At 36.6% G+C, this 502,913-nt stretch overlaps 6 protein-coding genes, 1 long non-coding RNA gene and 6 other non-coding genes across 13 annotated transcripts; 10 read left to right on the top strand and 3 right to left on the bottom strand.

Annotated features, from left to right (window-relative positions):
* Positions 1-55,915: 55,915 nt before the first annotated feature.
* On the top strand, positions 55,916-285,655 carry LOC149084851 (regulating synaptic membrane exocytosis protein 2-like). Its single transcript, XM_089232581.1, has 20 exons — positions 55,916-56,108; positions 58,911-60,177; positions 64,715-64,788; positions 66,139-66,358; positions 78,236-78,359; positions 80,503-80,579; positions 99,706-99,839; positions 102,840-102,970; positions 111,741-111,906; positions 119,026-119,115; positions 125,835-125,982; positions 141,899-142,045; positions 168,252-168,447; positions 175,169-175,371; positions 189,118-189,445; positions 191,166-191,440; positions 217,119-217,275; positions 243,505-243,716; positions 251,874-252,013; positions 284,320-285,655. Exons 1-20 carry the CDS (start codon positions 55,947-55,949, stop codon positions 284,506-284,508), a joined length of 4,440 nt encoding a protein of 1,479 aa, XP_089088707.1. The 5' UTR covers positions 55,916-55,946; the 3' UTR covers positions 284,509-285,655.
* On the bottom strand, positions 96,318-96,391 carry TRNAT-GGU (transfer RNA threonine (anticodon GGU)). Its single transcript has one exon. It is a non-coding gene; the product is annotated as a tRNA-Thr (tRNA).
* Positions 96,673-96,746, top strand: TRNAT-GGU (transfer RNA threonine (anticodon GGU)). The gene has a single exon. It is a non-coding gene; the product is annotated as a tRNA-Thr (tRNA).
* Positions 138,731-138,804, top strand: TRNAS-GGA (transfer RNA serine (anticodon GGA)). Its single transcript has one exon. It is a non-coding gene; the product is annotated as a tRNA-Ser (tRNA).
* Positions 139,007-139,080, top strand: TRNAS-GGA (transfer RNA serine (anticodon GGA)). Its single transcript has one exon. It is a non-coding gene; the product is annotated as a tRNA-Ser (tRNA).
* Positions 139,559-139,632, top strand: TRNAS-GGA (transfer RNA serine (anticodon GGA)). Its single transcript has one exon. It is a non-coding gene; the product is annotated as a tRNA-Ser (tRNA).
* Positions 285,656-298,058: 12,403 nt separating the features above from the next.
* Positions 298,059-306,075, top strand: LOC149084850 (uncharacterized). Its single transcript, XR_016192767.1, has 2 exons — positions 298,059-300,941; positions 301,633-306,075. It is a non-coding gene; the product is annotated as an uncharacterized LOC149084850 (long non-coding RNA).
* Positions 306,076-330,701: 24,626 nt separating this feature from the next.
* On the top strand, positions 330,702-331,877 carry LOC149084849 (S-phase kinase-associated protein 2-like). Its single transcript, XM_089233814.1, has one exon. It carries the CDS (start codon positions 330,702-330,704, stop codon positions 331,875-331,877), a length of 1,176 nt encoding a protein of 391 aa, XP_089089940.1.
* An 8,747-nt stretch (positions 331,878-340,624) lies between these two features.
* On the bottom strand, positions 340,625-354,579 carry LOC149084848 (stomatin-like protein 1). Its single transcript, XM_089233813.1, has 6 exons — positions 354,501-354,579; positions 350,359-350,441; positions 349,036-349,239; positions 348,835-348,890; positions 344,574-344,725; positions 340,625-340,758 (listed from the first exon to the last, which is right to left on the bottom strand). The coding sequence occupies exons 1-6, from the start codon at positions 354,577-354,579 to the stop codon at positions 340,625-340,627; spliced, it is 708 nt and encodes a 235-aa protein (XP_089089939.1).
* Positions 354,580-354,609: 30 nt separating this feature from the next.
* Positions 354,610-355,596, top strand: LOC149084847 (uncharacterized). The gene has a single exon (XM_089233812.1). It carries the CDS (start codon positions 354,610-354,612, stop codon positions 355,594-355,596), a length of 987 nt encoding a protein of 328 aa, XP_089089938.1.
* A 50,025-nt stretch (positions 355,597-405,621) lies between these two features.
* LOC149084846 (uncharacterized) lies at positions 405,622-430,433 on the top strand. Its single transcript, XM_089232580.1, has 2 exons — positions 405,622-405,989; positions 428,889-430,433. Exons 1-2 carry the CDS (start codon positions 405,738-405,740, stop codon positions 430,296-430,298), a joined length of 1,662 nt encoding a protein of 553 aa, XP_089088706.1. The 5' UTR covers positions 405,622-405,737; the 3' UTR covers positions 430,299-430,433.
* A 10,895-nt stretch (positions 430,434-441,328) lies between these two features.
* Positions 441,329-441,402, top strand: TRNAT-GGU (transfer RNA threonine (anticodon GGU)). Its single transcript has one exon. It is a non-coding gene; the product is annotated as a tRNA-Thr (tRNA).
* Positions 441,403-443,551: 2,149 nt separating this feature from the next.
* On the bottom strand, positions 443,552-502,620 carry LOC149084844 (hexokinase-2-like). The gene is made up of 12 exons (XM_089232579.1): positions 502,355-502,620; positions 494,910-495,072; positions 485,987-486,129; positions 480,152-480,227; positions 468,570-468,709; positions 461,990-462,089; positions 456,104-456,183; positions 454,236-454,348; positions 451,248-451,403; positions 448,591-448,727; positions 448,038-448,171; positions 443,552-444,529 (listed from the first exon to the last, which is right to left on the bottom strand). The coding sequence occupies exons 1-12, from the start codon at positions 502,379-502,381 to the stop codon at positions 444,425-444,427; spliced, it is 1,374 nt and encodes a 457-aa protein (XP_089088705.1). The 5' UTR covers positions 502,382-502,620; the 3' UTR covers positions 443,552-444,424.
* Between the last annotated feature and the right edge of the window lie 293 nt (positions 502,621-502,913).

The raw sequence follows: 502,913 nt of genomic DNA, 5'->3' as shown, positions 1-502,913 counted from the left end.
TTTCGTGTTTTGAAACAAAAATAGTTTTTTGCACACTTTTCAGGAAATGCAGAAGCAATTGTTGTCTTTTGTCATGTGTGTCGTAGTACTGAATCCCTATGAAATTTTCGTTAGATCCACCGTAGATGTCATTTGTTCAATGATGTAAATATATGCATGAGAGTGAACCTGTGGATTAAATTTAGTTTGTCATCATATCTCCAACGATTAAATATTTTTAAGAATTTGAGCAACTGAAATGAACATAATCTACTTGAGGCTGTGATTGCAGTGGTCGGATCGTATAAATTACTCACAGTGTGTATGAAAAGTTCCCGGACTGATTTTTTTTGGGGGGTTTTGTTTGCTACGCCATCTATTAAATATTTAAAGTAGTAGATATTTTAGAATGTGTGTGACCTGAACCCCTGAATATTTGCAGTCTGTTGTTGGCAAATTGTGGTGAGTTATTTTGATTTATTCCTCTTGAGATCTTTTTGCTATGTCATTTTTCTTAACATGGGCAGAGATAGAGAAAACTGCCACCAAAATTTTGTTTCGAGATGAGAAATCACTGATCAAAAACTAATAAATAAGGTGATAGAGGATGAACTATGGGGGCTGCCATTGGCTACACTGAACTTTGGTGGCACAAACTTCTCAATATCTCCCGTTCATGGTGTCCTAGTTGATACTGACTCTCTTCAATCTTATCCAGTGACTGAAAGGCTTTAACGTTGTCTTATTGGAACTATCGATCTGGGAAAAGCCGGCTGGTCCCCGGATACCCATAAATATTATTAGCTTAATGGATATCATTAAAAATCATTGTCAAACACTGTTAATTAATAATCGTGAATCTTAGACGTGTGTAATGTATTTCTAGCCGAAGCCAGAAAGAGCTGTGATTACGACGAGGAGTTTGAGCTGCACATTTGTCTTTGTCATTATTTTTTGTTGTGAATACCTATTAGTGGGGAAAAACCAAAGTGTATTTATGAGTCGAAACACACATGCTCTCTTTAATGTATACTTCAAACACTAGAAATCGCAGGTTTGTTGATGGTATGTCTGCCGGAAACATGACCCTCACCCACAGCACCACAAAATACAACGGGGAAAGTGGTGGTGGTGGTAGTGGTGGTAGACATGATTACCATGGAAACAACGTTTGAAAATATCAACTTTATGCAAATGAGTAACTCGTCGTAATTGTGTATGTGTGCTATCGTGTAGTGAATTCGATGATGTTGATTTTCATTCCGCAAGTGAATTCGCGTATATTGTATTGCTGGGATGAGAGAAGGTGGGGGGGGGGGGGTTCTAGTAAATTGCCCCCCTTCAACTCATTTGAATGCCTTCCATTGAGGGTATCTGCTGTATCCATTTTTCTGTCATGTTCATCGCCAGTGACTTGCAGAGAATTTCGTCGATTAGTTTTCTCACCATAGTTTTTGCTGGCATGTATCTCACGTCAACATGCAAAGTATTTGAAGTGTCAGGCGAAGTTTAAAAGCACAAATATGCAGCCTAACTTTTGTAGTTGTATCGTCAGTGTACTAAAGGTATCGCAATGTATGGCTAATTTCTCATTAATTTGAGGTCTTTCCAATATTTTTTCTGTGTAATGTCTCTCTTTCTTATTTTCTATTATATATATCTTCCCTTTTAGAATTCTTTTTCTTACTTATCACCATACATTCAGAGGCCAAAAAACAATATCATGGGTTAGGCACTTGATGGTAGGGCTCACTTGATTCAGGTAAAGTGATACAACTCGACGTCAGCTTCATGGAATCGAAAGTCTCATAGAGAGAGGCGGTGATCTATGTAGGTAGCCGTCCATGATTGCATGATTGCATGGTTGTACATGGTCGTATATGCTTGCATAGGTGACCCATATATGTTTCAATGAGTTCAAGTGTCCAATAATCACAATAGCGAAACAGTCGTCCCATTCAGGTACTCGTTCCAGGCTTGAAACAAGGGTGATAACTTGAAGAGTGTTTTGTGGTTAGATTCGTATAATCAACATTCAAATTTTTTAAGCTCTTTGAATGTAATTAGGTTTAAAATCAAATTCTCTACATCATACCGTATGTTAGAAAAATTTATGATTATTACGTGGTTATAAACTGCATTGTTTAAAGCCTACTGTGCAAGTTATTTTGCCATCATCTGCAGAAATCCATCTGATGACTTTTATATTTAGAAATCTATCCCTAAAACCTTTAAAACAAGGTTGAGGTTTTAGACAGGACACGTGAAACACTTGCAAAATTAACTCCAAAATTGTCATTAAGTGATTAAAACCTCAAAAAACCGAAGTATGACATGGAAACCAATAAATTTTCTTGCAATAAAAGTAACATACTAAAAACTAACTACTTGTAAATTAAAAAAATCAAAATCCAAATCTGTCAAAAAAATACAAAAAAAAAAATAAAAACTGAGTAAAAGAATGAAAAGACTGTCCTTGACTATCACAAATCTAAAGTTTGTATAGTCCAAAATATGCCCTTAAGCAAGCACCAAAATATGATATGAAAGCAAATAGACTTTCCTTTAATTTTATAAAACTACCTAAGTTTTCGTAAAACTCCTTAACTGTGCAGAAACTTAGTCAGGGTTTTCAAGGTTGAACAGTATTGTAAAAACCACGTTACTAATACTAATCTTGCTGTCCAAAACTGTCTGAAACTTTCACATCAAAACCATACATGAAAAATAAGATGCGAAGTAAAAATATCATTTATATATAACCAAATAAAAGATTGCAAATTTGAATGCAGTGTTTACACGAGCATATATACGATTAATATCAATTTATTACACAGATTATCAGCTTAAAATCACCAACATGACAAAATGTCATAGACAGAAATGAAATGCCGCTTTGAGACTGTTTTAGATTCTTAATTTTAGATCCAGCCAGTTTTATAAGGGGTCTCATACCTTTAAACATGGTGAAAAACTATGCTCTAGCAGTAATATCATTAAAAATACTATTTAACCATTGATTTATTTCATATTTTTTACACATATTTTTGATTGTATATGCTATCCCATGCCGGTATAAAGTTTTACATATCTTTAACACCTAACTTTTCATAAATTTAAAAAAAAATGCACCAAAAACAGCTCGCACGCATTATAAACTAGCACGACATCAATGTAATTGAATAAAAATTGATTAAAAATAAAGGAAACTATTCAGTTCATGAAATGAAGCAAAGGATTGAGAGAGATTGCATTGACTCAATCTTATTTAAAGTTAAATTTAAAATTTAAAATATGAAAATTCAGAAAATTTAAAATTTAATTTCAAATAAGATCGAGTCAATGTCACTCAATCTTTAGCTTCATTTCATGACCTGAACAGTTTCCTTTATTTTGAATCAATTTTTATTCAATTACATTGATGTAATGCAATTTTATCGTGTGCGAAAGCTGTTTTTGGTGCATTTTTTGAAAATTTGCAAAAACGTAAGTATTAGAGATAGGTAAAACTTTATACTGGCATATATAAACGAAAATATGTGTAAACCATTTCGAATAAATCAATGGTTAAATAGTATTTTTGATCCCTACTAAAGAATAGTTTTTCATCATGTTAAAAGGTATGAGACCCCTTAATCTGCTTACAGTTTTCTTTAAAGAATAAACCTCATTTTCTGCTAATATCATTAAAGAAAAGACTACTGTTTTCATGTCGTATTTTTTCATTTTGAGGTTTCGGACAGTTTAGGGCACTTTGATAATAGTTAAGAACAGTTGTTATTTTAGTAGAAATTGATTTTTAATATGTTGTTTTCAGTAAAATCAATTAGTTTCCGTGCCATACCTTGTCTTTTTAAGGATTTGGACAAATTCATGTGTATGTTTTGTCCGAAACCCCAATCTTGCTCAAAGGGCCAAAATATGACATAAAAAGCGCTAGTTTTGCTGTTAAGAATACCGAGCCTACTATCTCACTAAAAAATATCTTCGCAGGTAAAAAAACTATCTGAAGTCCAAAGCTGTCAAAAACCACGAAGTAACAAAATATGACAAGTAGACAGTATAGCCTTTTCTTTACTACTACTTGAAATAAATCACAGACAGATTAAAAGAACTGTCTAAATCTAAAATCTGTCAAAAAATCTAAAACTGGTATTATTTGGTTTTTGTCTTTGGTTTTATGTTAGCCTTTGTGTGTGTGTGTGTCAAGTTGATGGTTTTAAGCTGATAAAATTTGTTCGAATTAATGTATATACGAAGTGCATAGGTAACAGGGTGTATGGCATATTTCTGGCGGAGCGTTGATCCTAGAGGCATACTTCTTGTTAGAAAAGGTATCTAAATAACGTGCAGTACTCGGAAATGTAATTCATGTAGCAAGAGGTTGAATAGTTATTAGAATAAAATAAAAAATAATTTTTTACACGGATACCCTGTGCCCAAAAACCCAATTACAAAGTTGTTGCCCTGTTGCCCTGTTTTTCCTGATGCCAACTAAAAATATTCCACGTTTCTAAGTACGATATCCGCTCAGATATTCAAATTCCAAAAACGGTGGAAAATTGGGAATTAAATGCGGGGAAAAAATACTGTATTACTCGCTTTTAATTATGTTTTTTTCCTAATTTTCCTCCGTTTTTCGAATTTAAATATCTCAGTAAATATTGCACTTAGAAACGTGAATTTTTTTGTTGACATCAGGAGAAACAGGGCAACAACTTTTTTATCGGGTTTTTGGTCACGGGGTGTCTGTACGAAAAGTTAATTTTTTTTATTTTAAAATAACTATACAAAACCCCTTGAAATACGAATGACATATCTGAGTACTACACGTTATTTGAGAGTTTTTTCTAATTGGAAGTATGCATGCTTCTAAGATCAACGGCTTGTGAGTTATTCCAGGATAAAGGGACTTTCCTATAGACTTTTACTTACTTTCAAACTTTTTGTAATTGGAAGTATCTAGGATCAACGGTTCGAAAGTAAAATGCCATACCCACTGTTCGCTATGCACCCTGTATATACCAGTCATATATACATGAATTATTTTCAACATCACAATTTTTTATTTAGTTATAGATATTTTATCTTTACTTCGATTTTCATTTATAGTTTTTGTGGTAGAGGTTCAGAACAGTTTAGGACACGAGAATTTCGGACAGTACGGTAAAAACCATTCTATTTACCGTTGTTACCTGTCCCAAAACCTTGCCGACATCGCTTTAAATACATATTAAACAAAAATTTATGTTATTTATTTTATCAGTTGAAACAAAGTTTCTTGAAAATATAATTTTACCTAGAATCAACAGGTTTAAATCGGATATTAATGTAATTATTTGTAGAATTTAGTGTTCCATAAGGATTTTTTCTTATTTTTTTATATATACATAAGTTTTATTCTTTTTTCATTTCTTACAAAAATTCAAGATGGGGAGATGGGGAAAACAAAAATCACACACAGCAAAGAGGTAAGTCGACCCATACTGGTTCACACCAGTCAGAACCAGAGGGTGGGCAAAGGGGGCAATTGCCCCGGGCGGCAAACTTTATGGGGCGGTGAATTTTAAGAAAGACAAAAAAAATATCGTAATAAAATAATCGAATTTTGCAGTGGTGGGGGCGGCAAAATAATGTTTGCCCCCCCCCACGTGAATATATCCTGGTAGACACAATGCAAATTCATAACGAATATTATCGTGATTTTTTTTTTGGTGAATACATAGTAGACGAAAATCGCATATTTCATACCAATTTATTTTTTTGGTATTTTACAAAGTACATCTTTTAGTATTAGTTCAGTGCAAAATACGACTGTATAATACTTAGGTGTCATTTTTTAAGAGCTGCTAAAATTTTTCGTATTCGTAGATTTACAAAATCCTACCAAATTTAGGGAACTGAAAATAAAATTCAATATAAAAAATATTCAAATTTGCGAAGCAAGTTTTATCTGTTTATAGATAACAATATTTAGTCTATTTATAGATAAAATCAAGTTAAACTGTATATTTTTTACGGTCCTCTCCCCATTATTATTTTTAATTTACATCAAAATGGCCTTCCAGAATCCCTCAGGGAGCGCCACTAGATTCTTTGCAGATGACTGTGTAATTTACCGTATTATTCACCAAGAGTCGATCAAGAACTTCTCCAACATAACCTGGCTTCCATCGCTGACTGGTGTTCATTATGGCAGATGCCTATCAATATCTCAAAAACAGTTTATATGAGATTTACCCGTAAATTATTTCCTCTTGAAAACTCTTACTCCATCAATAATTTAATGTTATCCTAAGTTTTTTCAAATTAACTACCGCGGTGTCATAACCTTAGCCGACTTACGTTGGAACAAACATGTTGACTATGTTTATCAGGGAAATGTGTTTCAACAAACCTTTCTTTCTACACCTTAACATTAAACAACCATCATTAACATTTAAACATTCCACTCGGGCTATCAGACTACTCTGCTACCAATCTTATATCTCTCCCGTTCTTTCCTACGCCGCTGAAATCTGGGACCCTACACCTCCAGTAATATAGACAAACTCGAATCAATCCAAAATAAATCCACCCGATTCGTCCACGACTTCTGGTCATCTTTTGTTTCCATGTCCGAACTTGAAAACGAACTTAACCTCTTTTCCTCTCTCCCTCCACTCTTCGTCTCATTTCTCGATTAACCCTATTATAAAGGGTGTTTCAAAAATAATCATCTGATTTGAAAAAAATCATAACTACTTTAATCCGTTTTGGTCGAATAACGTATAGGTAGAAAGAAGGAAATCTAGATTTTCACGCAGTTGCCGACAGGTGGCGCTAACGCTCTTCCTTCGGCCGTCACTTTGGTGTTCGTCAAGATGGCGACTGCACAACAGAAATCGTTTTGTGTTCTAAGGTTCGTGAAGTGTGAGTCCGTAACAACTGTTACTCAGAGCATTAGGCGATGATATAAACAATTCCGAGACACGGGTTGCCTGTGTAAAGGGAAATCCCCTGGCCGTCCCCTCATATCAGACGAAAATGTGGAGCGCATCTGACAGAGTTTCGCACGTAGTCCACAGAAATCCACTCGCATTGGATGCAAACATGCTCGCAAAAGTTTGGGACAAATTTGACTACCGTATAGACATATGCCGTGCATTCTAAGGTGCACATATTGAGCACCTTTAATTTGGTTTGTGTAAAAAACTTTATGATTAGCCATGTAATATAAAATTAATCTTAAGTGTATATGTTCAATATTTTTTGTAATATACGCATTTCAAATTGGGTGATACTTTTTGAAACACCCTGTATGGGATTTTCCATGGTCATCTCAATTTTTATATTTCCGGTATCCTAGCCAAAACATCCTACATCTTCAGAAGACTCGACCATTCCCTTAAAATAAAACCTATTTTTGCGTCCACTCACGGCTTTAAATACAGCTTCTTTCCTCATACCGTTGGTTGAATGGAACAAACTTCCCAGCTCTATTGTCGACTCCCCCACTATCACTGGTTTTTTGTCCAATATCAAACAATGTCTTTGTCACTTTCAATCGCATCCTCTTGTGTAGGCCCCAGGACCAACGATATTGTATAAATAAATAAATAAAAATTAACTATTTTGGTTAATTGGATATTTACTGTAATTAATTAAATTACGGTGTTGATACATTGTTTCAATTCGAAATATGTTAACGGCACCAATTTTATTTACATCCATTTTTGCAAAAAAAAACTTTAATTCCCTTTCATAGGGGTAAACCATAGAGGGCTAAGATCAAACAGTTTCTTAAAAGAAAATTTCCCCTAGAATCAGTAGGCTTAAATCGAATATCAATGTAATTATTTGCAGAAAAAATAAGTGTTTTTCCTTTCATTTAATTTTATTCTTTAAATTTCTTACAAAAATTCAAGAGATGGGGAAAACAAAAATCAGAGATAAGGAGTCGGTCTATATAAATAAAGGCTGTTTCATGAGACGCGCCGGAGTCAGTACCAGCTGACGTCTTGCTTGACGTCATTGCTCAACCAAAACCGAGAGCGCTCGCTTTGCTAAACTGCCAATTACTCCAAGGCGCGAATGCAAGCCGATCTCCCCGTTAAAAAGTCTCTCCACAGAGAGCAAAAAGCCTACAACGTTACAAATATTCAATCATTACACTTCACTTACAATTTGAAGTATAGATGGCAGCACTGAAATATCATACACAACGCTAGCTACACACTCAGAGTGTTAGGTGCACTCACTTTGTTCCAGACTCTGCTACGAAGCTGGGCTGGAAGAGATCTCGGCAACGGGATAAGTCCGGTGGCAGAGACCCTGGCGTTCATTCATTCATGCCAATTACGGTAGCTGTATTACCCGTTCCACTGAATTTTTCGAGAATTATCTTTTCGACTTATTGTCATTACTATCTGCCTATTCGTTTGTTTGCTTTTTTCAACTATTTTAAAATTTAAATTAAAAAATTTTGCATTTTCTTGTGAGGTAATTTCCTCTGAGAACATTTTTCTCGGATTCATTTCAGTTGAATCACGCGTACGTTAGTAAATTTTTCTTGAGTTGATTGAAAGCCAATCAGAGACAAATAATTTCAACTACCTTTTGAACTTTCTAATAATATTTAATTATGTTTTTGTTTTCATTTGAATTAGGTGTAGCTTTTAGAAGCCTTGGATTCCATTATTATCTATACAACTGTAACATAAAAGCATGGGAAGCAAATATAAAAAAAATCCTAATATATAAAATGTTTGAAGTTATTATCATTTATTATTATTATTATGTTATTATTATCATTTTTAATGCTAAATATACATCAAAGACATTATTACTTGCCATTTATTTCGTCGATTTAATCCAATTTTTAGCTTATATATTGCAAAAGAAATTATAAAAATACCACAGGCGCATATTTGTGACACGACAACAGCACCATGAAAGAGAGATCACTCACTTAAAACAGTAAAGTAAGCTACTAAAAATGTAAAAAAAAGAGCACGGTTCTCGTGTGCTGAATACCGTCTGCTAAAAAAGGTGTTTGAGCAGTGACGTCACGCAGTAGCTCCGGGACCACGTCCACTGATCCAAGGCGGCAAGTGCTACTTCAAAGGGATGAAATAGCCCTTACTATATAGCCCTGGGTCAGTAGACCCGTATTGGTTGACGCAATGCAAACTTATGATGAATATTAATCAGAACACATACATATATACATAAAAACATTATATACATGTATGTATAGTACATTCGGATAATAGCAAATACTAGGTTTTTTCTGCCTTTAGGTATGGCCCCTATTGGAACAATGATAATGTACTTGAAAATGACTCCATGATGTTATAGAGTCAGTGTCGCTCGGTTGTTATCATCATCACGGCTGAGATATATATGAGAAGATTTGTTTTTCCACTTCCAGAAATTTACTTAGGCAAGTTTTCAAAAGTGTCTATTAATAATTGGAAATGTGCCCAATAATTTGAAACTAAGCGCAATGTACATCACAAGTGTTGTATTTTATTGTTTTGTGTTCATTTTTGGCTAGCGCTCTTCGGTTAGATGGAATTTTTTAACAGACGGCATGTCGGGTAATACGGTATACCATAAGTATTATCTGAGTTGGACTAGAATATCTCTTAACAAGACAGAAGAGGAAAGGAAGAGTAGATCAACACTTTGCTTAAGAATATTGAGACGTCACCAACGGTTAAGGCAAATACACGAAAAATACATGAACTCCTAATGCATTTCGACACCAACGGGTGTCGTCTTCAGAGGAAAAGATATTAAACCACTTATCACGCTGACCGAGGATTGAATACCAAATCATAACTCTAGGTTGCTCAGCGGAAAAAAGTAAGTCTGTTCACTTCAAACGTCGCAGTCAGCACAGTGGTCCCACTTTGACTGTTTTGGGGCAGAACGGGAAGATTGCATTTGTGACTTTTGTAAATAGACTATGACAACACACCTGCATCACCGAACATTTTCAAGAATTACGAATATTTCGTAATTCTTGAAAATGTTCGCCACTCGTGCGAACGAAACGTCAAAAGACAAAAACCGTACTTCACGTCGGCCAAAAAACCCGAAAACTTTTAAATTTAATTCTAATTTACACGATGGCCACGAAAGCCTTTGTTTCAGTAGTTGGTTAATATAAGGTTAGCGATGAAAATCCTTTTTGTAACTGAATCATCATTTCATCATTCTCATTATTGAAATATTTTTAAATACCGGAACAAAAAAAAAGAAGCTTTAAAACACCTTGTCGAGATGCCGAGGAAAAAGCTTCTAATGAAATGAAACAATTTTAAATTAAAGAAAAAGAAAAATGTGTGAAGAATCGACGAATTCCTTTTACGCAGATCTCCAAATGTATAAGATTCTAATAATACTTTTTTTCCATGGTATTTACCGAGCGAAGGAGTTGCAAGCGGTGAATTGAGTATTGATTCACCTTTGGCTCTTCTCTCTTCCGCTCTTGGCTTAATGTGTAGTTGCAGTGAATTGCTCCTCCTGAAAGAACATTTTTTCTTCATTTACAGGGTAAAAGTCTCCAGGAAGGCTTTTTAGATGATTTGTTTTATCCGTCAAACAGAATTATTAAATTAAGAGAACACTAAAACTTCGCTTTCGACTTCATCTTCGCTCGTTGCAGTCATGCTGGAGGTGCAGTCGTTTTCTCATTCAGCCGCTGCGGCAAAGAATTGGCCCACACATTCAATTCGATACGGTGTACTCTCCTTTTTCCAGCTTTTTTTTTTATGTTGTTCGTTTTTGTTCAGGCCATTCTTCAGATTGTTTAGATTTACTGCTGCTGCTTTTCGACTCTTTCGAAGCCTTTGCATCTTGAAATTCATGAATTCTAATTCGTTTTGTTTTGAATTATTGTGGCATGACATTATCAATTGGTACTTTTTGACGCTGTCGATCAAAATTATCTATGGATGGATTATACAGAATTATCCATCTTTATTATCAACAGGATATTCAGAAATAAATGTCTTCAACATTTCATAGAAAAATTATATCTCAGATATCAAAAAGTTACCTGTGTATATATATAACTTGTTAGTTTATTAATCTTTAAGTGTTTTGGAGTAAATCACATACACACATAGGATAAAATATGGAAAATCCCTAGGCCACCATTTTACTAGCGCACAGTTGATCCCAGAAGCATACTTCCAATTAAAAAAAATATTAAAATAACGTGTAGACCTCATATATATATATATATTGTACTGAAAAAGTCCGAAGTGCGGCCACTTCGACTTTTTCGAACGAGGCCGGCCACTTCGCGAATCAGACAAAGTCCGAATCGCAGAAATGATTCGGACATTGGGCCGAAAATCTATGGCTCGATGTGCTGATGTAAGACGGCCCGGTAGGAGCCAAATCTATTTCTTTTAATCGTCAACATGTGACACATGTCTATATATAGTAGTTGTATTGGATTAGGTCTATGTGACGAGAGAAAAAAAATTTAAGAGGAAAAAAACTATAAAAATAATTATATAAACATATAATTTTTCTGCCAAATTTTGGTGAAAGAATGATTACAGGATCAATGGTTTGCCATAACTAACGTGGACAAAAAAATCACGAAAAAATACGTCAACGTGACGATGATCCCGAATCATGTCTTTTGTTATCGGACTTTGAACCAGGGATCACCGACCACTTCGCAAACTGGCTGGCCAATGTCCGAATTTCAGACATTTTTCAAAAAAATTGCAATCCAAACTGCAGTTATTCCTGCATAATGTAATAAACTGGAAAAAAATGAAAGAATGAAAAGAGTTAAAGAATATGAACTTTTCATGGGAAATCGCGCATTTCATGGTCACGTAAATCTGCGCAGCGGAAGTCTATGTATTGTTATATAATTTTCACTAAAAAGTTTCTTAAATCCACACTAACGTAATCAAAAAACTAATTGGTTGATGTTAAACGTATCGGATCGGATTTCATTTCTAGAGATGATTCTTGACTAACCCGTTTATGTGCGCACCTTGATGCGCTTTGAATTCCATTTCGATATTGGGATATTTTGTTGCAATTAAGAATATTCTAACAGATTTTTTACATACATCAACAGGAAGTATGACACTGGACGATACAAGTGTTTTCAATTCAGGACAGCAAAATATGACGAAATATTTGAAAAAAAAAAAAGTTGAAGTGCAACGAAATTGAATTGTGTTAGTTATTGAATTATGTTACAGTTACAGTTACTTAATTTAGATTATTTGATTACAAAAGAATCCTGAATGAATATAGCAATATATTTTCGATAATATAAGGTGGAAAACAAAAATATCCGCGATATAATAAAATTCACCAACTACAATCGTTTATTTCTAATACAAATACAAAGTCTACAACAGACAAAATGCCCAACGAGTTGGCTGAAAAAAAATACCCATAAAACATATGGATGAAACCAGAAATGGCTTCTCAAGGATTTTTTCGATGCCAATCTCTGAGTAGGGTTTTCATCTACACGCATGCTAAAATATACAACATCTAGCTGCAGGGCTGAAATATTATACAGAGCCAAATCCTCGCTGGATGGTGGGTACAAATGGGTTAATGCCTGCGTGGTAAAAAGTTTCTTTCGTGGATGACGGCATATTGTGTATTAATGTAAGCATGCTTCCACAATGGGTCTGGTCAAAATGAAGAGACTCTTGTTTGGCTCTCTTGCACGTTAGAGGATGGTTGTGCGACAGGTGGGGTTGCACCGGGCTCAGATTTTTGGGGGCCCCCCCCCCCATTTATGGTAACAATAATTTCTTTCATAAGTTCTGAATTTTGATCTAGAAATAAATAATTCTGGAATTTTCTGCATTTTCATCAGGAAAGAAATAATTCTGGAATTGTTTCTTCTATAAATTCTGAATTCTGCCATATCTGGAATTGTTTATTTAATAAATTCGGAATTTTCATCAATTCTGTGTGAAATGTTGAACTTTTCAACATTCAAGTTGTAATTCTGAATTTTCATTTATTTCTGGAATTCTGAAAATTTTCGTCATTTCTTGAATTCTGAATTTTCATCATTTCTGGAATTCTGAATTTTCATCATTTCTGGAATTCTGAAAATTTTCGTCATTTCTGAAACTATTTCTTTCATTTGTTCTAAATTTTTATGGGTGCTGTAATTAATTCTTTCATATATTCCCAATTTTCATGATTTTCATTTTCTTATACGATTTTTTATTCCTTCTCTCACAGAAAAAGAAAATCGAGGTTAAGGGGGGCCCCCACTATGATTTTCTCACCGGGTCCCGCATCTGATAAGGGCGGCCCTGCTCCGTTGATGTTGCAAACACCTATAGGGATGTAAGGAATATGCTCTACTATTTCCCATTGCAAAAAAGAAAGTTAGCTGAGTTTACCGAATGAAGATTGAGGCATTGAAGCTCTATATTTCTTCCATTGACTACCATTCAAGTTTCGCCATCGCCATCAAATATGATTTGAAAAGCTGAAAATTTGATTATATAATTATTTGGTTCCTCAGCCTTATATTTCCAGAATTATCGAAAATATTTAAGATTAACAAATGCCCGAATCCATTCCAGACATTCTCAATTAGCATTTAATATTAGTATATAACAAGTAATCACGTCCGGATCGTTTTATAAGTGAGTGAGACACCACCCAAGAGGGCTATTTGGCTATCACAAGAGCCGGAGCTTGTATTAGAATCGTAGACGCTTTAGAATTATTCCAAATCAATCGAAAGGCCTTTGCCGTATCGCGTCCGCTATGGAATGGTCTTGAAAGACTTTCTGTGAATCGAGGAACGAGCAGCGGCGTTCTCGAAATACCTGGCATGTTTTCAGAAAATTCAGGTGCTATTGATGATGGCCGCCGGTCGCTGTCCCGTCTTTCCTGTTCATCAACTTGACTCATTCCGGGTTTTTGGCTGTTGTCCAAAGTAATGAATGAATTTCCGGAGTAGGAGGCTTCTACTATAATACGAGCATCAACTCAGCTACGAATTTGTCGGTGGTTCCGTTCTCTTAGTGCAAAGGTCGTAATTAAAAATCGTCAGACTTCAGATATATAGTAACGTTGCGAAGCGTGCAATGAATATTGAATAGAAAAGGGCGAAAACAATTAAATGTGCTTTTCTTCTCTCTTTTACGCATGCTCTGACTCACTTACGTGCTAACTGTAGCGTGGGGGTGGACAGATTTACTATTTTACCGCACGCCAACTCCGGTCAGATATCGCCATTTCCAACCAGTGGAAAATGAAGACGCCATCAAACGGTGGTCACCCCCAGACTTGATAGGCAAAGAACTTGCTCCTGATTTCCTTTGCTCGGATTCGAACCCGTGGACCTTGACCGTAACTTTAATAGTGGAAGACGAGCATCTCACCACTGCGCCACTCGGACGCTTACCCGAGTTACCGTCAACGTACACAGGGTGCATAGCTAAGAGCTGGCATCACAATTTACTGGCGAATCGTTGATACTAGAGGCATACTTTCAATTAGAAAAGATATCCAAATATTCTGTGGACCTCAAATACGTCATTCACATTGCAAGGGGTTGTATAGTTACTAAAATGAAAAAAACGACTTTTTATATGGACAGAAAGTTACCCTGTGCTCAGAAAGTTATCTGTCTGTCTGTCTTTCTTGGGGCGAAAAAAAAGAAATTCCATATTTTCAAGTGCAATATTCGCTGAGATATCTGAATTAAAAAATCGGAAAACAAGTTGGGGAAAAACAGCATAAATGATGAGGAGAAACCGTTTTCTATTAGAATTATTCATTCATGTTGTCATCCTACACAGTGTCAGACAATCGACTAACGGTTTTTAAAATGGTAAAATGGTATGAGCAAGAAAACGGTGACAGATAATAAAGTCATTTTTGCGGAATATAAATGTGTGAAGTTAGGAATTTTTTTCAGCCACGTTATTCATGTTGCACGTGGTTAAATAGTTACTAAAATATAATAAAAAAATAACTTTTCATATGAACACCCTGTGAACAAAAACCCAATTAGAAAGTTGTCGCCCTGTCTCTCTTGATGCCAACAAAAATTTTCCACGTTTTTAAGTGCAATATTTACTGATATATCTGAATTCAAAAATCGGAGAAAAGTTGGGAAAGAAGCGTTCTCCATTAGTTTTTGTTGTTCTTCTCCAAATTTCCTCCAATTTTTGAATTCAAATATCATTGTTCACTTAGAAACGTGGAAAGATTTTCTTGGCATCAAGAGAGACAGGACAACAATTTTCTAAATTAAGTTTTTAGGGACGGGGTGTTCGTATAAAAAGTTAATTTTTTTATTATAATAACTACACACCCCCTTGCAACATGGCTTATCTGAAATTCCTGACTTCGCACATTAATATTCCGCAAGAATGACTTTAATATCTGTCCCCGTTTTCTTGCTATATCCCCATTTTAAAAACCGTCAGTCGATTGTAGGACACTGTACGATCATTTTCTTTAACACTCTCTCAGAATTCTATTTAGAAGACTATATCAAATGAGCGATGATCCAAAAATACAGTAAAGCTCAATTATAACCACACCAAAGATTCATCGAAATTATGTCGTAAAAAACCAAAGTATCATTATAACCAAGGTTGACGTTTTCGAGACCTTTTGACGAAAAATGTAATCAAATGCAATCAAATACTGTGTGTGCATGAAGTTGTCATTCGATTTTGATCGTGATGACCATATTTTATCGATAAAAATACCGGAAATTGGCATAACTAATACAGGACATCGCCCATTGTGGCCAAAAAATGTTGTTAATTGTCAAGAAAGTTGGTAAATATTGTTAATAAATAACCTTTGGTGCGAAATACAGTGCTACAGTAAGTCTGTAGTGATTATTTCACAAAAAAATTAACATATCGTATATGTGAAATGAATATTTATGTTTTTATTCATATTCATTATAATTTATAAATATTGTGCAAACTATTTTTATCCTCAATTTCAGTAAAGATTGTGAATTAAAGTAAAGCTTCGTTGGGAAAAGATGATAAATTGCACATTTTATGTGAAAAAATATTCGGGAAGGCAAAATTACGGGAATATCTGATGTATGGATAATGTCAATGAGCAAGTCGGAACGTAAGTCTTGTTTCGTTATATCCGAGGCCATTGCGATTTCATCGACATTATATATATTATATATTTTATATATATATATATATATATATATATGAAAAAAAAAAGCAAGGTTAATTAACACATTATTCATAGACATTATTCTAAGACATACATTCTCAACCCATGGCCCTCGGAGTTATCTGATGGGGTCCACGACCTCAAACTTGCTTTTGTAAAAATGAACTAAGCAGCACATAATCAGATTCCTTAAGTGACCCGCTGCACATTCACAGATCAATTAAGTGACCTGGAACGCTGTTATAGATCACTTACATGGCTCGCGACACATTCCCAGACCACTAAAGTGACTTGCGGCACATTTACGCATCGCAAAATTGAACTGCAGCTCATTCCTAGCCTATTTAATTGACCCGCGGCACATTTACTGATCACTTTTGTAGCCCGCGACGCATTTTCAAATCAATGAAGTGTCCCGTACTCTTCAAAAGGTTGGGCATCCCTGATTTAAGGGAATCAGTCCAGACCGTAATTATTATTGACGTTACAGCCGAGTTGTCGTTACAACCGAGATCGTTATAACCGAGTTTGACTGTACTATGGCCATTCCAGCTTGATACGTGGAACTTGCTTCAGAAGTTATCAATACACAAGAGCAATCAAATTTCTTTTATCACGTGGTATTGCGGATTATTTAACGTTTTTTATACGGGGTGATTATAAAAAAACTATCCCGACACATGGGCCCCTAACTATCATACCATTCACAGAAACTGAATGAAATTTTGGCATAAGGTATTTTGAGGTATGCGCTCAAGAATGATATGGAAAACAACAGTGTCACTCTAACAGTTACGGTTACAGTGAGAAAATTTCGAAAATATCAAATGGCAACACCAAGTTTTTTGTATTGGAATGCGATCTCCATACTGAAAAACACTAAATAGCGTTGGAATGGCACCTGTAGCACGAAAATCCCCGGAGCTAGGCAAGGAAAAAGTAAAAAGGACTTTGCCGTGCACCAGAGCATTAATGTTCGTTTCATTCGTCACACCGTTTCTTCGATCCCAGCCTGATTAGTCCTCCACAAGGTCATGTGGAAAATTTGTGAAACACAATAAAATGCTTTATTTTATGCTGCTTCTCTGTCCTTATTGGTTGTCCTCACTTTTAGCCTATCTACCACCGGTGATTTTCATGCTACAGTTGCCGTTCGAACGCTATTTAGGGTTTTTCACAATGGAGATCACATTCCAATACAAAAACTTGGTGTTGCCATTTGATATTTTCGAAATTTTCTCACTGTAACCGTAACTGTTAGAGTGACACTGTTGTTTTCCATATCATTCTTGAGCGCATACAACATCAAAATACCTTATGCCAAAATTTCATTCAGTTTCTGTGAATGGTATGATAGTTAGGGGCCCATATGTCGGGATAGTTTTTTTATAATCACCCTGTATATATATATATATATATATAGACGTACATCACATCTCATATCAAATGCGCATCTATTAATTTTATTGTCCTGTAAATATATATTACACAAGCTTTCACAGTCTTTAACAGGAGAGAAGGGAGAAAAAGGTAGAGATATGTTGCAACAGTTCGATTTGTTCTTAACAACGTCATGACAGGTGATCAATAAACGCCAAAATTGGTCTATTACTCGTAAATCGTCGATCACACATCAAATAATCGTAGCGTATCGCTATTTGTAAAAGACGAGGGAAAAAAATTGATTTTTTATACAATCGACAAGTTCCGTATGTTAGAATTGCATTCGATGTAATGGGCGTTTCTTTTCGGAATATACAGGGTGATTCAAAACTCAACCTACAAACTTTTAGGGGAGGTAGAAGACACAAAAACACAGAACAGAATCACTTAGGAATGTACATACATACGACTGGAATGTACCGAATACGAACCCGATCAGCTGGAGGATAAACGAAGACGAAGAAATGACAAGACAATTATGGGTGGGAAAAATTCTTTATTTAGTGATACTTTTTACATGAAGACAGTACGTGTGCACGTCATGTTTCACAGGTGCTCAAAGGACAGGTGCTCTTACCATCCACAGTTATGCACGTTTCACAACAGCGACTCATTGATTGTCGAACCCTTTTAAAAATACCCATCATTTCGCGGACGTTTGCAGCTACGACGGAGATTCTTGCGACGAGGTCCGTGTCAGAGTCAACGGCTTACTCTAAAAACTTAACGTGTACACGTACTGTCCTCGTGTAAAGTATCACTAAATAAAGAGCTTTTCCACCTATTGTTGGCTTGTCATTTCTGCATCTTCGTGTATCCTCCTGTTGATCAGATTGGGGTTTCCGGTCATACATTCCTATGTGATTCTGTTTTGTATTTTTATGTTTCCTACGTCCTCTAAAAGTTTGTACGTTGAGTTTTGAATCACCCTATGTACAAGAGTGGGGCTACAATATCTTACGGTAAATGTGATAAATGCGGTTATTATACACTCGTGTACGAAATTAAGAGAATTAGCACATTGCGTCGAATTTCTGGAAATCTAATGGACAGATTTTAATGAAATTTGGTACGAATACATAGTTTTATAACAGAGAAAGAGATATACCATACAAAAGGCATAGCACGCAATCATGATTGTCAAACAATCTCATCATTGCATGAATGTCCAAAATTCACGTTGCGAGATCGAACCGAAAATGAGGGGTAGGGGTCCCCTCTCACAGTCAGACAGGTCGCGCAGCGTGACGGCATACTGGACACGATGCAGTTGAGGAGTATCTGAGGAAATCGGTCCCACTCCGGCAGCAACGCAATTTTCAGCTCCGGGATAGTTCTCGGAGGGAGATGGCTAGATGCAATTGCCCTCCCAAGAGTGTCCCAGACATGTTCTATAGGGTTTAGGTCAGGAGAAATCTAGCTACTTCATCAACACCGGCCATATCACTATATTGCAATTTACTGCCATTAAGGAGATGGGTTGAAAATGAAGGTGCTGTCTATCGGTGGTCGCCTCAAGTTCGTTAGGGATAAATTCTTATCGATATCCTCCCTCGGATACGAACCCCTGACCGTGACAGCAACTTTCATGGTGGAAGACGAGCATCTTACCACCACTCCACTTGGGCGATGAGGAAATCTGGCTGGCCAATCCATACGCCGAATTTTCTCGCTTTCCAGATAATCGTTGACCAGATGAGCTCTATGTCGTCCGTGAACAGGAACCGAGGGCCAACTGCACAATTGAAAAGTCCAACATAGGGCTCTAAGATCTCCTCTCTGTACCTCCTAGCAGTCAGGGACCCTTTGTCAAACACATGGAGGGGTGTGCGGCCGTCCAACAATGATGCCTCAAATAGACACAATGTGCAAATTCTCTCAATTTTGCACACGAATGTGCATAGTAACAGTTTATTATGCATACTTTCCAAGAATTTTGGTAAGTTAGATAAATTTCCCTAAACTTATCACTGCTACCGGTGATTATGCATAATATCTAAACTTTGCGTTGCTGGTAAACATGATAAATCGTACTATATGATATACTATACATGATAATTCATGTATGTATTGTAACATTATATCGGGGTACGATCTCAAAATTCGATATCATTATATCGGAGTCCGACTATATTCATCACACATACTAGACTCCTTTGGAGAATTTTTTTTCATATTCATCAAATTCACCAATTGCACTTGGGCATTATGCAGCCGCTGTGATGGTCGAGTGGTCATAGTGACGGACTCGCATTGCGAGGAACGGGTTTGAACCTCACCGTAGCCACAGTGGTAATCGGTTTTTTATGATTCCCAATTTCAAGGAGTGAATGCGAGCCGAACTCCACGTTGAAAACTCCCGCCACAGAGAGCATCAGGCCTACAACGATACAATTATTTAATCATTACACTTCACTCATAATTAGAAAAATTGACGGCAGACGGCAGCACTACACATAATAAGCTTTACACAGGAACAAACTTCACGCGTTAGGTTCACAACCCATACCTGCACAGCTTCCAGCATGGTCTAGGTCGTCTTTGACCACCTACTAAAATCTCTTCATTGAGACAGAGTTTCGGGCCATGATCTGGTTACTAGGAGTAAGATATTATGCATAATCGCAGATAAAGGCGATAAATTTCCAAGTATTTATTAAATTTACCAACGACACTTGGTTATTATGCATAATCGTCGATAAAAATGATCATCAATTTATTAAAGTTACTAAAACTATTGGTAAGTATGCATAATAACCGGTTATTATGTATAGTAACTGATTTATCACATTTACTGTAACATACATGCACTGAAACATCTGGTTTTAGAAGAAAATAATTTGTTTTTATGACGCTGGACTTCCTTTTGCTACGGATACACCATGAATTGGCCTCGAGAAATTACAATTGCAAAAAAGATTAATTCTCCAATACTGAGAGATCGATGAGGAAACGTTCCCCGATTCACTCGCCCCCGTGGCGTCAATTTTTCAAAAATAACTTAAAAAATATTTCACCCAACTGCAAATCAAATGCTAAAAATTTCGTGCCAATTTGTTCTTTTATAATAAAAGAAAGAAATGATTAATTGTAGTGTAAATGTATATGTGTTACGGTAAATGTGATATAAATTGGTTATTATACGTACTTACCAATCATCTTGGTAAGTTTGATAAATTTATCACTTTTACCGGCGAATATGCGTAATACTCAAGCGTCTCGTTGCTAAATTTGATAAATACGTGAAATTTATCGTTTATATCAGTGATTATGCATAATACCCTAGTGTAATTGGTGAATTTGATAGATATGAAAAAAATTTCAAATGAGTCTAGTATGTGAATATGAATATGGTTGGGCCCCGATGTAATGATAGCAAATTTCACGATCGTACCCCGATATGGTGATACAATACATGTATGAATTATCATGTATATTATATAGTACGATTTATCATGTTTACCAACGACGCGACACTTGAGTATTATGTATAATCATCGCTAAAAGTGAGAAATTTTTTAGTACTTATTAAATTTACCAACGACGCTTGGGTACTATACATAATCACCGGTAAAAGTGATTAATTTAGGGAAGTTTATCGAACTTATCAAAATGCTTGGTGATTATGCATAATAACCGCATTTATCACATTGACTGCGTAACATATACAAGAAAAACACTTTGAACGCGATTTTCTCAGATTGCAGTTTTTGAGCTCATCTCCATAAGATTAAAAAAAACTACGGCATCTATAAAATTCTGAAATTTCAACAAAAAAAAAAGTTAATCGATATTGCATTAGTAAAATTAACGTACCATTTAGCAATTAGATCGATGGGAATTATTTTTTAAAAAATGTTGAATTTAGATATTTTTAAATTTTCTACTTTTTTTCAATCTTTAAAAATTCATAAAATTCTAACGAATAGTTAATATCCAAGTTCGAGGTTCATTTTACTAACACGTGCCGAATAAACATTTTTGCAAAATTTCAGAATTTTTGGAGCAGTAGTTCTTTTTTTTTTTTTTTTTAATAATCTTACGGATTTTATTTTTTGTGATCTTATGGATAATCTCAAAAACTGCTATCTGAGAAAATTACATTCAAAGCGTATATTGCATTTTGTAGATATATATATGCATCTTGTACATAAATGCATTTACACTACAATTCATTACTTCTTTCTCTCATTTTGAAAGAACACATTAGCCAATTGACACGAAATTTTTTGCATTTGATTTAAAATTAAATGAAATATTTTCTAAAGTGATTAAAAAACCATAATTGAATCGGTATGAGAACATTTTGCAATAGTTATATTAAGGAAAAAAACGATATATTCTAGACCAGGGGTGGCCAACCTTTTTCCAAGCCGTGCCACAATCAAAATTATTTTCAATGCTCGCGCCGCTCTAATAATTTTAATCAGCAGACTATACGGCCTGTTTTACGGATCACGAGCATCTTCTCTACGTTCCTGCTAAATATTGTTTGGCCATTTTCTTATTTCCGTAAAAATGTTCAGTTTGTGCCACTCTTTTGAGTTCTAAATTGTTTTTATTTTTGAGTCATAAATTCGATTATCGCATTGCAAATTGGGTATGTACGTAGTTTGTATCGATAGAAAAAAAAGTCCATCTTGCTTACATCTACGGGCATAGACACTGGAACCTGAGGGCACAGGGTGCTTGGGCCTATCCACCCCCACCCCCCCAATAAACTTTGTAGGAGGGCCTAGTCTCCCAACCCATGGAGATGGTAAAGGTGCACTTTTCTCTGATGAAAAGTACCTGTTGCATTTTCCGAATTCAATATTTTCGTTGTTAATGACGGGCTATGACACAGGCGACCTGTGTTGGCTTATCAACCTGGTCGCGATTGTTAATATTGTGAAGCACATTTTTGTTCGAAACAGGTGAGTTTTCTGCAATTAGTCAAACTTCGTCAGGGTAACGAACACAAAGGAAACAGGTAAGTCAAAATGCAAATAAAGTTCTGCTATAGCATTAGGTGCTGGAATCTGGATGCACGGCTATTTTAGCCCACCCCCTTCAATAATTAACGCAGACCCCCCCCCCTCCTCCCCCAACTCCTGCACTTGAATCTTGAATATCCCTTTCAGATCCCGGTGCCACAAATTTGTGGGTTGCTTTTTTTTCATTGTAGAATTTTTCTTTTGACCTCAGGGAGTCAAGCCCGGACTTGAAGGATTGTGTAAGTTTTGGGTTAGAAATATATGAATATGATAGCACTTTGCTTACTATGCTTTCATCAGAGGGTAGCACTAAAATTTGAACTTTCAGGGAGTTTTCAAGATGGCTTCCAAGAGAAAGTGGTTCCTGGAAAAGTGTGATTTATTACACAAAATTTAACAATAAAATTCTGGAAAAAAATTTATGTGAAGATGAACATACATACCTTGCATCATCTTGGTTGAAACATTTGAAAAAAGTAAATTATTTCTTCCCAAAAAAATTGAAAATTTCGAAAAAAAAAGTGAAAAAATGAAGATTTGATAACATTTATGTTTTTAATTTCTTTTTGAGGATCAAAAATGCAAAAATATCTTGAAAACTCCAAAAATGAATGTTCGAATCTTTTTTTTTTTTTTTTTCAAACCGAGCACAACTCAGGTCTATTGCCATAGGCAATTTACTACCTAGTGAGTTGTGCCGGAAGTGTAAGTGCGTGTACCTAACAGTCTGAGTGCGTATCTAGTGTTGTGTATGATTTTTCAGTGTTGTCATCTATATCTCAGAAGTGAAGTGAATGATGTGTAGTGACTGAATATTTGTACTGTTTGCTCTGTGTGGCGAGACTTTTTAACGGGGAGATCGGCTCGCATTTGCGCCTCGAAGTTGGGAACCACAGAAAACCAACTTCAGCCGACCACCACTGTGGTGACGGTGGGGCTCGAACCCGGGTCCCCGCGATGCGAGTCCGTCACTATGACCACTCGACCACCACAGCGGCTAAAAAAATATAATGTTCGAATCTGAAAGGGATATACAGGACGGCTGGAAACTTTCAGCCCTTCCCCCCAATACTTCCTTCATGTCGGCGCTTGTGGCTGTGTGTGTGGCTTTTGAACTGCTTCAGGTACAATTAATTTTAGTGGTCAGATGTCAATTTCCGACAGTTTTTTTTTATTTTCAAGCACTGTATCACCTTACTTCTTACTACTATTATTATTAGATGTGGTTCATATCATGTCTCATGTACTTCAGATCCAAGTGAATCACAATTTCTTTGTTCGATGGGGTTTTTTTGTTTGCTCTCACCGTATGCTCCCCTTCGAGACCACAAGCGGCATTTAAGTGAGTTTTTTTGCGGTAAAATGTTTTAAAGTACAGCTTAAAGGTAAAAAAATTAGAGGATATAAAGCAACGAACACTTGTTAAAACATAAGAAAACACAAAAGAGTGATAAACAATTTCAAAATGCCCCCAATGTGCTATAGAGTCAGTGTCGCTCGGTTGTCACCATCATCACGACTGCTATAGGAAAATATTTGTTTTTCCACTTCCAGAAATTTACCCAGGCAAGTTTTCAAAAGTGTTTATTAATTATTGGAAATGCGCCCTATAATTTGAAAGTAAACACAATGTACATCACAAGTGTTGTATTTTATATTGTGCTGTGTTCATTTTCAGCTAGCGATTGTCTCCGGTTAGATAGAACGCTATTTTTTCACAGATGGTGTGTCGGGAAATATGGAATACTATAAGTATTATCTGAGTTGGGCTAGAGAATATCTCTTCAAGATGAAACATTTAGTAAGATAGAAGAGAGAAGATCTAAAAAAATTATTTGTATCCTGTTCTCTGTGGGCCAAGCTTGACTGCAGGGCAGTATAGGAAGATTACATTTGTGACTCTTGTAAGTATACTATGACACCGCCGCATCATCGGTTACAACAAACGATGAAATTTATTTTTATTCTTCATTGCCATAGACTCATTAAATCTTGTTTTTGATCAATTCGGATTAGTTTTCTGAATTTTGAACCACCTATTCCATATTACATAAAGAAAAAAAATTCTTGATGCTTTTATTCTTAATTTTATAATATTGATTTTTTAAATACGATACACACTTATCAATGCAAAAACAAGAAACCAAATTTTCTAGGAACATAGGTTTAAAGCTTATCTACCATGTTTCAAATTGGATTATTCGAAAACATAAAAGTTGTATATAATTAAGATACATTTTTTAAGCAACGAAGATTGAATTTTCCAACTCAGCTATAGGTAGAACAGTAAAAAGTCACTTAAAGAACATACATATTTGCACAATAAATAAGAATCTGACATCAAAGTCAAGTAGGAAAAGCCATGAATTCCAAGGCTTTATCTAGTTATTTGCCTTTATCTTTGGTTGCTTCTTTGTCGTGTTAATATCAGTCAGGAATTTATATCTCCTACACATATTTATATTTTAAAAATTTTACCTAACCTATGATAACCAAGCAAAACTAATGTTTTTCAGAGATATCCATGTTTTTTAGACGATTTCTCATGATTCCGTCGCATACGCTAGTCCTGAAAATGATTTTACTTATTCATTGTTTGCAATGTGTGTATTTCCTCATTCATTTGCATATTTTGATGACGTGTGCGTCTTGTTTAACAGACGTGGATCGTGGCCATTCTGACTGATTCTGGTCCTTTGGTAAATTAAGTTTGAGAATATTACTCCTTTACATCAATTTCTCAATCTGTCTCTTTCATTTATGTTTTCCTATCTTTAAGTATATGTTTAATGTTCTGTTAACATCATCCCCCCCCCCTCTAATTCCTTTACATTTAGCCATACATGAAAACATTTCAATCTCTCAGAAACCACTTTTACTCTCTATGGTCTCGTGTATATTTAAATATACGTGATAAATACTTGGTACAAACTATCATGCTAATTTCTTTGCTCGATTTTTTTTGGTGTTTTAGAAAGTGCATCTTTTAGTGGTATTTCAATACAAAATATATATATAAGTATAAAGTATACAAATACAATACTATATAAGTATAACACTTGTTTTTCTAGAAAGGATTGCTTCCCTTTCGGTGTAATTTTTTGGGAGTTGCTGAAATGTTATATGTTCAGAGATTTATAAAATCACACCTAATTGAGGAAATCGGAAATAAAATTCAAGGAAACAACTGTTCAACTAAAATTTTATCTGGTTATAGTTAACCGTAAAATGAAGGCACAAACAATGTATTTCGTCGTTAACCTTTTGCGATCCTATGTCGAAGTGGATTCGACACGGGTCCGCATCACGAAACAGCTGTACTTCATTGTTAAAGCCCTTCATTGAAACACACTACACCCCCGTGAATTCGGCTTCGTAGCAAAACCTATAAGCTATACAAAAAATGCAAAGGGACAAACACCCAGTTTCTTTCCTCATTGCGGGGAGGCGCTATGAAGTACGAACTGTACCAACGAAGTGCTGAAAAACCTCTGGACCGCAAAGGGTTAATTAACCATTTTAGCTAATTAAAAATCCACTCTAATTAATTAAATCCCTGTATTGATGTATTTTACAATTAAAAATATGCTAACAGTGCCAATTTACATCACGTTTTGCAAAACAAATGTTTTTAATACGTTTTTATAAGGGTGAACCATATTGAGTTAAATATGACTTATCAATGATTCTGCTAGCACTAAAACATTCTTATAAGCTTGTAGCTGCAAATTCAAGACATTTTTTGCACATAATTGTTCACTAAGAATATTAGTTATTTTTTTCTATCGTGAAGCGGAACTTTTGCCGTCGTTATTTAAAACTATACCAGTCTAATTTTAACATGTTGTTCTCATGAGTTTAACATATTTTTCATATCTTATTTCATTAGTTTTTTTTCATTTGGATCGTTTACTGGTTTGTAATAAAAGTGTCTTTTCAAAATTTCGTTTTCAGTTTTCTTGTCTCATTTTTTTCAGTCGTTTCTAGATTCAATGATTCCGTATATGAGTATAACTCATATACGGATACTAACCTTTTTAGTATCCAAAAAAATAACGTCAATTACAATTTAAGGGAAAAAAAATCCCAAATTCTTCATTAGGGTTCTTATTATATCTACTAAAATAAATAGTAAAATATTTTTTGTCATCTGGGTACACTAACGTGGTGATGCTGAATATATCTTTTTAGGAAGCCACCAAAAAACTTTGCCAAATCATCTAAAATTAGATTTTACATTATAAAAATTCGCGTATATTCATCACGAATTTTTAAGATATTTCTGGAATATTCAAAAGACATTTGCGTTGTTCTCTGAACCATATCTTAATAACGTCTTGAATATTCTCATCTGAAACGAAATGGAAATAATTCAATGAAAAAGAACGTTTTCTTTGTTATCCAAAAATATAGCGTCTTTGTTGCAAATTCATGGCTGAAACAATATAAAGAACCGAGACGAGGGCCAAAAGAGTAAAGATAAACGAGGTCATCAAGTCATCAGCATGATTAAGTAAATACGGAGTGTCGTATACAATAGGTTGTGACCCAAAGGAGCTCAGAAACAACAATCAGATCCTTAAACTACTGCCATGGACAAGAAAGAGAACAGGAAAGAAAGTACTTCTTCTTTCTTATCTCATGATTGCGATACAAATATCGACCAGACACCCAATTTTCGCAAGACGGACCATATTTATATTGTCCTCTTGTTCTGCTTCTCGTCTATGTATATCTGTCCTTTCTCACTCAATGTCTGACAGTCATTTTTCATCGTCTCTGTCTTCATATATCTCCCTGAGCAATTCTCTTCAAGTCATTACAAACATTCCGTGACGCTTACTGAAAAAAAAAAAGTGCTGTCATTTAGTTGGCGTTGAAAATGAGTAATCTTACGCGGTAATATTGCTCCTGAAAAATAAATTGAATCTGTAAGAGTAGTGTGTATACCATATATGCTCAACCAATGGCTTGCGGGCCAAATATGGCCATCGACCTCAAACCTACATTTGTAAAAATAAACCAAGCGGCACTTTTCCAGATCACTTGAGTTAGTGATGGGCAAAATGCAACCCGCTTAGAGGTTCTATCCGGCTAGCTGCAAATTTCAAAGTAATAGTGCAGAAATTTCCGATTTCAATGCGTTGCGTTTTAAAAATAATTCATTTAAGGTGCTGATCCCCTTTTTGTGCATATGGAAAATATAGTAGCGAGAATTTTAATAGAAAATAATTTAAAAACTTTTGTATATGCAAAAAAAATGTAACACATACGTAATAAATATGCATAAAGTTGTTAAAAATATACTTACTGCATTTATTCTTTCACAGTTGTAAAGTGCAACCTATCGTCTCATTTGCTATGAGCCGTGACAGTCTTCAAAGTATACAACACACTGCGCCACGTCATTTCTAAGCATAATATTTCAATACTGTATTCTCCTGCATTAGGCGGCATGTTGGGAAAGGGAGACCAGTATCCCGGGAAAATTTGTATATTACGACATGCCGTGAAATTTGAGTCGCAGCTTCTGGAAAATTCTTATACTGTATCATTATATATCCATTGTATAAAAATCCATTGAATTGGCTAAATGCATAATGTGATCCTTGTTAAACCCCACTTTTCCTTGGGGAGGAAAAATCACCTCTAAATACGGAAAACCCGTTTTACCCACATTTAACGCTGTTTTTTCTCAACTTTTCTCTGTTTTTTGAATTCGAATATTTCAGTGAATATTGCACTTAGAAACATTAAATGTTTTTATTCACATCAGGAGAGGCAGGGCAACAACTTCCTAATTGGGTTCTGGGGCACATATTGACTGTATAAAAAATTAATTTTTTGTTTTAATAACTACAAACCCTTGAAACATGAATGACATATCTGAGTACTAAATGTTATTTGGAAACATTTTCTAATTGGAAGTATACCTCTAGGATCAACAGTTCACCAGTAAAATGTCATAACCCCTGTCTGCTATGCACCCTGTATACAAGGTGATTCAGAAAAGATGGGAAAAACTTTAAGAGGTGATAGTACACACCAATACAAACAATTGTCATCAAAGAATGTATGGTCTAACATGAAACGGCCGCTCCGCAAACGTTAAAACGGCATTCCTGTTGAAATTTATCGAGAGAAAAAAGTACACTATGCATGCAAATGTAACCTGGGGAAGAAGAAGAAACCGTATGCAAATCTACGTCACAGTGAATAAAAGGCGTGGACGCCAGCCTCGTGAAGTTATTCCAGCGTGCAACCGCGTTCTAACAGTTATAACGTACGGGATAATGGCGCACTCTAGTAATACTGAAAAGGCAGACATGCATTTCATTTACGGAGCTGCAAACGGAAGTACACAGAGGCAGCACGGATGTACGGTGAGCGTTTTCCCCACAGGCGGTTGCCCAATCCGGAAACATTTGCGCTCTTGCATCGGCAGCTGTGCGAAACGGGATCCGTTTTCGCTTCCCGGTCTGATGCAGGTAGCACAAGGACTGCAAGAACAGCAGGTGTGGAAGACGAGATTTTGGAGATGATGGCAGATCAGCCTGGGGATGACGTACAAGCAAACGAGCTGTGGGCCGTAACCTTGGTGTGCCTCAATCCACGACATGGTGGGTGCTGAAGGGTGAGAGGTTGCATCCATACCATTTTCAACGAGTCCAAGCACTGAATGAAGATGATTATGCTCGCCCCGTAGACTCCTACAGCAGAATGCAGCACGCCCAGATTTTGCGGCAACTGTTCATTTCTCCGATGAATGCACTTTCGCACGAGAAGATGCATTTTTTTTAATACCCACAATAAAAACATGTCTGGGCGTCTGTATATCCACATGAGTATCAGCGACGCTTCTCCATCGATGCTTGGGCAGGAATCATCGGCGACCACGGAATCATCATCGACTAATAGGACCGTATCTTCTGCCGGAACGCCTTGACGAGGGCAAATACCGGACGTTTCTGCAAAAGGTGCTGCCGGACTTGCTGTAGGATGTTCTAACTGCCCTCCGGTGGCCATAGGCGGAGATAGACCTGGAAGTCTGCGGGGGGGCACGATGATGATTATGTCAATTATATATACACATATATACATTAGACCAGTCTACTCCCCCTCTGACGCTGGGAGGGGGGCAATGCCCCCCGCGCTACCCCCGTATCTCCGCCCATGCCGGTGGCGTATGTGGTTCCAGCACGATGGAGCTCCAGCCCATTTTGGGTCAGAGGTACGGCCCTATCTGGGCGTTACTTTTCCAAACCGATGGATCGGGCGAGGTGGTACTGTAACTTGGCCACCACAATCTGTCGTGTCTTGATTTCTTTTTGTGGAGACAACCGAGAAGAGTCTAGTGTATGAGACTCCTCTTGACTGTGAAGAGGACCTAATCGCAAGGCAAGTTCGGCTGCTGCTGGGGAGGTTCGCGATATGCCTGGAATATTCCAGAGCGTTTGCCAATCCCCCCTTAGTCGTTGTTCTTCTTGCATCAGCGTTGGCGGTCGCTCTTTTGAGTAATTGTTGTCAATTATTCATTAAAATTGCTTTTTTAACGTATACTTTATTCTCGTGTTTTCTCTTCGTATCCTCGGTTTTACTATGCTGCTCCCTGTAGCACGTTTGTATTTCATTTTAGACCATGTATTCTTTGATGAAAATTGTTTGTTTTTGTGTGTGCTACCACCTCTTAAAAATTTTCCCATCTTTTCTGAATCACCCTGTGTAGATTTTCTGATCGTATTTTTTTGTGTAATTACTTTGCTGGGATACCAGTCAGGATTTTTATACATGAGAACAGCAATACTTTGTATAAATAAAGTTGACGTACGCAAATATGATACATTGCCTTATGATAGTATTCGTTGGAACTTCGGCTAACGTGGAACCACTCATTTTCTTAACACTTAAACTCTCGTGCTCTCCTAAACTCTCTAAAAGCAATTTAATTATTATTTAATTCCCTTTTTGGCTATGGTTAATATTTAATTTTGGCTTTTTTATTTAAATTAATTCAAAAACTGAACTGAAAAAAGTTACTTTCTAACATTTTTCGAAATTCGGAAAAAAAATATTTAAGGACTGGTTTTTTTTCCGATTATATTAGTGTTGTGAAATTGCTAGTGTATATTACTATGAATGTTCTTACCCATATATATTGATTCCAGCTGGAATAATGATATATGAATGTTTGTTTGGCACTTGATTACTTTTTTTCCACGTTTTCTTGAGTCATGCTCACAACAGTTTCAAATCTAAGAGCAGCATACTAATAACAGGAAAGGTACAAATTTAAACAAACATATTTTATAGGTATTAATGATATTTTTTCTCAATCGAAGTGGAAAGCAAGTACGATCGCCTAATCGAAAAAAAAAAAATTTCAACGCAAATCTCGCATGACAGGTTTTTGCAAGCGAAAGCCAAAAGATGAGGTGCCAAAATATCGGTAAGATTCATATTTTTTTGAGAATGGAAAAATTCAATTTTTATCATCATTTCAATTTTCCTGAATAATCAGTCACACAGCATGTTGTAATTTTTTTTTCTCATCTCGCACCCCCAAAAATGCCATCTAACCGGCACCCCCGATTAAGAACCACTGTTCTAAGAGAATCCTTTTGTTTGGAACTTTGTCTTACGGAAGAAATATCTTGATATACTAAGTTTCGCAGCTTAGATTTAATATTGTATAACTCATCCTTCAAAGTATTAGATAGGTTCGTGATATATTTGCAGTTTGGAGCACAAACGAAGAAAGATGGGAGAATAATAATAATAAAAAGTGTTGGATCGATGCCAGTGCTTTTCTTTCTATGTGTATTGAAGCAGTAGCAGTCTTTATTACTTACTAGTCGCTGGAGATACGAAAGAGAACGTCACCTAAATGAGTAAGTAGAAAATAAAATAAAAAGTAAAAAAGAGTATTCGATGGCTGAAATAAGGTGAGGCGAAATATTATGAAGTCGCCAGCAGAATGAACGTCACAAATGACGTCATTCAGCTGGCTGAAATTACTGTAAATGCCTGTACTCAAAGAACCATGACCAGAATAAGCTGATTACAACTTGTGAAAACTTGATATCATCAAGTTAGGCAGATGATCATTTGACGCCTAAGCAATGTATTATCCACTACAACTTGCAGTGGGAGTAGAATTTTTTATCTTCTATATCTGAGAAATTCTCTAATTCATAGAAAATTTTTACTGTGGGTTAAAAACTTTTGGCTTTTTTAAAATTTGGTTTTCTACTCTATTTACCCCTCTCTGGCCTTGTGTATACTTGAATATACATGACAAATACACGGTAAAAAAAACTATTATACTAATTTTTTTGGTATTTTAGGAAGTACATCTTTTAGAGTAATTTCAGTACAAAATACAGCTATGTAAATACAGTAATTTTTTTTTACCTAGAAAGAGTATTCCATGTCGGTGTCATTTTTAGAGAACTATTGAAATTTTACGTTTAGATATTTATAAAATCGCACCAAATTGAAAGAAACGGAAATAAAATTCAAGGAAACAACTATTTCATATTGCTCACACTGGAATAAGATAAATTTATTTCACAACAATTTGACGAAGTTTTAACAATTTATGATAATGCGACGTCGATTACTAGAAGAAACACTTGTTTCTAATCTGTTTCTAACGCATAGCAAGATTTAATCTGTTTATAGATAACAGTGAAATAATGCCAAACTGTAAATTTTATCCTTAATTAACCATTTTTTAGCTAATTAAAAACCAACTCTAATTAATTAAATTGCTGTTTTGATGTATTTCTTCAATTAAAAATATGCTAACAACACTCATTTAACGTCTGTATTTGTAAAAGGAAAATGTCAATGAGTTTTTATGGGGGTGAACTATATAGAAACATAGGATTGAGGCAAATAATAATTTTTTTTATATTCTTTATCCATTATATTTTAGATGGATAATTGAAATTATGTATCTCTTTTGTTTAATACGTGAGTAAATACGACTTCATATTGTAGACCGGTCACGTGCTTTCACACTTAAGCTCGTCTTTTTTATAAACGCTGCGATCAGAGGAAACAAGGTTTAAATGGTCTATATAATGTGAAGGATGTACATAATTAGAGTTTCCCTGATCTGAGCTGTCTGCGGCCGTAACTATTTTATCAGAAAGCTACGAAACTTTGCAGACATCTTAATAAAGGGACAGGGAAAAATTGATAGCGAAATAAATAGGTTTTCGCATTCACCACTAAAGCATGTTTTCTAGGCCAATTGTAATGCATCTTTGCAAATACAGGGTGGGCAAAAAGTCCGTAAAAATTTTAAAAATGCAAGAAAACCGGAAAAATAACCGAAATAAAAAACTTGTTACCGTCGCTAGGGGCCACTGGAATTTTTTAAGACAGGGAAAAAATAACTAAAAAAGCAGCCGATAGGTGGCGCTGGTCGGTGTAAATATCTAAATGAGACGGCTATAAGAACTTGCGCTCCAAATTCACAACGAGTTCACCGTTGTAAACCAGCACCTCCTAGAGATAGAAGGTCTGTGCAGTCTGCTTGTGACGTCATTAAGTAGTCCATTTTCTCTCAGAATATTCAGGGAAAAAAAATTCCCTGTTCTTGCCAGTATCATCGTTGTGTGGAACAGAAATGATCGGGCGATTTCTATGCCCCACATCCAATTACTATATGGTATTTGTCAGTCAATCAGGAAGATTCTACGCCAAAATAAGAAGAAACGAAATAGGATGCCGTGTTTCAAAATGTGGCAAACTTGCTAGGTAGTCTGAATGACGTTTATGGCAAATAGTGCAGAGGCCTATCTCTAGGAGGTGCTGTGCAAACCGTGTATGTGAACAAGGATGCTGAGTGCGAAGGATAAAGCTTTGTTGATGAAGTTGTTTTACGTGAACCAGGAATCAGCGACCATTGCCTTGAGTAAATTCCGAGTTCAGAAGAATGTGAGGACTGGAAAAGGGCCTTTAACAGCGGCAGGCCTCATAAAGCTTGCTCAGCAGTTTGAGGAAACTGGAACGCTGGAGGATCGTGTAAGAGCTAGATGACCATGGAAGGCACGTTCGCCACGTGTTGCAGCCAAAATGGAAGCGTTAGCGTCCGAATCAGCTGCAGGGACCAGCAGTGCTCCTGAAGCTGCCAGACGCTTGGGCTTACCACCATCCTCGATACGCAATATTCTTCATGGAATCCTTGATTTGTACCCATACAGATTGCAGTCGTACCATGAACTTTTACCAGCGGGTACCGTACAGAGGGAAGCATTTGCGAGGTGGGCTTTTTCCAAAATCGAACAGAATCCCACCTGGGTCTTTAACATCTTGTGGACAGATAAATCCAATTTTTTTCTTCATTGCGACGTTAATACCCATAACTGTCGCATCTGGGCGACGGCTAATCCACGTGTACACGCAGAAATCATTGCATTTCCCAAAAGTGACAGTGTGGTGTGGGTTCACAGGTTCGTTCATCATAGAACCCTTCTTTGAAACGCAGTGTCCAGTAAATGGGTGGAAAACAGCTACGGTGAATGCGCAGCGTTATTTACCGCTTCTGCGCGAGAAGGTATATTTGCGTGAAAGAGATGCTCTTTCTATCGACACGTTCATGCAAGATAGAGCAACTAGTCACACTGCTACTCTGGTCAAGGCATTCCTGATACAGACATTTGGGGTAGACAAAATCATTAGCAGGCGTTGCAGGTTCCCGTGGCCTCCTCGGGCTTCAGATTTGACACCGGCAGACTTCTTTTTATTGGAATATTTGAAATCTCGGGTGTATCGATCCGGTCCATCAAATCTGTCGGAACTGAAAGATGCGATCCGCCGAGAGCTGTCATATATACATCCGGACCTGCTGCACTCTGCCGTTGCTGGATTTGTGACTCGCCTGCAATGTGTTATCCCCTGTGGTGGTGGTGGTGATGGTGATCATGTGGAACACATACTGCTGCAATAAACAATTTGGAGGCATTCCGTTCGTTATTTGCGTATCTTTTCGTTGACTTGTGTACATCAGTGCCACCTATCGGCTGTTTTTGAGTTCTTTTTTCCTGTCTTAAAAAAAATTCCCGTGACTTAGCGATGCTAACCCTGCAAACCGTTTTTTATTTAGGTTATTTTTCGGGTTTTCATGAATTTTTAAATTTCTACGGACTTTTTGCCCACGCTGTATATGACCCATCTGCACTAGCTTCATGACAGGGTATCTAAACATCTCAAGCTTTATGACAGAGTATCTAAACATCTCAAGCTTCATGACAGGATATCTAAACATCTCAAGCTTTATGACAGAGTATCTAAACATCTCAATCTTCGTAACAGGGTATCTAAACATCTCAATCTTCGTAACAGGGTATCTAAACATCTCAATCTTCGTAACAGGGTATCTAAACATCTCAATCTTCGTAACAGGGTATCTAAACATCTCAATCTTCGTAACAGGGTATCTAAACATCTCAATCTTCGTAACAGGGTATCTAAACATCTCAATCTTCGTAACAGGGTATCTAAACATCTCAAGCTGAATTATTGTTATTTATTATCTTATTTCTTCGCTAAAGATTATGGTTTTGACTTTACAAGAACGTACTTTGATAGTAAAACTTTTGCGAGCACGATAACCACATCCCTTCATTGAGATGTTCCCAAAAAGTTACATAATTTTCGGATGGATAGTTAAGACTGTAGACAGCTCCGAAGAGAGGAACTTTAATCATGTACACCCTGTATGGGAATGGGATAAAAATGCAGAGATCAACGAAATTCTGAAAAATCTTTTGAATAATTATCATTATTCGGTTGGAAACCCTTTGCATGTATTTTCAAAATAATCATTTGGACTAATGGATAAATATGATTATCCACTCACAAAAAATTAATGTTTATACAGTAATTGGCTTCTCATGACGTATGTGTATGCAGTGAAAAATATCCTACAGGCAAATTGCTGTTGTTATCATTTTTGTATAGTAAGAATTTCATCAAAATTAAAGAAAGGTGAACCATATCACCCATTTCCTTGGATTTTTCATTTTTCATTTTCATAGGGTAATGCATAGAACCGAACCTAAAGTACTTATTTGGCAGCAAGGGTCAGTTTTCACTTAAAATTGCATGTTTATTCTATCCATTAGTGGAAGATTGAATTAGAAGAGAAAACATGCGAAATATATTAGAATTTTTGTTCGATGATGGCTTATTATTCATATTTTAACAATTATACTAATTGACAATTATGTTTCGGTCCCTTTATTAATTTATTACTCATTATTCATATTTTAATTTTTCATTCGCATCATTCATCGAAATTCATAAAATCAATTTTTAAAATTTCGTAGCACATATTAGCAAGTGCTATACGTTGGTTTGACTATATGAAAAGAACTTTACAAAGAACGTCTTTGAAAAAAAAGTCCTAATACCTAGATTTACGATAGAATTAAAAAATTCCAGGCACAAATGAAATGAAAAACTTATTTTTAAAAGGGAACATTTCCACTTTTGCTAAAAATTTACAGTAAAATTAAAACATACATTTTCTTTACGAAAGAAGAAAATAGTTCAACTAGTAGCACGTATGAATGGTAGAAGAATATTTAAATACTATGTTTCTTGATCAATATTCAAGAGAGTTATTTACATTTGGATTTTGGAAATGTTCCGTTTTTAAAGAAAAATAGTGGAAATGTTACCTTTTGATTAAAATTTAACTGGTCAAGTCTGAGAAATTGGAAATTCCTACGTCACCCGTTAATTCCAGAAAGTTTTAACTAGCCCAGGAGGGTACCCTTATTACCCTTTCCTCATTAAAAAAAAAGAAACACGATCATTCTACAGCGGAACCTCTTATAACGGACACCTTCCCTGAGGGACACAATTTTGAATTGCGTCGATAGGACTCAATGAATCTTACTATCCATTAATGGGCACTGCTCGTTGCCGAACAAAATTTTCTATCCCATGGGTGTCCGTTATCGGGAGATAAAAAAAAAACCGAAGTGTATGTAAAAAGTGGATACGTTCCCTCTTTTAGAAGAAACGACTAACTTTACATTGTGATTTCCACACACACACACCAGATATATTACCGTTTGAATAATCCCGGTTGCATAATCTGACAGAGCTTATCCCAAAGATTCATAGACCGTTAAAAAGGACATTTCGGAAAAAATTTTAAATGTTCCCTTTTTTGAAAATAAGCTCCTCAAATGTTAAGACTATCACCCAAGCTAATATGCATAAAATGTAAATAGTGTTTTGGACCTCCGGTTAATAAGCCATGCTTTAAATCACGTGAGTAGCATAGAGAAATATTTCTATTCAGAATCAGCTGTAAATTGTAGGGTAGACTTACCGGTCTTATTAACCCTCGTTTACATAAATTTAAAAAAGTTCAAAGCACCGATCATCAGAACAGTCAATTGAAGAGAAAAAATTAGCAGTTGCACAGTGATTTTTTTTCTGTTATCGAGATGAACTTGATTAAAAATGTGATGACAAAATGACTCGTCTATAGTTGGCAACTTGCGTAATTGTTTTAAAACGGAACACCTAACAGAATGTGTGTGTGTGTGTTGAATATATTAAATATATTCTATTAGTGTTGCCAACACGCTAAGTCATTCATTTGATCATTTTTGTCGCACCACGGTCATTTTCTGCACACGAGGGCTAATTAGACCGGGACCTACAATTTATTGCCGATTCCGAACGGCAGGCTTGTTTTTTATACTCATCGAGAAGTTGGTGCGCTAACCCCTCGATGGGGGAACTCCCTGCGTTAGCAATTTTTTCTGCGGTCGTGTCGCCGTTTTTGTTGTACCCCTGTGTCAGGAAAGTTTTCTGACAAGAACAAACCGGGTATCGAACTCGCGACACCTCTAAACATCCTTTGGTGCTTTAGGCGAGTATCTTACCGACCTGGGCTACCGCGCCCACGCCAAGTCGTAATTATTCTGGGGCTCAAAATAGCTGGAGAAAACTCCAACTGTACATAGACACAGCACGAAACGACTTAATTAATAAAATGAAAAGTTTCTGTTATTTATGATTATTATACAGTGCACCACAAAAGTTTAGGCACAACACTAATTTTCGGTCTTAAGTTATTTAAGTTATTACAAAAGAGAAATCTTGAATATTTCCTACATTATAGCTAAAACAATGAAAATACATGTCACAAAAGTTTAGGCACAAATCTTAAATACTCTTTTTTAGAAATCATGTAATCAATAATCTTACTAACTTATATGATTGCTATTGCTTTTTATAACATCAAAAACACTGTTTTCCATCGAGAGTATCAGGTTTTGTAGTAATTCTGGACGAACATCAAACCGTGCTCTCTCAATTGCGTTTTTCAGTTCTGAAACAGAGGCATATTGTTTTTCATTGCCATACATGACACGTGTAAGGATATCCCATAAGGGGTAAGGTCCCTTTATGGGGTTGAGGTCCGGGCTTGATCACTCTAGAACTGAGCCATTTTTGGCTCTAAACCACTTTTTCGTTGACTTTGAGGTGTGGATGGAAGCATTATCATGCTGAAAAGTCTAGTTTGAGCCACCTAATATTTTTCCGAATGTTAATAAAGTGTCAAGCCCAGTCCAATCGTGCTTGCTTGATGTTTCAAGCAGGGTTTACGAATCATTTTGCTTATTTTTGGTAAATAAGAGTAATTCAAGAATTCGTCTACGAACAGTTTCTCTCTAAATAATCAATTCTGTTCTGTTTTATTTTACTAACAGTGATTTTATTGCGTAGCAAGTATTCGTAGTTTGCTGTTGTCACGTAAACTGGTCACTCCGGGTCTTCTAGATCTAGATTTTGGTTTACAATTCTCACCATGTGCTAGCACTCTATAAATACCTAGTTTAAATCGAGTTAATTCAATATAAATTTAAGAAAAAGATTTACCTTGTGACCCCAGTATCTAAATTCTCAATACTTTCTTATTCGAGAATTGAGTGGAATTTGGCATGGTGTTTGACTCACAAAAATATTCAAGGTTCATGTAACCACAATGAGAAACACCCCGTTTGTGGCGTAAATCTATATGGCATATTGAAATTTTCATAATTTAATTCTGTGCCTATTTTTTTTCAGACATGGAAAATTTTATTTCTTGTTTGTTTTCTTTAAAGTTTTAATTTTTATGAAACCTTCACTTCATGTATTTTAGAATACAGATGATTTTTTTGGTCTTCGATAAAATTACTTAAAAAAATCTATCAATTATTTTTTATTTTATTGAAGAATATTTTATGTGCATGAATTTTTGTGCTGCACTGTACATTACTTATGATTCTGGTATTATCAAACATAACTTTCTTTTAATAGAGTTACATGAAATGAAAAATTGTTTTAAATTTTTCAAAAACATGTTGTGTAAACAAGTATAAATACAGTAAAGCATGTTCAAGTTGGATACTTATGCTTCCATTTAAATCTGTCCAAATTAGAGGGGTGTCCAAGATATAGAGGTGCAGTACTGTGGACATGTGTGTTATAGGATTATTGTTGGTTCCGTTCACAATCGTCTAATATAGGGAGGTGTCCAAGATACAGAGGTGCCCAAACTGACAGGTTTTACTGTTTAATTTTCACTCGTGAATTCAGCCAGACACTGTAATAAGATTACCCGATTACAAGAAGAAACACTTGTTTCTAATTTGACACAAAACTCGTTTGTATGCGTCTAAAATTCACACAAGTTACGTAGGAAATCAAATTGATCATATTTCTGGTGAAATAAATATTTAACACGCTCGAATGACGAGAAAAATGTTACTTGACTATTGAAAATTTAAAAAAAAAGAAATCAAATTTCCATAAGTTATTGATATGGATCGGTTTTGCTGAAAAGTAATCTTTATTCGAAGCAAGATTAAAATTGAATCGAACGGACGTGAATAATGGGCGTTTCAAATGCTCGCTTTCTCGTATTCCTCCAACGAGAATATTCGATTTCTCGTCGAAATAATTTAACGCCTCAAAGATCAGAGCAGATCAAAAGCCCGAAAAGCTTATCATTTCTCAGGATTGTCGTCTCATTCTTGCCAGAGACAATGAATTCTCTATTTAAAATGTCAAAATTAAAATACGTATTCGATGGAGTTTGAATCTTTTTCCTTTTAGTCTTATTGAAATAAATAAAATTAGTCTTTGAATATCACTAAAATTATTTTCAAAGACACAAAAGTGATAATGAATATTAAATAGGCATTTTTTATTCACATATTCATTAATTCAAACATCTGCCTTTTTACTCATTAGTCAAAACAATTTCAATGTGTATAACGGTAAATAATTACATTATATTCCTTCAAAAATATATAATTTTTTTAGGTGGATAAATTATCGGGAAATTATTTAATTATATTGAAGAACCTCTTTGAATAGAAATAAAAATTTAGATTGAGTTTTATTCAGTTGGTGAAAGGCTTCGCGTGAATATTTCTGTGACAACTGTGTCGAAACGGGCATAAAAATATACGCACGTCTTTTTGAACAAAGTTATTACTTGGGCATTAAATGAAACCATAAAACATGAGTAGATTGAGACTCAAATGACGTTTCAAATCTTGAAACTAGACGTAAGTAATAATTATGTTCGTCTTGATGATTAGGTTTTCATTTTTAATGATCCCGGTTTATTTGTTTAAATTTTTTTATTCTTGTCCCGATATATTGAAAATAACTCAAAATTGAATCCCAAAAGTGATAACACTGCCTAGAAATATCTAAAACACCGTTTCTCAAACTTTCTGAACCCAAGGACCAGTAAAATGTCTGCAAAAATTCGACGGATCGCTTGTACCCCGTATTACGGGATAATCCTGTGCTTTTGTTCCGAATTTTTTTATACATTTGTCCCGTTTTTTCAACTATGCTTATTTGAATTTGTTATGTTTACTAAAATCGCGAATAAACAGCGTTTCAATAACTTATTATTATAATTATTGCTTTAAATACAAATGTTCATCTTACGTATTTGTCAAGTTCAACGCTTTTTCCTCAATTTTTCAGTGATTTTAACTGCAAATGGGGATCTTTGCTGACTTATGGCAAAGTTTTTGATGACAAAAGATCCCAGTTTCTCTTATTTTTCTGAATGAAATATGGTCCTCTAGTCTCTAGTCATTTGGATTTTTTTTGTCAAATACATTTTTGTTTACTGACCGAAAACAGTAAAAGTGATCGTTTTCAATCATATGTTTGAAGGTAAAAGATACTTGTGTCGCATTTATATCATTTAATTACAATTGCGCCTGTAAACCTTAAAAAGGTATTCACTGCAATATTGGTCTTTCATTGACGAAATCAAACATCAGGGGCACATCTTTTTTACGCGTTATTGCAAAGCTTTATATTTTCTCTTTTTTGCATTTTTTTCAACAATATAACCGGATTTTCGTAGAATATCTACTTCCACAGACGCTGGTTTCTGTGATGTATTCCGAACAAAAGGCTCAATTTCTCTTGAACCAGAACACGGATATGTTTACTGTAGGCTCTTTCGAAAGCTGGTGCAATGAACAAGTTTTTGGTAAATTTGACCGATAGAAGGGTGTTTGCGAAATTAACGATAAAACATTTTGGCAACAATTCGATTTTGAACTTTGCCAATCTTTCAGCGCTCGTAGCTCTCCATTGAATCTAGATATTTCGATGAAATTGGTCTCACTTTATAGAACTTTTTTTTTTTGTTCTTTCCAAATATGTGCTTACTTTTTGTATAGGTCTGTCAAAAACTTTGCAAAGTTGGGTTTTTTCGGACTTGAAGCATTTTTTTTCACTATCTGTTACCCACCATAACTCGAAAACGATTTCAGATAGGACAGGGTTGGTAAAGTGTTTCATATTCCACTTGAGCTCGTCTATCACCCCCTTTCATTTCGCAGAACATGTCACGTTCGCCCTGTATATTTCAACGTACATGATAAATACATGATACAAAAAACCCATTATACCAATTTCTTTTCTCAACTTTTTTGGTGTTTTAAAATGTACATATTTTAGTGTTACAAAAAATGCGGCTGTATTAGTAAAATACTTTTTTATCTAGAAAGAGTTGACTTTTTGTCGGTGTCATTTTTTTGAGAGTTGCTGAAATTTTTTACGTGTTCAGAGATTTTCAAAATCACACAAAAATTTAGGGGATTGAAAATAAAATTCAAGGTTCTATTCAACTTTGCTACGCAAGATTTTATCCATTAAATTTATAACATTAAAATAAAGCCACACTGTATATTTTACTTAATTAATCATTTTAACTCAATTAAAAAAACCACTCTAATTAATTAAGGTATCCGACAATGTTGGAAACGTCATTTTGGAAGAAAATATAGATTTTTTAATGAAAGCCTGTTCGTTGTGTGATTCAAAAACGGGCCTTGTTTTGTTTATTTAACGATTAGAATCGGAGTTACGTCTACTTTAGTGTTGCATTTTTACATACAAGTAATTCGTGAATAAAAACTTTAAACGTCTTTTACGAAGAATGCTGTTTTTGACATTTTGCTTGTGTTTGAAACACGATATCTAAACATTTTTGATTGTATCATTAAAAAATTTTAATACGATATTTTTCATATATTTTTTAAGTTATGAACCAAAATCTAAGGTTTATCATTTATATTTGTTTAATTACAATGTTTTATAGACGATTTGTAGGATGAAATTTCAAAAAATTCCCACGTGTACATTAACAGATTTAAGTGTAAAGTTATGAGCATACCATGCACAATCCTTTAAATTTTGGTTCATAACCTACACAGTACTGAATGTACTGTAAAAATAACAAAAAATTTCATTCATAGAATTTTTTGCAATCGTGTTCCGAATATCACACAAATTTTGCTTAAAATTTGGCATAAAATTAATTTTTCATAGAAAATGGCATAGGTAGTCCAAAATTTATTATTGTTTTCACCATTTTGAGACACTTTCTATTGGAAAATGTCATTAAAGTTCATTCGAGAACCATTATATAGAAAAGTGCTTTCAAACGTAATCGGATACCTTAAAACCTGCTGTGTTGATGTGTTGTTTTAGTTCAAAAATATGCAAACTTATTTGCATCTGTTTTTGTAAAAAAAAAAATTTCAATACGTTTTTATGGTTGGTGAACCACAGAGGGTAAATAAGATACCTATACACGAAATAGAGATCAACTTTTATGCAAAAAATTCAAAAACTTGATTCATTTTTTAATCAATGCATCTCCATTATTCCTCTTAGTCATCTCAATTATATTATCAACGATGATTATCTCTTAAATAAATATATTTCGAATTCTTTTCTCGGTAAGTAAATATTATCCTATCTGATCTAGTCAACCTAATAATCGTTTTCCACCCAAACATTTTTTTTTTAAATGATCTTTTATGTATTTCTCGAAAAATAACGGTTTAGTTTCGTGCATTTCAAATTTCTAATTAATGAAACTGAATTATCAAGTTTAGAATTATCATAACGCTCTTATTATTGTGTCTGGATTATTTGTTGTTAGTGTCACGATCCTTTTATGGTTCTTGATACTTTTTGGAGCGTGCCGGATACTGTGAGTCTCTCTTTTATAGGACCTGGCATTCTCATCGAAATTCAGACCAATTTGTTTTTGCTCGAGATCAATATGGTGGGTAGACGTTCTCTGATTGGCTTATTCATCCGTGACGTCGCTTCAGACTTGAGCGCTTCTTTCAGATTGCATGAGCTTCTGCGATGGCCGCGCGCATTACGATTCGGCTCGTATTTCGGACAGATCAAGTTCTTTGAGCTGGTCATCTTTCAATTACTCGAAAGCCTTATTTGCTCTCTCTCACTCGTGGTTTAGTTACGGGTGAAATCTCAGACGTGACATTTCCATCATCGAAATATGTCTTCACGTTGAAGAACCGTCTTAAAGGAATTTTATGATTCCTGAATATATATGATTTCGGTGAAAGGTAAGAATTTGAAATTTGAATATCTTACGTGTTTCATAGAAAATAATTATGAAATTTTCATCTTGAGTTTCCGACGTCAAAACTGTAAAAGCACACTTTTTACAAGGTTGGTATTTACGTTAAAATTATGTAATAAATTTATCCATATGCACGGTATATTACATATAGGGGGAGACTGCTATACCTTGGCAAATTATTTTCCAAACTTTTGTTCCTCAATCAATTTTTACCGTAAAATTTCACTAAATTCATTTTTAGTGTCTGTATACTGTATGTGAAACATCAAATAAATATTTCTTACAGTAAGAAATACAGTAAGTATTTCTTACTGTAAACATAAAATATGAATTTTTGGAAAAACAAAAATGTTCCAAGGAACAAGGAATCTTGTACCTTGAAGCATGTACTGTTGTACCTTGAAACAGGGAAAAATTACAAAGATAAAAAAATACAAATGTTTCAAAACAAATAATATAATAAGTATTTTTTTAATATAAATCATACATTGAAATCAAACATATCAAAACAGTTACTCAATTAAGATTATTAATATATATACATAAAAGTAACAGCAATGGAGGTAGGAACATTTTAATTTCCATTCTGCATTATACTTGTAGAAAGGAAAATAAAATGCTTTTAAATCTTTAGTTCTGTCAGTTCCTTCAATGCTAGGTGATTGCATTAAAGATTTAAAGGTACAATATCCGTGATATCAACATTTACTATATATCTGGCATTGATGAACAATGAAGTATTTTCTGATCTCCCCTCCTAAGGAAATTCACTTGATAAAAGTTTTTGTTAGACACATCGCTCACAATAAACTTTGTTTTTCTCCCACCAAATTTGACTACGAAATTACCGAAGGTGATTAGAAAAGAAGAAATGTGGGATAGCTAAACTTTTTATAGAAAACAAGTATAGAACTAAAATTTAAAATATAAATTACATTTAATGACAAAAAAAACAGTATCAAAAATTAGTGTAAGTTGGATATTTTGAGGTAAACTAGGAAAATTTCAAGTTCTATACTGTTCCGAGGTACAGAATGTTTCATCATTTGCGAAAAATATTAACAACTTTTTTTTACAGAACTTGGTGGTAGAATTGAGTACTTAGTAGGTTCATCAGGTGATTGCATAGATTATAATTACTAAATATAGTTCACCAAACTTGTGCAATGTTGAGAAGAAACGCGGCAAAAGCAAGCGCACAAAAATTTTGTTACTAAAAATGTGCCAATTGCAAAATCTCTGTCAAAGTCACAGACAAAGAGCTGAAAACACCCACATCCAGTAGTAAGGTATAATATCTCTAGTAGTAAAGTATTTCTAATCTCTTGCACTCCAAAAACATCAGCTAAAATGTAATACCATTTAAACTATTTCAATATTTCAAGGATCAGTATGGTTAAGTTACAACAGTTTCTCCTACATTTGAAAACTATACACAAAAGTTACTAATAATTTCTAAACATTCAATATTCTAGTTGATGCAGTCATTATATATTTCAACATTCCATTAATCTTTGTCTTTTTTAACGCATTAATATGATAATTAATGGTGATTAAGTATCAGTAACTATGTGTACTTCCCGTGACATTCTTCTGATTCCATTGAAGTATTTTTTACGGCTTTATGACTCTTACTCTTTCATGTGAACTTTTTTCCCAAATTTCAAGTTGAATCTGTGGTAATGACATGTAAACCATTTATATATGTGTATTTAAATCTTGAATATCAGCAAGCATAATTCGATAGTTATATCGTGGATGTCTGGAATTTATCTATGTCTAATGATACATTAGTTCGATCGATGCGAAGTGCATGGCACCGCTCCAGAAAATTTCTATTCCCTGAAGAAAGTCTAACATTCTCTCTCTCTCTATTGCTTCTTTCATAAAAAAATTATCTTTAATACAGAATTTTTCCAAAAAAGTTATCCGCAAAAATAAATTTATATTTGAAGCCGAAGAAAGATCGATAATGTCATGTGTTACATGAGTAAAATCGCATCCAGTGTTAAGTGAAATTTTTGGTGCATTGCTTTTCGAACGGTATTGAACTTGCTAGACTTCACTCATTATCTTAAATTAACAAGACCAAATATAGTAAGTACATTTATGTTTTTGTCCCAGAGAAAAAATTGGAAGTGCGAGAGAAATAAGTGATATATTTATATACTATATTTTCATTCAATATCTTCTTGTTCCTTTCTGTATTTCAAGCCTCAATATTGGTCCCCATCTAAGTTGGCAGAATTTCTTGGATACCATTACCTTACTGTGACTGACTTTTGTGGTACGTTCAAAAAATGATAGAAATTTTTCATTTCTCACGTATCTCAGTAACAAAAATTTCATTTATTCGGCCACGGAATACGAGATAGCACAGACATCCTAATAGTTCACGTTTCGTCCACGATAACATTTGTTTAGAAACTTTGTAAACTTTTTTTTTTATTTCAAACTAAAAATAAAAAAACAAAAATTTGCGAAATTTTTCGAAATATTTCAAAAATTTCGATTGAGACCTAATATACATTATATATTTTCATAGTATAACTGCACTGTAAAGAGATTTTTTCATAATTTATTGAATCAAAATTTAATAATAGGAACCAGCTGTCTCCTAATATTTTCAGTTTCGAAATTATCTCGTTTTAATTGTTCTTCACCTTCTCACAAACATCCAGTAAAGAAAAGATCAACGGTTATTATATATATTTTTTTACGTAATAGAGATAAAACCATTACCACTTATTATGGCACCTCAGCTGTTTATAATTATGTGACGATACTAACGTCGAAGAGTTCCTAATGATTTTACGACTCGCGCGCGTGAAAACACGGATAAACATTTCTAAAATTGATTCCACGTTATAAAAGAAAAAGATTTCCTAGAAGTTGTTCTATGGCAAAGCCTCTAAAAGCGAGTAATCAACTTATCGAGTGATGTCAAGAAGCACTAACTTCAAGCAAATTTCTCCAAAATCTAGCTAATTGAATTTACTTTGCTGTCATCGAAGATGCGAGTATTTTCCACTCGCTTCTACCCCTGAAATTTGTGTTAGAGGGGATTTCATGCTAAGCTTGGAAGCTATATTTTCATGCAACTAGGTTACTCAAGCTATACATTAGAAAAGCATATAAACCCATTACAAAGATGAACCCGAAAGACTTCTTGTTTGTCAGGTTTTTTTTAACTTCCTTCCTCAAATTTTGATCCAAGATAATCTAGAATATGACGATGATGAGTATAGACTAAAATCAATCTGGACTACTTAAGCATAATTGTCTTTGCAGTGTTTGTTGACAAGCGTGTTTCTTAATAGGTACAAAAAGACAAAACAATTTCTTTTCTAATCTTTTGTTAGTTACAAGCTTTCATTTTATATTAAAGTGCTCTTTGATTCACTTTGATGAAAAAAAAGGAACATAAACGTTTTCCTAATGTTGGGGAGAAAATCATCCAAAAAAGGAACCTTAATGATCTTAAACCATGAATTGTTTCGTTTTTGTTTCAAATTTCTACCTTACTTGATTCCGAATCTTCGTAGTAATTGCGTGCGTTTTATCCATCACTTGCCGTCATGCTTATTGATTCTATAGGAATAATAAAAGGGCAGCCATGAAAGTATAAACAAGTGTTTTGAACCGTGAAAGTATGGGAACAGTCAGCTCTTTGACCTTTTAGAAATCATTTAATCTATGTTTGTCTTGTTTTTCATTTAAAATTTGCGTGATAACGTTTGTAGGATTATAAAAAAAGGGTGAGAAGAAGAGAAAAGCAATCTATCTAAATCTCCCTGTTACTACATCCACCGTAAGGTATGCTGATGGTTGCCACAAAACATTTTAGGAGTATAAGTATATGAGGGTTGATCAAGTTCTAAGGTTCAAGAAAATGAGATCAAATGAGATGACGAAAGTTCCTGATCGTAATATCCACGTATCAGTTAGAAGCAACTGCCTTGGAAATGAAGACAGAGAGCCCATTGGTTCTCAAGCAGATGTGTGTCCTTCTCAAAGAAGGCCTTAGACCACAGGGGTCTTCAATCTTTCTTGCCTCGCAAGCACCGTTTATACTCAACATCAGAAGAAGAGCACCCTGGAGTTTCAACACCCTCCTCCCACCCGTTGGAAACCCATTTTTATTTCCAAAATTTTGAATTAAAGGTAATTGTTTAAAAAAAGCTTAACTTTCTCTAATAGATAAATTTCTTCAAACACTAATGTAACAAGTTCGATAGGCTCTCGAGTGGATTTAGTAGGTTTGGATTTTTTCTCTTTTGTCTCTCTTTCAACTAATTTTTCAAAGCTTCAGATGAAAGTATTTTGTCATCGTCATTCTAGAGCATGCCGTCGTCTTCAGATTAGAAAACATATATTCATGAATAAATATGGTCATTAAGTATGATAAAATATTCAGTAGATGGCATTTTATTGCTGACCCTATGCCAGAACCACAGAAAAGAGCCCCGATCATAACTCTTCTTTCCGAAGCTTTCACAGTAGGTGCAGTAAAATGTTACTTTTTTTTTTTAGGCACTATATTGTACGAAATTAATTCTTTACCAAAACAACACGCTACAGGGAACAATACTGTACATACAAATTTTGCTCATTTTCCTCAATAGAGAAGTCGATTTTGACATTGTACTTTAAACAAGTACGATTTAACACTTTGTTTTTCTTTCGTTTATGAGCACCTCTATAACAAATTTAGATATCTAAATCTCTCACGTAAAACTTTAGCTGGACATCCACAGGTCTGAAACACTTCCGACTTTGGTGCTCACCAGCACCAAATCGGGCACAAGCATCGAGCACTCGTGATACTTAGACAATCACAATGATACTCTCGAGCAACAGGGTGAAGATGCGTGTCTTGGGTTTTGAGAGCAATCAGTTTTTCACGATGTCCTCCACCTCAGCGTCCAAGGCAAACCTCCGTTCTTCCAGAGGCTGACGTGGAGGCAAACAAGTGAAAGTTGCAAAAAGAACAGGTCTGGCCTGTAGGGCGAATTTTCCAGTACTTTCTAGCGAAACTTGGCAAGAAGATTTATCACTTGCTGGGATATATTTGAGCCAGCATTATCATGCTGAAACACAACACTAACAGGAGTCTATAAAATAACTTGTACGTGCGACGACGTCTAAATAGATACAACAAAGCGATCAATAGAAAACTCGAATTTGTTAAAGAGCACGAAAGAAACTACAGGTTGGGTAGAACAGATAAGTCTGCGGTTGCAGAGCACGTCCTCAAAAAGGACCGCCTAACCGAATTCAAAGAAATTGAAGTTCTATCCGAAGTATTAGTTTGCCCTTAATTATATAGAGAAGCAACACACAAAAGTCTTCAAGCACACCAACTTCTACGACAAGAGTTAATAAAATCAAGTTGAACTTGGACCCTACCTTGAGGAACGCGAGACCCTTTTCGTTTCATGTCCAACGTCAGAATGAAGAAAAGAATCAGTTAAACGACTCTGTGTTACTGCCAACCCTGGAGGAACATGACGGATGCATGGTAAACCACCAGTCCCAGAAAATCAAACCTAGTTTGACTGCGTTTTTCAACGATTTAGTGTGTCCAACAATAATAGTTTGGATTTTGTTCTGTTCATTGCAGTCAATTTCATGTAGTATCCTTCCGATGATGCCCCACCGTTGGTGTTGAAGAAAAGTTGATATTCACAAACTCACAACGGCCCCTTAGCTTGAAAAAAAGTCTTCCACTTCTTTCTTTTTTTTTCTTTCTTCCTTCCTATTCTTTATTCCTTTCTTTCTTCTTTTGTTTTTTTTCAAGTCAGTACGCCTAGGCTACTTAACGCTTCAAGTGCCATAGCAAAAATCTCTCTCTCAATATATAAACTGAAGAGCCAAAAAAACTGGTACAGGCATGCTTATGCAAATAAAGAGAGATGGAACCAATCAGAGTACGGCGCTGCGGTCGGCAACGCATATACAACACAACAAGTGTCTGGCATAGTTGTTAGATCGGTTACTGCTGCTACAATGGCAGGTTATCGAGATTTAAGTGAGTTTGAACGTGGTGTTATAGTCGGCGCACGAGAGATGGGACAGCATCTCCGAGGTAGCGATGAAATTTGGATTTTCACGTACGACCATTTCACGAGTGTACCGTGAATATCGGGAATCCGGTAAAAAATTAAATCTACGACAACGCTGCGGCCGGAAAAAGATCATGCAAGAACGGGACTGACGAGAATCATTAAACGTGACAGACGTGCAACCCTTCTGCGAATTGCTGCAGATTTCAATGCTGGGCCATCAACAAGTGTCAGCGTGCGAACCATTCAACGAAATTCTTGAGTGTATATATATATATATATATAACCCCATAGAATACAATCTTAATTAAGTAGGCGTTCTTCCGATTTTCACCAAAGCAAAGTAAGGAGATTTAGAAAAAAGTTTTTCATTGAGAAATAAACTTTACAAAATATCAGGGCTTGTCAATGCTAAAATAAAAGGCCTTTAAGGAGGCGAGATATCTCGTCAATGCCGCTTGCATTGTTAAGCGTAGAGTATTTATAGAACGTTTTCCGAGTGTTATAGGGGTACAGGTAAGGAGGTTTTTTTTTAGATGTAAGGGTTATATATACACAGGGTGACTCATAAAAGATAGGAAAAACTTTAAGAGGTGAGAGTACACACCAATACAAACAATTGTCATCACAGAATGCATGGTCTAACATGAAACGCAAACGTGCTGGCGAATTTCGAAACGGCCGCTCCGCAAACGTTAAAACGGCGTTCCTGTTCAAATTTATCGGGAGAAAAAGAACACCATGCATGCAAATTTAACCCGGAGAAAAAGAAGAAACCGTATGTAAATCTGCGTCACTGTGAATAAAAGGCGCGGACACCAGCCCTGAGAAGTTATTCCAGCGTGCAACCGTTCTAACAGTTGTAACGTACGGGATAATGGCATACTTAAGTAATACTGAAAAAGCAGACATGCATTTCATTTACGCATTCATTCCGCAGGCATGCATTTATTTCCGCAGACACGCATTTCATTCATGCATGCCTGCTTTTTCAGTATTACTAAAGTGTGCCATTATCCCGTACGTTACAACTGTTAGAACGGTTGCACGCTGGAATAACTTCACAGGGCTGGTGTCCGCGCCTTTTATTCACTATGACGCAGATTTGCGTACGGTTTCTTCTTCTTCCCCGGGTTACATTTGCATGCGTGGTGTTCTTTTTCTCCAGATAAATTTCAACAGGAATGACGTTTTAACGTTTGCGGAGCGGCCGTTTCGAAACGCGCTGGCACTTTCGTGTTTCATGTTAGACCATGCATTCTCTGATGACAATTGTTTGTATTGGTGTGTATACCATCACCTCTAAAATTTTTTCCCTTCTTTTCTGAATCACCCTGTATGGGTGAGGCTAAGTTGAAGCTAGATTGAGACGAGACGTTAGGGGAGGGAGTTAAATTTTTTTAGGGTCCAGGGTTACCAGAGCCTCCGGTCGATGAAGTGGAAATTTTCACAAACAGCGATTTCTCAGAGACTGAATAGGTGGTTGCAGATGAAATTACTGGGGGTGATGACAGAGTACGTTGCAGGGGTAATTATCAGTCAGTCTATGCTTAGGGAACTGAGGAAAAGTACTTATAGGGATTTCCGAAGTTTTGAGCACAGTCGTCTTCCTGAAGGGGAGAATGGTTAACGTTCCAAATTTTTTCGCAGGTGTAAGTTACAAGGTAAGGTAGTTTTTTAGGTCGAAACAAATCAGGTAAGGTAGGAGCGACCCCTGAGTCTTTGAGTATAAATAGCCTAATTAGTTAAATCCTTTCATTGGGGGGGGGGGGTTCAGTGAGGCAATGATTTCATTACTATGTCCGGGGAAGCAGAAGAAATAAGAGTAGAAGATTCATTGTCTTCCTACAGTCTTGAAATCTTGAAAGGACATTGGTTTTTCTGTCGGGGTGTTTTTCAGCTTCCTATCTTCACTTATAGATAGCTTCGTTGAGATGAAGCTCACCTCGTTATCACAGGCTAAGGTTAGGTTCTTACTTCCGGACCAAAAGGATAAGAATATTTATTAGTTAGTGATGATCGTGTAACAGTATAGAAGGGAAAAAAGTTAAAATGAAATAAAAGTTGTTGTTTTTTTTTATATCGAGGAAGCACATATGATTAAAAAAAAATGGTTTCACGCACCACTGTTTTTTTTATCATGTGCTTCTACAGGGTGGGAAAAAAGTCCATAGAAACTTTAAAAATGAATAAAAACCGGAAAAAAAATAAAAAACGGTTTGCAGGGTCAGCATCGCTAAGTCACGGGAATTTTTTTAAGACAGAAAAGAAAAATTCAAAAAACAGTCGATAGTTAGCGTTGACGCACACAAGTCAAAGGAAAGATACGCAAATAACGAACAGAATGCCTCCAAATCGCCTATTACAGCATCACAGGCGACACATTGCAGGCGAGTCACAAATCCAGCAGGTCCACATACACGGTTTACAACGGTGAACTGATTGTGGATTAGGAGTGCAAGTTCTTATAACCGTCTCATTTGCATATATCCACTGAAGTCGCTCGTACTAGCGTCACCTATCGCCTGTTTTTTTTCCTGCCTTGAAAAAATTCCCGTGACCTAGCGATGCTAAACCTGCAAACCGTTTTTTATTTCGGTTTTTTTCCGGTTTTTATTCATTTTTGAAGTTTCTGTGGACTTTTTGCCCACCCTGTACTTCCGTCGTATAAGAAAAAAAAATTATCTTATTTTTATATGGTCATTTGTTTTAGCGCATTTTGACCTAATTGGTTCTTGTGCCAAAAAACCAAAATCCAATCCAAAAAGTTAAAACCAACTTATACAGGATGTCCCAAATTGTTTGCACAACGGATATCTTCGTAACCGTTGACTTTTGAAACATACTTTCAATTACTAAAAGTTTTAAAATGACGTGCAAATACTTAAAATCTCAAAATTTGTTTGAGGGGTCCTATACATGAAAAAAATGAAGAAATTAGCTTTTTATACAGTCCCCGTGCGCTCGAAAACCCAATTAGAAAGTTGTTGCCCATCTCTTCTGAGGCCAACAAAACAATTCCAGGTTTCTAACGGCAGTATTCACCAACACAGTTTAAACTGCAATCGCAGGTGGAAGGATTGAAGATCGAAACGGATTGGTTAAATTGAGGATTTTAACCAATCCGTGTCGATCGCTAATCATTTAACCTTCGATTGTAGTTTAAACTGTGTTGGTGAATACGGCCGTATTTGCAATATTCACTGAGATATTCGAACAGCGTTAAATGAGAAAAACAGCATTCAATGCGGTTTTTCTGAATTTTTTTCTGCATATTTTTCCACAAATTTTCTCTGTTTTTTGAATTCGAATATCTCAGTGAATATTGCACTTGTAAAACTATAATTTTTTTGTTGGCCTCAGAAAAGACAGGACAAAAACTTTGTAACTGGGGTTTTGAGCACACGGGGACACTGTATATAAGTTAATTTTTTTATTTTTTCATGTATACGACCCCTCAAACAAATTTTGAGATTTTAAGTAACTGCACATCATTTGAAAACTTTTTGTAACTGAAAGTATGTTACGAAAGTCAACGGTTACAAAGATATCCGCTGTGCAAACAATTTGGGACAACCTGTATAGCTTCTTGACTAAAACTACAAGCAACGAACTGTGTTTTGATAAATGCCAGAAGTCTGGGTAATAAAAAAAATATTTCGAAACTGTGATTGCTGTGGTGGGCTTGGAGATCTCATTGCCATTACAGAAACTGGAGCAAATGATGGCGATGAATCTTTTTATACATCTCACTGATTCCAACAACTTGCTGAACATGCTTTGGTTGGAGACCAATGATTATCGCGTTCTTAGTTTTTGTCTGAAAATTTTTGGTGCGTAAATACGAAAACAAAAGATTGGTTCTTTCTTTTCTTAGAATCAACTTTGAGCTTTTGACACAATGGTTGACGGTAACTTTTAAAGACCGATTAGAGTCAGTTTGGGTAGTATTTCAATAGAGATGAAAAATTTAGGGAGTCACATTCCTCTGTTTTATGTGACGTCATATTCTTTTTTCGAATGAACCTAGTGCGGTTTTTCAAAAAGAACAGTGATATTCTGAGTAAGAATGAATCATTAGATCATGAAAAACTTAAGAACTCAATGTAATTCAATTTGTGTGTGCGTGAAAAGGAAGAAGTCCTATAATTTCTAAAAAAATTACCGCTAACAAAGCACCAGGAGCGGATTATATTTATCTCACGATGCTTAACTAATATGCCAATGAATCGTTTTTGCAGTTTCAGGGATTAACAGTAGAGTTGATCAGGGTATCGCCCCACGGGATTGGAAACTCGCTACCTTGTCCGTATCTTTAAAAATATTGGCGAAGAAACTATTTCCTTTCCGAAACTAATGGAAATGTTTTTCAAACGGCAAGTGGTGAAGTGGATGCGCACAATGATGTAGTGTCAGAAAATCGCACATAGATTTAGGAAGAGGAGGTCGTCTGTAAATAACTTCTTTTGCGTCTAGGATTATGAAACTAAGGCTTCAGGCAAAAAGGAAAACGTAGACATTATGTACTTGAAATTTTTAAAGGTATGCGATCGGGCCCATTATGGTAAATTGTTGTAGGTTTTCATGGAACCAGGTTGAAATACAGCATGTTTGATTGGACAGATTCATGGTTGCAGGATAAGACACAGCAGGTCATGGTGAATGGTAAATAGCTAAATACTGGATGATGATGATTTCATACGCGTGTCACAAATGGAGTCCCTCAAGGAAATGTACTAGGTCCTTCACTTTTTTTCGATTTTCGTCGATAAACTCGATCAAGGTATCGGGTGTTTTCTAGCGAATTTTCACAGAAGGCATTGAGGTAATTGGTGAAATCGGGAATCCTGACAATAGAAAACTATTCCAGAGTAACATGGATGCAATCAAAGCAATTCAAATGCAATCATAGCATAGAAAAATGAATGGAGCATGGTTTTCGGTGTTGAAAAATGCATGATTGCTAAGTTTGGTTTTGACAACCCACATTTCACTTTCGAGTTGAATGGAAAAATTATTCCAGATGGTTCTATAGGTTTACCGATTACCACTATGAACGAGGTTCTTAGGCATTCTGAATATTTTTCTGCAGTGGTCAAGAAAGCAAATGGAGTGCTCGGTTTCATACTTTTAAAACACAGTTCGCATTCTTCCGAAGTTATCCTTCCACTTTTTTGTTCTTTAGTCCGTCTTTTCCTCGAATAAGCCAGACGAGTTTAAGGATCACATATTCAGAATGCTATTCATGTTGTTGAGGAATTGCAGGAAAAATCCACTAGGTCACTAGTTTGCATGCAAAGCTTGAGGTATGGAGGAAGACTTTATTCTTTGAATATATTTACTTTGGAACAGCGTAGAGTAGATATCGTCGAAGTGTTTATGATTTTGAATGGGATATATATATATATATATACTCTCTCTGGACTATAATGCACCGCTTCAACAAGGGAACGTCAGCACTGATTGGTTAGGGGCAATTCCAGGTTGTTGTGCAACAGGAATTTTTTTTAACAAAGTTGTGAATACACGAATGGCTTACGTGCTGTTGTCCTGAATCCCACTAAATAACTATAGACAGGTTCATAATTCCTTTGTGGTGTGGGATAACTCCAGAAAATACATACTTAGATGAGATGACAACAGTATTTTTAAAAGTGATACATTATTTCAAAAAAAAAATTTAAGTTTTTTTCGTTTCTTTATTTCTTTGTTATTACTTTCATTTTGGTTCGCTATATTAGGTCCAATGTTTATTATGGACATTTATTTTAATATAACGATTTCTATTATATTCATTCATATTTTTTATCTTATCGATCTTTGTTTGTTCTACGCACCTTGTTGGGCAATCTGCCTGTTTTGGCGTTAGATATTGTATTTGAATGTCGACAGTGGCTCTGTGTTTGTAGAATTCAATCAGTCCTTTACCGTCCAAGAAGATTACAAAGCTGAAGCAGCGAGAGTGAATTGGACTACCAGGCTCTGCTCTGTCTATTTATTTATTTATTTGTTTGTGCAGGCCTTGTCTCCTCATATGATCACACATTATAATAAAAGTAGCAACTGAGACAACACCTTTTAAACGACTTACCACTGAATGCTTTGACATTAAACGGGGGTGCCCCAAAAGTAGGAAATTATGATCCCCTGTCCTAATACATATCTTAAATGAGTATTGTACGCACATGCGCAGAGATGGAACTAAGACGTATTGTGAATATTTTTATAGGAATCAAAAAGAATACTGAATTGCATAAAAAAGTTCCTTAAGGTTATTTTTTTCTGTATCTCTAACATAGGAAGAAACAGGATGAAGTGCTCATTTTAGAAACCGCGATTCGTATGCGCAACGAAGAACAACGCAAGAAAGGCATCGAATTAGACGCTACCTGCCAAATTTGCCTTAAAACTAAATTCGCCGATGGTATTGGTCACGTTTGTAATTATTGCAATGTCCGGTGCTGCGCTCGATGTGGTGGTAAAGTATCTCTGAGATCAAATAAAGTAAGTCCCGTGTTTCATTTACTGTTTTTCATGATTTTATTTGTTTTACTTACATACAGTCTTCGGTCACGAGTTTACTCACGCTAGGCGTGGAAAACGGAATAAAAAGCATATAAAATGTCGAGTAGAATAAAATTAGCCAAGTAAAAAAAAGTTTTAACAATGTGTTAAAAGTATAAATACAAATATGTACATAAATAAGGAAAGTAGTTATAAATGATAAAAATACATGAAAATAACTCTATATATATATATATATATATATATATATATATATATATATATATATATATATATATATATATATATATATATAGAGTTATTTTCATGTATTTTTATCTACTATCTTATTATTTATAACTACTTTCCTTATTTATGTACATATTTGTATTTATACTTTTAACACATTGTTAAAACTTTTTTTTACTTGGCTAATTTTATTCTACTCGACATATATATATATATATATATATATATATATAAAATAATTAAAACATTAAATTAAAGCACTTAAGACATAAAAGCCATACATACATATATAGTTGGAAGAAAAAAGCATTAAATGCGAGTAAACCGTTTTACCCCTATTTAATACTGTTTTTTTTTAACTTTGCTTCATTTCTGAATTCAAATATCTCAGCGAATATTGACTTAGAAACGTGGAAATTCTTGTTGACATCAGAAGAGACAGGGAAACAGCTTTTTAATAAAACCCGTATAAAAAGTAATTTTTTTGTGTTAATAACTGTACAACCCTTGCAACATGAAAACTGTCCAACCCTTGCAACATGAATGACATATCTGAGTATTACACGTTATTGGGAAACTTTTTCTAATTAGAAGTATGCCTCTAGAATTAACGGTTAGCTTTGGGACAGCGGGTTATTTTTGGCTTTCGAATTTCCGGCCAATTCAATGCGATTTATCGGTAGCAATCCGCTGCCTCAAAGTTGAACCTTCAGTCCCAAAGTTACTCCGGTTTAAGGTAACTCAAGAGTTAACCAAACGTAAAAAAACACGGTTTATAGTGACTTGAGAAAGGAATGATTTCTCACAACCTTCAATCAGTGTAACGCATGGGTCCACACGGGTACGACCCGGGGGGGACCTCAAGAGAAGAGTGGCCTCAGAAAAATGAGAAGTAGTTGAATTTATTGAGGTTTTGGCAGGTAGGGCAAAGAAAAATCACTTGACCCTGGGCCATGATGCTCTTAAAACGGCCCTACATTCAATGAGGAATCAATGCTCTCTTTTACATTACACCTATTCTTACTATGGGTATGCTACGGAATTCACCACTTTCATGCAATTTGAATTTCACCAAGCAGTGATGAGGCTGGATAAACGAGTCTATCCTCAGAAAAAGTTCCTAATATTATTTATTCATATTTATTTTCATTTCAGAGAATTAGAAATTTTGTTTCTTTCAGACACTCTTCATGGAACATCCTGTATTTAAGGCCTATTAAACAAATAAATAGTTTTACATTGATAACTTTGAAAAGTTCTTTCAGTTGTTCATCTTTTCAAACAAAACGTATTATCTGACATTTGATCTCTCTCTTCATACCCTGTAAACTTTGTGTTCGATAAATACGTCATCGACTGACGCTCAGTCAGCCAATAGACAAAGCGTGGGCAGCAAATGACGTTCTATGCATCTACTAATATAATAAAATAAAATGCATCTAACTGAACTCGGAAAAGTGCCAAAAGGAAAAGCTCAACAGTACATCGCTTGATGAATGCAGAAAAATGCGGATCATGAAATGCAATTTGCAGACAAATGAAATAAATATTATTAAAAAAATGAAATAAACACTACACTATCGATTAGGGTTGAGGTTTTATTTTTCTGAGTTATTTTGCGATGGAGATTTGATTAGCTTTTTTCACGAAACGAAAGGAGGGATGCGCATACCATTCATATAATACCAAGAATATATTTGATTGATATCATTACGGGAGAAAAATTTGTCTATAAGATTCGCTACGTTACGAAACATTAGTCAGTCACTAATAAAAGTCAGAACAATTAAATCTCGCAACAAATATCTTGGATTGTTTTTCCAAGTAATTAAGCATTTGTTGCGCATACTTAACTTCACTTAAACACACACTTGGTATCATACCAATGAAAAAGTACGTCTTAATTTGGTTAGATGAAGACTATCGCCTTATATTTCATGTTGTAACACGACTTCAAAAATTTAATCGCACCACTAAAAAGCCAGGCATGCCTAATGAGATATAATGCATGTAAAAGTATATTGAGCCTGTCAATGAAGGGTCTCAAACACTGAAAGCGAACGAACAAGACTTCTAAGCCCTTTTAATTTTTCTTAGTTTACAGCTCAAATTTTACCTCAAATAAAGTTCAGTTTAAAATTTCTCCAATCAGCCAATGCTTTATAATTACGATGTACAGAAACAAAGACAAAATGACTGTCGACAAGTTATAGGAAAAATTAAATTTGAATTTAGTTGTTAAATGTTTTTTAGGGAAGAGTCAAATGTATAAAATTTTTAAATGTGTTGTCTCATATCTGAGAAAAATTTGACACTCATAATAGTAATATCATTATTTTTTATATTTATTTAGTATAAAAAATACCGGCGCGTATTATATTTTATATTACATATTTATTTTAAGCTCTGGGACGGACCGATTGTGTCCCTAAGAGCTGCAGAGTGTATATTTTATTTTTGTTCTATTGTCTTTAGTTTGTATGTTATTTGTATTCATGAATTTGTATGTGTTGTTTTGCAATTTTAAAAAAAAAACATATTTTTTCCCTCAAGGTCATCTGGGTGTGCATTTTGTGTCGGAAAAAGCAAGAATTACTCATTAAAACTGGACAATGGTTACACAGTGGTATGGCAGCCAAAGAAAGGGCTATGGAAGAAGGAGATACTATTTCTCCAATTTCAGATAAACGGCCCAAGTTAGAGCGTGCTCGAAGTGAAGGTAAAGAAAACGTATATCAAACACCGATTCCGGGAGGTATTGGTAGACGTAATTCATTGCAGCAGATTCATAGGACAACGAGTCAAAGAGAGCTTCGGCGACAGTATTCGCAAGAAAGAGAAAAGGCAGAGCAACTTCAAAAAGCTGAAAAATCCGAGAGGAATCAGACTGAAAATACCAGATACAACGAAAAAGGACGTCCTCCGAATGATAGAATAGTTATTGGGGACCAGAAACGAATTCACGCTGTTAGAGACATCGAATCCTCTAGGGAAATGCATGCTAGGCTTTCATTTAGCATACGAGAAGAAGAAAGGATACGACATCCACGTAAGGATAGTTCGAGGCCCAACCACGCTGGTGAACTAGGATACAGTCGCAGCTTTGACCGTAGAGATTTTTACTCATCCGAACACATTGACGGCCGAGATACCCCTAGAAGTGATAGAAATGGTGGTGTATACGGACGGAAATCCTCAAGAGAAGATTCTAGAATCCGTGACACCTGGCAAGACGAGAAGGATTATCGCCAAAGATCACTAGACGAATGCCGCACAATAAATCGAGGTGATCCTTTATTAACTGGACCAAAAACATCCCTTGGATCGCGAGGACCATACACGTCAAGGGAAGGGTCCATGGATAGAAGGTCAGAACCTGATAGATCTTCTCATACGGATTTCCAACGCAATTATACAGACCGTGGCTCAAGAACATCATATGAAGAAAACGAATGGGTGGACACTCAACTGAAAACTTCGTATGATCCTCACTCGGACGCTAGAAGACGTTATACCCCTATTGGGGAGAATGAGTTCCCAGTTGTATATAAAGATCATTTGGATCCTTCTTATGCAACGGACGGTCGAGGAAGAGGTCAAAACAACCGTAAAAAAGTTGATGCCGTTGTGAGAAATGATTCTTTAAGTTCTGATCAGTCAGAAAATGTACGTCCTCCACCTCCTAAACCTCACAAAAACAAAAGGGGTAAAAAAGTCCGAAGACGTTCTCTTAGTAGCTCAGACGATGAGATCAGATCCACTCCAGAATGTTCAAGTTGTGAAGAACGAAATGCTGAAAGCGAGAGTTTCAGTGAAAAAGGTAAGATTTTTTGCTACATTTATCTAACTTACGGGTTGGTCATAAAATAACTTTGTCGATACACGAGCTCCTAACGGTGGCAAAAATCAACGAATGCGAATGAAATTCGAGATACTCTTTCATATCATGGGCGGAGATACGGGGGACCCCAGAGTCAAAGGTGGAGTCGGCTGATTTAATGTATATATGTATATATGAATTGACAACATCATCATCACCGTGCCCCCCTAGACTTCCAAGTCTATCTCCGCCAATGTTTCATATATTTCTGGAAGTTAGGGAAGCTGTGCCAGAGTACGTAATCATTGTTGCCGGACAAGTTCATTCTGCCATTTTTACATTTTTATCTCCTTTGTGAAGTGTCCCTCTTTGACGACAATGCTTCTATGCATCAAACAAAAAATGTTTGAGAGAGTGTCTCTAAGCATAACAGTGAATTTCACCATCCGTCGTGTCGTGGTCGCAAATTCGAAAACAATAAGAGAAAGCTTAGGAAATACAGTAAAATCTCTTAAATCTCTTTTGCCGGCACCGGCGGGACAAAAAAATTCATCCGTAAAAGAGGGGTTACCGTTAATAAAAGGATGAAATGCATACTTGTATTATATAAGGAGAAATTATTATTTGGCCGTAAAAGAGGGGTGACCACATCTGAGGGCTGTCCGTTAACAGGAATTTTCGTACGTTAAAAATACACATCTGACAGAAGCGTTTTCTTCCATAAAATCTACAGAAACTCCAGACTTTACTAATGTATGTGTGCGTGTGCATTCTGTAGTCCCTGATAAAATTATCGCCTAACCGCATACAATTTGGACTAAAGATGGCCAATAATGTATTGAATCGGAGGTTTTCTAACCAGTACCATTCGAATCCACTGTGCGTAATCGAAAGTGATGAGATAATGATTTTTTTCAAATATTTTTTGCCTTTTATTTTGTCAAAGTTCAAAATTGACTTTTTCACTTATTTGAAAAGGTACTATGGTCATTAAAATAAAAAATTAACTTTTTAGGCTGACACACCTTGTCCTAAAAAACCAATTCAGAAGTTGTCCTGTCTCTCCTAAGCCCAACAAAAAAAAAATCACGTTTCCAAGTGTAATATTCGCTGGGATATTTGAATTCAAAAATGAGTAAAAATATGGGGAATGGCCACTTGAATTAATGCCAATGCTTCCTTCCCTCATTTATGCGGTTCTTCCCACATTTTCTCAAATTTTTGAATTCAAATGTCTCAGCCAATATTGCACTTGGAAAAGTGTTTATTTTTTGTTGGACTCAAGAGAGACAGGGCAACAACACTTTCTAATTGATTTTTTTAGGACAGGTTAATTTTTTTTATTTCAATTAACTATACAACCTATATCTGAGTACTACACGTTATTGGGATACTTTTTGTAATTGGAAGTATGTCTCTGGAATCAGGTTCGCCAGTAATTTGCGGCAAGGTGGACTTAGCTCTATGCACCCTTTATATTCAACTCAATGAGCAAACGTCTTTATTCCTAGTCAGGAAACCCAGAGTTATCCAGCTTTTTCATTCATAAATTTCGAAGCTATACAAATAAGAACTCAAAGTGTATCCACTTATAAAGGGCCGTTCAAGTATAACGTCAGCAGACTTCTAGCCATTTTTGACCCCCCCCCCCCTTTTTCTCATCAAACGTCAGCAAACTCTGAACCTTGTCAGGAACAAAATGTCGTCAGCTTTGCACCCTACCTCCTAATGCATATTGGGATCAGAAACGCACACTGGGGGGAAGGGGCTAGTGGCTTCTCCTCCTCCGACGATATTTTTTTTTAATGTAAAAAATGTTTCTAAAAAAATTTTAAATTTCGGAAGAAAATAACTATATTAATTAATAAATTCCTACTAATTCCAATGCTATTTGAAGGTTAAGAACTCAAAATTTCTTTTTAAGAAATTCATTGCGACCCACCCTCTATAAGCAATATATTCTGAACCCATGGACTGCGAACCAAATGTGGCCCTCGGGGTTATCTGATGTGGCCCGTCACCTCAAACCTAATTTTGTGAAAATAAACTAAGCGGCACATTTACAGATCGCTTAAGCCATCCGTGGCACAATTTGAGAGCATTTAAGCGGTCTGCAACACAGTTCCAGAACAGTTAAGCGGTCCGTGGCACATTTAGATCCCTTGAGTGACGTGTGGCACAGTTTTAGAGCACTCAAGCGGCCCCCAGTGCAGTTCTACATCACTTAAGTTACCCGCGGCACATTCCCAGATTATTTAAGTGATCCGCGACATAATTACGGATGACTTGAGTGACGCGCGACACAGTTGCAGATCACTTAAGCGGTGACACTTTTATAGAACACTTGAGTGGCCCGGACACATTTCCAGATTGCATGAAGGATCCGCGGAACATTTAGAGATCACTAAAGTGACTGTAGCGGACTTATCAATAGGGGGAATGTTAGTGCAGGTGCCCACAAACTCGCGAAAGGTTTTTCTCGTTTTTGGCACACCGAGTAAGATGCCATTAAGAATATTTCATATTTTTATAAAGGGTGGTTGATGACGAAAGCATCATTCAAACCCCCCCCCCCTCCTTCTCCCTTGTCATCAAAAATCAGCAAACCCGAAACCTTCCCCCATCGATACTGACGCAATACTTGAATGACCCCCCCTAAGTGCCCTTGTTTCTTTGTCGTCATAGTAATGATGATAGAGATTTTAGTGCTTGCTCTTTATTAGTCTTTGCAAATTAAGATACTTCTGCGTCGTGTATGACAACCACTGATCATATCAGCAATGTAGACAGGGGACGCAGTCTTGACATGAGAAAACGTGATTCTTCTAACCGTGATATTCCCTGGCTAGTTGCGTTCTCCTGGTTGAAAGGGTTATGTTCAGACTGTTACATGTCACTCTGTTGTATTTTTTTTAATTTTCCATCCTGATGGGCACTATAAAGTATATATCGATAAATAATTTTTGTTCGTTCGGTTCTGCTCAGACTGATTTGAAGAAGAGCGTAAGATACGAAAATAAGGTGCTGTAGACATCGTATATGCTCATAATGTCTATAAGAGGATCGTCATCTTCTCAGGGATGACTTCGCTTCTTCGACAGTACGGGCGCGAAAATAGCAAACGGTAATACTTTCACCAATGTCATCGAACTCAATTCGTCAACGTTTGTTTAGCTCTGGATGACATGCGCGTCAACTCAGGTTACCCATGACACATCAGCAACTTAATGCTACACTACAATGGTGCATCAAACCTCGTGCGTGGAAAACTGGGCACCGTGACATCGTCTTCTCTGATGAATCACAATTTTTTTAGGCGAAAAGTGATGATGACTTATGCGTGAACCGCTGACCTAGATACGTCACGGAGATCGAATACTTACTCGGCATACCGCTATCTTAAAACCTACTATAATGGATGCTTGGTACGTCAATGAGACATTCTGTGACTAGCCGCACTTGCAAGTGACAACGTTTCTCCGAGTATATTTTTCTAAGGATGATGTCACTCTCCGCTATCCATACAAAGGTTTTTAACAGCTGGTTGATGCGAAGATATATTTTGGAGAGAAAATTCAACTGATTCTGCGAGGAATCGAACCCACGTCCTTTCACTTTCCTTGTACTTTCGCTGTTGCCTCGGTAGTCTAGTGGTCTAGGGCGTTCATCCGGAAAGCGAAAGGATGTGGGTTTGATTCCCCGCAGGGGCAGTTGAATTTTTTTTCTCTCTTTCCAAAATATATCTTCGCATCAGCCAGCTGTAAAAAAACCTTTGTATATTTTTCTAGCAGGACATGCTGCATCGACAACGCGAGCGTTCTTTAAGATGCGTATACATTAGCGTGCGGATCATGCAATTTAAGCCATAGATAGAGACTGAGATTTTTCATCATATCCTACATATTTACAATATATATATATATATATACACACACACATATTTGCTTTTCGACTTCTGAAGCTTGTTTTTGCAAAAATGTTGTGGGAACTGATGGTAATTCTATGCCTTTCTTTGACTTACCATCATCAGAAACATTTTTGCTTCTTGGGACAATATGTGAGGGGTCCCCCTTGAGAACGACCTCCTCATTGTTCCATTTATTTTACTGTATTTTTTTTTCTTTTTCTTCTTTTGTCTCCTTTGTTCTAATTTACTTATATAATTTCCAGTTATGTGTATACAGCTGCCTTGGGCGCTATACTCTGGCTTTTTAAATGTTTTAATTTTGAATTTTTCAACATACATACGGTTTTAAATTCGGTATTTCTTTTAGAATGTATGTTATGTATATATATATATATATATATATATACTGTCTCGCTTTCATTACTTTCGATCCCTTCAAAATTTTTTGTGTGGAAAATCATTTGCGTATAGTGTCAAAATCCCATAGATAACTTTCCTGCCTTCAAAACTAACTAAATTATACAGGGACGGAAATCAAATGTGCTTGAAAAATAGCTTAAAGAAAAAAATATGGGCATATTTAGAATATCTGATGTGACCTTTTATACAATTTCCTCTCATTCCACTTAGGGGATGCAGATATGACCGGTCATTACTGGAAAAAAGAAGAAATACTTGATGCAAAAATTAAAAAATTCCTCGCGGTAAGTTATCATGAGATTCAAGTGAACAATATCCTTAAATGATGTTTTGTTTAACGCTCAGTGTTTTCTCCATCATTGTCAGTAATTATTTTCCATCTGATCAAAAAACTACGAAAATAGTCTGACTCTCAGTTATGTGACACTGCAAGATGATTTTTTTTAGAAGTAGGATTCTTTTTTTTTTCATCAAGTAGAGCTATACAGTGTGTTTCGAAACTAATGCAACAAACTTCAGAGGGTGACAGAACATACTAGAACAATTATTTTTCGTCATAGAACGTTAAGTGAAATTGAGAGAGGCGCAGTAGAAAGGAGGCGTATGAAAAGTGAATAATGCACTTCACAGGAACCAAGTATCATGCATTTTTTAATCGATTTGTTGCAGGACGGTGCCATCAACCATCCGAAGACGCATGCGGTTCCAGGATAACGGATCGAGTACATTTTTATTGCCGTTAAACGTGAAATAACTAAGTATGTTTCGACTCTTTTTGTGTAGCCATCTTAAGACCTCTTCCACCGATGATCCCTCCACAATTAGTGATGTTAATGTGTCATTAATGCATCTAATTACTGTGACACCCAACGCTTCACATTCAACCACACATTGTCTGACAAGAAATGCTTGTTTAGATGTGTTCTATCACCCTGTTTGTTACATTAGTTTTGCAACAGCCTTTATATCGATACTTCATATAGAAAATTTATCTATATTGATTTTGAGCCTTGAATCAAAACTTTTCTGTTTAATATTAGAATTTCTAGACTATTTCTGTTGAGCAAATATTTTTTTGATCTCCTATTAGAAAAAATTTCTACTTTCTTCTGTTGAAGGTATTTTTTTTGTTTTGTTTGAAGAGATATCTCCGCTTTTTTTCGTTTTATTTAAGACAACTGGCAGCGTTCAAATGACGAATTTTTTTTTAAATTGTTGAAAGTGGTTTTATAAATTTATTTGAATAAATGTTTTACACAGAATCCAACACTGTTTTATTCTTATACATGCAATAAGTAAAAAGGAAGTTATGCCTGATTTAAATTTTTTTTAACAATGGTTTCAAAGGCAACAAACAGTTTTCAAACGCGTTTTTTGAAGATTCATTTTCTGAAAATAAACTAATATTAATAACATAATATAAAATATATCACAAAGTTATAAAAATATTTCAGAAATTTCACTGGATTTCTTTGCTTTATACAGTATTATGATTAAAACCATACATGTTTTTTTTTTAATCCACGCTTTTTTAAAACGTAACTGACTACGTACCCCGCACGTAGTCAGTTGCCTTAAATGTCAGTTAATATATAAAAGATTCGTTAGATAAAGATTGGTTTCATTTTTCACAGTATCCTGTGACGTGGCGCCCATCAAAAGATGGCCTCCACGTAATTGGACATATGGTATTGAAAAAACCATTCAAAGATTTGATGGATACATCATCAAGTGCCTCTATGCTAGGTCTCAGGGTTGTAGGCGGTAAACTCACAGACACTGGAAGAATGAGGGCTGTAGTAGAAAAGGTGGTTCGTGGTAGTATAGCAGACACGGCTGGTCGGATAAGAGTGGGTAAGTTGATAAAGTGATCCTATTAATTTTATGTGCTGGTATCATTATTGATGTTATAAAAGAATGTGGGAAAACCATCTTTGACAATTTGTACACCAAGTCAGATGCATTAAACCTTCTTACCCGAAGCTTGCAAAACAAGTGACTCTATCAACGGTTTATTATTTCTCCAGCATATACAGTGAAACCTCGCTATAACGATATTTTTTTAGGATATTTCAAGCCACTCTACAATATTCTTCATTTTCAATAATTTCATTTACAATATTCTTCGTTTTTCACTCTAGATCACTTTTAATATATTTTTAGATTCCTCACCAGTGTTTGTTCTTTCGAGGGCATTTAATAATAACATCTACCCTTAGAAAGTGATAATGAAGTTGCCATAAGCTACTTCCTGTGTAGACACAAGTGTACACACAAGTGGTATGCGGTAAAATACTTTACACAGGTTATAAAACTAATTGTGAATTATACGTAGTGATTCAAAACTCACCGTACAAACTTTTAGGTGGAGGTAGAAAACACAAAAATAAAACAGAATCACACAGGAATGTATGACCGGAAACCCCAACCTGATCAACTGGGGGATAAACAAAAATGTAGAAATGACAAGCCAAAATGGGTGGAAAAACTCTTTATTTAGCGATATTTAGTCTGGATTTCTTCTTGTGGGGGACCCTGAAAGCCATGGTCTACGAGACGCCCGTTGACTTTGACACCGACCTCGTTGCAAGAATCTCCGTCGCAGCTGCAAACGTCCGCGAAATGCCTGGTATTTTTGAAAGGGTTCGACAATCAATGCGTTGCCGTTGTGAAGCGTGCACAACTGTGGATGGGATGGCAAGAACTTTGAGCACTTGTTGTGAAACTTAATGTTTATATGTACTGTCCTCGTGTGAAGTATCGCTAAGTAAAGAGTTTTTCTACCCATTATTGGCTTGTCCTTTCTGCATCTTCGTTTATCCTACAGCTGATCAGGTTGAGGTTTTCAGTCATACATTCCTATGTGATTCTGTTTTGTTTTTGTGTTTTCTACCTCCCCTAAAAGTTTATACGTTAAGTTTTGAATCACACTGTATTCATCAGTTAATCAACTAGATTTTTTTTGGCTTGAATAAATACTTTTAAATGCATTTTATGGTGGTACTAACAACGCCAATATTAAGTCGAGATGCCAACAACGGCATAAATTTGGTGGCACCTGATGATATTGCTACCTTTCGATATAATGATAACCTCCTCTACAACGATATTTTTCCTTGGTTCGCAGAGTATTGATATATCGAGGTTTCAGTGTATATATAATATGGACAGGGCCGGTTCTGGACATTTTTCAAGTGTAAGCGAATAATATTTTAGTGATAATATTTTAGTGATCGCTCCCTTCAATAGACGCCCTAAAAAATCGCCCTAAAAATCGGTGCCTTCTGCGGCCACGTAGTTCGCGGAACTGAAGGTCTGAGTACCTGAATATGGATAGACATTGTGCAAACTTTACCGACATTGATTTTGCTTTCCTGCAAAATATCTCCTATCTATGCCTGTGCACCCTTAGGGGTGGGACAGGGGGTGTGTATCCATGCATTTCCTACCAAAAAGACCTTGACCATGCTTGGACCGCTAACTACCAACTCTAGTGTTTTTGAAGTAGTTGTCTCAACTTTCTTTCACCGCGCATCAACTCCGGTCATATTGCCATACAGCAATTCACAACCTATTGAAGTTAGGTCGGAAATCTTTCTCTCCAGAGAAAGAGTCATGTTATACTTCTATAACCGTCTTGAGCACGGAGCAAACTTTCAGCGAGGGAATATTGAGAAGGCTCTATCTTATCTCTCTATATTAATGGTTTTCTCAAATTCGATGGGGAATGAACTTATTTTTGCCAACCATCGGGATCGAACCTAGAAACCTAGCAATAGACATGGTGAACATCTTATCACATCGCCACTCGCACCTCTAGTTGGCTTAGCTGGTCCCATACATGCTCGATTGTTGATTTACATTTTCATAAGCCCGGTGTGTGATCTGGCTATAGAAGAGTCTCGACATGATGCAGGCATTTTCGAGAAGACCTTGCTGTATGTGGCGAGCATTGCCATGAGGGGCACATGCGACAAACCAAACTACCGAACCTAATTCCGGCTTATCACTGGGTTGCAGGTTACTGCCGTTGCGTGGAAAGTATCGGAAACTACACCAAAAATGGCCTAATGATTATGAAAAGGATTCATAATCATTAATTCTAATGATTACAAAAGATTGGGCTTGATTGAAACATACACTATATTCCCCAAAAAGTCTGTGTCCTTTTTTAGAGAGTTTAGACATTTTCTCGAATTCCTAGAAAAATGCTAAAAACTAGACGAATCGCTCTGAAATTTCGGTCATATATACCCTATGTTAGTACACACCATTTCCAGTTAAAATTTAGTTAAGAGTGCATTTAGGGGCCCGACAAAAATTAAATAAGAAAAAAATGTTTTTGATCAACCCTGTATCAGAAAAAGCTGCGAAGGACTTGCAACTTTAAAAAAAAATTGTACTAACATTGTGTAATGTTTCTGTGCATTTTCGTGAGGATTGCGAGTATATTCAAGAAAATAAAAATATTTTCTATAAAAATTCCAATTTTCATCGCATGATTTTTGCTTATAACATGCTGAGTTTTCAACCAATATTTACGAAGTTTACAGAAAAGATGACGCTATACATGGGACATACTGTGTAGAAATTTGAAGTATGATAAACTATTGTTCAACGAGATATGAGTATTTTTAGTAAATGATTATATTAATTGCGCATACGCAAGAAATACAACTTTTATTTTTCATAATTTGATTGCCAGATATATAGTGCAACCGATATGAAAATTCCTGCTGAATTTCAGGAAAAGTGAGAAAGATATACGTGATATTGTGAGCTGTAATTTCGAAACTTGCTCTAAATAACTGAATAATAAGGGGTTTTCCACAAATTGGTATACGATTATTTTCTGCTGTTAGATGATTTCGAGAATAATCCAAAGCATTATGCGAATGAGCGAAGACGCGTGTCTGATGCTATTTAAGCGAAGTGTTTTAGCATAACACGTTTGTATGATAACAAAATAAACAAACTGAAGTCAAAATGAAATAACATCAATATTATAGTAATTCCCGTACTTGTGTAACGTGTAGGTGAAATAAATTTGAAAAATTTGAAATTTCGTACGAGATAAACATTCCTCAACAATGGGACACATACTGTAAATGAATCAAAGGCAACTTCGCATTCACGTAAATCTCTCTGTCCAATCTCAAATCAATATCTTATATAGTAGTCACTAATAATTAATATTAATCAAGACATAAATTATACAAGGTGCATAGCTAACAGCACGAACCACAAATTACTGGCGAACCGTTGATCTTAGAGGCATACTTCCAGTTAGAAAAACTATACAAATAACAAGCAGACCTCAGATACGTTATTCATGTTGCAAGGGGTCGTATAGTTATTAAAATTAAAACAATGAACTTTTTATACGAACACCTTGTCCGAAAAAACCAATTAAAAAAGATGTTGCGCCCTATCTTTCCTGAGCCCAACAAAAGAAAATCGGAGATAATGTGGGAAAAGAACCACATAAATGAGGGAACAAGCATTGTTCGTTAGTGTTTATGTGGTTCTTTCCCACATTTTCTCCGATTTTAGAATTCGAATATCTTAGCGAATGCTGCACTTGGAAACGCGGAATTTTTTTTTATTCTCAGAAGAGACAGGACAACAACTTTTTAATGGGTTTTTTCGGACAGGGTGTCCGTATAAAAAGTTAATTTTTTTTATTTCAATAACTATACACTCTCTTGCAGTATGAATGACGTATCTGAGGTCTAAACACTAGATATTTTTCTAATTGGAAGTATGCCTCTAGGATCAACGGTTCGCCAATAATTTGCGGTGCGTGCTATAAGTTATGCACCCAGTATAAAAGACATAATAATACGAGATAAAACACATGTGGCCGCAAGATATTTTGGACATTGTTGAGCTGATGGCCCCCATATGCTAGTGCCGGGCCCCCAGGCCAGAATTTTTCACGGGGCCGGAGCCGAGATTATGGTTTATTTTTGCAGTTGAAGAAAAATGCTGTGTAAATGCTCCCCCCCCCCCTTCCACCGATGAGAAAATCCTACGTACGCTACGGAGTTTGTATATACAGTAAACCTCGCTACAATGTGACACTAAATGATTAAATACCTCTACAATGATATTTTTTAAAACTAGTTTGGAATTGCCTAGAATAATGTTAAACTATCGATACAGCGATATATATCCTTTACTACAATAAATCCCCTATATAACGATATTGTTTTATAGAATTTGAAACCAGTATATATAAATATATATATACTGTATATATACTTTATATATACAGAGATATTTTTTTTATATTTCGCTCGAAATTCCCCTGCTATATATTTTTAAATTCTTCAACAGATTTGTTATTTCGAGCGCGTTTTATAAACATTGGCATTTTGCGCTATCTACCTTTCGAAAGTGTTTATTAAGTTGCCGCTAAGCTATTTTCTGTGTAGCACACAAAAGGGCTGTGCAGTAAATCATTTTATCGTATTGAAGTTTCCGGTGGTCCATGGTCGCAGGGCCGTAAATGGGGGTGAGGGGAACAAGCGGGTCTCTTGCCCCAGACCAGAAGGTGACACAAATTTCCCCTCTCTTTTAACGTCTCGTTGAACAATTAAATGGGGGTGATAAAATGTGTGCTTGCCTCGGCTGATCAAGCATCTAGTTGCGGCCCTGATGGTCGGTATTCAGTGTCAAAGTTTCCTACGTTTTTCTCAGGGAAAGCGAGAATTTCCCGCGGTTCGGTTGTCGCAAACAGTAGCAATTGAAGTAAATTCAGAGGTATTTAATAACAGATAAATTATTAGTATATTACAGTGTTATTAATATTAAAATTTATTGACTAATATGATTAATAATTACGTGTTAAATTAATTTGTTATTTCAAAAAATTTTAATTAATACATTGATTAGTAGAAATAATTTGTTCTCTTCTCACCTAAGGTTTGACTCCAAAACAGGTCAATGTGTCTGGGAGGGGGTGAATGTATCTCGCGAATTATAGTTCGCGAATAGTTTGTGTATATATTGTTTGTAATTTGTGTTAATTGCATTTTTAATTGGGTTGCTGTATTTTTGAAACATATGACAACCATATTTTTATGGGCATCTTTTTATCAGCCACCTCGTTGGGCATTTTGCCTGTTGTGGCGTTGTATTTGTATTTGTATTTGTATTTGTATTTGTATTTGTATTTGTAATTACCAACAATTATTTTAGCCTAAAATACATTTAGTAATGGGTACGGTTAATAAATTATTATAATTAGACTATTACACTATAATATTCCCATTAATTAGAAGAATTATCGCCACGTAAACTATTCTGCAATATTGTTGGAAAGAATGTAATTTTATTAAAAAAATTATTTAGAAAAATTTACTTAACTATAGAAAAATTGATTTTTTTTCCTTTCGGAGCAATTTCAATGTATATAGAACAATCCTTCAAACAATTTGAGCTAGGTATAGTGATCTCTCACCTATACACCCTCTCACTTATACGGTTCTCTCGGTTATAAGAGGATTTTCTGCACTCCCGGTGAAAGATATGCTATTCCATATTATACGCTTCTCTCACTTATGCGGCTTTTTTTTTCTTGTTCCTTGCGCCGACACTTAAATGAGAGATCACTGCACATTTTATGCTTCAAAATTTGAAAAACAAATTTTATTGACTTGATTTTGAAACAGTGATTTGCCGTTGCAAAAAAAAAGGTTTCACGTCCTGAACTTATGGTGGCCCACTAGTTAATGAATGAATTCAAATTGAATGAAAAATAAAGACCTAATTCAAGTTACTTATTTATTCCAGATTCTTACTGCCCGTCAAATAAATGGAAATTTTTTCAACATTTCAAAATGTCTGGGCTCGTCAATGTTAAAATAAGGGGAAAGAGAGAGATTTACTAGACACATCTCGTCTATGCCGCAAAAAGGGTTTTTACGGCCAGTAATATTTATGGCCGTAAATAGGCTCGGGCAACCGGGGCACTGCCCCTGGGCCCCAAGCCGAATGGAGGCCCCCACAAATGTTTACATTTGTTTAGCATAATAATAAGAGGGACCCCCCAAAGAAAAGTCTGTCCCCGGGCCCCAAGAAAGCACTCTACGGCCCTGGTAAATGGAAATAATAATACTGAATAACTATTTTCATTGGCCTTGGCCAAAGCATCGGCCTACAAAATGGAACTAAAATAATTCAAATATTTATGTTCACTCCACCTATTCAACTAAGCACTAGCTTCTTGACAATTCTGTTAATTTGTAGATATGGCCTATTAAAAATAAACGTTTTACACTTTATGAAACACACAGGGCCGCAACTGAATGCTTGGTCAGTGGGGACAAGAAAGCATTTCGGTTCACCCTTAAAACATTGAAGGAGAGATTAAAGTGTCAAATTTGTGCCCCCTTTGGTCCACCACCAGGGGCACCAGACCCCAACTGCTCATATTCCCCCCGCCCCCGCAGTTATCGCCCTGGAAACACAATTCAACTCTTCAGCAGTAGATTTATTACAGTTAACTAAAAATGCTCAAGATAAAATTTATCAAAAATGTATATTATTTTCAGTGTTGCTTACCGTTCCTTTGGGTTAGAAGAAACCGTGTTGAAAATTCATTTACGTGGAAAACATTTAATCCTTTATGTACGCACTCCACGTACAACTAAGGGCCCTTTCACACGGAGCGGATGCGGACGCGGGTCCAGAAGATGTTTTAACTATTGGTACATACGGAGCCTTTCAAACGATGCGGAATGCGCCCACAACTTCGAAGTGTTCGTGCGGGTTCGGATGGCGTCCGCATGTGCCGAAACCTAAGTGCGGGCTCCGCATCCGCACATACAGGTTTTGTACATTAGGTTATATGGAGCTATTCACACGACGCGGGTCCGGGTAAATTCGCCCGCATCTTTGGTTACTTTTAAAGATGATTTTGCAAGGAATTTTTTTAATTATTTGATATAAATATCCTTATCCCTATGAAGGTCCCTGTTTATCAATAGATGTACCCACATACGTCTATCCCTCCGTTGATATAAAGGAGATATAGCAACTTTAACTGCCTTTTGTCCGTACTTTACAATTTTATGCAATAAAACCTGTGCCAACAACGGCCACTGACGGGACTATGAAAATGTAGCCGCTATATTGGGAAGTGGCTGTTATTGGGAATGAAATTTTATTTCTTAAAGAAAAAAACTATAAAATTTGCGATCTATGTATAACATGTAAAATTATAAGCCGCTCTGTAATTCATTACGATAATTATACATAATTGGCCAAACACTTTAATAACTTTTAAATTTAATTTAAACATTTTTAATTTTTTTTTAATTTTAAAAATTATTAAAAAATATATAAATATTTAAAATTATTTTAAATATTTATTTTTGTTTATTTTTTAAATTTTTAATCTTTTAACTTTTTTAACTTTTGAAACTAAATACTTTTATTAAACAACGTTATCCACGTACGGCGTTCACTCAGGATTGGATTGGATTTTGGGTTTAATGGCGCAAGGACCAATAAGGCCAAAATGCGCCAACGTTCACTCAGGGCCGGATTAAGACGTTTGAAGACCCTAAGTACTTGAATAGTGCTTAGGGCATCCCCGATACCTACAAATATATGTTACTCGATACTGAGTCTATATAAACTAAAAAAAAAATATGAAATTTTATATTTCAGAAGTATCTAATCTAAGGATGGGATTTCACTCTAAAAGGTTTATGAAAGTTATTTTATAAAACTTGAAAAATGCAACCAATAAATTTATCGGTTACATTCGAGCTTATTGGTTGCATAGACAGACAGAATTGTGATGTGAATATTTCTAAGCATTGACATTTTGAAAAAGTGTCCATCGCTCCCCTTTTTTCTACTTGCAAAGTCTTTGATATCTCCTGATTTATTTATTTTTTTTTTTGGAACATCATTGGATGTGTTTTTGGAATTTTTCTTTCATATTTTCCAGAAAAGTCAGATCTTCGATTTTTTTTTTCAAAATCTTTTGAACATATTTGAAGACATTTTCTCCCGTCGACTGCTTGTGAGGATCGAACTGAAATCATCTTTATACCCATATTCTATGGGGCTCTAGGACTAAACCACCAAAGAATGTCTCTAGGCTGCCTATGAGCACTCTGAATCAGGGGTGAAGGAGAAAAATAATTACGAAAATTGCAAAAAAAAAAAAATAGAAAAAAGTTTTCATGCAAAATTTCAAACTAAGAGCGCACTGGACTGAGTGATTAGCAGAGAAAACCGTGAATAAAATCTAAAAACAAGTAAGTACTTTTATTAAACAACTCGCTATCCACGTATAGCGTTCACTAGGTGAAAATAAAATAGGTCTAAAGATTTGCTCGTGTGAAACGGCATGTGGATCCGGCCCCGTGTCCGCATCCGCTCCATGTATAAAAGGGGCCTAACTTAACTAAAAGATTTCGAACAATCCAATAACTGTATTTCGTCAGATGTGAACGATAAATATTTTTCGGTCCAATCCAGAAGTTTTGCGTGGAGATATGTTCTTAAGACAGTACAGCGAATTAAAAAAGACTGATGCGGAATGTAGAATCTTTTTTCAGAAGCATGGAAACGAAACCCCTTGATTTTTTTCAGACTGGGGGGGAGGGAGGGAGGCGTAGCCGGTCAATTTGTCGCACTGAACTTGTCGCGCTCAACTCGTCGCGCATCAATTTGTCGCAGTGCCAATACGTCGCGGTACAAATTCGTCGCAGAGCCAATTCGTCGCGGTACAAATTCGTCGCAGAGCCAATTCGTCGCGGTACAAATTCGTCGCAGAGCCAATTCGTCGCGGTACAAATTCGTCGTGTAACCAATTCGTCGGGACGTCAATTTATCGCAGAGTCAACTCGTCACGCGGTCTGTATGTAGCTTTTTTGTCTCATACGTGAAAAAATAAACATGAAGAAAAGTTTTTTTTCCATCAAGAAATGCACACAGTTTACTAATTTTTTTTTTTTTTTTGTCATTTCGAAAAAAATCATCGAAATTAAATCGAAATTAAAATTTCAATTGATATTAATGTTTTATTATTCAATTATTGTAAATGTTAAAAAAATCATTTTTTCTATGATAAAATTTTAAAATTCTGTAAAAAAATGTCGGTGTTTATGATATTCCCCAAATTACAGTACAGCGGAGGCTCTCTTTAAGTGTAAACTTGTATCTGTCCCATGTGGACTCGAGACTCCCACCAACATTAACCACTACAGTATCTCCACAAGAACCTGAAATAAATAATAATTTAACTTAATTAATATTTCATTTTCACCGGATAAGCTACACTTGTCGCTTTCTCTCGAGATTTCCATTACTCGTAGCGAGGGGAGTTGGGGCGCACACCGAGATGATAAATTGCGATCACATACATTTTCAAAATTTAATTTGCACCGGATAAGTTGCTCAAGTTAAAAACTCAAAAAATCCAACCAATAAAGTTCATAGGTTGCATTCGAGCAAATGCAACCGATAATCTTATTGGTTGAATTTTTCAAGTTTTATAAAAGGACTTTTAGAACACTTTCATAGTGTAATGCTGGCCTTAGATATATTGCCGGTAAAAAATTCCTCAAAGATGTATTCTCTACATGGCAGATATATATTCAATAGTGAATTAGGGCCATTCAAGTATTACGTAAGCAGATTTTCAGCCATTTTTGACCCCCCCCCCCTTGTCAGCAAAAATCAGCAAAACACTGACCCCCATCCCCTCCCCTGTCAGCAAAATTTCACCAGCAGCTTAGAATATTTCATATCTTCAAAAAGGGGTGGTTGATGACGTAAGCGACCTTCAAACCCCCCCCCCCCCCCCCGCCATCAAAAGTCAACAAATCCGAAACTCCCTCCCCGATCCTGACGTAATACTTGAATGACCCCTTAGCCAAATTGTGCTTTGGGATGGACATTGATCCTAATTTATCATCTTAGTGTGTTCCCGCAACACCCCTCGCTGCGAGAAATGGAGATCCCTCCAGAAAGCGGGAGTGTGGCTTATACCGTGAAAATTGAATTTTGAAAATTTGTTTTATCGTAATTTATCATCTTGGTGTGTTCCCCCAACGCCCCTCGCAGCGAGAAATGGAGATCCTGCCAGAAAGCGGGAGTACGGCTTATACGATGAAAATTGAATTTTGAAAATTTATTTTATCGCAATTTATCATCTTGGTGTGTTCCCCCAACTCCCCTCACTGCGAGAAATGGAGATCCCGCCAGAAAGCGGGAAGTGTGGCATGAATACCATGAAAACTGAATTTTGAAAATTTATTTGATCGGCGTACTGACTCTGCGACAAATTTGTACCGCGACGAACTGATTCTGCGACAAATTTGTACCGCGACGAACTGATTCTGCGACAAATTCGTACCGCGACGAACTGATTCTGCGACAAATTTGCACCGCGACGAACTGACTCTGCGACAAATTTGTACCGCGATGAGTTTGTAGCACGACGAATTGACGCTGCGACAAATTGATTGTGACGAATTGTCGCGCGACAAGTTGAGCGCGACGAATTGACCTAGACCCGGAGGGAGGGTATTGTTATACAAAGCTCGCAGTAAAGCTGTTGCTTTATCATGGTCCGCCTACGAGGGTGGGGTTGACGGAGCTCTAGCCCTGTGGCTTGGACAATTCTCATCATTTTTCGTTTTTTCACACTATGGATTCACTATAGAGGGGAGGGATGCCATATACTTTATCGGCACCAGCGATGTGGTGTCCATTGTGGACACCACATCGCATTGTGGTGTTCATGGAAATTTTCATTTCATTCAGACATTATGGCCTTCTACGCATTGAAACAGCAGGGGTCACATTATAGCCCTGAGGTCACACACCCCCCAATGCTGGTGTCCCTGCTGGTTGTAGGGAAAATACTGCGATTGCCAGCAGCCTTCTTTGAACAATTATCACAACGTCTTTTGTTCCTTCCTCGTAGAAGGACGCCCAGAGCGGTGCCGTGTAAATTGTTCTTTTCTTCTTTCCCGTTTTTTTTCGGTTGCTTGTGCATGTGTATTGTTAAAAAAAATTGCAATAAAAAGAATAGAAATACTTAAGCCTCCGTCCCACAAGAGTGGGCTAGGGGACCATTGGTAAGATAATTAAAGTTAATAAAAGTCTTTGTTGAACATAACCGCAAAAACCACAGCCGGCGTGAACCCCGGCGTGAAGCAATCCCTACTTGTTCGGTTATTCACAAAGGAAGACGCTCGTTCCGCTGCCTTTGTATTGAGAGCCATAAAAATTATTGCTTCCCCGAGGCCCGAGACGACCGCGAATCTTGACAAAGACTTTTATTATCTTTAACTTTAATTATCTTACCAATGGTCCCCTAGCCCACTCTTGTGGGACGGGGGCATTAGTTCAAGATATCCGCTGATACACATACAAATTGATACGACTGATGTTATGTCCTCTGTTTTCTCCTATGGGATATATCTGAAAGAAAAGAAAAATAAAAAAGGTAATCCCATGGGCACCCTTGACTCCCGGGGCCCCAGGGCTGGGACCCTGTCAGCCCCCCACCCCCCCTCCCATGTGGGGACCATGGTTGAGCTGTTGTGATTGTCTGTATTATGACCAGGGCCGTTTCTGTCGCTTTTATTGTATGATGCTGTCGTAAATGGTGTTTATCTCAAAAACTGACTGGAATTTTTTTTTTCAAATTCTGTTTGAATCTGTCAAGAGATCTTAACATTTGATTGACTATTTCAGGAGATGAAGTACTAGAATGGAATGGACAGAGTCTACAAAACAGATTAGCGGAAGAAGTTGCTGATATTATTACACAGTCAAAGCATGAACCTCAAATCGAGCTTATAGTCACTCGACCTGTCAGGTATGAATTACATTTGATTTACAAAACCATTCCCTCATTTAAAAAAAATCATCAATTGCTTTGAATTTAAGTGCAGGGTTGGCAAAAGTTCGTAGAAACTTTAAAAATGAATAAAAACCACGGAAAAAACGGTTTGCAGGGTTAGCATCGCTAGGTCACGAGAATTTTTTTAAGACAAGAAAAAAATAAATCAAAAACAGCCGATTGGTGGGGCTGGTACGAGCGACTTCGGTGGAAATATGCAAATGAGACGGTTATAAGAACTTGAGCGCTCCTAATCCACAACCATTTCACCGATGTAAACCGTGTATGTGGACCTGCTGCACTCTGCCGTTGCTGGATTTGTGACTCGCCTACAATGTGTTATCCCCTGTGCTGGTGGTCATGTGGACACATACTGCTGTAATAAACGATTTGGATGCATTCTGTTCGTTATTTGCGTATCTATTCTTTGACTTGTGTATGTCAGTGCCACCTATTGGCTGTTTTTTCAGTTATTTTTCCCCGTCTTAAAAAAAATTCCCGTGACCTAGCGATACTAACCGTGCAAACCGTTTTTTTATTTCGGTTATCTTTCCAGTTTTTATGAATTTTTGAAATTTCTACGGATTTTTTGCCCACCCTGTATAACATGAGGTTGAAAACTTCTGCAAAAATTATTTTAGACATTTTGAAAGTTATAAATTATTTAGTTTTAATTTAATGGTAATGCAGGGTGGGTGAAAAGTCCTAGAGACATTTTAAAACATAATAAAAAAAACAACCATTTATCATAAAAAAGGTGCAGTTTGCACTAATATATTCATCATGGCCATGGCCCCCACAAGGGGTGGGCTGACAAGGCTCTAGCCCTGGGGCCCGGGAGGATGTTAATAATTTTTTTGTTTTTTCACGCTATAAATTCATCATAAAGGGGGACCCCGTGAAAGTCTGGTCAGGGGGCGGGCCCGTAAAAGATCCCAGCCTAGGGGCCCTGCTTCAGGATGTGGGGGCCATGATCATGGCCTAGAGTTTTTTCGAATATGTTTATGAAAAATAATTCAAAACTTCACTCACAGAAGGTGCTGCATCACAAAAGAGTCGGCGTAATAAGTGAAAAGCCACACAAACAGTGCGTAATTAATGTTTAATACGATTTGCGTTATTTAAAATCACCACATTTCAATTTCAGCAAACTTTCACCTGTTTGGATGTAGCGTGAGCTAGAAAGGGTGCTCATATTTAAATGTGATAGTTATTACGCAACGCGAATTGTAATAAACATCAAATATGCACCATTTGTGTCTCATTTCACGTAGGATTACCAACCGTCCTCCTTTTTGATGTCATTTCAGGCATTTTCATACGTTTCGGAAAATTCGCCCTTTTGTCCTCCTTTTTCAGGGGTTTCCGGAATTATTTTTCTTTTTTTTTCTGGGGAAGAATTTTTTTCCCCACTTCCAAACATCTATTTCTTCATTGGTATAAGTGTGTTTTTTGTGGTTTTTTTTTTCCTACATACATTCACCAACAGTTGTCAAAATTCCCTGAATTCTTTCTGACTCTGCTTTTTTTTAGCGGTTCTGTTTTAGAGTTGGGAAAAATTATTGTTGTTTTATTGATCGGAATAGTGGCGCCATCTTTTGTGAAATTTGGGATAAGTGATGTCACTATGGGTGCGTGTAGGTGTCCTCCTTTCTCAGTTTTCGAATCTAGTAACCCTAATTTCACGTGTTATGTTGAATTTTTCGTGATGCAGCGTTATCTGTGAGTAGCATGATAAATTTTTTGATGCAAACCACCCTTTTTTACGTCAATTGGTTGATTTTTTCTATCAATTTTTAAAATATGTTTTGGACTTTTCGTCCACTCTGTATTGCTAAAAAAATAAACAAAATTCTTAATATGTCTACAGCATTGGCATACGCAAGGGGGGTTTTGGGGTTCTAACCCCCCCCCCCCCCCGAGCCAAGATTATAATGTTATTTTGCAGGAAAAAACGTAACCCCCCCCCAGAGGGGAAAAAAATCTGAAACCCTCCCCCCCCCATAAAATTCTGCGTACGCTTATGGTCTACAGTATTAAGAGATCATTACTACTACTACAAATAAAACGAAGAATGCACATTTTACTAGTATTAAATGATTAAAATATTTTTTTACAGTTATCTTGGGAAGTCTGAACACGATCCTCAACTAAGAAGGCATACACACATTGGAACATCGCCCAGTATAAGCAGAGGTATCTATCGATATATATGAATATATATCTTCTCATTTTTCCCTTCTGATGTTATACATTTTGCTACCATGACTAGTAGGCTGGCAATATTTTCTAAAGTAAAATACAGGAAATCGTTAGTTGTCACCAAAATGATGCTAAACATGAGTAAAGTTGCCTGTTATTATGCAAACATATCCGAACAATCGCCAATAGTGGGAAGCGAAATGCTACTGCAAATCGCAGCAGATTAAAACTAATTCCACGAAAAAAAGTTCAACATGATAAATACTGTATGTGAGTGAAATGAATACATTGAAACCTCGCTGCAATGACACTCGAAAAACGATAAATCCCTCTACAACGATATTTTTTCAAGTCTTGTTTGGAAATGCCTATACTCTAAAGCAGCGGTTCTCAACCTTTTTTGACGCGCGCGCGCGGAGCCCTTTTCAGTAAAACAACTCTACGACGGAGCCCCGTAGGACCATTTCTTAATTATTCATCACAGTTATTGATTTATTTTTACTACTTAAAAGGATTTATAATTATTTTTTTTTAATTTTACTGTTTTTTTTATTTTTCTGGAGCAGCCGTTGAGCCCCTGGAGAGAGGAGCCCCGAGGACTCCGCGGAGCACCAGTTGAGAACGCTGCTCTAAAGTAGTAGTTCTCAAGTTTTTGACACCCGAGGCACCCTTACCCTGTTCGGGGTTCATTCCCCAGAATAATTTAGTAGATATTGTACAGTAAGAACCACTTCAAAGCACAAATAAGTACACAAATCAACATCTTCTTGCCACGACGCCCTGACAATTTCAATGCTTGATTTCAGAAAAAAGAATTCAAGTACTGCTCATTGAATATGCTGGGAAAAATTTGCATTTTTATGAAAAAAAGGCTAAATTTTTTAAATAAAAAAATTTCGGTGCACATTGACATACACTCATGTCCATAAATTAAGGATAATGCCAGCTCCGGCAAATAAAGGTTCAGAAACAAAACAAACGTTACTTATTCATAAAGCCCATTTATTAAACAAAAGATAAAGAATAAAAACGATGGTGTATGTGCATTCATAAAAACTACGATTTTTGCTACGACTTTTCGAAAAAATATCTCCTTTACAAAAACTTACTATTACATGGTTGGTATGATAGTTAATACATTGTATGTCTCCCATGCGATGAAATACAGTCCGTACAACGCCTAGGCATGCTGAGTATCAAATTATCGATCTGATCTTGGGGAAGATCACTCCACTCAGCAAGCAATGCTCTCCGAAGTTCCGGTACACATGTAGAAGGTGGTTGACGGGCTGCAACTCGTCGGCCAAGCATGTCCCACACATGCTCTATCGGATTCAGGTCAGGCGAGAATGCTGGCCATTCCATACGGGTTATATCCTCAGATTCAAGGCATTCGTTTACGATGTTTGCTCGGTGAGGACGGGTGTTGTCATCCATAAACACAAATTCTGCGCCCATGGCACCCCTAAACAAACGTACATGTTGTTCCAGAATGATATCCCGATAAATTTGGGCTTTCATGGTTCCGGTTTGAACATGCAGATCTGTTCTGGAACCCAGTATAATTCCACCCCAAACGAGCAATGCTGCACCACCGTAACGGTGTCGTTCAATGTTGTCTTGGTGGTAACGGGTACCTGGCGTTCTCCATATGAAAGTCCGACGTGAATCAGACTGCAAGCTAAACATGGACTCGTCGGAAAACATCACACAAGCCCACTGTGACGATGTCCACATTGCATGTTCTCTACTCCAGGCTAATCGCTGCCGACAGTGAGTTGCCGTGAGCGGAACACATCTGACAGGCCTGCGAGCATATAGACCAATATCTCCCAAGCGTCTGTACACGGTTTGCCTTGAAACTGTAGTACCCGTGGCTGCAGATAGCTGACGAAACAGGTCGGATGCTGTGCTCCGTCTGCTTCTTTTGGCAGTTACTGCCAAATACCGGTCTTCGTTCGGCGTTGTAACTCGGGGGCGACCTGTACTGTAACGTCTACTGACATTTCCGTTATCTTGGAATCGTTGCCAAAGCCTAGAGATGACACTTTGGGCAATTCCAAGTTCCTCAGATACTTGCACCTGAGTACGCCCACATTCCAGGCGGCCGATAATTCTACCACGTAAAAAACCATCCACATGCGTCCTCTGTGTCATAACTATTCGCTTATGGCACTGAGCGCCTTACAGAACTCTTGTGAACAATTTTACTTCTTTGCGACCATTCCTTATATACCCCCCTCTTACACTCTCGTCATTGTGACGTACTATCGCATCATCTGGTGGCTTCCTGAAATTTGCATATCATTCTTGCAGATGTGTGTGATAATTCTACAGGTAAAATTTTTACTTTAGATTTCGATTTCCATGTGATTCTGAATTATCCTTAATTTATGGACATGAGTGTATATTGAGAGAAATACAAATACAACGCCACAACAGGCAAATTGCCCAACGAGGTGGCTGACTTAAGAACATCATGGATCCCCGAGCCCCTACCTACTACTGCTACACCACACATGCACCCCCCCCCCCCCGCGGAACCCCCCAACGAATCGGTACATGCGGGAATGTGCGTGTACGTGTAGTGCAATCTGACGTAAAGTTTGTTTCTGTGTAATGCTTGTTATGTGTAGTGCTGTCATCTGCCCCCAGTTTTACTAACTATGAGTGAAGTGTTATGGTTGAATGATTTACCGTTGTAGGACTGTTGCTCTCTGTGGCGAGACTTTTTAACGGGGAGATCGGCTCGCATTTGCGCCTTGAAGTTGGGAACCACAGAAAACCAACTTCAGCCTACCACCACTGTGGGGTTCGAACCCGGATACTCGCATCACGAGTCCGTCACTATAACCACTCGACCACCACAGCGGCAAGTGTTAATTAGATGCGGCAGATTAAATTTTAACCGAATTTGAATAAAGGGGGCGTCGCCAGTTTCCACACCAACGCTCTAGTGCAGGGGTGGCCAACTTCTTTCTGTTCGCGGGTCAACATAATGGTCATCATATGACATCCATATTTGTTATGGGCATCTTTTTCTCAGCCACCTCGTTGGACATTTTGCCTGTTGTGGCGTTGTATTTGTATTGTATTGTCAGCTATAGCGTCGCGGACCGCATCAGTGATGTAACTTCGGTGTATAAGCCACTCCATTATTAATTGAATTAATTAGTTAGTCACTACATTAATTTCGTCACTAGGAATAGGGAGTTTGTAAACAGTTTGTTAATCAAGAAATCCGCTGTTGGAACTGATAGTTCAAATAATTATCATAAATTTAATTTTTTCACGGTACTTTTACCTTGTCGCGGGCCGCACAAAATCACTTCACGGGCCAACTGTTGGCCACCCCTGCTCCAGAGCTTTTTTGTCCCATCGCCCCCTTCTTCAGAATTTTTTTTTCTCCCAACGCCCCCCAACACAATCTAACCCATAGAGTCCTATGCTATACCCGTAGCTTCTACCGCCCCCCTGGAACATTCCTGTTAACGCCCACGTTGGGAATCACTGCTCTAGAGCAACCCTTAATTTAACAGCAGATGAAGTAATGGCCAAAAAGCAAACTCTGAGCAAAGAATGAGCACCTCCGTCATCATATCCTGCAAATACAAAGTAACCGGTATACGCACAACACTCCAAGTACTGAAAGAAGGTACAGTACGCACAACTTTTAACCGAACGATGGCGATATCTTGGGTTCTAAAAGTTCTATAATGAAGCGGTTGTCACCAAAAATTATGGTTTGTAATTTTCTACCCGACTATGTAAAATTCGTTTTGCTGAGGGGTCATTTACATATTTATTATTGTTCAAACTTCAAAATATTCAATATAAACCCTTATTTTTTTCCATTTTATCTGATTTATCGCATTGTATCTCACATGAACCAAAAAATAAAAACATGTCTACAAACGGAACTTCACAGAACCGACCAGAACAAAAGAAAAAGGAACAACTGAGCTATAAAGGTGATTTTCTAGGAACAGATAACCTAACGTCAATAAACAATAATGAACTAGAGCAGGAAACTCTCTAGATCCTGCAGTTTAACGTAAGAAGAAGGCAAGTTACGGCAGCGGTGATGATAACGCATATATATATGTGTATATATATATGTATATGTATGTGTGTGTGTATAAAGAATAGCTTTCGAATATCCCAGCCAGATGGACAGCCTGGACCTCACTGAATAGGAAAGCAGCAATCTTGTTAAGGAGCAAACATATTACAGGAGCCACATACTTTAATTCAAAGAACATTGTCGTAATCAAGATACAACAGAACAAACAAGAACTTATTTTTTCCAGTGGTCACTACTACTACTAAACCACACATACACCTCATCCATATTCCTTTGCGGAACTTCTAACGAATTGGTATGAGTTGGAATGTTCATGTACGTGTTGTGAACCTACCGTGAAGTTTGTTTTTGTGTAATGGTTGTTATGTGTAGTGTTGCCATCTACCATCGATTTCTCTAACTATGAATGAAGTGACAACATCATAGAAGCCATAAGGGAAATAGCGGGTGTAACATTTAAGACCAGAATCGAGAGCAAACCAGCAAATAAGGTGAGATGGTGGAACGATAACCTGAATATTAGTAGGAAAAAACTGCGAGCCATCAAAAAGAAGTGGCAGAGAGAGAATTCGACGGTAGAAATCGAGTAGCAGAGCTGTATAGGAGGACCAATGCTCAATATAAGAAAGAAAATATACAAAAAAATCAAAACGGAGGCATGTAGAAAGATATATTGAAGTTATGGACCCATTCGGTACAATGTTTCGAACGACATTTAAATCAAAAAGCATTCCTTCACAAAAAAATCCTGCTGCCACAAATTGATAGAGACAAAAGCCTATCACAGGCAGCGAAAGACCAACTTTAGAGACTACACGACAGCTGATGAGGGTGATGATAGACTAATATCATATTCTGATGACAGAACAAGGGTCATGAATGACGAAAAAGAAATAAACAAAACTGAAATTGAAAGAACAATCAAGCAACTGAAAAAAAGAAAGGCACTCGGTCTGGATGCAATAAACAAATCATGCTTAAAACAATGAACAATGCGTTACCTAAACTGCTACATACTCTTTACAACAAGTGCCTAAAGCTCAACACTTTCCCAAAGTACTTCAAGAAAGGAAATTCCCTAATGTCCAGAAAAAAGATCGGGATCCAATCTTCTGGACTCTTACAGACCAGTCACCTTACTAGCGCCCGAGTGGCGTGGTGGTAAGATGCTCGTCTACCACCGTGGAGGTTGCTGTCACAGTCCCGGGTTCGATCCAGAGGGAGGATATTTTCCCTAACAAACTTGAGGCGACTAACTATGGACAGAGACTTCGTTTCCAACCCATCTCATTAATGGCAGTAAATTGCAATATAGTGATATGGCCAGAGTTGGTGTTTGGTAAAGTAGTCACCTTACTAAGCACGACAGGGAAGGTTCTAGAACAACTAACAGTGCAACGAATCACGTATTATACAGAGAAAGCCAACTGGTTTCACCCACACCAATGCGGGTTCAGTAAAGGAAAATCCACAGATCAAATATTAGATTCGCTCCTGAAAGTAATCACCGAACGTCAGCTAGAAGGTAAAGATGTAACTTCGCTAGACATCCGGAGCATTTGATAACATCTGACACGGCATCGTTATAAAGAAACTAAAGAAAATGCCCATACCTGAGCAGCTAAAAGCAATCACAGGTGATATACTTTGACAGAGACAAGTAGTGATGCTTGCGGATGCAGGGCCAGTGTCGCATAAACAACAAAGAGGGTCCCCACGGGGGTCCTGTTCTGAACCCCTCTTTTGGGACCTGGTAACCGATGAATTACTTAAAATGAGATGGCCGAGAGACGTAAGGGTACGTGCATTTGCGGACGATATTACCATAATTGCCTGGAACCCCACGGTAAAAAGGAACAAAGAAACGAGCAAGAAGGGCACTTGGATGAGTTGCTTACGGCGAGTAAACTGACAGGCTCAACAAAGAAGACCAACTACTTATAGATATCGCCCTCAACATCTCCCCACCAATCAATTTCATGAACCAGTTCCTTGAGAAGACAACGAAACTAAAGTACCTTGGTCTGACTATTGATAACGAGCTGAACTGGTATGAGCATGTGGAAACACGGAAGCTAAAACTCAAAGAAACTTTGCAATGCCTCATGAGAGCAAGAGGAAGACTGTGGGGTTTAAATAATAGGATTAGAAGAACCAGACAGTGGCCACCCCAAAATTGTAGCATATGCTGCAGAAATTTGGTACAAAAATCCCAAACTGGAAGTAAAGAGCAAAGTTGTCTCAGCACAGAGGGCCTCCTGCTCTGTCTCACTAGAGATCATACTCCGCTACCCCAACCAACGCTTTGCAAGTTATCACAGGACTGCTACCCTTCCGCGTATGGTTAGAGTATGATGCTAAAGTGAGAAACCTACTTCGTTTGAGATCATCAGTGCAAGCAGAAGAATCAGTACTTGGCCCAAGAAACTATCAAACGAAAGTGGCAGGATGGATGACACATACAGCTTTGAGCCCCAATCAAAGGCGAATTGTACTCGGAAATTCAGCCAAAACCGTCGAACCGCCAGATATATACGGATGGGTCAGACCCAGTATAGAACAGCGGCTGCATGTATTATCACAAAAGACGAAGTGGTACTCCAGGAATGATCCAACAAACTCCACGATGTTTTCCAGACTGAAACACTCGCACTCCTGGAGGATACTAAAAAAAACTGCGGGGATATTAAAAATACAGCCATTTTCACAGACAGCTTATTGTCACTTTAAGCAAGTGATCCGCTAACTTCACACGCGGCAGCTAGAGAAGTCAGGGAGATCCTCCGCAATAACCCGCATATTCGAATCTTGGATCAAGGCGCAAGCGAGTGAGTGGAAAGGGGGTGTCCCACAATTCTCGGTACGCGACGCAAGGTAAGATAATTAAAGTGAAAGATAATAAAAAGTCTTTGTTGCATATAAACCACAAAAACCACAACCGGCGTGAAGAAAATCTCGTACCTGTTCGAAACAAACACACGCCGACTGTGGTTTTTGCGGTTTCATGTCCAACAAAGACTTTTTATTATCTTTTACTTTAATTACCTTACCCTGCATAGCGTACCAAGAATCGTGGGACAGGCCTTGAAGAGTGACTGGCAGACACTCTCGCCAAAAAAAGAAACTTCTGATATCAACAACACAACTGACATTTATTATGTCATCTTTTACATGTAAATAATCAATGGCTCATATCTCTGTAAATCTCGCCAAATGACAAACTTGTGGAGTTTGTCGACAGCTTCAACCTGATGTCAAAGAAGAAATGCAAAGATGTCACGTGAATCGTGGAGGTTATTCTAGAAAGATGCTTTTGCCTTCATATATGCGGTGCCACTTTTGTGGATCTGTGCAGTTGTAAAATTTTAGTCTAAAGACAAGGCGTTATCTGTAGATCGCATTCTATCTGTAGGTCACGTTCATCAAGATCTCTGCTTGTAAATACATGTAAATAGCTATTTTGTAGACTAAATCTGTGACATCCTGCATTTTGTTTCATTCTCTGCTCGTTTCAAGGACTTGTGTGAGACATTATCCGAAACAATAATATTATACAACCTAAAAAAACATTAACCCAAAAACAATTCATATATTTGGCTCCATTATATTTTAATAATAACCTGCCAAATGAAATAAAATATGAAAAGGAATTAAGAGCTTTCAAAAAACTAATAATTAATTATATTAATATTTTACTACAATAAGAAAGTACTTCTCGGATAACATAAAAAAACAGTCCTAAAAACAGCTCTGGAAGAAGAAAACTGCAACACCCATTTTGAGAATACAGTCAAACCTCGTTACAGCGTCGCCCGGATAACGCGTCACTCCATTTATCGGGTCACTTTTTGGATATCCCAATTATCTTCTATGGAGTTCTAAGGTAAGTGAGCTCCCCTGATAATGGGTCACACCACTCCGCTTAAGAAGTCACTTTCTGTGAAAGCACTCTAGAACATTACCATTCAAATAGGAAACTCTTCGTACAATATCAGAGCCGGGCTTTGGAATTTCGCGGCCCGGTGCAAAAACATTTTTGCGGCCCCTCCAAAAAAAATTTATGCAGTCACTCTCCAGCTTATAAGTTTTTCGACTTCCGAACATAAATCTTGAAGGGAAAAAATTGTTCAGAAAGAACTCATTTTTCATTATTTCAGGAATGCGTTGATAGTTGAGATCGAATCAAACACGATGTATTGAGATGGAGTTGCATTTAAATTAATTTGATAACATTTATAAATGGTTAATAGTAATTGGCGTGGTCCACACCTGCTTAACACTTCATGGTGGCTCGAATCATATTGAACAGACATACATTTCTGATATACTTATATAATGTTTCATCATCTTTATCAAATAGAGGGTGATCAGCGAATAAGCCCTTATTTCAAAATTAAATATCTCTACAACAAAGATCAATAGAATTATGCGGTAAACGGTACGTTTATTAGCAAAACTGTAAGAATGTTGTACAGAAATTTCGAAAATTTAGTTTTTTTTAATTTTTTAAAATTTAAAAAAAAAAACTGGAGATTTTGGGGTTCCGAAAATCCTCATTTATGTGAAGAGAACCCACTGCATTCGCCTAAAGTTACTGCATGGGCTGCGGTATGCGCCATGTGTGCTGACAAATTGTTCCAAAATTGTAACGTAACGTTCAGTAGTAATCGTTTCTCGCACGAAGAAGGGGCGATAATGCCTCTGGCGCATACCGCAGTCCATGCAGTAACTTTAGGCGAATGCAGTGGTTTCTCTTCACACAAATGAGGATTTTCGGAACCCCAAAATCTCCAGTTTTGTTTCTTTTTTTTAAATTTTAAAAAATTAAAAAAAAACTAAATTTTCGAAATTTCTGTACAACATTCTTACAGTTTTGCTAATAAACGTACCGTTTACCGCATAATTCTATTGATCTTTGTTGTAGAGATATTTAATTTTGAAATAAGGGCTTATTCGCTGATCACCCTGTATCTGTTGCAATTCGATAACTTCGATCATTTTTCGAATCTTTTATTGCTGTTTTTGTTTAATTAATGTAAATAATAGAAGTAAAGGAATCAAATACTGGATTCCCAAAAATAAAAAAACATTCTGAAACATGTTAGAACTGCATTTGAAAATGTACACTGCTCAAAACAATTAGGGGAGCAAGCAAAAAAGTGAAGAAAACCGTGCGAGACAACCACGTATTGGCATACAATGGATAGTACACGCGTATCAATGCGCAATACAGAAAAAAAGACGTAAAAAAATTTGGAATTAAGCTTTAATTCTTTGAAAATATGGAAAAAACATGAAAAGATGATTTAGGGCAACAATTTGGTTACATGTGAACGATAAAAAAAAGTACTGTTTAGACATGATGCATGAGTTTTAATAGGGCGTGTGGTCTCCTCGAACATCTAAGACTGCTGCACACCTGTTTGCCATGGATGCGATGAGGTTATCGATCAGACTTTGGGGAATACTGTTCCACTCCTCAAGAAGTGCAATCTGCAAGTCTCGGACAGTAACAGGCGGCCTTGGTCGCGCAGCAATGCGTCGTCCGAGCATGTCCCAAACATGCTCGATTGGATTCAGGTCAGGAGAGCACGCTGGCCATTCCATACGCTGTATTGTTTCAGCTTCAAGCATGTTCTCCACCAGACGAGCTCTATGCGGTCGGGCATTATCATCCTGGAAAACAAAGGAATCTCCAATGGCTCCTGCGTAAGGGATGACATGAGGTCGCAGTATCTCGTCTGCATACCTTCGGGCCGTCAAAGTGCCATTCCGAATGATATGCAGGTCCGTACGTTCGCCTATGCTGATTCCACCCCATACCATCCAACCAGCTCGTCTGTATTGTGACCTTTCACGAACGAACGCGGGGTTATTTCGAGTGCCCCTGTCCCTCCATACCAGAACACGTCGGGTGTCACACTCCAGACTGAATCGGGACTCGTTTGTCGCCAAGTGCTCTTGGCTCCAATCATGTTGCTCCCAATCTCGATGTTCAGCAGCCCATCTTCTTCGGGCCGCACGGTGGCGTGGGGTCAACGGAATGCCGACCATTGGCCTACGTGCATAGAGCCCTCCCTCATGAAGCCGATTACGTATTGTTTGGCTGGACACCCTTCGTCCTGTTGCCAAGAGCAACCGTCTTTGCAGCTGCGTAGCATTCTCTGTTTTGTTTCGACGGGCTGTTAACCGTATATACCGGTCATCAGTTGCTGTAGTGGTGCGTGGCCGACCTTGCCCTGGTCGACGTCTAACATTTCCTGTTTCTTGGAATCGATTCCACAGCCTTGCAACAACACTTCTGGCGACTCCAACAGCGTCCGCGACACTACGTTGTGTTTGCCCGGATTCCAGTCTGCCTATAACACGCCATGCCATGGATTCCGGTAAATCACGTTGTTGAGACATCCTCAAGTCACCTTGTCTCAAAAAAAAATACTGCGCAATCGAATTTCACAGTTACGGCAGTAAAACAGACGTTTCTGCAACATCCCGATTTGTGCCCTTATCTCCTTTTTCTGGTTTCTGACGTAATGAACTTTGATTTGCATATGAAGTTTTCTTCTTCCGTTTCCTGCTAGGCTTTAAATTATGGATGATTCATTTTATGTTACTTATCGGTATACATCTTTGCGTCATTTTGTTAAAACCATGTGCTCCCCTAATTGTTTTGAGCAGTGTAGATTAATTTAAAATTACTACAGTATATTCCGCTTATAACGTTCCCACTTAGAAAGTTTTCTCGCTTAGTACGGCTTGTTTTCGTAATCCGAACTTTTACTGACACCTATCGAAACTTCCCGTTTAAAGCGTTTTCCCGCCTACGACGCTTTTTATGACGAGTTTTTGGAAAACTCTATTAGTGGGATTCACTATGTATGAGCTTTCCAATGTTATTACTTGTTTAAAACAAAGAGTTTCTTGCCACAAATAAAATCCAAGATTGTAATTTCAATATTTGAATATTCAAAAAGACGCCCTGGTATAGGTTGTCGAATATTAGCAACACTAGGTGCATTCAGCCTAAACCTCAGATATAATTTATTTAATACACAGTTTTCAAACACATTTTCTTATCAGAGAATGAACTGCCCGTGCTGCAAGCAACGTAGCCTACATCCTAAATTTTTGGACCTTTGTGCTCTTAAATGTTTTTATGCATGATGTCATATGTCATGAAATAGAATATCTCTAATGTCGGTACTGTACTAAATGGGTAATTAGATTGAGAAAAAAAGTCAGAAAGAGACGTCTTACCTTTTTTTTCAGAAGTTCAGTAGTAAAAATTGTCAAAATTCGCACTTGCCCCGGGTGACTAAGCATCTAGTTGCGGCCCTGTCTGCAACTACCATTCGGGCCATGTATAGCGCCCATGGGTGCACTTTATAATTTTTTTATTTCTCTAGACATTGTTTTCTTTAAAATACTCTGTATCTGATATAATTTATTCTACCTCTGCAATGTTGCCATTGTCTTCTAACTCTGCTCTTCTCTTTTAGGGCAAAACTAGGAATGGGTTATGGGGAAATTATTAAAAATATTATTATGGATCTGTGGCTAGTGCACCGCTGACCTTGCGAGAAACGCTTAGCGGTCTCGTATTCGTGACACCAGCCTTTAGCACTGTAGAAATTTAGCCGATCAACGATGTACCTGAAAAGAAAAATTTAGAAAATCGTAGCCGCTAAAACATGACCTGACACACTGAATGCACAGATGAGATTCAAATTCGAAATTCACTGAAATTCCAATTCCTTTTAACCACGCCAGAAGTGCTAAAGCCGGGTTTTCCTAGGAGCAGGTTTCTACAACATTTGCAGCGTGAAAACGATGATTGGTCAAAAAACCTGAATTTCAGGTTTTCAACCAATCAACATTTTCACGCTGCACACGGCGCAGAAATTCTACTCCTAGGAAAACCCGGCTAAAAGGGTTATTTTGAGGTCGAACCTTGGATGAGCTGTTGGCAGCTTCTATAATCTGTTCAGTAAAAATGTTAATTACATTATCTAAGTTAGTGGGCATGTCATCATTTATATCTGGTGCACTGACAATTTTTGCTTGAATAATTCCCAGTTTGTAATTTTCCTTGGTTTTGCCCCTGTTGGGATCAAAAAATCTATTACCAAAAATATCGTATCATGATCAGATGAAAGAATATGTTTAACTACAATGGACTTTAGAGCTAGAAGATTTTTTTGTTAATGCAATGTCCAGTGTATCAGGAGTTCCATTTGAACGTTCTGGATGATAAGTAGGAGTGTGACAGTGCCATAAGGTACCTATAATATTTTTTCTCCTACAGTAGCTTTTTCAAGTTGCTTACCGTAGTGGTTACATGCTTTGCTGTTCCAAAATTTGGATTTGCAATTTAAATCGCCTGCAAATAAAGCAGGATGTCGACAGTTAAAGAAATTATCCAACAGTGGAAAATCCAATGGATTGTTTGGGGGCCTATAAACAGCCACGAGTCTAATGATATTTGTGTTTTATGTATGTATGTCCACTGCCAACAGCTCAATATTTCTAGAGTTTTGTATATCCACTATGTTGTAGGCGAGATGTTTTTAATAATTAATGCAATTCCTCCCCCTCTGTTGGACAGTCTATCCTTACAATTCCCTTCACTCTCTGCCGAAAACTTGGTCGTGTGTTCAGTCTAAGTTGGTGGTTGGTGGAAACTCCTCCTATTAGTTGAACGCAAATCGCCTGATATCCAAAAGGGGCCCTCATTGGCTCAGAAGCACGTGTATGAAAACGTGACTTTTTGTCTCAGTGATGAGAGAAATGTGTGATAATGTCGCGCAATCTTGTGCGTAGCATTATACAAAGCGGTTTTTGTATAGCTTATAAATTCTGCTGAGAAGCCGAATTCACAGAGGCCCTCCGATCATCCTAAGGGGGCCGTTGTTTCCTGATGTAGTCGAACTGGAAAAGACCGCGAACCAGTGATGGTAACTCGTGGGAAATTTCCCATATTCGTGGGAAAAATTGGCAAAATTGGTCCATATGGGAAATTTCTTGGCTTTTGTGGGAAATTTTGAAATTTGGTCAAACAAAAGAATTTCTGTTGAAAAAAATATATAAATGACAAACAATGCTTTTCTAGTGTAAAATAATTGACTACATATTTCCACCCAAGGGCGTAGCCAGGGGGGGGGGACTTGGGGGTCTGATCCCCCCCCGAAATGTGAGAAAATGACCGAAAAAAGGGAAAAAGATGGCCAAATCTATTGTTCTGTCACTTTGGTCCCCCCCCGAAATGAAAGTGGTCCCCCCACGAACGAAATTTCTGGCTACGCCCCTGTTTCCACCGATACATGGCAGCAAAAATTTCGGAATGTGTGGGAAAAATTTAGTCAAAAGGAAAATTTTTGTGGGAAATTTTGCTTGACGGGGTTACCATCACTGCCGCAAACGGTTAACGATCGTAAGCATCGAATTTTTATAAATCTTACTATTATCATTTGGATTTCATTTTCATTATTTAGCGACATAACGTTGTTTTTACTGGATTTCTAAAAAAATATCTTCGATATTTTATCATGTTTAATCTTTTTTGTGAAATGTATTTTAATCCACTGCAATTCACAGTTCATTTCTCGCCAGCCCATTGGTAATTTTTAGCCATTTTTGTGTAATTGACAGTTTTTCCAACTTTGCCAACAATTTTGGCGAGAATTGGCGATGTCCAGTATGTTTCCGGTTCCGAGCATTCTCGCTGTATTTTCTATTTTGTAAAATAACGTTGTGGAGCACCCCAGAATCCAACCACAAACCATGCATGAAACTCAAGCAGAGCACCCTCAGGCAGAGGTATACCCAAGGGAAGGGGGGGGGGCCCATACAGAGCTCGCACTCTCTTTCCCTCAAACCAAAAAATATTTTTACTTTTTGAAAAATATTTTCAAGAAAAAATATTGAAAGAAAATGCGTTTTCACATGTGTTATTTTAATTTATTTCTGTTAATTTAAATGCTTTTTTTAAGGTTTGTTACCCAAAATTTCTAGAGAAGAAATTCCTTGTTTCCCCCCACCTCAAGTTTTTTGTGCCGCCCCCCCAAAGGTTGGTCCAGTGTATGCCCCTGCGCCATCAGGTTAAAACACTTCTGAAATCGTGTAATTTTGAAAGCCTAAAAGAGAAAAATCATGATTTATCATTGGAAAATTCTCTTTCTTCTGTAGTCTATTGATCTACATTTATTCTTCAACAGGTTTAAATTAATTAAAACTTCACAAAATCAGAGTATAAACTTTTATTGCAAGGCGATCAAAAAAATTGTAACAAAAATAGCTCCACCAGGTCCCTATCCAGAGGGGGAACACATATATGGGTGTATCCCAGACCTGTAACTAGGCTAGGGTAACCAAGCCCTGAGGATCCAAAAAAATTTTCACTTATTTTGCATAATAATAATAACCCTTTCAAGAGGGCCCTCCCACCGAGGAAAAATCTGCCCCGAGAAGGCTCACTACTGCCCCCCCCCCCCGAAATGTAAGAAAATGGAGAATATATATACACCAATAAACTGATATCATTATATATACAGTATATAAGACCAAAACTGAGTTGAAGATCAGCTTTATCCATTCTCTGGAACAGCTGTGGTTGAAACAAAATAGATTTTATCAATTTGGTTCTCCCACCAAAAGAAATTTCGGCCTATGGCCCTGAGCAGCAGAACATCACTTTTCCAAGGATGATGTCACTCTTCGCCATCCGTATAAGGTTTTTCTACAACTGCCTGATGAGATGAATTTAGGAAAGAGAGGAAATTCAACTGCCTTTGCGGGGAATTGAACCCACCACCTCTCACTTCCCAGGTGAGTACTCTATACCAGTGGTTCTCAACCGGGCCCCACGATATTCCAGAGGGCCATGGAGGAAAATATCGCAAAAGGGAAGCCATGGCTGCTGATAAGGGGACCATGAAGAAATTTATTAAAAGAGTGACCAAAAAAATTTAATTTCAAACAAAATGCATAGAATATTTTTTTTATAATTTTCTTCATTTAGGTAACATTAACATAAATATTTGATTGATTTTTGATTGGTTGGCAGGATATTTTAATTTCGGTATAAGAATCTGAGTAGTTGAAAGATGAAATTTAGCACTTGAAATATCAAAAATTATAAGAGTTTCACGAAAACAAGAACAATGAGTTTTTGCGTGTGTGTATCCAATTTCTCATAAGTAGGGCTCTGATTTTTATGACCTAAAGATGAAACATTGTTGCTGATAAGTTATTAGCTACTACGTTTCTTCTTCAGGTCATAAAAAGCAGAGCCCTTGTCATAAGTAATGTATTTATGCATACAGCGTCACTTTATTGACGGTGATTGACAGTAACATTTATTTGAAGACAACCAACCAAAACACAACGTTAAATGCAGATATAACGGTTTTGTTGGCATCAGAAGAGATGGAGCAACAACTTTGTAACTGGGTTTTGGAGCACACAGTGTCCTTATAAAAAGTTAACATTTTTATTTTAATAACTATACAACCCCTTGCAACATGAGTTGCATATCTGAGTACTACACGTTATAGAGAGATATAGATGGCTTTTTTCTCAGCCAGAGATATCAAGGAAACAGTTATTTTCCGGATATTATGCTGAGGTGAGCTCGGAAAGAAAAGTCATCACGTCTCCGCCGGGACTCGAACCCAGGCCCTCTTGCATACCGGGCAAGCATGCTACCATCTACACCACTGGAGACACATGAATCTGCCTTCCAAATTTCACGCACTGTGTCGTGAGGCGCTGAAGTAGAGGCATTAGTAGCCTCTCTTAACTTCAGGAAATGGCCCCCGGGTGGGACGGTTTAGAAAGGAAACATATCATATGTTTCCTTGATATCTCTGGCTGAGAAAAAAGCCATCTATATCTCTCTAAACCGTCCCACCCGGGGGCCATTTCCTGAAGTTAAGAGAGGCTACTAATGCCTCTACTTCAGCGCCTCACGACACAGTGCGTGAAATTTGGAAGGCAGATTCATGTGTCTCCAGTGGTGTAGATGGTAGCATGCTTGCCCGGTATGCAAGAGGGCCTGGGTTCGAGTCCCGGCGGAGACGTGATGACTTTTCTTTCTGAGCTCACCTCAGCATAATATCCGGAAAATAACTGTTTCCTTGACTACACGTTATATTTCAATAATTTTTCTAATTGAAAGTATTCCTGTAGGGCAGCGGTTCTCAACCTTTTTTTGGCTCGCAGAGCCCTTTCTGGTTTATAATTTCTATGGTGGAGCCCCATAGGCCAAATATTTTATTTATTCATCAATAAATCCCAGCATATTAGAAGGCTGTAGTGATGCTGACTTTGAAGGATGTGAAAAGAATGTTTGCTCAACTACAGGAGTGGTGATCTTGTATGACAGTGGAGCTATCTCATGGATCAGTCAACGACAATCTATGGTTGCAACATCGACCACTGAAGCAGAAATTGTTGCAGCAAATCTGTACAGAAACAATTTGGTTGCAAATGATGTACAAAGCAGTTGTACAGCTTAAAGAAGTTCCAGCGCTCCAAATTGATAATAACACAGCTCTAAATAATGACTTGCACAAAATCCAGAATTCCATTGCCATGCAAAGCACATCAGCATTAAACATTTCTTCATTCGTGAAAAAGTGATTGAAGGAGAGATTGCAGTTTAATAGGTCTCTACAAGAGAGTCAGTTGGCCGATATGATGATGAAGCCACTGCACAAGCCAAGATTAGTGGCATTGTCAGCTAAAATGGGACTTGTAACAGAATTGTTTGTTTTACTAACAATGAAAAGTGTTAGAATATTAGGTTAATGGAGAAACAATTGATTTATTTATTTCTGTTTTTTGGTATCTGGCAACACATTATTAGTCAAGTATTTAGATTCAGAGTTTTGGCAACATTACAAAAAACATAGCTGCTCAAGTCTGAACAGCAACAAATGTTGTCTCCCATTTTAAGTGTTTAAATCTCTATTAAATATGTTTCTTTGTCCAGTTGAATATTCTGGTTATAATCAGTGGCGTAGCCAGGGAGAGGAGCAGGGGGAGTGTTCCCCAAATCAAAATTCTGCCAACATTGGCGCCTATCTTCCTAAAAATGACTAATGAAGTTTTCAAAAATTGCGATAAAAAAACAAGTTCTGAATTTTTTACTGTCGTTCCATGGTGATTTTACTGAGGGTTAATACATGCTTAGAGGGGGAGGGGTGGGTTTAGGCTTCTTTTGTAGTTAGTGTGGGCTCCCATAGCTTTTCACAGGCATGCACTGGAAGGATAAGGTGCAGTGCGTTGACCTATTGGAAACCAGTAATCCCGAAAGCAGAATGTGCCAAAATCTGCGACATACGTCGCAGAACAATTAGCTCTACTGCAGAACAGTTTGGAAGAAATTGTAAGGAAAAGTGCAGAAAAAAAACAACACTATTACATGTATGGGGATTTTTACCACAGAACATTTCCAGTCAGCTGAGGGTTCGTCGCAGAACAGTGTTAAACATTCTGCTTTGGGGCCAGTGATGAGTCAGAGTTTGCTTATGTATGGGTCAGTGGGGGGGAGTTCGGTGCTCTTGAGATAAAACACCCGAGGTCAAACACAACGACAGGGTTTGTTCCAGGAAATGGAAGGTGGATCCTCTAGTAAAAGAGCTCCAAGGCCTGGAAGTTCCTGAAGTTGTTGTCCGCATTTAAATGATTACAATGAGATAGTAAATGACAACTGTGTGTTAAATGTTGGATCCACTGACAGACATGTCCGCCCAGACAAACATTCTACATTAAATAAGTAGATAATTCTTTTACACCTCTGCAGGTCTGCATGGTCTGGTGTCAAAATGACATCATTCATCGCAAGGGGATGAAATTATTCCAAGAAAATGACTGACGCCTTCATCTCTTTTCCCCATAGCCTTCATCTCTTTTCCCCATAGCCTTCATCTCTTTTCCCATATGTACTTGATGGCAGTGATTTATTTATTTCTGGTTTTTTTGTATCTGGCAACACATTATTTGTCAAGTATTTAGATTCAGAGTTTTGGCAACAGTATAAAAAACACAGCTGCTCAAGTTTGAACAACAACAAATGTTGTCTCCCATTTTGAGTGTTTAAATCTCCATTAAATATGTGTCTTAGTTCAATTGGATATTCTGGTTATAATTATTTATGCACACACATATAATTAGTAGGAAGGATATATCAACAGATCCAAAATAACAAGAACAATTATTCAGTTATTACACTTCACTCATAGTTGATGGCACTACACAGAAACAAGCTTCACGTCAGGTTCACAACACGTACACACACATTCAACATGTACCAATTCGTTAGAAGTATAGGAATGTGGACGAGGTGCATGTGTGGTTTAGTAGTGGTCAAGGAAGCTTACCCGTTTAGTAAAAGGACATAGGTTTGATTCCCCGCAAGGACAGTTGAATTTTACCTCTTTCCTAAATTCATCTTCACATCAGCCAGTTGTAGAAAAACCTTCATATGGATAGCTAAGAGTGACATCATCTTTGGATAAGTCACCATCTGGTAACAGTGTCAGCAATTATGAGCTCTAGGCCTGAGTTTGGTCTGATCGTCTATGAATGGTCCCGTTCAGCGCACAAAAGCTTTAAGGAAAGATTGCGATATTCGTTGCCATTGTACTCTAGGGGTCTAGGGTGCTCGCCCAGCAAGTGAGAGGATGTGGGTTTGATTCGCTGCAAGTTTAGTTGAATTTTCTCTTTCTTAAATTCATCTTCCCATCAGCTAGTTATAGAAAAACCTTTGAACATCACGTTGCTGGAACTCTTGATGCTGCTAATACAGCCCTGGTTGGAATACAGGCACTGACAGAAAATTTAATGATAAATTTATACTTATCATTTACTTTGATTATATGACTTATCATAAATAAAGATGTATGAAAAAAATTGAAATTGAATATCAGCTTGCAAATCATCTTGTTTTCTTCTGTGTATGAATATGGTAATTAAATAATTTTTTTAATTAATTGAAATAACAAATTTTTTTTTTAAATATTGCAATACTTTTAGACAGGCTTGTAGGCTTTGACCCAAGAAAGCAGCTCAGTCTTCAAGAAGACAGGAGATCAATTGGCTCCCTTGCATTCTCAGCTGATAAATATGGTTTGCAATCTAGTCAAGAAACACTTGGTGGTCGTATTCAAGTAAATGATTTATGATTTTCAATTAGGCTAATTTTCATTTGCAACAATAATGTGAACATATTTGCATTTACAATGTTGCTTTAATTATATATATATATAGAATTTCTAATATTATCATTCGGGAAAATAAGTTTTTCTAAACTTTTTACAGTCGCTTCATTTATGAATACCCTTATGAGATAATTTTGATTTAAAACCGTATATATCTTTACTATTTCATTTTAATTTACATTTAACGGGGTAGGCCATGATGAGAGTGGAAATGGGCACATAAAAAAAATCACCCAGGTTCGCTACCAACATTGCAAAAGTCACAAGTAAAAATTCATGACAATGGATCAGATACACACAAAAAGATTAGATTAAAATGGCATTTAATTAAAAGCAAAGATTAAATCTGAACCCCTGAATTATATAGGTATAAATAGTACATAGGAATGTAAATTGCAACATATAGAAATTATATTGTGAATGGCGGCATCACCACCCACCTTTCAAATTTATGAAATTTGTATAACTAAATGGAACTACTACTAAACCAGACATGCACTTCGTCCATATTCCTCTGCGGAACTTCTAACGAATTGGTACATGTTCGAATGTGTGTGTATGTATAATGAACCTTCCGTGAAGCTTTTTCTGTGTAATGCTTGTTATGTGTAGTGCTGCCATCTGCAATCAATTTTTTAAACTATGAGGTTTTTTTTCCAACTCATAATGAGTGAAGTGTAATCAATGAATAGTTCTAACATTCTAGGCCTGTTGCTCTCTGCGGCAAGACTTTTTAACGGGAAGATCGGCTTGCATTCGCACCTCAAAGTTGGGAACCACAGAAAACCAACTTCAGCTGACCACCACTGCAGTGACGGTGGGGTTTAAACCCGGATCCTCGCGATGCGAGTCCATCACTATGACCACTCGACCACCACAGCGGCGACTAAATGGAACTGAGAAACAGGCTAACTAATGTTAGAAAGGGGTTTTTTTTTTTTACTACCATGACTGTCCATTTATGGTTGACTGGGGATGAATCACTGGGCTGAGTAGCCAGGGCGTGTTCAGACCAAAGTACCTTGCAGGAGCCAGAAAGCTATTGATGAGAGTGCCTGAGGCAGATCAGACTATCCCATCTTATGGTGGACTGGAGATGATTCACTGGAACTGGCATGTGCGAGTTCAAACCGGAACGTCTCACCAGCAGGAAAACTGCATTCTGACCATCAGTGGGTGGATGCCTTGGAGAGCATCAGCAGGGATGCCTAAGTAAATGGACTAACATCTTGAATCTGTAGGTCAGTGGCCCAGGGATATGTGACAGGCTGTGGGGGCACTGGGTCCATCACGGTTACTTGGCAGATGACCCATATGGACATCAGTAAGGGATACTTTCTTTATTTTCCTGTTTAAGCTTAACCAAGTACTGGATTTAAGGGATTATCTCGGCGGACGGCACAAAATGGCTCAGTGGTTCACCGGACTCTTACAGGTCCAACCATGTCAACTTCCACTAATGAAAAGACATTCAACAACCTGTTTCCTGTGTCGATATTCAATTTTTTCTGTGCTATCTGATTGGTCAGAGCGAATCAGGTGGTTGCCAACATCATCAATCCCCTGACGTCACTCAGGAATGCCTCCCTCCTCGGCCGACGAAGGATGATGATGAAAAAACATGGCCAGGGGAAATGGCGATTGAAAGGGACCAGTCACGTGTTGACAAATATTTAGAAAATTTGCAATTTACAGCAAAATTTAGGATGTATATACTTGAAATTTTTGATATAGGTTCTAAGAATTCTTTCACATCTTCTAAAACAAATTAGGATGTTGGGAACAGAATTAAGGGGGGAAAGGTGAGGAAAATAATGCATAATCATAATAATAACTATAATAATAATAATAATATAGTAATGCTATTTTTCAATACCACGATACAGTAGTATCAAAAACTTATGATACATGTTCTCTTATTATACAGATTAATAATGCTTAACATTAAAGTTTCAGCTTTTCTCTTTCCCTTTAGTAAAACAGTACTTCTTAGCTGAAACATGTTACAAAGTAAAGCAATACAGAGAACCTAATAATCGCAAAGTTTGCCATATAATTTTGAAATTACCATCATGAATAGGGTGACACAATTTCATCAAGAAAAATATGATATATCACAAATTTTTGTTAAAATTACTAAATGCCAACAAGCATATTGGTGGTAAATAAAAGTCTTAATTCTATAGCGAATCTGCAGTGAAATAAAAATTATTGCATAAAAAATGTTGAACATGATGAATATGTAAGTTGAATATTTTATTGTATTTATAATCACAAAGTTTTGAAAAAGTTTTATTCATTAATTTTAGTCAAGATAACAAGTGTAAATAAGCTTCATTAAACAAAAACTGGGAATTTTCATTTTTAAGAGTTGGGACAGCCAAAAACACAGGAAAGTTTTGTTAAATGCAGGTCATATGGTCATCCTGATTATAAATTCTTTTTCTCATGATAGAGTATCAAAAATTAGAAATAAGTAATATAATAAATAACTTAATTAATAAATAACTTAAGTAAAGGTTTTTGTAAACAAATATTTTTGTTTCCTAATAAGTGAAATTAATCGCTCATGAGATTTCAACTGTTAACATAAAAATTCAGTGTTTTATCTATTGTAGCAAATGCTTAAATGAAATCACAGTATGGGGGAAAGTTTTTAAAGGAAGCATTTTGACAATATTAAATAAACAAAGGAGGTTACTTGTCTTTTCTAAATGATCAAAATCTAACTGAACACTATACTACTAAAATAAAATCTCTTAAGAATACTTTACTTTCTCAGCTGTTATTTTTATGTGAATTTGAAAATTTTCAGAGCCACCACATATCAACCTCACTTTTATAAGATCAAAATTAAATTTTTCTCAATTACTTCACTTGAAAATGCTTAGTCAGAATCAGGTTGACACAAATATGAGTGTTTGAGAAAAATTGTCTCCTTTTCAATAGGTCAAGTTGTGGTATGATTCACAATCTCTTCAGCTTGTGGTCACCATAATCAGAGCAACAGATTTGCCAGTAGGAGTAGATCACCAAAGAAGAAACCCATACGTGAAGATGTTTTTGCTTCCAGAAAGAAAGTAAATGTTAATTTTATTGTTTCAAACATAAACAAAGTTGTATTGGTTATAATTTTCAACTTGTGTAATACTACTAATACAAGTTGTAAAATGACATACCTATTACTTCAATGAATGTCTCACAAAATTATGCTACTGTTATTTATAAATGCAGCACCCTAGTATTTATATGAAAGAGTTTTTTATTTTATGCATGTGGAAATATTGTAATAAAATAAAATAGGTAAATTAAAAACTGTAAAAAAATTTCATGGCTAAAAAACTACATATATGCTCAAAATTCCCAATATGTGGCTTTAAACTGATACATCTGTTCTAAAATTGTCAAAAGTTGTACACCATCAGATAGAGGCAGTTGAAAAATACAAGCAATATACAATAAATACCTGAAAAAGAGAAAAAATATCAATTGTAGCAATATACAGGGTGTCTTGTAAGTGCTAGCACGTCCTTTATCTCATCAATGTCCATCATAGAGGTATGATCTCAATTAAAAAATGCTCAACAGCTGTTGAAAAATTACCCTGTACTAGTTTTACAAGCGAAAATACAGTGTGTGACTGTGCTCTAATTTCCAATTATAAAGTTGTTGCCCTGTTTCTCCTGATGCCAACAAAAAAAATCCATGTTTCTAAGTGAGATATTTGAGATAATTCATTGAGATATTTGAATTTGAAAAATGGAGGAAATTTAGGAAAAGCAACGTTAAATGTGGGTAAAACAGTTTTCAAAAATTCAATGCTGTCCTTTTCCCAAATTTACTCCATTTTTCAAATTAAAATATCTCTGTGAATATTGCACTCAGAAACATGGATTGTTTTGGCATCAGGAGAGACAGGGCAACACTTCCTAATTGGAAGTAAAAGCACAGGGGACCGTATGAAAATTTAGATTTTTTTATTTTATTAAACTGTATTTTCACTCTCAAAACTGGTACAGGGTAATTTTTGAACACCTGCTGAGCATTTTTTAAATTGAAACATTCATTCATTCCTCTACAATGAGAGTTGATGAGATAAAGACTGTGCTAGCACTTACAGGGCACCCTGTTTATATATATATATTTATTTATTTATATACTTAAACGATGTAAATTAAAAACCATCAAATAAAAGGCATATTCAATCAATACAGCACAATACCATGATGTTGTGGGTTTTTTTCATATTTGAACATATCAGAATGATTAATATGACATGAATGTCGCTCTCCACTTGTCAATACAAGACACACAGAAGACTGGATGTTGTGAAGATATTTATTATTTGAGATGTTAAATTTTTAAGGAAGGAAAAAACTCATCTCTGCCTCTACCGGGAGTCGAACCCGGGTCCCTCGATTGCCGGACGAGTGCTCTGACCACTAAGCTACAGAGGAGATAGAGATTTATCTCTATCTCCTCTATCGAAGGAAAATCTCTATCTCCTCTGTAGCTTAGTGGTCAGAGCACTCGTCCGGCAATCGAGGGACCCGGGTTCGACTCCCGGTAGAGGCAGAGATGAGTTTTTTCCTTCCTTAAAAATTTAACATCTCAAATAATAAATATCTTCACAACATCCAGTCTTCTGTGTGTCTTGTAAGAATGATTAATATTTTCACATGTAAAAATCAAATTTTGGTTATAATTTTTTCTGATAATTGAAAGTTTAATATACTCTGATAATAAACTATTGTAACACCAAAAAATTAGTGATTATTTAAAGAGTTATGTGCAGATTTTTGTGATAACCATAATTCATGTAACACATTATAAGGTTTAAAGGGACATACAAAAAATCCACACAATAATTAAAATTTTCAAAAGCAGCACATATATGAATTGAGAGTGTCAGTTTAGTATAGAAAATGTCTTCAATAAAGATTGAGATTACTCAGAACATCTACAGCAATATTCTGTGCTGTCAGCAGTGGCCTTTATAAGTTTATTAGGAAGTGAAATTCACCATTCTTACAAAGCTGCTGCAAGTGTAGCAAGCATCTGAAGAGGAGAATTGTGAGCAGCACTATGCCTCACTATCTAAAACAATGGTTCCCACCTTAATGTGTCTAGAGATGCATGTGTAACTTTTATTGAAGATGGGAGGTTGCTAATCTCCAAAATTATTGTCTTCAATGACTACTTCATTAAATGTAACATTTTTTGTTGGCATTGTAGTGTGGCAACTGATTAGTCATTTTCTGGTGAAGACAAAGTCAGAGAGTTTGCTGCAGGTGCAGACAAAAAAGTTGATACAGGTTATAAAAGTTGGCCCTGGTTATCCGAGCTAATGTGGACTGAACATATTTCAGATAATTAAAATTTCTGAAAATACGAACCTTATCAAATTCTATGGTCGAGTGAAATAAATAAAGACATGAATATGATGAAAACTATGTGTTTAGATTATTATTAAAGATTATTTTTAACTCTTATATAGTGCAATAAAAATACCAAATACTAAAACATTAAATGAAGTACTGTATTGCACTCACAATTTGATATATTTCAAACATTATAGTTCATACTGTGAAAACAGTACCTTCATATAATATGTAGGGCCGGGTTTAGGAATTTTGCGGCCCGGTGCAAAAAAAAAAAAAAATTGCAGCTCCTCTAAACGAATTTCATGTAGTCTCTCTCTGACTGATAAACATTTCGAGTTACGAACATAAATCATGGGGGTGAGGGATCATTAAGGAAGAGCTAATTTTTTCATTATTTCAGGAACACGTTGATAGTTGGGATCATAATCGATAGAGAATGAAAGTTTAGGCACTAAGAAAGGCATTTATAATTTATGGGTAGAAGGAAATATAACTAAAAAACACTAAGGTATTAGGGGGTCCAAAAACTAGCTGAAAATTTGGTTGCACTATCTACTGCTTTTTTCAATTAGAGTTTATAACAACTACATTATTATCCAAGTTAAATTGATTTCAAGCCTAAAATAAAGTATTTGAGGTCCCTCAGGTCAATTCCAGGGCCACAATTACCAGACACGGAGCACGAAGACAAAATGATCTGTAGGGCTCTTTTGAGTTGAAAATAATTCTTTTTTATTTTATCTATTATTTGGAATAATCACTATCATTTCCATAGTTAAAACATAGCTACCTTGTGCTATTGTAGTAAAAAAAATACTTTTTTATATTCCCACATATACTGGACTCCTCCAAGCGCGGAGCCCTGTGTGGCCGCATCTGTTGCACACCCCTGAGGGATGCGTCAATTTAACCGAATACCAAAAATATGTATGGAAATTAAATTTGTGGTGTAAAAACAAAATCAAAACGACATGGGTCCCCAGAGCTGTCTTCTGCTACTTTGCTTCAAGTGATTCATGATGTCAACTGACGACCTCTTGGAACAGTCAGCTGTACATATAAAATGTAGTCCAATGCCTGATCGAGGCATGTAATGTAAAGCATGAGGAGAAGCAAAAATTTCTAATTTTCCTCTGCTTTTCTAGCATGGGCTGCATGCATCTGAAACACCACGATTAACATCCATGAGCTTCCACATGGGTGGGGCTGACAGGGTTCCAGCCGGGGCCCCAGGACGATTCTAACGATATTTTTTTGTTTTTTGATGCAATAAATTCACTTTGTTGGGGCCCATGAAACATCTGACAAGGAGGCCCGCCAAAGATCCCAACCTGGGGGCCCCAAAACCAGACTTTCCATGGGCCTTCTATAGTGAATATATAGCATAAAAACAAAAAACAAAAAAGAAGATAGTAATTGTCCCATTCCCTGAGGCTAGAGCCCTGTCAGCCCCACCCTTGTGGGGGGCCATGGCCATATGCTAACACCAACCGGTTGAAGTAAAGTTAACTCATGGCAACACCAAGTTCCCAATCTCTCAGATCATTATCTCGCCAAATTATTCATGTTTAAATGGAGCTGGAAGGGCAGGGAACTTTCTGATGAAAATGAATGCTGAAAGTTGGAAAATTCTTTAAAAAACACTTATTTTGTTTTCAGTGCTCAAAATATCCAATTTTTTGCATATTATGGCCTCTGAAATGCACCAATAAACTTAAAATTATGTTAAAATAGGCATTTATGGCAGAAAATTAAAAAAAAGGATTTTTACAGAAAAGCTTGAAATTAGGCAAAATAATTATTTAATACATTTTGCCTGAACTTCTGGGTTTTAGTAATCAAACACGATATATTGCATTTAAATTAATTTGATGAAATTTATAAATGATTAATAATAATTAGCATGGTCCTTCTGCTTACGCTTCATTGTGGCTCAAGCCATATTGAACAGACATACTTTTGTCATACTTACTTTTAAAGCGTTTCATCTCTTTATCGAATATGCATTGCAATTTGATAACTCTGATCATTTTTCAAATTTTTTATTGCTGTTTTTGTTTAATTAATTTAAATTTATAGAAGTAAAAGAATAAAGTACTGGAATTCACAAAAATAAAGAACATTCTGAAACATGTTAGCAATGTATTTGAAAATGTAGATTAATTTTAAATTACTACAGTATATTCCGTTTAATGCTCCTACTTAGAACTCTGAACTTTACTAAAACTTATCAAAATTTCCCGTTTAAAGTGTTTTCCACCTACAATATTTTTCATGACAAGTTTTTGAAAACGATATAAGTGGTTCAATGTTATTTTACTTGTTTAAAACCAAGAGTTTCTTGCCTCATATAAAATCCAAGATTGTAGTCTCAATATTTGAATAAATAAATTCGAAATTCAAAAAGCGCACTGGCATAGGTTGTCGAATATTAACAACACTAGTTGCAATCAGCATAAACCCTTGGGTGGAGATATGGGGAGAGGCCGGGATAATGCCCTGCCCACAGTTCCAATGACGGAGCTGACCAATCTAATGTATGTGCATATATATGAATTGGTATCATCATCATCATCGCCCGCCTCCCACAGCCATTCATGTCTACCTCTGCCTATGCCTAAACCTCAGATATAATTTATTTAATAGTAGGCAAACACATTGTCTTATCAGAAAATGAACTACCGGGACTGCAAGCAATGTATCCTGCATCCTAAATTTTCAGACTTTTGTGCTCTTGAATGTTTTTATGCTTTTATGCATGAACTCTCTATTCATGAAACAAAATATCTCATGTTGGTACTGTACTACGTGAATAATTAGATTGAGAAAAAAAAGAGAGAAACGTCTTACCTTTTTTTTTCGGGAGTTCAATAGTAAAAATTGCCAAAATTTAGAATTTCTACCATCTTCCAGAATAGATGAGCAAATGATTCAGATGGTGGTGTTTATGACTGAAAAGTACTCAAGCCTCCCGAAAGAAACATTACAGTTCAGAGGTTCCCAGGAAGGAATGCAATTAACACTTCGGAGGACAATCGAAGTTGCCTTTCTCTGGGGCAGTCATCATCTACAGGGTGATTCAGAAAGATGGGAAAACTTTAGAGTCCATGCTACAGACCAGATGGTAACTCCAACTAGAGGGGAGGTTTTCAAGGGGGGAAATTACTAGAATACTTTTGTGGTTCCCCTTTTTGTTTGATGCCCTAAGCTTGTTTTTTTTTTTGTCTTGGTTAATATAGCCCTGTTATTTTTTAATGGCAGAAAGAAAGGCCATTTTTTCAGGGGTAAAGAATGCAATCACCTGCATGCACTCTTTTCCTCTTTAAAATAAGCTAATGCCATACCTAATGACACTAAAAATGATATTATTATATAAGGGTTTTAAACTGAAAGCCTCTTTTCATAATCAATAATAGTTTAATGGGAAGAAATTAAATTTTAATCAAAAATTTCTAAAACATCTGCTGAGAAAGGAAAGGGTTTTGTTTGGAAAAATTTCGGCCCCTAAAATTTTGTGACTCAGTGCGACCACACCTTTCACACCTCCCTAAGTTCGGCCCTGGCACCACTCATCCTACTTTTCCTCCTTTTTGGTAAAATGTCCTATTTTCTTGGTTTTGTCCTATTTTCTTGGTTTTGTCCTACTTTCTATAGTTTTGTTCTACTTCTTTACCAAATCCTATCAACAAAATTCTTATAATTGGTTTTAATTGAGGAGGGAATCATCGATACATTGCCAAATAGTACAAATGTTATAGATTGCAATTAAATGATTATGCCAAAGCAGAAATCGTATCATTTTTAAGGTTATTTGGTTTACTAATTTTTCATTTGCTTAGTTTGAGGGTTCAAAAAGTAGAGTAGTCATTAAAAACTTGTCGGGAGGGAAAAAATAATTTTGTATTTACTACTTCATGGTCTTGGACAGTAACTAACATTCATCACTCAAAATTATGCTCCACATTTTGTGTGGCATAAACAATATTTACAATGCTCAATGAAGAGCTAAAAATGAAAGTGCTTCATTTGTCAAAAATGATCACACCTGCATTGAACAGTAAAATGTAAATAAATCCCTTTAAAAAAAAGATGGACAATGCAGTAAAACCATCTAGATCACCTTGATTTAGTTACATCAGACCTTGTAATTTAAACATTTTGCACTTTGATGCTCCTTCAATGATCCTCACTTTAAAAAGCATTCTTAAAAAACTTGTCTTCATAATTTGTTGTTGTTGTGCATCGATGAAGAAAGTTGACAGACTGGACTTTGGAAGACTCTTCAAAAAAAGAATGTAATATATTGTGAGGAGAGACAAGAATAGAATTATCTGTGGCTGCTAGTACATTGTTTTGGCCAAAAATTGTTTTTATTATCAAGTCATTTCTGTCATTTTGCTTTGGCTCGAGTCAATCTTATAGGATACTGAAATAGTGCTATGAAAAGAAAAAAAAATTAATTACAAATTTTTTTTTAATACGGAAATTTTTTTGGGGATTTTTTTTATTATGTTGTGATTATGTTGTCTGTGGGGGGTACCCTTCCCCATCCTACTTTTTAATACTTTTTTCAAATTTTTTGAGTGGGGAATATGTAAAGCTTTTGCTACATGCTGAGGTTATAGCTGCAATGCAAAGTGTTTTGCAGTTTGTTTTACTGCACACTTACTTTCCTGAAATCAATATATGAAAAGCACTTTTGATAACTTAAACCTTGGTTAATCTAGGCCTTACTGTATGCTTTAATCTTGATACCATCATTATAAGGCCGCTGTGGTGGTCGAGTGGTTATAGTGCCGGACTCGTGATGCGAGGATCCGGGTTCGAACCCCACAGTGGTGGTCGGCTGAAGTTGGTTTTCTGTGGTTCCCAACTTCAAGGCGCAAATGCGAGCCGATCTCCCCGTTAAAAAGTCTCGCCACAGAGAGCAACAGTCCTACAACGGTAAATCATTCAACCATAACACTTCACTCATAGTTGGTAAAACTGGGGGCAGATGACGGCACTACACATAACAAGCATTACACAGAAAACAAAAAACTTTACGTCAGGTTGCACTACACGTACACGCACATTCCCGCATGTATCGATTCGTTGGGGGGTTCCGCAGGGGGGGGGGTGTGGTGTAGCAGTAGTAGGTAGGGGCTCGGGGATCCATGATGCAGCCACCTCGTTGGGCAATTTGCCTGTTGTGGCGTTGTATTTGTATTTGTATTTATAAAGCAGTGCTATCAGTGTATTTGAGGAGCAAATTGTTGACTAATTGTATCTATCCTTGTTGCTACTCAACAACAGCCCATCATTACTCAGCAGGAAAAAAAATGTTTGGGGAAAGCAATAAAAAGTTAGTGAATGGGTTGTTTCAGCTTCATATACAAGCCACAGGTAGGCCAAAAGTTTACTTTTAAAATTACATAACAACAGCTTTATTGTCATGATTTACTGCATATTACCTGCAGGTGGAAATTTCACTATTTTGAGAAAAAATTTCATAGTATAGTCTGCAGAGGCATATAATCTGTGCATTTTTAAATTTCATTCTTCAATAATGAAATCTTAGAAAGGGCACGGTAGCCCAGGTCAATGAAATACTCGCTTAAAATACCAAAGGATATTTAGAGATGTCACGAGTTCAATACCTGATTCGTCCTTGTCAGAAACTTTCCTGAAGTGAGATATAACAGAAACAGCAACTACATGATCACAGAAATAGATTGCTACCACAAGAAGTCCCACACTGAGTGATTACTGAGTGCACCAACCTCAAGGTGAGTATAAAAAAAAGGCAAATAATGTTGCTAAATTGGCAGTAAATTGTAGGTCCCATTCTAATTATCCCTCGTGCAGAAAATGACCATAATACAATAAAAATGATCAATGATATTTTAGAACAGCGGTTCTTAACCTTTTCTAACTAGTGAAGCCCTTTTCAATGTATAATTTCTATGTCCGAGCCCTGTTTGACTCAAGGAACCCTTTTTAGTATATAATTTATATGGCAGAACCCTTAGGACTCTTTTTTTATTTATTTATAAAATTTATTTATTTATTTTATTTTCCTTGGCTGCGGAGCCCCTGGGAAGTGCACACAGAACCTCAAGGGCTCCATGGAGCACCGGTTGAGAACTGCTGTCAGAGAATGACTGAAGGGCTGTTTGTCTCGTTTTTGGTGAAAAAATATTGATTTTATATAGATCCTACTTCATCTATATATATATAATCTATAAACCTTTAACAAATTATTTTTACAAACCAATTTTTAAATATTTATTTCTATGCTAATCTTTTAAGAAAGGAAAATTAGAAAAGATGGTATATAATATCAGCACTAATGAGTTCCAATTAATGGATAATCTGCAGATTTTAAGCAGGAAAATACAGTAAAGTAAATTACTGAAATTTTTATACTCCAATTTTTTAAATGTAAATTTGATTTCAATTATCTGTTTTAATTTTGATTTTTTAGTGAGAAGAGTAAAAGAAGAACCAAAACTATAGCCAACACCAATGAACCCAAATGGAATCAGACTTTTGTATATTCTCCTTTACGGCGAGCTGATTTGAAATCACATTCATTAGAGATAACTGTATGGGATTACGATCGATATAGTGCCAATGATTTTCTTGGAGAGGTACATAATCTATTTTTTTACCTTTTTTTTTTCATACCAAAAAATTCAAGTTTTATTCCATTGAGTGACATGCATACAAATACAAAGATTTACAATCATCCACTTCAATCACAAGGACTAAATGAAATGTGAAAAAATTTAAAACACAGATACACCTATGAAATTCTTTACTAGTACACTTAGTTCTAGATTAACTTAGTTTAATATTCAATTATGGTTATTACAATAATGCATAAATTGGCATAAAGTAATTCTTCCGCTTTTTCGAGGCTTAGTTCGTCCGGGACTGGAGTATGCAATTTTGGAGACCATACCTACAGAGGGACATAGACTTGGTTGAAGGGGTGCAGAGAAGAGCTACGCATGTCCTTATTGGCACATGGGGCTTGAGTTATGAAGATAGACTTCATTTTTTGAATATGTTTACATTGGATGAACGCAGGTGTCAAGGAGATATGATCGAAGTGTTCAAAATTTTCAATGGGATGGATAAGATGGACCATGAACTTTTAATACACTGCCAATATCATATCGATTGGTAAGGGGAAATGCAAGGTTATGGTGTCGCAGGGAATTTTTCTCTAATAGGGTTGTTAATAAATGGAATAGTTTACCCCCAGAGGTAGTTAATTGTAACACAATTGACACATTTAAAAAGAAATACGATAAACATGTTGGGGTAAATCGAGAAGCTGTCCATACTTAGAATAAGACAACTATAAGAATTCTTTATGGGCATTGTATAATTTTTATCACGTGTATATATTGTTCATAATTTTAGTTTTTAATTGGGTTGCTGTACTTTTAAAATATGACATCCATATTTGTTATGGGCATCTTTTTCTCAGCCACCTCGTTTGGCATTTTGCCTGTTGTGCCGTTGTATTTGTATTTGTATAAAAAAAAACATGAACAGGACAAAAATCTTTACCAGATTTAGTACACATATTCTTGACTTTTCTGACAAGTAAGAATTTTTCTCATGAAGAACTTCAATAATACATTTAACACTCCCTCCAATTCTTACTTGTCAACAAATATATCGTTTATCTATACAATTAATCAAATTTTTAATCTTTTCAAATCTGTCCCTAGGCAAAGCCTTGGTGAAGATGCCTGCTAATTGTTCATTATGCACTCAATGTTGACAGTTCTATCTAGAAACTCGTCACATATTTTTCTGTCACATTGTTTTTTTTTTATACAAAATTTTCAATGGGATGGATATGGATAGTATTGTTGCCAAGGCAAACTTTGTCACCACAATCCAACCGTTGAAAGTTACATAGAATTTTATGATCAAGGGTAATGTGTGCAGATGCACCACTATCGAGGATCCATTAATCTCCAGTGCAGTGGCCCGATTCTGGCAACTCGGCATTGAAGGCATAGTTGGCTGTGTCACTGTCGGTATCTGGGTTTTTATATTCCCTACCTCTTTTTGCTTGGCAATCTCTAGCAAAGTGACCTTTCTTTCGACAGGAATAGCATGTAATGTTGGATCGGTTGACTTTGGGTTAGTTTGCCTTTGGCCTTGAATGGCTTGCTGAAAAATTTGGCTTACTATGATTCGCAAAGAATGTGGACTCATTCTGCTCGTTCTTAGATAACTCGGTTTCTTCATCGATGAGCCTGGCTGTTAAGTTGGCTATATTTTGCTTGCTTTCGTCCATTGATAGCCATACTTGCCGAAAGTTCTAATATTTTGCCAGAAGAGTTACTAGGATTTTTGTTATCAGTGTAGTATCTCTGATGCTTTCACCAGAGTTCTTTATTTGATGACCAAGGTTCTCGACTTTAGTGATCTACCCACTACAGTATCGCTTGGATCCATTTTCATTTGGTGGAATCTGTCCAACAACAACATCTTGTTGAAATCGGATTTCTACTGGAACACTGAATCCAACTTCTTCAGCATCTCTGCAGAACTAATGCAACTTTTGACGAGCGTGATTCGTTTCATGTCCATCGCTGCAGTGACGGTAAACATCGCCACGGCATCGCTCCTTTCCCATTTTTCAAGTTGGTTTCGACGCCAGGCCTGGCTCTGGTTCCGTTCGCAACGCCGTAAGGACTTTTGCCTTCAGGGCACATCCTATTTGGAATCTCCACTGTGAATAATTATCACCATTGAATTTACTCATGATGGAAATGTCCATTCTGGCCATTGTACTTATAGTAGCATGAACTTAAGGCTTAACTGCCGGCGTGTTACTGCCACGACTAATATAGCAACAAATGCAAAAAACTATAAGTCTGGGCGTGTCCTAGACCCATAACCTATGAAATTCTTTACTAGTACGCTTAGTTCTAGATTAACTTAGTGTAATATTCAATTATGGTTATTACAATAATGCAGTGCACGCCGCTCTCACACACAGTGACGATCGGCATAAAAAAATGTGAACAGGACAAAAGCCGTTGTTAGATTTAGCACACATATTCTTGACTTTTCTGACAAGGAAGAATTTTTCTTGTGAGGAACTTCGATAACACATTTAACAACACCACTATATTATTTTTGTGTACAGAGAGAAGGACATTCATTCTAATTTGAATTGGGTCCAACAAATCTGTGATTGGTGATTGGTTTGAGAATAGTGCTTGCCATTGAAGGGTCTTTGCAAAGCCTACCTGCTGATGTTTGTTATTGATATGGTGGTTTGGGTGTGTGCATATCATCTTGTTGAAACAGCCCTGGGAATATTCTTTAGATAGGGTAGTGCAACAGTCTGTAGCACGTCATTAACCTGCTGCTATGTCCAAGGTCATAGCCAAAGGAGAAACCTAAGATATGTTAGAAAATGTCTGATAGCATTTGAAATCTCATGGTTCTATTCTATCCATTGTACTATCAGTTTGGTCCCCCTCCTGTCAAAATACCAATTGCTCCTCTCTAAAAGAAATTTCTAGGCTCATAATGCAAGAAATGACAATAGTGAAACAAAAATGATCATCCTAAGGATTTGGTAACTCAACAGTGAAACTTTGTTTATACGTTGCTTAGGTATATGACTTTCATATTTATACAACATTTGGCTTCAGTCACAATTGGTTCTTATACATTTTAATGTTAAAATAATTAATTTATTTGATGCAAAACCTCAATTATTCGAAATTTTCACTTCAAGTCAAAATCTGAATCTTTTGAAAACATGTCATTTATATCCATCAAATGCGCACAATTTTTGAATGCAGTGAAAATGAGGTGCTGTAACAGTTCTTCTTGCATATAGTCACCAGAAAAGCCATAAATTTTAGGGTGATTGCTGACATGTACAAAATAGCCAGTGAGCTTACTGACAGCTATTTAGAGTGGACACTTGAGTGATTTGTTTATTGCCTGTTTCTCAGAATACGCGGACACAACGAGCCCCAAAAGAAATTTGTTTCAATTGTTTTGACAGCCATATGTCCTTTCAGATTTTTTTCCTCTCAATGCTTACAGTGTTATTCTCAGAGGGGGTAAGAAAGTCCACACGTTGTTTGCATTTGGAGGGTACGGGTCTGCTGATAAGAGACACATACGGTACACATACACAGTAAGTTCTTTCTATCATTTCCTATAAAAATTTTCTTTTGTTGTGGTGCTTTGGTTGCTGGCTGTGTCAAATCCGCCATTTGTAATGTCAAGAAAATGAAAAGCGCTTTCTCTAAAAAACAAAACGAAATTTTGGAAGAATTCGACAAGAATTTTAAATTAATAATGAAAGTTGACCTTGCAAAACAGTTGAATATCCCCATGTCAAATAAAGCAGAGAAACAAGATCCAAGACTAATCTGCTGGTTGCAAATCATCTACTGACAAAAAGGTGAGAGTCCAAGATTGAAAAATTTTTCCAAGTTGCAAAGATTTTGATGTAATTTTTTACCTAATGTTGTGTCCCAAAGGTTATGTTTTTCAAAATTTTATTTCTTTAAGTGATTTGAAATAGTGATTTAATTTTAATTTTTTTTCCCTCAAGTGTGATTGAAATATTTTTTATAACAGAATTGGAGATGCAATCAAACGCGCTGAATTTTATAATATTTTATATGTCTATGGGGAAGAGAAGTATTTTTTTTGAAGGCTTAGTTATGCGATTAACACATTTATTTGACGTTTTGACTCGGCCTGTTGAACATCGTATAAATGAAAAATGTGGAAAGCTATACCCTTTTTTTTAAATGTGGAACCTATAAACAAGGTTCCACTGTATGTGTAAGCTGTATTTTCTATGCCAGTCATCAGGCATTATATACACAGCCTGTAGTACACTACTTAAAACTCTAAAATAAAATGATTATGCTTGTTGAGAAAAATATGAAAATATATAGTGGTAACTTGTTTACACAATGTTCAAAAGGCAGGATCAAAACATTTTATAAATATGTTAGTCTCACACAACTTTAAAAAAATTATATCCCCCAATAGACATACAAAATATTTTTTAAATTGTATGTGTTTAATTGTATTTCCAATTCTGTTATAAAAAAATATTTCAATCATACTCAAAGGGGAAAAAACAAAAAAATTGAGATAGACTGCTTTTTATTCTCAAAAGAAAAAAAAAAGAATTTTCAGAAAAAAAACCATCTATCTCTCTCTACAGTCCCACCTGGGGGCCATTTGCTGAAGTTAAAAGAGGGTTACTCTACTTCAGTGCCTCATGCCATAGTGTGTGAAATAAAGAAGGCAGAATCAAGTCTCCAGTGATGTAAATGGTAGCATGCTTGCTCGGTTTGCAAAAGGCTGGGTGCGAGTCCTGGCAGAGACCAGGTGACTTTTCTTTCTGAGTTTACCTTAGGATAATATCCAGAAAATATCTGTTTCCTTAAAAAAATTGAATTTGAAAATCACATTTCAAATTGCTTAGAGAAATAAAATTAGCATAACATTACCTTAGTTTGGTAAAATTTTCCATCTTGCACTCTCTATTATCTGCAAACAATACTTGGTCTTTGATTTTATTTCTCTGCTGTATAATTGTTTTCAAAATTGACACATGGATATTTAATTGTTCTGCAAAATCAACTTTCATCATTAATTTAAAATTCTTGTCGAATTCTTTCAAAATTTCCAGTTCATCTTTTGGAAAAGTGCCCCTTGTTTTCTAAACATTATGAACAGCAGATTTGACACATCCAGCAAGCAAAGCATCACAACCAAAGAAAATTCTACTAGAGTTGATCAAAAGAACTGATATAGTACTGTGTGTGTGTGCGCGCGTGCTGCATATGTCTCTTATTGGCAGACCCTCCAAATGCTTGCAATAGACTTCCCCACCCTCTGGGAATAATGCTGAAAATATTGGGAGGAAAAATTCTGGCAAAAGACATACAGCGTCTTTCAAACAATTTAAACCTGTTTCTTTAGAGCTCACTGCATCTGTGTATTTCAGAAACAAGCAATAAACAAATCACTTAACTCAAAGAAACAGTTATTTTCCAGATATTTTGCTGAGGTGAACTCGGAAAGAAAAGTCATCACATCTCCGCCAGGACACGAACCCAGGCCCTCTTGCATACCGGGCAAGATGACTTTTCTTTCCGAGTTCACCTCAGCAAAATATCTGGAAAATTACTGTTTCCTTGATATCTCGGGCTAAGAAAAAAGCCATCTATTTCACTCTAAATCACTTAAGTGCCCACTCTTAATGGTCATCAGCCAGCGCAATGACTGTTTTCATATATGTCAGCATTTATCCTAAAATGTGTGGCTTTTGTGGTTATAATATGCAAGAAGAACTGTTTCAGCAGTGTGTTTTCACTGTCTACAAAAGATGGACACATTTTGGATAGCTGTATTTAAACTACAACAACTATAATTTTATGGGCTTTTTTCTAATACTATTTATTTTTAGTCCTTTTTTTTACTTTTTTCCAGCCACCTAGTTGAGCAATTTGCCTGTTGTGGTTTCTGATTTTGTTTTTGAGAAGAAGTGAAAATGACAAACAATTGGGGTTTTGTGTTGAATCAATAAATTATTTTAACATTAACATGTATAGGAATTGCAATTATCATCAAAGCAGAATACTGTATAAATATGAAAGTAGTATAACTGAGTAATGTATAAATGATGGTCTGTTGTACATGTATTGGGGGTATGGTATTTTACTGATGAACCATTAATCCTAGAGATATACTTCTCATTAAAAAATTTCCAAATAATGTATAGTACTCCTATATAACATTCATGTTGCAAGGAGTTGCATAGTTATTACAATAAAAAATTAACTTTTTATACAGTCCCTGTGTGCCTTAACACCCAATTAGAAAGTTGTTTCCTTGTCTCTCCTGATGCCAATAAAAAATTCCATGTTTCTAAGTGATATAGTCACTGAGATATTTGAATTTGAAAAATGGAGGAAAGTTGGGATAAAGCTCTAATTGTGAAAAAACCATTTTCCTGCATTTAACACTTATATACAAATACAACGCCACAACAGGCAAAGTGCCCAACGAGGTGGCTAAGAAAAAGATGCCCATAAAAATATGGATGTCATATATTTCAAAAATACAGCAACCCAATTAAAAATGCAATTAATAAAAATGATAAACAATATATACACGTGATAAAATATTATACAATGCCCATAAAGAATGCTTATGGTTGTCTCATTCTAAGTATGGATAGCTTCTCGATTTACCCCAATGTGTTTATCGTACTTGTTTCCCCAAATTTCCTTCGTTTTTGAATTCGAATATCTCAGTGAAATCGCACTTAAAAACATGGAATTTTTTTGTTGGCATCGGAAGAAACAGGGCAACAACTTTCTAGTTGGATTTTGGGGCACACTGGGACTGTATAAAAAATTAATTTTTTTATAATAACTACACAACCCCTTGAAACATTAATGTTATTTCTGAGTACTACACGTTATTCTGAAATTTGCTAAATGGAAGTATACCTCTAGGATCAACGGTTTGTCAGTAACATGCCATACTCCCTGTTTGCTATGCACCCTGTATGTATTACTGTCCAAGTCCAAAGTCTGGCCAATTTGTACATTGCTCAGACTTCTGACACCATCCAATTTGTGAAGACACCAAACTTCAGACATAGACTTCAGTTTTAGCATATAATCTGTTTATATCTGAAATGTTTCAAACCTAAAGATTGCTTTGTTTTCTTTTAGATAGTTATAGATCTAACATCTGCAGCTCTAGATAATGAAGCAAGATGGTATCTAATGAACAGTCATGAAAATAGCTTAGCTGCTCAATTAGTATGTTTTTTAGTCATTGTATTCAATCAATTCATGAAGTGACTATGATTTATAGAAATTGTGTTTATTATTAATAAATAACAATTTTATTTTTCAAATGCAAGTAAAATTTAGAGTGACATAAAACTGGGAGGGGCTTTAATAGTTTGACAATATTGATTCTTTTGTTCTTTGCAGTCAATAGAAAAAAAGCCTGAATCTGAGGCTACAGTTAGATTTGCTTCACATTCTCCTAGCCTGATCATTAATTTATATGAATTGAAGTATTTTTTGTGTGCTGCTCAAAGTTTGATGGAAAACTTTGATTATTCTGCATTTTAACTAATTAGGGCATCCATACAAGGAAAAATATTTTTTCTTTCAGTGTAGTTATTCAACGGAAATGATAAGTTTTATTAGTGTGACATGAAATGCTTGTGTAAGGAAAAATATATAAAAACCAATATTTATGGTCAGATCTTGAACTAGAGAGAAGTAAAGGAAGAAAAATATAATATTTTTTTATTGTATCAATAAATCAGCATTACTTGAGTCATGAGGTGTAACTTGGACACTTTATAGCTACACAAAGGTTTCTAACAGATGACTGATGTGAAGATATGTTTTGGAAAGAGAGAAAATTCAACTGCCCCTACGGGAAATCGAACCTACATCCTTTCACTTTCCGGATGAACACCAAAAAACTACTAGACTACAGAGGCGACGAATATCTCAATCTTTCCTTGGAGCTCGTGTACACTGAACGGGACCATACATGGACGGTCGGAACTAACCCAGGTCAAAGCTCACAATTACTGACAATGTCACCAGATGGCGACTTATCCGATGATGGTGTCACTCTCCACTATCTATACAAACAGCTGGCTGATGCGAAGATATATTTTGAAAAGCAAAGGCTTTCCAAAATATATCTCTCCGCATCAGCCAGCTGTTAAAAACCTTTGTATGCATAGCGGAGAGTGATATCATCCTTTATAGCTGCTTCTAGTACAATGAAACCTTGATATAGTGATACTCTGTTGACGAAGAAAAAATATTGTAAAGGGATTATAAATACAGGATGGGCAAAAAGTCCACACACACACACATAGAAACTTTAAAAATTCATAAAAACCGGAAAGAAAAATGGTTTGAAGGGTTAGTATCGCTAGGTCACAGGAATTTTTTTTAAGATAGGAAAAACCTAAAAAAACATCTGATAGGTGGCGCCGATGCACACAAGTCAAAGAAAAGATTTGTCAATGCAAATACATGTAACAAACAGAATGCCTCCAAATCGTTTATTACAGCAGTATGTGTTGCACATGACCACCACCACAGGGGATAACACATTGCAGGCGAGTCACAAATCCAGCAACGGCAGAATGCAGCAGGTCCACTTACACAGTTTACACCGGTGAACTGATTGTGGATTAGGAGTGCAAGTTCTTATAACTGTCTCATTTGCATATTTCCACTGAAGTCGCTCATACCAGCGCCACCTATCGGCTGTTTTTTTAGTTTTTTTTCCTGTCTTAAAAAGTTTCCTGTGATCTAGCTGTGCTAATCCTGCAAACCATTTTTTATTTCGGTTATTTTTCTGGTTTTTATTCATTTTTAAAGGAGTTTCTACGGACTTTTTGCCCCTGTATATCGAGAGGCAGAAGTTTAACATTAGAGTATAGGCATTTCCAAACAAGATTTGAAAAAATATTGTTGTAGAGGGATTTATTGTTATATTGTAGTATTATTGTTGTGAGGTTTCACTATACTGTATTACGAACTACATCAAGATTTTTTATAGTGTTTTCAACAGGTAGCAGTACAGGAAGCGCTCAAACTGGATTCCTCTACCCTGCATTTTACCATTATTCCGAAAGGGTTATCTTGTTTGTTGACAAAAATGAAGTTTTTGTGAGCTTCATACTTCCTCCTGTATTTTATTTTTCAATGCTCGGTAATTTAAGGCAAAGAATGTACGTTACTTAATGAATGTTCCTCATTATAAGGATAATATTTTCCTTATAAATAAGCCTAACCTTAGTAGATTTGTTCGTATTAAATACTGTAAAGAAAATTTACAGATATTCATTGTAACATCATATATAGTCATTTTTTCTTAACCATCTATGGTTCATCCTTCTTCCCTAAAAGTGTGTTGATAAAAAAAATTAGAAAAACAGATATAAATTCGTGCTGTTAGCATATTTTCAATTGAAATATTACATCAATACAGCAATTTAATTAGATTGGATTTTTTAATCAGCTAAAATAGTTATAACCAAGGGGGAATATATACAGTTTGCCATGATTTTACTTTTCTCTATAAATAGATAAAATTTTGTTTACCAAAGTTGAACAGCTGTTACTTAGAATTTTATTTCAGATTCCCTCAATTAGGTGAAATTTTATAAATCTGTGAACACATATAATTTCAGCAGCTCTCAAAAACTGCCACCACAAGAGATCTACTCTTTCTAGATGAAAAAGTACTTGTATATAGCTTTTTTTTTTTTAAAGATGTACTTTCTAAAATATCAGAAGAAATTGAGAAAAGAAATTGGTATAATTGGTTTTTTAACCATGTAGTTGCCATGTATATTCTAATATATACTAAACCATAGAGGGTTAAAGTTATGAACAGTGTGCTGATAACCTGTGAAAGTGGGTTACTTTCACACAGCCCAGAAGGGATACTAAGCAGAGTATGAAAAAAAATCATGATTTTTTTTTAATTAAAAAAAAAAATTTTATTCAAATCAGATTTTTTTTATTAAAATTAACTGGCCATGTATTAGTTAAAATAAATCTTGGTAATCATTAAGAATGCATATTTTCATATCACCTGACTGCTTTTTTCTCCTAATCACTTAAATTTAATTAAGCATTAATGAATGAACTACAAACTACAAGCAAAAAATATGAAGACCAAAAATCTGTGTTTATGTAACATAAAAGGTCATTGGGCTCAAATTTTTTTTTTTATAGAGAAGTGTTTTTATTCATGAGCCCGCCCCCCCCCCATTAATGTGAATGAGTGGTGGCAACTCAGTACAGGGGCGTAGCCAGAAATTTCGTTCGGGGGGGGGGAGACCACTTTCATTTCGGCGGGGGACCAAAGTGACAGAACAATGGATTTGGCCATCTTTTTCCCTTTTCTCGGTCATTTTCTCATATTTCGGGGGGGGGGGACCAGACCCCCAAGTCCCCCCCCCTCGCTACGCCCTTGACTCAGTATCACACATATGGTGCAGATATCTCAATTCACTCAATGCACAACCAAAAGACCATTCAGCATCAACTAAATAAAACAAATTCTATTGACAAGATTGTTTCTTGCACAATTATATTTTGTTTATACATTTTTATTTTTTCACAGATTTAATGGGTTTTGGTAAACAAAAAAGCAAACTCAAAATTTTAATATGAAAAGTGAAGTCGAAAGCCCAACGACATTTATGTTGGTACGACATTTAGCAATTGGGGCGTACAATTCAAGGCTTTATACAAAAAAATAATTCCTCTTTTTTGTAATCAGGGAAACCCTAGTGCCGCATTGTAATGCATTAAAACACTTAGTGCAGTTAAGCTAAGTGCCAAGTGCAACTCCCTATATTTTTCTGCAATTTTTTCTATGCACAAAATCTAGAAATAAAGCATTTTTCTTTCAGCACTGTATCTAGGGATTAAGTCCAAGTCTCTATATTTACCCCAAAGATCTATGCTTCTATTAATTATGAACTTTACCACATATATCAGTAATATGCATACCATACCAAATTACTTTTACTTCAATATCATTGAAGTTATGTAAAAACAAAATTTAAATTTTTTGATTTAAATCAATGATTGTTTTTTAAAAAATCAAGTAATGTAAATCATTATTTTAATCAAGCTGATTTAAATCGGCATACCCTGGTTTTAAGTAAGGCTAAATCGCATGTTTTACTGAAATAACTTTGGGAAATAGGAACATTGAATTTGTAAAGTGAAGAAGAATAAAAATGACAATGAAAAAAGACAAGAAAATTTTTGAAAGAAAACAAAGAAATAAATTTGAAGGAATCCTTGCAAGAAGGGAACATTTTTCTCGTGAACTAACAAATATATTCCTCATATTATGCAAATGCAAGAACAGCTAGACATTTTCAGATGTTGTGTTTCCTTTAGCTTTCTAATACTATAAATACAGTATAAAATCAATACGGGCATCCCTTGCTATACGCTGTTAATTTGTTCTGCAAAATAGTTGCATAAGATGAAATCACATAAAGTGAGTTGAATTTAACATGGAAGAGATAGGGTTGGAGGTGAGCTTTCTTCAGAAGGATTTTAAGAAATTGAACCCAACAGAAAATGAACTTTTTAATGAATTAATTATTTAAATATTTATGAATATATCCTATGAATTTAGCCAATATTAATGAATTAAATTGATACTTTTTACTCCTGTCTTCAGTACTTCTGATTGATTCTAATGAGTGTGGATGTTTTCTTTCCTGAAGAGCTTGGTATGTGGATAGGCTATTCTGAGGAAACTCAACTGTTTCATTAAAAAGACTTATCAGTCTTTTTAATGAAACAGTTGAGATGCTGACAAGCAGCCTTTTTTGCCTCCTTATAAAAACTTTAGTTGCAAAGCCAGACAATTCTGCATATTTCTTACAAATATGAAATTTCAGTTTCACTGCAACCGTTTTTTTCAATTAAATTTCTCATAGCATTATCAGTGTGTTACCAAACATTGTTCGTAAGTGAGATCTGCTGAGTTGTATCTGAGAATTTCTCTCATATTTGTCTCAGCTATATCATCAAATCCAATGTATTTTGTTGTCAAGGATTTAACTGTATATCTTCAATTTGCAAGCCCATTTCCAGAATTAAAGTTAAACTCAGAGCTCAATTTTGGATTTCCTGAAATCAGCTTTCAAAAATCATGTAAAGCAAGGGATGCCTGTGTAAGGACCTGCTACATGACCTAATGTAAAGTTCTGCCATAAGTCCTTGCCTAGAGGGTCCATCTTCAAGATAAGATTTTTGTTGGAATGGGCTTAATTTTGTCACCTATCAACCCAACACTGTAAAAGTTGATAGCTTTATAACAAAATACCTGAAGTGTTATTTGTAATTTGTTTTACAGTAATTTTTTTTTCAACTTTTTCCCTATAGGGTTTGTTGCCTCTCTTAAAATTGTCCTCTAGGACACAAGGTCTCTTTCCCCTATTTCTAGTTACCAGGGCACAACTATATACTTTGTCATCCAGGGCAAACATGCATTTTGGCATCCCTATGTAATGCAAAAGGAATAGTAATCAGTACCAAATGAAGGGTCAAACTTGTCATGAGAGCCAGCATTTTCTTAGAAGAGGCTTTGTTTATTTGCTTCTATTGAAAGATCAAACACTTTTTTTTATCTTTCTTTCACTTCCCTTTGATGTACAGTTGGATCCACTTATAACAAACACAGACATTACAAATTTTCATATATAATGAAGTTTTTCCATGTCCCGTGAATTTCGTATTGCATCTTTATGTTATTTTGATTGCTTAGAACAAGCACTGATTTCAGCACAGTATGCTTCTAACAAATTTTGAAAATACAAATACAAAGCTGGTTTTGAAATACACATTGTCGTGAATTTCTTTGTTATCTAAATCTTCTTACCTGGAAATTTAGCTTTCTACAATGAGTTTTTTTTCTTTGAAGAAAATCTATTTGAGTGTTTTTTATTGTAAAAATGGTAAGATGTGTCTTTGCTTCACTTTGTTTTTCCTCTGTTACATCCTTAGAGAAGGTATAAAGCCTATTATAGAACCTCCTATAGCTCTTCTAAAGTTAAGTCTCAGTTTGCTTGCAGAAAAACTATTAGGAAGGAAAGATTATAAAACTATTTGTTCCCGAGAGAGAGAATCAAACCTTCAAAACACCTTTTTGCACATTTGCCCATCTTTGGCTAGATTCGAACTCTGGTTGTGATGGAGTTATTGTGTACTAGTTAATTTTGAGAATGGGTAAATACAAAACACTAACCATTGCTTCAAAAATTAAAGCTATATAGCTTCATTATTGGTTGATAGTCAAAAATTGAAAAAAAAAGGTGAGATATAAAAAAAAATTGAGATTCAACATAGTTCATTATCAATGATTTGGAACAAAGAGGAATTGAAGAATACGTTCTTGGAGGGTTCAAGAAGAGATTCAGAAAAAGAGCTTATGTTGATATGGAAGAGCTTCTTTTTGAATGGTTCAAAAAATCAGGTGAAAATATGCAACAGTAACCCGGCTTTTGCTAAAAGAAAAGACAGTAAATTTTGCATGATTGTTAGCCAAAAATTATTTTAATGCAAAACATGTACCTTACATAATCATATCAATTGAAAAAAAAACAAACAAAAAGTGATTGACAGATTTTTTCGTTGAATTACCATAAGATTTAAATTAAATTTTAACCTGCTTTTTTTAAATATATTAGTTTAATCTTCATTAAATTTGACATCTGAGGCTGAAAAAACATGAAAAACTCTTAGTTAGTCACAACATTTGTAAGCTGAATGTGAGCCATTCATTAGCTAAGATATCACTGTACTTTTTTTTTACTCTCATGTCAAATGTTCAATGTCTTTTAAGCATTAGTCTCCTATCATGCTGAATATATGTCTGTGGTCATAGCTATGACAAACTCAGTTATTAAGAAATCCCTAAATATTTGTTTAAAAGCTATTTTTCTTTTCTTTTTCAGAGAAATAATATGTTTCTTGAAGCTGAAGTTTCAAGTTCCATGACTTCTTTAGATCGATTGTCACTTCCATCCTCAGCATCAGTGTCAAGGCTATCAGACAGTGATATCTCTGACCTGGAATTTAGAGAAACAGTAGCAAACAAACGAGGTTGTTATCTAATGCTAATGAGCTTTTTTTAATTTGCCTATTTTTTTCATTTGATTGTAATTAGGGACTGAAAAAAAATCTTTCTCAGCAACTTTTACTTTTTGTAATGCTTAAAACAGTGATATTAATACTAGGAAATGTGCATTGGGACCAAAAAGCAATACTGTTACAGAGGGTATCGTTACATAGGATTTTCACTTTATTTGTATTCTTTAGCTAATGAGAATCAAGCTATGTTAACCATTGTGTATATAACATTATTCAAAAAAGTTATTTTACAAATGTGTAAGCACATTTAACAACAACAGGCAAATTGTCCAACAAAATGGCAAATTTTAAAAAACATAGAAAAATGGATATCACCTTAGCCATGTAGGCTATCCCAAATTGTTTTCACAGTGGAAATCTCTGCAATTCTTGACTTCTAACCATACTTTCAGTCACAAATTTTTAATTCAAAATGGCGGGTGTTTACTTGGAATGTTTTAAATTTCCAGAAGTCCCCATACTCAAAAAAATTAATTAACTTTTTATGTTGACTCTGTGTGCTAAAACTTCCAATTAGTGAAATATGAATACTGCTCTGAAAAGTCGTTCATAAAAACAATAAATAACTTTTAAATATAATATTTATCAAGACATTGAACATTAAAAACTACTATGTTAATATTAATCAAGACATTGAACATTAAAAACTACTATGTTAATATTAATCAAGACATTGAACATTAAAAACTACTATGTTAATATTTATCAAGACATTGAACATTAAAAACTACTATGTTAATATTTATCAAGACATTGAACATTAAAAACTACTATGTTGTGGTGACTTATTGCTGGTTTGGCAGGTTTGAATCAGCTCAAAAATGTTTATTTTTGGGGACTACAGAAATGGAATTGAATCAAATTATTGGTTTTTATTTCATTTAGATTATTTTATTGCATATCTTTTAAAAATAAAAATGTTATATTCATTGCTCACTATGTCAGGCACTTCTCATCTCTATTGGACATGGTTATAAAAAAGTAATTTTCTAACCTTTTGAGGATCAAGAACTGTAAAAAAATGACCAATTGGTGATGGAGAAGCAATAGCGATGCATGACAAAGTGTCAGCAACTACATTGTTTGGTCTGGGAATATACCTTACATCAGTAGTAAATTCTGCAATATAACTCAATTTCCGTAGTTGTTGAGGTGAACTTCGTTGGCATTTGAAATGCTTAACTGCACTGTAAATAGTTACTAGGAGAGTGTGCAAAAGATAAAACTGAGGGGTTGAATCATGGCGTCATGTTCTTGCTGTAGCACTGCACCAATGGCATTGTCCGATGCATCTGTTACTAGAGAAATGTGTGCGTTTGGTTTTGGATGAGAGAGCAAAGTGGCATTGCAGAGTGCTTCCTTTACATCAGCAGAGGCTAGTGAAGCTTGTTGAGTCCAATTGAGAGTTTTCCGGCTGTTTTCCGCATGCCCTGCTAATTATAGCAGTGAGTGGTCGCTGCAGGTCTGCACACTTAGGTATGAACCGGTAGTAAAAATTAAACATGCCCAAGAATCGGCGCAATGAAGTGGTAGAAGTGGGTTGCATAAAGTTCTTGATGACGTCTAACATGTTACTTTGGCAGATAACAGTTTGAGTCCATCCTTGCTAATTTCATATCCCAAGAATTTGATAGTCGAGATGCCAAATATGCATTTTGATACATTTATGCACAGTCCGTATTGGTCAAGTCAACTGAATATTTCACGTAATTGTTGGAGATGAGTTTGCTCATCTGTAGAAGCAACTAGGATATCGTCCAAGTAACAGAATACAAATTCCGATCCTTGTAGAACCATATTCATGAATCTCTGGAAGGTCTGTGCTGCATTGCATAATCCGAAGGTCATATACGGAAATTCAAAGAGTCCAAATGGTGTAATAATTGCTGTTTTCAGAATGTCTGGCTCGTGCACTGGAATCTGTTGATACACTCCAGGGGCGTAGCCAGAAATTTCATTCGGGAGGGGACCAAAGTGACAGAACAATGGATTTGACCATCTTTTTCCCTTTTTTCGGTCATTTTTTCACATTTCGGGGTGGGGGGGACCAGACCCCCAAGTCCCCCTCTCGCTACGCCCTTGATACACTCTAATTAGGTTGATTGAGGAATATATTGCCGTCCCGTGGAGAATGTGTGAGCAATCTGTGAGGAAAGGAATCAGATAATGATTAGGAACTGTGATTTTGTTGAGTACTCTGTAGTTTCCACATGGTCTCTGGTCACCAGATTTCTTTGGTACTAAATGGAGTGGACTAGACCCAGGGGCGGTCTTAGGGCAGTGCAACCGGTGCAATTGCACCGGGCGTCAAAACGCGTTAAATATACATTACTAGAAAAATATCTTTAAGATACGTATTTATAAAAAAAATAACTATAAAATATACATGAAAATGACCGAGACGAGAGGTTTTTTTTTCCCAAAGAAAAAAGGGGTTTGAGTGTATATAATATTACGGTTTTTATTCGAAAAGAAAATAATCTATGGGCAGTGCACCTATATATGTACAGTACATAGCGATTTTGGTCAGATAAAATACTCACACTCTCTCTTGAGCTGCTTACGTTTACCCCTGCAGGAAATTTTGGGGGAAGACGAAATTTCTTTCTTTTTTGTTGTGCTGCAAAAATAAAAATAATGGAGGAATCACCCTCGGTCACCTGATTTTTCTACCAACGAGAGCAAGTGTTTTCCTGTGTTGTGGGGAGTATTACAGGAATTGAAGGTGTCTTTTGATGTGGGAAAGATTTTGAGCCAGAGGCCTTTCATGCCCCTTTTTTCCCGACTTGTATTAAAAACGCAGAATCGAATCGCCAATACAGTACAGTATTTCCGAAAAAAAAAACATTTAAGAAAAAAATGAGAGAGAGAGACAGAATAAATTGAAAACTATGATTATATAAACTGAAAAGCCAAAAAAACTAGTACAGGCATGCGTATGCAAATAAAGAGATATGGAACCAATCAGAGTACTACGCTGCGGTCGGCAACGCCTATATAACACAACAAGTGTCTGGCATAGTTGTTAGATCGGTTACTGCTGCTACAATGGCAGGTTATCGAGATTTAAGTGAGTTTGAACGTGGTGTTATAGTCGGCTCACGAGAGATGGGACATAGCATCTCCGAGGTAGCGATGAAATTTGGATTTTCACGTACAACCATTTCACGAGTGTACCGTGAATATCGGGAATCCGGTAAAAAATTAAATCTACGACAATGCTGCGGCTGGAAAAAGATCATGCAAGAACGGGACTGACGAGAATCATTAAACGTGACAGACGTGCAACCCTTCCGCAAACTGCTGCAGATTTCAATGCTGGGCCATCGACAAGTGTCAGCGTGCGAACCATTCAACGAAACATCATCGATATGGGCTTTTGGAGCCGAAGGCCTACTCCTGTACCCTTGATGGCTGCACGACACAAAGCTTTACGCCTCGCCTGGGCCGACAACACCAACATTGGACTGTTGAGGACTGGAAACACGTTGCCTGGTCTGACGAGTCTCGGTTCCAATTGCTTCGAGCTGATGTACGGGTATGGAGACAACCTCATGAATCCATGGACCCTACATGTCAACAGGGGACTGTTCAAGCTGGTGGAGGCTCGGTGATGGTATGGGGCGTGTGCAGTTGGCGTGATATGGGACCCCTGATACGTCTAGATAAGACTCTGACAGGTGACAGGTACGTAAGCATCCTGTCTGATCACCTGCACCCATTCATGTCCATTGTGCATTCCGACGGACTTGGACAATTTCAGCAGGACAATGCGACACCCCATACGTCCAGAATTGCTACAAAGTGGCTCCAGGAACACTCTTCTGACTTTAGACACTTCCGCTGGCCACCTAAATCCCCAGACATGAACATTATTGAATATATCTGGGATGCCTTGCAACGTGCTGTTCAGAAGAGATCTCCACCCCCTCTTACTCCTACGGATTTATGGACAGCCCTGCAGGATTCATGGTGTCAATTACCTCCAGCACTACTTCAGACATTAGTCAAGTCCATGCCACGTCGTGCTGCAGCACTTCTGCGTGCTCGCGGGGGCCCTACATGATATTAGGCAGGTTCACCAGTTTTTTTGGCTCTTCAGTGTATATATGTATATATAAGCTGACCATTTTAAATGGGGAACCTGCACTTGGGCCTTGTTCCTACTTGTCACACGAGGAGAAACAAAAATGTTCTCACACGAGAAAACCCAAACACTTTAGCGCCCCCAATCACTGGCCAGTCTCCCGACTCTCCAGACTTTTCTATTAGTTCAACCAGGGGCAGCTCGGTGGCACTGGGTATTCTCTAGAAGGGCGTCAAATCTCTAGAACCACCTGGGGACCTACGATGCCTACTATAACATTGCTCGGGTAATACAACACCTCGCAATTCGCCTACGCGTGGAAATGGGCACACAAGCAAAGCGTTGGTGCTTCACTCTGAACAACCCTTATGCACAGGACCACCCGGGGGTTTGGCTTGACGATTGCGAGAGTTTCATGTGCCAGGTAGAGCAAGGTGAATCCAGTACATTTCATTATCGAGGATATGCTATCTTCAATAGAAAAAAAAGACTAAGCCAGCTTAAGGCTATGCATACCGGGTGTCACTGGTAAGTGATGCGTGAAACATTGGAAGACAACGTTTCTTACTGCTCCAAGGAAGAAACTAGCGTACAGGGCCACAACTAGATGCTTGGTCAGCCGGGGCAAGCAAGCATTTTGGTGCCCCGTCATAATGTTGAAGGACAGGTTAAAGAGCGAAATTTGCGCTCCCTCTAGTCCGGCGCACCAGATCCGCCTGCACCCCCCTAGTTGCGGCTCTGCTAGCATATCACCAGTTTACACACTGGGTGTTCCTGAAAAGTATAACACTATGATCAACAACGTATGCAGTCCAGGTACACTCTCAAAGATATCTACGATTAAATTCTTTAGCGTAAGCGCTAGATTTCATACTTTCTTTCAAAGATATGCTATGCTATATGAAACCCCCAGAGACTTCCAGACCGCCTGTCTGGTATTCTGGGAACCCCCTAGTACCGGTAAATCAGCACAAGAAGCACTCAACTATCCTGATGCCTATCGCGAGATGAGAGATGACTAGAAAAACCACTCAGAAAAACTACTTGGCCCGGGAGGGCCTATGATGCTCTTAAGACGGCTGTGCCCCTTCCCAAGGGACATAGCGTGCTTTCTTGGGGGGCAGTCTTTTCTTGGTTTCTCCTTGAAATGGTTATGCTGAGAAAAAGGAGGAGTTACAGGAGCGCCCTCCCCACCATTCGGCTCGTTGCACCGCCAAAGTTGCCTCAGATTAGTTACGGGCCTGCCCAAGTTGCAGGGCCCAGTGCTTTAGCTGGTGTTTGCTTGCCCCTTCTGTTTCTTAGTACTGGGTCTAAAACGGATAATTTCAAATGAAGTTCGCATGAGTTTTATAAATATGAAAGAAAAAAATCATACAGAAATATCACTTTAATTTAACCACTTTTATTATCATAGCCCGTTCGGGATGCGTGCACTACACGAATTTTACCATAAAATTCAATTAAAATAAGTATGAAGAAGATAGATCCTTTTTGTGATGAGTACCCTGCATAAATGTGTGACGTTTTCCTGTTTTAATGTTTTTAAATCTCTTAATTAAGTTAAATAGCAGTAATCCAATTCTAGAAGTTTTCTGAATTCTTCGTCCCTTAATATCCAACCAAGAGGTGTGGGGGGGGGGACGATCACCACACCAAGAGTCTGATAATATGGTAGAATGAATCTGTCCCATTAATGACTAGCGAAAAATTCCTCCTTTGACACGTCACTCTGGATTCACGCCTGGGGGGGGGGGCTGACTACTGTTGTTGCACCGGGCTCCACTAGGTCTAAGATCGGCCCTGACTAGACCAACTGCTTTTAGAAGGATGACAAAGTCCTTGTTGCATCATAAACTTGAACTCTTTTCGTACGACTTTTAACTTTTCCGTGGAAAGCCCACAAGGTCAGGTGAAAACTGGTGGACCTGTAGTCTCAATGAAGTGCTTGATGTATTAAGCTCTTTAATTTCCGTATTTTGAATGTGTAGACAGAGAATATCAGGGAACTCTTTGACTACATCTTGATATGGTGATGGTAATTGGTTGATACTGCTCAAGCAAAAAGATGGAGCTGTGATATTTCTCGCAATGGTACAAGAGAGGTGGATAGCAGGGTCATTCCGTTGATGAGGCAATGATGTTTGCTATCGACTAACAGGTTGAAATGCCATAGAAAATCTACACCGATAATTGGTCGAGCCCTTCTCTTGAAGCAGCTAGTATAGCTTGGATGTTAGTGACAGTGCCTGGGAACCTCAGAAATATGAGAAGTAGTTGAATTTTTCGAAAATTTGCCAGGTAGGGCTTCAGAAAATCCACTTGGCCCAGGGGCCATGATGCTCTTAAGACAGCTCTGGTTAGCGGGAAGTCGTAATAACCACAACGATTTCAGTAAGTCATCACTGAAGTTGTGTCCAGCAAGCTCATGCATTCGGGCAAGTAGATGTAATGGTTTTTGATCTCCTAGCTCTAAACCTTGCAGTAGCTTACAGATTTTAGATGATTCTCTTTCCGCGTAAACCTGAATCAAATGTCTCTTAAGCGCCTTGTATTTGTTCTGCTGGGTAGGTTCCAGAACCAAATCTTGGACTGTCGATATCAGCAATAGTGTGGTTGAACTTTGTATCATCGGCAGTTATCGCTGCGATCCAGAGTTACACTTCTAGTTGGACGAACCACAAGTTTGGATTGTTTCTCCAAAATGGAGGGGGCTTTATAGCGACACGATCGACATTCCCATGATTGATTGTCCATTTGAAACGGATGAAATGATTACGGGCTTACCTTGAAAAGCTTGCTGTTTGAAATCACAGCTGGCAGCACCAGTCTATAGGCACCTATCTGTAAGACCGGGTGTTGAGCTCCATTGTAAAAGATAATGACAATCAGAAGGTTTTAATAAATAAGAAAACATAATTTATTAGGTATGGACACAAAGAAATTTAGGACCACATCTCCTACACATGGTTACTTTGCCGTCTACTCCAAAAAACATTATATTTTCTTTGCAACCTACGTTGCTTGGTAACAATCCTTTTTCAGGGGAAAATGTGAGGTATGATGTCATAATTTTGCTACTGTGGGTAAAAGTTCAACTAGAAGTCTCCACAGTTGTAATGTATGATTTGTTAAGAGACTAAAGAACAATAAGAGACTAAAGAACAATAAGAGACTAAAGAACAATAAGAGACTAAAGAACAATAAGAGACATAATAATATATGCAGCTTGATTTTCTGAAAATGACGGTTCCACATAAAATGTGTCACCATTTTTAGCCGATCAGCAATGGACGGCCATGAAACTCGAAGTTTAAACTAAGCACACACACGATCAAACTAGGCAAGGCAGGCAATGGAAGTAACTTAATTCAGCTTTTAATTTAACATTTAACTAAAAGTCATGGACCAGCCGGAACAAACTATTGAAGTACAAACAAACTGAAAAATGTGTGAAACAACAAATCAACTATTTTAGAGAACATTTGACACACGTGCATTACATGACACAAATTGCAAAACAAGCTGTGATGTCAGATCATCTTCATCTGCATATCCACCGCAAACTACACTGGCATATGTGCTGTAAATGTAAAAATAACTAAAGAAAAAAAATGTTTCTGCAAAATTCTACACGAATTTCAGGGGCTGACTAAATTCCCAAAAGTAACAAAATTCACTTACATTTAAAATGAAAACGTATCCAGCAATGTTTTATATTTAACTTAGTTTTTAAGTTTCTTTCAGGTGCTTAATATTATTGTTGATAAATGATATTATCTGTTGCCCAGAATTATTATTAATAATCAAATCTGAGGTAAAAAATTGAAATCAAAGTTTGTATTCTTGAAGAAGTTTGCCTGTCTTGCAGTCTAATGTAAAAGCTTTCGAACTTAAACTATCCATTCCATTGTTTGTGAGAGAAGACAGCTTAACAATTTGGTTTTTAATGTATGCTCTTTCAACAGATTTTTTCCTTCATTTCCTTAAATGCTTGGCTGTTTCTGACGTAAGACTTTGTCTGCAATATTATGAAAGAAATACCTATTAGTTTTTTATTTCCTGGTTCTGTTGATATTCAATTTTGCTGTCTGTAATTTCTATTATATCTGAGAGAAAAATGATATTGAACAAAAAAAAGGTAAAAAAACATTTTGCCAACAGGAATCATCTCTTCCCTACCCCATTCTTGAATGTTATCTCTTTATAAAAAAAGAGCATAAAAAGAACACAAGCTTGGCGCTTTTCACGCTTTTTAAGATGTTCCATGTTCAGAATGTCACCATTCTTCTGATCTGGCAAATATTGCCAAGTAAAAAAAAATCTTCATAAACTATGTTTGGAGTTTTTGTAGGGAGAATAATGGAAAAAGAAAATATATATCATATACCAACTGTGAAAAAGTTTCTGGACTGGAGCTGTAAAGCAAAACTCTAGTTGCTCCTCAGTACTTGTCAGTAAATTTTTCTACAACTCATAAAATTCTTTATGTAGTTGTTACTTCTCAACTACTCAGTTTCTGTCTTACTTCTCAGTTTCTATGTAGTCTCAACTTCTTATCTCCTTAGTACTTGTTGGTAAATTTTTCTGCAACTCGTACAAGTACTAAAGCCATAGAATAGGTCAAACTGATCCAATAAGTTCTGTTCCATGTCATCACTCACACACACCCACATGAGCAAAAACATTGTTCATAACTAATTCCCTTCAGTGGCAAGTTGTTTTCTTGTAAATAGGTTAAAGAGTTCGGAGCATAGGACAAATGCCAGGACTTTTATTCCTATCAAAATATGATGACTACTAAATTTTATGTTCCAAAACCATTGAGACAGATATGCGACCCGGGCCTGACTTTGACTCGATAGGACACTTCAGCAAATACAGTACATTTCTCGTCTTGGCCACGGTAGGGATTGGACTTGTTCTTATCATGCTCCGCTAGCCGACCAATAGCTGTGGTTATATTCGAAACTGTTGCTGAAGGATTATCTGTGATGTCAGTGCGTCATTTTGCATTTTTCTTCATTCTCGTGAATTTTATTTAGTATGTTCATTTTTTGGATCAAACACTGCAGTGTTTTCTTTATTTTTCTAGATTGTGAGTTTATTCTCTTTAGTTTGATTTTGTCACTGGATTTTTAGGACTTCCATTGCTGGATTTAAATTAATAAAAATTTGAGTAAAATATATACTATTATAAATTTGGGAGACCAAAACTTTTACATTTGCTTTCTTACATGATCTTACAAGACTTATCCTGTGCTAAGGTCTCTTCCATCCCATTTTATGTAAATTTTGAGAACACCAGTGTATATTATAAAGAGAGTTATTTAGAACTTTACTTCTTTTCTACCAAAAAAAGAAACTATTATATTTAAAGGCAAAACATTTGAGGGTGAAATTTTTACACAAAGTTCTTTCTGACATTTGCATAATTTTCCTGTTTACTGTAACAGCTTGTGCAATAGTTTATTTTGGAGATTAAAAAATGCTGTTTTACAGGCTGCATAGTTTATCTGACATTGCTCTCTTGAACGTTTCCTACATTGCCCTCCTGAATGTGTAGTAGTATATTTTCAACATTTTCATTTTGCGATTAAGAGGAAGCAAAACACTTTGTATTCAAATTTCAGATTTAAATGCTTTAATCTTCTAACATAACAACATAGTTCATTTTGTGTGCATCGCCCCTCCCAGTCAATCACAATATATTAATTACATAGCAGTGAAGTCACTAATGTGCTATACCACATCCAATATTCAAAATTTCTGAAAAGGATATATAAACATTTAATTCCCGCATACGACCGTATACTTTATATTCAGTAAAGACCCAAAATTTTCCAACAATCTGGATTTTCAGGACTCAGACCAGAAACATCTTGTACATCTTAATACTTTTTAGGGGTGTGTTCCATTCTTTATAGACGTATATATTTCTTTCTCGTGATTTAGTGTTTAGAATTTTATTTTACTTAATTTTTTCATACAGTCTTTTACGTATATTTTGCATTGTAATGTAATTTATGTTATTTTAATTTCCTCTTAACGTTTATCATATAGGAAAGGGATAGGCGTGTTGATATACGTAAAATCATGTTTGAAGGCTAGAGAGTGTAACGTGCAGAGAAGTGATATTGAAATGATATGGGTTGAGCTTGAAAACAAAAGACGTCATAAACTTATTATTGGGGTTTGTTACAATCCACCGAATAGGGATCCAAACTACATCCCCAAACTTCATGACGAAATTTCTTACATGTGTAAGCGTAAGAGGGTTGTAATACTAGGAGATTTCAATTACCCGGGTATAGATTGGGAGAATCTTTTGGCTAGAGATGAATATGAAAGGGACTTTCTTAAGTTGTTGCTCGATAATTTTTTGCATCAGGATGTATCAGAAGCCACTAGGGGTACTGCTATTTTGGATTTAGTTTTCACTAGTTCCAAGGATCTTGTTGAACATATTTCAGTGGGGGAAGAATTTTCTTCCAGTGATCATCGTGTCATCAGTTTTCTCTAAGTTTTCTTAGGGTAAGGTTGATAACAAAAGAGACTGGTTCCTTGTTTTCGGAGTACTAACTTTGATGTTTTGAGAGGCAGGTTAGCAGAAGTTTTCAAAGATCGGTTGGAATCGGGTGCTAAGTCAATGGGAAAAATTTAGTATAAAGCTATCTTCTGTTTTGCACGACATCATTCCCTTTGTTCGAAAAAAGCGTGTTTGTACCTCGTGCCCGCTATTGTTGACGGATAACGTGCATAACTTTTATCTTGAAAATAAAAGAGCATACAGTGAGTATAAAAGTGGATGAGGTGACCTGTCATTGTTTAGTAATAAAAGAAGGGCATTGAAGAAAAAAATGTTTCTAAATGCATTGTTGGCCATCTGGTTGGCATATGTCATTCACGAGCTATTAGTTGATTGTTGACGCCGTCCATGTACGGTGCCTTTCAACACATATATACGCTCCAAGGTTGAAATATTCTATCTGCTTCTATAGCTTAGATGATAGAGCACTCGTCCGGCAAGCGAGAGACTGGGGTTCGAGTCCCCATGGGGGCAGTGATGAATTTTCTTCCTTGTGATCTTCATCTCCACAAATAACCAGTCTTTCGATGAATCTTGTATCGATAGGGAGGTGCTCCAGACCCACTTTATCAGGATTGAAACATGGGCAAATGAATGGAGCATGAAGTTTAGCATTGACAAGTGCATGGTAGCTCATTTCGGTTCGAACAACCCACGTTTCTCTTATGAGTTGAATGATGTCACTATCATGGATGCAACTAGGGTCACGGTTGGGAATTCTCATTGACGAGCGACTTAGGTTTTCTGAACATTGTTCAGCGGTGGTAAAAAAGCGAATAGAATGGTCAGTTTTATTTTCAAAAAGGTGTCTTCATGTTCGCCTAAAATCATTCTTCTGCTTTTCCGAGGCTTAGTTCGTCCTGAACTGAAGTATGCTGTAAGGTTTTGGGAGACCATACCTACGTAGGGACATAGACTTGTTTGAAAGGTTGCAGAGAGGAGCTATGCGTGTCCTCGTTGGCATATTCGGCTGGAGTTATGAAGAGAAACTTCACTTTTTGAATATGTTCACATTGGATGAACGCAGAGCAGTTTGATATTGGTGATGTTGTCAATGATGATCTAATGCTGTCTCAACATTTAGAAATATCTGTTCTAAACTTCTAGCATTATTTAACATTTGTGGCATTGTGTCACCAACCTGAACCGTGAATGAAAATTGTCGCTGTTGTTCTGAAAAAGTGTTTGCAAGATCAGATGCATTTTGGATTACAAATATACAGAACCTTCATGAACATTTGAGAATTTCTCATGTTGATCATCTTTCTTGTCATTGCTTCATAAATCATTTTATGGTCAAAAAGATGTGAAATTGAGGAATAGAACAAAATACTGTGATGATACATTGAAACACATTTTTGTCAGGGAGTTAATGTTACAATAGGTACATTGTAAATGCTTTGTAAAGTCTATTACTGATTGGTATAATATTAAAATTGATATTTAATAAGGTTTGCTAATAATGGGCACTTTAGAAATAGTATGATGTGATTTACAAAAATTTAAGAAAAAGGTCTTTAATTTTCCAAAATTTTACCAAATAAAATTTATAAAAATTTGAGTAAAATATATACTATTATAAATTTGGGAGACCAAAACTTTTACATTTGCTTTCTTTTTCGTGCACTGAGTCATTACCGATGGATCTCTTTGAATTGCAGAGCAGAAGACTATACACAATTTGAAAGAGTATACAATCATAAAACCTATAATTAAATAAAATTGGTGGTTTAGAAAATAAGCTACTTTATAAAATCAAATTGCTAAAATGAAATCAAACCAATACTAATCGCACATTATAAAATTTTTATTTAATGAAATCAAGCCACTGCTTTTAAAAATCAAAAACATCTTTCAAATGAATTTTAAAAAATAACAAATTTTTTACTAGAAAAATTTAACACAAAAATTGAAAGAAAATTCAACCATGGTTTCATTTGCAAAGTTAGCTAGTTGTCTGGTCTGGCCGTCCATGTACGGTCCCTTTCAGTGTACACGAGCTCCAAGGAAAGATTGAGAGATTCTGTGCCTCTGTAGTCTAGTGGTCTAGGGCGTTCACCCGGAAAGTGAAAGGACGTGGGTTCAATTCCCTGCAGGGGCAGTTGAATTTTCTCTCTTTCCGAAATATATCTTTGCAACAGCCAGTTGTTAAAAACCTTCGTATGGCAGCAGAGAGTGATGTCATCCTTGTATAAGTCGCCATCTGGTGGCAACGTCAGCAGTTCTGAGCTTGGCCTGAGTCTGGTCCGGCCGTCCATGTACGGTCCCTTTCAGAGCTCCAAGGAAAGATTGAGAGATTCTGTGCCTCTGTAGTCTAGTGGTCTAGGGCGTTCACCCGGAAAGTGAAAGGACGTGGGTTCGATTCCCTGCAGGGGCAGTTGAATTTTCTCTCTTTCCGAAATATATCTTCGCAACAGCCAGTTGTTAAAAACCTTCGTATGGTAGCGGAGAGTCACGTAATCCTTGTATAAGTCGCCATCTGGTGGCAACGTCAGCAGTTGTGAGCTTGGCCTGAGTCTGGTCCTGCCGTCCATGTACGGTCCCTTTCAGAGCTCCAAGGAAAGATTGAGAGATTCTGTGCCTCTGTAGTCTAGTGGTCTAGGGCGTTCACCCGGAAAGTGAAAGGGCGTGGGTTCAATTCCCCGCAAGGGCAGTTGAATTTTCTCTCTTTCCGAAATATATCTTCGCAACAGCCAGTTGTTGAAAACCTTCGTATGGTAGCAGAGAGTCACGTCATCCTTGTATAAGTCGCCATCTGGTGGCAACGTCAGCAGTTGTGAGCTTGGCCTGAGTCTGGTCCTGCCGTCCATGTACGGTCCATTTCAGAACTCCAAGGAAAGATTGAGAGATTCTGTGCCTCTGTAGTCTAGTGGTCTAGGGCGTTCACCCGGAAAGTGAAAGGACGTGGGTTCGATTCCCTGCAGGGGCAGTTGAATTTTCTATCTTTCCGAAATATATCTTTGCAACAGCCAGTTGTTAAAAACCTTCATATAACCATATTAACCTTTGACTGATGACAAATCGAAGAAGACCAACAGCTAAACCTATGCCATCACCAGTTTTTGCCCACAAAGCTTTGCTTGTTCTTAGACAAATGTTGAAGCAAAAAGAAGGTTAACGGGGAATTTTATACAACTTCTTATTAGTTTTCAAATTATTTTGGAAAAATATTATTTTCTCTGCCAAATAGGCTAATCAAAGTCAAAAGCTCAAGGAAACATGAAATGTAAGAATAGTTTTTCCTTAGAACTTCATTTATACAAGCACTAATTGTGCACTGATATATGCTAATTTAATTAATCAGTTATAACTTATTAACACTAGTGTTTATTCATTAATCAAAATTTATATTTTTTCTATAGAATTTTATTTTGACAGTATATATTTTTGAATTTTTTTAGTTTTCAGCTTGCTGATTATAAAAGGCACTTAGTAAAATTAAAATAGGATAACGAAATAAATCATCAGGATAACAAGTACTGTATAACATTCTTGTGCATTGAAGTCACTCTATTCTAACTACTACTTCACCAAACACCAACTCCGGCCATATTAATGCATTGCAATTTACTGCCATTAATGACATGGGTTGGAATGAAAGAGCTATCTATCAGTAATTGCCTCAAGTTGATTAGGGAAAATGTTTTATCTATATCCTCCTATATGTAGACGAGCATCTTACCACCATGCCACTCTGGTGACACTCTATTCTAACTGGTCTGAGTCCTGAAAATCCAGATTATTGGAAAATTTTGGGTCTTTACTGAATATAAAGTATACGGTCGTATGCGGGAATTAAATGTTTATATATCCTTTTCAGAAATTTTGGATATTGGATGTGGTATAGCACATTAGTGACTTCACTGCTATGTAATTAATATATTGTGATTGACTGGGAGGGGCGATGCACACAAAATGAACTATGTTGTTATGTTAGAAGATTAAAGCATTTAAATCTGAAATTTGAACACAAAGTGTTTTGCTTCCTCTTAATCGCAAAATGAAAATGTTAAAAATATACTACTACACATTCAGGAGGGCAATGTAGGAAACGTTCAAGAGAGCAATGTCAGATAAACTATGCAGCCTGTAAAACAGCATTTTTTAATCTCCAAAATAAACTATTGCACAAGCTGTTACAGTAAACAGGAAAATTATGCAAACGTCAGAAAGAACTTTGTGTAAAAATTTCACCCTCAAATGTTTTGCCTTTAAATATAATAGTTTCTTTTTTTGGTAGAAAAGAAGTAAAGTTCTAAATAACTCTCTTTATAATATACACTGGTGTTCTCAAAATTTACATAAAATGGGATGGAAGAGACCTTAGCACAGGATAAGTCTTGTGTTAGTGTCCTGGTGCTCACTTCATGTTGCACAAAATAAATGTGAAGTAAGTATATTTTCTTTAATTTCTCCAAATATGCTGAACCAAAACTTGAAAATATGAGACCAAATAATAATGTAATACCACTGATTTCAAATACATAATTGTACTCATGCAACATGGGTAGCCTTGCAACAACAGTAAATGTAGAAGTTAGTTCTTTTGTTCATACACATTGCTAGTAATCACAGAGTGTGTTGTAAAATTTTGCTAAATCTCATAAGCAGTGTTTGAGAATGAGTAACTATGATAAATGTTGAAATGAGGTGGAAAATTGGTAGTAGGAGGGCAACCCTGAGATCAGGTGTTGCAAGAGACTTTGTCTCGATGAGGTTTGACTATAGTTAAATTTACTAAAATGAGTGTTTGAAATACTGGTAATAATAGCAGTGCAAAAATCTTAAATCAAATATCTCGTTAGCTATATTGTTGAAGTACATGAAAATAAAAGTAAACAAATATTTCAGATATTTAGTGGCTGGTTGACTGATGGATAAGAAACGCATATGCACAATATAAACAAAAATACCTTGATATAACAAAGGTTTAATTAAAATTAATTTTGATTATCAAGTACCCAAATCAAAATAAATTTGGGTAAATTAAAGTTTTGCACTATTACTTAAAAAAAATTATTTTTCTAAAAAATTTGTATTTTGGATTTTGTTACAAGTTAGAAATAACTCTGTAAAAGAACTAGCTAATTTAAAATAAAAATACAATTTACAAGTAACTTTTTGTAGATTCAATAATAATAAGATAGATATAAATTATTATAATAAGTAATAAAATATTTTTATTCCTTATATAGATTATCCAAGTATTATTGCTGATACAAATAGTAATGTAAGCTCCCTTGGAAGCAATTCAACTCTAATTGGTGATGAAATCAACTCATTAGGTGATAGGAGATCAAGAAGAGATCTATGGCCTGAAAGCCCAGAACAATTCAGCTCAAGTAATGTTTCAGTTATGTAGTTTTGAAATACACTTGTAAATGAACACAAAAGTAAATTGAAAAATGCACCACCACTAAGGACTTTATTTTATTTCCCCATTCTCATGTTCAGCTATATCAGAGGTGTCCGTGGGATTTTTCTGTGGATTTTTTTGGGTCCCATTGATAGAATAAAAACTATTTCCATTTACACTTAAAATACAAGCTATAGCTGATGGAGAACACTGTAGAGCCCAGCTTATCATTCCAATCTAAATGAAACGATCATAACTATTTCTCTTGCTTTGTGTAAATTTTGAAACATTAGCTGTGCAGCAGTTTATGTTTGAGGGTTTATACCCCTGGCTTACAGATTACATAAGTTGTGGTGTGTGTCATTTGAGACCTCCAGCATTATTAGACAAAAAATTCTGGTATACCTTGCAATTCTTAGTGGCAGGTCAAACTATTATGTATAGTATAACTTGTTTAAGATGGACATTGTATGAGATGCAAACCTGTCTTGAACAAAATCAACTTATGATTCTGTTCAAGACTCATACTAGGGGATTTCAATTACCGAGGTATTGATTGGGAGAACCTTTCATCTAGAGATCAGTATGAAAGAGACTTTCTTAAGTTGGTGCTCGAAAATTTTTTGTATCAGCATGTATCAGAAGCCACTAGAGGTACTGCTATTTTAGATTTAGTTCTTACTAGTTCTGAGGATCTTGTTGAACATGTTTCGGTGGGGGAAGAGTTTTCTTCCAGTGATCATTGTATCGTCAGATTTCACTGTGACTTTTCCTCAGGTAAGGTTGATAACAAAAGACTGGTTCCTTGTTTTCGGAGAACTAACTTTGATGTCTTGAGAAGAAGGTTAGCGGAGGTTTTCAAAGACCGGTTGGAATCAGTAGGGGTGGTAAGTCAATGGGAAGAATTTAGTACGAAGCTGTCCTCTGTTTTGCACGACGTCATACCCTTTATTCGAAAAAAGCATGTTTGTACATCGCACCCTCTATGGTTCACAGATAGCGTGCGGAACCTTTATCTTGAAAAGAAAATGGCATTCAGAGAGTATAAAAGTGGACGAGGTGACCTATCATTGTTTACTGATAAAAGAAGACTGTTGAAGAAAGCGATAAGGGATAGTAAAAAAGAAGTTGAATCTAGGTTGGCAGATAACATTGGCTCTGACCCAAAATCATTTTTTCGATACGTCAATAATGGATGTAAGGGGACAGTTGGCCTCCTCTTGATAGGAGGCTCTAGGTTAGAGAGCAATGTAGCCATGTGTAGGGCTTTAAAGGACTTTTTCGTGTCAGTTTTTAATGGAGATAATGATATTCGATATACGGATGTTGCATGGGGTAATAAAACCCTCAACGATATTCAAGTGGAAGACGTGGAGGTCCTGAATATTCTAAAAAATGTATGTGCAAGCAAGGCACCAGGACCAGATGATATCTATCCCAGGGTCATCAGGGAATGTGCTAATGAATTGTTGGGGGCCACAGATATACAGGAGTAGTGTTGCTGAGGGTATTGTCCCAAGGTAATGGAAACTTGCTAATGTTGTTGTGATATTTAAGAAGGGTAGCAGAGAAGCTGTGTCCAATTATCGTCCAGTGAGTTTGACGAGCTCTCTCTCTAAAATTTTGGAAATTATCATCAAAAGGCAGTTTTTGAGGTGGATAGATGTGAATAATGTATTGTCGGATAATCAGCATGGATTCAGGAAGGGGAAGTCATGTGTAACTAACCTCCTTTGCTTCTATGATCATGTGACTAAGGCTTTGGGTAAGAGCAAAAATGTAGATGATGTTTACCTTGATTTCCAGAAGGCATTCGATCGGGTCCAACATGGTAAACTCTTGAAGCGTTTACACGAGATTGGAATTGGGGGCAACTTGCTGAATTGGATAGAATCGTGGTTAAGAGAAAGGTCGCAACAAGTTATGGTGAACAGGGAATTCTCTGATTGGACAGGCGTCACTAGTGAAGTTCCTCAAGGAAGTGTCCTGGGCCCCATACTTTTTTCACTTTTTATCAATATACTCAATCAGGGTATCGATGAGATTATTATAAGCAAATTCGCAGATGATGTGAAACTAATGGGGGTAGTTGGAAATCAAAGCGATAGGGAGGTATTTAGAAAAGTCCTCTTCACTTACAAGAATACAAGATTCATCGAAAGACTGGTTATTTGTGGAGATGAAGATTACAAGGAAGAAAATTCATCACTGCCCCCACGGGGACTTGAACCCTGGTCTCTCGCTTGCCGGACTAGTGCTCTACCATCTAAGCTATAGAAGCAGATAGAATATTTCAACCTTGGAGTGTATATATGTGTTGAAAGGCACCGTACATGGACGGCGTCAACAATCAACTAATAGCTCGTGAATGACATACGCCAACCAGATGGCCAACAATGCATTAGAAAAAATGGACAGGCGTCACAAGTGGAGTTCCTCAAGGAAGTGTCCTTGGCCCCATACTTTTTTCATTTTTTATCGATAAACTTGATCACGGTATCGATGGGATTACTAGCAAATTCGCAGATGATGTGAAGCTAATGAGGGTAATCGGGAATCAAAGCGATAGGGAGTTGCTCCAGACTTAACTTAAACAGGATTGTAGCATGGGAAAATGAATGGAGCATGACGTTTAGCGTTGATAAGTGCATAGTCGCCCATTTTGGTTCGAACAACCCACGGTTCTTTACGAGTTGAATGGTGTCACTATCCCGGATGCAACTTGGGTCACCGATTTGGGAATTCTCATTAACGAGCGGCTTAAGTTTTCTGAACATTGTTCAGTGGTGGTCAAAAAAGTGAATAGAATGCTTGGTCTCATTTTCTAAAAGGTCTCTTCGCGTTCTCCTAAAGTCACTCTTCCGCTTTTTTGAGGCTTAATTTGTCCTGTACTGGAGTATGTTATAAGGTTTTGGAGGCCATACTTACAGAGGGAGAAAGACTTGGTTGAAGGGGTGCAGAGAAGAACTATGCATGTCCTTATTGGCACACAGGGCTTGAGTTATGAAGAGAGACTTCATTTTTTGAATATGTTTACATTGGATGAACGCAGGTGTCGAGGAGATATGATCGAAGTGTTCAAAATTTTCAATGGGATGGATAGGATGGACCATGAACTTTTGGTACACTGCCAATTGACTGCTTTTACAAGGGGACACTAGTATTGATTGGTGAGGGACAATGCAAGGCTATGGTGTCGCAGGGAATTTTTGTCAATAGAATCCGGGATTACACTATAAAAGTTTTGTAAAAGCTCTTTGTTAAAATTTGAAAAATTCCTCCAATAAGATCACCGGTTGCATTTGTTCGAATGTAACCAATCAAGCTTATTCGTTGTATTTTGAAGTTTTGATAAAACTTTTATAGCGTAATCTCGGCTTAAGGCCAGTACTACACTAGAAAAATTAGATAAATTCCATTTTATAAAACTCAAAAAAGTCCAACCAATTGAGCTCATAGGTTACATTCAAGGAAATGCAACCAATAAGCTTATTGGTTAAAATTTTCAAGTTTTTTAAAAGGACTTTTAGAAAACTTTTATAGTGTAATACCAGCCTAAATGAAAGAGCTCTTTAATAAAATTTAAAAAATTCCACCAATAAGTCACTGGTTGCATTTGCTTGAATGTAACCAATGTGCTTATTGATTGAATTTTTCAAGTTTTATAAAAGATCTTTTATTTTATTATTTATTTTTTTTATTTTATTATTTTATATAAAAGTTGTATTCTTTAGCCAAAACAGCAATTTTTTCCCCTTGCACGTTGTCTTCAAAAAAAGTGAATCGGATTCAGGGAGACAAAGTTTCACGCTGTTTCTTCAAACTACCTGAATCTTTCTGCTAAGATGTTAATGATGGAATCTAGTGAGATTAGATATGTTTTCGTGATGAAGTTTCTCCGACTATTCGACACAACTTCAACTTTGGTGATCTCATGGAAAAGGTTTTTTTCGCATCCTGTATTTTTTGTACTCTAAAGGAATACAGCACTTTCTTGCTAATTCGGAAGCAGTTGATTCTAGAGTCTGAAACTGACTTTCATACTACACTAGTTTTCAAGAGAGAGATAGTTGATATCCAGAAAAAAGTCATAAATAATTACAGAATATACAGAAGTGCTGAAAAATCACATCCGCATAAAAATACATGAGCACACTAAACGAAAATTATTAAAATTTAAAGATTTATTTGAAGAAATAATTTCAGAACTGAAGAAATTTTTGAACTAATGAAACAAATAGTTCGTTAATCTTAATTGTGAATAAGTCTTCAATAATTTAGATGTCCTTTGTTTCATCCAGGGCCCCGGGCCACCTCAAGATACTTGGTCAGCCAAGTGAGCACACATATTGGTGCCACAGTGTGTAAGGGATGCTTGCAGGATGAATTCGGCCCCCGACGAATCAGACCTGCTTGCTCCATATTAGTTTCACCCCCGGGCGCGCTCCGGTTCAGACGTCTCTATCAACATACAACTTAAGAAGTCCTCGCTTAAGGCGTTTTTCCATTAAGTAGTCTTATTTTCAGAATCACGGTATTTTTCCCTATATCAAGATATCCTTCGTTTAAGAATTTTTTCTGCTCAATTAGTTTATATAAGAATGAATTCTGCACACTCAACGTAATGAGAATTGATGAATTCAATGTTGAAAGCATGATCGAGGTATAAATTCATGAACCCCAGCATCTCCTACGGCGATTTTTTGACGCAATACATTAGGTAACTTTATGCTACTGTTTGGGGAGGAAATCAAATCTGAACAAATCTATTGTCCGACAAATCTTGGGGACATGTAAAAATTTTAAATACTTGACTATAAGTGAATGCAGACTCCTCGAACGGGCGAATCATTGAAGTAGCATTTATAGTGAACGGGAGCGGGCGGCGATGTTCTACCTCCACCCTGCCACCTATGTCAATAATAATGTTTTTTTCCCTGAACAGGGAGGAGTGATCGTCTCCATACTCCTCCTTCGCTGCCTACATATGTATCCGGCGCTGGTACATAAAATATTGATTCGAGCATGGAAATTTTTAGAGATTTGTTCAGTCCTGGAGCAACCAGTTCCTGATGTTATTTCAACTACCATTTTCAAATACTCGATGGCAATAATGTCTTGCGCCAGAGTAAGATAACAAGTGATATATCTGCAGCTGTTTTTCCTAGGGGGGGGACTTGGGGGTCTAGTCCCCCCCCCCAAAATGTGAGAAGATGACCGAGAAAAGGGAAAAAATGGCAAAATATATTGTTCTATCACTTCGGTCCCCCCCCCCCCGAACGAAATTTCTGGCTATGCCCCAGTGTTTTTCTAATGCGTACATATACAGATTTTGCAAAATCACTGCTCCTGGTATACAGTATTAACATGACATCACTTCGAAGATCTCAAAAAGTATACAGTAGACTCTCACTGATCCAGCGCATATAAAACTAGGGTTATGATGAAGTACTGAAATCACCAGATTACCGGAAGGTAGTTGAAAAAAAAATTAAATGTGCTGCAAATTTCTGTGCATAGATACAAACAAGGCGCGATTTCCGCATGGGCAGATAGATTTGCCTCTGGGTATCAATTTTGGGTACCAGGAAGTTGAAACATATATTCATTGACTAATGAAACATCTTTGACCTAAGTTGCAAGAGTCCCATGATTTCTGCTTTCTGCATGGCTCCTCATATCAAAGTCGGCCCCTGGAGAAGCTGTAACAGGTTTTCCACTTCCAGACACTAAGGAAGTCAGCCCAAAAACGCCCCATTACTGGCCGGTCCAGACTAGTGCACAGCCGATTTATGGAGGCAACTGTATTACTTAATACTGTATAACGAAATATTAATAGTAGTAGTTTATATTGTATGAACACAAAGAAAAAATATGTATTCAAAAATGTACTCACCAATCGAATATTAAGGAAAAGAAAATATCTAGAAAAAATATTGACCACTTGATGAAAAAATAATTTAGTACTCCACTTAGGGTATGAAGATATCAATATTGAAGTGGTAGAGAAGAGCGATGGTACTATAAAATGAACACAAGTTTCTGGAAGAAGTTATAAGCTTTGCAAGACAACCATAGTCCATATATAATTCTAAGCCCTCTTTTTTCCTTACTCAAAAACTTGCTTTTATCAAGTGTATGCGTAATTCTGTCTATCTTTTATTGTATGTACACAGTCATTAAGTACATATGGGGAAAAGGTGAAGGCTATGGGGAAAAGAGATGAAGGCATCAGTCATTTTCTTGGAATAATTTCTGCCATATATACTATATTGTGTTCTCTGAAGCTGCTCATTCCCTTGGGAAAAATGATGCCATTTTGACACCAGACCATGCAGACCTGCAGAGGTGTAAAAGAATTATCTACTGATTCTGTCGGTGGATCCAACGTTCAACACACAGTTGTCATTTACTATCTCATTGTAATCATTTAAAGGCGCACAACAACTTGAGGAACTTCCAGGCCTTGGAGCTCTTTTACTTGGGGACCCACCCATGGGCCAGCGTCTAAAGTGGAGTGGGCAGATCTAATGTATATGTGTGTATATGAATTGACATCATCATCATCATCGTGCCCCCCCCCCCAGCAATAATGGCTTTGCCCCCCCCCAGACTTCCAAGTCTATTTCCGCCTATGGACCCACCTTCCATTTCCTGGAACAAACCCTGTCATTGTGTTTGACCTCGAATGTTTCATCTCAAGAGCACCGAATTTCCCCCTCACTGACCCATACATAAGCTAACTCTGACTCATTACTGGTTTCCAATAGGTCAATGCACTGCACCTTATCCTTCCAGTGCATGCCTGTGAAAAGCTATGGGAGCTCACACTAACTACAAAAGAAGCCTAAACCCACCCCTCCCCCTCTAAGCATGTATTAACCCTCAGTAAAATCACCATAGAATGACAGTAAAAAATTCAGAAATTGTTTTTTTGTCGCAACTTTTGAAAACTTCATTAGTCATTTTTAGGAAGATAGGCGCCAATGTTGGCAGAATTTTGATTAGGGGTGCACTCCCCCTGCTCCCCTCCCTGGCTACGCCACTGATTATAACCAGAATATTCAACTGGACAAAGAAACATATTTAATAGAGATTTAAACACTTAAAATGGGAGACAACATTTGTTGCTGTTCAGACTTGAGCAGCTATGTTTTTGTAATGTTGCCAAAACTCTGAATCTAAATACTTGACTAATAATGCGTTGCCAGATACCAAAAAACAGAAATAAATAAATCAATTGTTTCTCCATTAACCTAATATTCTGACACTTTTCGTTGTTAGTAAAACAAACAATTCTGTTACAAGTCCCCCTTTAGCTGACAATGCCACTAATCTTGGCTTGTGCAGTGGCTTCATCATCATATCGGCCAACTGATTCTCTTGTAGAGACCTATTAAGCTGCAATCACTTTTTCACAACTGAAGAAATGTTTAATGCTCATGTCCTTTGCACTGCGATGGAATTCTGGATTTTGTGCAAGTCTTATAGCTGCATTATTATCAATTTGGAGCACTGGAACTTCTTTAAGCTGTAGAACTGCTTTGTACATCATTTGCAACAAAATTGTTTCTTTACAGCATTCATTTGCTGCAACAATTTCTGCTTCAGTGGTCGATGTTACTCAAGGGCGTAGCCAGGGGGGGGGACTTGGGGGTCTGGTCCCCCCCCCCGAAATGTGAGAAAATGACCGAAAAAAGGGAAAAAGATGGCCAAATCCATTGTTCTGTCACTTTGGTCCCCCCCCGAAATGAAAGTGGTCCCCCCCCCCGAACGAAATTTCTGGCTACGCCCCTGATGTTACTACCATAGATTGTCATTGACTGAGCCATGAGATAGCTCCACCAGCATACAAGATTACTCCTGTAGTTGAGTGACCAGTGATTTCACATCCTCCAAAGTCAGCATCACTATAGTATTCCAATACTCTGGGACTATAGTTACATCTGTAGATAACACCTTTACTTGTGGAACTTGCAATGTATCTGAGAACACATTTGGCTTTCACCCAATTTTCTTTTGAAGGATTCTCTAGCTTGCGTGATAAAATCCCTACACTGTATGCTAGGTCGGGTCTGGTGCCTGCCATAAGATACATGATACCTGCAACTATTTCTCTGTAAGGAAATTATTCATCTGCTTGTGATTCAAGACCATTTTCTTTTAACGGCTCTTCAAAATAGGTGTATGAACTGGTCTACAATTTCCCATACCAAACCTCTTCAGCGCTTTCTTTGCATATGCTTGTTGGCTAATTTTGATGTTTCCATTGGAAAAATTTTCAATTTTCAATCCTAGGAAGTATGTTACTGGTTTAATGGCAACTTTAAATTTCATTTTGAACCGTTTACTGAAATCTTCAGCTTCTTGCTGATCAGTTGCTGTGACTAGGTCATCATCAACATATAAAGCTACAAGTAATTTTCTGTTGTTATTATTTCTGATGTACAAAACAGGATCAGCTTCACTTGCTTTGAATCCCAGTTTCAACAAAAAATCAAATCTCCAAAACACTTGTTCCTACATGAGGAGCTTGCTTAAGTCCATAAAGACTGCGCTTGAGTCTACACACATTGTTTGTCCCATCATTACAACCTCCAGGTTGCTGCATATAGATGGATTCTTCAAGATTGCCATATAAAAACGATATAGAGACATCAAATTGAGTCAAATGCAGTTCTCACTTGCTGCAATACTGATTATCAAGCATATTGTTCCTAACTTGGTTAATGGACTGAAGGTTTGATTGTAATTAATACCATGACGTTGACTGAACCCTTTGATTACACAAGTCTTGCTTTCTACTTGTCAGCACTACCATCTGGGTTCTTCTTGATACGATACACCCACTTACAAGATATAGCTTTCGATCCTTTAGGTAATTTGCTGTAGAATCCATGTATAATTTTCTCTTAAGGAATTCATTTCAGAGTCGTCTATGGCTTTCTTCCAAAATGTACAATTGATTGCATCTTGATAAGTTTCTGGATCATTTGCATCAGCCAACATAATGTAGTCTTCAAACCTTTCAAGCTTTTTCAACTCATTTCTGTTTTTGAGCTGTCTGACAATTTTTTAAGCCTCCTCATCTTCATTTTCATACAGCTATTTTCCCTTATTCTTCATCATGGGTATACTTTACTTCATTTGAAACTTCATCTTGATTATTTCTTTCTATTGGAAGTGTCACTGTATTTTCAATCTGTAAGGGCTTGTCTTGAAATGCCAGATCATGATAGCAAATTACTGCCTGCCTTTCTTTGATATAGATGCAACATCTTTCATCTCCATCGTATCCAATAAGACAACCCTTTATTGCAGGGCCGCAACTAGGGGGAGCAGGTGGGTCTCATGCCCAGGTGCTGGACTAGAGGGGGCGAAAATTTCATTTTGTAACCTCTACAAATGTAATCTTGCATATAAGCAACATATGTGGAAGCTTGGTTTCTTGTTTACTTTCTAAACTTTTGTTAAGCTCATTCCACAAATTCTTCAATTTGGATAATTTTGCTGCCATATCCTCAGTTTATGATCACTCAAACTGGAAGAACTCTAAACAAATGTTGTACAATTGATTTTCAGATGTGGCTTCAAATAGCTTGTGTAGCTCTAGTCATATATCCCTAACACAGTCAGATCTCATTATTTTCTGTAACGTGTCCTTTGTCATATAATTTGTTAGAACCATCATAGCACAGTTATTTGCTTTATTATAGTCCTTCAAGTCAATCTTGTATTGACTTACAACAGGCTGATGATCCATCTAATAGCTTCTCTGGCAATTGCATTTTCCCAATGACTACATCTAAGGCCTCACCATGGAAACTTAATGCAAATTTTATCCTATATTTCCATAGTGTCCAGTCTCCTTTGCCACTCAATAGCTTGACTTGAATTTTGCCATCTTCCATCCTTAGGAACTTCACTTGTAGGCTTCTTAACTGGAGTTAGGCTTAGGAATTCATTGTTTACTCACACACACAACAAAGACAGCATGAAGAGACCCATAACCTCTTATTATTTTGGATCTGTTGACATATCCTTCTTACTAATTATGTGTGTGTAAATAATTATAACCAGAATATTCAATTGAACTAAGACACATATTTAATAGAGATTTAAACACTTAAAATGAGAGACATCTGTTGCTGTTCAGACTTGAGCAGCCATGTTTTTTGTACTGTTTCCAAAACTCTGAAACTAAATACTTGACTAATAATGTGTTGCCAGATACCAAAAACAGAAATAAGTAAATCAGTTGTTTGACCATTTTAAAATAATATTCTAGCACAACTAAGCAATCTTTTTCAAAGCATTGCTTATCATGGGCCTAAGTGTTTGCACAGCTGTGCTTTGCAAAAATATTCCTGCTCATGCAATATTCATCATTGCTGCATATGGTAGTATCTTGCTATATGTTTATAGTAAGCAGAGGGAACAACAGATTAGCACACAACAATAAAAATTTTGAGAGAGCCATGGGAAAATGATCGAGTGGGCGTTAATTTGTAAATCTCTGGATGCACTGCATGTCAGAATGATGTTGTTGCTGCATAGCTGTTTGAGGTGGATGCAGCCATATATTCATACTTGTTAGTTTTTCTTCTTTATTATCGAGTCAGGATTTTCCATCAGTTGTCCTTTCTCAGTCTTTGTGCTTTTCTTGTTGACATCCATAACAAATTTAATCCATAACTTCTTTTTATTCTGTAATTTCTAACAAGTTTTTGTGTATTCCATTATATGAAAAGTTTGACAAAAACTGTCTAGTCATATTTGCCTATTTCCATTTACAGTATTTTTTATATGCATAAATGTTGTCAGTCTTTAAACGTTTTTTTATATTTTGATTCTAATATATGTACATTAATCCTCCTTAACGAAACCCCTGAACTTTTCTCCATCTCCTAACCCATCTAGTCTGTTATTACCACAAAATTTGTTAATCACAACAGTACCCAATTGTCTGGGGAAAATATATTGTAAAAATTTTGTATGGTTTTTTTCTACTCAAAATAAAGTGTTCCAAACTCTGCCATGAAGCTGTGCTGAAAAAATCTCAGCAACAGGATAAGTCCAGTAGCAAAGTTCTGGCATTCGTTCATTCATTCTTTAAATTTTAAACTTATGTGTGGTGTACATATACACGTATACCTTTTTTTCTAAAAAACGAGATTAATTAGAACATTCAATAAAGTCACAACTAAAATTAGAAAGCCTAATTTTACAGTATGTCTGTAATTTGCTGCTTCCCGTCTTCTCGGAGATTCTCACTCGGTGTATCAGTATTAAAAAATTTGCATAAATATAGATTGAGTGTTCTCTAAAATAGTTGGTGCTTTAAGCACCAGTCTGTGGGGATTCTTTGCCAGTCCGCAAAACATTTTGGCAATTCATGTAGTGAATTCGTGATTTCAGATTTACTAAATAAAATGTTGTCTGTATTGGTTTTTATTCAGACTGGTCAGCAGATGTAGAAAGGTTGAAGGAAGACCACTGCTCTACATGGTTAAAAATGTTTTTAAATAGTTTTTTTCTAAGACATGGCCCCCACATGGAGGGGGGGCTGACAGGGTTCCAGCCCTGGGGACCGGGAGTCAGGTCCGTGGTAAGGTCTTTTTGATTTTTTTTTCTTTCAGATATATCCCATAGGAAAATAGACAGGACTCTTTAATATCAGTCATATCAGTTTGTACTCGTATTGATGGCAAGGCCGTCTTAAGAGCATCACAGGTCCCAGGGCCTAGTGGTTTTCCTGAGGCCCTACCTAACAAATTCTAGAAAATTTCAACCGGATCTCAGTTTTGCGAGGCCCCCTCAACTCCTGAGACCCCGGGTGTGCCCATGCATTAAGACGGCACTGACAGACGGATATCTTAAAATACATACCTTCTATTCTCATTGAAATTTTTTTTAACAATACACATGTACAAGTGAATGAAACCCCCCCCCCAAAAAAAAAATGGAAACAAAGAAAAGAACAACATACAAGGGGGTCTGGCTCTCGGCTGGCAGTCGTTCTCCTAGGAAAGAAGAAAAGACATTGTGATGGTCATGGCTACTGACGTTAAGGACACCAGCATTTTGTGTGTGTCCTCAGGGCTACAGAGTGACCCCTGCTGTTTCAGTTCGTAGAAGGCCATAATGTCTGGATGGAATGAAAATTGGCATAAACAGATGTTGCATTCCACAGTGAAATTGCCTCTAGGTGCCGATAAAGCACATAAACCCCCCCCCTATAGTGAACTAATAGTGTGAAAAAAAGACAAAAAAATGACAAGAATAGTCCAGGCCCCAGGTCTGAAGCTCAGCTAGCCCCACTCTCGTGAACAGGTTATGATACTGAGACAGCTTTGCTGCAAGCTTTTGTACACAATACAGTGGATCCCGCTTAGTGCGACTTATTTTCCTCTCTCTGGTACCACGTCTTATTACTAATACTCATCGAAATTTCTCGTTTAAAGCATTTTCTCGCAAAAAGTATTGTACGAAATGGCTGTAATGACGTGTGTACTGAATCACGTGATTTCGCTCACGGCCCCTCTAGTAACCCCCTCCCTCTCCCAGTCCGAACAAATCAAGGGCGTTTTTTCCTTGCTTCTGAAAAAAAAAGGCTACATTCTGCATCAGCCTTTTTTATTCGCTGTACTGTCTTGAGGACACATCTCCCCTCAAAACTTCTATTCACAGACAACATTTTGTTGGATCGGTTGAACAGAAAAATATTACGGTTCACGTACAGTTGTGTGTTCAAAATCTTTTAGTAAAATAGTTGAACGAGTTTGCGTACATAAAGGATTAATTTTTTTCCCACGTGGATGAATCCTACGGTTCTAGCCCAAAAGAATGGTAAGCAAAGCTTAAAATGTGAATTTTTGTTAAATTTTTATTTTGAGCATTAAGAGTTAACTATAATAAATCTATGTCCAAAGAGTTTGGCCCTGTCCCGAGGCCAGTTGCGATGTTGAATTATGTTTCATAAAGTTTAAAACGCTTATTTTTAATAGGTCATATATCTACAAATTACAGAGTAACCTCGTTTATACGCACTCAGTTATATGACTTTTACGTTTATATGATGTTTAGCTTTGGTCGCAATTGGTTCCTATGCATTTTAATGTTAAAATAATTCATTCATTTATTTAACGTAAAACCTCAATTATTCGATGTTTTCACTTCGACTCTCAAACTCAGAAACTTTGAAAAAAAAAGTCATTTATAACCATCAAATGCGCACAAAAATTTTGTATGCCGTGAAAACGCATTGCTGTATCAGTTCTTCTTGCATATTGTCACCGCAAAAGACATAAATTTTAGGGTGATTGCCGACATATACAAAAATTGTGAGTGAGATGGCTGATGAGCATTTAGAGTGGACACTTAGGTGATTTGTTTATTGCTTTTTTCTGAGAATACGCAGATGAGGCGAGTCCAGAAGAAATGGGTTTCAATTGTTTTGACAGCCATATATGTCCTTTCAGAATTTTTCTCCCAATGTTTTTAATGTTATCCTGAGAGGGTGACAGAGTCTACTGTAAGCATTTGGAGGGTACAGGTCTGCTGAAAAGAGACAGATATGGTACATATGCACAGTAAGTTCTTTCGATCATTTCCTGTATAATTTTCTTTCAATTTGGTGCTTTGCTTGCTGACAGGGCCATCTTAAGAGCATCATGGGACCTAGGCCAATTGATTTTTCTGAGGCCCAACCTGGAGAATTCTTGAAAATTTCAATTAGTTCCCATTTTTGTGAGGCCCCTCTTCTCTTGAGGCCCCCGGGCTGTTATAATCAATGTTATAATCAATTTCTGTTAATTTCAATGTTATTTGAAAAGACTATGAACTCAAAATTTATCTTCAATAAATTCATTGCGACCCACCCTCTTAGCCATGTAATGATAAATCACGGAAAGGTCCTTGGCCTGCTGACCAAATATGGACCTGGGTGTTACCTCATGCGGCCTGCCATCTTCAAACCTAATTTTGTAAAAATGAACTAAGCGGCACATTTACAGAGCATTTAAGCGGCCCGTAGCACATTTTCAGATCACTTGGATCTGCGAAACATTTAGAGATCACTAAAGTGGCTCTGTAGGGCACTTATTTCACACAATGGGGGGAATACTACAATAGGGGGTTACTTCAAGTGCCCACAAACTATCGAAAGGTTTTTCTCTGAGGAAAATGATCTATATGAGCTAAAACACACAGTTTACCGTTAGTGTAAGCGTTTCCATCTACCAGTACTGAAGCTGGTCCATCAGTCGGTGCAGAAGCAAGTACTTCATTTTTTTTTGAAGTTCTACCATCATCTTCTCAGATGAGAACTAAATTACCAAATTTTATTACAGTATAGCAAGGAATATAAAGTCATCAATCCTAGGCTTTTTGAAGCAAGATTTTGACATGAAGGAATTGGTGGCGATCGGATGCGACAGGACTGTTACCAATACTAGTTATAAAAATGTCGTTATCAAATTAATAGAGAAAGAAATAAACCATCTCTTGCAATGCCTTTTTGACTTTTTCACATCAGTGATTCCCAATGTGGGTGTTAACGCCCCCTGGGGGCGATGGAGTGTTCCACGGGGACGGTAGAAGCTACGGATATAACATAGGATCCTATGGGTTAAATTGCGTTGGGGGCGATGGGAGAAAAAACTTCTGAAGAAGGGGGTGATGGGACAAAAAGATTGGGAAACTATGATCTAGATGAAAATGTTCCATCAGTCCACACTGGCTTACGGGTGATATCGGAAAAAGTGTGAAAGATTACCTATTGTGAAATTTAAACCGATCTCTAATAACCTTCCGATAATGGACAGTGACAACAGTGATTTAAGTGCAGATCAGAGATATCTTGTGGAAATAGTATGGGCAATAGAAAAGGGTGATTTACCTGCTTCGTTATCACACTGTGATCCAGGTAAACTTTCGCATGCTAGGTGGCTAACGCTATTTTAAGGTGCAACGTATGTCTTTATCTGCCAATGAACAAAACAGTTTCGAACAACTATTTATTTCTATTATTACAAATTAAAACATTAGTTAAGACATCAATTCAAGGGCAAACCCTTCACTAGTAGGAAAATCGCAAAGTATACTTATAATGAAACGACTAGGGCAGAAGTGACACTCAGCTATGGTCTTCAAGAAACGATGTTCGACCACAGATGTCAGTAGAATCACACAGACTTCGGCGACGAACCCAAGGCGTCGACGAGGCGGCGGAATCGGATCACGGACGTCGACAGAACCACACTTTGTCTTCACCGATCAAGCTGTAGAAGTCAGATGACGGATATCGTGACGAACCCAGGGCGTAGTAGATGAGGCGATATTATATCACGAACACCGGTAGAACCACACAAGGTATTCAGCGATCAAGTGATGGAGTCCAGTTACCGGATATCTCGACGAACCCAGGGCGTTGACGAAGAGGCGTTATTAGATCACGGACATCGGCGTGCTACACGTGGATTTCGGCGTTCAAGCGGTGGAGTCCGATGGTGGACGTCGTGACGAAAGGGTAGCATCAGATTGCAGCGTCATACGAGGAAACTATCAGATCACTGCTATTGACCATGCCAGCCAACGCCAGATCGCAGTCGGCAAGATCTACAAAGGCATTAAGATCGAGAACGGACACCAGCAGACATCCCTGAACGGCATTCTTGGAGAGCAACTGACGGGAACTTGTGTGACGGGAACATCGGACCAGCCGAGTTGTTCAGATGATTAGCGATTCTAGCGCTATGAGACTGAAGGCCGATTTGAAGCACGGACGTGATTATATATAGCTCCCAAATCACTAAGCATGCAAATGAGGAGTAACGCACATGCGCCCCCATCGATATCGGCGTTCCAAGCGGCAAGTTCGGAAACTAGTTTCCCTTTCTTCCTAAAACAGTTCGTGACACATCGGCACCAAAAACGTCCGTAAGTAACAAGTTTGTTTAGTCGACAGGAAATAATTATAAACATAAAGTATATAATAGACATAACACAAACTCAATGATAAAACATAACACATGCACTACCATAACATCAGGGGCAAAGGTCAGGCGAGCGTCAACAAGGCTATGTTACAAAGGTTGGCCCAGTTATTCAAAGAAACACTTTCTACACCCACCCATAGAATTTATTGCTCTCGTTACTCTCAGATGAGAATCTCATTTACAAAACACTGGGAATCAAGAGAAATCTTGAGGACACTGGAAATCAGAGAAAATTAGAAATGAAGAATTATCAGAAGCAGAAATCCGTACATTCCATATTCCGAAAATAAACTTTTCTGCTAAGCACTATTCGGAACTAATTGCATGGGATCAAGTGCGAGTGACTGAACCACCTGTTATAAAAAATCAGGAAATGGACCCACAAAAATTATCTGAACTTTCTTTTCCATCTATACTGAATTTTCCATGTCACACAAGGAAAGCAGTTGAACGATTCGTAACTAAAGCATCTCTTGTTGTATTAACAACCGAGAGTCGTGAAGGCTTCATTAAAGCCAGAATAAAATCAAGGTGTACTCTTCCATCGTCTGAAAAAAAGCGGTCCATTTTGCAAAAAAGTGAAGTGTAATAGCAGTGTGATAACACAGAGAAAGCAATAGAGGCTTTCTCCTGACACCTATATCGTCAAACTGTTTTTTCTTGTAATTTGGAACATGGTTATAGTTTTGTCCAGGGGCGTAGCCAGAAATTTCGTTCGGGGGGGGGGGACCAAAGTGACAGAACAATGGATTTGGCCATCTTTTTCCCTTTTTTCAGTCATTTTCTCACATTTCACCTCGCTACCTCCTTGGTTTTGTCCTCACCCCCCCCCCCAAAAAAAAGGGTTTATTTTCATCTCTCTCTATCAATCACTATGTTCGGAGTGCTTGAAAAATTATCCTTTCAACTGCCATGGCAGCTGTAATGCTGCACATATTTGTTTTTTTGTTATAACTTATATATGGAACTCTTAACTTGTATTTCTCTGGGTTTATATATGTATTCATGCTTTTTAAAAATCATCAACTTTGTTTATGTTTGAAAAGATTTTTATAATGTGTACTTAGAAAAGTCTTTTTGCTTGACCTTTAGGGTCTGTGAGGAACCTCAAGATATTAAAATATATTCCTGGATTTTGGTATAACTTCTTAAAACCTTGAAAAGCATCTTTTGAATACTAAGGCAACATCAATTTCCAAAAAAGTGAAAAAAACACCCTTTTTCGTTTCACCCTAGTGCATATGCCTTTTCAATGGTTTGTCACTTCTTTAATCCTGCAGTATTATATATTTATTCCTTTGCAATGGTTTGTCACTTTTTCAATCCTCCCAATAAGTGAAGAAAACACGGGCAGCACCGGGTATTATAGCTAGTGTTATGCATGATAAAACTGCAGTGAAGTCTTGATATAATGATATTCTGTGGACGAAGAAAAATAATAGAGATATTATCATTAATCGAGAGACTGACATTGAACACTAGCCATCAAGGCCACAACTTAATGCTTGATCAGCTGAGGTAAGCACATATTTTGACATCCCCCCTGTAATTTTGAAGAAGAGGTTATAAAAGGTGAATTTTGCGCACTCTCTGGTCCAGGGCGAGAGACCCGCTTGCCCCCCCCCCCCCCAGTTGTGGCCCTGCAGACTATGGATCACAATCACCATTTGCAACATCCCTTGTGAGAGTTGCTTGCCCGATTTGAAATATCCAGTAATTTGTAGAAGTAAACGACAGGTGGAAAATTAACACAACTCAACTTTCGCATGAAAATGTTATTTATTCATTTCAGACTAACGTTACACAAATCAAACACTAGATTTTTCAACAATAAAAACCCTTGATTCAATATTGACAGAATGGTATAATCGCAGTGGTTTGTGGTTGGTCAGCAATCAGTCAATTTATATGTCCATTATCTGCTGGTCAGACACTCAACGCTGGTAGTCTCTTTGGTGTAGCCCGGTCAGGTCAGCACCCGGGGGGGGGGCTCTCGGTTGTGGGCCGGATCAGCACCAGGGGCCTCTCGGTTGAGGGCCGGATCAGCAAGATTTATTGCACATACACTTGAAGAGGCCAGCTCCTTGTTATTTTTCGTCCGACGTCGCTTAGTGATGGTTTTTCAACTATGCAAATAAAACAATGTACCGCCAGTATTTAAAGGGGAAACTCCCAGCCGCACGTGTCTAAACAAGCCAGTCGGCTTCAAGGTCATTTCATTTACATAAGGTCGCAGGCCAGCAACATCACGATCATCCTTGATCGTCATCACACGACCACTGCTGCCGAAACAACAAAAAGTAAACATTCATGTATTTATACGATGACGATTTCAGACTTTTACGCCGGGGCCCATGGATAGGTTACACATTGGCATATGCATAGAGGGGTTTAGGGTTCTAACCCCCAGAGTCAAGATTATAGGGTTATTTTGCAGGAAAAAAACGTAACCCCACCCCCATGAAAATTCTGTGTATGCCTATGGCAATCACAAGTTTCTATGGGAAAACGATATTGCCTAACCAATTTGTTCTCTTAACTGGCCCATAGGGGAGCTCTACTGTATCGTGTAAAATTATATACAAATCACATAATCATATTGAAATGTAATAATATTTATTACACACACAATTATATTTTATTATTTAGTTTCAATATACCACTGTATATTGTATATAATATATACACTGTATATAATCCTTGATATAACAATATTCTATGGACCAAGAAAAAATATTGTGGTAGAAATATTTAAGAAGCAACATTATCCTTACGTGTGATCAAATTTATGCTATTGTTGTCATTTTTTCTACATCTGCATTGTTAATATTATCGGAAAATGCGCTTTTATGTATTTATTTGTTTCAAAATATTGTAATTGATTAGTTTATTTATAAAATTCACTTAGATGTGTATTGTCCCTGTAAAGAAGTTTACCGCATAGCACTTTTGTGTCATACACAGAGTGTAGCAATACAAATAACTTAAGCTTTCGGTGATCATTTAGTGCAAAATATTGATGTTATCAGATGCCTTCAGAAGAACGAGAACAAGTGGCAAAGGTAAAATTAAATTCAAAACGATTTTGAACAAAATATAAAAAATATTGTTCTAGTGATTTCAAAAATCTCCTAAAAATATCATTATAGAGGGGTTTATCATAATAAAGGATGTAGTTGTACCGAGAGTTTAACATTAAGCCAGGCAATGCCAAACAGAATTTGAAAAAATTGTCATTGTAGATGTATTTATTACCGATTATCGTTGTAGCAATGTTTTGCTGCATATACAGTCAAACCTTGTTAGTGCATCACCCGGTTAACTTGTCACTCCGCTTAACGGGTCACTTTTTGGAAGTTCCAATTGTCCTCAGGCCATGGCCCCCAAATGCTAGTGCCGAGCCCCCAGGCCAGGATTTTTCGTGGGCGCCCCCCCCCCCCCGGAAAAATTTTGTGCACCTCCCTTGAGAAAAGATTATGATGTATTTTTTCAGTAAAAATAAAAATTAAAAAAAAAACCCTTTCGGGAAGAAAAAAATGTTGAATGCCCTTTCCCCCCCCCCCCCATGAGAATATCCTGCACATACGATACGGCATTTGTATATGCAGCAAAACATCACTACAACACACGATAATCGATAATAAATACATCTACAATGATATTTTTTTCAAATCTTGTTTGGAATTGCCTGGCTTAATGTTAAACTCTCAGTACAACGACACCATCTACTATGATAAATGCCTCTATAACCCGATATTTTTAGGAGAATTTTGAAATCCCTACAACAATAACAATATTTTTTATATTTTGTTCAAAATCGTTTCAAATTTAATTTTAACTTCGCCACTTGTTCTCATTCTTTTGAAGATGTCTGATGACATCAATATTTTGCACTAAATGATCACCGAAAGCTAACGTTATTTATATTGCTGCACTATTGCTGCACAAACGTATACCATGCTGAAATCTGATACTGAAGAAGATTTAACAAAAATTAACATTTGGTTGAGGCATAATAAGTTAACCTTGAATCTCAACAAAACTAAATACATAAATTTTCAATTATACAATAGAAATATTGAAACACTTATAATTCGATGCCATGAGTTGGGATGTTCTGATGACCAATGTTTTTGTCCGATTGTCTCGGAAACTGAAGAGTATAAATATTTAGGAGTCACTATAAACAAAAATTTGAAATGGAACTCTCATTCAACTGCACTTAGTAACAAAATAAAATACATGAATGTTCGTTTATATTGCTTAAAAAATATTATATCTCCTCAAGTTATTCATACACTTTATTTTGCTTGGTTCTACTCACTTATTCAGTATGCTATATGTGTTTGGGGAGGTGATTATGAGTCCAATTTAAATGTTTTAATAAGTGCTCTGAAAAAAACTATAAATATTATTTCCTCTCGTAACCCTACACCATCTGCCTATAATTATATATCAGACTATAGATTTAATATTGAAAAATTGTATATATACCGAAGTCTAATGTTTATTTATAAAAATCCTACTTGGTTTGAAATCAAGCAATGCCCAACAAACACACGTCTCCGTCGAGGTTTTCAATATAATATTATACAACCTAAAAAAACATTAACCCAAAAGCAATTTATATATTTGGCTCCATTATATTTTAATAACCTGCCAAATGAAATAAAATATGAAAATAAATTAAGAGCTTTCAAACAATTAATTATCAATTATATTAATATTTTACTACAATAGGAAGGTACTTCTCGGCCCCCAGTATACAGTGTTGTGCCACCTAGGCCTTTGAAATATTTGTCTATTTCTATACTTGTATTTTGCTTAGTACTTGTTAGTAGCCTATATGAAAGTGTTTGCCACCACAGAAAAATTTATGTTTGTATACTCTGGACGGATCAAGCGATCCCTTGAGTAGAATACTGTATTTATATATTTATATATATTGGTTTTTTTTTCTTCTCTTAATAAACTATTTCTATTCTATTCTATTCTATGTGTACGACACACAAAAGCACTATGCGGTAAGCTTCTGTACAGGGACAATACACATCTAAGTGAATTTTATAAATAAACTAATCAATTACAATTTTTTGCAACGAATAAATACATAAAAGCGTATTTTCCGATAATATTAACAATGCCGATATAGAAAAAATGACAATAGCATAAATTTTATCACACGTGAGGATAATGTTACCTCTTTAATCCCTCTACCACAATATTTTTTTTTGGTCCGTAGAATATTGTTATATCGAGGTTTCACTGTATATTTAAACTAAATAATAAAATATAATTGTGTGTGTGTGTGTGATAAATATTATCACATTTCGAGATATGATTATGGGATTTGTATATAATTTTACGCAATACAATAGAGCTCCCCTATGGGCCAGTTAAAAGAACGAATTGGTTAGGTGATATGGTTTTCCCATAGAAACTTGTGATTGCCATTTTCACGAGGGTGGGGAGTTACGTTCTTTTTCCTGCAATAATTTTATAATAATTTTCCCTATAATCTCAGCTCTGGGGGGGGGGGGGTTTAGAACCCTAAACCCCCTTTGCATACGCCAATGGTGATCGTGATCCATGGTCGGCAGGGTCGCAACTGGGAGGGGGGGGGGGACAAGCAGGTATCTTGCCCAGGACCAGAAGAGTGCGTAAAATTCACCTTTCATAGCCTCTTCTTCAAAATTACAGGGGCGGGGAGAATGTCAAAATATGTGCTTACCTCAGCTGATCGAGCATTTAGTTGCGGCCGTGATGGCTAGTGTTCAATGTCAAAGTCTCTCGATTAACGATAATACCTCTATTATGGTATTTTTCTTCGTCCGCAGAATATCGTTATATCAAGATTTCACTGCAGTTTTATCATGCATAATACTAGCTACAATACCCGGCGCTGCCCGTGTTTTCTTCATTTATTGGGAGGATTGGAAAAGTGACAAACCATTACAAAGGAATAAATATATAATACTGGCAGGATTAAAGAAGTGACAAGCCATTGTAAAGGCACGTGTAAAACGCATTACTAGGGAACCACAGTAACCAAAGTAAGCATTCCTAAAGTGATTGTTGAGGCCCAGAAACCATTGTTGCCCGATGATTTTTCGTCCATTACGGGGATCTGCCCTTCTCTGACGAACTTTTAAAGTAAGTTCAATCCGGGCCCTGTTTGGTTTATATCCAAATTTTGGCGACGATCGATCTAAAATTGTGGATTTGTATTGAGAACATACACACAGACAGAAAATCAATTATATATAGTACAGTATCAAATTTATCCTTAGTTTCTCTCAGATAAGATATCCACCACATCTCTATAATTTTGTTGTTCACCAAGCAAGTAAGTATACTCATACTACACCAAATGAACTACTGTAGAATCTCTACACATGACGAACCAGTTTGAAACGTGTTTTACACAAAACAAAATTTCTATCCAAAAGTTTAACTTCAATTTAGAACACCAAAGATTATTCCTATAATGCACGGGTTCTCAAACTGTGCGCCTCCAACCTTTGTCATCGTGTGAGGTTTTCGAAAATATTCTTTGTTAAACAGCTCTGGAGAGCCGGTGGAGCTCGCAGATAAGCATTGAATAGGGGAAAAGGGCGCCTTGCTCTAACGTGAAGTTATTCCATGCAATGATTTTTTTGATAAAACGAAGCGATTCCGTTATGCCAGGCGATTCACTACAGGCGTCCAAAAATAATAAATAAATTTAGTGAATTAAAGAGTTAAAGTAATAATACTGAAAACTATTTTCATTGGCCTTGGTTGAAGCACCGGCCTGAAAAATTGTGTGTGTGTGTGTGTTCATTTATTAACTTCATCTATTCAACTGAGCAACTTTACAATTCTGTTACAGTCATTTATACGACGTTCAAGAGGCCGAGTCAAAACGTTTTATGTATAAGTCGAAGTGAATATAACAGCCTTTTTAAAAAATGATCCCCCCCCCCTCATACATATAAAATGTTATAAAATTTTATGTGTTTAATTGCATTCCAATTCTGTTCTAAAAAAATATTTCATACTTGAGAGGAAATTAAATCACATTTCAAATCATTTAAAGAAATAAAATTTGGCACAACATTACCTTTGGGACACGACATTGGGTACAAAATTGCAACAAAATCTTCTTGACTTGCAAAAATTTCCCCATCTTGGACTTTTTTTTTGGCAGTAGATGATTTTCAATCAGGAGCTTGCTCTTTGGTTGTTTCTCTACTTTATAATCGTTTCAAAAAGTTGAAACGAACATATTCAACTGGTTTGCAAGCAGGGCTGTTATTTCAACTTTTTCCGGAGGGGGGGGGGCAAACTTTTTCCAGGAGGGGAAAACACATGTACTCAATGTATGTATATATATATATATATATATATATATATACCATTTTTAGTGTATTTTCAAATGCCAGGGGTCCGTTGCCCCCCCCCCCCCAAATGACGGGCCTGTTTGCAAGATGAACTTTCATTATCAATTTAAAATTCTTGTTGAATTCTTCCAAAATTTCCAGTTTTTTTAGAGAGAGCGTTTTTTGTTTTTCCCACATTACGAATGATGAATTTGACACAGTCAGCAAGCAGTGCCGTCTGAAGAGCCGCATGGACCCACCCGAGCACGGCCCGGGGGCCTCAAAAGAAGAGGGGGGGCCTCACAAAAATGGGAAGTAATTGAAATTTTCGAAAATTCTCTAGGTTGGGCCTCAGAAAAATCAATTGGCCCGGAGGCCCATGATGGTCTTAAGACGGCCCTATCAGCAAGCAAAGCACCACATCGAAAGAAGGTTCTACAGGAAATGATCGAAAGAACTTGCTGTGCATGTGTATCTATTTTCGGCAGACCTGTACCCCCCAAATGCTTACAGTAGACTTTCTCACCCTCTCGGGATAACGTTGAAAACATAGGGAGAGAAAAAATTCTGAAAGGTCATATGGCCATCAAAACAATTGAAACCCATTTCTTCGGGACTCTCCACATCCGCGTATTCTCAGAAAGAGGCAATAAACAAATCACCTAAGTGTCCACTCTAAATGGTCATCAGCCATCTCACTGGCAATTTTCGTATACGTCAGCAATCACCCTAAAATTTGTCTTTTGCGGTGACAATATGCTAGAACTGTTGCAGCAACGCTTTTTCACTGCATACAAAATTTTTGTGCACATTTGATGGATATAAATTACGTTTTTCTTTTTTCAAAAGTTTCCGAGTTTTAGTCGAAGTGAAAACGTCGAATAATTGAGGTTTTACGTTAAATAAATGAAATATTTTAACATTAAAATGTATTTGTTGTATTGTTGTTTAAAATGTATTGTTACCAATTGCTACCAAAGTTAAACGTCGTATAAACATGAAAGTTGTATAACTGAGTGATGTATGAATGAGGTTACTCTGTAATTTGAGGTATGCCCTATTAAAAATAATCGTTTTTAAACTTTATTCAATAAACATCGCAACTGGCCTCGATGCAGGGCCAAACTCTTCTGACGTAGATTTATTATAGTTAACTGTTAATGCTCAAAATAAAAATTTAACAAAAATTCAAATTTTTAGCTTTGCTTACCGTTCTTTTTGGGCTAGAACCATAGGATTCATCCGCGTGGGAAAAAAATCAATCCTTTATGTACGCAAACTCGTTCAACTATTTTACTAAAAGATTTCGAACAACTGTATTTTTGCAGACGCGAACCATAAATATTTTTCTGTGTCACAATATGTCTGTGAATAGAAGTTTTGAGGGGAGATGTGTCCTCAAGACAGTACAGCGAATAAAAAAGGCCGATGCGGAATGTAGCCTTTTTTTTCAGAAGCAAGGAAAAAACCCCTTGATTTGTTCAGACTGGGAGAGGGAGGGGGTTACTAGAGGGGCCGTGAGCGAAATGACGTGATTCAGTACACACGTCATTACAGCCATTTCGTACAATACTTTTTGCGGGAAAATGCTTTAAACGAGAAATCTCGATGAGTATCAGTAATAAGAGTTGGCACCGGAGAGTCGCAAAATAAGTTGCACTAAGGGGGAAAACATTATATGCGGGATCCACTTTATTTTGTACAAAAGCTTGCAACAAAGCTGTCTCACTATCATAACCCGCCCACGAGAGTGGGACTGGCGGAGCTTCAGCCTGGAGCCTGGACCATTCTTGTCATTTTTGTCTTTTTTCCCCACTATTAGTTCACTTTATAGAGGGGGGTCCGCTGAAGAGCGCAGCCTACAGGGCCCCCCTGTTCCAGGATGTTGGGGTAGGGGAGGTTCATGTGCTTTATAGGCACCTAGAGGCAATTTCACTGTGGAATACGACGTCTGTTTACTCCAATTTTCATTCTATCGAGACATTATGGCCTTCTACAAACTGAAACAGCAGGGGTCGCGCGGTATCCCTGTAGGTCCCTACACACGCTAGATGACTAGATAAGGATTATTCTGGTGGCCTCCCTCATTCTAGTGGCTATAGCCTTGAGGACACACAAAATGCTGGTGTCCTTGACGTCTCAGTAGCCATGACCATCACAGTGCCTTTTCTTCCTTCCTAGGAGAACAACTGCCATGAGAACCGGGCCGGGGGGGCCTTGTACAATGTTCTTTTCTTAGTTTCCGGGTTTTTTTTTTTTGTTTACTTGTACATGTGTATAGTTAAAAAAAATTTCAATGAGATCTAAGGTACGTAGTTCGAGATATCCATGGTTTGACTGTACAAATGTCATATCATATGCAGGATTTTCTCTTAGGTGGGGGGGGGGGGACATTCAACATTTTTTTTTACTGAAACAATACACCATAATTTTATCTCAAGGGAGCTGCACAAAATTTTTCAGGGGGAGGCGCGCGAAAAATCCTGGCCTGGAAACCCGGCACTAGCATGTGGGGCCATGATGATAGAATATAATACACTGCCCATAAAAATTGTAGTTGTCTTATCTAAGTATGGGTAACTTTTAATTCATCCCAATATATGATATGGTTCTATGATATTCATTCTTTACACTAGTGATAGTATTCACCGACAGAGTTTAAACTACAATCGCAAGTTACAGGATTAGCGCTCGATACAGATTGGTTAAAATCCTCAATTTAATCAATCCGCTTCGATCTTCAATCCTTTCACCTGTGATTGCAGTTTAAACTGTGTTGGTGAATACGCTGTATGGATAGTGAAACTGATGATATGTTTTTCACTTGTTACAGTTGAACCAAAACAAGAGTACACTTATGAAAGGCCTAATCGAAGAATGGTTGTTTCTGGCATTGAGATGAGTCGAAAAGGTCCAAATAGAGGTAGATCTAGATCTATCATGCTTGAAGAAAGAACACTGAGTAGATCCAAATCCCCATCTAAGAAAATGACTGATTCATCAAGGTCTTTATCTCCACCTGAAGTGAGGTAAAGATAAAAATTTTTTGAAAAATAATTTGGATTAAAAACACAGTATAGTATTTTTTTCAAGTGTAAAAGTTGTAAAAATAATTGAAACAGACTTGAATGACATAAGTTCTGAATGCATATCTGATACAACTAAATCAAAGAAATCCATATATCATGTTTATCCGACTATGACTTTTCATTCAAGATGACCCTACTCTTCTTGATGTGCATGCTTTTAATGATGTCAGAGGTTTTTTTTAACCAAGAAAATCAGCTATAGTTATGTCTACCAGATGGTGCTGCACTCATGACAAAAGAAAATGTTCCTCATAAATTTTAATACATTTGGCACATAATTGTTGGTGTAGTGTAATCTGGTGGGTATAATTATACACTGAAGAGCAAAAAAAACTGGTACACCTGCCTAATATCGTGTAGGCCCCCCGCGAGCACGCAGAAGTGCTGCAACACGACGTGGCATGAACTCGACTAATGTCTGAAGTAGTGCTGGAGGTAATTGACACCATGAATCCTGCTGGGCTGTCCATAAATCCGTACGAGTAAGAAGGGGTGAAGATCTCTTCTGAACAGCACGTTGCAAGGCATCCCAGATATGTTCAATAATGTTCATATCTGGGGATTTTGGTGGCCAGCGGAAGTGTCTAAAGTCAGAAGAGTGTTCCTGGAGCCACTTTGTAGCAATTCTGGATGTGTGGAGTGTCGCATTGTCCTGCTGAAATTGTGGACACAGTGGACATGAATGGGTGCAGGTGATCAGACAGGATGCTTACGTACCTGTCACCTGTCAGAGTCGTATCTAGACGTATCAGGGGTCCCATATCATGCCAACTGCACACGCCCCATACCATCACAGAGCCTCCACCAGCTTGAACAGTCTCCTGTTGACATGTAGGGTCTATGGATTCATGAGGTTGTCTCCATACCCGTACACATCCATCAACTCGAAGCAATTGGAACCGAGACTCGTCAGACCAGGCAACGTGTTTCTAGTCCTCAACAGTCCAATGTCTGTGTTGTCGGACCCAGGCGAGGCGTAAAGCTTTGTGTCGTGCAGTCATCAAGGGTACACGAGTGGGCCTTCGGCTCCAAAAGCCCATATCGATGATGTTTCGTTGAATGGTTCGCACGCTGACACTTGTTGATGGCCCAGCATTGAAATCTGCACCAATTTGCGGAAGGGTTGCATGTCTGTCATGTTTAATGATTCTCGTCAATCGTCATTGGTCCCGTTCTTGCATGATCTCTGTCCGGCCACAGCGATGTCGTAGATTAAATTTTTTACCGGATTTCCGATATTCACATGGCAGTGCCATCTTAAGAGCATCATGGGCCCCCTAGCCAAGTGGTTTTTCTGAGGCCCTGCGTAGTAAATTCTAGATAATTTTAACTAGATCTCATTTTCGTGAGGGCCCCTCTACTTTTGAGGATCCCGGGCAGCGCCCGGGTGAGTCCATGCGTTAAAACGGCACTGAGAAGGGGTTATTTTTCTCTCAAAAATTTTTTTTTAACCTCCGGGACTTCGGCTTTAATCTCAAGGATAACACGTAATTCTCTTCCACCTAGTACCTTACCAAGGTGTAAAATAATGCTGTGAAGCATATTTTTGGGACAACGATCCCAATGGAATAAAGCAATATGTATTTTGCACCTCACTTTTTTTTAGTTTAAGAAACAGAATCCATGATTGTAGAATCTGGTTTACAAAGCTGTTTAAAAAACTCAAATTGAACTTCCAACATACGTTCCTCATTAGTTTCTTGAAAGCAAAAAGTTGTCCTTTCAAAGTTCCATTGTGGTCACACCTTACCAGAGATACTGTCTAGGAGCCTCATAGGAAGCTTTACCATTACTCACCTGGTATCTGGAACAATATCCATGAAACTCCGAAAAGATGTTCAGTTGTGTATGTACGGTTTGTTACAATTTTCAAGTCCACACACACACACACACACACGTTGCACTTAGGGGCGGTTCGAGACAAAATCTCTACCCGAGTGGGACCTTCTTATGTCCCTGACTTCCCCTAATTAAAAAAAACTTTTGTTTCAATCTTTTCGTTTTGATGCGTTCAAAGGAACAGCGGTATTTTATGTCATAACATATCATGTCGAATTTTTTTCTGCCCTTTTACCTTGGATTTGGCACTCCTCCTAGAGCGGGTAGAAATCATTTTCCCATTTTTCGCCCTTCTCATGTTTCGGCGCCCCTTCTCATTTAGCGCCCGGTGCAATTGCACCAGTCACACTGCCCTAAGACCGCCCCTGTTCACGGTACACTCGTGAAATGGTCGTACGTGAAAATCCAAATTTCATCGCTACCTCGGAGATGCTATGTCCCATCTCTCGTGCGCCGACTATAACACCACATTCAAACTCACTTAAATCTCGATAACCTGCCATTGTAGCAGCAGTAACCAATCTAACGACTATGCCAGACACTTGTTGTGTTATATAAGCGTTGCCGACCGCAGCGCCGTACTCTGATTGGTTCCATATCTCTTTATTTGCATACACATGCCTGTACCTCTTCAGTTTAATTTTTTAGTTAAAAAAGAGAACTTTATATCATCAGCGTCTCTACTTATTTTGTTGACGCATTTTTGTTATTTACTGAAATTTTACCTTTTAACTTTTGAATTGCTCTGTGCATAATGTATTGCTGCCACATACAGAATAGTGATTATAATTGTAGATTCGATGAATATCTAAATCTGTAAATAATATGTGATCACCCCTTCCTCCTCTGCGATATAGTTAATCCCCAATTTAACACCACCACCCATTTCAATTAATTTCCACATTATAATGAGTTTGGCATTATATTGAGTCGCTTTCAAACTTTTATAATGACTTAATGCATTTAAATACATTAAGCTTAGCCACTTTAGCCTCTTAGGCTAAGCTTAGCCACTTTTACTACTTTCATTTCTGCTTTCCTCCCGATAATCTCATTCATCCCCTGAACAGCTTTCTTCATCGCCAGTGCAATCTCTATTGGATAGATATATTGTTTATATTGCCTGTTGGATCTGTTTGTCTAGCTCAATGTGGTCTTCTTCAAATAAACGATCAAGAATCGTTTGGAGCCCACTAATGAAAACGTCCTGGAACATGGTGTTTGGCATCTCTTTTATAGTTGCATGTGATTGTAAGATGTCGCAATTCAGCTATATACCAACTGACGAAAGCGAAAAAAAGAAAATTCAACTGCTCTTGCGGGGACAAGATGAAGGCAAGTGAGAGGACATGGTTTTGATTTCTCACAAGGGCAGCTGAATGTTCTTTCTTTCCTAAATTCATCTTCATATCAGCCAGCTGTTAAAAACCTTCGTTTGGATAGCCGAGAGTGACATCATCCTTGTATAAGTCTCCATCTGATGGCAGTGTCAGCAATTGTGACCTTTGGCCCGAGTTTGGTCTGATCATCCATGAATGGTCTTGTTCAATGCACACAAGCTCTAAGGAAAGATTTCGATATTTGTTGCCTTTGTACTCTAGGGGTCTAGGATGCTCGCTCAGCAAGGGAGAGGATGTCGGTTTGATTCCCCGCAAGGGCAGTTGAATTTTCTTTCTTTCCTAAATTCATCTTTGCCAGCTGTTAAAAACACATTGATCATATGGGAAGTGGAGGGTGACATCACATCCTTGAACTCCATACCATTCCAGAAGCAATGTTTTGGCAGAGCGAGTAATTCACACTTTCAAGACAAGATTCAGAAAGACATCTAACCCGTTTGAAGACCAAGAGTACCAAGTACAAGTCTTCTTATTCAATTATTTTGCAACTGCACACCATTCCACAAATACTACTCCGGTTAAGCTGTTCTGCAACAGAAAACTGTATACTTTATTCAACAGGTGGAAACCAGCTCATATAAACTATGTGTCAAGTCTAAAGTCCAAACTGTACTATGATAAACGATCATAGTACAGAGAATTCAACGTTGGGGACAAAATATGGTTGCTCAGAGAAACAAGTCCTCTATGGAAATCCACAGTCATACAGCATCGAACAGGACCTTTGTCTTATACAACTGCATCAACGTGTGTTCATGCAGATCATTTGAGAAAGAAAGAGGAAAACGAACCAACTATTGATCAGCATAAAGAAGTTACTCAACATGAACCTTGTGATCAATCAGCTGAAGAAATGTCTCAGCTTAAACATTTAACATGCTTCAGTGAAGATCAGGAACAAACCACAGAGTGCATCCCACATCTTGATGATAATGATGACAAAGAGCAACAAGCACCTACAACTGGTGGATCTTTGAGGAGATCAGAGTTTAAGAGGAAATCACCTCTAATATTTCACTAGGAATTCAACTATTGAAATGGGGAGGGGTAAATATAGGGTATCTGGCAACACCGGAGAAGAACGATGTTGCCATTGATTTACTACTTAATGAATACTCCGATGTATTACTGGGCAAACAATGGCAACACCCAGGAGAACACAGATCAATAACAATGAAAATGGACATGTGATCCCAGTCTCAAAGAACAAGAAATTTTGTATTTTAGTCTTGAACTAATTATTATATAACTTTGGTATAATAAAACAAATATCGTACAATGTGGAAGAAGGATTCATCCCGATTGTTTGCCTAAGATTATGTAATGGATACATAGTCTGGGCCAGCTCCTCCACAGCTCTCTCTCTATCATAGTTTTTGAAAACCTTTCTTATTACAATCCTGCCGTTCGGAATCGGCAATAAATTGTAGGTCCAGGTCTAATTAGCCCTCATGTGCAGAAAATGACCGTGGTGCGACAAAAATGATCAAATTCTTATTACCCAAGCTCCCGGCATTTATTAGCACATATTTTGATTTGCCCTGTGGTGTCAATCGAGAAGCTATCCAAGTCAGAGATGTGTAATTCCCTGTCAATGCTGTTATTATTATCATTAACTAATCCACATTCCCATCTATCTGATCAAGGAGTAAAAACCTGACCTAAACCTACCGTAAACCTCCCAGTCCTCCCCTCCTATTCAGGTGGATCCCATCCCAATGAAGCCACCTATCAATGAAACCATGATGCATTTGGTTATATTTTGTTGCATTTACAAATACAAATACAATGCCACAATAAGCAAAATGCCCAACGAGGTGGCTGAGAAAAAGATGCCCATAAAAATATGGATGTCATATATTTCAAAAATATAGCAACCCAATTAAAAATGCAATTAACAAAAATTGTAAGCAATATTTACACAAACTTCCCTTTTTCATCAATTTAAAGAACAAGTATTTTGACATAATGAAACCATCACAATCAAGATAGAAGGGTATTTTTGAAGGGTTATTCCTTACAGACTACAACTTTCAAACATTAGGGTTGTAGCAGCCTTGTACAAACTGATACTGTTAAACACTTTCCCTTATCAATTTGACTATTTTAATAGATTATCGGTTAAGTTATCAAAATCTGGAGATAAGATGGCTTTTAGCAAACCCTAACCATTTTATTCGTTATTCCAAGAAAGCCATTTTCTTAATAAACTTTTTTTAAATAAATTGTAGCAAAGTATCTAAGAAGATGAAAAAACATCCTGCACTTTTCAAGAAAAAGGAAATATGTATTGAGCGAAAGAAATATTAAGTTCTCAAAAAATTGCTTATCAACTTGGTAAAAAGACAGGTATTGGTTTATTCATTGTAATGTCTATTTGGCAAATTTTCTTCACTGAAAATTAATGGTGCCAAGTGGGATTTATGCTAAATTGTGTGTACTATATTGGTGTTTGACTGTAAATTCATTCATCCAATACTAGACACATGATAGATATCAGAATATGGGCAATTTCTCTCATTTAAGATCACCATCTATTTTAGAGAGACAAACTGGAAAAAAACTCATCTTATAATTGGGTAAATACTCTAAAGACTTCAACTTAAATGTGTGTGACATTATATAGTGCGTCTACTCTTATCCAATAGCTAATCCCTAAACTGTAAGTCCTCATAGAGGCAACTTCAAGTTTTCAAAAAATGTTTCAAGTCCTGTCACACATTGTCGTAAAAGTCTTTGAAGTGAAAAAAGGGGGAGGGACTATATGTATATATATATATATATATACACTTGTTTATTGTTGTAAACTTTCATGGATCCCATTTCTTGACTTCTTCCCAGATCGTTAAGTTTTTAATTATTCTCTCCCCCCCCCCCTCCCCACGCACATACATATGGTCTGAAGGGTTGTTGAAAGGAGAACAGTGGCATTCTAAATTTTGATATGATGATAGTGATGTTCCAGAGCAATGTTTGTGACTTGATTTTTCAAACCAATTTAAAGTGATATCAAAGCTAGAATAGCAGGCATTCTTCCCAGAAGTAACACCAGAGCTTTGTTCTTTGCAAATTTTAAGAAAGATGAATTAAAGTATGTGAAATGAAGTGCTGAGGGAATAATCACAAATGTGTAAACAGACTCCTAAAAACATACCTAAAATGTAGACACATGGCAATCCTATTTGAAAAATCATGTATTTAAACTGTTGCTGGGGAAAATTATGATGAAATTGTTTTTAGAAGTAAAAATTTAACATTCTATTAACATGAAATTAATGGGATATTACGATAATAAGGTAGTACATTTATATTGAAACAGATAAATTAGATTATGAAGTTTTATTATTTCAGACGCTGTGCAACTTTATTCTTTAGTTAAAATGATGAATTGCAGCTGTACATACAAATTTATTTATATGTAGGTCAATGTCATCAACGCAGAATAAGAGTGGTTCACATGGAGAAAGTGGCGATAATTTATTGGATGTTTCTGTTGGTACATCTGGGCCCAAGAAACGTCAATTGCCTCAGATACCACCATCTAGGGCATCCCGTGATCAAATTGTTTCAGATCTTGAAGAAAGAGCAAAACAAATGAAGCTTAGAATACAGAAAAAATATGATGGTACGTATGTATATTTATTTATTTATAAACTAAAAACTTGCACATGAATAACTACCAATGACTAAAACTTTTTGTAGCATGTTGTTTTGCAGCCAAGCATTTAGTATACTAGTGAATATTTTATGAAATATATCTGAATTTTTATACAGTCAAATCCACGATATAACGAACTGATTCAATGAATTCCTTGATTTAACGAACTTTTTCTGAAATTCAGACAAAAATAAAGTTGAAACCCCTATTTAATGAATAAAAGTTCTTTATATAATGAATTATTTTCAAAATATCCTCTCTCTAATTTTTTTTTCTTATTTCTGCTAACCCAAAACCACAATCCGAAGATTTGACATTCAACTCTTCTCTCTTCCGCTTTTCTGAGGTGTAATTCACCCTGCACTGGAATATGCCATAAGGTTTTAGAGGTCATACCTATATAGAGGGACATAGACTTGTTTGAAGGGGTGCAGAGAAGAGCTACTCTTACTCTTGTTGGCACACAAGGCTTGAGCTATGACTCGATTTCTTGAATATGTTTATATTGGGAGAACAGAGGTGTCAGGGGATATGATCAAAGTGTTCAAAATTTTCAATGGGATGGGCCACAAGTTATCAATACACCGTTAATCAACTATTTCAAGGGGACACCATACTGTTTAGTAAGGAACAATTCCAGGTTGTAGTGTGGCAGGAAGTTTTTCTTTAATAAAGTTCTTAATAAATGGAATAGCTTACCTCCAGGGTTTGTGAATTATAACACAATTGATACGTTCAAAAAGAAGTATGATAGACATAGTGGGATAAATCGAGAAGCTATCTATATTTAGATAAGACAACCATGATCTTTTTATGGGCCGTGTTTATAGATTATTATTTATTTTCGAGATATATGCTTTTACATTGGTTCCTGTATTTTAGTTATACTTGGCATCTATATTTTTTTGGGCATAATTTTTTCAGCCACCTCGTTGAGCAATTTGCCTGTTGTGGCCTTTGTATTTGCATTTAGAGTGTTCATAGCAAGGTTTCAGTGGCCAATTGGGGTGCACACAAATACCATAAAACATTTTGCTGCTCACATGTTTACCCCAGTAGCACAACGATATCGTTACGATATCGTACCAATACCGGTCCGATGCTGGAACGTCGGGAAGAGGTCGGAAATTTTTAGGTGTCCAATATCGAACGATATAGTGAAAATGTATTCACTCAATAAACTCAGAAATATCTGTTTTTTCCTAAAATAGTTTTACTCTCATTTTTACAACATTTTGTTTCGAAGGAGAATATCTTGTACGTATAATTAGTCTCTTGAAATAATCCAAATTTCTCTATGCCGAACTACGTCGACAAATGTATGCCATTTCTACGGCAATTGATATTGGTAACACTGTTAAACGATATTGAAATCTTCACATCATTCTATATCAGTATGCTACTGGGGTAGATTTCAGTAAAGAATTACTTTTGGTAAAGAAGTTACTTCAAGTTTGTGTATGCTCTGTCTTGACAAGCAAAGAATTATAGACCATTTGAAGAGAAAGTGTTGTTGCATTAGCTAAAAAAATTACAATTTTCATAGAATTTCATAAAAATGTTCGACGTGCCAAATAAAGTTTTACAAAGCAATTTTTTGTGCATCCTAACTTTATTCTTTAGTTTTTTTCCTTCTTCTCATTTTTGTCTGAAATAAGTTATAATAGCAACCCCAAAGTGAGTAGCTTTTGAAATTTTCCGTTTCAAGTGTGTTTGTGGTCCTGATCAATTTCATACTGATTTAACCCTTTACAGATTCTTGTAGGATATTGGGAGGTCCGTGAAAATAACCTACTTTTGTTTTCTGAAATGAACTCATCCAAACTTTTACTGCTCATCCCAAGTTTTTTTCCCATTCAGTTCCTATATTGTATTGTTACAAATAACAGCGAGCTTTATTGTGAAGCTTGAGTGGAGCTTTTGAAATCCAATTGATGGAGCCTCTACGCTTGTCTTTCTTGTTCCTGCCCCTGGCAAAAGTTGTCAATTATCCCTCCCCGCTCTTTCACAATCATCTCTTATATACCTATACCCTCCATCTTGGTCATTTTCGCCATTTGCTTTTAGTTCATAAGTAACAGGGCATATGGTATTTTATTGAAAAACTGTTAATCCTAGAGGTATACTTTGTTTTAGAAAAAATATCCAAACAATGTGTAGTACTCAGTTATGTCATTCATGTTGCGAAGGGCTGTATAATTATTGAAATAAAAGTGTTAACTTTTTATGTGAACACCCTGTGTTGAAGAACCTAATTGCAAAGTTGTTGCTCCAGGGACGCCGGAAGTCAGAAATGATTGGTATTGCTCAAAGTATGCGAGTCATTTTTCTGTACAGGCCATAATATTTACATATATTTTCGCCTGACCATGCGTCCCTTTTTTGAAGTAATGTCCCGTTTTTTCGAATCTATTTGATTTTAGCAATGACCCGTTTTTCAACCTACTTTTTGTAGTAATGGTAAGATTTTTACTAAAGTAAAATGTAACATACCTATGCAGGAAGGGTATAGGGATCCCGTGTCTGCGCCAAGACCAGTACCATCTTAATGCATGGGTCTCAAGAGAACGCGGGTCTCACAAAAATGAGAACAAGTTAAAATTTTCAAGAATTTGCCAGGTGGGATCTCAGAAAAATCGCTTGGCCCTGGGGCCCATGATGCTATAAAGATGGCCCTGCCCAAGACAATCAAAAATTAAAATTATTTTTTTGAATAAATTAAAATATTGAAAGAAAATTCCTTTTTATGTGTGCTATATTTTTCAATTTCTGTTAATTAAAAATTTTTTTTGAAGGTAATGAATTCAAAATGTCTCTGGGACAGATGCCCTGTGCCCCCTCATAATATTCACATAACACTGTGAAAGTCTATTATAAACTGATAAAGTGGTGGAAAATCGGTTTAATCATCAATCACACAATGATGGTTTTGATCATCAATTCTTTGAAACCATGCTAATGCGTATTGTGAAATCGAATAGTTCTATCGTATGTATTTTAAAATTTTTAATCAATGATTGGATTGTTGATGATTTAGTTGAATTCGTGTTTCAAGTTCCCCGATAATTTAAATTGACAACCATCACCACACAGTAACGTTGCTGGTCATTTGAGTAAAGTGGTTTCAGAATATTAGGAAAGCTTACATTGAAAACAAAAAGTGATACATAATGCAGGGGTTCTCGAACTGTGTTGTGTGCCGCGGCACCCTGCAAAGGTTTACTGAAGAGATTGTTGAACTGCTCTGGGGAGCCGCAGATAAGCATTGATTAGGAAAAGAAATGCCGCGGGTGGAAAAAGTTTGAGAACCCCTGACATAATATAAGTGTATCAGAGGCCCCACACATCCTCCAACACTGCCTGCGCTGGGATCTTTGACGGGCCCCCAGGCCAAGTAACTTTTCTGAATCCCTATTAGGCAAATTATCGAAAGTTTCAACCAGATCTAATTTTTGTGAAACTATTCTTCTCTTGGACCCCCGAGCCGTGCCTGGGTGTGCCCATTCTTTTTGATGGCACTCCCGCCCTTAGGGGCCATTCAGGTATTGCGTCAGAAAATTTTTAGCCATTTTTAACCCCCCTCCCCCTTCAGCAAAACTCTGACCCCCTCCCCCCTTGTCAGCAAAATTTCATCAGCACTGCCCCCTACCTTCTAACGCATATTGTTGGGATCAGAAACGTATGCAGGAGGGGGGCCAAGGGGGCTCGTGCGCCCCCAGACGAAAAAAATATTTTTTAATGTAAAAAACATTTAAAAAATTACAATTTATAAAGAAAATACCTTTATATGTTATTATAATCGATTTCTGTTAATTTCAATGCTATTTGAAGGGTAAGAACTCAAAATTTAAGAAATTCATTGCGACCCACACTTTAAGCCATATATGGTAAACCCTGGACCAAATGTGGGCCTGAAGGTTATCTGATGTGGCTTGCTCCCAACCCAATTTCGTGAAAATGAACTAAGCGGCACATTTACAGATTGCTTAAATAACCTGTGGCACAATTCCAGAGCATTTAAGTGGCCCATGGCACATTTTCAGATCACTGAAGTAAGCCTGTGGCACATTTTCAGATCACTGAAGTAAGCCCGTTGCACATTCAAAGATCACTTAAGTAACCCGCGACACAGTTCCAGAACACTTAAACGATCAGTGACACATTTAGAGATCCCTTGAGTGACATGTGGTACAATTTTAGAGCACTTAAGTGTCCCCCAGTGCGGTTCTACATCAGTCAAGTTACCCGCGGAACATCGCTAGATTATGTAAGTGATCCGTGGCCATGGCCCCCACAAGGGGTGGGCTGACAAGGCTCCAGCCCTGGGGCCCGAGATGATTTTCCATCATTTTTTTTGTTTTTCACGCTATAAATTTATCATAAAGGGGCCCGTGAAAGATCCCAGCCTAGGGGCCCTGCTTCAAGATGTGGGGGACCATGTCCGTGGCATAATTACGGATTACTTGAGTGATGCGTTGCACAGTTCCAGAGCACTTGAAGGATCCGTGAAACATTTAGAGATCACTGAAGAGGCTCTATAAGGAATTTATCACTAGGGAGAATGTTAGTTCAGGCGCCCACAATATATCCGAAGTTTTTTCGTTTTTGACGGACCGAGTAAGATGCCATTAAAAATATTTCATATTTTCATAAAGGGGGGTTGATGACATAAGCATCATCCAAACCCCCCTCCCCCCCCCTTCTCATCTAAAGTCAGCAAATCGGGAACCCCCTCTCCCATTGATGCTGACGTAATACTTGAATGATCCTTTACCTAAAAGGCACGATGCGTCTCAACAGTTTCGGACACGAAAAATATTTGCCCGATTTTATATATTTGGGGGTAGGAATCGCAAGGGCGTAGTGGGGCGAGGTGACTTGGGGGTCTGGTCCCCTCCCAAAATGACTGAAAAAAGGGAAAAATAGGCCAAACTATTGTTCTATCACTTTGGTTCCCCCCGAAAGAAATTCTAGCTATGCCCCTGAGGAATTGGCATCCATTATTTCAAAATATGCAAGAATGCTGTGAAATATCCATACATAAAATGTTAAATACACAATTCAATAGATTAACACAAAACTAGCAAAAATTCAGCACTGAAGGTAATTTTAAACTAATGAAAGAAAATAAATCCTGAAACTGATAAAAATTTTGGACTTGATGAATCAAAAATAATTGAAAGAAATAATTCCTGCACCAATTCATAATTTGCAGGGGAAAAGTTTTTCAGAATTGTTGAAAGAAATAATTCCTGCACCAATTCATAATTTGCGGGGGGAAAATTTTTCAGAATTATTGAAAGAAATAATTCCAGAATTGATGAAACTTCAGAATTAATGCAAGAAGTAATTTCAGAATTCATGACAGCCTCAAATAGTTTACCATGTGTGTGGGTGCCCATAAAGCATGGTGCCCAGTGCGACCGCTCCTGTCGCACATTCCTAAGAGCGGCTCTCACTTTCACAGCGGAAATCACTTAAGTGATTTCCTCATTTCTCTTTGACAGCCTCAACCGTTTGTCAGTAAATATCTGTTGTTTAAATTTCGTTGCCTGGGCTATGCCCTCACATTCCGTTGGCTGGGATTTTTGGCGGCCCGAAACAGAAGCGGATTTAAGGGCGGGCGCACCAGGCGCACACCCTGGGCCACGTAAAACCCAAACCTTACACTTTTTTCTAATTTAAGGGATCCAGTATTTACTTTTGCAGGGCTCGGCACGGGTCACTTTTTCACTAAAAGTCACTTTTTTAGAAACTAGTCACTTTTATTATGTATTTTCAGGCCCAGGTCACTTTTTCCACTTTTTTTAGCAAAAAAAACTCGGTCTCGCACGCTTTTCTGCTGTCAGCAGTTTTCTTTTCTTCAAGGAAGAACTTTACAAGGTTCAAGGTTGCTAATTTTTTCCCTCCCTTCATTGAACTATGATCATTAGCTCCCTTCCCGTAGAACCCCTATACATGAAGGCGTCTTATCTTCCCAGGAGCATACTGTGTGACGTCAGCATAACTTGATTTCAAGGCGCTTGGAAAGAAAGCTCCTTGGTTAAAGAGTCATTTTATGGAAAAGGTGACAACCATAACCTGGTCAGAAAAAGATAACGTAAAAGGCGTACTTACAAAGAATTTTTTCCCCTCCTCTACTACCATTCTTTCTTATTTCCAAACGCGTGCTCACTCGTTCTTTCATTTCCAACTTATTTTAAAATTGATCCTTTATTTTACTTGTTTTAAAAAGTTTTAGTCCTAAGGGCCGAATTCCTTTCTTGGAGCATCGAGCAAGTTACATTTGTTGCTTGTTCTATCGTTACTTTTGTTAATTTTGTTTTTAATATTTCAAATGACGATTTAAGAGAGCCCGTGCAGAAACTAACTTACGTGCAGCGGGAGAATACCAAAGCGTGAATATTAAAGATGCATACTATTAATATGTATTAAGCGTATTATTAATACGCTTTGGAGAATACTCTTGTAGATGGCCAAGGTTAAAGAAGCTCGCAAGTATTTTGAATTTACTTACAATAAAAAAATCATCTGACTGAAAATCGTGATCTATCTAGAAATAAAATTTGTGCTATTTTTCTATAACTGGATTTAAATCTCAGCAAGAAACCATAGCCCCAGATATGATCGAAAGGAGAACTATTTATGAAAAGATGAAAATTGGTCATCAGGCTGATAAAAACTCAGTTAACGTGCATGCAAACCGTAAATTGAGGCGGATTTAACGATGGGCACACCGAGCGTGCCTTTGGCCCCTACTTTACACTTTTTTTCCTAATTTAATGGGCCTAACATTATTTTTTTTTATGCCCGGGCCGTCAACAACTGACCTTTATCCGCTTCTGGCCGTAACTTAATTTAGAGCATTTTGGACGATACTGATTGTTGACTTGATATCGACATATTTTGCTCCATTCTTGGTGTTGTGTAAAAAAATCACCTTTTTAGACCTCGGAAGTTATTAAAACGTTTTTGTCTCGAGTCGCTATTATGACCACAATAGGAGAGGGCGGGTTCTGGTTCCACGGGTGTTGAATGAGGAAGGGTGCCGAGTTTACTCTTTTTCCATTAAAAAAATGGATACCGGCCCCAGTCGATAGTAAATTTTCGTTCATACTTGCCGGCCCGGGTTGCTACATACTGTGATCAGATCCAAAACTGGGGGGGGGGGGGGGCAATACCTTGAACGGCATTTTTGATGGAATGGTGTATTTAAGAAAAGGAAATAAATTCCTTTGCAAAATTATCGAATTTCACAGTCAAGGGGCAGTACAATTACGTTTCCCCTCCAGAAAAAAATATCGTATTACGGCCATGGTAAATCGGGTGCCCCGTGTTGGGGGCAAATTCACTGTTTTTGTTCGTTGAAAATTACGGGAGGAGTCAGAGCTAACGTGGCGAGCATCCATAAACTCTGTATCAACCGCATTTATAAACCCTGTATTTCATTGATTCGATTTTTATGTTCATTTTATCCTAATTTTCCTTATTTCCCGATATATTTCTATTGATTTTCGCACATATTAGGTTGATTCATGTTATAAATTATATATATTTTTTAAATTTATGTGCCCTTTGTCAGCCATCTTGAATTGACCACCGCAAAAACAGCGATTGATTGGCGCAGAAAAAAGTCGCCACGTTGGTGCTTACAAGATTCATGGGAAATTTACCGGGGAAGGCCGCGGAGTCTCTTTCTGTTAAAAATTATGGGGGGAGGGGCCAAAATTATACTGTTTCTGGGCAAAGGAGTAAATGTTTTTTTTGCAGGGGTGTATGTTGTGTGTAAAAAAAAAAGAAAAAAATATATTTACATATTTTTCTCTCAAAAACCAATAATTTCGAAACTGGTTTATTTTCTCCCTCATCCAAGGGCAGTATTATTTTTGTGACCCCCCCCCCGTTCCGCCTGTAAAAGAGTAGACTCACCCACCCTTCCCAGTTCAGCCATAGGTGGAGATAGACTTGAAGGTCTTAGGGGTGCAGCAGATGACAATTGATATACATCATGTATACATCAGTAGGCTCTGCCATTGACACTGGGGGGGGGGGGTGGATTGCCCTCTCTCAACGTATAACAATTAAAATAATTTAGTTAATTTAGTAATTTAAATACTTTAAACAAATTATTTAAATTATTAAATTGAATAATTCAGTAACTTAAGTAATACTTTAATTTAATAATTTAAATTATGTTTTAAAAATGTAATTTTATAGTTTTTTTTAAAAATCATTATAGTAAATTTCTTAAAATTTGTTGGAACGTATTATACAAACCTAGGTATGTAAATAAAATTTGTACTAGTTAAAAAAAAGTTTGAGTACATTTTGTATACTGTCATTCATAGCATAACATGAATGAAAAATCCACTAGAATGTGTAGATGGGACAAATTCTCTCATCAAATTTTATGTTACTTCATTTTTTTTTCCTTCTTTGAATGCGAAACTTTTTCCAGTTTTGAAGTTTTTCCTGCTTAAATTGATTTTAAGATGGGTTGTGGAAAGCAACATGGGGGAAAGGCATTGCTACTGTTACTTAAAAAGGATGTAATGTTACTCTCTTACGCATAGTTGTTGATAAATTTGATAAGTTATTCAAAACTTTTCTGGTTAGCAGAATGCGTTTGAGTTTGATTTATTTCACACTATTATGTAAAAAAAAGCAATTTCGATGAGTTCCATTGAAATACAAAGTTTAGTAAAAACTAAATTCAATTTCAATTCATTCAATTTGGCAATAATCAAAATTCAATGTCCATCTGGTCTCTTTCTAAAATTATTTTGGTCACTATTTAGTCACATTTTTAAACATTGTAGTCACTATTTAGTCACTTTTTTAAACATTTTGGTCACTATTTTCACTAGTTTTGAGACTATGATCCGTGCTGAGCCCTGCTTTTGCATCCGAGCCTCAACTGACTTTAATCCCCATCTGCCCCCCCCCCCAGCAAAACTTTTCACGGGCTCTTGTGTAGTGAATTTACAGCTTGAAAAAACCCCAAAAAATTATGGCAATTGTCCCAGGCCCCAGGGCTGTTCCCATGTCGGCCCTACCCTTTTGGGGTCAAATGCCGAAGTTGACCATACGGAAATCGGGCATCGACATCTGCACAACAATTTTACGGAACTAATAAATAAATAAAAATAAAAATGCAAAATGACACAACAGGCAAAATGCCCAACAAGGTGGCTGAGAAAAAGATGCCCATAAAAATATGGATGTCATATATTTCAAAAATACAGCAACCCAATTAAAAATGCAATTAGTTGGAATGTTTGGACCACGTTTCTTTGAAAACCGTTGAGTGGTGCTCCTCTGGGAGATTGGTTTAGCTCTGTACTGGTCTGGAAATCTTTCGTATTGAGGAAAATTGAAGCCAAGGAATGAATACCTCAGTAAAGTGTCAATCGACGACGCCAACAGGCTTCCTCCATCGCCTACTCCCAGATAACCAAGCATATTTAACAATTTCATTCCAACAGCTAATTTAGCTATATATGGCTGTTCCCATGTCGGCCCTACCCTTTTGGGTAGGGCCATATATATACATAATGGCGTATATATATACATAATCATTTAGATAAAAGCAAACTTACGTCGGGTAGAATCTAGTTCATCAATATGTCACTGAAATCCTTTGAATTTTGAAAAAAACAAATCTTAAGCATTTTTTTTTTTTTTTTTTTTGCTTGCATAGGAGCATTTTATTAGTCCAATATAGCAAATTTGTAATTACTACTATCTGACATAAATAGTTCAATCTTACACGAACGGCAAGGAATGGTTCGATTCTCTAGATGCAGCTGGTCATCCGACAGACATTGAGCGGGGGGGAAAATTACACACTATAGGAAGTCCAGCCAGGGCCGCAAAAGGGGAAGGGGGCAGAGCAGACGGGTTTCGTGCCCAGCGCGCTAGACCCAGAGGGAGCGCAAATTTCATTCTGAAACCTCACCTTCAACATTACAAGGGGGGCGTCAAAATGCGCGCTTGCCCCGGGTGACCAAGCATCTAGTTGTGGCCCAGCATAGGAATATTGCTGTACAGCAGAAACTATTTTTCCCCCTCATGTGGTAGGTATACTGTATATCTATTCAAGGAAACAGCCAGGGAATTTTAGCCGCACACTAATTGTATGCTATCAGCAGCTCATTTTTCGCTGAGTAAAAAAAGACTGACATCTTCAATATTGTCAATTGAACGCATGTGTTGAATGGGTCTGCAAAACGATTTTTCCTCTCCTATAGAAATATTTGGTTCCGAGGACAAAAAAGAAGCTTATTCCCCTTTGAAGTTATGCAGCTCTGCGAGTAGCACAGATGTTTTTCCAGGAACGTGGGATACCGAGTTTTCTCATGGCTATTGTGTTCAGGTCATTTTCTGTGGTGCCGACAATGGCAAACTGTGAACATGCAAACAACAGGGTCATCTGGTTGTCAACAGAGAGCCCATAAGCAGTAGGGTATTTTCGGGGAAAAGGGATGGAGACTATGGAAAAACATTTCCCACCCCTGCTGTGTTGTTTGGGTCTCAGGAAGACTGATACTCAAAAATACGAAAAGAAAAAAAACACAATTAAAAATACTAGTTTCGAGGGCGAGGAGAGAACCAGAGACATGTTTCCCTTCCTTGGGGCCTTGCAACAAAACGAAGGATTTTCAGTGCATAAGGGAAAGAGGGATCCTCCAAATTCTTATAATTTACTATTGCGGCTGGAAGCCTTTGTTCTGGAACTCTAGGAGGGTTTTTCATCTTTCCCCTTGTATGATTTTTATGCTGAGAAATTAAAATTATATGTACCATAATAGTGAAATAAACCAATTAGTTATTCGTGGAAATGCTTGAAAAATGAAAGGGTAATGAATATAGCAGCCCGGCGGTTGAGAAACACTGTTTTAGACAATAACTTCATGGTGATAATTAGAACGTTGTCTATCTTTTCTTTTTATTTGAAGTCATTTATGTATTCTTTTCCCTTCACAAATTCTCCCTCACACTGCCAGAAGTCGTGAAAAATGGAAAAACAAACGTCGAACCATTTCTCCTTTGTCTTTGAATCTCAATATACAGCATCTCATCTCACTAGGATTTTTTTTTAATACATGTTTCTATGTCTGTAGTTGTTTATTTAAACTTATGTTGAACTTTGAATTTTAATTTTGATAATAGCACAGGAATAAACGATTCTGTAGTATGTTTTTTTTTTTTTTTTTTTTGCGGTACAGACTTCAGATAACAAAGCTATGCCATTATTGCATATATTATTATTTTTATTTTTATTTTACAAGTTTTATTTTCTCAGCGACATTTTTTTTTGTACTTCGATGTAACTACATCGATGAGACTATTGATGATGCCTTTTAACCCTTTACACTGCATAATAGCAATAAGCTTCCTTATGATTTTCAGCAGTAAATGAGTATATAAAGTAATGAAAAAGTAATGGGTATATAGCAGCTTTTTCAATGTGCATCGCTGTTTCTAAGGTCATCGCCAACCTTTATGTGGGGTGTCGTGGCGAGCTTGAGATATTGATTTGTTTATGCTTTGAAGAAGTTCTTTTATACGAGAAAATATCTGTTAATCTATCCTGAGGAGCCGCTGACGAATCATGAATTAGGCAAGGGAGCCGTGGTTGACAAAAGTTTGTGAACCATTGGAATAGATTGGGAAAGTGTTCCACTGAGAGAGGGATTAACTTTACAAAATATTTGGGCTTGCCAATCAGGGCCGTCTTAAGAGCATCATGGGCCCCCGGGCCAAGTGGTTTTTCTGAGGCCCTACCTGATAAATTCTAGAAACTTTCAACCAAATCTCATTTTTGTGAGGCCCCCGGGCCGTGCCCGGGTGGGCCCATGCGTTAAGATGGCACTGTTGCCAATGCTAAAATAAGAAGGCGAGATATCTTGTCAATGCCACTCAAAGGGTTGAGATCTGTCTGAAATCAGCGATGAAACATACTGTCTCAAGTCCATTGCTGTGACTACCGTTGTGGAATTGAGATTCTATGATGCTCATTATATTCTCATGCTTAATGGACATATAGGGTGTATGAAAAAGTCCCTTGGACCTGAAATGACTTGTAAACAAAAAGAGCTACAGCAATGCAACTCCTTACAAGGAAAGGGTCCCACAGATATGTCTTCAAAAATTTTAATTAAAAAAAACCGCTGTCAGTGAAATATTTGAGCTATGTTCAAATGGTGATTGGTATGATTGGTATTGTTCAGCAATACCATTCAAATGATTGGTATTGCTTTAGCAACACCAGCAGATATGTTCTGGCGTCCCTGTGTTGCTCTGTCTTTGCTGATGCCAAATTAAAAAAATTACACATTTCTAAGTGCAATATTTGCTGAGACACTCAAATCCGAAAAATGGAAGAAAGTTGGAAAAAAGTGTTAAATGTGGGAAAAACGATTTACTCATATGTTTTCTCAGCCACCTCGTTGGGCATTTTGCCTGTTGTGGCGTTGTATTTGTATAATAATTTTTTTCTCAAACAAATGTATTTATCAAGTTTCACAAGCATAAATTGATCAGAACAATCTTCAAAATGCTCTTGAGTAGGGTCATTTCAATTATTACCATTCATTAATTAAAAAAAACTATATAAATAGAAAAGAATTAAGTTGTTTCAACAAGTATCATATTGTCACCTTATAATGAAAACCTCATACATAAAAAATTCTCAACTTTATGGGAAGAGCAAAAAAAAAGATGGAATGTCTCATTGAATAACACACAAAAGGAGTTCATTTTAGTGCAGATTATTGCTGATCTTTTTCAAAAGCTATGATAGGTGAGATATGATGCTCTCAATCTAAAACTGTCTCAAAAAAGGTAATTTTCAAAAATAATTGATGAAAAGCAGGTTTTCATTATAAGTTGACGATATTTAATGGCCAATCAATAAGTAATCAGACTAAAATTACCTTCTCATCTTGTTTGCAAAAAATTCTTAGAAGTATATTTGTATGTCATACAGTGTCAAAGAATGAAAATTCTTAATAACTGATAACAAGGTAGGGTTAACGTAGTGCAAAGCTGCAGAGTGGCTGGATGGATCAGAAAGAAAAATTAGTCAATGTTTGCTTATATGAAAAAAATTTAAGTTGGTAGAAAGCAGTATATGAGTAAAGTTTTTGCGTTTTACTGAACAAATAAAAATAGAAGAAAGGAAATTTTAAATGTTGTAAAAAAGCTTTAAAAAGGGAAGACATGATGAACTTGATGAATGCTTTATTATAAATAATTCTCAAAGTAAAAAGCAGAAGTTCTTGATTTGCCTCATCAAGGGCTTTCATCAACATTGACTACCATGGTTATGGTAAACACAGCTTGGGCCATTTCACTAAAGAATTCTGAAACTATTACTACTTACTTATTACTATTCTAAAAACATTATGTGCATTCAATCCCTAGATAACTAAAGATTTGTCTAATAGACTGCCTAACAGATTAGTTACTGAGTAACACAGATTTAAGTTTAGTTATCTAGGGTTAAGAATATTTTTGATGATTATTCTTGCGGAAAATAAAATTAGTCTAATAACTTTTTTGATTTGCTCATTTAGACTGTTGTCAAGTGGCAGTGCTAATAAACTCAAGTGCAAAGTGCCACAATTTTTACTTCTTTAAAAAATTACTTTTAAAGCACAATTTTATAAATGTGTTTTTGAAATATTGGTCACACTTTTATTTTCATAGGTCATTTGATTGCCTCAGACAGTGAAGTATCATCAAAACATGTAGGTGAAAAACAATTCAATGTACATCCTCTACCACACCACTCTCGTAGTGGACAGGGTCACTCACAGGCATCAAACAGAAGTGGAATAGCTCAATCTGGAAGAAATACCAGAGCTCCAAATAGTCAAGAAAACAGTGGTATAAAAGGAGAAGAAAAAGAGACAACTACAAGAGCAGGTCATGCTCATGAAAGTGATGGATCTGAAACAAGTTCTGTTTCAAAGTTTAGTGTCACCAGTGCCTTTTCAACACAGTCTGAGCATCCGAAAGGCAGTCGAACATTGAAGTAATTTAAAAAAAAATCTTATTTACAATTTTATAGTTAAAGTGGCTTTTATGTCCTAAAATTTTAAATATATAGCTGAAAATGTCATCTGTGTTACTGTGAATATATCTAAGGAAAAACAGTCAAATAAAAACCATGAACAAATGATAAAAATCTGAAAATTAAGAAATCAGCAAGATCAATTTTTCGTACTTTAAAAATCACTCATGCAAAAATCAAGTATATTGGGGATATGTGATCTGCATTTGTGATGAAAAAAAAAACACAACTTAGAAGCCGAGGGAAGTTCATTATACAAAATGAAAGATGGCAGGTAATGTGAAGGGTATACAATATACCTTGCAATGGATGAATTTATGTGTTAATAATGTAGAAGAATGCCCAATTAGCATGATTTTCATGTTGTAAGTCGCACACAGTTGGATAAATTGTTTGTGGTATTTGCACATCACTATCAATTTTACATATAAGAAATTCATACCTGAAAAATAGCTAACTGTATCTTTCTCCTATGGAATTTGTGGATTCATTCACTATTTGTGAATTCAAAACCTATTAATTTTTGGAGGGCAGTGGTGATTAGTTTTTAAAACTCATAATTTTAAAGCATCAGAGTAAAAAGAAAATTTTGAATATATATATGTTGATTTAAAATTAATGATTGCTGAATTTACTGCAAAGAACTGAAGTATGTTATATCACCAAAATATTAACTCTTTAATGCCAAGGCGGTCCACACAAATAGTATAGGTATTTTTTGGAGGCTTGTAAAAAAAGCAGAAAAAATTATGAAAGCTCTTGTCAAAGGCGGAAACCAAAAAGATAATTCAAAGTCCCACAGGAGTTTAGGAAGGAAAAAGGTAGTCAAAACTTGGACAAGTCCACTGTGAGAAGAAATGTCTAAACATTGAGAGTTAAAGACATTTGAAGAATAAAATCATTCTCTTTTAACAATGACTTGATTCACTTATGATGTTCCCTCAATTACTTGATGTACAAAGACAAAATAAAAAAACATACCAAGCTTCTGACTCATTTTTATGACTGTTCATTAGCTATGTCGTGATGCTTCATTAATTAGAGCTGTTGATTTTAAATTTATAATTACAGTGAGAGGGAGGTATTTTATTCCATTATTAAGGAAATGAAAATGAGTTTTTTTAAGAGTTCATTAAGAGTAAAAAGTTGAGTAACACTGAGATGTGGACACATCAAGAATACAACTAAGCTAGAGTTGGAAGTTAGTCTGTCCATGAAACACCTCAGTACAGAGCAAATTTTTAATTTTTTTTCCTGACTAAAAAATGAATATATATATATATATATTTCTTTTTAATGTCAAGCTGTCCGGTCTCTATTGTAGACATTTGGCAATTTCAGTTACATCAATGAGAATTTGTGTTTCAATACATATTCTTGGGTAGAGTATATGTCAATGATAATGGAACTCAATATTACGCATTGTATATTGTCACAAATTATCCACGAAGCAAAGTACTACAAAAATTCAGTTTATTGTATAATATTCAAATAGATGATATGTGAACACAATTTTTTTTTTATCCGGAGTGAAAGTATGTAATTTGAAAAAATGTTTTGTTAAAAGTTTTCAACAGCATAATGCATCTAAAGACCACATATACTGTGTTTTACTTATATATATTCTTGTATTCACATAACTTTCTTTTCATTACTCATGTCTCTTGCTCATTCTTCATAGGGAATTTACTTCTCCAGTCTCTGGTCATGGTCCTGTCCATCCCCAGCATTCATCAAGGCAACCAATGAATCGCAGTAATAGTGATGGTGCCGCAAATGAGAAAAATAATGGTAGTTTTTCAGATACAGCCTTGAGTGAATCAACTGAGAAAGGTTCAACACAAACACAAAAAGATGCTCATGGATGGACTGGAACAACAACGAAGGCTACTCAGTTTACAAATCTTTCTAACAAAAGAAGTAACAGCACTTCACAGTTGAGTGTATCTAGCAAAGGTTGGTCTTGTGTAGAAACTGATTTTCATATTAACTTTTTTTAAAGCAATTTTACTCATGTGTGATTCAAAATTTTTCAAAATTATAAAAATATCAAAAATTAAAAAAAAACAACTCTCTTTATTAGTAAAAAAATTGCATGTTTCCCCATGAATTTTTTTTAGTTCATAAAGAAACATAAATAAACTATGGCAATATTCATAATCAAGCTTTGGCATAGAATGTATGTATATTAACTTATTATAACTTATGTTTAACCCTCCAGCCATAGACAAGAAATATTGAATTTTAGGTTGTTTGTAAAATTTTGCAGAGCTGCTATTATCGCGTTCTATATACATAGCGGATAAAAATAATCCAGTGATTTTGTACAGAAAAATTCAAAACCTTCCACTGCTGGAGGGTTAAGCATCCATCCATGAATAAATACATGTAAAAGCTATTTAATTATTTTCTCTCATTATTTTCGATCTGTTGATATATCCTTCTTACTAATGATGTGTGTGAGTGTAAGTAATTATAACCAGAATATTCAACTGAACAGGCACATATTTATTAGAGATTTAAACACTTAAAATGGGAGACAACATTTGTTGCTGTTCAGACTTGAGCAGCTATGTTTTTTGTACTGTTTCTAAAACTCTGAAACTAAATACTTGACTAATAATGTGTTGCCAGATACCAAAAACAGAAATAAGTAAATCAATTGTTTTTCCATTAACATAATATTATAACATTCTCGCCTAATAGTTTCAAGCAAATCAGCTATGGTGTTAACTCTAATGGATGAGACTTTTGCGAAACTGAAGTGTTTACAAAAGTCATAGAACCTATAGTAGAGCTGAGAAATTAAATTTGACAGGCTTATGTTAATATTAACTTATGTTAATATTGAAACTCAAAGCAATGAAGAGTATTAGCCAAGTTGTATGTGTTTTGTGTTTTGTTAGAAGCCAAATGTCTGTTCTCAGGACATGCTTTGATTATCAATTGATAAAAATGTGAATTGGGAATGACTGACACATCAAACCGGAAATCAAGTCCCTTATGAAAATGAACAAAGTATAAACAAATGTCATTCACAATTTTTTTTTTCTAATTGAGATTAAACAGTGGGTATCTTAAATACATAGGCAGAGATAGACTTGAAAGTCCGAGGGGGGGGGGCATGGTCATTATTGCTGGGGAGCACAGTGATGTTGATGTCAGTTCATATATACACACATACATTAGATCAATCGACTCCACCTTTGAAGCTGGGGATTCAATGCCCCCCCCCCCGTATCTCCGCCCATGTCCTAATAGGAACTTAGCATCTGGGCTGCAACTAGATACTTTGTCAGCTGCGGTAAGCAGTCATTTTGGCGTCTTCCATGTAATGTAGATAGTGCAGTTGAAGGGTGAATTCAGTACCCCCTTCAGTCCAGTGCCTGGGGCACCAGACCTACCTGTTCCCCCTAGTTGCAGCCCTACTCACCATAGTGGTTTTTTATCGCTAATCCCACAGAACCTTTGGTAAATACTTCATCAAAGTCAAATAAAAAATTATGAAAATTCCTGGGTTTTGTTATACAATCACAATATTTAAGAAAAAATAATTTAAAATTATTAACCATTTCATTTAATTGGGACCTGTGACCATTACCATATCATTTAAATGGCCTTTGACAAGTTATGAAATCATATAAGTGGTCTGCTTTCAAAACCATTGAGCATCTCTGATATGAACACTGGACTATCAGCTTTTTTGAGTCTTTATGTGATGTGATTGTTCTTGGCTTTTGAATGCATAAGCTAAAAAAGAGTCTTCAGAATTGTCCAGCCAACAAGAATAGCAAATTTGACAACCATAACAGCATATATATATATATATAAGATATATATATATCTTCCCGTTTCAGGGGAATAGTAGATTTTTTTAAAAATTGAATGAAAAAATTGTTAAAAGAAAATTCTGGTTACTTTTTGGTACCCCATCAGACTTTCACTGTATTATAATCAGTGGCAGATTGCAGCTAAAATTAGTGGGGATGCTGCTCCAGAAAATGTTTAGTTTTAATATTGTGTAAAAAGAAACAAACATGTATAAAAAGCTAATAAGAGAACCAAAAATAAAATATAGAACCGTAAATAAAAGAACCAAAAAAAAAAAAAGAATCAAATAGAATAGCTGGAAGCAGGATAATAATCTAATTCTACACTTTATCACATTCCAGAATATGGTTCACAGTTTTTAAGCTAACACACACGGAGTGAAAAAAAAAACTACCTTCCGCCAGCACACCAGGGTCGGCACTGCGGGAGTGACAGTGCTCTCTCTCTCTCTCAGCCTCGTGTGCAACTTCCTATGTGTGCATGTGCAAAACAGTCAAACGCCACACCACTGGAACTGTGAAATAGGGGTGCTGCAGTTACACAGTGCCTATATGCGAGCCACCACTGATTATAATGTAGTATTACATTTGTAGTCAAAAACTTGTGTGATGACATTAAGGGGTTTAAAATAAAGAAAATAAATTAAATTTGATCAGAAACAAGATCTAATGAGCCTATGGCAATAAAAAAACGAAAACTTTCATAGTTTATTTTAATAGTTGGTGACGATGGTAGTGTAGTTACCTGTTTATAAAAGTCATGGATGTAATGTTTCTTCTCTGCTCCAGAACAGTCAAGATAGGCCCCACAGAGAACAGGTCACAAATTATTCTCAAAACTTCCCTCTTTCATCATTTAATAACTTACCATTTTGAAGAGACATTCTGCATCATCTTTATGTGGTATAGTAGATGGTACAAAGCCCAACTCAGATGATACCTATAGTATTCCATTTAACATGACACAACATTAATAAGTCACCAACGAATAAGGCAAATAAACAAAAAATAAAACTCCTAATGCATTTTGACACACAATGGGTGTCTTCTTCAGAGGAAAAATATTTATTTTGGTTGGTTATCAAATCTTAACTCTCTGTTGCTCGGTGGAAAGAAGTATGTTTGTTCATTTCAAATGTCATGGTCAGAATGAAGCTGAGAGCCTGCGCGTAATACTAATGCAGCATCCTGATTGGATGCTTGGGGAATGACGCTACCCGATTGGTTTATTAAAATTTTCTTAGAATTCTTGCTCATAATGAATTTTAGCCATGATGGGTGCGATCAGTGATGTAGATATATTATCATTTACTAATATATTTTTGAAGACCCAAATATATGTGCCTTTATAGAAATATAAATCACCTGTAAATTTGACTTTGTGAAAAACTCTTGCTTCTTAAAATTGAATTCTATGGCCCACTTGCAAACAGTGAACAGCGATGGTTGATTTTTCACATTGCTAATTCTTAGCACAGCGCACATACTCATTTAATCTTGCTTTTAAGGGTCTCCTTGTCTGTCCTATATAACCAAGGGGGCAATCATCACATGGAATGTAATAAATGTGCCATTGTTTATTCTGTGGTATAGCATCTATAGGAGGTATGAAATCAAATTTTTAGTAGGCACATCTATAGTTGATAGGTTAAACTTTTTGAGAATTGGTTTGATCTTTAGTGAGATTGGATCATAAGGTAGAACTACAATTTCTTTGAGTGACCTCTCTGTAATGTTTACTAAAGTGGTTCCTGGTGCTGGTTTCAAGAATTTTCTACTTATTTTGTCTATGATATTAATGTTGAACCCCCAGTCTTTCGCAATTGCTGTGATGGTTTCAAGTTCATGGTCTAATGTGTTCTGATCTGAGCAGATGTTAAATGCTCATGCTACATAAGTATGCAATGCTGAGAGTTTCTGTTGCATATGGGATGAGAATATATAAAATGAGAAGGTAGTGAAACCAGGGCCGTCTTAAGAGCATCATGGGCTCCCAGGCCAAGTGATCTTTCTGAAGCCCTACCAGGCAAGCTGTGAACTGAACATGAGGGTCTATGTCATTCATAATCAGTATCAATTGTTCTAAGTCATCTTTGGAATCATCCCAAAGCACAAAAGTATCATTCACATATCTCCAATAAAATTAAAAGAACACGGAATTCAATAGTTACTTTCGAACTCATCCATATGTATATTACACAAAATTGAGTAGAGAGTATTTCCCATTTCTAGACCTTCTGTCTAGATGTAAAACTTTTAGCGCGACCACATGTGGCACGCATTGTCCAAAGGTTCTTCGTCAATCGCCAGATTGAATTGCTTCCCTGGCCAGCTCGCTCTCCCGATCTTTCGCCAATAGAAAACATGTGGTCCATGGTTGCTCAACGATTGACCCAGATTACATCCCCAGCTGCCACACCAGATCAACTTTGGCAACGCGTGGAAGCTGCTTGGTCTGCTGTGCCCCAAGAACACATCCAAAGTCTCTTTGAATCAATGCCGACGCGTGTGGCAGCGGTGATCTCCAACAATGGTGGCTACTCTCGCTACTGATTTTGGCAGGAACCACACTTCACAGAAGTCTATAAATTTAATCATTTGATGCTTGGTCAACATGTTATCTACAAAATAAATATTGTTGCAATATCTCTTGTCTTTCTTGGTGTTGCAATTTGGGTGGCCAGCAGTGTATATATTAACTATTAATACAACGTTTTAACAACAATTATCACAACTAAACCTTTCTCTCAATATTATAACAGAACAATAAAACAGAACGGTCTCACCGCCATGTCCAGATTTTCACGTATTAGTTCACATCGTCTGATAGACACTCCCAGGTGTCTACCTCACAGCAGAAGACTCCCTGACACCAGCTTCAGATGGGTTTGGTGTCTCCAAACACGTTGAGGTTACAGCTCAGCCACTGCGGGAACTGGAGGCGAACGTCCACGGGTAGCCGGTCTGACCACTAACCAATCCACAGGCGATGGGATCACGACGACGTTGGGTTTTTGCATGAAGACCAGCGATGAGACGGATGAGGTGCCAAGGGCACAGCTGTACAGTTTCAACACATTATTTCAGAGAGACGATCTAGCTCACACCTCAACAGGGCGTGACGCCTTAGTGATTAAGACAAGACGTTAGTCAGAGGAAGGTAGAAGTGAAATGTAAGTCGTAGTGAAGTACATCTCTAGCTGGTTTTTATATAGCAGCATTCCCATAATGCTTTACGATAGAACCAATCACAAGATCAAAGGTGCGGTATTGAGCTTGCATCTGATTTACATGATTTCATGAGAGAAAAGGAAATATTGTAAAAATTATAATATTGAATCTGGCAACCAAACATAACAGCGGCCGATCGGCAGACATACGATCGATCCCGGAGACAAAAAGGTAAAACAAACTAAAATCTATTAAAATGACTAGAATAAGGACGATTTCCATGGGGGGCCTAATGATAATTTTACACTAGCCTAAAGTACCAAAGGTTGTTTAGAGGTGTCGCGAGTTCGATACTTGGTTCGTCCTTGTCAGAAAAATTTCCTGACACAGGGGTACAACAAAAAACGGCGACAAGACAGCAAGGAGTCCCCCATCGAGCACCAACCCCTCGACGAGTATAAAAAACAAGCCTGCCGTTCGGAAGTGGCAATAAATTGTAGGTCCCGGTATAATTAGCCCTCGTGTGCAGAAAATGACAGTGGTGCGACAAAAATGATCAAATGAAAAAATTGTGTGTTTTAGGTCGTCTTTCTAGACACCTAATACCACCAGTTATGAGAATGTGTTAATAAATATTAAAACTACGTCAAAAGGCACCATGTTAAGCTGCTTGAGTTCAGTTTCATGTATTATTATTATTTGAGTGAAGCTTGATGCATTTCTAACTGTATTATTATTTGATTTGGCGAGTGGAAAAAGAACCCTAACAGGGAATTTATAGCAAGGTTATATGAAGCTGTACCAATATTAGAGATTATGGGACTGAGAGATAATGTTGGTTTGTACATTTTTGGATAGGCCATAGCGATACGTGACAAAATAGCATTTGATGGAATTACGCTCTTTTTTGCATGCTTGGGAAGGGAGACACTTGTTTTTATCCCCTTTATCTGACTCTAGAAATTACTATATTGTCATTTTGTAGTTGTTTGATGCTTCCATGTTCATTTGGTGAATAGCCTACTAAGACATTCTTATTGTTCTTTCACTCATTATCCACCAAAAAGGTGGATATACGATGTCTCAGGGTGTCTTTCTATTTGGGTCGAATCATAGGCGGAGATAGATGTGAAAGTCTGGGAGGGGCATGATGATGATATCAATTCATATATACGCATATACATTAGATCAGTCGGCTCCACCTTTGATGCTGGGGGGAGGGGGGGCATTTCCCCTCATGCTCCCCATATCTTTGCCCGTGGGTAGAATCTTACTGCGTAAAACTGACTTCTCTATAAGGGCGATGAAATGAATTTGATTGAATTTAGATTTGTCACAGAAATTAATTCCCAGTTCTAGGGCTTTAATTTGCATTCCTGTCAGTTGGTTACCAATGAAATTAACTATTTTAGATTTATTGACTGATGGGGTCACAGACAAGGAAACCATATTAGATGTTAATTTAGAAAATTTCTTGTTGATGGTGTCCTCATGGCATTTGGACTCTTTTGTAGAACGCCAGTATGAATTTTGCTCTAAGCTAGATGAAATGGCAAAGCACGGTGAAAGCCCTCACGTTGAAATCCTTGGTTTCTTTGCCTGCATCCCCATCAGTCAATAAATCTAAAATAGTTAATTTAACTGGCAACCAACTGACTGGAATGCAAACTGAAGCCCTAGAACTAGGAATTAATTTTTTCGACAAACATGAATTCAACCCAATTAATTTCATTGCCCCTATAGGGAAGTCAGTTTAATGCAGTAAGATTCTACCTCAACAGAAAGACACCCTAAAAACATCTTATATGCAACTTTTTGGTGGATACTGAGCGGAAGAACAATAAGAAGGTCTCAGTAGGCTATTCACCAGATGAACGTCGAATCATCAAACAACTACAAAATGACAAGACTACAATAATTTCTAGAGCAGATAAAGGGGGACAAATTGTGATAATGCCTAAAGAGCAATACTCTGAGTTAATGACTAAAGAGCAATACTCTGAGTTAATGACTAAAGAGCAATACTCTGAGTTAATGACTAAAGAGCAATACTCTGAGTTAATGACTAAAGAGCAATACTCTGAGTTAATGACTAAAGAGCAATACTCTGAGTTAATGACATCACATATTTCGAGTGGTCCTTATAAACAATTAAAGAAAGATCCATCCGAATTGAATCCCACTTTAGAAAATTCAGAGATGTGGTAAAAACAAGTGCCCCCTTTCCCGAGCATGTAAAAAAGAGCGTAATTCCATCAAATGTGATTTTGCCACATATCTATGGCCTACCTAAAGTGCACAAACCAACATTATCTCTCCATCTCATAGTCTCTAACATTGGTACAGCTTCATACTGCAACGTTTTAATCGCATTAAGGGTTTTTGTATACATCGCTACAAATGACCAGTCAAAGACACATTTGACAATGAAGAAATAATTTATTAGGTTCCTTAACCGATTGAGTGGTGGAAGTTTCAACTCTCACTTCTGGAATAGCGAAGCTTCTTATCTCTAAGTAGTGCTATCCCCCCCCCCATCTAATATGCAGGACAACAGAGGAGGTGTGGTAGGAGGGGTCCGTCAGAGTGACAGGTTGTCTACGCCCATTAAGTGATTCTCTATTCTTTACTAATACACACTCAACATCAGTACCTTTTCTTTTGTTTCAGTATTGACTATTTTTTTTTCTCCCTGTGCTGCTCACAGAACACATTTAGAAAAGTCCATTTTTATTTCAGCGAAACCTCGCTAATACGACACTCGATACAACAATAAATCTGTCTATAATGATATTTTTTCAAGTATTGTTTGGGAATGTCTACACTCTAATGTTAAACTGCTGCTTCTCGATATATCGATAAACCCTCTACAGCGATTTTCTCCTTGTTCCGCAGAGTATTGTTATATTGAGGTTTCACTGTATATATACACTGTACTTTTCTCACTCATTTATTTTACTGGTGAAAAGAATTGTTTATTGGCTCCACAAAGCAACATTGTAATGGGGTATTAGGATTACAAAACAATGTTTTTTTGTTTTTTTTCTGTTCAAGTATCCAGTGTCTAAATTGTCTGAAATTTAATTTATTTCTTATTATGTACTATCTATAATATCAGGTGCTGCCTGGGATTTCTGGGAGGATTCAAAAAGTGGCAAACCATTACAAAGGCATATGCTTGCCTGAAACGCATTGTTTGAAAACCACGGTAACCAAAGTAAACATTCCGAAAGTAATTGATGAAGCCCAGTAAACATTGTTACCCGACAGTTTTTTTGCCCATTTCAGGGATTTGCCCAGCTCTGACAAACTTTTAAAGTAGTTCAAGTCGGGTCCCATTTGGTATATACCCAAAAAATTTGGCGACGATAGATATAAAAATTTCTAGATTTGTATAGAGAACATACACACACAAACAGAAATAAATTTCATATATATAGATTTAACTGTTTCAGCATTTTTCTACAGGATTTTGATTACTTTATATGAAGTTTTTTTTTCCGAACGATATTCAGTCTACGTAGTTTTACGGTGTTATACAACTTGAAATTCGCAATTCCTTCTAAATTTTGCTCTATTGCTGACATCAATATAAATTTCATATATATAGTTAAATCTATATATTATATATTATCTATCGTGTTGCATGCGACTTATATTTCTAGTCTTTTATGATACGTAGGGTAGTATGAAAGGCACTGGTTCGCTCTATCGACACTGCCCATACTATCGTTATAGGCAGCGACCGCAGCAGGATTCCTTTCTTACCACGGTTCCGTTCATATTTCGCTCATCCACCAGTTGTGGACTGTGCTTAGAATGCACACAACGATATATCCTGCCTTCTTCAGAAAGCCTAATCCAAAATATGAAATTGAGAATATATTCTTTACGATATATTCTCTGGTATTTATCAACATAATATTGGTGGGCTGTAACTATGGTTCTATAATTCATGTTCAAATTTGTATGAGGGGAATAGTTCTGATGAATGTTTTGCTACTTTTGAACACAAACTTTTTTTACTCCTGTAAGTGAAAAATATCAATTCTGAAATTTTGATATCATTTTTGACAAACAAACACCTATATGTATGATTTCTTTTTTTTCAAATTTCACAAAAAAAAACAATGATTTCTTACGTAATAAAAAAGAAATAAGATGTTGGAAAAACAATAAATTGTGCTTTCGAAAAAAAAATTAAACATGTAGCAGAATGTTTCGAAAAGACAATATTATACATTTTAAAATAAAGCAAATTTTGGTTTTGAGGTAGACCGTACGAGCTATTATTCATTTTTTTATTTAGTTTCTGTGGTGGGGGTACATTTGACATGAACTGTGTTATTGCTTTCAAATGGGGAAAAAAAGTATTTCTGATACTTTGCAACTAACTTCTCAGTTGAGTGTAGTTTTGTATTTTTTTTTCAAAAGAAAGAAAAGAATAAGAAGCTGTTAGGTGTTGTCCACCACCTGATTTAGGAATTTTCCAAAAAGTCACATACGTATGTCAGCTGAGAAGCTTTTCTTTTCATGATTTTATAATAAGATTACCCAGAAATTTTGATCAAAAAATATATATGTTTCGGCATATATGTTTCGGCATAAGCGCACGCAGAATTTTCTCGAGGGATTTCCGATTTTTTTCCTTCAGGGGGGGGGGGGTTACGTTTTTTCCTGTAAAATAACACTATAATCTTGGCTTTGCGTACGTCAATGTGTTTCGGCTAGTTTCCGGTCGGCCCAGTTGACCCGACAAATATCCGAATTTCTGGATTTTTTCGGCCCCTATACATCTGGTATTTCTGGATATCAATATTTAAAGATATCAATATTCCAATTCCGCTAATCATTAAAGTTGTCGTAGCTAATAATAACTAAATAGTTATAATTATCACAAAACAATACACTAATGTGGTAATGACCCCAAGAATCATAGGAATCAATATATAGGGGCTGGGTAAACTGGCAAATTTCGGACTTCGGTATACCAAATATATATATTATATATATAAATAAATATTGTTGTAGAGGGATAATCGTTATATTGAGATGTAGCAGTTCAACATTAGAGTATTGACATTTCCAAACAAGACTTGAAAAAAACATCATTGTAGGTGGATTTGTCGTATTATCCAGTATCGTTGTAGCGAGGTTCCACAATATATAAAAAAATGTCAGATGATTAAAACATGAAAAAAAATATATAACCGTTGTGTGAAACTAACAAAAAGTTAGTTGAAATATTATTCAAGTCACAAGTTAAATCTATATACATATAACTTGGAATAAATTCCTAAAATATGAAATTCTGAAAGAAAAAATTTAGTTTTATCTTCCAGCCAATAAAAACTTTTTTTGGGTTTTGGCGGATTGCATACGTTAATTTACGTGTTTATATACAATGAAATCTCGCTACAATGATATCCGATACAACAATAAATACCTCTACAACAGGGCTGTCATTTCAACTTCTTCCGGGGGGGGGGGGGGGGCAAAACACATGTACTCAATGTATGTATATATATATTTGTGTATATATATATGTGGGCTCTTCACGGAGAAAAACACACAGCCTCCATTTTTGAAACATTCATTACGCGCACAAAACATATAGGACGATCATACACAGACATACCAAAAAAACGCGGCCTTTCCCGCCGACTTCTCCAGGCAAACTCACTGTTGCCACCACTAATCTTTACAATATTACTCATTCACTTGCATACCGCAGCGCCATCTACCGACAACAAAAAGAACTGAAAATAAAAATCCTACAGCTCGGCCATCCTGCGGCTGTGTGACATTTTACACGAACAACAATATTCGTATAAGCATGAAAAATTCGGAACATAAAATTTGTATCAGCATAAAAAATTCAAAACATAGTATTCATATGAGCATAAAAATTCAAAACACAAAATTTGTATAAGCATGAAAATTCAGAACACTATATTCGTATACATTTCTAATAACGTTTCATGAGATCAGCTGCGGTAGTAGTGGTAATAGGACCTGAATGATCTCCGACTTTCTTGACCTCATATCTGTCCTTAGCATTCACTTTAGTCACTTCATATGGACCAAAAAATTCAGTCCGGGCTCAATTTCAGTCCGAGTTCGAACTGAGTCCTTTGTATAGCCACCAGGTCACCAACTTGGTATTTGGGTGCCTTTTTTCTCTTTATGTTGTAAGTACGCCTATTTTCAGACTGAATCTTGTGGATGTTCTTCTTCGCCTCTTCTCTGACATTTCTTTGATCGTGGAATTCATTTACTGCCTCTTCCACCAGGAGATCTCTTAGTACAATGTCTTCTTTATTCCTCATTTTCACACCAGTTAAAAGTTCAAATGGCGTGTATTTCGTACTTCGACTAGTCGTGCTGTTCAAGACCCTCTGCAACTTATCAACGTGCTTGAACCACTTTGTTGCATCGTCGAGAGTCAACTTGGTTAGGACTGGTATTAGAGAACGGTGGATTCTTTCGACCTGTCTGTTCCCACGAGGAACACCTGTGGCAATCTGCAAATGCATGATGCCTTCTTCAGCACAATAATCACTGAAAGCTTTCGAAGCGAATGCTGAGCCTCTGTCAATTACAATCCGGTACGGACTCCCAAAAGTCTTCTGCTGAAGCTTCAACTTCTCTAAGGCGTTCTCTGCTGACGTAGACTTAACCGGATACAACCAGGTGAATTTCGTGAACGCATCTACAACAGTCAGTATATGCTGGTAATTCTTATTCGTTGAAGGTAAGGGACCTATGAAATTAACGCGATAAGTTCCTAGTGGTACATCTGCTTTTGGGATTGGGTTCAAAAACCCTTCCTTTTTCCCACATTTTTTGTTTGCCAATATGCATGGAACACAACTGAGAATAACTCTTTCTGTCAGCTTCCTCAAGTTAGGAATATAGAACTCTTGCTTGACAACCTCTTCCGTCTTAGATGTGGAAAAGTGACCCCTTTTCATGAGCTAATTTTATCAGCTCCATCTGCATGTCTTTTGGAACCACAATGAGTTCACGACCATTCATAAACTTGTAGAGAATGTCGTTACTTACAAAGTATTCTTCAGATTCACTGTCAGTAAGCAGTGTTCTAAGGGCACAAATCTGTTCATCTTCTAATTGGGCATTCTTCAGTTTCGCCGTCAAGGTGTCATTCCCAACTATCATGACTGGGTGTCCACTTAAGGCGTCGACATGCTGCATCCTCTGACCGGGTCTATGAGTGATTTCATAGTCAAATTCTTCCAGAAGAAGAGCCCATCTAGCGATTCTTGTAACAAGATCTTTCTTGTCCATGGTCTTCTGAAATGCTGAACAGTCCATGACAATTTTGAATCAGATATACTCGGAACTTCTTCAAGGCTTCAATAATTGCTAGTACTTCTAACTCATAGCTACTGTACTTCTCCTCAGCGGGACTTGTTTTTTTCGACATGTAGTAAACTGGATGTAGCTTCTTCAGCGTCATCAGCTTCTTGTAGTAATACTGCACCGTAACCATGTTTGCTGGCATCTGTATGCAACTCTATTCTCTGCCCTTGTTGAAAAATACTTAGCACTGGACTTTCAGTTAGTAATGTTTTGAGCTTCTTGAATGCTTCTTCTTGTTCTGGACCAAAATCAAATGTATGGTCTTTTCTCAACAAATCACTTAGTGGTTTGGCGATCTTGGCGTATCCTGGGATAAACTTTCTGAAATATCCCGCCAGTCCTAAAAAACTCTGTGTTTGCTTTATGCTCGTTAGGACAGGAAATTTTTTCACTGCTAGTGTCTTTTCCATAGACGGGCATATCAACCCATTTTCTACGATACGGCCAAGGAACTGTACCTGTCGTTTCAAAAATTGACATTTTTTTAATTTGATCTCGAGGCCATATTTTGACGCCACTCTTAGAACAGTTTCTAACTTATATAAGCCATCCCTTTCATCAGCCGAGGGGATGATCAAGTCATCCATATAAATAATAACAACACCTTTGTTCATGAGGGCCCTGAAAATGCTGAAACCATACTGCTGAAAGGCACTTGGGCTAGTGCGTAACCCGAATGGGACCTTATTAAACTCAAACTGACCGTCGGGAACCACGAAGGAAGTGTACTTTCTGCAGTCTTCATCAACATCTACGTGGAAAACCCGGTTTTTAAGATCTAGTGTGGTGTACAATTTTGCACCCTGCAACTTATCTAAAACATCTTCTATCAACGGCAGAGGAAACCTGTCTTTGACGAGCTTCCTGTTCAATTTTCTGTAATCAACACACAACCTAGTCGTGTTGTCCTTTTTCCTCACCAATACCACTGGGCTGGCATAGTCAGAAGCAGGGGTGTAGCCAGAAATTTCGTTCGTGGGGGGGACCAAAGTGACAGAACAATGGATTTGGCCATCTTTTTCCCTTTTTTCGGTCATTTCTCACATTTCGGGGGGGGACCAGACCCCCAAGTCCCCCCCCCCCCCTCGCTACGCGCTTGGTCAGAAGAACTTGGTCTGATAATTCCTTCTTCTAGCCATTCATGGATTTGCTTGTCCTCTGCTTGTCTCTCAGGAAATGATAGGCGGCGAGCTCTCTGATACATAGGTGTTTTCGATCACCATTGGCGTATGCAAAGAGGGTTTAGGGTTCTTACCCCCAGAGCCGAGATTATAGGGTTATTTTGCAGGAAAAAAGAACGTAACCCCCCACCCTCGTGAAAATTCTGTGTACGCCTATGACAATCACAAGTTTCTATGGGAAAACCATATCGCCTAATCAATTTGTTCTCTTAACTGGCCCATAGGGAAGCTCTATTGTATTGCGTAAAATTATATACAAATCACAATCATATCCCGAAATGTAATAATATTTATTACACACACACAATTATATTTTATTATTTAGTTTAAATATACAATGATACCTCGATATAACAATATTCTATGGAGAAAAATAAAATATTGTGATAGAGGGATTAAAGAGGTAACATTATCCTCACGTATGATGAAATTTATGCTATTGTTGTCATTTTTTCTATATCGGCATTGCTACGGAAAATGCGCTATTATGTATTTATTCGTTACAAAAAATTGTAATTGATTATAGTTTATTTATAAAATTCACTTAGATGTGTATTGTCCCTGTAAAGAAGCTTTTGTTTGTTTGTTGGCACAATGCATTCTGGCAGGAGACGTTCTCCAGGCAGACACCAGACCCAGACCCTGCCATCCAAACGGTAGAGGGTGAACCTTGATTCGTCGCTCCAAAGAACCCGTTTCCACTGATCTACGGTCCAATCTCGATGTGCTTTGCACCACATTAACCGAGCAACGCGGGTGGACTTTGTGATCAAAGGCTTATGGGCAGCAGTACGACCATGAAAACCAATCAGATGTGCTTTCTTACGGATGGTATTCATTGAAACAATACTCCCGGATGCCTGTTGAAACTCCTCTCGGATGAGGGCCATCGGTTGGGTGCGGTTCTTCCGAATTTCTCTGGACAGCACCCGTCGGTCTCTATCTCCCAGTTTCGTTGGTCTTCCGAGTCGGGGCAAATTCCGACAATCACAGCTCACCTTCCACTTCTTCACATAGGCCACTGTCGATTTTGGGTACTTCAGCTCACTAGATATGTCCCTTAAGGATCGGTCATTTTTGTGATACCCGATAATTATACCTTTCTCGAAATCAGAGAGCTCCGAACTGCGCGGCATCTTGCATGCGACTAATGCCGATGTTGTTTCCTACACAATATATACCGGTGGAGGGCGTGACGTATCTCAGGACCGCAGATATCGTCATTTGCATAGGTGTCCAAATACTTATTGGTAGATAGTGTACAAATGCTGTATCGTACCGCAGGATTTTCTCATGGGGGGGGGTGCATTCAACATTGTTTTTCTTCCCGAAAGGGGTTTCTTTTTTTTACTGAAAAAATACACCCATAATATTTTCTCAAGGGAGGTACACAAAATTTTTCGGGGGGGGGGGGGCGTGAAAAATCCTGGCCTGGGGGCCCGGCACTAGCATGTGGGGGCCATGGGTGTTTCATCATTGAGGATAATTTGCATTGAGACATTTGTTTTTTCAGTCTTTTCCGGCTTATAAGACAAAACAGTCTTTCTTAGCTTCTCTCTCACTTCTCTATCACAAATGTGACCCAGTTCAAGTCGTTCTTGATCCAATTCAGATATCTGCATGAGCCAATGTCCTCTCTCCTCTTTACGGAAAGTGACTTCACTTTCGTCGAAGTGTAATGAAGCCTGTTTTCAGATTCCAACTACAATCACCACCTGAAAGTTCAGCTGTGTTGTGGGTACAACATGCCACGTAAGGATAAAGCTATTTCCGTCCAACTTAACTTCCTGTTCAAAGGATCCTTTAGTCCACACCTGTCCCGCCCCAATTCCAGATAGTAGTATGGGCTTACGCGTCAATTCCGGAACGCCAACAGCTTGTCTGTATACATCCTCACGCAACAGGCATACCGCACTGCCCGTGTCGACGAATGCACAAACTAACAAATTTTTGAATTTCATCTGTTTAGTAGGAACCTCTCCAACTTCGGTACTGTCACTGTGTTTGGTAATGTGAGTATCTGACGTTTTCTGCCTCTCGCTGTCCTTGTTGAACGATGTTGAGCAATTGTTGTTCTTGAATAATTCAGGACACTGGAACTTCAAGTGGCCCACGTTATAACATCCATAACATCTCATCCGACTATTGTTCTTCTCGGTTTGTCTATTTCCAAACTTCCATCCCCCTCCTGCTTTATTCTTGCCGTCCTTGATTTTGCAGAACTTATCCTGGAAATTTTGGAATGTTGGTTTCGGGAATTTTTGTCGTTCCCACTCACCAGCATGTGATGTTTTGACAGGTCTCTTAACACTTTTGTAATCATCAAGCTTTTCTGACTGTTCGGTAGGAGACACAAAATTACTCCATTCGTCTAAATGATAATCTCGGAAATCAACTGGGCTTCACTTTTTAATTTGATCCGTGATGATCAAATCCCTTAACTGATCGAATGTTGTTACTTTTAAAGCGGACGTCCAGCCATCAAAATATGCGCATAATTCTCGCCAAGTACTGGTCTGGTTCTTCTGATGCGAGACAAACAGCTGACGAAACTTTTCCACCGTCAATTTGAATCTTTTCATCAACAGTTCTTTTACGAGGTCGTAATTCTCCTCGGGCTCTCGTGCAATCAGTTGGTTTATTTCACGATAGTAATAAGTAATTAGTAATAATTAGTAATTAATTAATTAGTAATAAGTACGTAGGTAATAGTCCTAGAAGATGAGTGACCCATTCCTCCTTTGGTAGTGATACCCGGCGAGCTTGCCGCTCAAAGAGCACAAGGTAGAGAGTTATATCGTCACCCATATCGAATCTTTGCATCAGGTTTTGGAACTCTCTGCCTGGACTTCTAGTGTTTTCAAACTGATTCATTCCACTTGATCGGGATTCAACCTCGATTTGCAGTTTCTCTATTTCCAGTCTCATACGTTGTTCTTCCATTGCGTTTCTCCTGCGTTGCTCTTCATCTTTCCTCCGCTGCTCTTCCTTTCTTTCACCTATGATAGTTTTTAGCAACTCTTTGCAAAACTCCTCGTCATATTCTTTACTTTCCAGAATGGCGTTTTTGAGATCTACGATTTTGAAATTAGGGGGCGTGTCCAACCCTAATTCACTCGCGAGCACCTTCAAGTCCTCTTTGATGCCCTGTGCCAAATAAGACATGGCGACCACGTGTAAAAGGACGTAAATGACACTGCAATGTACTTTCGGTCAGAAACACTTTTTTTTTCACGGGCACGAAACACTTATCGCGATCCACATTTATCACGGACGCGCACTTTTCGAGTTTTGGCGACCTACGGCGAAGACGAAACCGATCGCGAAATCTCAAGCACAGTCTTGTGAAGACGAAACTGATCGCGAAATCCTCAACAGTCTCGCGAACATGAAATCAATCGCGAAATCTTCAGCTCAGTCTCGCGAACATGAAATCAATCGCGAAATCTTCAGCAGTCTCGCGAACATGAAACCAATCGCGAAAGCTTCAGCACAGCCTCGCAAACATGAAACCAATCGCGAAATCCCGAGTCGGGCCGACTCCCACGAAGACGAAACCTTCCTGCAATCGTCGAACCTCCGAGTCTGGGTGGCTTACTTGAATCAGCACGCTCCGCCAACGAAACTTGAATCAAGACGATTCGCCATCACATCAAAATGCAACGAATTCAAATTGAGTCGGCTCCAACAAAGACGAAACCTTCTTGCGATCGTCGAACTTCCGAGCCTGGATGGCTCACTTGAAACTCATTCACTTGCGTGCCGCAGTGCCATCTACCGACAAAAAAGAACTGAAAATAAAAATCCTACATATATATATATATATATATATATATATATATACCATTTTTAGTGTATTTTCGAAAGCCGGGGAAGGGGGGGCGTCCCCCTCCCCCAAATGAGGGGCCTGCTCCACAATGATTTTTTTTCCAAGTCTTATTTAGCAATACCTATAGCCTAATATTAAACTGCTGCCTCTTGATATAACGATAATCCCTCTACAAAGACCTTTTTTCGTGGTTTAGCAGAGTATCGTCATATCGAGATTTCACTGAATTTAAAATTAAAAAAAGAAATTTCAGAAGAATTTTGACGTGCAGCTTCGCTTTTCACATATTGTGAATATAAGCGGGGAAAAACACACACACAGTTCCTCCTTGGAAAGATAGCTTCCTCTCTCTCCTCTATACCCCTCCCTAATCCCATTCTAACAATCTTGCATTTTTACTTCCAAGATACCAGTAAAAGAAGTCACACCTTGTTCTATATATAAGGTAGTCATTGTGATGGTCTAGGGCTAATTCATTGTAACTTTTCGACCAAATGCTTCATTCACCCAAATGAGTGAGGATTAGGAGGCGTTGAAGGTGTCAGTCAAAATACAACAGGCAAAGGGGGAAGGAATAGATTCTCCATGACCCATATATTCGTCAACACCACTCAAGGGTTGTAAACAGTTTGACCCATATATGCGTCATTGCCATTTGACTGGTTAACTGATGTGTTTCTTTTACACTTTGTGAGCCGAGTGGATAACACATGGGCATTTATTATTAAGTTATACTTAGATAGATTACACACATATATAGATGGGAAGAATTTATATAGACATCTTATCTACTTGATGTCCAGGGTGGAACTCACTAGTTCCCCTAACACAACACTGGGGTGGCGTTGCATGTTCTTATCAGTTTAGTTCTTTTAGTCATTTCTTATAAGGACACCATATTCCTCCCTGCTAATTTAAAGATCCAACCGGACAGGAGCTTTCCTGGTTTGTTGGGAACGTTGCAAAGGAACGGGTGTGCTGGACATCACTGGTGCCTTAGGTGGTGTTGGTAGATCACTACTGATCTCTGCTGGAGTTGTCTGTTCTTCTGGAGCAATCTGTACCTTAGAGTCAGCAGCAGCAGCAGTTGATGAAAGTTTTCCTGGAACTCTGCGTACCACCAAGGTTGGCTGAACTTGATTTCCAGCTGCTCTCATCTGGTCCATTTACATCTACAGTGTAGCATAGAACTCAGTCTTTGTTGAGAACAGTTCCGAATTTCCACTTGTTATTGGCGGATCTGTAATCTCGCACAGCCACACGATCTCCTGGCTCGAAAGTTCGGTCATAGAAATCTGTGACCTCATTTCTGACCCTTTCTTGAACCCTGTTCTTGATATTTGGCAAGACTAAGTCTATTCTAGTTCGGATTTCTCTTTTCAGGAATAACATTCCTGGGCTTTGCATGGTAGTCGCATTCGGCGCTTTTCTGTAATTCAGCAAAAACTTGCTCATTTTTTGGTAGATGTTTCCCGGAAATCTTTGCATAGCCCGAAGGGATTGTTTTAAGGTGTGAACGTATCACTCTTCCTGCCCGTTGCTTGATGGTTTGGAGGGAGCACACGTTTTGTGCTTTAATTCCATTATTCCTCATGAATATTTCAAACTCATGTGATGTGAACTGAGGACCATTGTCACTCACTAACACTAAAGGCAGTCCAAATCGAGAGAAACAGTCCCGTAGGCATTCAATTGTCTTGAACGTGTTTTTTGATTTCATCGGGTATACTTCCATTTATTTAGAATGAGCATCGACTACGATCAAAAACATATGCTCGAATATGGGACTGCGAAATCTACGTGAATTCTCTACCATGGAGCACTCGGGTATTTCCAATGGTGTAGCCTTGCTTTCACCGGATTGGACTTGAATCTGGACAGTTTTTAGCAGCTTTTTCTATGTTGCTATCAATTTCCAACCAGTAGACGTAGGATCGAGCAAATGCTTTCATTTTAACAATGCCCAGATGGCCTTGATGGAGTTCATCAAGAATTTGATTTCTAAATTTCTTCAGAATAAAAACTCTTTGGCCATGCATAATACATCCATCCAGAAAGGTGTACTCGGCTTTCTTCCCTCTTAAAGGTTCACCGAATTTCAATTTCTTCAGCAATGGACCCAACTCTTCATCATTTTGTGTCTCTTTTGCTAAATGTTGAGCTTTCACTGGTAGTGTTTCGGTTTGATTCAACTGGAAGAGTTCTATGTCATCCTTGACAACTAAATCTTCTGACTTTAAAGGTAATCGGGAAAGACAATCTGCATTACCATGGTTCTGTGTGTTATGATAGATCATATCGAGCTGATATGCTTGTAAGATCAAGACATAATGCAGAAGTTGAGTAGCTGTCAACACTGGTAGACCTTTCTTCGAGCTGAATATCGCTACCAAAGGCTTGTGATCTGTTATGAGAGTAAATCTTCGGCCTTTCAAGTAAAGCATAAATTTCTTTACTGCCCAGATAATTGCCAAAGCTTCTTTGTCAATCTGGGAGTATCTCTGTTCCGTTTTTGTCAGCGTACGAGAAGTGAAGGAAATTGGTCTTTTTCTGTTCTATCTTGTAAAACATGTGATAGAACTGTTCCTATTCCCACTGGAGAAGCATCCAAAGCAAGAGTAAGAGGTAGTGTAGGATCACAGTGCATCAAGATTCGCTTTGAGCAAATTTCCCTTTTGATCTTCTTGAATGCAGTCTCACAATTTTTAAACCAACACCATGGGACGTCCTTTTTTGTCAGCTCATTGAGAAGATAGGCAATAGTTGCCAGATCTGGACAAAATTTCCCACAGAAATTCACCACGCCCAGAAAACTTTTTATTTCTTGAACGTTTTTCGGTGCGGGAACTTTCAAAATTGCTTCTCATTTGTTTCACTTAGGCCATTTTCATCAATTTTGTGACCTAAGAAATTTATTTCTTTTTGAAAAAATGTGTGCTCTTTTTCAAATTTAACTTCAGCCCATGCTCCTGACATTTTTTGAAAATTTTTTCCAAAGCCCTTAGATGTGGCTCGCCATTTGTTCCAGTCATTCTGGGGTCATCCATAAAAACTTTTACACCATCTATTCCTTGGAATAACCGTTCAATGTACCTCTGCCATATTGCTGGAGCTGCATTTGGGCCTTGCATCAACCTTTTACAGGCGTATAACCCCTTATGAGTGTTTATGGTTAGGAGTTGTTGACTGTCAGGGTGCACTTTCATTTGCAAATATGCATGACTGAAATCCAATTTTGAAAATCGTTTACCCATATTTAAACATGAGAATATTTCCTCAAACGTTGGTAAGGGATGCTGTGCACTTCTAGCTTAGGATTTAATGTGACCGAATAATCTGCACATAACCTTATGGATTCATCTGGTTTCACCACGGGAATAACTGGTGTAGCTCAATCTGAAATTTCAACTTGCCCGATAATGCCTTTTCTTTCAAGCCAGTCTATTTCATCTTCAACCCGGTGTTTCAATGCGAAGGGCACAGTTATCGCTCTACAAAACTCTGGGGTAACATCTGGTTTTAGCTTTAGTTCCACTTCATGGTTATTTATCTCACCTAATTTGTTGTCGAAAATCTCTTTATGATCATCCAACAATTTTTTCAGATCCATGTCATTAGCGGTCCTCACAGCATTAAGAGAGTTACAGTCTAGATTGATTTTGTATAGCCATTCACGGCCAAAAATGGCGTGGGGGGGGGGGGCAAGGTGGTAGCAAAAGTGGAGTGGGCAGATCTAATGTATATGTGTGTATATGAATTGACATCATCATCATCATCGTGCCCCCCCCCCCAGCGTCAAAAGTAGAATGGGCAGATATAATGTATATGTGTGTATATGAATTGACATCATCGTCATCGTGCCCCCCCCCCAGACTTCCAAGTCTATCTCTTATCTCTGCCTATGCCGCTGGGACAATTTTTTCTCCATTGTATGTCCGGAATACTAAATTTATAGGTTGAACTTTTTTCTTGGAGATTTTTCTGAATCTCTATAAGCTCATTACTGAAACTGTTCCACCCATATCAACTTCCATGCTCACTGGTTTATTGTCTATGTTGACAGTAACCATCATCGGAGACTTTTTCGGCTCTTCACTCAATACCGTCTCTAACCCAAACCATGGAAATGCCATTTTCGTTTTCCTCAACTGAAATCTGTTTCTGCTTGTAAGGTGTCGATTGAGTCTTCTTTGCCCGATTGAGTCTGTGCTCTGTAGCAGGCTTTTTCTATATGCCCGATTTTTTTACAGAAGCGACATTTGCTAGCAATAAATCTGCAGGAGTTTTTATCGTGATTTGTCCCTGTGCATCGTATACATGGCGGATATTTGACAGCCGTGGCAGAGTAGTTTCTGTTTTGCGTGGGCAGTTTCGTTTTCCTCTTCCCCGCTTTCACTACCTTCAGTTCTGCCAGCTTCTGGATAATCTCATTCGCCCCCCTGAACAGCTTTTTCTATCGCCAGCGCGATCTTTATTGTTTGGTCTAGCTCAATGTCTTCCTCCTCAAATAAATGATCGAGGATCACTCTATCTCGGAGCCCACTAACGAAAACATCCCAAAGCATGGTGTCAACATCTCTTGTTTATAGTCGCATGCGATTGCGAGATGTCGAAATTTGGCTATATAGGAACTGATGCTTTTGCCTTTGTTCTACTTTCTGTTTATAAACATGTGCCTACTCTGTATAATCAATACTTTAGGATTCAAATAGTTCTTCAAAACATTCTGTAAAATAGTGAATTCTGAATTCTGTCTCCCAGGGGCGTAGCCAGAAATTTCGTTCGGGGGGGGGGACCAAAGTGACAGAACAATGGATTTGGTCATCTTTTTCCCTTTTTCGGTCATTTTCTCACATTTCGGGGGGGGGGGGGGGCAGACCCTCAAGTCCCCCCCCCCCCTCCCCTCGCTACGCCCTTGCTGTCTCCAATGGCAATGTCTCCTCCTTGACAATAAATTTTTCAACAAGTTGCAGAGTTTTGCAGAAATGCTTGAAAAAAATTAAGACTTTAGCACGTTTTTCTTCTGGGACATTTTGAATGTCTAAAAATGCCTCTATAAATGAATCGAAAGTCTCTGAAGCTTCATCGTATTTATCAAACGAAACCGTCATTTTGTGGTTTGTTGACGTTGAGCCTCGTTGCACTTTGAGAGCTTCCATTAGAGCTTGATTCTGTCTTATTAACTCTTCAACTAAATTTTCCATCGTCAGAGATTTATGAAAAACTTTTTCTCCTACCTTTTGCAGTCTTCAAGTGTCTTCACTCTATCCAACTTTTAAGGTGGGCCTCATCGCCACTTGATGTGTTTCTTTAGCATTTTGTGAGCCGAGTGGATAACACATGGGTATTTATTATTAAGTTAGACTTACATAGATTACATACATATATAGATAGGAAGAATTCATAAAGCGGAAGGAGCAGAACATATAGACATCTTATCTACTTGATGTCTAGGGTGGAACTCACTAGTTCCCCTTACACAACACTGGGTGGCGTTGTATGTTCTTATCAGTTTAGTTCTTTTAGTCATTTCTTATAAGGATACCACATTCCTCCCCGCTAATTTAAAGATCCAACCAAACAGGAGCTTTCCTGGTTTGTTGGGAACGTTGCAAAGGAACAGGAGTGCTGGACATCACTGGTGCCTTAGCTGGTGTTGGTAGATCACTACTGATCTCTGCTGGAGTTGTCTGTTCTTCTGGAGCAATCTTCCTGAAGCATATATATTGTCGCGCAAGTCAAATGTAATCACTACTATTGCTTAACTATGTCGAATAACTATGCACTTGTTACTGTTTCAATATAATGTTAATCATGTAATGAATTCTAGTTGGTTACCAGCATGGTATTGCTGTGTTTTTTTTATTTTTTCCCCCACTACAGTTACTTTAATTCATTGTTTTTTCTCCTAGCATTAATTTTAATGCTCTGATTTATACATCCTTGCTCTAAAAGTTAATTTTTGCTGTTCCGAAAACTGGATTAAATCCTAAATGTTGCTGCTCCAAAAATTACTCCAAAATGAACTTTATTATGAGGGGACTTTAACAAAAATAAGATATGATTAAAAATTTCAAGAATAAGCATGCAAATTGGTAGCTAGGCATTTCTAGTAAGGTGGCGGCCTAAAAAAAACCCCTTTGCCAGAGGCCCATGATGCTCTTAAGATGACGGTGGCGGGGGTTACTTTAAATAGTTTATCACTGTTTCAGTTGGTGGCTATGGCCGGTATAAACCTGAATTCCATATTACCCAACTATATTCCAAAAAACCCTCACTTCTCCTATATAGACTACTAGCTGATACCCGGCGAGGTTGCCCGCCCCGTAAAAAATTTATATATCTATAGCTTATTAATTATTTCTTAATCAAAAAAATTTCTGCATCAAGTAAGAAAAAGTTACTTTTATTTTTAAATATTTTAATTAAAAACTTGAGGCAATCGCTTTTGTGGATACGCAATATTTTTTCTTTTTCCATCTGGTGTGTAGATGTACAAATTTTTGCGATTACCAACACGCGAACAGGTAACGAAAAGCTGTCCGTGTGAAAAACAGGGCTCAAGTAGGTTGATACCTGCCACTGCTAACGACTGGCCTTGCTCTATGTTGATTGTCATGGCAAAAGCTAAACGAATCGGGAACTGTAATCGCTTGAAGGTAAATGGCATTTCTTCGGTGATAATTGGGATACATGGAATGAAAACGTCTTCTTTGGCACATCCAGTTAGAAGCGTTGCTTCAATGATGCAATTGTGAAATTTCTTCATGCAGAGTCTCTGTGTCTCCAAATTTCTTAAAAGCATTATAGGTGCTCCGACTTTCAGAGTCAAGTTATGTCAAGTTATGTGGTGGCACACCCGAAATATCCAAAGAGTTCAGAAATTCTGCAGGATACAGAACTGTCTGCGCTGAGTCTGTTACAGTGTCAACCAATCTGTAAGATGTGGAGTCTCCTGGAATAATTTTTAGGATTTTTTCGTTGATCTTGTTCACACTGTCATTTTTCTGTGCCAAAATCGCTCTCACAAAGCCACTCATGGTTTTGGTCATTTTGTTGAATGTTTGGGAAGACTTTGTTAGCAAGTTCTTGAACTGAGTTTAACAACTGGCAAAATCCATTTGGGAACATAATCGGCGCCTAGTGCTTTTGTCTACTGGTTGGTCAACTGATGTGAAAATTATAGCAGTGCTGAGTCATTTTGCAGTTGAACTCGCATGTTAGTGGATAATGATAATTTTTTAACTTCGTGCCACAGTGTTGATGATTTGAGGCAAGCATTGAGTTCATCAGCTGGCGTTGAACATTTTTATTCCCAGTTTTGTTGTCGTAGTTGTTGTTCTGTGTTGTTAGCGACGTCATACGCCCAGCTTGTGTAGCGAATATTATTCAAATGCCTTTTAAGCATTTTTTAAATTGAAACTATACCTATACAATGGGCGGTTGATGAGATAAAGGCTGCATTATCACTTACAGGACATCCTCTATATAGGCTAGCAGAAATACCCGGCACTCTTCCTGGGTTTTCTTCAATTACTGGGAGGATTGGAAAAGTTACAAACCGTTATAAAGGAATAAACTGTTATAATAACAGAATTAAAGGTGTAACAAACCATTGTAAAGGCATATATACACGTCTGAAACACATTGTTGGAAACCACGGTAACCAAAGTAAACGTTCCAAAAGTAATTGTTGAGGCCCCAAAACCATTGTTGCCCGGCAGTTTTTTGTCCATTTCGGGCATTTGCCCAGTTCTGGTGAACTTTTAAAGTAGCCTACGGTTCAATCCCGAACCTGTTTGGTATATATGCAAAATCTGGTGACGATCGGTCTAAAACTGTCAGACATACAGACATTCACATTTATATATAAGATACAAATTTGTATTGTGAATCCCTATGGTCACTACAAAACAATATTTTTAATTTTAATTTATTTGCCCAATTTTTAAATAGTACTCCTGTAATGCGCAATACTTCTCAATGATAGAGAAATTAAATATTCTAGAGATTAAATTTTAAATATATATACGTAATTTAGTTAGTTTATTGAGTATTGAGAAAAACTGAGACAGTAACGGTTTCAATTTCCCTAAATAAACTGGAATTTTTCTAAACTGGCCGACTCCTGTTGGAAATAGGCTAGATAAGAGAGGTTCTACTTTAATTATTAATAATATTAATTCAACTGACACCTGCAGTATTTTAACTTAAAATCATGTGATTTTTTACTTCTTCAGGGCATCGAAAGAGACTAGGATTTGGACGGAAAAGATCTTCAACAATAAATATACACAGAAGTGAAGAGGTTGCCCCAGCTGAGTGCAGGCATTTAGTCAAACAAGCAAGTTCTGTTTCATCTGATGGGGAAGGTAGTTTAAGTGGAGACAGTTCTGTGTATGTTACTAAGTATATTTATTTTCGTATAAAAACAATGTATCTGAAAATCTCAGAAATTGTTTAAGAAAAAGAAATAAAATTGATAATAGAAATTTTTAATAATTAAATAAAAATATTAATATTAAAAAAATATTTTATAATTAAATTTTAAATTTTATTTATGAATAAATAAATAAAGACATTTGTTCTTGAAGCACCTTAATTTTATCCCAATTACATATCAACCACTTCTAAATTTTATCTTAAAAATGTTCAGAATAATAGAAGGATTTTGATTCTTCAAGGAATTCTAGCTATCAGTTTATAATGATAATTGTTATGTGGAACTTTTAGTTACTCCCTGGATAATAAGTTTACAACGTTAGTACATCCTGATTCCTATTATTCTAAAAACCTTAGCTGATAATGCATCGTAAAATTCATTACTCATTTTTTGGTTTTTCATTTTGATGATATGTTTCTTTCCCACTCCACTACTTTCAATATCTTAATATCTTGCCTAGACACCCTTTTCAGTTGTGAACTGGATCTATGAAAGTGGCTTTTTTAGGTAACCAGTAAAATTTACAACCCTTTACCATCTATGTAACTATTTTTGTTTAATGTAAGTTTTTACTTTCTTATTCTTAATTTATTATATTTGTTATCTTGATGTAACTATTGCACATGACGTAATTTAGAGAGATAACTATAAATGTTCTAATCCAAAATCTTTTAGTAAAACAAATGAATTGTATAGTTCCAGATAGCCAACATTATTAGAGGAGATGATCCAAACCTTGTCATAGAGTCAGAAAAGAAATTGATGGCCAATAATTATTTAATGGCTTTAGAAGTGTTTCAAAGTGCTCTGCTCTAGCTATATATAGGATATTTCGATTCCTGAGCAAATACTAGGGTGCTTGTTCCTGTGCTACAAAATATTGAGAATCCTTGAGCACCCAAAAGTACCTCTGGCTAGCTTCTGTGCAGTCGTGTGATCATACTGATGGACTTGCATTGTGAGGACCTGGGTTTGAACACCACCAACTATGTGGTGGTGGTCCACTGAAGTTGGTTTTCTGTGGTTCCCAACTTTAAGGCATGAATGCAAGCTTATTTCACCATTAAAAAAATTATGTCACAGAGAGCAACAAACCTACAATAGTACAAATATTCAATCATCACACTTCACTCCTAGTTTGAAAATAGATGGCAGCACTAAAAAATTCATGCACAACACTAAGATATGCACTCTGACTGTTAGCTAAATATGCACACTTCCAGCACAACTCATTCAGTAGTAAAATGACAAGGTGATAGACTGGAGTTGTGCTTGGTATGAAAGAAAAACCCACTGGGGTAAAAGGCTTATATCCCGGGAGAGACAGAGCCTGGGTTGTCTCTGGTCTGTCGGTATGAAAGAAAGAAAGTATCCCTGGCTAGGGCTCCTTGAAATCGTCGGTTGACTTATCCTCCATCTTTGAGCAAAGTGTGGTGTCAGTATTATCAATCGCTGTTTCCTACCCTGATTTTTTTTAATGATCAGTGATCACTTGGAACAAAATACAGTAATACTTTGGCTAACGAAGATGATTTGTTCTGAAATGCTTGGTCTGAGTCTGGTCCGGCCGTCCATGTATGGTCCCTTTCAGTGAAAACGAGCTCCAAGGAAAGATTGAGAGATTCTGTGCCTCTGTAGTCTAGGGCGTTCACCCGGAAAGTGAAAGGACGTGGGTTTGATTCCCGCAGGGGCAGTTGAATTTTCTCTCTTTCCAAAATATATCTTCGCAACAGCCAGTTGTTAAAAAACCTTCGTATGGTATCGGAGAGTGACGTCATCCTTGTATAAGATGAAAGATATTGAAGATCTTTTTGTTTTACACACATGTACACAAGCAACCACTATCAGCTTTAGTCTTGACACCACTCAATCGAGTTTGTAAGTGTCCCCACCCGTTTGTGATTTGGTCGGCTCATTTCTGTGTCTGATACATTGCAGGTAGAAAGGATAAGCTCCTAGAATTTTCAATCTCTTCAGTTTGATGCTCAGAGTCTTGCACTGAAATAAAGCTCACTCTGAAAATATAGGCTCATTTTTTTTTCAATGGATTTCCTATTTGCTAAATCTTTCACTTTACATGAAATGGTTTGAAAACTTTCAGAAAGAGAAGTGGAGATACACCTGATAAAAGATTCCAGAGGTAGACATGTGTTAATTGGGTTCATGTGACAGCAATTCTGATGATGATTAACACGGAAATCACAACGTAGTTGTTTTATATTAGCACTTGCATCCATATCAACAAAAATGTTTGTTAGCGGAGGCAGAAAAATCATGAAAAAATCTTCATTATCCGAAATATTTGTAAGCTGAGGTATCAGTGTATACTGTTTTTCTGCTCCCAGATGGAAGACGATGAGTCCATCCACCTCTTAAGGTACTTTACCCCTGGCCAGGCTCAGATCCAGGGTGATGTGTTGTGGGGGGGAGATTTTGTGGAGTGAAGGAGTTGATCACTGATCCACAACCCAGTGTCAGTGGACTAAAAATACTTGAATTACTTAAATTTGAAAATTTGATGTTTCTAAAAAATTAAAATTAATCAAAAATTAAAATTAATCAAAAATTAAAAGTAATTAAAAATTTAAATTTAATTAATTCTTAATAACTTTTTTTATAAGTAACATCCTGGTTTAACAAATTGTATGCAGCAACTACTGTACATTACAATTGATGAAGTAGCTGTTAATAAATTTGTGTGTGGTTATTTATGTCTGCCAACCTCGCAAAAAGAACCAAAACCATTCCCCAAAAAATTTTGGGGTAAACTAAATAATATGTGTTATATTAAGAAACGTTGTAAGCCATTCTGATACACATTGCAAGCCAATTTTTTTTTATGTACAGTATCATGCGCAATCGTGCAGAAGCATATGCAGGGTGATTCAGAAAAGATGGGAAAACTTTAAGAGGTGAGAATACACACCAATACAAACGATTGGCATCAAAGAATGCGTGGTCTAACATGAAACAGAAACGTGCTAGAGCGTTTCGAAATGGCTGCTCTGCAAACATTAAAACGGCATTCCTGTTGAAATTTATCAGGGAGAAAAAGAACACCATGCATGCAAATGCAACCTGGGGAAGAATAGGAAACCGTACGCAAATCTGCGTCACAGTAAATAGAAGATGCGGACGCCAGCCTTGTGAAGTTATTGCAGCGTGCAACCTTTCTAACAGTTGTAACGTAAGGGATAATGGCACACTTTGGCAATACTGAGTCCGTGCCTTTTATTCACTGTGACGCAGATTTTCATACGGCTTCTTCTTCCCCAGGTTACATTTGCATGCATGGTGTTATTTTTCTCCCGATAAATTTGAACAGGAATGCCTTTTAACGTTTGCGGAGCGGCCGTTTCGAAACGCTCAAGCACATTTGCGTTTCATGTTAGACCAGGTATTCTCTGATGACAATTGTTTGTACTGGTGTGTACTATCACCCCTTAAAGTTTTTCCTATCTTTTCTGAATCACCCTGGATATGAATAATAGCTATTATTATTAAGTTTTCCTATAGAATCCTACTTACAGAATCCTTCTCTATTGCTTGATAAAAATTATGGCCCATAATTAACCTAACAAAACAAATATACACAAATAAAAATATGTACATATGTATTCAATATTTTTTTCCAGGTTTTTATGTCAAAGTAGGCTGATACTTTTTTTTGTTTTTGATACCTTTGAAAGTATTAAATTTTTCAATTTTTGTGACGTTTAATACCAGTTAGGTGCAATAATACAAATAAAGAGAGCACCTCTGTGAACCATAGGAAATTAATTCTAAGTTACCTCGGATCCCAGAAACCTCGTATAGGTCCATGACACACATGCTAGTAAGTAGCATGTTTTCGTGCTACTTAGTAGTGTGTGTATCACAGGCCTTAATAGAGACGATCCTGGAATATTTGAAGAAGAAAAAAATGAAAACCAAAACCCTATAAAAATGGAGCAGTGATCAACCAGTATGTAATGTGCATACAATGACAGTCTCTTACCCGTAACAGGTCACACTGCGCCAGTGAAAAATATATGTGTGACAGCTCAAACTTGAAATGGATACATGCCTCTGTTAAACTAGCTTTTATAAACTTTGTAAAACTTCTGTAAATTTCTCAAATCCCGAATATTAAAATGCAGATACATATTATTCGTAAAATAAGAAAAAATATCTCATAGATGCAGATAATTCGTAAAATAAGGAAAAATATCCCGGGTCGGGCATGGATGTCTACTAATACTAACAAATTCCCTGGACAGATCGTAACGATCTCTTGGGAATACGTCTTGATCACGTTATTCATTATTCATATCTCGTAGATGCAGATTTTTCATAAAATAAGCAAAAGTTTAGATATACAAATTATATTCATAAAATAAATATCAATATTGATACAAATCATGCAGATCCCTTTCACATGGAGCAGATGCGTCCGCACATAGCTATGCCCCCTCCCATACCATGACCACCTATATAACCTGTTTATCTAGGTTATATAGGAGGTTGTGCCCATACGCCCACTTTAACTGGAGAACTGCTGTTAGATTTGAATAGTTTCAGACGCGGCGAAAGGGGGGTATCATCCACTCGCGGATGTCCTCACAGTGGGCATGATCGGCCATTGGTTTCTATGCATGTCTTAACGTCTTGTCACTCAGAGCGGATTAATTAAGTTATACTAGTTAAAAACAACAAAGTGATACCCATTTTTTTTCACAGCTATTTTTAAAAATTGGTTAGAAAATTTCAAAATTGGGCATTATTTTGTTGATTAGTTTCAATATTTAATATAAGTTAATTAATTTCACTGATTAATTACAGATACATACAACAAAATGGTTGAAAATTATCAGAAAAATCAAAATTAGTTTTTCTCATCAATAACAATGAATTCATTGAAAAGTAAAAAAAGTCATCAAATTATTGCCACATTTTTTTAAAACAAAAAATATCAACTCAATCATATCAGTATTCAAATACAGTATATAAAAATTGAGCAATGCATTGCCCAATTCCAAGTGTAACAAAAACCGTTAAATCAGTGATTAATCCACGCGAGTGCGAATCCCATCCGCTCCGTCTGAAAGACACGTCATGAAATAAACAAAATGTTGATAAACAAAACAAAAACACACAGATGCGAATGATTCATAAAATAACCTCCAATCTTCGAGTTTTCTTGTTAGCGAATCGATCAATGACCTGATTTTCATCTACGTATAAATTGTAGTGCACATTTATCAGTGTGAGACCCACTAATCGTTCTTCACTCATCGTGGATCGCAACCAAGTTTTTAGCCTCTTTAGTGTTGAGAATGTCCTTTCAGCGGCAGTGACGCTTATTGGCAAGGTGGCAAGGATACGAATCAGTGTATGAATACCTGGATAAAGTTCCTGGTCGCACGATGTGAGGGCATCCAAAGCAGTTGAGGGTAAAACAGAACCTTTCGCTTTTTCTCTGCTCCACTTTTCCTGTCATAATCGTATTTCACTCCTTAGTGGTTTTGTGGCTTGCACTGCATCACGAGTTCCAAGTAACGAGCAGTATTTTGATGCAATCGTTTCTACGACAACTTCATCACATGTAGCAGTGGGCAACAGTGCAAACAACATGTATATTTCATTCGCTTCTTTGGGGAAATGTCGTTTAAGATCTTCAACTATATTTTCCAACACAGGAATGAAAATAGTTTGTCGATAATATTCTTCAGGATCTGTTGATGGGTTGTTGTCTCTTAACGTTCCCCTTTTTGCTATGTGAGGGACCTTCAGCTCGACCCCAAGTGCTTCGGCTACACCATCAGCTTCACTGAAGAGGCGAGAAACTTCATCTTCGCAATTCCTTCGTTTGGTGTGAAGTACAAAAAGTGTATCAGAATATCTTCTGCTTGTTTCAGGTCTATATTTAATTTTTGGAAAAATCTACTTAAAGGTACAGTATCTTCCATGACGTCAGACAAACAGATGACAGTGATGATGAATTCGCTTTCGCAAACTGCCGATAAAAAGCATTTAGCCACCGAAGCACTTTCGCCGTCCTTCCATGATGCAACGCATTCCAAGGCTCGCACAATTTCGAGATATGAAGTTCAGAACTGCATAATACCGTCATGTCTTTCGATCCACCGAGTTTCGCAAAGACCTGTAAGTTTATGACCCAAAACTTGTTGCAGAATAAATGAACGTTTTGAAGATGCTGTGAAAAAAGAAATTATTCTTTTCATTGATGCAACAGCGTTTCTCACTGATTGCACTTTAGATGCTTTTGATATAGCTAAATTTAGAGCATGATTATGGCACGGACAATGAACAGCATTTTTTGCCTTCCTTTTTATTTCGGCTACAGCACCCCGTGCAACAGACATCATTATAGTGCATCCATCTGTAGATATACCAACACAATGGGTAGGATCCAAACCAAGTTGTGTAATCATAGAAATTACGATTTTCCCAATGTCTTTGCCACTGACAGTTGGTTCTTCATAGCTTTCTTCACCATTTTTTCTTCCATCATCTTCCTTACTTTCTTCACATTCTTTCTTCTCTTCACCTTCATGCCCATCATCAAATCTTCCATTTTTATAATCTCGAGGATTTAAAAATTTTACAAAATCTTCTTGTATTTGCCCTTTGAAAATGTACCTTACAACAATGGTTAATTGAGATTCATGGGCCGCATCTGTTGTTTCGTCAAATAAGATACTGTAAAATTTAGCATCCTTTACCTGTGCCACTATTTTTTCTAAAATTTCCTCTCCGCAACATGTTATCAATTCGTTTCCTAATAATCATACAATATTCCTAATAATCCATACAATATATATACACACACACAGCACATATATAACAAATAATTAGTAAATATATTTGAAAAGTTATACTTTTTAAATGTAAATATATTGTAACTTGGAGGTGGACAGTCTCCAGCCATTTTCTTTCATACCGTACATGATCTTGGCTCTACCAGCAAAATTCGCCAGTTTTTGCCATAGCAATATATATTATAGCCATTAAATACTGTGAGAGTAATCAACTCGATCTATGTTTTTTCTGCTATTTTTTCAGTTTTTTCTTCAATTTTTTTTTTCTACAACACAGATTTTCAACCCGAAGGCCCCACCACTGAAAACCATACCAGAATTACTTGATCTTCAAACGTAACTTTTGAAATTAGCAATTTCTCCTAAAGGATGAAAACTTTTGTTTAGAAACATTTTGTCACGAGTTTCGGAAATACTAATCTAGAAATATAAAATCTTAGACATGCTTAAAGCACCAAATGGTAAATCGGGCGTACGCAAGTGGGAAGTCATGACAGAATAAAAAAATATGAAGTTAATTAAATGGTTTTTACTAAAGAACTGGACAAATCGAAAAAAAATCTAGGCTGCAGAACAATTTTATAGGCACCAAAATAATTTTTACCCAAAAAAAAGTCCAAACTAATGCTTCTTTTCATTTTTCAGGGCATAATGACCCTCTTTCATGTTGACAGATATGCTGCTGCGGCGGACGGGTAGTATATATAATACTGCAAACTCGCACACCGGCAAGACTCCATATTCTCGGAAAGTTATTTTACGTGCTTGAAGATCGCATCAAATTCAGGAGACAAAAACCAAGGCGATGAAACTTAACTATTTATTAATAACGATTAACAAGGTTAAAAACATTTTAGATTGTAGTTATAAAAAACATGCTAGCAACATGTAAAAAGGCCACAAGAATACAGACGATCTTCATTTTATAGCCGAAAATCGAAGTAGCGCATGCGCTGTTACACTGCTATAAATTCCAAGCATTTTGGGCTGCTCTCAGCCTGCAATTTAGTAATCACACTTTTGAATCAAAATTTTAGGTCTCCATCCCCATCCATTAAAAACTCCATCCCCAGTCGGTAGATGATACTCGACTCTTCTTCCACTCCTGGTTATGTAATCATGGCTCTTTGGTTGATCTCCTGGATGAGCGTCTGACGTTGGTCGCTGACTCGATGATTCAGACGAAGTCTTGACATCGGCAGGTATCATATATGCTGGTTTGATTCGATCTATATTAACCAGTCTTTCTCCTGTATTGAAAATAATAAGAAAGTTTTTAGCAAAACGCTTTTTTACCAAAAACAGTCCTTCGTAAGGAGGTTGAAGAGACCTTTTAGTTGCACCTCGTCGCACAAACACATGTGAGCAAGATTTAAGTTCAGCTGGTACGTAAACTTGATGTGATGAATGATGTTTAGCGGGCACTGGTTTCACTTTGCACATTAATTGAAGCTCAGATGCATAGTCAGCTGTCTTTAGAGGATTTCTTGGTTCAACGACCGTGTCCCCTGGTAGACGTAGTACAGTACGTACCAAGAGTGATCTCAGCTGACGAGGCATTCAAGTCTTCCCGATGAGCTACTCTGAAGCCCAGGAGTACCAGTGGCAAGGCATTCACCCAGTTCAAATCTTTGTGGCACATCAAAGCTTGCTTGAATGGACGATGTATCTGCTCAATCATTCCATTGCACTTTGGGTTGTAGGAAGTTGTCCTAGTGATTTCTGTACCCATGAGCTTGTAAAGGGCACGCACCAAGTGAGACTCAAACTGTCTACCCTGATCACAAGTGACCCTCAGTGACACACCAAATCTGCTAACCCAATTAAACATAAAAGCTTTTGAAACTGTTTCTGCAGATACGTCAACAAGAGGGACCGCCTCAGGCCAGCATGTAAAACGATCAATAATTGTTAAGCAATATCTGTATCCCTGACATAAGGGTAAAGGCCCCACTATATCTAAATGTACATGTGCGAAACGTTCATCAGGTGTTTTAAAGTGCATCAAAGGAGATTTTGTGTGCCAGAATACTTTAGTCTCTTGACAAGGAATGCACGTTCTACACCACAAAGTTATATCTTTTTGCATATTAGGCCACACATATTTTGAAAAAATAAGATTTTTTGTAGTTCGAATTCCGGGATGTGAAAGATCATGCAATGAATGAAAAACTTTATTTCTCAAAGTTGCGGGAACATAGGTTCGAGCTTTTTCATCGTCATCACAATACAACGAAATTTCCGAATCCAGAATTCGAACTAGTACGAATTTTAAACTTGTTTTTTCTTTCCCACTCAAATTTTTTTTAAATTCGGGATCTGACCGCTGCTCCCGCTCCCAGAATGACAGATCAGCAATCGATCGAAATTCTATCTCAGAAATCCTGGAAAACGAATCTGCAACAATATTGCTGTTGCCCTCTAGATATCTTATGTCTGAGGTAAACTGTGCAATAAAATCTAACTGTCTTAAACGACGTGGAGATGCATTTTCATTCTTCTGTTTCAAAGCATATATGAGGGGTTTATGATCCACAAATAAAGAAAATGATCTAGCCTCAAGCATATACCTAAAATGTTGTATAGCCGAATAAGCAGCCAAAAGTTCTCTATCATAAGTAGGGTATTTTTGCTGCGTGGGTGTTAAACCTTTCGAAAAGAAACCTAAAGGTCTAGGACCGTCTAAAGAATTTTCTTGTAGAACGGCACCCATAGCAAAATTACTGTAATCCAAAATCAGAGCAAGATTAGCTGATGTAGAAGGATGATATAACAAAGTTGCATTGGCTAAAATTTGTTTTGACTTCAAAAATGCACTTTCAGTTTCTTCATTCCACTCGACAGTGCATTTGTTTTTGCTTTTTTTGTTTGAACCCATTAACAATTTATTTAGGGGCGATAAATACTCAGCAGCTTTTGGACAGAAACGTCTGTAAAAATTAATCATTCCCAAATATTGTCGAACCTCTTTTATAGTTTTGGGCTTAGGAAAATTGATAATGGCATCAACTTTTTTTTTCATCGGTTTAATTCCGTGACTATTAACTATGTGTCCCAAAAAAGAAATTTCGGTTTTGGCGAATTCACTTTTATCTAAATTAATAGTTATGCCATAGTCCAAAAATCTCCGAAAAACCGTTTCCAAATGTTTTTGATGCATTTCGACAGTTTCACTGGCCACAAGGATGTCGTCCAAACACGGAAAAACATAATCCAGGCCTTGGAGCACCTCATTAATGAAACGTTGGAATGTTTGAGCAGCTCCACAGAGTCCAAAATTCATAACAGGGAACTCAAACAGACCAAAAGGTGTAATAATGGCTGTTTTAGGGGTATCAGGGGGGATGAACCGGGATTTGATGATAGGCCCTAACTAAGTCCAATTTGAAAAATACTTTTTTGTTATGCAAGTTATGCTGAAAATCTTGAAGATAGGAAATTGGATACCTATCAGGCATAGTCACTTGATTCAACCGTCTATAATCCCCTGTAGGCCGCCAATCACTAGTCCCTGTAGGAACCATGTGGAGAGGGCTAGACCAGTTACTGCGAGAGGGTCTACAAAATCCCTTCTCCATCATGTACTCAAATTCTTTTTTTGCGATTTGTAATTGAGTCGGATTTAACCTACGGGCTCTAGCTACAACAGGGGGTCCCTTAGTTGTTATATAGTGAACTGTTTGAAGATTTTCTTTGCGACTGGGCTTAGGATACAACTCAGTAATTTCTTTGTATTTGCTAAGCAGTGAATGATAAGGATTATCTCTAGAAATTGTTTTGACTGTTTGGGTATGTGAAAGAAAAACCTGGCCTCTTGAGATGAATTTTTTTTTTGGATCCCTCAAACATTTATTTTTAATGTCCACTAATAGGCCGTAATGTGAGAGAAAATCGGCACCTATAATGGGTTTCAAAACTTCAGAGATTACAAAAGGCCATTGAAAATTTTGATCAAGGCCAAAGTTAAGAGTCAATAATTTTGAGCCAAATGTGCGTATTTTTGTTTCATTTGCAGCTATAAATAAGAGTTTCACAACTGGTAATTTTTTTGAAAGATACGAAACCGGGTAGCAGCTTACATCGCTTCCGGTATCGATCAAAAATTTCGTTTTGGAAATTTTTTCAGCTACAAAAAGCCTGCGACATGTATTCGCCGGTTTATCAAAAACTGCACAATTTTTTCCGGCAAAACTAGTTTTTTGAATCTACAAATTAACAAGGTTTAACACACCTGGTTTCACGATTTCCAAATTTTTTATGATACCAGCATTTTCCCCATTTTGGTTGAGAAACAGGAGTTGTTTGCGCTGTATCAGAGCGAGTATATATGCGCTTAACTGAACGATTATTATGCTCCTTTCTCAACTGAGCAATGGAAGACTCTAACCGGTCAACTTGGTTTTGCAAATTATCCAATTTCTTACTTAGTTGCACTTTGTCAATTTTTGCGGACTCGCTATCAACAGCCATAACTGCATTTTCATAGCACTCGCAAATTGTTTCTGCCAAAACAGCGAGTCTTGACAGATCATCCTTACTAGCAGCTAGCAAAATAGACCTAGTGGTTGAGGGCAAACGATTCAACCATAAATTTTTTAGGAAAGAATTTTCAACTAAACCTTCACTTAGGCCCTGCATTTCCCGTAAAAGGAATGACGGTTTTTTTATCTCCCAATTCCAAGTCTTCTAACAAAGTTTTAACCTTTTTTGCTTGAGTCCTCAAACGTCGAAATTAAACAAGTTTCTAATACTAAATAAGAATTTTCCTGAGGTGGTCTGTAAACAATATCGGTTGCATGATTCAGTGTTTGCGGATCAAGAGCAGCTACTAAAGTGTGGAATTTAGTGATCTCGCACTTTATGCCAGATATAAAAAAATTTGCCTCTAATTGCGAGAAATACAAGCGTACATTATTGGGTCAAAAAGGGGGAATTTTAACTGAAACCCGATTAACCTCCAAATTGGAATTCATAGTATTAGCTTCGATATTGCCATCAGTTATGATATTATTTGACACGCCGGCTGTGGCATTTTCCTCGTTTGGCATTCTGCTATTTCAAGATAAAGATCAAGGGAAAAAAATTTCAAAAGCATAAAAATTTGAGTGCACCGAAGGTATTCACCAGCAACCAGAAATAAATGTTTTTGTACTCACGAAAGCAGGTTACAAACGCCGATCCAAAGCAGTTCATTGCGTAGTCGTCAGGTCACCACATGCAGCAGACGGGTAGTATATATAATACTGCGAACTCGCACACCGGCAAGACTCCATATTCTCGGAAAGTTATTTTACGTGCTTGAAGATCGCATCAAATTCAGGAGACAAAAACCAAGGCGATGAAACTTAACTATTTATTAATAACGATTAACAAGGTTAAAAACATTTTAAATTGTAGTTATAAAAAACATGCTAGCAACATCCGACCAGTGGGAAGGTTAAATGTAAAAAGGCCACAGGAATACCGACGATCTTCATTTTATAGCCGAAGATCGAAGTAGCACATGCGCCGTTACACTGCTATAAATTCCAAGCATTTTGGGCTGCTCTCAGCCTGCAATTTAGTAATCATACTTTTCAATTAAAATTTTAGGCGCCATTACCAATTTTTTAGTCACCATGGCAAACTGGCACCTGGGATTCATCCAGCCCTGGTTTACTGTATTCACTAAGTTAAAAACGTTAGAGAGAAACAAATATAGGCTGTTCTCGATAACAAGAAATAATTAACGCATATTTTAAAAAATAGTTGGTGTGTGTGCAAAATTCAGCAAAATTTAAGACACAAATATTATAATGTAAATCTACTTCTAGGATTGAAAATAATAAATTTTTCTTTCAAATTCGTACTTACAAGGGTCGTCAGAAAATTGCTCAAATATATATATTTTTCCGCCAACAGACATGTTAAATAAGAAGAAACATTACTTTCATGCCAAATTAAATTATTTGTATTTTTAAATATAATTCATTATGATTATATCAAGTGCTTTCAATATTAATTTTGAGATTTTTTTATTTGAAAAGATTCTTCTTCATAATTAAAATTAATTCCCGCAGAGCATGATGGGGGCCTATGTTCTGATAGATAAGGGGATAAGGGGTCATTCAAGTATTACATCAGCATCGAGGGAGGGTGTTTCGGATTTGCTGACTTTTGATGACAAGGGGGGGGGGGGGTTTGAAGGTTGCTTACGTCCTCAACCACCCCATTTTGGAGATATGGGGGGGGGGGTCAGTGTTTTGCTAACAAGGGGGAAAGAGGTCAAAAATGGCTGAAAATCTGCTTACGTAATACTTGAATGGCCCCTAAAGGGTTATGTTCAATTCCCACCTCGTGCAGTGGAACATCTAAATTACGATTTTTTGTGGATCCTTGGAAAGATTTTTCACGCACCCTACTCTAGTGAATTGGAGCGAAAAAATAAAAAGTGGTGAAAATCATTTTCAGCCTTGTGGGAGGCCATATCAATATAATTATCAGTGAATCCACAAGGGAATGCGCCTCGTTCCCTGGGAAAACCCTGATGTGCTACAAAAAATACAGAAATTGATTTCCTCACCCGACAATATTAAACCTTTAAATTTTTCACTTACCGAAAATAGCTTTCTTTTCATAGATTCTTCCATTTTTCGGTCGAAATCAATCTTGCATGTTTATAAGGATTGAAGCCAAAAAACAAACGAAGAAAAAATAATAGCTGGAAAACGGTGATTCATCTCATTCGATGTGGCTTACAATTGGTCGTTCAACCCCTATACAGCCTTGCATATCTTCATTGGGTCTTACCAAGAAAACTGTAGGATAATTGTCCCCAACCTACTGCCCGCGGACATCATTGCTTCCGCCATGCTCTCTCGTGGTGCCAGAGAATGACCAACACACGACGCTGTCTTTTACTTTCTAAAGTAGCCGTTTGAGCAGTGATGGTAACCTCTTCAAGCAAAATTTCCCTCAAAAATTTCCCTTTTGACTAAAATTTTCCCACACATTCCGAAAATTGTGCTGCCATCTAGCGGGGAAAATACGTAACAAAGTATTTTACAGTGGAAAAGCATTGCACTGCATTAATTAATTTTTTTCAAAAATTCTTTTTTTTGATGAACTCTCAAAATTTCCCTGTTCCACTGTTCAAACACCTGTTTGAGGGCTCTTGGGGGGGGCGATCGCCCCATCACCTTTTGTTTCAAAGCTCTTGGGGAGGGGTTAATCACCCCTATCGCCCCCCCCCCTGATCCGCCACAGCCCCTGGCTGTAATGCCATTGGCTATGTGTATCATATAAATTATAAAAAAAATTTTTGATTATCAACTCGAACTAAAAGTAAGTGAATAATTAACTTGTCTGGTGTTTCTGTCATAATATTGAGTCGGGAGTTGAATGGAAGAAACAGAAACACCATTCCTTCACTGCTATTGTTATGGCTCATGTGTGTGTGCCTAACAAAGCAACCCTAAAACTTTTCACGTGAGAGATTAAAACAGTTTTTTTCACTCAAAATCATCTTTTCTTCCCGCTCGTCTTTGTCTGAGGGGATGCACTTTAAAATAAATTTGTACATAAAAGACACGAACATATGCCAATGCACTTTCCTACACGCATTTTCTGTTCTCAGAAATTATATGAAGTCCTATATAAAATCAAATATAATTCGTTATTTTGTTAAATAATATGGCCACTGACGATAACTGTTGTTCATTTTTGACGTGATGTTATGGTTATAAATGTTTGAACGCACCATAATATTTAATATTTCGTCTGGCGTTTGGAGCTTCTCCCCAACCCTCAGAGATGAGTTAAAGCTGTAACAGCACAGGGCTTCAAACATTGACAGAATCCGTACTTGTGTAAAAAAATTTTTTTTTCCTAACAATAAAACAATTTGGCGCTGCTCTTCATCTATAACAATAATTATCCAAATCAATAGAGGCTTACATTATACAATGAGATTTCTTGATAAAATACCCCTTTCCACCTTAGCACTGAGAATTTTCATTCTATTACAGAGTGAAATACTATGCATTAAAGCTCTATTCCACAGGCCCAAAAAAAAGTCTGAAAACGGGGAATGATAATTTTGGGAAGTTTTTCCATATAAGAAACTAGATAAAACCATTCTCATTGGTGAAAGGGTCCCCATGTCTGATCTGTGCTGCTATGCATAGCTCAAGAATTTTAAAGATCTTTTCAAAACTAATTGATCAAAATAAATCTACACTTCTCATAATATTACATAAATATTCAGCCTTTGAAGGTAAATACCAACATCAGGTCTTGATTACAAGTCACTACTGAGAGTATATTATTCTTGTCTTTGACTTATGCGTACTTACAAAAAACTGATGTTTCATGCCACTTTCAAGCTTGGCCAACCATAAATTCACCAAATATTTAGTCATAGACGTCCCCCAGTCTCCATGTACTGTATATATACATCGTCTATTGTTGTGTTATCTTAAATCTTATCTCTACACACAAATAGCATCATGAAAGCTAGTTTGGAATCCACACAACATGGAAAAAAATCTAACTAGACATCTCTCTTTTTCCTCCTTATTACCGCTCTCATTAATGTAATCGTATCTTATTTTTTTAGCTAATTTCTGCTCAGAGAAACCTAAAATGCATTTCATTTAAAAAATTGAGAAGATTTGTAACATTTGACAGGTTAATGGAACTAAGCCATGATTACATATGGTTAATATTAAAAATGTGTAAGTTCCAAATTTGCTCACTAGATGTCATCACTACACAGGCTGCTATTAACAAATACAAAGACCACAACAGATAAGATGCCCAACGAGGTGATTGAAAAAAGATGGCCATAAAAAATATGAATGTTGAATTCATATCTAAACTATATCAAATGTACAGCACCCAATAATAGCAATAAAAATTAAATAATTATGATAAAATATAAACATAATGCCCATAAACAATTATGGTTGTGCAGGGCCGCAACTAGGGGGGAGCAGGTGGGTCTCGTGTCCCGGACGCTGGACCAGAGGGGCGCAAATTTTATTCTCAAACTTTTCCTTTGACATAACAAGGGGGTGCCAAAATGCACACTTGCCCCGGATGACCAAACATCTAGTTGCGGCCCTGAGGTTGTCTCATCTAAGTATGGATAGCTTCTCGATTTATATCCCAATATGTTTATCATATTTCTTTTCAAACGTGTCAATTGTGTTAGAATTCATGACCCCCAGAGGTAAGCTATTCCATTTGTTCACAACCCTATTAGAGAAAACTCCCTGTGACACCACAATCATCTTGCTTGTGAGTGTCCATGTTTCAGCTCCATAAGTCAATGCTGGGAGCACACACTGGTTAAACACTTTTCTTTTCAGGCATAATGGCATGTGGCTCTTCAGAATTACACAGTTTTTGCCAAAAGTGCTCCATCCAATCCTAATCCTTCTGTTTATTTCATTAATGATTCCGTTGTCCATGGTAATTTCTTGTCCCAGGTATACATAGCTTTCTACTTCTTCTATCTCTGTGTTGTTGTCCTCTTCAACTCAAAGGGGTTTGAACATAACTTTAGGCTTTTGAAGATGCATTTTCAAGCCCACCCCAATGCTTGCCTTCACCAGTTCTTGTATCATTTCTTCTAGTTCGTCTGGATTACTGTTAATCATAACAATGTCATCTACAAAATGCAAATGGTTGAGAAATTCTCCATTTTTTTAATTCCTCTCTCATTACAATCCAGTTTTCTGAATACTTCTTGTAAAACAATGGTAAAAAGTTTTGGTGAGATAGAAAAGGAGTCCGACAAGGTGATACTAAGTTTAATTTTTGCTTTTCATTTATCCAAATGAATCATTGCAGTTGCTTTATCATATATTTTCTTGATGATATTGTGATGTATGTCTTTTCTATCCCAATTACTTCTAGAGCCTTAACAACAGCAGTTGTGAAGATAGAGTCAAATGCTTTCTCAAAATCAATGAAGGCTGTACACAATGGTAATTCATATTCCTTGTGTCTCTCTATGAGTTTCCTGATTGTTTGGATGTGATCCATTGTGCTAAACTCACTTTGAAAGCCTTTCTTGTTCTTTTGGTTGGGCTTCATCCAATTGGCTGATAATTCTTGATATCCTCTTTTTTGCCCTTTTTGTAAAGAAGAACCATCATTGCATTATTCCAATCTTCAGGCAGATTCGATTTTGTGAGACAATTAATGGCAAAGGAGCTAACATACTGGCAAATTCTTCTCCTGCTTCTTCAATAATGTGTATTGAAATCGCATCTTCACTTGGGCATTTCCCTTTTTTCATGCATCTTATAGCCTTGTAGACTTCTTCTTCTTCCAGCACAGGTGCTACTTGTACAAATTCTGCTCCCTTTTCTCTGTTCCGATCCCTTTCTTCATGTTTGTATAGAGTATTATAAAATTCCTCAACAATACTAATAATTTCATTTCCATCCTTTGTAATGGTTCCACCTTTCCTCTTTAGTGCAAAAATTTTCTTTCTGCCAACACACAGTTTTTGTTCTGCTGCTCTATTATCTTCCAGTGCTTTTTTTCCAATGTCACAATTAAACTTCCTGACATCTGTATTCCACTTTCGTACTGTCATACAAAGTTCTGCATATTCCACTTTTGATTTAGGGTTATTCTTCTTAATCTGAAATTCTCTCCGGTCTTTCATCAGTTTCTTTGTTTCTTCTGTTATTTTCTTCATTGATTTGATTTCTTTTTCTCCAGCGGCTTCTTTTGCTACTTCTTTTAGGGTTGTGGTTAAAGTTCTATTCATCGTGGTGACATCTTCAGTGGTGTTATATAACAAATCAAATTGGTTCTTCAGAACTAACTGGAATTTATATCGATGTTCTTGAATATTTGCTATATCGATGACAGTTCTTGTATTTTTGATAAGTTTTGCTCTCCTAGTTCCTCCATTATCTGTTCCTCTGTTGTAAAATACATGTCCACTGGTTTCAATTTCCTCCTCTCATTTTTTTACTTTACAGATGCCTAATATGTTTCAATTTATTCTTTCCAGTTCTTCTTCCAACTCCTGTAAACGATTTTCTGATGAAAGGGATTGTCTGTTATACGTGGCCAAGGTCATCATCTTAAGGCAGCCTGGTCCAACCCAGATATTCTTAGCAACCTCTGTCTTCATATCTTGCTGGTCACTGCTGTAACCAGGGACACTCAGACTGCTAGGGACTGAGGGCCTTAGTTTATAGACAGAGTCCATATGTCTTTTTAGAGGATTTTTGGCCGTAATCCTCCACGCTGGCATGTGTGGGTTGGAGGGAGTCCATCCGCATCCATTCACAACGTGTTAAACATGGCTACTTACAGGCTGCACCATGAGAAGGTGCAGATTGGAGGTCCAATCCTGTACTCCTAATTGATTGCTTCAAGTCCTCATAATGAAGTAATCGAAGGGTCTTCTCCTAGTTAACAAATAAAGACTATTCAACAGCCCAAAAATAATGTGTAAAAAGTATTAAGTCTTGTCTTAAGTTTAATTCTATTGATAAATTTTTAGAATTAAATAAAATTGTTAAAGTAACCATGTGGGTAGGCTGAAATAGTAACCATGTGCAGTTAAAGTGATAGAATGGTTATTGCTATTAAATGGCATTGTTTGTAGAATATCAATGAGGCTAAATCAGGCTGTCTTATATTAGATTGTTTCAAATTATTTCAGTACAGAATTTATTGAAATCATTTTTTTATCTTCTGTCCAAATTGAGAGATAAGAATATGTAAGAATACGAAGGTTTTTAACAGCTAACATCCTCGGATACGTAAGAATGTCTAGGAGCCAAGGTACATTTAGCCACAAGCAATTAATTGGCCATTCAAACTATATAGATTGGAATTTTACACTGAAAATGCATTTGATCAAAAGGGATCTATGGGCTTATGTAGCAGGAAATAAAGAAGATGTCGCAAAAGATGCCAAAGCCTTGTCATATATAGTAGAATGGGTAAGTGAAACCATCTTTAATGATATTTGGGAACTGATTAGTGGTAAGGAAGCTTGGAAAGCTCTAGCTGAGACTTACGATGATAAGGGTGTTACTAGGAAAGTTCCTATCATTATAGAATTGGTTAGCACTCGTTATGTTCAATGTAGAGATATATTTGATTATCGCCATAAAGTAATTTCAGTTCATCAACAGTTAAAGTCAACTGGTCTCAATGCTGATGGAGAATTGGTAGCTGGGATAATTTTAGCCAATTTTCCAGATAGGTTTAAACCCCTTATAATGGCTCTGAAAAACTGGGGAATATGACAGTCGACAAGTGTCAGGATTCGTTTAATGGCAGAAGAGGAAAACCTCACAATGATTACAGTAAGGGGAATATATTTGTAAATGAGAAATTTAAAGGAAAAAAATAAACTTTTAAAGGGAAATGTTTCAGATGTAACATATTCTGCCATAAAATTTCTGAATGCAAGAAAGCACCACACAAGAATGGTGGGAATAATGAAAGCAGAAATGGCAAAAATGTTAGCTATTGTTCAAAATATTTGAAAAGGGAAGAAGCTTATGCAGCCGAAAATTTCATAGTTAACTCGAACCTGAATCCTAATGTTTGGTATATCGATTCTTGTGCATTGTATGATATGACCCCATATAAGGAGTTACTTGATGATTATGATGAACCAGAAATTCATGAGATAAAAACAGGAAGTTTGGTAATAGAAGTGGAAGGAGGAGGTAAGGTTACTTCCTTTTTGCTTTGAAATGGTGAAGGTAACTTTCAGCAATGTTGTGCATGTGCCGAAATTAACAGCTAACCTACTGTCTATCAAATATCTGAACAAAACCTTGGCATGGTCAGTACCTTTACAGATGAAAGGTGTTTTGTTCATAAAGGTAATCATCTAATCGCCAGTGGAACAGGTGTATAACTTGATTTGTGTGGTGACTTGGCTTTCAACGCCACTCAAAGTGTTTCTAATAAAGTATTACATAAAAGGATGGGTCATTTGTGAGAATATGAGGAATGATGAGGTTGAAGAATATAGTTGAAAGATTCTCTCATTTAATGGAAATTGATAGATTGTATATCCTGCATTAAAGGCAAAATGCATAGACAACCATTTCGTAAGAGTAAAGCTAAAGCAGGCAAAAGAATCACTAGGAATAGTCCATAGTGATTTATGTGGACCAAAGAGTGTGTCTTCAATTCGGGGGCCTCATTACTTTCTAAGTTTCATTGATGATATACATATTTGTCATGTTTTCATCTATTTATTTATTCATTAAATAAGTCATAAGTGTTTGAGAAATTCAAATAATTTTAAACATTTGTAGAAAGGCAAACTGGCAAAGTAATCAAAGTTTTGCTGTCTGATAACGGTACTGACTATGTGAACTCTTAAATGAGAAGTGCTTATAGCTTCAAAAGGTATTCTACACCAGATCAATCTCTTATACACCCGAACAGATGGGTGTTGCAGAGTGCACCAATGGAACCCTAGTTAAACTAACACCATCAATGTTGGTGGATGCCCACCTCAATCCTATTTATTAGGCTGAAGCAGTTCAAACTGCAAATCACTGCAAAAACATCTCTCCTACTATAGCAGCTTCAGACTCCATATGAAAAGTTTTATGGTGGGAAACTAAATTTAGCATACTTGAGGGTATTTGCATGTGTGTGTTAAACATTTGCTCATATCCCAAAATAGAAACATTCCAAATGGGAAAAGGACAAGGCAGAAGAACTGATGTTTGCTGGCTATTACCATGAAAGAAAGGGACTCAATTGCATGGAATGTCCAATTTTTGGAAAATAAAATTCATCATAAAGTGATAGGGGAGATACTAAAATTCCATGATGATTCTTTATTCAGTGGGAGAGTGGTTAGGGAAAACAGTTCTTTAGATAGTGATGATAAAAGAACTGATAGTGAGATGGGATATAATCAAAATAATGTAGTAGTCAGTGAGGACGTTTTTGAGGACACTGAGAATGACCATATTGAAAGTGTTGACACTGATTATAATAGCAGTGACACTTGAATGGATAGTGTAAATGATGCTATACCTACATTGATTTGTACACATAGAGACCAAGAGTCCCAAATCATTACCAAGAACATTATATTGATGATATGCCTGATTTGGAAATACCGAATTTGAATAGTGCTTGCATAGGTAAAGCTTTAGTACTCAACAAAAATAGTCAACAAATAAGGCAAATACCAGGAAATACTAAAAAATTCCTAATGCATTTTGACACGCTATGGGTGTCATCTTCAGAGAATAAGATTATCACGCTGACAGAGTTTCCCACGTGGATTGAGTACCAAATCTTCAATCTCTGTTGCTCAGTGAAATGAAAAACAATACGTCTGTTTAAGTCAAACGTCGTGGCGAGAATGAAGCAAAGCACCTACATGTAAGTCTTTTGCAACAACCTGATTGGCTGATATAGTGCACTCCTAAGATCTTGTATGAGGCAACGAAGTAGGATATGTTTACTACGATTAAGTGCTTTACTTACATGAGGGGTTTTCCCTAGTGAGCCAATCAGGTTGTTGCAAAAGACTTACAAGCAGGCGTTTCACTTCATTCTTGCCACGAGGTTTGACTTGAACAGACGTATTTTTTTTCATTCCGCTGAGCAACCAAGATTGAAGATTTGGTACTCAATCCAAGTGGGAAACTCGGTCAGCGTGATACTTTTATGCTCTAAACACGACACCCATAGCGTGTCGGAATGCATCATCAAAAATTTAGTATTTCCTGGTATTTGCCTTATTCATTGACTTTTTTTTTTGAGTATTATTAGGCAAAGTCATCTACTCTTCCATAAAGCTTTAGCACTGGAAACAAATAGTTTCCCAAATGAGCCCAAAACCATTTGTGGGACTCTGAATGGCACTGGTGCAAATCACTGAAAGCATTCAATATCTGAAACCATTGCAGGTCACATTAAAAACAATGCTTGGAAAATTGTAGATAGGCCTAAAGATAAAAATATTGTAGATTGTAAATCAGCAGAAGTGCAGTGTCATGGTGTAGTAAACGCCAGCTAAGGATCGCAACAAGTACATTGAACATTGAAGGACCGGACACACCCCGCTTCCCATCTCAGAGAGATATCGAAGCTTTCCCGGCGGATGGGTGTACCCTGAAATTTATTAATTTATGTGAAAATAACAAACAACGATGTACATATATACAAAGAATCTGGAGTAAAAATTGTGATCATAGCATCATCCACAGATAATCAGTCTGTAATCGTAATAGTCCTTATATAAATAATCAAAGAATAATTTTTGTTTTGTATGTGACACAATCTGGAACTGAGTTTATCTAATCTAGAATATACCAATCTCAGCAATCAAGCTGTAATAAGATATAAATTGATTTCTATATGGCCAGCATCTCCATTTCATTCACACCCGCCGGAAAAGGATGAAACAGTTGACACTTGTCTTCTTGGCCGTAAATTATATCGATTATTAGGTGTCAGTGATACAACTGATACTTTTCTTCTTGGCCGTAAATTATACTTTTTGATAGGTAACCGTGTTACCTCTCTTGTTGACTCGTAAGACAGGTCCTACGAGCGCGAATGTCGTCCCCTTGATCCCGCAGCTCACGTCTTATTGTGGAGTAGATGTAGGTTACGGTATAGGAATCAAATCAACCTCTGCAAACGTTGAAAGTTCAGAGGACTGTCTAGAATTCTTATACAAATACAACCACAACAGGCAAAATGCCCAACGAGGTGGCTGAGAAAAAGATGCCCATAAAAATATGAATGTCATATATTTCAAAAATATAGCAACCCAATTAAAAATGCAATTAACAAAAATTTTAAACAATATATACACATGATAAAGTATTATACAATGCCCTTAAAGAATACTTATGGTTGTCTTATTCTAAGTATGGATAGCTTTTCGATTTACCCCAACATGTTTATCGTATTTCTTTTTAAATGTGTCAATTGTGTTACAATTTACTACCTCCGGGGTAAGCTATTCCATTTATTAACAACCATATTAGAGAAAAATTCCCTGTGACACCATAACCTCACATTGTCCCTTACCTATTGATACTGGTGTCCCCTTGTGAAAGCGGTCGATTGGAAGTGTACTAAAAGTTCATGGTCCATCCCGTTGAAAATTTTGAACACTTCGATCATATCTCCTCGACACTACGTTCATCCAATGTAAACATATTCAATAAATGAAGTCTCTCTTCATAACTCAAGCCCGGTGCGCCAATAAGGACACACGTAGCACTTCTCTGCACCCCTTCAATCAAATCTATGTCCCTCTGTAGGTATGGTCTCGAAAACCTTACAGCATACTCCAGTCTAGGATGAACTAAGCCTCGAAAAAGCGGAAGAATGACTTTAGGAGAACGCGAAGAGACCTTTTTGAAAATGAGACCAAGCATTCTATTCGCTTTTTTGACCACCGATGAACAATGTTCAGAAAAACGAAGTCACTCGTCAATGAGAATTGCCAAATCGGTGACCCTAGTTGCATCCGGGATAGTGACACCATTCAACTCGTAAGAGAACCGTGGGTTGTTTGGACCAAAATGAGGGACCATGCACTTATCAACGCTAAACATCATGTTCCATTCATTTGCCCATGCTGCAATCCTGTTTAAGTTGATCTGGAGCAACTCCCTATCGTTTTGATTCCTGATTACCCCCATTAGCTTCACATCATCTGTGAATTTGCTTGTAATCCCATCAATACCCTGATCGAGTTTATCGATAAAAAGTGAAAAAGTATGGGGCCCAAGGACATTTCCTTGAGGAACTCCACTTGTGACGTCTGTCCAACCAGAGAATTCCCCGTTCACCATAACTCGTTGCGACCTAGCTCTTAACCACGATTCTATCCAATTCAGCAAGTTGCCCCAAATTCCAATCTTGTGTAAACGCTTCAAGAGTTTACCATGTTGGACCAGATCGAATGCCTTCTGGAAATCAAGGTAAACAACATGCTAGCATCTTATTTTCCAAGCCAGCATTCTGGACTCTGGCAAAGTGGAAGTCTCTCGTCTGGGGACACGTGGTGATGTAGTGCCATAGGGAACGATTTGAACCGCAGATGCATACGCTGTTACTAGAACATTTAAAATGCAGAAGATACACCGGAAAAGGGCGATGCTCGGCGATAGCGATTGTTTTCTCTCTAGGCCATACGTTCAAACGCCAATGAACTCGTCGTTGTATCTTGTAGGCGTCCTTTGCTGCGCATGTATCCCAATTGGTCTGCCACTGCTGCAACATGCCCTCTTTAAGCACCTGATGGACAAAACTCCTTGGCCAAAGGTAGTCGTCTTGAGACGGAAGGTTTAGGTCTCCTCGGCAAGTTTGTCGGCTATTTCATTGCCAAAGATGTCTGTGTGGGCTTTAACCCAGGCAATCGGATTCTCGTGTTGGCGCATAAAATTCGGCGAATCTCCCATACATTATGATGCATAGAACGTGGGTTTTTGATTGATAATCTTCAATCGTGGGTTTTGATTTCTGATCCTCCCAGACAGCACTGGTTTCGATAAGGCGTGTGCCTTGAGAGAAACGGCATGCAGAATCGCGTATATTTCAGCTTGAAAGAAACTGTTTTCCTTTGAGAGTTGCCTGCTCCATTGTTCCTTGATGGATCCATCTTCTTTTATAACTACATAAGCGCACCCTGTACCGTCAGAAGACTTCGAGCCATCTGTATAGATCTTTACTGTTCCAGGAGCCAGCTTATTGCATTCAGCACCAGACAGCACGACCTGATTCGTGTCGATGTCCACGCTGGGATGCATGAGCCATAACTTGTGTTGCTTTTCAAAAGACTGTGCTTGCAGTGACAGCATATTGGTGACAACGTGTTCATCCAAATGAAGAATGCTGGTCTTGCGGGCTTCATATTCAATATAACTGCTCAGCCGCGGATTCCCTGTGGCAACATATAAGACTGCATTTGCAGTGGTGGAGTAGGCCCCAGATACATACAACAGGAACGGGCCCTTCACTGTGTGTTACCTCAATAAAATTAATTCAGATATTTTTCAGCTACCAGAAAGGTATGTTGTGTGATTTTTAGCTCTCCTCTTTAATGAGTCTTCCTTTAGTTAAATGAGCCTAGAATAAAATGTAAGTTTAAACCCCCCCCCCCTTTAAAAATGTAGATATGAAAAGAATTCTTCACATCTGTTCAAGTTAAGTGTACTTTCCCAACTTCATCGCGCGAATGTGAGCCAGTCTCACCACGGAAAGCAACAGGTCGAATTATTCAATCATTACATTTCACTCATAGTTTAAAAAATTGATGGTAGATGACAGCACTATAATATGCATTACACAAAAACAAACTTCACTTTAGGTTCACAACACATACTCAAATTTTCCAGTATGGCCCAGATCTTCCTCGATCTCCTGCTAAAATCTCTAAAATTTAGATAGGGTGGTGAGCCCTGATCTGGTTAGGAGGTAAGTTCAATATACCATTTAAAAAAATTATGTTTATTTCTGTTTCTTTGCTGCATTGAATTAAATGCAAATTTAAATTAAGAACATAAAACCATTAGCTATACTTTTCAAACTTCTGGACCAGAGATTCTCAAACTTTTTGAATTCATGACACCCTAGGGAATTTTAAATATTTTGCTGGAACTTTAGGGACTTTGATAGCTCCCTATATTGCTGAGACATATTGATATACAGGGTGATTCAAAACTCAATGAACAGACTTTTAGGGGAGGTAGAAAACACGAAAAGAAAACAGAATCATATAGGAATGTATGACCTGATCAGCTAGAGGATAAATGAAGATGCAGAAATGACAAGCCAATAACGGGTAGAAAAACACTTTATTTAGCAATACTAGACATGAGGACAGTACGTGTACATGAAATATGGTCTACAAGATGCCCGTTGATTCTGACACCAACCTCCTTGCAAGAATTTTTGCCACAGCTGCAAATGCCGGGCATTTTTGAAAGGGTTTGAAAATCAATGTGTGCCACCATTGTGAAGGGTGCATAACTGTGAATGGTAAGAACTTTGAGCACTTGTTGTGAAACTTAACGTGTACACATACTGTCCTCATGTAAAGTACAGCTAAATAAAGAGTTTTTTCACCCATTATTTGCTTGTCATTTTTGCATCTTCCAGCTGATCAGGTTGGGGTTTCCAGTCATACATTCCTATGTCATTCTGTTTTGTTTTTGTCTTTTCTATTTCCCCTTGAAAGTTTGTACATTGAGTTGTGAATACACCCTGTATAGAAATGTATTACTACATTATATATAATTTTATCATCAAAAGATCTCTCTTCACTGATCTCACAGCACATTTATAGAATAGTAAAATTTCTCATGCTTATATGTTATTTTCTGAAACCCTTAGATGGTTGCCAACAATTAGACTAGTACCCGAAGGGGAGTTCTCAAATTTTGTTGAAGGCCTTGGTCCAGGACAAATGGTTGGACGTCAAGTTCTGGCTTCTCCTAGTCTAGGTGACATCCAGCTTAGCTTATGTGATAGAAAAGGAAACCTAGAGGTTGAGGTTATTCGTGCTAGAGGGCTGCAGACAAAAGCAAGTGGAAAAATTGTTCCTGGTATGAATTGTTATTTTGAAATTGTTTGAAACGAAACAGTCTGTGAATACTGTAAAATTTATGGTACCCATGAAAACTCTGAAACGTGATTATTTATCTTTTGTTTATTATCTTTGTATTTGTGTTGGGGGGGGGGAGGCAGGGCCATAGCATGCCTTTTTGGGCCCCGGGGTATGGGGCAAAAAATACAAATTGAAATAACTCAATCTTATTTGAATTATTTTACCATTTATTTATTTATGTAATTATTTTACAACCTTTTTTTATTCAAAAAGAAGGTTGGCAACGGCATCTTTGTTTCCGAACACGTACTTTCGAGAGCTCTCTATATTTTGTGAATATTATTGTGCAATATCTTAACAAGATATTGCATGATAGGGATTATATTCTGAAAAATGTAAGTACCAAGTACACGAAAATTATAAAATTACGTAAATTTATCAAAATATATGAATATAATATAAACATAAAAAGCACATGTGTACCAAATTGACATAACAAAAGAACGATCGTAGTGGCATCTGTGAGTCAAAAGGTGAAACATAAACAATTTTAAAAAAATTGAGGAACATGGAATGTGAGAGCTGTAAAGGTACCATTGTGAACAAGACTGAAGTTTTTCCATGCAAAAAATACACTCTGATGCTACACACTGTTTGTGTAAGAAGAAGAGAGAGTGCTTCAGAAGAATGGCTGAAGTAAAAAAAGATGCTTGTTTATGCTCCAAGTGTGAAAAGTGTTTATGCCAAGGAAATCGAAAAAATGAAAGCAGGCTTTGACAAGAAACTTGACAATCTGGAAAAAAATCATTGAGAAACTTCGACAGTTGATGAAAAATGATTTTACTGTGGCAATCGAAAAACTGACAACAGAACAAGAGGAGCTAAACAAAGAAACAGTTAAAACATAACAAAGGCAATAACTTTTAATTCACTGTGTGTTGAAGATCTCGGGGAAAAAATATGTGAAATGAAATCATACATTGAATGTATTGATAAGGAAAATAAGCAAATTAAATCAGAAAATCGAAGCCTGAAATAAAGAAGTGAAGGAGCTCAAAATTAGAATAAATGACATAGAAAACAAGAGCAGGAAAAACAACATTGAAATAAATGGAGTTCCAGAGATGCCTTCAGAGAATGTCATAGAAATTGTGAATGCAATAAAGCAAGAAATAGGGATACAAGAAAACACAGAAATAGAGAAATTTCATATAGTACCCATAAGAAATGCAAATAAAAGCAAACCTATAATAATAAAATTTGTAAGTGAACACTCAAAAAAATTGTGGATACAAAAAGCTAAGCCTCAAGAATTGACAGCTGATACAATAAACCCCAACTTTGCATCCAACAGAATATATATAAATGAACATCTTTCACAAGAGAGCAAACGCTTGTTTTTCCTGGTCAGAGAGTTTAAAAAGAGCAACAACTTCAAGTATGCTTGGGCAAAAGATGGGAAAAATTTCCCTCTGTAGACTTGATGACTCTAGTATTATAAGAATAAGGGATGAGGAAGACCTCACAAAGTTGAGTGCTGATGAACAATGAAAATTATATAATAGACTTGTACTAACAACAACCTACTCTGAAGGAAATATATGATGTAAATAACTTTTTAAAATATTCCTTAAAAAGCAGCAAGAACATTAGTATGCTTATCTTGAATATACAAAGTTTAGAGTTCAATTTTGATAATTTTCTGATATTCTTGACGTCGTTACCTCAACATATAGATATTATATGCCTGATAGAAATATGGTTAAAGGAAGATGAATTATTCAATTATGATATTGTTAATTATAATAATATATGAATGATTATCAAACATATTTTAACTGTTGAACATATAACAAATCAGGGGAGGTCATTATGTATATTAATAAATCAATCAAAAGCCTCAAAAAAACTTGCAATTTTATAACTGCTGAAAGCTTATGTATTAACCTACCAGATTGTGATATCGATATCTTATTACTATACAGATCTCAATCATATACTATTTCACAGTTCAATGAAGAGTTGAAAGCCTTTATCTCAAAAACAAAAAAAGACATGTTAAATCATTGGGGACTTAAACATTAATATATTAGAGAATAATAATGAGGTATCAAATTATCTTGACGTAATGGCTGTAAATGGCTTCATTGCTTTACAGGAATCAGTAACCAGAGAACTAAATGAAGAAGGTACTTCCATTGATCATGTTTTCTATAGATCAAATAAAAATACATTACAACAATTCTCTGTACTTAAAACGCACATTACTGATCACTATCCAATACTTGGTTACATTGATTTTCAAGATCAAAAGAGTATTAAAAATAATATAGAATACTTCAAAACAATACTAAGGATCTTATACTGAAGATAAATATTAAAGAAAAGTTATATAAAACACAAAGGAAATATCCCAACATACTTGTATATAAAAATAAATGTAAGAACTATGATAAAATGTTGAAATTTCAAATAAAAAAAGCTAAATAAGAATATCTGAAAAACAAATTTATTGAATGCAATAGAGATAAGTGAAAACAATGGAATTGCATAAATACTTTTATACTCAATAAAATTAACAGAAAGCAAATACTCCCAATCCATCATAATTCTAAAAATTTAGCAAATGCCTTTAATGAGGAATTCATTGATAGAAACTTGAATGCCAATACTATAAGATATACATGTCAACATGAAAGTGGATATAATAGTGTAAACTCAGTAGCAATTATGGATATTGATATACCTACTGTAGAAAATTAATAAATCAATTAGATGATTTTAAGGCAATTGGTTACAATGGCTTAACTCTGAAAATGCTAAAAATAATTTCATTCTATCACATTGGAGTACTGAAACACCTAATTGACTCATCAATCAAAGAAAGTTACTTCTATGATGAAATGAAATATTCCCTTGTTTACCCAATTTACAAAAAAGGAGACCCTAATAATATGAACAATTTCAGTTCTCCCAATTTTTTCAAAAGTAATGGAGAAACATGAACAAACAAGTTGTATATTTTCTAAGTCATAATAATTTTTTTACACCAAACCAGTATGGATTTCAACAGAATAAAAATACAGAAATAGCAATAATCAAACTTTGTCAATACATGAATACAAAATATAATAATAATAAATATTCTATGATAATATACCTGGATTTAAAACAAGCATTTGATAGCGTTGATCTAAATACACTATCTACCAATAAGTATTTGGACACCTGTGATAGAAAAGAAAAACTAACTTTATTCAAAATCAATAGTTGGTAGAGCCTCCACGAGAGTCAATTACAACGTGAACCCTCTGGGGCATACTTTCCACAAGTCCTTGTGTGACGGCTAGTGGTATTTTCTTCCACTCGGCTTGGAGAAGACATGTCAGTTCCTTCACCGATTTTGGACGGGTAGGGCACCCCTTAATTCGGCGATCCAACTCGTCCCAGAGGTTCTCAATAGGGTTCAGGTCTGGGCTCTGGGCAGGTCAGTCCATTCGATGAACCCCATTGGCACCATACCAAGCCTTGGTTAACCTCGCAGTATGACAGCTGGCATTGTCGTCCTGGAAGTAACAGGGGTCCACTCTGTAAAACTGCCACAACGTAGGAAGCACATTGTCATCCAAAATAGTGCAGTAGGCATCGGCGTTGAGCTTACCATGAATGGGGACCAAGGGTCCCAGTCCATACCAGGAGAAACACCCCCAGACCATAATTCCACCTCTGCCGAACTTGACTGTTGGCACAATGCATTCTGGCAGGAGACGTTCTCCAGGCAGACGCCAGACCCAGACCCTGCCATCTGAACGGTAGAGGGTGAACCTTGATTCGTCGCTCCAAAGAACCCATTTCCACTGATCTACGGTCCGATTTTGATGTGCTTTGCACCACATTAACCGAGCAACACGGTTGGACTTTGTGATCAAAGGCTTATGGGCAGCAGCACGACCATGAAAACCAATCAGATGTGCTTCCTTACGGATGGTATTCATTGAAACAATACTCCCGGATGCCTGTTGAAACTCCTCGCGGATGAGGGCCATCGGTTGGGTGCGGTTCTTCCGAATTTCTCTGGACAGCACCCGTCGGCCTCTATTTCCCAGTTTCATTGGTCGGCCGACTCGGGGCAAATTCCAACAATCACATAGGCCACTGTCGATTGTGATACCCGATAATTATACCTTTCCCGAAATCAGAGAGCTCCGAACTGCGCGGCATCTTGCATGTGACTAATGCCGATGTTGTTTCCTACACGATATATACTGGCGGAGGGCGTGACGTATCTCAGGACCGTAGATATCGTCATTTGCATAGGTGTCCAAATACTTATTGGTAGATAGTGTATACTAACACAAAAGCTGCATACAGCAGGTATTCAAGGAAGTATTCTGAAATGGTTCAAAACTTATTGTAAAAGGAAACAGGCAGTTGTCATAAATAAGAAAATAAGGGAATACCTACAGGTACAAAAGGGTGTCCCTGAGGGATCTGTTTTGGGCCATACATTATTCTTGGTTTATATTAATGACTTCTGTTTGTTGAATCTAAATGGACAACTTATATCATTTGCCGATGATACAGCTCATTACGTGGAAGACAACAACTTTGAAAACCTTATAGAAAAAACAGAAGATGACCTCAGGTACATTAATCAGTGGATGACTGGAAACAAACTTGAAATAAATGTGCACAAAACCCAGTATCAATACACTAAAATACTTGGGAGTTACTATACAGGATGATTTTAAATGCAACTTGCAATGTGATAAATTAACTAATAAAATTCAATTTTATATAGTTTTAGTTTATAAATTAAAATATTTAATAGATGTAGATTTTTAAAGAACATTTTTTACGCATGGATTTATTCAATTATAACCTATGGATTATGTGCCTGGGGTGGGGCTTACCTAACCAATATTACGAAATTAAGTAACACATACAGCAAAGCAAGAACACTAATAATACAAACATGTAATACATACGATAACAATATAAATTGTCATACATTGGACATTAGACAGCTATACATTTACAGCCTTATAAATTTTGTTCAAAATTTGTGCTCAAAAACAATAATTTGTTAAAGCAGAAAACAAACAGAACTTCAGCAAGAATTAAACATGAATTTGAAGTCCCAAAAACAAATAAACACCTTTTTCAAAAATGTTTCTCGTTTACTGCTCCAAAAATAGTGAATTCATTTCAGTCGACAGATCATAATCGTAACAATAAATATGACGCTTTCATGTATGCAAATGCATACAAAATTACGAAAATATATTTCAAGATTGTTTTCATAGAATACAATATAAGTAATGACATCAATGGGAAATATTAGGATAATTTAAACACAGCTGAAACAGACATTTTTCACGATGTCATGGTACAAAAAAAAATAAAAAGGGTGTATATATATATATATATATTTTTTTTTTTTTTTTTTTTTCTATAGAAGCATATACGTATTTACATGTCTATATATGAATAGTATTGTGAAACAAAAAGGTATATTTATTCCATAGACTCATTATTTATATGAGAAGTATAGTAATTCAACAATTTCAGATCTGACAATTCAAACTTTTAAAGTGCATAAATTGTTTAAATGTTCATATCTTATTACATAACATTTATTAACGTAGCACACGGTACTTGGAAAATGGCGGCAAAATATGTATAATAATTTAATTCATAGGGCTGCCTGGAAGGACGTTATGTCCCTTGGGGCTCAATATAATTATTGTGTTCATGTCCTGTCCTTTCTATGTGGTTTTTTGTTCTGTCTTTTATACGTATTTTGTGCTTGTTTTTGAAAAAAAAAAAACCACTGTATTGGGAAAAAAACTTTCATCTGTTTTATTGGTATTGAGATATCTTGCCAAATCTGCTGCACTGTATTCAGAGGTATACACAGGGAGGGGCATAAGGAGTCTGTCCCCCTCAAAATGATAAAATTTGAAAATAATTTCTAATATTTTTGTAGTAAAATTGAAAAATAAAATACCTTTATGTACTATCTTAATGAATTTCTGTTTGTTTAAAAGGCTTTTTAAGGTTAGTAATTCAAAATTTCTCTAGAAGAGATTCATTGTGCCCTCCCAAACCTTGTACCCCCTTTTTGAAAGTTTTCATTATTTTTCATTGTAATTTTTAGAAACATACAACCTCTGACAATAAAGTTCAGTGAATAGTCCTGTAACATTAACGTAGATGAAATGTTAATGAAAGTTACCTTACTGTCCTTCGAAATAGTCACCTCCCATTACTATGCACTGCTGAGATCTCCTGTACATGTCCTGGAAACTTTGCAAGAAGTCTTCTTTTGGAATAGAGTTCAAAAGCCTCGTCACGTTTCGTTGGATGTCAGGAATATCGTCAAATCTTTTTCCTTTCAAAGCGAATTTGAGTCGTGGGAATAGGAAGAAGTCTGGATGCTTGAGATCTGGCGAGTATGGTGGATGTTCAATTTTGCAATGTCCCTTATGGGAGTTGCTTGCCCGGTTCGAAATATCCAGTAATAAAGTGGCAAACGACAAGTGGAAAATGATTGCAAATAAACTTTCGCATGAAATATTATTTATTCAATTTAATTATAAAGTTAGTCAATTTTAACAATAGATTAGTATAACGTGGAGCCCTCTATTTGATGTTAACAGAAAGATACTGGCTCACCAATTGATGATCATCAACAGTCAAACTTTTATATTGATCGGACATCCGATGTTGTTAGACACTTCGACGTAGCCTTTCCCCGCAAGTATCAGAGAAGGTTTCTCGGTTGAGAGCCGGAACACCTTGATCAGCTCCAGGGGGCCTCTCGGTTGAGGGCCGGACCACCTTGAAGAACTTTGACTGTGAAGATTATTTAATATTTTCGATTCCGGACCTGCCGAAAAACGGATTCAAACACTGTAAATTATTGCATTTTAACTAATTATCAGCTTAAAGCCAATGGATACGGTAGCAAGACGGTGAACCGTCCTACTAGAGGGCTTCAGTTGAATAGAACAAACAAAAGATGAATGCGGAATCAGAGTGAGAGTTGTTACAACGTACGGCCGGTATTTAAGGAAAAACTTCTGACCGCACGTGTCTAATCAAGCCAATCGGCTTCAAGGTCACCTCATTTGCATGCGATCATAGGCGGACATCACGATCGGCTTTGATCGTCGCCATACGATCACCGCTGCCGATGAATAGTAACAATATTAGTGTAAACAACAGATTTACGTAACGGCGACTACAGACTTTTACGCCGGGGGACCATCGGCACGTTACAATTTGCACCACCCCCTTTTTTGCCAGGAACTGTTTGACGATATTGGCTGTGTGAGGGCGAGCAATGTCGTGAACAAGAAACCATGAACCTTGTTGTGCATACTGAGGTCGTACCCTGCGTAGACGTTTCATGAAACGGGTCAAAATTTCGATGTACCTTGCAGCATTCATCATCGTTCCCTCAGGTAGAAATTCCTTGTGGATAATGCTCTGACTATCAAAAAAGGTGATTAGCATTATTTTGATGTGTGATTTTTCTGACAAGGTGATGCAGGAGAATGCCATTCCATGCTTTGCCGTTTCGTTTCAGGATCGTACCTGAGACACCAGGACTCATCCTCAGTGATCTTTTGTTCGTTCATTTTCCTGTTCTCAGTTAAGAACCAATGCACTAAACAAGCACTTTGTGAAACAAGTCTTTCACGGAACACAAACGACGCTCAACTGAACAACGGTGGCGGCAGATGGTCAACACCTGCCGCTACGCGTGTGCAGCGTTTTGCTTCGCCAGTGTTGCCAGATCAGCCGTTCTGACTTCATTCACTGAACTTTATTGTCAGAGGTTGTAAATTTTTTGTATAAAATGTGTGTATTTTTTTTAGGGTTGGCTTATACATACGTTTTAAAGTTTTTGTTGTTTTGGTGGTCCTAAGAACTGTGTTGGCTTATATAAGAACTGGTTTATTCACGAGTATATACAGTATATAATTTTATTTTAGTTTAGTACAATAAGTTGTCTATGTTGACAGTAATTGAATATTTCTACTGTATTTATAATACCTAAGTAACTGCATTTTTTTGTCAAATCATCACTTTCATAGGATCTGCATGAAATTGATATTGACTCCGTTCAAATGGTTATTTTTTGCAGCACCATATGTGAAAGTGTACTTAGTAAAAGGACAAAGATGTGTAGCCAAAGCTAAGACAGCAATCGCAAGAAAAACATTGGATCCTCTGTATCAACAGCAGCTTGTTTTTCATGAAGATTACAGAAACTGTATATTGCAGGTGAGACTAAAAAGAATCATGACTCAAAATTATTCATCAGGCAACTTTATCTCACATACATTTCAATGCTATATTTATATTGGCTGGCAGTCAGAAATTCAGAATTTTCATATTGTAGGCCCACTCAATATTTAAGTTATTCTCTGTCAGTAAAAAATAGAATAAATCAATTTTTTAGAACATTTTTTTAACTGCAGTAGATTCTAAATTCTAAAGCTTACATTGAAAATTGTTTCACTACTACAAAAAATGCTTTCTATGTAACAAATATTTCTTTCAAGTTTAGTCTGGTTATCATTTGTATCATCAGATCAACTTTTGAAGCTACACATATTTGAATTCTAATATGTTATTTAAAAAAAAAATTTCTTTCAAACTGCAAACATTTGTTTTCTCATTTCCCTTATTTTAATATTATACCATGTGTCCAATTTAAATACTTACCGAAAAAGTATTGTAGATAGTGCTGTACCATTTTAAGGCATTTTAGTATGTTTCTCTTTGGCTCTACCACAGACATCAGCCTAAAATTTTCTTTCTACTGAAATGGATGGTTTAAAATTTTTTGCACATTTTCTCTCTCCAAATAACAGAATATAAAAATTATATATGAGTCACTCTATTGTGCTAAATCAGTAGCTCTCAAACTCTTGTCACCTACAGCTCCCTCTCCTAATTCATGGTTGATCTACGGCTCTTCAGACAATTGCACAAAAAGCTATATGGAGATTTTCAGTATTTTATGAGGCTTTGAAAATTTTCCCCATCTGTTCATTGAGAGGTTTCTAAAGTTTCATAACTTTCTGATAAGCAGTTGAGGCTTTAGACTACTCAGAACACTTCATTTTCATTTAAACACCCTGCATTGTATTTACAACTAAAGTGGATACCCAAAAAACATTTTTAACCACTTCACCGTACAATCATTTGGCAAGAAATTTGGATCATCTTCAGTTAGCAAATCAGTGATAAATATGGTAACCTTGTCTTAACCTAACCGCACAAAAGAAAAACAAAGAGAGGGAAATATGAAAGGAAAAAGTACAATAGATAAGAGGTAGATAATGGAGTTTTTTTAGAGTCCTCTTTTCACCATCACCCTATGTATTCTCTTTCACTCTTACATGTATATAGTAGAAAAATACATTATATGTGCGGGGGAAAAAAATCTTCCATAGATGATAGGGTTACAATAAAGCTTCTAGATGGTGAAGAGAGAGGAAAGAAAACACAGAGAAATTATTTGAATTTATTCCACTAGAGTTCAAGCATAATATTACGCCCGTGATCGTAAAGAGGTTAAGCGAAAAAGAAAGAACCAGACTGATACTAGAACAGGGACGCCTGAACATATTTGCTCGGGTTGCTAAAGCAATACCAATCATTTTTATGGTATTGGTCAGCAATACCAATCATTAGAGCCCGGAAGTTCAGACAAAATGACATAAATGCCCTTTTTTGCTTATTTTCAAACTTTTTTGGTAAAAATGCCTTTTTAGAAATTTTAGTGCCATAAATGCCTATTTCAACATAGTTTCAAGTTTATTAATGAATTTCAGAGGCCATAATCTGTAAAACTTGGGTATTTTGGGCATTAAAAAAAATCGTTATTTTTAAAATTTTCCAACTTTCAGTATAAATTGTTATCAGAAAGGCCTCCCCTCCACTTCCAGCCTATTTCACGCAAATAAGTGATCTGAGAGACTGGTGTTGCCAGGGGCATAGCCAGAAATTTCGTTCGGGGGGGGCCACTTTCATTTTGGGGGGGACCAAAGTGACAGAACAATGGATTTGGCCATCTTTTTCCCTTTTTTCGGTCATTTTCTCACATTTTGGGGGGGGGGACCAGACCCCCAAGTCCCCCCCCCCCTCGCTACGCCCTTGGGTGTTGCCATGGCCAGATGGTTTTTTTGGACGTTGCTTTGGCCAGATGGTGTTAGATGTGAATGAGTTTGTTTCAGATGAACGCAGCCCGTGCTAGAAAAGCAGAGGAAAACTAGAAGTTTGTTTCTCTCCCGCACGCTTTACATAATGTCTCGGCCAGGCATTGGACTGCATTGTATGTGCATAGCTGGCTGATGGCTGTTCCAAGAGGTCATGAATTGACGTCATGGCTCACACAAGGCATAGTAGAAGCAGTGTGAGCCATGCTCCAGTAGGAGTCATGTAGAGTGGCTCCAGTAGGAGTATGCTCTTACATGATTGCATGTATTGCATGGCTACACATGATATGCATACATGGAGCATGCTCCTACATGATTGCATGGCTGCATGATTCTATTTTTTGTACCATAAATGCACTGTAAACAACCATGGCTATTTATTAAACATACATACAGCATTTAATATTCGATTAAATTGACCAGAGTGGCCCTCAGGGTCGTTTGGCAGATACGACCATAATGTCTCGGCCAGGCATTGGACTGCGTTGTATGTGCATAGCTGGCTGATGGCTGTTGCTTGAAGGGCCCTGTATTCATTGCCGTAAGCAAAGGGGGGTTTTTGAGTTCTCACCCCCCTCGAGCCAAGATTATAGTGTTTTGCAGGAAAAAACGAAACCCCCCAGGTGGAATAAAAATCTGAACCCCCCCCCCCAGAAAACACTGTGTACGCCTATGCCTGTATTTACCCTCATATGTGGTAATATTTAAAAAAAGTTGTTCTATTTTTGTAAAAAAAAAATGAGATAGCAATGTTTCAACTATAAAAATGATAATGATTATTCCAAATAATACAGCAAATAAATGAGAATTATTCGCTACTCGAAGGAGCCCCACAGATTATTTTCTCTACCGGTTCCACGTCTGGTAATGGAGGGCCCTGGAATTACCTTATCCCGAGGATCTACTAACATTTTATTTTGGGCTTGAAATCAATTTAACTTAGATAATAATGCAGTTATTACAAACTATAATTAAAACAATGGACGTATTAAGTGTAACCAATTTTTCAGCTAGTTTTTGGACCCTTAATATCCTTGCTTTTAATTATTTTTCTTCCTTCCAAAAATTATAAATGCCTTTTTTTAGTGCCTATTTTAGGCATTCTTAGTGTTTTTTTGCCTGTCTATTTCGACAGTTTTTAGTGCTTAAATTTCCGGGCTCAACCACATCATTTAAAAATAGCTCATATAGTACACTGAAAGAGCTTTTCTATGTTTGCGTGGGAAAAAAAAAAGAAATTTTAAATCGCTATTAATTTGAGTGATTTTTTTGCCTCTTTTACGCACTACCAACACAGCTACCGTTCTCCCCCTCCTTCCCGGGAACCTATCAATTGATGAAAACCTTGCATATCTAAAAATGTCTAACACTAGCCCATTAGCCCTGGGGATGACAAAACAGTATTCGGCTAAAAAGGCATCCATAACCAAATGCCATTTTCACCTACTCCCGATATTTCTTGTATTCATCCTTCCCCTCAGGGATTTGCATCCTGTTGTTGAAATTGTGGGAAAAGAAAAACAGCGGTGTCCAGTGTGAAGCCTGCAGACACCAGACACTCCAGATGGTTTTGCAAGCTGTTTTCCCGGAGTACATGCAATTAACAATAATTGAATCCGTTGGTCTTTTTTACTCAATGAAAAGAGCTGCTGATAAGCATACAATGAGGGATGCCTATTGTCAATGGTCCCTGGTGGTTTTTTTTTTTTTTTTTGAAATGATATACAGTATATTTTCCACATGAAGAAAAACTCATTTCTACAGTACAGCAACACCAATAATCCTGCTTCCCCCCCCCCCCCCACATGCATAGGGTTGACGGTGATCCAGCCCTGGAGCCCAAGATAATTAACATTGTTTTTTGTTTCCATGCTTTAAATTCACTATGGGGGCCCGCCAAAGATTCCAGTTTAAGAGAGCCCCTGCTTCAGGATGTGGAGACCCAAGGTTTCTAGAATATATTCTAGAATATAGAATATGGTGGAAACCATATAAATACTTACCAAAAATTTAGACTAGAAGCTAGGTTGTGGCAAATTTTTCAACTCGTCCTTGATTGTAACCCAGCTGCTTATAGCATGGACCTTTTATTGCTGTTCCTGTGCAATTATTTTTGTCTCATAGATAGATAAATTAAGAAATTAATGAATTATGAAGTAATCACAAATTTGCACTGTTGGAATAATGAAACCATGGCCTCCCCAAGGGTCGGGTTGAGAGACTCCAGGGACACAGGATAATTCTTAATTTTTTTTTTTTTTGTTTAATTTAAATGGTTTTTGAAAGTTATGTTGTGGTGCAAGATTGTTGAGTACTATTTAAGCTGACAGTACTCCAAGAAAGAAAACTTTTGGCCTGGTGATCATATTAGTGGGGTACCATTTTTGAGTTGTTACCGTGTCCGCAATAACCCTTTGTGTATCGGTGAGTAATTCTCCTGAATAAATATGTACTAGAGCATTTTAACCGAAACAATTAAGTCACAAAGAAAAAATAATATGTCAACACACAGAGGTCTAAATGCACATTAGGTTCTTTAATTCTTAATTCATATAACCAAAAACAAAATACCAAAAAGAAAAAACGATGCTGAAATACCTTACTTTACTTATCGAAAAATTAAAATTTAAATATCACTGCAGTTTGGTTTTTCCTGACCACTCAACAAAATTTGTAAGAGAAAATTTACTCACTATCTCCCATATTAAGGTCACTATTTCGATGAACAGTTCCCTTTAACTTGAACACTCAGTACGGACAGTTCGTTTTCTCATAAGTCATCCTTTGACTGGCGAATTTGCTTGGCGAATTGAACGATTAATGTCCTCTGTATCTGCTGAAGCAACGGTCCGTGCACATACTTTACGATGTCGGAGCATCAAAGTTCTCCATCTGTACTACCACTCGGGGTAGTGTGGACATGGACGAAGTAGCATCCTTAGACTGGACTGCAAGAGACAGCTGCTGGGCTTCATCTTTCTGGCATGACAGTAAACCTTCCTTCCTGGATCAGTTTGGAGCAACTGATATAAAGAGACGATGCTTCATACTGTTTTTTTTTTTTTTTCCTTACATCTTCAAGTAAAATATTACGACTTTTGGCAGTTCAGAACTAAATGGGGTTTGAGTGACTTGACTTGGGATTTGAGTTTCAGGGGCTCTTCAAGTTACGTGGGGGGGGGGGATTCTTCAACGGCGGGACCACGCTTTCTCGTGCAACTGGTCCCGATGAACTGCACGCCTCCAAAGTTTTTCAGTGATAATATGTAAATTGAGTGATGGGCGGGGCTTGAGAAAGCGCACCCTCTAATTCGTCGCGCAAACTGCGTCATCCAAAATTTTATCCAATTGTATCACGAGGCGCGAACACAAACATGAAACCAAAAGAAAAACATCTTCTCTCAATACGGGGTCGATTTAAGAAAATGAACGGCTTTCAGCAAAGTTTATAATTACAACAATAATTTTCAGTATAAGATTTCCGGATTAAATGCAGAAATATTCATCAAAATCAAAAAAAATTAACATCATTGTGTGGAGAAAAAAATTAGCTTTCCAACGATATGCGACATCATATATAAATATTCTTGTTTCGCGACATGCCGAAAAATTTAAATCCAAACAAAGGAAATTCTTAAAAAAAATTCAAATTCAACACTTTCTTGATGACAGAGAATAATTTCAATGCATATAACATTATCTCACAGTTTCTCTCAATCACAATATTTTACGACACAAGCCTTTTTTTTTTCTTCTTCAAAGCATTGGAAACAGTGGAGAGAAAAAGGGGGAAAAAAAATATAAATTTTCAAAATTGAAACACTCACACGGTCTCAAAATTAAACTCTTGATTAACAAAAATGTTTGTTTCCCTTATTAAAAAAAAACCATCGACTCAGAATATGCAAAAGGCGAAAAATCGGCTTTTCAAGTATAAAAAAAAATATATAACAGATTACGAACAAGTGAGAGAGAAAGAGAAAAAAAGAAAAGGAATCTTATCTTCCTTTTACATGTACGGGAAGCATTCGCGTTCGTGCGGGAACAAGAAAACTGACTCATCAAGATGGCGATAATATCTTTGATTATCAGTGGATCATTAGGTGTGTCTCTCTCACAAAAGAAAGAATATATTATTCAAAAGAACACGTATTTTCTTGTTCAATTTAACTCGGAATTTCTCAAAATTTCACAGGAAGAATCAGAAAAATTCAAGGAATTTGTTGTTGAGCTCAAATGATTGAGATGTCAAAGCAAAGCATTTAATATTTAGGATTTTCCGACAAACACATACAGTGTGATGCATAAAGAGTGTGTGTCCACTCTATACAAACGATCTGTGGTTTAGATCTCGGGCATTTTATGAATATCAGACGGAATGATAACACAAGGAAAAAAAAATAGACAACCACGAGATTCATCTCAGCCTTCCACAATAATATAAAGACAGAAGCTCAAATATTTTCCACGCGACAAACACAATTATATTTACATTTAGCAAATTTCACTTATTTGACATGACTATTCTAGGTTAAAATTATGTCAGGCTTATTTGTCAAAGGGGGGGAAAGTGTCCTACTTTTCCCACCGTGACATCACCGACGGTTTCGGAAAAAAAATTTTACCGCAGGGAAAATTTTTAGAGAAAACACTCCATAAAAACAACAGATGTCAGGAATTTATCAATGATATTGTTCAACACATGATGAAAAGAAAGAAAATGATTGAGTGATTTAGTTGCCTGGCTGTTCATAGTGTTTCAAAAGAAAGAACAATCGCAACAGTTACCATGACTCATTTGACATTTGGGGACAAGGAAATGAAGACAATGTCTACACAGATGAACAAAATACAAAGTGTGTCACCTGAGTTATTCCAATGTGTTACCTCTATACTGCTTCTCATACCATCGAAATATGACTTCGATTCAACGAATTTGTCCATGCTTCGGACTCTACACACGCATCATGAAAACGAAACCAACACACCATGAAAATGAAACTAACGTAAAAGAAAGGACAACATCAATGAAAACGAAACTACTACTTCTCAACGTACAAATACTTAAATCATCAATACACAACAGTGATCTGGTGTTTCACAGATACAACAAAAGGGATCTGGTGTTTCACAGATACAACAAAAAGGGATCTGGTGTTTCACAGATACAACAAAAGGGATCTGGTGTTTCACAGATACAACAAAAAGGGATCTGGTGTTTCACAGATACAACAAAAGGGATCTGGTGTTTCACAGATACAACAAAAAGGATCTGGTGTTTCACAGATACAACAAATGAACAAACTTTAAATCTACAAACCGACTTCTTCTGAGATTCTTTTGATTGTCCTCAATCATACTCGACATACTTGCTTATGTTTACGTGTCATCACAAAATTCTCTTTTTTCCTGGAATACTCAAGCAACAACACATATGATTAATATTCGATTGCTGACATTATAAACAAATGATATTTGTTATACAAACTAAATAAACATGTTTTTCAATGTTACATTGTGACAAATTATACATTTGTGAGTCAATTTCCCCTTCCATTTTGTCTCAGTGGTCAGGCAAATGCAAATTGTTACATTGACAATTTTATGATATGATACACACAGAATGAAGAAAATTGTTTTTCAATTGCAGTCTTTAAGGGATGCTGTGACTCGGTGAACTGGTTGAAATTGATAATGGTTACCATGGTCGCAGCATCAGCTTATGATACAACAGAGCCAATTAGAGTTGCGACAAACATTTCATTCTTATACAACACTTCAATGATTTGTATTCTCATTACGACATTTGTCATGTCTAGACATGCCGTTTCATGATATACAAACAATCAATGAATGTTCACGTTACATGAAAGTTTGTACTAGAGAGTGAGAGTTCGGATTGACCACACGTCCATTTGACAGGACAAGGGAAAAAAATTATACTTCGTCTATCCTTCTGAAAGATTTGACTCAAAATTTTTTTTTTATTTTATACACAGACTTTATGGTCTTTTTCCATTTTGAAAAGGTATAATCGGGCAACATTATCCTCCAAAGAGAGACAGCACTTACATTGCTTTTTGTGTACGAAAGAAAAAGAATACTGAGCGAATATTCATGAGATCAACCCTGAGCATACATTGGAAAATTCTGTTTTTCGATTATACACACACACAAAAGAGAAAAATTTGCATGGAATTCTTGCAATCACACATCATGCCTAGTGTGAACATGAAAACGACGGAGAACATAGAGGTGTTTACTCTTCTGGTAACAGATTTTTTTTTTCTTTTTTTGCGAAGCCACCTTCCCTGCACACTTCTGTAGTACAATGTTTTTTCTATGGTGCATTCCACCCTGCCAATTGCAGTTGCATGGCCAATGCAACGAAATAACTCACGAGCTGAGGGTTCAGCTGTACCTGAAAATATGGGCAAATTGTTATATGCACCCATCAAAATAGGCCACAGGGTTTGTGGATCCTGTGCTTGTGCCATAGTCACTGTGTGTGTATGTCTGTTTACCAAAGGAAAAATAACTAGCAGTAGAACCAAAACAATTATTTGTGCATCAAATGAGAGGTCACCCCTAAAGAATTCGATCAACATAACCTGTACATATGAATATATACATCACTATGTACTTAAATTGTATCCTCCTTATACCAACATGAAATTTCTCAATTATAGGCACACCAAATATTCACATATTTCATAGCTAACCTCCAAAATAAAATTTCTGTGTGTGTGACATTTAATTAGTATTTTACTTGACAAGAGAGCAGAATATTTTTTATTTTCATACAACACAAATGCATTTCTTAGAATAGCTTCAGGAGAAAAGAAAATTACTCAGATTCGAGTTTGTCACGGCACCATTTATGTTGTGGTGCAAGATTGTTGAGTACTATTTAAGCTGACAGTACTCCAAGAAAGAAAACTTTTGGCCTGGTGATCATATTAGTGGGGTACCATTTTTGAGTTGTTACCGTGTCCGCAATAACCCTTTGTGTATCGGTGAGTAATTCTCCTGAATAAATATGTACTAGAGCATTTTAACCGAAACAATTAAGTCACAAAGAAAAAATAATATGTCAACACACAGAGGTCTAAATGCACATTAGGTTCTTTAATTCTTAATTCATATAACCAAAAACAAAATACCAAAAAGAAAAAACGATGCTGAAATACCTTACTTTACTTATCGAAAAATTAAAATTTAAATATCACTGCAGTTTGGTTTTTCCTGACCACTCAACAAAATTTGTAAGAGAAAATTTACTCACTATCTCCCATATTAAGGTCACTATTTCGATGAACAGTTCCCTTTAACTTGAACACTCAGTACGGACAGTTCGTTTTCTCATAAGTCATCCTTTGACTGGCGAATTTGCTTGGCGAATTGAACGATTAATGTCCTCTGTATCTGCTGAAGCAACGGTCCGTGCACATACTTTACGATGTCGGAGCATCAAAGTTCTCCATCTGTACTACCACTCGGGGTAGTGTGGACATGGACGAAGTAGCATCCTTAGACTGGACTGCAAGAGACAGCTGCTGGGCTTCATCTTTCTGGCATGACAGTAAACCTTCCTTCCTGGATCAGTTTGGAGCAACTGATATAAAGAGACGATGCTTCATACTGTTTTTTTTTTTTTTTCCTTACATCTTCAAGTAAAATATTACGACTTTTGGCAGTTCAGAACTAAATGGGGTTTGAGTGACTTGACTTGGGATTTGAGTTTCAGGGGCTCTTCAAGTTACGTGGGGGGGGGGGGGATTCTTCAACGGCGGGACCACGCTTTCTCGTGCAACTGGTCCCGATGAACTGCACGCCTCCAAAGTTTTTCAGTGATAATATGTAAATTGAGTGATGGGCGGGGCTTGAGAAAGCGCACCCTCTAATTCGTCGCGCAAACTGCGTCATCCAAAATTTTATCCAATTGTATCACGAGGCGCGAACACAAACATGAAACCAAAAGAAAAACATCTTCTCTCAATACGGGGTCGATTTAAGAAAATGAACGGCTTTCAGCAAAGTTTATAATTACAACAATAATTTTCAGTATAAGATTTCCGGATTAAATGCAGAAATATTCATCAAAATCAAAAAAAATTAACATCATTGTGTGGAGAAAAAAATTAGCTTTCCAACGATATGCGACATCATATATAAATATTCTTGTTTCGCGACATGCCGAAAAATTTAAATCCAAACAAAGGAAATTCTTAAAAAAAATTCAAATTCAACACTTTCTTGATGACAGAGAATAATTTCAATGCATATAACATTATCTCACAGTTTCTCTCAATCACAATATTTTACGACACAAGCCTTTTTTTTTTCTTCTTCAAAGCATTGGAAACAGTGGAGAGAAAAAGGGGGAAAAAAAATATAAATTTTCAAAATTGAAACACTCACACGGTCTCAAAATTAAACTCTTGATTAACAAAAATGTTTGTTTCCCTTATTAAAAAAAAACCATCGACTCAGAATATGCAAAAGGCGAAAAATCGGCTTTTCAAGTATAAAAAAAAATATATAACAGATTACGAACAAGTGAGAGAGAAAGAGAAAAAAAGAAAAGGAATCTTATCTTCCTTTTACATGTACGGGAAGCATTCGCGTTCGTGCGGGAACAAGAAAACTGACTCATCAAGATGGCGATAATATCTTTGATTATCAGTGGATCATTAGGTGTGTCTCTCTCACAAAAGAAAGAATATATTATTCAAAAGAACACGTATTTTCTTGTTCAATTTAACTCGGAATTTCTCAAAATTTCACAGGAAGAATCAGAAAAATTCAAGGAATTTGTTGTTGAGCTCAAATGATTGAGATGTCAAAGCAAAGCATTTAATATTTAGGATTTTCCGACAAACACATACAGTGTGATGCATAAAGAGTGTGTGTCCACTCTATACAAACGATCTGTGGTTTAGATCTCGGGCATTTTATGAATATCAGACGGAATGATAACACAAGGAAAAAAAAATAGACAACCACGAGATTCATCTCAGCCTTCCACAATAATATAAAGACAGAAGCTCAAATATTTTCCACGCGACAAACACAATTATATTTACATTTAGCAAATTTCACTTATTTGACATGACTATTCTAGGTTAAAATTATGTCAGGCTTATTTGTCAAAGGGGGGGAAAGTGTCCTACTTTTCCCACCGTGACAGTTAATAACTCAGATTTTTTCTTGAAGAAATTCCTTGCGCTCCTTTTCTGCCCCCTCCAAAGGTCAATTCGAGTGCGGGGGGGGGGGTGTTTAATCCCCCACTCTTGAGCAGACATTAATGGATTTTTTAGTTATTTTTGGAGTTAAAAAAAACACTTTTGGGAATTTTAAAAAAATTGGACGAACCTAAAAAATAATAAGGTAAATTTAAAAGTTTTTGAGAGATCAACTTACAAAATGTCTAGTCTTGTAAACACTAAAATTAGAGGCGAGAGATTGAGGAGATATTTTGTTACTTCCGCTTAAAGAGTTGAATATACGGCGTGTATTTCATTAATTTAATAATTTATATATTAATACTATTAATTGTATTCAAAATTTATTGATTATACAGTCATAGGTGTACCCAGAATTTTCTCGAGGGGCGGGAGGTTCAGATTTTTTTTTTCTTCTGAGAGTGGGGGGGGGGGGGGTTTACTTTTTCCCCATGCAAAATAACACTATAATCTTGGCATAGGCCAATGATTACAGTTTTTTATACAACTTTCTATGATTATTTATCATCCGTGCCCGTTGCACTTAGACTTTAACTTGATTAATTTGATTCTTCGACTTGCATATTTTTTTGATTTGCTTGCACTATATGTAATCTTTGACATATCAATAAATTTTGGTTTTACCGGAGATGCCCTAGTTTCCCCCCCCCCCCGGGGGGGGCGAAGTGCTTACGTTGCTTCTTGCGACAGAGCCTGGGTGTCTCGCGATTTCTCCAGTTTCTCCAATGATTACAGTTTATAAAATGCATGCTTCTATAGTGATAAAAATTTCTTAGACATGTCAAATTCAGTACAGAAATGTGATGTGCTTCAACCTTATTCTACTTCCGGGATCCTGGGAAATGAGTTCAGATTCCAGGGAAATTCCCGGTTGAATTCTAGGTGCGGGATAGCAGAAAAACTGGATCCCAGGAGAGAAAACCTATGTTGACTTGGGATCCACCTTTCCCTGCAATATAAGAAAATGACCGATATGTACGGGATGACAGTTAATCCTATTCTGTTGCTTTGGTCGTCCCCTCACGAAAGGAATTTCTGACTATGGCACCTATAGTATGTGGCATAAGAGTGATACTTTTTTTTTCTTGTCAGTTTCTAAATCCTCAATTTTAGGTTTTAATTTTTTTCCTTCATTTATAAATGTTTTTTCTTGATGCCTATTTTACTATAAGCATAAAATTTTATAGGTTTAAAAAATTACTATCCTTTGAAGCCTTACATTTCAATTTCTTAAACGAGTGAACAAATTTTCTGAACAAATGTATTCAATTCGAAGGAGCTTATCAGAGCCATTGCCAGAAATTCTTTCAGAGGAGGTTTGAAGTGACAGAACAATAGATTTTTCTTTGCCTTTTTCTAATATGTTGGGAATGAAACCGGACCTCCCAGTTCCTCTCTCGCCACGGCCTTGCAGCTGCTGTCCATGATTGTCTTTTGCAGACGGCTATCCATGCACACAAAAGCATGCACCCAAACCCCAATTGGTGACAAGTATCTTTCTTGCACAGCAGGTGACACACTCGCCCCTAGGTCGGCGTCATGGAATATTTGAACTCAGTAATTGTATTGCAATGCCACAAAGTACAAAGAGTGTCGCTGATCAGTATGAGATTGGTGACTGTTGCTCATATATCCTGTCTATTTTCTTGGAAATATTTGGTGACTCTCTCTATAACAAAAAAAAAAAAAAAACCTACATTGCTGCTGTTGTTGAAAACATGTTCCTTTATTTTGTTTGGACTTTCCCTGCCCAGTAGCATGCATTATTTGTAACATGAAAGGAAACATTCTCACACTGAGCTGAAAGAAAAATTTGAAATTTTTTTTCCTCAAAGAAATTTCATATCGGCATTTATCAAGAAGTGGGTCGCACCTCATGTAAGTTCACTTTTATATATATATATAAACACGTTATCAGAACTTTCCTTCTTTTTTATGACACACTTCGTGTTAGCTATCGTCTGTAAGCTGACCATATTTTCTTTTTAACTATATGTAATCAAATTTGCCGAACGGGCAATACTAGTGGTAACCAGATTGTACATCACATAGCCCTGGGGCAGATGCATACTAGGAATTGGGTTGGTAAAGGGGCTTCCCCCTAAGCTGATAAAAAAAATTGGAAAAATTGAAAAAATATATATATTATCGTAATTAAAATATCGAAAGAAATAATTTTTATATGCTATTTGACAGAGTTCATATTTCTTTTTTTAGAGGGTTTTTGGCCGTAATCCTCCAGGATGGCCAGATATTCCAATATGCTATTTAAACCACTTTAAGTTAATTTAAATGTTTTTTGAGGTTTGATCAAAATTTCTCTGAAAAAAATTCCTTATGCCCCTTTGAAAGTTGGTCCTGCGCAGGGCCGCAACTAGATGTTTGGTCACCCAGGGCAAGTGCACATTTTGGCACCCCCTTATAATGTTGAAGGAGAGGTTTCAGAATGAAATTTGCACCCCCTCTGGTTCAGCACCCAGGGCACGAGATCCGCCTTGCTCCCCTCTAGTTGTGGTCCTGATCCTGCGTACGCCTCTGCCTTGGGGAGCTATGATGTCTGTCTATTTAAGTTGATTCGCTATCACAACAGTACTGTAATAGCTAACACAATCATTTTTTTTATTGAAACAGTTCTTACGGTGTACTGTATGTGTATCATTTGTGACAAAATTTAATCAAAGTTCAATAGAACCTCAATTATCCGGGAGTGGATTATAACGGGAGACGGATTTACTGGAATACAAAAATTTCTAAACTTCACGGGAGGTAAAAGAATGCTAAGAAAAATAATTGTTCCTTAGAATAACGTAAGGTGTAGGGTAACAACCGAGAAGGGAGAAATTTGGTGATTAGAAGAAGGTATTATATTATTGAAGTCAGCGCCGTAGTCAGAAATTGATTTTGGGGGGGGAAGTGGTAGAATAATAGACAATCATGTTATTCCCCATATATCAGTCAGAGGCGTCGACATGAAGAAAACATGGGGGGTGCTGAAAGTCGCTGGTTGTCCCGTATATACATTGGCGTACGCAAAGGGAGGGGGTTTGGGGATCTAACCCCCCTTAAGCCGAGATTATAGTGTTATTTTGCAGGAAAAAATTCTGCATACGCCTATGCGTATATACGAGACTCAAGCACGTACGCAGCAGAGAGAAGGTGCAGCAATACATAGTTCTTTCAGAAATCATTGGGGGGACTCAGCGGTTCTAAAATTATTTTTTATTAATTATCAATTTTGATTAATTCTGAAATTATTTTTTCACTTATTCTAAAAAAGTGTTTGATTAATTACTGATTAAATTAATTAATTACTGATTAAATTAATTAATTACTGATTAAATTAATTAATTACTGATTAAATTAATTAATTACTGATTAAATTAATTAATTACTGATTAATTTTAATCTGAAAACACTTTAAATTATTCTTTAATTATTTATTGTGGTAATTTTGAAATTATTTTCCTTCTCAAAATATCTTGAAATCATTTCTCTTTCAATAACTATGCAATTATACTTTTGTTGATTGTGAAATGATTTCTATCAGAAATTACGAAATTATTTCTCTTATTGATTTCGCAAATTCTATAATTATTTCTTTCAGTAGTTCTGAATTTTTCGCGAATTCTGGAATTATTTTTCTTTCATTTATTCTAGAATTTATTTTATCAGAAATTATTATTTTCAATTTACTCCGAAATTGTTTCTTTCAATTCTGGAATTAATCGTTTTCCAATGACAACCATTTTCTGAAAATTATCGGCGGGTCACAGCAAAAAGCTTCGAGGGCCAAATCTGGCCATGCGTTGAAGACCCCTGGGGGTGAACTATCTCTGCAGTCCTTAGTAACTACTAGTCCTAATGAACTACCGGTCGGAGGACTGAAGCTAAGGACCGCTTCAACTACTAGTAGTTAAGAGGTACTATGTACTACCAGTCCTTAAGGTCACGTGACGTGAAATAGTAGTTAGAGGGGGAGAAAATTTTTGGTTTCTAGAGTAACAGATCTCTAACCAATCGGGATGCTGTTTGAAGCCTACAACTACTACTAATTATTTAACAATCGTTTTTCCGCAGTGGGTTGTGGCAGCGATTTCATGTTTACAAACAAACATGTTGTAAACAAACTTTATCCGAGGGACTCGCCATACATTTTTTTGTCACCCGTGTTTTGCAATTTTTTTTGCTCTAATATCGCTGGCTAGTTTAATTATTTTGTAAACGTATGAGGACGTTGCATTTTTCATCTTGCGACTTCTTTTTAGAATAAGATTCAGTATATAATAATAGTCAAAGTATTTTTCTTGTCTGAGCTCATGGACCCCACTTTCAGATGATTGAAGAAGCGAGTATATGGGACCCCAGCTGCATATATGTGGGTCGCATACTGATGAAATCAAACTTTGAAAAATTCTTACAACAAAACGCAAGATTTTAAATTAAGGTAACCGGCACTAGTTGAGCCTATGGCCGTAATGTGCCTTTTCGGGGCAGACTTTCCCTTTTTTTTGGGGGGGGGGCCTTCTTCTTGAAAGGGTTATTATGCAAAATAATTATAGAATTTTTGGGCCCCCTATTCACCTCGGGAGCCCTACTTGAGGCCCCAGCTGAATACTTTTTTTTAAAGACCAATTTGTTAAATGATTTTTTATTCCTTTTAAATTCATTGAAACAACAAATTGCAAATTCTTTCTGGAGCAACTAAAATAATAAATTATTGATAATTTTACAAGATAATTATTTTTAATTTTATAATTAAAAGAATTAACTGCCTTGCTGCGTATTGTAGTTCTGTATTTTAAACTATGGGTTTCTCCTCAGTATTAAAAAATATCAGAACATGATTCTCTATGAATGAGCACTTACCTGTTAATGCAAGTGAATACTTCAATATTTAAAAGATATATACTTCTATATTAAAGATCTTTCATCAATTTATCTGTTTCATATTTAGCTTCCAACAAATAACTTCACCTGATAACTTTCATTTGATCGTATATTTCATTTCAGTTCATTAGAAGATGAATGATTGATTGAAGTTGATTAATAGAAACATGAATTGAATAACAACTTACACACATGATTTGTCATACAAACACATTTTATTTCAAACATATATTCATAGAAAGTTATCATAATCACAATTTATTTGTTGTACTTTTCTTAGAAATCGCACCTTTCAAGAATATAATTTTTTGAGATTCATTAATTTTCATCTGCATCTTCAAATGTTGATTTACCTGAAATTAGAAAGAGGAAGAAAAAAACACTTTTATTATGCTTATCAATCTTTAAATGTACTGTATATTTTATTTCAAATTATAACAATCTTTAGTTGCATAAGTAGAGATAATTTGTGCACAATAGCACTTTGTCGACTCGCCACCATTTTATCACAGTAGGATCCAAAATACATCAATTGTGTTTTACAAGGGAGGCCTGACATTGCACACAGATGCACTTGTTCATGTCTAGATGTATTTACCTAGGGCTTCACAAATCTTAGGAGCCAACATTGCAAAAAAGAAAATCATACTGACACCTAAAATTTTCTATGCAGATCACAAAATATTTGGAGTTTATGTCTGCATCTTCCGATATGTGAAGATCATCACCAAGTGCTGAAAAAGTTGAATATAATTTTTTTTTTACTTTGGATTATTTCTCCTAAAAATATGCTTGGCTGCGAAGAAATTTGGCCGGCGCCAAAAATGTTTTTAAATTTTTCGAGCCATGTTTCTACCCTAAAATTTTGGTCAGACAGATGAAGTGAAAAAAACCTATTGGCACGCAGCTTACTTAATATTTTCACTCCTTTCAGCTTCGCTCTAGAACACATCCTTAGCAACCTCTTGTAGATCGGAGAACCCCTATTTAAATTAACATACAAATTTTGCAGTGTTGTATGGTCTCGCTAGTTAAAAAGTATAATATTATTTGTCGTCAACTATATTAATTGTTTTAATATTTCCATTCACAAAATTTGCTAATCAGTAAATATGATAACATTTTCAAAGAATTAATATTGCTTTTCAGTTAGCAAAGCTTCTAAAGGTTTTTTTTAATGTCCTCCCCTCTCATTTATACGTATAGCCAAGACAAGTATTTCAACAGTACATGTTTTTACTTGCACTGGTCAAATTTTGAGTGGTACAGGTAGCCATTAAGAAATCTATCTTAATTTGCTCAATTCAATTATGTCAAAAAGAGTTGTTCTTTCAATAGTATCTGAAAAAATTATGATTATAAAGAAAATTACTCATAGCAAGATATTTCTCGAGAAAAACCAATATGGTATGGACTAAAAACAATGCCACCTTCCCCCCCCCCCCACTTGCTTATTTTGTTTTTGCACATATAAAATGTGTTGCTGAAATTACAATAATTTCAGAGGGAAGTATGTTTTATATTGAGAAATATTCAAGTGATTTTACAGTTTACAATTTTTATGAATTTTCTCAACTTAAAATTGAATGTGTATAAAATAGGTTATTTTATTCATCATGCAACATAAATGAGACACTGAAATACATTTCTTAATAAACGTGTGAATTTATGTAATACAGCCTCTCCAAAACGCTATTATGTCTGCAATCTGATATAACGCCAAAATTCTTTGGGTGGGATGGTGGCATTAAATCGGGGGTTCGACTGTATTTGTTCCACTAGGGTTGTTGATACAAATGAAATCAGTGAAAATGATGCGACACAATGTTAAAATTTATGTCATTAAATCATGCAAGGAAATATTTTATTTTACATGAAAATAATAATGGAAACTGCTGCTCAAAGTCAAATACAAAGAATTAAAATTACCTTTGTTTGCTCTGGTATAATTGTTTGGTAACCATGAAAACCTTCACATAACTTCGTAGCTACCTACAGCCAAGTTCCTGAAAAACAAAATTTTTCAAGAGTTAGAAAAGTCTCACAAATGTATATACAATATATATATATATCAGCTGTTTACTAACAACATCGTTAAAAAATAAATGCTTGTTAAAAGTTTAAAGTTTAAATGTTAAAAGTTTCAGTTCCATAACATCTCAAAATGTTATATTTTAAAGTTCTTAAGTATTCGACATGGAAATTTTTTTTCCGTCGTTACCCATACACACAAAATCAAAAACAATTTTTGGCAAAAAATTCAATTTGAACACACACAGCAAGGCCATAACCCAAATACTGAAGTAGTAATATGTTTCAAACACTAATCTGCTTCCTTTCATTATAATATATATACCTCAACACTAAAAACTGTGCCTGAAATTAAAACTTTGTATTTTAGTCCCAGCATTGTACGAATTTCATTTTTTATATCAACAAAAATATATAATGATTCCTTATTAAATATTCATCTCAGAGCGAGTTACAGAGTGCAATTTTTAAAGTAGTAGCATATGATTTTTTTCTGAAAATTTAACTTTCACTAAGTATTACAATATTGTTCATTTGAACAGTTCAAAATATCAAATCTATATTTTAATCCTTTAGTGCACGAGTTTTACAAAAATTAATATTTAACATTCCTGCCAATTTTTACCATGCTTTATTTCAATTTCACCATTACTCATCACAAAAAAATTAATTAAAATTTTTGTCATTTAGGTGCTATAATTTATTATCAATGAATTGTATTTGTTATTATTTATTTACGCATGTGCTCAATTCATTTAGACATAATTTTTCATTAAAAAAAATTAATGTAGCAGAAAACATAGAATGTAAAATTTCAATTTGATATTATCGTAATTGAAGATTCATCTTTCATTCGCCATGTAAATATTTTCAATACAACCCAAAATATACATGGACTATTTGATATTTTTCAGCATTACCAAGTGACATCCATTGCCCTATTGATTGCGTGACATAATGTCCATTTATATTTTTAAATAACGCATTTACCGAGCAAAAAAATATTAATAATATCTCTAACACTTTTCTTATATAGTTCGATAGCAATAAAATAATTCTTACCTCAGTAATGAACATGCTAGCACTTCGTCGGGGCTTCGATCGCCGATGTCAACATACACGTATGTATACTACAGCAGGTTTTGGAGGATATAACGATGAATCACTTCAACTTTGATGACACCGAAGATATAATCCAAGTTTTATCTGTCATTATTATCGTAAAAAATTTTTTAATTCGAAAAAAAAACAGCATATTTCATCGCTAAATATCACAGCGAGAACTCGCGGCCAGAGACGAAATTTCCTCTTTTCCCAGATGGCCGCCGTGAACTACTTTTCTTGCTGCTTTAGGACTGGTGCTAGGCAGTCCTTAGCAGCGGTCCTAAGTAACTACTAAAAAAAAGTCCTTAGCTTAGAGATAGTATCGAAAAGTCGAACTACTGGCCATCTAAGGACAAATCGGGGCTTAACTACTTTTTTTCGGCTAAGGACCGCAGAGATAGTTCACCCCCTGGCTCAAGCCTTCCATATTACGTATAGCAAAGACCCCCTGTAAGCCTGGGGTCTTCAACGCATGGCCAGATTTGGTCCTCGAAGCTTTTCATCATGGCCTGCCGATGTTTCCTCATGTTATTTCTCAAAATGTTATCAATTCAGTTATTTATTATTATCTATTATTTTTTAATTATTTCTTATTATTTATTATTATGCAGTTTTGTATTCTTTTATCAGTACTAAATTCAGTCAACTTAAATTTTATTTCTAAGCATCAAAAAATTTCAGCTTTGTCAAAAAATTTCTGTTCAAAATAATCTGATGGAAAAATACAGGGCTTGACAAATCCCAGGCACTAGGTCACCATGGCGACTAAGAAATTGTCTTTGACGTTTAATATTTTTATGTATGATAATTGATAACTATATTGAAGTCTGAGGACAGTACAGAATTATCGGAAATTACGGCGACTTGTCTACCAGCATGAAAGGGGTCCTGAACAAGTCAGAATACACATTGTTGGACAGATTTTGTGGGGGATCTCATATCTCCCTGTGGCTACCCATTGATGGCATTAGATGTATAGACTGCATTGAAAAGATCTTAGCATTTTCAAAATTAACTGGAAAACAATGATTGGAAATAGGCCCTTTGAGAGAGCAAAGGACCACCCCACAATCATTGGAAGAGAGTGATAATTATGAAATAATTATTTTCTTAAAATGTTTTGCAATATTGTAATGATAATAACTTTGTGTCAATTAATAACTATTAAGTGACAATAGTTGACTAGTAATTATTAATTATAATTAGTCATTTGTTAGACCAAAACACTGATTATTGCTATTAATCCAAAGTTTAAAAAAATCAACTGTGATAAAAGAGTCAATTAGAAAACTTTTTTTTAGAAAATACATTTCCTTTTTCTTTTTTTTGAAGAACTGGTGGTTACACAACATTGCAATATGGCCACCAGTCACCACTGACTCAAAATACAGCAAACCTTGAAAAAAATTTAACTTAAAAAAAACCATTTATCAAGTTTATTACAACAATTCTATAAAATTATTCTTGCACATTTTTTATAGTTATTTTTTTAATTAGAGTGAGCATAATTTTTTATTCACTTTGTATTCTTTACATATTTAAAACATTTATCACAAATATAATCAGTTGACTAATTTTAGTTGTATATAGGGTTACCATCCGTCCTTCTTTTTGGTGTCATTTCAAGTGCCTTCGACGTTTTATACACACACACGACGTTTAATTCACACTTTTGTCCATCTTTTCAGGTTTCTGCAGTCACTTTCTTTTTTTTCAGGGGATTTTTTTTCACTCTGAAACATATATCATTTCATTGACATGAGTGCTTGCGCATGTATATTTTTTTTCCACGCATTTTGAATGCGGTGACCAACGCCCTCAAAATTCCCAGGTGAATCCAAGTTCCCTCCAAGCAGGTCAGATGCTGTTCTAACCATGGCCCAGCTTGTCCCAAGATAACATGAAAAATAAAGTCGGAAAAATAGCTCTGGAAGAAGAAAACTGCAATATTCATTTTGAGAATACTATTGTTTACTCATCAACAGCCATGCCATGTACTGAAGCAAGTGGGGGGGGGGGGGTTACCTATTTCATTCAGAAATAAGGAAAATAGGATGCAAACAACACTCAATAATGATTCCTCTTGCAAACAAAACAACACTCCCAAAAGATTTAAAAAAAACTTCTGACGGTAGAGAAAGAAACGTTCTCCTTACTCCAGGCTAAGTAATAAAACTGACCGGATAATATGCACAGTTCATTGAAAGTGAGGGAAGATGGAAACAAAATTATAAACAATATATACACATAATAAAATATTATACAACGCCCATAAAGAACATTATGGTTGCCTTATTCTAAGTATGGATAGCTTCTTGATTTACCTCAACATGTTTATCATATTTCTTTTAAACATGTCAATTGTGTTACAATTTACTACCTCCGGGGGTAAGCTATTCCATTTATTAACACCCCTATTAGAGAAAATTCCCTGCGACACCATAACCTCGCATTGTCCCTTACCAATCGATACTGATGTCCCCTTGTAAAAGCAGTCGATTGGCGGTGTACTAAAAGTTCGTGATCCATCCCATCCATACCGTTGAAAATTTTGAACACTTCGATCATATCTCCTCGACACCTGCATTCATCCAATGTAAACATATTCAATAAATGAAGTCTCTCTTCATAACTCAAGCCCCGTGTGCCAATAAGGACACACGTAGCACTTCTCTGCACCCCTTCAATCAAGTCTATGTCCCTCTGTAGGTATGGTCTCGAAAACCTTACAGCATACTCCAGTCTAGGACGAACTAAGCCTCGAAAAAGCGGAAGAATGACTTTAGGAGAACGCGAAGAGACCTTTTTGAAAATGAGACCAAGCATTCTATTCGCTTTTTTGACCACCGATGAACAATGTTCAGAAAAACGAAGCCGCTCGTCAATGAGAATTGCCAAATCAGTGACCCTACTTGCATCCGGGATAGAGACACCATTCAACTTGTATGAGAACCGTGGGTTGTTTGAACCAAAATGAGCAACCATGCACTGATCAATGCTAAACGTCATGCTCCATTTATTTGCCCATGCTGCAATACTGTTTAAGTTGGTCTGCAGCAACTCCCTATCACTTTGATTCCTGATTACCCCCATTAGCTTCACGTCATCTGTGAATTTGCTAGCAACCGCATCGATACACTGATCGAGTTTATTGATAAAAAGTGAAAAAGTATGGGGCCAAGGACACTTCCTTGAGGAATTCCACTTGTGACGCCTGTCCAATCAGAGAATTCCCCGTTCACCATAATTCGTTGCGACCTATCTCTTAACCATGATTCTATCCAATTCAGCAAGTTGCCCCCAATTTTAATCTCGTGTAAATGCTTCAAGAGTTTACCATGTTGGACCCAATGGAATGCTTTCTGGAAATCAAGGTAAGCAACATCAACATTTTTTCCTTTACCCAAAACCTTCGTCACATGATCATAGAAGCAAAGGAGGTTAGTCACATATGACTTCCCCTTCCTGAACCCATGCTGATTATCCGACAATACATTGTTCTCGTCTATTCACTTCACAAACATCCTTTTGATGATAATTTCCAAAATGTTTTGAGAGGGAGCTCATCAAACTCACTGGATGATAATTGGACACAGCTTCTCTACTACCCTTCTTAAATATCGGAACAACATTAGCAAGTTTCCAATCCCTTGGGACGATACCCTCAGCAACACTACTCTTGTATATCTGTGCAACTGGCCCTAACAATTCATTAGCACATTTCCTGAGGACCCTGGGATAGATATCATCTGGTGCTGGTGCTTTGCTTGCACATACATTTTTTAGAAGATTCAGGACCTCCACGTCTTCCACTTGAATATCATTGAGGATTTTATTACCCCATGCAACACCCGTATATTGAATATCATTTTCTCCATTAAAAACCAACGTGAAAAAGTCATTGAATGCACTACACATGCCTACATTGCTCTCTAACCTAGACCTCCTATCGAAAGGGGGGCCAACTGTCCCCTTTCATCCATTATTGGCGTATCAAAAAAATGATTTTGGGTCAGAACCAATGTTAAAAAAAATATAAATTATTATCAGTATTATAATGTTAGCTTTCTTCACATTTATCAACATTCTTTAATATAAGCAACACTGATCGAATCCATTATCTTACACTGAAATTTGAATAAAATTTTCAGTAAATGTAAATAATGCTGCACACAACACTGATTTTGGTGCCTGGGTTGTTTTTAACTGACTTTATGTTGTTTCATGTGCTGAAAACGAATAGGTCATTAGTTTTCGCCGATCAGCTCTTGTTTGTGTGATATGAAAATAGCATTATTCACATTAACACATTAAATTATAGCATTAAATTAAAAAAAAACAATTGATTGAAAAAAACACAGCAACACTCCTGTAAATGTTAATAGCTTAATTAAAAACCAGAAATGGAGAGAATCAGATAAAAACAAAAGGAAGTTATTCTTTTCCACTTCGAAAGCTTCTTTTGTCTGGAATTGTTAAGTGAACTTTGTTTACGGTCTCTTCTTTGAAGATTCCAACAGTAATCTCCCATCATATGAGTATCCCATTTACCCTGGTATCAGTCCTCCATTGTTTTTATGTGCTGGTGAAATCGTTCACCTTGTTCCTGACTAGTAGCACCTAGATTTTCTGGGAAACTGTCTAAGCAAGTAATGAACTTTTATGCTCATATTACAACCAGGGTCTCTAAAGTTGTCGAGCATGCTGTTAACTAGTTCAGCATAGTTTTCAGCCTTGTGGTTGCCAAGAAATTTCTTGACAACAAGAACAAATGAGATCCATACTGTCTCATTCATAAAATCTATGATATGAGGTTCATTTATGGGCTGTCTGATTTGAGGACCATCAAAAATTCCAGCTTTAAGTATTTCTGTATTTATTACATGCAGTTTTTGTCCTATGTATGTAAAGCAAGGGCTGTCCTGTGATCAAGAGCTTTCATGAACTGTTTCATTAACCCTAGCTTTATATACAAGGGAAGCAAGATGATTCTGTCTTGTCTGGCTAATGGTTCACGAATGGCATTTCTTTCTCTGACAACCATGTTCTCTTTCATAGGCCACTCTTTCCTATCTGGTGGTTTGGTTTGGCTCTTCTATCCCATAGGCACACAAAGCAAGGATATTTCATGTAGCCCCCTTGCTGACCAAGGAGAAAGTTAACAGTTTTTAAGTCCACACAAATTACTCATTTATTTTTGTGAAACTTAGTCTTTTTCACTACCAAAGTGATAGTATTGTATTCGTCTTTCATTTTGGGTGAGTGAGAGCAATAGGTATTGACTCCTTTAGACCCCTTCTTTTCCCCATTAGTCCACTGTTGTAGATGTTTTGTACAAGTTTTACACACTAAAAATGTATGTGGAGTCCCAACTTTATCTTGGTCACCAACAAGGTTAGCAAAAGCCTTGGTTTTTTGGGGTTTTTTTCCGGTTTATGATACTGTAGCATGAGTAAAACAAGTTATATATGTTGTAGCCTACATAAATATAATAGACCTAGTAATCTATGTGATGTGTTTCTTTAACACTTTGTGAGCCAAGTGGATAACACATGGGTATTTATTTTGATGAGTATTTATGATTATGTTAGACTTAGATAGATTACATACATATATAGATAGGAAGAATTTATAAAGCGGAAGGAGCAGAACATGTAGACATCTTATCTACTTGATGTCCAGGGTGGAACTCACTAGTTCCCCTTACACAGCACTGGGTGGCGTTGTATGTTCTTATCAGTTTAGTTCTTTTAGTCATTTGTTATAAGGACACCATATTCCTCCCCGCTAATTTAAAGATCCAACCGTACAGGAGCTTTCCTCGTTTGTTGGGAACGTTGCAAAGGAATGGGAGTGCTGGACATCACTGGTGCCTTAGCTGGTGTTGGTAGATCACTACTGATCTCTGCCGAAGTTGTCTGTTCTTCTGGAGCAATCTGTACCTTAGAGTCAGCAGCGACAGGAGTTGATGAAAGTTTGCCTGGAACTCTGGGTACCACCAAGGTTGGCTGAACTTGATTGCCAGCTGCTCTCATCTGGTCGATGTGACATCGGAAGAGAGTTCCATTTACATCTACAGTGTGGTGTAGAACTCAGTCTTTGTTGAGAACAATTCCGAATTTCCACTTGTTATTGGCGGATCTGTAATCTCGCACAGCCACACGATCTCCTGGCTCAGTCTCCTGACTAAGTCTATTCTAGTTCGGATTTCTCTTTTCAGGAATAACATTCCTGGGCTTTGCATGGTAGTCGCATTCGGCGCTTTTCTGTAATTCAGCAAAAACGTACTCACTTTTTGGTAGATATTTCCGGGAAATCTTTGCATCACCCGAAGAGATTGCTTTAAGGTGTGAACGTATCGCTCTGCCTGCCCGTTGCTAAACTGAGAACTTTGGCGGGTCCAGGTCAAATTTTTCATGGGCCCCGTATAGTGAATTTATAGTGTGAAAAAACAAAAATAAGAGTTATCTCCTCTACTGCGCTTCCCTCTGAATTGGAAAATCGGCTGGACTATGTTTGTACCCTTAAGTTTTGGCTTGGTTGAGCCAAAACCAAGTATATAACAAAAAAGGCATATAACAAAAAAGGTATATAACATAAAGGCATACGCTCTTGTATATAACAAACGTTTCTTCTAATTTTTTTAATTTACCTGTGCCAATACGTTTTGCCTGCACGCTGTAATGGAATCAGTAAAGAAATAGTCTCATTAGTGCACATTCTATTAAGGCGGTGTTTTCTTCTGATGCACATCCCTGTCTGGCCATGCGCGTTGATTCTGATGGCAAACTGCTGATTTCGACAGTCTGTGCCGATCGTTGAACAAACTGCTCGATCAATTACACCTTGCTTCTTTCAACATTATTCAGGTCTTTTGCTCTGTTTTGAGCCCACTATTGCTATGCATTGCAGCACAACATGGCTGTTGTGCACACAGCTTGATATCGATCAGTAGTGTGTTCAGTAGTTTTGCATTCGCAGGACGCGTTTTGAACGAGCGTGGGTACTCCCACAGAGCTTGCTTTGAAAAGTTTTGTTGTAGGTGGAAAAGAAACTCCCATGTGACATGAATGAATGAACGCCAGGGGCTCTGCCACCGAACTTATCCCGTTGCCGAGATCTCTTCCAGTCCGGCTTCGTGACAGAGTCTGGAACAAAGTGAGTGTGTACACCTAACAGTCTGAGCGTGTAGCTAGTGTTGTGTATGATATTTCAGTGCTGCCATCTATACTTCAAATTATGAGTGAAGTGTAATGATTGAATATTTGTAACGTTGTAGGCCTGTTGCTCTCTGTGGCGAGACTTTTTAACTGGGAGATCGGCTCGCATTCGCGCCTTGAAGTTGGGAACCACAGAAAACCAACTTCAGTCGACCACCACTGTGGGGTTCGAACCCGGATCCTCGCATCGCGAGTCCGTCACTATAACCACTCGACCACCACAGCGGCACTCCCATGTGACAAAAACATTGATGAGGATTGGGGATCTAGGGTTGCTAGACATACATATATATGACCCGTAAGGGTGTATGCAGGAATGGATTGATTGAATATTCCTGAGGTTGGTTGAAGAAATGGGTGGGGGATACAGGGGGAAGGACAATAAAGATGATCGCCGCCGCCCCCCCCCCCCATTAAAAAATTATTGGCTTAGGCAGAAGAGCAGAAGGTGGGCATTAGTCCCCCCTCCTTGTTAGGGAAACAACCTGTATCCACTTATGCTTTTGCGTGGGGGGGAGGGGGGCATATGTGGCTTGAGGTTTATTTGGGGGAGCCGGATGTATGTAGACCATTTGTTGGTTTAGTAACTTTTCATTTGCTTAGTTTGAGGGTTCTACAAATATAATACTCGTTAAAAATGTCTGCCTAGTTAAAAAAAATAATTTTGTATTTACTACTTCATGGTCATAGACAGTTATTAACATTCATCATTCAAAACTGTGGTGCAACATTTTATGTATAGGTGAAACAACAGTTTGCATAACAAAGCAGTTGGGAAATAGACCTATTCTAGGTTTTATGACTTTAATGATACCCAATACCATTCAATTGTCTTTTGTATTTTTAGGGTATGCAGAGGCATAAAACATAAACAATATTTACAATGCTCAAGTAAAGAGCTAGAAATGAAAGTGCTTCATTTGTCAAAATGATTGTCAAAATAAAGGCACCATTTATCAGTGGTCACCCCAGTCTTGGTAGGTAAATAACTTATTTCTCATGTTCTTCCCTGGATTCGAACCTGTGGACCTTGATGGTAACCTTCATCGTGGAAGACGAGCATCTTACCATTGCACCACTCTGGCAAAATGATTACACTGGCATTGAACACTAAAATTTAAACAGATCCTTTTTAAAACAGATGGACAATGCAATAAAACCATCTGGTCCATCTTGACCACCATTATTTATATCAGATCTTTTGTAATTTACACACTTTTGCACTATGCTTTTGGAAGTGGTATCGAAAGAGCATCATTCTTGAAAAATTTACATATGCTCATAATGTGCTGTGTGTATTGTCGAAGAGAGTTGGCAGACTGGACTGTGGAAGACTCCCCAAAAAAAAGTAATATATATATTGTGAGGAGAGCAGAAAAGAATTATTTGTGGTTACTAAGACCCTATTTTGGCCAAAAATTGTTTTTGTAACCAAGTCATTTCTGTCATTTTGCTTTGACTTGAGTCAGTCTTATAGGGTATTGAAATAGGGCTATGAGAAAATTTTTTTTTTAATTTTTTGAAAAAAAAAAATTCTAAGGATTTTTTTTGGTTATGTTGTCTAAGAGAGAGGTACCCTCCCCCTCCTACTTTTTCTAATTTTTTGAGTAGGAGCCCTGCGAATGAGGAAAGATCACCAAAAAGTCCCAGAAAAGTTACCGAATTTTGCTTTTTGTATTTGGTAGAGACCCTGTCTAAATATACATTTCCTCTTTATATAGTGTGACAATTCAATAGCACCATTAGAAAGCAAAATGTCTGCAAGTAATTGCAGTTTTAAGGTTAATGTTTGGTCAGTTTTTTCATGGGTTCTTTCAAGGGTTTTCTGTAACCCCTATAATCTAAATAGCATGGAATACATAGATTTATTAATGTATTTCCTCTTTAGATAGTGTATGACAATGCAATAACATCATTAGAAAGCATACTGTTTGCAAGAAAGTGTATTTTTAAGGTGTAATTTTTTTGGTGGGTGAGTTTTTTCAAAGAGGTTTTTCGGGTTTTTTCGCCTGGGTTTTTTCGAGTTTGGCAAAATCAGACCAACCCTGGTCACCAAGATTAACGCTAAAGTACCAAAGGTAAACTCTTTTAACAAAATGGCTCTTCTGTTCTCTTTTAGGGTGTACTCACCGCATATGTAACAGAATACATCAGGATGATTAGTATAACTTCTTCAATTGGATGTCATTCTTTCTTTTCATTAGCTCTCAAAGCAAAGAGCTTTATAAGTTATGTAGTTGTTCACGATTTGCGAAATGAGAACCCTGGAACAGATTAATAAACACTTAAAAGTTTATTTAAATCCGTATTGTGTCCCACAACCATGCTTCATGAAAGCTGGATGACACACATTTAACTTGGACACATGGAGCAACAAGATCTAAATAAAAAATAAAATACAAAAGAGAAAACGAACACACTGACTGCCATGTATGGACACCCTCCCAACTATAAACAGTAGTTATGTTAGATGTTAGTTATGTTAGTTTGTTATGGGCATCTTTTTCTCAGCCACCTCGCTGGGCATTTTGCCTGTTGTGGTGTTGTATTTGTATTTGTAAACACTAGGTTATGTCAATAAACACTGGCCTCATACAAGCAGCTGATAGCACTATAAAGAAGGAAGAAAAAAGCAGAGGAAAACGAATCCGCATAAAAAACTTAAATACTACTCAATGTTAAAATATTGCATAATTGGGCTATGCGGAATCTCAAAAACTGAAGGAATTAATTAACTTTCTGTTAGAGAAAAACTGTTTTTCATATTTAAAGCCAGCACACCAAATAGTCAAAATCAGTTCCAGGCACCGAAATTTTTTTTTTTTGTAACACTGTGTAATTTATTTACGATTTATCATATTTACCAATATGAGCTGGGAACTACGCATAATCACTGGTAAATGTAGTAAAACAAAATTTATTAAACTTACAAAAATGGTTGGTAACTATGCATAACAGCTGATGATTATGCATAATAACCAAATTTATCAAATTTCCTTGACACTAGAACCGCGGAGTGGGCCAATTTGACCCAAATCAAACTTCATTTTCATTTATCTCGAAAACTTAGGGCAGATGATAAAAAATGTTTGTGACTTTTCATGATATTACATATGAATATTAATTCAGGAAAATTTTATTCTCTTCGCATTTAGTGTTTCAGAGTTATAAACACTTATAACTAGAACCGCGGTTTGGGCCATTTTGACCCAACGTACTATTCTATAGGAAAAAGGGAATGTATACTTGTCTTGGAAATTGTTACTCTTTCTAAAACATATTTCTAAATGAAGATAAGGAAGAATAAAGGTTTTTCAAGGTCAAGACCTATTTATTATCAGAGAAGATTATCTTTTTTTTCAATGAGGAACCACAAGTAGAGCTAAATATTTTTCCTTTGTAAATGTTAATACCTGATATTCTGGTGGGACTCAAGAAAGGTTTTTGGGAAAGTAAAAGCTTAACTCTAGAAAAAACACGTAGCTGAAATTTCTGTAGGCAAACGATGTCGCGGAAAAAGAATAAAATTCTGGCTTGCTCCAAATACGTTTTGAATGGATTTCCATGATGCAACTGATCAAAAAATATGAGAACAAGGGCAGAAATGCCTCAACTGACACCTTCTTTCACTATACTGAAGCTGGCTCAAACGCTAAAAGCCAAAAAAATGCAAGCTTAGTAGGGAGGGTGGGACGAAATTGAAGAGCAATGTTATCTGATGCAATGAACATAGTAAAACTACAGTTGCATGAGACATTGCTACTGGAATACAATGATTTCGTAATGAAAATTTATCAAGGAAGATATTTTTCAAAATCTATCAAAAAGATAAAAATGTTTCATTACTCAGCACGCTTCATCTGACAGTCGATATCAGCAGTGGAAGCCCCAAAATGCTTCCAGAAACTATTCTACACTACAATTCAACACAGCTTGTTGAAATTGCAGCCGATCAAGTGGCCAGAAAATATTCTGTGAAGGTTGCATCATGGGGGTGGCCTGTTCACGTTTTCTACAACATCCTAGATCTCACTATTAAAAAAAATTCTGTATTTTGTATAGGGCAGTACAGAAGGCCAGAACTATTTTTTGAACGCAGTTTCTCTAAAATCTTATTGAAGAGCTATGTTCATCATATGCGTTGCTCTTGCACAAGAGGAAATGTGTTCATGGGCTCTTAAACATGCAACTGTTTAGGAGCCATCAATCAATAAATAAATAAATAAAATAAACGAGTCTGATGTCGGGTAACATCAAAATGTGGAAACAACTGTTACTTTTTGCATGGACTGTGGAACTTCAACATGCGGTGAATGTGCAAGAATAATAGAAAAAAAAATTGCTTCAAACTGCTCATCATAAATTCCACTTATCAGTAAGAAATCAATATAATAACAGAATCATATTATAGACCGCCTCATACTTAATTTGATGTGCTTATTTAATATATTTCTCATATTGTGGGATTACTGAAAAAATTTTTGTAATGTATATTAAATCTTATTTTTAATGAATTACATCTTTTTTTAGCTAATTTTGAAGCCTGTTTTATACTCATAAACAAATATAGTTTCCTGTTATGACTACACAATTAAACACCATTGAATGAAAGTAGGGAAAACACAGGAACCGAAAAGAAATTCCGATTTTCACTATGAAACAGTTTCTTCTTGGTTTGGGTCAATTTGACCCAGTCTGCGGTTCTAGGTATACCGAAAGTGCTGCAGTTCTAGTGTTAACATATATGATGATTCTGTTTTAATTGTGAAAAATTAATATGGTGATGGGTAATTAATATGGTGATTGGAAGAAAAGTGGTGCCATCTGTTGTGAAAATTGGGGAACATGACATCATCAAGGGTGCGTGCACAGGCCTCCTCTTTCTCAGTTTTCAAATCTCGTAATCCTAGTTGTGTATACAAGGTGCACCACTCAAAAAGTTTGGTGAATGGTTCAATATTTAAAGAACAACGTGGGTTAGAAACATGCTCCTACACATGTGCTTTGAGTGACATGTAAAGATACCCCCTCCACAACATCGTAAACACTAAGCTGAAGCCCAGGGCTACCTATAGAATGCATTGAGTGTGAAAGTTGATGTCGCAATTCAATGGAACAACGCCTAAACATAAAGTTTTGCTACAAAAAAACTTACTATAGACCTTTCATAACTTCCTTGAGCCAGGAAAACAAAAAGAAGTCTGCGGAGACCTTGCTAATCCCTAATTCATCCTCTATCATTTTTAAAGTCTGCCGCAGATCATTCACAAGCATCTGTTTCATTCGTTCAATGATCTTTTTGGTGCTCTGCTTTAACAAGGTAGACTTGAATGCAGCTCATCATTGACAGTTTTTTTTCCATTGGAGAAGCATTTGAACCAGGTCGTAAACATATTTTTCACTCACCGCTTCTGTTTGTACATTTTCATCAACATGTTATGGGTCTCTCAGTTTTCCCCATTTTGTAGCAAAACTTTATGTTCACAAATTGTTCTATTGCATTGTGACATCAACTTTCACACTCAATGCATTCTAACGGTTTTTCTCCAGCATTGTAAACACTAAGCTGAAACAGAGATGACTAGAGCAATAAATAGAATGCATTGAGTGTGAAAGTTGATGTCACAATGCAATGGAACAATACCTAACTAAGCATAAAGTTTCACTACAAAGAAACTTACTGTAGCACTTTCATAACTCCCTTGAACCAGGGAAAGAAAAAGAAGTCAGCAGGGGCCTTGGTAATCCCAAATTCATTTGCTAGCATTTTTAAAGTCAGCTGTGGATCATCCACAAGCATCTTAAGCATATGCAGTCTTTTTGCGTTATTTCTTGTCATTTGTCATCTTATAAAATTTTTGTACTTTCTTTTGTAGGTTACAGTCTGGGGTGACTATGGAAGAATGGAAAAAAAAGCTTTTATGGGAGTAGCACAGATAATGCTTGATGATTTGGATCTTTCAAATATTGTTATTGGATGGTACAAGCTTTTTCATCATTCAGCTATGGTGAATCTACCTGAAAATCTACAGAGAGCTATGATGTCTGCTGATAGTTTTGGTTGAGAGGATTAAATCTGTGAAAGAATTAAGATGTCTATGTGAAAAAATGCCTCTTAACAAAAGGGGGAATGCCTTCAGAATGCCAAGTACCTGATGTGCCATTTAATACAGTGAGACAATGACTTTGAAAATTTCCAGCATTATTTTTGCATTCTGAGAACTAGATATTTATCTTGGGGCTTTTTTGAAACAAGTATGTGCAGTATTTGTGCTTCATGTTTCACAGAAGTATTCAGAAATACAAAACAAAAACTTCTTGGTATCATTCTTATAGTATAAAGTGTATGAGGATTATATGATGTATTCATATATATATAAATGCCAAAAGATTAACTTCTTGTGAATTCCGCCAAAAGAACAAAGATATATACAGTGTGATTATTACTATACAGTGTGATTATTACAGTAATACTGCTAAGCTGTGACACTATTTGAGGTCACTGTGATATGTATAACAGTGCACATTTCCTATGTTTCATTGCCTTTAGTAATGAGTTTCTAAAATATTATATAACCCAGCAGTATAAAACATAAAAAATATTTTTTTCTTTCCCCTCTATAAATATGTATATACAGATATATGTATTTGAATGTAAATATGAATTATATTGAATGGAACATAGTATTACCTGAATGCACACTAAGACTGCATTATATGAATGAAAGTTTATACTTTAATCAATTTTGATTGACCTTTGCCATTTTTAACGGTTCTAAAGTATATAAATCTGGGGATCAATATGCTACTGAAAAATATTTATAGTATTTATTCTTGGTGTAAATAATAGAAACATAAACATTCATTAAAAAAATTAAAGCTTGTTTATACTAATAATAAGAGTCAAAACAATTTTTTAATGCAAATGAATGAAAGCTATGCTGCTCACTAATTATTACAAAAGGACATTAGATATAGTAATTTTATTATTTTAATTTATAAATAATATGAGATTGTGTGTCAAGTATTGTATTGAATTATCACATTTGCCAGCCATTAATGTACAGGGTAGGTATAATTAAAAGGATTCTATTCACACACACACACACACAAAGCACTTCAGAGAGAGTCTTATTCAAGACTTCATCATGAAATTTCATACATGAGTAAAGGGGGACCACGGATCTATATATATATATACATACAAAGGGTGTCCATAATTAAAAGACCCTATTTTAAAGTAGCCTACAGGCAAAACCAGTCATCAGAAAATTGTGAAATTTTGTGGACTTGATAAAGTGATGGGAATTTGTTTCAGGGGAGGAAATTAGTTGCACATATCGCCACCAGAGGGCGTGTTATTGAGAAATCCCACATTTAGGCAAATTTTAACAATTGTTAAACACATTTACAATTGTTACTGCAACAAAACATGTTCCACATGATGGCCATCATTTTCAGATACCATGTGAAATTGCAAGATGGCATGTTCCACAATTGACTGAAGTGTGTGCGTTGAAATGTTCAGCATGTGGCGTGAAATGCTGCCTTCAAGATCAGGTAAACTTCTTGGATTATCACGACTTACCAGATGTTTCAAATACCCCCACAGCCAAAAATCTCATGGATTAAGGTCTACGGATTGGGGAGGCCATAGATTAGGGAAGTGCCGGCTGATGAAATGTTCTTCTGTAAAATGTGTTTTAAGAACATTTTCTTAACACACACTGCAATGTGTGGAGGAGCTCCGTCTGCAAGGCAGTGACGTGCTTGCAGATTCAGAACAATTTCGTTCTGTAACAGCAATGCATATCTCTTCCTGGTGATCAAACATGTCGCTGGACCTGTAGAACGTAACTCCTTGTAGAAGTAGGGACAGAGAATAAATGATGCAGTAAATCCACACCATACCATCACTTTTGGTGAATGCAACGGAACCTCTAAGATAGCATGCAGATTTTCCAGTTTCCTAAATTTGGCAGTTGTGAGTATTGACTGCACCATCTAAGTGAAAATGAGCTTCATCTATCCAGAGGATATTCCAAGGCCATTCTGAATCTACCTCAACGCGAGCTAGAAACTGCAGTGAGAACCGGAGTTGAGCAGTAGCAGCATAATCATGTGGAAGCAACCCCTGCACAAGTGAAAGTTTGTACGGATAATATCGGAGAATATTCCGCATGATCTTATGGACAGTTGAACGTGGCCTATCCAACGCCTGCGCTACATGCCTTACACTACCATGAGAATTTGAAGCTCTGTTCTCTTCTACCTGAAGTGAAACCTCCTATACTGCATTTATAGAAACTGGTTTTCTTCCTCTTCCAGGATGAACAGCTAACGATCCTGTGGTTTCAAATTTCGTTATCATACTCTAAAGGTTTTTAATATTCATTGGACCTCATTAATCCTCTTCCAAGTCTGATATTTCCATGGAGCAGTTACTGCGTAATTGCTGTTTTGGTAAAACAATTTGACCAAGAAAGCACGATCTTGTAAACTTGTTGTCATTGTGAGCAGCAAACACATTGAGAACAAGATCTGCGTGATTGTTTCTAGGTTTTATAACAGCTGCTGCATGACATCACATAAATTTACATGTTTACTACAGGTGTTCAAAGTGAAATGCCCTCTGGTGGAGGCATGTGCAACTAATTTTTTCCCCTGAAACAAATTCCCATCACTTCATGAAGTCCTCCACAAAATTTCACACTTTTTTGATGACTGGTTTTGTCTGTAGGCTACTTTAAAATAGGATATTTTAATTATGGACACCCTGTATATATGTAATCGTTTAAATTTCACCCACCAAGAGAAAAATGGGATACTACAAGTCAAAAGTTTTTAGCTACTACCATGTTTTTTCTGTTAAAAGACACTTCAAGGACCTGTGCAGTATACTGCTATCGATGTCCATTACAGTGAACTTCAGAATAGACTTATGAGTTGCCTTGCATTAGCCTTGAATAATGATAAGAGTTATTGAATAATGATAAGAGTGCTTGAAAAAACAATTACAGCATGCAGGCAATGATGTAAATAATAAAAACTTGTGCTACATTATTGGAAGATTAGCACATTCAAAAACATTGCTTGATGGGTGAAGGCAAATGCTCCATACCCATTTTGGCAATGATCATATAGCCTAATCTCTTGAGGATGTACTAATGTGTGGTCTGCATATTTGTCAAGCCTAAATCTGTGTGGTTTCTGGACATTGGGATATTTGTGTGGAAGATTATGCTTATCAGGAAGGGTATTTGACTTCTGGCCTAAGTCAAGCATCTAAAGTTTGTGTAAATGCACGCTACTACTGTTCCAATAGATCTGCTTCATAGTTCCATTGAAAATGTTGAAATACATTTTCAGCATGTGATTAATCAGTAAAGATCACATGTTATGATCTTATAATGAGGTTGTTGAAGCCTTTTTATCATAGTTATGTGTTTTGTTCATGACTTTTGACTTGTAAGTATATTTTATGCCCCATGGTAAGTGAAATTTGAACTAATGTGCCTCTCCCTAACAATTCTCGTTAATGACAATGTTTTGAATAATCTCTCTCTTTAAAGCATCATGAATAAGGTCTCTTGAATTATAACTATCCTGTGTTTTTTACTAGTTTCAGACTCTCTTCAGCATTCATCTTTGTCTCATCATTTGATATAAGATCATGAAATGTCAATTCTTTTGCAATCCGTCGGCTTTATAAAATACATGTATATAAGTAAAGCACATGTGGTGAAGGAAAGTTATATATTTGCACTAATCTTGGACATAAAAAATGAATATGAAATTGAAAGGACTTTGAATATTTCAGAGTTTCAAAATATGAGAAAGTATGAAAAATTCTTTTCAGTGTACTATTTTGTAACTGTCATTAATGTACTTTGAACTAAGATTTGTTATTTTTTAATAGATTTTAAGCCACTTGGCATTAATCCGTGATTTTATTTCATATCAACAATAACAATTATTTTTGTGACAAACATATCAAAAATGTATATATAAATACTTGATGAATGAATATGGTAGCTTCAAAAATTTTGTCTTTAATTTATGATTATTTATTGTATATTTTGAATATTTCAAGAACTCTTAATTCATGGGTATCATTAAATAAAGCAAAATTATATCAGAAGGCAGTGTGCTGACAAACTAAAGTTTTATTGATGATCAAGTTTTATGCCATTACCAAACAGGTGAAAGAGCTTATACATTTTCAAATTTGTGCATGTTAATTATGTGTTGTTGTGAAATTCATGAAAACTTTGATTTAATTGCAGTAATTTAGTATATTTGAGACCCATAGCGTTCATTCTAAAGTATATTCTATGATATTCTTTAGCTTTCAACTTTATACATCAAGTGAATTTTTTTTCAGATTCTCAAGCTTGAATGGAATCAGACCACAGTTCTCAAAATACTGTGATAAATATACATTTGAAAATTTATTTGAAAAAATTGAAATAAGTTTTCTAAAATTTCTTAGTTTGAATCATTCCTTGTTCTATAAATCTGAGAGATACAGAAATTATTCCTGCTGTAGAAAATGCTGTAGATGAGTATGAAAGTGGCAAACCCATTTTAAAAACCTTTTTTTCTGATTTTTATATGTTTTTGATGTTCTATGATCTCAACATACCTATTGCTCATTATGTTAGAGTTGAATATAATTTTTTTTTCATAATCTAAAAGTGAAAGTTTTTAAAAATTCAAATTGATTGTTGAGTACATGTCTTTGCAACTGTCATGCTGCTACTGACCCAGGACCTATCCACTCAATGAAGAGTCTGAATAATCAATTACAAACTAGTATATCAGTTATCATCTGTTTTTGATAGTTCTAAAAACTGCTTGACTACAACTGAAGTTTCTAAATATATTTTTATCTGTTAGCCATTTAAATTCATTTTCTCCTAGGTAAAAATTGCATTATATACTAGCATATGATACCACCAAGAGTTAATTGAACCAGATGTTAATTGAAATGGATTGAAAATCATTTTAAATTTAAAATGTAGTTTGATATTTGAATTAAAAAATTCTAAAAAAATGACCTATTATTCTTAGGAAAAAACCTTTGTAATCCTTTTTATTTCGATTTACTATAATTTCTAATTTTTCATACCATAAATAAGAATTTAATATATTATATATATATATATATACAAATACAACGCCACAACAAGGAAAATGCCCAACGAGGTGGCTGAGAAAAAGATGCCCATAATAAATATGGATGTCATATATTTCGAAAATACAGCAACCCAATTAAAAAGCCGCTGTGGTGGTCGAGTGGTCATAGTGGTGGACTCACATCGCAGGGACCCGGGTTCGAGCCTACACTTCGATTATATCTCTTCGACACCTGCGTTCATCCAATGTAAACATGTTCAAAAAATGAAGTCTCTTCATAACTCAAGTCCCGTGTGCCAATAAGGATGCGCGTAACTCTTCTCTCCACGCCTTCAACCAAGTCTATGTCCCTCTGTAGGTATGGCCTCCAAAACCTTACAACATACTCCAGTCCAGTACGAACTAAGCCTCGAAAAAGTGGAAAAATGACTTTAGGAAAACGCGAAGAGACCTTTTTGAAAATAAAACCAAGCATTCTATTTGCTTTTTTGACCACTGCTGAACAATGTTCAGAAAACCTAAGCTGCTTGTCAATGAGAATTCCCAAATCGGTGACCCTAGTTGCATCCGGGATATGACACCATTCAACTCATAAGAGAACCGTGGGTTGTTCCAACCAAAATGGGCAAACATGCACTTATCAATGCTAAATACAAATACAAATACAAGTACAACGACACAACAGGCAAAATGCCCAACGAGGTGGCTGATAAAAAGATGCCCATAAAAATATGGATGTCATATATTAAAAAAAAAACAGCAACCCAATTAAAAATGCAATTAACACAAATTATAAACAATATATATACATGATAAAATATTATACAATGCCCATAAAGAATACTTATGGTTGTCTTATTCTAAGAATGGATAGCTTCTTTGATTTACCCCAACATGTTTATCATATTTCTTTTTAAACGTGTCAATTGTGTTGCAATTTACTACCTCCGGGGGTAAGCTATTCCATTTATTAACAACCCTATTAGAGAAAAATTCCCTGCGACACCATAGCCTTGCATTGTCCCTCAGCAATCGATACTGGTGTCCCCTTGTAAAAGCAGTCGATTGGCGGTGTACTAAAAGTTCATCGTCCATCCTATCCATCACATTGAAAATTTTAAACACTTCGATCATATCTCCTCGACACCTGTGTTCATCCAATGTAAACATATTCAAAAAATGAAGTCTCTCTTCATAACTCAAGCCCTGTGTGCCAATAAGGACACGCGTAGCACTTCTCTGCACCCCTTCAACCAAGTCTATGTCCCTCTGTAGGTATGGTCTCCAAAACCTTACAACATACTCCAGTCCAGTACGAACTAAGCCTCGAATGACTTTAGGAAAACACGAAGAGACCTTTTTGAAAATAAAACCTAGCATTCTATTTGCTTTTTTGACCACTGCTGAACAATGTTCATAAAACCCGCTTGTCAATGAGAATTCCCAAATCGGTGACCCTAGTTGAATCCGGGATAGTGACACCATTCAACTCGTAAGAGAACCGTGGGTTGTTCAAACCAAAATGAGCGACCATGCACTTATCTACACTAAACGTCATGCTCCATTCATTTGCCCATGCTGCAATCCTGTTTAAGTTCGTCTGGAGCAACTCCCTATCGCTTTCATTCCCGATTACCCCGATTAGCTTCACATCATCTGCGAATTTGCTAGTAATCCCATTGATACCCTGATCGAGTTTGTCGATAAAAAGTGAAAAAAGTATGGGGCCAAGGACACTTCCCTGAGGAACTCCACTTGTGACGTCTGTCCAACCAGAGAATTCCCCGTTCACCATAACTCGTTGTGACCTATCTCTTAACCACGATTCTATCCAATTCAGCAAGTTGCCCCCAATTCCAATCTCGTGTAAACGCTTCAATAGTTTGCCATGTTGGACCCGATCGAATGCCTTCTGGAAATCAAGGTAAACAACATCGACATTTTTGCTCTTACCCAAAGCCTTAGTCACGTGATCATAGAAGCAAAGGAGGTTAGTTACACATGACTTCCCCTTCCTGAACCCATGCTGATTATCCGACAATACATTATTCTCGTCTATCCACTTCACAAACTGCCTTTTGATGATAATTTCCAAAATTTTCGAAAGGGAGCTCGTCAAACTCACTGGACGATAATTTGACACCGCTTCTCTACTACCCTTCTTAAATATCGGAACAACGTTAGCAAGTTTCCAATCTCTTGGGACGATACCCTCAGCAACACTACTCCTGTATATCTGTGCCACTGGCCCCAACAATTCATTAGCACATTCCCTGAGGACCCTGGGATAGATATCATCTGGTCCTGGTGCTTTGCTTGCACATACATTTCTTAGAAGATTTAGGACCTCCACGTCTTCTACTTGAATATTGTTGATGGTTTTATTACCCCATGCAACACCCGTATATCGAATATCATTATCTCCATTAAAAACCGACGCGAAAAAGTCATTGAAAGCACTACACATGCTTACATTGTTTTCTACCCTAGAGCCTCCTATCGAGAGGGGGCCAACTGTCCCCTCACATCCATTATTGACGTATCGAAAAAATGATTTTGGGTCAGAGCCAATGTTATCTGCCAACCTAGATTCAACTTCCGGTTTACTATCCCTTATCACTTTCTTCAACAGTCTTCTTTTATGAGTAAACAATGATAGGTCACCTGGTCCACTTTTATCCTCTCTGAATGCTCTTTTCTTTTCAAGATAAAGGTTTCGCACGCTATCCGTGAACCATAGAGGATGCGATGTACAAACATGCTTTTTTCGAACAATGGGTATGACGTCATGCAAAACAGAGGACAGCTTCGTACTAAATTCTTCCCATTGACTTACCACCCCTACTGATTCCAACCGGTCTTTGAAAACCTCCGCTAACCTTCTTCTCAAGACATCAAAGTTAGTTCTCTGAAAACAAGGAACCAGTCTTTTGTTATCAACCTTACCTGAGGAAAAGTCACAGTGAAATCTGACGATACAATGATCACTGGAAGAAAACTCTTCCCCCACCAAAACATGTTCAACTAGATCCTCAGAACTAGTAAGAACTGAATCCAAAATAGCAGTACCCCTAGTGGCTTCTGATACATGCTGATACAAAAACGTTTTAAGCACCAACTTAAGAACGTCTCTTTAATACTGATCTCTAGATGAAAGGTTCTCCTAATCAATACCTGGGTGATTGAAATCCACTAGTATGAGAACCCTCTTACACTTACACATGTAGGAAATTTCATCATGAAATTTAGCGATGTAGTTTGGATTTATATATATATATATACAGTCGAATCATATTATAACAAACACCATGAGATCAGAGAAATCACTTTGCTATAACGAAATTTTGTTATAAATTAATTCCAGGGTTATTCATTGTTCCTATGTAAGCTTATCTGGGTTGATTAGAAAAGTGCTCATTAAAACAAGAGTTTCGCTATATTGGTATTCGTGAAAACAGGATTTGACTGTATATAAAATACTTTCAATTCATTCTTAAAATATAGTTTTCCAATGCAATAAAATACTTCTGAAAATAGTCATTCTATAGATTAGTTCATTAGTTCTAGTGAAAATAGTGATTCATTTTGTTCATCAGAACAAACAGACAAAGAAGAATCTCAAGTTCTTACATCGCTTCTGTGTCTCAGTCTTTCATAATCATGGTTTAGGGCAGCATTTCTCATATGTTTCAAATTTAAAAACAAGTGGAATGTTTGAAACAATTTTAATGGGCCTTTTAGTTATATGAGGAAATATAGTGTAACAGTTATAACTTGACATGTTCTATACCCATGGTTGGCACAATACTATATTCAATAGGGAAAAACCTCTCTAACTTGATACATGACAGTTAAACCTTGCCTAAGTTGACTATAATTTGTACTGTGTTATCATAACTAATTTTTGAAAATTGTCTGTGCTTTGGCCTGCTCCAAAAATTTTGCTACATTTTCTCCCATTTATTTCAACAACTTTTTATTTTTTTGTTATTTTTAAATAATTTTTTATTATTGATGCTTCCTCACAACATGGGTTGAAGTTGCTTTCCATGCATCCTACTGTTTGGAACCTGACAACTCGACTTGTGTTATAGGAAAACTGGATTGAAATAGATAAGTCAAAAAAGAAAAGTTTCCTCATTTTGGGAAATTGCACACTGCTCATTCACAGGTACAGATCTTTTGGCAATCATAATATACTTCTTTTCCTACCTAATTCAGTATTATTCTCAATACAGAAACTTTTCTTTAAAAATTTGCAAAGCAAAACACATTTTGTGAATTTATAGATCATTTCATTTGATCATTGATCATTTTTGTTGCACCACAGTCATTTTTTGCACACAAGGGCTAATTAGACCGGTACCTACAATTTATTGTCGATTCTGAGCATCAGGCCTTTTTTTTAATACTCATTGAGAGGTTTGTGTGCTAACCCCTCGATGGGGGACTCCCTGCGGTAGCAATTTTTTTGCTGCGGTCAAGTCGCAGTTTTTTGCTGTACCGCTGTGTCAGGAAAGTTTTCTGACAAGGATGAACCGGGTATTGAACTTGCGACACCTCTAAACATCCTTTGGTACTTTAGGCGAGCATCTTATCGACCAGGCTACCGCGCCCTGAATTTCTAGATGATGGAATGGAATATTTAAACTATATTTAGGTACACATGTATGTGCATAAACAATCTTTAAAAATTTTAAGGCTGAGTTCAACTGGAACGTCATTAACTTGGTATCTGCTTATGCCGACACCTTAGGATGCCCTTAGAATATTGAGCTATCAAGGTTACACTGTATTTCATTCATACCTATGTGGGTATTACTAACATTTTGAACATAAAGGTTGTTTATAACATATTAAATCAAACAGAGCATTTTTATGGACTTACTGAAGTGCGTTCAATTAAATTAGAAGTAAATTATCAAAATTAAATCATCATTGAACAGACTTTCAAAGTTTTCAAACAATTGAATAATATAATTATGTTTACTTTTTTTTAATGAGATAAGTGAGAATTTTTTTTCCACCTTTGCTAAGTTTCTGGATATCTGGCTCAACATTAATGTACATATGCCAAGTTGATATGTGTATTTTATTTACGTACTTAAAGTAAATTCTCATCATGAAAATTCTTTCAGACAAGGATATATTTTTGAAAACTGCATTGTAATTTTTGATTCATCTTACAAAGAAATCAACTTCTCACTGATGGTAAGGTCCAGAACAGAGGCAAGCCAAATCACTGAATTGTATTTTAAGCCCACTATCACGTTAGCTTAATGACAAAAGGTCTTTTTCATGACTTTAAGCTTGCAATGGATTGTGTGAACCTACCACCTAAACTTCACATGAACCTTATTTTGAAAGCAAGTCCTTAAATTTCTGCTCCATAGTATTGAGGTGGTTACAAACCCCTTCAAGAAACTCAGCTAAACTAGACAAATAAATTTTCATTAAAAATTGTTCCAACTTTGCAGGTACAAATATGGGTTGAAAATATTAGGAATTGTCAACACACCCTTCCAATAGTTTCACCAGTCAATTTTACTCTTTTTTTTTGTCTTGTTTGTTACATAGTTTATCCATAACACAAGTTTTTTTTTTCTGAATTAGTGATTATTTTGTCATAGAAATGTGAAAGATTTTCCCTTAACAGAGAAATTTAGTTAATTTAAATTTAAAAAAAAGACTGGAAGCTAGGATAATATTAGCCGCCTGGCAGTAGAGTGGTTAGGGAACTAGCCTCTCACTGTGCAGGTCTGGGTTCGAATCCCGGTTCGGCATGGATGTCTACTAACACTAACAAATTCCCTGGACGGATCATGCTGATCCCTTGGGAATATGTGAGGATCACGTTACTATTATTATATGCTGATAAGCATGAATCATAAAGTGATTGAAAAATTAGAATTATGTTCATTTACAAAACAATAAAACTTTTGCTGTGATTTATTATTTATTTGATTTATTAGCCTTCCTAGTACTTTGCCCCAGAAAAGCTAACGAGTTTCAATATGAAAAATCAAAGTTATACACATTTTCTGCATATTTCATATCAGAGTGCAAAAAATAACCTATGTTAAAAGTTGGTAAATTAGTTTAAAAATAATAGACTTACAGCTTTGTCTAGCAGAGGTTTAAATTCTGGTGATATTTATTTGGAGGCTGATGCTTCCTTATGTCTGCAACAATGCACCAGATTTATATCTAGAATTACTTTATTAAAATTAGAAACAACTCAACTAATACTTGCCTATAAAGGCATGAGCTTAATCTGAAGAGAATCCCATATATTTTTCCCATTTGGTCTCTTTGTCTGTCCCTTGTGTCATTGAGGGAGGTTCCACTGCATTTTCATAATTTGTTTCCAAACATACTTTTTTATTTAAACATAAGTTGTTTTCTTTGAATAATTTTCATTTAATTAGAACTAAAAATTCTTATATCTGAATTATATTAAATTTATTTATTAAATGTATATGTATCTACCAAATAAACATAGCAGAATATGTTCTATGTATAGTAAAAACATTATGATAGCTACGTTTTTACTGGTAGGGCAGAAGAAGTGGAGGGAAACAAGGTTAGACTTATGCGGTGGGGGGGGGGGGCAACCTTTAAGAAGTTTAAAAACATTTTGGTCTCAATTATTATTTCATATGATTTCACCACCATTTTGAAAGTTATGTACTTTCAAGTTGGATTGCTGAGGACGCTTTTTTAAAAAAAATTAAGAAGCGGATTTGGTTAGATGATTTGAATGCGAGCTGGATTTCTATAGAAAGTCTTGCCACAACATATAGCAGTTTCTTAGAAGCCTAAAAATGTTATACATTTATTTAACTTATATTATACTTACTATCAGTTCAAAAGCAGATGGCAGCCCATGATAAAAATCCCATCAAAAATGCCTCATGGAATATAGTTATTAAAGTTGAAAATGAATAAAATGATGAAATGAACAATATTATTTATTCTCTATTATTACTTTGTTTTTTTTTGAAAACTTGATTTTTATAGTTTTGACCAGTGTGATGTTACATTTGCTCATGGAAAATATTGCTGCTGGGAAAGCAAAGTTTATTACTTCTTTTATTGATATATATTTATAAAATCCAGCACACTGCCAATTCTGTGATTGCACGAGTAGACAAATGATGTCAATAGTATGTACTGTGTGTAAAAAATTTACTTTTATTTTTTTAACATTGACTCATAAACTGTTTTCCCTGTACCTCAGCCATTTGAAAGCACAAAACATATATTCTACAGAACTTTAATAAAGCACATATCTTTTTAAATTATGTGTTCCATAGTTTAATGTCAATGATCACTGTTTTGCCATATGTCCAATACGAGTATATATAAAGTAATCTTATATTTATGTATAATGTGAAAAAAGTTTGAATTATTGGAAAGTTTGAGTAATTTTAAATGTTTCTCCCCAAGAGTTTTTTTAACAAATTTTTATTGAATTTTATTACAAGGAGATCATATTTATTCAGTTCTGTAATTATTTTACAATGAATGTAATTTATGCAATTGAACGTAAATTGATTTTAATTGAATAAAAAAAATTGGAAAAGGAAACAATTTTTTTTTCTGGGCACCTACTTGAACTTAACATATTTTAGTTCATATAAAATTAGATTCAGTATAAAAAAAATTTATCTCTGGTCTTATGTAGTCAATTTATTTTTTGAAACTGGCATTAGATTGGACTTTTGAGAGATTTTGGTGGAAATGGTTTTCTCATTCTTCAGTCTTTATGTAATCTTTAATATTTTTGACATTATCAGTACTACTGGATAGGAAGATATCTTACCAGTGGGATTAGTTCAGTGATACTATCCTTGCATATAGTAGTCTGAAACAATCATATCAGAATAAACCATGCAAATATTAATGTATGATGTGGCTTAAAAAAATTAGACAATTGTCCCAACTGTAGATGTCTTTTTTTTTGTGCATTAGGGATATAAATGGGAGGAAATAAAAACACTTTTTTAACTAGGCAGAAAATTGAAAACTGGATTCATATTGTCCAGTACCTAATTTCCAGTTCGTGCATATATTAGTTTTTTTTTCACTTTCAAGTGGCAAACTTTTATTTAATTCAAAATTTGTCATAGAATAGAATTTTCAAGTGATTGTAACCATTTGCACCTTCAGAAATGATAAACGCTGTTTTGTTGATCTATATTACATTTGACTTGTATTTATTTGAATATTTAAGAAAGTTACAGCAAGTATTTAACTGGAAAAAAAAATTGCCAGTTTTAGTGAGAAATGAAAAGCAAAAACTTACTGAGTTTTTTAGCAGTGAACTTCTTTTGTTACTTCTTAAGATTCGACCCACTGTTGTATTGAGCATCTGCATAGGTGAAATTACTGACTTGTTGAATGGCTTCTAACTACCTGGAAGTCAATCAGCAAGTCAGTAATTGCACCTATGAAGATGCTCAATACAGCAGTGGGTCAAATCTTAAGAAGTAACAAAAAAAAAAAAAGACAGAGGCATGTTTTCCTAAAAATTCTTGTTTTAAAGAAAAAAAAAATACTGCACCATTTATTTATGTGGGGGAATCAAAAAGTAAGTTTCACTTGACTAACTATTTGAAATAAAAAGACATACATATGCTATGCATACAGATTTAGGACTGTAACACCCCCCCCCCCTTCGCTAGTTTTTAACATAATTACTTGAGGAATTCAAACATTGATCACAATGCATTAATATCCTTGTTATAAAAATATTTTGGTGTGTGTGTGTAACTAGTTCAAAATGACAGTTACCACATTGCCATCAGTTTGAAATTGTTGCCCTCCACAGTGCTGTTTTATTTTGCATAAAAAAGAAAATCACACTGGGATGTCTAGGCTGTATGGTACATGGGGCAAAAACGTTCATTTGAACATTTGCAGCAACTTAAAACATTTTTCAAGATGTGTGTGCTCAATAAGCAACAAAATTATATTATCCCACAATCTGAATGAGGGTATACACATACTTCCGGATAAATTGTGTTGAGTGCTGAAAATTACTGTGACTCATTATTGCTGGGAGAAGATGCCATATACAGTGGAGATTTCTCAATGGATATTGGTACAGTTTAAGTGTTAGCAGTGCCACACATCTTAATACATGGGCTCACCCAGGCACCTTGAATGCAGGAATAAAGGCATTAAACATGTCTTTCCAGGTAGGTGCCCTTCAAAAATCACTTTGCTAAGTGCCCAGAATTCTCTTAAGATAGCCTGAGTGTTAGCCCATAAAAATGTAATTGTTTCACTCTGTTTAAATTTTCAGTGCGAGTCTAGTTGATGTGCCATTACAAGATGTCTGACAAACATGTACAAAGTAATTGGACAAATAAGTCACTTCTCTCCAAAAGTGAGAATGGATACTATTCTACACCAAAAAAAATGTTGGTCTTATATGGAGCCAACAGAGTGTAATTAACAGAGTGTAACCTACTTTTTGTTTCACCCTCGCAAATAGCTCAAATTGTAAAATTTGCAGTCATAAATATAAAAAAGACATGATCCTTTGGCAGATTACTAAGATTCAACATGAACTTTCATCAATAATTACTGCACTACATCAGAACTTTAAAATTTAATGCATTTTCAAAATATTTAAAAGATCCAAATTCATGAAGAAAAGGTAGAAGTCATTTAAATTAGATGTGTGCTCATTGTTTTTCTAAAATTCGGGAAAGGGTGGTTTTAAAAAAATAAAAAACAGGAAAGCCTAACAGTATTAATAGACACATTAAAATTTTTAAACATCAGTTATTTGAATTAAATTTAAGCATTTGGAATTTACTTCTGATTCTTTAGCAAATACTTAGCATTCAAATGTTTGTAAAATGAAAAAGATGTTATACATTTTTTACATGAAAAATGAAACTTCATTATGGATAGGCTATGCTGATGTTGCACTCACACAAAGCTCAAAAATATTTTCCTATGTTTTTTCAATTTATTTGGGCAGGGAATTATTAAATGGTATTGAACTATTTTTTTTAAGTTTTCGGTGATGCGATATATTTGATTCATGAATTGGTTTGTTGAGAGTTAAAATCTCTAAATATTGATAAAATCTTGTTATAGGAGTAAGTTTTTATTGCTGGTAACATGCCATTGTTAGGAAGATGTTACTGTAGCTTATTGAAATCTCAAAAATTCCAACAGTGATAGAATGTAACTGTTAGTATATTTAAAAGTTGATAAGCTACCTGGATGTTATTTAATCATCAATTTTTTTTGCAAATCAAGATATTATCATGTATTAATAAAATAGTGTTTTTTTTGTATGATATATATACATCAGAATATTCAGTGAATATGCAATTTGGTTAAACTTATTTGCCAAGTTGTACCGAGAAAAACACTCTCAACAACCCCATCTCTAATGCCATTGGCTGTGCAGTATCTTACAGGTGCAAGATCATGCACTGTTTAACATCAATATTTATTCCTGTAAATTATACTGTTCCTTATATAGTAATTTTGGCCCAACCCCCCCCCCCCTCTACTTTTCCAATGCGTTTTTTAAAATCTGTTTAATCATATTGTTTCCGCTTTCCTCATTTAAATGCCAGCTGAAATTTTGCTAAATGAAAATGGTCTATCAACTTATTTACAACCATATATTTTGTGATGTTTCCTGCTCAGCACTTTAAAATATCCTAGTGGAGATATTTTAATGCTATATTTATTTGGTTTTGTTGGTATGTGATGTTGAAATTGACACTTTCATTTGAAATTCTCAAATATTTATTGAATTTAACATTTTTGGCTTTATTTTTCATGTAATTAAATATCTTTTCCTATCATTTTTCTAATGCACCAACTCCATTGTCAAATAATATACGGTGAATGCAATCAGGGTCAGATTAAGATGTTTGAAAGCTTAAAGCACTTAAATGATTGTGGTATCAAACCCTCCTCCTCAATAAGTATATTTTACTCAATCTTGAATTTATCAATGAATAAAAAACCATGAAATAGTTTTTTATTCATTTGGAAAATAAAATTTTATTTTCCCAAAACAACTAATTTGCAAAACAGAGTACGCACACACCTTTATTCATTCGAAAGTTTTCTCCTTTTTTATAGCTACAAAAGTCTTCAACAGCACCTTCCAAACTGATTCTACATATCACATTCAGAAAAATATAGAAAAATCATCAGAAAAATATGGACCTATGGTTGAGAAGTAATGCAGAGAAGAGCCTCTAGAACATTAGCAGGCATACAGGGCTTGAGATATGAAGAGAGACTTGATTCATTGAATACATTTTTTTAGAATCATCATGGAGATATGATTGAAGTACTCACAAATCATCAAAAAGTAAGGAAAATATATGAAAAATACAAAACTCCTAATGCATTTTCGACACACAGTGGGTGGCATTCTCAGGAGAAAAATTATTTGATTTAAAATATGACATCCATATTTGTTATTTGCATCTTTTTCTTAGCCACCTCATTGGGCATTTTGCCTGTTGTGGGCCTTGTATTTGTATTTAAAAAAATATTTGTTGATGATTTCTGAGTGTTATTATTCAAAATTTATCTACTCTTCCATATGACTGAAATATTTAAGATTTTTAATGGGATTGGATATGATGGACTATGAAATATTATTATGCTGTCATTCAAATGTTTCAGGGGATACTGCTTCTAGTTGGTTAGGAACAATTCCAAGTTGTTATGTCTCGCAGAGAGTTCTTTTCTAATAGGGTTGTAAATACATGGAATAGCTTACCTATTGTTGTCATGCATTCCCTCACAATAGACACCTTTAAAAAATATGATATGCTGGGGTGAGAATAATAAAAAAGCTGTCTGTACTTAAATGAATAACAACCATATTTTTCATGTACAGTGCATTTTAGTTTTTTAGTTTTTTTTCCTGATTTATCTCTATAGGATTGCTGTATTTAGCTATGACAACCATATTTTTATAGGGCTTTTTTCAGTATTATATCTTTTAGTGATGGTGATTACTTTCTTATTTTTTGCCTTTTTTTTTATTCTAGACACCTTGTTGGGCAATTTGTCTGTTGTGGCTTCTGATTATGTATTTGATTAGTAGAGATAAAGCATCAAGTATGCCTCGTTGCATTATTGTTCTGTAGAGATTTTTCATGTACTTTAATTACAAAATGGTCATCTGAGCAATTAGTAATCATTAATGACATTAGTATCAAGATTTGGAAAAGTACATTCCACATTCTCTTCTGCAATCATTTTGAAAGTTCTGCACAATTCAATTTTATTTTCACACTATTTGTTGCACTGACTTTATACCCTGCATATATTTGTTTTTAATTGGAAATCCCCTATATCTACAACTGTTCAAAAATACCTTTCACTCTCACATGATAATGTGACACCGCGGGACAGGGCATGTCATTTAGTTTTTAAAAAATTTTCTTTTATTATTTCATATGCTCTCTTTTTCTTTTTTTTCATCTCAGTTTGTAATGGATCAGTGATGGTATGAAATGTATTTATGCAAACTTTAAACTTTATATCTCATATTCAGGTATATAGATTCTGATGATATTATGGTCATGTTGATGATATGGTAAATTTTCTATATTTTCTCCTTTCAAATGCAATCCAGGGGATAGTGCCCATAATGTTTGCATCCATATGCTGGAACATGTGACATGTTTTATTATTGAGGAGAAAGCATAGTTTCGTGCTGGTTCATCGTATTTTACTGAAGTGTTTTAAAAGAATTTGGATAGTGCTGTATGAGAAAAAATTCAGGATACTTTCCTTAACCCCTTTACATAAAAGCTTTTCACAACAAATTTGGATGATATTGAGTTGAAATACCAGAGATAAATGTCAAAAACTGGTAGCTCTGTTAAAGTTAAGGAAATAAATGATATAAAAGGGGTAGAAAAGTTATCACAGGTTTTAACAATAAAAAAACATTTTTTTCATTAAAAGTTATTTAAAAGTTATTTTTTATAATTAAGTACGCTCAGGAAATGCAAAGTCAGTTGATCACATTATCATCACTGTGGTCAACCATCAAGACACATGTTTATGGACTTTAATAATGGCTCATTAATCTCTGTTCCCAACAGATGCCACCAATATACATTAAAAAAAACACACCTTGATAGTTTTCCAATCAAGCAGAACTGCAGTTACTAATTTTTTTGTCCTTTGTCCTGAGGTTCCAAAACAGAGAAATGAGGACACATGAGCACACTCTTGGGCAATGTCACTTACATATTTTAACTACAGAATGTGTCTCTGTACCAACAAAGACAAAAATTGTTTTCAAACCAATACAGAGACTCTTTCAGCATTTATACAGCATTTTTAGGTGGGTGTGGAGGATTCTTTTCATTAGAGGGTAAGTACATCCCTAGGTTTCCTCAAAAGAGTTTAAATATGTGTGGATAAAAAAAACTCAAACATATACACACTGATGAACAGGTTTTTCTTTCGCAGTGCAGTTGTTTGTCCTGTAAAGGAAAAAGGTGAAAACCCCTTTACATCTCTGCAACCCTGAAAATGAGGACAAAATGGAGAAATTCCAAAAACGTATGAGGGTGCTTAAAATGACAAAAAATGAAAATATCTGTGTACCTTTAATTCAGCAGGAATACAAACTCTACTTCTTGCATCTTATTCAAAATATGATTTGTTCCTCTTCCTTGTGACACCCTTTTGATACTGATCTTCAATTATAAAATCAGGTGCCCTTAAAATTTTAGGAGATTTCAATATTGTTGCTGTTGCCATGCATGTGCCCTCCATCTTGTGACAGAGTAATTCAAGATAATTTTGTTTCCAATATGATATTTGAGAATTTTCCACTGGGTAGTAAATGCTGAGAAAAAAAAGTTATACATTTAAAAACAAAAAAAAATTTTTGCGGTGCCTTTTTTCTCCTGATGCACTAACTAAATGCCTATTTTTTACTTGATTATTCATTCGGCCTCGAGAGCAATCACAAAATCTTGATGATTTTTTAAATCCGAAGTTCTTTTTTGCAACATATTTTGGAAAGTAATAAATTGCAATCGGCAGTGGCAAAAAACTAAATGTGATTGTGTTGTGTGCATATTTGGTATACTTGTGCTTGAGTTTTGTTTATCTCACACATACATCATTAGTAGGTGATTCTGGAATAAAACTGAGTTAAATGAGATTTCTATGAATCATGTGATCATAGGGGCAAATTATATGGAAGTCAAACCCAGCCACTGGGAGCAAAAGAAATTTAACAACATGATGCTCATGTATCTGTCAGATACATGTGTGATTGAAAGAGTGTTAATGAAGCAAAAAAAAGAAAACAAAACAAAAAAGATTTTACTTAGAGTTAAAATTAATGAAACTATTTATTCAATGTAGAATTTGGAACAATAAATGCTTTTACATGAAATTTTGTGGATTATCACTGAAATATTTAGAAAAATGCTAGTGGGGAATATATTTAGGAAAAAAATTACAGCCACACTTCTCTAAAGCATCAATAAACTCATAATTTCTTAGAAAGTCATTTAATTTTTTAAATAGGCAACAGTTTTCTTTATTATATAAAGTGAAGTATTTTTATTGCAATGCTATTCAATTTTTTTCAAAAGAGACAACGTGTCTATCTAGACAGATATATCACAGAATATGCATGTGTATGAATTTACATATGATAGACGAAAGTATATTCTTAACAAAATAAATAAGAAAGAAATTAAAAAGAATAAGTAACTGTATTTTTTAATTTTAATCTTAAAAAAAAATAACAATTTATTTTAAAAAATAAATACGAGATTGATAAATGATTTTTTCTGGCCAACAACTGGAGTTGGAGAAGTTTCGAATGAATACTCAAACTCATATGATGACCTTTTAGCCCAAAAACATTCATCAATGAGTGATTGCTATGATAACCTTGATTAGATAAATATGAGAGTCTACTTTCTCTATAGGAAAAATATTTATTGTACATCAAGAGAACATTGCTGTTGAATTTTTTTTACACAAAAATTTAAACATTAGTTTTTCCATACATAATCTTATGATCATTTGCACAAGCATTTTTTTTCAATAAATCAGAGAGTAGTCAAAGTGATCTTTTTTTACAATATATTACTACAGTTCGTAAACTAGTTAAATCAATTTCTTCCCTGTTCTTTTTTTCTTCATTGCTTATCATTAGTATGATTTAAATACTGCTCAAGTAAATGCTTGAAATAGCGATAAAAAAAGAGCATGAACCTGGAAAAAAAGTATGAGGAAAATCTCTCACGAGACTTGGAATTGTTGATAAAAAAAATCATGATAAAAAAATCCCTTTGGATACTGCATAGCTTTTAGAAAAACATATTCTGTCTCTGCTGAAAATATTTCTTTCTTTGATCATGCTGCAAGGAAAGGCCAATAATAAATAACATTTCACAAAGTGTATTACATGTGAAAGTTGCTTCCATATAATGGTCTACATGCAGCAAAATAGCTAACATTCACACGGTACCTGAACATTTTCATTATTCTCTTCCTTGGAGTACACTAGTTTTGGTGATATAGCTTTCCTGGCATACTCCACACTTAACCGTGTGTAGATCAGCAAAAAGTATCTTATGATGATACGATGTTATTTATGTATGTGTCGGATTTGCCTAGTTTTATTTAATGCAATGTTATTCAATCAAATATTGGAGATTATTTCTTAGTCCAATCAGTTTTATTTCATTAAAGCCAAAGTGATTTGTTGTGTCATTAAGTAAAAAAATTATAATTAAATTATATGAGTATTTCAACCCTCCAGTGCACAGGATGGGTCTGAGACCCAATCTGTGGCCCCACATTAACCCTTGGGCCCATGCTCATGCAATTCTCTCATTTATTGACAGGTGGCAGGAACAATTTTCTTGAGGTTCTCGCTAATTTCATATTTAAATTTGTTTACCTATTCTGCCAACTTTGGAAACTGTAGCTTTTTTTTTTCTGGAAATGTTGATAGATTTATCTGGATCTGTATGAGACCCAACCTATGTAGTCAAGAATCATTGTTTTTCAATGTTAATTGATATGATTATTTTAAAATGACTGTAAAAATTAGATATGAATGTATATATTTTCATATTATTAAGTTTATTTCATGTACATTTAAAAAAATAATAATTTTATTGTTTTTATCATTGAGTTTCTGCTTTAATATGATGTTATGAGTGATCCAGAACTGTTAATTTGAAATGTACTGTAAAATAGTACAGCATTGGTTGATTACATTCATTTTATGTTCTTATTGTAGCTAAAATGATGTAATAATAAATTTATGAAAATACTAAAAAAGGTATAAATATTTTATGTAATATGTAATTCTGTATGGGCGGGCCTGTGAGACTTAACCCATGCACTCATAGAACATTTTCCCACCCTATGCATAGGAGGGTTAAAAATAAATTCATTGTTTTTCCTCTCAAGTCAACTCAAGGCGTCAAGTGGAATTCCTTGTACATGAAATGGCTAAAATGTTCGGTCAATGCCACTGTCAAAACAATGAAAAGAAATATTACTCTTTGTCAGGAGGTGCTTCTAGACATGCTATTTTTTGTGTGTTCTTAAAATTGCTACATGTGTTGCATAAAGCTGTTTATCAAATATCATAACATACCATAACATCTCTCTGGGCGGTCAGCGGTCATGTCTGTCTGTCTGTTTACCAAATATTTTAGGCTCACCAAATACTTAAAGGTACTTACTTTACTATTTTCATCAACTCTTTTTTGAATTCAACATATTGAAATATTTTTATTGGATAAATTTCAGTTTTCTTTTTGAAACATTTCAATCTATGAACACTATCTCTAAACATTCATACACATAGGTGTTGTAGAAGATGGGGATGATAAATAAGAGTGATTTTGATGCAAACAAATGTGAATCTCAAAGAGTTTTATTGTTTTTCTTTTTCCTCAAGCTCCTATAATTACTGGTATTAACTGTGCAAGGATTTTAACTTGAATTTCACCAAACTCCATCCAAGAAAAATTTTAATCATTTTTCTTGCTCTTCTGAAATGCAACATGTAAAAAGTTGTATAGATGTTATAACTTATAAATTTATATCATATATACTGTATATATATCAACAAGCTTAAACAAAAAAAAATCAATCTGTTGAAAAATAGTGATTTCGTTAAATAAAGATTTATTTTTAAATTTTCGTTTGCTTTGTGTGTTTGTTATACAGAATCAGTGCTCAAACGATTTCAAACGGATGTACTATGACTAAAATAATCAATATTGGAAAAATAATAACAAAATATAATATTCCTTTACCCTACTTTTTTTTCAACGAATTAAAAAAGTTATTATATAATTTTGTTCATTTTTTAAATTTTTTTAGTCGGTAGAATTTTAAAGCCAGTGATAAATTTAAGTCACAAGTTCTTTAGTATTTAGGAATGTAAAAAAAGGGGGAAAAAAAGAGTTCTTGTATTATTATTTTTATATGATTGTATGAACAAGGTGGGTTAATTTGAGTAGTGGAATATTAGAGTATTTAAAGTCAAATTAAATTAGCTATGAAAAATATATCAATATATTTTTGGACATCCCATCATTTTAATATGAACAAATGTCCATATTTTAACCTTTTTCGTTTAAGACAACTATCTTTCTGTATTCAGAATTTCTGTTGTCTTATTTCTTTATTGAAATAGTGCATAGAAATAAGGGATGCCTTTAATTTTTCTCCTGTTGAGAATCTGCAAATCTTTTATATGGCACATTCAGTTCTTCTTTGGCAAGTTTAATTTAAAATTATAGTGGTCAAGACCGAGTGACTTTGCAAATATAGGTGGCGCCCGAGATCCACTCTTCTGGCCAGGGGAGTTCGAGAGTTTTTCGAACAGAGAAGTTGTCATGGCGTCTATGGCGTGTGTGTTGTGTTGTAGGCGCGGTTGCCTCAGCTATGTGATCTTTTATTTCTTTTCGTATTCTTCATTTTTCGATGGTATGTGCCTACAAATTGGCGCCCAACGTGAAAAACGACGGTTCATATTCCCCCTAAAGCGACGATTCCAAACGCCGACGATTTAAATTCTACGCTGACGCAGGTTTCCATCCTACGACGATTTTGAAGTGTTCGTGATGAGTCATTTTGATTAGCTTTAGACGAACAAAATGCCGATTTCGTTTGGATAAATCCCTCAAGTTAATGCTAACATAACCAACGCCTCCACAAAAATTGTCAAGAAATTGCATCAACTTTTATTCAGGACAAAGGGAGATTCCGGAACTTTAATGGTTTTTGGTGCTAGCATGGCTCCGATGAATACAAAAACCGGTTGGCTCTAATTGGTGAGCATTTCATTTCATACCGTGCACCGCCCAGCTCTATCGACCATTGTCAATTTTAGCCATTGCCCCGGATGAGGGGGGCTGGGCGTTGTAATCGGTGAGCAATGGAATGAAACAGATCAGTTGCTGTGCCTAGACTGTGATGTAAGATGGGATCAACTGCTAAAGAACATTTCATTGGGTCTAATGGACTCGAATGCCAGGAATGAGAAACTTCAGGCATCTGACGATGAAGAAGACGGTCATCACAGTGTTTCCATTTCCAAGGACGATGTATGATGACTCAGACTCGCAAACCGACGTCAGCGTTATACTAAATGTCAGAGACGGTGCTTCCGGTGGACGACGATAATGGGTCGATAGTTACAGGACCTGGTTCCACTGATTTTCAGTGCTTCGTTATGAACCTGAAGGATGTCGAGGACTTGATAAAGCCGTACAAGCAACTATCCATTCGAGGAGCTCGAAATTATGGCTTAGATTTTCAGGTGGTTGGAGTTACATTTTTGTTCGCGAAGAAGTGTCTGCGGAGTCTTGCAAAATTGATCTTCCAAGGCGAAAGAAGCATCAGGTCGTGGGCGATTTTGAAAGATGCGCATCTAGCCGAGTTTGGTTCAAACTTGAGCAGTGCTTAAATGCATAAGATGTTGTCCGAAAGAAAATTGAACAACGAGACAGCTCGCGAGTACTTCTTACATATAAAGGGGATTGCCAGCAGAGACAACATCGAGGATTCCGCGGTAATCGGGTATGTCCTGGACTGCATTCCAGAGGACAGACACAGAACAGAATCCTCTTATATGGTGTGACATCGGTGAGAGAGGTGATGCTGGGGGTGTATGATGGTCTGAAATCTATCGATAGCCGAGGACGTCGCTATCCAACACAGTTTAGTGAGTCTCAACACCAGAGTGGGCATGAACCAAGATCTTTCTACAACCTGACACCCAGACCAAGTGTGGTGCCAGATGTTGTTCAAGAGACTGACATTAGATGTTACGGCTGTGGAGGAAAAAGTAATCTCTCAAAGGATTGTAGGAATAGATCGCGTCGTGTTAAATGTTTCTGATGTAACAAATTCGGTTATAAAGCTGCTGAGTGCGTGCAGAAAAATGTACAACCTCAAAAATCCACCCCATTTCATGACATGTCTGCTATGGATGTCACATGCCAGGGTTCATGCAGGCAAAATGTCCGATTTGCTCTCCATCGACTGAATGAATGAACGCCTGAGCTTTGCAACTGGACTTATCCCATTGCCGAGATCTCTTCCAGCCCAGCTTCCTGGCAGAGTCTGGATTCCAGATTCTGGAACATTTCTCCATCGACTAAGACATCTGTGAAATCTCCAACCAACAATGCAATCTTGTACAGCTGTCAACGTACAGAGGTTCGGGTATCACTACCGCTGATGGAAATTCAAGTATGTGAAGATCGGGGTCTGATACGCTGCGATGCACTCAGTTGCGGAGGAACTGTTATACAAGCTTTTCCTAAGCAAAAATGTACCAATGAACAGTACCACCGTGACTATTTCTCTGGCTGATGGTACCCGGTCTATCAACAGTGTCTATGAAGTGGAAGTATCTGTCGGCATTGGAAATCGAACTGTTGAGACCACCTTCTTACTGTTGCCAGAAGCTAAGGGTAACCAATCGCTGCTGGGATTGTACTTCCTGACAGCAGCAGGCATCGCACAGTAGGTCTCAAGAAAAGATGTTGGTTTTTTAGCAACACGCCTCATCGCTGATTCTCATTTTCACAGGTTCCAACGGCTGACAAGGAAAAGCTCCCAAGCTAAACACATAGAATTCGACGAAAATTTTACAGGCGTTAGTAGAAGGCTCAGAATATGTACTGTGAAAAAAGTAGCTGCGGAATTGCATTAGGAGAGGAGTAAATTAATGTTGAAAATTGGGTCTGGGATGCCAAACCCGTACAGTTAGCATCAATTAGCAACTTTTCATTCTTGAAGATTAACGAAAACATCTAAGGCGTTTATACTATCAAAACGTGCTTTATGCTGTATTTAGAGGCGATAATATTTGAAAAACAGCTTCTTGAAAGTATCACTCGAAAACCAGAATATGCAGATTAGATGCATCAATACTATCTTGCATAGTTTACTACAGATATAATTGATTCAGGTTGAATGAAAAGGTTAATTTCTTTATAAACTGAAAGTGTTACAAATATGAGGCTCATTGAAGAAATGCATAAAGCAGAAACATATTTTACACCAGCTACAGCAAACGAATATTTTGGATGGACAATTTTGTTTCCAGCAATCAGGTGCATTGTTTGTAATAAATATGAAATCAACAGAATTCTTGAAATACCATTTCGATAACCTCATAAATTTGATATAGTTAAATATATGAGGAATACCCAAATGATTTGAGTATTCCTCATATATTTGACTATATCAAGACTGTAAATAAAGATCAATTTGACAGAATGAAAGAATCTACATATCAACATCTCAGAGATATTGTGGACTACGATACACAAGCACTGAGGAAATACAGAAGGCCTCAACACACACACACACCCTACCTTTCATCTGGATTGAAATTTGTTGTAATCTGCATAATTCTTTTTTGTAAATATTGTATATACTGGACTCATCAGCTTCCTTTTGCATTTATTCTTAAGATTGTACAATAATTTCTCTTTTGGGTTCTCCATATGTACATATTTCCAACTGGAACCCTATGAATATAGTTGATTTTTTCCTCTTGTAAATATTTTTGATTAAATGAGCCCTTACTGAACGGAACTCATTTTAATTTTGATTATTATTGCATATTTTTTTGCTTATTTAAACTTGATCAACAATTTGAAGTGAACATTGACCTATTGTTTCCTCTGGAAAAAGTGATATTTTTTCTATAATGAGTGCTTAAATAGATTGAGCAGTTCAGAGCAAAATTTATACTTGATTGTCAACATGTTATTAGCTTATAGTTGGAAGAACTTTTCAACTTTTAATTTCGTATGTGAGGTTTTTGCGCTGCAATCCCCATGCAGTGTTTTTTCTCCTCTTTTTTCCACCGTGAACTGAGGCGTTTTTGGTGATTGTGGCTATATGCTCTGAGTCTTGTATCCTGACCCTGGTTGTGAGTGTGTTGGTTGTGGTGGCATTAACTCTGGCATAATTTTGTTTAGCCTGTTTGCTGATTTTGACCGTTTTTCTCTCTTCTTTTTATTCTTCATTCTCATTCTTTTTCTTTCCAGTTTTTCTTTCTATCTTCATAGGCCTTCCTGGCAAATTCGTATGCTGACAGTCGTCCTAGTTGGATGGAAATCGGCTCTATATTCTATTCTGGTCTGGTCTCGAAATACCCAGGATGCATTTCTGTGTATGAGCATGCATGCCATGAATATTTCCACATGCTGACCTAGCGTGGTGAAGAAAACTGGTTGTGTGCAATGGATTGTACTTTAGAAATATTGTCTCAATGAAACAAATCGATTTGTATTTGTGCAATCAACTAAATTTGAAAATTTTCGCACGAAATTTTTCCACACCCAAAAACCGTGCCTACCAAGCGGTTGTATTAGATGAGCGGTTTTAGGTGGCATCACAACACACATTTTACCCTGTAGCGTAGCACTATCAACCAAATCATTGTTTTTGAAGGGTGACCAAGAATTCATTTGAAAGTACGATTTCATCGGGTGTGTTTTTAAAATACACTTCCGATAAATATTCGCACAGTTCTTTTTTTTACCCCATTTTCCCCGATTTCGAAGCGACGGTATAAATATTGTCAGCTTGAAACTTTTTCTGCCAAACTTGGGTTCCGAATTGTCCTTTAGGTTCAAAATCAAGGGCGTAGCCAAGGGGGGGGGGGACTTGGGGGTCTGGTCCCCCCCCGAAATGTGAGAAATTGACCGAAAAAAGGGAAAAAGATGGCCAAATCCATTGTTCTGTCACTTTGGTCCCCCCCCGAAATGAAAGTGGTCCCCCCCCGAACGAAATTTCTAGCTACGCCCAGTGCCGTCTTAAGGCATGGGCCCACCCGGGCACGGCCCGGGGGCCCCAAGAGAAGAGGGGCCTCACAAAAATGAGATCTTTTTGAAATGTTCGAGAATTTGCCTAGTAGGGCCTCAGAAAGATCACTTGGCCCGGGGGCCCATGATGCTCTTAAGACGGCCCTGGCTACGCCCCTGTTCAAAATACACAATAAATAAAGGTGATAGTAGCATTCCATCTTTGCTGATTGTTGGCATTACAGTATATGAATGGGTCGTAGCATGGATAGATTGTGCAGCACTTTCAATTTGTTTTGAACCCAAAAAATCAAGCGTTCTCCCCGAATGAATTTCTTTATTAAAACCCGATTGATCAGTATTAAACATCTGTGGTTATCTTTCAACTGTGAATTCTTAAAAAAAATACACCATTTCCTTATGCTTTTGAAGCATTTACACATTATGATCCTCTTCATAAATCTGCTTTTGAGCGATCATTTTAGTAATTTTTCTGCTAGCAATTCTACATTTCTATTTAAAATTACGGAGCCATTTTCCGGAAGCTTTGAATGGCATTTTTAGGGATAGAGCTAACACGGCTGTCCCTATTTCTCGCGGGGCTGACCCCGACTATACAGCTACCGGCTATGAATCAAAACCCAGCAGATTTTGATAGTACAGTAAGCATTGCGCCTTAATTGAGGGAAATGAGAAAGTTTTGTCTAAATTACATTGTGATGTGATTACATCGAGTGCCCAAAATGTAGAAACCTTAATCTCCAAAATTATGGAGGAATTATTAGCCACAGTTCTCCACCAGTCTCAGAGACAGGGGGAGTTGATTGAGAAATTAACTGAGGAACTTACACAGGTAAAAGCATCAATGTCTGTCTCACCTTTCGCACGTCCTCCTCGAGACAATAATATAGTTAGATACAGAAGAGAATTGAATCGTAGATTCAATGCCAATAATCCAGTACCAGCCATTGCGTGCTATATCTGTGGGAGACCTCACATAAAGAGATTTTGCCTGAGAGCCAAACACCAACGCTCCCAGCAGTTAAATACCAACAATTTCTCCGGAGCTAATTATTTTTCACCAAACACGCCCGGGCAAAATTTTCATGAAGGTGAATTTTTTCAAGGAAATCCCGTGAACCAAAAATTTGAAGGAAACCAGCAGGGATCTCAGACAAACAATTGACAATCAAATGGGGAAAATCCAGTAGCTCGTGATTCAGTTCGGACTTGTCACGCAACGTCTTCCAATGTACGGGTTTTCCCACTAAGTAAATGCTTACGATGAAACGTTTTCAGCATTGTGTGACTCTGGTGCCTCTTTTTGTCTGATTACAAGTAGTCTCATGAATAAATTACTTAAAGGTTAAGAAGGTATAAAGATAGACAGTGATAATATTCAAATAAAAGGTGTTACAGGAAAAACACTTAATTATAAGGCATGTTATCAAAAGATAAGGCATGGTCGGCTGAAGTTGGTTTTCTCTAGTTCCCAACTTCAAGGCGCAAATGCGAGCCGATCTCCCAGTTAACAAGTCTCGCCACAGAGAGCAACAGTCCTACAACGGTAAATCATTCAACCATAACACTTCACTCATAGTTTGTAAAACTGGGGACAGATGACAGCACTACACATAACAAGCATTACACAGAACTTTACGTCAGGTTGCACTACACGTACACGCACATTCCCGCATGTACCGATTCGATGGGGGGTTCCGCGGGGGGGGGGTGCATGTGCGGTGTAGCAGTAGCTGGTAGGGGCTCGGGGATCCACGATGTTCTTGGGTCAGCCACCTCGTTGGGCAGTTTGCCTGTTGTGGCGTTGTATTTGTATTTGTATATATGTCACTGAAAATAGTTTAAGTAATGAGTACGAAGCAATTTTAGGTTATGATTTTTTAAAAGATGGCAAATTTTCGTTAGATTCTGAGAAAGGTATACTATGTAATAAAAATGTTATAGTTACATTGTTGGATCGGGAAGAAGTTGTCAAAACGTTAACAAAGAAATTGCGAGTTCATGCTCGTACACAAAAGGTAATTTCAGTAGCCACTGCAGAATTCCCTGTCGGTAGTGAAGTTCTCATCACACCCCTTGACAAACAACAAAATAGTGATATGAGAATTGCCCATTCGGTAGGCACCGTAGATGACCAGGAAAAAGTTAAGGTGTTAATTTCTAATATGCCCGAAGTACCCCATCACTTAAATAAAAGTATGAATGAAATTAGGAACTGCTCGAGCTTTTGATGAGGACAAAAATTGTTTGGAAGAACCAGTGCCCTTGACAAAAAAGAATTTATCCCCCTTATCTGGAAAATATTTCAATCTAGACGATGTTCCTGGGGACCTTAGCGTTCAGTTAGAAGCATTTCTTAAGCAATATAGTGATATTTTTGTCCAAGACATTACAGAGTTGGGTCGAACATCTTCAGCAACCCACAAAATTCCTTGGAACGGTCAACCTATTCAAGCTTCACCAAAATATCGTACACCACCTTATGCCCTCAGAGGGGAACTAAAACGTCAAATAAATGATATGTTAGAAGCAGATATTATATCGAAATGCATAAGCTCTGGCCCAGCTCCATAGGCGGAGATTGACTTGGAAGTCTGGGGGGGGCAAGGTCATTATTGCTGGGGGGGGGGGGCACGATGATGATGTCAGTTCGTATATACATTACATCAGTCGACTCCACCTTCGATGCTGGGGGGGGGGCAATGCCCCCAGAACCCCCACCCCCGTATCTCCGCCTATGCCAAGCTCCGACTTTGATGGGGGGAAAAAAAACAAGGTGGATGTAGGATGTGTGTCGATTTGCGATGCACAAATATGGAAATTGAAAATGATAGTTATGCTCTACCATTACTTCAAAACATATTAGCACAATTCGATGGTGCACAAATTTTTAGTAGTTTAGACCTGATGTCTTCATATTATCAACTAGAAGTTGTACAAGAAGATAGACCAAAGTTAGCCTTTTGGAAAGAGGAGGGGTTTTTTCCACTGTGCTGATGGAATTAAAAACTGCCCCTTCTGAGTTTCAGTGAATGACTGATGCATTCATTTCCGAACTTCATGATGATAAAATATTTTGTTTTATCGACGATATGGAGTTTATGTAAGTGCTCTTACAGTATCAAAAACTGCTGAAGAGCACTTACATAAACTCCACAATGTTTTTGAAATGTTGCGCAAGTATAATTTACAATTAGCCCCTCAGAAATGTGATTTCTTTCGTGCCGAGATAAAGTATTTGGGCCATATTATTGGGCCACGGGGCATTCAACCACATGGCGATAATGTGAAAGCCGTTGTTGATTTCTCAGCCCCTAAAACAGTCAAAGAAGTTAGGAGATTCCTTTGCATGTGCGAATTTTTTAGACGTCATATTCCATATTACGTGTTGAATGCTAAGCCGTTAACAGATTTAACCACGAAAGGCGTTAGTTTATGATGGACTGAAAGTGAGCAGAAAGCCTTCCAGCATTTAAAAGCTGCTCTAATCAGTCCTCCCGTTCTAGCATATCAAAAATTATTTTATCTCGGATGTGATGCTTCTAAAATAACCGTTTCTGCATATTTATATCAAATATACGAAGAAGATCCTAGACCAATAGCATTTATGTCAAGAAAACTGAAACCTCCAGAGAAAAATTACCCTGCTATTGAATTAGAGCTATTAGCAATCATGGAGGGTATTAATTATTTCCATTCATAACTTATAGGCAGAGACACTTCACGGTGGAATCAGACCACAAGCCATTGAAATACTTTGTCTTTCAAGACTGTAACACCTGATTAGCCCGGTGGGCTTTGAGTGTTGGTGAATATAGCTTCGATGTTACTCATAAAGTGGACAGTAAAAATCTTGTAGTGGATGCTCTTTCTCGATAATTGTCGAGAAAGCGCATCCACTACAAGATTTTGACATAATCACCGTAGATACAAAGGAGCAGCGGGAAAAGTGTATTCCAGAATTGCAAAAGACAGATCCACAATTGGCCCATATAATGCAATCTCTGACCGAACAAATCCCTTCGGCAGTTAAGTAAGTTTCAAACGCTTACTTTCTAAAAGACGGTATTCTTTGACACTACACTCTAAGTCACATTCGACCGATCGTGCAGAATATATAGAGCAAGTTGTTATTCCCTCACCTATGAACGATTTTTCTCGATTTGTAGAAGCGGTGGCATTACAAACACGAGGTCTCAAACGTTAGCAGACACCTTTTATTCGGAAATCGTTTGCAGATACGATAAGCCCGATCACGTTATAAGTGATAGAGTTGCTAATTGGCACGCATCTGTATTCAAGGAAATGTTAGATAAATTAAATATTCGAAAATTGAGTACGTCTTCTTATCACCCAAGCACTAATGGCAAAAATGAAAGAAGTCATGCTACCATAGGTCACACGTTATCATGCATGGTAAACGAAACATCAGAATGGGATCAATGGCTTATACACGTTTTAATGTCCTATAGAAGTTCTATTCATTCTAGTGCATTGGAGGCACCCCGTTTTTTCTATTATTTATGCGAGACATGCCAATCTACCCTGATATACTGCAAGACTCTAGGTTAAATTATTTTGCGTTTGACAACTACGCAGAGCAGATATTACCTAGAACGCGCCGAGCGCACGAGATAGTACGAAAAAACATGCAGCTGGCAATAGAGAAACAAGAGTATTATCGCTCTCGGGTGGCAACAGATAAAAACATATAGGTGGGAGATTTAGTTTATGTATATTTTCCGAACAAACAAACAGGGGAATCACGACATCTCACCAGGAAATCAAAGGGATCCTATCGGGTGGAGGAGCAACGTCCCCAGTTCTATTCAGTGTAAAATGTGTCAATAATCCTCGGGATACTCATCTAATTCACGTTGATAGATTAACAAAAGTTAACCAGGCCGGATTCAGAACCTAATATGGCCAGAACCAATTTATACAAAAAATTGACACGCTTTTAAGACAAATAAAATTTTAATTGATCGACTGGTCGACGCGTTTCGGCTCTACAATGGAGAACCGTCATTAGGTCCTCGTGGTCAGCAATCACACAAATGAGTCCTGCAGGGGTGATGTTTATGTTTGGTTGTCCGGAGAGTTCGCCTTTGTATTTGCTAAGGCCGAGTGGTTTTTGGATGCGAATTGGGGCGTCATCTGTTGCAAAGTGTTGAAAATTCTGCCTCCACTGAGGTTAATAAAGCTTGTCCACACAAGCTGATGAAATAGGTGGTGTGTTCCCATAGGCGGAATTGGACTTGGAAGTCTGGGGGGGGGGGCACGATGATGGTGATGTCAGTTCACATATATATGTTACCGGCAAAGTATGAAATCCAGGCATTGTATAGAATGCCTGGTCGTTTCAGGCAAAGTAAACACTATCCAGGCAAAGTATGAAATATCTTCTTCCAACAAATCTCTTTAGGGGCGGTATAAAATATTACATAAAATTAAAATTTCACAGAATTTTCGTCATTTTTTCCCGGAAACGTTCCCCTTTCGCTTGCGTGAAAAAGGATCTGTTGAGGGGCGGTATAAAATATTACAATTTCATCGAATTGAAATTTCACAGAATTTTCGTTATTTTTTCCCGGAAAGTTTCCCTTTCGCTCGCGTGAAAAAGGATCTGTTGAGGGACGGTATAAAATATTACAATTTCATCGAATTGAAATTTCACAGAATTTTCGTCATTTTTTCCCGGAAACGTTTCCCTTTCGTTTGCGTGAAAAAGGATCTGTTGAGGGACGGTATAAAATATTACAATTTCATCGAACTGAAATTTCACAGAATTTTCGTCATTTTTTCCCGGAAAGTTTCCCTTTCACTCGCGTGAAAAAGGATCTGTTGAGGGACGGTATAAAATATTACAATTTCATCGAATTGAAATTTCACAGAATTTTCGTTATTTTTTCCCGGAAAGTTTCCCTTTCGCTCGCGTGAAAAAGGATCTGTTGAGGGACGGTATAAAATATTACAATTTCATCGAATTGAAATTTCACAGAATTTTCGTCATTTTTTCCCGGAAACGTTTCCCTTTCGTTTGCGTGAAAAAGGATCTGTTGAGGGACGGTATAAAATATTACAATTTCATCGAACTGAAATTTCACAGAATTTTCGTCATTTTTTCCCGGAAAGTTTCCCTTTCACTCGCGTGAAAAAGGATCTGTTGAGGGACGGTATAAAATATTACAATTTCATCGAATTGAAATTTCACAGAATTTTCGTCATTTTTTCCCGGAAACGTTTCCCTTTCGCTCTCTTGAGAAGGGATCCCTTGAGGAGCGGTGTCGTCAAATTATATTTTCACACAGTTTTCTTCGATTTTTCCAGGAAACCTTAACGTCTGGCTCTCTGGAGAAGGGATCTGTTTAGGGGCGGTATAAAATATTCAATTTATACGATTACAATTTAATATAATTTTTCTTAATTTTTTTCTGTAGACTTTTCCTTTGGCTTTCTTGACAAGGGATCTTGTCATGGACGATATAAAATGTCACATTTTCGTCAAATTAAAATTCATTCGTCAAAATCACAACTGAATTTAAGCGGGTAATTTCTTTTTGGAATTTCAAATCGGATACGGACAACAACATTTTATCGCTTTCGGACGTTTTTCGTGGAATACCTTTAATATGTTACTGTAAACAAAACGGCATAAATCTGTAATTACGCATAATCACCGATCAAAACGGATGAAATTATTATGCATAATAACCGGTGATTATGCATAATCACCAGATTTATCACAATTACTGTATTTTATACATGGCACCAACCTGTAAATGTTGTCAAAATTAGTGCTCAATGATAACAATTCTGAAAAGTGCCCCGCGACGTAACCAGTTTTTTATCACTTTGGTCCCTCCCCACGAAATGAAAGTGATCCCTCTTCGAATGAAATTTCTGGCTATGGGCCTGATGAGACACATAACGTCAATTATTTCACCACTGACGTAAGCTCCCAAAGCTGAGGTAAATGATTTCATTGCTATCCAAAGAATTCACGTAATTTTGGTAGATTGTAAAAACCGTGTCACTAAGTTTTATTGCACATTTAGGCTAACCAAATTTCTTTGAGAAAAATACCGGAACTCAGGATTTTAAATACGGGTAAAATACGGAACATCGCCAATCATCGCCATAAATGACGCCGAATGTAAGCAAAGTTGCCAACTTTTGCAGAAATCACTAAAAAAACGCCAATGGCAGGAAACAAAGCATTACTCTGAGAGAATTGCAGTGAACAAAAATGGATTCCACAAAGTGCATTGTAAAATAACGAAATAAAACGTTTGAAGGGGCAAACAATTAAATCAACGTTTAGTATTTGCAGTCTTGCAGTGGAGTAGTTTGGGAGCTAGTGTTTTACTGTGGAAGTGTTGGTTCCAAACCCGATTCTCTCGGGCATGGATGTTTATTAACATTAACAAATTCCCTGGACAGATCATACAGGATCTCTTGAACATATTTGAGGATCACTTTATCAAGAAAGTAAAAAAACCATGACGTATGTGAGGTGAATATTCTTATTCATAGTTGTAATTACAGTGATATAATTTATGCGTTGAAAAATAATTTCAATAGTTGATTTTAATAAAGTATAAAACTATAAGCATCTAAAAGTAGGCTTTGTAGATTCTACAATGTAGAACATTCGCGACAAACCACGGCATTCTTGCAAAAAAGGCGGGACAGCCAAAATAAAGTGAAAATACGGGAATGTCCCGGGAAATGCGTAACATATGTGTCATATGCATAAGGTCACCACAAAACGTTTGCTAAGTAGGCCTATATTTTGCTATTTATCTTTTATTTTCACTGTCCCGAATTTGTTTTTCAAAATGTCCCGTATTTTCGACTAAACTCACTTGACTCACTGAAACTCGCTCAATCTTGATTGAAAACGTGGAGGAAGATAATTTTAATTTCTTACAAATCACTGTACGATTAATTATGATTGTAAACATAAACGTTCATGTCGCATATTTGTGACGTGTTTCTTTTTTACATAACAAAACCAAGACATTTTTAAAAAAATATCAATAACATAATATCTATTTCGTGAAATACATTTTTATTTACTGCAATTTATTGTAGTCCTTCTTCGTACATACCCATCAGCATTTCTTTCCCATCAATTTTAACCGTAATTAGCAATTTTTCAACATTTGACAATTTTTTGAGAGATAGAACAGCAATAAGCAGGGTGACCATACATACCGTATTTCTCGGGACAGTCCCGTTTTTTTTCTGTTTTTTTGCTGTCCCGACTTTTTTGCAGAAATGTCCCGAGTTTTCAAATATTTTCAACTATGTCAACTTGACTTTTTATTCTTCAAATCAACGATTAAAATTATCTTTCCAGCTTATAAATTACATCACGATAATGAGGCTTTTGGAATTGACATCATCATCAGCATTGGCGTACTCAAAGGGGGGGGGGGGGTTTGGGGTTCTAACCACCCCCCTCCCTCCCCGAGCCAAGATTATAGTGTTATTTTACAGGGAAAAAGGTAGAAACCCCCTCAGAAGGTAAAAAAATCTCAAACCCCCCTCGAGAAAATTCTGCGTACGCCTATGATCATCAGTATCACTTGGAGGGACAAGCACAGCATGTTTTTCCCATGGAAATCAATTAAAATTGCCGAATTTACCGTAGAAATGTGGAAATTTAGTAGTGTTTTCCGCGTCATCAATAATTTTAAAAATTGAACTGAATTCTCGATTTTCGAAAAATTGAGTTCGGTTAGAAATATGAAGCGCAGAAAACTAAATATAAAATAATTAGCCGGACCTACTTTTGAGTTAAATATTCATGCAATAACATTGATTTATACCTTCTCAAGCACAAAAATGAGAATTAATATCTCCGTATTGTTTTGTAATATCCAATATCATCAATCCATATAGTTTAGGATGTTTTATAATTAATTATGGGCCCATAAATTACACTGAAGAAATTCCGCAGCTTTAATCAAGCATTTTGTGAAGCAAAAGCAGGCAAATCCATAACTTGAGCTTCAAGAAAATTTTTGAAATATCTAGCACCCATCAAAAAGAAAAAAAAACCAATTCATTTCTACGTTTCTTTAATTTTGATTTATATCTTTCATGAGTTGCGCAGGAAGTCGCCATATTGGTTACCATGTAGTATGTCCCTCCAGAAAAAGGGAAATATCACGTGATTCAAAAAGCCTCATTAAGAGACTAAAAACAAGAATATTCATCTCACGCATTTCTAGTGTTTTTTTTTAATTCACTGTAATTTGAAGTGGCGCTTTATTTCTCGCGATTGGCGAATTTTCTGTGATTTTAACACGAGTTAACGACTTCGCTTACTTTTGGCATCATTTAGCGATAATTGACATTGTCCCGAATTTTCCCGTATTTCGAATCCCAATTTCACGTATTTTTCTCGAGCAAATATGGTCGACCTAACAATAAGCAATTCTTTACTTAGGATCTCTATCTCCCGTATTTCCACCGATAAAATATGGTAAACCAACGTATACCAATTTGTTTTCCGTGACCGACATGCCAGGTCACTTTCCCTCGAATAGATGAGTTAACGGGCGCTTTATACATTATATTTTTTGTTCATAAATCCGTAGATAAAAATCTCGGTTACTTCAAGACAAAATGATATCGCATAATCCGTATTTGCAAGTTCCATTTATCAATGATGAAATATTAACAGTAGAAAGACGGAACGGGGGGGTCTTTTTGACCCTGCACGCTGTTTAAGCTTACCTATCTCTGCTAAGAATAAACCAAACCACTTGGAATTTCTGGACTGTTCCTGAATTAGCATGTTCTTATTGTATACCAAAGATTCCTTTCGTTATCTTTTTTAACAACGAATCTACGAACGAATATACCTAGAAAGACCGAAGGGGGGTCATAGTGACCCTTCCTTATATTCTAGCACGTTATGCGGTAAATACTACTATCGTCGTCACAATTGATTTCTAAGTAGGTTATAATCTTTCTGAAAGTCTTTTTTGCATTTGACCTTGTGTGTGACCTTTCTTTTCCTCTCATTCTTATCTGCAAGTGTCGTCAGCAGGTGTGTCCTTTTTGGTTTTTGTCAAGCATTCTTGTCATATTATCCGTTAAATTGTTTATTCTGGGACGTAGAAAATTTGAGTGCATGTGAAAATTTGAGTGCATGTGATCTTTTCAAACAGTTAGTTTAGAACATAGCTTCCAGCATAGCATCTCCAGGAGATGCACAGATTAGATGAGAGAAACTCTGGAAGCAGTTATGATGAAAGTGCAGAAGAGCATAGATCTACCCTATGTCGAACTGTAGTGAAGAAAGTAGCGGTTCTGATGACGAAGATTTAAATTAATATAAAACTATTTCTCGGGCGCGGTAGATGAGGTCGATAAGATACACGCCTAAAATACCAGAGGATGTTTAGAGGCGTCGCGAGTTCGATACCCGGTTCGTCTTTGTCAGAAAACTTTCCTGACACAGGGGTACAACAGACACGGCGACTTGACCGCAAAAAAAATTGCTACCGCAGGAAGTCCCCCCATTGAGGAGTTAGTGCACCAACCTCTCGATGAGCATAGAAACAAGCTTGCCGTTCGGAATCGGCAATAAATTGTAGGTCCCGGTCTAATTAGCTCTCGTGTGCAGAAAATGACCGTGGTGTGACTCATTATAACTCGTTGAAGCCACAGAAACGATCCAAGAAACTGCAGCAGATGGGAGCATATAGAAAATCATAGAACCTTCCTCAACTTTAGGATGTCGAGGATCGCAAAATATATTGAGAGAAAATCAAGGCCCCACATTTTATGCGTTCAAAAAACATAAATGAAAGTGTTCTGGGTTCGTGACGCCTTATTTTCTGCGACAAAATGATTCGACATATACAGAAGCTGAAGCCCATCGTCGTCTGAATGAAACTTCTTGGTCAGTTTCTTTGCTTGAACTGGATGCAACGATATCCATTATGTATGCAAGAGGTGCAAAAAACTTCCTACTGAATTCATTGTGGTCGTCGAGATTTGGGGTCCCCTATTTTTTCCCCAAACAATGACAAGACATCGTTTCAAAGAAATTTTGAAATTCATGCGATTCGATCTGAAATTTGAAAGGTCTGAAATATTTAAAAAAAACTGACCAATTTGATCTTGCAAGTTCACTATGGATTTCATTCATAGAATACAGTGCGACTTGCTACAAACCAGGGCCCAATATAACTGGACGAACAACTTCTACCCTCAAAAGCAAGATGTCCATTTACACAGTATATCCTAAGTAAGCCAGATAAATTTGGGATAAAATTCTGGCTTCTTGCCTGCGTTGATTCCAAATATATTCTGAATGGACAGAAAATCAGTTTCGATTACACTGGGGCAGATAACACCAGACCAGCAAATCAACTTGTCTATGAATATGTAATTCGATTAGTCGAACCTTATCTAGGAGAACGTCGAAACAAAACAACAGATGATTATTTCACATCACTGAGATTATGTGCATTTTTGAAATCGACAAGCTTGGTTGGGACCCTTCAAAAAGACCGTCGTGAGGTACCTCCAACTGCAAAAACAGGAACACACATCTATACTCGTCGATAGTATTCAAAACTGGAACTGATATCACGCTGACATCTTATCAGAGAAAAAAGATGAAAAATGTTCTAGTTCTGAGTTCACTTCATACTGATGTAACTATCAACGAAAACGTGAAAAAGACCCCAGAAACAGTTGCCTACAATAACGAAATTAAATATGGAGTCGACATCGTGGATCAAATGGTGCGATTATACACCAATAAGAATGGAAGTCGTCGCTGGCCAATGCATGTTTTCGGAAAAAATTACGAACCTCAACAGATTCTTTTTCACGAGAGCGAAAGGGGAAACGTTTCCGGGAAAAAATGAAGAAAATTCTGTGAAATTTCAATTCGACGAAATTATAATATTTTATACCGCCCCTCAACAGATCCTTTTTCACGAGAGCGAAAGGGAAACGTTTCCGGGAAAAATTAAGAAAATTCTGTGAAATTTCAATTCGATGAAATTGTAATATTTTATACCGTCCCTCAACAGATCCTTTTTCACGCAAGCGAAAGGGAAACGTTTCCGGGAAAAAATGACGAAAATTCTGTGAAATTTCAGTTCGATGAAATTGTAATATTTTATACCGTCCCTCAACAGATCCTTTTTCACGCAAACGAAAGGGGAACGTTTCCGGGAAAAAATGACGAAAATTCTGTGAAATTTCAGTTCGATGAAATTGTAATATTTTATACCGTCCCTCAACAGATCCTTTTTCACGCGAGCGAAAGGGAAACTTTCCGGGAAAAAATGACGAAAATTCTGTGAAATTTCAATTCGATGAAATTGTAATATTTTATACCGCCCCTCAACAGATCCTTTTTCACGCGAGCGAAAGGGAAACTTTCCGGGAAAAAATGACGAAAATTCTGTGAAATTTCAGTTCGATGAAATTGTAATATTTTATACCGTCCCTCAACAGATCCTTTTTCACGCGAGCGAAAGGGAAACTTTCCGGGAAAAAATGACGAAAATTCTGTGAAATTTCAGTTCGATGAAATTGTAATATTTTATACCGTCCCTCAACAGATCCTTTTTCACGCGAGCGAAAGGGAAACGTTTCCGGGAAAAAATGACGAAAATTCTGTGAAATTTCAATGCGATGAAATTGTAATATTTTATACCGTCCCTCAACAGATCCTTTTTCACGCAAGCGAAAGGGAAACGTTTCCGGGAAAAAATGACGAATTCTGTGAAATTTTAATTCGATGAAATTTTAATATTTTATACCGTCCCTCAGCAGATCCTTTTTCACGCAAGCGAAAGGGAAACGTTTCCGGGAAAAAATGACGAAAATTCTGTGAAATTTCAGTTCGATGAAATTGTAATATTTTATACCGCCCCTCAACAGATCCTTTTTCACGAGAGCGAAAGGGAAACGTTTCCGGGAAAAATTAAGAAAATTCTGTGAAATTTCAATTCGATGAAATTGTAATATTTTATACCGTCCCTCAACAGATCCTTTTTCACGCAAGCGAAAGGGAAACGTTTCCGGGAAAAAATGACGAAAATTCTGTGAAATTTCAGTTCGATGAAATTGTAATATTTTATACCGTCCCTCAACAGATCCTTTTTCACGCAAACGAAAGGGGAACGTTTCCGGGAAAAAATGACGAAAATTCTGTGAAATTTCAATTCGATGAAATTGTAATATTTTATACCGTCCCTCAACAGATCCTTTTTCACGCGAGTGAAAGGGAAACTTTCCGGGAAAAAATGACGAAAATTCTGTGAAATTTCAGTTCGATGAAATTGTAATATTTTATACCGTCCCTCAACAGATCCTTTTTCACGCGAGCGAAAGGGAAACTTTCCGGGAAAAAATGACGAAAATTCTGTGAAATTTTAATTTTATGTAATATTTTGTACCGCCCCTAAAGAGATTTGTTGGAAGAAGATATTTCATACTTTGCCTGGATAGTGTTTAGGCATTCTATCCTAGGCAAAGTATAGAATAAAACCGGTATTTCATACTTTGCCGGTAACATATACATTAGATCAGTCGACTCCACCTTTGATGCTGGTGGGGGCCCCCCACGCCCTCCCGTATCTCCGCCCATGTGTGTTCCTTCCATAATTAACGAGGTATCCCTGGCAAGTTCTGATGAAGTATCCCTCGAGATAATTCAGTTCGGAATTATGTGTTGCTTTTTTAAAAACAGACACTTTCTCCAAATCAAAATTATATAAAAGTTGCCAACAGTGTTGGACGATAGCCGAACTATTTCTGTCCCTTCTCAACATGCTTTCGGTGTTCGAGAACTCGAATATTCAGATTTCTCCTAGTTTGGCCAATATACCATTTTTCGCGATTCTTGCATGGGATGAAGTAGATACCAGATTCTTTGGAGGGTGAGAAACCGGGACATTTTTGGCTAAAAAGTCGGAACAGCCAGAAAAATAAAAAGCCGGGACTGTCCAGGCAATTACGGGACGTGTGGCACTGTATGTGGATGCTATAAGAAATAACGGGATTGTGTTTTCACCGAGTCACGTGATCTTCGACGAATGATGTTGGGGTAAGACGCCTTCATATTAAGGATTTCTAGTTGGGGGGACACCGTTCGCAGCACTGCAAAGGCGGAGACCGCTGACGTCAAGGGCGTAGCGAGGGGGTCTGGTGCCCCCCGAAATGTGAGAAAATGACCGGAAAAAGATGGCCAAATCCATTGTTCTGTCACTTTGGTCCCCCCCCCCCCGAACGAAATTTCTGGCTACGCCCCTGGCTGACGTCATACTCTTTCTATCGAGGCGATCGAGAAAGCACTGAGCTATTTATAGCTCTGTGCTGAGAGAGTCTAGTGAAAGAGAATCTCTTTCATGTCGTTTGTCATTATATCATCGAAAAGTGGCTTAGCACCGTCTCCTAAGCGCGAAGACATCTTTACATCTCATATAACATCTCCATCTGTGTTTGTCTGGTTTTTGTTGTGTGTTTTTTTCTATCTTTCTCAAGAAGAGAGAAGATGAAAGAATGTTTGAATGATGCTAATTATGATGAACGTCATAATTAGCATCACTCCTGAGGGACATACAGTGGATCATCCCCTTAGAAATCAATGCTGAAATTGTCGAATTTAGCGTAGAAATGCGGAAATTTAGTGGGATTTTCCGCTACATCAATAATTTTAAAAATTGAATTGAATCTTTGGTTTTCGAAATATTGAGCTCGTTTAGAGATACGAAGCCTAGAAAATTAAATATAAAATAACGAGCCAGACCCACTTTTAAGGTGGATATTCATGCAATAACACTGATTTCAAATTTTTATTTATATCTTCTCAAGCGGGAAAATGAGAGTTAATGTCTCCGTGTTTTCTTATATTATCCAATTGCATCAATCCATATTGTTTAGGATGTTTTTAAATTAATTATAGGCCCATATAAATTACATCGAAGAACCGCAGCTTCAGGGCAGTTTTCACCGAGATTACAATTTTTGGATAAGAGCTAAAGGGGTTTAACCAATCAACATAGATTGGTTAAACCCCTGAATTTAACCAATCCGCGTCGATCTCTTATCAAAAAATTGTGACTATAGCTTAAACCATGACGGTGAATACCGCCCTTAATCAAGAATTTTTTGAAGGAAAAACAGGCGTGTAAGTTTTAAAAAAAATTCAAAATTTCTAGCTCCCATTAAAAAGAAGAAAAAACGATTCATTTCTGTTTCTTTAATTTAGATTTGTTTCTTTCATGAATCGCACAGGAAGTCGCCATATTGGTTATCTTGTATGTCCCTGAAAATATCACGTGATCCAAGAAGCCTCATAACTAGGCTGACCATATTTTCTCGAGAGAAATACGGGACATTGAGATTCCAAATACGGGAAAATACGGGACATCGCCAAAAATGACGCCAAAACAGAGCAAAGTTGCCAAATATTGTTAAAATTACGGTAAAATCACAATGGCGGGAAATGAAACGTCACTGCAAATTGCAGTGGATTGAAATGAATTTCACGAAAAAAACGTTCACCGAGACAAATGTGGGAAATAAATATTCTCATTTATAGTTGTAATTATCATAATATAGTTTATTAGTTGAAAAATAATTTCAATCTTTGACTTCAATAAAGAATAAAAATTCAAGTAAGCGTCGTGTAAAATATGGGAAAAACCGGGACACTTTTGCAAAAAAGTCGGGACGACCAAAAATACAGAAAATACCGGGACTGTCCCGGGAAATACGGGACGTATGGTCACCCTACTCATAACTACTTTTTTCGTGTTTACGTTTGCTTTCTGCTAGTATTTTTTCATATAACATTGGCTGACCATATTTCCTCAAGAGAAATACGGGAAAATACGCAACATCGCTAATTACCACCAAAAATGTCGCCAAAACTGAACAAAGTTACCAAATATTGCTGAAATTAAAGGGGAAAACAATATGGCGGGAAATGAAGCGTTACTGCAAATTGCAGTTGGATTAGAATGAATTCCACGAGATAAAACGTTCACCAAGACAAATGTGGTGGGAGATTAATATTCTTACTTATAGAGAGATAAATGGCTTTTTCTCAGCCCAAGATATCAAGGAAACATTTATTTTCTGGATATTATGCTGAGGTGAACTCGGAAAGAAAAGTCATCTTGTCTCCGCCAGGACTCGAACCGAGGCCCTCTTGCATACCGGGCAAGCATCCCAAGTTGTCGCCTGACGTCAATAAAAACGTTTTTTGGAAGTCATAAAATGTCTCAAACATGACGTGATAAATGGTCATTATGTCCATTTTGTAAACGTCAAAAATGAATATTTGCAAATAGTTCGACTTCTAGAAGATAGATGGCGCTGTTCGAAAAGACAGAACGGAAGAATTTTTGACGTTGTGGCGCAGCTCAGATTGGAACTCAGACTCCTCGAGGATCTCACGCCAACCCTCTACCGATCACGGTATTGTAGCAGTACTCACCGGGTGTTATTTTATGAAGACTTCACAAGTATTGATTAGTTATATTACAATTTCCGTTAACCTGAGTTTAGCCAATGGCAGTTATTTTTCGTTTTCTTTTATTTTTTTACCCTTGAAAAATATAATTATAAATATAATTATTTGCGTTATTTACAATTATCGAAAAGAAAAAGATTTTAAAATATTAATTTTTTTAGTTCAATGTACACGTCAAAGAGTTCATTGCATCTTTTTCAATTGTTGACAAATTTCACAGATCCTCTGATCTTCCGTAAAAACTATGGGGATGCAATTATAATTTATATAACGTGTTGATAAATTTATATCAACAATTATTCATTGAAAAGTTTTACATTTTCATTCAAACAAAATCGCAATTAAAAGTACGTCATTTATCTTGTGACAACCAGCAGTAAGGAATAGGCCTGGGGTAATTTTGAAACACCTTCTGAAGGTACATTCACAAACATTTTGGATAATTTTGATATTTTCAACCGGAACAGAATTTTTCAGTTCGAAAGAAATTCGTGATTTTTATGACGCAAAATCGTTTACACGATTTAATATCGCGTCATTTCATGACCTTCATTGGCCAATGAAGGTCATGAAAACGACTTGATATTTCATTAAGGTCATCAAGTATCACGTTATTTCCTGACCTTTATTGTTCGTGGTCATTAAATGACTTTGAAATGACATTTTTTTTGACTGACGTCATTCAGAGAAAATGACCAAATTTTAACGTCATATTTAACGTCAGGCGACTACTTTGGATTCTACCATCTACACCACTGGAGACACGACCCTGTCTTCCTTATTTCACGCACTGTGGCATGAAGCACTGAAGTAGAGACATTAGTAGCCTCTCTTAATTTCAGGAAATGGCCTCCTTTTGTGGCTTTTTCTCAGCCCAAGATATCAAGGAAACATACATTTTCTGGATATTATTCTTGTGAGGTAAACTCGAAAACAGCCATCTATTTCTCTGAAAACCGTCCCACCTGGGGGCTATTTCCACTGATGTCTATTATAATTTCAACAGGCTACTAATGTCTCTACTTCTGTGCCTCACGCCACAGTGCGTGAAATAAGGAAGGCAGGGTCGTGTCTCCAGTCGTATGCAAGAGAGCCTGGGTTCAAAAGTCCCGGTGGAGACAAGATGATTTTTCTTTCCGAGTTCACCTCAGCATAATATGCAGAAAATATGTTTCCTTGATTCTTACTTATAATTGTAATTATCATAATATAATTTATGAGTTGGAAAATAATTTCAATTTTTGACTTCAATGCGAAAAAGTCGTGACGGCCAGAAAAATAGAAAATATCGGGTCTGTCCTCAGAAATACTGGACGTATGGTCACAATAACATGGCATGTCCTATGCTTCTGGTATATTTTTTCAAACAGGGGATGGCCCGCATGCATAAAGCCCTGTATAATTAAAGAAGGGGTAACAAGCCTTGAAGTTATGCTGTGCTCATTGGAGACAAACCACTGTCTTGCTAAGTTCATTGTAAACAGTGATGGTAACTCGTGGGAAAAATTGGCTAAAATTTGCCCAAGTAGGAAATCTCTTAGCATTTGTGGGAAATTGTGAGAGTTCATCAAACAAAAGAATTTTTGCAAAAAATTAAGAAATTAATGCAGTGCAATACTTTTCTATAGTAAAATACTTGATTACGTATTTGCCCCGCTAGAGAGCATTACATTTTCCGAGTGCGTGGGAAAAATTTAGTGAAAAGGGAATTTTTCGAGGGAAATTTCGCTGGAAGAGGTTATCATGACTGATTGTAAACATGTATGCTACATGCCGTCTCTGCAGAATGAACGAGGAAACCATAGAACACATCCTATAACACTGTCCTGAATTGCCACGCTGTCAAATGTACATACACGAACCTCCAGATGCAGACGACCGTGTTGCCTCTAGACTCGATCTAAACATCGGAAGACCATCCGACAGGGAAAAAATCGTGAATGACAGGAAAGCACTGCTAATGCAGTGGCATAGCAAAAGAAATTAACTGCAATAAGAAGAGGCACAGTTGCTGCAGTGCTAGCCGTTACAAAGGCAACATTATCCTTATTCCAGATCCGTTTAAAGTCAACGGTGATAAAGCCCTGTATAATTGAAGAAGAAGAAAGTCAACGGTGAAGTTATGATAGTGAAAGCTAAATTATTAGCAGTGAATTAGTGATATTAGAAGTGAAAACTTCAACTTCCTGAAGTTGTAGAAATTCGGGAGATTCTGGATTTAATCATGACGGTGACCATCGAAGATTTGCCGCCAGAAGTGTTGGTGAGAATTTTCTCGCATTACATTGAATCCGAGGGACATGTGAAATTCTCACAGAATGTGGTACCTGTATGTAGAACCTGGATGAACGTTTCGTCGACGCCTTCACTCTGGAAAAGCATCGACGTGAGAAATTGGGACTACGTGACGTCTGTCGCCAAGAGAGGATTACTCAACCATACCTACAGCCTCAAGATACCAGATGCTATTGGTGGCTTGTGGTGGATGTCATTCGACCCCGAAGATATATTGGACGTGATCTCAAACATCCGCGATCTCAAATCGCTTGAAATTTCACGTAATAGTATCGACTTGGATATACTGATGGTCCTGGCTGAGCACTGCCCAAATCTGGAAAATCTGCGTTTGGACACAGTTTCCTTTGAGTATGCGCCAATAACTCTCGAAGACCTGGACCCGATTTTCGCCATGTGTGGGCCGAAATTAAAACAACTACACGTGTCGTATCATACTATAGATGTGGGCCAAGATGTCATTACAGATGTTCCTGCTACATGTGCATCACTTGAAGTATTCGAGTGGGACTATGAATGTTCAGAGTTTCCAATTTATAAACTTGTAACTGAATGCCCTCGATTACGGAAACTTTACTTGGCCCATTGCAAGCTTGTTACCACAGGTGGAAACGATTGCTTTGGGTTGAAAGATTTGACAACGTTCAGTGCAATCTTTTGTGATTTCCACGGATTGGACTTGTGCAGTTTACTGAAGAATTCAGAAAATTTGACGCATTTATATTTGCATATGAATGAAAATATGATTTTCAGTGATGTCTCGAAGATCCCATCCAATAAACTCAAATTTCTTGATGTAGCGCTTCTTCATCAGGATATGAATTTGATGGTTCTGGAACAGATAGCGTACAAGTGGAAGCACACCTTGTTGCATCTCGATCTCTGGGGATTCCAATATGACATCACCAGTGCAATTAACATTTTCTTAGACAGTAATCCATGTCCTAAACTTGAAATGTTGGGGATTGAGAAAAAGTCTGTTGATCAGACTATCCTCAAGATATTCATACAAAAGTGCCAAAACCTGAAAGAACTTAAGTTTTCATGTTCTTACAAGCATTATAGGAATCGTAAAGAGGTCATGCAGTTTCTAGATCTGATTTAACTTTCATTTATATGTTCGTCCATCAACAGAGCTTGACATGCATCAGGTTAAGATGGTGATTAAAACAATAGGACTGAGGCCTAAAATTGTTCATATGTGGTTACTCGATTGGAGCTGGGAAAACACAAATCTACACTAACATGGAAAGAAGTCGCCATGTCCTGTAAATTGAGTTAAATTTTTTTAGTTATTTTTCTTGGAAAAAAAAGTTTGGTGCAAGAAATTTTCTGGCACATTTTTTTGTGATTTGTCAAGCCCTGTCCATCAACTCGATGAGATGACCAAGTCCTGAAAAATATATAAGAATATTTTGAATAAATTTTCATTACAAATAATTCTCTTGGCTTCTAAATTTTTATTTTAATTTCTGACCTCATGCGTTTCATATGGAATCTTATCTGAACGAAATTCAATAATTTTGGCCAATAATGTCTCTATGTCTTGACAATCTAAATGAAAAATTTGGCGTGCCAGTCAAATTTCTGGATTGCCAAAATACTTTTTTTTTTTCGACCGCTTTGGGAAATTAGTGATATTATTTCCTGGTGGTTATAGGAACACTGACATAAATTCTAGAAAAAAAAGTTATTGTTTGGATTTAATTTAATAACATACGTCTTAGGAGTGAATTCTAATTTTCTTTTCGTTGACCTGGAGCCTGAAATTTATTAAGCCCTATTTGTTTGTGTTGTATCTTTTGAAAGTTTATAAAGGTAGCATTTACAAGAATAGCTATAGTAAAATGTTTGGCAACTTTTTTATTTTCCAGCAGTTTTTTTAAAATTGTTTTGCAATCAATTTTGATTCCTTGAAATACTTGAAGCCGTTTTTTTAGCCCCATCTCTGACCACTCGCTAAATAGTGGTATCAGACTCGATTTGATAATTTTGTCAACTATCATCCATCCTCACTAGCCAGAATTTATAAATGTATTTAACCAACACTGTTATCAACTAACTTTACTACCAGTCACAAGCTGTCATTCCAATATTTGAAGATACATACAATAACATGTGATTGTGTTTTCAGCTGTATAATTAGTTTGGTTTAAGCAGTTGCCAATATGTATATTAGAATGACAATTCATGTGAATTTTTTTTTTCTTGTGTTTGATTTTGGTTTTGAGTCCCATTACCATTACAAAATTTTCAAAAGCGACAGTCTATCTTGGTACAAATACTAGGGTGGAACGTTCCACAAGAGAGTGCCTTGTTCATTTAGTTGATAATTAGGAATATTAATATTAGAGATGCATAAATTTTGTATTCAATGTGTTGTTTTGCTCAATGTAATTAATTCTGGTAATTATGTTCAAGCATTGCTGTTTTTTGTCTCTTGTCTGTTTTGAAATAAACATTTAAATAACACCTTTCAACTGGTTTGTATGTTGTTTTCTCAGCCACCTCGTTGGGCATTTTGCCTGTTGTGGCTTTGTATTTGTATAACAGTGACAATACCGCTTAGACGTGGTATCGAGAAGGTATTAACAGTACTCGCCAATTATCTGGACAACCATATAAAGCCTTTCCCAAATTGGAAGGATTTAGAACACTTGATTAGAGATGTGAAATTCTCAAGAATAATCTTTAGGAGAATATTCTCATCAAGGAAAATATTTGAGTTATTTATAATAGTCATTTTTTAGAGAATATTCTTCAGTTATTTATAAGTCCTTTCAGAGAAATTCTCAAGAATATATGTAGGCCTATAATAACATGTCCTTGCCTCTAATTGACTGATTCATCATCGCCAAGCCGATACATCTGAAGCTGTATTTATGAAATTTGGTCAGTAGTTTTATTCCATGACGTGAAGACTCACTAAGAAGGGCCTTTCTAAAATTTTACACATAAGGGGGTTCAAAAGTTGTACAGAGCAATATATCATGCTGAGCCAAAACCACTGGAGCAATACTTATGAAATTTGGTCAGTAGTTTTATTTCATGATGTGAAGACTCACTAAGAAACAGGGTTGTCCAATTTGCTCCCCAGATAGATACCCATTCTCTCCTCCCGGGCTGAGTTTTTAACCTAAAAACCTGGGTTTTTGGGGGAAATTGTTTTTGAAAGAAATTTGTTGCTTTCAGGTTAAAATACGTATTCCAAAAATTGCATATCCTTTTTTAGGTAAGCATTTAGGTACGAGATTCACATATTAATAGGGCCGTATTTATGTTTTTGCCGCCCCCTCCCATTTCAGTGTAACATTTTTAACCCCCTCCCCTCCAATGCCATTACTAATAAATCATTAACAAACAAAAGACAAAAAGAGGTACTGTATATTGTTGCTCCCAAATTTTACTTTGTTTTGTATTCGTAGCCTATTCCGATCCATAATAATTGACATAACGGGGAGTGCTCAACCTGCGGCCGCCCGCCAAGGGGTTCCTGAAGAAAATTATCGATGCACACAATGCGATAGCTACACCAGTTTCTTGCTTACGAGTGGAAAACCATATCTCCGCCTATCTGGCCCGCGAACTTGAAAGGTTTGTGCACCCCTGCTAAATAACAATGAGGGCCATGACCTCCGTAGAGCCCTAGAAGAGCTAACATAAAGGGTTTTGTGGGCATTAAATGGAAAAATGTCATTGAATTTTTATTTATACAATTGTAAGTAGCTCTACTGAAAATTAGATCATGAATTATTTTTACTATTCTTTTCGTCATTAACGACAAGTGCATTCTCTCAGCAAGTATCGATATTAAAATATGCATATGCAAAAATTAAGTAGCCGAGGGAGAGGGATCTGTAGTCTCCCCCCCCCCACCCTCACGTTTACCAAAATACTGATGTACTCGTGCATGGAATAACATAATTAACAGTTTACTGTAGCTGATACCTTCCGAAACACTAGGTTAGCACCCTTTGCCTCTTTCTTAGTCCTGATTCATCGAAAAATATTGCATTACATGAAATATAACTTATATAAATTTTTTTCAAGATTAAGACGAGACAAAAATTATCAAGTGTTTTACAGAGCCAATAGGACTCGCGGTATTTATACTATGAATTACCATAGGTGAAAATTTATATAGGGTCCATGGGTCAGAAGCCTTCCCTCCTCCCCCTAATATAGTAGATTGCAGAGAAAACACGATTTAATTGTTGTCCCTGTATTAATACCAGGATATGAGTCAACTTCATGTGGCTTTGCACCCAAAATAAAACTAAAATGCAATAAACATTCCTTTTTTACTTTAATTTCTGAGTTTTTTGAATTTCTTACTTTTCATAGAACTTAGCATATATGCTTGGTTGCAGATATGCTTGGTTGCATTGAACGTTTTTAATTCACTAGATATCTAGTCCATTCAAACTGATTATATTATCTCTAGATACTTTCAGCTGTCATGTCTGTCTTGTTTTTAACGTAAATATGATTTTGGGAAATATTTTATTAAAAGAAGATTATAAAAAGACATCCACACATATATATATTATAAAAATGTTTCATCCATATACAGTGGAGTATCAATTATCTGAATACTGATAAACTGAAACATTGGCTAACTGAAAGCGTTGCAGTCAGCAAATTCAAATTTGTGCACCATTTAGAAGTTCTGCTAGCAGCCGCTAGTGCTTTTAGTGAAGCAAAAGAAAATTTTGGACTTCTGTTCCTAAACTGTAGTCCTACTTTAATGACCATTTTGAACTTGTCAAACTAGGCTAGTCAGTTCTCTGTTATTTGTAGGACATGTGATACAAAATATAAACTGTTTTGTGTTTAATATCACTGTTTCTTTATTTCATATTGCTCCTATGACATTGGTACAATTTTTTTTGGTGAATGATCGGTTATCCAAAAAATCAGTTATCTGAACAACCCCCAGTCCCCAATTGTTTCGGATAATCGATGCTCTAATGTACATATATTTTAATGTTTCAATGAGAAACATATAAATACAATAATAGGGTCGATTACTTTATATGATATTGTTACAATAAAAATATTTTTTGATTTAATGTCATATGTGTACAGCAACAGGGGTAGATATAAAAAGTAGTTTGTTGCAGGGCTGTTTGGTTTCAACCACGTTCTTTAAATGGTGTAAGATGATATAAATGTTTTTTTTTCAAAAAAATATCATACAAGTAGTCTGAATGTAAATTTTCTTTCATATTAAGTATCTTAGTTGCTGAAAATTATATACAGTATCAAAATTTCTCATTCTTACTGCATTTTCTAACTTTGCGCTACATTCCCATGCTCTATCTTAAGCAAATTCATGAATTGAATTTGCTGGATGAAGGATTGTGCATCACACATATGTGGTGGTGGTGTATTATCTCGCAGGCTTTTTTTTTCCTTCACAAAGAAGCAGCAACAGTAGTGCCTTCACTGGCATGCTAAGAGCAGGTGGTCTTATAATCCAAAAAGAAACCAGCTGCTCCTTAAGGAGAAAGACCAGTGTACTAGTACTTACATTACCTCACAGACATTTTAATTTTTTTTTCCCATAAGAAGCAGCACATCTCATACTATATATCGCCACCAGGCTTAATATTGAATTATCATTTTTACATATTTTAAACAATACCAACAGTTAATCAAGGTTCTGTTGTACAGTAGTAAAAGCCTAAAATTGGCCAGTTCATAAAGTGGCCAGTGATCCCTGTCCAAATAATTTTCAGTTAGAAATTCCTTGGAATATGGACTGGATCACCATTTGGTTAGGATGTACAGTAGTATGTGATTCATGAAAAATAATCAGCTATATACAGGGTGATTATAATTAAAGTTCTGATTCCAAAACATGAAAAAGAACTGCTGGTTAGAATGACTTGAAAATTTGCAGGGGTCCAATGTATGAAGCAATGGAATTTTCTTTGGCGAAGGAAAAAAAAACTTTAAAATGTACAAGTAGATGATGCTGTACTTGGCCAGCTGTATAATGTATTTTGCGCAACCATATCATTTTGGCTCTTCAACAGCATTAGTGTGTGAATAGCAGGGCTGGACAAATCCCAGACGCTGAGATGACAAGAAAATCAATTTTGGCACCTAAACTTTTATATGTATCATTGCTAAAATGAAGTGTAAGCATGAGAATTTTTTTTTTGATTTCATAATAATGTGTCCTCCAACATGAAAATGAGTCAAAGTCCCGGAAAAGTGAAAAAAAACCAAAAAACTCAGGACTGCTTTTCTTGGGGAAAATTATGCTTCGTTCTTAATGAATTTGGCTGACACCTAAATTTTTTTTCAATTTGTCCAGCCCTAGTGGACAGCATAACTTTTATCAAGATGCACATTGTGACACCAGCAAAGCAGCTGCTGATGAACCATTTTGACAATAACAACATAACGACACCTGACAGGTGAATGCTACTATAACCCTTGCAACTTTTGGCTTTGGAGATACCCCAAAGTGTTATGTGCAGTGGTCGGATTGCAAACTTTGGTGAATTGAAAGCACATTCACATCATTACCATGACATATAGGCCTACTTTGATCTGTTGTTGAACAAGCACTTTTGTTCTTCCACCTCACAGCCAGAATACAGTGGACAACATATTTAACATCTCTTGTGTAAGTTGTAGTTGTTTATTTAAATGACTTCATTTTTGTGATTTTTCCATGAATTACAAAATCATGTCTTGCTAATTGCATTATCATTTTGCCTTGACTGGCTATCATATCCATTCTGCGAGCAAATTTACTATGTGCTGGATGAGTACAGAATCATCTATTTTACATTTTTTAAGAACTTTTTCCCCTTCACCATACTTAATTCCATTGCCTCAGGAACATTCATGTAAATTTTCAAATCATTCTGACCAGGGGTTTTTATTTTAGTGTTTTGAAATCAGAACTTCAATTATATAAAATCACCCTGTATATCGTAAATAATTGCTAATTAATCTGCATTAATTATTCTGCATTAAATTCATTGTATTTGCCTAGTTTTTATCATTGTTTTTGTGAAATAATGTCCTAATTAAGCGTATTGAAAGTGACTAGAGAAAACACATCTTTATTATAGGGTTAGTGAGCATTCTCAAACACAAAATAATTCCTTGAGTTAAGCAATAAAATAATTAAATTGTAAAAGTTAGTTTTTATTAAAACGTTAAGAAATATTTTACAGATTAATTAATATGGGAATTATGTTAATTATTGTAATTACATTAATGAAAATTTTATTTTAATTAATTATTAGAAGTTTGAATGATTTTTCAGAAATTTTGTTTTTAATATAAATGCTATTAAAACCAAAACCGGTTTAAACCAAAAAAACCTAGTTTAAAACAAAAATAACCCTAGTTTTTTGGTTTAAAAAAACCTTTTTTTTACCAACCCTAGTTTATTGCAAGGCTGTTACTTTGTTTGTACACATCAGCAATAATCATAGCATCATGTATTGTAAAGTTATGTTGAACTTTATAAGCAGTGCAGTAGAATGAGTCGCCACCAAATTTTAGATGATGGAGAGAGGCAGAAAATTCTTGGTAGATGAAGGCAGGGCAATCCCTAGCTCAGGTTGCAAGAGAGCTTGATGCCAAATGTCATCTGCAATTTGTAGAGGCTGGACGGTTTCAGGAGGCTGAATCTATATGCAGAAAGATTGGGTAAGATTATGTAAACCAACAACAATGAAGTTCAGCCAGGTACTAGACGACTACTACAGTTACACAGCTCTCTGCTGCCACTGGAATAATAGTTTGAGGAATCACTGTTCTCAGAAGGCTACACAGATGGCTTTTTGTTCAAAGAGCTGCTGTTTGCACCTTATTCCCTTCCTCATACAAGTGAGTAGTGAGTGCATTCAGCATGGTGCAGAGTACATCAATTTTGAGCACGACTTCTGTTGGACAAGTGTTCTCTTCAGTGACAAGTCTAGATTCAGCATTGTTGAGATATTTTCTATAATTTCCAAGGAAAAAGCAAGCAGCGGGATGACTCAGAGGGAAGTACTTGGTTTTAAAATCAGTGACTAAAAATATAGTGACCATACTATACAATAATGACATATTTTCTAAAAAAACAAGATTCAAGTAAAGAAATTCCAGGACACATGGCAGACATTTTAGCATATTTCATTGCTTCCAGCGGGCAGTCTCAATTTTTCAATCCATTCTTGTATTGGTTCACATTTTGCGAATGAGTGTACGAAATTAAAGAATTTTTTTACTGCATCTATTAATACTATATGGTTAGAAATATGTATTAACTGGCAATATATTAATTAAGAATATGTAATTTCAAGTTTCTTATAATAAAAATTGAATTAATCAACTGATAAAATTTTTTTGTCTTACCCTATACGGCACACTACCCTTTAAAGTTGGATTTTCAACAAAAAAGTTATAGGCTGTCTACTTAGGCCTAAAGGAGTATGCAGGTATAATTTTGTAAAGATTGCACTTTCCATTTTGATTCTGTGGGTGTTCCATAAGCTGGAACACTGTGCCACTAGAGCTCTGAAAAGTGTGTCCAAGTGAGCATCGTAGCAAAGTGCGTAAATGAGTAGAAACTTTTGCATATGAACGAAAAACACACATTGTATTGTACCTGTGTAGCAGATTTAGCATGACCCAGGGTGCACCATGGGGACGCCTGCTACTTCACACCCCATCCCACCCAAAAAAATTCTTATATTATTTTTTATGAAATAATGAGATAACTATTTACAGTTCCTATATACATACAAGTCCTATGTGAAAAAATATTTACAATCAGTCTATTTTTTGGCTTCATGAAATTTTTCAAAGCACGTTAGACCTTTTTGGTGAAAGCACAAACCATTCACTACCTGAAGGCAATTTCTCAAGCAATTTCAGTGCTTTGGGAAGACAGCAGACCTCTCCGCGCCATTTACAGAACGATTAATAATTATTTAAAAAAATTAACTACAATTATATTTACAATACAGAAAAAATAAGCTATATATATACAAAAAAATATCTACACAATTATATAAAATGTACAACAGCGAGAGCAAAACAGTTCGTGCAGCTCTAAGTAAAGATGACTTGAGCTATTGATAAAATCATCCCTGCCTGAAACATCCCCGCGAAATTCCAGAGGATCACATTTCCTACAAATGGAATAAATATTTTTTGTTTTTTTACAGGCAACCAACCCTCCCTCGCAGCATCTGACAGCTTGACTTCATTTCCCCCAAACAGAGAAAAACAGAAAACGTAAACAGATGTTTCCTCTCGTCATCGCGTTTGGTTGTGTAATATGATACGAGCTAGTGCTGCAGTGTTCCAGTTGATGGAACAGCTTATTTTATTCAACGATTCTTCATATGTTTCCTGCATAAAAAATTAAAAATAATACAGAATAAATAGTTTAGAGTACAGCCAACGATATAACGTAGAAGTTTTTTTTCAAGCAATCTTTTTTGTATCACAAAAAATATACAAAATTTCTTGTAAATACAGAGATTTAAAATAACACGTCACAGCTGAAGATCATGGATTGCCTTGTGTAGTGGTGTCATCTATGATTGAAAAGGAAAGTTCAAAGTAAATGGTAAACCTATTTTTATCCATTTATAATTGAATTTAACAGTTTGAGAAGCTAGTCAAGTTGGGTGGTCCATGCAGTGGAACATTGAGCAACAAAGGGTTAACCGGTAAAAAAATTTTGATTTTCACTCCTAGTAACAACCTTACAAAAAAAAATAGATATAGAATAATTTACAACATTACACTCATCTGAAACTTACCATTCTGTAAAAGCACGTAAATAAAATAACATGAAGCAGATCTTGGTTCCTGTATATCTTTAGTTCAAATGATTTTGGAAGAAGATTCATTTCTTTCTGATAATCCTCTTGCTCCAACCAATTTTTTACAGTCTAAAAAGCAATTATCCTCAGAGCTCTTGTAATTTTCCACTGAGTTAGATGAAATATTGTTATTATCTACATAAAAATAAAAACCCCTCATAAAATTTATATAAAAGTTTACATAGCTTGTGCTAATCAAATTACAGTGAAACCTTGCTACAACAATACTCAATATAATGATTGAATCTCTCTACAATGATATTTTTCAAGTCATGTTCGGAAATGTTATACTCTAATGTCAAACTGCTGTCTCTTGATATAATAATAAATCCCTCTGCAACAATATTTTTCCTAGGTCCACAGAGTATTGTTATACCAAAGTTTCAGAATGTAATGTTTGATGAAATGCAAAAAAAGTTATTTAACTCTTAAATACATAGCTTTGCATAAGTACGAAGGGTCCTCCATACATTCATTACTGCAACCAGTTTAAAGATAAAAATTCAGAATTGCCTTTGCGCATAAAGGGAGGTCATATTCTTTCCATTTTATACTTTAAACTTGCTGGTAGATGTCCCAATTAACGACAACAACTCTATGCTTGTTCCTTATCACTTGTGGCTGTGATTCTGCTAATTTGTTAAAATGTTTTGTTTGCATTAATTTTTTTTACCGTGAAGTTTGCAACCAAATTTTTTTTCTCACTATAGTTTGAATCACAAAGAAGGTAGTTATATATTGAAACTATAATATTATTTCAATACATTTATTTTATATGTGATTTTTGTGGCTCTGCACATCCTCTTCAAGACCCTATATAAGCAGTACAATTCGAAATATATATTTTTTAATGATTTTTCTGGCTTTAGTGTCAATGTCTGTCTATGGCATAGTGTCAGTAACTATAAAAAAATACTCAGCTTGAAAAAGAAAGAAAGAAACAAACATTTAAGGGTTAAGCAAACCTACTAAATTCATCAAAATTAAGATGGTTGCAACTGACATTGTTTAAAATATTTGAAATGTATGCATCAGCATTCTATGATACATAGAAATATGAAAGGATACTTTTTCAGCTATAAATAGCATATTCAATATGAATAAGCCAAAGTTTCATTACAGGTACAGGCTTTTATTTACACTCATGTCCATAAATTAAGGATAATGCCAGCTCCGGCAAATAAAGGTTCAGAAACAAAACAAACGTTACTTATTCATAAAGCCCATTTTTTAAACAAAAGATAAAGAACAAAAACGATGGTGTATGTATGATACCATTCATAAAAACTATGATTTTTGCTCCCTGGAGCAATTGTAAAAAATATCTCCTTTACAAAAACTTTCTATTACATGGTTGGTATGATGGTTAATACATTGTATGTCTCCCATGCGATGAAATACAGTCCGTACAATGCCTAGGCATGCTGAGTATTAAATTATCGATCTGATCTTGGGGAAGATCACTCCACTCAGCAAGCAATGCTCTCCGAAGTTCCGGTACACATGTAGGAGGGGGTTGACGGGCTGCAACTCGTCTGCCAAGCATGTCCCACACATGCTCTATCGGATTCAAGTCAGGTGAGAATGCTGGCCATTCCATACGGGTTATATCCTCAGATTCAAGGCATTAGTTTACAATGTTTGCTCGGTGAGGACGGGCGTTGTCATCCATAAACACAAATTCTGCGCCCATGGCACCCCTAAACAAACGTACATGTTGTTCCAGAATGATGTCCCGATAAATTTGGGCTTTCATGGTTCCGGTTTGAACATGCAGATCTGTTCTGGAACCCAGTATAATTCCACCCCAAATGAGCAATGCTGCACCACCATAACGGTGTCGTTCAATGATGTTGTCTTGGTGATAACGGGTACCTGGCGTTCTCCATATGAAAGTCCAACGTGAATCAGACTGCAAGCTAAACCTGGACTCGTCGGAAAACATCACTCAAGCCCACTGTGACGATGTCCACATTGCATGTTCTCTACTCCAGGCTAATCGCTGCCGACAGTGAGTTGCCGTAAGCGGAACACATCTGACAGGCCTGCGAGCATATAGACCAATATCTCCCAAACGTCTGTACACGGTTTGCCTTGAAACTGTGGTACCCGTGGCTGCAGATAGCTGACGAGACAGGTCGGATGCTGTGCTCTGTCTGCTTCTTTTGGCAGTTACTGCCAAATACCGGTCTTCATTCAGCGTTGTAACTCGGGGGACCTGTACTGTAACGTCTACTGACATTTCCGTTATCTTGGAATCGTTGCCAAAGCCTAGAGATGACACTTTGGGCAATTCCAAGTTCCTCGGATACTTCCATCTGAGTACGCCCACATTCCAGGCGGCCGATAATTCTACCACGTAAAAAATCATCCACATGCGTCCTCTGTGTCATAACTATTCGCTTATGGCACTGAGCGCCTTACAGAACTCTTGTGAACAATTTCACTTCTTTGCGACCATTCCTTATATACCCCCCTCTTGCACTCTCGTCATTGTGACATACTATCGGCATAATCTGGTGGCTTCCTGAAATTTGCATATCATTCTTGCAGATGTGTGTGATAATTCTACAGGTGAAATTTTTACTTTAGATTTCGATTTCCGTGTGATTCTGAATTATCCTTAATTTATGGACATGAGTGTATTTATTTTTTTAACACTAGAACGGCCAGAGCAGACATTTTGACGGTTTTTGATTTTGAAAACGGCATAATCTCGGCAGTATTTGACGTAAACACTCCATTTTTGGTGACTTCATTATTTTTGTACTTATCTCTGTGTACAAAAAATTGAAGACATTGAAGGTTTCATTTCTGGAGAGCAGTCATTTTGACTGCTATGTGTAAATTGCATAAGTTCTGTCCTTGTGGTGGGCGTTGATGTATACATTTGCTTTTAGGTTCATTCTTTATTCGTGATGGCACACAAAACACAACATATATTCAGGAGTAACATATCAATAAGAAAAAATAAATGAAATAATGCTATTTGTTTGGCATCCTGTTACTGGGCAATCTAAAATGTCTATTGGCAAGGACAGTATGTATCCACAATCAAAACACTATATATTATTTAGCTATACCCTCTTTTATCAAAGTTGAGGATTTTTTTTCTGATTGTTTACCTGGCAAGCTAAGTTTTTTGTTTTAGTTTGACATTTCATAACTCTTCATGCCACCATCTGCTTTGAAAGCTTCCTAAGAAACAGAGGTTCATTCACAATGTGCAGAAATGGCTCTTAGAAAAAGGATGTATTAGAACAAAATAGTCTAATTTTATCAGTGCTGAATCATATTTTGGACAATAAATCTGAGGTTGAGGAGACTTACGATGCAAACTCAGACAACGAAAATCATGATTTTTTGCTATATTTACACGAAAGAGAAAGTAGTCATTCCAGAGGTGATTGGTCTGAATCAGATAATACTGACGAAAAAGAAAGACAAAGATGTATATTTTTTTAATTGTATATCCTTCATAAGTTAATTTGCAGTATGAAATTTTAATAGTGCCCCTAGTTTTCCTCGAAAGTGCAAATTTACAGGGGCACAATAGTATATGTTATTCATAGCATGCACAAACTAAATAAAGTGAATAAAAAAGACCATGATATACATATAAAAATGTGCACATCATCAAAATGAAGCAATGTACGATGCGATGCAAATGCAATGTTTATCTATCTTTTTTCACAATAAATTTTGTCCACAGTTGCCCTCTAATTTTTCATATTTATAGTTGGAAAATCATTTTATGGGCACCTTGTATGCTTAAGAAAACGTAAATTTCTTCAAAATTAACAAACTAACCATGTGGGATAATACTTGTTATTTTTTACTGTAAAATTTAGTGATTTTCAACAATATTAAGCTTCTATAGACAGAACTTCCAGTTAATGTAGGTCAGATTTGAAAAAAATTAGAAAAATGCTCATTGTATTAAGTCTTACTGCTCTCATTTTTATTCAAGAAATGGTGACCACCAACTGCTAAAGGCTTCACCACAAAAGGGTTCCACTCAGATGAAACTGCTTTCAGAGCATTGATTAATACATTTGGTCCATGAAGTGGCTGACCTTCTTGTAACACATGCATTAATGGTCTAAAAGAATATAAATAGTTATACATAGAGAGAAATAAGTATTTGCCAAAGAAATTACAATCAAATTACATTTATTAATAAACAGATTAAGAAACTTGGAATTGAAGAAAGTTAATGCAATTTCAAGCAAATTTTCGTAAAATTGACATTAGTTTTGACAAACATAAAAAATGATATATATCAATAGGATGAAAAAAAATTACATCCCTACCACCACTTATATGTATATTTACATATGTTTTGAAAGTTTGAAATTATATAAGAATAGCTAATTCTCAAATATATACAGGGTGTCTACATTACCTGATACCTAACTCTTGAATAGTTAGTCTAGAAGTAACTTCCAATAACAAAAAAATGTTTCAGATACTGTCACAAATCAACCAATAAACTCAAAAAGGTAACTTCATGCAAAGTTGCAAAATTTAATTTTTTTATAATTGTCTGGTGAGTACCATAGCTAGATAACTAAAAAGTTTGTGATGTTTAGGTGAATACAAAAAGCTTCAATATACTGCAACTAGACAATCTGTAACACAATCTGTAAGCAAAGCCTTTTTGTGTGTTTCAATATAAGTTGTAGATAATGCTAAATATACACTCCATTTAGTTTTAACAGGTATTTTTCTCGAAACACCACAGAGTTATCTAATTGCAGTACTCACCTGACAATATGGTCTTATATAGTAACAAATTTTTCATACACTAACATGTGCTAAAAAAATGTAGCTTTGTAAGATGTATTTTTCGAGTTAAAATACTTCTAGGAGGATGTATGATAATATTTTACAAAAGTTTTGTAACTGGAACTTAACTCTACTAAAGAATAGCAGTTTATGAATTAGCTATTAGAGAACAATAATAATGGTCAATCTGTAATCGATTGGTGAGGGACAATGCAAGGTTATGGTGTCGCAGGGAATTTTTCTCCAATAGGGTTGTTAATAAATGGAATAGCTTACCCCCGGAGGTAGTAAATTGTAACACAATTGACACGTTTAAAAAGAAATACGATAAACATGTTGGGGTAAATCGAGAAGCTATCCATTCTTAGAATAAGACAACCATAAGTATTCTTTATGGGCATTGTATAATATTTTATCATGTGTATATATTGTTTGTAATTTGTGTTAATTGCATTTTTAATTGGGTTGCTGTATTTTTGAAACATATGACAACCATATTTTTATGGGCATCTTTTTATCAGCCACCTCGTTGGGCATTTTGCCTGTTGTGGCGTTGTATTTGTATTTGTATTTGTATTTGTAGATACTGTAATTACCATGAAATGTCATGTCACCCCATAATATTTTTTTTCTAGAAAAATACATCATGCCCAAACATGTTTTTTTTCATTTTTTATTTAACACAAATGATGTGAATCTCATAAAAAAAAAGAAGTAACTCCTTCAGAATACAAATGATCATGGAAAACTCAATTGAAGCAGTAACCTTGTCAGAATGATTCATATTTTGAATTCATTGTTACACATAATTTAATTACTTTTAAGTTAGGAAGGGAAATATTCCATAATCACGATGAATGCCAACAGGCAACATTTCAAAAATCACTGATGGAAAATAAATGACATTTCTAAAATTCTGCAATAGATAAATTTGAGACATTTTGGTTTCACAACTTGATAATCCTGTTTTCTTTTCTGAATATGTGATTTACTGCTTTTGCTGTTACCATTGTTATAGTATTGAAAAGTTATGCCATATTAAATCAAATACAGTTAGTATCAATAGTAACACTGAGTCCATATCATAAATCTTCAGTCTGGCACATGTAATTAGAAGCAGATTTTGGAAATGTTGTCAATTATTGTTCACCCTGTTTATAGAATATTACCACATTAAAAATGTAACAAGTTGCAGATGACAATATAAGTAATACACTTAAAAGTCTGTCTATGAAGTTTGAAAGGACATTGTGTGGGGGAAAAGTTTTCATAATGAATTTTTTTATACATTTGAGAAAAAAATGAAAGTGTTAAAAATTAAAAAGTGTTTCAATATTACCATAAAAAATAATAAAAAACTATTTTTTTTCCATTCTGATAACCATTTTCACGTCTCTACATTACTAACATCTAGAACTACTCATGTTTAACTGATTCACAAAAGTTGGTTGGATAATGGTTATAAATTTATAATTACAAATTTTATTACATTTAAATTGTGTAGTAAATGCATACAGTTGAACTATAATGAATACGTTATAGCACCACAAATTTTCAGTGAGCAAATCTTCCATGCAGGGATTATATGTAAAAACTACGTTTTAGAGCCAACTTGACAACACCAACTGTAGTTTGGATATAAACAATGTATGATTTTCCGAGAATTTCACATTTCTTCTCCCATGCATTTTCTTTTTAAAAAGAAGTTGAGGATTTATCCTTTTCATTCCACTGTTATTATCGGTCAGCATAACAATACTTTATAGGGCAAATGTCTTTAAGAATAAAGAATGGTGTGGCCAGGGGGATCTTAGAAAGCACATTGAATATCTGAATGTGTGTAGAGACCAAAACAACCAACGTATTCAAAGAAACAGATTTATTGATAAGTGTAAAATGAGCATACTGCACCAGTTTGTTCAAGGTTGCCAAGAAAAAATTTTCAACAGTGCATGCTTTTACTCACTGAACATTAAATTTTGAGTAGTATCATCTCCCTCGATTCGTTCCATTCAAATCATGTCAAAAGACGTTGTTCTTTCAGTATCTGAGAAACAGGAAATTTGTGATTATATCAAACCAATGTGGACTAAAAGAACAATGTCACTATTATTATTATTTTTTTGTACTTATAGAATGTGTCACTAAATTTATGCAGAATTAAAGTATTTTGAAAAGTAAGTATATGTTTTTTCTTTAAGTTTCTATCTATTCTACTCAAATAAATATTTGCAGTACATCACTGAAATCAGCATTTGTCGAAGTAGATATTCTACGAAAATTCAGAATTGGCAGTTACAGATTTTGGGGTCAATTTGATTTTGCACAAAAAATCCTATAAGATGACATTACCTCTATCTAAAGGATATCCGTATCTAATGGTGAACTACAAGCACTGAGAGATCGATGAAGTGAAAAATCGAATTGTCACCAAAACCTACTAAAATTACTTCAACGAACACAGATTTCAGTGATGTATTCAAACAATGAATACAGCCTCCAAGAATCTGACATTTTGTCTTTGCCTAATTAATTAATGATTTTGTCGATATTGTATGTATAAAATGGATGCTGGATATTAATTCCTGGTTTTCTTCTTTATGTATTCATCTGTGTTGTTGTGCAAATAAATCTATCTATCTATAAACAACTAAATTTCTCCTGAACTAGATGGCCAATTTGGTTTATTCTAAGCTCTTTTGAAAGCTAGTGGAATGGTCAAGTTTTTAGCAAATTTGACCGATTGTAGCAAAAAGTGTGTTTGCGGAATTGGCAACTTAAAATTTTGGTGACAATTCAATTTTGAATTTTGCCAATCTTTAAGCGCCTGCAGCTTGCCATTAAATTCAGATATTTCAATGAAATTGGTGTCACCTTATAGTTAAAATTCTGAATGCATCCATCTTTCGGGAACGCTTCAATATCTCCTTAAGATGGGAAGCAGGGTGTGTCCAGTCCTTCAATGTTCAATGTCACTTTATAGGATTTTTCTGTGCTTTGCAGATATGGGCTTAGTTTGTGTGTAAGTCTCCTCCTAGTGTGTAGTTATCTCCTCTCCGAGACCATTCATCCCTTTGGGAAAGAGCGCAAACCATCCCAAGATGGTCTCTCTGAGCAATCAGCGGTCATGTCTGTCTGTCTGTGGGTCTCTCACAAACTTCACAAATCCGGGTTTTTCAAACTTGACAGTTTTTTTCATAATCGATTATCCACCATAACTCGAAAATGGTTCAATATAGGACAGGGTTGATAGGTTGTTTCATGATTCACTTGGGCTAGCTTATCGCCCTTTTGTTTGGCAGAATAGGTCAGATTCACCCTGTATACTAATATAAATTAGAGATATATATACACAATTCACATTTCCAAACATTAAAAATGATAAAATGATGTAGGTTCATGAGAAATGATAAAGTTACTTACATTTCCACGCTTATTATCTCTAATCCCCACTGAACAGCAATCTTGTTCAATTTAGTCTGAAAAATCAATACCACTAAGAAAAGATGGAAAGCAATACACATATATAAAAAAATTGAAGTCAATATTTTTCAAACAATACTAAAAAAAACTTACAAAATTGTCAAGCTTCCACCACATTTTTAAAATATTAAGCAAAAATACCTCTATAGAAACAGAAATGCTTTCTCTTTCATTCTCCAAGCTTGATTGATCATACTCTGATAAAATATTTAGAATACAATGTTTTATAAAATTTTCAAAAGGCTTATCTTCATTGCTCAGATGTGTGACATACTGTACAGCCTTACCAATGCTATATTTTATACAGACAGATATTTCTATTATAGCACGATCAGCAGTCAATATCTGAAAATAGTAAAAATGTAATAGTAAAATGTCATGGCAAATACTTTTTTAATTTTCAACACAACAACTATCAGATTTTATAACCAGCCATTTTTTGGAAAAAAAACTGGCTGATGAATGAATGTGTGCATTCAGCATTTCAGAACAATAATAGTTTCATGTTCAGGAACAGAAATTAAGGACTGTAAATTCACACTACTTTGTAAAACACTGTACTAACTACATACTGTTTAAAACACTACTGCACTATTAATTTTGAATGTCAGTGAATGTCATTTCACAGTAGAAATTAGAACACATGGTACTAATAACTAATGCTCATAAATATTAAACATTTCAAACTAATAATTTAAAAAAAATGAATGGCAGCCTTTTTTTCCATCATTGATTATCCTTTCTTCACTGATTTTTTGTAACGTTGAGAATGTACTGTACACCATTCTGTATATTTAACCTTTTACTTAATTTCTTTGCAGGAAAGAGACAATGAAAATAGAATTAGTTTCTTGAAAATTTTGAATTGCAAAAGCAAAAGGTTTATATTATTTAATTGATTCTCTGGAAATACAATAAACAAGATATGTTTCTAACAGATGTGTATTGGGATTTTGCAGAAAACTTTTGTTTTTGATCACATTATTAACAAAACCAATCTTTTTTGAAAATCCCCATGATGAAAAAAATAAACATACAGGCTGTTTTTATTTTACGAGGTTTGTTCATCGAAACAGTTTTCTTAACTAGACATGGTTTATGTTAACGACATTATTAGAGAAAATCTCCCTAAGTTTTATTTAAAAAATCCTCTATTATCACCATCTTTTAAAAAGTTATATAATGAAATTCAAAATTTGATTATAGTGAGGATACTTTTACAGTGACCATAAGAAAACATCAATTAGTGAATAACAGCATAACTGTGGGTAAATTTCACTTTTGACTCCAAATAATGTACAAAATGTTTGAATATTTTATATATATATCAAAAGTTTTCTTGAATAATAATAAAAAGAAAAGAACAGAAAAATAAACAACTTGGTATCCAGTCATTTCATTTCTACTTTGCATGAAAGAACAGCTGGAGGAAATGTGAAAAATTTGAAAAGTTATAAATGTTACCTGTTCATTAGTGATATTATAAATCTTTGGTTGTAAATCAATACGAGACCATTTGTCTATACAGGGTATCACTATACAATAACCTAAAATCAAAATGATAGAATAAAATAGAAAAGCTTTGACTCAGTCATTGCTTGATGAAGTTACAAGAGAGGTTGAGAAAACTGCAAAAGACAATCTCAGTGGAAAAGCTGTAACTTTAATTGAAGATGGATGGAGCAATATTCATAACGATCCAGTCATAGCTACATGTATACATTCTGAAGGTAAATCCTATTTTCTTGAAGCTGTTGAGTGTGGTGCTATTATGAAAAATGCAGATTACCACAAGCAAATAATTGACAATTCCATACGTTTGGCCCACGATAAATATTCTTGTGAAGTAAAGGCAGTTGTAACTGATAATGCGAAAGTAATGGAGAAGGCCGGGCACCTTTTGCTTGATGAGATTGACCAAAATTTAATAGAATATGGGTGCTCTTCTCATTGGCTCAACTTACTCGGACAAGATCTAACACCTGAAGCTGTGTTCAAACAGGTGGTTAAAATACAAAAATACCTTAGAAACCATCATTTGCCTTCGGGATGGCTTAATGAACATATGGGGTCAATAAAACCCCAATTACCTGGTGATACTCGATGGAAGAGTACACTCACTTGTCTTGAAACATTTTTACACAATAGGCCATTTTTTTCAGAAAATAGTAGAAGATCACGAAAATGACATTGACAAAGGAATTGTTATTTTAATCAACAGTTATAATTTATACAAACAGTGTAAAGATCTTTCATTCCAACTCAAGCCAATAAGTGTTGCATTGGATATTCTTCAAACAGATACAGCTACAATAGCTGACTCATGCCGTGTTTGGCTAAGCCTTCTCAAAGAAAGTGCTCTTCAGCCTCACATTGAAAAGATACAAAACAGGATGAACCAGATTCTGAGACCATTTCATTATTTGTCATATAATTTGCACCCAAAATATAAAGGTGAAGGACTGACTGATGTGCAAAGTGATTTGGCTCGCACATGGGCAACAGAGAAAATTAACGGTTGTCTGCCATTGCTAATTTCATATGAAGCGGAAGAAACTCCTTTTCCACCTTCTTATTTCAGTGCAGCAGGAAGAATGACAAACCCTGTGATTTGGTGGAAAGGACTTTCTAAATGTAATGCTTTTTCAGCTGAGCCTGCATCTGAACTCATAAAACTAGCAATGCTTTTGCTGTCCAGTCCCGCCAGCTCAGCCTCCATTGAAAGAGTATTTTCTAACTTTGGATTTGTCCATTCAAAACTTAGAAATCGTTTAGGTGTAGAAAAATGCGCAAAATTAGTTACATGTTATCGGATACTACGTGGTAAAAATGAACCATACTATTAATTATATATCTATTCTAGACATTTTGTACCTCAAATTCAAAATCGCAAATTATAATTAATATTTTGTTTCAATTTTAATAAATTAGTGTTTGAAAATGAAAAATTGTAATATCAAAGTGCCTCATCATTAAGTTGTATACCTATTCTATTCGAAACATCCCAAAGCATTCATTTAGGTTTTTGACAGTTTAAACCAGTTTTTGACAGTTTAAATCAGTTTTTGACAGTTTAAATCAGTTTTTACAGTATAACCAGTTTTTGACAGTTTAAACCAGTTTTTGACACTTGTCACGTCAAAAACCCAACCCTGGACTGAACTATATGAAATGGCTTCATCCGACAGAAAATTGAGTATCCAATTTTGAAATTAGTTTCATAGACACTTTTTGTGTAAATTTTTCAAAGAGTAATTCAATTTTCTTTTTACTCTCTTTTTCTTATTCAATGTAATTGTGTTCTTTTTCCCAGGACACTGTGTGCTATTCATGTCATCCTCCAAAAAATCCCTGACTGACTGTTGAAGCGTAAGTGAAAGTGTTGATCTTTGTTTCCTTTCATACCTACACAATTCTCTATGATTCAAATTGTTTTTGTAGCTTCTATAAGGAAGAAAAGTTTTGCAAGTGCTCAACATTTGATATTTTTTGAGAATTTTTCCTCCTATGGCTTTGGTGAAAAGCTGTTTTGTTTTATCTGTTGTACAATTACTGTAGTTTCTCTTCAGTTGACTTTTCACCCTCAAGTAGCTTCTTTCTAATTATAGGTGGAACATATTTATTCTGTGTAATTTTCTGGACAGACTTTTTTGGAAATGACTGTTTAGCATTTAAAAGCCTATGTAATATCTTTTAAATTTTTCACTCCTTGATTTTTCAATTTTCAGCTCATTCTGAATCTTTAATTTTTTTTATACATGGAAGATCTGTCTCTGCGAATTCTTTTTCTCCCAGAATTGAGTCTTGATACACCTTGGGGACTTTCAAAGGAACTAGTTGAAGAAAAGTCAGAGTTACTTTGTGATGACTGAAGGACTTGAAATATTTTTGGGCAGAGAGGATTATCAATATGTTCAGAGATAGTTTGGCTTGTAATAGTAGCTTGGTTAGAACTGTTTTGTTTATGTGTAAATCTGTATTTAGCTGTTGAAGCTTTCCATTTTTTTCTCTTTTGTCTCTGCTCTCTTGCAGATAAATCTGCCCATACACTTTTAATTTTCTTTTCTTTTTATCTTTTGCATATATGCAATTGGATCATTCTTAATTTTTTCTCGATATTTCCTTTCTCTTTTTCGGGAAAACTTTTCTTCCCCAGTGGTGATTTTTTTTACCTTGTACATTTTCAATAAACAAAAAAATATGGTAGAAAGCTGTAAAATAATAAAAGCATATGTGTTAAATCTGCTATTAACACCATCACCATCATATTATGCTTTCAAAATGTATTTAAAATGAAAATGAAAGTTATATTTCATTTTAATAAATTCAGTAATTAATTTCCTATCGCAGGATTTTGTTAAAATGACACTATGATAAAAATTCTATCTAAAAAGGAAAAAAAAATTGCCTCTAATATTTAAATACAAATTAGAAAGAGGCAAAAATCCTAGATACAGTAGAGTCTGTCTAATCCGTACCCCTTGGGACCAAGGGTTTTGTCCAGGGTTGGTAAAAAACTGGTTTTTTTTTGGTTTAAGTAGCATTAACATTAAAAACAATAAAATTTCTGAAAAATCACTCAAACTTCTAATAATTAAAATAGAATGTTTATTAATGTAATTAACACTATTTCCCATATTAATTGTTATATATTTCAGTGTATTTAAATGTGATTGTGCAGCGTGCTCATTGACGTTATGCTTTTTATGTACGTGCTGATAGGGCAATGCGCTCGTGATGTTTTCTTAGTTTCTGTTCAAACATGTTTTAATCTGTCATTCGTTTAGTTTTATTAAATATGTTGAGTTGAGCATCACAGCGTGTTCATTGGAATTTATATCTACAAGATCTCAGATATAACATTAATTAATCTAATTTTAATTGCTTCAGGAGTATCTATGCAAATTTTCAAGTTATTCTGACCAGTAGTTCTTATTGTACAGTTTTAGAATCAAAACTTTAAATTATAATCACCCTGTATATAGCCGATTATTTTTCGTAAATCTGTTACTACTATACAGTAGAACCTTGATTGACTGGGCTTGGAACTAGTGAGTTCCACCTCGGACATCAAGTAGACAAGATGTCTAAATGTTCTGCTCTTTCCGCTTTATAAATTCTTCCTACATATATGTATGTAATCTATCTAAGTCTAACGTAATAATAAATACTCATCAAAATAAATACCCATGTGTTATCCACTCGGCTAACAAAGTGTTAAAGAAAACACAACAAGTGGCTACGAGGCCCATCTTAAAAGTTGGATAGAGTATTTACTCGAAGACTGCAAAAGGTAGGAGAAAAAGTTTTTCATACATCTCTGACGATGGAAAATTTAGTTGAAGAGTTAATAAGACAGAATCAAGCTCTAATGGAAGCTCTCAAAGAGCAACGAGGCTCAACGTCAACAAACCAAAAAGTGACGGTTTTAGACATTCAAAATGTCCCAGAAGAAAAACGTGCTAAAGTCTTAATTTCGAGCATTTCTGCAAAGCTCTACAACTTGTTAAAAAATTTATTGTCTCCGGACAATCCGTCGGAGAAAGAATTCGTCATTTTAAAGAATGTTTTGAAGAACCATTTGAATCCTAAAGCATTGATTATACCGAGTATAGGCACATGTTTATAAACAGAAAGCAGAACGAAGGCGAAAGCATCAGTTCGTATATAGCCGAATTGCGACATCTCGCAATCGCGTGCGATTATAAACAAGAGATGTTGAACACCATGCTTCGGGATGTTTTCGTTAGTGGGCTCCGAGATAGAGCGATCCTCGATCGTTTATTTGAGGAAGACGACATCGAGCTAGACAAAACAATAAAGATCGCGCTGGCGATGGAGAAAGCTGTTCAGGGGGCGAATGAGATTATGGGGAAGTCGGCAGAATTGAAGGTAGTGAAAGCGGGGAAGAGGAAAACGAAACTGCCCACGCAAGACAGAAACTACTCTGCCGCCGCTGTCAAATATCCGCCGTGTATACGATGCACAGGGACAAATCACGATAAAGACTCCTGCAGATTTATTTCTAGCAAATGTCGCTTCTGTAAAAAAATCGGGCATATAGAAAAAGCCTGCTACGCGGCAAAGAAGACTCAATCGACACCTAACAAACAGAAACAGATTTCAGTTGAGGAAAACGAAAATGACGTTTCCATGTTTGGGTTAGAGAGGGTATTGAGTGAAGAGCCGAAAAAGCCTCCGATGATGGTTACTGTCGACATAGACAATAAACCAGTGAGTATGGAAGTTGATACGGGTGGAACAGTATCAGTAATGAGCTCACAGAAATTCAGAAAAATCTCGAAGAAAAAAGTTCAACCTACGAATTTAGTATTCCGGACATACAATGGAAAAAAAATTGTCTCAGCGGGATATGTCACTGTGAAAGTGGAGTACGGAAAACAAAAGTTGCACTTGAACTTATACTTGGTGAGGGAAAATTTAGACACGATTTTTGGCCGTGAATGGCTATACAAAATCAATCTAGACTGGAACTCTCTTAAGGCTGTGAGGACCGCTAATGACATGGATCTCAAAAAATTGTTGGATGATTATAAAGAGATTTTCGACAACATATTGGGTGAGATAAATAACCATGAAGTGGAACTAACGCTAAAACCAAATGTAACCCCAGAGTTTCGTAGAGCGAGAACTGTGATCCATAAGGTTATGTGCAGATTATTCTGTCACATTAAATCCTAAGCTAGAGGTGCCTCAGCATCCCTTACCAACGTTTGAGGAAATATTCTCATGTTTAAATATGGGTAAACGATTTTCAAAATTGGATTTCAGTCATGCATATTTGCAAATGAAAGTGCACCCTGACAGTCAACGACTCCTAACCATAAACACTCATAAGGGGTTATACGCCTGTAAAAGATTGATGTACGGCCTAAATGCAGCTCCAGCAATATGGCAGAGGTACATTGATCGGTTATTCCAAGGAATAGATGGTGTAAAAGTTTTTATGGATGACGCCAGAGTGACCGGAACAAATGACGAGTCACATCTTAGGGCTTTGGAAAATTTTTTCAAAAAATGTCAGGAGCATGGGCTGAAGTTAAATTTGAAAAAGAGCACATTTTTTCAAAAAGAAATAAATTTCTTAGGTCACAAAATTGATGAAAATGGCCTAAGTGAAACAAATGAGAAAACTGAAGCAATTTTGAAAGTTTCCGCACCGAAAAATGTTCAAGAAATAAAAAGTTTTCTGGGCGTGGTAAATTTCTACGGGAAATTTTGTCCAAATCTGGCAACCATTGCCCATAGGCGTAAACTTCTATATGGCCCATGGGCCCGAGCCCCCCCAACATTTTTGAAGACGCGGCTCAGCCCCCCCAAAAATTCGTATGAATATGGCTTATTCATTTTGCAATGATGAAAATTTTTTTTTTAACCAAAAGTTGTCCTAATTATGAATTAGTTAATGGAAACAATCTGCTCAAAATTTTAGTTCTTTTAAAAAATCTGGATGGTCTTTGGCTTTTTTGTTCCATGACAATACGTTTATCTCATTTCTTCCCTGCCGTTGAATCCCCAATTGCACCCTCCATCGGTTCCAATCCTTACTGCCAGATGGCACGGCTGAGAGGAAGATTCTTTGAGGTGTTGAGGGGGCTCTTTCTTCTTTGCCTGTGGCAAAAACTGAGTGTCTCTTCTTTTGTTCACTGCGACCGGAGGACGGCCATGGCGCCGACATGAAAATAAGCCCAAAGATGCATGGTGGGGGGGAGGTTGAACATTGGGAAGCAATGATATTGAAACCGAAATAAATTGCACTCTATAAAGAATAGGTGCCAGAACCTAGAGGTAATTACTGAAAAAAACCATTGTGCAATGCATTCTCCCTCTCCTTCGTACACGCTTGAGTCCCGTATATGCGGGAGGACCAATAACTTTTAGGCCCCCCCCCCAATGTTTTTTTGAAAAATATTGGGGAAAAAAAGCACATTCTAAATGCCCATTCATAACAGATCTTGAGGACCGATGCCGAAACATTTTTCAAGCCCCTTTACAACAAAATTTGACTAGGGGGGGGGGGTAGAACATAGAATCAAATAAACAACAAGTGAATTATAATATTGATTTTAAAAAAGGAAATGAAAAATAAATGATAATTTTTCAAAGGTCCAAGACCAACCCCTCGACCGGGCTTTTTTGGCCCATTCGTTAAGTCACCACTACATTTTAACAATTAATACAAAATATTATCTTTATAACTAAGGGATTCCTGAACTATTTACGTTCGCAGCACTCATGGAAATTTTAAACCAACACCTCAGCCAACGTCTTCCTAAAGAGTGTAGTCAACACCATAACCCTTGTTTTGTGGAACAGATTTGCACCCTCCACTAATATAATTTGACTGGCTCTTCGTTTTCGTAAGAATGCTCATTTAGGAAAGAAAATTAGAATTTTTTTTTGAATTTTTGAGTAGGAAAACTGAACATCCTAATCTAAATTGTGCATGTGTATCAACAAAAATTGTACAAACTGTATAATTTTTATTGATGAGGTGACTGAAAAGGCAGTGACAGCAACGCCAATGAGGTATGTGATATCCCCGCCCCCTCAACGTTTTCTCCCCATCAAAGCTGCATTAAGAGCTGCATTAAGATTATCTTTCAAGCGGCTTTGCTCCCCATCTGGTTGGGAATTTCGAAGATGAGAAACGAAACTAAAACTAATTCAATAAAAAGTTATTAATTAGGTCATTGCAAAGATGGCCTACTACACATTATCGGTGGGGGGGAGGGAGATAGCCTACAAGTTTGCTACAAGACTCATTCATTCATAAGAAAAATATCGCTCACAAATTGAAAAGAATGTCTTCAATTTAAAAAGTAAAAATTAATCTTCAATTACCTGAGGAAGCAGGTTGGCCACCCCTTTATAAATAGTGAAATGCATGCACAATATCGGTATGTAAGTGCCGCAAAATGTATCTATTTAAAATTCAATAAATCATAAATAGTCAGTCCTCGGGGACCAAATGAAAATGACCGGAAGCTGCGATAACTTGATAACGAGTAATCCCATTTCACTAATTTTGTTGGCAAGGACTATAAAAGAGATGTTATAGGCATCCCCTATCCTGCATCAGGGCCTTTGGTGGATACAGTGAATTTTTCGTGTGAAAAACAAAAAATGATAGGGGGGGGGGGGAAGAATCGTCCCCCCGCACTGGAGCCCTGTTAGTCCAATACCTTCTAAAGCAGCTTGCTCTAGAAGGTGTTGGTTAGTCCCACCGTTGAGCGGGGGGGAGGGGGCATGTTTATAGTGCAATGTATGTCTGATGATTCTGATGATAATAGTTATGACTTTACAACGAGATCTTTGGTCGAGAGATCTTTTCAAGCCTCTCTCTCGGTCGGTCATCCGTTTATAAGATTTCAAATTGAAAATTAATTCAACAAAGAAAAAAATTATAGGTTTTCTTTCCATGTTTAGCGAGAAAATTCTTTTTCTATGAACACAGGACCATAGCGTGCCTTTTCGGGAGCCCCAGGGCACACTTTTTCTGGGGGCCCTTGGAAAGGATTATTATTATGCAAAATAAATGTACATTATTTTGTGGCGCCCAATTAGGCATGTGGCCCTGGTGCAATGCCCCGGTTGCCCCAGCCTAGTTAGGGGGCCTGTATGACCATATAGTAGTTATTCCAGACAACCAGCTTTCGCGGGTAGATAGGACAAGGCAAATCGCTTTGGGACAAGATCAAAGAAAAGCGTTGGGTCGCAATCAGCATTAACCATTGAGGACAACAAAGCCCGTACTTCTGACACGGGCATCAGAAAAGAGCAATCACTAATTTATTTTTTCTTAGGATTTTAGCTGAGGATTGTTTACTGTCTCTGTAGATCGGCTGGCGACAGAAGTAGAAAATGCCATCAGTGAATCCTCTTGAATGCACTTCTGTACTATGCCTGTGACAGATACCCATTATGAGCTAAGAAAAAAAAAAGGAGAAAACTGTTCAACAGAATACACCCCAACTCCCCCCTCACTTGTTAACTTGGGAACTGGTTGACCGGTCTATATCGCTTCCTGTACGATCTCCTTCCTCATTGTTTGTACACCCCTCTGGAGGTAGCAATGTATTATATGATAGCAATAACGAGATCGATGTTGTAGTTTTCTTGTCAGCGGCGCTTTGACTATTTTTGTTCCACTGTAGAAATTTAGTAGCCTTTCTAGCATACAACTGCCCTGAAGCGAGGCGGAGCATACACAAACACACACATATATATAGGCGAATTCCGAACAAAGACACACACGAATGGGCAGCCAGATGTATTGGAAATTTTTCCCTGAGGAAGCGTGAGAACTTTCCCGAAATTTTCAGTCATGGATACCGCCATCTAACTGAATCATGTGATCATGTGTTTATAGATGTTTAAGTAACACACATCTATGTGTCCCTCCTTCAGGAAGCTAGCACAGTGTTACATTTTTATGTTGTCCAGATGTACTAACCATGAGAAAAGAACGAAGAATAAAAGACATCCGAAATGGTCACAAAAGATGAATTCGGCTGGTCAAATCACCATTTGACCAGCAGAATTATAGTAGTTACAAAAGGTAATTGCCGACAAATGGTTGCGCACGAAGACGTGAGAAATTTTTCTGTACAGAGTTGACAATACCGAAAACAGGATTGTCATATTAACTATAGCATATAAGAAGAGGAAGAAACATCCAGTTGTTTTTGAATCCAAGTGTCATCGTTGAGTGTTCATGTTACAAATTTTCAAGTCAACGCTGATCGATCGTTGCATCCTTACTCATTCTTCATGATGAAGGAATCATCATCAAAGCCCAATTTGTAGCAGAGCAACAATAATCTTGGTAAGTACAACCTCATTAGCAGTTTCTCTAATTTTTTGGGAATTTTGCGATTGCATAAAATGTTTATACAGATATTCTTGAGGCCAAAAGCTTTTACGACAAACATTGTTTGGAACAAGATTGCTAAAGAAATCTAAAGTACAGTAGAACCTCGATTATCCGAGCGTGGATTATCCGGAGTTCAGAAATTACAAAACTACGAAAGGTGAAAGAAAACCGACCATGAAATTATTGATCAGACAACACAAGAGATTTTGGTAATAATATTCGGTGATAGTGATTAGAAGAATGGGAACAGAGATTGTTATTGAAGTTATGATCAGTTAGATCAGAGTATCCTATAATGGGCAATATCGCCCCTTGGGGGCATGGAAAGGTCCGGGGGGGGGGGGATTGAGAAAAAAACAAATTCTAAAGAGGAGGACGATGAAACAAAAAGTTTGGAAAACTGCGAGTTGGATTATTCAAATTTGTTTTGCTTAAACAGTGGTCTCTAATAACAAGGAACAAAATAAGTCGAAAATAATTTGTGTAAAAAAAACATCTTATGACACCCAAATTTTTTGGTTTGATATTAATAGCAACTGATCACCTATGTTGGCCAAATAAAATCGAAACCAATGTTTTTATACCCTCTATGGTTCTCCTCCATAAAACGTATTGAAAATTATTTTTTTTCCAGAAACCGATGCAAATTGGCACTGTTAGCATATGTTAACAGCAATTTAATTAATTATACTGGATTTAACTAGCTAAAATAATTAATTAAGGGTAAAATATAGTCTGCCTTAATTTTAATGTTATCTATAAACAGATAGAATTTTGCTCAGCAAAGTTGAATAGTTTCGTCCTTGAATTTTATTTCCATTTCCCTCAATTTGGTGCTATAATATAAATCTCTGAGCATGTAAAATTGGGACAGCTATCAAATACGACACCAACAAGGAATCAGCTTTTTCTAGATAGATAAAAATTATTGTACTTATATAGCTGTACCTTTTACTGAAATGACACTAAAGGATGTACTTTCTGAAATACCAAAAAACCTGTTTGTGTTTTTTGACCATTTACCATGTCTATTCAAAAATCAACGGGACTATATAGGGTTAATGCGCAAAAAAGTTGCTCTTCCTTCACATTTTTTTAATTGATGCAATAAAATTATTGCATCATTGATTTCATAATGAGATTATCACCATATCAGATATTATCTACACCGAACTTTTGTCATTAATTACGCAATAATAATTTTCTCATTATTAATACGTGAAAGCTCAGTATGGTGTTGCATTTTTCCTCTCTTTAAACACTGTACTCACTCAGACATTTTAATATTTTTGTTTTGTTTGTTTATATTGAATTTTTTGCAAATCAAATACGGTACTCCTGTACTATATTGAAATGCACATTATTGAACACAAATGAAACGAAATTAAGTATTTCTGCTCGAAGAAATGTCGACCAACAAAAAACCAAAATATCAAATCGTAATATTTTCAGTGATTTTGTCCTCTTCCCCCCCCCCCCCCCACCTCTAAAGCGAAAAGGAAATGAACATGAAGTAAAATCATTTGTCAAACATTTTATAGGATAGCGGCTCTGGCTGCATAAGCCTATATGACCATGCTTTTTGAATTTTTCATCGAGTATAAATTTCAATACTGTTTTAAAACATTGAATGATTCCTGTTTTGATGTCATTTGAATATAGCCGATCTTGACAAATCAAAAACTATGTAGGAAACAGCCATATTCCTGAAGAGCCAAGCATGGTTTTTGCTGAAGAAAAACGGTCCGAAATGATGTTTTTTAGATTTTTTCAGGACTTACGGAGACCCCCCTCCCCTCCCATGTTGAAAGCCACACTGTTTTCGTCATCCTATGATTCCACTCTAGCAATCACATGCAGAGAATGTTTGGTGCCGATACCGATTTTCTAGTCGCCATGGTGACCTGGAGCCCGAGATTTGTCAAGCCCTGATATATAGGGACAGGGTTCGTACCCTCCTTGAAAATCTTTGGAGAAAAAGTTCATTTTCAAGTCTTTAAAAGTCCTTGAAAAAAATTATAATAATTTTCAAAGTGTTCCTGCGGATGTGACCACGGAATGGAGGTGGCTTCAACAATATCTGTTGCAAGTTCCGAAATGAACTGACTGCTAACGGAGGTTGATTGTTGACCGTAGATGCACGCAAAAACAGTTCTTTAAAACAGAACTGATTTTTTTCAGAAGAGCTGAACTCGATGCTTTATTGACTTTTTTCTTGAATATAGAAATCGAACAACACAGACGAATTTTTTGTTTAAGTTTATAAATAACGCATTTTTGTATTTCAAATCTTGAAAGGAACATCATAAGAGTGCTCGAGGTTTATGAAACAGCAATGTTATGTCAATCTTAGTGCTGTATTTCGAGTAATTTTTTTTGTAATATAATTTTTTCTTGATTTCAATTTCATGAAATATGGTTTTGAATTACAATAATTTTTAGTTTTCTTAGGGAAATTTTTGCGGAAGAGTAAGATAGAGATAACGTTTCAGTTATACGATTTTTGCATTTATACGACGCTTTGACCCGTCTGTTCGACGACGTGCTTAAAAACCTCGTTTATACGACGCGACGAATAAACGAGGTTCCATTGTATGGGGCTTGAGCCCCCCCAACATTTTCAATAACTTTACGCCCTTGCCATTGCCTATCCTCTCAATGAGCTGACAAAAAAGGACGTTCCGTGGCGTTGGTCTAAAAAGTGTGAGACTGCATTCAAGAAGATCAAAAAGGAAATTTGCTCAAAGCGAATCTTGATGCACTATGATCCTACACTACCTCTTACTCTTGCTTCGGATGCTTCTCCAGTAGGAATAGGAACAGTTCTATCACATGTCTTACCAGATGGAACAGAAAGACCAATTGCTTTCACTTCTCATACGCTGACAAAAACGGAACAGAGATACTCCCAGATTGACAAAGAAGCTTTGGCAATTATCTGGGCAGTAAAGAAATTTATGCTTTACTTGAAAGGCCGAAGATTTACTCTCATAACAGATCACAAGCCTCTGGTAGCGATATTCAGCTCGAAGAAAGGTCTACCAGTGTTGATGGCTACTCGACTTCTGCATTATGCCTTGATCTTACAAGCATATCAGTTCGATATCATCTATCGTAACACACAGAACCATGGTAATGCAGATTGTCTTTCCCGATTACCTTTAAAGTCAGAAGACTTAGTTGTCAAGGATGACATAGAACTCTTCCAGTTGAATCAAATCGAAACACTACCAGTGAAAGCTCAACATTTAGCAAAAGAGACACAAAATGATGAAGAGTTGGGTCCATTGCTGAGGAAATTGAAATTCGGTGAATCTTTAGGAGGGAAGGAAGAGGAGTACACCTTGCAGGACGGATGTATAATGCATGGCAAAAGAGTTTTTATTCCGAAGAAATTTAGAAATCAAATTCTTGATGAACTCCATCAAGGCCATCTGGGCATTGTTAAAATGAAAGCAATTGCTCGATCCTACGTCTACTGGAGGGACATTGATAGCGACATAGAAAAAGCTGCTAAAAACTGTCCAGATTGCTCCAGATTCAAGTCCGATCCGGTGAAAGCAAGGGTACATCATTGGGAATACCCAAGTGCTCCATGGGAGAGAATTCACGTAGATTTCGCAGGTCCCATATTCGAGCATATGTTTTTGATCGTAGTCGATGCTCATTCTAAATGGATGGAAGTATACCCGATGAAATCAACAAACACGTTCAAGACAGTTGAATGCCTACGGGACTGTTTCTCTCGATTTGGATTGCCTTTAGTGTGAGTGAGTGACAATGGTCCTCAGTTCACATCACACGAGTTTGAAATATTCATGAGGAATAACGGAATAAAGCACAAAACGTGTGCTCCCTTCAAACCATCAAGCAACGGGCAGGCAGAGCGATACGTTCACACCTTAAAACAATCCCTTCGGGCGATGCAAAGATTTCCCGGAAACATCTACCAAAAAGTGAGCACGTTTCTGTTGAATTACAGAAAAGCGCCAAATGCGACTACCATGCAAAGCCCAGGAATGTTATTCCTAAAAAGAGAAATCCGAACAAGGATAGACCTAGTCTTGCCAAATATCAAGAACAGGGTTCAAGAAAGAATCAGAAATCAGGTCACAGACTTCTATGACCGAAGTTTCGAGCCAGGAGATCGTGTGGCTGTGCGAGATTACAGATCCGCCAATAACAAGTGGAAGTTCGGAACTGTTCTCAACAAAGACTGAGTTCTATGCTACACTGTAGATGTAAATGGAACTCTCTTCCGACGTCACATCGACCAGATGAGAGCAGCTGGCAATCAAGTTCAGCCAACCTTGGTGGTACCCAGAGTTCCAGGCAAACTTTCATCAACTCCTGTCGCTTCTAACTCCGAGGTACAGATTGCTCCAGAAGAACAGACAACTCCGGCAGAGATCAGCAGCGATCTACCAACACCAGCTAAGGCACCAGCGACGTCCAGCAAGCCTACAGCGATGTCCAGTACTTCCGTTCCTTTACGACGTTCCCAACGAACCAGGAAAGCTCCTTTCCGGTTGGATCTTTAAATTAGCGGGGAGGAATGTGGTGTCCTTATAAGAAATGACTAAAAGAACTAAAGTGATAAGAACATACAACGCCACCTAGTGTTGTATAAGGGGAACTAGTGAGTTCCACCTCGGACATCAAGTAGACAAGATGTCTAAATGTTCTGCTCTTTCCGCTTTATAAATTCTTCCTATATATATGTATGTAATCTATCTAAGCTAACGTAATAATAAATACTCATCAAAATAAATACCCATGTGTTATCCACTCCGCTAACAAAATGTTAAAGAAAACACAACAATACAGTAGAACCTTGATTGACTGGGCTTAATGGTGAAAGTATGAAAAAAAATTATTTAATATTAAGACTGGGTGATATACAGTATGAGATGTGCTACTTCTTATGGGAAAGAAAATGAAAATGTGAGGTAATGTAGCCACTATAGTACACTGGTCTTTGTTCTTTAGGGACAGCTGGTGTCTTTATTGGATTAGACCACCTGTGTGCCCCTAGAGCATGATGGTGTCACTACTGTTGCTGCTTCTTTGTGAAGGAAAAAAAACTCTGTGAGATAATGCACCACTAGATTTAGATGTGCAATACAATCCTTATTCATGAATTTGTTACAGATAGAGCATCAGAATGTAGCCAAAAGTCAAAAAATGTGGTAAGAAAGAGAAGTTTTGGCTTCTGTATATCACTTTAAGTAACTAAGATATTTTATATGAAAAAATATATAAATTCCAGGCCACTTTTGAGACTTTTTGGAAAAAACCACTTATACTATTTAAAGATATAGCATCAGACCTATGGACCACTTTTATTTGATTTTTTGAAAAAAACAAAACTGGTTTTTTTTAAAAAACCACTTGGTTAAAACCAAGATCTTGGTTTTAACCAAGTTTTAAACCAAACAAGCCTGGTTTTGCCGATTATAGAAATTTTTTGTGGGTTTGTTTACATGTTTTATGCAGTTTTGCAGTTAATTATTGTATGCAAAGCATGTGTATAATAAAAAAAATCTTGAGCCTTAAGGATTACTTAATGAAAATTGAGAATAAAAATTGATCAAAGATTTTCTTAAATAATTACTATTAAATCAAAATAATCCTAATGATCTCTTTTCTTTTATCCTCAAATTGAAAATCACAATGATTCTATTTGTCTTAATGACCTAAAAATTGGTTTATAAAAAATAACAATACAAAGTAAATCTTAACATACAAATACATCAATATTTTAAAAAGAAACAAACTTCGAAAACAGAAGTGGATAAAAATTAAATCTAACACACACAGAGAGAACTTAAAATTTCTGCTATTGCAAACTGTCCGAAGAATAAACTTTTTTATATGATTTTTTCCCTCCGAATTAGCCAAGCAAAAGTTCATTTTATCTCTAAACCCAATATTCAAAAATATTTTTTAAATCTACATAAAAACTATGTTTAAATTTATAAATCACATTAAAGCATGCTTGTTTGCATTGGAAATGCATTGTGGATTATAGAACATTGCAGATTATGGGTGTGCAGATTTGACAGATTTCACTGTATTTAAAACTGTTTTATTCATGCCCGTTACAGAAATGAGTTAAATATTAATACAAGGATCTTGTAAATCTTCAGTCTCTATTTTTATAAATAATAAAGAATTGAATAAACTGTTCGCAGGAATCAAAAATGGAGATTTTTTCCCATTCTTAAATAAGGTTGGCTTTTTTAAGAACAAGAAATCACACACAGACCAAAATCTCTAATACCTCAAATTACTCCATATAATAAAATGATGGCAATCTTAGCTAAGGAATAGTAATGAATTTTTAAAATGTTTAAAATTGTCATTACCATGTCCCTAAACATCATTACCAAGTCTTCAACATGCCTTGGTAATGACCACCTTGGTAATGACATTTTTAAAGTTAAGCTTTTTCAGGGCTTAAACTATGATAATTGGAAGCTTATGGTATACTTATTTTGAAACCAGTCCCCCAACCCTTTTTATAATTCATTCACCAAAGTTAAAGTTATTAATATGTGTTTCAGTAATAATAAACTTGTAATGACACATAATAAATACACTGACTAAAATTTTGGAACAAGAGGAACAAAATGAAGTACTTACATAGTTAAGCAAAAAAAGACATCATCGATATAAAAGTGCCATCTAGTGGAGATCTGAATAAAAATTTACTGTGTACCTTGGTAATGACACTTACTTCTAGGGACAAACGTTAAATATGGATCAGTAGAAATGTTTTCTGTTATGTCTAAGGTGCCAAATATATAAACTGAAGAGAAATGAAATATACCCAAATAATTGTTGCCTATAATACAAAGCTTTCCAATTCTTGAAAATAAAGGTCTCAATTATATAATAAATTTGTAGTTTAGATATTTGTAGTTTGGTCATTACTAAACAAGCCTTGGTAATGACATTTACACATTACAAGTTTTTTTTTATAAATATTAAAGTTTAATTTTTTTTCATATTTAAACAAGTGCACAATGCACTGCTTGAAAATAAATGTTGATAAAAATTTGAAACATTCATGGTTGATTTGTGTAATTTACATTATGTAGCCAAGGACATAAAATTTACCATTATCTGAGAATGACTCTTATAATACACAATTTTTCACACACACACACACACACACACACACACACACACACACACACACACAAATCCTTTTATAAATAAATTGAATTCTCTGTGAAGTATAAATTAATGTATGTAAACTGAATTTTCATTCAAAAAATATTTACATGTTTGCATTACTTTTTCATAAGTTTTATACAGGTACATCAGACTTTCATAACTGAAATATCAAGAGACAAAAATAACTGTGGGGTTCTTGAATTGAACATTGGTAACGAACACCTTCAAGTGAAACAGAACAAGAGAGTATAGTTTTTCTCTGAAAATATAAGACCTAGCTTTATTTTTCAAGATGCTCGTAATATAAGCCCGACCACGAAAATTGGCCTGTTAAAATCATCAGCCAAATGAATTCTGTAGGTCTGTTGCGATACATGACAGGTTGTCTTGAATAAAGTGATATCATGAATATAATATGCATGAATGAATAAACGCCAGGGGATCTGCCACTGGACTTATCCCATTGCCAAGATCTCTTCCAGCCCAGCTTTGTGGCTGGAGTCTGGAACAAAGTATGTGCTCATTTGACTATTTTTGACACACCATGGTCATTTTCTGCTCACGAGGGCTAATTAGACCGGGACCTACAATTTATTGGAGATTCCGAACGGCAGGCTTGTTTTTTATACTCTTCAAGGGGTTGGTACGCTAACCACTCGATGGGGGACTTCTTACGGTAGCAATTTTTTCCTGTGGTCTTGTCACTGTTTTTGTTGTACCCGTGTCAGGAAATTTGTCTGACAAGGACAAACCGGGTATCGAACTTGCGACACCTCTAAAAATCCTTTGGTATTTTAGGCGAGCATCTTATCGACCTGGGCTACTGCGCCTATAAAGTATGTGTACCTAATAGTCTGAGCACATGTATCTAGTGTTGTGTCTGATTTTTTAGTGCTGCCATCTATACTTCAAATTGTGAATGCGGTGTAATGATTGAATATGTGTAGCGTTGTAGGCCTGTTGCTCTCTGTGGCGAGACTTTTTAATAGGGAGATCGGCTCACATTCGCGCCTCGAAGTTGGGAACCACAGAAAACCAACTTCAGCCGACCACTACTGTGGCAGCGATGGGGTTTGAACCCGGCTCTTGATATTAATATGCAATGTTATTGACATTTGTATTTAACCCATTAATGACGACTTTGATTTTTTTTAAACAAAAAATAATGAGTGGAACCACTTCCACCATCGTCAAAGAAAAAACTTAAAATTTAGAATGGCAAATTTTCTTACCAACCAGCGTTACTAGGTTAACGATAAGTAATTCTGTAGTTTTAAGTTCCCAAAAATGGCTAATTTGGACAATTGGAAAACACCTCCAGAGTAATGAATCCTCAGAATGACTGCTATCTTAAGGTATCTCAGAATGACTGCGCCTCTAAGGTATCCGACTACCTTTCTTGTCACTTTTCTTTAAAATGGTTCTGGAGTGAACTTTAAATACATTTTTTGATAGAAATTGTCTCGAAATGATGAAAACAGTGACAAATTTTGGTCTATCTATTATAATGCCGCCTGGCAGTCGAATGGTTAGGGAACTAGCTTCTCACTGTGCAGGTCTGGGTTCGAATCCCGGTTCGGGCAGGGATGTTTACTAACACCAACAAATTCCCTGGACGGATCAGGCTGATCCCTTGGGAATACGTGAAAATTAAAAAAAAAAAAAAATTCTATGAAATGAAAAAGTCGTTTTTATGTCAAATTTCAGGCAAAATTCATGTGATATTCGAAATACGATTGCAAAAAATTTTATTAATGAAATGCTTTGTGATTTTCACAGTGCATTTAGCTAGTAATGTTGCAGGTTATGAACAACCAAAATTTAAAGGATTGCATGATATGTTCATAAGTTACACCAAAATATGTTACGTGTGAATTTTTTGAAATTTAATCCTACATTTTGTCTGTAAAACACTGTAATTCAAAAAATATATGTGATAGACCTTAGATTTCGGTTCATAACCTCAACAATATATAGTAAAATATCACATTAAAATTTCGTAATGATGCAATGAATAGATTTTTACAAATCATGTCACAAAGTCAAGTAAAATATCAAAAATAGCATTCTTTGTAAAACACGTTTAAAGTCTTTATTCGCGTATTACTTGTATGCATGGCCCCCACATGAGGGGGGGGGGGCTGACAGGGCTCCGGGAGTCAGGGGGGCCCGTGGAAAGAACTTTTTGATTTTTTTTCTTTCAGATATGTCCCATAGGAAAATAGACAGGACTCTTTAATATCAATCATATGAATTTGTACTCGTATGGACGGATATCTTGAACTACGTACCTTAGATCTCACTAAAATTTTTTTTAACTATACACATGTACAAGTAAACGAAAAAAAAAAACAACCGGGAAACGAAGAAAAGAACATTGTACAAGGCCCCCCCCCGGCTCTCATGGCAGTCGTTCTCCTAGGAAGGAAGAAAAGACATTGTGATGGTCATGGCTACTGAGACGTCAAGGACACCAGCATTTTGTGTGTCCTCAGGGCTATAGCCACTAGAATAAGGGAGGCCACTAGAATAATCCTTATCTAGTCGTCGAGCGTGTGTAGGGACCTACAGGGCTACCGCGCGACCCCTGCTGTTTGAGTTCGTAGAAAGCCATAATGTCTCGATAGAATGAAAATTGGAGTAAACAGTCCATTCCACAGTGAAATTGCCTCTGGGTGCCGATAAAGCACATGAACCCCCCCCCCCCCAACATCCTGGAACAGGGGCCTGTAGGGTGCGCTCTTCAGCGGACCCCCTCTATAGTGAACTAATAGTGTGGAAAAAAGACAAAAAAATGACAATAATGGTCCAGGCCCCAGGCCTAAAGCTCCGCCAGCCCCACTCTCGCGGGCGGGTTACGATACTGAGACAGCTTTGCTGCAAGCTTTTTTTTGTATACAGTGGATCCCGCATTACTTTTTCCTCCTTGGGTCCTGTGACTCTCTGGTGCCAACTCTTATTATTGATACTCATCGAGATTTCTCGTTTAAAGCGTTTTCCCGCAAAAAGTATTGTACGAAATGGCTGTAATGACGTGCGTACTGAATCACGTGATTTCGCTCATGGCCCCTCTAGTAACCCCCTCCCTCTCCCAGTCCGAACAAATCCAGGGCTTTTTTTCCTTGCTTCTGAAAAAAAAGGCTACATTCCGCATCGGCCTTTTTTAATCGCTGTACTGTCTTGAGGACACATCTCCCCTCAAAACTTCTATTCACAGACATATTGTGACACAGAAAAATATTTACGGTTCGCGTCTGCAAAAATACAGTGGTTCGAAATCTTTTAGTAAAATAGTTGAACGAGTTTGCGTACATAAAGGATTAATTTTTATTCCCACGTGGATGAATCCTACGGTTCTAGCCCAAAAGAACGGTAAGCAAAGCTAAAAATTTGAATTTTTGTTAAATTTTTATTTTGAGCATTAAGAGTTAACTATAATAAATCTATGTCAGAAGAGTTTGGCCCTGCATCAAGGCCAGTTGCGATGTTTGTTGAATTGTGTTTCATAAAGTTTAAAAACGATTATTTCTAATAGGGCATATCTACAAATTACAGAGTAACCTCGTTCATACGTCACTCAGTTATACAACTTTCATGTTTATACGACGTTTAACTTGGGTAGCAACTGGTAACAATACATTTTAAACAACAATACAACAAATAAATTTTAATGTTAAAATATTTCATTTATTTAACGAAAAACCTCAATTATTCGACGTTTTCACTTCGACTAAAACTCGGAAACTTTTGAAAAAAGAAAAACGTAATTTATATCCATCAAATGTGCCCAAAATTTTTGTATGCAGTGAAAAAGCGTTGCTGCAACAGTTCTAGCATATTGTCACCGCAAAAGACATAAATTTTAGGGTGATTGCTGACGTATACGAAAATTGCCAGTGAGATGGCTGATGACCATTTAGAGTGGACACTTAGGTGATTTGTTTATTGCCTCTTTCTGAGAATACGCAGATGTGGAGAGTCCCAAAGAAATGGGTTTCAATTGTTTTGACGGCCATATGACCTTTCAGAATTTTTTCTCTCCCTATGTTTTCAACGTTATCCCGAGAGGGTGAGAAAGTCTACTGTAAGCATTTGGGGGTACAGGTCTGCCGAAAATAGGTACACGTGCACAGCAAGTTCTTTCGATCATTTCCTGTAGAACTTTCTTTCGATATGGTGCTTTGCTTGCTGACAGGGCCGTGTTAAGAGCATCATGGGCCTCCGGGACAATTGATTTTTCTGAGGCCCAACCTAGAGAATTCTCGAAAATTTCAATTACTTCCCATTTTTGTGAGACCCCCCCTCTTCTCTTGAGGCCCCCGGGCCGTGCTCGGGTGGGTCCATGCGTTCAGACGGCACTGCTTGCTGACTGTGCCGAATTCGTCGTTCGTAATGTCGGAAAAACAAAAAACGCTCTCTCTAGAAAAACTGGAAATTTTGGAAGAATTCAACAAGAATTTTAAATTGATAACGAAAGTTCATCTTGCAAACAGGCCCGTCATTTAGGGGGGGGGGGGACGCCCGGCTTTTGAAAATACACTAAAAATGGTATATATATACATACATTGAGTACATGTGTTTTCCCCCCCTGGAAGAATTTTGCCCCCCCCCCCGAAAAAAGTTGAAATAACGCCCTGCTTGCAAACCAGTTGAATATATTCGTTTCAACTTTTTGAAACGATTATAAAGTAGAGAAACAACCAAAGAGCAAGCTCCGGATTGAAAATCATCAAGTCCAAGATGGGGAAATTTTTGCAAGTCGAGAAGATTTTGTTGCAATTTTGTACCCAATGTCGTGTCCCAAAGGTAATGTTGTGCCAAATTTTATTTCTTTAAATGATTTGAAATGTGATTTAATTTCCTCTCAAGTATGAAATATTTTTTTAGAACAGAATTGGAATGCAATTAAACACATAAAATTTTATAACATTTTATATGTATGAGGGGGGGGGATAATTTTTTAAAAAGGCTGTTATATTCACATCGACTTATACATAAAACGTTTTGACTCGGCCTCTTGAACGTCGTATAAACGACTGTATCAGAATTGTAAAGTTGCTCAGTTGAATAGATGAAGTGAACATAAATATTTGTATTATTTCAGTTCTCACACACAATTTTTCAGGCCGGTGCTTCAACTAAAAGGCCAGTGAAAATAGTTTTCAGTATTATCACTTTAACTGTTTAATTCACTAAATTTATTTATTCTTTTTGCACGCCTGTAGTGAATCGCCTGGCATAACGGAATCACTTCGTTTTATCAAAAAAATCATTGCATGGAATAACTTCACGTTAGAGCAGGGCGTCTCAAACTTTTTCCACCTGAGGCGCCCTTTCCCCCTATTCAATGCTTATCCGCGAGCTCCACCGGCTCTCCAGAGCTGTTTAACAAAGAATATTTTCGAAAACCTCACACCATGACAAAGGTTGGAGGCGCACGTTTTGAGAACCCGTGCGTTATAGGAATAATCTTTGATGTTCTAAATTGAAGTTAAACGTTTGGATAGAAATTTTGTTTTGTGCAAAACACGTTTCAAACTGGTTCGTCATGTGTAGAGATTCTACAGTAGTTTCAATTTGGTGTATTATGAGTATACTTGCTTGTTTGGTGAACAACGAAACTATAGAGATGCGGTGGATATCTTATCTGAGAGAAACTAAGGATAAATTTGATACTGTGCATATATATCTATATATAATTGATTTTCTGTCTGTGTGTATGTTCTCTATACAAATCCACAATTTTAGATCGATCGTCGCCAAAATTTGGATATATACCAAACAGGGCCCGGATTGAACGATAGGCTACTTTAAAAGTTCGTCAGAGAAAGGCAGATACCCGAAATGGACGAAAAATCGTCGGGCAACAATGGTTTCTAAGCCTCAACAATCACTTTCGGAATGTTTACTTTGATTACCGTGGTTCCCTAGTAATGCGTTTTACACGTGCCTTTACAATGGCTTGTCACTTCTTTAATCCTGCCAGTATTATATATTTATTCCTTTGTAATGGTTTGTCACTTTCCAATCCTCCCAATAAATGAAGAAAACACGGGCAGTGCCGGGAATTGTAGCTAGTATTATGCATGATAAAACTGCAGTGAAATCTCGATATAACGATATTCTGCGGACGAAGAAAAATACCATAATAGAGGTATTATCGTTAATCGAAAGACTTTGACATTGAACACTAGCCATCACGGCCGCAACTAAATGCTTGATCAGCTGAGGTAAACACATATTTTGACATCCCCCCCCCTGTAATTTTGAAGAAGAGGCTATAAAAGGTGAATTTTGCGCACTCTTCTGGTCCTGGGCAAGATACCTGCTTGTCCCCCCCCCCCAGTTGCGGCCCTGCCGACCATGGATCACGATCACCATTGGCGTATGCAAAGGGGGTTTAGGGTTCTAACCCCCCCCCCCCAGAGCCGAGATTATAGGGAAAATTATTATAAAATTATTGCAGGAAAAAGAACGTAACTCCCCACCCTCGTGAAAATGGCAACCACAAGTTTCTATGGGAAAACCATATCACCTAACCAATTCGTTCTTTTAACTGGCCCATAGGGGAGCTCTATTGTATTGCGTAAAATTATATACAAATCCCATAATCATATCTCGAAATGTGATAATATTTATCACACACACACACACACACAATTATATTTTATTATTTAGTTTAAATAGACAGTGAAACCTCGATATAACAATATTCTACGGACCAAAAAAAAAAATATTGTGGTAGAGGGATTAAAGAGGAAACATTATCCTCACGTGTGATCAAATTTATGCTATTGTCATTTTTCTATATCGGCATTGTTAATATCATCGGAAAATACGCTTTTATGTATTTATTCGTTACAAAAAATTGTAATTGATTAGTTTATTTATAAAATTCACTTAGATATGTATTGTCCCTGTACAGAAGCTTACCGCATAGTGCTTTTGTTTGTCGTACACATAGTGCAGCAATACAAATAACGTTAGCTTTCGGTGATCATTTAGTGCAAAATATTGATGTCATCAGACGTCTTCAAAAGAACGAGAACAAGTGGCGAAGTTAAAATTAAATTCAAAACGATTTTGAACAAAATATAAAAAATATTGTTGTAGCGATTTCAAAATTCTCCTAAGAATATCGGGTTATAGAGGCGTTTATCATAGTAGATGATGTCGTTGTACTGAGAGTTTAACATTAAGCCAGGCAATTCCAAACAAGATTTGAAAAAAATATCATTGTAGATGTATTTATTATCGATTATCGTTTTAGCGTTGTTTTGCTGCATATACAAATGCCCCTCTTTTAATTTCCCTTCTACCTCTGCGTCACCTTGCTCTTGCTCATGATCTTCAATAAACGAGATATACAATAAAAAAACCTATGGTTTCTGTTATTCGCGGATTTCCGTATTCGCGGTCACCCCCGGAACGTAACTCCCGCGAATACGGGGGGCTGACTATGTATATACATTCAGATGACTGAAAATAGACTTGATTTTGTGCGACAAGTTTTATGTGGATATAGATGTTATGTCGCAATAATGGTTTTACAAATTATCTAATAAATTAATTAGAACAAATTAGTTATCAAAGTTAATTAAAAGAATAATGTTTTTGAAAATTGACCTCCCCCCCGTATCTAACAATGAATATTTGATTCAGCAACCCCCCCCCCCCTCCATCCTCAAAAAATATCCTGTCAGGAGATGCCACTGAATTCTACCTCGGAAATACTGTATAGCGGCACCCTGCCCTGACCTATCTCACGGCACACCTCTTCAGGAATCACTACTCTACTCGGCACTGTTTAATTTCGAAAGTCAAAAATATCGCTTCAAATGAAACCATGGCTCCAGAAGCGCACGCAGAGAAGGGACAAAGACGGCCCTTGCTCTTCCTCGGGTGATCAAAAATAGATGATTTAAAAAATTCGAAGAAAAATATCTATAATATTTTAATTAAATTCATTCATCTTGAAATTTTTTAACGTTAGTAACGCAAGATTTTCCGTAAGATATTCCCTGTATCCCCCCCGCCATGGTCTCCCACATGCTGCAGCAGGACTCCCAGACCAGACTTTTCATGGGCCCCTTGCAAAGAGAATTTGTTGTAAGGTGAAACACTGGGCTCCTGGGCTGAAGCAAAGCCTCCTAGGAGGCTTTGGCTGGAGCCCTGTCAGCCCCGAATTCGGGGGAGCCATGATTCTCTTCGCTCCCCAAGTAAATTCAAGTAATCAACTAAATTGCATGCTATTGCGATTCAGTTCTGAGCATCTGTCAGACCAGACATGTGTCTTGGGCTCTGTCTCTTCAGGGATATAAGCTCTTTGAAGTGCTTATATCCCTAAGGAACACAGTGCTTGCAATGCGCTGAGAGAGTCGCTATAAATGATGCATCGTCTGTGGCGTTTGCGTCGTATATGACGTAGAGCCTGAAGGACTGCGCACAGTTCTGCCGAATAAATAGAGAATGTGTCGTGAAGTTTGAAAGATGTCTCCTCACAGCAGATGTAGGCACAACCGACATGCCCAAGGCTCTTAGAGCCGTCGGTATATATGGGGAAGTACCTATTGTACCTACCCCTGTGCCTAAAGAATATCTGTCGATATATGACATCTGCTGTGGTGGCTCTAGGGTATAATGATAATGAAAGAGAAACATCTGGCAGAGACTGCTCCCATGGTGCCAGTTGCCAAGCAACTGGGGCCACACGACTGATGTCTAATTCTAGTTCTTCCACAAGTGCCCTCATACGAAGACCGTAAGATGGAACACATGAAGGTCGAGCAGCAAAAAGCCTATGAAATGAGGGATTAAAAATGACACGATGAGGTGGATGACCTGGCAAAGACTTCATTTTGATATATTTCAAAGAAAGTTGTCTTGATGTCAGTGATGGCTCGTTGCATTCGACATACAGGCTCTTCATTGGAGACGTCCGGAAAGCTCCAGAACAAATCCGAGGGCGAGATGGTGGACTGGGTCGAGCACACTCAGATAGCTCCGAGGTGCCGACCCGTATACAATGGAGCCGTAGTCGAGCTTCGATCTGACAAGAGCTTTATATAAGTGAAGGAGCGACTTACGGTCAGCTCCTCACGATGTAGAAGAGATATGACCTTCAAGAGGTTCATCGTCTTCATGCAACGAGCTCTTAGTTGCGCAATTTGAGGTTTAAAAGTGAGTTTATTGTCAAATGTGATGCCGAGGAATTTAGTATTTTCTACTATTGGTATTTGATTATTGTTTAGGAACAATTGTAGGTCATCATGAAGGTCTCGACGCCGACAAAAGTGCACAGCGACAGTCTTGTCGGCGGAGAAAGAGAAGCTATTATCATGAGCCCACTTGCTGATCTTGTTGAGAGCGGTTTGCAATTGTCTCTCGGCTGACCTCATATTCACTGATTGATACGATATCAACAGATCATCCACGTAGAGTGCGCCAGTGACAGACAACGGGAGTTGGTTCAACACCCCGTTGAGTCTTAAAATAAAAAGTGTTACACTTAAAATGCTGCCTTGAGGTACGCCTTGTTCTTGCATTTGGGGAGCTGATAATGTGCTTCCGATCCGTACCTGGAAGATGCGGCGAGCAAGAAAGTTCTTGATGAAAATGGGCAAGTTGCCCCGCAAGCCGCAATTATAGAGGTCGGAAAGAATCCCGTGCTTCCAAGTACGGTCGTAGGCCTTTTCTATGTCGAAAAATATGGCTAGCATATGCTCCCTCTTCACAAATTCTTGTCTTATTGATGTCTCAAGGCGTAACAGATTGCATGTTGTAGACCTGAACCGTCTAAAGCCGCTTTGATGTTTCGATAAAATATTGTTAACCTCAAGGTAGTGCATAAGGCGATAGTTGACCATGCGTTCCATGAGCTTACATAAACAACTGGTCAAAGCAATAGGTCTGTAACTGTTCGGTTGCTGAGGATTTTTGCCAGGCTTCGGGAATGCAAGAACTATGGCTGCTCGCCAGGTGTCAGGAAATGAATGACTGACCCAGATCCGATTAAATAAAATTAGTAAATGTGACAGTGATTCTGGTGAGAGATGCCGAATCATGGAATAATGAATAGCATCGGGCCCTACAGCTGAGTCAGGACTTCGCTGCAAGGCCGTCGTCAGTTCATGAAGGGTGAACAATGAATTGTACCCCTCCGGTGTAAAAGACCGGAAGGTGTACGATGTACGTTCGGCTGATGATTTAATGGGATGAAACGATGGGGGATAGTTCGCATCACTGGAAACAGCAGCGAAATGGGCGGCGATGGTGTCCGCAATATCCCTCACATCGCTAATGATAGTGCCATTGGTATTTAAAATGGTGAGAGGATGAGACTGATAATGACCATTGATTTTTCGGATCCGGTTCCCAGATAATTTTGGATGAAGTTGATGAATTGATTCTCGTGGTAAACTTTTGCCAGGACTCACGTTGAGCCTGGCGCCTGGTTCTTCTCGCTATCGCCTTCGCTTTTAAAAATGCCAACTTATTACCATGGGTAGGGTACCGCCGGAACCTACTCCATGCTTTCTTTTGTGCTTTAATTGTGAGATTACATTCATGGTTCCACCAAGGTTTAGGAAATTTCGGAAGTTTTGAGGAGATTTTCGGAATTGTTTCATTTGCTGCAAAGATCATACAACTGGTCGCAAGGTCGACACAGTGGTCGACGTCGGGTTGCGAGACCATATCCTCCGTGATTTCTGCCTTGATCCTCAAGTCTCCTGGATCAAGGCATCGGATCAAGTCGCCTGGATCCTCCATCCTCTCAAGTCTGCCCATCGGGCGGCAACAAGCTTCCACCGAGGAGGTCCCTCAGGTATGCTATGGCGTCGATCAAGGCACTTAACCACTAGAGGAAAATGATTGCTCCCGTGGAGGTCCGGATCAACCGACCAAGACCAGTTGGGCAAGAGTGTAGGTGAACATAAGAATAGATCTATTGCTGTGAAACTATTGTTTGGGGCATGGAAAGGGGTGAAACTGCCATCATTCATAATAGCGAGGTCCATGTCGTCTAACAGTCGTTCAACCATTTCCCCACGAGGGGTGTTACTGTTAGAACCCCAAATCATGTTATGTGCATTGAAGTCTCCAAGAAGAAAAAATGGTGGGGGTAATTGATCAATCAGTTCTTCTAGATCTCTCTGTGAGATGGTGTCATTTGGTGGCAAATAAATGGAACAGATGGTAACTCTTAGGCCTGTAGAGATTTCCACCGCAATGGCTTGCAGGTTCGTGCGCAGCGTTAAAACGCGCGACGACACGTGATGTGGAACCAGCAGAGCAACACCGAGGCAAGCCCTACTCCCGTCATCGTAGTCAATACGAAACAGGGAATGTTGCCTGATGTTCCATGTCTCCGAGGGCTTCGTAAAAGTTTCCTGGAGTGCCACGCAAACAGGATGATATCGATTGGTCAAATCCTTGAGATCTTCGTAATTGGATCTAAGACCACGAATGTTCCATTGAATTATATTGGCCATAAATTAAGTAGTAGTAGTAGACGGTTCAAGGTCTTTAAATTTATTCCGGTCTAGTTTCCGACGAGTACCACCAGATTCTGATGGATTATCGAGATCCATGTCACCAATTGACTTGTCATCAATTAGTGACACATTTTTGAGGGTGGGACATTTTATTGCTCTCTGTATTGCTTTTTTTGAATATCCGGTCTTTGTTTCTTTTTAGATTTGTTTCCAGAATTGATCTTGGGTTTAGTATCAGTAGATTTTTTGAGTGTGTGTGCTGTCGCCTTTCCTGCCTCTTCTTCGGAGGTAGTGGACTCTCTCCGGAATCCAGCAGAGCAACAGCAGCCACAACTATTGCACGGTTGGTTAGATGATGATGTTTCAGCTATTGGTTCAGTCTGGGTTGTTACAGATGTTTTGGTGACAGTGTTAGTCTTATTAGCTGACGATGGATTTGTTACCATATTAGAGTATGATCTAGTACCTATTGGAGTTTGGTTAGAGGTTATACGACGGCGTGCTTCGATATATGAGATGTTATTAAGGACCTTGAGCTTCTGGATCTCTTTTCTTCATTCCATTTCGGACATTTCCTGTCAAATGCGGAGTGGTCACCACCGCAATTGACGCACTTGAATGGTGAATTAGTGCAGTTGTCCGAAATGTGGTCCTTCTCACCGCACTTTGCGCAGGTGGGTTGACTACGGCACGCCGTTCGTGAGTGACCGTATTTTTGGTAGTTGAAGCATCGAACAGGGCTAGGAATGTATGGTCTGATTTTGAGGTTATAATAACCTATTTTGATATCTTTCGGCAACGTTGGTGATGAGAATGTGAGAATTATATTACGTGTTGGAGCTGGATTGCCATCTTTGCGGCTCATAATATGTTTGGCAGATGTTACGCCTTGAGACGCCAGCTCTTGTGTTAGTTCTTCTTCATCCATGTTAATTAAGTTAGTATCTGAAATGACACCACGTGAATAATTCAACGTGGGATAGATTTTGACTGCTATTGGAATGTCTCCGAGAGATGTGAGCTTTTGAATGAGTTCGGCTTGTTTGGATGTGTTAGTTTCGATGAGAAGGTCTCCTGAACGAAGGGCCTTCACTGATTTTAAGGTACCTACTGTGCCGTAGAGAGCTTTATCTATTAGAAATGGTGATACTTTGGCCAGCTGTTTCTCTGTATCCGAAGAGTGCAGAAAAAAAATGAGACAGTTGATGAATTTGTAGCAGTTACAGTGACGTGTGTTTGGTTTGAAGCAGTTCTTTGACGTTTTGGTGCATTTTGATTTTTTCCCATTTTATATGGGTATTGTTCCACTCTCGCCCACCATGGAGCCCTACGAGGGGACGCGCACACATAACCGATGAAGGTTAGTAGCAACGCCAGGTTAGGTGAGAGCTATACACCACCAAAGCAGGCGAGCAGACGCGTTCAAGATCCAAGATCTTCGTGAAGCAGCACCAACAAACCTCAACGAAGTCCGGCAGGCCCGGCCCCTCTACCTGCCCAGTAGTGTAACCCCTTCAGCCACCGAGGCGACCAGAGCCGATTGACCTGGACGGGGCTAATCCAAGCCCCCCGTTTCGGCTGAATCTGAGGCCAAAGCTAGCGCATCAGGCTAACCAGGATCCCCATCTCCAGCCTTACGGGTCTCCACGCACGGCAAACACGCAGGTAGACAGCGTCCCAGATAGAGCATACACTAGAAATAATGCCCCATCTGGGAGGACCCCTCCCCGCCTGAGCGGGGCCCACAATGAGGGGTTGCACATTAAAGACAAGAACAGGACAAAACTAGACGCAAGACAAGTACTGTAAATGCGTAGAAATAAACATGTAATCTGGGTTATTGAAAGTGAATGATATGAGCACAAAAATGCGATGACAATGACGTGTGATAGATTTGGCGTTACCCAGAGTGCACCACGAGGAGGCCTATCACATTACACCCCTCAAAAAGATTGTCCAAACACGCAGAAGAAGTCTTATCTTTAAATGTTTAAAGGAAATGAACGGCATAAATGGCCAAGCCACTGTCAAGATCACATAAGCAAATTACCCCATATATCCGCCGGTATCAGTCACAAACAAGGAGACAAATTTTTCTAAAAAAAAACAGCATTCTCTTCGGGCATTCACTTGGTCCTCTGAAAACATGTGTCTGAATCTACCCGCCAATGGAGAATTTCATTTATTGTATTAAAACACGCTTTTACCCCTGAGGCAAAGGAGGGACGCCTGCTGAGACACAATCTAGAAAAAAAAGGGTGTGCTCTTTTTCTCTCTACGAAAATACCCTTCGTAGGTGCTTGACCATACAATTAACTATTGGACACGAGTATAGATAAAACAAACCGACAGAATAGACTAGTATAGGGTGAAAAAAATTTTTTTTGTTAGTTTTTTTACGAAAGCAATCAGTAAAAATGGTTTCCGTTCTAAACTGTGGGTGCTCAAGCAGCAAGCTCCCAGGCAAAAACCGGGAATCTTTGACACAAGCAAAAATTGTGAGAAAGAAGGGTGGGCCCTCTTTATCTTCCTTTATCGGTGTCTTTAAAGGTTATATCAGTTGTTTTGAAACCACAGGCTCCAGCAAGATTCAAGACTCATTATGAGGGAAAAAAATAGGCAGTTCTTTTTAATTTTCAATTGTTTTTCCACGTTCGGTATTTGCGAAAAAAAAGAAAAATCTATGTATGAGATTTTTATTTCTGAATCAATTCTGTGGATGCTCTGCCCCATTCTACACGAGAGTGTGGTTGCTCGAGCACCCATAGCACCCCCGGCTCCGACACCAGTGGAAGTGGGTGTGTTTTTACAATTGAACAATTATTCCCTCATTGTATGCCAATTTTATTGATCAATTCCATAGTTTAACATTAAACAAAAATGTATATTTAGACATAATATAAGATGAACACAAAGGATGTACATATGTTCAAATTAGATATTTTGAGGTTGTGGGGGAAAAATAAAATTCAATTTTCCCCATTTTGCCCAAAAAACCCGCCCGGGCTGGGTTTTTTGCAACCCTGCTAAGGTTTTTTTTTCCAAAATTCGACCCCTAAAGAGATCATAACCATATTGATATAGAATGACATAGAGATTTCGATACCGTTCAATGTCGTTTACTGATATCGTTCTACATAAAAATTGCATACATTTGTCTGTATAGTTTCGACATAGAGAATCCGACGTCGAACTATATCTGATCCGACGTCGTTCGACGTAGAAATGCCATACATTTATCGACATAGAGAATCCGACGACAAACTATATCTGACCTGACATCGTTTGCCGTCATTTACCGATATCATTCTACATAAAAATGACATACATTTGTCTGTATAGTTCGGCGTAGAGGATTCGGCATCTAACTATATTTGACCCGATATCCTTCGACGTAAAAATGCCATACATTTGTCGACATAGTTCGACGTTTGCGTTGTCTATGATTTACGTTATTACAATATAAAACATATGTCGACACACTTCTATTTCAAGAAGTCAGCCCTTTCTTCATCCTGCGGCACACTTGAATTCAAAATAGATATTTTTTTTATGATTTAGTCACAAAATTGTTTTTAATAAAGAATTTATTATAATTGGTTACAAAAAATAAATTAAAATTCACAACTCTAAGCCATTCTGCTGTTAATTTAAATCCTATAGTAAGTTAATACAGTTTAAAATGTCTGCTTTGCTAGGTTGAATTTTGGGCAGGCGTAGGGTTTAAATATCTTCTATCTCTCTTGTTCCATAGTGTCAAGTGCAGAAAAGATTGCTTTCCACAAATATAATAACGAGAACAATAGTATTTCTCTCTCTCTGTCTGCGCCTTTTTTTGTGTAATTCTTGAAAATTCTTCCATTAAGTGAAAACGGAAATGATCCATGGCTAATATTTTAATTATTGCCTTTTCTCATTTCTTAATTGCTTGGTCTCCCCTCTTACCATGGGGGGAGGCATGGGGCATTGCCCCCCCCCCCCAGCGTCAAAGGTGGAGTCTGACTGATCTAATATATATATGCATTGACATCATCATCATCGTGCCCTCCCATACTTCCAAGTCTATCTCTGCCTATGCTTCTTACACATGCACATTGGCATATGCAAAGGGGGGGGGGTTTGGGTTCTAACCTCCCCCGCCCCCCAAAGCCAAGATTAGTGTTATTTTGCAGGGGAAAATGTAAACCCCTCCTTGAGAAAATTTGCGTACGCCTACGCACATGCATTTAATTGAAAAACAAATAAATTTCTCTCACTTAAGCACTCAGATACTGTATAATCAATATCTTTGGCTTTTTTCAGACTTCTTTTACAAATTAATCTGATAATTTCCTTAAAATTTTTTTATGGCACACCTACAATTCTAATGTAGCACACTAGTTGAAAAACTCTGATTCATAAGTTCTAGTTAAGTTCAGAATATTCAGTTTGTGAATACTGCTACACAAAATACTTGTGTGTGTTTTGAACGTTAAAAAATAGAACTTTACTGTTACAAAAGGTAAATGTAACAATAGTGGGCCAGTTCAAAATATTTAATCATTACTTTTAATATTTGAAGTAATTATTTGCATGATAATTTTTTTAATTATAATTCAAACTCTCATTGTTATTAGATCAAATTCTAACTGCTAAAAATTACATAAATAAAATTATATTTACAGTCCATGTATCAGTAATGGGCCACCTAGATATTGAATGAAAACAATGAAATATATGTATTTGTGGCTTGACAAAACTAAGAAAGAAACATCAATGGAAAATATAATAAGTGGAACACGATTTCACATTTTTTGTGCATATTTTGGAACGTTTAACATTTTCAGGATTTTTAGTGCATATTCTGGGGGGGGGGGTTATCGCATATTTTGAAGTTTTAAGCGCGTATTTTGGCATTTTTAAGTGCATATTTTCATAATTTTAGAGCATATTTCGCAACTTTTTTAGTGCATATATAATAAGGGCTCTAATAATAATAATTTATTCGTTTAGGCCGGAGCCCCAGAATTTGTACAAAAATTTACATTACAAATACAACGCCACAACAGGCAAAATGCCCAACGAGGTGGCTGATAAAAAGATGCCCATAAAATATGGATGTCATATATTTCAAAAATACAGCAACCCAATTAAAAATGCAATTAACACAAATTATAAACAATATATACACATGATAAAATTTTATACAACGCCCATAAAGAATACTTATGGTTGTCTTATTGTAAGAATGGATAGCTTCTCGATTTACCCCAAAGTAAATACATAGTTTTAAGGCAACATCGACGAGAAAAAAAAATTACAAAAAGGTGAGTACAAAAAGAGGAAAAATAATAATTAAACCAGATGACAAATGGCGTAGGAAGAGGGAAAAAGTATATTGTGCAAAAAAGACTGACACTAAGCTAATTAAAAAAAATGTGTCACATGCAATAATATGACAAATATGCACTTGAAAAAAAACAAATTATATATAAATATATGTACTTTGATTCATAACATTTAAAAAAGTCAGGAGTATTTTAATTGTTTACAAAAAAAAAAAATACATATAGATGACTTACTCTCTCTAGTATCCTCAGCTTATGAGAGAAAAATCAGGGTTTCGAAACCGTCATCGCGTTAAGATCTAAAAATCTAATGTGGTTCATTTTCTATCAAATATGCCGCCTTTGAAATCGAGATATATTGAACATTGAGCGATGACAATCTTATTCCCTGTAATGATTCACAAGAGCCAAAAACATGTAAAAAATCGTATACTACGTGTTTACAACAAAAAATACAGGAATCTCTAAAGCGATTAGAGTTGCAGATCAAATTCAGTCTTGCATGTAGTAAATTTCTGATATAGCGAAAACTGTATACAGAATTCAAGTAAAACTTTGGAAAAAAAAGTAGTATCCAGATATTTAAAATATGGGTAAAATTTGCTGTTTTTTATATATATTTTAAAGTAAAAAATACTTACAAGTGCATCCACAAAACAACAAACTACAGTTTCGAGATCGGGGCGAGATCCACTCAAGATTATATGTCGCAGGGGAAAAATTCAATGTTATATATATATTCCTCATAGAGTTGAGTGAATTCTCTCACCCCAACCAATTTTTTGTTCCAGACTGTATTGAATGCAAGTCTTCAAAGCATGACTTTTTGAGGAGCTAAATACTCTATTTATCGAAGACAGTGGTTTTGAGCATAGTGAAAATTAAGGGTAATCGTCCAAATTCTGTGTAAATTAAATATGACGGGGTGCAGCGCGGAAGAGAGTAACATGCTTTTAAAAATCTCAGATGCACAGCCTCCAAATCATGATTATCCAGACCCAAATTTCAGCCATATAAAACAGCCGACTGAATCAGAGCTTCAAATAGTCTGAATTTACCACGAAATCTGGTAAGATATTTCATGGACTGTGTACGACGAAGTGTGTCAACACGGTTAATAGCGATCACTTTAGACTTATCAACATGTTTAACGAGCCCATTTTGTAATAAAAAGTACACTAAGAGAGAGAGAGATAAATATATTCATTAATAATCTCAATTTCGTCTCCCCTATAAAACCAATTTTTGGGAAGCTTGTGGACTCTACGGAAGATAAATATCTTGGATTTAGACAAATTAACCTGCATCAAATTGAGCATCGCAAAATTTTCTAAACGTCTAATCATTTTTTGCAGACCGACCATAGAATCCGAGATCATTACTATATCATATGCGTAAGCAAGGATTTTGATCTCTACATCTAAAATCGCGAAACACCTGCCGCATCTGAATATTACAAATATCGGTGATTATATATAGATCATTTATAAATAAATAGTACGGGACTTAAAATGCACCCATGTTTTTCACCATTATCCATGGCCCCCACATCCTGGAGCCGTGCCCCCGATCTGATTTTCACGGGCCCCCTTTATGATGAATTTACAGCGTGAAAAAACAAAAAAGGTAAAAATCGTCCCGCGCTCCAGGGCTGGAGCCTTGTCAGCCCACCCCTTGTGGGGGCCATGCCATTATCAATAGGAAACTGGGGGAGGGGAGACCCGACTCAGTGATAACATTACCGCGCACGTTATGGCACAAAGATGTTAAAGCATTGACGAATTTATAACTTATAACACCGACTATAAGGAGTCTTTTCCATAACTCCCGATTAATCGTGTCGAAAGCGGACTTGTAATCGACGAAAAAAAACAAATAATTTTCGTCGTTTTTGTTTCAAGACTGTTAATCACTGTATCAAGAATGAAAATGTTACCAAGTGTTGATCTTCCCCTCTGGAAGTCAGCCTGATATTTTGAGATATGTTTCGCTCAACCAATCGTTTGTGAAGGATTGATGTATAAATTTTGTAACAAGCTGGATGAGAGACAGGGGTCTATAATTGGTGATCTCAGACCTAGATCCTTTTTTTGAATACTGGAAAAATCAGATTTGTTCTCCATTCCTGAGGAATTTCCTCGCCGTTAAAAAAACGATTAAATAGCTATGTAAAAAAGGGCAAAAAATTGTCATTCTTTAAGAATTCGCTAGAGATTCCATCAATGCCAGGAGATATCCCAATAGGAACGCTTTTCATGGCTTTATATACCTCAGGTGTCGTAATCTCTTTATCCAAGTCCTGGTCATACCAATTATGGCAGAAGATGAAAGCTCTAAAAGAGTTCCAAACAATCTGTTTTTTTTTCGAAAAGCCTAGTAAAATAATCAGCCGAAGGAGAGGAAATATTTTGTTTCAATCGGGACTGCCCACGAATTTCCAAAAGATTTTACTATTTGGTTTACCCCCAGTAATCATTGAACGAATAAAATTTTCCCTTTTATTTCTGCAAAGCTTTCTAGCAAAATCCCTATTTTTTTATTCGGAAACAAAATCCTCAGAATTAGTTTTGTGGATTTGGCTTAAAGTATCATTTCGTATTTTAATAGCTTCCAAGCATTCATCGTCGAACCAATCGAACAAGCTTTTGGTAGAATGAATCATGCTTGTTTCATTCGCTGCGTGAACAATTATTTCTTTCAAGGTCTGCCAATTAGTATCTCGATCCCCAAACATATGTATTGAATGTGAAACAAGATTGTCATATTCAGTCCTTTTTTGTTCATTCCAATAGTCCAATTTAGTATGGGTTACAGAACTCTTGAATATTTGGTCAAGAATCGTGGGAAATGGTCAGAATCGTGGTTGTCTGAAACTTTGAAATTTTTCACTGATGCCCACAGAGATCGGCGTGGCAAATGCCATAATCTATAACTGATGAGCCATTTCCTTCGATGTATCTTAAATTTTCACCAAGGTCTCGACCATTAAGGATAACCAAGTTATTACATTCACAAAATTTAATTTATTGCCATTAGAGTTAATGGTTTCATCACGAAATTTTCTGTTTTCTCAAGGGTGACACAATTCATATTTAACTTGAAAACAGATTAACATCTCCTATCCTAGCATTACAGTCAGCCACGATATCAGCCAACCTCTCATGCGATAACTCTAAAAAAATCATTAATATTATTTAACACTTGATCAAAATAATTTGGACTGAAATATGCAAAAATAACAAAACACTTCATTTCAATACTCTTGATGTCAATGGCAATGAAAAACTTTTCTCTAAGTAACACAGTGTATGACAGAGAATTTCTAATAGCCAGTAGCCACCCACTTAGACATCTACCTCTCGAGGAGGTTCTGAAACTCGTAATTGAAATCACATAGCAAATTTTTTACACTTACATTGAGAACGTCAGTCCAGGTTTCACATAAGAAACACACATCGTATTTCAGAAGACTATTCCAGCTCTCTGATGACAGGCCAGAGATTCCAGAATATCAATTGCAGCGAGGTCCGGCAAATACCCTAGTCGCGAGAGACGCGTTTTTCATCTGAGACCTCCGTCACACTGTCAGAACCCTGGTCATAGCGAAAACGGTCACTACCGATCACAAGAGTATCATACTGCACTTTGAAAGAGGTTTTTTCTCTCGGCAGCAACTTTTTGTACCATACTCAATGAACTTCTTTCTCAAAGCGCGGGTACGGTACGAATAGTCTCTATTAATGAAGAATTTAGTACCTTTCAACTTACTTGCACTTTTTAGAACTCGTTCACAGTCCTTGTACATTAAGAATTCACAAACAATCAAGCGAGACTGTCCAACGCGATTACGACCCATACGGTGACACCGTTCGATCTCTAAATTTGAGACATTTAATTTCTGCTCACAGAACCGCAACACTATTTTTTCGGTCACGGACCAGTCTTCATCAGGCTCCTCAGGGACACCCTCCAATTATTCCGTCGTGATCCATCCTTCAATTCGTTCATTTTATTAGTTTGGATTTTCAATTGATGTTCCATGGTAGTACATCGGTCACTCAGTCTTTAGATTTCCACCAGCATCCATAATTTTAGATTTAAGTTGCTCAGTCGTATCCTCCAAGCATTCCAAACGATCCTCATTTCCCGCTAAAGCTTCATCGATGGTTTTATTTTAACATTCTCTCACATTCTCGAGGCCAGTGCTCAAATCCGAAATCGTAGATTGCATTTCGACTAGATAACGCATCTCCTCACGAAGGTTCGAAATCGCCCGCGAATTTGGAAAGCAGAGTCAATCTCGTCTCCTCATCTGTCGCAGCTCGCTTGTGGACACTCGAATGCTCTCCATCCCTCTTGGATAGAACGTTTCCAATGTGACGTCCACTGTGACGGGAAACGAAGAAACAAAGCCTCCGTCCACAGTGCTGGGCAGTTCCGACACCACTGCCAGTAATTTCATAACGAAACCACCTTCGGCTTTGATTGTAATTCTGCAACTCAATTAACTTCATCAGCGCAATAAGCTTGTTGAATGAAATCGATCACAGTTATAAGCTGTCACGAAATCTAACAAATACAGTTTAAAATTTTTACGACCTCTCATTTATGTTATGAGTGTGTATAACACTGTACTCGAAACCATATATAGAAAAACAAGCAGTAAAGAGGTGGCTTCCATTTTTAAAATTGAGAGTTGGGGAGAACATGATTTTTCGGGGAAAAAAATTAAGAAACGAAATATAAGAGCATCTCAAAGGGGCGGCAAAATTAGTGATGCCTAATACGGCGAGAGCCTGAAGCCCGTATCTGCTAAGAGTGGCCTGGGGCAACCATCCTCTTATAAATACGCCCTTGAATGAAATTTCATCTGCAAAAAAATGACTAAGTTCTGCGCGCTACTATCGTATGAACAGCGGAGGGTGACATCGTTTCTCTCTATATGTCGCCATGTGGGGGCTGACGTCGTAAGAGCTATTAGCTAGGTTAGGAGGCTGTCCATGCATAGTCCCGTTCAGCATTCATACATATGCTCTGAGGAAGGAAAATGTCAGTCCTCTGTAGTTCAATGGTTAGAGCACTCGTCCGGACAGTGAGAGATTGGTGGTTCGATTCCCCACAGAGGAATGTGATTTTTTTTCTTTCCGAACTACATCTCAATCTCCGCTTGGTTATCCAGGCTTTCGTACTTCGTATGAACAGCGGAGAGTGACATCGTTTCTCTCTATAAACCCTAAGCTTCTACTGGCCCCGGGACCCTAATCGCCCCCTATTTGGTAAACACTGGAGTTGTAGATAACATGATTAAATCCTTAATGATGTTTGCACGTGTCAGGTAATTTGTATTTTTTTTTAATGTTTCGTGGATGGATGCTTTATTCGGATATATGTTTATACAGTATAAATTATTCTTATACTAGAGTGAGACGCCATGAAGGAAACATTGAGGGGATGAAAGTTGGCACTCATCTGGTATCTGATATCTGACAGCCGCTGTGGTGGTCGAGTGGTCATAGTGACGGACTCGAATCGCGGGGATCCGGGTTCGAACCCCACAGTGGTGCAGTGGCGGATCCAGGGGGGGCGATGGGGGCGATCGCCCCCCCCAAGAGCCTTTAAACAATAGGTGAAGGGGCGATCGCCCCTCCCAAGAGCCTTCAAGCAAACATAACTCCAGTTACCTTACTTTTTTTCTTTATTAATCCTTAATTTTTTTAATTAATTTCCTTTTTTTCTCAAAGTTCCTTTCCCTAAAATTTGTTCCCCAAGTTTCACCTTGAGATTTCTTCTGCTGGTAAGGTCGAAAAAATAAAGAAGTCATAGCCGGAGGAGGGTCAATTGTATTCCCACCAAGGTTCTACAGGGATTCCATACGATTCGGCTGTCACGCTGCCTTTTCGCTTACCCCCTAGCGCCTAAGGGCTCGTGTAGAGAGGCAAAAAAATGTACACCCTTCAGTTTTCTTGGTAACGCGCAATAAAGCACAAGCCATCCAATAAGATGAATCATCGTTTTCTAGCCTTTGTTATCTCTTTTTTTTTTTTAAATTCAGTCCTGAAACCCGCAAGCTTGACGTGGATCAAAAAATGGCCATGTCTTCGAAAAAAACTGTTTTCAGTAAGCAAAAATTTTTAAATTTTGAAATAAATGGATGTTAAGAAAATTAATTCTATTACTTTTTGTAGCACATCTGGGGTTTTCCCAGAGAATGAAGCTGCATTCGCTTACGGATTCACTGATAATGACATTAACGGGGGGTTCCCCCAAAGGGTGAGGCTAACAGGGCTCAGGACGATTCTTATCATTTTTTGATTTTCACTCTACAAATTCACTATAGTGGGGCCTAAAAGTATGAAAAATCTCAGCAAAGCCCCCCCCCCCCCTCGAAAACGTAGCTCAAAAGACCTGCGCCAGAAGGTGAGCATTTGAACACACGTAGCTTCTCTATAATATCTATGAAAATATAGGCCTCGGCCCCATCTAATAATTAAAGCCTTTGTAATTTGAAATAAGTACCTGGATTAAACATTATAAGTGGATCGCGCGTATAATGCTTTTCCAAAAACCGCCATAAAATCGTTTTAAGCGGAAAAACGCTTTAAACGGGAAATAATATTTCCCGTTCAAAGCGTTTTTCCGCTTGCAACGTCTCTATGGTCTGAGCATTAGTTGAAGATGGAACCACGAAAATGAATCGCACTAAGCGGGAAAAGGTTCTAAGAGCAGTGCCGCAACCAGATGCTTGGTCAGCATCTTGGTGTCCCTTGTAATGTTAAAGGGCAGGTAAAAGGTTGAAATTCAAGCCCCCCCCCTCCGGTCCAGCGCCCGGGGCACCAAACCTACCTCCTCTTCCCATGTTTCGGCCTTGAGGAACGTTATAAGTGGAAGGAATCCACTATATAAAATTGATTGTGTGGTGTCGGATGTTCTGCGGGAATTAAATTTAACCACCATCTTTTCAGACAAAAAATCTGAAAATTAATATTGTGCACTTGATAATCATAATTAAATAATAATGAAAATCATTCCAATTTGCATGAAAGTAAGCTTTTGCTATTTAACGTATCTGTGGCGAAAAACTGTTTTTGAATAGGTTTTTGACAACCATATAGTCTGCACAAAATTGAATAAGAAATTTATTATTTTAAATCGCGCAATATTAGAATTTCATTAGGAAGTTTTTTTACTCTTTAATTTTTCTTAATTATGCAGACAAATTGGTACCCACATATTTTATTGAAATATGCGTCAATTATTTCTTGTTATCGAAAACAGTCTATACTTGTTTCAATAACTTTTCAATGCTATATTTTCATATTTAAAAACATTTTCATATTTTATCTTGACGTCCTATTCGAATAAGCAAGATTTACCATTTAGTATTTCGTGTATTTGTGTTTCCAAGATTTTATATTTACTGATTAGTAATTCTCTGAAACTCGTGCTAAGGTGGTTCCAAATTAAAGTTTTCATTTGATCATTTTTGTCACACCACGGTCATTTTCTGCACACGAGGGCTAATTAGACCGGGACCTACAATTTATTGCCGATTCCGAACGGCAGGCTTGTTTTTCATACTCATCGAGAGGTTGGTGCGCTAACCCCTCGATGGGGGACTCCCTGCGGTAGCAATTTTTGCTGCGGTCAAGTCGCCGTTTTTTGTTGTACCCCTGTGTCAGGAAAGTTTTCTGACAAGGACGAACTGGGTATCGAACTCGCGACACCTCTATACATCCTTTGGTACTTTAGGCGAGCATCTTATCGACCGGGCTACCGCGCCCCTAAAGTTTTCATCCTTTATGAGTTGTTTATTTGAAACCGAACCAGAGATTCAGGTTAGGAGATCGAGAGTAATTTTGATGTTCAGTCAGAAGCGCATTTACGGTTTTGCCGATTTGAAGGCTATTCAAATTTCACCGCCCTTCCACTCTAGTCTAATTTTCTCGACTACTCTATCCACGAATTTTCCATCCCATGTTATAGCCCTCCCCCCCACTCGTGCAAGTACACCTGTATTAAAGTCACTCTTTTAAAGGTCCGTCCCACGAGAGTTTGCTAGGTGACGCTGGATAAGATAATTAAAGTTAAAGATAATAAAAGTCTTTGTCAGGATCCGCGGTCGCCTCGGGGAAGCAATAATTTTTAAGGCTTTCAATACAAAGGCAGAGGAACGAGCGTCTTCCTTTGTGAATGACCGAACAAGCACGGTTTACTTCACGCCGGCTGTTATTTTTGCGGTTTATGTCCGACGAAGACTTTTATTAACTTTAATTATCTTACCCAGCGTCCCCTAGCAAACTCTCGTGGGACGGACCTTTTACTCATTTACATGTTTGCACCCTGTTTTGGTCACACACGTGTTTGACGCTGGTTTTGGTAATTGTTTCGTTACTTACAAGCGCTCTAGACAATACCGTCTTAATGCATTCCCCGCGGGCGGGGGCCTCAAATGCAAAGGGGCCTCTGGTTTAAAATTTTAAAAGTAAACGTGTCTCGCCAGGTAGGGGGCTCAGAAAAATTACTTTTTCCGAGGGCCCAGTATACGCTTCTGACGGCTGACTCTAGGCCACTCACTGAACTGGTCCCTCACTCTTTATGTCACTCATTTGATCATGCATTACTCCCGCTCTAAGTCACGCTTTTGCTCATTCACGTGCTTGCAAACTCTCTAGGTCACTCACTGACACGGTCACTTGCTGTCTGGGAAGAGGTGGGTTTATTTGAGGGTTATAAAAATTTCACCGCCCTTCTCCCATTTTGCTAATTTTCTTGGCCACTCAATCCTCAAATTTGCCGACCTTCTGAACTTGCCGCCCTGGGCTATAGCCCATTTAGTTCTGTAAATAGGACATTGTCTTCAGTAACGGGGCATGAGGATGGTTAAAATCAGTGTTGCAAAAAAAAAAATTGAGGGGAAAAACTGAAAAATTACCAGCAAAAAAAAAAAAGGCTGATGGAATTCAATTTTTCTAGAACTAATAGAGATATGAATTATTAGTACAGTAGACTCTCGCTAATCTGGCACATATCACACCAGGGTGTACTGGGTTAACGAAATCGCCGAATTACTGCAGATTGATTGAAAAAGTCCATTTAAATAACAAACTTCTGCTCATAAACATGTGCGCACTATGTTTTCCTCTTCTATGCTCGGAGAAAACCGGCCTAAAAACACCGGATTACTGGAGGGATTATTGAAAGTCTGACTCTATACGTAGTAGGATGGGAAACTTTATTTGAAGACATAAATGGGTTTCAGACGCAAAATATTTTCATAAATCGGGTATACAAAGCTGGAAATTTTTAATTTTTTTAAATTTTATCGTCTCGTTTGAAAATTATAAGTGATAAATGAGGAAGTTAAAGGTATTATTTGTAAATACAGACATGTCATAAATGGGTGTTTTATTGTGTGTAGTACTTATTTTCATTTTAAGAAAGGATACAAGTTTGGTGTGCTATAAAATTGTTCACAGAAAGAAAAATTAACTGTCTAGAACGTGAGTAACTGAAAGAAGACTGCTTAATGTTCTCTACATCAATCGCCAAGGCCTCGAAGCGTATACGTGAACACGAAAAGTTGCTGGAGTGAGTGTAGCTCGGCTTTGGATGCTTGAGTTTCCAGCAGCGGTTCCGAACCTTTTCAGTGCATACGCCAAGCAGATCATGAGTAAATACTAAACAAGGTATTGAGCGAAACAAGAGGGACCACCTTAGGGACCCCATGGATGGAAACAAAGTCCCTTTGGTCGGGTCCAGTGCCGAGTGGGGAGTACTGAGCTGATATGAATTAGTACGAGACAAGCAGAGCCAGTTGAGGGCCCCACATGGATCTGCCGGCAAATAGATAGAATTCTCTATCGAACGAGACAGACCACAGAGGGTTCAGCTGGAATCACTGATTTAAACAAAGCTCATTTGGCCGATCCCATCACCGGCATTCAAAATCTGAACAGGGAAAACATCTACCCTGTGCTGTACTGAAACCGAAACTGCCTTATCACGGACCCTACATATGAGAGGACAAAAGCTGCGCCGCATAGGTTCAGCTTTTTATCTGAAGCCATGAAGTCATTTAAAGTTTGAGCGGTCACAAGAATTTTTCGCAAGCTCAGTGCGACCCGTTACGGGTAAGGGGGCTGTCGGTGTGCGCGTAGTAGCCTACCTATTTATTTGATATCTACTTTGTTGTTGTGCGTAAAGTTCATGCTCCCAAGGGTGGAGCTGACAGGGCCGGGGACGATTCTCATCATTTTTTTTGTTTTTTTAAGCTATAAATTAACTATAAAGGGGCCCGTGAAAAGTCTGGTCTGGGGGCCCACTAGAGGCTTTAGCCTCGGGGCCCGCTCTTGGATGTGGAGGCCATGGTCAGGGCTTTAGATAATTTTTTTTTCCTTCAAATGTTCAAGGATCGTCTCTCTTAAACGAGGTTTCTTGTATCCGAGTTAGCTTAGAATTCATTTCCTCTGGTTGACCGAGATCCTTATTTTATTCATATTAATTTGCCTAATTGTTATCATAACGTCACAAAGAGAAACGTTTAATACTTTCACAGGGATCAAAAAAATTAAATTTAAACGGAAAGTAGCTCTCTACTTTGACTTGAAAAGCTGGAAAAAAGCATTTATCGAACACATTCGGATGAATTTTTATTTGTGCGCATTGTTTTGTCCGGTTAACTGTGAGCCTTAATTTTTAATTTTTATCAAGCGAAGGAGGAAGAAGTAGTATTCTAGGAACATTTTAAAATACCAATTCTTCATACGCTTTTCATATTCTGCTCTCTTTTCATCTGCAAAGTTTTTATTTATTTGTACAATTGCTCATGATACTGTTAATAAAAAAAACATTTTTAACTGGTAATGTGCATCAGAATTCCTTACAATGTTTATAAATATAACACACATTATTCAGTCTGCACCTCAACTTTTTTTTTCGTACGGTATTTTTTGCGAGGGTAGCCGGCACAAACGTTCAAATTTATTATCAAAAACAGCTTATTCATTAATTGTAACACCAGTTGCTGCAAGCAAGTTTTTAAATAAGTATGCTGCATATTGAAAAAATATAATTTTTATAAATATAAATTTTAATTTAGATTTAATTTTTAACTGCCTTCAATTTTTAATTAATTTTTATTTTCAATTAAAATGTAATCGTAATTAATTTTAATGTTAATGTTAATTTTAATTAATTTTTTAAATGAAAATTAATTGAAAGTTTTAAATAATTTTAATTCTTAATTAATTTTTTATTAGTTTTTTTATTTTAAGTACGTTTGTCACCTGCGGACACTAGGTTGGGTCTCACCGATCGACATCTTCATTGTGAAAAATCGCCCCCCCCAACACATCACCCTGGATCCGCGCCTGCAGTGGTGGTCGGCTGAAGTTGGTTTTCTGTGTTTTTCAACTTCCAGGTGCAAATGCGAGGCCATCTCCCCGTTAGAAAGTCTCGCCACAGATAGCAATAAGCGTACAAATATTCAGTCACTTCGCTTCTGAAACATAGATGGCAGCACTGAAAAATCATACATGACACTAGATACGCCCTCAGACTGTGTTAGGCAAAGCCGCTTGAAAGACTCTTAATGCAGCTTTGGTGTTAGGTGTAGTCCACCGATCACGAGAAGAACATCGCCTACGTCACGTCGGACGATTCTATTATTTCCTTTTAGGTAAAGCAACTGCCCATCGAGAATAGCGCATTAGCAACGGCACTTTCTTTTTGGCGTCTTTAGCGCTATTTTGGCCTCCTAGAAATTTCACTAAAAGCGCCACGGCAGTGCTCTCGATAACGTCGTCATCGCAGTGTTTTTGCTGCGTAAACACCGACTGTTCGACAGTGTCGTCTTAAGGCATTGTCGCATTAGATTCACAAAAATAAGATCTGGTTGAAATTTTCCAGAATTTACGTGGTAGGGCCTCAGAAAAATCACTTGGCCCGGGAAAGCCCGTAATGCTCTTAAGACGGCCTGGCTGATCGAGCTTTACAGCACGTTATTTTAATACAAAAAAATATATTTTTTATTCCGCAGAAGGGATTGAAAACTCCAGCCTTTTTTTCAATAATCAGTTCTATGCATCAAGCTGAAGCCGAACACTGCTCGTATAAAACATTTTCGACCATGGCCCCCAGAAGGATGGGGCTGACAAAATCCAACTCAGGAAAATTCTTTAATTTTTTTTTTCACACTGTAAATTCAGTATGGACGGCCGGTGAGAGATCCCAGCCAGGATCCCTGCTGCAGCATGAGCATGAGAGGACCATGTTTCCGATGCCTTTAAGCATGCCCCCCCCCGCTCCCCCCACATCTGGCAGCCGGGCTCTCAGGCTGGAATCTTCGACGAGTCACTCTAAAGTGAATTCATAGTTGTAAAAAATGATTAGAGAGAATCATCCCAGGGCTGGATCCCTGTCAGCCCTGCCTTTGGGGGACATACCCTTAAGGTGGCTACAGACGTAACTGCAAACTTGACAAGCAGGCATGCTCAATCTTTTTATTTGTCACTACTGCATTTGTCACTTATTTGTAAAGTCCATATGAGTAGCTTCTGTGGAGAACGGAAAAAAGACGATGATTTTATGGCGATAGGAGAAGGTAAACAGAAGAAGAATGGCTAATTGCTAGCAGGTGGCATTCTCTTGCTGCGGTATAGAAATTAAACTGAAGAAAATGCCATGTAATTTATAGTAGTACTAAATTATTATTATTAAATTAATAATACTCCTTTTTTATTAAATTATTAATTTAAAGTAAATTAACAATTAATTTATTTTATCACTACTCCCTTCGAATTTTTTTCTGTATCAAATATTTTAGTTCAAAACATTAAATTTAATAAAAATTCAAATTTTTTAAATTAAAAAAATTAATTTACTTCCAAAATTTATAACAACAATTTTCAAATACATCTTTTAACAAACGCCAACATAAAAAGCGCAGCTCCCTCAAGCGTGAAGAATACCCGCATACAGAGAGAACCGATTTGCGCCAAGACAACCTTTACTGGCAACCCGGGATAATTCTTATCCTTTCCCCGCGCCGAAATGGACCCTCTCCAGAGAGGGGCGTTCCCGTAACTCTTCTCGTGATCTGATGACTATACTTACACTTCCGGCACAACTCACTAGGTAGTGAATTGCCCATGGCGATAGACCTGAGTTGAGCTCGATTTGAAAGAAAAAAAAAGTCATCTGGTATGTATTGAACTCGGACCCTTTCACGGGAAGGGGGGCGGGGGGGAGTGGTGCGTTGCATTGTTTTTCATTAATTATTGGGGGAGAGCTCAGCGCCCTCTCGCAAAATTTATTTGAGGCTCAGCCCCAGGTTCCGGCCAAAAAAAATAAAATGTTACTTTGATAAATTATTAATAAAAATATATGAAATTAATATTGAGAAATGAAAAGTCATTAAAAAATGAAAATATTAGAAAGACATTTAAACAAGCACTCAGTCGCTCTCTGCACACATGCGCACTGCCCTCTAATATCCCTGTATAAAAAAGCTTAGAGATAGAAATAATCCTTGTACTGCGCATGTGCGGAAATGGACACGGGTAGCCGTGTGTATGACTATAGTCACTACCTCCTATATACATAGGATGTATATAGGAGGTAGTGCTATAGTTCGTTTCAAGTTAGCTTTGCAGTGAAAGGGAAGCTACGAGGGAACCACATCACACGTTGCTATGGCAACGAAAGCCTTTCAACCAATGTATCGATGCGCGGTCGCGGTAAGGTATAGCTGATTCTCGACAATCTCACTGAGAAAATTTTTTTTTTTACGCATAATGGTGACCATTTTTTTCTAATTTAAAATTCTTAGACGAATAAAGATCGATTCAGAACAATATTTTTTCAGTATATTTTTTCAATCATTCAAAAAATTGAAATTTCTGCATAAATGATCATCGTAAGCTTCCGAAATATGGGAACTATATTTTGCGGCGAAGGAATACACTTTCTACCTTTCCTGAACTGCAAAGTTAACCTGAAACGGACTGTAGACGCTTGTCTAAGCTTCATTTTGGTCACGACGTTTGACGTGGACAGACGCATATTTTTTCTTTCCGCTGAGCAACCGAGAGTTAAGAACTGGTAATCAATCCAAATGGGATCCTCTGTCAGCGTGATAGTTTATCCTCTGAAGACGACACCTATAGCGCTTCGAACAGTGCCGTCTTAAGGCATGGGCCCACCCGGGCACGGCCCGGGGGGCCTCACAAAAATAAAATCTTGTTCAGATTTTCGAGAATTTGCCTGGTAGGGCCTCAGAAAAATCAATTGGCCCGGGAGCCCATGATGTACTTAAGACGGCCCTGGTGTCGAAATGCATAAGGAGTTTTCGTATTTTCCTTTTTCGTTTATGATTATTATTATATACAGACAAAGTTTACCTACTCTTCCATAATAAAATATATACCTAAGTCACGGTAAAATAAATTCTATTGAAATAATCTATTAATTTTTTTTACTGTGATTTGTAGTGATTTTTGTTATTGTGATTTTTACTTCTCTGTCCTTCAGGAATTTCAGCAATAATTAGCTAATTCGTCGTAAATGGCAGCTTTGGCTACAATCATGCCCCGTATTACGGATCGCCATTTCCAGTATTTTTCTCGTTGAGATATGCTTACCCTTACAACGAAAAAATGTCTAATTTTCCATTTCAAATCATAATGGTATTACTGTACTTATATCAATTACAACAATTCAGTAATTTTTCGGTCCGTTAGAGTTAAATTACTATATCTGCCTGTGAACCACCTGTGTCATAGGTTTGAAATTAAAGCAAACTGTGTGTGTATAATTTCCCTTTAATTACCCCTGTGTAGAGAGGAATTTGTCTGGCGCCTAAACTTTTTTTTCGATTTTTCAAGGCCTGATGTTGATGCATTGTTTCAATGAAAATTATGCTAATAGCACCATTTTACTTCCGTTTTTGAAAATGGTTTTCAATACGTTTTCATGGGATGAATCATAGAGGGTTAAATAACTTTTGATTAAAAAAAATGTTTATTTTGTAATTCATTTAGTATAATGTGTTTTTGATTATGTATTTGTCATGTATATTCAAATTTACACGGGGCCATAGAGGGTTAATTGTGTTATGCGATGCATATCGAAGTACGTTTGCGACTCATTTTCAATTTTTTACCAAAAAAAAAAATTAAAAGCAAGCTTTATTTAAAAAAAAGAAGAAAACAATGACTGTATTTGGATATACGATAGAACTCAGCCATGACATATTCAGATAAAATTTGTCATTTTATGTCGAAGCCCGTAATTTTTGAATAATCCAATTTCCAAAAAATGGTTTTATTCGAATGGCGGTGTCAATGTTCTTTTCACTACGATAGAAGTCGTTTCTATAGAGCAGCGTTTCTCAATCTATGGCACAGGTGGTCTGAAGGCAGATATGACAATTTAACTCTTATGGACCGAAAAACTACTGAATTGTTGTAATCGATATAAGTACAGTAACACCCTTATGATTTAAAATGGAAAATTAGACATTTTTCGTTCTAAGGGTAAGCATATCTCAACGAGAAAAATACGGGAAATTACGATCCGTAATACGAGACATAATTGTAACCAAAACTGCAATTTACGACGAATTTACTAATTATTGCTGAAATTCCTGAACGACAGAAGTAAAGAGCTGCTACAAATCGCAATAAAAAAATTAATAGATATGCCTACATTTCAATATAATTTATTTCACCATGGCACACACACTTGGGTGTATATTTTATTATACACTCAACATATTTCATTCAAAAAAAATACGGGAAATTCGGAGTTTAAATATAGTAGAATACGGAATGTTGGCAATTTTCACCAAAAACGTGGTCGTAAGACGGCAAAGTCACCAGTTATTGCTCCTAAATTATCAATTAGAGGGTAACGAAGAATTTATTGGAAATCGCAATGTAGTTCGCGGGAAAAAAAAAACAAACTTAGAACACAACAAATATGTTTAGATGACTACTTATATTTATATGTAATTAATCATAATATATAATTCACAAGTGATAGAAACTATCTTCATTCATAATTTAGTAGAGATTGCCAATTCAAATATGCTTCGCGTTGAAAAGAAAGCTGGGAAAGTATATAAAAAAAGCGAGAACAGCCAAAAACACTGGAATATCACTAAAAATATGGACATTCCTGTGTAATATGGTAAAATATGAATTGTTTCAGACATTTTGCTGGTACGCCAATCACTCGCCTTTCTTCGCAGTGTGAAACCATGGGGTGTTTTATTTTGATTGACAGTAATCCAGGGAATGGGGGGGCGGGTATGAGCGGAGATACGGGGGGGGCAATGCCCCCCAGCATCAAAAGTGGAGTGGGCAGATCTAATGTATGTGTATGTACACTGCTCAAAACAATTAGGGGAGCACGTGGTTTTGACAAAATTACGCAAAGATGTATACCGATAAGTAACATAAAATGAATCATCCATAATTTAAAGCCTAGCAGGAAACGGAAGAAGAAAACTTCATATGCAAATCAAAGTTCATGACATCAAAAACCAGAAAAATGAGATAAGGGCAGAAATCGGGATGTTGCAGAAACGTCTGTTTTACTGCCGTAACTGTGAAATTCGATTGCTCAGTATTTTTTTTTGAGACAAGGTGACATGAGGATGTCTCAACAACGTGATTTACCGGAATCCATGGCATGGCGTGTTATAGGCAGACTGGAATCCGGGCAAACACAACGTAGTGTCGCGGACGCTGTTGGAGTCGCTAGAAGTGTTGTTGCAAGGCTGTGGAATCGATTCCAAGAAACAGGAAATGATAGACGTCGACCAGGGCAAGGTCGGCCACGCGCCACTGACCCCACGCCACCGTGCGGCCCGAAGAAGATGGGCTGCTGAACATCGAGATTGGGAGCAACATGATTGGAGCCAAGTGCTGTTTACAGACGAGTCCCAATTCAGTCTGGAGTGTGACACCCGACGTGTTCTGGTATGGAGGGACAGGGGCACTCGAAATAACCCCGCATTCGTTCGTGAAAGGTCACAATACAGACGAGCTGGTTGGATGGTATGGGGTGGAATCAGCATAGGCGGACGTACGGACCTGCATATCATTCGGAATGGCACTTTGACGGCCCGAAGGTATGCAGACGAGATACTGCGACCTCATGTCATCCCTTACGCTGGAGCCATTGGAGATTCCTTTGTTTTCTAGGATGATAATGCCCGACCGCATAGAGCTCGTCTGGTGGAGAACATGCTTGAAGCTGAAACAATACAGCGTATGGAATGGCCAGCGTGCTCTCCTGACCTGAATCCAATCGTGCTCGGACGACGCATTGCTGTGCGACCAAGGCCGCCTGTTACTGTCCGAGACTTGCAGATTGCACTTCTTGAGGAGTGGAACAGTATTCCCCAAAGTCTGATCGATAACCTCATCGCATCCATGGCAAACAGGTGTGCAGCAGTCTTAGCTGTTCGAGGAGACCACACGCCCTATTAAAACTCATGCATCATGTCTAAACAGTACTTTTTTTTATCGTTTACATGTAACCAAATTGTTGCCCTAAATCATCTTTTCATGTTTTTTCCATATTTTCAAAGAATTAAAGCTTAATTCCAAATTTTTTTACGTCTTTTTTCTGTATTGCGCGTTGATACGCGTGTACTATCCATTGTATGCCAATACGTGGCTGTCTCGCACGGTTTTCTTCACTTTTTTGCTTGCTCCCCTAATTGTTTTGAGCAGTGTATATGAATTGACATCATCATCATCGTGCCCCCCCCCAGACTTCCAAGTTTATCTCCCCTATGGGGGCGGGGAAGAAGAGATCGGATGAAACGGGACTATTTTGACATAACGATAAATCGCGGGAAAGGACGAAACGACATTACCGAATTCGGAGGAGAAGGACCACAAGTAATCTCTTTCGAAGAATTTGAATTTCTAATCTTCAAAAAGCATGCTATTAAATGAACAAAAATTGGTTAAGATAGCATAAAAAGGTATTTTCATTCGATATTTCTTTTTTTAAGAGAATATTTAAATTTTTGATTGTTTCGGGGAGGGGTGGAGAATGCCCCCCCCCCCGTATACGCCTCTGACTAGAGTTGATTCTTCTATTAGTGCCCTTTTTCCTCCAAGTGGCCCACCAGGGAAAATTTCTTATAAAATGGCCTGCCACATGGCATCTGTCGGGTTCGTTTTCAATAACTGATTGCCACAATCATAAGCACTGCCACTTTTATATATATATATCTTGGTTTAATCATAATTTTCAACAATAAACATTATACTATTAACACGTCATCCTCGCTTACAGCGAGCCTTTGAAACTACCTCCTGGAGCCACTCTCTAACTATCCAAAACACATCAAGCTTCTTTTCTCCGTCGAGGGCCTTTCTCCCCTACCCACGCTTTCTAATCCCATCATGCTCCTTCCCGATGGGGGGAAACCTTACAGCATCCACCACGTCAATCATAGAATCTCCCGCCGATTGACTAGATCCACCAACACAACGGATTATAATATTGTTCCGGATAATTTTTCACAAGACTTCGAGATTGCAAAACAAGAAGTGGTTCGACGAACAAATACAGATTTATTTACAGAACAGCAATTTACACGTATTTTCAAACTAATCAGAGAGCTAGCAACTTTCTCGCAAAGTTCAATCACAACTGATTTTTCATCGAATCTCTCTTTTGGAATCTGGCTACTATAAGCTTCGAGAAAAGGAACATTCTACAAAATTCTACTTCCCAGTTTCTAAGTTGGCGGCGCAACCATACGGAGGTTCAGGGGGTCTATTCAACACACCCTATAGATAAGAGCCCTATCTATCTATCTTATCTATAGGGGGGTTTCTATACAGAACCACTGTCTTGAGGGCGGGACCTTCTGGAAGCTTGTGTCCAACCCTTCACCAGTTCTTCGCCAATCGCATGCCTTTGCGCAGTACCGAAACCGGTATCAACAGATTTTGATATTTCTGAGAGCCATCGAACAAGTCGCGCCATCTATCGTCTATAGATCGTAAGAATATGAATAATCCTTTCTTATCAGCTTCTTTCACCTCGGGAAAAAAGGCAGATTTACGCTAAAGAAAAGGAAAATTTCCGAATTTTTTATTTTTATTATCATCGCGGCTTGGTTTTCGAGGTAGAGTTTTTCGAAAATTACTACGAGATAGAGAGGTGAAAATACATTGATTTAGTACAGTTATATGCAAGGATTTTTTCCATTTTTCGAGAAATAGAGGTTTCACTGTATCAGCTTTCTACAGTTGAACATGATGGTGGTGGGCTGCTTGGATCACCCGGTGCTGGTCCTTGCGAATAACAGGCATCATGGACCAAAAACAGTATTTGGACATTCTAAAGGTCCATCTGTGTTATTCTACGGCAAAAATGAAATGCCTCGAGAACGGATTTTTCAACAACTCAATAATCCGAAACACACAGCCAATTCTGTGAAATCGTGGTTTACTGCCGCAAAATGAGAGTTCCAAAATGACCATCGCAGTAACTTGATCTAAATTACTGAATTCAATAGAGAATCTATGGAAGGTGTTTAAACGTCGCCGTAAAAAAAAAGCTGCGAAATTTTCTAAATCTGGATGCAAAATTTCAGTTTTTGCAGCAAGAATGAGAAAAAAATACCTGCCAAAACTTTGACCAATTTGGTGGATTCAATGCCCCGCAGAAGTTTGAGTATTTTTGTAATAAACAAAGTATATGGATTAGATTACGAGATTATTTTCAGATATGTATATTATTAGTGGGTAAGAATGGAATTTATATGCTTTTATACCGATTTAACTCATGGATTAAAATATTTGAACAAAAATAAGGCCGTTCGACTTTTTTTGAACGCGACTATATGATAGCATATAGCTTATACGTTATGAAAATTATCTACATTTCAAATTTCATTAAAGATAACAGATTAAAATGAGCTTCGTCGAACAAACGAAACAATTGTATGAAACAGTTGATCCAAAAAAAATACAGGAATGTCCTGTAAAATACGGGTCATTTACTGACACTACTCATAATGGTCTGTCGAAATTTTTCATACTTTTCACTAATCCTTGGGTACAAAAAGGTTGAGAAATGTTGGACCAGGGCCACTCTTATCAGATGCGGGGCCCGTTGCGAAAATAATTTTGTTGCTCCTTTCCCCGATTTTATATATTTTGTGGGGGGGGGGGGTGAAACCGACATCTAAAGAGATTCATGCATTATCACAGAATATACACAGGAATGGTGAAAAATATTTACTCACCAATGAAAATTCAAAATCAAAGAAAAAAACTCAAAGTCGATGAAAACTTTGAATCATAGTGCGAGAAAAATAACCCAGAATTGATGAAAATTTAGAAATAACGAGATAAATAATTCCAGATGGTAGAAATTCATAATTAATGAGACAAATAATTCCAGAACTGATGAAAATTCAGAAATAATGAGACAAATCATTGCAAAATTGATGGAAATTCAGAATTAATGAGACAAATAATTTCTGAACTGATGGAAATTCAGAATCAAATCAGTTGAAGCTCAGATACCTTGTTTAGTACAAATATGAAATGTATTTCACATGTATATTTTTTCACTTTTATTACCGTAAGTGCGGGGCCCGGCGTGACCTCACCTGTCGCCCACTTCAAAGCGCGGCTCTGTGCTGGACTAGAGGATGACATGAAAAAAATTAAAATTTCCCATGTAAGATTAAGCTTTTGACTTTTATTCGAAAATAGTTTCAATTGAAGTTCTTTATCGAAGAGAGAAAGTCCTCTGAAGTCATATTTTTTCTGAATTTTTTTCCGTGTTTTCTTTGATAAATGCAGAATACGAGAATTTTTTGCCGAGTACTGCCCTCAAAGCTATAACAGCTTACAAAAGCCCTGGCAGGCTGAAATTCAACGAGAGAAGTTCTCGAAGGCCAAGTCAAGTTAATGGAAAATTCGCTATGATAAATGTTTCTGAGAATTTGGTACGTTAATGAATATTAAGAAGTCACCTACGAATAAGGCAAATACACAAAAAATACAAAAATCCTAATACATTTCGACACCAATGGGTGTCGTCTTCAGAGGAAAAAATATTTAACCACTAATCACGCTGACCGAGTATCCCACTTGGGTTGAATACAAAACTCTCTGTTGCTCATCCACGTTAATGAATGTCCGCAAAAATTAAGAATTTTAAATAAATAAAATCCTCACGAAATTTAATAAATTAAATTAACGAGTCGAAAATGACACCACACACAATCTTAGTGTTAGTCTTGTTATGAGTTAGATTTCGCTATGTCAAGAAGTTCCTTGATAAATGTCTGACCGACTGAGGCAGATGCATTTTATCAAGGCGTACCGAGTCTATTGACTCCCATAAGTTTCCCTGTTCGATGCTGCTCCGTACGAGCTGGATGAAGAAGATTAGAAATTGTTTGTATGTGATATATATACGAGTATAAGATGTGTGTCAATAAAAAAAATAAATAAAATCCTTGATAAATCTGAATTAAAAAGTTAAATGCCGAGCACAAGGTCAATGCCTCTCCCAACAACAACTGTAAGGGCCCCTGGGAGGGCGGTAATTAAATCAACATTAAAAAATCAACCATAAATCTGTTTATAAATCTACAGATTTATGGTTGAAAAACAAAAACTTGATTTGCAATACGCGGGTTTAAAGATAACCAATCGAAACATTCGTGTTTTCGGTTCATCCGACTTCTCCACCAATGAGATGAAAGAGAGGCGTATTTCTGTTGGGACGACGACATGCTGACGGCATATTCATTTTCTTTCACTGGCTGTCATATGGTCACTTAGCTTGACCATTGCACGTATGCGTATCATCCCGAGCGTATTTCTTCGCTGAAGTGAAAAAGAAACAAAACACGTTAATAACGGCAGCTGTCAAATGAATTAAAAATAAATGGAGGAGGTAAAGGATTTTATTAATAAATCGCTCGACAAGCTAGCCACCAAATTTTTGAAGAAAGGTAATGAAAGGAAGGTGAGCAGAAAGAATCCATGGGGAAGTCTTTCATACGCTGACCTCATTACGAGGGCAATAGAAAATTCACCTCATGGTAGACTGACATTGGCAGAAATTTATCACTGGATGGTCAAGAATGTCCCACACTTCAGCGATAAAGGTGATAATAATAGCTCGGCTGGTTGGAAAGTGAGTCACATTCTGTTTTCCTTTTTTCTTATCTCTTTAACTTTTAAACATTATTCATCTTGAAATATTTTAACCTTTTCAGTACCACATTATGAAAAAATGAAATAATTATTACGCAAATTTTTTGGTAGGTCGTTTTAGTTCTAAATAATCCCTAGAAATAAAAAAAAAAAAAAATTTCTAAAACTTAGTATGCAGTGAATTAATTCACGTGGTACTTCTAGGTACCATCGGCCCTCTGCGCTTAAAAAATTTGTATTTAATAAAAAATACAAATTCAAAAATATTTAACCACTAATTTGTATAATAATTTATTATACAAATTATTAACTAATAATTTGTATTTAATAAAAAATACAAATTCAAATATGTTGAATAATACAGTTGTAAAAGAATTTTATTCATTTCACCACAAAGAGAAAAAACATAATTTGTTTCGTTACATTTGTAAGGGGACACTTTGTGGAGGTGTAGTATGCAAAAGTGTGTGTAATGCGGTAAACACTTTTACAGGGGTGAAACATCGGCGTTTTATTAATTAATCTATTAATTATATTTTTTGGGCAAATACCAACGGTGGTACTAACAACTTGGAATTGGAAAATATATTAAGAACAGTATAATCTCGTGGTGCACTATGTGATGATGGTCTACCTCCCGCGTGACAACGATATTCCCAATTACAGATTTTTTTAAGGATTTCCTTTTAGTCCACAGAGAGTATCTTTATACATAGGCGACTGAACTTGGGGACTGTGGCCATTTGAGCTCCCCCCAATAAACTTTGTAGGGGAGCTCAACCCCCTCCCCCCAATAATGTCTGAAAAAACAATGCAATGGACCTCCCATCTGCGTACGCGCTCGAGTCGGCCAGCCACTTTCAGCCCCCCCCCCCTCAATGTTTTCGGCGCCTCGGTTCTTATATCGAGATTTAATTAGTTCTAAAAATTTATTTTATTTATTATTAGGTCTAAAAATAAAAAACAGCACATTTTCAAATTATAATTAATTTGAGTTCACCATTGCTTACATACAATCTACACCTCATCATGTGCTGATGGTACGTCTATCAGCTATTATATATATATAATATACTACTATTAATAACTACTAATAACTAATATTATCAGCCAGCCATAAATTTGCTTGGTATTCGAAACATAGGTACTAGTTTATACAAATGGTGACATGAACCGAAATATGGATCAATAATGTGTGAGTAAGGAAAAAAAATATTATGCAATTCACCTGAACTATTTTTTTCTCTGCAAAGTTGCACTGTAACTGCTTATTGTGATGACCGTGAAAGTGAATTTTCATTCATAAATCTTTATCATATTTAAAAAACCGCAACGTATTCCTTGTAAGGGAATTGTAAGAGAATTGAAGGGTTTGAATGAAGTTACTGTAATTACTACTAATGAAGTAGTTTCTGCTACTTTCTGTGCAGTACACAACGGTGTTGTACAGTAAACTACTTTACAAGGTGAAACAACTAATTGCATTTATTCATCAACTGATCAATTAGAATTTTTCGCGGTGAATAAATATCTTCAAATTCATTTTACGGTGGTACTAACAACGCCAATTCAGAAGAGATACTAACAACAGCATAAATTTTGCGGTGCCTTATGTGATAAGTCTACCTCTCGATACAACAATAATTCCTCTACGATATTTTTTCTTGGTCCTCAGAGTATTGTTATATCGAGGTTTCACTGCATTCGACTTTTTTCCGTTTATGAGTTTTCTTATATCGAAGTTAGTCAAGAAAAGGAACTCTAAAGGCGACTGACTGCTTGCTTTCGGGGTACTTTTTTTTTAAAAAAACGTCATTTTCGATAAGTGTTGGTTTGAATATAGGTATAAATTTAAAATTTAAGAAAATAAATGTTATTTCATGAATATTTTGGCAAAAAATTTTATACTGTATTACCAATTTTATATGTAAAATTAGCATATTTTTTCAGTATCTCTGCTAAACGTTGTACATTAAAAACTACTGTGCTTGCATTGTTCTATGCAATGAACTAAAAGGTTTAGAATACGATAGAAACTTTTTCGAGGTATGATTGTATACGTGAAAAAAATACACATTTTTCGTTAAAAATACTTGATAATCAAAATCTCAATTCAAAATCATGCAAAACAGAAAGTTTCAAACATATTGCTTAATTTTCAGCACAGCCAAAGCTGTTTAAAATGCAGTGAGAAAGTTTCATAGAGATATTTTGGAAAATGCTTGAGAAATCAAGTTTTTCGTGAATTAAAAAAGCGAAAAACCCAAATCTTCAGAAAAAAAAATGCATTCAAAGATTTCATTATCAAACTAAGGTCATCAAATTCATTTTACTTAATTGGTAATTAATCGCTTCAAGTTATCGTAGAAACAAAAATTAAACAGTTTCGGATTCTAGAATAATTACACTTTTAAATGAACAAATGGGGGGGGGGGGGAAGAAATCGAAAATTTTGACGAAATTCGTCATTTGAAAGCAGGCAGTCGCCCTAAAAAGTTCCTAATATGAAACCATTAAGGTCTCCTCTTTAAGGTCTCACACCGTAAAATATATGATATCCAATAGTAAGAGTTTTAATGTTTATTTTTAACTGTCACTTATTTAATAATGATTGTCCCAGACCAGCGTTTCTCAACATTCTTGGACTAGCCTGAAACAATACGATGCACCACTAACTTATGTGGGTTAAATCTTTTATTTCAATCTATGTGGGGTTTTCTATAAATTTGTGTTGAATTAGTTCAGTTTACTTAGAATTAAATTTTCAAGTCTGCTCGAAAACCCCTTATCTCATTTTCATGGACAACAAGTTGAGAAACGCTGTCCTAGATGGTAAGGTTTTAAATATAGAAATACTTTAATTCAGGGGTTCTTAACCTGTGGGTCGCGGGGCTTCCTAGATGGGTCGTACAAATCCCCTTACAGCCAGTGATTCTTGAGCTATGGGTAATGACCCAAATTCGATCCGCAGGGTTTCCGACATGGGTCTTACAAACCCACTTACAGGCAGAAATTTTTGAGCTATTGGTCACGACCCAAACCTCTGATTCGCAGGGGCTACAAACCTAGTAACAAACTGGGGCTCTTGAGCTGTGGGTCACGACTAAGCCGTCTGAAGAGCATCATGGGCCCCCGGGCCAAGTGGAAACCTACCTGGTAAATTCTAGAAAATTTTAAACCGATCTCATTTTTGTGAGTTTCTTATTCTTTTGGGGGCCCCTGGCAGTGCCCGGGTGGGCCCATGCGTTAAGACGACCCTAGGTCACGATCCAAACCTTTGATTCACAGGGGCTACAAACCCACTAACAAACAGGGGCTCTTGAGCTATGGGTCACGAATCAAACTTGATTCACAGCTCCTTCCTGTATGAGTCGTACAAATCCACTTAGTCATTTTATAAATACACTTATTGCGTCGCTGGTTTCACTAATTTTGAAGAACAAACAGTCCCATGGGTCGCGAAGCTAATCATGGTCGTGGCTGAAAAAGGTTAAGAACCCCTGCTCTAATTGTACATCATTCCTGAAGTGTGCCCTATAATAATTTGGTGGCCTCTTTCCTACTTGATATACTGTACTTATTTTCTGGTAGATATATAGTATAAAAAGATTGAAAAATGTGTATAAGAGGTTGTAATCTTGTGAAAAAATAGCTCTAAATGCTGGTAAAACGTTTTTTCCGCATTTAACGCTGTTTTTTTCCCAACTTTCCCCCGTTTTCCGAATTCGAATATCTCAGTGAATATTGCCATTAGAAACATGGAATTTTTTTATTGGCATCACGAGAAACAAGGCAACAACTTTTTAATTGGGTTTTGGGGCACACGCGGACTATATAAAAAGTTATTTTTTCATTTTAATAACTATACAACCCTTTGAAACATGAGTGACATACTATCTGAGTACCATACGTTATTTGAAAACTTTTCCTAATTAGAAGTATACCTCTAAGATCAACGGTTCGGTAGTAAATTGCCATGGCTGTGGCTATACATCGTGTAACACACATACACCGTGTGTGTGTGTGTATAAAGGGTGTCCTGTAGGTCCTAATGCGAGATTTATGTCAACCGTTCGTCGTATGGTTGCAATTTGACAAAATGCTCAAAATGTGTTCAGAAATACCCCTGTACCAGTTTTGGGAGTGAAAATACAGTGTGGCTCAAAATCTAAATTTTTATATGGATACCCTGTCCTAAAAACCAAATAAAAAAGTTGTTCTGAGGCCAAAAAAAGAAATTCACGTTTCTAAGTACAATTTTCACTGAGATATTCGAATGCAAAAATCTGAGAAACGTATGAAAAGAACAGCATAAACTAACGGACAACGCTTCTTTCTCTCATTTATGCTGTCCTTTCCCAACTTATCTCTAATTTTTGAATTCAAATATCTCAGCGAATATTGCACTTGGAAACGTGAAATGTTTTTGTTGGCCTCAGAACAGACAGGGCAAGGACTTTCTAATTGGGTTTCTTAAGACAAGGTGTCCATATAACAATTTAGATTTTTATTTTGGTGACACTGTATTTTCATTCTCAAAACTGGTACAGGGAGATATTTCCGATCTCATTTTGAGCATTTTTAAAATTGGGACTATACCTCTACGACAAACGGTTGACTAGATAAAGGCCGCATTATATATATATATATATATATATATATATATATATATATATATATATATATATATATATATATTATTATTATTATAGCTATAATACCCGGTGCTGTCCGGGTTTTCTTCAATTACTGAGAGGATTGAAAAAGTGACAAACCATTATAAAGGCATATAAACTATTATACATAATACTGGCAGCATTAAAGAAATGGCAGTAAATACAAATACAAATACAACGCCACAACAAGCAAAATGCCCAACGAGGTGGCTGATAAAAAGATGCCCATAAAAATATGGATGTCATATATTTCAAAAATACAGCAACCCAATTAAAAATGCAATTAACACAAATTATAAACAATATATATACATGATAAAATATTATACAACGCCCATAAAGAATACTTATGGTTGTCTTATTCTAAGTATGGATAGCTTCTCGATTTACCCCAACATGTTTACCGTATTTCTTTTTAAACATATCAATTGTGTTACAATTTACTACCTCCGGGGGTAAGCTATTCCATTTATTAACAACCCTATTAGAGAAAAATTCCCTGCGACACCATAACCTTGCATTGTCCCTCACCAATCGATACTGGTGTTCCCTTGTAAAAGCAGTCGATTGGCGGTGTACTAAAAGTTCATGGTCCATCCTATTCATCCCATTGAAAATTTTGAACACTTCGATCATATCTCCTCGACACCTGCGTTCATCCAATGTAAACATATTCAAAAAATGAAGTCTCTCTTCATAACTCAAGCCCTGTGTGCCAATAAGGACACGCGTAGCTCTTCTCTGCACCCCTTCAACCAAGTCTACTAGCTTACCAAGTAAAGTAGCTTATCGTTCAATTCGGGTTCCATTTGGTATATATGCAAAATTTTTTTTGGCGACGATAGATCTAAAATTGTAGATTTGTATAGAGAACACACACACACACACAGAAAATCAATTTTATATTTATAGATTGTTGATTTGAAATGTTTTTTGAGGGTCAGTAACTAAAAAATTTCTCTAGAGCAGATTCCTTGTGATCCCTCTAAAGGCCGATCCTTCGTACGCCACTGGATTCAGGAATAATCGAATGACTCCTCAGGCTCCTAATAAGTATCATAGATTCTCGGTTGGATTTAGGATGACAATCGAAGTGTCTGAATAATGTCTTATTACTCTTCCAACCAATTCTTCCACAGTTCAAAATAAATTTATTTTGGCATAGTTATTCTGAAAAATGCCATCGCCGAAGAAAATGTTTATCTATGGTCATTAAGTAGGCTGAAATATTCGACAGACTCCATTTTATTGTTCACCCCAATCCAGAACAACTGAAAGAACCCTAGATCACAACAGTTCCTTCTGAGGCTTGCATATTAGGTGCAGCTTGTATGTTACGACTTTTACAGTATTTGGCCAAGTACTGTATCTCTCTTGAAGCTACGACTTTATAAGTGTGAAGTTAAAACGAAACACGTTAAATGTATGTCAAAAGCATTTTGCGGCCAAATCCGGCCTTTTTAAAATACGTGTGATTTTTCATTACTTCTATACTGGATTTTCATAGTTCATATCTGTACGGTAATATCCCGACTTAACCCAGTATCATTCTAAGACTGACGACGTAAGTTGAGGTGAATTTTTCTAATGGTAACTCTCCTCCACCCTCCTCATTAAGAGAATTGAGGTAAATTTGCAGATTTTCTTTATTATTTTTATCTATTTGTCTTTTTTTAATAGACTCTTTTGGATAATCATGCCTCTCCAAGAACGCGATGTGAAAATACAAATACAACTATCACAACAGACTAATTGCCTAAAGAAGTGGCTGCAAAAATTACGCTTATAAAAATATGGATGTCAAATACAACCAAAATACCTAAGCATACATCACGAAAACAAAAAAAAATATAATACAATGCCCATGAAAAGATTATTGTTGTCTTATGTAAATATGGATAGCTTCTCGATTTATCCCACCATATCTATCGTACTTCTTTTTAAACGTATAAATTGTGTTCATGATCCCCGGAGGTAAGCTATTCCATTTATTGACAACCCCATTGAAGAAAAACTCCCTGCGACATCGCAACCTGGAATTGTCCTTTACTAAACAATACTGGTGTCCCCTTGTCGAAGCAGTTGATTGATGGTGTATTAATAACTCATGGTCCATTTTATCCATCCAGTTGGAAATTTTAAACACTTCGATCATTTCCCCCGGCATCTGCGTTCCTCCAATCTAAACATATTCCAGAACTCAAGTGTTTCTTCATAGCTCGAGCCTTTTGTGACAACGAGAGCACGCGTGGCTCTTCTCTGCATCCCTTCAACCAAGTCTGTCCCTTTGTAGGTATGGTCTCCAAAACCTTACTGCATACTCCAGTCCAGGACGAACTAAGCTTCGGAAAAGCGAAGAATGACTTTAGGAGAACGCGAAAAGACCTTTTTAAGAATTAAAGCATTCTATTCGTTTTTTTTACCACCGCTGAATGTTAAGAAAACCTAAGCCACTCGTCAATGAGAATTCCCAAATCGGTGACTCTAGTTGCATACGGGAGAGTAATACCATTCAACTCGTAATAGAAACGTGGATTGTTCGAACCGAAATGAGCGACCATGCACTTATCAATACTAAAGGTCATGCTCCGTTCATTAACCCGAGCTGGAATCATATTCAAGTTCGTCTGGAGAATCTCCCTATCGCTTTGATTCCCGACTACCCCCATTAGCTTCACATCATCTGCGAATTTGCTAGTAATCCCATCGATACCCTGATCGAGTTTATCGATAAAAAGTGAAAAAAGAATGGAATCAAGGACACTTTCTTGAGGGACTCCACTTTTGACGCCTGTCCAATCAGAAAATTCTTCGTTCACCATAACCCTTTGTGTGACCTATCTCTAAACCACGATTCTATCCAATTCAACATTCTTGTTTGTGAACTCTAGGTGAACGGTCAAGTTGCCCCGAATTCCAAGCTCATGTAAACGCTTCAAAAGTTCACCATGTTGGACCCGATCAAATGCCTTCTGGAAATCAAGATAAATTACGTTGATGTTTTTGCCATTTCCCAAAGCCTTAGTCACGAGATCATATAGAAGCAAAGCTTTCCAACTTTTTCTAAATACGTGTAATTGAGAAAAAAATCATTTGTAGGACGAGACGACATAAATACGGTGTTGCGTAGGTCGGGTATTACTGTAAATCTGCGTTTCTCAACTCTCTGAACCCAAAGACCAGTAAAATGTATAAATTCACTGATCATTTTTGTCCCGTATTATTGTATTCCTGTATTTTTGGTTGTGCCGACTTTTTTTTGTACACTTGTCTCGTTTGTTAAACGATTCTTATTTGAATTTGTAATACAATTGGGAATAAAAAGCGTTTTTAACTTTTTTTAAATTGTATTGATATAATTTAGCTATAAATATAAATATTCATCTCACATATTTGTCAGGTTCAACGTTTTTTCAGCAATTTTAACAACATGGTGATTTTTTTGATTTATGGCCACGTTTTCGAAGACGGAGTCAAGGTCGATATTTTACCGTATTCGATATCCCGGTTCCTCGCATTTTCCCTCAATTAAATATGGTCGCGGGGTGTGGTAGCCCAGGTCGATAAGATACTCGCCTAAAGTACCAAAGGATGTTCAGAGGTGTCGCGAGTTCGATACGCGGTTCGCCCTTGTCACAAAACGTTCCTGACACAGGGGTACAACAGAAACGGCGACATGACTACAGAAAAAATTGCTACCGCAGGGGGGGTCCCCTCATCGAGGGGTTAGCGCACCAACCTCTCGATGTGTATGAAAAAACAAGCCTGCCGTTCGGAATCGGCAATAAATTGTAAGTCCGTGGTGACCGTGGTGCGACAAAAATGATCGAATGATCAAATATGGTCACCAAGTCATTTGAATGTTTTTTCGTGAATTACGGTTTTGTTTACTGTGATTTGTAGCAGTCATTTATTTTCCCACCCTCCATCAATTTCAGCATTAATTAGCAAATTTATCGTAAATTGCATTTTTTGACAGAATTAGTGATATCCCATCTGGTATTTTGTACCCGCATTTTCCTCTATGCGGTATTGTAAACCGTAGTATGAAGGTATAATTTTCATTTGAATCCATTGAATATTACTAATACCAATTACAACAACTGAGTAATTTTTTGTTATTATGTTAGAATTAAATTATAAATTATGTCTGCGGACCACCTATGCCATCGTCGTGGACCATGTCTGGTCCGCGGACCATAGGTTGAGAAACGCTGCCGTAAACGATATGAAAAGATATTTTTTTTGTGCTCTCTCCTCATCAAAATAGTTCTACTCATATTGCAGTAACACCTGCGAAAAAATATGTGTTGAAAAATGTCCGTATGTAGGAAAAAACATTCAAAGTATTTAGTATCATTATAAAGGATAAAAGCAGCCCTGTAAAAAGAAAAGAAAAAAAGGCTGGATTTCTCAAACACCAGACATCAGTTTTGATCTCTGTAACTTGAATATGAAAATCCGTCTGGAGTTTTAATACCATCATTTCTTCTTTGCTATCTGTGAACTTGTATCTATGAGTTGTGGCATTGCGATCACTTGGGGAAGAAATACTAAGAGAGTACAACATATCCTTTAATACTAAAAATTAGATGTAAACAAGAATAGATCAAAAGAAAGTGGTATTGCTGCTGGTTTTTTTTTTTTTTTGGACATTCATTCTTTATTTCTCTCTCGAATGGCCTTGATACCGCAGACAGACGACAGGGCTGGTATCAAGATTACCTTTCTGACTTGATCCCCCCACCATCTCATCAAATTTTTACCAGCTATTTCTATGCTAGTCTCGAGAAGTTTTCTAACTTATCTACAATTTTCTCTTTGGGCTTTCTTTTCTTTCTCTGTCTGCCAACAAAGCAAATAAAATTCAAGTCAGGACTCGAATATAAGGTAAAAAAAATTCTACGACTCTCAGCATTTTTTTATCTCCATGTCTCGTTGAATCGAGTCAACAATAACTGAAGTTCCTCGATAGGTACAGGAACAAGCCCCCCCAACTGCGATATTCCGGAATTCAACATTTTATGTGAATTCTGCCTTTTTATTTGAGTGACAAATGTATGAAGCGTATTTTAAAGTTACCCGGGTTATAGAATCCTGTCAGTAGTTCACTTTGGGCTTCATGGGATAAATAATGTTGAGTCTAAATATCATTTATACTATATGTACCAGGGCCGTAACTAGGATTTTTGCCACCCGGGACAAACATGATTTTGCCCCCCCCCCCCACAACTTTAAAATTCGATAATATTATAATGGTATTCTTTGTTCTCATCTAAGACTGCGCCCTCTAAATTTTGCCGGCAGTTGCTCCCACCCCTGCCCCCCTCTAGTTCCGGCCCCGATATATACATTCCTATTTTGGTTATATTTGACATTCATATTTTTATGGGCATCTTTTTTTTCAGCCTCCTCGTTGGACAATTTTCCTGTTGTGGCATTTGTATTTGTTATTTGTATAATCAGGAGTGCTTAACTTTTTGATGAGCGCGAGCCACTTAATAACTTTGTAACTGGTCGTGAGCCACTTAAGTGATTTTTTGAACTGTTTGCGGAGATCACAGTGAAATCAAGGGGTGCAAAATTTCCAATCGAATATCAATGGAAATTTCAAACAAAGGCTAAGAATCAGTGGCGGCTCAACGGGCATGTCCAACGGGGCCACAATACCACGCCCACAGAAGCTCCTGATAACTGAAGTTTGTTTTCGTTTTGAGTTTTTTATCAACTTTTTGTTTCGTATCAACCATCGTAATAACATCTCATTTAATTTTGATGATGCCAATTCCATTCAATGTTTTACTACGAAAAAGCAGTTTTTACAGAAAGTAAGAAGTTGAAAAGGGTCCTTAAAGTGTTCGTGCTGGGATCCCCCGAACTCATTGAAAGGACCATGATTGGGATCACCATTTTTCGGCAGAAATTAATTCCTCTGTTCACGTTATATACTGACTTACAGAGAATCCAGAATTGTCAGCAGTTGAAATGTTCATATTTTCTTTAAGGGGCCGTTCAAGTATTACGTAAGCAAATTTTTAGCCATTTTTGACCCCCCTTCCCCCCCCTGTCAGCAAAATTTCGTCATCAGCTCTGCTCCTCTGAATCCTAACTCATATTTTCATAAAGGGTGGTTGATGACGTAAGTATTATCCAAACACCCCCTCCCCCTTGTCATCAAAAGTCAGCAAATCAGAAACCCCCTCTTTCCCCATCGATGATGACGTAATACTTGAACGGCCCCTAACTAATATTCATCAAGTCCTAATAATATTAAGTTTGGCTTCGCGGGTGACAAGTTGAGCATCTTATCTCAATCTAAATTGATAGCATGCGCTAATCACGAAATATAAAAAAAAAATATATTTAAATATAAATTTTTTTCTCATTAATAAAAAATATTTTTTTTTATTGAGACAAAAATAATGCGAGGGAAAACCGACATCCATTAGACTAGTGTTTTTCAATTTGCACTTCTACGAGAACCCCTAGATTGTGTTTGTGTGCACAATAAGGGAACCTAAGTCATCCCGTGTTCGTCTCGTTCGGTCATTACATTTTCACTGTAATTTATCCTTTGTTCTCTCTGAAACATACCAATCCCAGGAATACTGACATCCGCGGACCACCTTTCGAGAAGCACTGTGATTGACTAACCTGATAAATAATTCTGCGCGATGATTGAAATTTGTAAGAAAAAAAATCTGGATGATATAATATGCAGGGCCGCAAGTAGGGTAGAGGGGGTGGGTCTAGTGCCCGTGCGCTGGACCAGGAAGGGCACTGAATTTACTGTTTGATGTTCTAAATTACGGAGAGGGTAGCGGGCGCCAAAATAGGCAACACTGACCCCGGGCGACAGAGTAGTTTTTGTTTCTAGTCGCGGCCTTGATAATATGTAAGATATGAATTTTGTTTCATAATTTTTTCTTTTATACCTATGAAAACATGACTTGAACATCTTAGACTTTTCAAAAAATAACGTCTTGCCTAATTAGCATATCCTTTTCAGACCCGAGCATTCATTTCCTGGGATTTTCAAAATGTTTTTGCATTTTCGATACTCAAGAAATGCATTAAAAACAAATGGCAGCAAATTACTATTATTTAAATTTTTTTTTGTGAAGAAATAATCAACTTCGTTCAAATTTTTTCAGCCAAGATGATGCAAGGTATATTCATCTTCACATAAATTTTTTTATTTTATTTTATTGCTAAATTTTATGCAATAAATCACACTTTACCCGGAGGCACTTTCTCTTGGAAGCCATCTTAAAAACCCCAGAAAGTTCCAATGTAAGTGCTGCCCTCTGATATTTCACCATATTTCTAACTCAAAACTTACACAATCCTTTAAGTCAGGGTTTGACTCCCTGAGGTCAAAAGAAAAAATTCTACAGTGAGAAAAAGCAAAACCACGTTATTGTGTCCCCAGGGATTGGTCCGATTGGGCTATGATGTGTGTGACGTTATTTTTCAGTGTATACACCGCTCAAAGCTTTCAATCGGAAGTTATTTCGCGAGGGTCTCTGTCTTTGAATAATGTCGCCAGGAAGAGGCTCTCGCTTTATCCACTATCCTATCCTTTGCTCGTCCCAGGGTAATCCTTCCGCAGTCGCCGATTCGACGTCTACGGTCGCCCGACTGTCCTCAGATCGTATCAAGCCCACGAAACGGGGCCCTCACTACGGAGACACCAGAAAGTGACCAACACTTTATCATGTCCGGCAGATGAAGTTTACAGAGGAAAAGAGTACTTCCTTCCGTATACAATTGAAGAAAATTGCCTCCTTCCTCTCACGAAAGAATAAGGAAAATCCCAAGGAATGCAACAAGACGAATCAAAAATTTGATCAAAATATATTTTTTTAATTAGAATTTTTTTTCGAAAAACAATCATCGGATCTTAAGTGGAAATTCCATTATAAAGTGAAACCTCGATATAACGATATTCTGTGAGCCAATAAAAATATCGTTGTAGAGGGATTATCGTTATATCGAGAGGCAACATTGTCATCAAGTACCACCAAATTTATGCTGGAAATTTATGATGAAATTTTCATCATTTCTGGAATTTCTTTCATTGATTCTGGAATTTTTTATTTCTGTGTTTCAGAATTGTCATTTATTCTAAAATTTTATATTGTCAATTTATATTGTCAATTCTGAATTTTCATCAATTGCGGAATTATTAGTTTCACCATCACATAATTTTGATGAATTATGGAAATATTTTTCATTAATTCTGAGTTTTCATCAATTCTGGAACTTTTTCCTTGAAAATTCTGAATTTTCATTGATTCTGGAATTATTTCTTCCATTGATTATGGAAATATGTCTTTCATCAATTCCGGAATTACTTCTTTCAATAATTCTGAATTTTCATTGGCGCTGGATTTATTTATTTTTTTCGATTATTTTTAATTCATCAATTCAGAAACTTTCATTAGCTTCGGGAATTTGTGTGTGTGTGTTTGTTTCATTAGATTAAAATTACTTTCAGAGTGCTGGGTCCCGTGTCTGGTAAGGGTGGCCCTGCTCTGACGTAACTGTGACGACTTTATCCATGAGGAGTCATTCAAGTATTACGTCAGCATCGATGGGGGTGGGGGAGTTGAATGATGTTTACGTCATCAACCACCCTTTATTAAAATACGAAATATTCTTAATGGCATCTTACTCGGTATATCAAGAACAAGAAAAACCTTTCCCTAGTTTGTGGGCACCTGAACTAACATTCTCCATATTGACAAGTCCTCGATAGAGCCACTTTAGTGATTTCTAAATGTTCCGCGGATCCTTCAAGTGTTCTGGAACTGTGCCGCGGGTCACTCAAGTGATCTGTGAATGTGCCACGGGTTTACTTGAGTGATCTGAAAATGCTCCAGGGCCGCTTGGAATGCTCTGGAATTGTGCCACGGGTCACTTAAGCGATCTGTAAAAATGTGCTGCTTAGTTCATTTTTACAAAATTCGGTTTGAGGTGGCGGGCCACAACAGATAACCTCGAGGACCACATTTTGCCGGCGGGCCATGTATGGCTTAGAGGGTGGGTCGCAATGAATTTTTAGAAGAGAAATTTTGAGTTCTTAGCCTTCAAATAGCAGCTTTTTAATATTTCTCAGCTTTAAAATACTTTTTGCATAAAAAAAAAGAATAAAGATATATGATCGTCGGAAGGAGGCATACGGGGAGCTTGTGCCCCCCCCCCTTCCGCGTACGTCTCTGATCCCAAATATACAGAGACGATGAAATTTTGCTCACAAGTGGGGGGGGGGGGCGCAAAAATGGCTGAAAATCTGCTGACGTAATACTTGAACGACCCCATCCAGAAAATGACAGAGAAAAGTTTTGGTGGGAACGAAAACATCGTTATAAAATCATCGAATTTTATATTGGGGGTGATGAAAAAATCATGTTTGCCCCCCCCCCCCTCTCCCTCCTCACAAAACTTCCAGTTACGGCCCTGACTTGATGCACTCTGTAGTCTTTGAATACTCCTGGGTTGTGGGTCGCGACCCAAACTTGAGTCGCAGGGGCACCTGAAATGGGTCGTATAAATCTCGGGGGTGGTGGTACACATCCACTTTACAATCCGGTTATAAATCTGTCTGTTGCGTCACTGATTTCAGTATTGTTAACGATTTCGGCGGCCTGGGCTGGATCTTAAACATTCTTTGGGCCCTCTTGTGAGCCATGATTTTATATACAATTTTTTTTTTTGGAAAAGTCGGCACCCAAAAAGGCATAACATTACTATAGAATACACAGGAATCCTGAAAAAAAAAATCTATCCAAAAACATGAACACACTAAAAAATTAATGGCAGTTTATAATTCTCTCATGAAAACTTCATAATTCCCGAATTAACGGAAAGTAATTGAAAATCATCAACAGAAATAATTCCATTAAATTGAGAATTTATGAAATAAATCAATTTTACAGAATAAGTGAAACCATCAATGATTTGGGACCAACTGTTTGATTCGTGGCTCTTGGCTAAGGCTATGTTGGCCCAGCTGTTAAGAAACCACGGACTGTGGTATCACTAAATTTAGAAAAATAAACATTTAGTTAATCAGGAATATCTAACAAAACAATATAATCCTAAATAAAACATAGACCTATGGGTCGCGAAGTTGATCGTGCTGTTGATTTTGGGTCGCGGCTAGAAAAAGGTCGAGAATTCCTTTGCATTAGCAAAAAGCGGAAAGTCTAAAAGGGTTTTAGTTTTGTGAACTTCTAATCTCTAAACAAATATCTCATTTCGATTTTATTCATTGGTTTATTTTAATGAAAAAAAAACGATGAGACTAAAAAATGTGACGATTGAATAATATTGAGGGCAAAGAATTAAAAAAAAATTTGAATGTACAGTAAAACCCGTTATAACGAAAGCTCACATTCGCGAATAGAATTGTCGTGATAACGGACTTCTCGTTGTAAGCGAATGTCAGTTTTTTTCTCTGTCAAGTTATAGATTTTCCAAAATCGCTGCTTTTAAACTGCATTAATCCTTTCAGTACCGGCGGTACTTTTTTAAAGTGCCACCAACATGTTAACTCCCGTAACATCTCTTTCATACGTTGTTGGACATTGGTACTTTCAGGTATAAATAGGCTGTATACCTACTTTACGATTACCAGATGAAAGCACAAGTGTGTGGGACAACTAGTTTTTTAATGATGGAACTTTATATATATGAATAAAAATTCACTTCCATGGTAGCGCGCCATTGTAAGCAGTATCTGGTTGCAACTTCACAGAAGCGTAATACTAAACAAATAGTTGAGGTAAATCGAAATTAGTAGTGAGGGTAATATTAACAATGTTATTTGGTAATTAGAAAAAGGTATTATCATCGAAGTTATGATTATTTGGATTATTAAAACTCCTTTCTGCGTAAAAAGCTGTCTTTTACGACAAAAAAAAATCGAACGGGAAGCAAATAAAAGACAGAAAACAATGATTATTTGTAATGACAACGTCTAGAATTTTGTAAAAAAGAAATTGGAATTTGGAAATTCGGGAGAAAAAAAACAGCGTTAAATGCGGGTAAAACGGTTTTCACGCATTTAGAGCTGTTTTTTCCCAACTTTCCTCCGTTTTTTCAATTCGATTATCCCAGTAAATATTGCACTTGGAAACGTGAAATTTTTTTTTGGCATCAGGGGAGACAGGGCAACAACTTTTTAATTGGGCTTTAGGGCACATGGGGACTGTATGTGATACTAAAAGGGTTAATATAGGAAAACGTTATCACCAGGGCCCGGATGTTGATGACATTTGCATTTTTCTGTTTTTTTTTCTCACTGTTTAGGGTATTTTTTTTAGTTTTGGGCATTTTTACGATATTTTTTCACTTTTTAAATTTTTTGATAATTTAAAAGACTAAAAAAATTATAAAATTATATGAATACTGATTGCATTGAGCACTTATGAGAAAATATGCTTGAATTTCTTGGAAAATAAAATAAAAGATGTTTTTTATCTTTCTAACCATAGTCATACACAGGATTTTCTCGGGGGGGGGGGGGAGGCTCCATTTTTTATTGCAAAAACCCTATTCCCTATTTCCCCCTCCCCCAGTACGCCAGCCATGGCCCCCACATCTAGCAACAGGGGCTTCCGGTCATGTTCTTCACGGGCCTCTCGATAGTGAATTTCTTGTGAAAAAACAAAAAAAATGAAAAGAATCGTTTCAGGCCCCCAAGCCGAGCCTTGTCAGCCACATCCTTGTGTGAGCCAACGGCCATACCATGCTGAAACCAAAAGCTACGTCCTTGTGGGGAGGGGCCATAACGCCAGTGTTCCTAACCGATTCATGAAAAATTGTTATTTTTGATGAAATGTAAACTAGAGAGAAAAAAATTTACACATTATTTTGATGGTGACAAAACTTTTTCTTTCGACATTCAAACAGAACCGATTTTTCAAATGAACTTTGTTTTAATATATTTTGATGGCATTTTTTTTTTTCAATTTTTAGGGCATTTTTAGTCATTTTTCACGATTTTTTAGGACGACAACGTGTAGGCCTTTATTACCACAATTCTGACCGGATCCATTGTAGTTTGAACAGTGGCGTCTTAACGTGTGGGCTCTGAATCAAACAGTGGCTACCAAATCATTGGAGATTTTATTCATTATCATTATAGATTTTTAATTTTTTTTCTATTGATTACGTAAATATATGATTTTATCTTATCTATTTCTAAATCAATCCAGTTAAAAGACAATTTTTACGGAACTTCAAAAGATGACTGAACTCAAAAATCTTTTAGCCCGGAAAGCCAGAGCTCGTTAGGGCGGCACTGGGTTAGACATTGGCATTTCTGCGCACGCGCTTGCAGTAGCATTCTGTGATAGTTTGTTCATTAGTATGCCATCTTAATTCAAAAAAATAAAAAAATTGACATTAAAATGGCAAAATTGTAGATCAATCCACTTTTCGGCACCATTATGACTCCGAGTTTTTATACCTGGCGCACGACAGTTTCTTCCAGGAAAGGAATTAAATAATAATTTCCATCTATGTTTTTCCATTTTCTTTTCATCGAATGGGATACATGAATGCCAACTGCAATCACCTCCATATATTCTGTTGGAACTAAAATCAGGGCCGCAACTAGGATTTTTGCCGCGCCCACAACTTTAAAATTCGATAATTTTATAACGGTGTTCTTTGTTCCCACCTAAAATTGCCGCCCGGAGCAGTTGCCCCCCCCCCCCCCAGTTACGGTCCTGACTAGAATAATGAGTTTTTGCTACGAACTTATCGTCATTCCACGACTAAAATAGCACTCGAATATACTTAAACCAACCTTGAACGTAGCAGTTGAAAAATAAATATAAAAATTTATGAATTTTTTTTTAAATATTAAGCTAGTGGTGGTATCCATCAAATCACGACCGGTCTTACAAGAATAAATTGTCATAAGTCAGTAGCTGGTCTGTTCTTAGCATACAAAACGCAAATGAGACTTTTTGGATCACGTGATGTTCCCTCTTTCAATGAAGGGTTTGAGGGACATACAAACCGTATCCAAGGTAACCACTATGGCGACTTTCTCGGCGGCTCACGAAAGAAACAAATCTAGTTCGAAAAACGTAGAAATAGATTTTTTTTTCTTTTTTGATGGGCGTTAATTATTCGAATTTTTTTTTTTGAAGTTGAAGTTATCAATCTGCCTGTTTTTGCCACAAAAATGCTCTAATTAAAGTTGCGGAATTTATTCAATGTAATTTTTGGGTAATTATTACTTTTAAAAAATCTTAAACAATATAAATTGATGTAGTTGAATATTAAAATACTGAGAAGCTAATTTTCATACTTGAAAGACATAAATAAAAAAATTAAATAAATGTTATTGCATGGATATCCAACTTGAAAGTAAATCCGGCAAAATTTAATGTTTAATTTTCTGGGCTTCGAATCTCTAAGCAAATTCACTGTTTCGAAAATCAAGCATTCAATTCAATATTTAAAATTGTTGTTGGGGATGGAAAATTCCAATAAAAATTTCCGCATTTCTACATTAAAATCGGCAATTTTAACATTCATTTCTATAGAGATCGTCCCTCAAAATGATGCTGATGATGATTATGACGTCTATGTGAAAAGCCTCATTAAAATATACAGTATTGTATTGTCATAAATTCGTCTCGAATAATAAAATATCAGTCAGTCTTTCAGGAATTTAAAAAAAAAAAATAAAATTCGAGAGCTGCCTTTTTGATATTATTTTGATAAAGCTTTATTTAGTCATCATTCCCATGCTTGAACCTTAAACAGGAATGGTTACACATAAGGGTTTTAATTGAAATTCGGAATAGAATCGAAGTGTAGAATATTCGGTAGTAGTACCCAGTAAAATACGCACAAGATTCTAAAATCCATTATGAATGTTTCAAATTAGTTTGGTGGATATCAGAGATTTTTACTTTTCTCAGGGATGAGCATGGATACTTTTTAAGTTTTAAGATGTTTAAAGGATTCAGACGATCGCGGGACATCACCGGAACCCACGTTTCCTGCGATGAGCTCTCGAAAATCTTCCGAAATGGAAAAAAGTGACAGCTATCGGATATCTGTTTCAAAGTCTCAGCAAACAGGAAAACAATTTTACTATCACTCACACACAACCCACCCATAGTATTTCGTAACGGTTGTCTGAGGCGAGTACAGGGATTATCTAATTTGGTATAGCGTTGCCTCTTCCAAGCATTGTATGGCGGGTAGGGCTTTGTTAGGCGTGGTCCTTCCTCTGAAATCTAGAAATAGGACACAAAAGAACACGTGGATGTTATCTACATGTATATCTATCCCGCCTGTCCAGTTCCTTGGAAAACCACATGAAAATATGTCCACGAAATTGTCAACCCCACCAAATGTCCCTTTTTCTTCTGAGATGTCGAGATTCCATATTTCACTGCAGAAAAAAGTGTATCTCTCATCTTTTTCTACTCTAAGGGTGTTCAACCTTTTAAAAAGCACGGGCCACTTCATTGATTCGAAAATGTGTCTTGGGCCACTTAATTAAGTGATCTGGAACTGCGCCGTTGGTCGCTTGAGTGATCTGGAACTGAACCGCGGATCACTTAAGTGATTTTGGAATGTGCCGCGGGACACTTTAGTGGTCTAAAACAGTGGGACGGGTCACTCAAGTGATCTGGGAATGTGGCACGTGACAGTTAAGTACTCTGGAATTGTGCCAGGAACAACTTAAACGATTTGGGGAATATTCCACGGTCCACTCAAACGATGTGGAACTGCACCGCGGTGTGATCGCGTGTGATACTTGTGTGATCTGGAAATGTACCGTTTATATTTTTACAAAATTTGGTTTGAGGTCGCAGGCAATATCAGATGAATCCAAGGGCCACATTTAGCCCGCGGGCGATGAGTTGAACATGTATGCTCTACACATTGTATGTAGGGATTTTAATGAAAATGCAATCGACCACTAGTTGAATTTACCTAATGATTTTCACCAAGGGTCGGTGCCTTTTTCTTCACGTCGCGACGTGAAGAAAATATTGGGAGGACTGAAAATTCCCAATTCGTCCCGTACGCAGGAAACGGAATGGTGTGTTGCATTGTATATTCATCAACTACTGGGGGCAGGGCTCGGCCCTCCCTCACAAAATCTATTGAGGGGTTCACCCCCTCCCCCAGGTTCCGGTGCCTATGATTTCAACCAAAATTTGATTATAAATACAGTATTTAACAACTACAAAACGCAATGTCTTAACTCATTTCCAGTATTAAAATTGTTAAATTGTTTTCCTTCATTGTCTTCATACTATTTTTTTTTATATTACTATATAAAACTCATACAGTATTTAACATTACCTCGATTTGAAAGTAATCCAAACTAAAGTTTTAAATAAAAATGCTTGAAATTTGAAAGCAAAATTCGACTTATGAGTATGAAAATCACGGGAAATTTCGCGAATTGTTTGTAGTTTAGCAGATGATACCATACAGTGTTTCATTTCTCTTCTATAATATACAGGGTGTAAAGTTACATTCTTATACACCCTTCATCTTTTGAACCGTTTGGTGATAGAAACATATTTTTAATTATAAAAAGTATCCAAATAAAGACATATTTTATATGTTAGTCATTTCAATGGGGGCCGTATACAGGATGCATAGCTAAGTCCCCTTGCCATAAATTACTGGCGAACTGTTGATTCTAGAGGCATATTTCCTAGAAATTAGAAAAATTATCCAAATAACGTGTAGACCTCAGATACGTCATTCATATTGCAAGGGGTTGTAAAGTTATAAAAAAAAAATGGTAGGCTGTGTGAGGGCCGTAACTAGGATTTTTGCCGCCCGGGGCAAACATTATTTTTCCTCACCCACTACTTTAAAATTCGATAATTTTATAACGATGTTCTTTGTTCCCACCTAAATATTGCCGTTTTCCCTAAATTTTACCTCTCGGGGCAGTTGCCCGCTTTCCACCGCCTCCCTCTAATTCCGGTCCTGGGTTATGTCATAGACATGGCCACTAGTTTTTACGTGAATACGTTCTTTGTGCCTTGAATCGCATGGTAGATATTGACTTACTGAAATGAGCAGGCACCATCGGATTTGTCTCAGAAATATCTATAAGACGATATTATTGGCTTTTATTTTCATTGTGAAACTCTCAAGATATTGCGGAAAGCAATTTCATTACGAATGCGGCAAGCGAGCCTGGTGCGCTCACCAGAAGGGGTATTGAAATAAGACTGGTACCATCGGATTTCTCTTAACAAGGTCCATTCGCAGGCATTAAAAACACAGATTTCAATTTTCAATTTATTTCCGTACATGAATATTACAGTGCATTATAAAACTTGTGTGATTATTGATACAGGTGAGAGCATTGAACAATATAACAAAAAAACTGTACATGTACAGTCGAGCCACGAAGAAAAGGCATAGAAATGCCCTGACGGGCTCCGTGGTCGATAAGAAGGGTTGGCAGAAACAATCAGGAAAACAAAATTAAGAAGTCAGAAAAAAACAACATAGATTGATGCTATTATAATGAAGGAAAAGAAGGAAATATACTACATCTCTGATGGCTGTTGTGTTAAATAGATTTTTAGACGGGTCTTAAACATGCGTAGGCTATTGATTTCTCTTAAAGCGGAAGGTAGCATATTCCAGCATCGTGGGCCCGTAGTATTTATATTGTTGAAAAGCATATTAGTGCGAGCCGCAGCGGGGTAAAGTACGTCACGTCTACGGGTATTATATTCATGGTTAATAGAAATCAGTTGTATAATATCTGAGAACATGTGGAGTTTTATTGCCTTAAACATAAAAATTGAAAGAAGATAAGCGTGTAGTATATGAACAGGAAGGATCTTAGTAGTATGGGGAGGGGGAATGATGAGAAATTGTTCTCAGGAAGCATCTCTGGATGGTGGCTAAATTATTCAGGTTTTCAGATGATGTACGACCCCAAATCAAGTGACAGTAAGTGAGTGTAGGAAGTATAAGTGTGTTGTACAGTAAAAGTTTAATTTTTAACGGAATGATAATAGATAATTTGGCAATGACACCCGTTGCCTGTCTCAGTTAAATACGGGTGGTATGTATATGGTCATCCCATTTTAAGTGAGAATTGAAAATCACATCCAGGAATTTTACTGAAGAATTATATTGAATTGCAAAGTTATTTATGGAAACTGGTGGGATAACAAGAGGAATCGGCTTATTAATTTGTCGAAATAAGATACTTTTGGTTTTTATGTGGTTCATTGTTAAAGAATTGCAACAAAACCAATCGAAAATTTTGTTGGCCTAGTGGTTAGTAACAAAAACTAACTCTTCAACTGTGGAAGAGGATATAAGGAGACTTGTGTCATCCGAGTACATAATCAAATCAAGGCCACCTCGATCAAATTCAGTATCACCCAAGGAGACCACCAGATCATTTACATATATGTTAAACAGTAGGGGGCCCAAACAGAATCCCTGGGGACCCCGATTTCACAGCGCATTAAGGGTGACAATGCTATTTATTTGTACATATTGTTTACGGCCTGAAAATTAACTAGCGAATAGTTGAAGTGGATGATATATATGAACTTTCCAGATATATACTGGATAGTTCTTGATATATGACAGTTTAAAGCATTTCATTACGCAACTTTTTGAGGATGCATCCAGTGATGTCAAAAAGATTAACTTTTTATACGGATACTCTGTCCTAAAAAAACACAATTAGAAAGTTGTCCTGTCTCTCCAGAGGAAAAAAAAACACGTTTCCAAGTGCATATTCACTGAGAAATTTTAATTCAAAAATCAGAAAAAATTGGGAAAGAAGCGTTGTCCGTTAGTTTGTGCGGTTCTTTCTCACTTTTTCTCAGATTTTTGAATTCAAACATCTTGGTGAATGGATAAATATCTGTGGTATCAAAAGCAAACATGAAGCTAGAATTATCTGAAAGCGGTACGTGAAACAGAAGGATTCTGCAAATCAGAAAATAGTGAATGTTAAAATCAACCAATTCAATCGATTTCTACAGCTAAGGTATCAAAGAATTTCGAACTCGAATTCCCCGTCACGCCGGAAAAGGCAGGGGAATATGGTACTATCCTAGCAGTTTTAAAATAGCAGCTTCTGAAATTTTCATTGAACTCATAATTTTTACTGCACACATACCATTGTGTTTTTAAAAGGTTTTTTTTCTTTTCAGAACTCGATTCGACACAATTTGTCTCTACATACGAGATTTATTCGAATGCAAAATGATGGTAGTGGAAAAAGTTCTTGGTGGGCACTTGATCCAAATGCTCGAGATGCACGAGCCACAAGAAGGCGGCAATCATCTGACCGATCAAGAACAAGACGATTCAGAAATTCCAAAAAGAGTTGTCCTCAGCGAGTCAGAATCCGTGAAAAATCTTCGAGCTCTTCTTTATATCCCTATCACGCCGAGCCAAGGAACTTATGTGCTGACAATGAATCTTTAAACAGTTATGTTGATCGTACATTCAACATAATGCATATGGAAAAAACGTCATTAAAAAAAGAATGTTTTCTTACGGAATGTTTCGACAGAAAAAAAAGTACTATCCATTCATTTGTTCATAAATCTGAGCATTCTGGCTCAAATGAAATGTCCAATTCTTCAAAAGAACATTTATTAAAAAACTCTTTTTACAGCAACAATTGTACTGAACAGTGGAATACATTTACACCCGCATATAACTCATTAGAATGTCAAGACATTCAATATACAGATATGCCAAATGATTATCTGAATGCATTAAAAACCAAAGATTGTAGCTTAGATGTGTGTGCAATAAAAAGTCAAGACTACTTTCATTCAGAAAACTGCATACGATATCTGGGTGTTTTCAACGGTAGTGGAGGGGCTATTGTAACTGAACATCAAGTGGACGGCACACCAATGAGCAGTCCGAATTCTGATCAGTCTTCTTATATATGGCTTGAACCTCCAGACCTAGAATACATTGAAAATTCTAGCAGTATACAAAAACCTGTTGAGATTTGCTTTGCAGAAAACCTTATCGAACATGGAGGCTCAACTTTACATTGTTCGGTCAATAATTATTCTGAATATTTTGTGCAAAACTTCAGCTCAGAAGTCAATACAGATCAAGAAGTGCCAATATTATCAAACTGTTTTGATGCTGGACATCAAGAAAGCTCGACAGGATTTAACTATGATGACAAAGAAAATTTGTGTGTGTTAAATGATGGATCAAGTTTATTTTTACACAGCAAGCCAGAAATCGGAGATTCGCCATCGACAATGAATATTGACGATACTGGGAGAGACATGGCTCACTTCGCACACGTGACATCTTCTGTTACAGCAAATGGAATTTCGTCTGTTGTGCTGGAGGAGTATGACGATGATGATTACAACACACATATTCCTTCGGTGTCTCCCTTGAGCCATTCCCTGAACGAAATCTCGAGTTCAAACTCAAGCACTCACACAGATGCTTTTTTACCACCTGAACTAGATCAATGTGAACTGTGTGAACCATTTCTCGAGTGCAATATTGAGGAAGTTATTAAGATGGAGCTCAATTTGGATGGCAGTATTGAATACGACATGGAATTCCTTAAATGAATCACAAACCTAGTCATAACAATCGAGAATTTCTACGAAAAAAAGCTTGTAAAAAGAATAAAATGTAACCATTTTACTATATTAGAACTATGTACAGGGTGGTTATAAATAAACTGACATTACTTAAACGTATGTATCGCCTACTCTGATGGAGGTATTTTGATGAAACTAGGTATAACTATAGGATATAAGGATCATGGGGAAATGAAAGATTCCATTAAAAAAAGGTTCAATTTTTGACCACCAGGGGAAAAAGTGGCGCTTTTTATCGCAGTTATCCTTTTCCTATAGTTCAAATAACGTATACCCCAACGGGCGCTACATAGGTCGGAGTAGTGTCAGTATAATTAAGCTGACACTACTCCGACCTATGTAGCGCCCATTGTAATGGACGTATTTCATTGAAACTTGGTTTAACTATTAAGTTATTTGGACCATGAGAAAAAGACACCTGCGATAAAAAGTGCCACTTTTTGCCTAGTGGTCAAAAATTGAACTATTTTTTATTGCGTCTTTCTTTTTCCCATGGTCCATATATCTAGGTCCTATATACCTAGTTTCATCGAAATACCTCCATCCAGGGCTGCAACTAGATGCTTGGTCACCCGGGGCAAGCGCACATTTTGACTCCCCCTTGTAATGCTGAAGGAGAGGTTTCAGAATGAAATTTGCTCCCCCTCGGGTCTAGCGTCCGGGGCACGAAAACCGCCTGCTCCCCCCTAGTTGCGGCCCTGCCTCCATCAGAATGGGCACTACATACGTCTGAGTAGTGTCAGTCTATTTGTAATCACCCTGTATATTTTATGTTGAGAAATAGAAAAAAAAAATGAATGGAAGGTTCTTGACTTCCATTGAAATGTCAAAAATTTGACCGGTTCAGCAAAGATGTAATTTCAAAACCTCACGTGATCATATAAAATAAAAAATTATAAGATCAATTAATAAAATCATGCTAATGAATTATTTTGAATTTTTTTTTTTTTTTTTTTGAATATTATGTCTATGACGTTTTCTGAATTTCTACTTCCCCTTGCCATTTCCAAATTTCTGCCCGCTACCGTAAGGTCGAAAAAAACAGAAATTTCGATGACTGAATCTAATAATGTGGAAAAGATGACCAGTCACGCCAATGGTCAACTTATGCAAAATTTTATATTTTCTGTCCCCTGATCTTGGACAAAAAAAAATTTGCTCCAAAACAGAATTTACTTGAAAAATTTCTCAGATCGAATTTTAATACTATGGAAATGTTAACTTATGATGAAAATAAGAAATGTACGAATTATTACAATTTATAGAGCAATTTCAGCGTAATGGCTTATGATTCTGTCAATTCCTATTTCTTCTTTTATCGTTCTCTAGGATTTTTTCATTCTGTTCGCGGTTTTTCACATTTTATAATTCATTCAATTTACATTGTTTGCATCCATCGCCTCTAGAGTTTGTTTCGTTTTCTTAATTTTTATTCGTTTCTGTATACATTAGTGTCATATTTGATATTTTTGCATAATTTATTCGTAGTTTTTATTTAGTTGTACGGTATTAAGAATTATACAGGGTGATTACTTAATTCCCATTGCCGCATTTTACTGGCGAACCATTGATACTAGAGGCATACTTCCAATAAGAAAAAGTATCCAAATAGCGTTTAGAACTCAGATACGTCATTCGTGTTGCAAGGGGTTGTATAGTAATAAAAGAATAATAACTTTTTATACACACATCCTGTCCTAAAAAAACCCCCAATTAAAAAGTTGTTGCCCTATCTCTCCTGAGGCTAACAAAAATTCTTCGTTTTTAACGTTAAAACGTTTTTAAGTGCAATAATCGCAGAGATATTATAGAATTAACAAATCGGAGGAAAGTGGGAAAAGCAGAAAAAACTAACGGACAATGCTTCTTTCCCTTATTTATGCTGTTCGTTCCCAACCTTTCCTCCAGTTTTTGAATTTTAATATCTCAGTGAATATTGCACTTAGAAACGTGGAAGTTTTTTGTTGGCCACAAGAGAGACAGGGCAACAACTTTCTAGCTGGGTTTTTGAGGACAGTGTGTTTGTATAAAAATTTAATTTATTTTATTTTTATAACTGCAGGACGTCCATAATTAAAAGACCCTATTTTAAAGCAGCCTACACAGGCGAAACCAGTCATCAGAAAATTGTGAAATTTTGTGGAGGACTTCATGAACTGATGGGAATTTGTTTCAAAGGGGGGACAATTAGCTGCACATGTCACCTTCAGAGGGCGTTTTATTAAAAATGACACATTTAGGCAAACGTTTAGAATTTTAACAATTCTTAAACACATTTACAATTGTTACTGCAGTAAAACATGATCCACATGATGGCCATCATTTTCAGATACCATGTGAAATTGCAAGATGGCATGTTCTACAACTGACCGAAACGTGTGCGGGGAAGTATTCAGCACGTGGCGTGAAATGCTGCCTTTAAGGTCAGATAAAGTTCTTGGATTGTCACGACTTACCAGATGTTTTAAATACTCCCACAGCCAAAAATCGCATGGATTAAGATCTACGGATTGGGGAGGCCATAGATTAGGGAAGTGCCGGCTGATGACACGTTCTTCTGTAAAATGTGTTTTGATAACATTCTCAACACACACTGCAATGTATGGAGGAGCTCCGTCTTGCATGAAGATTGTGTCTGCAAGGCAGGGACGTGCTTGCAGAGCCAGAACAAGTTCGTTCTGAAACAGCAATGCATATCGCTTCACGGTGATCAAACATGTTGCTGGGCCTGTAGAACGTAACTCCTCGTAGAAGTATGGACAGAGAATAAATGATGCAGTAAATCCACACCCATACCGTCACTTTTAGCGAATGCAACGGAACCCCGAAGATAGCGTGCGGATTTTCTGGTTCCCAAATTCGGCAGTTGTGAGTATTGACTGCACCATCCACGTGAAAATGCGCTTCGTCTGTCCAGAGGATATTCCAAGGCCATTCTGAATCGACCTCAACGCGAGCTAGAAACTGCAGTGAGAACCGAAGTCGAGAGTCATAATCATGTGCAAGCAACCGGTGCACAAGTGAAAGTTTGTACGGATAATATCGGAGGATATTCCGCATGATCTTATAGACAGTTGAACGTGGCCTATCCAACGCCTGTGCTACATGCCCTACACTACCATGAGAATTTGAAGCTCTGTCCTCTTGCACCTGAAGCGAAAGCTATACTGCGTCTATAGAAACGGGTTTTCCTCCTCTTCAAGGACGAACAGCGAACGATCCTGTAGTTTCAAATTTCGTTATACTCCGAAGGTTTTTAACATTCATTGGACCTTTTCGAATCCTCTTCGAAGGTCGATATTTGCGTATAGTAGTTACTGCGGAATTGCTGTTTTGGTAAAACAATTTGACCAAGAAAGCGCGATCTCGTAAAGTGATGGTCATTGTGAGCAGTAAACACATTTAGAAACAAGATCTCCGCAAGTATTTCCAAGTTTTATAACAGCTGCGCGTGATATCACATAAATTTACATGTTTACTACAGGTATTCAAGGTGAAACGCTCTTTGGTGGTGACATGCGCACCTATTTTTTCACCCTGAAACAAATTCTCATCACTTCATGAAGTCCTCCACAAAATTTCACACTTTTCTTATGACTGGTTTCCCCTGTAGGCTACTTTAAAATAGGGTCTTTTAATTATGGATGCTCTGTATACAATCCCTTGCAACATGAATGGCGTATCTGAGTTCTACACGTTATTTGGATACTTTTCTAATTCTAAGTAAGGTGTTGGAAAAAAGTTTAAGGACAACCGAAAAATTACCGTATCTCGAAAACTTGATGATGGAAATACGGTATAATCCCTCTTAATGGTCACTCCGTTTTATGGCCAAGTAAAATATCCCGGCAAAAAGCCTATTTAAATTATGTATTTTTAACCCCTGTTTATAACGGTCACCCTCAGATAGAATTATTTGATAGAAGCGTAAATCGCAAGGAGCTCCCTATCATAAGTGCTGTATTTGCTCTCCACGGGACAGTTTTCTTGAAAAAAATGCTAAGGGATTAGGACCATCCTTTTCGTGAGTATGAAGAACTGCTCTGATGGCAATGTCTGAGGCATCGACCACAGTACAGAGAGTTTTTGCATTCCTCTTTTTTTGCCGTTGTGGTGGTCGAGTGGTCATAGTGAAAGACTCTCATCGCGAGGGCCCGGTTTCAAACCCCACAGTCGCCACAGTGGTGGTCGGCTGAAGTTGGTTTTCTGTGGTTCCCAACTTCGAGGTGCGAATGCAAGCCTATCTCCCCTTTAAAAATTCTCGCCACAGAGAGCAACAGGCCTACACAACAGTAAAATCACTCATAGTTCGAAAAAATAGGAGGCAGATGTTAGCACTATAACAAGCATTACACAGAAACAAGCTTCACATTAGGTTCACAACGCGGACACGCACATTCCAACATGTACCAATTCGTTAGAGGTTCCGCAGAGGAATATGGACGAGGTGCATGTATGGTGTAGTAGTAGTCCAGAGAGTTGTTGCCCTAGGGGCCTGGAATGCAAGAGTCGCCGCTTGGGATAAGTCGGATTTGCATTTCTCAAAGTAGCGAGAGACTCTGGAGGGGTAATGAGGCAACCTAAAAATCTGATTGCACTCTTACCAAGAACACACTCGGCTGGATTCAATTTGAGGCCATGTTGTTTTAAACGGTCAAAGACCTGATGGAGGTGGTGTGTATGTTCTTCAGCATTGGTGGAAGCGATGAGAATATCCTCAAAGTATAGAACAGAGAAGTCCAACCCTGCTAACACTTGGTGAATGTATCTTTGGAAAGTCTGACCAGAATTGCGGAGGCCGAATGGCATAGTGACGAACTATAACAATCCAAAAGGGGTTGTGACAGCTGTTTTTGGGATATCATCTGGGTGCACGGAATTTGTTGGTATGCCCGTGTGAGGTCCAAGGTTGAGAAGATGGTTTTGCCGTGGAATAGTTGAGTGAAGTCCTGGATGTGAGGGACTGAATAACGGTCTGGTACTGTGATAGCATTCAATCGACGGAAATCTCCACAGGGTCTCCATTCGCCTTCTAGAAGGTCTAATGATACCTTATGCCATCATGAATTCGAACTCTTGTGCTACTGACATTAATTCGGTAGATAAGCGTCTCGGCTTAGAAAATACTGAGGCTCTTTTGTTTCAATATGGTGGAATACTGTGATATTCTCCGTCTTATCAGATAAAAGAGAAGGGCTTGTGATTTCTGGATATTTCAGAAGTATTTGGTTGAAGTCGGAAGATTCAATCGTAGCCGGTCAATTTGTCGCACTCAACTTGTCGCGCTCAACTCGTCGCGCCTCAATTTGTCGCGGTACAAATTCGTCGCAGTGCCAATTCGTCGCGGTACAAGTTTGTCGCAGTATCAATTCGTCGCGGTACAAATTTGTCGCAGCTCCAATTCGTCGCGATACAAATTTGTCGCAGTGTCAATTCGTCGCAATACAAATTTGTCGCAGAGTCAATTCGTCGCGGTACAAATTTGTCGCAGCTCCAATTCGTCAAGTTTTCCGCCGTGTCAATTCGTCGTGACGTCAATTTATATATTACAGCGCAGAATCAATTCGTCGAACCGTCGATTCTTCACTGTACATGTTCCACGCGAGCTTGTATGTAGGTTTTTGTCTTACACGTGAAATAAAAACATGAACAAAAGTGTACACGCAGTTAACTGAAAATAATTAATTTTTGTCAATGCAGAAAGGTCATCGAAATTAAAATTACAATATCAATTACATTTAAAAATTTAACTGCATATAAAAGTTTAATTATATTTGAAAATTCGGTTATAAAAATTTGAAATGTTAAATAATTGATTTTTTCTGTGATAAAATTTCAATATCATGTGGAAAAATTTCGGTTTGTATGATATTCCCCAAATTACAGTGAGCCTATCTTTAACGGTAAATTTCTATCTGCCCCATTACAGTATCTCCATAAGAACCTGAAATATTTAATTAATTAATAATTCAATTAAATTAATATTTAATTTTCACCGTATAAGCCGCACTTCCCGCTTTTGTTGGGATTTCTCACAGCGAAGGGAGTTGGGCGCAGATCAAGGGTAGAAATGTACAGTGCTTTTTATGAATGACGATTCGATGAAGTTTTCATAATGCCTACAGGATCAGCACCGACAAAGGCAATGTAATCACCAATAAAAAAAGATGACTATGGGTCAGTCAATAGATATAATATAACCATTAATCTTATGTTTATAATCAGTCGCATATCTTTGGCTGGCTTGTTTGAATATTTTCACATAGTTTTCATTAGCGTCTAAGCTTTTGGTACAAGGTTGGTGTGCTCGGTCTACATATTTCTGTTGGCATAAACATCGAATATTGCAAAACCGAACGTGGAAATGATATGCTGGTTTACGTGTGTGTTTAAAAGTTTTTCCTCCATAATTCATGTTCCAAAATTAGAAAAATTTTTAATGCAATTCAAAATGAATTAGACTATTATTAATTTTCTTTATTTGAGTTTTTTGTTGTATCTTAAAGAGAGATACAGATTATACGGATGACAAAAAATAATGTAGTACTTTTTAAATTAAATTGTTTGAATTCAATTTAAATTGCAATAAATTGAAATCTTCTATGTATCTTTAAAACAAAAGAAAAAAATTATGGTAGTTCAAAACACCATCACGAATTATTCTATAAATCATCATCGGGTTTTTACTGCGATATTCACGTATATAAGTGTAAATAAAATGATACTCAAAGCACTGAAAATAAATAAAAGTTTAGATATTGTGGAGTGTTTATATGTACGATACGAATTGTTTTTAAAATTAAAATTATCCTAATAAATGTAGGCTATAATCAGAGGCGGATTTATAGTTTTCCCACCTGTGGGCTATTCAAACCTTGCCTTCCTTCTCCCTTTCTAATTCATGTTCTTGATCACCAATTACTTAATTTTGGTCACGCCCTTTCACTTGAACTTGTCATCTTGGGATAAAGCCCGCATATCCCCTTCTCACCTAGGAAATATACCTCTGAATATAATAATCTTACATTGTCTGTTAATGTTAATTCACTTGTATTGTAAGAAGAAATTTTTACTAATCGTTGACTGGAGCCGTAGACCAAGCACACCAGCCTTGTATCTAAAGCTTAGACGCTAATGAAAACTATGTGAAAATATTCAAACAAGCCAGCCAAAGATATGCGACTGATTATAAACATAAGATTAATGGTTATATTATATCTATTGACTGACCCATAGTCATCTTTTTTTATTGGTGATTACATTGCCTTTGTCGGTGCTGATCCTGTAGGCATTATGAAAACTTCATCGAATCGTCATTCATAAAAAGCACTGTACATTTCTACCCTTGATCTGCGCCCAACTCCCTTCGCTGTGAGAAATCCCAACAAAAGCGGGAAGTGCGGCTTATACGGTGAAAATTAAATATTAATTTAATTGAATTATTAATTAATTAAATATTTCAGGTTCTTATGGAGATACTGTAATGGGGCAGATAGAAATTTACCGTTAAAGATAGGCTCACTGTAATTTGGGGAATATCATACAAACCGAAATTTTTCCACATGATATTGAAATTTTATCACAGCAAAAATCAATTATTTAACATTTCAAATTTTTATAACCGAATTTCCAAATATAATTAAACTTTTATATGCAGTTAAATTTTTAAATGTAATTGATATTGTAATTTTAATTTCGAGTGTCATGTACATGAAGAATAATGATTTAATTAAAAGTCTGATTTCATTCTTTTCACTCGAGAGTTGTTACTTTAGAGTTGAAAAAAAAATCAAAAATCAATTGACATTTGCAGTGGTGTCAGAGACAGACATGCTGTTGGTGCCCAGGGTACTTTATGGAATGGGTATGAGCACCCAGAGAAATGATTCAGAAATCAAAATTTCCTACTTCAAGATCAAGACAAGAACCCACAAGTTCCAAACACTTCCGGCATGCTTGGCCAGTCAAAGGTGCCGACATGAAGGAAACATTGAGGAGGTGGGGGGGGGGAGCTGAAAATCGCCATTCATTCTGTTTATAAGGGACTCAAACCCGTACTCAGGGACTCAAATCCCGACAAAAAGTGGGAAATGCGGCCTATACGGTGGAAATTAAAATTTAAAAATTTATTTGATCTCAATTTTTTATTTGGGTGAGCTGTTCAACATCCCTCACTGCGAGAAATGGAAATCCCGACAGAGATGCGGCTTATATGGTAAAAATTAAATTTTAAAAATTTAATGACTTCAATGAATACTTTCCTTCATTTGTTAAAAATTAAAACAGATGGGCAGGGGGAACATTTCCAATAAATGCGAAAAAAAATTAGTTCCATTTTTTACGCCTAAAGCACCTACCCTATTTATAAGATCACAACAAACATATGAATTTTAAAGCAATTCAAATTTGTCGCGATGAAATGAGCTTGCGACAAATTTGTACCGCGACGAAATGAGCCTGCGACAAATTTGTACTGCGACGAAATACGCCTGCGACAAATTTGTACCGCGACGAAATGAGCCTGCGACAAATTTGTACCGCGACGAAATGATCCTGCGACAAATTTGTACTGCGACGAAATGAGCCTGCGACAAATTTGTACCGCGACGAAATGAGCCTGCGACAAATTTGTACACCACGACGAGTTTGTAGCACGACGAATTGACGCTGCGACAAATTGACTGCGACGAATTGTCCCGCGACAAGTGGAGCGCGACGAATTGACCTAGACCCGGAGTGTTGATATACGTGAAGTCATGTTTGAAGGCTAGAGAGTGTAACGTGCAGAGAAGTGTTATCGAAACTATATGGGTTGAGCTTGAAAACAAAAGGCGTCACAAACTTATTGTTGGGGTTTGTTACAATCCACCGAATAGGGATCCAAACTACATCGCCAAAGTCAGGGGTGGCTCGAGCTTACCTGCTGCCCGGGTGCGAAGCTTTATATGCCGCCCCTAATGGCAACCCTGACAGGAGGTTGACAGGGCTTCAGTGAAGGCCTCGAGATAAACCTGATTTTTTTCCAGAAGAAAGCCACACATCATATTATTTACTGGGCAAAATCTGCGTGACCATACGTCCTGCTTTTGAAGTAGATTTTTTTTTTTTTAAATTCCAGAATAATCTTACCATTTTTAATAATGCCAGATAACTTAATCCTTGAAACAACACTTATTTTTGTAAGGCATCATCACTTATCCTGTGAAAATATGTAACGAGATTTTTTTATGTTTACTAAGAAATGTTTTCAAAGGTGTTTCTGGTATTCCAGGGACCGGCCAAGTGAGAAGCCGAATTTTTCTTTTGCTTCATTTGACTATTCTAGAACAAGTTCTGGGTGAGGGCATGGCACCCCCCATCACAGAGCAGGGCCCCTAGGCCGGGATCTTTTTGTGAGCCCCTCAGTCAGACTTCTCACGGGACTTTCTATAGTTAATTTATAGTGTGAATAAGCCAAAAAATTATGGGAATTGCCCCAGGGCTAGAGCTCTGTCAGCCCCGCCCTTATGTGGGGGCCATAGGTGACGAAAACACAATGCACACTTGCCATAAGAATACAGGAGCGGCGCTTGGCCATGCGCCCCATTGCGGCTACACTGGCGCCGTTCAAGAGGGGTGCTAAATTCGATATGAATGGGTAAAAAAAATTCCACTAGTCGAAAAAAATCAAAGAACATTTTCTGTCTGCACTGGAGGGGCGCAAAATCCGAGATGAAAGGGCGAAAGAATTTTTTTGGTAGGAATTGTTTTGTTAAGTAGTGAGGGAGGGGCATAACCCCCAAGGGTCGGGCTGACAGGGCTCCAGCTTGAGAGCCCGGGACTAAATCCTTATAATTTTGGTTTTTTTCCACACTATAAATTAACTGTAGAAGGGCCCCCCCCTCCCCATAGAAAATCTGGCTTGGGTAAAGCGAAAGATTCCAGCCTAAGGGACCTGACGCACGATGTAGGAGCTATGGGGTGGGGACAATAGGCAGGAGGCGCAAAAAATAGGTCCCGCACGAGTACAGATTTCGTCTTCGAGCCGCTAAAATAGTTTACATTCTTGTTTCTAGTATTACAGGCCCCGTCTATTTTCTCAACGTTTCCGTTGTCGAGATATGACTCAAAGCGTGATGCCATGTAAATTTTTACTGTGTTAAATTTTGGAGTCTTAACTAAAGTCTGCGCTGCCATCCCTTACAAGCTGCCGTCCGGGTGCACCGCACCCCTTGCACCCTCGCTTAAGGCGCCCTCGGCCAAACTTTATGAAATTTCCTACATGTGTAAGCGTAAGAGGGTTGTCATATTAGGGGATTTCAATTACCCGGGTATTGATTGGGAGAACCTTTCAGCTATAGATCAATACGAGACTTTGGTGCTCGATAACGTTTTGTACCAGCATGTATCAGAAGCCACTTTTGACAAAAGTTCATTTTATTGCTATTCAGGAGACGTTTTATATTGAATTTTAACAATTAGTGAATTAAATATGCAATTTCAAATGCATATTAATTTGAAACAACAAACATAAAAAATTTCAAAATAATAATATTCGTCTCCGTTTAATACTCGTTCGTTTATAGTAGTTTGGCCAGGCTACATTATAAAAGTTTGACAAAAGATATTTTACAAAACCTGAGAAGAAAACAGCCAATGAGCCTGTTGATTTCCTGCCCCGTCACAAGGGGTACTGCTATTTTGGATTTAGTTCTCACTAGTTCCGAGGATCTTGTTGAACATGTTTTGGTGAAGGACGAGTTTCCTTCCAGTCATCACATCATGTCGTTAGTTTTTTCTGGAACTTTTCTTCTGGTAAAGGTTGATAACAAAAGACTAGTTCCTTGTTTTAGGAGAACTAACTTTGATGATTTGAGAGAACGGTTAGCGGAAGTTTTCAACTACCAGTTGAAATCAGTCGAGGTGATAAGTCAGTGGGAAGAATTTAGTACGAAGCTGTCCTGTTTTGCACGACGTCATAGCTTTTAGAGTGATATAGATGGCAGGCAGATTCATGTGTCTCCAGTGGTGTAGTTGGTAGCATGCTTGCCCGGTATGCAAGAGGGCCTGGGTTCGAGTCCCGGCGGAGACATGATGACTTTTCTTTCCGAGCTCACCTCAGCATAATATCCGGAAAATAACTGATTCCTTGTCATAGCTTTTGTTCAAAAAAGGCGTGTTTGTACATCGCACCCTCTATGGTTCACGGATAGCGTGCGTAACCTCTATCTTGAAAAGAAAAGAGCATTCAGGGAGTATAAAAGTGGACGAGGTGACCTATCATTGTTTACTGATAAAAGAAGAGTGTTGAAGAAAGCGATAAGGGATAGTAAAAAGGAAGTTGAATCTAGGTTGGCAGATAACATTGGCCCTGATCAAAAATCATTTTTTAGATAGATCAATAATGGATCTAAGGGGACAGTTGGCCCCTCTCAATAGGAGGGTCTAGGTTAGAGAGTGATGTAGGCATGTGTAGTGCTTTCAATGACTTTTTTGCGTTGGTTTTTAATGGAGATAATGATATTCAATATACGAGTTGCATTGGGGGTAATAAAATCCTCAACGATATTCAAGTGGATGATGTGAGGTCCTAAATCTTCTAACAAATGTATGTGCAAGCAGAGCACCAGATGACATATATCCCAGGGGACTCGGGGAATGTGCCAATGAATTGTTGAGGCCAGTCACACAGATATATAGGAGTAGTGTTGCTGAGGGTATTGTCTCAAGGGATTGGAAACTTCTAATGGTGTTCCGATATTGAAGGGGGCAGTAGAGAAGTTGTGTCCAATTATCGTCCTGTGAGTTTGACGAGCTCCCTCTCGAAAATCATTATCAAAAGGCAGTTTGTGAGGTGGATAGAGGAGAATAATGTATTGTCGGATAATTAGCATGGGTTCAAGAAGGGAAAGTCATGTGTGACTGACCTCCTTTGCTTCTATGATCACGTGAAGAAGGCTTTGGGTAAGGGCAAAAATGTAGATGTTGTTTACCTTGATTTCCAGAAGGCATTCAATCGGGTTCAACATTGTAAACTCTTGAGTCGTCTACACGAGATTGGGGGCAACTTGCTGAATTGGATAGAATCATGGTTAAGAGATAGGTCGCAACGAGTTATGGTGAATTCTCTAATTGGACAGGTGTCACAAGTGGTCCCCCTTAAGGAAGTGTCCTTGGCCCTATACTTTTTTCACTTTTTATCGATAATCTCGATCAGGGTATTTATAGGATTGGTAGCAAATTCGCAGATGACGCGAAGCTAATGGGGGGTAATCCGGAAAAATCAAAGCAATGGGGAGTTGCTCCAGACCAACTTAAACAGGATTGCAGCATGGGCAAATGAATGGAGCATGACGTTTAGCGTTGAGAAGTGCATGGTCGCTCATTTTGGTTCGAACAACCCACAGTTCTCTTACGAGTTGAATGGTGTCACCATCCCGAATGCAACTAGGGTCACCGATTTGGGAATTCTCATTGACAAGTGGCTTAGGTTTTCTGAACATTGTTCAGCGGTGGTCAAAAAAGCAAATAAAATGCTTGGTTTCATTTTCAAAAAGGTCTCTTTGCATTCTCCTAAAGTCATTCTTCTGCTTTTCTGAGGCTTAGTTCATCCTGGACTGGAGTATGATGTGAGGTTTTGGAGACCATACCTACAGAGGGACATAGACTTGGCTGAAGGGGTGCAGAGAAGAGCTACACGTGTCCTTATTGGCACACAGGGCTTGAGTTATGGAGAGACTTTATTTTTTACATATGTTTACATTGGATAAACGCAGGTGTCGGGGAGATATGATAGAAGTGTTCAAAATTTTCAACGGGATGGACCATGAATTATTAGTACACTGTCAATCGACTGCTTTTACAAGGGTACACCAGTATCAATTGGTAAGGGACAATGCGAGGTTATGGTGTCGCATGGAATTTTTCTCTAATAGGGTTGTTAATAAATGGAACTGCTTACCCCTGGAGGTAGTAAATTCTAACACAATTGACACGTTTAAAAAGAAATATGATAAACATGTTGGGGTAAATCAAGAAGCTATTCATACTTAGAATTAGACAACCATAAGTATTCTTATGGGCATTGTATAATACTTCATCATGTATATATATATGTTGTTTTTAATTGCATTTTTGAAATATATGACATCCATATTTGTTATGGGTATCCTTTTCTCAACCACCTCGTTGGGCATTTTGCTTGTTTTGGCATTGTATTTGTATATAAAGGGCATACGATTAGCTTCGCATATAAAACTTTTATTAAGAAAACTTCAATGTACAAACAGTAAGAAATCCAAAAGAAAAAAATGTGTTTAAATATACAGTTAAACCTTGATACAACGATACTCGATATCATGATAAATTTCTCTACAACAATATTTTTTCAAACCTTGTTTGGAATTATCTTATAGTAAAATTTTAAATTCTTCTCAATACTACGATATATTCCTCTATAATGTTGTTTTTGAAGAGGTTTTGAAATCGCTAAAACAATATTTCACTACATTTGATGAAAAATCACTTTCAATATATTTTTAAGTTCTTAACCAGTTTTCTTTTCTTCCAAGAGCATCCAATAACATTGGCATCTTGCGCAATGTACCCCTGAAAGTGTTAATTAAGTTTTAGTGAAGCTACTTTTCGAGTAGTGCACAAAAGTACAATACAGTAAACTTCTTTACAGGGCAAAACATCTAACTGAATTTTAATAATTTATTAACTACTTAATCATAATTTTTTTGATGCAAATAAATACTCACAAGTGCATTTTCTACTGGTACAAATAATGCCAAGAACAGCATAAATTTGGTAGCTCATCATAGTAATAACGTGTGCCTCTCAAAATAATGATAATCAGAGGCAGCTCGAGAAAAATTCTCTGCCCATGCGGGACCAGACTTTTGGTTGACAAAGCATATTTTTTGCTGTTTCAATTGGATTTCACACCCCTAATGACAATTCCCTCTACAAAAATATTTTTTCTTGATCTGCAGAGTATCGTTATATAGAGGTTTTATTGTACTTACAAATAATACAAGTATCAATTATTCTTTACTGCTGTTTGAATTGAAAAAAAACAAAAAAACAGAAGGAATTCAATGGCATTGTTTTTATGCATGAAGCTCTGACAATTCTGCCGAATCCAAGCGACTCACAACAGCAGCTACAAGCCCAGCACCTTTCCCACTGCCATCTTCAGCAAGAATCAAATCAAACTGTAATACAAAAAAAATGCACACATTTTAAATACAAGAAAACTAAGTAAATAATTTATTTCATGAATTCATGTTCGGCTTCCAGCAGCACATCACAAGATACTACTATATTTTTTTCAAGAATCTATGCGATGGATAATTTTTATATTTTATTTTATGGATAATAATGCTATTTAATTATATATTACACAATAATGTATATATTATATAATAATATACAGTATATATTATATAATAATATACAGTGAAACTTCACTATAGGCGGCCACCCTTATTCCCCAGCCACCTTCCTTCACGGCCAGTTTTCCTCGGAATGGAAAATAGGTTCCATAGACATAATACAAAAATCATCCCCATTCCGCGGCCACCTTTATATGAGGTCAGCGGCCAACCTACCCGCGGCCACTTTCTTGTAGATAAGAGTTTTAAAAAAAATTTTGTGCGTTTTTTTCCCTTCTTAGTGCGTTCAGAGCTGGTAGTTCTTTTTGAATAGCCTTATAATCTTTATACATCAGCATAAATACCTTTTCAGATCAATCAGACTTTCTGCTCATGACACTATCATACAGTGGAAAAATTTGTAAATAGGATGACAAATGCTAATGCTATACAGTTGCTGCTAGCTGGTGAGACAGTTTAAAAATTTGCTCTCGGGGTGACAGGGTAAACCAGACCAATATAGTCTATGATCTTTACTGAACAGGTAAAGGATGTGGAAGTTTCGGCTTTGAGGATACTTTCTTCAGAGGTTCAGTAAAACAACAGTGAGGGAGTAAAAGAAAGAACATGTACAGTACTTGCTATAAAGAAAGAACAGATCCCGGATAATACAGATCAAGGAATTGATCGGATGATCTGGTATTTCAAGTTCTGCATAAGATAGTGAAACCTCGATATATGTAATGATACAGAGAACCAAGAAAAATATCTTTGTACAGGAATTATCTTTAAATTGACAGTCAAAATTATCATCATGTGTCATCAAATTTATGCTGCTGTTGGCAACCTTTCCAAATTGACGTTTTCAGTGTCACCAAAAAATACGCTTTTGAATATTTATTCGCCGCAAAATATTTTAATTGATTAACTGATAAAAGAAATTGTTAGAAGTGTATTGCTCCTGTAAAGGGATTTATCGCAATACACTTTGGTGTATCGCACAAAAAGCAGCAATAATGAAAATTTTTGGTGATTAAGTGATGCCGAACACCGATATCATTAGATGTCCTTGGAAGAACTGAAACATGTGACACAAGTTAAAAAATATAATAAAGGATATTTCAAGTGAAAAATAAATAAAAATAATAAAAGTTGTATCGGTTTCTCAAAATCCTCCTAAAAAATATTGCTATAGAGGAGTTTATAATAGTAAAGGATATTGTGTGTTGTATAGAGAGAAGTTTAACATTACAGGCTGTTCCAAACAATATTTGCAAAAAATACCATTGTAGAGGGATTTATCCTTGTATTGAGTATCGTTGTAGTGAGGTTTCACTGTATATATATTTGCTTTGTGGTCATTATAAGTAAATTAAGCATAAGATTTTTTTCTGACATCGAAAACCGTAATTTTGACACGCCCCCTGAAATGTGCTTTTCCTGTCATACAACCCCTATTTGGCGGTTACCTCTGCAGATGGTCACTTTTTTGCGGAATGCCAAGGGGCCGTCTTGGAGGAGAGAGTTTCACTGTATATATATATTATATAATTTATATTATTAAGGATAATAATGTTTGCCAGCATCTCTTTCAGTTTAACATAATTGCCGCTGTGGTGATCAAGTGGTCATAGTGACGGACTCGAGTTGTGAAGTCCCGGGTTCGAACCAAAGCGGAGATAGACTTGGAAGTCTGGGGGGGGGCATGATGATGATGTTAATTCATATATACATTAGATCAGTTGACTTCACCTTTGATGCTGGGGGAAGGGGGGGGGGGGGCAATGCCCCACGCCCCCCCCTATCTCCGCCCATGGTTCGAACCCCACAGTAGTGATTGACTGAAGTTGGTTTTCTGTGGTTGCCAACTTCAAGGCGCAAATGCGAGCCGATCTCCCCTTTAAAAAGCTTCGCCACAGAGAGCAACAGACATACAAACAGTAAAAATATAATTCAGTCATAACACATCACTCACTTCACTTCTTAAATATAGATGGCAGCCCTGAAAAATCCAACACTGCATAAGCACTCAGACTTATGCACAAACAGTTACACTTCCGGCACAACTCACTAAGTAGTAAATCGCCCATAGATGGTGATAGACTTGAGTTGTGCTCGGTTTGAAAAAAAAATAGAAAAAAACATTCATTATCCACTGGACTATTACTTTATTCCGTTCAAGACAGGTTTCCGTCTCATACAGTGTCTTAGACAGGTTTCACTGTATATATAAATATCAGTTTTTTTTATTCGTAAAATTAATAATTTTTATAATTAATAATCACCCTGTTGGATGGATCTGAAATATTGAAAATCCCTTCAGGTCTCAAAATGGATGCATGTCAACTATATGTTTGGTATGATATTTACTTTTGATGGATTTTACAGCCTTTGGAAACACCAAATATAGTATAATGATTTTATAACTGTTTATAATTATATTATCATATTTTGATTAAGTTATCCTTAACCAATAAAATAAGTTTGTGAATGACGAAAAAATTCATCTTTTTTCTCCTAACTACTAACTGATGTTGAAAGATTCTTTCAATATTTTCAAATTTACCAAATTACTAATTTCAAATTGACCAAAGTACCAAATTTGAAAATTTACAATCATCATTTTACGTTAATCAATAAATCACTATCATTTATTGCTTGCAATCTAGTTGAAATACTAGTTCGACACGAGCGGAATCTGTAATTCTTTGTGAATTTTCTGCTTCTCACAGCCAGTTCTAAAAAGTGTTGATAATGTTTGGAAATGTGCCAACACACACATTTTTTTTGTCTCATTGGAGAAAAAATTTAAATAGCAAAATATCTCTTGCCAAAAAGGAACTGTGACATTTTTATTTTAATAGAACAGGCATTAGTTCAGTCACAGTGGAGTAGAAAAACAAAAGATGTATTGGAATAGCTAAAGAAAAGAAGATAAAATTAGATGGAAAATAAGCAGATGAGAAACGTGATGCAAAAAACAAAACAATAAAACAAAACAGAAATAATTGTCAAATATGCATAACAGTAAATGTAATGCAAACTATATGTATACAAGGATGTTCATAAATTGTTTCAACAAAATGAAAGGGGTTATAGTGTTAATAAAACCAAACAATATTCACAGTCGAGCCTAGGATCACATTCTGCTCAGTGTGTCTCAGAAAAGAGTAACATTGAAACACATCTAACAAGCATGTGGCACTAGAATGAAGACGTAAACTTTTTCTTAAGGTGAAATGTAGCAAAGCAAGATATGGGTCTACATGCCAAATACATTTTCAACTAACGTTTTCAAACAAAGCAAAGCTCTATCACATACAATATATTTAACATATATAAAACATACCTTGTGCTTTGGTGCCAGCTCTTTTATATAAGCTGTCATCAAATCATGAAAGAAAGGGTGTTTTTTGTACAATGAACCATCAATTGCTATTGCAACAAACTCCTTGTCCATTCGTCTTAAAAGGCTTGCTAAACCTGTGAGAAAAATCATGTTATCTTTGCTTAGCAAAAAAATAATTGCTGCAAATTATTATCTTTTAATTGCATAATTACATTAGTTTAAATACAACAAATGTGTAATTAAGTTAACATAGCAACTGTAGTAGTGATCACAATTCAACCACGTGACAATATATATATATTCCTAAGTCTGTGTAACACTAGCCTTGTGTGCGCCCACTGACAATATGCAAATTCCATCAAGAGTTTTGTCAGATTAAAATTTAAGCAGCTTGCAAACTTTCTGCTAGTATTCCTTACTTATATAATACCTACATCAATTAATAATTTTTTTAAAATACACAATTAGAAAAATAATTAATGCAGAAAATAATTCATGATGAAAGAATATAATACTCACACAATAATACTCACTCAAGAAATGAGATACTCACATACTGAGACTAGCAAAGCTCCACGAGCAGATACAATCCAGCAAACTTGCTTTACGATTTCTGCATCCCCAATACGAGCATATTTAAAACCAAGATCAGTTAAAACTTGCAATGTGATAGGCATGTTACCTTCATCACTGTAAGAAGATGTTTTTGTAGTTCAGAAATTTATATTAGCAAATTAAACACCAATAAATTAAATGGTATTCAAACGAAGAATGAATTATATAAATAAAAATTTCTTGAATGAAATTAATTTTATATGCAACTATCTTTTGCATTGAATTGGTAAAGTTTCCATATCTTTCTCATATCTACTACCAAGCAGAAAAAAATGTTAATAACCATAGAGGATGCAATGAGTAAAAGAAATTTTGAATGTAAAATAAAAATATAAAGCAATAGAAAAAAGTAAACTATAACTTTATTTCATTGAAACTACATGATAATTTTGGATCTACATTACTAGTTGATTCTTTTACATTTAGCAATTAGATCTACAAGATACTCATCCAAATGTTGACTTCTTTAGAGCTTCAGATATGTCTTTTCTGTTCCCACCTCTGACAAAAGCCCAGATCAAGAAGGGGGGCAATCACACTTCCCAAGAGCCAAATAAAATGGGAAATATTGGTCTGGCTTGTAACGAGAGAATTCATTCAACCAACAAACTTTATCACCACATCAACCCTCCCTACACATAACCTTGGATCCACATCTGCTTTTTGCAAAAGCTTTTATTATTGCTTCAAACATGTTTTGCATCCCCCAACCTGTTCATTAACTGCCAGTGGGCAGAGTCATCTTTTGTTCCGAGTTTGATAACGGAAGAGAGGGTCTATTGTTTTCCTAGTAGTATAGAAATACGAGTATAGAATAAGTAATAGAATACAAAGAGTATTTCTCTTCCTTGTTTTTCCCCCATCATTATTCTCAGTTTTGGGGGGAGGGGGAAGAGCAATTTCATTGAACAAAATTGGAAAAAAAATTGTGAAAATAGGAGGCAATTTCTAAAAATTTTATTGATTTCTTCTGTGGCAGTTATAATAAGGATCAAGGAAATTTTAAAAACCATTTAAAGCGTTAATGAATGCCATTGAAGAATATCAATTACTGTTGAGCCCCTATCACACTTCAAGTTTCAAAGAGTAAAAATGTTTCAAAGAGCCATGGGCAGAGATGTGGAGGAAGGGGGGTCATATGTGTGGGATCAATGCTCCCTCCCAGTATTAATGCTGGAGCCAACTGAAACACAAATACAAAGGCCACAACAGACAAAATGCCCAATGAGGTGGGTGAAAAAATGCTCATAAAAAATAGGGATGTCAAATACATATCTAAACTCAATCAAAAATACAGCAACCCAATAAGAGCAATAAAAACCAATGACAACCATTATGATAAAATATAAATATACTGTACATAAAAAATTATGGTTGTCTCATCTAAGTACGGATAGCTTCTCAATTTATCCCACCATACCTATTGTACGTCTTTTTAATGTATCAATTATGTTGGAATTCATGACCCCTGGAGGTAAGCTATTCCATTTATTCACAACCCTATTAGAGAAAAACTCCCTGCAACACCACAACCTAGAATTATCCCTTACCAATCGATACTAGTGCCCCCTTGTCAAAGCAGTTGATTGACAGAGTATTAATAACTTGTCCATTTTATCCATTCTGCTGAAAATTTTAAACACTTCAATCATATTCCCCCATCTGCGCTCTTCCAATGTAAATATTTTCAAAAAATCAAGTCTCTCTTCATAGCTTAAGCCCTTTGTGTGATCAAGAGCATGCGTGGCTCTTCTCTGCATCCCCTCGACCAAGTCAATGTCTCTCTGTAAGTACAGTCTACAAAACCTGATGGCATACTCCAATCTAGGATAAACCATATATATATAATTATATGTGCATGCATTTGACATCATCATACTCCCTCCAGCCCTTCAAGCTTATTTTCACTTATGATTAGTGCAAGGGGAAGGAGAGAGGTAAATCCTTCTATGACTTGAAAAAGAAAATTGATTTCAAAACAAAATATTTATTATGCAGGGTGATTCCGAAATTCCCCTTGCTGCATTTTACTGGCGATTAAAAAGTTGTTGCTGTGTCTCACCTGAGGCCAACAAAAACAATTACCTTTTTAAGCGCAATATTCGCTAAGATATTTGAATTTTAAAAAATCAAGAAAAATTGGTTGAAACAGCATAAACAAAGGGAAAAAACATTGCCCATATATTGATTTATGCTGTTCTTTCCCTACTTTTCTCTGGTTTTTGAATTCAAATATCTCAGCAAATATGCCACTTAGCGACATTGATTTCTTTTCTGTTGGCCTCAAGAGAGACAGGGCACCAACTTTCTAGTTGTGTTTTTGAAGACAGGGTGTCCGTACAAAAACTTAATATCTTTATTTTAACAACTATACAACAATTTGCAACATGAATGACATATCTGAGTTTTACAAGTTATTTGGATATTCTTTCTAATTGAAAGTATGTCCCTAGGATCAATGGTTTGCCAGTAAAATGCGGCAAGATGAATTATGGACACCCGGTATAAACACAAATTTGACTAATAGAAATTAATTCTATCTAGAATTACTGACTAATTAGCTTAGCAAATGAAACAATGCAAAACAATAATTACCACATAATAGCTGAGACATTAGCTGCAGTTACACTACCATGTAATTCTAAAGTCTTGAAAGAACTATTTATTAACAGTACACCAGCTTTACACATTTTTAACATGATATGACGGACCAATTCACCAATGAATTTTCCAGCAAACATTTTTTCAAATCTGCAATTAAAAATAAAAAATACTATAGAATTAATTTCTCACATCAAAATGGTTTAAAATTCCATCACTATATCACAAATATCCATTTACTACTTATGTGAAACTACAAGTGAAATCTTGATATAACTATACTCTACGGACCAAGAAAAAATATTTTAGAGGGATTTTCATTAGATCAAGAGATAGAAGTTTAACATTAGCGTACTGACATTTCCAAACAGGACTTGAAAAACTATCATTGTAGAGGAATTTATCGTTATATCGAATATCACAGTAGCAAGTTTTCACAAGGTATGTTAAAAAAATATCAGACCTTAATTTTTCATGAGTGAACCAATGAAACTGGGGAGGTGTGGTTTGGTGCACGTATGGTAGGCAACCCTAGTACACATGCTTGAAATTTTCCTGTCTGCAAAAGCTGACAGTCGCGACAGACCACCAATGAGTGAGGAAGTGTAAGTGAGCGGAATCACATTTTCATTTTTGACAAAATGGCAGAAAAACTTGAACAATGCTACTGCATTAATCTTGATGGAGCTGCCAACTATAAAATGGAATCCCTGGGTAGTATACCTTGGTGATGGTTTTTCCGTGCAGTGCATACACACGACGAACCATGCCACTGGAGTCAAAGAAGACAGTCAGCATGACTGACATTGCATATCCTGACCAAATCATCAGTCAAAATGGAATGAACGAACCCAATGCCAATGCTTGCCTCATGTGCAAGTTCTCTGATTGTGATTTGATGATCCTGCACCCCCAGTCATAACTTAGTCTACAATGATCTTATTTCTGGATGTTGAGGGCGTATAAGAATGAGCTTCACTCTGCATTGATGTGTGCCCATCTTATAAGCGGTTGCACCACTCCTTTATCAGTGTGGTGCTCATTTCTTTATCTCAGAAGGTCTGTTGAATCTTGAGGATCACTTCCACTCTGGCATCACCAAGCTTCACACAAAATGTAATGCAGTAGTGTTGTTCAATTAATTATTACTATTATACTCCCGTACGTTGTGTCTCTCTCTTTCCGTGGATTTGAGTAGACTGAAGCGCGCATGCGCTAACTGCGCTCGCCTCCGTAAAAATGATCCAATGAGCATCTACTTGCCACTTATACGTGTGGACACTTTCAAGAAGAATCGGTAAGTTAAAATTAAGTTGCCAACTAAAGCACTTGTCTCGTGTAAACAGGCCTTTAGTTTTTTCCCATCACACAAGTCAGCTTGAGATGCACTGAGTCTACGTCTCACTATAAAATGAGCCATTCGCATGCCAAGGATTTAACGTACATACACTGCTGGCCACCCAAATTGCAACACCAAGAAAGACAAGAGATATTGCAACAATATTTATTTTGTAGATAACATGTTGACCAAGCATCAAATGATTAAATTTATAGACTTCTGTGAAGTGTGGTTCCTGCCAAAATCAGTAGCCAGAGTAGCCGCCATTGTTGGAGATCACCGCTGCCACACGCCTCGGCATTGATTCAAAGAGACTTTGGATGTGTTCTTGGGGTACAGCAGACCAAGCAGCTTCCACGCGTTGCCAAAGTTGATCTGGTGTGGCAGCTGGGGATGTAATCTGGGTCAATCGTTGAGCAACTATGGACCACATGTTTTCTATCGGCGAAAGATCCGGAGAGCGAGCTGGCCAGGGGAGCAATTCAATCTGGCGATTGACGAAGAACCTTTGGACAATGCGTGCCACGTGTGGTCGCGCATTATCCTGTTGAAATATGGCTGTGGGCAAGCCCTGAAGGTAAGGAAGGACAACTGGCTCCAACACCTCGGAGATGTAGCGCTGGCTTTTTAAAGTACCGGCAATGCGTACTAGAGGAGTGCGAGAGTGATATCCAATACCGCCCCATACCATAATACCCGGTGCAGCACCAGTGTGGTGGTGCATAACGCAGCTGTTCAGCATCCTCTCTCCGCGGTGTCTCCAGACTCGAATCCGACCATCGTGGTGTTGCAGACAGAAGCGTGACTCGTCAGTAAAGACAGTTTCATTCCATTGTGCCATCCACATCCTTCCTTCATCGCACCATTGGCGGCGGAGACGTCTGTGGTTCTGCGTCAAGGGTAGATGAAGCAATGGACGTCTTGCGGACAGACCACTCTGCTGTAAACAGCGTCGAATGGTACACGCAGACACTGGATGATGCGGTACAGACTGAATGTGCTGTGCTATGGTTCGTGATGTGGCTGAGCGATCCGTCACTGCCATACGCACAATACGCCTGTCATCACGTGAAGGGGTGCACTGAGGTGGATGCGATCGAACACGTCGGTCCGTCGTACCCTCCTGCATCCAACGATCACATATCCGCATTACAGTTGTTTGGTTTCGTCCAACACGACTACCGATTTCCCTGAAAGATAATCTACAATCTCGGTAGGCCACTATCCTTCCTCTGTCAAACTCGGATACTTGATCAAAAGGTGATCGCTGTTTTCTACGAGGCATAATTGATCGTTTTTTTGAAAAAACCACAAGAAAAACACAATTGCCGTACTTCAAATCGTCGAAATCTCCAAGCCTTAAATAGCGCTTTGAAGTGGTGCCACAGGCGCGCGTGATGTGCGTCTGCGCTGAAATTCTAATCATTTGCATATCTCACCTCCGCTAATGCATGTTGTAAATTTCATATTATTTGCATGCTTCCTTCAGGGTGTTGCATTTACGGTGGCCAGCAGTGTAATATGATGCTGTTGACAATGATTTTTGACATAAAATTTGCATAGACATTGAAAAAATTCATCACCAAGCATAATAGATATTCTTAATTTACTTTTCTCAACTGAGAATAGATTACTTAACTTACGTGAAAGATCCAACTAATAATGACTCCTGGTCAACAAGAGAATCAAATTCAGTTTTTACAAAATCTAAGACTCCATTATCACCAAAAGCACCCCACTCAATATCCACAATAACCTATAAGTAAAAGAAATTTCATTAGACCACACACTAACAGAAATATCACAATACAAACTCATAAATTTACCTTATTTGACTCATGTGATAATCAAGTTATGACCAACTTTCTTTATTACTAGCATAGATTCTAACCACATTACACATTTTTTGCTACCATACATTATTATGTGTGTAGTATTATCATTTCTCACAAACAACAATTATAAATATTTTGAAAACTGCATGAAAAATTTAATTGAATCTGAAAACTAAAAATAAAATTGAAATGCAAATTAACTACTGAATTGTCAGTTTGTAGAAGGGAATGAATCCAAAAACTTGACTTTTAAGAAATTAAAACACACTTTTCTACATATTTTAATTTATTTTTCATGAACAACAAAGAATTACACATCTGTAATTCCTTACACTCTGTAAGGAATTACAGATGTGTAATTCTTTGTTGTAAATGATATTTTTTTCATCCATCTCAGACCCAAGGACATAAACTTGAATGAATAAAACTTTGAGTTGAGGAAAATTTTTACGCTTACATAATATCGAAGATTCTGGGACCACATGAAAACTTTGACCTAAACAAAAATTTAGTTACCTGTTTAAGACATTCCAATATGGATTGTTATTACTAGTAATCAATCTGAGGAACATCTTTGAACAGTAATTTGCCAGCTAAGGTAGATTAATTTCCCTGCTATTGTTGTTTAGAAATTCTAGGAAATGTCTAAACTCTTCAGAGTTTTGGCTATACAGGGTGTTCTGTTAATGGGCCGACAAACTCAGAGAGTTGTTAGTAGACATCAAGAGGAACAAAAATTGCAATGGAACATGGTGTCACAAACCATGTTAAGAGGGTGAAAATCGTGAAAACACAACATGCAGGTTTCGACGTCGCGCTGGAACGATAAAAAATACAATAACTACAAAAAGATTTGATTAATTATTACAAGAGTTGTTGGAAGTGCTGGCCATTGATGTCATTGCACAATCTACAATGACGTAAAAACTATTCCCTGACGCGCTCAAAGATACCAGGTATGCTTTTGATGTCTACTGCAGCGACGACAATCCGCGCCATGACATCCTCTGGTGTGTCCACAGGTATCACATAAACGAGTTATTTAAGGTGACCCCATAGGAAAAAGTCACACGAATTGAGATCTGGCAAACCTGGAGGCCAAGCAACAGGTCCCACGCATTCAATCAACCTCCTTGGGTATGTAACATCGAGGTGATTACACACCTCATCGGATATTGCTGTTGGCACATCCGCTGTGCTAAGCGTCCATTGCTATCTGCTCGACTGTAAATCAGATGCATATCAGCATATTACTCGTCCATGCAGTCAGCCATCATGATACTCATTGAAACAGACAACTAACTGCTAGATGTGCTTACTACCGCAATAACAATAATTTATGTCGTCAGCAGTGTATGATCCTACCCCAGCGCATACCTTTTGCGATGATGGTGAGCGAACCCAAGAACACACTCAGCAATCAACTGACATCCACCTTTAATCTCCTCTGGAATCAGAGTCTGCATGCTTTTTTTGCGATTTTCACCCTCTCAACGTGGGTTGTGGCACCATGTTCCACTGCAATTTTCGTTCCTCTTGATGCTTACTAACAACTCCTCTGAGTTTCTGAGTCTTTTAACAGAACACCCTGTATAGTGTAAACCAAAAGAAATTCCTGCAGGTAAAATTTTAATTCTTTCAATATTGATTCAAAACTACCATTAGAAGTGTCTTACCTCATTGATGGCTTGATGATGCCCAATCCACTTTTTGATTTTAGAGACTTTTTCAAAATAACATGCATTACATCCTGTACCTGAAATGTGTTAGAAAAATAGACATAATTATTACCGCTGAAGTTTTCTGATAGGTTGAAACCAAATATATAATCATGAAAGAGTTTGCATTGCACCCAATTTGAATTGTAAATATTAGTTATGATTTAATGAAGTCAATTGAATAATGTGTTTAGGAGATAATATAAATGAGTGACATTCAGTTATGACATTTCTAAATACAGGGTGGTTATAATTAAACTAACATTACTCAGACCTATGGGGCTGTTAAAATATTACGTAAGCAAATTTTTAGCCATTTTTGACCCCCTCCCCCCTTGTCAGCAAAACGCTGACCCCCTGTCAGCAAAATTTCGTCATCAGCTCTGCCCCTCTGAATCCTAACTCATATTTTCATAAAGGGTGGTTGCTGACGTAAGCATTATCCAAACCCCCTCTCCCCCCTTGTCATCAAAAGTCAGCAAATTGGAACCCCCCACCCCCATCGATGATGACGTAACACTTGAATGGCCCCTATGTCTCGAATGTGCTGGTGGACATATTTCTCTCTCTCGTTGACACTTGGTATATATGTTACATGGACGATGGGGAAAAAGAAAATGGAATATAAATGGTTTGATCTTATACCACTTGGTAGAAAAAGCAGCACTTAAAGAACAAAATAAATACAAATTTAAGCATAAAACTCATTTAATCACAGCATTGGTTCAATGTGCATTTCATTTGCATAAATTACATGCTAAACCTGTTACTGCATGCTCAACTGTAACATGAATTTTTACTTTAGGAATTGCAGAGTTATGTTTGCTTTCAATTCAGGTAGAGTCTACTATACTTTGATCTTAGCCAAAAGGCCTTCAGGCAGAGTCTGTATGCTTCCTCCATGGACTTGATGTTACAAATACAAATACAAATACAACGCCACAACAGGCAAAATGCCCAACGAGGCGGCTGATAAAAAGATGCCCATAAAAATATGGTTGTCATATGTTTCAAAAATACAGCAACCCAATTAAAAATGCAATTAACACAAATTACAAACAATATATACACATGATAAAATATTATACAATGCCCATAAAGAATACTTATGGTTGTCTTATTCTAAGAATGGATAGCTTCTCGATTTACCCCAACATGTTTATCGTATTTCTTTTTAAACGTGTCAATTGTGTTACAATTTACTACCTCCGGGGGTAAGCTATTCCATTTATTAACAACCCTATTGGAGAAAAATTCCCTGCGACACCATAACCTTGCATTGTCCCTCACCAATCGATACTGGTGTCCCCTTGTAAAAGCAGTCGATTGGCGGTGTACTAAAAGTTCATGGTCCATCCTATCCATCCCATTGAAAATTTTGAACACTTCGATCATATCTCCTCGACACCTGCGTTCATCCAATGTAAACATATTCAAAAAATGAAGTCTTTCTTCATAACTCAAGCCCTGTGTGCCAATAAGGACACGCGTAGCTCTTCTCTGCACCCCTTCAACCAAGTCTATGTCCCTCTGTAGGTATGGTCTCCAAAATCTTACAGCATACTCCAGTCCAGGACGAACTAAGCCTCGAAAAAGCGGAAGAATGACTTTAGGAGAACGCGAAGAGACCTTTTTGAAAATGAGACCAAGCATTCTATTCGATTTTTTGACAACCGCTGAACAGTGTTCAGAAAACTTAAGTCGCTCGTCAATGAGAATTCCCAAATCGGTGACTCTAGTTGCATCCGGGATAGTGACACCATTCAACTCGTAAGAGAACCGTGGGTTGTTCGAACCAAAATGAGCGACCATGCACTTATCTACGCTAAACGTCATGCTCCATTCATTTGCCCATGCTGCAATCTTGTTTAAGTTGGTCTGGAGCAACTCCCTATCGCTTTCATTCCCGATTACCCTCATTAGCTTCACATCATCTGCGAATTTGCTAGTAATTCCATCGATACCCTGATCGAGTTTATCGATAAAAAGTGAAAAAAGTATGGGGCCAAGGACACTTCCCTGAGAAACTCCACTTGTGACGTCTGTCCAACCAGAGAATTCCCCGTTCACCATAACTCGTTGCGACCTGTCTCTTAACCACGATTCTATCCAATTCAGCAAGTTGCCCCCTATTCCAATCTCGTGTAAACGCTTCAAGAGTTTGCCATGTTGGACCCGATCGAATGCCTTCTGGAAATCAAGGTAAACAACGTCGACATTTTTGCTCTTACCCAAAGCCTTAGTCACGTAATCATAGAAGCAAAGGAGGTTAGTTACACATGGCTTCCCCTTCCTGAACCCATGCTGATTATCCGACAATACATTATTCTCGTCTATCCACTTCACAAACTGCCTTTTGATGATAATTTCCAAAATTTTCGAGAGGGAGCTCGTCAAACTCACTGGACGATAATTAGACACCACTTCTCTACTACCCTTCTTAAATATCGGAACAACGTTAGCCAGTTTCCAATCTCTCGGGACGATACCCTCAGCAACACTACTCCTGTATATCTGTGCGACTGGCCCCAACAATTCATTAGCACCTTCCCTGAGAACCCTGGGATAGATATCATCTGGTCCTGGTGCTTTGCTTGCACATACATTTCTTAGAAGATTTAGGACCTCCACGTCTTCCACTTGAATATCGTTGAGCGTTTTATTACCCCATGCAACACCCGTATATCGAATATCATTATCTCCATTAAAAACCGACGCGAAAAAGTCATTGAAAGCACTACACATGCCTACATTGCTCTCTACTTTTGAGCCTCCTATCGAGAGGGGGCCAACTGTCCCCTTACATCCATTATTGACGTATCGAAAAAATGATTTTGGGTCAGAGCCAATGTTATCTGCCAACCTAGATTCAACTTGCTTTTTACTATCCCTTATCGCTTTCTTCAACAGTCTTCTTTTATCAGTAAACAATGATAGGTCACCTCGTCCACTTTTATACTCTCTGAATGCTCTTTTCTTTTCAAGATAAAGGTTCCGCACGCTATCCGTGAACCATAGAGGGTGTGATGTACAAACACGCTTTTTTCGAACAAAGGGTATGACGTCGTGCAAAACAGAGGACAGCTTCGTACTAAATTCTTCCCATTGACTTACCACCACCCCTACTGATTCCAACCGGTCTTTGAAAACTTCCGCTAACCTTCTTCGCAAAACATCAAAGTTAGTTCTCCGAAAACAAGGAACCAGTCTTTTGTTATCAACCTTACCCGAGGAAAAGTTACAGAGAAATCTGACGATACGATGATCACTGGAAGAAAACTCTTCCCCCACCGAAACATGTTTAACTAGATCCTCAGAACTAGTAAGAACTAAATCCAAAATAGCAGTACCCCTAGTGGCTTCTGATACATGCTGATACAAAAAATTTTCGAGCACCAACTTAAGAAAGTCTCTTTCATACTGATTTCCAGATGAAAGGTTCTCCCAATCAATACCCGGGTAATTGAAATCCCCTAGTATGAGAACCCTCTTTCGCTTACACGTGTAGGAAATTTCATCATGCATTTTGGCGATATAGTTTTGATCCCTATTCGGTGGATTGTAACAAACCCCAACAATAAGCTTATGACGTCTTTTGTTCTCAAGTTCAACCCATATGGTTTCAATATCACTTCTCTGCACGTTACACTCTCTAGCCTTCAAACATGATTTCACGTATATCAACACTCCACCCCCTTTCCTATCAGATCTATTTCTCAAAAAAGTATCGTATCCGGAGATGTGTAAGAAAGATTCATCCCCATCGCTTGCCCAAGATTCTGTAATGGCTATAAGATCCAAGTCCTCCACAACTATCATAGTTTCTAAAAAATCTTTCTTGTTACCCAAGCTCCTGGCATTTATTAACACACATTTTAATTTGCCCGGTGGTTTGTTGTCAATCGAGAAGCCATCCAAGTCAGAGGTGGGTAATTCCCCGTCAGTACTGTTGTGATTATCATTAACTAACCCGCATTCCCGACTACGTGGTCTGGGAGTAAAAAACCTGACCTAAGACTATCGTAAACCTCCCAGACCCCTCTCTTATTTAGATGGATCCCATCCGAACGAAGCCACCTATCGGTAAATGCGGGAAGCTCCAAGAACGTGACCCCAAGTGAGGAGCAAATGTCCTTCAGGCCTATATTGAATTGGTGGATCCTACTCCTATATCCCCTACTACCCCTTGGCAGCACTGGAATCACTGCCACATCTGAACCCCCCTCCCTAGCGGATAATAGTAAATCCCGGTATTCTGACAGAGACTCACTAATATTCGCTCCTACCTGATTTGTTCCCACCCACAGAATCACCCGCAAGGGCAACTTTCGGCGATGAAAAACGTCTCGAACGTTGCCAATCTTCCCCCCAGGAAGACAACAGCGCTCGAAACCCCGAAAATCCCTACACACTCGGTTCCCAAGTTCCCTAACCATAGAATCGCCGATGATTAAACCCCTATCACTATCCCCCTCTACCTCATCCACGACCACCCATTCGCCCTCTAAAATGTCGTTGTTCGTGGAGATTGCTTCTTCATCAACAGGTGGCTCGACGACCAGAGGGTCCGTTATAACCGGACCCTCTAGCACCCTAACTTTTTCCCGTAAAGCTTCGACCTCGTGTTCCAGCCTTTTTCTATCCAAGCACCCTTTACAATTGAAACTATCAGCTACTATACCCCTAGACCAGGGAAACCTCCCGTCGCAAGCTCTACACAACACTAGTCGAGGTCGAGGCATACTAACACTATTGCTAAAGCTAGATAATAATAATAATACTTAACAATACGAAAATGAGAAACGTTAACTGGAAATTAAAATAATGTAAAATACATTACTATGCAAAATATACGTAAGAGATTATACGAAAAAATTACGTAAAGTAGAATGCTCAGCACTAAATCACGAAGAATAAAATAAATATGTATATAAAGAATACAACACTCTCTAAAAAAAGTATTAAGCTACGAAGTACAATTTATACTTATTAGAATTAGCTAACTATCTCAAAACACTAACACTACAACAATAGGCCCAAATGGAAGGAAAACAACGTTATTGAGAGTACCCGGGAAAAGTATACACTGTTTGCTAACACTAACGTCCAAAACCTACGAACTTATATCAAAGAGGCGAGCGAACCTGGCGAAAAAACAACGAAAATGAAATGCGAACGAGAAAAATAAATATAAGTCGATCGAAAATACACAACGAAAATTAAAAAAAAAATGAGAGCAATATAAAAAAAAAAAAAAAAACCACTTATCTCACAATCCAACGTGCGCTAAAAAAAAAAGAAAATCACCGCAGAATATGACCCAACAATAAACAACACGCTAAGTAAAACTCACGAGAACGAAGAAAAACACAAAGAAAGACACAAAATGGCGCACTGGCGTGTCGGTGAGCGGAGCGCGATAATAGCACGTCCGTTCCCAACGACGGCGAAGACGATTATCATGTTCTGGGTCTTCAAGTTTCTGGGTGTTGAACAAGTGGTCTATAAGGAAGATATTCAGTGCTTCATAAGGAAGGAGAATTCAGTGCTCCCCTATCATTAAGTATGAGATACAGCTGCTCTACTACTACTCCTACAACTCCATTCTTCATTTATTAGTAGACTGTTAATTATTACTCCTACTACTACTGCAGTAGTAGTAAACTCTAAGGATCAAATGAACCACTTGCTAAATTTTTTTAATAGATTACCCACACTGGCCAGCATGGAGGATTACGGCCAAAAACCCTCATAGATACATAATAAGCTAAAATCTGTACTTCATGAACAGAGGATTATATCAACTTTAAAGAGCAGCAAAATTCTTGTAAGTAATTTATTTACCTAGTATCAAGCCTATTGCACACCGATGATCAATGTATGCACCTTTCATCAAAGTTCCAGTTGTGTCATTTACCACTGCACAAACTTCAACTTCAATATCCTAGTAAAGGATATAATGAAAAATTAAAAAAAAACACCATTTACATCGTACACATTATCGACACATTGGTGATTGGACACATGAAAACATGTTTTTTTATTTTTCAATAAGAGACAACAGTAAATGTGAATCACAATAATTGTTCATTTATTTTCATTCATTAATGATTGGCAGCATTAAATAACTCTTTCCACCAGCAAAACTCTTGGTATGAAAGTAATGATCATTCCATTTAGTCAATTTTGTTTGCACACGTAACATGCTCCATTCAGTTTTGAATAATGAATAGAAAAAAAAATGACACATCAATCTTTCTTTCAAACTGAGCACAACTCAGGTCCTATTGCTATGGGCAATTTACTACCTAGTGAGTTTTGCCGGAAGTGTAAGTGTGTGTATCTAAAAGTCTAAGGGCATATCTAGTATTGTCTGATTTTTCAGTGCTGCCATCTATATTTCAGAAGTGAAGTGTAATGACTGAATTATATTTGTACTGTTTGTAGGCCTGTTGCTCTCTATTGCAAGACTTTTTTTATCAGGGAGATCGGCTTGCATTCATTCCTCAAAGTTGGGAACCACAGAAAACCAACTTCAGTCAACCACCACTGTGGTGCCAGTGGGGGTTAGGTACATCAATCTGAAGAATGTGTTATAGAGATTTCTATAAATGTGTTTTCAGATGTACCAAAAAATGTCTGCTACTGAAATAAAAAAAAGAGATCAAGATGGTGACTTTTCTCCTCATCAATGTCTTAACACTTTCCTTGATTCAATGACATTCACTGATTCATATTAGGAATGGCATAGTGAAAATTCCTGTACCTTTGCAAAATGCCACATATTTTTTGCAAGAACAAGGCTTTTTTCTGACTTCTTGCACCAGCAAGTGCTCCCCCCCCCCCAATGACAAGAACAATAAACCCAGATGATAAATACTTAATTTTTTTATATTATATATACTACCCCTGGCAGAAAGTGTTCGTTCACCTATGAAAACACTAGCGATGCTACATTAAAAACACAAAAAACAAAAAAAATAAAAATAATAATTTTCGAGTGAAAATTTTTGTTAAAATCAATCATTTGGAATTCGGAATAAATGACAAAAATCATAAATTTATTACAATTTGACCATGATAATCAATTTATAAACTTGTAACACCCGAGAAAAAAATGTTTGATCACCTCAATTTTGAGGAAAAAGTGATCGATCACTGTTTCAAACAAATGTGCTGACTCGAATTATGCAAATTAAACTGTTTGCGTAAGAGAAAAGTAGCGAGACAGTGTATATAAAAAGTGAACCCAATGGGTTTTTATCATCACAATTTTTTCTGAAGTGTAAGAAGGCTTTCAGAAGATATGTTACTAATGATTTCAAAAAACAAATAGTTTCCATGTTCAAAGATGACGTTTCCTCAATGGGAGGTTGCAAGAATCTTCAGCTGTGCACAAAGTACGGTGTGCTGCCTTTGGATGAAATATCGGAGGACCGGCGATGTAGAAAATTTTGCCCCAATCTGGTTGCCCTCGTAATACCACAAAGAGAGATGATAGAAAAATGATCACAATTGCCAAGAAAGATCACTGTGCCACCTCGAAACAGCTGATTGCAGAGTGGGTGAAGTGCAACATTCTTGTCTGCAACCATACTGTATGCAATTGTTTGAGAGGAAATGGATTTAGGTACTGCAAATCAATACCTAAACCTCATTTAACTTGGCAGCAGAAGAGGTCTCGGATGCTATAGAGTAGAAACCATGTCCACTGGGGCATGAATGATCGGAATAAAGTCATTTTGAGTGACGAGTCAAAAATCAGCATGGGGGGACAGGAGATAGCTACAATAAATTCGTCCGGAGAAGAACAAGAGAAAAGTTTAAAGATGAGCACATTGATAAAAGAACTAAATTTCGTCGCCCATTTACCATGTGGAGTTGCATGACGACTGACGGATCTGTCTCTGGAACTGAGCATCAAATAAGACGTACATTCAACTCGTAAGTCTACATGGACATTCTTGAAATTTTTTGATTCCAAGTGTTGACAATAGGTTTGGGGGATTCGACTCACTTTACATTTCAAGATGACTTGCTATCACAGTAAAAAGTTGAGAGGTATCTATGAAGTGCTAACATTTCAATGACGGACTGGCCTGCCAAAAGATATAACCCAATCGAGACTGTGTGGTACCAGTTGAAGAAGAGAGTAGACTCCAAAAAGCCTAATAATATCATGGAGCTGAAGCAAGCAATTGGAGACTGCTGGGAAGAATTCAAAAATATGCACTTATACTGAAAATTCTTTGATTTTATGCATTTATATGTATTAATGCTAAAAAGGCCAAAATATGCAAATGCATTTGCATATAATCCGGGCTCTAGTCATTATTTTTAAATTTTTTGTTTTTCTATTGATATTTTATGAATTTTTAACCGAGTCTGTTCTTTTGTTTCCTAATTAGAATTGTAAAAAGCATTTGCTTCAAAATCAAAGTTTTTAATTCATCCAGCTTTTGGGGGGGGGGGTAGAAATTCACTCGCTGAATGTGTATTAGTTCCTGAAAAATTATGACCAGAACTATTGAAATCAGTGAATGATACGTAATATAAACTTGAAAAATATAAACATAAGATTTTTTTTATGGGATGGGGCTCCCATAATCTCCATATGGCAATATTTCAAGGTCCTAGTTCTTATAACACTTGTTTCAATCCAAAATAAATCCATATGTACAGCTGTATCATGTATTTTCACAATAGCGATCAAAAAGACTGTTCTGGTAGTTATAGGGGTCCGGAAATTATGGTAGTTCTAGTGTTAAACATAGCATTGCTAGTGTTTTCGTGGGTGAATGAACACTTTCTGCCAGGAGTATTACTATATATGTTTATTTTTTACTACCTTGAATCAGGCAGAACTACAATACAATTCCATTCCCAAAGAAAAGGGAAAAAGATCAACTTTATACACTGTTTGTTTTCCCCTGAAAATCAAATCGTGAACATAACATGGTTTCGTCCACTGCCAGTTGATTTGATTAGGTGGGAGCAGTGGCGTAGCCAGGGGGGGAGCAGAGGGAGTGATTGCTCCCCCAATCGAAATTTTGCCTACATTGGCGCCTATTTTTCTAAATGACTTTTGATCTTTAAAAAAACTTGAAAAATATTGACTTTTTCATTTTCTACCTTCATTAATAATGTGATGAGTAAGATGTGTGACTATAATGTGATGAGTAAGGAAAAAAATCTACATTTATATTTGCGCCTCTTACAGTTTCACAGTGATTGGGTTTGTACTAACCCGTAAGAGAAGAAGAAAAAAAAAAAGAGCAGGTTTTCATTACCATTTTTGACAATTGCTCTCAAGCTCTTCATCTGGAAGTATGTTCAGATCAGCCTCTGTTCCCCCACCTTTATTAAAGGGCAGAATCTTACCCGCTTCTAGCTCTAACTTTTTCTATTGCTATTGGTCGTTCTCTGTAGAGCTCCTTGAAATACCTTTCATAGGTATGAAAATATGGAGTTCACGAAATGTTCATTCTGTTTTGAAGGGCCACCAAGAGCTTTGACTAAGGAGCTTTTTGAAGAAATTAAGCACGGGAACCTATTGTGGACAGACCACTGAACCTATGAAGTAATGGCTAGGATTCAAGCTCCAAGAAGTATTGCCTTTTCTTTGGGCGCCTTATGTAGAGCTTGAGGCATAGACGGAGATAGACTTGGAAGTCTGGGTGGGGGGGGGAGCACGATGATGTCAATCCCTCTTGAAATATATACATTAGATCAGTCGACTCCACCTTTGATGCTGGGGGCAATGCTCCCCCCCCGTATCTCCGCCCATGGCTTGAGGTCCTAGAAATACCACTTTATGTATGGGGGGGGGGGGACTTGGCTAGATTCATATTCATAACGCCTAGAAATTCCCTGTTACCTGCAGGTGCCTTGGCAAGAGCTACTAGCTTGTGTATAGGGTAGTGTCAAAGACTAAGAAAAGGTGGAAAACAGATTATCATCGTTATTTGTTTCTTTATTTCCCACAACAACACATAGGTGGTCTATGCAGGGTCGTCTTACGAGCATCAAAGGGACTTTTCTAAGGCCCTTTACCTGTTCAGAAATGTCTGCCTAACAGATCACTCTGGAAAATTTTAACTGGATCTCATCTTCATGAAGTCCCTTTTGCACTTGAGGCACCTGAACCGGGGCTGGAATTGTCCATGTATTACGAAGAAAGTTTAAAAGTAACTGAAGATACATACATATACTATTTCAGAAAAACAAAAAAGTGTCCACGAAACGTTGAGTCTGCTCTTAAAAGTTTATCTAGTGTTTTTCAATTAGCACTTATCCGAGGGCTTACAATGCTTTCTAATATGAACTATGGTGTCGGGAGGTTTGGTGTCGGGGGCACCGCGGAGCATCCTGAAGGATTTTCAGAGATTCTTTGTTAAACTTCTCTGGGGAGCTGCGTACAAGCATTGATTAAAGTAACGGGGTACCGCGGATGGAAAAAGTTTGAGAACCCCTGCACTAGTCTGTACCATTCATCACTTTACATACTGTATTTCCATTCTTCTCTTATTTGTTATAAAACATATCGCATGAATTTATTTCACTAGAAATAAATATACATATACTATGCGCAATGCCTTTTTAAGTTTTTCAACTTCGAGCTAAACTCCCCTTTAAATAGTATCTCCAAAGGGAGCGGTAGATAATAAAACATAAAAAATATTTCCATCGATTCATATACCTGCCACTTTCACTTCGATTCGGAAGATGAGCAGTTGCATTACAAATACGCCTCAGAGATACTTAAATAGATTACGGACACATATGACAATTTCTGGCATGCACTAATTCGTTTGAAGTAGTTCTTTAAGTTTTTGGATTCAGGCCACCTTCTGCTTGGGCGTCTGCAATTTCGTAGTATGTGATAACCACTGCGATCGTGTGGGCATCATGATGGATTGATTCATCCCGGTTTGAGACACACTACTGGTAGAGTGGCGGTTGACTGAAGTGAGTCTTTTTTTTTTCAATTTCTAGGTACGAATGCTAGCCGATCTTTTGTTTGGAAAGCCTTCCCGCAGAAAACAGGCAGGCTTTCACCGTGGTATTTGCATAACACGAAACTTCAGACATCTGTCAGTTTTACTTCTAATATGGAAGACAGCAAACCTCTCGAACTGAAACCATGCATAACTATGACATCATATATATGTTATGGTCACGCATAATATAAGAAAGAACTTTCCGCCATGCATTAATTTGTTAGAAATTCGGTAAGAGAAATGTCTTTCTACGATTGAGTAGAAGTAGTGTACCTGTTAGGGTGACTTCCCAGTTGTTTTTTGTGTTTGCATTTGTATAAATACACAAAACATAAAATAGAATTTACATTTTTTAAATTAATTAAAAAATTAAAATACATTAATCAATTGAAAGATAATTAATTTAATTTGAAAAATAACATCAACTGAAAACAAAATAAATTTGATTTTTATAAATTGGGAAATTCAAAGTTCTTTCCACTAATGCATAATTTTAAGTTTGCGCCTTAAGCACAAACAAAAAATAGCGCCTTTCACAATTTCGCTCCCCCATGGACCAAAACCTGGCTACGCCATTGGGTGGGAGGGGTGAAAAACATGTTTGATGTTGAAACCCACTTTATAGAATCTCTGGGCTGAAATATGAGTTATATTATGTGCTCATTGCTCAAATATCAGGCTTTTAAGAAGGCATTGCTGAAATACAAAGCGTATGAGGCTAGGCAAGATATCTCGTAAATGCCAGACAAATTTAAAAGAAAGAAGAAATGCGCTGCCCCACACATAAAGAAGAGGAGAAATGTGATATATTTGTAAATTCTGCTTAGTAGCTAGCTCTCCATGAAGGGCAATGCCTCAAAAACTACTACCAGTGGTGGCTTGTGGATAAAATGTTTTGACATAAAAAATTTTTGCTACTGGTGAGCAGCTACAGTAAGCATGAATTTTGAATGTCAAATTTATACTACATCTTCACATAACTTGGGAAAATGGTAATCAATATTGTAATGCAGACATTTCAGTAGTCACTTGTAATCAGTGAAGTATATAAATCTAAGCACCAAGCTAAAATTGAGAAGAAAAAAAAAGTTCTCTCAATCAATACCAATATTTTCAAAAATAACCTGCACCTATTCAGCTTTTCAATTAATTCAGTTTCAAACTAGAAGTCATCTACAAAAAAACTTATCTCAGTTTTGGTCACTAAATTTTTTTTTGACAGACATAAGCCAGAATGACATGAATACTCTAAAAATACTTTTTGCCAATTTAAATGATCAAGATTAGTACGCATATATTTTTTTAATGAAATGGTTAGAAATCATATATAACCTTTCAAAGAATAACACGAGTTTCATCACTAAAATGATGAATCTCAATCACCAATTGGCAGACAGCTAAAATGATAAGCATGATAAACTTACACCTCTCTTTTTTATAGCTGTTGTCAACATTTCCACTGCATCTTTTCCAACAACATCTGGGCAATTGAAACTTTTAGTCCATGTTACCAAAATTCCACTGTTTATGGACTTCTGAATCATGGGAAATGAAAAACAGAATCCTAGAAAATAATCATTTATACTGTTGACTAACATGTTAAAAAATATATCATAATTAGAATTTTTCACCAATGCATAAATAAATAAATGTATATATGTATATGTTATGAATTTGCAGAAACTTTATACCGGGTGTTTCATGAAGGTCTCCTAACTTTGAAAAGAAATAACTCAGAAACAGTGAAAGATAGAAGCATGAAACCAGTGGTATGCTTATTTTAAAAAACTAATAATCTGATAAAGAAACCTCAAAATTTTAGTTACAAATTGCGCCAATAGATGGCGCTGCATGCGGCATTACAATAAGTAGGCCGTACAGTGGGTAATGCAAGCAGCCCTCGTTGCATTCGCATCAAAAGTGATTCAAAATGTGCACCTTTCACACAACACACATGAAGAATGAAACTGTCAGTGACTCTCTGTAGTGTCACCAGAAATTGACACACAAATAGCCTCCCCCAGCTTGTCGAGTGTGAAAGGATTGTTGCGGTAAACAATGTCCTTCAGTGTGCCCCACAGAAAGTAGTTGCAGGGGTAAGGTCGGGTGAATACGGAGGCCAGTCCATCTTTTCCCTTAACTGTCGAATAGTTCTCAACGCAATAACTCTATCATTGAAGTATTCATCCAAAAAGTAAAAAATGGCTTGTGTATAGTGTGGCCAAGCCCCATCTTGCATAAACCATGCCATAAATGGTCTGTCATCCAACGCTTGTTGAGTGGTGACAAATTGTTTCAAAAGCGCAATATACTGTGAGTCGTCACCAAGGGCCCAATGATGCCTTTGCAGGAGATTGCAGCCCAAACGGTAAGTTTTTAGCAATGAAGTGGTCGTGCGCGAGACAAATGTAGGTTTCCGATACACCAAAATTGCCAATTGTGTCTGTTAATGACACCATACAGATGAAAATACACCTCGTCTGTAAACCATATTTGGGTGACATCAAAACCAAAACCATCAATCATGTTGAGCATCTCGTTAGTGAAATCCTCTCCTTGTCGTTCAGCTCAAACTAGTATGGCCTGCTGTCATTGAATCTTGTATGGAAACATGAGTAATGTCTTGCTGGATGGGGTGAGTCTGGATTCAGCTGCAAGTCTGCGAACAGATTTATTCAGATGATGCTCAATAACTGCAGCAAGTGTTGTTGCATTTTCAGGTGTAACAACAGAGTGGGTGGGACCCACATTTTTGACTAACGCATTGGCCACGTTGCCTGTCAAAATTTTTTCAATAGCTAACAAATTTTTTTCCCATCTGGGCCTTTTGCAACTTGAAATCATGTTTGAAAACTTCTCCTTGTGGCAATAGGGCTGTGATTTAATTGGTGGTACTCCAACATAATAAACAGATGTTCCTCCATGGAATACATCACTTCCAGAATTTCTTTCACTATATGCTAATAGCGGTCACGTTTCAACAGCACAATCTTCGACGACTGATCGCTTTCAGCATCTGAGCTCTCTTTACAGGGATCTGTAATGCTGCCTGTGGCACCATCTATCGCGCAATTTGTAACTAAAATTTAGAGGTTTCTGTATCAGATTCTTATGGTTTTTTAATAAACAAACCATTGGTTTCGTGCTTCTATCACCGTTTCCGAGTTATTTATTTTCAAAGTTAGTGGTTCTTCGTGAAACACCCGGGACCACGAAAATCTTTGTAGAGGAAGTTTGGGTATGATGAAATAGTTGACAAATATGGAGAGAATACAGGGTTATTCATTCTTCAGGTATGGCCGGCAAGTGTAACAGTGATAGACTGCTTCAGAATGGTTCTCTGATGCTCTACAGCAATGTTTCCAAACCTGCAGGGTCTGTGAGCACTTTGTAAGGGGGCCCACAGGATAATTTTCATCTACTACCATGAATGACCCATTTTGCACTATGAAATTGGAATTTAATTTTTATGATAAGCAAATTAAAAAAAAAATACATTTTGCATTTTATGGGAGCATGGTGGAGAAATTGACCTTCTAACAATAGAGGGGAGTCCACAGAGCATTGATATCTACTACAAGGGGTCTGCAGAATATTGACCTCCACAACAGGAGATCTGCGATATTTGTATTGGTTAAAAATTTCTTTGATTATATATTACCCTCCCACAGTGACATTTTTTTAATTATATGAAATGATGTCGCTCACCACTTGTTGATGCAAGATATACAGAAAACTGGATGTTGTGAAGATATTTATTGTTTGAGATGTTGATTTTTTAAGGAAGGAAAAAAAAACTCATCTCCCGGTAGAGGCACAGAGATGATTTTTTTCCTTCCTTAAAAAATAAACATCTCAAATAGTAAATATCTTTACAACATCCAGTTTTCTGTATATCTCTCTCTTGCATTTTTTTATTTATCTTTAATAAAAGAAAAGTGTCTTCATTTTTTGGAAATAAATATTAATCCTAAGTAGTAAAGTTTTGTTATCACACTGGAATCTTGTTTTAAAAAAAGAAGTTGAATCTAGGTTGGCAGATAATATTGGCCCTGACTCAAAATCATTTTTCAAATAGTTCAATAATGAATGCAAGGGGCAGTTGGCTTCCTCTCCATAGAAGGATCTTAGGTAAAGAGCGATGTATTCATATGTAGTGCTTTTGTCACTTTTTAGAGTTAGTTTTAATAGAGAAGGTGATATCCAAAGTATGGGTCTGTCATGGGGTGATAAAGTCCTCAATGATATTCAAGTGGATGATGTGGAGATTCTAAAACTTCTGAAAAATGTATGTGCAAGCAAAGCACCGCAACCACATGATCTCTATCCTAGGGTCCTCAGGTAATGTTCTAATGAATTGTTGGGGCCAGTCGCACAGATTTACAGGAATAGTGTAGCTGAGGGTATAGTCCCAAGGGATTGGAAGCTTGCTAATGTTGTTTTGATATTTAAAAAGGGTAGTAAAAAAGCTGTGTTCAATTATCGCCTAGTGAGTTTGACAAGCTCGCTCTCGAAAATTCTGAATATTATTATCAAAAGGCAATTAGTTAAGTGAATAGGAGAGAATAACATGTTGTGAGAAAACCATCATGGGTTCAGAAATGGGATATCATGTGTAACCAACTTCTTTAGCTTCTATGACATATGACTAAGACTTTGGGATAAGGCAAAAAGCATAGACATAGTTTATCTTTATTTCCAGAAGGCATTTGATCAGATCTAATATTGTAAACTCTTGAAGAGTGACCCCAATATCAATAGATGTGAAGTTAATGGGGTTAGTCTGGGGCCCTATCATCCCCTCATGCTTATAAAAGGATATCCGAGAGAAACTGACGTCTAGCGATCGTGATTACTATAGGTGTCCACTCTGACAGCGCTTGAGCATTAGAGACAAATAGATGTTTCAGAATTGATATAGTTAATTACAAACAGTTAGCATCAACTGTGGAGCTGTTGGTTGGATGACGACACAGAATAGAAAGCAACCAAACAGTTCATGGTTCGAATCCCCCCCAATCACTCTATTTTTCTCCCTCTCTTTCTGTACATCTTCGGATAATTCTTTGGGTTTTCCTCCGAATACACTGAGGGAAACTATGCTTGTTCAAGAAATGGAAGGAACCACTGACTGAGATTCGGATTATGGTATTTTACATTAGCGATAGCGTTCCGTTTGTGAAAAATTCATGTTTTTATTTATTTTTGAGAAAAATGATTACAATACAATCACAAAACCGCAAATACTTTTATATTACTATGTGAAAAGTTATAAAACGTGTGTGGGGCGGTTGGCTGATACACCACCCACTGCAGCAAATGCATCTTGATCCAACACACCTAAGGAAATTTCAGGACGTTTAACCTTTTACCGCCCGAATTCAGATTTGGATTGATTTTTTCAATTTTTCCGTTTCCTTTCCCCTTCGGATACTTCAGTTTAGTCAAAAAATTCATGAAAAAAAATATTTCTGTATGTTTCATGGATTTGCTTATGTCCATAGCATGTGTTGAAATTATTGAAACTTTTTGGCTTTGTAAATTGAGTTTGGAATCTCACAAGTTCAGGAAAAAAAATCTAGTGATTTCATGAACAAAATATATTTTTTTCTACTCAATAACAGCTTTCAGTGCAAGTTAATAATAAATAAATAAATATAATCGTTCAAAAAATTGAAGATGCAAGGTAAAACAGGAAAAAAAGTTACGATAAAACTCAGGATTCGATCCATGAACCTTTTGGTTGTGCGTCGTCATCATGCCAATTGCCCCACAATTGATGCTAGTCGTTTGTAATTAAATATATAAATTCTTGAACATCTATTTTTCTCTCATGCACTCTCAGAATGGACACCTACAGTAATCGCGAGCGCTAGACATCAGTTTCTCTCTGATATCCTTTTATAAGCATGGGGGGGGGGGGGGAGAGGATGATAGAGCCCCTGTAATCCAAGCTATAGGGATATGCTTCAGATAAACTTGAATATGATTGCAGCATGGGCCAATGAATGGAACATGACCATTAGTGTTGACAAATGCATAGTCGCTCATTTTTGTTCGAACAACCCTTGTTTCACTTACGATTTTGTCTTACCATCCAAGATACAACTAGGATCTCAGATTAGGGAATTCTCATTGATGAGTGGCTTAAGTTTTCTGAACATTGTTCAGCGGTGGTCAGAAAATGGTACAGAATGTTCAGTTTCATTCTTAAAAAGGTTTCTTTGCGTTCTCCTAAAGGGTATTATTCAGACATTATTGGGTATGATTCAGACATAAGCCCCATTTACATGCACAATATTGTGGTAGCATTGGGAGTGCTGGCACTTGCTTGACGACTTTTTTTCATTGTAGGGAAAGATATAGGGAGCAGGAATATCCCCTTCTTCGTTTGGGATACTTGAGGGGTGTAACTTCCTTTCCTATATTTTGCAAGGCAGGGAAATTGAATTTGCAGACCCACATGATGTTTGATGACATCTGTAAAGTGGGGTTAAATACAAATACAACACCACAACAAGCAAAATGCCCAACGAGGTGGTTGAGAAAAAGTTGCCCAAACAAATATGGATGGCATATACTTCAAAATTACAGCAACCCTAATTAATAAAAAAAACAATTAATAAACTAGAAACAGCATATATACATAATAAAATATTATACGATGCCCATAAAGAATACTTATGGTTGTGTTATTCCAAGTATGGATAGCTTCTCGATCTACCCCAACATGCTCATCATATTCCTTTTTAAACATGTCAATTGTGTTAGAATTTACAAGTTCCAGGAATAAGCTATTCCTGGTTGTTTATTAACAACCCTATTACAGAAAACTCCCTCAGGCACCATAACCTCGAATTGTCCCTTACCAATCAATATTCATGTCCCTTTGTAAAAGCGGTCGATTGACAGTGTAACAATAATTCATGGTCCATCCTATCCATTGCATTAAAAATTTTGAACACTTCGATCATGTCTCCCCGACACCTGTGTTCATCCAATGTGAACATATTCAAAAGAAGAAGTCTCTCTTCAAAATTTAAGCCCTGTGTGCCAATAAGAACACGCGTAGCTCTTCTTCGCACCCCTTCAATCAAGTCTATGTCCTTACAGCATACTCCAGTCCAGGACAAACTAAGCTTCGGAAAAGCGGAAGAATGACTTTAGGAGAACGCGAAACCTTTTTGAAAATGAGCCCAAGCATTCTATTCGCTTTTTTGACAACCGCTGAACAATGTTCAGAAAACCTGAGCTGCTCGTCAATAATTCCCAATTCGGTTACCCTAGTTGCAACCGGGATAGTGACACAATTCAATTTGTAAGAGAAACATGGGTTGTTCAAGCTAAAATGAGTGACCATGCACTTGTCAACGCTAACCTTCATGCTCCATTCATTTTGTAACGTATCGGGATCCGATCCCTCTACGTTAATGGTGATCTTGTCGTTATGTGGGAAATTCCTTCTTATTTTAGACCCCAGGGACCTCTCAGTTACCGGAAACCACCCGAGGACCCACTGGCGAACCGGTAAGGGCCAGAGTGTTCGATTAGTTCGGCAGTCGGCGGGTGGGGTCTTTCGGCTGTCGAACGAGAACGGGCCAGAGGTCGGGCTACTGATGTCCCACATAAATTAATTTCCCTCATGACGACGATGCCGCTATTTTCGTGGAGGGGTTTGATCCAATATATGTATAGTTGGGCGAGGCTTAGCCCAGTTTAAATTATTTTTATCGAAGAACTTCCCGGGGGAGTTGTTGCAAGTCTCGTTGTGCGGATACGAAAATATAGTGTTGTACTCACTTATTTTCGGCGGGGGGCTGCAGACCTCCGTCGGAACAATTCATTTCATATTGTTATGTTAGTAATGTTTACATAGTCGGGAGAGTCTGATCAGCTCTCCGGATTATGTCATGTTGCCAGATTCCAATGTAATTAAATTGTAATGTTTATAATAGTGACGCTTGAATATGCAAATTCGATAAATTTGTTGAGGCGAAAAGGTCATGCGAGGACATGTGGTCCCAAACTTCTTGTAAAAGGGGAGTATAAATTCCTCCCTCTTTGTCTCTCACATCGTGTTCGTCTAATCTTGTTCTGTTCAACTGAAGCCCTCTAGTAGGACGGTTCACCGTCTTACTACCGTATCTATTGGCCTTAGGCTGAATTGTTAAAATGCAATAATCTACATTATTTGAATCCGTTTTCCGGCAGGTCCGGAATCAAAATATAAAACAATCTTCACAGTCAAAGTTCTTCATTGCTGATCGAGGTGGTCCGGCCCTCAACCGAGAGGCCCCCGGAGCTGATCAAGGTGGTTCGGCCCTCAACCGAGAGGCCCCTGGAGCTGATCAAGGTGGTTCGGCCCTCAACCAAGAGGCCCCCAGGAACTGATCAAGGTGTTCCGGTTCTCAACTGAGAAAACTCCTCTGGTATTTACGGAAAAGCTAACAACATCGGATGTCCGATCACTGCACAAGTTGACTGTTGTTGATCATCAATTGGTGAGCCAGTATCTTTACTGCTAACGTCAAATAGAGGGCTCCAAGATATACTAATCCATTGTTAAAATTAACTAACCCATATAATTGAATAAATAATAATATTTCATGCGAAAGTTTGTTTCTAATCATTTTCCACTTGTCGTTTGCCACTTTATTGCTGGATATTTCGAACCGGGCAAGCAACTCCCATAAGGGACGTTGCAATTTGCCCATGTTCCAATCCTGTTCAAGTTGGTCTGGAGCAACTCTCCCTATCGCTTTACCTTCCCGACTACCCCCATTAGCTTCGCGTCACATGCGAATTTGCTAACAATCCCATCGATACTCCGATCAAGTTTATCGATAAAAAGTGAAAAAGTATGGGGCCAAAGACACTTCCTTGAGGGACTCCACTTGTGACGCCTGTCCAATTACAGAATTCCCCGTTCACCACAACTCATTGCAACCTATCTCTTAACCACGATTCTATCCAATTCAGCAAGTTGCCCCCAATTCCCAATCTCATGGAAAAACGCCTCTAGAGTTGGACCACGTTGGACCCGATCGAATGCCTTCTGGAAATCAAGGTAAACATCTACATTTTTGACCTTACCCAAAGCCTTAGTCACTTGATCATAGAAGCAAAGGAGGTTAGTCACATATGACTTTCCCTTCCTTAACCCATGCTGATTGTCCAACAACACATTATTCTCCTCTATCCACTTCACCAATTGCTTTTTGATAATAACTTCCAAAATTTTTGAGAGGGAGCCCATCAAACTAACTGGACGATAATTGGACACAGCTTCTCTACTACCCTTTTTAAATATTGGAACAACATTAGCAAGCTTCCAATTCCTTGGGATGATACCCTCATCAACACTACTCCTGTAGATCTGTGTGACTGGCCCCAAAAATTCATTAGCACATTCCTTAGGACCCTGGGATAAATATCATCTGGTGCTTTGCTTGCGCATAAATTTTTTAGAAGATTTAGGACCTCCACGTCTTCCACTTGAATATTGTTGAGAATTTTATCACCCCCCACGCAACACCCGTACATTGAGTAGAATTTTCTCTATTAAAAATCGACGGGAAAAAGTCATTGAAAGCACTACGCATGCCTACATTGCTTGCTACCCTAGACCCTCCTATCCTGAGGGGGGCCAACTGTCCCCTTGCATCCATTATTGACGTACCTAAAAATGATTTTGGGCCAGAGCCAATGTTATCTGCCAACCTAGATTCAACTTTTTTTTTACTATCCCTTATTGCTTTCTTCAATGCTCTTCTTTTATCAGTAAACAATGACAGATCATTTCGTCCACTTTCATACTCTCTGAATGCTCATTTCTTTTCAAGATAAAGGTTACACAAGCTATCCATGAACCAATGTACAAACACGCTTTTTCGAACAAAGGGTATGACGTTGTGCAAAACAGAGGACAGGTTCGTACTAAATTTTTCCCACTGACTTATCACGCAAACTGATTTCAACTGGTCTTTGAAAACTTCCGCTAACCATTCTCTCAAATCATCAAAGTTAGTTCTCTGAAAACAAGGAACTAGTCTTTTGTTATCAACCTTTACCCGAAGAAAAGTTCAAGAAAATACTAACGACATGATGTGATGACTGGAAGGAAACACGTCCTTCACCAAAACATGTTCAACAAGATTCTCGGAACTAATGAGAACTAAATCCAAAATAGCAGTACCCTTAGTGGCTTCTGATATATGCTGGTACAAAAAGTTATCGAGCACCAACTGAAGAAAGTCCCTTTCATATTGATCTCTAGCTGAAAGATTCTCCCAATCTACACCTGGGTAATTGAAAAATCCCCTAGTATTACAACCCTCTTACGCTTACATATGTAGGAAATTTCATCATGAAGCTTGGCGATGTAGTTTGGCTCCCTATTAGGTGAATAACAAACCCCTACAATAAGTTCGTGATGCCCCACCCATATAGCTCAACCCATATAGTTTCGATAACACTTCTCTGCACGTTACACTCTCTAGCCTTCCAACATGATTTCACATATATTAAGATTCCTCCCCATTTCCTATTCAACCAATTTTTGGTAGTACCCATTAAAATGCCCAAGGCCGTCTTAAGAGCATCATAGGCCCCTGGGCCAAGTGACTTTTCTGAGACCCTACCTAGTAAATTCTAGAAAATTTCAACTGAATTTCGTTTTTGTGAGGCCCCTCTTCTCTTGAGGTTCCCGGACCATGCCCGGTAGGCCCATGCATTAAGGCAGCACTGAAAGTACAGGTCCATGTAAATAAGTTGTGGTGAAAAAACTAGAAACCTCAAGTTTCAACTCATTTCAAACGCACTTCCTGTATGTCCCATGTAATGTGGGTATTCCAGCGGAGGAGCTGAAAGTTGCAAATCTTCCTACAGGACCCAAGTGCATATGCAAGAGGAACAGAGGTTTGTTGTATTGTATATTCATAAAATATTGTTGGGTGAGGGGGCAGCTGAAATAGTCTGAACATCTATGTTCAAGTGCCTATGTGCATGTTGAAAGTACAATGTGTTCCCTCTGATTTCCTTTAACCTGTGTGGACCTGATTTTCTGTGCAGGCAAAGCAATGTCATATTCAACAATGGTAAATTTTGGAATTTTGTGTGTACAGAATGACTTTCACTGCTGTTGTGCACGTATATAGCAGGCAAAGGAAAATTGGTTGAAAGTGCTCTTTACAATTTATTTTGGTTTTACAAATTATATTTATGGTGTATATGTGGATTATGAAAAAAGTATATCAATATTTTTAGTTTTAACAGATGAAAAAGGGGAAAAATGTGGCCTATCAAAAGAGATTTAAATTCACATCTGATTACAGGGAGTTCAATCAATCTACTACAATTTTTTTTAACCCTTTATCTGCTAGAGATGGAATGAATATTCGGTTACTATTCAGCCCTTTTGCCAATTATTTGGTTCACAGAATGTTGCTTAGGTATTTGGCTGTATCTGTATAAATCTAAGTACATCAAACTTATTTTAAAAAGTTATATTAATTGGAATTTTTCACATAAATTTAAAATTTACTGATTATATTTTATTGTGTGGTGTGTATCTCCTCCATGAGGTTACGTCAGTATGAATTTCTAGGATAGGGAAAATATGAAACTGAAAATAGTATCCTACAGCAATAAGGTGAATGCGAGAATGAATTACAGAAGCTCACTACTGAAGGATGCATCTAGACAAGATACTGCAATACCTCAGCTAATCAACATCTCAGCCTACAAATTTTTAGAATTAAAAAAAAACTTACATTTTTAAATAGATAACAAAAATGTTTTTTTTCAAATGTTTTTCAGACTCGGCTAATAAACATTTTAGTTCTCATAAAACAGCTGCATCATAAGCTAAATTTTTATGCCAATTGAAATGAATCCAATGAGTAACTGTCACTTGAACCCTAGATTAATATTTTTTCATCTTGGAAGCGCTTTCTAGATACCCTTCTCTTTCAGAAAGATTTTGAGCCATTTGATGTATAATGAATGCTTCTAAAAAAGCTTTAGACTTGAATGGTTTCAGTGCATACTGCAATTCTTAATACCAAACTGAACAATCTAGAAACTTATTTTTTCCATCTGCATGTGTTAGAGAGAGAAACGAGCTGACTTTGTATTATAGTCACCACCTCTCACACACCTTTTTTTTTTTTCACCATCTCTCATTCACCTGACTGAATAGTGTAAAAAAAATATGTTCAGTACATCTTCCTTTAAATTTTCCTTCATCAAATTGTGACAGTGTTTATCTCAGCCTTTGGTCAGTATTAGTCTTTTATAGTGCTTCTTAGTGTTTTATGAAAGTTGCTTTTTAATTTTCGGCACTTCCTAGAACGAGTTAATCAATATTTTCCACAGAAACTCATAAAAAATCAGATTTTAACAAATGAATTTGATTCTGGAACAAATTATTCTAATATTAGATAAAATATCACTGTACTGAACTACCGAAAAGGGCAAAAGGGAAAAAGAACATCTAAAGAGGAAAACAAGAAAATGAATCATAAATTTCATGATGTGGTTCCTAGTAAATAATGGTAAAACATTTTCTTTATTAGATGCAAAATTGTAATAAGCGTTAAAAAAATTGATTATTTATAATACAATATTAACACATAGTTAAATTTGATTGTCTCAGTATCATGACAATAAAAATCTTTCAATTGCGTAATTATAATTCAATTTCAATAAAAATTTTAAATAATTTTATTTTAAATTAAAAACACCAATTTTATTTATAACTAATGAATTTTAAAAAAAATTATATTTGGCCACCAAATATTCAGGGTATTTGGCCAAAACACTAATCAAATATTTGATATTCCACTATTTGGCCAGATCATTATTCTTCTGTCACATTATAAAAAGTAGAATAAGAAGAAAATGATAAGTAATTATTATGTATAAATTATTTGGTAGGTCATTTTAATTCTAATTAAGGACAAAACATAAAAAAAATTCAAACAGTTAGTTACAAAACAAAACTCACCAAGAGGAAGTTTTCTGCCAAGTAAATGATTAGTTTTCATAAAATCAAATATGCATGCAGCCAAAAAATCAAAAAGCTAGGGATAAGAATAGGAAATAAAAGAAAAGAAACATCTCAAAAAACGTTTTATCAGATAAAAAGAAAGCATGATGTTACTTGCGCTTTTATAATTACACAAAATATTTTTATGCAGGATTTGAGTTTAATTTTTCTCATTTTACTTTAATCTTTTGCCTGAGGGAACAGTTAGAGAAATGCTTCTCTCACTGCAGGAGCAAAGAACAAACAAAAAACCCCTTTTTTGAAGTTTTCATTCATGAAAGACAGATGACATTCTAACTCAGACATTCAAAATTTAATAGAATAAAAACAAAGGGGTAATACAAAAATAAAATCTGGGTTCTAACCCACAATCACAGACACACTAGTGATTGGAGGCAGACATTCTACCACTACACCCAACCTGTACAGTACAAGCAAACCTGTTAGAGAATAGAGAAATAATAATAAAAAACATAAATGTGCCATCTATACATCATTTAAAGAACTCTCGAATCTCAAATCTCAACACACTTATTTTAATCACACAAATCAAGTCTTATCTGTTGAAAACTTCAGGTAATAAGAATTAAAGCGATTTCCTATAATAAAACTGTGGCTTTAAAAGCTAAGCTTTTAAGCACTTGCTGCTTATGTATTTAATAATCTTTTTTTCTCATTGCCCCTTTCTCAAAATCATCTTTATTTCTCAGTTTGTCAGCCTTAATGAGTTCTTGTTTAGGATGTTTGCATGCTACTTCTACTTCATCTATTTACCTTAAGCCGTGTTCAATGTTGAACACTGCTTCCAATTCAATGTTGGAAGGACACAGATGTGCTGCATTTATGAAAAAAAAAAGACATTAGTGAGAAGAAGCAAGAAAGAACAATGCTTTGAAAACAAAGACTAGATGAAGCTGTTTAAAACCAGCCTAATATCACAATAATCAATTTTGTTTCTAAAGATTTAAAATACAGTACAGTCAAGTGTCCATACTCATGACAATTTTGAACTTCTGCATTGGAAAATCAACCCCCCCTCACTGAAAAGATCAAATTAAAAAAAATACACACATATTCTGAAGAGTGCCTAGACTCTTTGTACTTATAATTTGAAAATTTTAAGAGTCCATTTAGTGCCTAAAAAAAAAAAACAAGTAGCTTCAAGTTAGGCACGGATATCCTAACTTAAGATAGTATAGTTTTTGTGTTGTTTCATGTTCAAGTGCCTTAGTATGTTCAACTTGGGATGGCTTAAATCTTAAAAAAAGTCCTAAGACAATACCAGACTAAAAACAGTTCAGAAATCACTCTATTCATCTATAACAACGTCACAACCTTAATGATAAAATCACAAAGTTTTCTGGTAAAAAAATATCACATAACAGCACACATTCAAAAAAGGAACAAATGAACTTAGGGAGTAGAAAACTTAAAAAAGTAGAAAAACTTAAACAAATTTGAAAAACGATAATGTGTATAGTCTTTGGCAAACACGAACGAACAAAGAACAAAACACTGAAATGCTTGAAAAGCTATAGAACAAAAGTGTAGCAATCTCGGTGGGCACTAAGAGGTTTCACAATTTTCTTTATCTCATTTATTGAAACTTCATCAATGTCATTAACATCAGGAAATGAGAACACATCTGTTTTAGCCATGTACGTTCTCAGAAAACATCAGTGGACAGACCCCCAACTGGCTATATTTACTTATACTAAAATCATGATTTTTTCCCCCTTCAACTTCCTAAAAAATTATCCACAACAGTTGAAAAACAAATAAATTAAACAAGAAATTAGAACATTAAATTAGATAGGAAACTCCAGGGTTAGTTGGTAAAAGTTTGAATAATCCAAAATTTGAATTAACTATGTTCAAATTAACCAAGTTCCACTCAACTGTATATGTTTGTATAAATAGAGGTATATATAATATATGCAACATACTTTATGTGTGGGCAAAAAGTCTGTAAAAACATTAAAAATTCATGAAAACCAGAAAAATAACCGAAATAAAAAATGGTTTGCAGGATTAGCATCGCTAGGTTATGGGAATTTTTTAAGACAGGAAAAAAAAAACCCTAAAAAAACAGCCAATAGATAGTGCTGGTATGAGCTACTTCGGTGGAAATATGCAAATGAGACGGTTTTAAGAACTTGTGCTCCTAATCCACAAACAGTTCATCGCTGTGAACCGTGTATGTGAACAAGGATGCTGAGTGTGAAGGATAAAGCTCTGTTGGTGAAGTTGTTTTACATGAACCAGGAATCAACGACCATTGCCTTACGTAAGTTCTGAGTTCAGAAGAATGCAAGGACTGGAAAAGGGTCTTTAACAGCAACAGGCCTCATAAAGCTTGTTTAGCGGTTTGAGGAAACTGGAACGATGGAGGATCGTGTAAGAGAGCCAGACGACCATGTTTAATGAAGGCACATTCACCGCATGTTGCAGCAGAAATGGAAGAACAAGCATCTGAATCAGCTGCAGGGACCAGCTGTGCTTGTGAAGCCGCATCTGGGCGGCGTCTAATCCACGTGAGTACACGCAGAAACCATTGTATTCTCCAAAAGTGACAGTGTGGCGTGGGTTCACAGGTTCGTTCATTATAGGACCCTTCTTCTTTGAAATTCAGTTCCCAGTGAATAGGTGGAAAATGACTACGGTGAATGAGCAGCATTATCTAATGCTTCTGCGCGAGAAGGTCATGCCATGTTTGCATGAAAGAGATGCACTGTCTACCGTCACGTTTATGCAAAATGAAGCAACTAGTCACACTGATACTCTGGTCAAGGCATTCCTGATACAGATGTCCGGGGAATACAAAATCATTAGCATGCATTGCAGGTAACCATGTCTCCTCCTCAGTCTCCAGATTTGACATCAACAGCCTTCTGGTTATGAGGATATTTGAAATCCTGGGTGTATCGATCCAGTTCATCCAAACTGTCGAAACTGAAAGATGCGATCCACAGAGAAGTGTCATGTATACATCTGGATCTGCTGCACTCTGCCATTGCTGGATTTGTGACTCACCTGCAACGTGTTATCTCCTGTGGTGGTGTCCATATGGAACACATACTGCTGTAATAAACGATTTGGAGACATTCTGTTTGTTATTTGCGCATCTTTTCTTTGACTTGTGTATCTCAGTGTCACCTATCGGCTGTTTTTTAAGGTTTTATCCTGTCTTAAAAAATTCTGTGACCTAACAATGCTAACCCTGCAAACCGTTTTTTTATTTCGATTATTTTTCCAGTTTTTATGAATTTTTAAAGTTTCAATGTGTGGACCTTTTGCCAACCCTGTACATAGGATGATTCAGAAAAGATGGGAAAAACTTGAGGTGATAGTACACCCTAATACAAACAATTGTCATCAAAGAATGCATAGTCTAAAATTAAACGCAAATGCGCTAGCACGCTTTGAAACTACCGTTCCACAAACGTTAAAACGGCATTCCAGTCTAAATGTATCGAGAGAACACCATGCATGCAAATGCGGAAGAAGAAACCATATGCAAATCTGCATCACAGTGAATGAAAGGCACGGACGCCAGCCCTGTGAAGTTATTCCAGCGTGCAACTGTTCTAACAGCTGCAACGTATGGGATAATGACACATTTTAGTAATACCGAGTCTGCGCCTTTTATTCACTGTGATGCAGATTTGCATACAGTTTCTTCTTTTTCCCCAGGTTAAATTTGCATGCATGGTGTTCTTTTTCTCTCAATAAATTTCAACAGGAATGCTGTTTTAACGTTTGTGGGGTGGCCATTTTGAAATGGGCTAGCGCATTTGCGTTTCATGCATTGTTTGATGACAATTGTTTGTATTGGTGTGTACTGGCACCTCTTCTTTCCCCATCTTTCCTGAATCACCCTGTATAGGAAGGTTAGGTGATATGGAATGCCATTTTTATCTTTTGGATTATTCCAATTCAAAACATGATAGAAACATGTATTTATATAAACTTTGGATTCTTGTCATAGCATTGACAAGGGAATTGTGTTTAAAAATGAATGTTAATTTAAAAAAAATCTTTTTGAGGGAGTAATATGAAATAGGTAACAAGGGACTCAAAATGGAGACGACTAATTCAAACTGATCAAAAACAAGATTTAATGAGTTTATAATAATGAAAATTAAAACGTCACCTTTCTTGCAGTTGATGTTACAGTATCACAGTCACGAGAGTCACAGATGCAATCTTTCTTCTCTGCTCTAAAACTGTCAAGATGGACCCACAGAGAACTGGACACACATTACTCCCAGACTGCCCCTCTTCTATCTCCCTAAACTTCTCATCGTGAAGATATACAGTATTCTAGCCCAAATGATGATAATTAAAATATCTCATATAACCCAACACATAATCTTTAAAGAAATAGAAATGAGCAGGGAGAGAGTGCACAATAAAATGCAAAACACTTGTGATGTACATTGTGCTTAATTTCAAATTATTTGGCTCTATTCCAATAATTAATAAACACCTTTGAAAACTAATAAGTAAATTTCTGGAAGTAGAAAACAAATTTTCTCATACAGCAGCTGAGCTGTGATGATAATGACAGCAGAGCGACACTAACTCTATAGTACCATGGTGGCATTTTGAAGTAGTTTATCAATGTTCCATTTGGGGGCGATACCTGAAAGAAAACCTAGTATTCCATATTATCTGACTATTCCATAATACCCACACTTGCTACTTCTATACTCAAACAGTAGGATGACCATAAGATCTATATTTTATGTGATCGATTTATTAAACTATTTAAAAGGGAATAAGAGATATTATACACAGTAAACCCTGCTTATTAAAATAGATAATATTATCTGGGAATTGTAGTAACTTTCACAAAGTAGGGAATGAACCAATATCATAACATGGAACAAAATTTGTTTATTGTTATTAGGACTTAGGTTTATGTTACCATTATTTTTGTCGAAAGTTTTTTCTTTTTGCATATTTTGAAGCTATGATTAAACCAGACTAATTTTTTCCTACAAGTTATCATTATCAACCTGCAAGACTATGTAGGAGGTCAGAAGTTGCCCCCTCATGTCCATACTCTCAGTTCCCAATGTCTTAATCAGGCAAGTAATAGCTGCTATAACTCATGTATGAGTTGCTCTGCTTTGCAATAGCTTTTTCATAGTGAAGGCATATGTAAAATTAAAAGTATCTTTTTTTGGTCCATGGTCAGTTTCTTTCAACTGACCACATTCACAGTTCCTCAGCCAGAAGACTTTCTCAAGTGATCTATACAAATACAAAAGCCACAACAGACAATATTCCCAATGAGGTGGCTGAAAAAAGATGCAGATAAAAAACATGGATGTCGAATATATATCTAAAACTATGGGAACGTATACATATACCGTACATTTAAAAAAGTATCATAATTCATAATGTACATTACACAGTCCCATTCTAACTTCTCACAACTTGAGAATAAATAAATAAAAAGACTTTGGCTTAAAGGAAAGAAATCCTATTTTAACAAAATGAAAAAAAAAAAAAACCAGCATGATTTAACATTTTGAAACCAGTTATGTGGAAAGAAAAACAAAAGTGTCCCATTTCCATATGTCTTGCTCGACAAAATGGAGACACATGTTCATCATACTTAAAATAGGAATTTAATTCTGATAGTTATAAAATCATTTATTATTGTCAGAAACTCAGAGTCCGATGTGATCACATTAAAAAGCATGCACTGTATTTCTAAAAAAGTTATTTCAAAGCAATATAAAATAAGTATATATCTTATAGCTTAAACTTATTAATACATACAGGTATTCCTTGTCCAATTCGAAGGTTTTCTGGAACTGTATAGTATTTCACTGATTCTTCTGGCTCAGACCCAGGCTTCAATTTCAGCAAAATTACACGAAAATTTGTTCCACCTAAATCTAAAGCTAAAAACTCTCCTTCTTCTGTAAATAAATATTAATGATTAATAAATGTTTGACATACATAACACTATAAATTATTAGAAATATTAAGACAAATATAATATTTAGAACTGAAAGAAAAAGAAAAATCTTGGTAGGCAACCAAAAAAGAACAATTAAACTTTTTTTTTCTATAGAAAAAAATGACAGATAAATACAAGGCTACAACAGGCACAATGCCCACTGAGGTGGCTGAAAAAAAGATGCCAATAACAGCGGCAGCTCATGGTCGGATATTTTGGGGGCGCAGATTTCCAAAAATATACCGCCATCTATAGTGATGATATGTAGTCAAGGTACACGCAAAGCCATAACTAGGATTTTTGCTGCCCCCAACAATTTCAAATTGATAATTTTATATAATGGTGTTCTTTGTTTCCCCCTAAATTTTTCCACCCGGGGCAATTGCCCTCTCTGTCCCCCTCTAGTTCCAGCCCTGAACACTTGCACTATTTACAATTAGTAAATTATTGCACTACATTGGAAACTTTAATTTTTGTTTATCAAATTATTTTTCACGTTATCTGTATATCTATGCAGTACAAAAATAATAATGCTCTATCAACGCAATATTTATGTAAATAGTTTGCGCCGTGAGCTTAAGCGATGTCTTAACAATGTTGAAAATAGTTGTCATTGGTAGTTTTTTCAAATTGTGAAAATTCATACTCTTCTTCCAATATCAGAGGTCTGCACCCAACTAAAATTTGGGCTCATTTTTCGGACCCTTCACAAAATTCTGGATCTAAAAAATGGACTCTTTATAAAATTCTGGATCTAAAAAATGGACTCTTTATAAAATTCTGGATCTAAAAAATGGACTCTTTATAAAATTCCAGATCTGAAAAACGGACCCTTCACAAAATAAAAATTAATGAAACCATAAATTTGTAATTTCATTTCTTTTATGTAGATTAACTAGATAACTTTGATTCCCGCAAAATTACTTATTTGGGCGGGGTGCATGTGTAGTGTAGTAGTAGGTAGGGCCTCCAAAAAATGGCTCGGGGATCCATGATGTTCTTAAGTCAGCCACCTCGTTGGGCAATTTGCCTGTTGTGGCATTGCATTTGTATGGATTCTTTCACCAGCATTGGGAGCATAATAACCTGTACTAACCATCCCCCTTTCTCCCTCCTCTGGTTTTATACTATGTAATGGTATCTCATATGGCGCACGATGGAAAGCGGCCAAAGAGGAAATACAGAGCTCTCTCCATGGAAAGCGCTGCCAAACTTTGATCATGTCCTGTATTTTTTACGGGACTTCTTTTGTAATCAATGCTTCCGAATTTTTTTTTTTTCAATTTAAATTAAAAAAAAAAGAAATTCAATGGTATTAAGTTGGTATTAAATCCATTTAAAGAATTAAATTAATGACAATTTTCGGACGGGGCGGGGTGCACACCTATGCGCCTCTTTCACGAGCCGCCCCTGGCCCATAACAAATATGGATGTCATATATTTCTAAAATGAAAACATGTATTATATTGTGTATACATGTATTAAATGAAAACATGTATTATATTGTGTATACATGTATTAAATGAAAACATGTATTATATTGTGTATACATGTATTAAATGAAAACATGTATTATATTGTGTATACATGTATTAAATGAAAACATGTATTATATTGTGTATACATGTATTAAATGAAAACATGTATTATATTGTATATACATGTATTAAATAAAAACATGTATTATATTGTGTATACATGTATTAAATGAAAACATGTATTATATTGTGTATACATGTATTAAATGAAAACATGTATTATATTGTGTATACATGTATTATATTGTGTATACATGTATTAAATGAAAACGTATTATATTGTGTATACATGTATTAAATGAAAACGTATTATATTGTGTATACATGTATTAAATGAAAACATGTATTAAACATCATATATTTCTAAAATGAACAATATACCTTGAATAGTCTATTTTCTCATAGTAAAGTGTAATCTTTTTGAAAAATAACATGAAGCACAATTTGTAGAATACCTAAAAGTTATGTGTGAGATAGCTAAGATCAACAATAAGTGTGTAAATCAAATTTGTGTGAGTCAGGGTACAGGTCAGCTTATATATACAGGGTGAATGTTATTAACCACCCAATAATTACACGTGATTTCTCATGAAAAACTAATGAGGAAAAGTATTTTGTTTTTTAATTTGACCAATAGTTATGGAGTTATAACACATTAAAAATTTATGTTACTGCATTTGGCTAGCACTTTACAGATCTGGTGATAAATTTGCCAATATAGTGGGGGCGAAGGTAACATGTAATAACAAGGTTAACATCACTCTACAAGGAAAGGAAAAAGCACCAATCGTGAAAAAATAACCGAACTTGGCTTCTAATGGGATTGAATATTTCAGTTCATTTTCAATTAGCACAACCCGCTACATGGAAACATTTATTTTTTTCTCGTTGGGTGTTTTTCCACATAACTGACTGTTACAAAATTGACACATCGCAAAAAAAAAAAAGTAACTCCCTTAATATTCCTCCAATCCTAAAATGGAACACACTTTTCCATATTAGTTTTTCACAAGAAATCACGTGTGTACCTTTGTGTTACTGTAAATGTGATAAATTCTGTTGTTATACATAACATCTGGTTATTAATCGACCAAAATGGCTAGTTAGGATGCATAACCAACAAAATCAAATTATAATGCATAATTACTGATTTATCATATTTACTGTAGCATATATACATTAAATGTGGGTTAATTAGAGCATAAATGTATTGAAAAACCATTCTTTGAAAAAAAAAGATAAAAGTGCATGTTTTCCTACATACAATTAAAAAAATCGGCATTATAATTTTTGAATTGCTTAAAAATATACATAAATGAATATCATGTGCAGTGCAATACTTGATAATACTTTAATCCATCAAAAGAAGTGAGCTTCTTGGGTTAAAGCAGGGAAATTTCGTTATTGGATTTTGTTTATTTGCATAAAGTCAAGTAAATAAATTTCCTAGGGTATGAAAATGAAAAAGAGTGGTAGGTGATTGACCGGCTGCATTGTTATTGAACATTAAATAACATCATTTTGAATGAACTTATCAAGACTGGCAATAATGTTTGACTCTATGTATTCAATGGTGACCAAACTATTCTTTAAAAATGGAAGCTGTCACCCAAGTCTTGATTCCAAATGGTTTTAAGGCTAAATTTGATTTCCAAAATCTCCAGCAAACTTTACATTTTAGCCACCTTTCCTCAGTACCTACTTTGAGTAACTTAAAGATCAACTCAACTTGGCTACATGTGGTGTTCTGATTGAATGGACAGTATATGGGTCATCAAAAAAATATACATTCAATATTTTTTTAAGAAAAATTCAAAAGTTAAATTTAAAAATAAAAATGATCTCAAATTATAGCTAATGACTTGAAGTTTAATATTCCATAAATGTTTTATTCCCTTTCATTTTTTTGTTATAATATTTTAGTTTTATAACTGAAATACAAAGATTTTGTTCATTCTATTAAGAAATTAACTCTATTGCTATAAATATAAACATTGAGTATAAACAATAAATAGTGTTATAAAATGCTAAAAATACACTGAGAAATTGAATTTTCCGGATGTTATGCTGAAACTAATATTTGGAAAGAAAAGTGATTTGTCTTCTCCGGGATCTGGGAATCGACCTGGGTCCTCTTGTATACTGGGCAAGTGCGTTAACCAATACAATAGACACACTTTTCAATTCCTTATAACATGCATTAGTAGCGTGAAGCGCTGAGTGGAGTCATGGCAGCCTCCCTTAACTACAGCAATTTTCGCCCCAGTTGGCATTTTTGTATTAAGAGATGGTATTTTTTTGGCCTGAAATATACTGAGAAATTTTATTTTCTGGATGTTATGATGAAACTAATAATTGGAAAGAAAAGTGATTTGTCTCCTCCGGGAATATTAGTAATTTGGCAATTTAATTAATATTAATTTCGGCATAACATCCAGAAAATTCAATTTCTCAGTATATATTTCGGACCAAAAAAAGATCTTTTTGGATATAGTTATCAATTGGTTATTGTCATCAGAAACCTAGAGTCCAAATGTGATAACATTAAGTGGCATGCACAGTATTTGGATTTGATTTTTTTTGGTGATCATTTTGGTGTTTTTTGGTAATTATTTCTAAACACAGTATGCAGAAAATTTTATTTCTCACATATATTCAGTTACTTTAAATTTTCACATAATTTGAATTACGATTAACATCTGGGAAGAATTAAATTTTATTTTTCAATTCATTTCTTTGTGAAGTGCAAAAATACTTCAATAACAGAGTGGACAGAATTTTTGGATGAAGTCAACTCAAATATAACAGAACAAACAGAAACAAACAACTCAAACAGAAACAAAGTTTCATTTTAATGAAAATTTTATAAAGATTAATACGTGTTTTAGTGATTTGGCTATAGAAAACATAAAGGCAACAAAGAAATTTAAAAATTTAACCTCACTTGTAGTTTGGTTTGGTAAATTTCTGGAATTTTCATCAAAAAATGTAAGCTATATGTTAGAGATATATATCTGCTCCGGATAGTTTTCTAGCATATGACATGATCCTGTGAGACACAAAACTTCTTCACACTCGTAACTCTCAGATGATTCAGTTACTTGAGTTTTGAATTATTTTGGTAAGGATAACTTTTCTTTTTTTTGTACCATCCACAAATATTCACACTTTTTCCTCCCACAAACATACGATAACTTATGCATACAAATACAAAGGCCACAACAGGCGAAATGCCCAACGAGATGGCTGAAAAGATGTCCATAAAAATAGATGTCAAATATATCTAAACCAGTTCTTAACCGGAAATGCGGCAAAGAATTTTTGGGGGTGCGAGATGGAAAAAAAACCATAACACGTTGACTGATTTTTCAATTCTTTAAAAAATGTGATGCATACAAACATTTTTTCACTTTGAAATGTGTTGCAAAATTCGCTGCAAAAGTTTCTTTTTTGGTTAACAAAAAAGAAACTACTAGACTCTACTTGCTTTTCATTTCGATTGAGGAAAAATACCATTAATAAGTAAAATATCTTTCAGTCTGCTTACATTTGTACCTCATGTTATCAGCATGCTGCGCTTAGATTTGATACTCTGTCATGAGCACATGACTCAGAAGAAAACACCAAAAAGATTTAATCAAGTGTCACACAAACATGTTTACATTGTTGTTATGGCTAGAATCAATAAGTGAGAAACAATTCATTGAATATTTTTCTCCCAAATTTCGAAAAATGTTAAAAAATTATATTGAAATATAATGTGATATATAATGCGGATCAGGGAAATTTTAAAAATCACTTAAAGGGTTAACAGAGTGGCCATTAAAAAATGAAAAATCTGGTACCAAGGACATAACATTAATCTTAACTTGATTTTGAAAGACAAATCCAAAATTGTTGATCAAGCATGAAAAGGGAGTCTTTCAAATGAGCTCAAAACTGTTATCAGATTTAATTCTGATATAAAAATATAGTTCCCAAATGGCTGTAACAATGTGGTCATTTTAAGATGGGGAAAATATCAGGACACAAGCAAAAAAAAATGTTTTTCGTTAAAAAAAATTATTTTTCAAAATTGTATTGTCAGTTTCATTCATCTATGTCATATATATAAAATGTGATTCAATGTTCTGGGGTAAATCTCAAATACTTTCCTTATTTAACACTTTTTCCTAGCTGGGACAGCAAGATTTTGAAGTTTTGGTACGAAAAATGATTTTTTAAAATTAGACACCATCTGAAACAAATTATGGAATACCATATAACAAAGAATTATATGCAGAACTAGAAAACACAATTACTGCCAGAGTGCTCTGAAATTTTTTAAAAAAAATTATACATATATATATATATATATATAAAGTACTGGACATGTTTTGTACACTTTTTTTTTTCGGGAACAATCCATATTCTTACCTGATTATCACATCACAATTAAAATATTGTTTCCATCTTAGTTATAAGTTCATAACGCTCACAAATTGTGCTAAATTCATGAAGATGAATCAGGTATTTTTCACAGCAAATCATGTTTGTCAGGGTATGTGACTGTATTTAAAATATCATGGGAGGAGATACAGGTTATTATGGGAAGGAAAGCTGTCCTCCAGCATCAATGAAGTGGTTCTACTGATATCTGTATGTGTGGAGTACTGACATATCATGTCATTGTGAAGCCCTAACTCAGGAGGGGGACATAAGGTGCCTACTCCAAGATTATCAGAAATTAAAATATAGAAAGAAAATACCTTTTTATATGCTATTTTAATCAGTTTTTTAAAATTAGAAATGCTTTTCGAAGGTTGGTAATTCAGAATTTTCCTGGAAAAGATTCCTTGTGCTTTCCCTTCAAAGGTTAGTACTACGTATGTCCCAGCTTCAAGTCTATCTCTTCCTATAAATGACATGATTACATACTCCTTTAGTCTTAAGACTTCAAACATCTTTAATCAACATCAATCAACAATTGAGGAAGAAAAATAGGGGTATGTGCAAGGCAGAGGGCTGGCCAAATCTCCAAAAATTTACATGCCTGGTCAGGGGATCTTAAAATAATGCATGCCTTAATCAATATTTTACATGCCCAAAAAAAATTACCAAATACAGCGGAATCTCAATAACTCGACACATGTTCGGCTTAAACAAGACTGGTTTTTACCAGTTCTAAGAATTTTTCAACGGTGTTCATGGGTATTTCGACAATCCTGTTTTTCTTTTCTATGATGGGTCCCTTTTTTGCATTAGGGGCGTGCATGTGAAGAATGAATGTTTGAAACCTGATGGCCGGCTTATCATTTTAGTGGGGTTTCCAAAAAAGGTCTTTCTTTCTTTTCATGGTCAAAAAAGGGTGGATATTGTAAACATCTAATAGGGATGAAAATCTTATCTATTGGGAGTTTTGATATTTTGTTGCAAAGAATGTGTTTTTGGCAGAACTTGGTTCTACAATTTCTTGGAAAACAAAAAGGCATGGATGACATCAGAGATTTTCGAACAATGGTTGAGGAAGCTATAGTCTGTTTCAGGTTAACTTTGCAGTGAAGGGGAAGCTATGATAGAACCGAATAATAGCTAGTAGCTCCTATAAATAACAATTATTTAAGAGCTACTGTCAACAAACCTTCTCACACAGCATGTCTAGGAAGTCCTTATCCAAGCCTTTTTTCTTCTCAACTTGTTATGGAAACAAATTTCAATTCGAAAAATTGTCCAAATAACGTGCACATTTTACATGTCATTCATTCACTGGGGGCTCCCTAGTAAACTTCCTGGACAAGCTGTATTTATATGCCTTAGAAACCCATATTTGCGTTATTACACACCCATACAGTTATTGTGGTGAGTAGCAAAATGATTGATCTCGACCTTGAGGTAATCTCAGTAACATAAAAATTAATCCTTCAAAGTCTTCAAGAAGAAACACTTGTATAACCACCAATAATCATAATAAAAACATAAAAAAAAAAAAAAAAAAAAAAAATTTAAACCCTTTAAGTGCCTACGTTGGGCATGTAGTTAAAAAAAATTCACAATGAGTAAGAATTTTTGCAGGCCCTGGGCATGTCAGGTTGGTGCATGTGCTGTCTAGCTTGGTGCATGAATGAATGAACGCCAGAACTTTGCCACTGGACTTATCCCGTTGCCGAGATCTCTTCCAGCCCAGCTTCGTGGCAGAGTCTAGAACACTTTATTTTGTGTCAAAAAAAAAACCATACAAAATTTTTACAACATATTTTCCCTGGACAATTGGGCACTGTTGCGATTAACAAATTTTGTGGTGATTACAGACGAGATGGGGTTGGTAGTGGGAGAAAAGTTTCTAGGTTTCATTAAGATGGATAAATGTACACATATTAGGATGGAGGTGTATTTTAAAAGCAATTGGAGAGGGTCCCATGCCATCTCATCTGTTATCTTACACTTGTCATATTATATACACAGGATACAAAAAAAAGAGAGAATCTTAGTGTGAAATGAGATGCACCAGCCTGGCGCAAGGTATACACATCAGGTAAAGACCCCCCCACCCCAAGGGTGATATTTGGTCTTTATCCATCTATCTATCTGGTAAAGATGATTGTGTGGGAAAATAATATTGTGTAGCTTATACAATAATATAATTTAACCAAAAAAACTCAAAAAATTAATAAAATTTGGAGAGAAATGCAGGCCTACACCTATTGTAACTTAATACTTAGTATAACCAACAGACTTTTTTTTGCCACAGTGGAACCTCAATGTCGACTTGTTGAGTTGGGGGGGGGGTTAACTTTATTTCACCTTTAACATTTTTTAAAAATCATTTATGTATGTATATGTACTCGTAAATTGTTGAACAATTCTATATTCATCACGTACAAATTCATAAAATGTTTTTGATCTGCAACTTTCTATGAAAAGTTTTTGTATCGAGAATAATCCCCTATTAGATGGAAAAAGCATATTTTGATTGCCTGAAGATCTGCTATTTGTGAATGAGCAGTGCAATTTGTCAAAAAAATAAACAACCTTTCTCAACCATCTCTTGCTCAAAAATTTTGAAAATCATTCACATCCGCCAGTGGCTTTCTAGACTACAGGTTGAGTTTTCAGGTTCCAAACAGAGAAATAATGGAAATTTCTCTTCAAATTCATTCAAAAGTAGCTTGTTATACATCATAGCAAAACCAATGAAAAAAAAAAATATTGTTCTCTTACTAACCAAGACCATTGCACAATTCTGGAATATAAGTATTTTCCATTTGTAGTGATGACTTTTTTTTAGGAGTTTTTGATAAACCAAGCTCAAGTTCTTCTTCAAAGGTATCATTAATCTTCTTAACCATTTCATCCGATAAAAGCATTGGATTCACAATGGAAGAAATCTGTAATATATTGATCATGAGAAATTAAATTAACAAGCATGGACACATTTAATAATCAGAAATGTTTACTATAAGTTAAACTTTGATATCAAAGATAGAAAATTACACATCATTCAAACCTTGAATAATTGCTTCACTTTGATATACCTACCGTTTTACATTCATGTCAAAAAGTTAAGCATAAATCACCACTTTGGACTAAGTGTAAAAGTTTAAGCAGGATTGACTTTTTTTAAGGGGTCTCGCAAGATTTGGGAAGGAGAGCACAAGAATCTCTTCCGGAGGCATTTTGAGTTAGTAACCTTCAAAAATCATTTTAAATTGATTAAGATGGAATGAAAAGGTGTTTTCTTGATATTTTAATTTTTTTTACAAAGTTATTCAAAAATATTTTTAATTTCGGATCATCTTGGGGGGGGGAGAGCATGTGTCCCTCCCCCCTTATATCCCTCCCCTGCATATATATACAAATACAATGCCACAACAGGCAAATGCCCAACGAGGTGGCTGAGAAAAAGATGCCCATATATGACCACTCCTTTACCAAATCTGGCTGGAAATCATCCCACATACAGTATATCTACACCAGTGTTTCCTAGAGCAATATCACCCTCTGCGGGAGGATAATTTGAAGTTATGGATACAATACAGCAGTGGTTCCCAAAGTGTGGGTTGTGACCCCCCAGGGAGTAGCATCAATGAACTAGGGAGTGGCAAGAGATTTTCCAAAATAAAAACATCCAAATAAGAAACTCATTTTCATTTTAAAACTATGTCAAAACTAAAAAATGTTGTTACTCAACTGAGCTAATTACCATGTATAATACAATGTAATTTTATCAAATTCTACTTGTACAATAATCAATATATCAAGTTAATACTACTTATACAGGGTGACAGAGAATCATCTGATTTCAAAATTGCATATTTCTTAAAAATTAAAAACACAGAATGATAAGTAATACACAGTATGTGAATATAGGGGGGGGGGGAATGACTATGTTTTATAAACAATTTTTGTTAATGGTCAATTTCAAGTGTAGAATCATTTTGAAATTGGATGATTTTTTCTTAATCACCCTGTGTATGAAAATCAAGGAACATACATCTCGCTACACTTCCATCATGCATAAGGAACACCAAGTACATCAAAAAACCAAAAAAATAAATATTTACATAAACTTATACATAAATGTGAAAGTATATGTGTGTGTGTTTTAAGGTGACGGTAGCACATCTGACTCCGTATCGATGAGACTTATTTATGAAGAAACATGATATTTAATTATGAGGTTAAGATATTCAGAAACATATTCACATGAGATTAAGAGAAAAAGACAATGTGGATGCAAAAGAGCGGGAGTTGATCTGGTGTTCTCACACGCATGGCCCTTCGGACTCTCAGAAGGGGCATCTGGCCACATGATCATCTCGTGCAGAATGTACCGAGATTCTTTCATGTGACCAGAGCATGCTTGGCAGGAGAGCCAATGTGCAAAGTATAATAATAATAATACATACGAATATTGAGGCTCTACATGTGTATGTTCGTTCTTTATACAAATCCACAACATTGATCATATCACTCCAATTTTTTTAGGATTCTTTGCTAATGTGTGGAAGAAGCTGTAAGCACACCCCCGTCAAAAAATATTTTTATAAATTTTTTTTTATTTCAGAAATTTCTTTAAAAAAACTTTTTTCACCATTTTTCCATATTTTCAGTCAGATGTAACAATTTTCCCAAAAATTTTTTCTACACAAAAGATGAAAATTTTAATTTGTTTTCCATTGTAATTCAAAAATCTGTTAACAAATAACGGAGTCAAATAGTTTTTGTTCCACACCAAATCTTAATTTATGAGTACAAATGTTGCTTCTTTTTTTTTTTGGTGTACAAGTGTAGCTGTGACCAGTGTATTTTTTTGCAAACGTAATCATATTTCCAAAATCTATACATATAAAATACCATGTACTGACTGACTGGTTCCCCATTGCTGAGCAGAAACCGCTGACGCTAAAAATATCAAATTTGGTCAATAGTTTTGTTCTATGATGTAAAGACTCACTAGGAAGGGTTTTTTTTTTTCGTAATGAGACTCCTAAGGGGGTCCAAAGGTGCCATAGAGAAATTACGCTAAGCTGGAACCACTGAATCTATAGTCATGAAATTTGGTCAGCAATCTTTTTCTGTGGTCATGTTGCTGTTTCTGTTGTACCCCTGTGTCAGAAAAGTTTCTGACAAGGACTAACCGGGTATCAAACTTGTCACACCTCTACCATCCTTTGATACTTTAGGTATCTTATCAACCTGGGATACTACTCCCAAAATTCCTGAAATTTATCAGAAATTTTATTTAATGACATACAAACTAAGAAGGGTTTTTCAAAATTCGACCCCTAAGGGGGTTCAATGAGGGAGGTGGGGTCATATGTAATCATCCAGAGTTGAAACCACTGAAGCTATAAATATGAAATTTGGTCAGTATTTTTGTATTGTAATGTAGAGACTCACTGAGAAGAGATTTTTCAAAATTGAACTCCCTGGGGGTATTCAAAGGAGCAATCATCACTGAGCCCAAAAATTGCTGAAGCCATAAATATTAAATTTAGTTAGTATTGTATTTTATAATGCAGATACAAACTAAGAGAGGATTCCTGAAATTTCATTCCCCCCCATGCGGGTCACGAAGTGTTCAAATGTTATATTAGGGAATCAGTGCTGAGAAATTTTCAGATTGCCAAATCTACATGAGTTGATATCTATGCATTGATTAACAGTGGTCATCTCGTGAAGATGTCAAACAAGAAATTTGAATAGCGAATGAGAAAACATGGGAAAAATGAAAAAGAAAATATCAGAATAAAGAACTCATGAGATACCAATATTTGAAAGCTATTTTATATTGTGGGAATACCAAAGAAATGAGGTTAAATGATAAGAAAATTATATATCAAATAAATAATACAAGGGAATCTTATTCGACATAAGACAAAGGAATTTAAACCCACAATTTTTTTAAACACGTAGTGACTATAAACCACTGCCAGTCGGAAGCCTGAATAAATTATGAAGGAAAAATAAGAAAATAGCTTGCATGTAGTTAAATGTAGGGCCATAGTGTGCCTTCTTGGGAACTCTGGGGCAGACTTTCCGTTATTATTACATAAAACTAATGTGTACTTTTATGGGACCCCAATTTGTCTCCGGGCCCGGGTTGCCCCAGCCTAGTTACAGCCTTGCTTAAATGTTAGCTTCATTCACTATGTACACAAATTTGTCATCAGATTTATTAAGTGTTAGCCAAATGAGATCTATTTGAAAATTTTTTTTTAACCAAATCAAAACTTGTAGCTTAACAAAGGTGACTGATGGAAACGGTAAAATAATAACGATTCAATCAGAAACTTTTAATCAAACTAATTATTTTATGAATTGACATTCAATATAATTAGTGGTTTCAGATTTTTTCTACTGATTATTCATTGAGTAATATTTTTATACCAATTTATTCATATTGCAATGAAGATTTTTGATTTCCTTGTGACTGTGATTGATATTTATTGTGCAGAAATGTCAATAAATATACTTTACTTTTCATGAGAAATATTTTGACTTGACTTCAAAATTTATTCCAGCCTAGAACATTTTGTCATTCTTTCAGATGAATTTTCATTCTGGGACGTATTTATAAGGGGGGGGGGAGCCCTCTTAGCAGAAACAGACTTCAGTCTCTCACCGCCCTAGGCACTACTAATTTCGCCACCCTTTTCAGATGCTCTTATATCTAGTTCCTTAATTTTTCCCCCTAAAATATCATGCCCTTTCCCCCAGCTCTTAATTTTCAAAATGAAAGGCACCTCTTTACTGTTTTTTTTCTAAATATGGTTTGGAGTATTGTGTCATACATACACACACTCAAAATATATGAGATGTCATAAAAATTTTAAATTGCATTTGTTAGGCTTCATTTAGGCTTGCTGCAACTGTGATTTCATTCCTAAAGTTTATTGTGTTAATTAAGTTAATTGCGTTACAGAATTATAATCAAAAGCTGCGATGCAAAATGAAAATCTTCCAAAACTTTTAAATTCCAACTGGAAAAAAAAATTGCATCCCAAAATCGTTACCCATAATTGATTCATTTAAGGGGTGTCATAACCCCTGAAGTCGATTTTTCAAACATGACTTTAAAAAATATTTCCTTCAAATGCAAAATATTTTGTGTCAATTGTGTTAATTTGTTTTTTCAAAAAAAAAATAAAAATAAAATAAATAATGAATTACCCTCGTGTGCAAAATTAAGAGAATTTGCACATTGTGTCTATTTTCACAAAAAGTACTGAACCAAAGGTACTAATAATGCCACCGAAGAAGTATGCAAATACTCAGTGTTGAATACGTAAGCGTACACATGCGTGTGGATGGAGATGTGATCATGGAGGAGATAAGCGCACGAACCGTTTTCCGCAATTTTTATCTATTCTTACTCCTCTGCAACATTCAAACAAAATGAGATGGAGAATCATCAGTAGATTGGAGGCAGGGCAATCACAAGTGCAGGTGGCTGCAGAGCTCAATTTTACGCCCAGTGTTGTCTGCAATTTGTAGAAAGTTTCAGGACACTGATCCATATTCAGAAGACCTGGACAAGGTTGTCGAAAAGCCATGACGACCAATGAGGATTGTTACTCTGCACTTTCAGTGCGGGGCCGCAGGACTGCTACAGCATCACAGCTCTCATGTGAGCTGCATGCTGCCACTGGAACTCGAGTTTCACGGTTTACTGTTGCCTGAAGGTTTCATGAGAAAGGGCTTTATGCCACAAGACCCGCTGTTTGTGTTTGTTAACTGCAGCACACAAGAGAGCGCGTTTAGCATGGTGCAGACAACATCAATCTTGGATCAGACTTCAGTGGAGCACTGTGCTCTTCACAGATAAGTCAAGATTCAGCCTGGACACTGATTCTCAATGTACACTCATCTGGAGAGAGCTGGTACCCTATACCATCCCTCCCACATCAGGGAAATGGACCACTATGGTGGTGGAGGTGTCATGGTCAGGGCAGGCATCATGTTGGACGGCCACACACCCCTCCATGTGTTTGACAGAGGGTCTGTGACTGCTAGGAGATATAGAGATATCTTAGAGCTCTGTGTTAGACTTTTCAGGGGCGCAGTTGGTCCTCAGTTCCTGTTCATAGACGACGAAGCTTGTCCACATCAGGCTCACCTAGTAAATGATTATCTGGAAAGTGAGGATATTCACGTATGGATTTGCCAGCCAGATCTGACCTAAACCCTATAAAACATGTCTGGGATGCTATTGGGAGGGCAATTGCATCTCGCCATACCCCTCCAAGAACCATCCCAGAACTGAAAACTGTGTTGATGCAGGAGTGGGACAGATTGCTACAGGGACTCTTTAACTGACTTGTGTCCTGTATGCCGTTGCGCTGTGCGGCCTGTCTGACTGTGAGAGGGGACCATATCCCATATTAGACTCATTTTCGGTTCGATCTCGCAACATGGATTCTGGACATACCTGCAATGATGAGCATGCATGCATACTATGACTTGTGTATGATACATCTTTCTCTGTTATAAGTGTGTATTCGCGTACCAAATTTCATTAAAATCTGTCCACGAGTTTTCCAGAAATTCAACATAATGTGCTAATTCCTTGGGTGATATTGAATTTAATTGGGGTGGCCTTGATTTGTTTTTGTACGCGGATGACACAAGTCTTCTTATATCCTCTTCCACAGTTAAAGAGTTAGTTTTTATCACTAACCACTACACCAACAAAATTTTCGATTGGTTTTGTTGCTATTCTTTAACAATGAACCACATAAAAGCCAAAAGTATCTTATTTCAACAAATTAACAAGCCAATTCCTCTTGTTATAAAACCAGTTTCCATAAATAACTTTGAAATTCAATACGATTTTTCAGTAAAATTTCTGGGTGTGATTTTCAATTCTCATTTGATCATTTTTGTCACACCACAGTCATTTTCTGCACACGAGGGCTAATTTTAGACCGGGACCTACAATTTATTGCCGATTCCAAATAGCAAGCTTGTTTTTTCATATTCATCGAAAGGTTGGTGCGCTAACCGATCGATGGGGGGGAGTCCCTGCGGTAGCAATTTTTTCTGTGGTTGTGTCGCCGTTTCTGTTGTACCCCTGTGTCAGGAAAGTTTTCTGACAAGGAAGAATAGGGTATCGAACTCGCGACACCAGGCATAGCATATTGGCCCTGGGATTCACAAAAAATATGAGGCACTGCCATAAATAAAACTGTGGTTATGCCACCCCTCTTCATTTGAACGGTTCTGGAAATGAACAGAAAAGCATCACAATCTATTGTTAGAGTACGAAATCTAGATATAGATGCCACTGACAGCCACTCCATCGTCAGTATGTCTCCCATAGTCATTCTCGGAATTGTACGGTAGTACTTCACATTTGGACTTTGTTTCAGAAAGAAAATTTCTGATTTTATGGCACTTTTATCTCATTTTACTATGTAAAACTTCTATTCTGACCAAATACGTCTTTATATCCGATATCTGCAAATATGGCTATTTGTCGTGATAAGCAACATTTTCAACATTATTTTGGTACTGCAGGTTCACTGGGACGGAAAAAATTTATTATAACCGATACTTCATAACATCCAATTTCGTTATATGCGGGCTTGACTGTACCATAATTTTTGTTTTTCATGCAATACAATAGGCGGAGATAAGACTTGAAAGTCTGGGGGGGGGGGCACGATGATGATGCCAACTCATATATACCCATATACATTAGATCAGACCAATCCACCTTTGGCACTGGGGAGGGGGGGGGGAGGCAATGCCCCCAGCGTCAAAGATGGAGATAATGGGGGCACAGACATGGAAAATGGCTTGGGGGCCAGCTAAAGATTCCAGCCTAGGGCCCAGCTCCAGGACGTGGGGGCCATGGCATGAATCTTTGGATGCCGATCCCTCCAAAAAATATGCAAAATTGGAGCTAAGGAGAGCCCCGAAATTATTTTCGTATCGGGCTCCGCGTCTGATAAAAGTGACACTGCCACAATCGATCATATATAATGTGATAGAACCGTTAATATTCATTTAAGTGAGGCCACCGATGCGTTTTTTTTAAAAAGAAAAATTATCAATATCTTGTGTGAATTGGCATTTCTATAATTATTTAATATATTAGAACTATTTAATATATTACTTCTATTTAATATATTAGAAATAGATAAAAAATATACAAGTATGAACCTTTTTTTCTTGTTCCGCCCATTCCATATTGGCTCCGAAGCACTGAAATTTGCTACTGACTGGAACTTTAACAGCGAAACCTTAGAATCAATGCTGGAGACTGATAACAATAATGGACGTTCAACGATTGTGTAAAAAATTATTGCTATCATCTACCACATAACGGAAAATAAACGCCAGGGTCAATTTGAAGGAAAACGAGTCAATTGTTTTCCTGCCTGGCGCGTTTAGCGGCACATGTATTTGCTATTGCATCATCGAGATTCTACTTACAGCTCGCAAAACACTTTGAAGCGTCAAGAAATAATTTCCCTGCTAGCAGCTGGGTGGTTAGCACACACAGGGTGTCCCACAAAGATCTCTCTGATTTCAAAATGAAATAACTCTGAAACGGTGAATAGGGGCAGTTCAAGTATTACGTAAGCAAATTTTTAGGCGTTTTTGACCCCTTTCCCCCTTGTCAGCAAAACGCTGACCCCCTCCCCCCTTGGCAGCAAAATTTCGTCATCAGTCCTGCTCCTCTGAATCCTAAAGCCCCTTTCACACGGAGCGGATGCGG

The sequence above is a fragment of the Pholcus phalangioides genome, unplaced genomic scaffold (genome assembly GCF_987345545.1).
Source record: "Pholcus phalangioides strain wild (caught in Gottingen) unplaced genomic scaffold, Ppha-v1.0 ptg000007l_1, whole genome shotgun sequence".
NCBI lineage: Eukaryota > Metazoa > Arthropoda > Arachnida > Araneae > Pholcidae > Pholcus > Pholcus phalangioides.
This window is presented reverse-complemented; position numbering and strand designations above follow the sequence as displayed.

Excerpts from the sequence above, each read along its gene's own strand:
- LOC149084849 (XM_089233814.1), top strand. The coding sequence starts at position 330,702 with ATGACGGTGACCATCGAAGATTTGCCGCCAGAAGTGTTGGTGAGAATT.
- LOC149084846 (XM_089232580.1), top strand. The coding sequence starts at position 405,738 with ATGGAGGAGGTAAAGGATTTTATTAATAAATCGCTCGACAAGCTAGCC. Across the intron at positions 405,990-428,888 it reads ATAGCTCGGCTGGTTGGAAA|AACTCGATTCGACACAATTT; the intron begins GTGAGTCACATT and ends TTTTCTTTTCAG.
- LOC149084847 (XM_089233812.1), top strand. The coding sequence starts at position 354,610 with ATGTTGAACACCATGCTTCGGGATGTTTTCGTTAGTGGGCTCCGAGAT.
- LOC149084848 (XM_089233813.1), bottom strand. The coding sequence starts at position 354,579 with ATGTCGCAATTCGGCTATATACGAACTGATGCTTTCGCCTTCGTTCTG. Across the intron at positions 349,240-350,358 it reads ATAATATCACTAATGAACAG|ATATTGACTGCTGATCGTGC; the intron begins GTAACATTTATA and ends TACTATTTTCAG. Across the intron at positions 348,891-349,035 it reads GCATTTCTGTTTCTATAGAG|ACTAAATTGAACAAGATTGC; the intron begins GTATTTTTGCTT and ends TTGATTTTTCAG.
- LOC149084844 (XM_089232579.1), bottom strand. The coding sequence starts at position 502,381 with ATGGAATGGGCGGAACAAGAAAAAAAG. Across the intron at positions 486,130-494,909 it reads AGAATTGTGCAATGGTCTTG|AAGAAGGAGAGTTTTTAGCT; the intron begins GTTAGTAAGAGA and ends ATTTATTTACAG. Across the intron at positions 456,184-461,989 it reads TGCAATAGGCTTGATACTAG|GTACAGGATGTAATGCATGT; the intron begins GTAAATAAATTA and ends AACACATTTCAG.
- LOC149084851 (XM_089232581.1), top strand. The coding sequence starts at position 55,947 with ATGCGCAACGAAGAACAACGCAAGAAAGGCATCGAATTAGACGCTACC. Across the intron at positions 80,580-99,705 it reads ATCGCCCAGTATAAGCAGAG|ACAGGCTTGTAGGCTTTGAC; the intron begins GTATCTATCGAT and ends CAATACTTTTAG. Across the intron at positions 102,971-111,740 it reads TTTTTGCTTCCAGAAAGAAA|TGAGAAGAGTAAAAGAAGAA; the intron begins GTAAATGTTAAT and ends TTGATTTTTTAG.